We start from the raw sequence: 464,991 nt of genomic DNA, 5'->3' as shown, positions 1-464,991 counted from the left end.
GTTCTCATATGAGAGATATTTTTACATTTTAAAAATTTTTGTATGAAGGCACCCAAAAAGGCACTTCTAGATGTGCGATCATTCGATTTGTTATATTTTTAGCTAACTCTGACGAAATTTTGAACGAAATTTATCGGGTCGTTCAAAAGTTATAGTCGAAAACATAAATTTCGAATTACAATTTTTTTCATCACTTATTATCATCTCTCAACACACATGATTAACTGCAAAATTCATGTACACGCTCGTGGACAACTGATGGTCGTACCAGGAATGCGATACCAAAATCGAAGGGCACATTTACAACCGCGCGACTGCTACAAACAACAGCAGCCGTCAAGACTTCGGTGACGAGTAAGTATTTTGTAATTTGGCAATTTTTCCACAAATTAATGCATTATTTGTTTTCCTTAGATCCTACGGAATTACCCTCAACCCTTGGTCTAGAACATTGACATACCGGTGGAGTCTAGACGCCGTCGAAGATTCCATTCAGTGCTGTCGAAATGCCGAGTGACATTCTAACCAACATTGGCTATCTGAATGTGCGATTCGGTGCTCATAATTTCGGCACAGACGATTCTTTCGAAAATGTTTCTGGTCAGTCAGATGTCGTCGCAACAGAACTACCGGAACAGTTCCCACAATGTGTATGGAACACGGGACTGGATTGTATTACTGGGTAAGTCAATGTCGCTTTGGTTGTTGAGTTGTGTAGTTTTTTTTAATGTACAGTACTGATAACTTGGTTTCAACAGCGGAAACAAAGAAATCGTGTCATGTTTTATGCGTTATTATTTGTTCTAAGTAATGTTATTTTTAATCAACGTGTAAGGGCAGTAATGATTCGCAACCCGCACATAGGATCAGAAAGATTTTTCTGGTCCGAAGAGGTAATGAATTCTTCATACAAGGGCCGCTATAGATAATCAACACAATCAAAATTATTCTTGTTACATTTTATTCATACGGCCCACTATCTTTTCATATACGAAAAAAAAATTTATAGCTGATAGAACGTTCCTCTTGCGATTTTTTGTATGCGATGAACATCTTGTGCTGAATACTGAATTCTATAAAAAACATTGAAAAATTAAATTTATATAATTGCAAATATTATCAAGTATGCAATATTACACTCAGGCACAAAAATTTTTTGGTGCCTGAATTTTGGTGCCTAGCTTGACGGTTTCAAAATTTGACACACAGGTGGCGCAACAATCGCTTAATTCCAGGCAGTAAAATTATTTTGGTGCCTGGGATTTTAGTGCCTGACTTGACGCCGGTACAAAAATTGTGAAATTGACAAAGAATGTCAAAATCAAAAAAAAAAATGTACACTCTTGTTGATTTTTCTTCCCTTTTGAGTGTGAACAAGAATCGGGAACCGTTCACTGATAATGGAGCGGCCGTTGAACCAAAGATAAGGGGAGGTTACACGAGGATTATTAATATAATTACAATCAAGTATTGTCACGCAGTGTAGCAGTTTCCATATTCACAGAGTTTCCTGTAAAACCACAGCTTTTTTCGCCTATTTCGCCACACAGATTCTGTGTCACAGAACACAGATTTTATCAAAATTCACAGATTTCTTCAAATTTTTATAAATATTTCATAAAAATGGCAGATTTTCAAAATGTTTATTACAAAATATGATCGAAAATATCAGACCCTGTCAGCTTGCAGCGAAATCAATCTTCAGTTCAGCAACGCCATCGCGCGGCATCACATTCAACCTATCATGTCAATTGTATGGATGCGCAGTGCTGCTATTTTGGCGCACACGAATTTGACATTTCTCTCCCTTACTTCTATGTACGAGATTCGATACGGACTCGCCTGAGGGCGACATGCTCGCAAAAAAGGAAGTTGCCAATGATTTGTGAGAGCTGGATATCTTGTTAATATGATGTCTTTGAAAATATGCAACACAGATTTTTCAAGATGAAACACAGATTTAAAAAAGGGAACCTCTGTAGGGACAGTAATGATGAAGTCTGCAAACAAATTTAAAATGTCATTACCTAGTAATCATTAAAAATGAAATTACTCGATCTTGTGTAAAGCGGCCCTTACACGAAAATTATTTATGTCCTTTTTAATGATTACTAAATAATGATATTTAAAATTTGTAAGAAAAAATTAATCATTACTCAGAGACGAACCAGCCACCGGCTGAAAGTCTCTTTAATAAAGAAAACTAACTAACTAATCATTACTGCTGTTACACGTTCATTAAAAATGATATTACTCTTAACTAATGACACTTTTAAAAATCGTGTAAGGGCCGTTTAACGGTGGAGGTTATTGTTATTATGTCGTTTATTTATACCCAGCTTTATCCTAGTTACGGTTAAGGGTGGAGTCAGAGAAAAAGCGATTGGCACATTGTCGCAAAACTGAATTACCGGTAGGGACATCTGGAGCCAAGAAAAGGAGGATTCTTCAGAAAATTTTCATATCGGCAGTAGTAATTTGCCACATTTTTTTCCGTTTATTCCATACTACAAGTAGGTATCAGTAATAAAAGTAAACTCGGAGTAGAAGAAAATCGATTTCAAAGTGATTACTACTACTTTTTTAGTGTAAACTACGATTGAACATGAAAAATCTACAGAAATGTGTGAAATTGGGTAAGGTTAGGTCTTTTCGGATCAACACTTTTTTTAAACAGAAATGTTAATGTTAATTTCTCGAGTACTACAAAGCTTAGCGATCGAGTACTGTTTATTTTGGATGTTTTATTTGTTATTTCCGGGCATTTGAAAAATGGTATTGAACCAAGTATAATACTAATAAATAAACGGTAATTTTCGCACAATAAATTATGATCAACATTACCAACTCAGAGTAACAATTTTTTCTACCACTTCTACAAAGACTTTTTAAACGAATTTTATAAGAATTCGTTAAAAAGGTGAAGTAATTAAAAAATTTCCTGCCGATTTGACAGTTCTTACTGAAAGTATCATCTCTAAACAAGCAGCGCCTCTACATTTGATTGCAGCGTCATTGTGCCCATAGGTGACGTACTTAGTCAAAAGAAGACGCTTCTATAAATAATGATTGTCCAAACAGTGTGCGTTTCAATATTGAATGCATCTGCTTTCTGCTAAATTCTAAATAGCACAACTGACATTACACATCGTCACTCTCTTCTAATCTACACATGAAAGGTACATCGCGGAATCCCGTAGGATTGCCCATTAGATGACCAGCAGTCTGTTTCGTTTGGGTACGAAATTTCTTCCAACGAAGTTCTCTCAGGAACCATTGGAAAACTCGTTCCCGCGAGGGTTGCTGTTGATCCAGGAAAATCCGGACGCGGGTCCACACGTTGTTGGTGTTCTGCGGTTTTTGCAACAGCCAGTATCGCGGTATCAACAGGCACTGCACTCGGTCACGTGCCACTACCGTTCGGTCGTCCATGTGCTCTCCAACGCCAAACACGGAACCGCATCCGTACGTTGACACATCTACGAAGTGATACTCGTAATTCATTTGACTCACCGATGATTCCACCGGGGCAATGTACAAGTTTGGGACAGTGAGTGATGTTCCGGGAAATGTAAGTCTCCTGTAATGGACTAGTGATTAGGTGAAGATACTAATTACAACAGGAATGGATTACCCATCCGCTGTTAGAGTTGAGTTTTCTAATTCAGACAGTCGAGAGCTTCTACGACGAAGCTGTGTTACTTCATCTTCTACCGGCTGTGCCTCTGCCAGACAATATTTTACTGTTCCACTTTTAGTAGAAAACTACCTCAGAATTTTAAAAGTTAGAAAAAGTTGTTTCGCTTCGTGTAGTAATTTTAAACTCACTCTGCTCAACTTCAAACACTGTAACACCATGCATTTTCCACTGAGCACCAGATGAACAAAGTTGACCGATGTTCGACCTTCGACAAAAATTATCTGATCTGCTTCAAACTGGCGCACCTTGGCTCGGCTGAAACACTCGCGCCGTTGTTCCTTGGTCCAGTGATCGAAATACTGGAAGCGAGTTGTGATTTCCGTCCACTGGCTCCATTCTAGCTTTTGCAGTTTGGATTCTTCGTAGGCTGCTCGCAGGAAAAATAAAACTAGTTTCTATTCGCACGTTCCCGCGCTCTTCCGATCCTTATCGCGTGACGGTTTGGCAGTCAATAAAAAGAACTTCAATCACATTTGGAGTATTGGTTCCTTTAGCAAACACCACACAGGTGCGAAGCTGTTGGGAGTGGGTTGGGGACTGCGAGTGTCTTGAATTTGCACGCTTCTATTAAGGATTTTTGTATTTGCGTTATTACTGCAACAATGCTGTTTGCATGGATTCAGGGGAAAATCACTAGTCACGATAAATTCATGTAAGGTAATTGTACCAACGACTGTCTTATTGATCGAGCTACTAAACACCAATGATATAGGTTCATTCGAAAATAGCGAAGCTGAAATTTTATAAGAATTCTATAACATTACCTACTCAGAATTGGACTAAAACATCATTAGTGAAAGAATTCGTTTCAAACTGTATTCTGGAATTGGATTCAAGAACTAAATTTGAATGTGGCTCAAAATTCATGTTCGGAATCCAGAATTCAGATCTAGAATTATTAAACGGAACTCATTTTCAGAACCCAGGACTTGAATTCCGAACCTTATCAAAAGAATCGAACTCAGATTCAAAATTTTCTTCCAGAATCAAAGTTCGTTCTGAAATTAGATTCGAAACCTGAAACTAAGTTCAGAATTCAGGTGGGACAGAGTCCAGGTTCATCATTCAGTTTTATAATTCAGTTCTTGAATCCAATTTGAAATTCAGTTCTCTAATCCAGATCCAGTATTTAGATGCGATTACTGATAATCTGTTGACCATGAAAATTCTATAAATCAACCCTTTAAAGGACTATAAATGTTTACAAAATAACTATTAAAATTATTTATCTGTTGAAATATTCAAATCGAAAGTGAAAATAAACAATTTAATGAACAAACGAGTGAAAATAAAACTACCATTCAGCTGCTTTGCATTTGATAAAAATGCATCGAAAAGTGTTCAATATCGGAGAAAATTTCACAAATCAGCTCTTCTGAAAGCCTAGTCATTGCTCCCTGTTGCATTAGGATTGTTTTTTTCGTTGAAATTTGCAAATCTGAAATGAAATAAACAACATAAAAATTCAGTATTTTGTTATTTTGCGAGCTGTTAGGATATTCCCAACTAACCAAAAGTTCGGATAAAAGGGACTGATTTGGCTTAAGCAGCTCTCAAAGTTAATCAATAGCATTCTAAGCAGCCCATTTTTTAAGTAAATATCCACACTTGAAAGTTCGCGCGACGCAGCGGAACGAACTTCTAAGCTGCTTCTAGAATACATTGTTCAGCTTCTATGCAGCGTAAAAGTTCACGCGGAACTTGTTCTGTACTTTCAAGTTGCTAAAAGTACCACGTGCACTCTTAAACAGCGAGAAAGTTCACGCGGAACTTGTTCTGTACTTCGTGTCAAAAATTGCCACGTGTTTTCTTAAGCAGCTAGAAAGTTCACGCGGAACTTGATCTGTACTTTCAAGTTCTCAAAAGTTCCGCGTGTACTTTTAAGCAGCAAGAAAGTTGACTTTTTAAGTAATTGTGGAACTTCTGGTTGCTTGGGTTGTAAAAAAGCTGTAAGCGAAATTACGTAAAAGAAAATCCTTTTACAAAAAGTTCAGTATTGAATCAATCCGCACAGCAAAATGCACCTTAAAGTAAACAACGACCTTGGAAATTCTAAAATTCAGCCCTTTTAAGGGTTATAAATGTTTCAAAATAACTATTGGAATTCCTTTTCTATTGAAACATGAAAATCGGAAGTAATATATCCAAAATAACCACTTTAATGTAGGTTTACAGTCTGATAGATTCTAATTAGAATTTTTTTTGCATACTTTTCTCGGCTTTTGATTTGAATACTTCTTACTTTACATTGAGGCACCTTTTCAAGATTTACTTCAAGGAGTAACAAGTCTTTTATCAGGAATATTTTTTGTTTTATTTAACATCAATATATTTTTTTCTCCACGTCATCGGAGATATGATCAGCAATTTATAACCAACCTCATTAACCTCAAATAAATCATAGTTAGCGTTTTCTAAAACGCTTTATAAGTAAGGAAAGTAAAAAGGCGGGTGGGTAATGTCAGAGACATAACTGGATGTCGTGAATACGAAAACAAATGACATGTTCCTTAACACTTCCGAATATCAAATAGTTGATCAATTGTATGAATTATGCAAGCATTCCCCTTTTCCACATTTTTCGCAAAAACAAAGAAGGCTTCACTTGATCTCGATTACTGTGAATTTCACACAGCGAAAAGTGCAAGAATCTAACCAAACTGTTCTACATTTGCACTAAACTGAGGATATTTTCTTTCGATTTGCGAACAACACATCCTAATAGTTCTTCAGAAAACTTTTAGAGCCATTAGAACGGCTGATTTTTTCTAATGCTTTCCAACGATGCTTATTCATCCATCGAAATGACTGGCAGCTGTGACGTAATCACTCTTATCGGAAGCGAAACTAGCTTTGCAAACGGCACAAAATACATCTGCTCGCATTGGCGATAGAATCCAAACTGATTAGATTTTTGTTAGGAGCTTTCTTTTACGTGATTTCGTTTGTAGCATTTTCACTAATGGGCGGTCCTAACGGCTATAAAAATAGTCGCATACAGAATATTAATGTCGATTATTTTATTTCGCATTTGCAAATTTATTGAAAAAAAAAACTATCAATATGCTGTAGGGATTCATTTCCAGCATTCAGAAGGGACAAATTGCGTAATTCTCTACGATATTAAACTCGGAACATTTTTCGCAAAAAAAGGCTTCACTTGATCTCGATTACTGTGAATTTCACACAGCGAAAAGTGCACAAATCTAACCAAATTGTTCTTGATTTGCACTAAACTGAGGATAATTACCTGCGATTTGCGAAAAACAAATCCTAATAGTTCTTTAGAAAAATTTTAGAGCCATTAGAACGGCTGATTTTTTATAATGCTCTCCAACGTTGCTTTTTCATCCATCGAAATGACTGGCAGCTGTGACGTAATCGCTCTTGTCGAAAGCGAAACTAGCTGTGCAGACGACACAAAACACATCTGCTCGCAGTGGCGATAGAATCCAAACTGATTCAATTTTTGTTCCTTTTGTGTGATTTCGTTTGTAGCTTTTTCACTAATGGGCGGTCCTAACGGCTATAAAAATAGCCGCATATAGAATTTCAATGTCGATTATTTCATTTCGGATTTGCATAATTTATTGAAAAAAAACTATCAATATGCTGTAGGGATTCATTTCCAACATTCAGAAGGGTCAAATTGCGTAATTCTCTACGATATTAAACTCGGAACATTTTTCGCAAAAAAAGGCTTCACTTGATCTCGATTACTGTGAATTTCACACAGCGAAAAGTGCACAAATCTAACCAAATTGTTCTTGATTTGCACTAAACTGAGGATAATTACCTGCGATTTGCGAAAAACAAATCCTAATAGTTCTTTAGAAAAATTTTAGAGCCATTAGAACGGCTGATTTTTTATAATGCTCTCCAACGTTGCTTTTTCATCCATCGAAATGACTGGCAGCTGTGACGTAATCGCTCTTGTCGAAAGCGAAACTAGCTGTGCAGACGACACAAAACACATCTGCTCGCAGTGGCGATAGAATCCAAACTGATTCAATTTTTGTTAAGAGATTTCCTTTTGTGTGATTTCGTTTGTAGCTTTTTCACTAATGGGCGGTCCTAACGGCTATAAAAATAGCCGCATATAGAATTTCAATGTCGATTATTTCATTTCGGATTTGCATAATTTATTGAAAAAAAACTATCAATATGCTGTAGGGATTCATTTCCAACATTCAGAAGGGTCAAATTGCGTAATTCTCTACGATATTAAACTCGGAACATTTTTCGCAAAAAAAGGCTTCACTTGATCTCGATTACTGTGAATTTCACACAGCGAAAAGTGCACAAATCTAACCAAATTGTTCTTGATTTGCACTAAACTGAGGATAATTACCTGCGATTTGCGAAAAACAAATCCTAATAGTTCTTTAGAAAAATTTTAGAGCCATTAGAACGGCTGATTTTTTATAATGCTCTCCAACGTTGCTTTTTCATCCATCGAAATGACTGGCAGCTGTGACGTAATCGCTCTTGTCGAAAGCGAAACTAGCTGTGCAGACGACACAAAACACATCTGCTCGCAGTGGCGATAGAATCCAAACTGATTCAATTTTTGTTAAGAGATTTCCTTTTGTGTGATTTCGTTTGTAGCTTTTTCACTAATGGGCGGTCCTAACGGCTATAAAAATAGCCGCATATAGAATTTCAATGTCGATTATTTCATTTCGGATTTGCATAATTTATTGAAAAAAAACTATCAATATGCTGTAGGGATTCATTTCCAACATTCAGAAGGGTCAAATTGCGTAATTCTCTACGATATTAAACTCGGAACATTTTTCGCAAAAAAAGGCTTCACTTGATCTCGATTACTGTGAATTTCACACAGCGAAAAGTGCACAAATCTAACCAAATTGTTCTTGATTTGCACTAAACTGAGGATAATTACCTGCGATTTGCGAAAAACAAATCCTAATAGTTCTTTAGAAAAATTTTAGAGCCATTAGAACGGCTGATTTTTTATAATGCTCTCCAACGTTGCTTTTTCATCCATCGAAATGACTGGCAGCTGTGACGTAATCGCTCTTGTCGAAAGCGAAACTAGCTGTGCAGACGACACAAAACACATCTGCTCGCAGTGGCGATAGAATCCAAACTGATTCAATTTTTGTTAAGAGATTTCCTTTTGTGTGATTGCGTTTGTAGCTTTTTCACTAATGGGCGGTCCTAACGGCTATAAAAATAGCCGCATATAGAATTTCAATGTCGATTATTTCATTTCGGATTTGCATAATTTATTGAAAAAAAACTATCAATATGCTGTAGGGATTCATTTCCAACATTCAGAAGGGTCAAATTGCGTAATTCTCTACGATATTAAACTCGGAACATTTTTCGCAAAAAAAGGCTTCACTTGATCTCGATTACTGTGAATTTCACACAGCGAAAAGTGCACAAATCTAACCAAATTGTTCTTGATTTGCACTAAACTGAGGATAATTACCTGCGATTTGCGAAAAACAAATCCTAATAGTTCTTTAGAAAAATTTTAGAGCCATTAGAACGGCTGATTTTTTATAATGCTCTCCAACGTTGCTTTTTCATCCATCGAAATGACTGGCAGCTGTGACGTAATCGCTCTTGTCGAAAGCGAAACTAGCTGTGCAGACGACACAAAACACATCTGCTCGCAGTGGCGATAGAATCCAAACTGATTCAATTTTTGTTAAGAGATTTCCTTTTGTGTGATTTCGTTTGTAGCTTTTTCACTAATGGGCGGTCCTAACGGCTATAAAAATAGCCGCATATAGAATTTCAATGTCGATTATTTCATTTCGGATTTGCATAATTTATTGAAAGAGACTATCAATATGCTGTAGGGATTCGTTTCTAGCATTCAGAAGGACCAAATTGAGGAACTCACTACGATATTCACCACTTTTGGAAACATTTTTCTTGAACGATTTGTTGTACAGCAGCAGCTATTTTCTTCTCTTCCTCAGAACGCGTTCTGATTGGCTGGTGTTGACATGGGTCAAATGAGATAGGTTTTTCAATAGTGTACTATTGAAATACTTCAATGCTCTTGCTATACACGTTTAAGTTGAAAAATTTCGATTCTATTGGTAGTTAGATTATATAAATCCTTCCACAGATCACTGAGCTATGAGCTTTCAAAATACGAGAAAGGCAAACGCGCCATATGAATTATCCTCTTTGATACTCGTTTATACCAAACATTTCAGAAAAGTTTAATTTTGAACTATTTGAGATTATGTCACACAACTGAAAATTTTATCATAAAATTGTGATCATATTTCCGATGGCATGTAGCAAAAATTATGTTGATTCGTTAGATACAACAAGAGATATTCACGATCAAAAACTTATCACTCTCTCAGAGGGTAAATTTTGAAAAGGCACCCCATAGTAAAGTAAGTCGTATTCACGACAAAAAATGAATGCTTAATTCAATCTGAATTCTGTTCTAAACTGTATTCCAGAGTAAAGCAAAGTCTTGGCATTACTTTCGATTTGTGGAATTTGCTCTTTCTGTTTTCAACAGGTTTGGCATACGATTCTTAAAGTACAGAATCATTGCATGGCAAGTACAACGATCTTACTGACACTAAGAATCTTTCCAGGCCAGGACTCGAACATACAACAACTGGCTTGCAAGTGTCCTATGCATTGAATCGCCAACACGGACATTCCAGAGTCCAGGCTCTGAATTCTAGATCAGAATGCAGGTCTTAAATTCTATATAACTAAATTCAAGAACTATATTCTTAAGATGTTTGAACTAAATTTCTAGAATTGAGTTTCTAATCTAAATTCTGGATCCAAATTTGAAATCTGAATCTTGGGTCGGAGTTCTGTAGCTAGACTTTGATTGCGGATCCGAATCCAGCTCCCGGATTCAGTGTCGAACCAGCATTTTGGTCCCGAGTTCAGTTCGAATACACAGGTTCAGTGATCAGTTCAACAACTCTGAATTCGGATTTAGATCTAGAATTCAAGTTCAGAATTCAGTTCCAATATCTAGCATCGAAATTGAGTTTCAGAATTCAGTTCTAGCATTCGGTGCAAAAAATCGGTTCCAGAATTTATATTCTTTAACATCACAGAAACTGAACGATTCATTTTAATCGTATTCACGTCATCCGGTTATGTATCTGCCATTACCCACCTGCCTTTTTATATTCGTCCAGTTGGACATCGAGACTGACGTGTGTCTGACTTCATCATTGTTTTCAAAAGTATGAGAAACCTTAGTTTATAGTTATCTCACACTGTTGAAAATTTAATCACAAATTGCTGATCATGTTTCTGATAGCATGAAGAAAGAATTATGTTGTTACGTTTAGTACAACTCGAGATATTCATGATTACGTTCTACCTCTTCTTCTACAGAGCGAATTTTGAAAAGGCGTCAAAAAGCTCCTTTTTATCAGTTCGGATCGAATACAGGGATACATTATGAACGGCAAATCAATGTGAGCTCAAATTCAACAATTTCGCCACCAACCGTTTGGGTCGGAAATCCGTCCAAATTGAGTTAGAAAAAGTGAATTAATAGTCAATTCGTTTCATTATCCTTTTGCTCATATTTTGCTCGTTTTCGTGCCGATTTTTATTGAATACGGGACAAAACTTCAATTTTATAAAATGCGCAAATGTAATAAACTACCCGCTTGTGAGGTATTCTGGCAACCGGCAGAAGTCTGGCTGCTGTCAAACTTGTCCAGGCGAAATTGCATCATTATCTCGCCGTTTGTGTCTTGTCTATTTCGCTTTCCTTTTTTTGCTCGACTTCATTTGATATTCGTAAATCCCGCATGTACATATAAAAAACGAATCTTGAGACGAGGTAAATGAAATTGAAATATGAGCTATGTTTGGGGTTAGAAAGCAATTTTATTGGCAATAACGTTTTCCATAGTAAGTATATATGAATAATAATAACTGATTGCCTTAGATCTTCTCGTTTTCCTGCACTCTTCCACATAACCGACACGCTAACACAATCATATTCAAAGTAATTGTCGCTTGGACCGTGGACCATCTGGCGAATTATTTTTTACTTTTAGTTAAAATTTGACAGTCGAGCAGTTATTTTCTATCGAGTAGTTAAATTTAATGAAAACTGCGGCCCATTTCAAAGTTTGATGGATGGAAAGTTGTTTGGGTTTATTTTGCAATGAAAATAAAACGATATCAAGTGGTTTAACAATTGTAATACAGCGAACGCAAGAAGAACTTCGAGATAAATTTACTTCGTTTGACAATGTATTGAAACTTTAACCATATTTTTGACTACATCTAAATAACCGCTTGAGTGTCAAATTTTTACTAGAAGTTAAACTAATTCGTGAGATGGTCCACAGTCTTGGAAGGTTTTACGAAAATTTATTTCCAAAACAAATGTTTACAGTTGGAATCATAACATCAAAGTTTTAATGAATACCATCTCAAATTTCGAACGACTTGAATGACAATTACGTTTTGGTTCAGATTGACAACTGACGATTCGAGAAACTAAACTTTAAACGTTTTTCTTCAGTGCATAAATGAATACATACTTCCGTTACTCGAGAGTGAGTAGCAGAGTCGTCTGTATTTTGACGAAATTCAGCAGGAAAACTTAGCTTTATCAACCAAAAACTGATTTAAAACAGAGTTTGAGTACATTTATTGGATTTATACTCAGATATATAGGAATTACAGTAAAATGCACAGCTTCAGAAATTACGTAATCTAATGAGTCAGTTTCTCAAGTCACTTATTATCAGTATAAATCTTTAGAATGATGTAGAGCTGTCTAGACTTAGTGGTGAGAAATGAAGAGAAGTCTCGGTTAATTTTTCAAAAGGGCGTATAAGCAAATGACAGTTTCTCTTTGTTTACTTTCTCTTCTATTAATTATCAAGCGGTTTCCACGTTTATCACTCAACTCTTTGCATGAAATGATACCCGAAACTTTCAACTTTCAAACAGAATAGTGATATAAAAGGAAATCTTTTTAATCACATCACAATAATCGAAAGAGAGAGTGATTAAAGAGAAACTGTCACTTGCTTATACGCCCTTTTGAAAAATTAACCGAGAAGTGTCAAATCATCCTTGGTGAAAACAAAGCGATTGTGTTCGGGTAAAATCGTTTGAGGTTAGATACTTCTCGATGAAAATGATTCACACGCTTAAAAATAGTTACTCAAAAATGAGTAAGATCTCACTCATCTACAGAAAAAGTGGAACAACTCTAATTTAGAGTAACTCCGAAGTTACTCAAATTTGAGTTCTTCCACTGGAAAATACTTTATTTGAACATGTACCAAAAATAGAGTAACTATCACTCAAATTTTGAGTGAAGTTTTATTTTACATATACCAAATTTGCAAAAAATTGCTCCTTTTCTGAGTGTATTGTATTAAAATATTAAGTAATTGAACTCAATACTATATCAAGTGGTGGTCGCTTGGAGTAGTGTGTCAATCGCAAATTAACATACATGTCAGTTATGCTCAGGCACCAATCATACACTTATTCCTCATAAATGACATTTGAGCATATTATTTCGATTCTAAAGCACAACACGGAGTTTATCATTCCGGTTTTTGCAGACACAACACCGTTTGTGTTGAGCGACTCACCCTCGAAATACGCGATCTCACTAACAAAATATACAACCTTCAAATGGTTATTACAACTTTTAGACTGATCTTGCGAATAGTAACAAAAAACGAGTTGTTAAACTCAAATTTAGAGTAGGAGTTACTCAGTATCATTGATGATAACTACTCAATTTTTGACGTTTCCATGTATCATTTGAAAATGAGTAACAAGTACTCAAACTCTGAGTAACTTTTTCTAAGCGTGCAGTTGTGTCGCCTTGCTGTCTTTGTCGTTCACCGGTGATATGAAATATATGATATTTGTTTCTGTTTTATGATTCATTTTCTTAGATTTGAAAACGGTTCGCTTTTATTTATTTTGCAAATTTCTCCATCAGTTTTTTCTACTAATCTATTTTGTAATTCTACTAGCTAGCTTGAATTTTTCATTGACTGTTTATCCTAATATCAATATCAGAATTTTGTTATCAATTTATCGGAAAATTTTCTTCCACAGAAATATGTATGTTTTTCGTATGGAAATTCATTTTCCCAATTCCCATGCTCTAAGACTTATATTTGGTTTCAAATTCATTTGAGTAATATGTTTTACACGGCCAATTCAGTATTGCTGCTTATCATACCTGAAAGACACTACTGTTTCCGTAACAATTGCAATTATTGTTTGCTTCAGTAGCGCCAAGTAAGACAACGAAAACGTTTTTTCACTACACGAAGCCTCTTATCAACGAACACCAATACGCTGATATCGATTGATAACAGGCTGATTTTGGTACCTTGAAGAACAAGCCAAAATCAGTCTTCAATGTGAATACCAACTAGTAGTTGTCTAGTTATGAATTTATCATCGAACTTCTTCAGTACGCAAGAAAAACGACGGATGGTAAAACTAGACTAGTGGTAGAAAACAATCCTGATAAGATATCCGAGTGGTGAGGCTAAGCTAATCGAAGATAACTAAAGTAAGCGATCATCTTAAATTAAGCATGGATCCGGACAGAAAGAAAAACGTTGTTATGGATTTTACCGACGCAACTGGTGATGAAAAGAAGGATGCAACCCCGACGAAGGAGCAGCCACAAGATCAAGTCAAATCGATCCCGAAGCGGAAGGGCTCAACCTACGTCGACACGCCTTTGGATCCTAACTCGAAACAGTACTCCATGAACGGAGGTCATCGAGGGAAAGTGCTGATCTTCAACCAGATTACTTTTGATGATTACGTCGATAGGACCGGTTCTAATGCGGACGTTGAGAGACTGTGTCACTCGTTGCAGAGACTTGGTTTCCGAAAGGAAGATATTAGCATTTTTGAGGATCTGGGAGTCAGTGAAATTATACGAGAAGCCATAAAATGTACAGTCGACAAAAGTAAATAAACTTGGTTTTAACCAAAGATATTTTTATTTGTAGTGGAGTTGGATCAAGACTTGCAACAATCGGACTGTTTGATGGTGATTATTCTAACCTACGGCGAAATTGGTGATTTTGTGATGGCTAAAAACGACCAGTATCATCTATTCGAGTTCTTCGGAAATTTCACTCCAGCCGCATTGAAGTCCATGGCTGGTAAACCGAAGTTCTTCATGGTTCAAACGGGTCCCGGTAGAAAGCGTGTTAAGACATTGCAGACAGACGGCTTTTCGGACAGAGTGGATTCGGTTTCGGAAACGTTTATCTATCCAGAGTTTGCCGATTTACTTGTGATGATAAGCTCCGATCTTGGTGAGTATAGAATAATCATAACTACTACACACTTAGAAAAATTAACTGATCAAATTTTCAACAGATAACCGTTCGTTTATAGAATTGATGAGCGTCCGGTAATGTAATTATTGATTTCCTATCAAAAACTACCGAGCTGTTCGGTAAATTCAATAACATAAACTAACGAGGGAATCGGTAAAATGGATGTTTTGGATTTCGGAGTTTGATCGATTAGATTAATTCAAGGACATGTTCCTGGCAGCTGTCAAGGAATCTTTTCATTTTGACTCATAGTTTCTTGATTATCTGCTCCATATAAAAGATCAGATGCAACAGTACTGACTCAAATTATTCAGATAGGGAGTTCAGGGATAAACTTAGGAACCGGCCTCCTGTCACTTAAAACAGATCGTCAAAAGTCAGCTGATAGCAACGTAAACAAACAATCAGTAATTGCAGTTGATTTCGGTTTATCTTGTTTGTTGCACCCAATTTGGGCCAATTCTCTAACAATAACTTGACGGTTTACCTCAAATACAGCAGTCAACGTTTTGGGAAATCAAGAGGAAGTAATTTTCCTAATTTGTGGAGAGAATGGTGTTTTAAAACATCGCTTTGTTTAACAGACAAGCGTCAGATGGCTGCTAGAAACGGCTTATTAATTAATAGGAAAAAAGTAAACGAAGAGAAACTGTCACTTGAAATTATGGTTCAGAAATAAAACCTATTGTTATTAGGTTTTTTACCATAACTGCTAACCTCAATCAAATGAACACATTTTGACATTTCAGCAGTACTGTTTGTAAACATAGATGTTTTTGTTTGTCTGTTGACGAATTGAATGAGACCATTTACGATCCATATCGCCAAAATAGAGTTTTAAAACATTTGTTTACGATTGGATACAGTTTGTTTTTGAGATTTATTAAATAAAAGTCACTAGTTGCAAAGTGTAAAGATGATTGTTTGGGATGTGTTCTTCGATTTTTGTTTAAGCTTGTTTGTAAACAGTACCACTGAACTGTCAAGGATGAATTCTTGTTCATTTGTGACGTCACGATAAAAAATCTAATAGGTAAAGTATTTTGGGCCCAGAATGTCACAAGGTTTGCAGTGAACATCTAGAAATGATTGCCGCTCACTTGCCGTAGAACTTCATTAATTTATTCGGACATGAGTGAATTCAACCTAATTTTTTTTCGTGTACTGTTGATAAACAAAAATGCTGTTGCTCTGCACGTTCAAATAAAAGGTTTTCATTCCACTTGTTGTTTGAATGGTTCCAATTCTTCCACAAAATTACGAGCGTTCAAAATAATGGCTGCAAATTCTAGCGAGGGTAGTTTTAGGTATTAGGCTTTCTTCCAGTTCAGGATATTACAGACAGTCATCTTCAATGTCAATTGAACCGAAAAAACGTATAATGTTTTATCTATAGATATTGGTGACGTCAACGTCAAAACATTATGATTCACTGTTCCATATTTTGTTTGTGATTATATTTAGTACTTAGTTCAAGATAAAAACTTGACTCAGATGTCGCATGCTGACATTTCGATTTCGATAAACCGGCCCCCACCGCCATCTTGATGAGATCCAAATCGGAACTTCAAGATCAGCTGATTGCAACGTAAATAAACAATCAGTAATGCAATCGTTTTATGGCTTTTTTCCATGACCAGAGTTTAGACGTAAACCTAGGAACGGCTTAGGAACTAATAGAAGAACATGTATACAAATATAAATTGTTATCTGCATATACGATATTCTGAAAAATTTTCTGAGAAATTTGTTGCTTTATCAAACCAGAACAAAAGTTTATATGTTATTTCGCATCGCTTATTACGGGACTTGTCGGTTGTTTTTGAGAGTTCGACAGTTTCATTTAGACACAGAGAGAAAATCAGTCAGATATTCGATCGAAAAAATCCGAGATTTTGATAAATTCTGAGACATTTAGTTTTCCATAGTGTTCCTGAAGAATACGAGTTAAGTACGATCCAGACGGTCCGTCAACTTCTGTCACAATCAACCTCCAAATTAGTTGTATGAATTCTTCTGTAGACATTCACACATAACGTAACCGTTACGGAACATTTTGATGTGTGAACGTTTCAGTAAAGAAAGTATTTAAATATTTTTGACGGAAGCTGACATTCCGGTGACGGAAGGAGACGGACCGTCTGAATCGTACATAACGCATTGATAGAATATGCTTCGATTATGAATCTTATTTCAATGGAAACAGAACAATTTATATTGCTTTTTCTTACAGGACCCTCTGACGATCATGGAAGCTGGATGATTCAAGAGTTTTGCAACGTCATCGATGTGTGTGATTTGAAAACATCATCAATTTATGATATTTTAACCGAGACGAACGATGCAGTCTTAGGACGGATCTCAAATGCTGACGACGATAAGGATAAAACAAGACAAATGCCCACGTTCTATTCTACACTTACGAAGCAATTGTTTTTCAATTGATTGAAATAATAGCAGTAGCAAAACATCCTACAGATCCTGTTACTGATTTATCCATTATGTGATCATAGAGATTTAACGGAAATATTAATTCTCAAGACAAAGACTGTTTTTATTAGAATGTCACATTGCCCTTTGACGTGTATCGAGCTTTTAGTAAACCAATGTAGATGACTCTATTTCATCGGGAATGTTTACAATAATTTTGAACCTTACTGTGCCTACTAAGAAAATGATAAAATTTTGTGGTACGTTGATCGTCTGTTGAACTGCAATCCTCATAGGCGTTACTGCCAACGGACAAAATATGACTGGGACCGGACCCTATCAGCCTGGAGCGAAATCAATCTTCAGTTCAGCAACGCGCGTTTTAGAACATTAATGTTGAAGTTAATTTTTTTTCGTCATATTCTTATTTGTACCACGGCGAAATATACTTTCGTATTTTTTTCAATGTTTTGAATTGTCTGAAAAGCACCGTTAGTTTGTTTATGTTGGTGATAAGAGCTGATGCAGTCGATCAGCACCTTGAATGCTACAAAACAGCAGAACTCCGACATTATTCATCGTCTCTCATGCAAGGTGAACGGCTCATAAAAATCCACAGAAGGCAGCCCATTTGTTGATGAGTACAGAATGCTTTTCCACGGCGTTAGTGGTTAAACCGCAAAGTTTTAATTAAATCACTTTGCATTTAGTTTCCGTATATGTTTCACTTTGCGTTTTAGTTTTCGTATTTTGAATTCGCACTCCTATATAGACAACAAAGACGTAGTCCTACGTCAAAATGTGCGATACCAGTGCAGTGAATAGTAGTACAGAAATCTACGCACTCACACATTCACAATAGCAAATTTTCGGGAATGTCAATTATTCCTCTCAAAAAGCGAATTTTTGGTGCAAGGGAAATCATCCTAATGATCAAATCAATCACAAAAATTGTCCTTTTTATCCAAGCTAAAGTTTTAAAATTCGCACCGTAAAGTGAAATAAAATTTTAACTTTTAGAAAATCTAACTTTGGCTCTTTAAGAGATTCGCAGATTTGATCGCAGCAGGCGAACGCGTCGCACGTGAAAAATTTTCACTTCCGTCAAAATGTTTAGTTCTTGTTTTCATTTTAGTGGAATATATCTGTATAAAATGTTCATTACGACCTAAGTAACAAAAGTAAACAAACCGAGATTTTTATTGCATTCTGTTAGGAATGTCCTAATACACGCACTACCCGAACACCGTTTCTCGATTCACTAAAAAATCTGTCAACACATTTGACGTATGTCGAAATCAATTAAAAATAATCATTAATGCTACTTTCGTCAATTGGCAATGTTTTGGCCAATGTACCAAACCGTTATGAATCCTTCGTCAAACAAAAGCGAAAATTATTAAAACACACTTAAAACGAGTCGACTGTCATTTTTTTCCACTTGACATGCAAAACTAGGTCTTACTAATGTTTTCGAGCAAAACTGGCTTCCACACAAGTGCGAGTAACAAAACGACGAATGAACACTGTGACTTTCGCAAAACGACGTAACTAACAGAATCAAAACGACTTATGTGTCAAGTCAAGCAAGAAAAAAGGACCTATCATACTATCCAATGTACATGATCAAATTACAAAATGACGTAAGTGTCGTTTTTGCCTAAAAGTTATCTTTGTAGTTGAAAATTGCGAATTAGTCACTATGATAACATACGTTGCACGCATACAAATTGGACGATTTAGTGAAGAGATGAAGTTGTTTCAATTACTCAGTTTTAAATAGGATTTAAAATTGTGCGATTAGTTTTCAACATCGCTTTTCTCGGTTCAGCTGAAATGTTACATTCGTCGTTTTGAACATTTTATGCAGATATTTTAAATTATGTGTTTATTATTATGATGTTGTGCTAAGTGGAAATGAATTTTAGTTTATTTCTCATTGAATACGTGAAATTCGAATTGCAGTACCTGTGTCGTATTTATAAGAACTGACTCACGAAGTCTTTTCACCATTGCCGACCTTCTGTGTGTTGAATTCACGCGTTTTTTTTTTGAGAACGGCCAATAAGCCACTTGTCAACTTCCACTTTCGAAAGAAATTGCAAGCGAGCTATGAAAGACAGAGTATTAAATTTAACACCAGACGAAAGAGAAAACTTTTCTCTGCCGTTTACTATTATAACTTACTCTCAGCGAGTGCCGAGTCATTCGAAATTACTCTTCAAAGTGAATGTTGATGGATGGTTTATTGGCCGTTCTTAAAAAAAAGGCGTGAATTGGTGATTACATGGAACAGCCCCGAAAACCATGCTGGTGATTACATGGAACAACATGAAAACCATGCTGAAATTGAACGAATTGGGCTTCGAATTGCTCCCTCATCCACCGTATTCTCCAGATTTGGCCCCCAGTGACTTTTTCCTGTTCTCAGACCTCAAGAGAATGCTGGCTGGTAAAAAATTTAGAAGCAATGAAGAGGTAATCGCTGAAACTGAGGCCTATTTTGAGGCAAAGGACAAATCGTACTACAAAAATGGTATCGAAAAGTTGGAAGATCGCTATAATTGCTGTATCGCCTCTGATGGCAATTATGTTGAATAATAAAAACGAATTTTGGCAAAAAATGTGTGTTTCTATTAAACGATACGAACTTTTCAGCCGAACTGTTAGACCATTCGTCTTTACGTCGAATTTATATTGAACAATCCAATCAGCGTTGTCACCACGAGATAGCGTTATGGTGATTGTTTTGACATATCCCATATATTTAGAAAAATTTTTGACGAATTTTTCAATTTACTTGAGTTTGAAAGAATGCAGATGGCAAAACCTTACAAATATGAGTAAGAAAAACGATTATTCACGTGTTGTCATCAAACATATGATTTCAAATTGTCCTATACTCTTGACCATCTCGGATGAAATTTGAAATTTTCAGTTCACATACAGATTTGATTTAGATGATAAAACATGAGTAAATATTGTAATAAAACTTTTGCTCATAATTTATCAATTAATCTCAAAATCCAACCCAAAAAACAAAGAATATCCCAGATATGAAAACAGTACCCAACCTCACTTCTTCGAATTTGGTATTTCATGTTACGATTTCTCTATAAATATCAATCAAACATACCACGGAATGTTATTGAATAATTAATGATCGATTTTTTACCAAATTTTCACACGTTTTTGTATGTTAGTATTCGATTCATAAGAAAAAAAAAACCCTGCATTTCGTTCGAATCTTCAAGCAAAATCAGAAAATTATCATCATTTGTAAACAGTACCGCTGAACTGTCAAGGATGAATACTTGTTCATTTGTGTCGTCACGATAAAAAACCTAATATGTTTTTAAACACATTCCCATGGAATGCATGTGAAATTCATAATGAAATCCGAATGAATACGAGCTCTAATGCAATAACCGATTCCGAATGAATGAATTATACATAAGCCGAATGTAGAAGGACTAAATATTTATTTTTGTTAACATATTGTCCCGTTTGACAGAATTCTGTTGAATTGTCAATTGTTCTACTCAATGAATCATTAAACTAACACAACAAAAATAAATCGGAAATTTGTTATCATCTGGTTTTGATATGACACTATCAAAAGCAGATAACAGATAACGATGCCATTTCGCGGGAAGCCAATCGACTTATGTATCGACCGTGAACTCAGACTAGTCGGTTAATTTTTGTGTGTTGTGTGAAATTGAACCTTAAACTAGTTTAAAAATTAGTGATATACAGTATCCAACAAACCCAAGTTTTTGTGCATTTCTCAGTTCTCAACAGTGTAAAACATGCATAGACCCAGTCGACCATTAGCGTTGAATCATATTGATATGGATTTTATTGATGCGAGTCCAACCGGTCAGGAAAATGAAAGTGAAACCAACAGTCAGACGGCGTTACCCGATATGGAACTGATTGAAAATATTGGAGGAATCCTTGAACAAGAACATTTAATCAGTGTCGATAGACCGCCATACCCTGCTTCTAAACGATATCCAATGAATGGAACTCATCGTGGCAAGGTACTGATTTACAATAATAAAACTTATGACGACGATGAGAAATATCCTGATCGAGAAGGCACAGAAAAGGATGAGGAGCGGTTGATTGATTCGTTGCAGAGACTTGGTTTCCGGAGGGAAGATATTCGCGTTTTTAATGATAAGACCGTCAGTGAAATTGAACGAGAAGCGAAAAAATGTACAATACACAATTGATTTTAGTTTGAGTTAGTATTACAATGTTCTTATTTTCAGTGGAAGCAGATCAGGACCTGGAGCATTCAGATTGTTTAATGGTGGTCATTCTAACCCACGGCGAAGAAGGCGATTTTCTAATGGCTAGCGATCATCGGTATCATTTATACGAGTTCATCGAACACTTCACTCCAACCAAACTGAAATCGATGGCTGGTAAACCTAAAATATTCATAGTTCAAGCATGTCGTGGTAGTAAAAATGACAGAGGAGTTCTTTTGCGAGCTCGTGGGCTGCAGAATAAATATGCTAAAGATAATGCAGATTCAACCTCATCTACGTATACATTTCAGAAGTCTGCCGATATGCTTGTGATAATGAGCTCTCATCATGGTGAGTAAAAACCAAGTGATTTGAAATTTAATAAGGTGTCGTGGAAGTCTTTAGAATAAATAATATCAGACCTGTTTGATATTCGCTACAATTTAGCATGATGTCACGATTTCTGTCAGAATTTTTCCAGTTTGCTGACAGTTTCAAATTTATACTAAGGAATTAGCTAGAATCGATTTGGTTACTAATTACTTATTGACATGGAGGAAACATCCAATTTTCATTTTATTCTTGTAGAATAAAAACAACAACAAACCGTTCCAACAAACTGAACGAGTATTTCGTTCAGTATGATCACAGACTAACAGACAGGACACTCAAATTAGATTCTTCAATCATTTTAACGGTCATTTCGAATATTCCTTTATTTGGGACAGTACTCACGAGTGTCATGATGGCGCCACGTTACCCTATCAAAAACATCCCGTCTGTCATCTAGACTGTGTTTATTTTTTCATTTATCATCAGAGTTGCCATTCATACAGAATTACCTGTAATGTATTGATTTGTATACCCCCATGCGAATTTCATGCAGGATACAAATTTAATACATATTGCCAAAACTATATACAGAATTGTGCCTACTTCTCATCCTACAACGCAATACAAAATCGAACCCATTTTGTTACAATATTTACTTGCTTCTGGTCTGCCGTCACTTAATTTCGGGTGAAAATTACCAACACAATCAAAAATAGTCTAGATGAACAACGTTGAGTAAAATAAATGTTTACCTTCCAACATCGCTAAAAAAGTTAAATATATTATCAGCGTAATCCAAAAATTTATTGTGACGATTCATTTTCAAATATTTCGATGAAATCAGGCAAACCTGCAAGCAGCTGATCAGTGTTGACAAACGAGGGGAAACCAACTAGTAAAAAAACCTTTATGTAACACAAGGGGTGTATAGATAGTAGATAGTTCGCGCAGTACAATATAGGTGGAACTAGTGCATAACGAAAAATTATTTTTATAAGAATTTACTCATACTGTCATGTCTGTTAGTCTGTGGTATGATGTTCAACAAACGCTCAACACAAAACAAAATCTAACCACGCCGTTTTTAATGGCCCGTGCAGTACGGTTTCCACCCAGTAAATTTCGTTAAGCCGTATCGGACCGATCACTGAATTTCAGAAATTTTTTAGATTAGGCGAAATGTATTTTTTTCTGTATTTACAGTTTGATTGTTTATTCATCTAGAAGAAAGAATATTCATTATTCTATTGTTTACATTTCAGGGCATTTTTCTTTTCGCAACCAAGCAACAGGAAGTTGGTTGATCCAAGAGTTTTGCAACGTCATTGATCGGTGTGATTTGGAGACCTGCACAATTTACGATATTTTAACCGAGACAAACGATGCAGTTTCGAAGCGGATCTCGGATGTTACCGACGCTAAGTATGACAAAAAGAAGCAAATATCCAGTTTCTATTCCACACTCACCAAGCAGCTTTATTTTAAACCAAAGCCCAATGTAGCCTAGAGAGAAAGAGAGCGTCTAGTATTTAGTAGATCTATTTCCTAGAGGCAAAATAAAGGTTGCTCCGGCTTCAAAGTAAATGAACTAAGTAGTTTTCCAATTATAACCTACATAAAACGAATAGTAGTGATAGTACATACTTGCATTTTTTAAGAGTTCTAATTTATCTAACAATCTATTGGAATATTTGGTTTGAATTGAAAAACTCGTGGTAGAAAAGGATTGCGGTACGAAAGCTTGAAAGAAAACATCGGCTTGACTTGGTAGCATAAAGCCACCACTGTAGTTGACGCGTCTTTTGTTAAATTTCTTACCGTTAAATTCTAATACAAGACCTGATAACTGGTTTCTTGTTCATCCTTTCTTCATTGTTCTTCTTTTCGTCATCGTTGCCAATATCAAAATTCTATTTCAGAGCTAATCGCCCTTATTCTGAATAACGTCGTATCGTTTTTTCGCTCGTATTTCATTTGTATTCCCCATAACGCTAGCAAAATCAAAGGTAGCTATGATTCGATCGAACCACATTCGATCGAAAAATCAATACGTCGTTATTCAGAATAAGGGCGAATATGTGGTGTGCTCGGGTATATACTGATATTTCTCACTGTTATCTTGATAAATATTAACAAATCTCTGTTTTCGGTATCTTTTTGGCAACACTGTTTTCGACAGATCACGCGTGAATCGTGTCTTGCGTTATTGTCAAACTCGTTCTGTTTGGTCTATAATTTAATCATGAACCGTCGTTTGGTCTATACATTAATCATGAATAGCGGCTGGCAAAGTTGGAGGAAGATCCACTTTTTTATCGAAAAATTGTGTTCAGCGACGAAGCTCATTTCTGGTTACATGGATACGTCAACAAGAAAAAATTGCCGCATCTGAGGTGAGGACCAGCCAGAAGCATTGCCAGAGCTACCAATGCATTCCAAAAAAGTAACTGTTTGGGGTAGATTATGGGCTGGTGGCATTATTCGTGAAATAATACCGGTTGATATGTTGAAGAAAGTTGGCCAAAATTGGACCTTGCGCATGGGCTATCTAAAGCGGAGCCGCAGTCAACATTTTTTTGAAATCATCTTCGAACATTAAATTATATTGATCGTTCTATTGATACCAATAAAGATTTTAGAAACTTTCTCAATTTTTGTGTGTTTTATTTTTGAAAATCAAATCCAAATTCTTCAGATTATAACTTTCATATGAATTGTAATTGAGACTACATTCAACATTCATCGTCCACAAAAATAACCCACATTATCAGATCCGAATGAATTCCGAATCAATTCCGAATCGGCGAGAAATTTACATTCGGAATTTCATGTGGAATTCCGAATCAATTCCAACTCCAGTGCAACAACCGATTCCGAATGAATTTCGCCTACAACCGGTTGATTCGGAAATCTGTCGGAATTGAGTGAGAAGATGTGGACTGAATTGGCAATTCGTCTTCTTTTTTTTCCGATTTTGCACGTTTTCGTGCTGATTTTCAGTTTATTTTTAAATGAAAACATTACATAACTGAATATACAAATTTAAATCTTCATGTTTTTCGGATATACAGAACTAGTAAATAACCAGTTCTTCTTAGAATTCAAACATAAATTGTTGAAATTCACTGGAAATTAACAAAACGGCCTACCTTAGTCAGCATCATCCATTCCTCTAGCTGGAGTGTAGGGAAATGGCTTAAGGTGCCTAAATTTTACACTAACACATTCATACAAAAGCGAATATTCAATGACATTTATAATCTCACTGTCAATCGGGTTGATCGAGCAGCCAACTCAGGCCAAAATTCTAGCACTGAACCGATCGAACACTGAAAAATCATGCAGTCGAGTAAGAATTCATTAAGCATTCCGTCATTTCGATTATGTGGGAAGATGCATTTCTACTTGCAAAAAGAAGCCAGTTGCCTGGTCCTGTCCTAGGTTCTAAAGAAAATAATATTTGCTGATTTTGATAACTACGTCCAGACAATTAATGGTAGAAAAAATGCCACTCAAATTGCAGCAATCTTTGCACTGAGTATCAATGACTTTAACCTTTTAAGTTTTACTTAACGTCACAAACGCTTTTTTTCGTACAAAACCAACGCATACTGCGATCGGTTCATTTTCTAGACTGCCTTTTCCATCCATTCAATTATAAATTCAACTCTAACAACGTGAACAAATTAAATCTGAGTTTGACAAATCAAGTGTGAACTGTAAGAATATGAAAATACACTAAATAAAAGTTGAAGCGTTCTGTATGGGAATACTTGACTTTCATAATAATTGGCACAATGACGCTGCAATAAAATGTAGAGGCGCTGCTTGTTTAGAGATGATACTTTCAGCAAGAGCTGTCAAATCGGTAGGAAAATTTTGATTACGTCTCCTTTTTAACGATTTCCCATAAAAACGGGCAAATTCATTTAAAAAATCATAGTAGAAGTGGAAAATAAAGATTCTATTTTGAGGTGGTAATGTTGATCTTAATTTATTAAGCGAAAAATAACGTTTATTTAGAGTTAAGCATTATACTTCGTTCAATATTATTTTTCAAATGCCCGGAAATATGAAATAAAATATCTAAAATAAATGATACTCGATCGCTAAACATTCTACTCGAGAAATTATTATCGCACTGGTTGCTATTTAAAACAATGCTGTTCTGAACAACCCCAATTTCAACATTTCTGAAGATTTTCCATGTTTAATCGTAGTTTACACTAAAAAAAGTAGTAGTAATCATTTTGAAATCGATTTTCTTCTACTCCGAATTTGTTTTTATTGCTGATATCTATTAGTACTATTAAATAAACAAACAAAAAATCGTTGCAAATCACTACTGACGATATGAAAATTTTCGGAAGAATCCTCCTTTTCTTGGTTTCATTTTTCATTGGCAGGTGTCGCTACCGGTAATTCAGCTTTGCGATAATGTGCCAATAGAAACTGCAATAAAATTACTGTAAATTTTCATTTTACTGTGGAACGCATCTCATGAAGTATGAAGTCCGAATCAATGCGGACCTCCAAATCTCGAATGAATTTCACCACGAACAGATTTGTGCGGAAATCTGTCGGAATCGGGCGAGAGAAAATTAAATAAGGCTGAGTAACTGTTATTTTGACGGACTTTCATAAAGATTACGACTCGGGTGCCAAAATCCGCTTCATTGATGATTAAATAGTTGAAAGCTGTCTAAATAATTTACCTAGATGCTGAGTTTGTGCACTTTTTTACATGCTGGGAGAGTTTTACTCAGAATCCAATGAAAGTACACAAACTCAGAATCTAGGTAAATTATTTAGATAGTTTTTAACTAGTTTTGGGTAGGTAAGGTTAACAAGATAAGAGATTTCTGTTATTTTTCAGTGAATTTCACCTAATTTTAGATATTTATTCTACGATCTTTCTGAGTACTGTAAAATTTTATTTACTTTTAGGTGCATTCAGTTTACCGTGTGGGAGACAATGTGCTTTGAGCTGCCCTCTCTGCAGGCGGTTCTATTTTGTTGGTCGTTGAGCTCTTATTGATTGACATACTGCACGAAATATTCGTTCAGTTTGCTGGAACGGTTTGTTGTTGTTTTTTCTCTTGCAAAAATAGTGTGAAATCTAGGTATTACCATCATATAGAAAGAATATTTGTTGTTATTCTACGTGAATTAGAAGTATTGTACAGGTATGTAGTGTTAGTTTTTAAAGTAAGTGAAAAAATTTCGGAAATTGTTCAGTAAAACAAGGGGCTCCAACTCCTCATATTAAAAATGGCTCAACAATGGACCTCTGTCTGTCGGGTTTGTTGAACGAAAAAAATGGCATTCGGTTCAACGGTCTGTTTCAAAATCGGCAAACGAAGGTCCTGTGTAGGCCTCCCGTTGAACGATTTATTGGACGTTCATTGGACCAACGATCCAACGTATTGGACCAACGAAGGACCACCGTTGAACGTTTTTTTTTTCTAAGAGAGTGTCGTCAACATTACGCTTGAGATGTCGTCAGTATGATATTAACACTCTAATCTCGACAATGAGCATGGCCCCAAAAATTGCTAGAACGATTTTGATAATTTGGGACTTATTTGGAAGTTTTTCAAATCCCTAGAAACTTTCGGGTATGAACTCGAAAAATGACAGTACTTTCGTTTTATATTAGTCAGGAATTGTCGCACCGCACTGTACAGGAAAAAGTAGTACAGAGGGCGCAATTTTGATGGATTATGTCTATTTTTGTTTCTAGGGTTCTAACCGGACGAACCTGTCCTGTATTGAGTTCGGATATAACCACCAACTATAGTCGCAAATTTTAAAAAATATTTCGTTTATTTCTGATAAATTAATACACTTCGTTACGCGCGTAACGATGATTGAGTGGGTTCTCATCAGACTACGTCGTAACGCAATTGTTAGTATTTGTTCGCAAGAAAATCTTTGTATAGTATAGAATACAATTTGTTATCGAACGCTCGTTGCAGCGTACACTCTGACCGCTCACTAATCCTATGGTGAAAGAAAATAATTTACTGTTGGCTCCTACGAGTATTACACGCAAAAAAAAAACTACATAAAGTAGACACTGATACAGACCGCCAGAAAAGATAGAGAACAGTACTGTTGGCTTATGACAGGGACTGGATAAGGGATGTTAGTGCGTTTGTTTGTGTGCTCACGCAATCGCTCACACTCAATAAATATGGCAGACTAGCGGTCACTAGCGGCATTCACGCTTGACACTCACACTTGCCCAGGCACGCCATTGCGACACTCACACGAGGCATTTCAACATACGAAACCACGTCGGAGAAAGGCCTTTTGGGAGGAAGAGGAAAGGTTCGGATGAAGCACACACGGTACGACACTATTTCCTGAACAATAGCTGCTGTTGTTGTTCCGGACTGAGCTTCGCGAACATTAGCTGAGAGGAAGATTGTGGGATTCCATGGTTCAGAGCTAGGACCTTGGTGATTATGTTGAAATCTTCCGCCGAACGAGACGTGATACCGGATTGGACGAGCAGGTTCTGTAGCTGATTATCGCTTCGAAGTGGCTGGAAACCACTGTTTTGCTGGAAGATCGGTAGCTGTTGCGACGGACGGAAAGGAGCGTTGGATGATTGCTGCTGGGGTTGCGAATTGAAGCCGAAGTTTCCGGTACCAGATTCGTGTCGGAAGACCCGATTGCGTTGCAGATGTGGTAGTTGTTGGTCCTGCGGAAGCTGAAGTTGACTGTTCAGTGGAGTTGGGAAGGGATTGACGTTGAACGTTTGGAACGGTTTCAGAGGAAGTAGCTGTTGCTTCGAAAGCTGAGGCGGAGACGGTGGAATGATTGGGAATTGCTGGACTGGCGGACTGATGGATTTCACTTGTTCGACGAATGTGTTTCTCGGTTGGAAGTCAACCGCTTCTTTGAAAGGAAGCTGCTGTTCCACTGAAATCGGAATCGATTTGCCTGGTAGCGAGACGCTCGGGATGAACTGTACAGCCGGTCCGGTGCGCGGGAGTTCTTGGATGAATTGTGCCTGAGGTTGCTGTTGTTGGAGTGGCTGAGATTGTTGATTGTTGGGTTGCTGCTGGACGGGAAATTGTTTGAACAGTGGTTGTTGTTGCTGCTGCTGTTGTTGTAGTTTGAACTGTTGTTGTTGCAGTTGCTGTTGCTGTTGTCGGAAAAGACGTTGCTCTTCTTCAAACTTTTGTAATCGGATACGCGTTTCTTCTTCCAATCGGAATCGTTGCTGTTGCAACTGTTGCTGCTGTTGAAGTATCAGTTGCTGTTCTTGAATGATTTTATTTCGAAGCAGTTGTTCCTGAATGCGTTGCTGGTTTTGAAGAGTGATCAATTGTTGTTCCAATAATCGAGTTTTTTCCTCAAGAGCACGCGTATTTAGCGGAACTGGAGTTTGAACCGTGGGCGGGTTTTGATTCTGGTTTGTGGTTGAAGAAGCTTGAGAAATCGGGATTATCTTCGGAAACGACGGAGTAGCTCCCGTGAAATCGACGGGGGCTTTCTTCGTAGGAACCTGCAGCAACGGAATAACGTTATGTGGAACTCCTAGCTGATCTTGCTGTACCGTGAATGCGGCAACTAGTGGAGCTTGGTAGATCTTTACATCTTCACTCTTGACCTTTTCGATATTCTCACCATCGGCATTGTGAGTTGGTGCCTTTGTGGTTGTGGTTGTCGTCGTAGAAACCGTTTCCGTTGGTGTAACCTGCGAAGTGACAACGCTTGGTATAGGCGTAACGACCGTGATCGAGCTCTTTTCGTCCTTAGTCTCATCCAGGTTGTTGGTACCCGATCCGGACGACACACTACGAGCTACTTGGTTAGAATCAACATCGTTTTCACGCTCCTTAATGGGATCCGGAACTGATTCGGAACGAAGGAGATCCACCTTTGGAGGAATCAGAGTAGTTTTCGGTTTGCTAATAATGATTGTTTTTATAATCTCGTTGCTTCCGTTGTCGCTTGTGGAATCCGCTGCCTCATAGCTGTGGTACCGGATGTTGGTTTCACGGTCACTGTACGTACTTTCCTCCAGTATTTCATCCAACAAGGTGGTGGAAAAATTTTCCTCCGTCGTATTGGAGTCATTGAGCTGATCACTTTCTTCCTCTTGGCGATCCTTCAGATGCCGCAATGCACGGAGCAACGCTTTCCGTAGCGTGGAATCTATTCGTATCCGTTTCACGTCCGGATTTCGGCTTTGTGAATCGCTGGAATCGTCGGAACTGTCCGAGCTGGCCGAAACCAGGGCCAGCAGAAGTGCGGTAATACAGAGATATTTCATCTGAAATCGAAAGAAAGAGAGAGGAAAAAGTGTTCGTTAGTTTCCGGTTAGAATCAATCAAAAATTAGATCAAATTGGAACTATTAGGAGGAATGCATAATTCCGTTGTTTGTGGTATACCATTCCATGATGCTTAGAAGACAAATGCTAAAGGAAAGGAAACTAATTTTTTGGTTAACGATTCGGGTCGTGATTTAAATGTCGGGTATTTGAAAATCCCTCTTCCAGTAGCCGTTGAATATTTCTGTTCAGCAAGCTCTTAAATCTTGCATATCGCACGTTTTGGGGTTATCACACTTTTTTAAGTCGACAGTCCTGCGACAGTTTTTTAATTCGATGCGCGATTGAAGGCGGCATTCTTAGCCTCTTGAATGGAGAAGTTGAGGTTCCGCTTGAAACAGATGGCCACTCTTTTCGGCAAACCGGCGACATACACGGAACCACCCGCGATCCCATTTCAACCAGAATATTAGTTGATTTTCTGAATTCGATTGGTTAAAATTTGGTACAACTAATCGATTGTTGTTTTAACTAAACTGTCATTTTTGTTTTTCGATTAGCAGAAACGATGGTTGAAACAACTAATTTAACTGTTTGAAAAAAAAATGCTGTCAATTAGTGAGGACACATACCTTTCAATTTCAACAAATATTTTAGTTGAAATAACTGGTGTTGTTATTGAAACAAAATTCTGTTAGTTGAAAAATAAATCGGTTTTATTTGTTTTAGACATTGCAAATAGTTGAATCAACTCGAATAATGTTATTGATTTGCGAAAATTTTAGTAAATTTATATGAGCTTGGGTGCATCAACCGCTGTGAATTGGAATTTTCGACGGCAATTCAAACGCGCCATTCAATCGCAGCGCGTTCTGTGTGAAGCCCTTCGCTCCTGTTACTTTTATAAATTAAATTCATGTCAAAAAGCGTTTTATTGCTAATGCATGAACATCATCATCGGTATCAAACAGCTGGAAGTAAAACAGTCTGCTGGAAGTAAATCAATGATCGAATTTGAAGCATAAAATTTTTGCGCATACCTGAAAGATTACGAGATGATCATTCATTAACATTTTCTAATTTGTCAGCAAATCTTTTTCATCTTAAACAAGGTTAACTTTACCACAACACCGCTGTTAGATAAACACTTCATATGGAATCATAAATTTCTCAAATCGAATGGACACAATTTCACCAAACGCTTTAACCATCGATGTTGTTTTAATTGACATTTTGAAGCGACGCGAACAGATTTCAACTAAAAAAGTTGTTTATTTTGCATTGCGATTATTGTTTTGCTTTGAACTGTCTCCGGAATTTGACACCATTCAAAACAACATATTTTTCAACTACTTGAATATATGCAAATCAAAAACCATATTGGTTGGTTTCAAATTGGATCAAAAAGAAATTAGTTAAATCAACTATCGCAAAAATCAAAAACTGCTATATCGCAATTTTATGATCGAAGGGTTCTCCGTGTACGGCGTTCGATTTCAACCCATCCATATAATAAATATATAATATGTGGAAATAAAATAATACAAGATTATTAAAAAATTTACCTGTAAATCCGTTCAATTACGAAATAAGCTTTTTCAACGTTTGCATCCATGAAATTTTCAAGGGATTGGATGTTTTTTTTCGGATGATGTGGAATTAAGTGCGAAAACTAATGGGTCGTATGAAACTGTCAGCTATTTTGTGTCAGTCCTATACAAAATTTTGGCCACATATGTTTAAGCAATACTCTGCATGGTTTGCACTCAAGCTTTGATGCATTCCCCAACGAAAAAACAGACTGAAAAAATGAAAACAACGAAACACGAAACGTAGCGAAATCCGTTCTCGAAAACAGCTTCCGGGGAAATCTTTCTGCCAATTGAACTACTATGGATATGATGAAACACAACTTAAAAGACTCTTCGTTGAAAAAAGAAATTGACATATTATCTGGCCGGTGTGGTTCGAATATTAGTCTCATGCCGGTGAGCTAATTCCTCACTCAAACAATTATCATTTATACCAATCGAATTTCTTTCTTCGGCTGGGCAGTGATACGAATGGTAGATTTTAATGTGCCGCTGTTGTCGTCTATTTTTTTTACCCAGGGTAGTTTTTTCTCATCCTACAGGGTACAAATCGAATGTTTATTCTAGATTCTATCGACCAAATGATAGAATCTAGAAAAAACTTTCGATTTTTATCTTGTAGGATGAGAAAAAACTAACCCTTTCTACCATTTATCTTTATTTTACATTCGAAAGTTAACTCCAAAAAAACTTAGTGTGTGGTATAAAGAATAATGTATCCAAAGTGGGCATTCGACCAAAACAGTTTGGAAACCACTGCTTTAAACCGTTCCCGACCCGGTGTAAAATTCTGATGAGGCGATGTTTTTCCCTTAAGTAGGTAAAATATCAGTATTAAGCTTTATTTCATACGCTCATAGCGGCAAAGGAGATTGTCGTTTTGATTGTAGGAAAACTGAGGAATAAGTAACTTAGTATTCGCCAATTTTGTTTGTACTAGAGGGTGATTATTTAAGAGGTATAGGATGTAATTTTCAAAAAAAAACAAAAAAACAAAAAAAAATTGATTTCTCTATTGGAATCTATAGAAACGATCAATATAATTTAGTGTTTGAAGATAATTTCATGCAAATCTTGGCTGCGGCTCCGTTTTAGATGGCCCATGCGCAAGATCCATTTTTGGGTACACTCTCTCCAACATATCGGCCGGTTTTTCAAGAATAGTGCCACCTGCCCATAATCCACACCAAACAGTGACTTTTTTGGGATGCATTGGTAGCTCTTGAAATACTTCTGGCTGATCTTCACTCCAGATGCGGCAATTTAGATTGTTGACGTATCCATTCAACCAGAAATGAGCTTCGTCGCTGAACACAATTTTTCGATAAAAAAAAGTGGATCTTTCTCCAACTTTAACCTCCAACCAGCGTTCATTCATGATTAAATTATAGACCAAACTTCGATTCATGATTAAATTATAGACCAAACTAAGCAAGTTTGACAATGGCACAAGACATCATTCACGCGCTATCTGTCAAAAACAGTGTTGCCAAAAAGATACCAACGTAAAATCACCTTTTACCTCGGAGTTAGGATGTGACAGTAAAATAATTTAAGTTTCTTAAATTTCTTCTCCATAATAATACTGAAATCTCAGATGGTTTACTCTCAAAACCTCAGTGAATCCTTAATACTCGAGAATCGAGTTCAAATGTGCACACTTGGACAATCATTCGCTTGAGTAAAAACAACTGATCATATCTCCATTGTTACCATAACGATGTTTCGATTACAAATGGTGTCACACTCGAAATGCTGGTGTCCATCGAATTGTGAACCGGTGAGCGATTATTACCGAACGCTCTCGTATAGATGTTTATCTGATACCCTTAATTCGCACCCACCCGGTCCATGACCCTCAGAGGAACATCAATAACGCTGGTGGAACCGATGGATGGGGCGGGCAGGCAGATAGTAACATAGAGCCATATCGTGCTAAGTAGGCTGTTGATATCCCATTGTCATGGCAGAGTGCGGCCAACACGAAAAACGCTTGTGCAACCATCGTGCGATTTCTATTCAATTACTACTCGACAGAAAAATCCCTATTGCGGAACTGAAATGAACAGAAGATGCCTCCGAAATGCCTCCCCGAGATTGGATTGGTAGGTACCTAACGACACTTTAATTGCATATTTCGCAGCAGCAAAAAAATAAATATTAGCCTCGGGTGCACCTTCGGCTGGATTGGAGAATCTGATAATTTCAGGCTACCTGTTGCCGGTTTTTGGACGTCCGTTTGAGGTAACAGCGCTCCATTGGCTGTGGTGGCATACAGTAGGTGACCGGGCCAGCTATGCGGAATCTTTTGAACAAATTTTACCCGCCCGGAGTAAACGATGATTGAAATAGATTCAAATTAGTCCAAATAATAGGGTTGCATGTCAATCGTGCTAGTTTGCGCTCAGCTATAAAACCATTAGGGGAAGGGCAACTATCTATTAAAGTTCAATAAAACTTCATTTATGTTCCATTATTTTGATCACGTTGACTCTTCTCTGGAAGAAAACAGATCAAATTATACAGTCAGCCGATAAAGTGGCAACATCCTGTGTTGAAATTCACAACTGTCCTAGTTCCAAATTTGATGGCTTTGCGACGCTAGAAATAGGCACCAATCCGAAATTGCTTTTTTGCTTGACAGGAATTGTCTAAATTCGCAAACTTTTACCGTTGCCAACTGACTGATTCGAATTTACGATCCGGCAACAACAAAAAAAAAGTATCCCGCGGCCATCAATGCCAAGCAGCTTGACAACGAAAGTACGCTAGCAATTTACGAATGTTATGCAATTATTAGGAGTGCGCTCTGCGGTAAAGGTCGAAAACCTGTGACGATCCGGAATCAGCACACGGGACAGACAGTTTTGTGCGGGTGCGGCCAAAAAGGTTTGATCGATAATCGTGCGATGTAAGACTGAACCATACTTCGGCAAATTGGACCGACCTTGACTTGTTTGATGGGTTTATTTACTAACATCAAAAAGGGAGTAATAGGTCATGAAACACCTAATGGCAGTATTAGGGATAAAGGAGCATGCGTGTATTTCCTTTCGATGATGGCAAAATAATTGACCATTGTTTGCGTGATTACACATAATCTATGTTTCCTGGCATATTGTCGGCTTGCTTTGATATTATTATTATTATAGCGACATGGTAGTTATTGGTAAATCGGTTTCATCATTATGTCAAAAGTTCGGGTGTAATTACCCGAAAAAAAATTCACTCTTGAAGAATGTTTCTCTAATAATCAAACATCAAAACTTAATTGGGGGACGGGTATAGCGTGATGGGTTAGTCGATGTCTTTCATGCAGCCCACCTGGGTTCGATCCCCTTATGGTTAAGACCTTAAACCTCTTTGTTGGTCCAACTAAATATAATGCACTTCCACCTGATATACAAGGAATAAACAACCGTGCCACATTTGCGGCTAGACTAAAGTACCATTTTTTATGCACAGACTGAACGAGATATTTAGCTAATGCAGATTTTTTTTATAATGTATTTATCGTCAACAGTATTTCATATTAATAACTAACTTCTTAATATATTTGTACTTTCTTTCCAACATAGCGTAGTAATTAAATTGTGGATCCCTCAAATAGAAATCTTTTCCACTGGGACTCAACTTTATGTTAATAATAAATTGCACATCAAAGCATGAATAAATAGAATCCTGAATCAAAATTAAATTTGTATTTCTAGTATTATTATTACCAGTGTATGTTTGTTTCTTGTTTTCCGCCGAGACTTGTTTCGCCCACTACCAGGGGGCTCCAAATTGAATCTTTTTAGTGTGGGAGAGAGTGGTGGGCAAAAATAAAAACCGCTATAATTGAAACAAAAAAACTCTTTTACCTTACTTTTATGTTAGTTAGTATGATAAAAAAAGAACCGGAATTTTATTAAAAAACGCAAAATTTCAATTTTTCATAAATATCTTTATTATCGCCTTCAAAGTACTCTCCTCCTGCGGCAATACATGCATGCCAACGCTTGATCCAATTTTCCATACAAGTTTTATAGAAAGCCGAAGGTATGGCCTTTTTTTTTTTTTTTTTTTGTTTCAATTATAGAGGCTTTAACATCTTAGATCATTCGCCTCTTCGGACCAGAAAATTTTTCTGACCCTATGTGCGGGGTTGGGAATCGAACCCAGGCGGGCTGCGTGAAAGGCATCGACTATCCCATCACGCTACACCCGTCCCCATATGGCCTTTAGTTCACGCAGCGAATTCTCTTTTATGGTCTCTATGGTCTCAAAACGCGTTCCCCGCAATGGCAATTTGAGTCTGGGGAAGAGGAAAAAGTCACACGGGGCCATATCTGGAGAGTACGGTGCTTGGTTGATGATATTGGTTGAGTTTTTGGTCAAAACCTGCGACACAACCAACGCTGTGTGAGCCGGCGCATTATCGTGATGTAAAATCCATGAGTTTTCCTTCCATAAGACTGGCCTTTTTTGCGAATGGCCTCACGCAAACGACGCATAACGGCCAAATAATATTCCTTATTAACCGTTTGACCGACCGGAAGGAATTCATAATGCACCACAACACGAATATCGAAAAAAAAAAACAGTCAGCATAACTTTGATTTTGGACTCATGATCCAAGCTTGTACGACCACCTTTGAAGCGTTTATACCACTCGTATGCCTATGTTTTTCCTAGACACGATTCACCAAAGGCCTAATCTAACATTTTCAACGTTTCGGAACACTTAAATCCATTTGCAACACAAAATTTGATGCACGCACGTTGTTCTAAATTTTCATCCATTATATAAATCGCCACACGAAAATTTATCAACTTCTTTGTATAGACGCCAAACAAAAACTAATCGTACGATATAATTTGACAGAATGTGTATAAAAGTGTTGCCAACTTTGAGAGAATAAACGTTTACCGATTGGACAAGCGCGGGAATTTTAAAATGAAAATTCCGGTTCTTTTTTGATCATAAGGTAAGTGCTACTAAGCGTTATTTTTTTGCTAGTCATAGGCGTTACATGTGTTACATTTTTGTTAGTTTTAGGCGTTATGAAGCGTTACATGCGTTATTTTTTTGTGCGTTATAGGCATTATGAAGCGTAACATGCATTACATTTTCGTAAGTCTAATGCGTTATGAAGCGTTACATGCGTTACATTTTTGTAAGTCATATACGTTACGAAGCGTTGCATGCGTTATTTTCTTCTTATTTATAGGCATTACGAAGCGTTACATTTTTGTTAATCATAGGCGTTACGAAGCGTTACATGTGTTACATTTTTGTAAGTCAAATGCGTTATGAAGCGTTACATGCGTTACATTTTTGTAAGTCATATACGTTACGAAGCGTTGCATGCGTTATTTTCTTCTTATTTATAGGCATTACGAAGCGTTACATGCGTTACATTTTTGTTAATCATAGGCGTTACGAAGCGTTGCATGCGTTATTTTCTTCTTATTTATAGGCATTACGAAGCGTAACATGCATTACATTTTCGTAAGTCATATGCGTTACGAAGCGTTACATGTGTTACATTTTTGTAAGTCATATACATTACGAAGCGTTAAATGCGTTATTTTTTCTAAGTCATAGGCATTACGAAGCGTTAATGCGTTACATTTTTGTTAGTCATAGACGTTACGAAGCGATACATGCGCTACTTTTTTGTTAGTCATAGGCGTTACGAAGCGTTACATGTGTTACTTTTTGTTAGTCATAGGCGTTACGAAGCGTTACCTTTTTGTTAGTGATAGGCGTTACGAAGCGTTACAGTTTTGTAAGTCATAGGCGTTACATGCGTTACTTTTTTCAGTCCTAGGCGATACGAAGCGTTATATGCGTTACTTTTTTATTAGTCATGGGAGTATTAAGCGTTACATGCGTTACATTTTTGTTAGTCATAGACGTAATTTAGCGTTACTTGAGCTACACTTTTGTTAGTCATAGACGTTACGAAGTGTTACATGCATTACATTTTTGTTAGTCATAGGCGTTACTTGAGTTACTTTTTTCTTATTGATAGGCGTTACAAAGCGTTACATGCGTTACATTTTTGTTTGTCATAGTCGTTACGAAACGTTACATGCGTTACTTTTAAGTTAGTCATAAGCGTTACGAAGCATTACTTTTTTGTTAGACAGAGGCGTAACGAAGCATTACATTTTTGTTAGACATAGGCGTTACGAAGCGTTACATGTGTTACTTTTTTAGTCATAGGCGTTACGAAGCGTTATATGCGTTACTTTTTTGTTTGTCATAGGCGTTATGAAGCGTTACATGCGTTACATTTTTGTTTATCGTAGGCGTTGCATCATAGTTACGTTCTTGTTAAGTTTATCATAGTTACGTTCTTGTTAAGCATAGGTGTTATGATGTGTTACATTTGTTTTTTGTATGTCACATGTGTTATGCAACGCTTATTTTTTGTAGATTATAGTTGTTGCGAAACGTTACATGCGTTGTTAGTTTTGGTAGTTCAAGATGTTTTGAAGCATTTATATTAGGTAAATATGTTACGAAACTTTAATTGAGATTCTTTTTCGTATGTTATAGGTGTAACGAAGCGTTACTTTTCGGTAAGTTAGTTATTGGTGCTATGAAGCATCTTGGTTACTGATTTGTAAGTCGAAGCTGTTACGATGCGTTACTTTTTTGTTAGTAATAAGAGTTTCGGAAGTATTCTATGCGTTACTGTTTTTGTATGCCAGACATATTGCGAAGTCTTACACGCACACGCGTTATATTATTTAAGTCATAGAGGCAACGAAGCGTCATAAGTGCTACTTTTAGTAAGTTATAAGTGTTACAAAGCGTTACATGTGCTATTTTGTTATAATTCGCCAGTGTTAATTTTGTTGGATGTTATAGATGTTTGATGCGTTACTTTTTTGAAAGTCGTAGGGGTTAGGAAACTCATTTACTGGAGCTGGAATTGGCAAACAAATTCACAACAAAGCCGTCTCGCCATTTATGTCCTTCCTGTTTGAGAAACCCGAAACGAACTCAGGTTAGTTTCTTCAGATTCGAATAGCCTATTCCGACCGAATTCTGGAAACAATGCAATATCTGCTTATGTCCGAAAATTTTGTGATTCTTAACGGTTCTGTCCCAGACGGATTCTTGCCATACAAAACTGGCCGAACCGTTTTGAAGCGATTCATTTTTGTTTTGTTTTTTTTTTCGTTGGAAGTCATTGTGAAAAGAAATTGTGCTTAATCACAAGTGAATTCATATTCAGTGTTTAATCGTTACTCTTTAACACGTTGACTGCCAACTACGAGATAACTCGTATATTCCGTTCTTTGCTAGGACGCCGACTACGAGTTATCTCGTACTGTGTTTACTTGCCATTGTCGCGTAGCTACGCTTAAACTCGTAGCATATCAGTGCTAATATGGATAGATGGCTTCTGGGAAGAGAACAAAAAATCAATGTTCTATGCTTTTTGATGATTACTATGTAATATAATTATAGTCTTTAATAATATAAAATGATTAAATGCAATTGGCTTTTTAGACCGGAATTCTGAGAATGGTCGTGGCAGTCAACGTGTTAAAGCGATTCACAGATATCGATCGAAACACCCTCATCTGAGCAGAATCGTTTCTAAAATGCCACAAGGAATCATTCATCGTTGCACCATTACCAGTGAGAGAATCGAAAAGCAGGTTGGACGCGTTTGACCTGTTTCAGGATTGCTGCCAGTCATACGTTACGAAATTGACCGTGACGTGCTCCGGCACTGTGATCTCCAGGAAAGGGCAAGGCGAATCGAGAAGAAATGCGATCGTCACGACGCGATCCACCTCCATCAGTTTGACAGCAGCATGTTAATGTTTTGCACTTAACTATTGTGTAGCACTTTCGTGATCCGTATCAACGCCTACTGTTTGATAGTGATGTTTTTCCCCCCATTCAAACGACGTGGAGAATTGAAATGTCAGCTACAGTTTTGATTGCACCGGAGTATGAAAAGCGAACTGATCGGTATGGGCACGAATTTCCGATGGAAGTTGAATGATTTGAAAATGTTAAGTGAGACATTAAATATTTTACATAACTTAGATAAGGGGAAATATTGAACAATAAACCGTTGGAAAATTCGACCTGACGTCTCTGGTTCGGCATTTGACAGTGAGATTTCGCTCGATTTGGAAGAAAATTCTTGGGGTTTCGCATTGCACTTTGGGAAAGGTTGATAGATCGAATTCAAGTAAGTTTTGAGTTGTTGACAAACGCACAAGACACAGCTAACTACAAGGCATGGATTCAGAGTTTTGAGTACTCGAGCGTGTTAGAGAGAAAAACGTTGCGATCAATACTCAGCGCAAAGAAAAGAATGTAGACATTGCATGGCCTAACGAATCAGGTGGACTGCAATGGGCTGAACATGTAGCAAGAATGCCGAAGGAGAGTGGCCTATTACGTCTGGTAAGCGCTCTGTACAAATCATAGCTGAAAAATGGCCCCTATTCAAAAGGGATTTAAAATGGTGAAGTAAAAGTACGACAACCCAAACGTCGAGTATCTCTGTATTGTCTAATTTATTTTCGGTTTTGGAGAATCTCTCAAGTCAATCAATATTTGATGAGGGTACCACACGGAGGTCCCAATCCGATGGAGATGTCGATCCAGGGGGTCCCACTCGATACTAATCTCGATCGACAATCAATGAACGTTGTCGTTGTCGGTAAAAGTGTGCCTCCGAACGAACCCCCAGCTTAATTCCCAGATTGATACACATGGCACCGTCATAATAATCAGCAAATATCCGCATCAAATCAACGAGGCTCGTTTATTTTCACACATTTTCCCAAGCAAAATTATAATTTCGTGACGCGTACTTGCCGATGGCACTGCCTCGAGCAGGCCTTCAGCCGAGGGTAGTATCGAGGAGGGTTCGTGATGTCAAATGTTTCTCCGCCTTGCACTTCGGTTTCCAGTGATCTTTTCGAGTACCACGGGCTCTCCGCTGTAAGCTGTCTTGCTCCGGCATTTTCTACTCGTCAGATTCGACTGCCGTCGGTCGGTTATGTAAATTAGCTCCCCTTCCTCTTCCCCCTCCCCTAAAGGGTAAATCTTCTCCGCCTGCCGGCAGATGCCGTCTATTAGCCAGGGCCATCACAGGCCGACCACTAAATTCGTGATCGCGTGATTCAAAGGGGGCTTTTCACTTGGCACCATCGTTGTTTGGCTTGTAGACATACCTGGGTGGGACGCATCGCGTGCGACGGCCGGTAAACACAACCAATAACAAATATTTATCGAGTTGCGCGAATTGGAGAAATTTCTTTTACCGCTACAGTGCGAAAATTTTACCTGTGCCCGGAACTCGATGTCGCCTGTTAGGTCCGGTGTAGATTTTCGATCTCTGAAGTCGATTTTAATGATCGAGCTGTCGCAGTAAAGTTTTGGCTTGTCGTTAAACATGAATTATCGGCAATTTTCGATGTTGCAATGATTAGTAAACTTCTTTCAAACCAAAATAATTACAACATTATCAGGAATCAGTGCAAAATGATTGATTCAAAAGGCATGGATTTAAGTTATTATTATTATTCAAAACAAAAATGGTCGACAGTTGATCTTACTTTTTGAGCTGCGATTGCACGTTCAAAAATAAATAGGGAGAAATAGTAAGTAGTCCTTCAGACATGTCAACGTTACTCGATGTAGGGTGCAAAACAAAAGTGAGTTTGTTTTTAAATTATAAATTATTTATGCCTAAGCCATGAAGTGATGACGACGGTGTTGATACACTCCCACGCACACAAAGCGAGTACTGAATTCGGTCAAAGATGAAAAAATTTGTGTTGCTGCTAAAATTTGTGTTGCATTTGCTACTGGAAATTTTCATCACATTTTCAAACGGCAGTCCAACTGCAAGATGAAGTGAGATTGTTAGGTTTTACGCTTCAACAAGCGTAAAATTTTTGACTGTTGCGCTAAGTTATAGGATTTAAGAAACAAAGAAAATCAGCATACATTAAAGAAATGCTGAATTCAATTTGCACCGCTAGCAATGAAGTGTTTGGTGCTTATTACGTCATATAGGTATATGATTGTTCGTGAAGGATTTTCGGTGAAACGAATTTTGTAAATATTCAAATACTCACCTCTCGATAACGTGCAAGTTTCTGTGAATGATGTGAATATGTTTCACTTCATTAAGGGACGTTCTTTCAAAATTTATCACGTGAAAGAGTGATTAGTTTTCGACAGCAAACATCTCGAGTTGTATTAAACATAACAACCTCGTTCTTTCTTCATAGCATCGGAAATATGATTAGCAATTTATGACTTAATTTGCAGTAGCATGTAGCATGTAGTAGTACCATTACAATTTACGTTCTCAAAAATTTTAGGAATCAACGAAATCGACGAAACAGATAACTGATATATGAATATATGAGCCATATAAGATAAGATCTAAAAAACCTGACAGCCGTTCAATGGTGTTGTAAACACTCTTGATATGAGAATTGTACTTGTTTAGTATTTGAACTATTTGAATAATTTTAGCTTTGAAATTGAATAAATGTTTTGTTGACCAAAAAATTATTATTATTTACCGTGTGCTTTTTCAAAAACGTACTCGATATTTTTTATTTTTAGCATAGTACAGTAAAATACATATGTATATCAACTAACCTGCTCTACATGCAACTATTTTATTTTCATAAACATACTAGGTCGAGGGTTTCAAAGCAAAGTTAAGTAAACGTACATTGGTAAATTATCCGGTTATGGCCAATATGAAAAAAATATCTTAGTAGAAGCTTACCGCCATAGGAATAATTTGAAACATGTTTTAGTTTAGTATACACGCTCCTCAATCCATGTTACTAGATTATCAAAACAGTAAATTTAAATGAATTTGACCTTTATTAATCAACATCATTTCTTCAACATTTCATTAATTAAATGCTTTGGCTAATTTTGTTAGCTTTGATAATAGTACTCCTGTTGAATTTCTTTAGTAATAATAAGCGCGTCTCTGATTATAACAGGGTATCTGCGAGTTACAACTAGTCGGCTCCCACTGTTCTCAAGTGTAACCAGAATTTTGGTTTTCTGGTTATGTCAAAATTTTACATTTCGAAATTTATTCATATCGGAACAAAATCACCTCCGTGTTGAAGCTGTATTTTTTGAAGAAATCCAATAAAAATTTACTTTATACTATGTGAACACACTATTTCAGATTAGAAAAGTCAAGATAACATTGAAGCTTCAATAATTAAACTGCCAATAATTTGAAAGAAAGCAAAAAGACATAGACTATTAGCTCAAACGTTTTGTATAAAATATCTGTGGGATATGGATACGGCAAATATCATCATCCGGCGCAGCAATCCTTGACCACGAACGAGAACAAGCTGCGACTGGCAGGGATGCCAGGTTCACAGATTAATCTGTGTTCTACAGATTTTCAACTTTCTGCACAGTTTTAAAAAATGGCACAAATTTTCACAGTTTTCTGAAAAAGATCACAGATTTTCACAGATTCTGAAATTAATCATAGATTTTCACAGATTTTTGAAATCGATTACAGTTTAGCACCAAAAAGTACAGAGCGGTTGAGTAAAAAGGTACAAAGCGGTTTGATAGTGAGACATTTTTTTTTTGCTCACCAAAATGATTCTGATCAGCAATTATGGTACGGGAAACGTGCACAGATTTTCACAGACAGGTTTTTGGCTTGATCACAGATTTTTGGAAAAATGACCTGGCGACTGGCATCGACCACTTTCAACCAAAGATAAACTCAAGATTACTAAGTACCATACAAGCCATTGAAAAATTTTTGGTCACAGATCGTGAACCGGTGAACCGTTCGTAAATATCCATCGCTTGACCCCCCAACCCATGAAGTTCAATGGTAACGATGGTATCTATGGAGAACTTATTTGGTATTTATAAATAATAATAACTTTGGAGGTGAAAATCAGTTTCAGTGTTTTGTTATCTCTCTTTGCTCGTCGGTTTGACTTTCTATAATCTCAGGGTTTGTCTAAAATCGAACGGCTTGGTGAATTAAGTTTGTAGTTAATAGAATATGAGTTGAGACATCGTTTGTTTTTGAACGACAACTTTTCACTTTGTTACTTCTGCACTGAAATCATAAACTTGTCAGATATTCGTAAATCTACAACAGCGTTGAGTGAAACGGTGCTTTATGTGCATAAACTATCATCATATTGCTCTCCTAATTGTAATGTCCTCTTGAACTAGGCGATAGATTGCAACAGATTCATCTAAGACTACACCAACTGTTCAGGCTCTTAGACGCCTGTAATAAAATCCCCAGGTTACATTTTCTCGATTGCGACTCCTACAAAAACTGATGTGTAAGTAATCTCTCGTGTGCAGATTCTAACCCACTTATGCCATTATCCTCTATTTTTTCAAAAGATGAAGAACGCGAAGTGCGGACGGGAAACAATTCACCGGTGCTAGAATCAAAATTATATAGAACGGGATAACGTGCCTATTGAGCATGAACGGTTTAATGAAAAAGCAGTAATCTGAAGAAGTAAAAGAGATGTCATTAAAGTTAAAGTTTGTGTTTTGATGATATTAAAATTTGAAAATAAAAGAATGAAATATAATTCAAACAATAATTTTCAACATGAAATTGTATGTCTAGAAAGATGTTCCACTCAGTTTCTCAATTTATCTTCCAGTGGACATACTACAGCCATAGCTTTCCTCAGACTTCAAATACCTACTGATTGATGTTGAATATTCAATTTTATGTGTGAATTTCAATTTTATGTGTGAATATTTTGTGATCATGATTTGATATATAACGTAATGTGAAATGTCAATACTCCGACTATATTCTAGTAAATATTGGCAAGATAAACAAATTGAAGTAGTGCATAGCAACATTCAAATTGAACGAAAAGTTGCAGTTCAATGAAAACTTTTGACAGTGAACCGATGTCATCGAGGGGTCTTGTTTCACTGGTACACATAAAAACGATGACCACTCCATCTTGAGTTTATCTTTGTTTCAACCACAAGTCGCAGAGGAGGTAAGATGTGATCGCAGTAGACCTGACGTGCGGAGTGATTCCAAGTAATTCCATTCTCATTTTTGCGAATTTTTTCAGAGCTATCGTCTAAAAATATAAATTAAATCGTTTTGTATAATAAAAAGCAAACAACATTTTGTCATTTTTTCGTGGAAAAATATTGAGAAATAAGATGGTGAAGGAATTTTTTTGAGGACGCTTCTTTGAAATCATGACACAGACTTATCAGAAATCGAAAAATCAAAGCAGCATAGTTACAGTAGTTTTTTTTTCCAAACCTCGACATTTTTGCTTGATTTGAATAATTTTTTAAACTTTTGGTAATTGTTTAAAGTCAAAGCTACGTTTTTTTCACGCAAAAATCCCCCGTTTCGTAGCCTCCCCAAAGTAACAAAAAAACAAAAAGGAAAACGTTGGGGTCTGGTATTTTACATGTACAAAAAGTGTGCAAAATTTGAAAATAATTGGTGAAGTAGTTTGCGAATGACGATGGACTTCCAAAACCTGCTTTCGAGAAAAACTCGTTTATAGTTTATTGTCTATAAAATCGAAGGAACATTTTCGAAAAATAATACTTTTTCTTTGTATTGTGTCATTATAAAACATTTCAAGAATGTTTTATCAACTTTTCAAGTCAATCGTAGTCAAGAACTACTGGGCCTGTGCGCCGTGCTCTTGCCTTTTCGCAGTATGAGATGATGAATTCAATGACATGAATCGTTATGAATTATCCATCTCCAGGGCGCATCGAATTAGTTTACGTGATTTTCTCATTTCACTGCGAGCTCCGTGGTAAAAGTGAAAGAACCTCACAGTTTATCGACCCCGAATCAATGGGGAGCGACGACACAAAACGAAAAGGGGCGTAAGCTTTCTTGACCTTGGTCTCGAACGGCAGCCACCGTAAAGATCGGTTCACAGAGCTATTAACTACGGATTGGATGGTGTGGACCCACGATCGAACAGGAATGCTGCTATTCCCGTTCATTCTTTTTCGTCTGGCCATGGTTTTAGATTTTCTACTCAATTTCAATTTCGGAGGCGCTTAGGGCATTAACACTTTCACTTGGGTGAAGAATGGAATGTTCCGAGACAATTCTGAATGGGAATTAAAATGGATTACACTGCTATAAATTATGGGCTTTGGTCTCGATAGATAGACAGGCTTCGTTTCGATTTTTTAGTTGAATGATGTTTTTTTTTCGTGTTATGTCCGATCAATTATCGACTGAATGTCACGATTGTATAACATACGAGTTACACCTTTCGCCTGCCGGCGAACAACCTTTTTGTGAAACTGATCGGTAATCCTTTAACGCTACACTTTTTAATGAATATATGCCGCGACTAATTGGTAATTTCCAGTCAAAGCTATCGCGTGATCTACTTCTGCGCACTTCTTTCCTTTTCCCCAAAACTTCACATTCGCAAATAATTATCCAATTAAGGCATCTATTGTTGTTGATCGCACTCCTCCGTGACCCCCGGCCACACCCGAAAACAGTTCAGTGCTTTTTTTCACACCTCAACCGTTTGTTGGTTCGTCGGTTGCTTGGATACTAGTCATGACATAAAGACAGGCATCCACGCCTGTTTCATACAATTTCATGATTATTTTTCTTGCGTTGTGCTCAGTGCAGATCAGCGCGTGCCGTTTTTTCGTCGGGCTCGTCATCTCGTGTATAAATGCCATTATTGTTGGTGCGAGATACTGCCGCTTCGCCGGTGTGTTCAAATCACTGGCGGATCATGTACCTTCATCTTCAATTGGACACGGAGTTGAATGCTATTACATGATCGCTATTGTAGTAATTTGCCAATCTACGGACGAACCGATTGTGATTGGGGCGGGTCAGCATCGAAGTCGAGTGTCAAAACGGACGTGATCAGGTGGTGAAGTTATTTTTGCTTGCTATCTTCTGCATCGAGGCCAGAAGAGTACCCTCGACTGTGATCAATCGAAAGCTTCTGGAATTATTATGTTCATTCGATTGAATACATAGGTAATGTTTTGGAGCAGGTTCGTTGCGATATATTGCGTCAGTAACTCGTTGATTATAAAGATCGATTCACGATTAGCCGAACTGCTGGTTTTTTTTCACAGCGCTTGCAGTTGGTTCTGATGGTGATTTGACAGCAAGTTGCTTGCGAATTTGGAGCACCTATGGAAATCGGAGTGAAATTGATCAGCTGATCAGCCAGCAGCTATCGATGAAACTGGGAATTTTCATGCGAACGATGAATTTCGTTCGTCTACTTGTTACAGTACCAGGATCACCTTGCTCGTATGATCGAAGTTTTTCGGTTCTTCGCAGGTTAAAATCATGACAAACAAAAACAGTCCAAAAAGGTGAGGCTAACGAGACCAAAACTCAGAACAGAACAGAACATTTCCATAGATTGTTCTGTTCTGAATAATTTTATTTCAATGGAAGAACATATCAAACAGTTCTAAGAGATCGATGCTTGGATAATAAAAGACATTCCCTCTGAGGAATAGAACCAGTTGAATAATGCTGAATACAGTTTTCACTCAATTTTGTGGTTGTTCTTGGCGAATAACAATGCTGTTATTCTTGCTTGTCACTAATTGTACAGTTGTACAGCGAGACTGATGTTTCGCTCATGCAATATGTTTTTGCTGCCGACAGCATCTGATTTGAATATATTTCCTTCTTGCCTTCTATAGTCTGCCAGTTAATTTCATCCGGATCCGACTACCGGTCCCAAAGTAACGGAGCAAAATGGGAAACAGAATTAAAAAATTGCACTCGAGTTTCTCAGATACTGCTTGATCAATTTTCACAAACTTTGGTTCAAGTGAAAGGTTTTCCAAATTCAATAAAATCCTACCGACTCTCATACCGGATACGACCTCCAGTTCCAAAAGTTCGTGCAAAATACTATCAACTAGCCGTGTAATTCTTCAATTGGACAGGTCTGGTTAGTTGATGACCAAATACATTCATTTTCGCATATATCCGTACTCCAACTGGAAATCACTCCAATTTCTCAGAATAGGCTGGACCGACTTTGATAAACATAGATTCAAATGAAAATCCTTATGTTCCTTTGAGTTCATGTAGGATTTCATCCAGATCCGATTTTTGGTTCCGGTAATACAGAGTGAAATGTGTATTTAATTGGAACCTGTCAATTAGAGCGATAATACCAAAAAAATATCTTCTAAATTTTACTCAAAATTGTATGTACATCTTTGGAAGGTAAGTTCGAGTGAAACGTGTCTGATTGAGAAACAGTAACGATTTCGTCCAGAACAACGTCAAAAATCCGATAGAAGAGAATTTTTAGATGGACTGCTCAGGGCGAAGACTTGGTTGCTTTTCAACAGAATTTGAATTCAGCGAAGATGCTTGAAGGCCCTTATTACCGGTTTCACTACACGGTGAAAACCAAGTGAAGTGATTGTGACCCTTATTATCGGTATCACTTCACGGTGAAAATCGAGTGAAGTGAATTTAAGTCCTTATTACGGAAGCCGCTTCAGAGACAAAAGTAATTACTTGGATGAACTTGATGTCATTAAGAACATCACGCCACCAACATTCTGTCGAAAAAAATAGTTTTTTCCACTACAGTGATCGCTTCACTATGCTCGATACTGGTAATAGGCAAAATCAAGTGAAGTGACATGTAAGTGAAGTGAATGTGGAAGTGGAAATGAGAACGGTAATAAGGGCCGAAATTTACAGTTGAATCATTATTAAGTCGACCGAGATGTTTTGACCAGTTTGGTTAAAAAAAACAGAAATAAAAATACTTTTATTGCTCTTTTTGCCTTTCTCATATTGAAAGGTTATGCAATCACTGTGAAAACCGACTTATGAACCGAGGCCCGGAGGGCCGAGTGTCATATACCATTCGACTCAGTTCGTCGAGATCACTAAATGTCTGTGTGTGTGTGACAAATAATGTCACTCAATTTTCTCAGAGATGGCTGAACCGATTTTCCGATTTTTTTTTTAAATGAAAGGTCTTGAGGTCCCATACAAAGTTCCTGAGTTTCATATGGATCCGACTTCCGGTTCCGGAATTACAGGGTGATATGCAAGAAAAAAGAAAAAAAATAGTCACATGCGTTTCTCAAAGATGGCTGAACCGATTTTCACAAACTTAGATTCAAATAAAAGGTTTAATGACCTTATACAATTTTCCTGAGTTTCATTTAGATCCGACTTCCGGTTACGGAATTACAAGGAAATATGTGAAAATTTATGAAAAAATATGCAATCAATTTTCTCGGAATTTTTTTGACCAATTTTCACAAACTAAGAAGCAAACAAAAGGTCTTGAAATTCTTGAAAAAGTCACCGAAAAGTTAATCCAGATCCGACTTCCGGTTCCGGTATTACAGGGCGATTAGTGAAAATTTTCAATTTTATGAGTATTTTTTCACTAGCGATGGCGAAACGAGGTGCACATTTTTTTATAAAACTTACTGCTAAATTGATCTAGTTGACGGATCTTATTAATTAGTGAATATATAAAACTACTTTGAAACTACTAGTCCCCGGTTTTCGCTTCCGAAAGCGCCGATAATAGTGAAGAAAATCTCTAAAAACAGAACTCCCGTCGATTTCTCAGCAACGGTTAAGCCGTTTTTCACGATTCATTATTCCAATAAAGGCTCTCATTGTGCAATTTCATCCTGATCCGACTTCCGGTTCCGAAGTTGTAGGGCGAGGAGTGTCATAACCATCAAATTTAAAATGACGATGCAGGGGAACGGGTATAGCGTTATGGGTAAGTCGATGCCTTTCACGCTGCCCACCTGGGTTCGATTGCCAACCCCGCGCACATAGGGTCAAAAAAACTTTTCTGGCCCGAAGAGGTGAATGAAAACAATGTTAAAACCTCTATTATCGAAAAAAAAATGACGATGCAAAACTGGTATGCGACGGTACGTGCGGCTTTGCTCCAGTCACAGCGTGCTTTGTTCAATTTCATATAGCGTGCAGGGTTGCCACATTAAATTTATATTTTTCAGGAGAAAATATGTAAATTTCTAATCTTTTTATTCAATTTGTACCTACTTGTTAGTGTTATTACAAGATTATGATATCGATGCTTTTCAATCAAAGTGCACTTATTGGCCTTTCTCATATAACGGGTGATTTTTTAAGAGCTTGAGAACTTTTTTAAACAATAAAACGCATAAAATTTGCAAAATCTCATCGGTTCTTTATTTTAAACGTTAGATTGGTACATGACATTTACTTTTTGAAGATAATTTCATTTAAATGTTGACCGCGGCTGCGTCTTAGGTGGTCCATTCGGAAAGTCCAATTTTGGGCAACTTTTTCGAGCATTTCGGCCGGAATAGCCCGAATTTCTTCGGAAATGTTGTCTTCCAAAGCTGGAATAGTTACTGGCTTATTTCTGTAGACTTTAGACTTGACGTAGCCCCACAAAAAATAGTCTAAAGGCGTCAAATCGCATGATCTTGGTGGCCAACTTACCGGTCCATTTCTTGAGATGAATTGTTCTCCGAAGTTTTCCCTCAAAATGGCCATAGAATCGCGAGCTGTGTGGCATGTAGCGCCATCTTGTTGAAACCACATGTCAACCAAGTTCAGTTCTTCCATTTTTGGCAACAAAAAGTTTGTTAGCATCGAACGATAGCGATCGCCATTCACTGTAACGTTGCGTCCAACAGCATCTTTGAAAAAATACGGTCCAATGATTCCACCAGCGTACAAACCACACCAAACAGTGCATTTTTCGGGATGCATGGGCAGTTCTTGAACGGCTTCTGGTTGCTCTTCACTCCAAATGCGGCAATTTTGCTTATTTACGTAGCCATTCAACCAGAAATGAGCCTCATCGCTGAACAAAATTTGTCGATAAAAAAGCGGATTTTCTGCCAACTTTTCTAGGGCCCATTCACTGAAAATTCGACGTTGTGGCAGATCGTTCGGCTTCATGATGAAATGTCAGAGCATACTGAGCAAATAATAATGCATGAAAATCATAACCTCAAAAAATCTGAGCAAATACTAATGCATGAAAATCCTAACCTCAAAAAAATCACCTTTTAGAAAGTTTATACAATATGTTCTATATAATTCGACACAGTTCATCGAACTGAGCAATGTATGTGTCTGTGTGTGAGCATGTGTCAAATAATGTCACTCATAAAAAAATCCCGTAGTCCTGTAGGTTGCTACTGAATTTCACACCGTCATTTAGAGCGACGAAGGGTAAAATTCTTCTAGATTTGGCTTAAAACTGATTCAATTCGTAGGCTATATTAGTTACTTACTAAACGAACCGACTTTGGCTATACTGGTTTAAAGTTCCTGGTTCCAAAAGTACCAGAAGTAGTGGTCAAAAAGTTGAAAACGAGGCTCACTCTATTTTCTTAGATCGATTTCCACAAACAGACTCAAATAAAAGTTCCTACAGTCTCATAGGTTGCTGTTTAATATCATCCGGGTCCGATTTCCGGTAGTGCGACGATGCAAAATAAAGAAAAATTCTTATCAACTTGACATAACTGTTTAGAATTTGAAAATGTTATGTTAGTTTATACCCAAAGAAAATTTCTTATTTTATTCAAGCTTGAAAAAAAAATTCATTACACCACTAGGTGGTTTCAAACAGGTTTTTGTAGAACATATTGTAGTGTTGTAAGTTATTGCGTAAGAGACTAAGCTTCAGTTAATGTATAGCGGTTTTGTTTTCTGTAGCATTAAACTAAAACACGTTTCAACATAAGTCATGGCTTGTGTCTAGTTAAGTCCAAGATGCTTCAAATACTAACTGCACGACTAGTCGACAAAACAAGATCTTAGCGATTCAAAGAAATTCTCCAACAAATGGTAGAAAAAAAAATCACGTCCCCAACAATACGCTGCTAATAACAACCTCCAAACAAAGCCTACTGCGAGTTGATCCGATAGCTCACGATACACGAACGGCAACTAGTAGCCTTTTTTCCAACAGAGCCTTCGCAACAAAGCGGATGAAGCTGAAGTTGGCCAGGTACAACGAAGAAGCTGTAGTACTCCAACCGGTGTCTAATTTCCTACCAATACGCCACATACCAGTTGTAGCACGTAATCTCCCGTATGGCATCATCACCGTGTCACGTATTATAGGATGTTACCGCGCCGCAACTCCCAGCCGAACGTTTTAACTCCACAAGCCAACTTGACGGCCTTTACGAAATCGAAATTCCGAAATATTACCACCTGAACGGTGGGCATCTCGTTTCGCCGGGGTAAAACCAGCTCCGACACCACAGCAGCAAACGAAGACATCGCGCGGACGGGGACATCAACAACTTTCTCCGATCCCTGTGCCGATGACTTACGGTAGGTTGTAACGAGTCAGTCAGTCGTTTCCTTTTTCGTTGTTCGGGAGATGCTACTTTTCGAAACTACACACACACACACACGAAAAAAACAAAAACTTGAAAACCACTCGCGCACACAAACGACCGGCTGAACATCGGAACGGCTTCCGCTCAATGGGCGGGCGTACAACAAGGGACACCGCATAAAATACTTGATTTTTTTTCTTTATTCACATTTAAGTAGACGGTCGTTTCAATGCTAATTTGATTTCCCTTTTATTTTTCATACTTCGCCGTTGCGCGAACGGGGTGATTCAATGTTCCAAAGCGCCTACCTATCTACCTACCGCCTTGCCAGTCGTCCGAACGAGGCCATTCGACTTCCGAGCTTCCAAACGACCTTTTCAAAGCCTACCAGAAAACGGCTTGTGTGACAAGTGTCAAGGAATGGGCTAGGATTTCGTGCTGTAAGGCCGTTGAAATCGTTTCGTTGATGTAATTTAAACAACAACCGTGCCGCGTCACGATGTCTACACTCTAAACTAAACCGGAAGCTTTTCACGTTCAGAGTTAGAACGATGATTTTGAATAAATGTTTTATAAAATAATTTATAAAAGAATCGAAACCAGTAGACATCTGATGAACATTTTGTTCTAGATTTCTGTTTAGCCAAAACGTTTGAAATTGAGTCATTTGAATACTTGTGACATTGAAGTATCAGGTGAGAAACTGTCAAAATTGTTGTTGAAGGAGTTCTATACCTTCTGGCGCATAAAATGATTTTATTTTGATGTATCAAGAATCATCGAATGAGACATCTTTCTTCACGTTTTGTCTTCAATCAAATTTATCGAAAGATGTGAGTTCGTATTCCTGCGCTGGAAAGAACGTAAATTTTTTTATTGAATCTTACCACACACTGAGTCTGTAGAAATCAAAAGTAGTTCCGAATGTAACCCAGAACAAAATGTGTTTGAAACGGCGATGATAGGTTATAGATAAATATGTCAATAATTTTTTTCACATTTCAAACAGCTTGGCCAACAAGCAGTCTCTGACGAGTGGCTATTAGCGGTAGGTATGAAAATAATTAAACATTGTCCCGGTGTCATCACCACAGTCACCGACGCAGGCGTCGTGTCATGGCAACTCGATTTACCCTGCCTGCTGCTGCATTCTACGCGAAAGGCGCGGCAAAGATGTAGCCCCTCGGCGGCAACGAGGAATTAAGATGAGGTGCATATTTCATTTAGCATTGCCGCCCGTCGCGCTGTGGTTAGTGTAGCGGCACAAGTCGAACCTTCTGTCCAGTCGATGGCATCATTGGCGGCTGTGACTGTTGTACTTTGTTTTTTTTTCTTACCGTGCAAATGGTTGTCCGACACGACCGAGGGTCGGGAGCACGGGTAGTCCGAAACCCCCGAGGGATTGTACAAAAGTAGCTTCTTCGTAAAGTCTGTTGTAACTTTTCTCTCTCTCTCTGTGTGTCTCTGTCTGTCTCTTTCGAGCGAAAAACTGCAGTGCCATCTCCGTTGGATGATTGCATCAACCGGCGTAAAAATGATGCACTTGGGGCTTGGCGAAAAGTTCAAGAGTTGGAAGAAAGTTGCTTACATAACGTGTAAGTGTTTGGTGAATTGCGCGGAAGATATTTTGAATCGAATAAAGGATGAACCGTTTGACATCAGTTCGCTTTCACATGCCACCCAAATCAATCGATAAAGCGAAACCATCATGAACAAAATACTGTACCGTGGAATTAGAACCAGAACTTTCCATGCGCAGAGAAATTTCGTTGAAAAAAATCCAGTCTATAATTCTAAATCTTGATTATAGAGCCATCTATATATAAAACAAAGTTGCAAAATGATTGTACGGACATCAGTCAAGGATGGCTGCATGGATTTACACAATTCTTTATTTCAATAAGATAGCATATAAATAATTTGGAAATTCATCGGGAGAGTGGAGAAAATCTAGAAAATTGTATTGTATGGAATTGGAAATTTTTCCACTGTATGTTAATTAAACGATTGTTTCGCACGAGTTGTGCAATGCTTGCCCACTGAAGAGCAAAATATGAATACTAGATTATCAATAAAATCGTCTGGCACGCAACGAGCAATTTTGTGTGGAAATTTTACAAAGCCTACTTGACCCATGTGCTTCACTATTTCGAACCACGCGTTTAATTGAGTATGGGCACCAAATTAAAAGCATATATGTTTCCTAAGTCATTTTTCGGTACACAAACACCTCAATTTACGCGCCTTGTACATGTATATGTTTACTGCAACATTCACTTTTCTCTTTTTCTCTCCTTTTTGCCTGCATTACTAAAATTCACCGTTCCCCGAGGACCACTCTCGTTGATGTCCAGCATGTGGGCCACCCGCCGAGTGTTCGTGAATTGGGAGTGTTTCCCGCGGACCCACACGGACAGCAGGATGCGGCCTTCAACGACACGTACCATCCTCACCGTCCAACAAACTAGTGACTCTTGACCCTCGCCGGGAGACATAATTTTATTTTAGTCTTAAGCCCTTAGTATCTGTTGGATTTTTGTAATCTGTTGATATAATAAAAAGGTGAGGAGGTTTGATGCCTGCTGGAGAGAGAGAGATTGTAAATTTCAACTCCAGCGGGCTTTTCCCTGCTCCGAGGAAATTTGGCACCCGGGGCAAAATAAGGGATTTGCCGCCCCATCGTTGGTTTAGTGAGCAAAAAAAAAACAAAGCCATCTCCGAAAAGCTGACTTGGGCGAGCAAAAAAAAGGTCCCAAGTGTTACTTTGCCGACCCCTATAATTGTTGTGCCCGGGGCGAATGCAACTCATTGCAGAATTCATTAGTTCATATCTTATGATTTGCACGGTTTGGTGAATTTTTATTACTCCAATGCGCTTAAATGTCGTTTGGGACCTCAAAAATGTCAAATACTCACCATTGACTCAACTAACAATATCCGTTTTTTTTCTCGGAAGAACTAGAATTCTTCTACAAAAATGACCCCACATGAAATGTTGACTTCAAAACAACGTTATTAGATATAACTGTTTTAGAAGAACGTAGAATAAATTCGACATATTACAGAAAATAAAACTAACGTTTTACTGATTCCACATACCGTTTGATAATTTCATGATCCATCGGTTATGAAACTTTTTTGGTTAGATATGAGATAGACTAAAACTTAGAAACTCAAATGAAAATAGAAAGTGCTTGAGCTTTATTAACAAAGTACTGAGTTCAATCAGGGGTGTATCAAGGGGGAGGGGGGGGGGGCGAAGGGGGCAAAGTAATGCTTGGGACCTTTTTTTCTTTTGATTGCCCAAATCATCTTTCCGGAGATGGAGTTCAGCTTTGTTTTTTTTTGCCCACTAAACCAACGATAATTTAGCCAAATGTGGTGCTATTGAGGGTGAAATTTTACGAGAGACCGATTGCTTTCAACGAATTCTATAGCGCGTCTCGCCAAAGAACAACTGGCAAGCTTCTTGGGATAAAGATGATCTGGGTCGGTGGATACACTCAATTATTCCTGAAATATCTACAAAGGCATGGTTCAGGGTACTGGGTGTGAGTACGGACTTCATTCGTGTGATGTTCAGACTCATGTCCAATCAGTACACGTTAGATGCACATCTCTTTCGAATTGGACTTTCCGAGACTATTCATTGTGCTTGTGGCGAAGGTTACCGCGATATTGACCATGTTGTTTGGACATGCGTGGAGTATCGTGATGTCAGATCTCAACTAATAGATTCCTTGCGTACCCAAGGTAGACTAATCCGCGACATTCTTACTTGTCGTGACCTTCCTCACATGGAACTTCTTTATCATTTCATTAAGTCCATTGGAGTTCCAATTTAAATTTTATCTTATGTTTGGTTGACTGTTTTCTCTTCCATGAGTTCAACCAAATTTCCCTCATTACTGAATCGTCTCTAAAACTCACCCCACAATGACGCTTGTCACTACATTTCGACAGTAAGAGTGCAGTGAGAGTTTATAGACTCATCCATAGTGACTTTACTCACTTCATCCAACTGTTAGAATCACACGACATGAGTATTCGCGGCATCCCACCCCAGAGTGACGACAGTTGTTTGTTTGGAAGACACATTTTTGACAGTATCGTTCCAAACGATCTGTCAAATGTAATGTACAGGGTGGGCCATTTAAAGTAAATGCATTTGTTTCTGAACATGATATATGAAAAAAAAAAATTATGTTAATTTTCATTCCGATTATAATTTATTTTAGTCCAAGGAGATATGTTCCAGCTATTTGTTGAAAATGATATTGCGTAAATGGCCACCTTTGGCCTTGAGTACAAAATGTGCCGGCGTTTTTTATCGATTTGGCCAATATGGTGACGATTTCACATCGAATGTTGTCTTTGAATTGAGCTATGGTACTTGGCTTATCAGAGTATATGTTGGTGACGTCAAATCGGGTCATCTCGGAGGCACGTTCTTCGATCTGATTCGTCCGGGAAACAATGGTCGTAATCGATTGTTAGTCAAGCTGTATGGCATGTTGCACCGTCCTGTTGAAACCAATATCCATTCAAATAATTTTCAGACACCATAAAATCATTTATCATGGCTCGATTACGATCCCAATTAACAGTTTTCGTTTCTCAATCATCGTCTTTGAAAAACGGGGACCACTCACCATGTTCGCACAAACACCACACCAAACTGTAACTTTTTGACCTTATGTTCCTAAATTGATTAAGCGTTCCCAGTGGCACGAAACCGACAATTTTGTTTATTTACGCATCCATTTAACGAGAAATGGCCTCGTTCTCGGCGTAAAGCTGAACAATTTCAGCGCATTATTTTGTGTGTACTGTTCCATGGTAAAATTGTCTTGGAATGACGCTCTCAACGTGTTATGTCATTAGTCGATCCGACAATTCTGTCAAAAGTTATTGGGTTGCCCAATGCTTCCACTTTAAATGGCCCACCCTATAGTTTTGTGTTTTGAGTTGTTGCCAACGTTACTGATGAGATGTCTACTTCACAGTATTTTCATCTCAGAATGCACAGTTAAAAAATGAACGTGCCAGGAGACCGTACCATATTTTGAACTGCTCCAAATGAAGCATAAAAATGTTCCGGTGATGAAGAAGAATAAGAAACGGGGTAAATTGAATTATCTGGTAATTTAGGCAGTAGAATTAGTGAAACTGAAAACAAATGTACCACAGTGTGGAATACGGTGCTCCATTTGTGTGCATCTTCAAAGATGTAAAATCACAGCACTTTTTCGAACTGTGTATTGCCGGTTGATGACAATGAAAAAGTTACCTTGCCTGAGGCCGAACGACGCACAAAGCCAATATACAGAATGCCTATTTGCTAATACCAAAGAAAGAAAATATCGTAGTGATTCTTCACGAAAAGAGGCTCTGAAAAGAACCGATTAGTTAAGTCGGTTTGAAGCTCCACAATAAAGATGCCATTTCCCTCGACTGTACAGAATAGGAACAGCAGAATATTCTTCCTCCATCTGACGAATTTTGCGTTAACTCGAACAGATGTTGGCAGCATCTATTTGGAAATATTTGAATATTCGAAAAAAAAAAAATTCCTTGCCAAACTGATTTTTTTTTCAGCGCAATTTGATCGAAAACTAAACCAAAGAATTATCTCAGAATTCAATGAAACTCAGTTTGTAAGAAGATATTGTCTAATGTAGTTACTTAGTCTGTGAACCATTTCGCGGTTAATTTTAACTTTTGGTTAAAATCTGGCACTTGAGTGGTTATTTGGTGTCGAGTAGTTAAATTTGACTAAAACTGTGGCCAATTTCAAAATTTGACGGACGGAAAGTTATTTGGGTTTATTTTCCACTGGAAATAATTTCAACTAAAGAATTAGTATTAGAATTTTCATTGCAAGATTTTTTTCAGTGTTCGACCATCGATCTGTCAAAAATAACCATGCTCTCGAGCAGGGTTATTTTTGACAACATCAAATTAACCACTCGAGTGTCAGATTTTAACCAAAAGTTAAAATTAACCGCGAAATGGTTCACAGCCTTAGTATATTTTTATTAATCAGGCATTCCAAGATTCTAGATTTTTTCAGTGTACAAGTCGATTAAGACTTTTTTTTCAATATATTGATTAAAAAAATGACTTTCGATTTTTCATTTATCGACCACAACCATTTGAAAAAAAAAAACAAAGTTTGGCCTTTTGCAAAAGACAGTCTAGATCATTTTTAGAAAAACAAAGTATGCAAAGTGTTTTTTGTAACAAAGTGTTCATGTATAGAAAACTTCATTAAAAGCTAAGAGGGTTGTTGCCAACTCTGAATACGATTTAGCGCGAAATCCATCATTTGAAACTGAAATCGGAGTGCCTGATTCTGGAGCTGAGTTCTGAACCTGGAGTTCTTGATACCTGAAGTTCTTGATACTGGAACTGAGCTCTGGACCAACTGGATCAACAGAAATGGGGTATTTAAGAAGTACTTGCTTTACTTCCGGTTCAGTGAACAGCGCTAAGGTCAAACTAATACCGTTTTCGTTTATTGATCAGAGCAGCCCTAGAGCTGACCCAGAGTCGCCAAAACAACTTTTGATGGGTTTGTTTTAGCAACCTGGGGTCGCCTCTAGATCGGACTCCAATCGCGTAGTTTCGCTCTGAAAATTTACTCGGGTCGCACCACGCATTCATGCGAGTTTGGTTTTTTTTTCTTTTTTATATGAGTTGTTGTTTAGAGCGCGTACCACGTGTTCGTTTTACTCGGAGTCAGAGTCACCCGCGTGTAGGTTCTAAAACGAAAACGGTATAAGAGATTTTCCTTGCATTTTGCTTTCGAATGATTTAGATTACACAAAGCGCACATAATAAGTGCCTCTCAATGCATGAACCGTGAGAGAATTTTTCTACATTTTTTCGCTCCACCTCATACTTTGAATACTACCCTTACCAAAATAGATATAGTTTTGCAATGATCGGCGCTGCACATAGTTAGAATAAGCGGCAATAGTAAAATGATTCTATCACAATTATCCACTGCCCGTAATAGAATCGGATCGTAAAATGAGAGTTGCTTCAGAGATGATATCCGTCTCCCTTTGATGGCACTGATTGCATTGTGTGAAGAGTTGCTAGAGAGCGTTCTTTGATACGATAAAAGCCATTCTTGTCGAGAAGAATTTAAAATGTAAGCGTCGTCTTCCCAAGTTACCAAAAGTTCCTCCGTACCTAAAAATATCCACTTTATTAGAGCTCTAAAGTACGTGGGGCACTTGTTCCTTTTTTTTGGGCTCAAGCGAATGTGTGTCGAATTCCGTTGATTGTAGGTTAGGTAATCAGAAAAATATTGGAGGGAAACGTTAACCACTTAGTCGTTTGACAATTCTGCTCTCCGAACATATAAATGCGAACAAATAATTTTTGGGCGAGACGAAGTTCGACGGGTCAGCTAATATATGTTATATAAATAAAAAATGTAAGAATAATAATAATAATAATACATATAAAATGTCATCTGCTACCTCAAAACCCTCATCGCGGGTACAAAAAAGGCAAATTGGCTCAAAAGGTTTCCTCTTGATACCCGTTCATACCAAAATTTTTAAGAAAACCAAACATTTAAGAAAACTTCAACATAAATTACTGATCATATTTCCGATTGCATGTAGCAACCATCACCTTGATACGTTAGACACAAAATGAGAAACTCACGATTAAAAACTTATCACTCTACCAGTTGGCAAAAAGGCGTCCCATAGTAAAGTAAGACGTATTCACGTCAAAAACACTCCTTTTAGATTAGAAAAACAGATAATTTTAGTAATCTTGTAAGGAAGCATTTCTCAATTACTCTTAACAATATCGTTATACGTTTTCCAGACTCGAAAACCTACTTACAGTTGCTCTTCAGCCTACTCCGGCTTAATGAGTATTGAAAGTGCTCTTGGAAACGCGTCCAAGTGGTTGGCTACTTTGATGTAGATCCAGATTTTTGCCGCATCGTTTATCAAGCGCACAAAATAAGTCTCTCTCTCTTTACAGGCTCGTTCATCCAAAGCAAATGAGTGATTAGTCGTGTCGGTCCGGTCGGGTGCATCTTGAACTGACGCGTTATGCTATTTGACCAGGGTTGTAGCGTCCATCGGCCATCCGAAATGGAGATCACCGTGGCACGATTTGCCAATTCCTCTGTCTGCATCTCGAGAGCAGCACATTTAGAGCACTTCGGATCGGTTGGTTGTCGTTGCACAACTTGGCAAAACAATTTTTCGATCCTTTCACAATTTACGTGCATTGAGTAGACGAGCCGAACGAAAACCGATGATGGACGGTGGTATATATGTGTCAAGTATGACATGTTTTGCGGGACTAGTTGAAGCTGTTCTCGGAACCGTGCTGATTGAAGTTATTTGATAGTCAATTAGAAGGTCGACTTTGGAGAATATCTAGAATATTTGTACACCTAATCACATATCCTCCAAGTAAACATCGTTAATCTTCTGCCCTTCTGCTGGATGCATAACATCGATAAATTCGCGCGCAACAACCGACGAAACTCGCGTCGTCAAGCAAACCGTCGAACATCTGGAGCACAGCCTGCTTCGCTGCGTGGGAACTGCTGCTCATATCATCACAACAAAGTACGCCACTGGCCCCCTCTGATTCCATTGTTGTTTATGCGTAAAGTTCACGATGAAAAGTATGACAGAAACGAAAACAACACCAGCGCAACAATAACAAATAGTCGATGGGGGTTTAAATCGCCCACTGCAAAACAAAACAAAAAAAAAAAGATGACTGACATCGCCGCCTGCAGCCTCCTCCTACTAGCCACGTTAGCCTACATATACAATGTTTGAATCGGTATCTCGGCAGGTCGGCCTCGGATTACGGCGTGGTAAGCCCTTGCCGTGCAGTGCAACGCCGCGCCAAAGATTCGCGACCTGCGATAAAACTCCCTGAATGGCATTCAACGGGCGACTTCATGAGCATGGGAATGAGCGGCTTATGATTGTTTAACCCGTCGCGTCTCACCTGAAGTGTGGCGAAGGACGATATTGTCACATTGCGATGATCGCCGGCTGTTGTTGAACAGCGACAACGGAAACTGAGGGCCCGGAGGACCCCGGACTTCGTAATGAAGCTCAAACTTCTCCTAATGGTTGTTTGGCGCTGGTGTGATAAACCTGGGAATGACGAAGTGGCATGGAAAGGTTACTCCACCATAAGCGGTTCAGGAATATCTGGCCTACCTTTGCAGCACCGCTTCGCCGTGCTGACAGACGTCGGTCGTGTCAATTTGACATTCACGATAATATGTTTTGGTTTTGTTTTTCTTTTCCACATTGCTTTGCGGAATTATTTTTTTCCTCGAAGTTTCTTATGTTATTTGCTTCTTTAACGAGATTTAAATTTGATACCCGTTAAGATGCAAGTGCAATAATTTTATAATTTCACCTGTTTACCGTTTTGGTAGCCGGTTTGTGATGGCATAGTAAGTAAGTAAGTAGACAAACGTTGAGGGAGAGAGAGAGTAAAACACTTCCACCCCAGGAATTGGCAGTTGTGCGTTCGAGTGATGGTGTCGTTAAGTTTTGAAGTCTCTTGCGTTGAGTTGCTTTTTTGCTTCCGGCTGTGGATATGACTAATTGACGTCGTTAGTGCCTCATTAGGATACTGAACTTGATTGATATGCTTTCTCCGAAAGTTTGTATCCTAAAGAGGAAGACATTTTAGGTGAAACAAAATCCGTTTGCAATAAAATGATTTTAATTAAAAAATCTCTTATCAATCCATCGGGTGATGTGATTATGCCTTTCTTTTACTACGCATACTATCATAAATATTACAATATTTTGTTGAATCTTGAATAAAAACAAGAATGTTTTTTATGTATAAACTATCAGAACCAACAAATTATAACAGTTTTTGAATAGTCAAATTTAGAAGACTTTCTTCCGTGTTTTATCCAAACATATTTTAAATATATATAACTCTGTAGTTCCGGAACTGGAAGTAGCATCCAGATGAATTTAACAGCAGTCTATGAAATCATAAGACCTTGCATTTAAGCCCAAGGTTGTGACATTCGATTAGGTCATCACTGAGAAAAGAGAATGAGTTTGGAGTTTTTGACTTATTACTTTCGGAACCGGGAACTGGGAATCGGTAGAGTAGAACGGGGCGAGGCAGCCTCGTGGAACGTAAAACAGTGCCAGCACTCCGTCCTACTCTAGAGCCGAATTCGGTCCGTTTGGCTATTAACTGACAAAATCCTCAAATTGAAATAGTTTAGAGTCATATTAATGAGGAAATTTCCTCTATTTTGGTGAATGGTATAATGACACTTGGCCCTCCGAGCCTCGATTCGAAATTTCATTTGCCATTTTTGCCAAGATTCTGCCAGAATTCCGACAAAAGTCTGGCAACAATTCAAAAACCGTTTCCAGCAGAGAATTTCGCCTAGCGGTTATTTACGGTTCTGTTTCTACCGGATTCTTGCCATACAAGACTGACAAATCCTAGACACCTAGAATCAGTGTTGGTGATTACCGATAATTTGACAGAGGTTTCTCTATATTGTATACAACATTTTCAATCTCGTAGAAGATGCTACAAGAACTCGTGTCTCTCAATGCATGAACCGTGAGAAAATTTTTCTACATTTTTTCGCTCCACTTCATACTCTGAGTATTTTCCGGTCCTTAAAAAAATGTACAGTCTGATAATGATCGTTGCTGTGTGGAGCTGTGTTACCAAGAGAGAATCGCAAGTTGACAATAATCGCAGAAAATCGATTCGATGATTTGACTTGGTAATTCTCATATGCTGTCCGTGAAGAGTTGCTAGCCAAGCTTCTGCCGGTTTTCAGAATTCTTCACAAGCGGGTATGTGCATAAAAAATATGTAGTTTTTTAGCTAGGGCAGGACCAGAAATATTCAATTTGAGAAAAATACTAACAAATAGAAGTGTCCAAAGATTTGGTGCTACTCTCAAGTACAACTAACATAATCAATATTCTCGTCCATACCGCACTTCGTGACTTCAGGTTTTCTCTTTGTATCATCCAGTGATTGTTAAATGTACTCGTGTCTTTTCCACATTGACAGGACTTGAAAATAAATTGAACTTAAATCCTATTGAAATTAATAATTTTAAAAAGATGATCCGTAAAACAAAATATGCAATATCAAAATACATTGTTACCGACGGTACTGACAACGGTTTTTCTACCACCCTACAGTAATATTAATTTCAACAACTTGTACTTGTTTATGTCAAATTCAACCAATCACGAGCTGGTCCGAAACTGGTTCGGAAAGTGAATTAACAATTGCCAGGTACTGTCCTAGTTTATTAGTAACCTTTTAGTATATTTGGTTGAATGCAAACTAAAAGTGCACCAACTCAGAATCTGGGTAAATTAGTTAGAAAGTTTTTAACCAGTTATAAGCACATAAGACTAACAAGATGGTGATTTGCTGTAATTTTTCAGTAAATTTTATCTAATTCTAAATTAGTTTTGTACTAACATACGCAGTACCACATTAGTATTTATTACAAGGTGCATCCAGTTTATCGTGTACACGGGATAAGAAAACTACCCAATTCAGTAGTTCTGTTCAATAGTTCAATTTTCGGTAAGTGAATTCCCACATACGAAATCGGAAAACTACTTAATTTCGAAAACTTCCTACCTAACTAGGAGTTTCGTTCAATAACCTAATTTTAGTGGCTCTAGGTGGCTTCTAGGTTAGTTTCCATAAGGTGCTTGCAAAAGTGACCTAACTTCATTATTCACACAGGAAGCATAGAAGTAAACAAATCGAGAAAAGGCGAAACTCTTTTTATGTTAATTTTTTTCAGTAAATATAGAAGGAAAGTGGAAAAATTTGCAAACCTTTTAAAGATAAACCAACAGTAGACCGACTTGTCAAAAATTGATCTGAGAATATACGATAATTTCTAAAAAAGAATTGAAAAACAGCTGATTTATTTTCAATGTATATGCATTTTAATAACAAAGTGGTATTCAGCAAATGACCATGAATGGTTACAGTCCTTAATAAACCAAACAAAAAGCAATCCAATTGTACACGGAATCCGGAAACTACCTTAATAATGTTTGTGAAAGGGCTCACGCCAAATAATATTACCCTGGACGTTAGCACTACCTTGAGACAGATTGAAATAAGGCTGTAAGGGTCCCAGGGCTTGTCTGTATCCTTACTCGATGATGAAGAAGGATGATATCTGACAAAAAGAGACAACAATATACAGAAGGGGAACAATAAAAGGGATAAGTTTCTTATTCTGAATATGCCAAATTTGACTGCTATGATCTATGGATGAGAAGCGAACTATTGAACAAATCTTATTTATTTTTCCAGTATTTTTACCATATGATGACCAAATCATGTCATGTTTAATACCTTTAGGAACCGCCATCGGTGTGAACAACATCATCCAAAATCAGCACACCTAGCAGTTTATTTGCATGTTGAAAGTTGCGTTGTACAATGCTTGATTTTTTCTCAGACAGTCGTTACTTTACGCCAAAATATATTATATTTTACTCTGCTATTTTGGTATATTGAAAAGAATTTTCACTGTTGAAAGAATTGGCTCCTTCCTTTTTGACTACAATGGCAAGAGTGTTGACTACAATGGCAAGAGTGGTTGGCAAAAAAATTATCATATCGTTTATTTATCACAACAAATTTCTCTATGACGCGAACGAAAATAAGTAGTAACAGGAATAACAAATTATACAAAATTTTATTATACTAAATATACAGAATAAAAATGGCACAATAAATTCAAATATTATGATAGTGTAAATGTTTTGTGTCTCATCATGCGGCACTTTCCACATTGTAGTCAACTAGATTAAAAATTGTATTAAATTAGTTAACAAATATTTACGACGAATAAAGGGGATTGCAGAAAAAGTGTGATATTATTAATTCTCTTCATCACTTAAAGTGATGACATATACATTCTTGTGTTCCTAATTATTGGAAAAACTGACGAATGAAACAGCAGATATAAAAATTTACGAAACTGGTACCGGGTCTGAAGAAATCGTATTGTCAATTAAACATCCCTGCAAGTGAATAAGCCTAATTGAACAGAATAATAGCTTACCGCTGAAAATGCTCAGATCTTTTTGCTTTTTTTTGCTCACTAAACCAACGATGGAGGCGGCAAATCTCCTATTTGACCCCGGGCGCCAAATTTCCTCGGTACGCCACTGCTCTAGATTATTCAATTTTGAGCCGTTTGATAGTTAGGTGATGATAACAACCGAGTTATGATCATTCAAAATTATGGCAGAAAAATATTACGTGTGTGGCTTCAGATTTTAGATTCACACCCGAAGTGGAATAAGTTGTTTTCAATGCCAAACATATTTTTCAAAGTCAAAGCAATTAATTATCCATGTTATGCTTTTTAATTTGCCATTCGAAGAGTTAATTCGAATGTAAACAGCCTGTTTTGAGACTATTATCAAGTCAGTCAGTCGGCTATCAAGGCTTTCGATAACCAGATTTTTCGTGACTTGTTCACACTAGGTGTCTTCCGGTCCTCTCGCATATTGTGCGATAACTCTTTCGACTATTTGAATGATAGTATTACTCGAAATCACTAGACCGGTTTACAAGAGAACACGGTAGCTTTTTTGCATATCTGAAAATTCAAAAATAGCGGTCTATTAAGGATCGAAAAAAATATGCGTTATTTACATGAAAATTAACTATTTATAGCCCTTCGATTCGGCTGATTTGTAGAATTTTCTCCGCCGTTGTTATGTGTTCGGCGTACTTTGCTGAACACTGATGTAATTACTCTTGCTTGAAACTAAACTCACACTGCGAACGGTACACATAACTAAACCATCTCGCATCAGAACTACTCACAGTGCGGATTGATTCAATACTGTAGCAATTTGTGTGTTTGCGAAAGGGTTTCTATTCACGTAATTTCGTTGCAGGTTGCAGGTTTCTGGCAAATGGGAAAATTCTAACGGCTAGAAAAATAGGAACATACAACATTTGATTGTGAATCATGTTTGGTTGGCGTACTTCAACGAAAAAAACTGTCATAATGCTCCAAGGAGTTTTTTTTTCTGGCTTTTAGAAAGGCCTAATCGTGGAATTTTCTCCGATATTGAACACTTGGTGCATTTTACTCGATCGACAAGTAGCTGAATGTTGGCTCTCAAGATAACCGATTAATTAAGTCACTTCGATGCTTCACAATATTGATGCCATTTCTCTCGGAGGTGCAATGCAGGATCAGTATAATATTCTTCCTTCATTTGAAATTGAAATCTTGGACTAAAGGCTTAATTCTGTATCTGGCACTAAGTTTGTAACTTTATTCAGGAGCAGAATTATACATACTGAAACTGAGCTCTGGACTTGAACCAACCGAAATAATGAGCCTGAACTTAGCGAGGTACCTTTTGCCGATGATAACTCAAATAGGTGAAAAGTTTATTGCTAATTAGTTATGAAATTTTGATTTCATTGCTTGATTATTTGTTATTTTTTGAATACATTGCTAAGTTCATATGAAGTTAACGAAGCACCTCTCCCAAATATGCTTGAAAACAAATCGAAACCCAGTGGATAGTTTGTTTTTAATTAGTTACGATGGGTACCAAATTGAAAATTACCGTAAATAATTAGTAACTTATTAGCAACAAACTATCCACTGGGTTTTGATTTGTTTCCAAGCTTTTTTAGAATGGGTGCTTCGTAAACTACCGTAACTAGATAGCAACAAATTTTCACCTATTTGCGTTATAATCGGTGAGAGGCGCTTTGCTAAGTTCATGTTCATACCGAAATGAGGTGCTTAATACTATGTTCACACCTGCAGAAAATAACACGTTTTAACGGTAGTAATATAAAGTTAAAACCTAACTGTTCACACTTGTATTATGTTATACGCATGACATATTGCTTGTTTATAAACAACACTTGTTACGAAGATAAATTACTGTGGAACTTTACTGGATTCCGGAATTCTCATAGAATAGTTTGTAGTTCTTCGGAATAGGAAAATCTACAGTGGAAAAATTGAAGATTGCATTCCCAATTTCAAGAAGCATGACACATTTCACAATGTGTCGAAAAATTGGTAAAAATATTATGTCAATCGCTTCAATTTTTCCACTTCTTCACTCAGAAAGTTTTCTTCTACGTATTAAAAAGTCGTTTTCGCCGTTTGTTGGTTTTAAACGTTTATATCACGTAAGTTGTCAACGTTTCGAAGGGAATTTGCTTCGAAACTTTGGCCATTTACGCGAAATAAATATTTTCAGCAATAAATGACCAAAAAAGTCATGTCTTTAAACATAAAAACAAGCATGGTTGTACAAGTTTCTTGTTTTGTTTTGTCATGGCTACTCTGATGAAAAACTGTTTCGATAAAAGCTTGTCAATTAGCAGCCCTTACACGAGACAATATTATTGTCAATACAAGGAGTATTGACAATACTTTTGATCGTATAATGGAAACTTAATTGGATTGACGAAAATTTTGTCAATAAATCAAAACTGCCCATCAATCCGACAATACTTTCTCTCCAGAGAGAAACTGTTAAATATGTGCAATGGCCTCTTCTCTCAATATTTTAATATTCATTTGCAATATTTAAAGCACCAAACACTTGAATTTCTCGAAAAACTCGGACTCTAGTTATCAAACCAATTGGATTGATGGTATTGACAATACTTTGGATTGACAATAATATTGTCACGTGTAAGGGCAGCTATTGACATAGTCGAAAAATGACGGAAAATGCTAGCAGGGTTGTGCTTGACTGATCATTATATCATGTTATTTTGGGAAAACATGTTTTGATGTGACGTTTCTGAATATGGAATAACACGGAAGAAAAACATGTTATTTCGCTTAAAACATGAAATCAGAGTTAAAACTCGTTTTAACTCGTAATGTGAACGTGGTATAAGATGCACTTGCTCTATTTCCTGCTCAGTCGACTGAGCTTGAACTAACGAAGTATATCACACAGAAATAAAAACTTGATTTTGAATTATTTGTGATTAAGTCATACAACTGTAAATTTTATCATAAGTTGCTAATTATACTCAAGACGCAATGTAGCAAAAATTATGTCGATAAGTTCGATACAATAAGAGATATTCCCGATCAAAAACTGATCACTCTCACAGAGGGTAAATTTTTTAAAAGGCACTCCATAGTAAAGTAATTAAGCACCGACACATATGCAGTTTTTCGATTGTTATGTGTTTTCTCGCATTAATTCCGCCTTTTTGTATGTGAATGCTTAGTGACGCGAATATTCAACCTGAGCCTTTTCCGATATCAGCAACAGTTTTGTATTAATTAGCACTACCAGTACTGAACCAGTGTCATCTATTTCCATCAATATTCAGCATACAGTAGCATTTTTATAAAATACATTCAACACCAAAAACAAAGATTGCTGAATAAAATGACAAGTAGCGTAGGTCAAAATACGAATTAGGTTTGCTTTCGACGAATTTCGCGCCAAGTCGTATTCGCAATTGGCAAAACACCAATTTTTCGAAAAATAACATCGTACAAAAAATTGATGTGCTAGTGATATCCACAAAATTAGTTAAATTTTTGAATGAAAATACTGGGGAGTAGATGTTTTTATAGACCTCAATATTTCTGTTCGATTTCTTTTTTATTTTTTTGAGTTTTTGGTAGTAATCAAAATTACGATTTTTCACAAGAAAATCCGCCATTTCGTTACTGTAAAACTTCCTCAAAGTAACAACCAACGAAAGGAAAAACGTTGAGGTCTGGTATTTTACGTGTAGGAAGTGTGTGCAAAATTTGAAAAAAATGGGACAGCAGTTTTTGAAAGACGATGGACACGGACTTTCAAAACCTGCTTTCGAGAAAAACGAGTTGAAAGTTTTTTTGTCTATAAAATCGAAGGAAACAATATTTTACTCTCGGAGCCCGTTGGATCTCCAACATTTTCAAAAAATCATATCTTTTCTTTTATATTCTGTTATAATGAAACATTTCAAGATTGTTTTGTCAAGTCAATCGGAGCAGAAAAGAGATAAGCGAAGATAAAGGCCTATAACTTGCTGAGTTTTGTTCCGATATGCCTGAAAATAGGGTCTAACACTTTTGAAAAATAAATTATTATTTTCTTTATATTTTCTTATAGTAAAACATTTGAAGAATTTTCTGTGACATTTTCAAGCCCATCGGAACGAAACTCTGGAAGTTATGGACCTTCATCTTTGCTTATCTCATATTGCGAAGAAGAAAGAAATAGGCACACATGCCCAAGATTTCTGCTTCTACTGACTTGAAAACTTGACAAAACATTCTTGAAATGTTTCGTTATAAATTATGAAAGAAAAAATAAGATTTTTTGAAAATGTTAGACCCTACGGACTCCCTGGAGTAATAAATTGTTTTCATTCCTTTTATAGATAAAAAAAAATTTAAACGCTATTTTCTCGAAAGCAGGTTTTGAAAGTCCGTGTCCATTGTCATTAAAAAACTACTGCACCAATTTTTTCAAATTTCGCACACACTTTCTACATATAAAAAAACCAGACCCCAACGTTTTCCTTTTCATTGTTTGTTACTTTGGGAAGGTTTAACAGCTACAAAATGGCGAATTTTTTCGTGAAAAATCGTAGTTTTCACTTTGAACAACCACCAAAAACTTAAAAAAAAATCAAACAGAAACGTTGAGGTCTAGAAAAACTTCTACTCTAACTATGCTGCATTCATTTGTTCACTTCTGATTAGTCTACGCTGAGATACAGCGGATGATCATGATTTTTAAGAAGTTCTCAAAAATACCTCTTCACCGACTTATTTCTCAATATTTTTCAACGAAATTTTCAACAAAAAAATTACAAAATATTGTTCGAATGATGCTTTTTATAATGCAAAACATTTGAATTTATTTTGTTGAACGATAATACTGGAAAATATTCGCAAAAATGATGATTTTTTTCATCGTTTAGACTCTAACCGCACCCCAGATTTTAAATTTTTAAGGTCAATTTTTTTCAGTGTAGGTGTGATAAGATTTTGTTTTGTATTTTCATTCAAAAACTTAACTGATTTTGTGAAAATCAAAAGCAGAATATTTTTTTGTAAGATTAAGAGTCATATTTCGACAAAAAACTATTTGGAAAAAAATTGTTAAAAAAGTTTGACCTTATTCAAAACATAAATTTTGAAAAAAAAACTATGCCACTTTTAAAATTTGTCAAGTGGAATTCTTGTTTGAAAAACCTGCTTCCAGGTTACCATCAAAACTAAAAAAGCAAGCCTTGAACATTAACCAACAGAGGTTTCACAGTGTGTGTATGTATCAAATCGTAGTACATCAAATCAAAATTTTCAAGGCTTGCTTTGCTACCGCACGGACGGGTATGGTTTCGCTGGTTTGCATTTGCATAGTTCCGGACAGATGCACTCGACTGGGAAACCCGTCAATGATTGGCAAAACGGCCGCTGGTTGTTCGATTGTTCAACCCGAACTTTTCAAGTGAAGTTGAATGGAATTCGAACAGTACCAACTTATTACTGAACATCAATCATGCAGCTCTCTCTCTCTCTCGCTCTACCGTACTGGAGGCTAGATCAGGGAGCCACGAAACAATCGACATTATTCAATTTTCCGCTAGTGCACCGGTTGACGCCGCCCGGTTGATCGATCGAACAGCAGTTTCAATCCATGTCGATCCAAGCCCGAACCAGCATGAAAAACAAAACAGTGCTCAGCGAGCGGGTATTCGGAGTTCTGTTTGCCGCACTCAATTCCGAAAGCGGTATTGCATGCACGTAACTCGCTAAAGTATCCATTGGTACACTGCATTGATGCATTTCCTTACCGAGGACGATCATCCATTAAAATTGTAACACAACCACCGGTCGATGGGAACCTGAACCTGCACTAGTGAATTAACTGGAACCTCTCTAGGTTCAGTACGGTATATCCAATTTATTTTAGCATTATGCTCGAATGCAGTTCGACATGGTGTCTTCCGTGGAGGTTCAGCAAAAAAAAAAAGAGCAGAAAAGAAATCGATTCAATTAAGAGTTTTGAAAGATTCCAACGACGTCCGTTTGCCTTTTTCGATGCAGCAGTCTTCCTCTAAACTAGCGACTGTCGAGTTATGAGAATGAGTTTCGTCACTTGAAGGATCGTCGGAATCACCGCTGGATTTCCATATTTCTATTGTAGGAAAAATAAACAACATCACTCACCCACTGCATTGTGACACTTTGTGGATTATTATTCAGCCACCTTCGACCAAAGCCGCAGCCTAGCAACCCAGCACCTAATCACAGCAACGCGATTCAAAGCAGAGCGTTTGTTTTTTTTTTTCACAAGTATTCTGTCTTCGTTTGACTACTTTGACACTTTTGTTCACACTAGATCCACTGCTCTTTTTATTTTATTTTTTCCTTTTCGTTTCCCGAGACAGTAATGACCAATCCGGTCAGGTCAGGCACATTCCAGCACACAGCACAACACAAAACCGTTTGAACCACCCAATGGTATAAAACTGAAGTCCGTCGAAACTCCCGGAAAGTCGCGTCTACTCGCGTCGGATGTCGTTACCAGACTGATCACTGGCGGATGGTAAGTCTCGAGAAAATTTTCGGCGTCCCGAGATTGTGTCTTCTCCCATCACCTTTGACTGCTTGGGTGGTGCTGCGAGGTACAACGCACTCGCAGCCACCATTCAGTTAAGCTATTCTCTCCGGTTTGTAGCTAACACGTGGGATTGCTGTTGCCCCAAGAGCTGATCGCGCGAGAGTCGAAACAGAGGATCAATCGATGTTTTTTTTGTTGTTGTTGCGATGTTTTCTGGCTTGTGCTCTCGTTTCAGCTGTTTTATGGTAGAATCAAGGCTCATTATTTTCACCTTTGGATCGTATCTACCGCAGCTGCGATGGCGGTGGTGGCGACGACGACGGCGACTGAGGCAGCGGCAGCGTTTGTTTTGGTTGTCCGTTTCGCTGATCGTCATTATGATGAGGTGTGATGTAAAGTTTAGCGCACTTGATTTTTTTCTTCTTCTTTATATTTCATTGGATACTTTGTTGCTGCCGCTGTGCAGACATTGCAGATTAGAAGAGACAATTAGTTTTCTTCGGCTAATGCAATTTAGTTCAACATTGACTCGTTTAGCGGTTTATTGGGTACTATTTAAGGAATAATGTTAATCAATGGTTTGATGAGTACAATTTAAATTACTGATTCCACCCAGTACGGTGCCCTTTTTTATCTTCACTCGAAATTAATTTTTACTATTTAGATAAATGGATCTCTCTGCCATAATTACGACAAAAGACTTCGAAGCTTAGAGATTGTCTATCCACATTTATGGCATTGGCAGATCGGGAATGTCATTTCTGACAAGTAATTTCCTTTTAGATGATGATTTCGATGTAATTTATAAAATTATGAGTTAAAAGGGTAATGTCACTTCCTAGTTATGGCACTGCCGGACTCATGTGTAAAAGCCCTTCAGAGAAAGGCAAATTGGCTATGCAATCAGCTTTCAGTCGAGCGTCGGTAAGTCTTAGACATTATTAGATTCGGTTCATGCAATGATAGAAAAAAATGTGTGTAAATGTGTATGCAAATTTGTTACATATTATATTACCTTGCAATTTACAACAGACATCACCGTGACTACGCGGTGGCTTAAATGGTTGCTATTACACTGCAAAAAAAGTTAATGTACAGCTGATAACTTCGACCTGTCACCACTGACCTGGTTATTCAAATAGAATGTGTATTTTGCATTAACTGGTCGAAAAATCGGCAACTTTAAATACTTTTTGAGGTAGGGCCACGTCTTTCTTTACTATGCTCACCTAGGCGCATTTTCGAAATTTCACAGCACGAAAGTGTAACGAAATTAGTCCAGATTTGATTTCCTAATAACTTTTTCCATGTTTTAGTATTTTCTCTAACTCTTTCACGAAACGAATGGAAGAAGGTGTAAGATTGTTGTTAATACCACGTTTATTACGTAAATATAGTTTAAATAGTAAAAAATAGGTCCAAACTGGAAATATCAAAATCAACCGGGGGCTTTGTTCAATAACCTAATTTTAGGTAAAGTGGCTCTAAATAATTTCTGTTAGACTCGTGCAAAAAAATACTTAAAGATTAGTTAATGCCTACTCAATGGTAAGTTATATTTAGTCTACAGTTGAGCCGTATTGACTCAATTCCAGGTTGATACGGTTTACTTAATTTAAGCCTATTGAACGAAACTCTCGCTGTTGGGTGGTTTTGCTCTTTGTATTTTGACAACAATGGAAGGAGCATATGAAAAAAAAGGTTCAAAAGATCTCAAAATTAAGTAAAAAGAATGATGATTCGGTAAATGTGTGATAATCCATAAACGGAGACACATCGAGTGCGCAGGTTTCCGTTTGCGTAAAGACAGTGAAAACTACACCCGGCATTATTCAACTGGTGCTTCAGTCAATGGCTAATATGAGGTTCTGTTCGCCAAGCCGAAAAACAGAACGCAGAAAAACAACACCTAGTTTTCCTGTGAACATACCTGCTGTTGGACGTTCGTAGCGTGAGTTTCGCTTCAAACAAGAACGATTGCGTCATCCAGCTGCTGGTCGTTTACAATGGAGAAAAAGAAAACGAAAAGTGGACAACGATGGGGAACATTATACAAACATTATAGCCGTTCTAATGGTGTTATCTTATTAAATGTTATCTCCAGAACTATTAAGATTACTTCTTTGCAAATCGGAGGTAAAACACGTCAGTTTAGCGCTAATCTGGAATAATTTGATTGGCTTTGTGCACTTTTCGCTGTGCGAAATGCGTTCGAGAAAAATGATCCGAACAGTGTTTCTTATCGTATAGAATTCCACAATTTGGTCCTTCTGAAAGTTAGAAATGAATCCCGTACTGCATCTTGATAGTTTCTTTCACTGAAATGTGCTAATCCGAAATAAAATAATCGGCATCAAAATTTTATATGTTGCTATTTTTGTGGTCGTTGGGACCGTCCATTTGTGAAAAAAGCTATTAACGATATTACGTAATAAGAAAACTCTTTATTAAAATTATTTCAGTTTTTGAATCAACTGGCACTGTGAGCAGTTCGAGCGATTGCGTCATCCAGCTGCTGGTCGTTTACATTGGAGAAAAAGAAAACGAAAAGTGGACAACGAGAACATTATACAAAATCAGCCATTCTAATGATTCTAAATGTTGTCTTAAGAACTATAAGGATTACTTCTTTGCAAATCGTAGGTAAACATCATCCATTTAATGCTAATCTAGAATAATTTGATTAGCTTTGTGCACTTTTTGCGGTGCGAATTTGGCAGCATTTGGCTGCTTCGCACTCGAGAGAAATGCACTGAGCAGCTTTCAATGCAGTAGAGAATATCAGCTTATTCTGAAAACCTATTATATTTGCATAATTTTTGTAAAACGAAATTCATGTACCGAAACATCGGTTATTTCTAATGATTACCGTAAGTTTCCGCCAAAAAATTACCGAACAACGGAATAAAATTGGCACATTTTTGAGCCCGAATTGGAAGATTTATTCACGATTTTCTTTGACGGTTGGAAATTTTTTAAGCTCGGAATTTTAGAATTGGTACTTTTGTTTGAATTTCATTCTATGAATATCTTATATGAGTTTATTTTGCTCTAAAATATCTTGATCTATAAACTAGAGAGATTTATTAGCCTATTTAAAAAGTTCGCTACTCACCACATTCTTTCTTGCGAAAAAAAGTCTTTAAATTGACATTTTAAAAAAGCAAAGTCAAAGTCTTGGCATTACATTCCTTTTGTGGAATTTGGCCTTTCTGTTTCAACAGACTTCGCAGCCGATTCTTAGCGTACAGAATCATTGCATGGCTAGTACTATGGGTGCTACTGACGCTAAGAATCCTTCCAGGTCGGGGTTCGAACATACGACAACTGGCTTGTAAGACTAGCGTCCTATGCATTGAACCACCAACCCGGGACAAATTTTTTGATTTGTTCTAGGCAGACGAATCCTTATGAAATTCACGAATCTTGTATATGACTTTTATTTGAATGTAATTTTGAGAAAACCAGCTCAGTCATCTCTTTTCTCATTTTCACTTTTGCATATCACCCTGTAATTCTGGAACCGCAAGTTGGATCCAAATGAAATTCAGGAACTTTGTATGGCACCGTAAGAGTGTAGCTATTGGAAACATTTTATTGAGGGGTTTGTCAGTGGAAACCTTGATAAGGATCCGTAACGTTGGCATTGAAATTACTCTTGAACTTTTGTCTTGTAGCAATAATGCCCCTGGGTTAGACAGGATTCAATTAAACTTGAAAAGCATGCATGATCTTGAAAAAAATGCGTATGTAAATGTTCCAAAAATTCTGGGGATGTGTTTCCATTTTGATAAAAAAAATTCCGGATTACTTACACTCGCTAAATTTTGTGTATATGATTATCCTATCCCAAGCGTCATATTCTAGCAGTGGTTCATCGAAAAAAAGTGTTTCCAAATCAACGATTTGTATTTTAGCCTTGTTAAGACGTAAAACCGTCTTATTTAACGGGGAAAACTGATTGGAAATTGAATTAGTCCTAGACACAGGTAGATGTGATGATGACTCATTTCGTATACCGAGCAAATCGTTTTCCGATGTCACTGTTCCATCGATCAGCCCCGCCAATATTTGCATCAAATGGATTCCAACATTGCAGAGAGATTTTCCATCTCACGCAAATGGTAAGGAATCGATGCATATTCAGTATACATTCTTCAATTTTGTATAAACAATAAATTTTTTTTTTGCGATCTTACCAAAACTCCAGTTTGCGTCCAATGTTCTATTTCTTACCTGTTCTGGCATCACTGTACCAATTCAGTGTCTGGCGCAGTTGACAGTTGGTGTGACTGTTCAAGATCCGGATAAAATCGACGGTAATTATTGATTGGAGCAACGTGGACCGGAATGGCGATTATCTATATTTATTCCGCAAGTAATACTGTAAATTCAATTATACATTTCTTTATTAAAATACCTTTATTAATTAGCGCAAGAAGCAAATACGTTCGATCGTTAGCGAAACATAACATTCCGAGAGAAGTGAAATTTTAGGAAGACTAAATGTAAGCAAATGAATTGAAAAGATATCTTACTTATAAACTTGAATAAAATGAACTTTTTAGCTTTGAGTTACTGAGAAACGAATCACAATTCCGAAGAACCTTCATACCATCCCTCCGAATACTTACCAGTCGTATGAAAATACTTAGTTTTCGGAAACAGCCAATTATACTCTTAGGACATGGAATGATATTATACACATCTGAATATTTTTCCGATTGACACTGCTTCATAAAAAAACTAATGATAAGAACAGAAATATCATCTATACCCAAACAGTTACTATTACATATAAGACGTTTTTTTTGTTTTATATGTCGAATTCTTTAGGGATAAGATGGAAAATGCTCATCTATGAATATTACAAGAAATGTTACAGACGGTATTTATGAAAACAAGATGATAGATTGTCTGGATGAATGAAACCCAATTTAAAACTACATTGAATGATTTAAATATACTTCTGCAACAGGTTGTCAAGCCGAAATACTTCACTTATTTGAAGGATTTTTAATAATGTTCGCATTTGCACCCTCTCAATCTGCTACTAACGCCGAAAACGATAGCACTCATTCGACGGTGTTCTATTGGAGGGGTGGCATGCGATAAGAACTTGTGAGCAGTTAGTTATCTCTTCTTCTGATGGCCTGGATCGCAAGAGATCCTAAATATTGACTCTGAGTAAAAGTTGTACACTGACCAGATAGGCAACGGATTAAGGCTACTGGATTCCCTGTTAGACAATATCCAAAAGTTCAAGCACTGAAAATTGCCTCTCTTCGAGATAAACTGTGATTTGGTTTTGGAAATTAATTTACTGAGATTGCTTTTTGCTGATTAAATCTTTAATTTTTAGTTTTATTAAACAAAATCACTTCAGCAAAGTTCCACGCTTCGCACAGTTCATTTCGAAACCTCTGGGAATCTTTCGATTAAGTATGTTTTTTCTCAGTTAGGCAATCATCAATCATTGCTGGGGATGGGGGAACTGCATTTCATTGCTACAGTTTCGGTTCCAATTTTTCTCGTCTGCCTATCGGCTGCGAGCACGCTCTCGCATGTAAGATGAAAAGATTAGAACATTCCGATCTGATGAAAAAAAAAACAAAACCACCCGACATGATGAGGAATGCAGCCCGTCATCGGCATCCAAAAACGTGTGGCAGGAAAATACCGCAACTTTGGGCGGCTCTCGAAGAAACGATTCGGTTTTTTTTTGCTGCTGGGAGATTTCGTTTTGGCTTGAGGGGGTCCATTCATTAGCAGAGGAGTGTTTTAATTTAGTGTTTTCATTTTACATAACTGTATATGGTGGAAATTTGAGATGCGGTGGTTTCGATATCCATGGAGTTAAAGCGCGGGATTCAATGCGTTTGAATTTTTTTCGGGTTCGGTGCCAAAACTAGGGCTACAGGCCTATAGTAAAATTTGAAAATAAATTTAAACCTGTAATATCTTAAAATACTTCTGGAAGAAGGGTGGCAACGGTTCTGATTAGTAAAAGTTAGTTTTATATCAGAGACAATTTTTCATAATCGAAATTATTTTCTTTACAATATTTACTAGCTTAAGATTTGTCTGTAGAAAAATTCTGATTTTATACCGATAGCAATGTTTACAATGCTCTAATGATTATTTTTTAGCATTTTACATTGCTTAGAGCCCAGATAAATTTCACGTCCTGCCGGCGACATTCGAATCCCGCGTCAACGCATAAAGTGCGAAATCTTGAACTTCACGCGAGAAGATCAACAAATCTACGAACACCGGCCGACACCGATTTCGGCGTTGAATACGCATCGAATTAATGTCTTTTTGATAGGCGAATCTCCATCACAAGATGGTGCGTGTTTTATTTTGTGGTTTCTTATTTGAGTTTGCATTCCATCAGTTGGAATTCCGGAAGAAAGCGACAGTGATATAATTGCTGTTTACCAACTCTCGAACCGGTGGACACACATTTACACAACATTAGTCAAGTGAATCTTCAAAAGTTGGTTTTCACTTTCTGGTCCCTTCTCACGACAACGATGATGACGGAGATGACGACTTGGACTTGGGCTTGGGTTTGGGTGTGTTTCTATCCGTGCGGTGTGTGTCTCCTCGGAGCGAAACGAACGATGCAAAACTAACGAGACGAGCATCCCATCGGTGGATGATTGGGCGTAAAAGGTTCAGCTTATAGCATTTGTGCGTGGCTGGATGAGAACTGACCTCCCGGAGGTCTCTCGCGGCTTTCGGTTGAAGGTTGAACATTTTTGAACGACGGTCTGCCAAGCCGCAAAGATTAGCTGCGGTTTTCAGGTGTGCAAAGCTGATACTCTTCGAGTGGTTATTTTATGCTTTTGCTCGAAGCACATCGACAAATTGCAATCTCATCACCGAGCCTGTCAGTAAAATGTGTGTACACACGCCAACCGACCGGCGGCCTGATCGGAAGCTGCAATGTTACGTCAGATTTGATTACGTCTGTGTGATGTCGCTGATGACCATCATGCATTTGGTGGGATTCAGGTCACACATAGTTGACGAGGTCTTGGCTGAGGGCATGTCTTCCCTTGCTCTGTGGTATGCAAACTATGCAATCAAATTTGAAACCACTTACAGAAGATTTTGTTTGGTAAAACAACGCAATTAACTTATTGCTGTGTTTTGGAATTAGCTTTAGTTTCTTTTTGGGACTTTTCCTCGCCTGTATTAAACTCCCGTGAGAACTGAATAGTGATATAAAGACTTTCCCAGAAAGTATGGACGCAACCAAAAACCGTTCCCATTTCGCAAAGGTTCAGAATCTGTCAATTTTTATGGTTGCGTCCTATTGTTTACAGTCTTCTCTAACCACTTGTGCAGTTGTTTATTCGTTTTCATTAGTTTGTTTCGAAATGCGTGGACTTTCAGCAGAACAACGTCGAAAAATTGTGTACAAATGGTGCACAAAACGCGGACTGTCACTGAGAAAGATAGCAAAAATGGAAGGTAAGTAAGTGAAAAAGCCGTACGAAATGCAATCAGGAAGTTCGGTGAGGATAACACCTTTGAGGATAAACCGAAAACGGGTCGAAAAAGAGGTCCTGCTAACCCTAAGTTGGATAAACGTATACTGAAGGCGTTCGAGCAAAAGAAGGAGGTTTCAGTTTCAGCGGAGCGCGAGCAGTATTTCCGTAAGTTCCAGGATCATCCATAGTTTTGGTCTTCGATAGCTAATGTATTATTCTTGAGCGATAATGTAGGCGATAATGATCATTTACTAATCAAAGTTTCTATGAACAACAGCTGATTTATTACTAATTCAGTCAAATTTATGTGATTTGAAGAGAATTTTACTACTGTTTACCAATAGTGACAAATAACAGATAACCGATAGCAACTATGGCCATGCTTTGATGTCGTCGAGTTGCCAGAATATTTATTTTTCAACATTTCTAAACTGCCACCACGAAACAAAAAAATGGGCTTAGCCAACTATTTTGTGAACCGACAAAAATTGATGCGTTTGTAATGTAGGAGTATTACCGACGACACGACCTGCCACTCGTCTATCGAAACTGTATCGCAAATTTAACTACCCCTCAGTAACTGGTAATGTCAAAACGAAATTTCTTGAAAAAAATTTGAAACTGGCAACACAAGTTGATGAATTATTGATTTGAAATAACAGTTACCATAACCTTGGTTACTGTTTTTTGAAGACATGAAGAATGTAAACAAAACATGCTCCGAATCATTTGCCGATCGGGAATGATGATATCACGGAAATTGAAAATTCCTTGACATTCTCGAAAATAAGATCGGCTTATCGAGGTAAGTTTCAAGTGGTTCAAAGTTGTACAAAAAAAAAAAATCTATTGTAAAGTATATATAAAAATAGATTTAATACGCGCTATACATTTAGGTATAGCGGTATTCTATAGCACGGAACAAATAAAAGCTTAACTGAGACGGGGCATGCCATTGATCCTTTCACATAAAACGGAGATCCTAAATGCAACTGGCCCGCTGGAAGGTTTCGATGTATTTTTTTTACTTTTACGCAATCACGGAAAGGAAGGTACTATTTCAATAGAATAGAAAGGACCGTCCAGGTGTGGAGTATTGTTATATGCTGAAGATGGTTGAATTAAAAAAATCAATGATAAAACCTCAGGAACTTGTAATTAAATTATCACCGGCATGTACATTCTGAACTCAGAAATGGTATTGATAGAACTGCATAGCATCCGGTAAGCGTGTAGTTCATCAAATGTATTAGAACACCTCTTGAGCTGTTTTTGGAGTGGTACCGAGGACACAAAATGTAAATGGAACAGCTCCGTCACGTTCTTTGGTGTGCTGAAGTCGACGAAGTAAAGGCGAGTTTTGTGAAACCTGAGCTTGTGTACGACAAAGGAAATTTCAAAAAAAGTTGTAGAACACGAAATGATCACTTAATACATTTTCTTCATAAAAACTGACGCATTAGAAATCGCACGATTGATGTATTGTGGGACACGTGATGGGTATCTTGTTAAATAATACAAATACATTTCGAAATTTTCCTTTTGTATTTTTTTAAATTTCTTATGGTTATGGATTCAAAATTTAAAACCATTTGCAACTCCCGTCTTGGAGGCTCCACTATTGCCTTTAACTACATGTCGACTGGGTTGCGTTTCAAACGCGTGCAATGAAAAGTCAACGGGCTTTTCTTGTTCAAATAATTATGCCTGAAACGCTAAAATATTGATTATTTCTCTACTTATAAACTAAAGTGATTTACAACTGTTCTGTTAAATTTGCTTCCATGTTTCTTTGGTATTGTTTGTTTATTTATTCTGCGGCTCCTTGGTAACTTTTTCATAGCAACTTAAACAGTGTTGCTGAAGAAATTTTTTTTATCATTACCAAGGGGTCGCTATATTTTTGGTAACTGGCGGTGAACCGCTAGCAGACAATTTTAGTATTGATTTTTCCTCGGAGTGTCTGGTCGTGTCGTCGGTATTACTATTAGAATTTGGCCATTCCTATTACACTCATGCAGCATTGTGCGAAATGTCATCGAGCGGGCGCGAGCAAATTACATTTGATCAAAGTAAACCTGCCAAATCATCCCATCGTTTTGTATCGCTTCACCTGACGTTTGCTGTCTAGTACCCAAGTAACAATTTTTGTTACGCTAACTTGTTTGTGACTAGTTTGCAACCAGATATTTGAGTGATTGTTACTAACATCTAACCACTTGCATGACTCAAAAAGCGCAGTTTCTACTAGTTGTTAAGTTGGCTAAAAATATGTTGTCGTTACGTTGTTATGCCATACTGAAATAACTTATCTTTTCATAACTTGAAAATAACTTGTTTCCAAGTAAACTAGTTGAAACTTAGTCACCATCGACATTATAAACATTGAATGAATCCAGAATACTTTTCTATCATCAATAAAAAAGCAGAAGAGTACGTTAAGTCACAAACTTGATACAAGGTACAAATTTCATAACGATCCAAAAATTGTCGAGTGGAATTAAATTTTACTCAACTGTTTTTTATGCGCCTTCAATCAGAATCTGTTTATGAAGATATAAAAAATAAACAACAAAATAACCCTATGTTCAGAATGCTCAAAATTATTCCAAGTAGAGTGATTTCTCATCATTTTAAATTCATATATCATGAGAACTATAATATTATCACATTCGATGTTCAATCCCTATATTATTTTCTTCGTGTTTATGACAGTGCATAGAACAAAATTGACTATTCTGCCTTTCACTATTTTCGGCAAAAAGTAGTTTTGAAGAAAGTAATATCCTGGTTTTATTTACGTTTCATACACTTCTTGAGACTTCATATTGTGTTCGCCATATTCAAGCCAACAAAGGCGGTTTTGTTTGCATTTTAGTTATCATAACGTTGGGAAAACTTAACGATAACTACTTGAATTAATGAAGAAATTATATGTTATAATCTTATAATATCTAAGTTATTGCTATATCAATTCACAGTAACGATTCACATATACGTTAACGTATTTATGATGGTTTCGCAACGGAAAATAAACCTTTTTTCAACTAGTAGCTAAAAACATAGCTGTGATTAAAGATATGTTAGAATCAAGTAACGATAACTTACAAATGATAGTTAGTTTAATGTTTACGTTATAAAGAAACACTGCTGTCACCTTGTTTTAACCAATATAACATAAAAAAACATGTTCGTGCTCTTGTTGCAATACAGTTGGATTAAGTGGTATCAAAACTAGTTATGGGTTGCTACTATTGAAGTCAAATAAACTTATTTTCAACTAGTGGCTAGAAGCATTGTTGTGATTGAAAATATGTTAGGATTAAGTGACGAAAGCTTATAAATTATATTTAATTCAATATGACACAAAGATGTTATGATTGGAAACCTAAATAACTATTTCGTAACTAGTCATGTTATGCTGTCACATTGCTGTCACCATGTTTTAACCAGTATAACATAAAACACATATTCGTGCTCTTGTTGCAACATAGTTTGGACTTTGTCGTATCAGAACTAGTTGCGGATTGCTACTTGGGTAGCATCCTTCTTCTGACGTAACTCACGAGAGACTGAAGCTTTGGCACCAATTTCGCATTGATTTGTGTACTTTCACAGTCTCATCAGAGTGCTTATGTCGCTTGCTGCTTCTAAAACCAGCGTCTTGTAAATAAAGTTCGATTTTGGAAATTTCACGTTCACTCTCGTTTACCTCATAAGAACTTCGGAGGTGCAATTCACAATTTGTACAATTGATTACGTTTGGAAGTTTCCTCTTACAAGTCATTAGTTTCAATTGTGGTTTTCTTAAGGATTGCTTGAGGCAAAATTTTGTAATTCTGATGACACTCAATATTTATTTCCCTTTAGTGTCAAAGTAGCGTTTCTTCTTCGTCTCTAAACTGTTCACGTGGTTTAATTTTAGCACCCTAGTGTTTCCAGGAAATCGTTGCTAAAACGCTCATTCGATGATTGATTGTCCGTAATCAAGTTCCTCTAATTATTCTCTTCTTACTGGCTGGTACATCACCTCCCATCCACAATCAAGCCGAGCAATTTCGCAAAGCGTGGTGTTTTTGTGTTAACTTCATAATATGCCAACTTTTTTTTGCGTTTCGGCATAATCACAATCGGAGAGTTCAAATCGACGCTGCCTTCCAGTGCTGCATCTTCCAATTACTTATCAAACGCAAACAGCTAACCTATCATCAATGGATGTGTATGATGGTAGATCAGTCAGTCCGGGTGCAGCAAAAAAGGACTCAAATTGCGTTAAAAGTTCAGAGCTCCAAATCCGGTCGACAAGCAGCAGCACTATTTTGTACCGAAAAACTGCCTCTCCGCCCTGACCCAGGCTGCTGGCACACCAGTGAAGAAAGCAGTGCCGTAACTGGACCCCAAGCGTTCCCCAGTCTGCGTCTGGTAGCGGAGGGAGCCTTGTCTGATGATGCCTGCCAGGGTGCGATTGTGGTGCTCGTTGGATGCGTTGTTACGTAACACACACATGCGCACGTTTCTTCACAAGGGTGCCGCAATACCGGACAAAATGCGGATTTGTCCAATTCATATCCAATCCAAAACTGGTTGGGCCGCCCCAACCTCCGGCAGACAAACGATTTTTGAATTACCCAAATAGCTTTAAATCATCTCTCTTACGCATGATGCGTGCTTTTGTCCTCGCAAATCGATTTTGTGTTGAATTTAGTAAATTGAGGCCACGCTGTAGAACAACTAGTACCTCGGTTAGTTGAGCGACAGATGGAACAACGGAATGGTCACATACACTGTCATGTGCACAATAAAAGAAAGAAAGTGTTCCAGAGAAGGGCAGAACCACCGTTCGGGAGACGATAACAAATTGCGTCGTTTCTCGACTCAGAGTTAAATCAATACTTGACGACAAGGATGAAGAAGATGACGCACCCCTGAAGCCTGCAGTGCATGTCATTAAGTCATAAGACACTCGAACAAACCGCGGCATGCTTCAGAGAGCTCGAGGTGTGCCGCATCATTGATGACCAAAAGTCTTTACATCAATCACTTTCAATTTCTCGCTAACTGAAGATTTTGAATCGAAATCCCGCAAATTTATATCCATACATCCAATCAATCGTACAAAAGTCGCGGTAACAGCAAACGATTGTGTGGCTTGCGGCAAACCCATCGGTCGGCAGGTCAGGTTGAGGACGAGTGGCGCGCGTCTCGGATCGTTTTGACACGGCACGGTAATGTTATTCCGGCGATGTCGGCACCCTCACCTGTACGGTTCCAACTGCGCAGTTTGCCGCAAAACGCCCGGGAGCTGTGCAGGCGCTTTGATCGAGGGGAAAAGCGCGATTTACTTGCCTAAAGTGTGAGTTGATTCGATTTGATCAATTTTGCGCCTGATTCAAGCAGGATCTTGTCCGATAACGATCGATTTTCTCCGCCGTAACACAATCCGCACGAGATGTTCAGTACAATCATCGGAATCAGCGTCGGTCCACTTGGAATGGCTTGATTGAAGTGATGGCGATCTTCAAATAGGCCAAACTGTAAACACCGTGTGTGTGAGTCGATGGCTTCGGAATGCAAAGAATGTTGTGCTTATACGGAGGAGTGGTGTCTCTGTGTTTTGAAAATTGGATTGGACATGGTCCTTACGTCTGCTAACTTTGACTAATTAAGTGCCAACAAAATTGGAAATGGATGTTAATGTAAATCATACTCCTTTGTGAATTGATTAAACAACAGTACTCCAGTCCCGGGAAGCTGTAACCGTGGCTAATGCAGTGGTACCACAAACAAATGTACTGACTAGACAGTAAGAAGGATTTCTGCTGCATATTACGGTCCTCCTGAGAATATCTATGCTAAACTGGCAGCCCTGCTGAGTTCCCACCACCATATATGCAATAGAAATGTCAAACTTATCTTTTGGTTCTTCGGTTACTATTAGGTTTTGCACGATGACGACACAAATGAACTGACGATGAATCGCGTTCATCTTTGACAGCTGCCGTGTGTTTGCTTTGTTTTGCGACTGCACATTAAAAATCGAAAAATGACGAAAAAGTGCCTGTTGAAAACGTGTTCCACAGTGAAAAGAACTAAAATGATTGCCCTGTATTCGTTTCCAGCATCAAGGAGCGATATTTTTCTAAATCGGTTTAGTGTGAGGCGACTTGCAATTTTTAAATTCAAACGATGAACCTCTGATGAACTGATTAAACTGTAAACAAATACACGTCGACGGTCAAAAAAAGTTCATTCTGTCCATTTTGTGAGGTTATGTCATGTTCGTGTAAAACCTAGTAGGAAAGATACGAATGTTTTTCGTGTAGATAAAGAAATCTTAAGAAAAACCAAGTGCTTTCTACTTTCGCTGCGATTTTTGGTGTGAACACCGAACATCCAGCAGGCCGGCGAGTTGTGGAAATGACTTATACTCATCAAGATCCTCATTTTGCTTCTCGATGTCTACACTTACGAAGTGGCACTCGAGAGAGAGGTAAAGTTACATATTACATGCGTAATTACATTGAATTCATCTGTTCTATTGTCTTTATTGGTGTCAATATTCGAACCACGATGGTCAACATCTAGTCCTGTCCACTGCTCATTTCAATAGCGAACGTAAAATTTTTCAAGATTGCATTTGAAAAGACTACATCAGACTCTAAGGCCGATGTTTGGATCGAGAGCGGATGAACAATGAAATCATCTTGATATAGAAAACATTCGAACAGGGAATGTTGTAAAATTAGGTTTTCGTAATAAGGAATTATATTCAAGCTTCACAAATAATTCGAAAAAGAAGAGCCATCTGGAAACGAATAGACACAAAGCAAAAATTTTCGATAAACATTTGTTTTAACGTGAATGCGTCTTACATCACTATAGGACGCCTTTTCAAAATTCACTCTGTACCAGACTGAGCAAAACATAATATCACTTGTTGTATTCAAGAAAATACACATACATTTTTCGTTATACTATTGAAAATACGTTCAGCAATTTACGCTAAAATTTTCGTTAGTATGAGATAACCACAAATCACTCAGAATTGAAGTTGTCTAAAATGTTTGGTATGAACGAGCATTAAGGTGGAATCCAGTGCCAAAATAAGATGCGCAAAATTTCAACCGCATGAATTGAACGAATCATCGTACAAAGCGTATCGTGCAAAACCGACACAAAGAGTTATGGTTTTTTTTAAAGTGATTGAGTATTGTGGGCTTACGTCACGTTTTGTTCGCTAGTAAAACAGGCACTAACAATGTATGGTTATAAACCATGAGTAATTGAGAATGCCTTAATCATAATCTTAATTATGCCTGAAAAAATTACGCACCGTTGTGCACAGTATGAACTTTCGCACAAAACGGAATCTATAGATATGGGCTCTGTCACATTTTTCGGTTCAGTCAATGCATGGATGAATGAACAATCAACTGCTCGGTTTGCAATATGTGGGTATGCCAAATATGCCAAACATATTCTCGTTTTCTGCACACCGCGTTCATTTGGGCGAGTGTTCACTGACATGAGGTGTTAGAAAAAATTGTTTCCTTCTATCGTGTGTTATCCTATTTGATACTGAAGTTATTCTAATTATATGTATTTTATTTAGCCCCAATTTTAATCTGTGTTTGTCGTTCGCGGGAGTTTTCGGGTACAGTTTCATTTTCAGGGAGCCAATGTTATTCGTATTCACGTCAATCCGGTTATGTCTCTAACATTACCCACCCGACTTATAACTCCATCAATCAAATCAAGCAGATTGATTCTAAATGTATGGCATTTAACATTCAATTGGTTTTACAATTGCAATCGAATTGACAGACAAGTGCGTATGAACTGATCGAAATACTTCAGCAGATTTTACACATAACTCTCATGTAGTTTTTTTTTATACCTAATGCATGAAAATGTGTTATTGACATGTCATTTTTTGATTATAAGAATAATTTGCTAAATCTATTTACCAAGGTCCCATTTCGGTTTTGTACCGAAAATAAGGTCCTGTAAACACCAACCTCCACACATACTTAAAACCGATTTGGCATGGTAAAAATGAGATCGGCAACATTTTTTTTTACATTTTACTGGTTCAGTTATTCATATGCTCTTTTCCGAAATTCGTTAAGATTATATTCTGATATCTCGGTAAAGGGCATCTTATTGCCAAAGTTAGGCATCACCATTATCCGTTGATTGTTCAAATGGCCATATGAGCTAGTGACAGTTTCGCTTTGTTTACTTGTCGATTATTATAACGTGATTTTCTTTAGATTTTAAATTCTGTTCGAAAGTCGAAGGTTCCGAGTATATTTTTAATACAAAGAGTTGAGTGATAAACGTGGAAGCCGCTTTATAATTAATAGAAGCTAAAGTAAACAAAGAGAAACTGTCACTTGCTCTTACGACCTTTTGGAAAATCAACCGAAAAACGGCTGAGCTTGTCAGTAAATAACAAATACACCGAACTCAGCGAATGCCTTTGCGGAATCTTCGAACAGCGAGTTTGCTTTTGCCGAAGAACGTTTGTCATTTACTGTCACTTTCTAGTGCAATCGGGAGAATATCCAAATTGTGTGAGGGAAAACATCGCGATATTTCGCGAAAGATAAGCGAAGAAGATTGTTTGGCCTTCTTAACACCTAAGAATCCACTTTTCAAATATACTTTTAGATATCTATTCATTTACAGGTATAGAATTCGAGGAGTACTACAAACAAGTATTCAGACGTGTTATGGTTTACTGTTGTCATGTACTAAATTAAAATAAAGATTGTTAAAACACACCCCTTCAACCCTAGCTTATTTCAATCATAAATAATTTATAATTTTTTTGCACTGGCTGAAAATTTCGACAGTTACAAAATTTGTGATCGCTGAAATTCTCAGCAATTGAACATTTTACAGAGACGATTACCGACCACACGGCGGTGCAAATGTCAGCATTTTGTCGCCGAGATTCAGCAATATAATTTAAGTGTGCGTATAGGCAAAGACATCATATTAACAAGATATCCAGCTCTCACATTTCCTGAGCAAATCATTGGCAACATCCTTTTTTTCGAACATGGCGGCCACAGGCGAGTTCGCATCTCATTTCGTACATAGAAGTATGGGGAGAGAAATGTCAAATTCGTGCGCGCCAAAATAGCAGCACTGTGCACCCATACAATTGACATGATATGTTGAATGTGATGCCGTGCGATGGCGTTGCTGAACTGAAGATTGAGTTTGCTCCAAGCTGACAGGGTCTGGTATAGGCCATGTATAGGTTCTGCTTAACCCACCCGCATAGCGTTTTGGCTACCTGGACAGCCATGGCCACCAGATGGCTACCAAAATTGATTCAGTGACGGTTGTCAAATCCAATTTGACGAAACAAAGTTGCCTGTATCTAAGTTAGCCGAGCGTTTTCATCTTTTCACCTTCGCTGAAAATGTCAAAAATGTGGAAAAATCCTGGTGGATACGGTTGTATCGTATCGTGAGTTGTATATCTGGCAGCGGTGAGGCAGTCGGTCACCAGAATGTCTGCCAGCCATATTTTTTCAGCTGGCAGCGTTTAGTCAGTCATCTGGCAGCCATGCGTATGCGGGCATGTGTGCGTTAAACACTCACTTGTCCTCAAAAGCTCTCGAATTAAATAAATCTGAATTTAATTAATTTTTGATTGCATTGTTATCTACCAGAGGGTGTGACCTTTTTATCGTTTATTTATACCCGGTTTTAACCTAATTGTGGTCGTTCACCGGAGACCTTTTTGTTGGTGATGATGATGTGCAGATTGATTTTTTAAGACTCGGTTGTCAAGGGATACTGCTCATGTTTACATCATTTTCGTTCGTTTTTACAAGACTTGTTGTTGCACTGCACCAGTGTAGTGCAATTAAAAAAAACGATGTTGTTTTGATCAATTTATCTATTTGTTGCAATTGCCAGAGTTGAGTTACCTAAAACATTGTTTGACATGAAAAGGTTCATTCAATGGAAGTGTAACTTAGAACAGCGCCTACTTCGATCTCTCGTTTGCAGCAGAAATGTCAATTACCGCAAAACTTCTCAATTTACTTACAGCTACGGCATGATGTCTGTAAGCGCAAACAAATTACAAATCATTTTCAAATGAGTCCGAGTCCGAGTTCAAGATAGCGAATCTATCATAAGGCTACTTGTTTCTGGTGCTGCAATACTGTGGGAATGTTAGAGGCAAAACTAAATGCCGAGATTTTTCTACCCTTTGTAGAAAAAAAAAAAACTAGCTTCAACCTTTTCCGTCTACACTTTTGTTGATTTGCCAACTAAATTGATTTGCCAGCAGGAGTTCCCAGTCGAAGTCGGAGTGAGCTTCGAAACTGCCCGTTGCAACTGCGATCCGAAAGATTCCGAATTTCTATACATTTGCCTTTCCATCAGATTTTAGCCGGACGTTCGACACAAACAATAATAACAGCCGGGCAAAAAAAAAATTCAACCAGATAAGCAAGATAAAATTTAAAATCGTTGAAGCACATGCAGGTAATTTGGCGAAACTTTTCGACATAGCCATTATGAGAAACGGGCGAGAAACTGCGCGGTTCGCCGAAGCGCGTAATGATGCAAAAACGTGCGACGTGGGACCGACCATCTTCTCCGGGAAGATAAAGAAAAATAAAAGATTGAAAACCCATGCACATCGGCGATGTGACCGGCAATTATCATTGGAAGCTGACGTTATGAGCCCTGGACAGCTGGGCCCAAGTCACGAAGGCTGTAAACCGTTTTAGGAGGAAAGCAATAATTTGACCTTTGCTCTATACTATATGTCAAATTTATTGCTCTCGGATCGTGATTTTTTCCAGCCTAGCCTCCTAGTGGGTAGTTTTGCGGTACGGTCAGCGTTGTCAAACAAACAATTTTAATTAGAAAGTTGATGACTTGGAACGAAGAATCAAACTACTTTTAGTTTCTACTTTGAAGATTATTCTAGTTAAATGCAAATACATCATCTGTATTAGAACACAGTTTTGAAGAACGAATTATTGGCACAGAAGTTAACTGATTATGTGATTAAAATCGTGTTTGATTGAATCATTACTACGAAAATTTTACAGTAATCTGCGATCATTATGGGCTTTCAGTTTCCTTAGAATCCCTGCGAAAAGAAAAACTGGTAACTTAAGAGAAATGCTTCCTAATTATTGATGTCCCGCTTTGAAACGGAATGACGGGGAACTGAGCGGCCTGCAAATTACAGGGTGATATGTGAAAATAATGTCACTCACTTTTTCTCGGCGATGATTGAACTGATTTTCACCATCTTAGATTCAACTGAAAGGTATTAAGCTGCCATAAGAATATTCCAATTTTCATTCGGATCAAACCCCTGTTTCCGGAAGTACGATGCTTTGTGTAGAAATGTCAATTTTGAGAATATTTTTTTTTATAAGCTACCTCTTTATATTGGCTAATGATTTTCTCTAGTTTGCAGATCTTGAGAGTCTGTAACCAAATAAACCATTGATAGTCCTGAATTTTATCCAAGTTCGACTACCGGTACATTTTTTTTTTCAAAAATTCAAATCGCCATAGATAATCTTAAAAAAATTGTAGGTCATATTAGTGTATGGTTGAATGAACCGAATGTCACTATGCTGATATCCAGCTTTTGATTCCGGAAGTCACGACAATAATAATCAAATGTGATAAAATGGAGCTCACATATGATTGAAAAGATTTCCACTAACTTCAATTCAAATCTAGCATATCAATGTAGTAGTATTATGCCATACACCACTAGGTGCATTAAAACAGGTTTTGTAACTATGAACCGTATTGTTTTCCTACAACCTTTTCTTTATTCTGATTGTGTAATATCACTTCTAGTGTTTGCGGATCGCACGTTCATTCACGCGGTCGGTTTCATTCATCCGCAATCTGGCAAGCCCGCCACTGATACGATCTGTGATCAGGGTTACCATATTCACAGATTTTTCAGTAAAACCACAGGTTTTTTTTCATTTTCTTTGCCAAGCAGATTCTGCATCATAGATTTCTTTTAAATCTTGAAATTTCTACAGATTTTTAACAATATTTTGCAAAACTGACAAATTTTTAGAACGTTTCTCACAGATTTTAAACGAAAATATGCATTACAGATGATAAACAGATTTTTCCAGTTGATACTTTAAAATGGCAGCTCTGTCTGTGATGAATCCGAAGATGATCTCGTTCGTTCAATTGGATTCGATCGGGCGCGGTTGGTGGTACGGTTTTTCATTTTCGTAGTCGGTTTCTTACTTGATTCAAGTTATAAACGAAATAAATTCTTTCTTCGACAATTATTGTAATCGATAAATAATGTAAGTAGGAATTTTTTAGAGAAAACGAAACTTTTTCCGATTCTGTTATCGTGTTATCGTCGCCATTTTGCAAATCGCATGATCGCAGACGAAGTCGCCACGTTTCCGGATGGTTCGTAGCTACGTAGCAGTGAAAAAAAAACTTAAGATGAAAATTCGATCGTAGTTCGTAGTTTCGAATAGTTGGAAATTGTGAAACCGAAAAGATGCTGATAATCGAGGCAACCATTTTGCGAACAACGCAATCGCAGTCGGCTTCGCTTCGTTCTCGTGCTGGTATGGATGTGTGCGTGTTTGCGGTCATCGATGATCACCGGATTTAGGTATCGGTGGTGCAAAATGTTAATGAAAATTGGAAAATAATGTTCAATTGAGTATTCGAGCAAGGTGCACACTTAATTTCGTTCTATAATTCTTCCACATTTTGACGAGTTTTGAACAGCCGAACTACCGAACATTCTCATTCTACTGATATATCCAGGGATGCAAACGGTAGCGGTAGAATACATTTATCCTTGTACATTCTACACATTCAAAATTCTACAGCCTGCTAAAACTGCTTGATGGTACATTTACCGCAGAGAGAGTACCAGCGACGATCAGAACGGTACAGGTAGAATCAAATTTTGCTCTACTTCATTCTACCTTTTCTTGATGGTACACACTTAAATTGGATTACCGACCTCAGCTGTTCAAATCTCGGTAGGAGATCTTTTCGGTAAAATAACGTTTCATCACAGCGGTACCTTAAAGTACTGCTGTCAACAAATGTTCATTTGTACTGATATATCAGTAGAATGAGAATGTTCGGTAGTTCGCCTGTTCAAAACTCGTCAAAATGTGGAAGAATTACCGAACGAAATTAAGTGTGTACGGCCTTGTACTGCTGCTTGAAACTCCCGTAGATTTCAAAAATGTACTGTAGCTTCCTACCGCCAACGAAAAAAAAGTATTCTACTGCGAACAAAAATGTACTTCTACTGCGGATGAAAAAGTACTTTACAGCTGCGGACGAAAACGTATTCTACCGCTGTACTTTACGGTGTTTGCTCAGAAGGTGTGTAGTGAAAGGTTATTTTGAGGATTACGCGACTCGGATTTTTGATAAAATCGGATTTTCCATGTTTTGGGCAGTAAGCCTAATGTTTTTTCGAGCACACTTAAATAAATCGATTTTGTGGGACCAAAGAGGATATTTTACCAGGTTTTAATCCAAACCGACCAAAATAGCAGTAATGCTCTATAGCTTACCAATCTCGTGTATTTACCATTTTTATGTAAATGTCCTCAAACTTCAGTATGGAGCGATAAATAATTCAGTATAAAATTATGAAGAAATGAGTCTCAGCTCAGCTCTACCGATCGATCGGTAAATGATACTTTTTACTGATCTTATTGTTGAGCTGTTCGAAAGTCAGCAATATTTTACCGATTTTTTCTTATCAGAGGAGAGTGGCCCAAACTTCCCACTGTGGGCTAAGTCGCCATTCCAGCGTTTCTCAGATATAGCGTGGATGTTAGCTCTACCTAACCTAACTTAACAATTATCATAAAGGTTTCCGTTTGACAGAGTCAGTGCAGTTGAAATTATTTGTGTATCAGAGATTTAATTGTCTTCGAGTTTACTGAAGTGGCTCTAGGCATGTAAATATACTAGATATTTTATAGCACTAGGTGCATTTGTTTCTTGGGAAGCTTTCGATTGATATAACCAATTTTGACTCAATTCTGTGTTTAGTGCGTAACAGATTGAAAAGTGTAAAAAACGGCAGTGGTCATAAGTCAACACTTTTCAGGTGGTCCTTAGGTTGCTGTCAGAGAGAACGCGATATGCGAAGCACCATCTTTTCTCTTTCTAATGCGACACCTTTGGAAAAATAATATAAATGAACGATCAGCTGACGAGGATAGCAAGACAGCGATCATACCAATGGAAATAAATTTGGATGATCTGCATGTTATAACACAGTACAAAACTTTTTTTTTATACATATGATTGACGGTAGTACAAATAGAGTATAATGAATGTAACTATGGCAGTTTAAGTTACTATTCTAATTTGTTTCTTTAGTACTGTGTTTAATCATTGATTATATTTTATTGTGAACCGCACTCATTAATCCGTTAATTTGTTCTTAATATAACAAAACCTTCTAACAGGCAGAGTTTCGAGTATTTCCATTCCGAGTGAGTTTTTTATTCATTTCGATCGAAATACTAATTGATTTTATTATTTTGTTCATATCACGGTTTGAATTATTTTACACGTATAAATATGTCATTTCGGTACTAGTCTTTCAATTTTATACGAAGTTAGTGAGAATCGATCAATCCATTTCAAAAATATCTTTCGCCCACTACTTTCCGGAAACAGTAAAATCGAGTTGAGTTTACTTGTCCATCAATTAACAAACCCAGCAAACATGAATAATCTATTGAACTAATCACACAGTCACTGTTCGAACTAAGTGAACTGATTTAAACGGTATAAGACTCTCGGCTCTACGAGCTGCTATTCAAAGGTTGATTCTCACAGCGATTACATAATTCCTTTATTTGAAATACATAAATAATTCTGCAACTTAATGATTTTACTTCAAAACATTTTTTGTTCGAGAAAAATAATTCATTAATACCCTCTGGCAAACCCAACAATTAATACCTCCTGGCAACGATCAAAAGCTTAAAACCGGGGTTAAATACATGATATTAGCAATACTACTGTATAAACATTCTGAATATGCGAAAATCATCTTTGAAATAGCGAAGAATATAGGCAATGTGCTGCGCTTACTGTTCTTCGATACCACTGTTAACTACAGCGGCAAAGTACATTTTTCTATCGCACTAATGTACTTTTTTCTACAGCGGCAAAGTACATTTTTCTACCGTAGCGAGCTACATTTTTTGTGCTACAGTAGCGCGAACAAGGAGACAGTAAAATTTAGAAAGATAGATTTTCTACCTACCTCAAGCGGCGGTGATTTCGGCGGTAGTTTTTAACGCGATACTTCTTCGCATGCCTACTGTAATAGAATTTTAATTTGGATGCAGCAGCGTGGTACAGTACGAATAATAGAAAATGTAAATGTGGGTTAACAGACTACAGTAATAAAGAAGGGGAGGCAGTTTGCATCCCTGGATATATCAGCACAAATGAACATTTGTGATGAAACGTTATTTTTATCGAAAAGATCTCCTACCGAGATTTGAACAGCTGAGGTCGGTGATCCAATTTAAGTGTGTGAAAATCGAGAAGGGAAAAAAGTAATCATAATTTCAATGTTGTGAAATAAGTTTTGAATGAGCTGCGAATTTTTCAGTCGCAGTCAGTGCATTTATGGAGCAATGATGGTTCGTAGAAAGGAAGGAACCAGTGATTTTAGTGATGGTAAAATGAGAGTCTATTTTTTGGTGAAATAAAAGCTCACGGAAAAAATTAGTTTATATTAATTTGTTCTATAAGATGAGTATGTACGCAGCCCGAATAAATATTATCGAAAGAATAAGTGATTAATGTTTGAATGTTACCAAAGAAGGTATGTGAATTTTTAATCAATTTGAACCATAAAACGAACTGATCTAAAAAATTATTGTAATTTCTACAGCTTGGTTCTTATTTGTGAAGAATATTTAGATATTGGAAAAATAACAGAGTTGTTCAGTATCGAATTCAGTAAATAACGAAATTTCAATAAATAGTTCAACTTTTACGGTTGTTTTTCCGTTTCTGATTCTGAACTATTTTTCATTAGCATCCTTACGTCTTGAATTTCGCAATCGCAGTAAAATTCTCCCCGATATTTATTACTTCGACCGTCCCACGACAGAAGGGTCTAACTGCAAATGACAGTTTCTCTTTGTTTACCTTTTCTTTCACGTTTTACCGAACTGATTTTATATTTGTTGCTTTACTCTTCGCAAAACTTTCAAGGTAAAGGTACAAGCTTTCGATTTATATTGGAAATTTTAGAGAATTTGCAATAATGGCTAAGTAATAATCAAAAGAGAAAATAAACAAATCATTTGCAGTTAGGCCCTTTTGTCGTGGGACTATCGACTTTTCCAGTTAAGGCCATCGTCCAAGTACTTACCATGCGCGCGGGTGATTTTAGGAAATTTTCGATGGAAAATTTGAAAGATTTGCCAAAAGCAGAAACATACAGACCTTCGAAAAACTTTATCTATCTGCTGGGTGAAAATAGCTGGAAAATTCGAAAGATTTTTCTAGTCTTATCAAAAATAGCTCTGAAAAATGAGTGTTTTTGTGATCTTTCACAATTATTTGGAAAAATAAAGCGATGACATGATTTTTTTTCCACATAAACCTAAGTTTTCAACAGGATAAGATTAATTTTTCAATGAACTCAAGAAACACTCATTTTTCATAGCTATTTTTTATAAGACCACGAAAAATCCACCGAATGTTTTAGCCATTTTTGTCCTGCAGATAGATAAAGGGTTCTTAAAGGTCTGTATGTTTTTGGTTTAGGCAAATTGCTCAAAATTTTCATCGCAAATTTCCTACAACCACCCGCGCTCATGGACTTAGGCGACGGCCTTAACTTTCACATACTGAACCAAATAAAATCAAAAAATGCCAGTTCCTTCAGGTCGACAATCAAATAGCAACAATCGATTCATCCGAAATGTATGCCAAAAATGATGTTTTCCCAAATTGCTGCTATTACCGTTCATTATTGATGTCCCGCTTCGAAACGAAATGACGGGGCTTGCTCACAGGAAGGGTGAAGTGCATGTACTACGCGACTTAGTCCCGATCTCACGGTGCGAAGAAGCCGCCCGGAGTGAGTTTATTTTGATTGGATTTGTTTTTTTTTTCGGCGGACTTCGTTGGACTCTAGCGTGCGCTAAATTGGATGGTTTTTTGATGAACCACGTTTCAGACCGCGCAATCGCACTTCAACTCATCAAAAGCGACCCGATTAGGTCGAAGTGTTGTTCAAGATTTTGTTTTTTTTTGTTGTTGTCCCGTTCCCCCCTCGTTGGTGTTGGATGGAGGCGCTTCACATCACAACATAAGCTAGCCCATGACGATGACCGTTTTGAATGGCGATGACCAAAACATGTACCAGATTATGCAACCGATTGTACGGTACGGGAAATTAAAAGATGCCTAATGAAGTTATTATTATTTGCACTGACCACCGTGCGAAGGTAAAGGTGAGTTAGGTCTCTCTGCAACGATGCTGATGACCAACCTTGATAGCATCAGATTTTCTCCGACGAGTTGTGTTGTCAAGATGCATATCTCTATGCTTTACAAATCAACTTCGCAACGTTAAGGTTCAACTTCTGGCCAATATTCGGAGCTTCTTGTTGTGTCTAGATTTACTGAAGGATGAAATTACCAGGTCCAGTTCAACGGTCATCTATGATTTGCTGATTTCCAGCTTAGACGAATGCCTGGCAAATTCTATATTTTTGCCCGTAAATCATACTAATTAGTGGCACGGATGGTGCGATGCCTGCGGTTAAAGGCTGGTAGCTGATGATACTCGGTAAAATGGTTGAGTATTTTTATTTTTTTTTTGCACTGAAGCTTTTACGTGCACTTTTTTTTTACTGATTTACGACTTTCGTGATTCAGGCATCAATCTGAAACTGAAATGGCACACTTTTTCATGCTCGAAAAGTCGCCGGTCGCTGGTTCATAAACAAACGCAGAGGTCGAGACTGAACTTCCAAGTGCTTCCATCCATTGTCCACTAGATCGACCCACGGTAAGAGGTAGTAAACCAAACTCGGTTAAATTTACGGTTATACACACACCATTTGCAGTGACACCTTCCTTGGAAGCTTCATCCAACAACAACAACAACGACAACAAAAAACACTCAACTTATGTCACATCCTAAACGGTTACTCGAATATGTTACAAACCACATACACACACGCGCGATTTTTACGCCTTCTGTATCTATTATATTGTAATTACCTCTCACGACGGTGGCGAAACGGTGCAGCAAACCGTTCATCCTAATCTAACTTATCCCTGCGGCCGCGTGTGCCACAAGTTTTTGTTTCCTATCGCAGGCCGTGTAATTATGGGCACCAGGTGGTTCAGAGGTCTGCCGCCCTTTTCTGAGGAAGCCTTTGAAATAACCGACAGATCTTCGAGGTTACATCAAGGGCTATTTGTTATGTTTAGCGCCCAACTTTGCTCACCTGGATGAACATTTGCAGTAGTAGTAGGCGGTTTGTCGTGGTAATGTGTAATCAAATTTTCTTTCGTTCCATTTCTGCAGTTGTCAGCACTCGGTACGAAGTTGCTTACTTTGATTTACACTGGTTAAAATAGGACTTTTCGTAACACAGTAACGAGTACCGTCGGAGTACCCTGGAAATCAACCGATCGGTTTTCCAACTAATACCGTTTCGTTTATTGATCAGAGCAGCCCGACAGCTGACCCAGAGTCGCCCAAAACAACTTTTGAGATGTTTGTTTTTGCAACCTGGGATCGCTCTAGATCGGCCTCCAATCGCGTAGTTTCGCTCAGAAATTTTTTTCGGGTTTGCTTATTTTTTCTTTTTTCTATGAGTTGTTGTTTAGGATGCGTGCCACGCAGGGATGCCATTTATACAGATTTATCTGTATTATACAGATTTTTACATGCGCATACAGATTTCATACAGAATACGGATTTTATACAGATTTCCTAAACTCAATACAGATTCATGCAGATTTCTCAAAAAAAGGAAAGAATTAAATATTTTTTTTCGTCTGAGCTCTCTTTAATAGTAGTGATGAGATAAGAGCTTTGTAATCAATAGACGAATCACAAATTGATCTAAAAATCTTCAAATGGTGTTGGCAGTTTAAGTTGAGCGCTGAGATCCCACATCAACTTACCAAGTCAACATTTTGAAAGTATACGAAATTTAAATTATGTTTTGTTAATTCCGATTGTTGATGAAAATTTGAATACATTTAATTTCGTCGTTGTAGAGTGATATGAATTTTGAGCGCACAATAATCATTATTTTTTGGAATAACAAATTTTCGTAATAAAATTTCACTTTAAGTGAATACATAAAATACAGATTTTTCATTCTAGGTAATACAGATTTCTATGAAAATATCTGGCATCTCTGGTGCCACGTGTTCGTTTTACACGGAGTCAGAGTCGCCCGCGTGTAGGTTCAAATATATTTTTGGCATTCAGAAGGGCCAAACTGTTGAACACTCTACGATATTAAACACTGTTGCAAATTTTGCACTGCGAACAGTGCACAAAGCTAATCAAATTATTCTAGATTTGCACTGAATTGCAAAAAAGCAATCTCTATAATTTTTTAAGATAGAAGCCATTAGAAACGTTGATTTTACATAATGTTCCCTATCATTGTCCACTATTCGTTGTATTTTGCTCCGAAGCAAACGTCCAGCAGCTGGATGACGCAATAGATCTCCTTTGAAGGGAAACTGGCGAACGTCCCGTAATTAATTCAATACTGAACTGAATTCTTGATACTGGAACTAAGCTCTAGACCTGAACCAACCAGACTGATAGATTTACATAGTAGGAACAATTTTTTTTTATTCAATAATACAATATAATATTAAGGCATTAATCTTAATTATCGTCTAACTTGAAACTAGAATAGTATCACTATGTAATGTAGTATCGGGGTCGCGGATTCTCGAGAATTCAGCTTTCAGCTGACGATCGGCAGTGGCCGGTGAATTGAATGTTGCATGAGGGTCTTCCATATGGCGTTGGTGAATATCCATGTTGGCCGCATCCTTCGGTCCGTGTGGGTCCGCGGGAAACACCCCCAGGCTACGGAGGCCCGGCGGGTGGCCCGCATGCTGGTCATCGACTGGAACGGTCTTCCGTAGGCGGTGATGGTGATGTAACGGAAAAGAACGAAAAAATGTAAATATTGTGGAAAGCGAGGTAAAAAGAGGATATGGAAACAAAATGTCTGAAAACGACAGAGATCTAATTAGTTGCCATCGAGATGGAGAGACAGGGAAGGGGGAACGAGTAGGAAAAGCTCGTATAATTATTTGGGAATATTATAATAGTTCTAAAAAGAACCGATTTATAGAATTCAGAAACTGGACATGAGTTCAAGAAATAAACAGGCTCAAAACTCAGCTGCAATTAAGTTCTAGAACTGAATTCTAAATTTGACAGAATTTAGCTCCAAAATCCAGTTGCAGAATGCAGGCGCTGAATTCTGGAACTCTATTCTGAAACAGAATTTTCAAACTATATTCTAACCCTAAAATTAAGTTCAGAATTCAGGTGGATCAGAATAGATTCGGAATTCAGTTTTAGAGTTCATATTTATAGAAAACAATCAAAAATTCAGCTCCCGAAACTAGATCCAGCATTCAGCAGCTGAATACGATTTGCGTTCAAATGAGAGCATGATCTGAACATTTCACGCTTTATACCTGGTTTGTTGGTGGGAGAACCTCACCAGTTCCTCACTAGAAAAATTGAAAGATTTTCGATCAAATTTTACCTTTTATAGGGTAAGGGCTGCCTATTTCATCTGAGCTCCTATTTCCATCTCATCCCTTCACCTCGTTACTTTGAACATGAATAATATTTTACAACGTACCTGAACCGAACTGTGAAATGTTTAAAAATGAATATTTAAGCTATTGTCACACTTTTCCATTGGAAGAAATGGTTTTGAATTCTTCGGTGATCGCGTTTTTCATTTAAATCAAACTCATCTTTAGGTTTTGGATACATTTTCGTCTCAAGATTTACAGTTCGTCATGTTTCTGAATATCTACTAAACGATTCGTCTCAAAACATGATCACTGTTTCGTACAATTATACTACTATTGAATGCTGGATGACTTCATAATTGGTAGTGTTCACTTGTCACTAGTTTAATTAACGATTAAAAACTTCAAAAACCACCCGACAAGCAATAAAATTCTTCAAAATTATGAGATGAAAGTTTTGCACTCATAATGTTACAAAACAAAATTGTTTTTCTTCTTCAAATTATCATCAACAAGTACTTTTCTGGTATCCGTGACATTAGTTTAATTATATTATTGATATTTATATTTCAATGAAACTATTTCGGCTTAGATCATTACCAGAAAGAGCGTGTTAAATACTAATGAAATAACCTTTGTAGCAAATCTAGTAGCACTGGTTTCTTTCCGCTATATGTCAACATAACGCTGTTAAGTGTGTGTGTTTCAGAGATGCCAGATATTTTCATAGAAAGTATGTATTGCTTTGCGTAAAAAGTCTATATCTGCTCTATCTGTTTTCTTTAATAAAATGATGTTCAAAGATTCTCCGATTCATTTCTCAGTAAGTCGTTGCCACACTCTTTAGAATACTCAACGAGGATTTGTCCGTTGAATAATAAACTTTTAAAGAATCACTACAATTAAATACTAATAGATACTCAGAGAGAAAAGTCTAATTTTTTACATCTCACTTTTTATGGACCTTTACAAATCTGTATTAAATTTAGGAAATCTGTTTAGAATCTGTTCTCTGATTTAAATCAGTATGCGAACGCAAAAATCTATACTATACAGATAAATCTGTATAAATGGCATCTCTGACTCTGCATTTTGTTTTTAGAAGGACTAATGCCTAAATAAAATCAATTCCTTTTTTTTTTGTTGTTAAGTTTACCAAATTAACTGCACAGTAAAATTTTAAATTTAAAACGAAAGGTAACGAAAACGACCCAAAAATTTTTAAACGTCGAAATGATTCAAAACTGGTTCTAAAAAAAATCGTGTGGTGTCTTATAGTTGGCGATAGACCATATTTAGGAAAAATTCGGACATTTTGAGCCTGAGAGTGTAATAGTGCAATGTTTTGTTTTGATTGCTGTTGCTATTACTAATTAATAGGATGAATAAAGGACCAACGATAGGATAGATAAAAATCCTTTGAGATGGAATTAGGAGCAGAGTAGTGAACATATCAGAAGTGTTTTTAGCAGATTTTTTGAACATTATTTTAATTTCCAAGAAATGTGAATCAATTCTCCATGTGGAGCAAGGCGAATTATGCAACAATATGAAAAAATCATAGTGATTGTAGTGACTAAATCAGATTTTTAAGGTAACGTCCTTACAAATGAGAGGATATAGGGAACCCTTACTCTACTCGTCCAGTTTCAAGATTGAGTTCCACACATTCTTGTACGGGGTAAATTTTAAAAAGGCGCCCCATAGTAAAGTAACTCGTATTCACGACAAAACGCGTGATATCTTCCTGATCTTCATGCGACCCACAGTTGAGGACAGTTTCTTGAGCCTTACCCTTGGTCATACAGCTTAATTTGCTTTGCATTTTGCGGACGCCTGCACCGTCGGTCGGTTAGAATCAGGTATACAATTTGCATGGAAAATCGCTTAAATCGCAAGACGACAAGATGAACTCTGGACTTGGATTCTGGGCCAAAATTTTGAAGCACGATGTAGGGCCTGAATTCGGGATTTGAGTTTTGGATCTTCGTTCTGGATAGAGATTCTGACCTTGGATCGGTATTCTGAACCTGATCTAGAATTCTCTTTTTGGATTCTGGATCTGGATTCTAAGCCAAGATCTGAATTCAAGACCTGGATTTCGGACTATAATTTGAATTCAAAACCTGAAGTTATTTTGATTATGGATTTTCCAATCGACTTGTTATTCGGGACCGTAGAACCTGGACTTGAATTGAGTAACTTGATCTTAATGCAGAATCTGAATTCTGAACCTAAATTAGGTATTTCGATTTTGAATCCGGATTCTGGAATGGGATGCTTGAATTCAACTGTGGATCTATGGATATGAATGCTGAGCTTGGACCCAGATTCTGGACCAAAATTCTTGACATAGATTTTTTACCTGCACCTGGATTCTGGAAATTAATTCTCAACCTGGACTTGGACTTTGGCTCTGAATTCTTATCCCGGATCAGCTCCTGACAGTGTTTTTGAACCTGAAACTTGACTCTTCATCTGAACTCTGGACCTAGTTTCAGAGCATGGACCTGGGTTCTTAAGCGAAAATCGGGATCCGAATTCCGAGCCTGAATTTCGGTCCTGAACTCCGACAGAAAATCATCGATTTTCGTGTCCTGAAGTCTGAACATGGAGCTGTTTTGGAGATAAATTCTGATCCCAGACATAGACTCTGGGTCAGAATTCCTGACATAAATTTTGAATCTGAACCGAGAAGCAGGATTCTAGACCTGAATTCCGAATCTGAATCAGGATTTTGGATTCTGTATTTGAACCTAGATCAGATTTCTGGACCTGAACTCAGGATTCTGAACAAGATTTTGGACGCGAATTCTGCAAACTCAACAGAGTTCCGATGCATTCTCCTGAATCGTGAATGTAAACCTGGATCCTAATTATGGATTCCGAACCTGTACTCTGTATTTTGTATTTTGTATTTTGAATGAAACATTTAAACTGATATATTTCCCACATGTTTAAATAAACTTGTCATGACAACATTTTACTCAGACCCATTCCCAAACGATTTTTTAAGTGGCGAACCCCTCTGATTGCGACTCATTGCCCACTTGTTGAAAATTTAGAGTTTACTAGCCACTGAAAATGAGTTAGGCTGTAGGGACCAGTTTGGGAATCACTGGTGTACACCATAGTTTGAATTGAAAATATTATTTAGTTAACATAAGTGTGTAGTTTCATAGAACCATTATTGAACCATTTTAAACGTCGTTGAATGAGTTTTACGGGAATATTCTGATTTCGTCCAATGTGCAGTTCAACGTTCAACGAAAATTTATCGTTGGGAGACGACGATAATCATCGATGGCCTTTGAAAAAAACTTTAAGACCACCAGAACATCTTTTCTGATTTGTTCGGCTTGGAAATCAAACAAGCCCCGTTCTGATCAACAGAAAATGCTCGCACTCAACAGTCAAGCAAAAACATGAAAGGTGAACCAAATGCATAGTAGGCGAGCATGGTGGTGACGATGAAAAAAACTGATTAGTTTCCCAGCACCCAGAACAACAAATCCGCTTGTATTACTCAACCATCAACCGATATTCGGTTGTAAGCAGTCCTGAGTGATCTTGGAGTGTTGGAAGGAGGAGAGGAACAATAAATTGGACTACGTCCGAGTGTCGGAAGCGTAGCCTTGCAACATGGCATTCTATGGGATCAACTTGGTTTACATTGTTTTTTTCCGCTAGGAATATGTAACACAATTCAACAGCCTTACTAAACGTGGTTGCTAAACGATTAAGTTGTGAATAGCTGTTCGCCAAGATATGAATCCGACTAACCGTAAACCAGATCTAATGACAATGATTCTACCGATTTCTTTCACACTGCTTACATTCTCATAAAACCATCAATTAGTTTCATGGACCGCTTTGAGATAGCTCTAGCTGTTCGAGTGTGGTTCCAAAGTATGCAGCATGCCTCTTGGCTCGGATAACCGATTACACACAAATAATAGCCGTACGACTCATAACGACTTGCTGCCACTTAAAAGCACGTAGAAACAAATCTATTGCGCGATAAGATTATGCTACCAATTATCTACAATATACAATACTTCTGTGGCACCAGCAGTAGCTACTAGAGGTAGAGGCATTATTGCTCCCCCTGAGTGATTTTATTTTTTGCATCTTCGACTTCTGCTTGGTTGGCTTATTGTTGAACAGATCACGGGAAAATTTTCCCCTAACTGATCAACGCTCTGCAGACGGAGGCGGACAAATGAATCGCACGCAAATTCTTCCATCACGATGGAGCCTTCATTGGCCAATTTGAATTCATTACCAGGTTCTGGTTTGATCAATTAGTGCACCGTGGACGATAATCGCAATCGGAGATCTGCGAACATAATTCGATTTCAATCAGAATTCACATGCTGTTTTTTTTTTGTTGTTGTTGGAAAATAAAAGCGAAATAATTTATCAAAAGCGAACCGAATGCTGTCGCGAAACCGTACGCAATTACCAAATTATTTTCCGATTAGTCCATGATTGGAAAATTGGTTCCCTACCGCGCTCCCTCCCTCCTCCCTGCCGACGGTACGGCCAATGTACTCATCACATTACCCAGATATGTAAACAGCCCATGCGCACTCATCTGACTGGCCATAGGTATACTCTGCTGAACCGGTGATCCAATTGCTCTGCTCGCTTCAGATAGATGTTATTCAACAATTCGCAATGCTTGTGGCGCAAAGATCGATTTCTATTCACTCTTGCCGATGATGGCAGCTGTAGGTGCAAAAAAGATAAACAAAAACCCCGTTTTAATCCACCTAGGGGTGTGGCGATGCCTTTCCTCATATTTGGTACCCATGTTCTTCTCCTTCACTCTTTAATGGAAATAAAAAAGTCTGGTAATCGATTAACATAAACTACAAATCGAAACAGTTTTTAGCTAAATTTATACGAATTTTTACGTTTTTATGTTGAAACGTCGTTTCTATTTTGCATCGTCACTCTAAATGACGGTTTGCAATTTGAAACGCACTTTACCCTGTACATTATGTATTTCGGTTCAGCCATCTCGGAGAAGATCGAATGCATATGGTTGTCACACACACACACACACACACACACACACACACACACACACACACACACACACACACACACACACACACACACACACACACACACACACACACACACACACACACACACACACACACACACACACACACACACACACACACACACACACACACACACACACACACACACACACACACACACACACACACACACACACACACACACACACACACACACACACACACACACACACACACACACACACACACACACACACACACACACACACACACACACACACACACACACACACACACACACACACACACACACACACACACACACACACAGATACTGTGCGATCTCGACGATCTGATTCGAATGGTATATGGCACTCGGTTCAAAAGTCGGGTTTTCGCAATGATTGCATATTTTTCCAATATGAGAAAAGCAAAAACATGCACGCACTCACTCACTTTGCACATCAACTACCAAAATTAACCACGAGCAGAAGCGTGCACTCGATCTCGATATTCGATCTTCTCGATGTGTTATCTTTTTTTCATATGCCATTAAGACATGGCAGTTAAACTGATTGAAATTTTTCGTACTTGATAAAAAAAAGAAACATTCCAAAACCATACTGCTTAAAAGTTCCCATAATATGAAGATGAGACCAGCAAATATTTGCAATAATTCATCACGCTGCTGGTGGATGACCGATTGTAGACTTTCGTTGAAAAAATCACAGTGATGGTTCAGTTCCGGTATGGTTGCTTGATGTGGACACGAACGAGACATGCGGAATAATTTTAACCCAAAAAAACGAGCTGCAGAACATGTGCTTCCTAAGCTGACACAAAATAAATAAAAGCACTAATCAGTATTTTAGCGAGTTATTTCCATACTCTAATTTAAAATCGAAATTATTGAACAATAATCTACCATAATTTACCATAAAATAGGATGCTGTTAGCTCAGACTCTATTTAGAAGTGGTGACTATAAAGAAACGATGAAAGCAAGTTTGTTTGCTACATTTGTTACAAGCTTGCGCACAACATCGCGAGCTTCCAAGTTATCGTTTTTATCGATTTCAGTTGGCAATGGGCTGAAGGTTGAATTGCTGATCTTACCCACTTAGAAAAAAAAACGTTCAACGGTGGTCCTTCATTGGTCCAATACGTTGGATCATTGGTCCAATGAAAGTCCAATCAATCGTTCAACGGGAGGCCAACACGGGACCTTCGTTTGCCGATTTTGAAACAGACCGTTGAACCGAATTCGTTCAACAAACCCGTCAGACAGAGGTCCATTGGTGAGCCATTTTTAACATGAGGAGTTGGAGCCCCGTTGGACTAGTTTTACTGCAGAATTTCTGAAGTATTTATCCACTTATTTGTTTAAACTAACACTACATACCTGCACAATACTTCTACTTCACGCAGAATAACAACAAATTTTCTTTCTATGTAAAGGTAACTATTAATTCCACACTATTTTTGCAAGAGAAAAAACAACAACAAACCGTTCCAGAAAATTGAAGGAATGTTTCGTGCAATATTTCGTTCAACAAGCGCTCAAAAACCAACCAAATTGAACGGCCTGCTGAGAGGGTACAGTTTCAAAAAATGTAGAAGCGAAAAAAATGGTAAGATGTTGAACGCCGAGGGTCTGTTTCGAAAGGATCTTGGTCTACCATAACCCGGGGAACCGGTCATTACGTTTCGGTGAGTAAACGTTGAAAAAATTACAGTATGATCCGCATTTTTATCTAAAATTGTCTTCAGCAATGATGCACATCTTTGGTTGAACATATGTTATAATGATTTTCACCGCTTCTGGATCCGACAATTGGAACTGGTATAACAAAAAAAGAGCTTGTACGACAACCATTGTTGCAAAACTCAAAAGCAGTTTCCTCCGCAATTGCTAGGTAAATCTACTTGAACGAAACGACGTTTTTTATTTAAAAGGCTAGTGGGTAATGTCAGATGCATAACCGGAAGACGTGTATACTAATAAAATGTATGATTCAGTTTTTTATGTTAAAGAATCTAAACTCTGTACCTGGAATACCGGAATCGAATTTTGGAACCGAATGCTAGAACTGAATTTGAGACCCTAATTCTAAAACTCAATTTAAGCTGACTTTTAAACTGAACTCGGGAAATTCTGAAACTGAATGATTATCACTGAACCTGTGTTCTGGAACGGAATTTTGGAACAGAACTCGAGACCGGGATTCTGGTTCGGCACTGAATTTTTAGCCTGATTCCTAGCACTAAACTCTGCAGATGAATTCCGTTTCAGGATTCAGTTTTTGAATTTGGATTCAGCATTCAGCTCCTAAGTTCAGTTCAAGAATCTGGATGTGGAATTCAGCTAAAAAAGCTTCAGAATTTGGTTCCTGAATTCAGTTACTCTTGTAGAATTGTGATACTGAATTTTGCATCCAAATTCTAGACCTGAGTTTTAGAACTGAATTCTGCAAATACAATTGAATTTTGAATTTAAGCTTTGGTTCTGGCTTTCGGTCAAACCTTCAAGTACAGAACGCAGTTTCAGAGTTCTGAAATTGAATGCTAATTCAATTCCAAAACTCAGATCCAAGTCCAGAACTCTTTCCGAAAATTAGTTCCAACGTCCTATCAAGATTCTGATCTCATTCCCAGATTTTGATTCCAAAATCCAGGTTTAGAACCAGGCTTAGTTTTGGAATTCAGTTTCATTCCCAGAAATCTAAGCTAGATGTTGACTTTGGATTCAGGACGAGGAAATAACTGAAAAATCCGCTCAGAAAATAAAAAAAAAATCTTGTCCAAAATTCTGAAACTGAATTCCAGAACTAAACTCTAGAGTTGAATTCTAGTCGGAACTGAACGAGTCTAGGATGCAGTCTAGAATGAATGAGAGATGAATTTTTTTCCTTCTTTACTTAAAGACTGTACCAGAAAGTATGGACGCAACGCGTCCTGTTGTTTACACTCTTCTCTAACCACTTGTGCAGTTGTTTATTCGATTTCATTAGTTTGTTTCGAAATGCGTGGACTTTCAGCAGAACAATGTCGAAAAATGGTGCACAGAACGTGGACTGAGAAAGATAGCAAAAATGGAAGGAGTAAGTGAAAAAGCCGTGCGAAATGCAATCAGGAAGTTCGGTGAGGATAACACATTTGAGGATAAACCGAAAACGGGTCGAAAAAAAGGTCTTGCTAACCCTCAGTTGGATAAACGTATACTGAAAGCGTTCGAGCAAAAGAAGAAGGGTTTCAGTTCGGGATGTGGCCAAAAAAGTGGGCACTTCGAAGTCAAATGTTCTTCATGCTAAAGAACGTCTGAATCTTCGAACCTATAAGAAGCAGAAACAACCAAAACGTAGTCCAAAACAAGAAGCATCGATCAGGCCGAGGGTTCGAAAGCTGTACAATACGATTCTTGCTGGAAATTTGAACTGCATAATCATGGACGACGAAACCTACGTGAAACTCGATTACAAATCCTTGCCGGGACCACAATAATATACGGTGCGAGAAGGGCAAGTGTAAACCTGTCCGAGACATCGATTGAAGTCGAAAAATTTGGTAAGAAAGCTATGGTCTGGCAAGCAGTTTGTAGCTGCGGTAAGATTTCGAAACCCTTCATCACCACTGCTTCAATGAACAGCGAAATATACATCAAGGAATGTTTACAAAAACGACTTCTACCCATGATTCGAAGCCACAAGGATTCTGTTGTCTTCTGACCAGATCTTGCTTCTTACCACTACTCGAAATCAACGGTAGAATGGTATACTACCAAAAATGTCACTTTCGTCCCAAAAGACATGAATCCACCAAATTGTCCACAACTTCTACCAATTGAGGAATTTTGGGCATTAACGAAGGCACATCTTAGGAAACATGTCTCAGCAGCCGAAACCATTCAACAGTTCGAAAAAGATTGAAAAAAAAGTGTCAAAACTTGTCGCCAAGAAGTCTGTACGGAATTTAATGAGGAACGTTCGCAAGAAGGTGCGCCAGCTAGTCTACAATGGCTAAGTAGCAAATGTTGAGAATAATATTCTTTTGTTGTAGTCTAATAAATATTATCAGTATATCGAATGTAATTTGAATATCTAACACTTGTGAATTATTTACAGCGAAATCAAAGTGCGTCCATACTTTCTGGGACAGCCTTTATCAAGCATTTAAGAAAACGTTAATTTCGAGTATCTCATAATACCTACTCACCTTTTCGTACTCGGTTTAGCACGAGCGAGAATTAGTCATATTTCAAAACTGAAATGAAATCGATTTGGATAAAAATTCTTCTGATTTAATGCTATGTGTTCCCATTTTTTATTTCATCTTAGAATACGTTATAAACTATCCGATACTTAACATAATTATATTTTAGTTATTATTGACTACGATTATTATGTTAATTTTTGATACGCTCGTTCCAATGTTCATATGAGTCGAGTAAGTTTTTAATATTTTAGAAATTTCTGCTTCTTTTCAAACTTCAACTTGAATATACAGATACAAACGATATAATAACTCCATTTGGATTCATATCCTTTCTAGTCTCAGCGAGATTTTTCCTAGAGCGCAGAAAACTTCATTAGCATTGCTATTGGACTCATTACTTCAAAGTAGTTCAAATTGAATCACTAGTTCAACAAAGCAGTTAATGTTCAGAGCCTGTTCCGGAGTGTTCCCAGATGCAAAAATTATGACAGCTATAAAATGAAAATGAATCTGGAAGTTATAAATGGCGACTACTACTCGACAAAATTTAATGGACGAATACATAGAACTGAAGCTACTGAGGCTTACTAGGGGTATGCTTGTTTCAGTTCCTAGTAAATTCGAACAAATCTGCAGACCTAGCATCGCTGGTTACGTGTCGGTTACAGTGATGTCAGATTTATTGATGTAGGCATTTATTTAAGTCAAGAAACTTTAGCACAACAATTGTTATATACTAATGAATTCCGTTCTAAGATAGATAGCCGAATAATTATTGTTGATAACTCCGCCCAGGCACTCCATGATAAATAAGCAATTCTTTGTATTGAAAATCGTTAGCTTAATCTTTTGCTCTAATCAACGTCACATGAGATAAAATCGAACAAAAATACAACGGTGTTTTTTTTTCAGACTGTTTCAATCCACCTAATTATAAAGTTTTTGGTGATTAACGGCTAATAAGCCGCCTTTCAACAGCAACTTTTGAAAGAAATTGCAGGGGGGTTATGAAAAATAGAGTATTAATTTCCACACCAAACGAATGAGATAACTTTTCGCTATCGTTTACTGTAATGAATTACTCTCAGCGAGTACCGAGTCTTTCGGAATTCCTCTTCAAAGTGAATGTTGACGCGAGAAATCTTGGTTTCTAAAATTACGTGTAAACAATTGGAATGTAAATGTAAATTCATTTTATAAGAGGATATTTTAAATAAATAGTAATAGTATTTACAACAGAATTGCAGAAAATTAACTACAATTATTGGGAGTACAAATTAGTTCAGTTCGTTTTCAAAAGATGGCTCTGGTTGTTATCAATATTGAACAGTAACAGCTGATGTCGGAAGTTTCAAGAGGTTAGACTTTTGTCATTCATATTCAGTTTATATGCCTTGTTTTCTCTGTGTTAATTATGAGCAATTTGGGAAGAAAAGTGCAACTGAAGTGCATCGAATGCTTGTGTATGTTTATTATGATAATGCTCCAACTGATAGATCATGTAGGAACTGGTTTCGACGTTTAAAAAAATGAGATTTCTGCGTTGAAGAAACTCTTTGTTTTTTTCCTTACTTAACGTTCGAGATCCATTGTTGCAACGGGCCCGTTTTTTCTCTCGGCGGGCCTGGCCGGAATTCAAGCAAAGACATGATAAAGTTATTCTCCTGCATGACAACGTTCGGCCTCAGGTCGCAAGTCGTGAAAAATATTTTTAAACGCTCAAGTGGGACATTTTGTCGTACCCACCGAGTGCTCCTGACATTGCTCCTTCCGATTACTGGTTGTTCCGACTGATGCTGCCCGATCTGGTAGGTCGTCGGTTTACTTCTTTCGCAGGAATCGAAAATTGGCTTCAAACTTGGATGGAAGACGAGAGATGGAATTTCGAAAATTGCATGAGAAGTGGGAAAAATTAGTAACTAGCGATGGACGGTACTTTGGTTATTGTTCATTTTTTTTTATTTTGAAATAAATGCAATTTTTACCTTAAAAATTGAACAACGGACCGAATTAATTTGTACTACCAATAAAATTCCTTGGAACGCAAGCATCTTATGACGAATTGAGAATGTATACTTTATGTACCGAGTCTTTCGGAATTCCTCTTCAAAGTGAATGTTGATAGGTGGCTTATTGTTGATCACATCACATAAAAACGCGTGAAATTTTGGTTCCTAAAATCAAGCATAAGCAACAAGAGTTTAGATTAAAATCGTTCTATAGGGGGATACTTTAAATATACTTTAATAGTATTCATTATAAAATTGCAAGAAATCAAATACAATTATTGGGAGTACAAATAAGTTCAGTCCATTTTTGATTTGAGCAACACTGCCAATAAGCCAATCAGGAATTTGAATTTTTGGTTATTGCCTGGACAAAGTTATCAAAATCAGCCAATCAGGAATTGGAACATTCTGACATGAAGCTAGAACAAAACCAGCCCAATATTCATGCCTTGTCCGGTCCTGTCCTAGTGTGTATCTAAACTAGAGATGGAGTCGTTCGTTTTAAAGAACCGCATAGAACTTAATAGTGCTACCAAGAGAACAAGTTCTGTTGAACCATTCTTTCGTTCTTCTGAATTTTTTTATGTTTCTCCCGAAAAAAATATGAGAGCCATAAATTATATTTTGTAATGAATAAATTTAATAATAGTGAGCAGAGCTTAAAATTGTCGCGCATCCTCAATGAAAGAAACCATTCCAACAGTCTCATTTTCAATGTTTTACTGTCTCATTCGTAAATGACCGACACCAGAACAAACGAAGAGACACGAAGCATTTTCGTTTCTCATAGAGAAAATGAGAGAGCATAATTACCAACGTCACTCTTACCTCTGTGACAAGACGAAACCAAACTAACGTCTTCAGGTAGCAACAGCAGAATTTCAATTCTCATTCTTTCATCGATGTATTGAAAATCTGTGACGCTTGGCTATAAAAAGTGACTAAAATATGGCAAATCGAAGTAATTACATCCCAGAACCTCTTTGGAAACCAAAACTACTACAAATTCGAGCACCAAGAGGTAAAAATTATCGTGAAACTTTTTTCTGTCATTTTCAATTCTCACAGCTTCGGTTGAATATCGACACAGCATACTATGCGATTTTCACTGAAAACTTCAAATGACTGAAAGAGCAAATGAAAGAAATAAACACAATTTTGAAACTGCTGTACCTCTTATGTCATTGACTGGACATGGATTTCGTTCTCATAGTTTGCAAGCGAAGCTGAGAGTGACAGTAATTTCTTGTCATTTTTCAGTCTATTTTTCAGTCAATGAAAATGACTTTTATTAGCTCTGATAGTGATTACTTTTTGGTATGTATTTGTACCAAAAATTATTCTCTTTTGTATACTTTGTTGATGATCGCGAATGTATCAAACTTTTACAATATTCTTGAAATCAGTTGCTGTGTACACTCTCTCAAAGAATTCGATTACTTCCATTTCCTTTGAACAGAATAGAGAACTATCATTCCATAATAACTTTTGTTCACTCATTCTTCTAGAAGAACTAATTCTTTTGATCCGTTCGCAAACTGATTGCCGATCTCTAAACTAAACGGGTGTACACTAAACTCACGATGTAGAATGCACCGGTGCTCACCTAAGCCATTTTTGATTGTGTTTGTAATTTTTTCACGAAGTTTAGTAAGGCACCCATGCAGCAGTCCCAATAGGAACAAAACATGGCTCGGAGTTACTATGTGTTTTTTTTTCGGGTATGTAGTTTTAATTTACAAGTATTCAAGTATTTTCAGACTGATATAAATGAAAAAAAAACTTCAAGGATCAGCCCCACGGGGTTGTTCGAGCCATAGATGTGGAACAAAGCAACCAAATTTTTCTAATGATCTACAATCAAACAGTTCAATCAATCGTCACACTTTTGAATCCGCAATTGTACGAGAGTCTGCTTAGATTGATCATTATTAGGAACCAACACAGAACATTGTTTGTTTTATTGCCGGCGAAATTACACCAACATCCCAAATGTATGCAATTATATCTTTGTACATACTTGCGATACGATTTCAATATTTAAGCTTCTCTTCGCCAATCTTGTGTTCAAGTTTTGTATGCAAGCAGTTATTTTTATAGCGTTAAGTTTCTCTACCATTCTGCGATTTCGGTTGAAGCGATAAACTTTTTCTCATTATCAATTGAGTTCATCTTATATAAATTAGAAATTAACCTTTAGCACTCAAAATTTACCCTGGGTAGTTGTCAATTTCTCAGGCGAAACGACATAACATGGAATTTCATCCGAGCTTGCATGACACACGATCAGAGCATACCAATTAAAGCTTCAAATCGTTTTATGGCACTTTTTGTCTTGCTGTCTAGCAACAACCTATCTCTAACATGCTACGCGTAGGACTGAAACGTTAGCTATAATTTTGCTTCTATTTATAGATTCGCGTGCTTCCAACAGCTTCGCTTTTGATTCGATTGACCAATCAGAGCGATGCTTTCCCTTTGATATATCGCTTACTCCTTCGAAACCGTCGTCTATGGCTCGGAGATTTTTAGAAGACAAAATCGGACACTGCTCGCTACTAATCAAAATTTCAATCATACATAATTGAAAATACGTGGCTTGATAGATTAAAATCGAATCGTACAAATATTTCCAATCAAATGATGTAATAATTTAAATAATTGATACAAAATATACTGAGCTGTAAGTGTTTAAAACCTGACCACATTTCTACGTGTATTTTTCCTTAAGTTTCTGATTTGCACCCCTATATAGAAAATAAAGATGTGTTCAACATCAAAAAACTCTGTGTTCAATAACTGGTAACTTTTTTTCTTCACACTTTTTTTATCTCCCGAAACAAATAGAGAAAACCACTCGCACCCATTTCTGATTAAATTTTGTGTCTACTAACGGTTCAATTTAAACTACTTTGAACTAATGAAGTCTACGTACTTTATGAGTAAGTTTATGTGAACATTGCCGCTAATCTTATATATTTATTCCTACGCATAACAAATTGAAACAACAACGTAATAACTGTATCTCCTTCTCTCTAAACATGGCTAGTAATGATTAGAACTGTTTTGGATAGGCTATAAAGCATTTAAAGGTACATACTAGTATACATTTGTTTTCTCAAGGTGGCGACAGCGTAGATTATTTCATTCATAATTAAGTACAGAGATTAGTAGGTGTTGCAAGTAAATCTACAGATCCTTGTCTTTTCGCAGCTTAGCGAATAGCAGCTAGCTTTGCTAGTGGAATTGAATTTCGGTTCAATTTGAAATTTGGAAATTAACTTCGGTAGCACTTGTTTCTCAGCAAGTGGACAAAGTCAATATGGTTGAACGAACTTTTTTTTGTTTTGGCGGAGCAGTGAAGTGAAGCATTGATGGCACAGATACCGCTTTACCGTGCAGGAGCGTAAAGCAGATTGTCCAGATTAAGTTTGTTTTTGTTTGGTAATGGTGCACCGTGTCCCGGTCGGCCCCAGAACGAGGACCACGTCTCAAAGTGTTGCTTGCTGGTTTCGAACTCCAGAACGCGGAACGATTCAATCTTTCGTTGTTTCTGACTCATCTGGCGGTTCAACTCGTGGAGGTACCTGTCGCCGGAGTGAAGTACGACTGAGGTGCTGCAAAATGTTTGGAAAAGATACAGGATTAATGGCGAAATGTTCCGAGTGTTCCGAACAGGATATCTGATGTACTACTCAAACTAGGGTTTCCAGATTTGGGGCTGGGATGATAATTTACCCATTGGAGCTATACTTATCGATCTTGGTTATGTCAGTCGTTCCCAGGCTAATCGGTCTCGGCTGCGAGCGTCGTTTGGCCAGCAGGGGAACTAACTCGACGCCACCCGTTATCATGCAGTTACGGGTTGGTGTGATCTTAGCTCCGCCCTTCTTAGCAACCGGAGCCCGCCCCGGAGTGTTCTGTTGGCCTTGTTGACATAGCCGAGGTACGCGACGGTCCGTGATCTTATCGGTGCTGGGATTCGGTTCGTACCGCATCGGTTGACTCGGTGCCGTCGCCGGTGGTGCCAGCATTCCTCTCGACGGATTACTGACGGTGGGACGTGACGTCTGGGCACTTCCGACACTACCATTTGCCATCGGATTCAGCGAGTTACTGACGCATTGACAAACGCATCGATCGCAACAGTTGGAAAACTTTTTCAGGTACTTATTTTCCTCCTCCAGTTGTCGTTGCATTTTGGTGACAAGATCAATGTCCAGATCCTGCAGTGTTTCCTTGTTGGTCCAACCCTGGCAAGGAACGATTAAATTAGTTACAAACGAATCATTTTATAACACTTACCATCGATTTCATAAAGTTATGTCCAACATTTTTCGGTGGTCTCCAGGGTTTTCCACCTGGGCCCGGTTTACCCCACGGTCCTCCGTTCTGAAAAAGACACAAAAAAAACAATTCACCAGCACAGAAAAAAAACAGCCAATCATCACTACACTCACCATCTTCCCGTCTACATCGGAGCTTCTGGTTTTTCGTCGGTTTTCCTTTTCCGCCACAATCCGGTCCAGTTCCGCCCGGTAGGTTTGCTTCTGTGCCGGTGTGGTCTTGTACCGCAGACCGTTGTCCACGTGGTACCGATTGGCATCGTTGAAACTGATGATGGGATCGTCCTTTAGTCCGGTGACGATTTGACCGGAAGAATTCCGCAACGGTGCACCGCCCCCGCCCGCACTCACTCCCTTCGGTCGAGGCATCGGAACCGGATGGCGTACATCCTGTGGCCGGGTAGCGTGCAAAATGGGTATGGTGGGAAGCTAGATTTAGTGATATAAATGATTTAATTGAAACGGGTTTCCCCCTTTCCCGGCTGAAAATTCACAACAGTGTTTCCTGTTTCGGTTGTCATTTGAAAACAATAAAAAAGAAACCTACATTTTTCGCCTCCGGGTACAGTCCCTGCGCCTGGATGTTCCGAATACGAACGGTGTCGTTCGGGGCACCACCTCCTTTGCGACCCCAGGGTGAGTAACGCTCCATTACTTCTCGATACTGAAAGAGGGGTAACTGGCATAAGACGATCGCCGTCAATTAGCTGAGTGGCTTCTGATGTGACGGCGGTGATTGTGCAGCTATGAAGTGCAACGAGTCAATTGGCATTCGATGCCACATCCGTGACATGGGGTAGATGATTTACGTGGGGTGCTCAACTGATACGATCAAAACAAATCAATCGTTTGCAGTTGTTTTGTGAACGTTTCAATTGGCAGAAAGAAAGAAGGGATCTTGTTTTTGTAACACGAAGGGGTTGTGACATATTTAAATACATAGCCGTGAAGCTAACCGAAACCGTTTGGATACGAGTGTACCGTGAGCTTAAAAACAATAAAAGAATCAAATTGAAATCGAAACTATTCCAGTTTCGACCCCCAAGTTGGGACAGCTAATACTCATCACCAAAAATGTAGCACTTATAACGCTTCGTAGTCCTGAAAAGTAACGTATTTAATGCTTCTTAGCACCACATAATCCCAAACAAGTTACGCATATAGCTCAGTACACTTAGAAAAAAAATCTACAACCTGAAAAATTTTTATGGAAGAAGTATAATAGAACTGAAACCAACGTATCCCCAGCAAACCGTTTCAATTTTATATATTTGAACTTTTTTTACTGTCAAATTGAAAACATTCATACTTGCAGGTCACGACGGTAAACGGAAACCAACCGAATTTCACGATATCAAAGTGAGTTACTTTACAAAAACAATCTACAAAAATGGAAATGAGAGCTTATTTATAATAAAGACTGTCCCAGTAAAGTATGGACGCAACCAAAAACCGCTGCCATTTTGCAATGGTTCAGAATCTGCCAATTTTTATGCCTGCATCCTGTTGTTTACACTCTTCACTAACCACTTGTGCAGTTGTTTATTCGTTTTCATTAGTTTGTTTCGAAATGCGTGGACTTTCAGCAGGACAACGTCGAAAAATTGTGTACAAATGGTGCACAGAACGCGGACTGTCACTGAGAAATATAGCAAAAATGGAAGGAGTAAGTGAAAAAGCCGTGCGAAATGCAATCAGGAAGTTCGGTGAGGATAACACCTGTGAGGATAAACCGAAAACGGGTAAAAAAAAGGTCCTGCTAACCCTCAGTTGGATAAACGTATACTGAAGACGTTCGAGAAGGAAGGAGGTTTCAGTTCGGGATGTGGCCAAAAAAGTGGGCACTTTGAAGTCAAATGTTCTTCGTGCTAAAGAACGTTTGAATCTTCGAACCTATAAGAAGCAGAAACGTAGTCCGAAACAAGACGCATCAATCAGGCCGAGGGTTCGAAAGCTGTACAATACGATTCTTGCTGGAAATTTGAACTGCATAATCATGGACGACGAAACCTACGTGAAACTCGATTACAAATCCTTGCCGGGACCACAATAATATACGGTGCGAGAAGGGCAAGTGTAAACCTGTCCGAGACATCGATTGAAGTCGAAAAATTTGGTAAGAAAGCTATGGTCTGGCAAGCAATTTGTAGCTGCGGTAAGATTTCGAAACCCTTCATCACCACTGCTTCAATGAACAGCGAAATATACATCAAGGAATGTTTACAAAAACGACTTCTACCCATGATTCGAAGCCACAAGGATCCTGTTGTCTTCTGGAAAGATCTTGCTTCTTGCCACTACTCGAAATCAACGGTAGAATGGTATACTACCAAAAATGTCACTTTCGTTCCAAAAGACATGAATCTAGCAAATTGCCCACATCTTCGACCAACTTAGGAATTTTGGGCATTAACGAAGGCACATCTTAGGAAACATGTCTCGGCTGCCGAAACCATTCAACAGTTCGAAAAAGATTGGAAAAAAGTGTCAAAACTTGTCGCCAAGAAGTCTGTACGGAATTTAATGAGGAACGTTCGCAAGAAGGTGCGCCAGCTAGTCTACAATGGCTAAGTAGCAAATGTTGAGAATAATATTCTGTTGTTGTAGTCTAATATTATCAGTATATCGAAAAAAATTTGAATATCTAACACTTGTGAATTATTTACTGCGAAATCAAAGTGCGTCCATACTTTCTGGGACAGTCTTTAGACATCTGCTCTGAAATAGTCGAAATGCAATAGTAAATTGCTAACAAAATGCTAGTTTTTAAACTTTCAAGTTTTTGTTCTTCAATCTCTAGGCAGCCGGATACCGAGAGTAAAATATGCAGTTATTTCAATAGTAGGCTGTGATAATGATAGAATAAGACGATAGTTAAAATAAGACGATATTGAATTAATATTTGATTATTTTCGCATCTAATTATGTTCTGAAACTACTCTCATCCTAACAGTTCCAAAACAAATCCTGATCTCCTATCTCATATGTGGCTATCACAGTAGATATCTAGATAGTTCAACTATTTTAACTAAAAATAAAGACGTCCGAATCAAAACGCATTCCTAGTTGGTCATACAAACACTAAACAAAGCATTAAAGCAGCATATTTAGTGAGAAGATATGTGTGCTAGATCAATAAAATTACGCATATTGTTCTAGTGAAACAATCTTATTACCGACGAATCGCCATATTCGAAAAAGAGACAAAGGACGTGAACACAAATTTGACACATCATCATCTAGACGGCTTAGAACGTTTAGAATTATAAAACTAAATTTAAACTTTAAGTTTGTAAAAGAAGCGTGTGCAATAAAGAAAAAAAAACACTACAAAGAACCAAGCGAAACACTTTCAATAAAAGCTTTGATAACGAGTCACCACATAAGAATAAGCGATGAGGAACGCGTATGAATTGAGCGCACCAGAAGCTATTGTTTTTGAAGAACGAGAAATAACACGAAAGAAGCAAAATACTTCTTCCAAATTACACTGTTCTTCAAACCTCGAAGGAACAAAAATATATTAGAAATATATTTCACATCGTTGAACGAAATGATAGTGAAGTAATAAAGTTTTGTGGCAACTGAAAGTAGGAAAATAGAAGCTCCTATAATTGTGGTCTTTTACGACATGGAAACAGGAACCCAGTGGATCTACTCTACACGGCCTCTAGGCTGGTTCTGTCCGGCGAAAAAATAATAGATATTATCAATCTCCCATTGGACTCTGTTTTCATCTAAAATTTCGAGATTTAAATTTTGAAACTGTTACAAATTATGTATAGAATTAAAACACTCCTGAACGTGCACTAAGTCAAAGTCCCTTCAAACAGTGCTACTGAACTGTCAAAGGAACGACAGAATGCAAAAATCGTGCAACCCGCTTAAATATTTTGAAATACAAAAACCGGATAAAAACAATGAGTGCGAAAACCGGGCACGGATTTTGCAGTGCAAGAATCGTTTAAAAACATCTTTTTTGCAAGACCCGGACAAAAAACTGCCAAAAACGGACGAAAACTCAGCCGGGTCTTCCAAAACAACAAGCAAACGATGCTCCGCGTCCGCAACTGCAGTCGGTAAAACCTGTTTTAATTCACCTAGTGGTGTAATGATGCCTTTCTCATATCAATCATACTATCATATATAATACTGTTGTATTCTTCAAAATAATTTTCTTTGATTCCTCAAAGAATAACCGAAATCGGTTTGTTTTACCATCTACTGAAAAAAACTATCAATTGGAGAAAATTTGAGGTCGATTCAGAAATCTTTTTACGGCTTTTCGCCCTTTTCAGTGATGGTATACAATTTTTAACACACTTTACCCTATATATCCGGATCCGGAAGTCGGATCCAGATGAAATTCAGGAATTACGTATGGGACCACAGGACCTTTCATTTGAATCTAAGTTTATAAAAATCGGTCGCGCCATCTATGAGAGAAGCTCCGGGCCTCGGTTCAAAAGTCGGTTTTCACAGTGATTGCATAACCTTTCTATATGAGAAAGGCAAAAAACCTTTGAATGTAAGAACCGGATAAAAGCTTTGTTTTGGAAGATCCGGCGAAGTTTTTGTTCAGTTGTTGGCATTCAAAGTTTTTTTTCTCTGGCAAAACAGATGTTGTTCTGCTTTTGCACTCAATGTTTTTATACGGTTTTGCATTTCATAATTCTTGAGCGGGTTTACCCAACTAAGTAGCACTTATCCGGTTTTTGCCTTCAGTCCGCTCAGACGTGACGTCAGTATAAAAAACAAACCTTTTTTAATCCACCTAGTATCTAGCTTATCCCCGGGTTGGCGGTTCAATGCATAGGATGCTGGTCTTACAAGCCAGTTGTCGTATGTTCGAGCCCCGACCTGGAAGGCTTCTTAGTGTCAGTAGGATCCATAGTACTAGCCATGCAATGATTCTGTACACTAAGAATTCCACCAAAGGAATGTAACGCCAAGATTTTGCTTTGGTGTAATGATGCCTTTCTAATATTACTTATATTTCAGAAACATCACTAGAAGATTTTGTCAAGATTTTTTCTTTCAAACTTGAATAAAATCAAAATCTTTCCTTGGGTATAAACTACCCTAACCTTTTCAATTTGTAAACAGTTACGTCAAGTTAATATAGATCTAAATGTGGCAACCCTGCACACTATATAGAATTGAACAAAGCACGCTGTGTGCTAGGTAGTGGTGTTTTCTTCTTCCGTACCAGCACGTACCGATGCGTACCGGTTTTGCATCATTTTATATGTCAGTTTGAAAGTTTTGATGCTCATCGCCCTATAATGAAGTATCTGGATGACATTGCACAGTATCTTTCAAGACACTGAGAGCTTTATTTTAATTAAGATTTGTGAAAATCGGTTCAAGTGTCATGCGCTCGGATGGTTTTAGGAAATTTTCGAAGGAAAATTTGAAAAACTTTTATCTATATGCAGGGTGAAAATGACTGGAAAATTCGGAGGATTTTCCAAGTGTTATCAAAAATAGCTCTGAAAAATCAGTGTTTTTGTGATCTTTCTTAATTATTTGGAAAAATAATGCGATGATATGATTTTTTTTCAAATAAACCTTATGCTGGCTACAAGGATCACATTCAGACACATTTTTGGAAAAGCTTTTCATGCTTTTCATGGAAAATCAACGATTTTCATATAATCGACTCCGTTTTATTTTGACGATTTGGAAGTGCTAAATAAAATACATATTGTTTTACAACAATGCTAATTCAATTTATAAACGGAATAATGTTAGTTTTGTAAAGTTTCCTAAGTTTCCAACGGCATAAGATCAATTTTTCAAAGAACTGGTGCGTTCGGAAGCGAAAACCGAGGACTAGTAGTCTCGAAGTAGATTTATATATTCACTAACTAACAAGGTATACCAACTAGATGAATTTATCAGAAGGTTTTATAGAAATTTGCACCTCGTTTTGCCATCACTTTTGAAAAAATATTCATGAAATTGAAGAAATTGCCTTGTAATTCCGGAGTCGGAAGTCGGATCGGGATGCAATTTAATAGCGATCTATAGGACCATAAGACTTTTCATTTGAATCTGAGTATGTGAAAATCTTTTTAATCATCTCTGTAGAAATAGAATGACATTATTCGTCATATACACACACAGACATTGTGTGATCTCGGCCTCCGTTCAAAAGTGATTGATTTTCATAGTGATTGCATAGCCTTACTATATGAGAAAGGCAAAAAACTAATAATTTGTAAGTGTACTCTCAGTAAGTTGAATACATGCGGTAAATAGGTAAACTGAAATACCAATGAAATAAAAAAAAAAGCTGATATGTCAAATTAATGGATTTCAAGAATGGCTTTCACACTAGAAACACTCTTTAAAAAGGGCGGGACGAAATAGGTGTATTTGATTCACAGTTAACAATGCAAATATGATAAATTTTCAATTATTCATACCGCATAAGTATGATCAATTACTTAAACTTGGTGTTGAAATAGTTTTTATATTTACGATTGAATTGACGATGGGTATGTCATGCAACAAAAAAGGGGTTTAGCGATTGCATGTTGAAAGCACATTTTTATTCTTCCACGACGGTTTCCCAATATATCAGAACGATTTATGCAAATCACCCGGGAAAGGGGCAGTGTTTACACATGCTTTCAGCATGTTTTCTTTCCTGTATCTCAGCAATGTTGACAGGATTTTCCTTACCGTCGCCGTTCGTCATTACGTTTTAAGTGGTCACTTCGTTTACGGTCGTAACTTTTGAAAGGTGCCAGTGAAATGTAGGAGATCTCTAAGGTTGTACACTATTCGGTATCTTGTACGGGAACTGCCCGTGCTATTGGTTTTGATATCGAACTTTTTGACTTTATGGAGGGAAAAAAGGTCTCAGTTCGATGACGTTTACTTTCTTTCTTTGAATATGAATTAAGGAAAACTTTCGTAAACTGCGCATTTTAATTTTTCTTAGTTACATCGATTCCGAAAATTTGCTACTGATAAATTTTACGAGTAACTATTTATGCCAAGGCTCAAATCATAATGCGCCCAAGTTTCCAATGGTAGCCAAAAATATGTTTATATCGATCACGCTAAACAAAGTTAGGGTTTTCGGTTATTCGACCTTGAAGTCACTCGTTTTCTGCCCAGCCGTGGAACGAAATCCACGTGGCATTACTTTAGGGTATGATTTTAGCTTTACAATCCAGCTTCGCGTTGGCCACCTATTACCTATCCCAATCGGAAATAGGTTACCAGTAAACAAGCGGTTCTCCCGGGGATGGCTACACGGTTAACGACCGCAGTAAATTTCCTGATTCAATTTCGGGTTATAGGTTATGAGTATTACAACTTTTATGTCAAACAAGCCCCGGAACGATCGAATAATAAGTATCTAGTCAACGTCACGCAAGGCTCGGCGAAGGCCTCCGATTGTCGCTAAAGATGCTACCCTCGGTATTAAAAGAATAAACATTTTTTTCGTGTCAAGCAAACATCTTGCACGCGTTCGTGATTATAAAAATTATTTCGCAAATAAGTTTCCTAACTGTGCAGGGGTTTTGTCATGGCCTGCCCCACTTTTATGTTACAGCCTATGTTGCTTGGATCAATCTTTCGTTTTTTTAATCTTATTTATATTCATTAGTTGGTTGCAATGGAGGAATGGTTTTTACAAAGTTGGTAGTGAATAAAAATAAAAAAGTGAATTGTGAGGTGAAAAGTGTAATTCTAACCTAAATCCGTAATGTTATTAGCTAGAAAAGCAATTCTGATATCTGAAAATTGTACGAACCAAATGAGCTTACGTCTTTACTTGCGTTACGAGTGATGGATGATGTTTTCGAATGAGCTATGATTGTCTACCCTTTTCGATTGAGTGTGCGATCTAGGGTCGATGAATTGGGCGGCCAGAGTCTCCCGTGTGGGTCGACAGATGCTTACATGGGCTTGCTCTTTGGCACGTGCTTGCCGTTCGATGTGCTTCCGATGTTGCCAATCGCGCAAACTTGCGTCAGCAATGCGTCTTTCTTGTATCCGCTTGAACTGCTGACTCCATAGCACCGGATGATCCGATGGATTGTTTGATGTTCCCATCTACCGGACCCAGCAACAGCAGCAGTAGCCCATGAAATACCGATCTCGGTGTTTCAAGCCTCATGCAAATTTAGGAATGTTTTTTCCTCCTGCGGGAAGCTCATTTGCAGTTCCATGCGAGCAGTAAAATTCCTTCACAATGCCAAAGAATCGGTGCACCTTGCATCGATTTTCCACTCAAAGGTATCACTTCTAACCTAGATATATCGGAACTACAATCCACTGCACCGTATAAAAACCACTTTCCCTTGCCCTCCCCTTCCTAGCAGCCGTGAGAATCGTCAGGTTCGAGTTTCAATTTTTGAAAAAAAAATGTTTCACCAGTCACAGAACACACACCCACAAACACAGAAACAGTTCCACAATCCCCCAACGAAAGCTAAAAGTTCGCCACACCTGCAGCGGCTTCAACGGTCCGAGGAAGACTGTGTTCCCCTGGCTGAATGGAAAAGGCTTTTCCGAGGCCTGAAAAAGCTTAACCAGCTCATCGAATGGAAGACAGGATTTCGATCCAACAGTCGCATATTTCCATTGTGAGCTGGTGAGTTTTTCGCGAACCTTGCAGAAATATAGGGAAGCAAAAAAAAAACACAAACTTTTCCCGCGCTTTGTTTATGCATGCTTTCCGTGCCCCTTCCCGCGGATACTTTCCTCCGGCACTCGCACATTGACACGCGATTCTCACGGTCGCGCGTTGTTTTCCGTCGCCGTCGACTCAAGCGTTTTCCAGGAAATCGTGGACTCCTGAAGGGCAGTGAAAGGGGGTGGGAGTTGCGTGGAGTAGCTTAGTCGGACTGTCTCTGTTCAAAGGTCGTGATGCGAAAATTGCAGCTGTTTCGCGATGAGTGCTAGGTTTTTGACTAATTGAATTCTATGTGTTGACTAAAGGTCCCTTGCTAATTCAGTTGCTTTTCGGTTGATGGGAAAAAAGTTTTTCGTAACGGAGTTTTCGTCCTGCAAGGTTAGATGTTTCACCCTTTACTGCAGTTGAACTATGCGTGAGATAAATAAATAAACATCGGCAACGAAAAAAAGCCTTCTAAAAGTAGAAGTCAGAACTTTTGATTCGTTTGCTTATAAAGTTTCAAAGTTCACCAGTATGTCAACAGATGACATTTCGAATGCGAATCGAGAAAAGCTCCTGTCACAGGTAGCAAAACTATCTGCTCTCGTATTTTTCCGGCTACCGCTTTCCCGAGGAATCCTTTCGCCTTCAGAGCAATGATTACTGCCAAAAAGTCAGTCGTGGATCCCGGAAGAATAGCACAGATCCACTGAGAATTGAGAGCAAACTGGTGTAGATGAACTGTGAGAAATGGAGATGTTGTAGCTCCAGACCCAAAATCATGTGTCAGTGTCCGGGTAGCGCTCCGTCAGTGGAAAATGAGGCGGTACTTTTGTATCCCGTCAGATGCCGATGAGCTTCTATGAAGGATACCGATCGAGGGAAGGTTTGACTGATATCAAGGCCTCCTCCAAACTCTGCTCTTACCGTGTAGCCTCGATAGCAGAGTAGTCTTTTGGGATCAGGCGAAAGCGTTTAGGCCAAGAATTCATCCACCGGTTTCCTGTTTCATGTCGTGAAAGGTCACGAAAACATGAGCTCCCTATTCAAGTTACATTTTCATACCGAATGACTGAATGGCTTCAGGAGCCAAAGAAGACAGTCGTGGCTTGCACTCATTGGATATATACAACTATTATTGGACAAATTTAAGTGGTGGCAGACTTATGAAACCGGGGTGAAAAAATCACAATAATAATAATACATAAAATAATAGTTTAGTTCTTGAAGCTAGATACGTTACCATGTTTTTTTATGTCTATCTGAGTAAAGCTACACTCTTAAAAAAAATGAAATTTACGCTAGACGTAAATTCAAGTATGCCGTAATTTCTTCGGTGATGGCACAATATTACATCTACTAACATGTAAACATAAATTTTGCGTCTGTATCGATGTGAGTTTCAGCTAAAACAACTGTGAAGTTAATGATATGACTTATCTTTAAATGCTTTGTATTGTGAATTTAAGTCAATCGCGACGCTCCTTTTATGTGCATCTATAAAGATGTAACATTTTTTAAGTGTGTACACACTTAAAAAAAACCTGTGATTTTACATCTTATTAGATGCAGATAAATGGAGCGTCGCAGTTCACGCAAATTTACGTCGAAGAACATTTGATATTGTGTGTAAGACTCCGTGACATAAAATTCATTGAAATAAAAAAAGAAAAAGAATACTGACAGCAACCACCGCGACTTGAACCGAGAATAATTGGATCGCGAGTACGTCTGTTAATCGACTGAGCCACAGAAGCATACATCTGCTTGGCTGGTAAAAGGTGCATTTAAATTTATACAGTCGAACCTGCTATCAGAACGCGAGTTACTGTCGAAACCAGTAAAATTCAAGCTCATCTAACATTAAGTCGTTACAAATAAAATTTTCCGTCATTTGACAAATTAGGTCTTTATGAATTACATCGTATGAGGGATAAAGTCACCAGTAAAATTAAAATTTTTTCAGAGCGTAGGCCTGAGCGAAGGTACTATGGAAATTCGGAAAAAGTACGTCTGAGTAACGGTACTATGGAATTTTTTTTGTTCCTTAAGGTCATTCGTCTTTTCGGGCTAGAAAATCCTTCTGACCCTATGTGCGGGGTTGAGAATCGAACCCAGGGGGTTGCGTAAAAGGCAGAGACCCGTGCCCAATAAGGAAAAAAGTTTCATTTGACGAAGCGTTTCACTCGATATTATCGTGAGATAGGAAGCGTTGCATACGATAATTTTTTTAAATTAGGAGTTTCAAATCATGGAAATTAGGAATATTAAAAACCATTATATTCCGCTGCAAACTCTCATATTATCAAACTTGAGCGAATTCAGTACCGTTGTTTGCGAATTGCCTTAGGCTGCATGCATTCAACACATACAATGAGTCTTGAAGTTCTGGCGGGAGTTCTTCCATTAAAAGATCGATTTTGGGAGCTTTCATCACGCCTGCTAATAAGATGTGAGGTGCTGAATCCCATGGTAATTAATAATTTCGAACGACTAGTCGAGCTTCGATCTCAAACAAAATTCATGACAGTATATTTTAACCATATGTCACAGGAAATCAACCCTTCAAGATATATTCCTATCCATGTCAGCCTCCTAAATGTCCCTGACTCAACTTTATTTTTCGACACATCCATGCAGCGCGAAGTGCGTGGAATCCCGGATCACCTACGCTCGACGGAAATCCCTAAAATATTTTCAAGTAAGTTCAGGCATATTGACTCTGAGAAAATGTTTTACACGGACGGATCGCGAATTGAAGAAGCGACAGGGTTTGGTATGTTCAACAATAATGTTTCGGCCTCATTTAGGCTTCAAGAACCTGCATCTGTTTATATAGCAGAGCTAGCAGCAGTTCATTATAGTTTGAGTGTAATCGTCACATTATCTCCAAACCATTATTTCCTCTTCACAGATAGTCTGAGTGCAATTGAAGCCATTCGCTCTAACATGACTGGCAAGACTGAACCGTTTTTCCTGGGCAAAATAAAACAGTGCCTGAACGACATATTGAACAATAATTATCTAATCACTATAGTCTGGGTCCCGGCTCATTGCTCCATTCCTGGCAATGAAAGAGCCGATATTTTAGCCAAACGTGGTGCTATTGAGGGTGAAATTTATGAGCGACCGATTGCTTTCAACGAATTCTATAGCTCGTCTCGCCAAAGAACACTTGCCAGCTGGCAAGCTTCTTGGGATAGAGATGATCTGGGTCGGTGGATGCACTCAATTATTCCGAATATATCGACAAAGGCATGGTTCAGGGGACTGGATGTGAGTAGGGATTTCATTCGTGTGATGTCCAGACTCATGTCCAATCACTACACGTTAGATGCACATCTCCTTCGAATTGGGCTCTCCGAGACTAATCATTGTGCTTGCGGAGAAGGCTATCGGGATATTGATCATGTCGTTTGGACATGCGTGGAGTATCGTGATGTCAGATCTCAACTAATAAATTCTTTGCGTACCCAAGGTAAACTATCCAATATCCCAGTTCGAGACATTCTTGCTTGTCGTGACCTTTCATACATGAAACTTATTTATCATTTCATAAAGAAAATTGGAGTTTCAATTTAATAAAGGCCCCTTTTAAGACTTAGCTCTGATCCCAGCTGCGTCCATGAGTTCAACCAATAGCTAAATTAGAATAAAAATTATGTAATGATACAAACAAACTCGAAACAGTTTATGAAATTATCAACAAAATGTCAAAAAAAACAGCTTATTTTATAATTTATAGAAGGTAATAGTTTGGTTCAAATAATATTTCCGAGTAGATTTCATAATTAATGACGAGTTACCTAAGATGATATTTAAGCTATAAGAGAATATGTTTTAATAAATTCAAAACGTTGTGACTATGTTAGAATTAAATTAGGATAAGAATATTATGTAAAAGTGATGCTACGGCGAAGAAAAACTTATGTAAACTGCCTTAAGAAATAAACGTATTTATGAAAAAAAAAAACCATTATAATGATTAGTTTCTTGCGGTAAACGAGTTACGACGCGTAACTTTTAAGGAAGTTATAGGCGTTACGAAGCGTTACATGCGTTACTTTTTAGTAAGTTATAAGTGTTACGAAGCGTTACATGCGTTACTTTTTTGTAAGTTATAGGCGTTAAAAAGAGTTACATGCGTTACTTTTTAGTAAGCTACAGACGTTAAGAAGCGTTGCAAACGTTATTGATTTGTAAGTTATAGGTGTTACGAAGCGTTACATTTTTGTGGATCATAAGTGTTTCAAAGCGTTACTTTTTAGTAAGTTATAGGCGTTATAAAGCGTTACTTTTTTTGTAAGTTATAGGCGTTATGAAGCGTTACATGCGTTACTTTTTAGTAAGTTATAGGTGTTACGAAGCGTTACTTTTTATTAAGTCATAGGAGTTACATACGTTACTTTTTAGTAAGTTATAGGCGTTACATGCGTTACTTTTCATTAAGTTATAGGTGTTACGAAGCGTTACATACGTTACATTTTTGTGGATCATAGGTGTTACGAAGCGTTACTTTTTAGTAAGTTATAGGCGTAATAAAGCGTTACTTTTTTGTATGTGAAAGGCGTTACGAAGCGTTTCATGTTTTGTGAATCATGACGTTACGAAGCGTTACATGCGTTACTTTTTAGTAAGTTATAGGCGTTTCGGATCGATGCATACGTTTTTTTTATTTATAGTCGTTACGAAGCATTACATGCCTTACTTTCTTGTAAGTTTTGTGTATTAGGAAGTGTTAGAGTCTATTGAGCAGCTGGAAGTTTCATATGGAAGATTTATAATAGAACTAAATCTGGAACAAACGTATCCACAGCATGTCGTTTTTTTATCCGAACATTTTCTCTGTCAAATTTAAAATCGGCATACGCTGCCGTTCTTTTTTTTCTATATTTGAAACACAGATAAAACGCTGCTGGAGCTGCCAGTTTATTTTGTTATAAATTCCAAATTTTAATTTTAAAGCTGACATTTATTATGCATTGAGAACTACAACACTCCTGAACATGCTCTCATATGTGTTACTTTTAATAAGTTATAGGTGTTAAAAAGCGTTACAAGAGTTTTGACATGGCCTCGGTCTTTTCGGAAATCAAAAGCGAAAAAAGTACGGGTGTGTAATGTCAGAGACATAACTGGATGTCGTGAATACGAATATGACACGCTTTATTTATACTTCCGAATTCGAATTGATAGTTGATCGATTGTTTGAATTGTGCAACTTCCCCCTCTTTCATTACTAGAATTTTAAACGATGCGCCTAGACTAGATTACAGATTAGTTACATTAATCATTCTGAAACGCAATTAAATATTATGAAATAAGCAGTATAGTTCTTTATAATAAAATAATCGATACGTTGACAACGACAGCCAAATTCGAAATGAATGGCTTCCGAGTCGGTGCTGTGCATTTTATATAGCAAATCAAAAGGAAGTTCTACAAACTGCAACTAATTTAAAAATGGACTGTATAGAGTACAGAAAAGTAAAATTTCGCTTAATTCTTTGGGAGTATTATTATGGTTCTAAAAAGAACCGATTTGAAGAATTCTGAAATTAATAACTGGAACTGAGTTCAAGAATTAAATTTAGAACATAGAACAGACTCAGAACTCAATTGGATTTTAGTTCTAGAACTACAATCATTTTCCAGAATCCAATTCAGCACGCAGACTCTGAATTCTAAACTCATATTCCGGAACTAAGCTCTGAAATTTGAAGACGATTTTTCGCCATGAATAAAAAATGGGTTGTATAGAGGTACAGTAAAGTAAATTCCGCATAATCCTTTAGGAGTATTATTATGGTTTTAAGAAGAACCGAATAGAAGTCTGGAATAGAGAACTGGACCCTGAGTTCAAGACCTAAATTTAGATCCAATAACAGACTCAGAATCCAGTTTCAGTCGCTGCTGGTTCTCGCCTTGGTGGCCAGCAAGCGAATAAGAGATGCGACCTGAGCGTTTGAGGTTTTTACTAACCACGCAGAAGGTGCATTCTCCGTCGCTGCTGGTGGAAAGTTTAACTCCCGCTGCTGCTGCTGGCTGGTCCTCTCGCCTCGATGGCCTGCAAGCGAATGAGAGATGCGACCTGAGCGTTTGAGGTTTTTATTAACCACGCAGAAGGTGCATTCTCCGTCGCTGCTGGTTAACTCTCGCTGCTGCTGCTGGTTAAGGTCCTCTCGCCTCGATGGCCAGCAAGCGAATGAGAGATGCGACCTGAGCGTTTGAGGTTTTTATTAACCACGCAGAAGGTGCATTCTCCGTCGCTGCTGGTTAACTCTCGCTGCTGCTGCTGGTTAAGGTCCTCTCGCCTCGATGGCCAGCAAGCGAATGAGAGATGCGACCTGAGCGTTTGAGGTTTTTATTAACCACGCAGAAGGTGCATTCTCCGTCGCTGCTGGTTAACTCTCGCTGCTGCTGCTGGTTAAGGTCCTCTCGCCTCGATGGCCAGCAAGCGAATGAGAGATGCGACCTGAGCGTTTGAGGTTTTTATTAACCACGCAGAAGGTGCATTCTCTCTTGCTGCTGGTGGAAAGTTTAACTCCCGCTGCTGCTGCTGGCTGGTCCTCTCGCCTCGATGGCCAGCAAGCGAATGAGAGATGCGACCTGAGCGTTTGAGGTTTTTATTAACCACGCAGAAGGTGCATTCTCCGTCGCTGCTGGTTAACTCTCGCTGCTGCTGCTGGTTAAGGTCCTCTCGCCTCGATGGCCAGCAAGCGAATGAGAGATGCGACCTGAGCGTTTGAGGTTTTTATTAACCACGCAGAAGGTGCATTCTCTCTTGCTGCTGGTGGAAAGTTTAACTCCCGCTGCTGCTGCTGGCTGGTCCTCTCGCCTCGATGGCCAGCAAGCGAATGAGAGATGCGACCTGAGCGTTTGAGGTTTTTATTAACCACGCAGAAGGTGCATTCTCCGTCGCTGCTGGTTAACTCTCGCTGCTGCTGCTGGTTAAGGTCCTCTCGCTTCGATGGCCAGCAAGCGAAAGAGAGATGCGACCTGAGCGTTTGAGGTTTTTATTAACCACGCAGAAGGTGCATTCTCTCTCGCTGCTGGTGGAAAGTTTAACTCCCGCTGCTGCTGCTGGCTGGTCCTCTCGCCTCGATGGCCAGCAAGCGAATGAGAGATGCGACCTGAGCGTTTGAGGTTTTTATTAACCACGCAGAAGGTGCATTCTCTGTCGCTGCTGGTTAACTCTCGCTGCTGCTGCTGGTTAAGGTCCTCTCGCTTCGATGGCCAGCAAGCGAAAGAGAGATGCGACCTGAGCGTTTGAGGTTTTTATTAACCACGCAGAAGGTGCATTCTCTCTCGCTGCTGGTGGAAAGTTTAACTCCCGCTGCTGCTGCTGGCTGGTCCTCTCGCCTCGATGGCCAGCAAGCGAATGAGAGATGCGACCTGAGCGTTTGAGGTTTTTATTAACCACGCAGAAGGTGCATTCTCCGTCGCTGCTGGTTAACTCTCGCTGCTGCTGCTGGTTAAGGTCCTCTCGCTTCGATGGCCAGCAAGCGAAAGAGAGATGCGACCTGAGCGTTTGAGGTTTTTATTAACCACGCAGAAGGTGCATTCTCTCTCGCTGCTGGTGGAAAGTTTAACTCCCGCTGCTGCTGCTGGCTGGTCCTCTCGCCTCGATGGCCAGCAAGCGAATGAGAGATGCGACCTGAGCGTTTGAGGTTTTTATTAACCACGCAGAAGGTGCATTCTCTGTCGCTGCTGGTTGATGATTCCACTCCCACGACGTCTGCTTCCATCGAACGCACGAAAAGAAATGATCGATTTTCGACCACGGTTCCCCTTTTATACGCATTCAGTTGAAGATATGTGCCTGACTACCTCAAAATCGTCGTCCTTGCGCGAAAAACCCAAGCGAAAGTAAAAAGTTTTCCGCGTTGTTTTCAAATTTTAAGAAAACTTAATTTTTGAGTTGTTTGTGGTTATCGCACACTGTTCAAAATATTATCCTGAATTCCTGATCATATTTTTGATGAAATGGTGAAAGAATTATGTTGCTACCATTAATACAAGTCGAGATATTCGCGATTAAGTTCTGCCCATTCTTCCATATGGCTAATTTTGAAAAGGCGCCCCATAGTAAAGTAAGTCGTATTCACGACAAAAAAAGTTTGAGAAATATTATGGGGCTTTTGGTCCTGTAGATTATACCGAGAGATAGATGTTTTGAGAGTTACGTGATGGCCACAACTCAGCTGTCGATAAGGCACACAGTGGCAGGTCCTACGAAGCGTAACATAGTCAAAACCACATAAAATGGAGGATGGTGCCGAGGTAAAATATATGACAATAATAATAATACCTAAAATTGAAATGGACGATCGAAAAGAGAAAGCGCACGAGCATGCCTTAGTTAGGCAAGATTCTGCAGATGAGAGATATCCTGCCGCTGGATCCTGCGCATACTTGTTTAGGGCTAGAAACACTAACGCAAACGCATTGCGAGTACATGTTTCGCTGAATCCATTATTATACGCCAGAGAACACAATAATTTTTCATGAGCAAGTGACGCTCTCTTCTCGATTGTGGATGTAGTTGGATCTACCAAAGATCTGGGGTGGAATCATGTAAGGTGATAAGTGACTATCACCTCCTGGTGATAAAAAGGTGATCACCAGAATGTTTGGAAACACGTCAATTTTTTAGGAGTAAAATATGAATGTGGCGTATATCGTTGATATTAGTAGGAGTAACATATGAAAGTGGCGTATACCCATATAATGTTTTAAAATCTAAATTTTTATTCCTATAGTTTTCAATCCTTTTTATTAATTCGAGTCATGTTTATCAATGATGATTTGTATGGATCGAAGAGTAACGTTGAAAAAAATTACCTGCGCACAAACAAATAAAAAAAATCTATTGTTGGTTTAATTTAGTGCCGATTTTTATTTTTCAATGGAAATCAATGTCACAGTCAATTCTTTGGAACGAATTTGCTAGCTTTGAAATGACACGAATTGTTAGATCTTCTTGATGTTTTACAACGGATGACATTGCTCTCGAATGAGAAAGATCCGTTAAATAATTTCTTGTATAGCTTTCATTCACTTAACGATTATGGCATTTTACAGAGCTTTCAAATGCTACCTCCATTTTGGAAATTTTACCCACCGGTACTACGAATATCCACTATGATTAGCAGCAACTAATTGTCCAAAAATATTGCCTTATTTAGTTCAACACACAAGAAGAAAATTGAGAACGCAGTTTAATCTTTTTTACTCGTTCAGTTGAACGAGACTGATATGTCGCTCACTAAGTCACGTAGATGGCAGTCTACTGAAAATGTTAGCATAGATTTTTTTATGTTACGTTATGTGCAACAGGAGACGTCTACATTCATAAACTTATGACTTTTCCAGGAAGCAATTTATCTTTGACTGATATTTCTTCAAATAATAATTACAACATAAATGAATTGATTTAATTGATAAATACTACCGTTCATTCTATGAATTAATTTTGACACAGGCCCTCATTACCGTTCTCACTTCCACTTTCACATTCACTTCACTTACATGTCACTTCACTTGATTTTACCTATTACCAGTATCACGCATAGTGAAGCGATCATTGTGGTGGGAAAAAACTATTTTTTTCAACAAAATGTTGCTGGCGTGATGTTCATAATGACATCAAGTTCATCCAAGTAATTACTTTTATCTTTGAAGCGACTTCCGTAATAAAGACCTACATTCACTTCACTTGCTTTCCACCGTGAAGTGATACCCATAATAAGGGTTACAGTCACTTCACTTGGTTTTCGCCGTGTAGTGACACCGGTAATAAGGGCCACAATATCAGTACGAATTTTATTAAAAAATTATCCTCTCCGACCAATATTGGTAGGTTGTTTATATCAGTGGCTTAAAATTCACCTAACGGACAATAATTTATAAAACCACTTCTCAACAAATCAAATCATTACTGAAAGTAAATAATAACTAAAATAACTAAATTGCTATCACCTCCATTTTGACATGAAGGTGATTAAATCGTGGTGACTATCACCTTACGTAATGCCAACATTTGATACTGATGTTAGCCTCTCAGCAGTGGTGACAGAACTTGGTGATTATCACCTTACATGATTCCAAATTTTCAAAAGTGACAATCACTTGGTGATAATCACCTTACATGATTCCACCCCTGATTCTCAGAGAGCAAACCTGCGAATTTCTTGAAGAGCAAAAGTTAGATTTTCTGATTTTTTTTTGGTAAAGCTACCTATCCCCTGTAAAAGAGATTACCATTCCCGAAAAATTAGAAGGATCCAAATTTAATGAAATGTGCAAGTATCTGTACTACTGTATTCACTGCACTGATATCGCACGTTTTGACGTAGCACTACTCTTAGAATTCTATATAGAAATGCGAAATTTTCATGCGATTCGATTAGATAAAACTATATATTTGAGATAGCTGGTGGTTGAAACTTCAATGAATAACGAGCAATGTATAGTTTTCCATGGCCCTTATTACCGTTCTCACTTCCACTTTCACATGCACTTCTCCTACATGTCACTTCACTTGATTTTACCTATTACCAGTATCACGCATAGTGAAGTGATCACTGTAGTGGAAAAAACTCATTTTTTCAACGAAATATTGGTGACGTGATGTTCATAATGACATCAAGTTCATTCATATAATCTTCTGTCTTTCAAGCGACTTTCGTGCTAAGGACCTAAATTCACTTCACTCGATTTTAACCGTGAAGTGATACCGATAATAAGGGCCTATGTTTACCAAACCGTACTCATAGCTTCCCCTAACAAAGACGACAATTTCGCATACATTAAATCTTAACTATTTAAGCTGAGCCTCTTCACACAATCGAAATTATTATTGAACCGACTTGCACTTTGTGCGGTTCGTTTGTGCTGTGGAAAAGGATTCTACGTTCATCAGCCTTCTGTGGATTTTTATGCGCCGATGGCCCTGCATGAGAGGCAATGATTTTTATCGAAGTTCTGCTGATTTTTCCCATTCGAGATGCTGAACGACTTCGATCATCGGGTGCTGATATGATTGGCTCAGTGACGTGAGATTTTTTTAATGCCAAAGAAACGCCTGTGAGAATTTTGATGTTTCCGAGATCGTAAGTTTATTTTGAACGACAAATGTCTTAAAATTGTCTTAACTATCGAAATAATACCAGATCTCGACGTTGTATGCAATTCTGAGACTTTTGGCATAAAAAATTGTGATGTAGGAGTTTCCTGAGTCTATTTTTCTCCAAAAAAAAAAGTTGAGATTTCAATTATTACAATTATAATAATTATTGTTTATAATCGTTTCCGTTTCACAGATCCAAAATTATCATTCTGGTATTATCTTAGAATAGTAGCAATAGAAAACTTATATGGTTTGTAAATGGAAACTACACCACATTTCGTCCAGATTAGAGTTTCCGTACAAGAGCTACCAGTTGACGGATGCCTTCCAGTAGGAAATACTCATTCAAACTGGGATAGGTGTGAAAAAACACCGTGATAGAAAAAGATTTTCTACCTGAAATACAAACGTCCACAAATGTAAAATAAACAGAGAAAAGTAGTAAAGCATTTTTTAAATAAAACAGTAAACTCTGTTGATTGTCCATTCAAAATTTCGAAGTACTTGTAAACACGTTTCCCCCATTTGATAGATGATTAGTCTCATTTATTTCTTTTCTTTTTCATCATTACATATCAAAAACATCCTTGTAAAGACTGTGTAAATTGTAGCAACGATAATATACATCTGCCTTTATCGTCTCCTGGAATTTCTGTCTTCCTAGTGTTTGTATGTGCATGTTTCTGTTCGTCTCTCTCTTACTTGTGTTACAGCTTTTTTCACGTTTACGTCTAAGCTGGAAGAACGGTTTACTATCTCTCCCCTAGAACCAAAATGGCGTCATGCGCCAAATTTTGTTAACGTCTGTATTGTTTCTATCTCTCTTCCAAACGAAAAAATTACTACTGATCTTTATACTGACGGACGGAGGGCTACTCTTGGCCGCCTCGATCGAACACAAAATTTTACTAACGTGTATTGTAACATGGTTAAATTTCATATCCGTACCCCACTGCTCGACTCGTGTCTCTCTGACGAGTCCCTCTCTCTTTCTATATGTATTCGTGTAGTGACGGTGGTGGTCCTTGGTAACTTGGTGAGGTGACCAATTTTAGTGAATAAACAATAATGATAATAATGATAATAGGGCTCTCCCGTATGTTCTCTTTTTGGCGATCGCTCGACAGCTAGCTTCGCTGTTGATTCGGATAGGGCCCACCATTTTTTTTTCTGTTCGGTTTCCGATTTCCCCCTCTTCCTTCTCTAGGATTACTTGGCAACATTAGGTGATTGTTTTACTTGACACTTTTTCTTCTTCTTCTTCTTCTTCTTCCAGTGGCAGGCCCTTGTCCACCGCGAAAACTTATTACTTGTAAGACGAAATTATAGGACAGCAATCCCCAGCCACTTCGTAAACAAAATAAGATTTAGTACGTAGCGTTGTTTTTTTTCTTCTCGAAAGGAAAGAAATGGAAAAAATTAAATAAAGTAGACTTACGGTTAAGAACAGACATAGAATAATACAACCTCAAAAAAATAAAAATAGAAGAAACAACAGTAACAAGTGCGTACAAGTGTGTAAAATTGTGTTTTGAGTTATACTAAGTTTTTTTTAATGGTTTCTTACAGGGTACAATAGACCTAATATTTACAGTGTGGGGTGTTTCGTGTATGTGTGTGTGTCGTTTTGTTTTTGCTTCTTTGATTTCATCAAATTAGTGTTGCTTTCAAAATTATATTACTTTGATCTGCTACGATCTGCATTTTTATCGATAATTGAGCAGCAAGAGGTCACGTCTGGGCCTACTACGTTTGACACTTACGGGCTAGCGCGCACATACACTTGCACACGCACACGGAGAGTACACGTGTGCGTTTACAGTGTTTTGCCTTTATTTTTTTCTTTCTCATTATGTTTTGTTGGCTTATCTAGTTTTTTATTTACATTTTCTTTTCTCATTATCTATGTTAAGGCGCTGGTTGTTTTTTTTTTTGTTTATCGTACCATAGCAATCCACACTCTCGCCACAAACACGGTCAAAGTTATTTTTTACCTCCGAATAAAAAAGAGTTTGAAACTAACCCACAACCCATACATTCGTCCACGGCCCAGGAGGGCCGCTCGTTTTTTTTTTTTTTTTTTTGTTCGTTCCATTCCACTAACTAAATGGCAGTGCTTACTACGACGATAGATTTCTGCTTTTAGCTTCACAATGTTGTCGCATCCTACTCCTTTCTTGGTATGAAATCAGAGCAATCTACGATTTGTGCTAACACTTGACGAGACCTGTCAAGTGCTTACAAATCAAAGAGGTGAAGGGTACGGTTCAATGGTGATGTCGAAGGAGGCCATTCGTCTGTAGCAAATCACGTTTTCGACTCTTCGAAAGCGTGATCAAGTACAAATAAAAATGGCTTCTTCCGCGTTGAATTTATGTTATTGTAATGAACACACTAACTATTATCGGTGTCGGAAATGTATAGGAACAAGGATTGAAATACTATTAGCGGGTGAAAACATTGAAATCTTTGTGTTGGTTTGCTCCACATCTGATTTACACAAATCCTAACCGTGATTCCACTCAATTCGCTTGCGCACATCTCGTCACGCACACACACTCACACTAAATAGGTACACAGTATTTTACAAAACAATATTAAAAGTTAAAAAGATGACATTGCACTTCGTACACGTTCAATTTAGCTAACCCAATAAGGAGTACACAAGTTAGATAGATGTAATGAATAGAATTCACACGTTTTTTTTTTTCTAAAAACGAACAAACCTTGCCGCCACCAAACTTCGGGTTGTGTCCACTCGTTTGAACTTCCAAAAGGCGGCAAGAACCACGGACGGGCACACCGTGGTGGTGGCAAAGTTTGTGTCGGTTTTGATTTTTTGTTTCCGTAGAGCTTTGTTCGTGTCGGGTGAACCTGACTTATTTTATTAATCTTGATTAATAAACTGATTTTTTTTTTTTTCTCGCTAGATAAACTTACTGACTCTAGAACATATCGTGAGTTGTGTATTTTTCTGTTTTACCACTCTCTTTACAAATTTTATTAGTTATAAGACCCGCACTAGTTCCACAAACTCGCACTGTTGTTCAAGCAGCAAACAAAAAAAAACACGCTCTCCCGGAGATATTTGAAATCAGACAAGCAGAACAAGCACACCGATATAATTGAAGATTACTTTCTGTCAAAGTAAAAGGTCCCCGTCGAAGGCACACGCGCACACACTTTTTTGTTTTATTATTATTATTATTATAAACATACTTCTGTACACGTCCGTTTCCTCCCGGATTCGCTTGGCTGGCGTGTAGCTGCCAATTTTTTTTTCGCTCCACTTAAACCCCGAAACCCCGAGCTAAACTAAATTTATCCTAACGTTCTTCCTCTGTCTCTCTCTGTCTCTGTGTCTGGCTATACAGTTACGTCCCGTCCCGTCCCATCAGCAACCCCTGGGCGCACGCGAAGCAGGCCGCCGTCGCCATCTTGGATCCCGGAACTCCGCACACGTTCACTATTTCATTCGGTTCAGCACGAAGTCCCCAACCACTATCAAACCCTTTTGATACGGTGATTCGCTGATTTGGGACGCTAGCCGGAGCGCTTCGATGCAGTGTTTGCGTGCGAGGAAGCGCGTCTGCTCCAGGCCCTGCGATTGATGGACCAACTCGTACGCCCGCTCGACGTCCCCGGGCTCCCGGAAGCGGCGCAGGATCATCGGGTTCAACTCGGGGAACTGAAACGGAAAAAAGAAGGAAAAAAACATGAGAAATGTGAATTGGTTGTTTGGTGTTAGCAGTTCCGGAAAAGACCGGTTTTGGTAATATCCCAAATAGAGCGATTAGAAATCGATACGAAACTCAGAATGTTTGTATTCTTGTATCCTTTACTTATGACTTCTATTGGTAAGTTATAGAACCCTTAAACATATGGTATGAATTCTTGATGTTCGGTAATCTGGGGATCATAAACTTATAGACTTTAGGGCACTTTCCTCTTCGAATGTCAGTTTCTTGAAATAATGGTTTTTGTGAGTCTTGATTTAATGGCTATAAATCCAAACCTCAAGAATTGAGACATGAAGTTTGGATACATAGACTTTCAAATACTCGAAATCTTAGATTTCAAAGTAGAATGGAACCTCAGTTTATGCGCAAAATCAGGGATTTACGATTTACGATTTTAGTATACATAAAATAAAACAAAAAATCAATCTACATCTACTTGCAAAAGCATCTAGGACCATCTGAGTATATTCTGAGACTATGGAAATCCGTAAAAGATATTGCAAGATCCAAGAATACTACTTGAAATATTGTGCCACGGTAAGAACTACAACGGGTTTGCTGTTCGTATTTCAGAGCTATACATTTCTGACCTGTCTTTTTATAGCCGTTTCAAGTATGTTCTCAGTAGTCCAACAAATTCAGTGAAAACAGAACTTAAGATCTAAACGAGCAATCAGTATCTTAGAGCAAATTCAGCAGCTAGAAGTTTTATATGGAAGATCTATAATAGAACTGACTGCCCTACCCAAATATCCTTACAGCAATTTATGAGAAGCAATCATAGCTTGTGTGCTAGGTTAGGTGTGATAATCTATTGAGTTTTTTCGGAATTATGGCCGATCATAAAAACAATTTGAACATTTCACCCCCCTTAGATGATACCCGTTCTTTATTCCTCCCTCAGAAGATAGATTTTTTTTTTTGAAAATTCTATCAACTTAACATTAAACTTCTTTTTTTAGAGACACTCATTATAACCACCCCCAACAAATACCCTTAGGACTATTTGTAAGTTTTCCAAAGAGTATGTATAGTCTTCAAAAAGCATCTATTCTCTTTAAATTAGATCAATTTCAAGTTATGCTGTTGTAAGCATTACTCCCCCATTTTCAGAGGCACTTACTACATCCACCCCGCACATATATCCTTATAATCATGTCTAAGTTGTTGGCGGTTCAATGCATTGGATACTGGTCTCACAAGCCAGTTGTCAATATGTTCGAGTCTCGACCTGGAAGGATTCTTAGTGTCACACAGTGGTAGAAAACTGGAAAAAGACGGTCAAAAGTCTGTATTGACTTTCACTGATTTTTAAGAGCTAACGTGTCTTCGAAGAAGATTTACAAGATTATATTACGCTTCTTTTGAAAGTGGCATCTTAATTTTTGTTAAGGGGGTAGTACCAATTTCGGAAAAAAAATATTTTTTTTCACAAAAACATTTTTTTTTCTATCTTATTTTGAAAAAAAAAAAAACATTTGAAGTATTTTTCTTGAAGATATAAATAATGAAAAAAAAATTTATGATATATTCACTTGATTTTAAAACAGTTTTTTTTGGTTTTATCTACGTAGAATCTACCTCTATTACCTACAAAGTGCGCATAAATACGCATAAACAAGCTCATGCGCGCAGCTTAAGCAAATTGTTGGGATTTTTATTTTGTTTACTTTTTGACAATTAACAATATTAGAAAAAATCTAAGTGGAGCTCGATACAATTCTTTTAGGCCTTTTCAAAGTGGCTTTTAAATATTGAAAATCCGAAAAATTATCAAAAGTTCAACACATATTAAAAAAATGGAAAAATGTTTTCCAAACAAAATATGAAAAAGTATTGTAAAAGTACAATCCTTTACGAAGAGATTTCATTTTTAAACGTGTAAATAAATTGAGTTATCGCGAAGCAACACGTTTTTTAAGACGATATGTTGACTGTGCGACGCTCACTTAGAGATGTGCGAAGCAGCTCACTAAAGGGAATTGATTCAATGTATCAGCTCATCAGCTCATTAACATTGAACTGAAGGTTTGTTTCGAGCGCCGTTTTTCTTGCGCCGTTTTTCTTACTCCGTTTTTCTTTCAAATTCATGATCGAAACCATTGATGCACAAAGAACAATGCTATGCGAACTAACTTGTCTGCGAATTATTATTATGTCACATTTGAGAATATCTGCAAAAGTGGCATCCCTGAATGTACCTTAGCCTACTGAGTGAGAGGTAAGATTTCTTATTTACAATGGCTCATTCAATCTGTTAAAGAAGGATAGATGCACATTTTGAATAACTGACAAGAGCTCATGAACACATTTCTTCTCATTTATAACTCGCTCTTCAAGAGTCGAAGATCCGTTCAGCTCGTAGCTTGTTTTCACCTTACCAGCAGGGGTGCCAGGTCATTTTTTCAAAAATCTGTGACCATCCAAAAACTCTCACTATTTCCTATCGCTCAGTAATTTTTGGTGCTAAACTGTGATCAATTTTAAAAATCTATGATCGATTTCAGAATCTGTGTAAATCTGTGACTGTTTTCAGACATCTGTGAAAATCTGTACCATTTTTTAAATCTGTGCAAAAGGTTGAAAATCTGTGAAACACAGATTCATCTGTGAACCTGGCATTCCTGTTTACCAGTGCGGTGAACTGGTGAGCTGCGGTTCTTTTAAAAAGAGCTGTGAGCTATCAGCTGTGATTCGATTAACTGGAATAGCTCAGGAGCGAATTGCCCATCTCTACGCTCACTGCAAAAGTGAGTTACAGAAATAGCAGACACGTGACGCCCTCCGTTTTTTTGTTTATTTAAATGATATTTTATTCAGGACTATTGGCGTACAAGCTTTACGTGGCCGATTTAGCTGAGTTTTCACATAATTTTTTTTTGTGTTGGATCTCGTTGTCACCCTTTTTCTAGGGGGAGAGGAGCTTCCATTTTCCTCCTGCGAGGATTGAGGGGCAGTTTGTTCGTTTCGTCTCGTCATCCATTGCCGTGGTATTGTTGTTGATTTCGTTGCTGTAGATGCGTCTTGTTGTACATTGTTGGTTGGTTGCTTGGATGGTAAGTTGTTAACTGCAGCTGGTGTACTTTGTTCTATAGGGGATACGTTGGATGGTTTCGTTGAAGGGAATGCTTCACTGTTGTTGGTAACTGTCACAGGTGTAATGGGGTTGCTTGGGGTTGGTGTGAAGGAAGCACCGTTGTCCTTTGGTGTTAGTTGTCTCCTTGTCCAGTTTCTCACATGACTTACCGTAGTGAACAGCTTTTTGGCAATATTGACATGTGGCCATCTGATTGTCATAGGTAACAAGTGATTTGCACGGAATTCTTGTATCCTGACCGAAAGTCACATAAGAATGTATAGGCCTCTTCAAGCGCATGCGTAACAAACGTATGCCATTTAGAATACCGGGGAAGAAATTCTTCCACTTTTCTTTTTCGATAGAGAGAATTCTCTCCGTATTGGGACATAGTTTTACGAATATAAGGATCGATGACGCTTTAGGGAAGATCATGCACACGCACTTCTATAGCACTATTTTCCATACATACTGGAATGTTATACTTAATGTTTTCGTGCTCCACATAGTGCACATTATTATTGTCTTTAGCGAATTGAATTGCATCCAACTCTTTATAAAACTGGATATAGACAGAATTATTCGTCTTATTGCATTGAAGTAAATACACACGTTTAATGTCAAGATGCATTTGCTCCTTAAGCAAACCTTCAAGTTCTCGTATTGAAGGTCGAATTTTGCACAGCCTGAAGTCAACAACAATTGTATTCTTTCGCGCGGCGGTAGCTTTTGTTCGTTTGGTTCACTCATTTCGAAGTCGTTCTATTGTTCACTACACAATACTGTACTTGGTTTCTTCTGTCCCGAACGTCGGCGGTTTTGTTATATCGACTGACTTGGATGAGATGAGAAAGCGGCCATAGTGAAAATGAGTCACACGAATAGTACTCAGGATATTCTCATTGGAAAATAAATTGAATTAGGAATATATTTTCCTCTAAGTATTGTAAAAGTTTGCTGCGTTAAGTTGCATATTTCGCTTTGGTACAAGGTTTCCTAGGTAAAAATAGGTAAAATGATGCATAACTTTTCCAGAAAAGAATAAACCTTTGCATTAACTTCTACAAAATTATGGAATTTTATATTTTCTACAATTATTATAAATAAAGTATGTATAAAAAACTAACTTGAAACAAGTTATTATTATAAAACTAGTTTTAAGAGGGTTGTCATAATTCAATAACTAAAACTAACTTTGAAAAGGCGTACAAAAAAAGTTCCATCGAGTTCCACTTAGATTTTTATTATAGTATTGAGCATATCTTTTCCTATAAATTTTGTGAAAATCAGCTGCATAAAGCTGCATATTTTGCTTCGGTGTAAGGTTTTATCACAGGTAAAAAAACTGCACTACCTTCAACAAAAATATGGGATGATTTGTTTTCTTCAGATATTCCAAACAAAGTATGCATAAAAAAAACTCGAAACACGTTATGAATAAAAAACTGATTTTAGGGGGGTTACCATGAAAACGCTTTGTATAACCGAAACGGTGCGACCTAGACTTTTGGTATATTTGACAAAGTAAATTATTTTCAATAGTTATGATTATATTTTTTATCAAAGTAGGCCATGAACAATTAGGGATAGAATCAAATTACGCGGTATTTATTGGTAAAAAAATTCTTAAAAGCAACTATATGCATTAAAAGAACGGTTTGGCAGATACTGATTTATGTTCACGTTTTTATAGATTCGAACCGCTGTGTGTCAGTAGGATCGTAGCACTAGCCATGCAATGATTCTGTACGCTATGAATCGGCTGCGAAGTCTGTTGAAACAAAAAGGCCAAATTCCACGAAAGGAATATAATGCCTGCACTTTGCTTTTGTTAAAGACACTTGCTACGCTCCCTCCTCCCATAAAAATATTCTTATGACCATCTTTGAAGAGCAAGAATTACTTGTGCCAAGTTTGACAGTAATCGGTTCAGTAGTTTTGCAGTTATGCCAGTACAAGCATTACACCCCTCTTTTTAAAGGCCCTTGCTACATCCACCCCTCATCAAGGATGGCAACTCTTCATACGATTGAATCAGTGCCATCAAAGAGAGACGGATATCATCGCAGCAACAAAAACCCGGCATGGCTCATTTAACATAGAATAGACACCAGTGCGAGAGCGAATTTCTCTCGATGACATTTCTGAGAATCAAAGGTTAGCACGCTGCTGTGGGGATCCTCTCTGAAGCAACAAACGATCGCTTATTCTCGTTTCGCGATCCGATTCTGTATGGGCAGCGGATAATTGCGATAGAATCATTTTACTATTGCCGCTTATTCTATCCTATGTGCATATAACCTTTGTATAAGTTGTGTCTATGAAAATGTCTGTGAATGCTCCACACAAGGGTTTTGAAATATTGCAACCTAGTATGAGAATCATCAAGTCGAATCATCAATTCGATTTTCTGCGATAATTGTCAACTTGCGATTCTCTCTTGGTAAATTCCACACAGCGGCGATCATTATCAGACTGCAATTTTTTTAAGGGCCGAGAAATACTAAGAGTATGAAGTGGAGCGAAGGAATGTAGAAAAATTCTCTCGCGGTTCATGCATTGAGAGACTCGAGTTCTTGTAGCATCTTCTACCGGATTGAAAATGTTGTATACAATATAGATAGCAATATAGCAGCTTCTGTCAAATTTTCGGCAATCACCAACACTGCCCCTAATATAATCATATCTAAGATATGTAAAATGTTCCTATGGTCTTCAAAAAGTATCGATTCTCGTCAAACTATATGAATCTTTTCATGACCCCCCTCTGTTAATGACACTTGCTACGCTCCCTTCTCTAGAAACATACCCTTATGACCATCTCTGAAGAGTAACAAGTACTTGCGCCAAGTTTGGCGGCAATCCGTTCCGTAGTTCCGTAGAGTTATACCGTTACAAACATACAAACTTACATCCCTTTTTCCTTTCTCATATAGTAAGGCAATACACCCACTGTGAAAACCGTCTTTTGAATGTCCTATACCATTCGACTCAGCTCGACGAACTGAGCAAATGTCTGTGTGTGTATGTGACAAATAATGTCACTCGATTTTCTCAGAGATGGCTGAACCGATTTCCAAAAACTCAGATTCAAATGAAAGGTTTTACGATCCCATAGATCGCTTTTTGAGTTTTATCCCGATCCAACGTCCGGTTCCGGAATTGCAGGGTGATATGCACCAAAAAAATGAAAAACATTGTCACTCACTTTTTCTCAAAGATGGCTGAACCTTTTTTTCACAAACTTAGATTTAAACGGAACGTCTTATGGTCCCATAGGTCGCTATTGAATTGTGTCTTTATCCGCCTTCCGATTCCGGAATTACAAGGCAATATGTGCAAATCTATGACAAAATGGTTTCAATTTCAATTTCCTCGGAAATTTCTAAACCGATTTTTAAAAACTAAGATGCAAATGAGAGGTTTCGAAATTCTTTAAAAAGTTCCCAAAAAGTTGATCCAGATTTGACTTCCGGTTCCGAAATTATAGGGCAATGAGTATCAAAACTTTCAAACTGTCATGCCCTCATGGGGCTGTTCCTTGTAGTTTTTGTTGCAAATTAGAGGGATTTTTTTGACTGTTTGTTCTAGAATTTTCGAATGCTCCTGGACTCAAGAACTCAAGCACTCTTAAGCTTTGTACACGGAAAGAAATCCGTTACTGATGTCATGATTATAAAATCATGAAGCCAATAAATTTTTTTCTCATGAAACCATGAGCAAAAAGTCTTCTCCCATGACAATTAATCATGGTCCGAAAATGCGTTACTTGAGGAATGTATTTCTGTCAAAGCTCGTAACTCCAATTTTTTACCCGAATATCACTTTAAACCCTCTGCCTCAAATGATGTGAAGGATTGCTTAATAGATTAAGGCAAAAAGCAGACATCGAAAAGCAAGAAGTACTGAAAATGTTTACATAAATATTATGAACCGAAAATTTACATTATTAGAGACTAAACACGTTACATTTTGTATGAATATGTCTGAATGTATTCTAACATATTTGATGTGACTGTTGTTAGAATAATATTCCGAGAGCTAGCGTAAACCGAAAAATAAATTCGACTATGAATTTGGAACCATCTAACGAAAATAAGAAAAAAAAATTGTTTTCAACCGATTTGAAAAATTTGTTTCATAGATGTAACAACACAAGCTGTATTGATTCACCTAAATATTTTAAATAAGACAATTTTGCAAATGATGTTTCGAAGAAAAAAAAAAGCAAAAACATTCCGCGGTATTTGCAAGAATTCGACATAGAGTTTGTTTTTTAAGAGGGTTGATTCACTCGTGTTTTTTCATGCAGTTCATTTAAGTGATGTAACTCTGAAACAAAAAAGCAAAACTGAAGCAATGAACGCAAGTGAACACGTTATTTTAGGCGTCGTCGTTTTTCAAAAACATAATGTTTCAATTGTTAATGATTCTGATTAGAAGAAATTTAAGACATTAGTTAAAATCGCCCAAAAAATTCGTTCATCACACCATTCCATTTAATTCATATTTAAAATTTTCATATTTTAAAACATTAACATAGCAGAAACACGCCTGAAGTTATACCCATCAACGTCAAATGCGTTACGCTTAAATTTCAGCGAAATCAGTCCAAATGGATCATGATCCGAGAACTTTTAATCATGGTGTATCATAACATGAAAATATACTCTTTTCCCCAAATCATAACTTGTTTTGCTCATTTCTAGAATCGGAATTTTACCCGTGTAATATTGGAACCTTGAAACCACGAGTCTTGAACAATTGAATTTTCTACATTTAGGATATTGAATTGTGCAGTTGAAATAAACTAACTTTTAGATTTTCCTGAGACTTCAACCAGTGTGACAAGTGACTTACTTTTTCGCACGCAAACAGCACCGGCGCGGTGGCCAATCCCAGCTTCAGATCGGCCGCGGCCGGTTTGCCCATGGCCTCCGAGCTGGACACAAAATCGAGCAGATCGTCCACAAACTGAAAAGCCAACCCGAGGTTCCGTCCGTACTGAAAGCTGAGTTCCACCATCTGTTCGTCCGCTCCGGACAGGACCGCCACCTAAAAGCAAAAACAAAGAAAAAAAAGCGTTGGTTAGCTCAATGAATTCTTTGATTCGAAATTAGATATTGACCGCTTTCAAACTGTTCGCTATCAGGGATGCTGTTTTCCTGTACGTCTTGGTGAAGTAGTGAGCAAATCGTTCGTTTTCCGTTTCCTTGGATCCTAGCTGCATGAATTCACCTTGCACTAAATCTGTCAGTACCTGCAGGAGGGAGAAGAAGAAGAAGAATAAAAAAGACGCGATATTATTTGAACATTTTGTTTTAAGTACACACTGAGACTTGAATGGGGCAAATGCTAATAGTAACTATGCAACTGCAGCACAAGTATCGAACGTTGTTCAGCATACAGTTCTCAATGCCAACCCAGCACTTGGCACCGAAGAGTGTCTCAATTTGTCGTTTACGCTAATTTTGGGAGTGGAGTGGGCTGGACTGAATTGCTACGCAGGTGCTTTAATGTTGACTATAGAAATTGACATGTCATCTGAGTGGTGGCACTTGAGGCGAACTAAGGTTTCCAACAGCCGCCACTTGACACCATCATCACTGTCAAGTGGCAATCTGACTACTGTTTGATCTGGACACGCACCCGAGAGCTACCCAGAACGCGAGATCCGTAGCCGTAACAGCAGCCGACAGCACTCCTAATCGATACAGAGGTGTGTAACTGCCGTAACCTACGTTGAAGAACATACATATTTTCACACCATCCTGGTCCGCGGTCCGCGGGGAGTGTTCGGCTCCGGTGAAAGAGAGCACTCGATAGCATATTTTGTCAAGCCAGGCCAGGCGATGACACAATCATTAGCTATGCGCTCATCCTCTGGTCGCGATCGGAATGCAAAAAAAACCTTCGATCGGTTACCACGGAGTCATCGCCACCAGCGTGCGCGCGAAAGAGACAAACTACGGCCTAGGTGCTAGGTGGCGAGCAGAAAAACCGGTGCTGGTGTGTGGAAAGCGACGAACCTGCCGACGCTTAATTATCGCCGCTATTATTGCTGCCATTTAATAAGCGATGGGTTCGATTTGTGATGTAATTAAAATAAATTTTACGTGACGAATGTGGCCCAAGATTACTATGATAGGGGCTCAGGGGCTCCGAATAACGGTTCCGGTCGTTGATTTCGCCATTGATTCCCATTCAGCCTGGGACGAATAGCTTGTAATCAGCTACTAATTCACAACTAGAATACTTCATAATAATATGGCCTCCTATGTAAAACTGCAAAAAAAAAATTGCCCCATCGTAATAATTTACTTTAAATCTACTGATTAGCTACCAAGCGTATTTAAAATCAAATTAAAAAATAAAACTACTTCTTCCGCCGAAAAGCATAGCTTTCTACCGTCCACACAACTGACATCAGATACGGCTCCCCAAGTCCCTATACAGGTTTAGATTTAGGTCATTGTCCAACCGAGCAGATTCAGTAAAAATAAACAAATCCTCGACGATGGCGGCAACTGTGAATTTGTGCTCCAGCGCTGGGACTGATACTATTGGATTACTGTTTATTTGATCATGCCGGCGATGATAAATTTCATCGATTTATGAAAAGCACTTCTATTTTTGCTCCGTTTCCAGTTTTCTCCCGTTCCGCAGAGGGAATCGATTTATGAGCTAAATTCTTCAAAATTAAACAAATTCTTATGCTAACTTAATAATCCAGACTGGAGAACGAGAAGCCTAACAATAAAAACGTGCTTAATCCACCTAGCAGTGAGATGATACCTTTTTTTATCAATCCGCATGTGTTTTTTGCATGAATATTCTTCGGTGTTTCAGTTTTCATGACATTATTCTAATGTCCGTCGATTCAAGTGGCAATTTGAGATTTTAATCACTCATTACTCTGTAATGTCGAAACAGCAAATCGGATCGAATTTGAATCTAAAAGGGTAACAATCGATTAAACATTCCATGATATGTCGAAATAATTTCCACTTTAGAGTTTAGGGTAATTTAAGGTACTACCAGAGCCGGTATTCAGGAATCAGCATAACCCAAACCCAATCGTATGGCCATATGACGATTGAATTGCAATATTTTTGAGTCCAACTTTGAATATTTTCGGGATTGTTATCTTCTATATCGCCTTGAATTTTAAAAATTCATCATCCTACAATTCCAGAATCGGAAGTCAGAATTGGATAAAATTGGATTTATTTTAATTTGAACTTTTGTTTCTGAAATTCGATTTGGCTTTTTTTAAGAAAACGATTGAGCTTTGAGAAACGATTCGATACTGGAACCGGAATTCAAAATTCGGTGTAGCCGAATTCAGACAAATTTATCTGAATAGCTATGTAGTTTACATTTGATTTAAAATGTTTAAAAATCAGTGCAGACATCTTTGAGAAATCGTAGCGCAAATTAAATTTTTGAATACCTTCCGAATCGAAAACTGAGTACAACCAAAAATGAAATAAGTTTTTTTGGTTATCGACTATACAAATCTGCTAACCCGATAAATCTGATTAATTTATTTGAAATAGACATTTTTATACTAATCACCATGTATCTCTCTAAACCGGAAGTTGGATCTAACTGAAAAGCAAGATGTTTTATAGAATCTCAAAACTTTTCATTTGAATCTTAGATGATTCTTAGATTTTATTTGAATCTTAGATCGGTTCAGCCATCTACGAGTAAAATGAGTTACGCAGTTTTAATTTCGTTTCACATATCATCCTGTAGTTCCGGAACCAGAGGTCGGAACCAAACATAATTCAGGAGTCTTGTTTGAGAGTATACGATTTTTCATATGAATCTGAGTTTGTAGAACACGGTTGAGTCGTCTCCGAAGAAAATTGAGTGAAATTATTGGTCACACACGGATTTGCTGATCTCGACGAACTGATTCGAATGGTATATGGCTGTTATTTTCTTCCAGCATTTATTTCTGTAAGTCGTTTAAATCAATATAATTATGGAATTGCTTTCAACTCGAAAATTCGTCTGGTTTACATATGTCATATTCGAACGATTATGTTGCCAAAAACGAACCGTGCTAAAATCGGTCCGAGGCAAAATATCATGTTGTACACAGTCTTTTGGGTACTTAAAACCAAATGTATGTGACAGTATAAAAAATCGTGTTTCATGTTGCTCTCAAGCATTTCTTTGCCAAACAGCGCTCAAAACTTCTACTGCTGGAATAGGGGGAAAAGTCGTTTACACAAAAATTTCGATATCTCCGTTAAAAATGGACGGGTTTTAACAATCTATGGCTTGTTGGATAGGTATTATCGTGCGGAATCAAAGTCTGAAAACATATTCTGTTTTCAAGGTCAATTGTGACAGATACTGTCAAAAAACTGAAAATTTTGACATAAAACTTCGTATAACTCAAAAAGTAAACATCCGATCTCAAAACCATTCAATAGCGTTTTGGGTGACGGGGAGACCTTTCATTTGCGACTAGTTTGATCAAAATCGGTCCAGCCATTTCTGAGATCTCGACCTCTTAGTTGACAACACACATACACACACACACAGACATTTGCTCAGTTCGTCGAGCTGAATCGATTGGTACATGTCATTCGGCCCTCCGGGCCTCGGAAAAAATTTCGAAAGTTTGAGCGAATTCTATACCTATTTTTTATATATATAAAAAAGGTAAAAAGACGCTGTCGTTAGTTATAGGAGGCCATGCTATTCGAACTACACTCAAATAAAAGTTCACGTTCAAAACGGCAAAGTGTTTTTTAGAAATTTGCCAAAAAAATTTATCCTATGTCTACAAAGCGAAAAGCAATAAATTCCCAAAGTGTAAGTAGTTTGGAAATTATGATTTTTTTACAACTAAACTTCTGAACTTTGCAGATTTTGTCAGTTGATACACATGTTAACCCAATCCCACGGTTGCAATTGAATTTTATCAGGATCGGCATCTGGTGCAGAGTAACGCATGTTACAGTTGGAAGTCCTTGTTATCTCGATCATAATACGTCATTGAACTTGAACACGTCATTGAAGAAAAAAACTTTTTCGTTGTAAGTTTTTTTTTTTTGTTTATGCGAAAACAGGATAAAATCTAAACCAGTAATTATTTCGAACCATGGACTGACTTTTTAAACGCACTTTCATGTGACAGGCAGACGTCAATTAGCTGGATGACACTGAATCAATTCAGCTTGGCATCAATCGCGTTCGTGTCAAAGGTGTACGTTTTTTACTGATTTTTTTCTTTGAAATTTTCTAATTTTTTGGGTATATTTGATTTATATGCATTGTAATGAGGGTGTGGATAGTGCTTTTTAAATGTTTATTTCAATCTAGTGATTATTGAGTGCTTTTAATTACGTGTAAACAATTGTTGCTCAATCGGACACATAATTTTCGACTTGAAATTCTTAACGAATTCTTGAAACATACCTAAATTCTATATTGGAATTATACTTTTTATCACTTATTAAAACTAGATTTACAATAAATTTAATCAATGTTCATGATATTTAGCAAAACCATCAAACAGTGTTCAATAAACATTTTAAAGTCAGTTTCAGCATCAATTATTTGGTACTGCGTGAAGTTTGGAGACAATACCTAAGTTCCGAGCGAGTGAGTCCCGCAGTTCCTAAATATTGGATTTTCGGTTGGTCACTTAATGGTGACTTGATACAAAAACTAATGCATATTTTTACATGTCACAAGTTGGGAATTTTAGTTGAAAGTTGAAGCTACACAACTGTTTAGATAAATTAGGTAAAAACCAAGGTGTTTTTTTAATTTCCAAGAATTGTCCGGTTTAGTCCCGCAGGTTCTGAAATTTTGGGTTTTAGGTTGGTCATTTAATCGCGACTTTTTACGAAAGCTAATGCATAGTTTTTCAAATCACAAGTTGGATTTGTATAGATAACTTGGGTATAAACCTAGTTGAAATGGATGCTTTTTCCAACTTCCAAAAAGTGTCCGGCGCAGCCTCGGTCTCCCCTACTCCTATAGGTGGTTGTAGACAAGCTTCAATGCTAATTTCTACAAATTATTATAGAAGGTAACATGACTTAAGATAAACGTTGCCACAATTTTAAGTTAATATATTTTGTATATATTTAGCCTTCAGCAATATCCAAAATAACAATTGTCTATCTAGTAGGTGAATGTGACATGAACACCCAGTACTATACTATCGTTAAACTTACTGGATTATAACGGGTGTTTTTTTTTAGTTTCACTTGGCAAATTATCATGAACAGCTTAACTTCAGAACAACGTTCCCAAATCGTGGCAACATATTTTCAAAATCAGTGTTCAATTAAAACTGTTCATACCGCAAAATTCTCTTCAGTGATGAGGTGCATTTTTTGTTGAATGGATACGTCAACGAGCAAAATTCAAAGATAATCAGTGGCGTACCGAGGAAATTTGGCGCCCGGGGCAAAATAAGAGATTTGCCGCCCTCGTCGTTAGTTTAGTGAGCAAAAAAAAGCTGAATTCCATCTCCGGAAAGCTGACTTGGGCGAGCAAAAAAAAAAAGGTTCCAAGTGTTACTTTGCTGCCCCCTATAATTATTGCGCGCGGGGCGAATGCAACCTTCGCCCCCTCCCCCCTCCTAGCTACGCAACTGAAGGTAATCCACACTCAGTTCAAGAATTACTGATGTATTCCGATAAATGTACTGTTTGGGGCGGTCTATGGGCTGGTGGAATCATCGGTCCTTATTTCTTAAAAAAACACGAAAGGACGACGTGTTACCGTGAATGGAAACTTATTACGTGTTACCGTGAATGGACTTATTAAAAGAACATTTCAACAACAACATTATTTCGAGAAATGGATCGATAAATTGGTCTCCGTTTTTTGTGTGATTTGACGCGTTTTTTATTTGTGGGGATACGTAAAACCATTGGTTTATGTGGATAAGCCAGTAACGATTGATGCTTTAGAAACCAATATTCATCGTGTCATTGCTGTAATACGTCCTCAAATGCTTGAAAAAGTGATCAAAAATTGGATCTCCAGAATGACATTTGTGAAAAATAGTCTTGGCGGCCATACACCCGAAATCATATTTAAATGTTAAATGCAAAGAAATTATCTACCCAATAAAAAAATGGCCATTACATAATTTAGCATATATTTTATTTTATTCATAAAAATTTTTATTCCGGCTAATTCGCTTTTCGGCTTGACGTGGCCATTTAACAAAAGAAATGATTTTTTTTTTATTGCTGGATATAGTTGTCATTTTCTTTCTTGGCGGAGAGACGTTTTCATGGCTATCCAGCGAATGAAGGGGGACCAGTAGCTCGCTATTCACGCTCCCGTCCATTGGTTCGGTGTCACTGGTGTCGTTTTGCTTACATTTGTACCTTTGTAGCAAGGGTACCTTGTCCTACATAGGGTACAACTGTTTTCGTTGAGGAGCAAGTTTCATTGTTTTTGATGGCTGTCTCTGATGTGCTAAAGTTTTTTGGAATTGGTGTGGACGGAGCGCTGTTGTTCTTTGCTGTAGATGTCTTCTTGTTTAGTTTTTCACATGGCTTACCATAGTGAACGGCTTTTTGGCAATATTGACATGTGGTCATCTGATTGTCATAGGTAACGAGTGATTTGCACGGAATTCTAGTATCTTGGTCGAAATTCACATAAGATGGTATAGCCTTCTTCAGGCGCATGCGTAACAAACGTACACCATTTAGAATACCTGGTAAAAAAAATTCTTCCACTATTCTTTTTCGATGGAAAGGATATCTCCGTACTGGGACAAAGTTTTGCGAATATAAGGATTCAACAATAATTGTATTCTTTCGTAGCGGCGGTGGACTTGGTTTCTTCCGTCCCGAGCGTAAGCGGTTCTGTTTTTTCGACTGACTTGGATGAGATGTGAAAGCGAACTGATATATTTTATATAAATTTCAAATCCAAATACTGATAGCCGAGACACTATCTGGGCTAATGAAAAATCTATGTCTAGTCTTAAGGGTTGTGGAAAAAATTACGTAATATATCCATATTTTCATGCCTCTAATATTAGATATATTTGAAAATTTACAGTTCGAATTTCTTCGTATTTAACTGTACAATATCTTATATGGCCACCCGTTACAAGCTCTTAAAATTAAATCACATTAAATAGATTTTAAAGGGTAGCCAATTAGAAACTACGTGAAAAGCAGAGTGGAAAATATTCACATAACTTTTCACATAACTATACTGTGACTATTTTATTTAATGTATTTTACGACATACACGGTAAACTGGATGCACCTAGAAATAAATACTAATGTGGTACTGCAAAATTCAGTACAGAAATAATCTAGAATTCGCTTAAAATTACCGGAAAATACAAGCTAATCACCATCTTTTTAGTCTTATTTTCCCGTAACTGGTTGAAAAGTATCCTAATAATTTACCTAGAAATGAACCGATTCTGGCTATTATAAAGCTTGTAAAAAATATTTACACTAAAAAGTGTAAAAATGTAATATAATTTCGTTTTTAACTTCTCTGTGTAACACTTAGGCCTCATATTTTTTTAGGCGACATTCGGCAGATGAAACATCATTTTACCGCAGGTTTCCGTGCATGCGGGGCCGCAACCACGAACGCGAGTGCCCTTCGGAAGCGTGTTTGATCACTGTTCTGACAAAACATATTTCACAATTGTGTAAAACGGTATTTCCTGGTCAATTGATTGAGATGACAATTGTTTTGATTTGCTTATTTATTTATTTTCAGTTTTAGCCTTGAGGTTTTGAAATGGTTTGTCACAAGACAAAGAAAGATTTTAAAATTGCTTAGTTACTAAAAACTCAGTAACTTTCGTAGCAATCAAATATTTTATGACGTGTCGGAATTATTCGTAACGATTTTTTGCAACATCTCGTGAAACGTTTTGAGTACGTCACTGGGTTCATATGAAATTAACGAAGCATAGCTCTTAAATAAGCTTGAAAACAAATCGAAATTTAGTGGGAAATTCAAAACTTCCTTAACTAATTAGCAACAAATTATCCGCTGGACTTCAATTTGTTTTTAAGCTTATTGTGGAGGGGTGTTTCGTTAACTTCATATGAACATAACCAGTTACTAAAAAATATAGCAACAAATTCATAATTGCCGAAACTCATTAACATTAATTGCGTTATCATCTGCGATAGATGCTTTTCTAAGTTATTATAAAAATGTTATAAAGTACCATTCATTGAGAATACAATATCGATCAATTGATCGCTACCATAAGACACAAAAAAAGCGGTCATTTTTTTGGGCATTTTGTATTGTATTTGACACAATTTCGGACGTAGCAAGAGCAATTCCCGCTGTGATATTTCCTATTAGTTCTTCAATAGTTTTCAATTGCACGCACACTACACCTTCGAAGAAAATGTTCACGAAAAGTACGGAAAAAATTCTCATTTGAGATCTGACCTTTACTGTTATTCAAAGTATTATCCATCGCTATCCACTAATTTCATTCTGGTAAATCTCAGATACTGCGTTGAAAAAAAATCTTTTTCTTTAGATTAAACGAATGAATCGATCCAATTGTTTTTGATTTCGGAGTTTTAAAAAAGCTTCTCTGGGTAAGCCATGCAGCATAGATCGAAACAGACGGTAATCGGATGGAGCAAGGTCTGGTGAATATGGCTGGTGAGATAGAACTTTCCATTTCAGTGTTTTTGCGACTTTCGAGCTACGAGGTCATGAAGTAAAATTACTTTGCCTTAACGATCCTTGTATTGTACCATGCCCATGGTTTTGAATCGTTTTCCGATCGTCAAAAAATGACTAAAATGTAATGACTTTTCATAGACCAATGTTTAAGTAATGAAGTAACACTTCCCGACAAAAAGGATTTTCCAGCCACAAACCGACATGTTTGAAACTGTACAACTAATACTAGGAATGTCAAATATGGTAAATAGACTGAAAAAGATGCGCTATGTCAGTAGTTTCAAAGAGAACATTTACTTTTGTATGTTTCGTACAAATATGAATATCATTAATATTACTATTTGCACAAAAAAGATTATTTCCCGTCCGCACCGTTTATCTTCGCACCAGCTTACGATCGAATTTGATTAAGGTGATTTACCTCAAACGAAAGAATGAAGACGCTAACCACGTGACACTCCCTCGCAGAACTTCTTAAGATCAGCCTGCCCTTGGGGGATTCACTGGATAGAGTAAGTGCGTAAGTGGGATAATTCCACGATGTGTCATCCACGATTGAAGAATTATAGCGGAAAAAATAGCTTCCAATTGTCACCTGGCTGCGAATGACGTGCTGCCCGCCAACCCCTCCAAACAACGCTGCTGCTAGTCTAGGTTCAATTCCGTCGAAGTTCAATTTCAACTTCTTTATGTAGCCACCATTGTCCGTCCCGTTTTCCCATCGTCTCGCTTTGGATGTGCCTTTCGGAAACCATGAATGAATAGACGACGTCGGTCGGTCCGGTAATTGCTGGGCTTTTTCTGCGTTAATTTGAAGTGCAATGCCACACCAAACACCGCCGTAAATGACGGAAGCAATTTGTCCCCCGCGCCGTGCTGTAATGGCTTAAGTTCTCTAGCCGTTATTTTTGCTCGGTGCGGCAGGAGGTCTTTTCAAAATGCAAAATTAATGAGCTCAATAAAGATCTCACGAAGGAGATTCTCAATTTGGTGGCGGAACGGCAGGGGGGAAGTCAGCTACTCCTCTGAGAAGACAAAAGGGGGAAGGTGATTGAGCTATTAATCGGTCAATTTGAGCACATGATCGAGTCTTCCGTGTGCCAACCATCACGGGCACGGGCCAGGTCAGCTGCTGCATGAAAACAAAGAAACGCACCGGCTGCGGAACTGTCATTTACTTATTATGGTCACAATTTGATTGGCGTTGAATTTCGAGAACAACTCATCAGAATCAATCTGTGCTCTTCGGCAAACAATTGGTCCAATTAGGCTCACGGTCCGATCTTCACTCGTCGGTTATTGTATGGAAATTAATTTGTTCGTGTCCAGTAATTAATTGATGGACGATGGAGCTATCCTAAGGTTACGGAATTACTTCTCATAGAATCTAGCTCAACATAAGCAAACACAAACGTGTTGGTTTATTCTTGAGTAATTAATAATAGAAAATCTGTACATTATACAGAGAAATCTATAAAACTGGCAACGCTGCTATTACGCCAAAACTGGCAACGCTGCTATCCGCCTAAAAGTTAGATACAAATATCATTTTGTCTCGGGATCAATATAAGGGCTAAGCATTTGCAACAAAATTAAGTGAACCGAAATTTCAAATAAATTTGCAAAAGATACCATACTCGTACCTCGCGTTAAAATTATGATATAGAATACCCTTAAATAGGTCTCTCAAAACCAAGTTTTATAAGAAACCTTACAACTTTTCTGAATATAAAACTACACAACTTTTCTGAACATACTATGCCTTCATCATTTCAATTTAATGAAATAGAACAATTTTAGTTTGGGCTTGTTTATTTTCATAAGTGGTGAAATCTGGAGAACTGGAAAAAACATAACATAACATAAAACGATGGAGGCTGAGTATGATCTGAAAAGTTGTGTACTCTGTCATGAATCTTACGCAGAATACGGGTATGGTGACTTCTGCAAGTTTATTTGAAGTTACTTTCCACACAATTTTGTGGAAGATGCTTAGTGCATATTTTGACCCAGAGCCAAATTGACTGGATAGGAATATCAAGAGCGGTTTATGTTCTATTGCACCGTTAGATGGCGTCAGCAGTTCAACACAATCTGCTAACACACTGATGAGTCGAAGACAAAACGCAAAAGACGTTAAGAGGGTTTTTACATTTTCACATGAAGCTGTCGAAATTCACAATATGAATATCTAATGTGGCAAGCCATCTGTTCCTGTGGTTTGAAGAGCAACATCTACATCGTCATCAGAATCATCTATCAGGAAATTTTCGCGCGGGCGAGTCTGTGGCTTTTGCTTAAGGAACATACTTGTTGAGTTCTATTTTGGAAGGATTTGGCATCTTGTCGTTATGGAACAAATACCATAAAGTTGTATGCCGCGAATCCATGATGACCCAGAGTGTGCGCAAACACATAGCCATACCTAGGAAGCTAGGACTATAATAAATATGAGAACATCGTCAAACCGAATTCCAAAAAATGCACAGAGCAGTAGTCTGCGATATGCACTTCAAGCCAAACTGGTGTTCTATAGCGAGGAGAGTGACCAAAGAGTCAGTGCAAAATTCAATGACAGGAGTCAAATGAAAAGCCCGACAATTCGCTTTCGTTACAAAGCAATTTTTTCCCGAGTTGGCGATTCAATGCATAGGGCGTTGGTCTTTCAAGCCAGTTGTCGTATGTTCGAGCCCCGATCTGGAAGGAGTTTTAGTGTCAGTGAAATCGTAGCACCAGCCGTGCAAAGGTTCTGTACGCTTCTCCGAACTCTGTTGAAACAGAAGGTCAAATTCCACAAAATGAATGTAATACCAAGGTTTTGCTATGAAAAAAAATTTCGAGTGAATTCTGGACAGTTTTTCTGTGTGAATACTTGTAAAGACTGTCCCGGAGAGTATGGACGCACTTTGATTTCGCTGTAAATAATTCACAAGTGTTAGATATTCAAATTTTATTCGATATACTGATAATATTAGACTACAACAACGGAATATTATTCTCAACATTTGCTACTTAGCAATTGTAGACTAGCTGGCACACCTTCTTGCGAACGGTCCTCATTAAATTTCGTACAGACTTCTTGGAGACAAGTTTTGACACTTTTTCCCAATCTTTTTCGAACTGTTGAATGGTTTCGGCTGCCGAGACATGTTTCCTAAGATGTGCCTTCGTTAATGCCCAAAATTCCTCAATTGGTCGAAGTTGTGGGCAATTTGGTGGATTCATGTCTTTTGGGACGAAAGTGACATTTTTGGCAGTATACCATTCTACCGTTGATTTCGAGTAGTGGCAAGAAGCAAGATCTGGCCAGAAGACAACAGGATTTTTGTGGCTTCGAATCATGGGTGGAAGTCGTTTTTGTAAAACTTCCTTGATGTATATTTCGCTGTTCATTGAAGCAGGGATGATGAAGGGTTTCGAAATCTTACCGCAGCTACAAATTGCTTGCCAGACCATAGCTTTCTTACCAAATTTTTCAACTTCAATCGATGTCTCGGTCTGGTTTAACATTTGCCCTTCTCGCACCGTATAATATTGTGGTCCCGGCAAGGATTTGTAATCGAGTTTCACGTAGGTTTCGTCGTCCATGATTATGCAGTTCAAATTTCCAGCAAAAATCGTATTGTGCAGCTTTCTAACCCTCGGCCTGATCGATGCTTCTTGTTTTGGACTACGTTTTGGTTGTTTCTGCTTCTTATAAGAAGGTTTGTGTGATCAATTTTTTATCGTAGCACCCGTTATTATAGATTCACTTTTTTATTATCATGAGATGTAGAAGTAAGTTTGTTCCGCTTTTATTTTTCAATAGAGAGATTTTATCATGAAAACTGTTTACATATTTTCCATTCCAAATGTTGTTTTCGGAAATTAAAATTTTCGAATCCCGCACCAAACAAACTTCTGGTTTTTTAGAACCAAGAAGCTACCAAGCAAGGTAGAGGATATTCTACACGAAAGGAAAAAAGGATAATCGGATGGCGCCAATTACTGCGAGTGAGGCGGAATTTTTCATCAATTTTCATCCTAATCGTTTTTGATCGGAGTCGTATATATTAGTCCTACTCTCTTTAACGTTCGTTTGCTTGCTGATCGAAACGTACTTGTAATCTCCAGTTTAGCAACTTCACCCTGCTAGTGGTTGGATGATTCAAAATCGGACAGTGCCCAAGCCCTTGGTGCTGGAACCGTGACAAGTGACCTTGACGGGGTTTCATTTGGAATTCTGAATACGTCCATCAAACACTATTTCCGGAATCGGGACACTGATGAAGTCCAGTGACAGAGGATAAAAATTTCGTTCTAGAAAATTCGTGTTCACAATTTAGCAATTCTTCGAGCCTACTTCTGATGAAAAGGAAACTTGAACGAACTTGAACATTAGAAAATTCACCTTGCCACTGAACCTCTAGAGTGGGAAGTACATTTCCTTTACATTTGGATTTCATATCGTAGGACTGAGGCCGATCTAACATTAGTTCGTACGATTAAATCGAAGCGAGTTCGAAAAATTCGAAACCAGTTCTTTAAATATCTATTTTTAAACTGCTATCTGTCTGTCTATCAAAGTGATGGATCGAGATCTCGTTTACATATTCTGAATGAGCTATTTTGATAAACTCCAAACCAACCAAACCTCAGTTTCCTTGTCGTCCGGCTTCGAATTCGTAAAACGAACCCTTCGAAACGGCCCGGCGGAATCGGCGTTCGTCATTGCGCTGTATTCACAAAGTATGTAATTAGCCGAGACCGAGACCAGTTGTAAATCAATTAGTAAAATGAAAGAAATAGCACTCCAAACCAGCAAGCAGCAATAGCCGCCTTCAAGTCAAGTGCGCGTCCGCGAAGCAGCAAAACAACTGTTGAAATATGCCAATCAATGTATTGTTTCGAAAAATAGTGAACACGAGTAGCGAAACCAATGAAAATAGGGGCACTTGCACGAATGATCGAGCGAACAAACAAACAAACAAACATACAGACAGCAAGAGGAAAAAACTGCTCGAAAATTACTGACTTTTAAAGACAATGGCCTCGATCGGGGTCTGCCTCGCTGCCATTCGCTGCAGCCTGCGGACGGAGACACAACTCTCCGTGAATTGGCAGAAGAAATCAATCGATCGGATTCGAGCTCGGTGTACACGAAATGTCTCAAACTTGGTAAGACCTGATGTCATCACAGTTGAAAACTGTCAAAATATAAGATAAGAAGGTACAATTTTTTTTCTGAAAGGCCTACTGCGGCGCCGTACTGTCAAGTGATAGCAGCGTTGCCAGCTTTGAAGATTGGTCTGTTATGACAAATTTTACGCTTTTTTTGTGATAACAGCGAAATGCCATCTGTTAGTATTCACTTTGAAGAGCAATTTCTGATGATTTAGTGCTCGCTGAGAGTTAATCCATTACTGGAAAAGCATACAGAAAAGATTTCTTTTTCGCCTGGTCACAAAATATTGTAGCGGGGACGGAATCGCCACAGAATAGCAAAATAATGAATCGTGAGTACCACAGATGCCAGGTTTGCAGATTTGTATGCAAATTGGCCGATTTCACTTGTAAGTAGACTTTGCAGTTTTGCAGACTTTTTGCAGATTTTCATTTTTTTTTGCAGTTTTTGCAATGACTGAGTGGAAACATATATTGGAGAAGTCAAATTTTTTTTCCAAAAATCATCTTTTATGTGAGTTTCTCATTAATTTGGCTTATGTCTTCACTCAGTCATTGCAAAAACTGAGCTTTGTTATGGCGAATTTACGTCATTTATGTTCATAGTTTCAATAGGCAATCGTTCAATTTTCAGACATTCTAAACTGCGTTGGACTTTTTGTTTGCCTTTTGTCATCCTGCTTACAAAATTTAACACTTGCATTGGAGTATTTCTGGTATGTAAACGCGCCAAACTTTAACAGGCATCTCTGCCAGAAGTTGGATAGATGTTATTATTCAATGAAAATAAACGAAATATTTCCGGAACCTAAAGTCGGATCTGGATAAAATTTCACAGCAGGCCCTTCATCCGAATATTAGTTTACGAAAACTGATCCAGTGGTTTTCGAGAAAATCGAATGCACCTTGTCCCATTTGTTCGCACATTTCACTTCGTTATTCCGGAACCGGAAGTCAGATCCGGATCACATTTCCTAGCAGGCTATGTGACCGTCAAACCTGAGTTTTTAATTTAAGGTTTGCAAAAATCGGTTCAACATTTTTAGATTTTTTACACATTTTTTCTTGTTACTCCGGAATTGGAGCTGGAATTCAATTGCAAACTATGAGACCTATTATGTGAATCTAAATCCTCAACAATCGGATCAGTGGTTTTTGAAAAAGTTCATTGAACTCCAGTTGTTACTAGTATAGTTATTTGAATTTCAATTTATAACAATTAATCCAGCGGATTCTGAGAATGAGGAACTTATTCTACACGTTTTACCTCATTACTCCGGAATCGAAAGTCGGATTTGGATAAAATGTTATAGCCGGCTATGAGACTGGAAGAACTTTCATCTGCAGGAAAGTTTTTCCAATGGGTTTCTAAAACATAGAATACACTTATTCCCATTTTTTTTAACATCGCTACTCCGAAATCGGAAGTCAGATCCGGATAAAATTGACCGTGAAATCTCATTTTTATTTATATTAGAGTTTGCAATCGGTTCAGCTGTGTTCGAGAAAATCGTGTGAACTTTTTTTTATTCGTTCACACATTTTACCCCGTCAATCCTGATCTGGAAGTAGATCTGGACAAGTTTCAATGTCAGGTTATGGGACCATGAGATCTTTCATTTGGATCTTAATATACAAAAATTTTTCCACCGGTTTTCGAGAAAATGAAGTGCATTTTTATCCATTTTTCTAAACATTTCACCACGTTACTTCGTATCTGGAATAACTCAATAGTAGATTAAAGACTGTCCCAGAAAGTATGGACGCAAGCAAATACCGCTGCCATTTCGCAATGGTTCTGAATCTGTCCATTTTTATGGCTGCGTCCTGTTGTTTACACTCTTCTCTAAGCACTTGTGCAGTTGTTTATTCGTTTTCATCAGTTTGTTTCGATTTTGGGCATTAACGAAGGCACATCTTAGGAAACATATGTCGGCAGCCGTACCCATTCAACAGTTCGAAAAAGATTGGAGGAAAGTGTAAAAACTTGTCGCCAAGAAGTCTGTACGGAATTTAATGAGGAACGTTCGTAAGAAGGTGCGCCAGCTAATCTACAATGGGTAAGTAGCAAATGTTGAAAATGATATTCTGTTGCTGTAGTCTAATATTATCAGTATATCGAATAAAATTTGAATATCTAACACTTGTGAATTATTTACAACGAAATCAAAGTGCGTCCATACTTTCTGGGACAGTCTTTATGAGACCTTTCATATGAATCTGAATCATCGATAATCGGATCAACGGTTTTTGAGAAAATCCAATGAACTCCAGGGAGTCCGGATAAAATTTCATAGCAGACTAACTACGGGATCTATTAATTGAGTTTAAGTTCATGAAAATTGGTCCAGCGGTTTCTGAGAACGAGAAACTTCAATCCTGCAAATTATACACCGTTACTTCGGAACCGAAAGTCGGATCCGGATGAAATTTGGCAGGATTATATAGGATTATAAGACCTTCAATTTGGCCTTCAAGCCTTAACTTGTCAAAATTGGATGAGCACTTTTTAGTTCGTTTTATACATTTTACCTCCCAGCTTCAGAACCGGAAATCGGATTCCGATAAAATATAATAGCACGCTATGGGACTACAAAGCCTTTAATTTGAATATTCTTTTGTTTTGCACATTTTACCACGTTACTCCTGAGCCGGAAGTTCGATCCGGATAAAATTCAATACCAACCTATGGAACCTTCATAGACCTTCATTTGAATCTAAGTTTGTGACAATCGGCCCAACCATCTCCGAGAGAATCAAGTGCACATTTGTGTTACATACACACACAGACAATTGTCTTAATTCGTCGAGCTGAGTCGAATGGTACACGGCATTCGGCTCACCGGGCCTTGGTTAAAAGTTCGATTTTCATAGTGATTGCACAGCCTTTCTATATGAGAAAGGAAAAAACAAGTGACGACCATTTACTACATGGGATGAAAAGGAAATTTTATTTTCAGGAGTTTTTATACATGAGTATGTTTTTATACATAAGTATGTTTTTATACATGACAAATACATTCAAATAGTCGTATAATATTTCAATTAGGCAGGCATGGTTAATTTATGACCAAATATGTTGACTTTGGGTAGATCGTTCCGGGAGTACCGGAAACGTGCTCGTGTGTTCCAAATCGGAAATCGTTCCAAATTCTCAGAAACGGCTAAACCGATCTTCGCAAGCTTAGATTCAAATGTAAATGTTTTCATTAGTTGATGTAGAATTTTTCCAGATCTGGCTTCCAGTTCCGGAAATACAGAGTAGTGTGTATGAAGTTGCAATCTGTCATATAGAGCGATAATGCAAAAAAAAACATAAAATTTTTTTTAAATTTGGTTCAAAACTGTTTCAATTTATAGGTTATGCTAAGTGCTGGCCAAACAACCCGATTTCAGCTATGTCAGTTGCCAGCTCCCGGTTCCGGAAGTACCGGAAATGGTGGTCGAAAATTAACCAACTTCATTTTCTCAAAAACAGTTGAGTTGATTTTCACAAACTTAGAATCAAATAAAAGGGCCAACGTCTGTAAAAATAGACTACTTTTGACCTTTGTTCGGATCTGACTTCCGGTTCCGGAGCAACAGGGTGAGATGTGTTTAAAATTTGAAACCGCCATTAAGAGCGAAAATGAAAAAAAAATCGAAGAATTCCTATTAAATTAGGTCAAAACTACAAGGATCAGCCCCAAGGGGTTGTTCGAGCTATTGATGTGGAACAATGCAACCAAAATTTCTAATGATCGACATTTTCAAATAATCGTCACACTTTTGAATCCGCAAATGCACGAGAGTCTGCTTAGATTAATCTTTATTAGGAACCAACACCAAACACGCGAACCCATAATACAGACTCTATTTGTCGTGATTTGAATTTGTTTTGTAGCCGACGAAATTACATCAATAGCCCAAATGTATGCAATTATATGTTTACATGATTGCGATACGGATATCGATATTTAAGCTTCTCTTCGCCAAGCTTGCATTCAGTTTTGTATGCAAGCAGTTATTTTTATAGCGTTTCTCTACTATTACTATCCTGCTGCGATTTTGGTTGAAGCGATAAACTTTATCTCATCATCAATCGAGTTCATCTTATATAAATTAGAAATTAATCTTATGCACTCAAAATTTACCCTGGGGTAGTTATCATTTCTCAGGCGAAACGACATAACATGGAATTTCATCCGATCTTGCATGACACAAGATCAAAGCATACCAGTTAAAGCTTCAAATCGTTTTATGGCATTTTTTGTCTTGCTGTTTCAGCGATTACCTCTTCATTGCTTCTAATTTTTTTACCAGCGAGCATTCTTATGAGGTCTGAGAACAGGAAAAGTCACTGGGGGCCAAATCTGGAGAATACGGTGGATGAGGGAGCAATTCGAAGCCCAATTCGTTCAACTTCAGCATGGTTTTTCGTTGTTATTTCTGATCGATTGTGAGCTCACGCGGCACCCATTTTGCACAAAGCTTTCTCATATCCAAATATTCGTGAATAATATGTCCAACACGTTCCTTTGATATCTTTAGGGTGTCAGCTATCTCGATCAACTTCACTTTACGATCATTGAAAATCATTTTGGTATCGGCGGCACTTTTTTTCATCAAAAAGTAGTGTTTCATCAACACACAAAATTCCTTTTTTTCCATTTTTTTCACAATAACAAAAGTAGCTTCACTTAAAATGCAATATCTCACAAACTAATAATCAGACAGCTGTCAAATTTATACACGTATCTTTTGAAGGTTGGTACTAACTGAAAATGGTATGGATTTAATTCTAGTGGCGCCCTCTCATAGAAACGATACGAACTTCTCAGCCGATCTGTTAGAAAATAAAGATGTGTTCCATATCGAAACTGTTTAAAATTGAAAAGTTTATGCTAATGTATGTCCAAACAAACTTCTTTGTTCATATTCAATATTCGAAGAAAAGATTTTTGAAGAAGAAAACATATGTTATATGAGAAAAGCAATCCACACATAGTCTATTGAAAGTTGATACTTCATAAATGTTACAATGATAGCGTCGCCATCTGTGAGTCAGTCACACGACTAATTGAGTGATGTGTTAACCCTCGATGATTTTTAAATGCTGAAGCTCATATTACAATGCGAACTTCACGGCTGGCAAGAGCTACGATCATCGCGGACATAGTTTACTGTACGCACAGATTTACCAACTAAAACAAAACTTTGAACTGAAAAAAACACCTTAAATGGGTAGCACTATTAGTCCGACGTTAACATTTCAAGTCGACCTAAAAGCCAATGACAGATTCCCTTTTTTTACTTTTACTTCACGGAACGACCGAAATTAGCTCTGCGCCTAATTCGTATTACTGTTTTTGAATTAGTTGATCTTAACAACAAAATTTCCAAAATAACTATAAAATTAGTTAAAATTTAGAGTTTACTGTGCTGAAAAAAACTCTTATTTTTAGAGAATGTGTTTAGTTGGCGAATATTCTGGACACAAACCAGCAATATTTCAATCCAACACGAACTTCTCATTGACAACTAATTTCGTTATTAAAATCAGAAACTTTGATTCTATTTATCTATCACCGTCATCACTGAAGGACAGCAGTGTCAAAGCAAAACAATCCATTAAAAAGCTAAAAGGGACAGTCTTGTTGAAACTGCTCGCAAATTGTTTAGATGTTTTTCGCATGTGTTACGATATATCCCTATATAAATTTCTGAACCGATATGTAAAAATGACGTAAACTGTTAGTGGAAAGTGTATTTATTCAGAATTTGTGCGCAGTTGAAGCGATTGTGGGTAGTAATGTTTTTACGCGAAACAGTGAAGTGAGTTTCGAATGTTGCACTCTAATTTTACACGTCAAATGATGTTTTTTTGTATCTTCTCATTCCGAGCTACGCCGTCCGGTGTACTACTTGTATTCAGTTTTTGTTTTCCGAGTGCTCAAAGTTTTCAGTGAGAGAGTCGATTTCGCGAAGTCGAATGAAGAAAGCAGCGATTTAGAAGTAAAATTTTTCAAAACGAAGTTTATGTTTCGCTTATGTCTTTTTCTCCAATACAACATCGTATTTATACCTGCAAATATAGAAAAGATAACCGCGACTGAAATTTTTTTCGGTAGTAGTGTGCCATCTAGTGGCTTGTAGTCATTACAGTGTTAACGAGCGCCATATAGCTGCTAATTGCAAAAACCAATTCAACCATTTATGTTGGTTGAAAACAACGTTTTATTTCTCTAATTCAACTAAAAAATTAGTTGAATGGATATGAAGCGTGCCTTAGCTAAGAAATGACAGCACGTTTAATTGGTGAATTCAACTAAAAAAAATAGCCATTTCAACAAATATTTTATTATTATTAAGAGAATTAGAATTAAAAAATCTAAATTAGCAAAAGTAAGATTTTTTTAGTTGTCTCAAAAAATAACTAACTAAAATCAGAAAATCAACTAATTTTTTCGCCAAAATGCTAATTTCGGTCTTTCCGTGTTCTATTAATAATTTCTTTAACTTTCACTGTTACTTCCTAACTATTTGCATAGAATGACACCCAAAAAGTTGATTTTGCTACCAGTACTAGATAATTACAAAGAGAAACCGTCATTGGCTTGTATACTCATTTGAAATGTTTACATCGAGTTTTAACTTTTTTAAATATTCTATAAACTGTCGGGTTGTGAATCTAACCTGTGGACAATCTAACTTCAAACCCCCTGTGAATGGCTTCCCTTAAAAATGTCTTTGATCAAAGTACACAGCCTACTGCAATTGATTGTACTTTGTCGAACCAATCTACTTCGGCAGTGACATCGAGTACCAAAAAAAATAAAAATAAACGCTCAGTCGAACCGGTTATTTCAAGAAAACAACAATCGTACCCAAAATTGGGATTGCAATGTTGAATTCGTTTTTTTTTTGTTGTCAGCATCCTTCGGTTTCCCGTGCATCCATCCGAGCGAAAACGTTAAACCGTGTGCGTTTTCGCGAAAGTAAGTACGTCATAAAGTGAGCGGCCATCCCCGGACCAAGGTTACTACGATGCCAATCGATAATATTTCGGCCAGATGGTTTCCACTAGGCTGCCAATCCGAGGATGATCATCAAACAGAATGACTAAATGTTAACTGCCGTCAATGATAGAATGTTAAAACTGAAAAAAAAGATCGTACATTGCGCAAATATCGAGAACGGACCGGATTAAGATTTTCTTGTTTACGTTCGGGATAGGATCGGGGCACTTGTTTCGCAGAAGAAAATGTGGCGCGGCAACCGAAGTCACTTATACCGGATTACCTTGAAAATGGGTTTTACAACAGGTTCCGTTACACGTACGCGTACGTACGAAGGAGAGAGACGAAACAGAAGGCGATAATAACGAATCAGTGAAATCATGTCCAGGAGTATGCGCTATTCTTGGAACAAACGATCGTTGGGCTCACAGATGTTCGCCGATTCATTCCGATGTTGTTGTTGCTATTATCATTTGTTCATAAATTCAACAGTGGTTGGTGACCTTAGACATGACTTTTTTTTAGGGTATTTCTTGTCGAATCACAGTCCAAAGCAACGGCGTTCGAGATCATTCTAGTTGACAGTGCCTTTCAATTGAAATCGACGACTATCAGCAGCCGTCTTTGGTATCATATATTTTCAAAGCACATTAATGATGCTATAGTTGCCGAAAAGGCCTTTGAATCTGTGTAGCCAAGGATTTGCAACGCATTCCATGTAGAAATGGTAATGGGAATTTGTACTGCACTAACTTGTATGAGAGATGTTTTTTTCCGAATATATTATTTTAAATAAATGTGAGAGTCAAAAACTATTACAAGACAGCGAGGTACGCAGAAAATTAAGGCCTCAGAAGCCCGTGTGAGGTTCATCTGCCAGCATCCACGAAACGTACAGTCCCAATCGTTTAAGCTTTAACCTCGATCACGATTTCCACTCTCCATATGAATCGATGATGCTCTCGGAGTACTCTCAGGTGGTGGGAAAAAGTCACCCTTCACCGTGACCGGTGAAGCAGTGTCTTGCCATACGATTCGGTTTGATCTGTTCAGACTGCGGTCCCAATCTAAGCCGGCGTTTTTTTAATCTCGTTGGGGAAGTACCTAACATTTGCAGCTCAAAACTTTCGCACCTTTGCGGCAGGTGTTTCAGGAGTGCTGTTATTCTAGCATGATTATTTATCTTCTACCTTATTCAGATGCTCGGAGTTGAGACTTGATTTAAGGTCTAATGGTCTTGATCCAGTCCTGCCGTAGGCTTCTTTCTGATGCCATTCGGAGGTGGGTGCGTAAAAAAACCGCCAAAGTCCAAGAGCTACATTCAGACGAGAAGCTTGGCTTTCGATTTTGCACGGACCGGTTCTCCACGCACAAAATTGTATCGATGCCATAGATTATACCATACCATAGATATTTTACCGAGGGTCTGCCTGAAATAACTTAAATGAGCACTTATTGGAACAATTAATAAGGAATTGCAACACTATTAATAAGTTTAAAATAAACTAAATTTCTAATACTCCACTGGTTTAGAGCAATGGGACCGTTTGACCTTTCCATGGAAGTTAGTACAGATTCTATTCTTTCGTAGAATATTGCCCAGGAAGCTTAAAAAACTGATTTGAATTCACCTAAAATAAGTAGAAGTGAGAAATTGGTACTGAGCAATTTACTTTAGAAGTAGTTGTCATATGGTAAATTGCTTACTGTAAATTGAATAGACGTAAGGTGGCTGGCATGGTGCTCACGACATCCTATCTCATGCAGCTCCCTGAAAATATCGATGGATCGTAGTCCTTAGCTCTTTTTTGCCTTTCTCTAAAGAAAGGTGATAGAATAGCTGGAAAAAATGACTCTCGAACGGAGCCGAACATAGGCTCATTGGTTCATTTATCAAGTTTGAAGATCAATAGGCTGTCACTTCATATTTGGAATTTATAATGGCATAAGTGACCTAACCGACAAAACGCGTTATTTTCTTACCGCCCGATTTCCTCAGAGCTGGCTAAACCGATTCCAATACACTTAGCATTGTTTTAAAGCTACTATTCTTACAAACTTTGATCAAGTTCGAAGATTAAATGGCTGTCACGTTTGGTTTCGGATATATAATGACATAACTGACGTAACCGACAAAACCCACTTTTATCTTACTGCTCAATTTTCTCGGTGGTGACTGAACCAATTTCAATAAACTTAGGCACGTTCGAAAGCTACTATTGTGACATTGGTCAAGTTCAAAGCTCAAATGGCTGCGACTTTTAAATATGGAGATATAACAGTATAAAGGACGTAACCGACAAAACGGACTTTTTTCCTTACAGCTAATTTTTCTCGAAGATTGCTGAACCGATTTCAACAAACTTAGGCTCGTTTTGAAGCTAAGGTAATTGGTCATTTATAAAGTTTAAAGATCAATATGCCGTCACATTTTATTCTGGATATATAATGGCATAAGTCACGTAATCGACAAAATCCATTTGTTTATCGGTCATTTTTCTCGAAGATGGCTGAAGCGATTTTTAACAAAGTCTGTCGCTTATGGCTCCGGTGATATAATGGCATAAGTGACATAAACGTCAAAACTAATTACCACTCAACTTTCTTGGATATGGATTAGCCGGTAACAATAATTTTAGACTCGTTCGAGATTCAAATTGGGATGTGGGTCGAATTCGAAGATCTCTTGGCTGACATATCAAGATTCGGAAATATAATCGTACAAGTGACGTAATGGACAAACAATTTTTTTTCTATTCGTATATTTTTCTCAGATTTTGATCGATTATCACGTTTAAATATATTATAGGTGATACGCTTGATCTGAGAAATGTTGCCGAACATGTGAAATACACGCTAAAGCCTGCTTTTGTGAACTATTCGAATCAATCTGAATAAATTGGTGTCAAAAATCATTCCAAATTAGTGTCCGAAATTATCTTAATTAAAAGAGCAAAAATGTTTTAATGATACAGTGTGTGTGACAGTGAATATTCGGGTTTACAAAACTAGACTCTTTAAAGTCTCGTTCGATTTGGTCATGATGGAGCAAAAATTTCAAAGAGCAATATGACCAATAAGATGATCTCTCGAGAGAGGCAAACCTAACAAATAGAAAGCACCGGCACTAGCAGTTCTACGACGAAAGATAATCGAGATTGACTTATTTGATGCATGAAATGAAGCTTTTCTGAAACGGAAAAATGCACCTCGACGCAAAACAAAGTACCAAATATTCAGTTGAACGAAACTAGTAGTGCCATGTACGTTCAATTTCTTCATCAGCACCAATTAAAAACTGATGGATTCGGATAACAACGTAAAAAATGTCAAACATGAAAATATCGCATATAAAATAACCGGAATGGTGGACGTGTGTGGAGAAAATGCTTGAAGAAGAGCTACAGTTTGCCAGTCACTTACAAAAATTAGTTGATCACAGTTTAACACAGTTGTTAATCAATACTAGCAAGGGCTACGCAAAATTTAATTCAATGCTATCTGCAATCTAAATTCTTCTACACCGGCCTTAAATAACCATTGCACAGTGGTCCTAGACGTGAAATTACGAGAGGAAAATATTTTCACTATCAAATATTATTTCTCTCGTAGTTGGTGTCTTCCCAAAAGTTGTTTGAAATCGAATGGTGCATTTTCGGCTATAAAAAGTCATTAGGGTTGTTCATTTTTGGAATCAAACTTTCTTAATTAAATTTAAAAAATTATTGTATTTCACGGATACATTGTAGTGAGCTTTATTTCGAGCAACTTTGCTGAAGAAGCCGCCTTTCTAACTCTTCATTTGATCGAGTTACATCCATTTTTCGGTACGGTGGCTGTCAAAAAGTCACTTATTTTGTTCTAACTTTGTTGCCAGCAGTTTTTCGAGAAAATTGTCCGAAGAGTTGTCAAGCTAATTCCCTTTTTTTATTCTAACTTTTTCGCGAGCAGTTTTTCGAGAAAATCGTCTTCCGAAGAGTTTTCAAGCCAATTCTCGCGCACAATGATTTAGTTGAACGAAACTAGTAGTGCCATGTACGTTCATTTTCCTCATCAACACGACTAAGTTTACAATATAAGCTACCATTCGAAAGTTTTGATTGTTTTTTTTTTTCATCAAAAACTAGTCAATCTTCTAATATCAATATTCAACAGATGCCAGATCGACGATCTTCGACTAATCTTCTACAGTTTCTAAAAAGTCATGAAATAAGAAAAGTTTGAAGAGAAATCTGAGAAGGTGTCATTTTTTTTACTTATTTAAATTAGACTTATTTAAAAATTGCCTCACAAAAAATAGAAAAAATCATAAACAAGAAAACCACAGCCGAACATTGAAAAAATGAAAAAAAAACATGAACAACAGAAACAGCATCAGCGACCACGAATCACTCAACGAAGGCGCGATCTGCGAACCAATAACCTCCCATGACTCTCTCATTGGTAGTGACTGTGTGTCTCCACCGTCGGGACCAGTAATGAAAAACAGTTACAATAATTCTAGAAGAATCATGAAGAATGCCGTTCTCGGTTCAGCCTGTTTTAATCCACCTAGTGGTGTAATGAGGCCTTTTCTCATATTCTCTTAAATCAAAATGTGGAATTACCCTGAAAATAATTTTCTTTGAATTGCATCAACAATCTACAAAATGAAACAGTTCCACTATTGACAGGTATTTCCGGAACCAGTATAATCAAAGTTCGTGTGACCATAAACTCCAACTCTACAAGTTTTTAGTACGATTAAATATTACATTGGAATTTTTAACACTAAGCATTCTAAAATTCCGGAACGGTGAGTCGAATCAATATGAAATTCAGGAATTTTCTATGGTGTCTTAAGATCTTTCATTTGAATTTAAATTTGTAAAAATCGGTGCATATGACGAATTTCTCCACGCCAACCGGAACCAATGTTGGCAGCACCCTCTCTGATTTGAAAGAAACTTTCTGTACATGTCCACTTTGTGTCAAAAAGGCACTTTGCATACTTTATTTTTTCAAAATTTATCCAGGCTGTCTTTTGGAGAGAGCTTAACATTTTTAACCATTTTTTTTTCAAAGAGTTATTGTCGAAAATGATAAATCCTATAAAAAAATGTTATATCAATGATTTTCACAAAATCAGTTAAATTTTTTAATAAAAAATACTGGACAGTCCAACATTGAAAAAATTGATTTTAAAAATTTAAAATGGATTTACAGGAAAAAACTTTTTTAATCTTTTGTCCCAAGATTTGTGATTACCTGCCCTACAAACCGTTCACACATTTCAAGATGGACAAATTCAAAGAAAAAACAGTTTTTCAAACAAAAACTATTTCTTGTCCATTGTGTTTTTCATCTAGTGTTTTACCTTTTTTTATATATATAAAAAATAGGTATAGAATTCGCTCAAACTTTCGAAAATTTTTCCGAGGCCCGGAGGGCCGAATGACATATACCAATCGATTCAGCTCGACGAACTGAGCAAATGTCTGTGTGTGTGTGTATGTGTGTGTGTCTGTATGTGTGTTGTCAACTAAGAGGTCGAGATCTCAGAGATGGCTGGGCCGATTTTGATCAAACTAGTCTCAAATGAAAGGTCTCCCCGTCACCCAAAACGCTATTGAATGGTTTTGAGATCGGATGTTTACTTTTTGAGTTATACGAAGTTTTATGTCAAAATTTTCAGTTTTTTGACAGTATCTGTCACAATTGACCTTGAAAACAGAATATGTTTTCAGATTTAGATTTCGCACGATAATACCTATCCAACAAGCCATAGATTGTTAAAATCCGTCCATTTTTAACGGAGATATCGAAATTTTTGTGTAAACGACTTTTACCCCTATTCCAGCAGTAGGAGTTTTGAGCGCTGTATGACAAAGCAATGCTTGGGAGCAACGGAAAACACGATTTTTTATTCTGTTACATTCAATTGTTTCTAAGTACCAAAAAGACTGTGTACAGCATCCTTTTCCATGACATTTAGCCTCGGACCGATTTTAGCACGGCTCGTTTTTGGCAACATAATCGTTCGAATATGACATATATAAACCAGATGATTTTTTTTTAATTATATTTTTTTAAACTACTTACAGCAATAAATGCTGGAAGAACATAACATCCATATACCATTCGAATCAGTTCGTCGAGATCAGCAAATGCGTGTGTGACAAATAATTTCACTCAATTTTCTCGGAAAATTTCTTTTCTACAAATTCAGATTCATACGAAAAGTCGTATGCTCCCAAACAAAGTTCCTGAATTATGTTTGGTTCCGACCTCTGGTTCCGGAACTACAGGATCATATGTGAAACGAAATCAAAATTGTGTAACTCATTCTACTCGTAGATGGCTGAATCGATCTAAGATTCAAATGAATTCTAAGAATCATCTAAGATTCAAATGAAAAGTTTCAAGATTTTATAAAACATTTTGCTCTTCAGCCAGATCCAACATCCGGTTTCGGGGATACAGGGTGATTGGTATAAAAATGTCTATTCCACATAAATTAATCAGGTTTATCGGGTTAGCAGATTTGGATAGCCGATAAAAAAAAATTAACTTTTTGTCGATTCAGAAGGCACCTAAAAATTTAATTCGTGCTATGATTTCTCAAAGATGTCTTCACTGATTTTTAAATATTTTGAAACAAATGTAAACTATACAGCTATTCAGGTGAATTTATCTGACTTCGGCCATACCGATTTTAGAATTCCGGTTCCAGTATAAAATCGTTTCTCAAAGCTCAATCGTTTTCTCAAAAAAAGCCTAATCAAATATCAGAAACAAAAAACTTATATACAAAATTAATTAATTTTATACATACATACAAAAATTAATTAATTTTATCCAATTATGACTTCCGGTTCTCGAATTACATGATGATGAATTTTTAAAATTCAAACCGATATAGAAGATGGGATTGAGCTTCAAAGTTGGACTCAAAACTGTTGTAATTTATTCGTCATATGGCCATACGAATCGGTTTGGGTTATGCTAGTTCCTGAATACCGGCTCTGGAAGTACCTTAAATTACCGTAAACTCTAAAGTGGAACTTACATATCATGGCATCTTTAATCGATTATCACACTAAATTCGATCCGATTTGCAGTTTCGACATAACAGAGTAATGAGTGATTAAAATCTCAAACTGTCGCTTAAAACGACGGTCATTAAAATAATGTCATGAAAACTTAAACACCGAAGACTATTCATGCAAAAAACACATGCAGATTGGTAAAAAAAGGTATCATCTCACTGCTAGGTGGATTAAACACGTTTTTTTACTAAAAACTCAACTAGACTGAAAGTCCTAATCACCCATAACCCCAATGAATCTCAGTTTGTGATAAAATTTCATCGAATACCCTGTTGCTAGTTGCCCGATATTTGCAGAAAGTATCAGTGCTGGATACGATAAAGTTTTTGTTAGAAAAACTTTTTTATATGGAAGATTAGTAGGGAATGTAATCATCTATGTTGAGACAAAATTTCATCCAAATAAAGAATGACACTTTTTTTGTAAATTGATTTCAAATTTTAAAGATTTAAGAAATTTTTTTTTAGTGTAAAATTCAATTAGTAGTTTTAGCAGTTTATTTTTTCGAAAATTAGACTTATTTTGAGAACATCCCCAGCATAACCAGTTTTTGTAGAATTTGTCATTTTTCTACTCTATTTAATTGGAAGAAATTTGAAAAATATTTTGTCCTTTTGAAAAAATAATTGGAAAAAATGAAGGAGCAAAGTGGCTTTTTGTGGTAAAAAAAAATATATGCTGCAAACTCCTAATACGATTTTGTGCAAAATTCGTTTATTCGAATTGGTTTTCCGAATTTAAAGTCAAGTTACAAAATCTTTTTTTGTAACACCACTTTCGAATTCAATGAAACTTTGTCCCAAGGTATAATGACTTTCAGTTTGGTTTATAAAATGAAGACACTGCACAATTTTTTTATCAAAATAAAATGTTTTTTTTTATGAATTGATTTTAAAGTTTTAAAGTCAATTTTTCCCGGTGTAGGACGCGATATGGAAGTTTTTCAGTATTTTGATTTGGAAACTTGACTGATTTTGTGAACATCAATAGTATAATACTTTTTTTGTAGGTTGTCACTTTTCGTCAAACCTCAACGTCAACGGACCCTCATATTTGCCATTGACCGAAGCACCATTTGTATGATGCCGGGTGTAGTTCCACTGTCTTGACGTAGATGGCGGTCTGATATTAGCAACGATCTTACACCTTCTTTCATTCGTTTCGTGAAAGAATTAAAAAAATACTCAAACAGGGGAAAAGTTATTAAGAAATGAAATACGGAGTGTAATTTCGTTAACGTAAAATTTATACTGAGGAAAAAATTGAACGTACATGGCACTGCTAGTTTCGTTAAACTGAATCATTAGAAATGGTAAGGCCCACAAAAAATTCTACACCGGCTCTAAGTAACCATTGCACAGTGATCCGAAACGGGAAATTAGCGAGACAAAAATATTTTCGCTATCAAATATTATTTTTTTGTAGTTGTTTGAAATCAAAACGTGTATCTTTGGAAGTAAAAAGTCATCAGGGTTGTCCATGATTTTTTAAAAGATATTTCACGACCGTCCAGATATGACTGGATCTAGTGATTTTACGATAATTAGAATAAACTCATAAACTAAACTAAAGTATGAGTATCTTTGATAGGTATGAGCAGCATAATTGAACCAATTCAAGAATTTTTGCTCAGTGTGACTAAACTTGAATGCAATGAAGATCTTGCATGAAAGCCATTATCCGTACTCACCTGACTGAGGATGTGTGTGACTTCGTCGTGTTTAAGGCGGGCCAGCAGCATCGAGGCAACGGCTAGAACATAGTCTCCTGCTTGCGTCACCTGAAAATAAAAGAGAAAAAGGTGATTAGACTAAATGATCTACGCATTGAAATGTATCGGATGAGCGCAATAGAAATACCCTACGCATGTTGTAATCCGCAATTATCACACAAACACCAAACCGGGACGCTATCGGAGTCCCCGCCGGTCCAATTTAAGTTGCAATTAATATATTCGCTGGTTTCAATATGCGTAACCTCATTCGATCGAACAGACCAGTGCAAAACAGTGCAAACTGAATCCGCTTTCGGGTCGGGGTAGCATTTAATGGTCACCATCGGGACTGATTATCTTCCTTTCTTTTGCCGACCGCAATGCCAGCCCCTGCCTGGAAGGAACGGATCGAACGGCACTGTGCCGGCTATGGTGCGTATTTCATTTTAATTAGCCACAATTATCGCGCCCGCACCATCGGAAAGTGCTGATCACGCTGCGTTCGATGCATAAATATGTGACACCTTCACCCACCACCGGATCATCGTCGTCTTGGCGAAGAACACCCCACCCTCCACCCAGCTGACCGGTCCTGTTTCCCCGGGCAATGGACGGCAACCACATGCAAATGACATACCGGTAACGAAAACCGCGTACTGCATATGGAGGCGACAGTAAAGTGCGTTAACGTTGGTTGTTGTTTTTATGGATGGTTGATGGCCAGAAGAAAGTAAATTTATTGCTCCATTCATTGAAAAGTAAAACCACGGTGCAATGTAATGGACGTGCCTCAGCAGCTACTGCATTTGTTTGAAGGTGCGTAAAAGCTTTGCTGTTTTTTTTTTTTGGTTTTGTTTTTGCTTGCAGCAGCAGGTTCACGAAGGACTCCCGCTGCTAGTGGTTGCTCAAGGACGGCGACAATGTCGGCGAATACTGAATTCTGTTTTGGATATTCCGGTATTTCATCTTAGCGGGAAAAATCGTAACTATGGGGAAAAAACGTACTACTGTTCATTGATGGATCAAGTTTAACGAAAAATACGAGACCGTCGATAAACTCTCAGTTACATATTTTATTTCATCTTAAACGAGGTTTGTTACACATGAAAATCAGTGCAAAAAAACAAGTACTTTACCTTCGAACTGTTCAATTCGATTTAAAAAACGAAATTCTTATATCGCTTTGTAACACTTAAAACTTACAAAAAGGTAACGTATGTAATGCTTCCTGGTCCCTAAGACTAACAAAAAAGTAACATATGTAACGCTTCGTAACACCTATGACACAAACAATAGCGCACGTAATGCTTTGTCGGATAAAGAAATGCAAGTGTCCTATGTCTAACAAAAAAGCTGCACATGTAACACATCGTAACGCCTATTACTTACAAAAAAGTAACGCTTGTAACGATTCGTAACAATTATTTCATACAAAAAAGTGACGCATGTAACGCTTCATAACAATTTCTTCTCACAAAAAAGTGTCGCATGTAACACTTCGTAACATCTAATATATACAAAAAGCAACGATTTCAATTTCTAGTATCACACACAAAGGTAACACATGTTACGATTCGTAATGATTACTATTATTACTTACAAAAAGAAATATTTTAACGTTTGGTAACATCCCAGACTAAAGCATATTTCACCTATGACTTAGAAAATTTTCAAAAAGTAAAACATGTAACGTTCCATAACATCTGACTCAGAAAAATAACACAAATATGACTTACAAAAGAGTAACGCATATAACGCATCGTAACACCTTTTTCTTACAAAAAAAAGTAGCACCAGTAACACTTCGTTATATCTTGTTCTTACAAAAATGTAACGCATGTAATGCTCCGTAACGCCTGTTCTTTAGAAAAAAAGTAACGCGTGCAATGTTTCATAACGCCTATGACTTACAAAGACAGTAACGCATGTAAGTCTTCGATATATTTACTTTTTTCCAAAAAGTAACGCATGTAACGCTACATAACGCCTATCATTCATAAAACGTAACGCATGTAACGCTTCGTAAAGCTTACTTATTCCAAAATAAGTAACGCTACGTAACGCCTATCATTTACTAAAAAGTAACGCATGTAACACTTCGTAACACCTTTAAAATACACAAAAGTAACGAATCTAATGCTTCGTAACACCTATTACTTACAAAAAGTAACTCATGTAACGGTTGGTAAAATCTTTGAAATACACAGAAGTAGCGCATGTTAAACTTCGTAACACCTATTATTTACAAAAAAAAGTCATGTTCGTACCGATTCCGATGGATTCGATTCCCAACATAAGCTCAAAATGTTTTTTGCTGTTTGAAGAGGCGAATGACCGTAAGGTCCAAACATCTATAATTGAATAAAAAAAGAAACCTTTTTTTTTTTAAATAAATCTTTCCAATTTTTTTTTTTTCGTAATTTTTCCAACATTTTTCTTATAACTCATTACACGGTTAAAAATCCGGTATCATCAGCCCTACTATTCAAAATGATTTATATCATGAAATTTTTCATGGAAGAGGAATCATTGTTCAAGATGTGAATCGTTTTGCCCATGAAATCATCTGAAGGACACATTTCATGATTTTTTAATCACGATAACAGCAGTCGATTTTTATCCGCGTAGAAATTTGTTTTTTACTACATAAATACCCTAATAAAATTAATTAAAGATTTAAATTGCATTGCTTCAAAATTCTACTAAAATATTAAAATCTAAGACGTACTTGAAAGTAATCAATGCCCCCAAAATGAATGATTTTAAACGGTTTCAAAAAAATCCCAGCTTTCTCAACCATTTTACTTTATAAAAAATACTTTTCCAAATATTCTAGGGGTGACCGGGTCTAGTTGGCCGAGTGGCTTTTATGAAAAGGCTACTATGCGCAAAGGCGACATCTATTGTGATTTTGGTGAAGTATTAGGCCACCCGTGTACCGGCGTAATTTCAGGTGTTTTTGTGTCGTCGTTTGGGCAGAAACCCGTTTGTTCTTTTTTCGGCACTTTTGAGTAAATTTAGGTTTTTTGAACATTAATATGCGTAACGCGAATCAATTATCATTCGAGCTCCAAATACATTGCACCACTGAAAAGGGCATGCAAAACCCTGAAAAATGATGGATTCCAGTGTTCTTTTATTTCTTGATCTGAGTTGCTTCCACTAATGAACGTCTTCCATTGACGCATTTGATGTGTTTTACATTTTTTCATTATACTCGGCCAACCTACCCTGGGCCTGGGGTTAGTAAGCCGATTTTTTTCTCCGCATTTAATTGTTAATAACTTCCCTGATAACTTTTACCTGATTTTTCTAGAGTTATGAAAAATTCACAGATGTGCTCAAAAGATATATGTTCAAGACAGCGTAAACCGTTTATCAAGAAGTCTAACCAGAATAAGTACAGAAATTCCGAAACGAAAACTCGGCCAACTAGCCCCGGTCTCCCCTACTCTGTTATTTAAATATTGATCCGTGCGACGAGTTCTTTGGGTTTGTCCGAACTGTTGAGGTAGAACTACAAAACTATCGTCTAGATCGCTGTTCATTTTTGTTTCCAATGTTTATGCATCAGTTTTTGTGCGTTACAAATTTACACATCAGATATGCGAAATATACTTCCAAAAATTATTCTTTAAAAATTATGGATGCCCTGAAAAGGGCTGTTTAGTTTATTGGTGATGAGGTGCTATAGAAGTTAGGACATCTTCAAATTTTGTTGATACTGAAATAAATGTAGGTACTGTACAATAATAAGAAATCAGTAACGAATGAGATTATCTAACATTGTATAGAAACTTACAATAAAGTTCTTCCAGCTTCTCATTTGAATAAATTCAAAATATCCGGATACTACCGAAAAATCTGTTTTAGTTTATTTAATTCTAAAATTACAATATTTTTGAAATTGGGTAAAAATTATCGAAAAAGAAACAAAATTCAACAATGTTAAAATATGCACCTATTTTAAAAGGCTATTACTTTTTTTGTCCATTATTTATCCATCTTGATCTAGAGTCCCAAAATAAACTTCTTCTATTTTGAGCTACAACATACATGGAGGTCGCGAAACTTTGGAAATTCGCGTATAAAAACCGCAAAATCAAAGAATTTTTTTAAATAAATTTCCAAGAAAACCAGATAACTTTGGAAATCCGCGTAAAAAACCAATAAAAACAGTGGTAAAAAAAACCTCAGTGTATCACTTATTTATTTATTTATTTATTTGGAGCGTTTCTTTTTGAGATAATCGATTTTTTCAATTCATTTTCTAAGTTAAATAAAAATAGTGTAAACTATAGTGGTTCAATTTGAACTGCTTTAAGCACTGATGAGCCGAAGGCGAAACGCGAAAAAAATGGAAAAGAACTGCGTGCTTTTCGCTCAAACCGGTTTCTTTGTAACAAAAAACCCCTAAATGTTCAAAAATAATTGTTTTTTTTCTCTACACTATACACTTTTTACATACAGCTATAATAGTTACCGATTACCGTGTTTTTTTAATAGTTTTGTTTCTAAAAATTTCGAGGGAACGGAGGATTGAGGATTTGGCCCTTCTCAAAAGTAAGGTTAGAGTCGAAATTGACGATTTATGTTATCTAGTCAAGAAGTACTCGTTTGCAAAGTTTGAGCTCAATAAAACTAAATAGTTAAATTTAAAAAATCGTTTCCGCGGAGAAACCACTCATAAAGGAAACAAAAACGTAGTCCAACGTCAAAACCACACTTGGATTCACGGTTTGTTTTCGATTGGATTCGAAGCATTTTGGACTTCGGGAAACAATCAATCGGGATTTTCTGTTTGTTTTCAATTTTTGTTACAAGCATCTGATCGTGCTTTCAACCATACGCTGCGCTGTTTTTTTTTTCAAACACTGTAATCATCTACTTAACCCAGAGTTAATGGCAGATGATCGCTGTTACCCTTTCCCTTTCGATGGAAAACAAAAGCGAAAACGCCGTTAGCCGAAGACGGCGATCGCTTTCCATGCACCCGGTTGCGGTATTTACCGCAAGGGGTATGTGTGTAGGTAATTATCTTTGGCTCTTTCCTAGCTGAGTAGTAGGATGGAGAGCTTAGCTAGCCGCCTGCTTCGTTCCTGCTTCCAAGGTCGTCAATCTGGCAACCACCAACCCATTCGTAACCATGGTAACAATGAAAGGTTGGTTTCTCCAAAGTCTTGATCCGATCAGGATGTACTAACTTCCCAGACATATTCCAACATGGTTCCGGAAAAATATAGAAACTAGATAAACGCCGGCCGTGAAAGGGTTACCTTGTCTCCCTGCAGACATACCAAAGTTTTATCCAACAAAGTAGTGGTGAAACGGGGCCGCAGCTAATCCGCATATTCTGGTTGTTCGAAGACACTTGAGGCATACAAAGCGCCTTCTTAAATTACATGCCTTCCATGCCATGGTGGTCACGATTTGATCGAACTCTCCGTTCTCTACCTCGCTGCGAACGTCCAGGGGCTATCCATAAATTATTCCACTCAATGATATGGTACCTGGGCCATAGAGATAGGCTGTTGCTCAGTTCCACAATCAGTTCAGGAGAAAGAGAAACGATTCGTCGCACCAAGTTCCCAGTGTTCGCTCGCAGTGCGTTACGATGGTTGTGACCGGACACCGTCGGAGCAGAGGCAGTCTCGATCACGTTGTTCGAACCCGAGCGCGCACCGTTCGATTGGTGGCGTGCGATGAAGAGTTAAGTGGTCATTTGTAAATCCGACAGTGGTTTTCCTCATAGCTAACACGACCCGGATTGAAATGTTGAACAACGGATGACATCAATTTACTTCTTGTGGCGTTTGAATATTGGTGATTGATCTTTACGGGTTAAGGCCTACCGATGGATCCTAATCAGGCGTCGACAGATAGTTTTTCGATGCCATTACGCGGCTGTTGTTTACTTCGGATTACCTGGGGACTTGGGCTTTTACGATTTGACAGATCATCCGGGTCAGCCAGTTCAAGTTTTCTGGATTTCCGGTGTTTGAAAAGATACGTGATCATCAAACATATCAGAAATGTCTGTTGTTCCGGAAATTGAAGCAAAAAAATTAAATAGAAATTGTCAAACCATACAAGATATTTCGGAGACTTGCAGTTAATCAGTATTTCTAGTTTAAGGGAGTCAAATACATCACAATATAACATCTTTGGTATGGTGGTTTCATCATATTTGAGGTGTTTTTTTTCTTATGCTACAAATATACGATATTTTTCAGTCAAAATAAAAAATTCTGCCAAACCATCCCTTTCGACAAAATGACCCGCTCATCGTTTTTTGCATGTATTTGTTCTAATAATCAGAACTTTTTTGTACTTTTCCAGAAAATTTGATAAGCCACCGTAATTCCGATGTCTGTTGGATGTTCAGCCAGTTTTAGTATGGATTATGGATTGTTGTTTTCAGAAAAAATTTGAATGATTTCGAATGGCGTTAAACAATTAAAAAATTATCACGGACCGAAGGATGCGGCCAACATGGATATTCGCCATTTGGAAGACCCTCATCCAATATTCAATTCACCTCGCCTGCTGAAAGCAGAATTGTCGAGAATCCACTACCCCGATACTACATTACATAATGATACTATTCTAGTTTGAAGTTAGTCGTAATTAAGATTAGTAAATACCCTTGGCATCTTAGAGCTTAAGCAGTGTGCCTAAAAATTGTATTATAATATTGAATAAAAAAAAAATTAAAAAATTATTTCAAGATCTCCAAACATTTCCAAAGTTTTTATAAAATGAGCGGATAGTTTCCATGATAAATTTTTAAAGATTTTATGATATCAGTAATATTTGTTATATATGGCAGGATTTATAACATTCCAGGAAATTTTGGATTTAAATTATTCCTAAATCGAAATCCTAATCGATTTAGAAATAATTTAAAATTTTTTTTTTCGGAAATTGCAACAATTTCTAAATTTTTAGAATATTTCCGGAGATTTCAATATTAAAATTTTCGAAGAATTCTGAAATCATAAAATTTAAAAATTTTGAATGATGTAATTTTTTTGTCAAAACATTTAAGATGATTTCAAAAGGCCTAACAGTTCGGCTGAGAAGTTCGTATCGTTTAATAGAAACACACATTTTTTTGCCAAAATTCGTTTTTATTATTCAACATAATTGCCATCAGAGGCGATACAGCGATTATAGCGATCTTCCAACTTTTCGATACCATTTTTGTAGTACGGTTTGTCCTTTGCCTCAAAATAGGTCTCAGTTTCAGCGATTACCTCTTCATTGCTTCTAAATTTTTTACCAGCGAGCATTCTCTTGAGGTCTGAGAACAGGAAAAAGTCACTGGGGGCCAAATCTGGAGAATACGGTGGATGAGGGAAGCAATTCGAAGCCCAATTCGTTCAATTTCAGCATGGTTTTCATCGACTTGTGACACGGTGCATTGTCTCGATGAAACAAAACTTTTTTCTTCTTCAAATGAGGCCGTTTTTTTGAAATTTCGTCCTTCAAACGCTCTAATAACGCTATATAATAGTCACTGTTGATGGTTTTTCCCTTTTCAAGGTAGTCGATGAAAATTATACCATGCGAATCCCAAAATACAGACGCCATGACCTTATCGGCCGATTGTTGAGTCTTTCCACGCTTTGGGTTCGGTTCATCGCGTGCAGTCCACTCAGCTGACTGTCGATTGGACTCCGGAGTGAAGTGATGGAGCCATGTTTCGTCCATTGTTATATATCGACGAAAAAAATCGGTTTTATTTCGATATAACAGCTCCAAACACTGCACAGAATCATCAATTCGTTGTTGTTTTTGATCGATTGTGAGCTCACGCGGCACCCATTTTGCACAAAGCTTTCTCATATCCAAATATTCGTGAATAATATGTCCAACACGTTCCTTTGATATCTTTAGGGTGTCAGCTATCTCGATCAACTTCACTTTACGGTCATTGAAAATCATTTTGTGGATTTTTTTCACGTTTTCATCGGTAACAGCCTCTTTTGGACGTCCACTGCGTTCATTGTCTTCGGCGCTCATATGACCAGTACGAAATTTTGCAAACCACTTACGAATTGTTGCTTCGCCCAGTGCAGAGTCTGGATAACACTCACCAAGCCATTTTTTGGTATCGGCGGCACTTTTTTTCATCAAAAAGTAGTGTTTCATCAACACACGAAATTGGTTTTTTTCCATTTTTTTCACAATAACAAAAGTAGCTTCACTCAAAATGCAATATCTCACAAACTAATAATCAGACAGCTGTCAAATTTATACACGTATCTTTTGAAGGTTGGTACTAACTGAAAATGGTATGGATTTAATTCTAGTGGCGCCCTCTCATACATAGATGGAGCGTCGTAGTTCACGCAAATTTACGTGCAAGAACATGTAATTTTGTGTGATTGGAAAATTCCTTGAAATGAAATTCATTAAAATAAAAAAAACTACTAATAACGACCGTCGCGACTTGAACCGAGAATCATCGGATCACAAAGGACATCCGTTAATCGACTGAGCCACAGAAGCACACATCGGCTCGATTGATGAATGGTGCATATAAATTTATACAGTCGAAATTGCTATCCGAATGCAAATTACAGTCGAAATCATGATAAATGAAATTTTACGTCATTGGTCAAATCAGTCCTTTAAGAAATGCATCGAATGAGGAATTAGGTCACCTGTAAAACTCACTTTTTGTGTACTTAAAATAATGGAACAACGTAAATTGAATACTCCTCTGGCCATATAGAGGCCGTGTGAATTTACTTCGTTAGATAGAATTTACTTTAGTCGAGAGAAATGACAGTCGTCTCGAAATTGAACGCTAGTATCCTCGAAAAACAAAAATCAAATCATGTAGTTTTGCTTACGGTTCACACCGAATCTCGCCATCGCTCACATGCAAATGCAAACTACTCCCTGGACCTGGACGACCGCGACGACGACGGTTGGCCAGTCAGGCAGGAAGAAAACGAGACAAAATGATTGATTCCAATTTCGGTGAAATTGACGTCGATCTCCGGAGGCGGGGGTGCAAATTCGCATGCCGATCGTCAGAAAAGAGAAAGTGTACAAGCCATCGGCAGCAGCAGCTGCTGTAGAAGCAGAGAAGAAGGTTCAAATGCCCAGTCAAACAAAGCTGCTCCTCATGTGGTACTGGTTGACGAGGGGTACACCAATGAACTGACTCGTTTCGATATGGAAAATGTGAATTTTCAAAACTTGCATGACTTCCTCTCTCTCGAAGAACAAGAAGTGGGTTATCAAGAATATCGTACCGTACCGAGAAGTGATGATGATAAACCGTGGCCCCATTGATGAGTTTCCTCAATGACAGATGACTCCGACAACGCCTACTGCCTACATCGCAACTGAAGCGTCTACCCCGAGTGTGAATCAACAACGAACCTCAGCTTGGCATCTCATGTTGACGAATTTGACATCCACCTCTCCGTCGCCAGATGATTCCAATGTGGAGGAGAAATATTTCCGTCACCACAGAGAGCGGACCCAAATAGCGGACATATCTTCGAAATTTCGAAGCCGTCAGATTGCGACGGCGCAGTATTTGGGTCACGGAATGCAGATCCTGGTAGTTAAACTAACTGACGGAACGAAGATAAATGACTCATGCAGATTTCACCACACAACGGCACAGGCGAAAACAGCATTTGTTTGGTTGAAGCGGTGATGAAGCGACGCGTTGTCAACTAACCGATTTCAAGGCTGCGCCGCACAGATCGGGTCGACAGTCGGCGGCCGGTATCGCAATAGTTTCAAGGTCGCCCAGCAGCAACGGGTAATGTAGCACTCACGAATTGTTGGCTAATCCCGTCGTCGTCAGTTGCATCCTATCTTCTCCCCAGCTTCCCCCCATTCGTTTGTCCAGCCACCTCGAAACCTCATTCCAAACAGAGCCACAAACATCTCTTTCCAACCAATCGAACTCGAAGCTCCGCGAACCAGGGGCAGAGACGCCGTCGATGCCGTCGATTCCAGCAGTCAGCAGGCAGAGAGACGTTACGCGAGCATAAAAATTAGCGCATAACGCTCCAAGGGCACTCAGCTCATTTGCACATAGCCCCACACCACGGCCACCGCGATGCAATTAACTGCTGATGCCACTGGAACTCAGCAGCAGCAGAAAACGTGCTTCTGAGATCTGAGATACGATGGGAAATATTCGGCGGTGTTTTTCTACTGGAGGTGCCTCTAGCCACAGTTGGAGCTAGCAGGAGAAGCTGCATTGCGGCGAAAAAAAAATGTGATCGAAGTAGGCATTGATTTGTGTTTTATTCTAAGGAAAGGTCCGATAGAGTTCGATTTTTTTTCCTCAAAAGCATTAGTTTCAAATCGCTTGCCGGATCATCATATGGAATGAAATGCGAAATTTGGTTCATTAATCCTATTTCATTTATGTTACTTAGGGGAATGCGAGGCAACGTGAGGAGTGTGACAAAATGGTGAGTTTTCGACAACACCCGTATAACACTGCGCCATCTACTATAGACAGTGTGAACTTTATTGAAAAAGTTTCGTGGAGTAATTTTCTGGACGTTACAACACATTCTAATCACGTATTACTGAGTCTAATCAAGATTCTAGTAAACACAAGTGTTATATCTGAACAATTTTTGGTCGACAAAATGCATATTTAATTGCAAACATGCATTTGTTGAAAGTATTTTTTTCGATGACTAATTTTGCGAACCTAATTTATAACCCAATCTTATAACCTACCTAAAACTGGGCCGAGGTGGACCAAAGTTTCAAGCTCCGTTGGTTGCCAAAAGACGTCAAGTTACCACATACCATTCGACTCAGTTCGTCGAGTAAGCAAAATGTCTGTGTGTGTGTGTATGTAATCGCTTTTGTGCACTAACTTTTCTCGGAGATGGCTGAACCGATGTTTACAAACTAAGGTTCATATGAAAGGTCTTATAGTCCCATACAAAATTCCTGGTTTCAACAGGACGGTGCAACATGCCATACAGCTCGACTAACAATCGATTTGATACGATCATTGTCAAATCAAAAAGCGATAATTTTGACTGGCTCCCAAAATCACCCAATTTGACGTCACTAGACTTTTTTGTGGGACTATCTGAAATCCAAGGTATACATTGATAAGCCATAGCTCAGCTCAAAGTCAACATACGACGTGAAATCGATCGCTACCTAGGCCAAAATAATGGAAAGCTGCATAATTTACGCGATATCATTTTCAAAAAATAGCTGTAACATATCTCCTTGAACCAAATAAATTATAATCGAAATGTAAGAAAATAAAAATGTTTTTTTTACATATTGAAAAATCACCCTGTAGAACTCCTAAATCAATTGTTTTTTAGGTCCAATGTCTTAGAAATGCATGAAACGTTGAGTTCTGGTGTATTTTCTTACTTATTTATTTATTTACTTGTTTTATTTACTTATTTACTTGTTCATTCACTTACCCACATACTTTCTTGTTCACTCACTTACTTACTTACTAACTTACTTAATTCTTAATTTACTTACTTATGTAAATACGCTTACCTGCTCTCTTGCTTACTTACTAACTTATTTATGAACTTAATTATTTACTTACTTGTTTACTTGTTCACGTACTTACTTACTAACAGCCATTTCTATTGTTTTGATAGCTTGATTTTTGTTAACATTATTGGCAAGATGTTATTCAATTTTCCGTTGTTTTTTTAGTAATAAAATGGTAGAAAATCCAAGAAAACATGAATTAGTAATATGGGGGTGATATTTCTTCGTTATTTATGCAATATTGGTTTCGTGAGTACAAACCTACGCCTGCGAGTACACTTCGGAAGCGTGTTTGTCCATGCCGATGTGGATTTTTGACCTCGATTGGTTACTTTTGATGAAACCTGGAAATCAATTATTAAACTTTAGAGAATAGAGCAAGTGTCTGACAAAAGACTGGAACCGGCACATGCCTTCCGAGGCGGGCTAGCGAGACAATAGGGCTCGGTTTTCTGCGATTGTTATGGAATACTTTTCGAGGAATTACCGCGCCCTCAAGGTCGAAACCGCAGCGAAATGCTCTCATATGAAGCGTAAAAACTTCCACGGACTGCCCTAAATCGAGCTGTTTACGTAGGACTACACAACTTTTGTCAAAATCAGTATTTTTGCAGAATTGTTTGCAAATTTTTAAACTCTCTTCTTTTATGAGCGGTCCTTATTGATCTAAGGAACAATTATTTTTATAAATAAATTTAGTTCTACGGTATAAGAAAAAAATGGTGACAATTGCCCCGCATTCCCCTAGTTATATTGCAGCTTTTCTTAAATAAAAATAAATTATCATTCGATTTACGAGAAGTCTGATAACACTAATGTACCCCGCTGACTGACCAAAGGGAAACTCTAAAACTAATGAACTACTAAATTGCACTAACAGTTCTATTTGAACTGCTTCCACACTGATGAGTCGAAGATGGAATTCAACTAAACAAATAAGTTATGTGATTACGAAGGCGTACTAATTTTTACCTAAACTGTTTGAATAGTTACTTTATTAAACTATTCCTAAATTTCACACGCTGATGCTCTAATACATTTTCTATGATTGAAAAAGCATTGCGTTTTAATACAGTTTACAGAGCTTTTAGTTCAGTTCATATTCAAGTAATATGTATTAACAGTACTAAAGACTGTCCCAGAAAGTATGGACGCAACCAAAAACCGCTGCCATTTCGCAATGGTTCAGAATCTGTCAATGTTTATGGCTGCGTTCTGTTGTTTACACTCTTCTCTAACCACTTGTGCAATTGTTTATTCGTTTTCATTAGTTTGTTTCGCAATGCGTGGACTTTCAGCAGAACAACGTCGAAAAATTGTGTACAAATGGTGGACAGAACGCGGACTGTCACTGAGAAAGATAGCAAAAATGGAAGGAGTAAGTGAAAAAGCCGTGCGAAATGCAATCAGGAAGTTCGGTGAGGATAACACCTTTGAGGATAAACCGAAAACGGGTTGAAAAAAGGTTCTGCTAACCCTCAGTTGGATAAACGTATACTGAAGGCGTTCGTGCAAAAGAAGAAGGTCTCAGTTCGGGATGTGGCCAAAAAATGGGCACTTCGAAGTCAAATGTTTTTCGTGCTAAAGAACGTTTGAATCTTCGAACCTATGTGAAGCAGAAATAACCAAAACGTAGTCCGAAACAAGAAGCATCGATCAGGCCGAGGGTTCGAAAGCTGTGCAATATGATTCTTGCTGAAAATTTGAACTGCATAATCATGGACGACGAAACCTACGTGAAACTCGAATACAAATCCTTGCCGGGACCACAATGTTATACGGTGCGAGAAGGACAAGTGTTAAACCAGTCTGGGATATCGATTGAAGTCGAAAAATTTGGTAAGAAAACTATGGTCTGGCAAGCAATGTGTAGCTGCGGTAAAATTTTGAAACCCTTCATCACCACTGCTTCAATGAACAGCGAAATATACATCAAGGAATGTTTACAAAAACGACTTCTACCCATGATTCGAAGCCACAAGGATCCTGTTGTCTTCTGGCCAGATCTTGCTTCTTGCCACTACTCGAATTCAATGGTAGAATGCAAATTGCCCACAACTTCGACCAATTGAGGAATTTTGGTCATTAACGAAGGCACATCTTAAGAAACATGTTTTGGCAGCCGAAACCATTCAACAGTTCGAAAAAGATTGGAAAAAAAGTGTCAAAACTTGTCGCCAAGAAGTCTGTACGGAATTTAATGAGGAACGTTCGCAAGAAGGTGCGCCAGCTAGTCAACAATGACTAAGTAGCAAATGTTGAGAATAATATTCTGTTGTTGTAGTCTAATATTATCAGTAAATCGAATAAAATATGAATATCTAACACTTGTGAATTATTTACAGCGAAATCAAAGTGCGTCCATACTTTCTGGGACAGTCTTTATTGCTTTAAATGTCGTTCAAATTTAACTATCTTTTCCTATGGGCTATAAATTGTTGGCAAAGTAATACCAAAGCTCGTAAGTCAAACCAAGAGGTGCTACGCAAAGCTCAAAAGCCTCCACTCGAGTCATGGAGCATCTTGAAATTGCATCTTCACACAACCGGGCAAGGAAAGAGGCTGCCACACCGTTCGGCTAGGCTAGGCCGGGGCTAGACAGACTAGCATGGGTGGCATCATGAATGAGACATTGATAATTGCTAAATGAATAGCACTAATGAGCAATTCGCGCGGTCGTGAATCTTCGCCAACACGGGGCTGCTGTTGTTGGCCCGTGACTGACAGAACGGTGGACAGATGCCGATCTGTCACTCAACTTGAGATCACTTGATGTAAACATAGCAGAAGGAAGAAGAAGAAGAAGAAGAAGAAGAAAAAAACTGCTTAATCAATGTCTAATGAACATTGTTTATTCTGTCGAACTGGGACAAATAAATGGCAATCATTCGCAATCGATGTGACGCCGGAGTAGTTTTATTCGATGCTGCAAATCTTGAAAATGACTACTTGCCGCAGCAAACAGCGAAACCAATCAAACCATGACTGCGTTCATGTCATGACGAGTTCTGCCGGGTCGGGTAGTGAGTTTCTTATATCTGGAACTGAGTTGCCTTTGCCAGTAACAAGTAACGAGCAACCAGATATGGGGCTTCGGAGGTAAATCATAATCTCCTAATAACATCTTTACAATATAAATTAATAATTATGCATTCTCTGTGAATGGCTAGAGATTTATTATAATTTGATAATGTGCTGTTCCATTTAAACACACACCATACAGTTCTGAATCAACGTCACTACGACCAGAAAATTCTGCTAACTGACATTTCCCGTAAGCATGAAAACGTTCGCTAGATTAGGTAATACATTTGACGTCACTCGACATTATGTGACATTTCGACCGGCGACCAATTTACAAACCGTATTGTGCTGATAGACGCTAAAAGGATCCCAAGCGAAAAAATTCTACTTCTGGTTTCTCGGGATGTTTGTGAATCATGTGAATAAAGATGTTCTCTGTTCAAGTTAACAGGAGGAGACATTGTGACGACCGACCGACCGATCGGTACGATTAACATTCGGGAAACAAGTTCTCGTTCTTGATTCTGCTTCTTCTTTTAAATGACTTTTGCAAACATTGCTGATTCGATACGAAGTTTTTTTTTTTTTGCTCGGACTGTCTGTCTGGCATCCAACGTCTTCAAATAAGATTGTTTATGGTTCAATTGGTGCGTCCTCAAGTTGTTCGCTCTACGCACCACAGAACACAAATTTTCACCACTTGATACAGTCTGAAATATATCACAGGAAGGAACAAATTCTGATCACAAACACGAACATATTTGAATTTTTCTGAAATGGCAAAAAACATTACATTGAAGAATGTAATAAACAGCAATGGTGCTCAATTGCTACCCTGAAACACAAACAAAACAAACACACATCGAAGCTCCAGGACTTATTAATAGTACGCGACCGGTCTATCTTTTACAGCTCCAGTCATGATATCTGTTCTGCATCAACCGGACAAAACTAGTACACCCTGACGACAGAGGTGAGTTCTGCTAGAGTTTACTAACTCATTAGTAATGATTTAGCTCAACCATGTTCTGGTATCGGATATATTATCTTTATTCATTCGACAGCTCGGAGATTAAACAATTCTAATCTAGAATAGTTGTATTTCAATTTTCCCTGTGTCTTTACTAAATTCTCATTGGTTGTCAACATCTTGTGATAATAGAATTCTCATTGCACTCAAAAACCTTCAATTTTCAGTCTTTATTTTTTGTTTGTTTTTTATATTTTTAGTTTTCTTTATAGGAGTACGAACGCAACAACAAGTCTCAAAGTACTACTATCAGGAATTTCTCTAGTTGAAATGAATAAGTTAGTATTGTACGTATCGACCCAGAAATAATTAGTTTTGGTTTTCGTGTTTCTTTTGTACATCATTCACTCTACATAAACATTGTTCAACGTTGAAGAAATTTAACAAATTGGTTCTTTTAAGAACCTACAAACAATTCCAAAAAAAATAATGAGTTTGACAATAGTTGTGTAGTCCAACGTCAACAGCTCGATTCCACGAAAACATATGCCACAACAATCGCAGAAAACCGCCGCCATGGCCCTTTCAACCCCTTTCGTCTCGCTAGCCCGCCTCGAAAAGCATGTGACAGACACTTGTACTGTTCTCTGAGGTTTAATAACTGATTTCCAGATTTCCCAATCAAAAGTTCCCAATCGGCACCAAAAATCCACATCAGCAGAGCCAAACACGCCTCCGAAGTGCGTTCGCGGTTGTATTTTTGCACTTTCGAAATCAATACTTCACAGTGTAAAATTGAAAAGTACCAGCCCCACATTACTAATCCATCTTTTCTTGGTTTTTCCTTTACCGTTTCATTACTAAAAAAACTTACGGGAGAACAAAAATCGAAATTTTTCATACTCAACATCTTGCCAAAAACGTTAAAAAAACGGCCAAACAACAAAAAATGACTGTTAGTAAGTAAGTATGTTGACAAGTAAATAAGTATTAATTTAAGTAAGTTAATAAAAAAGTTAATAAGTAAGTATACAAGTAAGTAAATAAGTAAGTTCATAAGTAAGTTAGTAAGTAAGCAATATATATAAGTAAAAAAGTAAATAAGCAAGGAATGTGAGTAAGTAAGTGAGCAAGTAAGTACGTAAGTAAGCAAGGAAGTAAGTAAGTATGTAAGTGAGTATGTTAGTGAGTAAATAAGTAAATGAATAAGTGAGTAAATAAACAAGTAAGTAATCAGATAAGAAAGTAGGTAAATGAGTACATAAGTAAGCAAAAAAACAAGTAACCTAGTATGTATGTAAGCAAGTGGCTTAGTAAGTACGTAAGACAATAAATGAAGTTAGTAAGTAAATAAGTAATTAAATCAGTAAGTGAAAAAGCAATAATTTAAGTAATTGAGTAAGTAAGAAAGTAGATGAATAAATATGTGAGTAAGTAAACTAGTAAGCAGGCAAATAATTAAGTGTATAAGTAATACAATAAATAAAGTAAGTGAATAAGTAATTTAGTTACCAAGTAATTAAATAGGTGAGTGAGTAAGTGAGCAGGTGAATAAATAAGTAAGTAACTAACTAACTAAGTAAACAAAAAAGTGAGTAAATAAACAAGTGAGCTGGTATGTGAGTAAGTAAGTGAGTAGGTAAGTAAATAAGTGAATAAGTAAGTGAATGGATAAGTAAGTCAATAAGTAATTAAGTAAGTGAGTGAACAAGCAAATAAGTAAGTAAGTAGATAAGGAAATAAGTGAGTAAAAACGTTAGAGTAAGTAAATAAATGATTGAGCAAGTCAACAAGCAAGTAATAAAGTAAGTAAATAAATAAATAAATAAGTATAGTAGTAAGTAAATAAAAAATGAGTAAATAAAAAAGCAAACAAATATGTAAGTAAGTAAGCTAGTAAATAAACCAGTAACAAAATAAGTTAGTATTTAAATTAGTAAATAAGTAAGTAAATACACAAATAAGCTGGTATATAAATAAGTGAGTGGGTAAGTAAGTACGTAAATAAATAAGTATAATAAGAACGAGTAGATCTGTAAGTAAATGAGTAAGTAAGTGAATAAGCAAGTAAATAAGTAAGTGGGTAAGTAAGCGAGTAAGTAAGTAAGTTAGTAAGTAAGTAAGTAAGTAAGTAATCAAGTAAGTTAGCAAGCAAGTAAGTAAATAATCGAGTGAGTAAGTGAATATAGAAGTAAGCAAGTGAGAACGTAAGAAAAAAGTAAGTAAGTAATTAAATAAGTATATATATATTTAAAAAAAAACAAGTATGTAAGTAAGTAACTGGGTAAGTAAGTACGTGAGTGGATAAGTGAATAAAATGAATGGATAAGTAAGTTAGTAAATAAATAAGTAAGTAAGTAAGCAAGCATGTAGATTAGTAAGTAAATAAATAGGGTAACAGAGGTATTTTGGCCACTTCATATATTTTGGCCCACCTAACAAACTTTATCAATTTTATCGGATTTTATCGATGTTAAGTAACCGATGTTGCATAAATTTGAAGCTAATCACATTAAATTACCCATTGCGGAAGGGTTTTTCAAAGATATTGCAACATTTGGTGGATATTTATTCAAAGTGGGCCAAACTAAAATCAATCCTAAAGTGGGCCAAAATACCTCTGTTACCCTAAATGAGTGAGTGAACAAGCAAGTAAGCAAGTAAGAAAGTAAGTGAATAAATAGACAAGTACGTAAATAAGTAAATAAATATGTAAATAAGTCAATTAAAAAATAAGTTTGTCAATAAATCAGGAAGTAAATACGTAAATTAGTAAGTAAATAAGTAATTAAGTATGTAAATACGAAAGAAAATAAGTGAATAAAAAAAAGTGAATATGCGAGCAAGTAAGCAAATACATTACTAAGTAGCAAATAAGTAATTGGGTGAGTAAGAAACTCAGCTGATTATTAGGTAAGCAAATACGTTAGAAAATAAGTAAATTTGTAATTAAGTGAGTAAACAAGTACGTTCGCAAGTAAAAATGAAAGTAAGTAAGAAAATAAGTAAGTAATTAAAAAAAGGAAATAAGTAAGAAGATAGTAAGTAAGAAAGAAAGTAAGAAAATAAGTGAATAAAAATGGTAGACAAATTAAATAAATATAAAAGTAAGTAAATAAATTAGTGAGTAAATAAGTGAGTGAACAAGAAAGTATATGGGTAAAAGTATGAACACACAAATAAGCAAATAAAAATAGTAAACAAATAAATAAATAAGGAAGTAAGTAAATAAGTTAATGAGTAAGTATTTTTTTTGGTTTAAATTATAGGTTTTAACCTCAAGGTAATTCGCCTCTTCGGGCCAGAAAATCTTTCTGACCCTACGTGCGGGGTTTAGAATCGAACCCAGGCGGGCTGCGTGAAAGGCGTCGACTTACCCATCTCGTTATACCCGTCCCCAGTAAGTAAGTAAATAAATAATTAATTAAGTTAAATAAATAAATAAGTAAATAAACTAGTAAAAAAAAGTTAGTAAGTAAATAAGTTAATGAGTGAGCTAGTAAGTCAGTATGTTGATAAGTAAATAAGAAAGTAATGAGTCAGCAAGTGAGAATGTGAATAAATAAGCACGAGGGAAAGCAAGTATGTGCGTAAGTTAATGAATTAGTAAGAATGTAAGTAAGGAGGTATGTACGTAAATGGGTAAATAAGTATGTAGATAAGTTTTTGTGATCTTCTGAAAACGCTATGATGCTTCCGCCAAGAAACTATCCAAAAATCACGATTCGAAACAAACATCGGTTAATTGGAAATTTGTTCGACTGCACTGTCTGAGTTGCACGCTTATAAGAAGTTACCCCGAGTTTGAGTAACTAGTTAGTCATTTTCAAATGAGGCGTGGAAACATCAAAAATTGAATAGTTACCGTCAATGATAATGAGTGACCCTTACTCTAAATTTGAGTTTAACGTAAGAACTCGTTTTTAGGTTACTATTCGAAAGATCAGTTTACCAATGGTCGTAATGACCATTGGTAACAACGGGCGTGTTTTTTGTGATAGTGGAATCGCGTATTTTTTATTTAGCTGTTCATTTGTATCTGCTGTCTAGAAGTGAGAAATTTCCTCCAGCGGAGCTGTTAGTGTCATTTATTTCTGGTCGTTTTCGTCTATTTTGAGTCAATAAAAATAACTTTTATTAGCTCTGCCAGAAGCATTAAAAATTAATTATGTTTGCTCAACTTCACTTACAGACAAAATTCACATGTATCGTAAAATGAAAATGTATGAAATTACGATTATGTTGTTTGGAAATTTCCTCTACTCACCAACTTTTTCGATATCGACTTTTAACATTCACTCTCGCAGTGCAATTCGGATTCGACAAGAATAGTAAGGTGTAAGTTTACCTTACTCGCATCGTCTCTTCTCACTCGACTCGTCGGACAAGGACAATTGTATCCAATTTTATCACAATTGATTGAAAAGTTAAGTAATCCGTTTAATAACGAGAAAAATGAAATGATGAAATGATTGCTGATACCATAACCCTATTTTATGTCTGGCTCCGAATGCCATCCGTTGATTGTAGGATGAGACGACTTACTGTTGATACAATTTAAATTTTATTGTGAGAAGGATCCTCACAATTTTTGAATGCAGACCGCAGATTTGCATGATAAAGAATTACATTACGATTTGCAGGATAAAGCATTACAGGTCAAGTAAATGTTTCAACAGGTCCGGACTGAGCTTTCTCGCTCAGAACGGCCAGCTGCGTCCTCGTCGATGGGCACGGCCACACTTGACCGAGGAAGGTTGTACGGCGTCGTGTAGGGTTTTATTCTGACCCGTAGCCATTTCTCGCACCATGAAAAAAACGCACGGAAAGTGAAATTAACAACACAGAAAAGCTCCCACCTGACGGACCAATATTTTTCTTCTTCGGGCGAGGGCAACAGAAAAATTGCGTGCCTTCCGACAAATCGATTATTCAACCGGCCTGCCTGGGCCTGGCACTTCGGTATGCCACCGCTTCGCAAAACCCACAAAACAAAGGCTGCGTGCGTGCAGTGGCTCATCACGCGGAGGAGGCATATGTAAGTAATTGCTACAACCACAATCCGCCGATACCTTCGGCAGTAGTTAGCAGCGCTCCGAGTAACCGATGATTGTGCCTTTCGGAATGAATACCTTCTGCTCTGCCTTTAAAAGTCAAAAACCTAACGGCGGCAAAAATGTGCAATGTGTTAGCCTCAAAGATACGCACGCGCAGTGAAATAATAAGTTGTGTAACAAACCAGATTTTTTCGAAAAACTATGCGACAGCAGCCAGCAGAGGACGAACACTAGCATCATGAGCAGACACTTGTCCAAGAGAGATTCCATCCTGAAAAGCCTCTCGACAACAACAACAACAAAAGCAGCCAGACTCAAGACTGGTGTCAAGTTTTCAACTTGACGATTAACGAAATGTAGATACACTATTATACGTCGCACGGGCTAGGTTTCGTCTCTGTGTGCCGTCCCCAGATCTGCCGCACCTGCCCGGTTTTTTTTGGGAACTCCTCCACCTCCTCCACCTTCCCGAGGAACGTGACTAAAAATGTGACATTTGTTACGCTTTTGTTTTGCCACGCAAGTGTTGTTGTATATGCGTGTCGTGTCGTGTCGTAACGCATAGCGAAACCGGATCTGGGCTCAAAGTAGCGGCCTTAGCCCACCATCGTCGTTGTCGTCACTGCGAAGGAATGCGAACAGACATTCGGAGGAATTCGCTCGAAATGCGCAATCCTCGCGCACTCGCCGGGACCTTGAAAAATCGGTGAAATGGGAAATAGACCCCCCCCCCCACCAATTTTCCGATCAGCAATCGGTGTCCGTGGAAAACGTGGCTAGGTTTGTGTTTCCCCTTTCCGTCACTTACCTTTTTGTGGTTCCATATGACGTTGACACTAGGTTTACCCCGCCGCGCAAAGGACTGATCGATGACGTCGTCGTGTACCAGACTGGCTGTGTGAATCATCTCGGAAATCATGGCGATTTGTCGTTGTGCGTGCACTATTTTACTGCTACATTCCACGGTGTCGTCGTCGTTGGCGTTGGCGTCGGCATCGTCATCATCGGGTGCGGGAAACGGCGTTTACATGCAAAGAAACAGATGCGAATGCTAAGTTAGAGGGAAGTTTTACATTAAGAATTTATATTTTTTAATATCTGAGTAGGCAGAGTCCGACAGTTGAAACGTGAGGACCTTGTCAAAAATGTATCATTTCTTATCACAGTAGACAAGGGCAAGCTCACCACACGAAACGCTTGCTAAAAAAACAGAACAAGTTGAGCACTTTTTGTTCGTCACATTTCCCAATAAGAAGTATTTTTCTTTTCAAATGAATAACAGACTCAATTTCGAATAAACATCGATTACTGTCGAAGTCTGTTCAAAATTTTAGATAAACTGGTATCCAAGTCGGGATATTTGAGTATAATAAAATTCTGACGTTATCAAATTTCAATATTTCGAAAATAGAATACCTAAATAGTCGAGATTCCGAAAATACAAAATTTCGAAAATTTATTGAGTTGAGAAATTTGAAAGTTTGGAAACGTGAAAGTTCAAAATTTCGAAAAACCGAAAACCCCAGATATTAAGAATCTAGAAAATTGAAAACATCGAAAATTTGCACTTTTGAAAAATTCAAAAACTTATAAGTTCAAAAGGGCTTGCAAACTTGCAAATTCTAAAATTCCAGAATTTGAGAATTTAAACACACGATATTTCGAAAAAAATAGAATACTCGAAAGGTTAGAAAATATCCAAAAATTGGAAACTACAGAAGAACGAAATTACAAAACCATTAAAGTAAGAAGCTAGGAGAGTAAAAAAATCTAACTTTCGAATACTTGAAACTTAATAAGTAATTAAGTCGTTTTTTTTTAATACCCGGCTTTAACCTAGTTAGGGTCGTTCGCCGGGTACAGTGAGTTCTCTTTTTACGCGGGGATACGTACCGCGTAACTTCGGAAATTCGCGTAAAAAAAACCTCCAAACTGAAGAAAAAAAAAATGTTGATGCCAAATATCTTAGAAATGCATGAAACACAGAAAAAATTTGAGACTTCCAAAATAGAAACTTTTTTTATCCCAAAAAAAACCGCGTAACTTCGGAAATCCTCGTAAAAAACCGCGTAACTTCGGAAACCCGCGTAAAAAGAAACCGCTAGAAAAACCGCGTAAAAAGTGACCCCAGTGTACTTAAAAAATACAAAATTTGGAATATTCCGAAAACGCGATATTTTTAAAATTTCAATGCACACAAAGCCCACAATCTCATGGAAATTCTAAGACTCGAAAATTAAAAAAACAACGATATTTCGAGAATTTGAAGGTAAGAAAACTTCAATATTTGAATATTCGAAAATACGAAGAATCGAAAGTATAAAAATACAAAAGTACGAAAGCACGAGAGTACAAAAGATCGAATATTCACATATCTGAAGCACGAAAAAAAAACTGAAACATTTCTAAAACAAAACGATTTGAAAATTCGAATATAAAATATCCGAAATAGCGAAAACTCATTCGAAAGCTAGAAAACTAAAGCATTCGAAGGTTTGTAATTACGAAAACTTATAATTTTAGAAAAAAAAAATATTGCACTGTTGGAATTTACATATTGATATTTGGAAATTCAAAAAAAAACGAGATATTAAAAATTTGAAACCACGAAAACAAAAAAAATGAGAATCCCTGAGTTTAAAGCTTCGAATATTCGAGAGTGCAGGTACAGAAAATTTTAAAAATTCAATGTTTCGATAAATCCCTAGATTTGAATACACAAGAATTTATTAATTTGAAATTTTTTAAAGTACAAATTTCGAATATTCTAAATATAGAAAATAAAAAATTCCAAAAGTTGAGTTGAGAAATTTTGAAATTCTAAATCATAGCAAAAGTTCAAAATTGAAAACTAAAAAAATTGAAGTCTCGGAACTACGGAAATTTGGAATTTTAGAAATTCGGAAACGTGAAAATCTGAGATCTTGGAAATACTAAAATTCGAAAATTAAGAAGCAGCAGATTTAGAAAACATCTTAATTCGACAATTGAATATTCGTATGTACAAAAACCAAAATTTCGAAAACGCTGAAATCTGCAAATCAGGACTTGAAAGATTTAAAAGTTCGGTATTTTAGATAATTCGGAAGCTTGAACATTCTCAAATTCGAAAATTCAAAACTACGATATTTCGAACATAGGAAAATTCGATGGTTAAAAAACATCTATATTTGAATAGTCGAAAATACAAGAAAAAGGCTAAAGGAAAGTACAGAATCACACAAGCATAATGGTACGGGAGAACAAAAACCTGAATATTTAAATATTTGAAACGTCAAGTACATATACAGAATTTGGAAAATTTCGAAGATGGGACATTCTGAAAATTCAAGTTTACGAAAATTCCATATTTCGAAAACTCAAACATTAGAAAATTCAAAACCAGAAACAATTTTTTTTTTTCAAATATTCTAAAACAAAAAAAAAATGATATCACAAAAAACTGATAAGTTCAAAACTAGGAATATTCGTATATAATAATATAAATACATCATATGAATGTAATATGAATTCGTTAAATTCGTAAATTTGAAAATAATAATTTTCAAACATTCTGAATTAAGAAAATAAAACATTCTGAAAATTTGGTGAGTTGAGGAATGTTAAAAGTCGAAAACCTGTAAATTCCAAATTTCGGAAACCTAAAAATACCGGTAACTCTAAAATTTTAAGTTTAAGAACTACGAGATTCTAGATTTCCGGAATCATACGAGATTTTTAATTTTCAGAATAATGCAAATACGAGGGCTTGCAAATTAAGAAATAAAATTTCGGAAATATATTTTTTCGAAAATTTTAAATTTAGGAAAAGAGAAGATTCGAACAAAAAACAATTTCGAAAATTGAGTATTTTTAAATACGAAAATACGATAGTATAAAAATAGGCAAATAGGTAACTACAAAAGCACGAAATTTGAAAGTACGGATATAAGAAAATATTAACACACGATAATAGCATAGGACATTGACATCCAGAAGTTTCCAGTGCTTTACAAAAGATGACACCACTCGTATATTTCGAGTAATATTGTCATAGCTTAGTTATCTACGGTGGCAGGTCGATTGCCGATTTCAATTTCCCGTTATTCCATTTCGTCAGTGCACGGCTAGTACAAACATTTTACTGACACTAAGAATCTCTTCCCAGTATTGAACTTTACTGTTTGGGTCCATGACAGAATGATGATTTTTAATTACCCACAAGTTCACATACCATATTTCATGACAATCTATCCACTACTGTTTGAATAACAGCTGATCGTGTCAGACGAGTTCTAGTTTTCATCAAGCTATGGAAAAAGACGAGTTTCGTATTCTGATAACCTAAATGCATAAATGCGGTGTAATTGAATGATTTGCGGTACGGATTGGTCCACCATCCTCCGTACTCTCCAGATCTGGCCCTCAGCGATTATTATCTATTTCGAAACCTGAAAAAGTTTCTCCAGAAAAAGAAATTTTCATCGAATGCTGAGGTCATTGCAGAAACGGAAGCCCATTTTGAAGTCATTGCCAAAGCTTTTTTGTTTTTCAAATGGCATCAAAATGTTAGAGGACCCATGGGCCAAGTGTATCGCTCTAGATCAGGTGTTCCTAAAGTGGTCGATATCCTTTTTGCGGTCGATATCCTTTTTGGGATCGATATCCTTTTTGCGGGGGTCGACGTAAACGAAAACTGACTATGGGGGTCGACGAGGTCTAGGAATCGACCCCCTATTGTTTGATATAAGTTGTTATTTGAAATATTTACGTTGAAAAAGTTGTGTTTATTTGACCATCCGCAGAAATTGGCAAGTATTTTACATCAATATTAAAAAAAACAAGAAATTGAATTTTCAAAGGAATTTGTTAATGGGGGTCTGAGGCCTAAGTTAATTTTAGTAAAAGAGGTCCATGACCCAAAATAGTTTGGGAACCACTGCTCTAGATGGAGACTAAACTGAAAAATCGAAAAGTTTTCACGGTAAAAATTCGACTTTTCTTTTTTTAGGCCCGAGACTTTTCATTTCATGTAGTAGATCTCTTTTTTATGTTAATTTGAAGAAAGAAGAATATTTGAGGTAAAACATAATACAGTTATTTGCGATCGTTCTAATTAACAGCACTCCATTTATCGAACTTATGAACATTTCAAGAGTACCTTTTGACTTGTCGAATTCATTTTTTTAGAGTTTTACAGTCAATCTTTCAGAGTTTTACAGACTGTTTTCAGAGTTCTACAGTCAATAAAACCAGAGAATACAATTGGGACAAAACGGACATGATAGTAAATTTTGCGATTATTCTAACTTCCTTCAATCTATTCTTCGGTAAAACATACCTACTACGGAAATATTTCCATGAAATTATTTAGTAAAGTGATCAGTAATGCGATGCTCAAAACTTTTCAAAGTTGGCGATGAAAGAACAGTGCGTGCGCTCAAATATTTTCTGGCCGAATTTGGCTTCATGCCACTACAAGAAGGATGAAAAAGCAAAGTCTTGGCATTACATTCCTTCTGTGAAAAAGGCAGAAGAAAAGATAAAAGCATGGATTACAATGCAAAAAATACTGTCGATTCTGGGGTTGTACAGAACCCAGTCACGTACCCAAAGGGGGGGCCCGAGGGGCCCTGGCCCCTCCCGAAATTAAAATTATAACATAATTACATTAATACAATAACAGTTCCAATGGAAAAGTTTTAAGTGTCTGTTAAAAACACCCCTAAAATGTACACCGAGAGTTAGGTACATAAGTAATCTTTAGTAACAGTATTTTTTTATCTCTGGGCCCCTCCCGAAACGAAATCCTGGGTACGGGTCTGACAGAACCGTATGGCTGGGATTCAGGCCAAGGTTTGCGCATTCGGATATAAAGGTGAAATACATTAAATAAATGATGCCTAAACTGACTTCAATTTTTTTACTCACTATAAATTTGATAATAATACTAAAATGAATTTGGATACGAATTCGAATTTTGAATGGGCGGATTTCAAGCTGTACATCCTTTTTGAAATGGATACCCACCGAATTGAACCTGGATCCTGAACATGAATTCTGAGGCTGGATTCTAGACTTTGATTTAATACCTGGATACAATATTTGAGCTTAGGACCTGGATTCTGGATTTGATTTCCAGACTTTAGTTTTAGATCTGAATTCTTGGCTGGAGCCAGATCTTAGTTTTGAATTCGGGATCGGGACCATGATTTCGGAGCTGGGTCTGGATTCTGACCTAGACCTATACTTTGATTATGGACCTGAAATGTGGACTTGAATTTTAGACCTTTATTTTTTTTTTTTTTTTTTTTTTATTCAATATTATAATACAATTTTAAGGCACACTGCTTAAGCTCTAAGATGCCAAGGGTATTTACTAATCTTAATTACGACTATATTAAAACTAGAATAGTATCATTATGTAATGCCGGTGAATTGGATATTGCATGAGGGTCTCCCATATGGCGTTTGCAAATGTCCATGTTGGCCGCATCCTTCGGTCCGTGTGGGTCCGCGGGAAACACCCCCAGGCTACGAAGGCCCGGCGGGTGGCCCGCATGCTGGTCATCGTCTGGAGCGTAGGACCGTAGGCGGTGATGGTGATGTTACGAAGAGATGAGAAAATAAAAAAGTAAATATTGTGAAAACCGAGGTAAATAGGGGGTATGGAAACAAAATGTCTGAAAACTACAGAGATCTAATTAGTTGCCATCGAGATGGTGAAGAGACATGGAAGGGGGGAACGAAAAGTTAGTGACAAAAAAAGATCTTGTTAGTTCCAATGAAGATGGTGGACAGGGACGGTGATCGAGAGAATCGGGCGGATGTTAGTGTCGAACCTGTAGGTGGAGATTATACTTTCTGAGCGAGGTATAACAGATTACACTTGGATATTAATGTGTTTGAGGTACTGGTATATAAGAAGCATATAAGAGATATCCCGACTAGCCAACACATCTCGGACCGGAACTTCAGGTGGTCTACCTCGGGCCCTTAGGGAGTCCTTTAATAAAGACCTGGCGTCACGATACTCCGTACACGTCCATACGACATGCTCGATGTCCTGATAACCGTCACCACAAGCGCAGAGACCGCTCTCCACGATTCCAATACGCCGGAGATGCGCGTTGAAGGTGTAATGGTTTGACATGAGCCGAGACATTACACGAATGAAGTCACGACTCACGTTCATCCCCCTGAACCAAGGTTTCGTCGATACCCTAGGGATAATGGAATGCAGCCATCGTCCCAGTTCGCCATTGCTCCATGAAGTTTGCCAACTTTCGAGAGTTTTCTGACGAGAGATACTGAAAAATTCATTGAAGCAGATTGGTCTTTCATAAATATCACCTTCTAATGCGCCCACCTTAGCCAATGAGTCTGCCTTTTCATTGCCTGGAATGGAACAATGCGAAGGGACCCAGACTAACGATATTAAAAAAGACCGTTCAGATAAAGTTCTCAAATGTTCCCGTATTTTCCCCAGGAAATATGGGGGATACTTTCCTGGCTTCACTGCGCGGAGAGCTTCTATTGAACTTAGACTGTCCGTGACAATGAAGTAATGGTCTTTGGGCAAGGTTTCAATGATCTCGAGGGTGTACTGAATAGCAGCTAATTCTGCGACGTAGACTGAAGCCGGATCACTGAGTTTGTACGAAGCGGTGATGTTCTGATTGAAGATTCCGAAGCCTGTGGACCTGTTGATGTTTGATCCGTCAGTGTAAAACATCTTTTCACAGTTGACTGTTCTAAATTTATTATAAAAAATATTTGGGGCCACTTGAGGGCGCACGTGATCCGGAATTCCACGAATTTCTTCTCTCATGGATGTGTCGAAAAACACAGTAGAATTAGTAGTATCCAAGAAATGAGCACGGTTGGAAACAAACGAAGAAGGATTAATATTCTGAGCCATGTAATCAAAATACAAGGACATAAAACGGGTCTGAGAATTGAGTTCGACAAGCCTTTCGAAGTTTTCAATCACCATCGGATTCAAGATATCGCATCGGATTAGCAATCGATATGAGAGATCCCAGAATCGGTTTTTCAACGGTAAGACGCCCGCGAGCACTTCGAGACTCATCGTATGAGTCGACTGCATGCAACCTAAGGCAATACGCAAACAACGATACTGAATTCTTTCCAGTTTAATGAAATGGGTGTTCGCGGCGGATCGGAAGCAGAAGCATCCATATTCCATTACGGACAATATCGTTGTTTGGTACAGCCTGATCAGGTCTCCTGGGTTTGCACCCCACCAAGTTCCGGTTATTGTGCGAAGAAAATTGATTCTCTGCTGGCATTTTTGTTTCAGATATCTAATGTGACATCCCCAGGTGCCTTTGGAGTCGAACCAGACCCCGAGATATTTAAATGTGAAGGCCTGAGCTATGGTTTCACCCCCTAGTTGAAGCTGTAATTGTGCTGGTTCTCGCTTTCTTGAAAATACGACCAGCTCAGTTTTCTCCGTAGAGAACTCGATACCCATTTGAAGAGCCCATGTCGACAAGTTGTCGAGGGTATCTTGTAATGGTCCTTGGAGATCGGTAGCTTTGGGTCCTATAATGGACACAACGCTGTCGTCGGCAAGTTGTCTTAGCGTGCAAGATGTGTTGATACATTCATCAATGTTGTTTACGTAAAAGTTGTATAAAAGGGGGCTTAAGCATGAGCCCTGAGGAAGACCCATGTAACTGAATCGTATTGTCGACAAATCACCATGTGCAAAATACATGTGTTTCTCGGACAATAGATTATGTAAAAAGGTGTTCAAAACCGGCGAAAGACCATGCTGGTGCAGCTTCTTAGATAGGATATTTATAGAAACTGAATCAAAAGCCCCCTTGATATCTAGAAATACTGATGCCATTTGTTCTTTACGAGCAAATGCCATTTGAATTTCGGTTGAGAGCAACGCAAGACAATCGTTCGTTCCTTTACCCCTGCGGAAGCCGAATTGTGTATCTGAAAGTAAACCATTAGTCTCGACCCAATTGTCTAGACGGAAGAGAATCATTTTTTCGAACAACTTCCGGATACAGGAAAGCATAGCAATCGGCCGATACGAATTGTGATCGGAGGCTGGTTTCCCAGGTTTTTGAATGGCGATAACTCTCACTTGTCTCCAGTCGTGTGGAACAATATTACCCTCGAGGAGCTTGTTAAACAAATTCAGCAAGCGCCTTTTGGCAGAGTCAGGAAGATTTTTCAACAAGTTGAATTTAATTCTGTCTAGCCCCGGGGCCTTATTGTTACACGACAAGAGCGCAAGTGAGAACTCTACCATCGAAAACGGTGTTTCGTTTGTATTCGAAGTCGCGGCGCGGGATATCTTCTGTTCCGGAACAGAATCAGGACATACTTTTTTAGCGAAATCGAATATCCAGCGGTTAGAATATTCCTCGCTTTCGTTCGTTGTGTTTTGGTTGCGCATTCGTCGGGCTGTGTTCCAAAGAGTGCTCATCGATGTTTCTTTTGTTAATCCGTCAACAAACCGTCGCCAGTAACCTAGTTTCTTTGCTTTAACTAAGTTCTTCATTTGCTTATCTAGCGCTGCGTAATTTCTATAATTATCAGGTGTTCCATATTTTCTGAACTTTTTGAATGCTAAAGATCTTTCCGCATTCAGTGATGAGCACTCTTTGTCCCACCACGGGTTGGGAGGACGAATGTTAGTATTCGCGCCGGGTATACGTTTCGTCTGAGCTTGAATCGCAGTGTCGAGAATCAAGCCAGCCATAAACGTATACTCTTCCTCCGGAGGAAGTTCTTGTGTTGTTTCTAGTTTCTCAGATATCGATATTGCGTAGCATTTCCAATCAATATTTCGTGTGAGGTCATACAAAACATTGATTGTTTCCGATGGTCTTAATCCGCTGGCGATTGAAATTACGATAGGCAGATGATCGCTACCGTGGGGATCAGGGATTACCTTCCACGTGCAATCCAACCGTAGCGATGTCGAGCAGAGGGATAAGTCCAGCGCACTTGGTCTTGCTGGTGGTGCGGGAATTCGTGTCATTTCTCCCGTATTCAAGATTGTCATATTGAAGTTGTCGCAAATATCATGGATCATAGCTGATCTGTTATCATCATGAAGACAACCCCATCCCGCACCGTGAGAGTTAAAGTCTCCTAAAACTAACGTCGGTGCGGGAAGAAGTTGCATGATACTGCTGAGCCAGTGGTACCCAACTGAGGCTCTAGGGGGAATATAGATGGAAGCAATACAAAGGTCCTTGCCTTTAATTGTGACATGACATGCGACAACTTCAATACCTGATATCGAGGGGAGGTTAATTCGAAAGAAGGAATAGCACTTTTTGATCCCCAAAAGTACTCCTCCGTAGGGATTATCTCGATCCAGGCGAATAATGTTAAAATCGTGGAAGTTTAGTGATACATCAGAAGTTAACCAAGTTTCGCACAATGCAAATGCGTCACATTTCAGATTATTTACTAAGTATTTAAAAGGATCTATTTTCGGGATGATACTTCTACAGTTCCACTGTAAAACAGTGATCGAATCCTTGACCTCGTTCGAAAAATTAGCCATCGAAGGAAACGATTGCTGAGAGGAGGGGCCATTTTGCAGTCAGCTGCATCAAAAACATTTTAACTTTTGGCAGGAAAGTCATCAAAATACCTTTTAGGGGGTCAGAAATGTTGAAGACGGAAAATATAAAGTCCACAATGTCACTGAATTTTACAAGTCCAGCACTTGATGTGTTTTCTGGTTCCTTGGGGACTTTCGGGGTTTTGGGTGTCCCCGGAAGTGTTGGATATTCTTTCTCCGATATCAAGTCTCCGGAACTAGGAGCTTTTGGCTTCTTCTTTTCGTTTTTTTTACCAACACTTCCTTCTGCTGTTACTTTTGGAGGGCCTTCAAGAGATATCTTCGAACCCTTTCTAGGGAGTTTAGGAGATGATATATTTTTCCTCTTCCTAAAACTACGAGGGACAGTTGAAGATGTACCTTCTTGAGGATCGTCAGAGTCGCAATCGTCCGTAGACAAACAGGTGTAGGGGTTCTGTTCAGGTGGTGTGGCGATTTTCAGCATTTCTGCGAACGAGCGGTTTGATCGTTGCTTGAGAGATCGTTTCAAATGATCTCCACGCAATTTATACGCAGAACATGCTGTGAGGTCATGCGGGGCCGCCCCACAATAAAGACACTTTTCAATGTTTCTGTCGCAAACGCCATCCGCATGACTCTCTCCACACTTCGAGCAGCGGGGCCGATTTCCACAATGGGAAGCTGTGTGTCCTAGTTGTTGACAACTAGTGCAATTCATTACCCGTGGTACGAAAAGTCGTACAGGTAGACGAACCCTGGCCAGGAGAACGAATTTCGGCAAAGCCGAGCCGGAGAAGGTCACCCGATACGAGTCCGAGTGGGGATAAGACTTTGTCCCATCCGCGGCGATCGATACTGAATGCAAACGTTTGCAGTCCAGTATCTTGACATTCTTAAGCAAGGGATCTTTAAAACATCCGACCCCATGTTTGAGAATGTCCTCGCATGTCAGACTTGGATCCGTGATCACTCCGTCTATCTCGACTTCGCGAGCTGGTATGTAGACGCGGTAGTCCCGCGTAAAGTGATCGTTTCGAGCGATCTCATTAGCATGTTTCAGACTGGTCAACGAGACCCTGAGCTTATCGGGACGAATTTTTGAAATAGATTTCAATGTTGCATATTTCGACTCCAAGTCTTTAGATATTTTCAAAATATTAAGCGGTTTATTCTTCTCTTTGGTCCGAAAATAAACCACATAAAGGCCGGCCGAGGGTGAAGGCTCTTCGGGATACTGTTTAACCCGGTGAGTTTTACTATTTGGGGCAGATTTAAAATCTGTTTCCATTTTATCTTCGGGGGACAGGGGAGAATTTAATGGACTTGCCATAGCGCGGTTGAGGTTCCGCGCAAATTATAGGGGGAGTCAAAATATAAGACGATAAAGGGACACGAAGGGAAAAAATATTATACTTAGCTAATGATCCGTAGCAACTCGGCCGCTGAGGCCAAGCGTTAGTTACAACGACCTCCGAGAATAAATATGCACACAGCACCGGTTCACGGCACCACACTAAACGTCGATTCACTGTTCTTATTGTTTTAACACAATAGCACCCGGCACTGTCTAACGGTATTTATTGTTTATACTGTATTGATCTACCGCACAAGCTCACGACAAAAGATCTGATATTAAATGACCTTGAAACGGATTAGAATGGATTAACGCACAGCTGCTCTAATGCAAACTACCATCCGATCGATACGACGGTCACGAAAGGAATGAAGACCTTTATTTTGAAAGTGTAATGGATTCTAAATTTGGATTCCAGACCCGGGTTTTCGAATTCTGGACCAAGATTCTACCGTAAGAGTGATAATATTTGCGCTATAGAGCAATGTCAAAATTTAAACGTTCTCAAATTTTCGATTTCGATTTTTTATGCATTCAAATGGGTAATGTTTCTCGAAGTCTTATATTATGTTAATCATTGATCGAAAAATTGCAGTCTTCACACGCTTCAGGAGCGCACGGAAAGGTCCTAATAATGTAGTCTGGATCCCTTTCCCTTCTGGTACGACTTAGTGTTCATTTGTGAATACTTTGAATATCACACTTCGCCATCAGCAATGCCATACTGTTTCTTCGAATGAATTTCAGCTCAGCTCAGCAAATGCGTAAATCGCAAAACAAAATGGTATAAAACCGGGTGAGTAAGTCGCATGCGGTAGGAATTCCCAGTAGAACACCTCCAAAGAGTCATGAGCATTTTATGTACGAATTGTGGCTGTTCTATTTTCAAATAGCGAATATTTCTTTTTTTCAAATTGTTCTATTGTTATTGATTTAATCTGGAAATAACCGTTCCATCTGATTTCAACAGCTCGAAGTAAACTTTAGGGGCATGCAATGTCCCTAAAGCAGTTCCCTGAAACTTACCGTGTTTGGCCGTTGGGTATATTTCACGTTGGTCACGACATTTATGCTTCCACTGGGTAATGATTTTCACTAGCTTAGTTTAGCTCTTCCCCAAGTTCGGTAACTCTATTGGTTTCCATGATTAGTATCAATGTTACTCAGAAAAGGAAATTTTCAAATGAAGTAGGTAGGTAGTAGGTATATTGACCCTCACGAACAATCTGGATCTAATGAGATAATTTTTTATGCATGTTGAGAAGATGTGATTTCTAACATCGTACATGTTTACTAAGAAAGTTGTCATCGAAATCTTATACCGTTTTCGTTTATTGATCAGAGCAACCCGAAAGCTGACCCAGAGTCGCCCAAACAACGTTTGATATGTTTGTTTTAGCAACCTGAGGTCGCTCTAGATCGGACTCCAATCGCGTAGTTTTGCTCTGAAATTTTTCTCGGGTCGCACCACGCATCCATGCAAGTTTGTTTATTTTTTCTTTTTTTCATGAGTTGTTGTTTAGGACGCGTACCACGTTTTCGTTTTAGTCGGAGTCAGAGTCGCCCGCGTCTAGGTTCAAAAACGAAAACGGTATTAAACTCCTATGTGATAGCACCGGTGACCACGAAATTTATTATCATGGCCATCGTTGATGACATTTCCGCCTTTCATCCTTAAAGTTGTCTTCCACTATTGCTGACGTACTCCAGTTCAGCCGCACAAAAGCAAAATATGTATCAAAAAGATTAATCATTCGATATTTCCACTTGATCGCGATGCCGCAAAATTTGCGCATGTTCTACCATAACAGGAAGTCACCGCCTAGGATCAAATTACGTTTCCATTGAAAGTGTTACCCGGAGCCAGTTGTTGTGGGCCGGTTTTTCCCAGCAAGTGAATTATAGAATCACATCAACTAGTTCTGCAAGCATAAATACCTGCTCATTTATCTACCTACGATGGCAGCGATACTTCGGTATGTCGATCCAACTATCTTAAATTGCATTAAGATGGTTTCCGAGTTGAAGGATGGTCACGCGGCTATGCGAGATCGTTAACCGCTCGGGGATTGACGTCGAACGAAAATTCCGCTTCCCACAGATCGGGGGATCCTACGTACGTATCGTTGACGACGCAGCTGCCGTGAGGATTCTGTCTGACGTCAACAAGAACGAGATTCGGTTCGAGTAGATGTTGCTGTTACCTCCTCAGAAGTGATCGAGTAAGATCACTGCATCGCACAGGATCGGACGAGGATCTGAAAGGTTAAACCAGTTTTGGCATGCGTAGATTTTTCGTTTTATTTTTTCGACATCCCACGGCGGTTGGGTTGGAGACGTTTCCTCGTTGTGAAAACGATTCGATATAATCTGATTTCAGATTTACGTCAGAGGATTCCTTTCGAGGATGGGTGTTACAGAAATTTCTACACAAACCGGCCCTGAATGACGCATTTTCATTCGCTGTGCATCGATGATTGGTTTAAGCCAAGTACTGTTCGGATTTTTATGGGTTTCTGAACAGTAAATTTTTCTTTAGAGACATTCCAGATAATAACCTGAAGTGATTTAAATAATTAAAAATCACTGAAAATCGCCGGAAAAGTCACGTAATTTTCATAATAATTAATCTGCTAGTGCTGCAGTTCTATTTGTACAGTTGAAGAGACATACATTTCAACTCTAAAATGAAGCAAAAACAACAATATTTAAGTTTAAGATCATTCGTTTTTGATAAAAATGATATTTAATTTTAAACTTTGGCTTAACTAGTCATAACGAATAAACCGAGACAAATGTGGTTTTCTGTGGAAGCTTGCGCCCTGTAGTGATCGATATCCCAAACGAATTCTAAACAATTTATTGAAAACATCACTTTGAGAGTTTTAGTTAACCTAGTTTTTCATTCGGGGGAGCAGATCATTTCACCGAAAGCAGTTTCACCGAGAACCAATTGTCTTGTTACCGGAAGTAACATCGCCGCATCAACAAATTAAACTTTTCCGAAGATCATTTGGTGATTTGTGCAAAGTTCACATGACTATTTTGCTTACAATTACGATTCGTCTTCGACTTATCAGTGCATTAGCAGTTTATGTTGGAACACTGCTAATGCCATCTCGCGGTTCAACATAAACCGAAGTTTTTTTTTTTTTTTTATTCAAGAATATAATGTTTAAGGCACACTGCTTAAGCTCTAAGATGCCAAGGGCTTTTACTAATTTAAAATTTACGACTAACTTAAAACTAGGGTTGTATCATTAAGTAATGTCATATTTGGGTCGCAGTGGTTGACTTTGGCAGATCCAGCCTTCATGTGGTGATCGGCCGGTGAATTGAATATTTCATGAGAGTCTTCCATATGGCGTTGGTGAATATTCATGTTGGCCGCATTCTTCGGTCCGTGTGGGTCCGCGGGAAACACCCCCAGGTTACGAATACCCGGCGGGTGGCCCGCATGCTGTTGATAAGTTTCCGTGGGCGATGATGGTGTTGTTACAGAAGAAAATGAAAAAAAAAAATATAGCGAAGTAAATATTGCGGAAAACGGAGTAAAAAGGGGAAATGGGAATGAAATGACTAAAACGACAGAGATCTAATTAGTTGACATCGAGATGGTGAAGAGACGGGGAGGGGGGAAGCGAAGGTTAGTGACAGCAAAAAGATCTTGTTAGTTCCGATGAAGATGGTGGACAGATGAGGAATCGGGATAATCGGCGGAAGTTAGTGTCGAACCTGCAGTTGAGAAATAATTCTTAGCCACAGTTGAAACAACGTCGATAAATAGGAGGAACTTTCTAAGCCAGATGTAACAGATTACACTTGTATATTAATGTGTTTGAGAAACTGGTATATGAGAAGCATATATGAACTATCCCGACTCGCCAACACATCCCGAACCGGAACCTCAGGCGGTTTACCTCGGGCCCTGAGGGATTCCAGTAGCTTCGACCTGGCGTCGCGATACTCTACGCACGACCACACGACATGCTCGATGTCCTGATAACCGTCGCCACAGGTGCAGAGCCCGTTCTCCACGATCCCGATACGCCGGAGATGTGCGTTGAATGTATAGTGATTTGACATGAGTCGTGACATAACGCGAATGAAATCACGACTCACGTTCATCCCCTTGAACCAAGGTTTCGTCGATACCTTAGGGATAGTGGAGTGTAGCCATCGTCCCAGTTCGTCATTGCTCCATGAAGTTTGCCAACTTTCGAGAGTTTTCTGACGAGAGATACTGAAAAATTCATTGAAGCAGATTGGTCTTTCATAAATATCACCTTCTAATGCGCCCACTTTAGCCAATGAGTCTGCCTTTTCATTGCCCGGAATGGAACAATGCGAAGGGACCCAGACTAACGATATTAAATAAGACCGTTCAGATAAAGTACTCAAATGTTCCCGTATTTTCCCCAGGAAATAAGGGGGATACTTTCCTGGCTTCATTGCTCGGAGAGCTTCTATTGAGCTTAGACTGTCCGTGACAATGAAGTAATGGTCTTTGGGCAACGTTTCAATGATCTCGAGGGTGTACTGAATAGCAGCTAATTCTGCGACGTAAACTGAAGCCGGATCACTGAGTTTGTAAGAAGCGGTGATGTTTTGATTGAAGATGCCGAAGCCTGTGGACTCGTTGATGTTTGATCCGTCAGTGTAAAACACCTTTTCACAGTTGACTGTTCTAAATTTATTATAAAAAATATTTGGGGCCACTTGAGGGCGCACGTGAGCCGGAATTCCACGAATTTCTTCTCTCATGGATGTGTCGAAAAACACAGTAGAATCAGAAGTATCCAAGAAATGAGCACGGTTGGAAACAAACAAAGAAGGATTAATATTCTGAGCCATGTAATCAAAATACAAGGACATAAAACGGGTTTGAGAATTAAGCTCAACTAACCTTTCGAAATTTTCAATCACCAGAGGATTCAAAATGTCGCATCGAATGAGCAAACGATATGAGAGATCCCAGAACCGGTTTTTCAATGGGAGAACACCCGCCAGCACTTCGAGGCTCATCGTATGAGTCGATTGCATGCAACCCAAGGCAATACGCAAACAACGATACTGAATTCTTTCCAGCATGATGAAATGAGTGTTCGCCGCGGATCGGAAGCCAAAGCATCCGTATTCCATCACGGACAATATCGTTGTTTGGTACAGCCTGATCAGGTCTCCTGGATGGGCACCCCACCACGACCCGGTTATTGTACGAAGAAAGTTGATTCTTTGTTGGCATTTTCTTTTCAGATACCTAATGTGACATCCCCAGGTGCCTTTGGAGTCGAACCAGACCCCGAGATATTTAAATGTGAAGACCTGAGCTATGGTTTCACCCCCTAGTTGAAGCTGTAATTGTGCTGGTTCTCGCTTTCTCGAAAATACAACCAGCTCAGTTTTCTCCGTAGAGAATTCGATACCCATTTGAAGAGCCCATGTGGATAAGTTGACAAGAGTATCTTGTAACGGCCCTTGCAGATCGCCAGCTTTGGGTCCTATAATAGACACAACGCTGTCGTCGGCAAGTTGTCTTAGCGTGCAAGATGTGTTGATACATTTATCGATGTCGTTTACGTAAAAATTGTATAGAAGGGGGCTTAAGCATGAGCCCTGAGGAAGACCCATGTAACTGAATCGTATTGTCGACAAATCACCATGCGCGAAATACATGTGTTTCTCAGACAATAGATTATGTAAAAAGTTGTTCAAAACTGGCGAAAGACCATGCTGATGCAGCTTCTCAGATAGGATATTTATAGAAACTGAGTCAAAAGCCCCCTTAATGTCAAGGAAAACTGACGCCATTTGTTCTTTACGAGCAAATGCCATTTGAATTTCTGTTGAGAGCAACGCAAGACAATCGTTCGTTCCTTTACCCCTGCGGAAACCAAATTGCGTATCTGAAAGTAAGCCATTAGTTTCGACCCAATTGTCTAGACGGAAGAGAATCATTTTTTCGAACAATTTCCGGATACAGGAAAGCATAGCAATCGGCCGATACGAATTGTGATCGGAGGCTGATTTTCCTGGTTTTTGAATGGCGATCACTTTCACTTGTCTCCAGTCATGTGGAACAATGTTGTCCTCAAGGAACTTATTGAATAAACTCAACAAGCGCCTTTTGGCGGGGTCTGGCAGATTTTTCAACAAGTTGAATTTTATTCTGTCTAATCCCGGGGCTTTATTGTTACATGACAAGAGTGCAAGTGAGAGCTCTACCATCGAAAACGGTGTTTCGTTTGTATTTGGTGTCGCGGCGCGGGTGATCTTCTGTTCCGGAACAGAGTCTGGGCATACTTTTTTAGCGAAATCGAATATCCAGCGGTTGGAATATTCCTCGCTTTCATTCGTGGTGTTATGATTGCGCATTCGTCGGGCTGTGTTCCAAAGAGTACTCATAGATGTTTCTTTCGTTAAGCCGTCTATAAACCGACGCCAGTAACCGCGTTTCTTAGCTCTAATCAAGTTTTTAATTTTAACGTCTAACGCCGCGTAATTCCGGTAATTATCAGGTGTTCCATTTTTTCTGAATATTTTGTACGCGGAGGCTCTCTCCGCGTTTAAATTTGTGCACTCTTTGTCCCACCACGGGTTGGGAGGACGGATGTTAGTTTTTGCGCCGGGTACACGTTTCGTCTGAGCTTGAGTCGCGGTGTCGAGAATCAAGCCAGCCAAAAACGTGTACTCTTCCTCCGGAGGAAGTTGTTGAGTTCTTTCAAGTTTCTCAGATATCGAGGTCGCATAGCTATTCCAATCAATATTTCGTGTGAGGTCATACGAAACATTGATTGTCTTCGATGGTTTTGAGCCGCTGGTGATTGATATTACGATCGGTAGATGATCGCTACCGTGGGGATCAGGAATTACCTCCCACGTGCAATCCAACCGTAGCGATGTCGAGCAAAGGGATAAATCCAGCGCACTTGGTCTTGCTGGTGGTGCAGGAATCCGTGTCATTTCTCCCGTATTCAAGATTGTCATATTGAAGTTGTCGCAGATATCATGGATCATAGTTGATCTGTTATCATCGTGAAGACAGCCCCATCCCGTACCGTGTGAGTTAAAGTCTCCTAAAACCAACGTCGGTGCAGGAAGGAGCTCTACGATATCACTGAGCCACCGATGCCCAACCGAGGCTCTTGGGGGAATGTAGATGGAAGCAATGCAAAGGTCCTTACCTTTGATTGTAACATGACATGCGACAACTTCAATACCTGGTATCGAGGGGAGGTTAATGCGATAGAAAGAATAGCACTTTTTGATCCCCAAAAGTACTCCTCCATAGGGATTATCTCGATCCAGACGAATAATGTTAAAATCGTGAAAGTTTAAGGGTATTTCAGAAGTTAGCCAAGTTTCGCACAATGCAAATGCGTCACATTTCAGATTGTTTACTAGAAATTTAAATGAATCTATTTTTGGGATAATACTTCTGCAATTCCACTGTAAAACAGTGATTAGATCCGTGACCTCGGTGGATGATTTAGCCATCGAAAGATACAATCGCTGAAAGAAGGGGCCAATTTGCAGTCAACTGCTTCAAATATGTTTTTACTGTTGGCATGAAAGCAATTAAAATGCTTCTAAGAGGGTCTGAAATATTGAAAGTTGTAAAAATCCAGTCCACAACATCAGAGAACTTTATAAGTCCAGCACCTAGTTGGTTCTCTGGTGAATTTTCAGGGACGCTTGGGGATTTTTTAGTCCCTGGAAGCGGTGGGAATTCCATCTCGGAATTGAGTTTTCCGAGACCAGGAGCTTTTTGCTTCGGTGATTTTTCCCGATTCCCGTTAGCTGTAACTTTTCGAAGCCCTTCGGAAGACACCTTCGAACCCTTACTAGGTAGCTTATGAGAAGATTTATTCATTCTTTTCCTACAGCTATGAGGGACCGCTGAAGATGGACCTTCCAAAGGGTCGTCAGAATCGCTCTCGTCAGTTGACAAGCAGGCATATGGATTCGTTGCCTGTTTAGGAGGGGTGGCACTCTTAACCATCTCGGCAAAGGAACGCTTGGAGTGTTCCTTCAGGGAACGCTTCATCCGATCTCCTCGCAGTTTGTAAGCGGGACAGTCAGAGAGGTCATGCGGACCCTCCTTACAGTAGAGACACTTTTCAGCATCCTTACCGCAAGAGCCGTCCGCATGAGCTTCCCCACAGTTAGCACAACGTGGCTTATTGCTGCAATGGGTAGCTGTATGCCCCAGTTGTTTGCAATTGGTACAATTCATTATCCGGGGTACAAATAAACGAACAGGCAAACGAACCCGGTCCAAGAGGATGTAGTTGGGCAATGCCGAGCCGGCGAAGGTCACACGATAAGAGTCTGATTGGGGATAAGACTTTGTTCCATCCCCGGCGATCGATACTGAATGCAATCGCTTGCAATCCAGTATCTTGACATTCTTAAGTGAGGGGTCTTTAAAACAACCCGCCCCGTACTTAAGAATATCCTCGCAAGTCAAACTCGAATCGGTGACCACACCGTCGATTTCGACTTCACGAGCTGGCACGTAGACGCGGTACTCCAGCGTAAAAGGATCCTTTTGAACAAGCTCATTAGCCTGTTTTGAGCTGGTAAACAGGACCCTGAGCTTGTCTGGCCGTATTCTATCTATACTTTTTATGGTATTATATCGCGAATTCAGGTCCCGCGATATTTTTAAAATATTCAGTTTTTTTTCCTTTGATTTGGTCCGGAAATAGACCGCGTAAGGCCCGGCCGGTAGTGCGAGCCCATCAGGATAGCTCTTTATGCGGAACTTTTTACTGACAAGGGAAGTCTCCATTTGAACATCGGGAGCGGGGGGGGCAGGATTTAAAATAGGCATAGCGGAACTACTTCCGCGCAAAAACAAATGATTCGGGGGGAAATATAATGGTCAAATAAAGAAATAAAAATAAACGACGTAAAGGTACTTAACTAAGATCCAACGGGGGACACCAAGCTGGACTTCGTCGATCGGCGTATCGCCGCTTTGATGGTGTGCAAAAAACCTCCGAGAGGAAAAGGCACACTTCACACAATGGCCGCTTGTTTATAATCCTCACACTTGGCCTTGATCGGCGAAACAATAATCGGCTAACGGTACCGTTTCGATCGACCGCTCGCAATAAGGCACTGTTCTATTATATAATGCGAAAAAAAAAACCTCTCAGAGGAAAAAGCACTATTGTCTATCACACAATATCGTCCGACCACTTTATCACACACACACAACTGGTTTTCAATGCTTTCGCAGTAAATCCAAATCACGTCCGTTCGCTCGGAAGGTTGAAACGGCAATGATAAACCGAAGTTATCCAAATATGTTTATTTACAGCCTCTCGGATATGCCAGAAATTTCATCTGTTTTGGTTTATCCCTTTTTATTCATCTGAAATAAGTCATCAATATGATAATATGAAGCAATGCCTAAGATGTCCATCTTTGAAATAATCTTCTGTGCGAAAAGGCTTTCGGTGTAATGACCCAGAAAAATTTCTGCTAACGGAATATTTAGAGGACCCAAATTCCCGAGAAAAATAGTTCCTACATGCATTTCAGAGCTTTAGGGTAAAGCACACATAGGGTCTGGAAGTTCCCATGAGACGAAAGGTTAATGACCTGATAGATTGAAACTTTTTAAGGAGCTTCTCTGGACCCAGTCACTTACTAAAGTTCCCGAGGACCAGGAAATAGCAAATCAGTCCAGAAACAACGTTCGCGTCAATCTTCAAACTGTTGAAAAAACGCGTTCAGCGGTTTTCCGTGGGCTTACTTTCTGTGAGGGAGAAATGAAGTTTTAAATTTTTCTGTCTGTTTTCCATCTTCTTAAATCACTCTTTCAATTTGTTTCTTTACCTTTACTTACGTTCTTTCTTTCAGAACAGATCGATGTCGAAACGGATGTTTTTTCGTCAATCTATTTTCACTCTCTCTCTCTTACGTTCACTCCTCTCTTTCCTTTTTTTCAGTGTCTCTCTGTGTATTTTGCTTTGTTTAAATTTCTCTTCTTTACGTAAACTTTTATTTTTTTCATCATCTCAACAATTTCTCTCTTTTTTCTGTTTCATTTTTTTTCTCTCTAGAGGTTTTACACCTCATGGTCTTCGAATTTCTCTTTTTCAGTATCTCTCTGTGTCTTTCGCTTTCTTTAAATTTCTCATCTATTCGTAGACTTCAATCTTTCTCTTCTTCTCAACAATTTATCTCGTTTTTCTTGTTTCTGTTTTTTCTCTCTCTAGAGGTTTTACACCCCATGGTCTTCGACTTTTTCTTTTTCAGTATCTCTTTAGCTTTCTTCAAAGGGTGTAGTCGGGTTTTCATATAAAAACTGCCCCCAAAAAGAAAAAAAAATATACGCTGTTTGAACGGGTTTATATTAGAGAAGATTTTCCCAAAATTTTAACCCTTCAACTGCCATATTGGTGGTGTTAGGGTGGTTCTTCTGATAAACATAAGGAATAAAATTCTTTTATCATTATTAATTACGTCAATACTCAAGCCCTGAGCTCAAGTTGTAGATGGAAACGCATGGTATTTAGTTCTAAGGGCATGTGATGTATGATTTTAGAACTAAATACCATGCGTCTCCATCGGATGATGACAATTTGAAGGGGACGCATGGTTTTCCGAATGATATATTTTTTTGTGTCTGATGTTTTTTTTATGTAAAATCTAGAGTGGTACCGAAATTGTAAGTGCGATTAAAATAAATTCGAAAACTTTGGAAATATTTTTTCACATGAAATACATTTTGAAAAATTCTGAAAAAATCAGAAAGGTTTCCCATAATTCCTAAAATATTTCTGATTTTTTTTCAATTTTTTTTCTAGAGACGTTTTTGACAAAAATTGAATAAAATAAAAATCAGAAGAACCACCCTAACTCCACCAATATGGCAGATAAAGGGTTAAAAATTTGGGAAAATCATCTCCAATATAAAGCCTTTCGAACAGCGTATATCAATTTTTGTTCTGTTTGGGAGCAGATTTTATATGCAAACCCGGCTACACCCTTTCTTTTCTATTCTTCCTCTCAACAATCTGTCTCTTTTTTCCTGTTTTGTTTTTTCTCTACAGGTTTCACACCCAATGGTTTTCGATTCTGTTATTTTCAGTATCTCTCTGTGTCTTTTGCTTTTTTTGAATTTCTCTTCTATTCTTTGACTTTTATATTTTTCTCCTACTCAACAATTTCGATTTTGTCTTTTGCTTTTTTTAAATATCTCTTCTATTCGTAGACTTTAAACTTTTTCTTCCTCTCAACAATCGCTCTCTTTTTTCCTGTTTCGTTGTTTTTCTCTCTAGACGTTTTACATCTCATGGTCTTCGACTGTATCTTTTTCAGTATCTTTATATGTCTTTCGCTTTCTTTAAATTTCTCATCTATTCATAGACTTCAATCTTTCTCTTCTTTTCAACAATTTATCTCTTTTTTCTTGTTTCGTTTTTCTCTTTCTCTCTCTCTCTCTCTCTCTCTATAGAGGTTTTACACCCCATGGTCTTCGACTTTTTCTTTTTCAATATCTCTTTGTGTCATTAGCTTTCTTTAAATTTCTCTTCTGTTCTGAAATTTTTATTTTTTCTACTTCTCAACAATGTCTCTCTTGTTTTGTGTCGTTTTTTTTCTCTCTGGAGGTGTTACACACAAAGGTTTTCGATTTTGTCTCTTGCTTTTTTAAAATATCTCTTTTATTCGTAGACTTTAAGCTTTTTCTCCTTCTCAATAATTTCTCTCTTTTTTCCTGTGTCGTTTTTTTTTCTCTGTGGAGGTTTTTCACCCGATGATCTTCGATTTTCTCTTTTTCAGTGTCTCTCTGTTTTTTGTTTTTTTTTTATTTCCCTTGTATTCTTAGACTTTTATCGTTTTCTTCTTCTCAACAATTTCTTTCTTTTTCTTGTTTCGTTTTTTTTCTATCTAGAGGTTTAACACCTCATGGTCTTCGATTTTTTCTTCCTCTCAACAATCTCTCTCTTTTTTTCCTGTTTTGTTTTTTTCTCTAGAGGTTTTACACCTCATAGTCTTCGATTTTCTCTTTTTCAGTATCTCTCTGTGTCTTTTGCTTTCTTCAAATCTCTCTTCTATTCTTAGATGTTTATCTTCTTCTTCTCAACAATTTCTCTCTTTTTTTTGTGTCGTTTTTTTCTCTCTGGAGGTTTTACACCTTATGGTCTTCGATTTTCACTTTTTCAGTATCTCTCTGTCTTTTGCTTTTTTTTAATTTCCCTTCTACTCTTAGATTTTTATCTTTTTCTTCTTCTCAACAAGTTATCCCTTTTTTCTGGATTCGTTTTTTTTCTCTCTCTCTGGAGGTCTTCGACTCTCCAGATTAAGAAATGATTCTTAGTAGGCTGGGTGAATCGATTTTTATTCTTTTTCTCGATCATTTCCATTCCATTTTGTCTATCTCTTTTTCTATTCGACTTCCTTACTCTTTTTCTCCTTCTTTCTCTGTGCATACTTGTTTGATGGCAGGTAATATTTCAGCTTCCAAATGCTGACGACTGTAAGCTTATTTAATTATTTATTTAGGAGCAGGGAACGATAAATGTATCTTTGTTTTAATGATTAATTGATTTTAATAATTCAGCAGTGGTGGTCTATAATATAACTGAAACTGAAGCAAACGTATCTCCAACAAACCGTTTCAGTTTTATTTGTTTGAACAGTTCTACTGTCAAATTTAGAATTTTTTTTAATAATTTCTAGATTTTTTTTAAACTGACATAAATTATGCATCTAGAACTAGAACATTCCTTTCATGCTTTTATGTTCAGATCGAAATCTTTAAGCCTTAATTATTAATTAGATTTTTTGGCCACAATAGATCGAATATTCCGGTTCCAAAAGTTAACTTTCGCATCTCGTTTGATACAGTCAGCTATGTTGAGTCCGGACGACAGTAACCAATAACATTCAGGGGACGGCTACGGCATGATTGGTAAGTTGATGGCTTTCACGCGGCCCACCTGGGTTCGATTCCCAGTCTGTGCACAATAATGTTATCGTTGTCGTAGGTAAAAATCATGACTGTCTAGGTTTACTGGTTTCGCTTGGTTTACCCAAATGTAGATATCGCAGCAATCAGAAGACGGTAAAGGCAATAAATTCGGGGTTTGGATTTTGACTACACATACACATTTTCTTTTATGTTTACGTGTCGTTTTCAACTTTACAGTGTATTGCAGCATAAATTCAGCTACTAGTCCAACATAGCAGTAAAGGTTGAATTATTAAGCAGGCATAAAAGTTTTCTACCCTTGAGAACCACAATTTCAACGAAGCGCCACGTCTTTTCTAGTGTTTCGAAAAAAAATTACCGATTTCATTTGCATTTCTATGCACCGAAAAACCATATACATATGTAATAATATGTGATGCAAAATCAAGCTAAAATACTGTTCAATCGGTAAAACTTTCCTAACCTGGTAAATTTGGCTGTATCTTGCATATTTCACTGTTTGTAGTGCCACAAGCAATACAACGAGCACACATATTCCACTACATCAACAAGCTGCTTGCCAGATCAGAAACTTTCTATCATTTTAAATTCACTCGAATTATATCGACGAGTTTGGACTTTATGAGGAATTTTTTGTTCTAGGAAGTCTTCTAAGATTACTCACGACAAAACTTGAATCCATGGACTGTTGCTCAAGATAAGTAAAAGATTACGAATATTTATTTATTTACATGTCAATATTGTGTAGTTATGATTATGTAACATTTTATAATATTACTATACTACGAGTAGATTAGTTTTCATATTGAACAATTATTTCAATCAGTTTCCTTTCACATCTCGTTCGATGAAGGTTAGCTTACTTCAAACGGGATGATAATAGCAAAGAACAGATGTCACAATTGATCTAAATGATAGAGAATGATGATGAGAAAATTTTGTAAGGAGTAAACCAAATGAAATGAGGCTTCGATTTGAGGCGTTTTTGTGTTACGACTTTTGAAACTTGTGATTTTTGTTAAAACTTTTAATTGTTTTAATCTGCTTTTAGTAAATTTATCTGAATTCAAATGCCGGAAAAGATAGAACCAATATTCTTAAACTGATTATTTTCGAGATCTGGATTGTATTTTCAGAGTTACCAGTTATTGAGCGAAGTTAGTGGGAGCACTCTAGGAAAAATCATTTTTTTTATTTATTGTATTATTCGATAGATATTTTATCTGAGATTTTATCTTCGAATATTTTCGGAGATATCGTTTATTAAATTTACTCGCCCCTAGCCATTCCTTTGAAACGCGTTTTCCCGAAACTTCACGCACTTGCGACCAGCCTCTTAAAAACAATTTAATATGTCATTTGGATGTATCAGAGATAAACTCAGAACGAAATCATGTAAAGCGGAAGACAAGTATTTTAAGACCAGCCTCCATTTTGATTTTTTTAAGCTTGTTCACGACAAAATCTGGACACCGCTGAATACGTATATCTATGGAAATACTTCATCAACGCGCGAAATATTTCGCAGACTAATGAAATGTCTTTTCGTTGTGTTAATTCAACTGTTGGTGATATTACAAGCTTTTAGATCGAATATGATGTCGAAAGAAGAGTGCGAAAAGCAATTGTTTGCGGTTGCAATGAAAATCTGGATCTATCGGTAAGAAAACGGGCAAAAAAAGCAATATTTGACGAAGTTTTCCTGCGTGATATTGGACTATGAAACTTATGTGCTGAAGGAATTTAAGCAGCTTCTCGGAATACAATGGAACGGTGCAGAGGAGCATTTCAGGGCGAAGAAAAAGGCTGAGTTTCCCAAAACAAAATATTTGGTTAGGCAGGCAATATGCAGCTGTGGTCGAGCAAGCCAAAGCTTCATCACTACCGGAATGACAAACAAGGAAATATACCGTGTAGAATGCCTAAAAAAGCGATTGTCACAGACATGACGCTCCCTGACTATTGTGGCCTGTTTTGGCATCTTGTCACTACGCTAAAGATATTTTGGGATGGTATATAGCAATATGGGTCTATGTTGTACCGAAAGAGACGAATCCACCTAACTGCCCGGAGTTGCGACCTACCGAGCGGTATTGGGTTATCGTAAAGAGGAACTCTCCCAATATAAACGTGCCACAACAATAGAAAAATTTCGAAAATCTTGGACAAAAACAGCTAAATCGGCTGCAGAGAAGTCCGCACAGACCCTAATGGCTGGAGAGTAAGCTCGAAAGTTCGTAGTTTTGTAATGCAGCCTAATTATCTGTAATTAGTTTTAAGAAGACTAATAATGTACTATTAAATGAAGAAAAAGTGCATCTTGGATTGGTCGAGCAGCGAATTTTTTTTTATTCCAAATTTCATCTGTCCAGATTTTGTCGCGAACAAGCTTTATTCTCGAACATCTATCTACATATTATCCAAAATGGAGTACCTTGCCTCTTCCTGTTCCTGTACCGCAAAATAAGGAAAATGAACCATCGTTCGATCGTTTCATAGAGTGCCCCTTAAACTATATAACAACGTCACAAAGTGAGAAAAAACTCCAAAACTCCTCCTTTTTTTATAGCAGCTCTTTGTCCAAAGAGTTATAAATTGAAATCACGTGGAGTAAATTTTACACGTTTCATGCCATTGTTTCAGTCAGTTTACTTTCACTCTTCGTTCCATTCCATCAATCGTAACGTCGATTTTTGAACACACTAGAGACTTCCAATTAAATAATTATAATTTCACCAAATGTGTCGAAATACAATTTGAACTGATATTTACTGAAACTTCGAAGACGAAGAAGGTAACATATAAACATGCTAAATCACCACGCTTCGAAAAAAAACTCTGTGATTTTACATCTTGTTAGATGCACATAAATGGAGCGTCGCAGTTCACGCAAATTTACTTGGAAGAACATTAATTCAGATAGCGACCGCCACGACTTGAACAGAGAATCATTAGATCAAAAAGTACGTCTATTAATCGTCTGATCCACAGAAGCAGACAACATCTGCTTGGCTGGTAAAAGGAGCATTGAAAGGCATACAGTCGGACCTGAACCTGAATGCAAATTACACTCGAAACCTACTGCTAATCTAACATTAAGTCATTTGCAAATTAAATTTCTCATCTAACATTGCAAAAGAAATTTTGAGGGATTAGGTCATTTTTTGTGTGAAGCTAAAATAGAGTTCAATCGTAAAACATTTCTAAACCAGCCAAATTTTGCTTCAAAAATTCAAGTTTAGTATATTTCATAGATTTTTATGCCGCAAGCATAAATTTTTCACCACATCAACAAATTGCTTGCCAGACCAGGAATTCTTCAGTGTTTAATCTGCTCAGCTAATATTCATTCGAATTGTAACGGCAAGAATGGATTTGATTACCAAAATTTTGTGAAGTTTATTATTAAAGGTGCAATCGTCGTCGTCGTCGTCGTTCTGCTTTGTCTATAGCTAGTCGAGTTATCAGTACTTTTTTATCGAATTTTCTTCTTTAGCCAATTTATGAACTCAAGACGCACCGAGGCCCTCAGCTCAACAAATTTGCATAGAGCAAAGCCCGCGAAGCAGTTCTTTGCTCGGTATGCATGCAAAGCATAAAACTGTTCCCGTGACAATCCGAAACGACCATTACGTGAGATAAATGCCAAGAATGCAGAAGATCAAAAGAAGTGCACATAAACAAGTAATTGAAGTAGAACAGTCGTCGCTAAGTGAAGGGGACTTCCCGAGTTATCAAGGTGCGAAACCGACCGACAACAACAAAAAGGCTCTATAGGCACGGCCGAGTTCAAGGTTTCAAGGCCCGAGTCACGTTGTGGTACAATCACTCCGAATGGAGTGCAGCACATCGGAGTCCCTTTGTTCTTGGTAGCATTTCGCGCGGGAAAGGTCAATACCCCATCGCCATCATCATCATCGGGTTTCGCGGGCAACCCCATTGACGGTTGGTTGTTGAGATGGAGCCGATGGAGGGTCGCGGCCGCAAAAATAAAACCGACCAACAACACACAACGATTGCCAATAATAAACCGGTGCGGTCGCCAATTACGGCGTTCCCAAGTATGTTGGCAGCAGCAAATAGCAGCAAAAATAGCGATTTCAAACCTACCTGGTCTCGTTGTGCATGTGATAGTTCAACGCCTTAGCCATCAGCATCGCGACCATCGGCCGGATCGCTTTTCCCTGACCGTCAAAGTAATACACGGCTATCTTTTCCAGCTCTTGGTGGTTGGTGGCACGATTGATTTCCTGCGAATGAAACGAAAATTTAAAGGAAAAAAATTGGTCAAATCGATACAGTCGAAGCAGAAAAAAAAATGTAGAAGTTTTGTTTATTCAGCTCATGTTAATTTTTCCAAGAAAATTATCATTCTGCCAGACCAGACAACCCGAATCAACCGTGGACCAGCTGCACGAGAGAGAGAGAGACAGAGATAGAAAAAAATGGCAACCGGTTTGTGCTCTTCTTATGGAAATGACAAGACCCCACCACCATCACTTTCGTGTCGGTTGTCCACCCGGGACCCATCCGAACCGAACCGAAACCGGCGGTGGTCGCTTCTGCCAAGACCTTAACCGAACCGGTTTTGTGAAAAATCAGAAAACGTTCCACCCAACAACTTCAAACACCTGTTCGATACGACACCGCCGAAAAACTTCTCGCAACAGATCCGGTTAGGTGATCTCAATGTTGGAGGGGCCCCTTGTGAGGGAGGGGCGACCGAATCGCGAAATGGTCGGTCAGTAAGATTTGCGATCGCACACGCCGCGGTATTCGCCCAATTCTGAAAGGTCAACATTTCTTCACACAAACACACGCACACACGCATACACGATCGTCGTCGTTGGTGGTCACATCGTGCTCCGTTTGAGTTCCATCCATCGATCCCTCAACGCGGTGGTAACCTCCCGGGTAAATATTTGCGATACTCTCCTCCGATGACACAGCTTTCGAGTTTCGCACGTGAATTGAATAGTGGAAACAGGCGAATCTCCAGTGAATCATCACTTTTTTTTTTGTGCATCGGATCCTTCATTTTCCAAAATTTTCAACCTTACGATATTTTGCTTCTCAAATAATAAAACACCATTCCGAACCATGCTTTATACTGAGAAGAACACTGATTTCGTTATCTCGTTCAGCAAAAGACAATCATGCTTACATTACAGTTAATCTGATTTCTCAAGAAGCAATTTAAAATTTCATTAAATACCATAATTAGCCATGGCGGTCTGTTTGCAAACTTAAAAGTAGTAGCACTTGATAATTGCTTTGCAATAATTGAGTCAACCTCCATAAACCATTATTGGACCGATTATTTCGTTTCTCAAATTTTCGATGACTCAGCATTGATTAGGGAAACCTTGGGACTCAACTGGCCAGAGTAAGTGAAATTCGCAGACACAGTGCAGGGTGAGGAACGTCGCTAAATATGCAATCTAGTATCCAACAGAACCTTCAGTAGTGAATTGATCACCGACATGATGTTGAAAGAACAATAGCCTTACTCGAGAAGTAACGCCACAAGGTAATTTCCAACTATTGAAAATGATATATGTATAAATGAAACGAAAAAAAAAAACATTTTAATTATCAGAACAAGAAAAACGCTGATAATAGAAAAAATCTCAAGACTAGAAAGAATTATGATAAAACCAGTCGGCTTTCTTTTAACACGTATGTCAATACGTTCTCGACCTGACAGATAGATGACGTCACTAATTAAAAAAAATCCCACTACCGTTCAATGGAGACACCTTTCCGATATAATTTCTGTCATAATTTCATGACATTCGGTTCATTAGAGTGTTAATGTTACTATGCTTTCAATGTTGCTACTCTTAAGTGTATTAATTAAAACCCAAAATTCAATGGGGGAAAAATACTGTGCAACCAGAGAAATGCCTTGATAAGCATTTTCCGGGTTCTGATTCAAACCAATCCACCAGTTTTAACGGGTATGAAATGAAGTCATTTGTTTCGAAAATCGTCTCGCGCATTCCATCGGGAGTGGGTCATTTCGCTGAAAGTCATTTCGCCGAAAGTCGTTTCGCCGAATGCCATTTCGCCGAATGCCATTTCGCCGAAAGTAGTTTCGCCAGCTAAGTTGGCCGCAAACCCGCCGTCGGAAGCAGCGGCCTCTTGCACACAACCCTCGTTTGTCCGGTCTATTCAAAGCTAGGTTTCTTTGCTTAAGTTAGGTCCGAACGAGCAGTAGCGAGGTCGGATAGCATACGAACAAAACGATGTAGCGAAGCCGCATTAGATATTTTTTCATCTGCACTCAATTAACGGTAAATACCGTAACAATTGTCTGATAAGGACTGTCCCAGAAAGTATGTACGCAACCAAAAACCGCTGCCATTTCGCAATGGTTCAGAATCTGTCAATTTTTATGGCTGCATCCTGTTGTTTACACTCTTCTCTAACCACTTGTGCAGTAGTTTATTAGTTTTCATTGGTTTGTTTCGAAATGCGTGGCCTTTAGCAGAACAACGTCGAAAAATTATGTACAAATGGTGCACAGAACGCGGACTGTCACTGAGAAAGATATCAGAAATGGATGAAGTAAGTGAAAGAGCCGTGCGAAATGCAATCAGGAAGTTCGGTGAGTATAACACCTCTAAACCGAAAACGGGTCGAAAAAAAGGTCCTGCTAACCCTCAGTTGGATAAACGTACACTGAAGGCGTTCGAGCAAAAGAAGGAGGTTTCAGTTCGGGATGTGGCCAAAAAAGTGGGCACTTCGAAGTCAAATGTTCTTCGTGCTAAAGAACGTTTGAATCCTCGAACCTATAAGAAGCAGAAACAACCAAAACGTAGTCCGAAACTAGAAGCATCGATCAGGCCGAGGGGGCGAAAGCTGTACAATACGATTCTTGCTGGAAATCTGAACTGCATAATCATGGACGACGAAACCTACGTGAAGCACGATTACAAATCCTTGCCGGGATCACAATATTATACGGTGCGAGAAGGGCAAGTATTAAACCAGTCCGAGACATCGATTGAAGTCGAAAAATTTGGTAAGAAAGCTATGGTCTGGCAAGCAATTTGTAGCTGCGGTAAGATTTTGAAATCCTTCATCACCACTGCTTCAATGAACAGCGAAATATACATCGAGGAATGTTTACAAAAACGACTTCTACCCATGATTCGAAGCCACAAGGATCCTGTTGTCTTCTGGCCAGATCTTGTTTCTTGCCACTACTCGAAATCAACGGTAGAATGGTATACTACCAAAAATGTCAATTTCGTCCCAAAAGACATGAATCCACGAAATTGCCCAAAACTTCGACCAATTGAGGAATTTTGAGCATTAACGAAGGCACATCTTAGGAAATAAGTCTCGGCAGCCGAAACCATTCAACAGTTCGAAAAAGATTGGAAAAAAGTGTCAAAACTTATCGCCAAGAAGTCTGTACGGAATTTAATGAGGAACGTTCACAAGAAGGTGCGCCAGCTAGTCTACAATGGCTAAGTAGCAAATGTTGAGAATAATATTCTGTTGTTGTAGTCTAATATTATCAGTATATCGAATAAAATTTGAATATCTAGCACTTGTGAATTATTTACAGCGAAATCAAAGTGTGTCCATACTTTCTGGTACAGTCTTTATTTATATTTTTTGCTGGATTTTCCAATTATTGTACATATGTTATTTCTTTTGGTTTACTAGTACAGTTATTCCCATAATTTTTACTGTTTCTGCTATATTTGGAATATTCCCAGTAACGTTATTTTTTTAAAGTTTACTGAATTTTACCTGTCGATTACTTCAACTATTTCTATTTCTTTTATTTTTTGTTATGTCCTAAGTTTTGGTATTTTTCTTATTTATGCAATTATATATTATGATTATTTATATCAGTAAATTTTGTTATATTCTTTATATTTGTCCCTTTACTGTTCTGGCTATTTCTGCCATTTATGTTGTTTTGGATTTTTCGATATTTCTTTCTTCTGTCATTTTTATATTTTCGGTATTTTTAACAGTTTGTCCCTTTTGGTTATTTATTTTTTGATAATTTCTAACATTTTGTTTTCCGTTTCCTGCTATTATTATACTGATACTATTTCAACAATTTTAAATTCTTCTGGGTATTTTAGCCCACTGCTACACACCAAGAAATGGTGTAAATTACCGTCTTCTGAGACTGGCATATTCTAGCATCCAGAATGACTCAGTTTTACCGACGATGTAACACTTATATGATGCACATTTATTCTACATTCTTAAGTACTGGAACCGGACTCGAATGACTAGTCGGTTAAAAGTTTCATAATCAAGAAAAAAAAGAACTGAAACATGGATGAGTTTGACACATATGTTAATCATTCTTGTAAAATTCAGTCATTTTACGGAGAAGGTTCTCCAAAATGAAGTCATATATGGATTTGCGTCACTTGTAAATTTAATCATTTTTTGCAATTATCTTACAACATTTGATATCTTCAACTATTTTGGTTACTTTTATGATATCGCAATCACACTATTTTTTTGTATATTTAAACTCTTTTAGTTACTTGTAATTTTATTTATTTAACAATTATCGTTGTTTTGGATATTTTCCTAATATACGCTTTTTTTTGAATATTAGAGAGATTTGTATAATTTTTGCTGTTTTGAGCAATTTAGAAAATTTTGTTACTTTCATTTGTATTATTTCTATTACATTCAATGTTGTATAATCATCCAGAACATTTTAAATAAATTCACTATTTCTATTCATTTTGTTAGTTTAGTTCTATGCCATTTGCTATTTATAGTACACTGAGGTCCTTTTTTACGTGGTTTTGTATGTGTTTTTAAACAAATTTTTGTCACTATTAAATTTTATTTTGAAATTTTTCTTTAATTCGCCTAATCAGTAAGATTTTTTAATTTAACATTTTACAAATTTGCTTTCATTTTACGTGAAAATTTCTGCTATTTCTGATATTTTAATTACAAGAAGCATGATGTTTCCATTTTTATTATTTTTTGTTTGCTTCGATTATAACAATTTTAAACTTATGTTTATTCGCCTCTCGGACCAGAAAACCTTTCTGACCCTGTGGGTGGAGTTGGTAGGTTGCTTTTAATATTCGTTTAACTCTTTTACTCATTTCAGTATTTTGGTTAGTTTTATTTTCTTTTTGTTGAATTCGACTTTTTCAAACTTATATATGGCTTTTTTGCTAATCGATGCCATATTAACATTTACTTAATTCTAGTTTTTTTCGATTTCGATGGATAAAACAAGAACCAGCTATTTGAGTCTTTCTCAAATCTAATGGAGCTGATGATTGCATGCTTGATTTATCTATTTTAATTATGTAGCAATTTTTATGTTGTGTGTTTCTTTGCGGTAGTGTTTTGCATTATTCAAGACATTTCAAATCTTTGCTGCAGAGAATATTTCCAATTTTTATTCAGTTTGTCCAAAAGAATAAATTCTATTTTCAATATTTCTGTAGTTCCTTCCATAGCTGCGTTTTTTGTTTCGGTTTTCGGTTTCGATTTTTGTTTTTATTTTCATCTGTTAGACAAAAAAAAACAAGTGCCAAATATTTACAGTCGATCCAAAATTGTATATGCTAGGTTCTCAGAAACTACCGATGAAATCAAAATTGAACATAAAAATTTGCAATAAATAACGGTTTCAAATTTACCCACCGCCATTCAGTCGGTGCTATTCTTTTAAACGAGACATGATTGACTGACAACCACAATCGGGGTTTTGCCGCATCCAAAGCTCATAAATCAAACCGAAAAAACACAGCGAGTTAAGAGGATCGCATGCCATGGAGCTACTACTGGTACAACTACTCCACCCTTGTTAACCGGTTAGCATCGAGCGGCAGCAAATGTGATGAGGATAATAATTAGCTATATTTAGTTGTTCACAACTTGCTTCCCTCCCTTTCGAAACAACGGAGTGAGTCGTGAAGAGATGGATTAAAGAAAAAAATATGCTGTTTTTTCTTTTGTTAAACATCGGCGTAGGTGTCGTAAGTGTTGAGTGATCGCACGGGAGTAAAACGGGTAGTAAAAACGAGTTCCACTGTGGATCGAGTCTCAATTTCCATAAATACCAAAACTAGTAAATTTTGATTTTTTTTAAATCAAAACAAAGCAAGCCCATACTTTCGATTTGACAAAAGCCTAAATTTATGCTAGAGTGTAGTTCGATAGACAATACGAAAAGAGACGATTGATTGATTGGGTCCGGCAGGAATGTAATATTTCTTTTGGTTATGTTGGTACACGCTACTAAAGCTACGATGTTTTCCATAGTTGACACTTACTTGTCTGATGTCTTCGAAGATGTATTTGAGCTCTTCGTCCAGCAGGATGTACGGATCGATATTGTACTCCCGTATCGGACCGGCCGGTTGCTGTGTGTGAACGGAGCTGTAACCTCGCATGCAGGGGTGTGTGGCTGGTGGAAGGAGCTGTGAACTGCTTGGCTGAAAGAAACAAAAAAGCAAAAAAGCGTTGTTTAGTGGATGATCTTGCTGTTCTAAGAATAATTATTTGTATGATTCATTCGAGGTCATCCGTTACGAAATAAGTTCATTACCAACTCAGGTTTTTGGCGAAAATTTACGTAACTTACTCACTCACTTTCCCCCAAGAACTTAGACTCGAATAAGGCCTTTTCTCATGAACCCACAGGCTGACCACATTGATTTTTGTCCGGGTCCGACTTCCGGTTCCGGAACTATAGGAAAATGGGTTTAAAATTTCAAACCGTCGTTCAGAGCAACAATGCAAACGATGGGTTTTAGATGTCTAGTTCGAAAGCTCTTCGACAGAATTGACATGTAGCCAGTTGACAGTCGTAGGTGACCAGTGAACGTTTCGTCGTGAACAAACGTCACATAAAATGGAATTTGTTTCAGAAAGGGCTTGATTGTACGCATCTCATATTACTCATATTTTCATAAACAGTACTAAGATACTTTCATACTTTTATTAAAAAATTTCGGATACTAATTTTGACACCAATTGATTCAGATTGATTTGAGTAGTTCACAAAAGCATGCTTCAGTGTTTTATGTCACACAGTCAGCATCATTTTTCCAAACTAGTGCTTGACATTTGCGTTGCCTATTTGTAATCAGTGATGCTAATCTAAAAAAAGCCTTCTTAGTCCACTTAGTGGAATTTTCATATATCTTGAAATATCACTATATGTAGGGGGGAGTACATGAAATTTTCGAAATCGAAAAAAAAAATTTTGATGCCAAAAGGCTTAGAATTGCATGAAACGTCGAGATTTAGTGTCATCTCGAAAAAAAATTTTTTTGAAAAAGTCGACTTTTTGGGACTTAGAAAAAATATGAAAATTTTTCTAAGTCCCAGAAAGTTGATGTTTTCAAAAAAAATGTTTTTTGAGAGGACACTAAATTTCGATGTTTTATGCAGTTTTAAGAGTTTCGGCATAAAAAAAAAAATTTCGATTTTGGAAATTTCATGTACTCCCCCCTATGGTGCTTTTTCTAGATCGAAAATTGTCAAACCTTTACCACCGGGCAGCACCCGTTAAGCATGTCCGATTTAGGTCAAATTTTGCATGAAGGCTTTTTTCGAGGTGCTTAAACTTTTGAGCACTAGAACTTAATGAAAATAGAGGTGATCCCAAAATTTTGGCACCCTTATATATATATAAGAGCGGTAAAAATTAACGTGTTTTGTCGGTTACGTCACTTATACAATCATATCTCCGGAACCAAAAGTCACAGCCATTTGATCTTCGAACTTGATCAATGGCCCAACAGTATCTTTCAAACGAGCCCAAGTTTGTTAAAATCGGTTCAGCCATCTCTGAGAAAATCGAGCGCGTTCAAATATCTTCGAAAAGTGCACACACATACACACACACACACACACATACATACACACACAGACATTTTCCGATCTCGTCGAGCTGAGTCGAATGGTATATAACACTATGGGTCTCCGAGGCTCCGTTCGAAAGTCGGGTTTTCCAGCAATTCTAATACCTTTCTATAGAGAAAGGCAAAAAATCCCCTAAATACGCGAACCCGAACATAAGTTTTCTTACAAAACCGAACTCGATCCGTACCCGCTTGAAATAAAAATCTACCCGTACCCGACCCGAATCCAATCCGAACTCGAAAAAAACATCATTCACCGGGTAGAGATAATTCAGAATTCTTTGTTTATTGCCTTTGACTTCGCACTAGAGACGGTTGGGTAAAATTTTTTTCAAATCCGAACCCGATCCAATCGAAAATTAAAAAAAAAACTTTTACCCGTACCCGATCCGAACACAAGATTAATTTTTCTTTCAAGCCCGAACTCGACCCATACCCGATAAAAAAAAAAGCATTTTTTACTCGTGCCCGACCCGAACTTTTACTTGTGAATTACGTATTTGATAGCATTTGGTTCGGGCTTTGGGGGAACTAAGCCTAGACGTATGAAAAAAATTAGTATGCACATATGCAAAATCGTACTTAGAAAAAAAAAGGCGGGCGGTTAATGTCAGAGACATAACTGGAGGACGAATACGAATTCCGAATATAGATAATCCAGTTAGTTGAATTTTGTAACTTTTATAGCTACGCTTTTAGAATTGTAACGATGCACCTATACTAAAGTACGACTTATTGACAACAAACATATTCTGTCACACAATAAAATACCACGGAACAAATACATTTTTTTGTAGATTTAGATATTCAGTAGTTGAAAACCTAGCATAGTCCTAAGAAGTAATTTTGAGGTGCTAGAAAGAACCAATTTGCGGATTTTTTCAATGTTTATAGCTGTGTTTTTGTAAGTAGTTACAGTGCCAGCAGTCCTTTGCTTCAGTTCTACTCGGGGCCCTTGATGTAATGTTCTTCTATGAGCATATATTTCAAACTCTCGGATGTTCCTAAGCTATGGTGCCCAATTGATCACTGTTTTTTTGTACTGATTCAAACAGATTTTGTAAAATTTGGTGTTATAATGTTTGTATATTATAGATTTAGCTGTAGTTTTCATCACCGTCGTGTATCTATTTTTAATGTATATTGTGTCCCTGCATCTAAGTACTACTACATGTGATTTTTTGGTATTATAAAATGATATATCATTTTTACTTTGCTGTGTTTTTCTTAAGGTTCTATCAGGAATCGGAACTAATATGCTCAAGTGACACGTTTCCTTAGTTATTTGGAGTGAATTTTCAACGGGAAACAAATAAACATAAACAACTAAGTATTGTATGACTGTAAATAAATAGAAATGAATTTACTATTGACGGCTTCAGCTCCATTAGAATTCATATGATTCATATGATATGAAGAATATGAATCGCTCGGCGAAGATCGATTATACAGCAAATATACCGAAAAATAGACATATTTTCTGTCCATGTCTTCAATAAGTCAGTCTACCTGTGACACGGATTTTTAAGCTCCGCAAAGGCCAAAGCTCACAAATGTTCCCTTTGTGACTGCCTTTTTTAAGCAGTCATTCAGTCATCGGCACGGGAATACACCTTGACTTGTGAGATCCCGTTTTAGTGGCCTTTTACGACATGGAACAGGAAACCAGTGGATCAATTCTTGGCTGAAATAATTCCGCCGGATACCACACGGCTTATCTGTTTGGTGAGCTTATTCCATCGGGACAGGTGGACCGGAGTGTTATTCTTAGCCAGTTGAAAACCGCTACCGACACTACACGGCTATCTAGGTTGTTCAGAAAAAAAGTTGACAATGAAGATCAACTCCCATTAGTGGCCGAGCAGCCGGTAGATTTACGTCACCTGCACATTTCATTTTTTTTCCGAGAAGACCCATAGCTTTGAACATATCATTCGACTCAGCCCGACGAGATCGGAAAATGTCTGTGTGTATATGTTTGTACGTATGTGTGTGCACCGATTAACGATTTTTTACCACTCAATTTTCTCAAAGATGGCTAAACCGACTTCAATAAACTTAGGCTGTTTTGGTCCAGTTCGAAAATCAAATGGCTGTCATTTCCGGATATGTAATGGTGTAAATGATGTAACTGACAAATCGAGTTGTTTTTTTATCGCTCAGTTTTCCCAGAAATGGCTGAGCCTAGGCTCATTTTTAAGCTATTATTGAATTTTGGATGAAGTTCAAAGATCAAATGGTTGGAACTGTATTCTGAATTAGATTCCTGAGTTTGAAACTGAATTCGAGAACAGTATTCTAGACATGGACTCAAGAATTTAATTCAGGACCTGAATTGCATTATGGATCTGGATTCTGAAACTAAATTCTCGGTTGATTTTTCATTAGGGGTTATAAGCAAGTGACAGTTTTTCTTTAATCACTCTCTCTTTTGATTATTGTGATGTGATTAAAAAGATTTTCTTTGATTTCACTACTCTGTTTGAAAGTCGAAAGTTTCGGGTATCATTTTATGCAAAGAGTTGAGTGATAAACGTGGAAACCGCTTAATAATTAATAGAAGAGAAAGCAAACAAAGAGAAACTGTCGCTTGCTTATACGCCCTAATGAAAACTCAACCGAGAATTATGAACTTTGTTCATTGAACTGAATTCAGATTTTAGATGAGTAGTCTAGAATACAGATTTCAGTTCCCGAACTCAGTTCCAGAAATCAATAAAAAAAAATAATTTGCAGTTGCAGAGGTTTTTTTGTCTAGAATTCAGCTCCAGAATGTTGATGCAAAGCTCAGTTCCACGGTCCAGAGCCAAGATTTCAGTGGCAGAATCAAGAATTCAAGTTAAAAATCCAGAGACAGAACTCGTGTCATGAATTCAGTTCCAGAACTGAATTCTGGAACTGGATTCTGGAATTGAAACTCTGCTTCTGGTTTTTAAAATTGAATTTTAGAGCTGAGTTCAGGAATAGATTTCTGGACCCGGATCTGATTTTGTGACCAAAATCCTAGGCATGGAACTGAATTCTGAACATGAATTTTAGACAGGGATGCTGGGACTGAACTTTAAAACATAATTATCGGACCTGAATTCAGAACCTGAACTCAGAAACCTTATTCTGGTATTCTGAACTCTTCAGAATAGTTCTGGCCCCAGGAACGAATTCCAGAACCTAAATTCCGAACCTAGTTGCAGAACTCAGGTACAGATTACAGTTTCAGAATTCAGTTCCTGAGTTATACTCTAGAATTCAGTTCCAAAACCCAGATCCAGAGCTCAGTTGCAGAATCCTGAGAATCAGAGGTTATGAGTTCAGTTCTAGAATCCAGGTTCAGCACTGAATTCTAGAATTGAGCTCAAGAACCAAATTCTGGCAATAAATTCTGGAACTGAACGAGAAAGTTAATAATTACCTTTTTGAAAGGTTAGTGGAATGAAATTAGAATTGCTTTAAAATAAAAATAAATCCATTTAATTGCACTATAAAATCTTTACTATTTCGCTACTAATGTCACAAACTAGTTACAGACACAGTAACAGACCTTGAATTGATACACTGATAGAGGTTTTAAATAGCAGACCGAAATAGTAGTATCTGTTTCTGTTGCTATCTCGTTACACTAATGGCAATAAATGGACATAATTTTATTTTAAAGCGATCAGGAATGCATCAAAATTTCATTTTTTTTTGGGTAGACCACTTCTAAATCGTTTAAACCAACTTGCACTTGTCGTGACCAATAGAATTTAATTGAATTATATCCTTTTATCTAGCCCCGATTTCAACTTTCCAGAGTCGTTCGCTGAGGAAAACCGATACCACATGTTCCCCGTAACCTTCGATAAGAAATCGATGAAATTCAAGCACATCTGGTATTGGTGTTCTTGTTAGCGGTTTTTGATACCGAAATCCATCTCTAACAGCAAATGGAAAGATTGATCTTCAAACCAGGATTCGCTACTAACAAATTGTTCCTAAAGATGACAATCCAATTTCTTCACCATCCTTTCCATATATCCTATGTAGACAATAAAACAAAAGCTAATCATTTCTATCTTAACAAAATAATCTCACGCATCCAAACAACTCCTCCTTCGCCGAACGGAGACACATCAAAGGAATTCCAACGGGGTTGTTGCTGCACAAATCGCGGCGTAATCGGTGTCACCATAAATTATAATGCATCTAACAGTTTTTGTGTTATTGCTGCTGCCGTTGTTGTCATTTGCAAATAAGTTATCGACGGTGGCACATTCTCAACCCGGGGAGCCCGGGTGCAAGACAATTAAATATTTATGACACACATAAAGTGCAATCGTTCGTTCGTTCGTTCGTTCGTTCATGTGGCAAAAGCAGTAGGCGGTGACGTGGATCAGCAGCAGCAAGAAAGTCTGAAGAAATCAAATTCGTCACAAACTCCAATCAATACGCAAATAATGCAGCAGCTCCTTTCAGTCGTTCGAAGAATCTTCGATCGATTCGATCGGCCGACTGCTCTAATCCCCGCAAGTGCAAAGACAGAGAAGAAGCATTCGGGTGGGTTGCTGGCTCTCGCTTCCGCACCGGTGACCTAAGGATGGGAACGTAAAAAGCTTTTTATTACCCTTACGGGCACCTCCTTCCATTAGGTACGGTTTTGTGCTGACCACAACAATTTACATATAAAAAAAAACTTCGTTCATTCATTCATATTTGCCCACCGGCTACTACGCTATGCGGGGTCTCTCCTCTGCGGGCAGCAGCAGCGGTATTTTTTTCACTTTCCTTTTACGAGTCAGCAACAGCAATTTGAACTGCCACCGCTTGCCCTCTGCCAGACCGTAGCCGAGCGCGCGCGCACGAAGATGCCACCAACCTGCGCAAAACCGACGGACAACAATAGACCTTTGTGGTCACTTATCGAACGAGACCCATCTGCAAACAGCATAATGGGTAATTAATTGCAGCGCTAATTGGAACCGAAGTCAGGAAGCAATTTGCATTCGATTCGATGCAACCAATTCGCACCAGAACACTTCACCTCTGACTCCTCCCTACCGAACTGCGGTCCATTCAAAATTGCACCGTCAGTCGATGGAACAATTGTTATATCGCTTTATTATTTGTTTGTACATATGTATGTAGTAGTCAATTCTGAAGGTTTTCCTTCATCAATCGGGCTCCGGTGATGAATGACGTTTAAATTTTATGGTGCACTAAAATTAGCACTGATGGTGCAATTAAAACTATGGTGCTTGTTGCGAAGACATTTATGGAAATTGCCGGCCAATTTGTCAAACATGATTTACACGCTGTCGAATTCCGGTGACAGAAGGAATTTATCACAATTTTCCTGAAGAGAAGAAAATCGTAAAGTGTTTTTCTCTTTAAAAAAAATTGTCTTCTCTTCTCAACGAATTTAATTGCTGAGCTTACAGGTTACAAAACTTCTAGAAAAAAATATTGCACAGAGATTTGGTTTCAACAAGACGGTACCACATCCCACACGGCACGCCAAACAATGACCAAATTGAGAGCTGCCGCCTCGTAAAGCAGTTTATCTCACGTTTTGGGCCCGTCAAAATCGTGTGATTTAACACCTTCGGACTATTTCTTATGTTGCCATGTTGAGGCTCATGTCTACAAAGTTAAACCAGTAACGATAGACGCACTGGTAGCCAATATTGTAGCATTTATTCGTAAAATAGCGGCCAACATATTGGAAAGAGTGTGCCAAAATTGGACCTTGCACATGAGCCATCTAAAGCGGAGCCACGGCCTACATTTGCATGAAATCGTGTTCAAACAATAAATTATATTGATCACCTAAATACTGTCCCAGAAAGTATGGACGCACTTTGATTTCGCTGTAAATAATTCACAAGTGTTAGATATTCAAATTTTATTCGATATACTGATAATATTAGACTACAACAACAGAATATTATTCTCAACATTTGCTACTTAGCCATTGTAGACTAGCTGGCGCACCTTCTTGCGAACGTTCCTCATTAAATTCCGTACAGACTTCTTGGCGACAAGTTTTGACACGTTTTTTCAATCTTTTTCGAACTGTTGAATGGTTTCGGCTGCCGAGACATGTTTCCTAAGATGTGCCTTCGTTAATGCCTAAAATTCCTCAATTGGTCGAAGTTGTGGGCAATTTGGTGGATTCATGTCTTTTGGGACGAAAGTGACATTTTTGGTAGTATACCATTCTACCGTTGATTTCGAGTAGTGGCACGAAGCAAGATCTGGCCAGAAGACAACAGGATCCTTGAGGCTTCGAATCATGAATAGAAGTCGTTTTTGTAAACATTCCTTGATGTATATTTCGCTGTTCATTGAAGCATTGGTGATGAAGGGTTTCGAAATCTTACCGCAACTACAAATTGCTTGCCAGACCATAGCTTTCTTACCAAATTTTTCGACTTCAATCGATGTCTCGGACTGGTTTAACACTTGCCCTTCTCGCACCGTATAATGTTGTGGTCCCGGCAAGGATTTGTAATCGAGTTTAACATAGGTTTCGTCGTCCATGATTATGCAGTTCAAATTTCCAGCAAGAATCGTATTGTACATCTTTCGAACCCTCGGCTTGATCGATGCTTCTTGTTTCGGACTACGTTTTGGTTGTTTCTGCTTCTTATAGGTTCGAAGATTCAAACGTTCTTTAGCACGAAGAACATTTGACTTCAAAGTGCCCACTTTTTTGGCCACATCCCGAACTGAAACCTCCTTCTTTTGCTCGAACGCCTTCAGTATACGTTTATCCAACTGAGGGTTAGCAGGACCTTTTTTTTCGACCCGTTTTCGGTTCATCCTCAAAGGTGTTATCCTCACCGAACTTCCTGATTGCATTTCGCACGGCTATTTCACTTACTCCTTCCATTTTTGCTATCTTTCTCAGTGATAGTCCGCGTTCTGTGCACCATTTGTACACAATTTTTCGACTTTGTTCTGCTGAAAGTTCACGCATTTCAAAACAAACTAATGAAAACAAGTGGTTAGAGAAGAGTGTAAACAACAGGACGCAGCCATAAAAATTGACAGATTCTGAACCATTGCGAAATGGCAGCGGTTTTTGGTTGCGTACATACTTTCTGGGACAGTCTTTAATCCAGGTTCGGTAATCACTTTCACAAATCGGGCTCAGAATTCAGTTCTGGAATTCAGTTCCGAAATCCAGCTTCAAAAATCAGGTTTATAATTCAGTTCCTAAATTCAGGTTCAGAATTCTGAACATGAATTCAGGGAATAGGCTCTCAAATTGCATTCTGGAATAGAACTCTGTAATGGTGTTCTGGATCTGGACTGTGGAACTAATTCAAGAACCTGGATTCTGCAACTGGTTTCAGAGCTTGAATTTTGGAATCGTCCAGAATTCATGTTCTGAATTTAGTTTCAAAATTCAGTTCCCAAATTCGGTTTCAAAATTTAGTCCCCGAGCTCAGTTTCAGAAACCGTGGTAAAATTCAAAACTCAGCTCCAGAATACAGGTCCTAGTCCAAGAATTCGGTTGTCAAAATCTGTAGCTTTTTCGAAAATTGTGCCTAAAAAGAAATTGAAGTGTCGAAAAAAAATATACACGGAAAAAATCTTTCGATTTTTCAAAAAATCAAAATTGATACGATTTTTTTTTATTTAGATTAAAGAGGTTCATTCGCCTCTCAGGTGACCCTATGTTCGGGGTTCGTATGTTGATAAATTCTCCGCTATTCCAACGCACCATTTTTTAAATTTTATACCTAAAAAAAATGTCAAGTTACATGAAATCCAATGAAGGTTAAAACAACAAAGAAATTTTTTTAACGATTTTCAAAGAACGATGTTTTCATAGGAATAAATGCGTCTTGGCAGTGAAATATTATTCTCCAAGCTACGCTCGATGAAAAGGTTTATAGAGAGATATTTTCTAAATATAGTCATTTTCGAGATATATTAGAAAAAATCCAGAAAATGGATAGCTCTTGAGAATACGCCTTTTTATAAATTAGTCTGGGATCTCAATCGCCAAATCTTTGTAATCTTCATGAAATTTTGAATAAATTATTCGTTGACTTCAAGACAATGTTGTTTTCGGTATATTTTGAAAACCAAATTGGAAAAAATTACTGATTTTAAAAAATAAACAATTTTTTATAAATTAGGCGCGGTTTTCCATAAGCATTAATTAGGCAGAATATTTTTAAGCTGCAGAGGAGTGTATCGAAAATAAGCTATCCACAAATTTGTCTTTCAAATTATGATAAAAAACGATATTTTATTCAAACTAAAAATTGATCCTTTATTGTACGAGGTTAAACTTGAGCATAAAGAAAACCGGATGAAATTTAAGTTATTCCTTCACGAGTTTTCGAACTTTTGATCGAACGCTCTTCATCAAGTTCCGGACAAGTGTTGCATCGCATTTTTTGGACGCTTGAGCCCAAATGTTTTTGAGCTCCTTCATGTTCCCAGCTGCCTTACCAGTCTTCTTGAAGATCCTCTTCACGATTGCCCAGTAACGTTTGATGGGTCGAAGCTGAGGGCAATTTGGTGGGTTGATATTTTTCTCAAGGAAATTTATACCCTTTTCCTCAAGCCAATTGAGAGAGGTTTTTGGCATAGTGAGCCGACGCTAAATCCAGCCAAAACAGTAGAGGTGTACTATGCTTCTTAAATAAAGGCAGCAATCTCTTCTGGAGACACTCAGATCGATAGATTTCTACATTTATAGTTTCGGTAGTGTAAAAAATGGTTGACTTCAAACCACAGGAACATATTGCTTGCCATACCAGTACCTTTCGACCGAATTTCTCCACTTGAATCGACCTGTCCGTATAGCTCACATTCTCCCCAACGAAGATAGTAAAGTATTGTGGACCTGGAAGGGTTTTTGAGTCCTCCTTTACATAAGTCTCATCGTCCATCAAAACGGATACATTCGGACACTGAAAAAGACGCGAATACAATTTCCGGGCCTTTGTTGCTGCTCGCTTCTTCTGTTCTACACTTTGTTTCGAGATTTTCTGCTTCTTGTAGGTCTTCAGGTGATTTCGCCTCTTGATACGCTGGATCATTCCAACACTCACGCCAAATCACGTATTAACATTGATTTGTTCTTCATGATTGAAGATACCACTTTCTGGTCCAGTTTCGGGTTGGAAGAACCGGGTTTCCTGCCTCTTCCTTGTAGCTCATTCAAAGAATAGTGTTCCCCAAACTTATTAATGATGGTTCTAACACTGGCATGATGAACCAAACCCGGACTGATGAACCAAACCGCTTCGCCAGTTTTCGCATAGTAATACCCCCCTCACTTAGCCATGTGCCCAGAACCTTAATTTTCACTTCCTTTTCAATACGCGAAATTTTGAAAACGCAGAATTTCAACCGCACGAACAAGTAAACAAACTGACAGCTGACAGCCAAACGCACAGCAGGCTTTGATCTGAGCATAAAAAACCATCACAAATACATGCGTACAACACAAATGTATGTCGATAGCTTATTTTCGATACACTCCTAAAGCACAATATTGAAGATATAATTTGCGAAAATAATAAGACAATTGTGTATATTTTAACTAACCTCTGATAACTACATATTTAAGCTATAACAGATGGGCTGAAAAGTTCGTATCGTTTCTATGAGAGGGCGCCACTAGAATTAAATCCATACCATTTTCAGTTAGTAACAACCTTCAAAAGATACGTGTATAAATTTGACAGCTGTCTGATTATTAGTTTGTGAGATATTGCATTTTGAGTGAAGCTACTTTTGTTATTGTGAAAAAAAAATGGAAAAAAATGAATTTCGTGTGTTGATGAAACACTACTTTTTGATGAAAAAAAGTGCCGCCGATACCAAAAAATGGCTTGATGAGTGTTATCCAGACTCTGCACCGGGCGAAGCAACAATTCGTAAGTGGTTTGCAAAATTTCGTACTGGTCATATGAGCACCGAAGACGATGAACGCAGTGGACGTCCAAAAGAGGCTGTTATCGATGAAAACGTGAAAAAAATCCACAAAATGATTTTCAATGACCGTGAAGTGAAGTTGATCGAGATAGCTGACACCCTAAAGATATCAAAGGAACGTGTTGGACATATTATTCACGAATATTTGGATATGAGAAAGCTTTGTGCAAAATGGGTGCCGCGTGAGCTCACAATCGATCAAAAACAACAACGAATTGATGATTCTGAGCAGTGTTTGGAGCTGTTATATCGAAATAAAACCGTTTTTTTTTTCGTCGATATATAACAATGGACGAAACATGGCTCCATCACTTCACTCCGGAGTCCAATCGACAGTCAGCTGAGTGGACTGCACGCGATGAACCGAACCCAAAGCGTGGAAAGACTCAACAATCGGCCGGTAAGGTTATGGCGTCTGTATTTTGGGATTCGCATGGTATAATTTTCATCGACTACCTTGAAAAGGGGAAAACCATCAACAGTGACTATTATATAGCGTTATTAGAGCGTTTGAAGGACGAAATTTCAAAAAACGGCCTCATTTGAAGAAGAAAAAAGTTTTGTTTCATCAAGACAATGCACCGTGTCACAAGTCGATGAAAACCATGTTGAAATTGAACGAATTGGGCTTCGAATTACTTCCTCATCCACCGTATTCTCCAGATTTGGCCCCCAGTGACTTTTTCCTGTTCTCAGACCTCAAGAGAATGCTCGCTGGTAAAAAATTTAGAAGCAATGAAGAGGTAATCGCTGAAACTGAGGCCTATTTTGAGGCAAAGGACAAATCGTACTACAAAAATGGTATCGAAAAGTTGGAAGATCGCTATAATCGCTGTATCGCTTCTGATGGCAATTATGTTGAATGATAAAAACGAATTTTGGCAAAAAAATGTGTGTTTCTATTAAACGATACGAACTTTTCAGCCGAACTGTTATATGATAGCTTATTTCTTCGTTTGTTGAAAATAAATTCGCAGCAATTGTTGGAATGAAGCAATGATATTTTTGTGAGTTTTGAAATTTCTAATCGACCGAAAATTTTGATACAATATTTTTGAGATATTATACTTTCAAACAAAAATATAACACCCGTCTCACCATTTCCTAATCGTTTTCCTTGTGCTCAATATGACACTTAACATTGGATATGATCTCAACTGGTGGTGCCATCTTTTACAGAAAAATAATAAAACAATTGTCGTTTTGCAAACAATTTTATTCATTTCCCATCGGCATCATTACTCATTCCAGTTGTATATTTTAACTTACCTGTGATAATTAGCTATATTTGATAGCACATTTCTTCGTTTGTTGAAAATAATAAAATAATTGTATTTTCTGTTACTGGAATGAAGCAATGATATTTTTGTAAGTTTTAAAATTTCTAATCGACTGGAAATTTTGATACAATATTCTTGCGATATTATACTTTCAAACAAAAATATAATACCCTTCTCCACATTTCCTAATCGTTTTCCTTGTGTTCAATATGACACTTTAAGATCCAATTCCGATGGAGAACGTTACATTTTTGTAACAATTTTCACAACCGATTCTTTTATGTATGAGCATGAAGTTGGCTTGGACACGGAACGACCGAAATTAGCTCTGCGCCTAATTCGTATTACTGTTTTTGAATTAGTTGATTTTAACAACAAAATTTCCAAAATAACTATAAAATTAGTTAAAATTGAGAATTTATTTGCTGAAAAAAACTCTTATTTTTAGAGAATGTGTTTGGTTGGCGAATATTCTGGACACAAACCAGCAATATTTCAATCCAACACGAATTCTCATTAACAACTAATTTTGTTTTTAAAATCAGAAAATTTGTTTCTATTTATCTACCACCAGTTTATTAGCTACAAAATTCATGAGAAGTGTCAAAACAAAACAATCCATTAAAAAGCTAAAAGGGGCAGTCTTGTTGAAACTGCTTGCAAATTGTTTAATGTTTTTCGCATGTGTTACGATATATCCATATATAAATTTCTAAACCGGTATGTAAAAATGACGTAAACTGTTAGTGGAAAGTGTATTTATTCAGAATTTGTGCGCATTTGAAGCGATTGTGCGTACTAATGTTTTAACGCGGAACAGTGAAGTGAGTTTCGAATGTTGCACTCTAATTGTATATGTCAAATGATGTTTTTTGTATCTTCCGGGCTACGCCGTCCGGTGTACTACTTGTGATCGGTTTTTGTTTTCCGAGTGCTCAAAGTTTTTAGTGAGAGAGTCGATTTCGCGAAGTCGAATGAAGAAAACAGCGATTTAAAAGGAAAAAATTCAAAAAGATGTTAATATTTCGTTGTCTTTTTCTCCAATACAACATCGTATTTATACCTGCCAATATAGAAAAGACAACCGCGACTGACATTTTTTTCGGTAGTAGTGTGCCATCTAGTGGGTAGTAGTCATTACGGTGTTAGCGTTATTTCGGCGACAGAGCGCCATATAGCTGCAAATTGCAGAAACCAATTCAACCATTTATGTTGGTTGAAAACAACGTTCTATTTCTCTAATTCAACTAAAAAATTAGTTGAATGGAAATGAAGTGTGCCTTAGCTAAGAAATGACAATTGGTGAATTCAACTAAAAAAATAGCCATTTCAATAAATATTTTATTATTATCAAGGAAATTAGAATAAAAAATTTAAATTAGCAAAAGTAAGAATTTTTTAGTTGTCTCAAAAAATAACTAACTAACATCAGAAAATCAACTAATTTTTTCGCCAAAATGCTGATATCGGTCTTTCCGTGGAAGATTGTCACTCGGAATCATCAACCAGGATTTTTACTCTGGAAAAACTACTGTGTGTCCGATGAAGTTACATCATACTGACCAATGTCTATGACCACCAAATTGATTTTTCCTGTGACCAGCAGCGAGTACAACGTGGTCATCTACAATGTGTAGTAGTAGTACTACGTGACCTTTCGTTGTTCGTCCGACAAAGTGAAATAATTGAACAAACGAAAAACAGGCCGCGCGCTTGGGAAAATTCGTCGTTTTTCGTCCGGAGCTGCGCGCCACTGAACTAAAAAGGTCACAACAGCAAAAAAAAACGACAAATTTCCAATTTTATTTAACATGGTAGGTTCAGCAGCCTAGCGTGGCATTCCGGCGGCCATGCTGCGAAAGGTCAAACGGCGGCAGTCGTTGCTGGCGGCGGCGGCGATGGTGACTTTGGCCCTTCGGCGCATTAATTATTGAAATTATGAACTACATAAGTCAGTCGGGGTTGTTCTGTCAGTCGGGGTTGTTCTGTCAGTCAGTCATCAATCACGAACGGGTCCCGTTTGTCGGTCGGTCGGGTGACAGGCGTCAAGCAGGGTGTCCCACAGCCGTGATAAGTTTGGTTTCGAATTGTTTCTCGCTGGGATATTTACAGACAATTGTTAGCGACGATGTATCCCGAAAATTCGCGTCTTTTAGCATATGCTGATTTCTAATAGCTACTGTCAGCCTAGCACACCGATCATTTTCCGTTCGTATCCGTTGACAACGTGCTTGAGGCGAATTTCATGACTGACAGGTCAGTTAAATTAAATTACGACAAGACCTGCTTGGAGCGATCTGCTGGTGCCGTAAATCAGGGTGGCGACCAACAACTTCAGAACTGCCTTTTTTGTGGTAGTTTGTTTGCAATTGTCACTCGAGAAGGCAGTGTCACCTGTTGTGTCGGTGATCTTTTTTTTTTCTACAGCCGACTAACAATGCAATCATGAGCGAAGTCCAGGTTCAAATCGAAGTCATCCGAAGCAATACGTCATCTCGTAACTAACGGACCGAAATAACTGTTATTTGCTGTGCTTTTCTTGGCTGATGTAACAAGCCCCGTGGTTGGTTGGGGTCTAGCTAGACTCAATTAAAACGATCACACCACAAATTTGCCGATTGAAAAGAAAAAAAACAGTGCTCAGGTGCACCGGCGACTGCGGTTCGATTATGAAATGAATCGTCAGCTTTAGTAGACTGTTGCGATATAGAACAAACATACCCACTTGAGATTGAGGGGAATCGCGACGGTGAAAAACTCAGCACTGATGGCCTAATCAGCCAAACAAAACAAAACAAAAACAAAAACGCTTCATCAAGAAAAAGTAAGCTGACAACAAAAACGCGAGGGGTTCGTCGGCGATGGTGGCGTTCAGTAGTTTCCTTGACGCCGTTTCGTCTTTCGGAAAGACTTCAATTAGCGAAAGCAAAACGAACCCTCCCTTCGGACAGAGACCGATAGACAGACAGACAGACCGTCTGACGAATTGTCCATTCATCTAGCCAGACCATGTGTGAGTACAGATAATAATAATGATAATGATGTTCAGCGCCGAATAGCTGACTGACAGCGACCGACAGAATGAGTTAATGCCCGATGTCAAGCCCGCGTCCGTTCCGAGCAAAAAAAAAACTGTCAATTTTTTCTTCTTCTTTCACAGTAGCTTATCACCGAAGACAGTTCAGGGTGACGGGATTGATTGGTACATGTCGGTTTGGTAACCATCTCGGTACGCTTCTTGATTATGCAGGATTTGATTAATCAACAACCGCTGAAAGTGACACAATTCTCTTTCGTCATCCCGCCCGTCTAGTCAGAATCCCCATGCACTTCCGAGCGTGTCGAAGGCTTTTCTCAAATAGCTACAACAAATGCGGCCAAAACGTCAAACACACGCAGCTTCTGTTCTCAGCACACGCACCGCTCGAACAGGTTGTGTCTACGCGGGAAAGAATGTCAATCTTGTTATGGTCCGCCGAGCCGTCCGAGACTCCGAGCCGAGCTATGTTGCGAGCATGACACAGTTACGTTTGCACTTGATACCGATTTCGAGCTCCCCTCCTTGGGCCCCCGGTGCTCTAGTCCCTACGTGACCGCTCCGGCTCGCCGGTGGCACTTCCAATCGTCACCGCCACCGTCCACCGATCACCGGATCAGGAAAGTATCGACTGACTGGCGGGTTGGCTGGCTGGCCACGCTGGTCCTACTTCGACGAAAGGTAAACGATTTGGACTAGATCAATCGAATTAGCGTGAAACCGGTTTCGGTATTTTTTGTTTCATCTCTGCTTCACTCTCGCTTGTGTTTGCGCTGTGCCTTCTCGAGGCAGTGGTGGTGGTGGTGGTGGTGGTGGCGGCGATGGGGACAATGGCAGCGGCATCGAGGCTTCGGGTTCAATAGCTGCGGCTCGCCAACGGTGTTCCTTCTCTGTGTGCCGGCAGCGACGGCCGAATGAGTCGCGATATCATCGGAGATTTAATCCTATTAGCATGGAAGTTAAACTTTCCTGCCCTTCGGAACTCGGTGACCGTGGGGATTCCGTGCGGTTTTTTTGGTGCGGATTTGTGCTCTGGTGGATTTGCCATAAATTAAGGAGAAACAAAAATAGCCTTGCTCAAATATTTACATGAGATATATGTCAATCAAAAATTTGTATTTCCTATGCTTGGAATGAACCCTGGTCGGTAACTCCTTCAACCATATTAGGTATAAACATCAACCCAATGATTGGTGAAAAATCACAATTCTTTTCTGTGCTAAGTTTTGTTTAAGATTCCTCTTCGATTATACAGTGCATCGCAGAAAAAAATATGCGCTTCTGCGCCCTAGAGGTTCTCCTTGAATCCTCGGTTGGTACAACTGTCAAATAATGCCACTAACTGTTCTCCTTTATCTCGGAGATGACTGCACCGATTTTCACAAACTTAAGCTCAAATAAACGGTTAAGTTGAATTTTATCCGGATCCGAATTTCGGTTTCAGAGTTACATAACGAAGTGTGTTTTAAATTTTCAAACCACCGTATAGAGCGACGATTTTCTGGAATGTTTTTTTAATGTGGAACACATTTTTGTTTTCTATATAGCGGTGCAAACTAGAAACTCAAGAAAAATACACGTAGAAATGTGGTCAGGTTTTGAACAATTACAGCTCAGTCAATTTTGTATCAATTATTAATATTATGTCACAATTTGATTGGAAATATTTCTACGTATTGATTTGAATGTTCATAGCTATGTATTTTGTATTTTATATCATTGAAATGTTGATTAATAGCTAGCAGTGTCCTATTTTGGCTGAAAAAAGATCTCCGGCATACCGGATTTCCCTGCCATAGTCGACAATTTTGAAGGAGTAAGCGATATATCAAAGGGAAAGCAGCGCTCTGATTGGTCAATCGAAGCAAAAGCAAATTATAGCTAACGTTTCAGTCTTATGCGTAGCTTGCTAGAGGTAGGTTGTTGCTACACAGCAAGACAAAAAGTGCCATAAACGATTTGAAGCTTTTATTAGTATGCTCTGTTCTTGTGTCATGCAAGATTGGATGAAATCCCATGTTATGTCGTTTCGCCTGAAAAATTGACAACTACCCCAGGGTAAATTTTGAATGCTTAAGACTTATTTCTAATTTATATTAAATGAACTCGATTGATAATGAGAAATATTTTATCGCTTCAACCGAAATCGCAAAATGGTAGTAATGGTAGAGAAACGCTATAAAAATAACTGCTTGCATACAAAACTTGAACACAAGCTTGGTGAAGAGAAGCTTAAATATCGATATCCGTATCGCAAGCATGTACAAACAATTAATTGTATACATTTGGGCTATTGATGTAATTTCGTCGGCTACGAAACAAATACAAATCACGATAGAGTCTATATTCTGGGTTCGCGTGTTCGGTGTTGATTCCTAATAAGGATCAATCTAAGCAGACTTGTGCATTTGCGGATTCAAAAAAGTGACGATTAATTGAAAATGTAAATCATTGGAAATTTTGGTTGCCTTGTTCCACATTAACGGCTCGAACAACACCATGAGGCTGATCCTTGTAGTTTTTTTCTTATAAATTTGTCTCACATCTATTTCAATTTGTAGGTTATGTTAGTTGCAGGTCACTCGATCTGACTATGGCTTTGCCGGTTCCGAAAATTGTGGTCAAAAACGGTCCAAAACAGAACCAGATTGATTTACTCATAAATGGCTTAACCGACATTCACAAACTTATGCTCAAACGAAACGTCTTGTGGTCCCGAAGGTTGCTGTTGAATTTTATTCGTATCCGATTTCTGGTTCCGGAGTTACAGGGTGAAAAGTTAAATGTTTCGTTTAGTCGTTTAGAGCGTTAAATTTCGGACACTAAAATAATAGTAACAACAACAAAATACACATAATTCATCAAAACTGCACAACAAAAAAAATGAAAGATGAATCGAAAATTAGATTGAAAACTATCATCGATTTAAAACTATATTGGAAAGCATTGATTTTTCAATTATGTAGACTGCATTTTTTTAAATAACGCTTGATTTTACCTCAAAAGTACATTGAATAATAAGGACCCGTAAAGTAACTTTATATTAACTTTCTTGCTCTAAATATGTGCATGGAAAAAATTGTAAATATTCTTATCTGAGTGGTTGTTTTTTTCTCAGAATATTAAAGTTATATGTGTGTTAGAAAAAGTAGATTAGGATGCTACTTTTTCTTTCTGAAAAATCCTCGTAAAACCTGTTATTAGGATCCATACGGTATCCTCCGTTACTCCATTTTCTCTTGAAACCATCGGTACTATTTACTTTCTCAGTTTACGCTCAACTAGAGCCCAGTGCATCTTTATTGGACGAAACTCTGGACTGTTGGGAGGGTTGTCTGTTTTTGGCAGGTCAGGGTAATTTCCCCGAAATAGTCATTTAGTCGAATATCATTCCGTTGAAAACCATTTTGTCGAAATCCGTTTCACCGGAAGCCGTTTCCTCGAAAGCTGTTTCACCGAAAGTCCTTTCACCGAAAACCGTTTCAACAACAGCTGTTTCATCGAAAGTCGTTTCATCGGAAGTCGTTTCAACGAAAGTTATTTCACCGAAAGCCGTTTCACCAAAAGTCGTTTCACCGAAAGCCGTTCTACCGGAAACCGTTTCACCGAATGTCGTTTCTCCGGAAGCCGTTTCGTTGAAAGGCGTTTCGTCGAAAGCCGTCTTACCGAAAGCCGTTTCATCGAAAGCTGTTTCACCGAAAGCCGTTTTACCGGAAGCTGTTTCACCGAATGTCGTTTCTCCGGAAGCCGTTTCGTTGAAAGCCGTTTCGTCGAAAGCCGTTTTACCGAAAGCCGTTTCATCGAAAGCTGTTTCACCGGAAGTCATTTCTCCGGAAGCTGTTTCGTCGAAGACCGTTTCACCGAAACCGTTTCATCAACAGCTGTTTCATCGAAAGTCGTTTCATCGATAGTCGTTTCAACGAAAGTCATTTCATCGAAAGCCGTTTCATCAAAAGTCGTTTCATCGAAAGCCGTTCTACCGGAAGCCGTTTCATCGAAAGCTGTTTCACCGGAAGTCATTTCTCCGAAAGCTGTTTCGTCGAAAGCCGTTTTACCAATAGCAATTTCGTCAAAAGCCGTTTCGCCGAAAGCCGTTCCACCGAAAGCTGTTTTACCGGAAGCCGTTTCACCGAATGCCGTTTCTTCGGGAGCTGTTTCATCGAAAGCCGTTTCAGCGGTAGCTGATTCACTGAAAGTCATTTCTTCGGGAGCTGTTTCATCGAAAGCCGTTTCGTCTAAAGCCGTTTCACCGAAAGTAATTTCGCCAAAAGCCATTTCACCACAAGTCGTTTCACCGAATGCCGTTTCTTCGAATGCCATTTCGTCGAATGGGTCATTCCGCCGAATCATTCAATTGTCCTTATATCGTAATTGGAATTGTTTTAAAATAAATACAAATGAAAAACTTGTTGACTTTATTAACTACTTAGCATCAAAGCATTTTCTTTAGTGTATTGACCAGACAAATGTTTGCGGTGTTTTCCGTTAACAGAGTGCAACTGAAAAAAATATCCAATGCGGCTTCGTCACTTCGTGTTTTTTTTGCGAGTGCTGTCCGACCTCGCTACCGCTCGTGTGGCCCTAACTAAAGCAAAAAAATCTAGCTTTTAATAAACCGTGTGAACGAGGTTATGCTGGCGTCGCCTTGGATTCGGTTGTGTGGTTCGGTCACATCCATAATTTAGGAGATATAAAAACAAATGAATATTTTGAAAGCATATTTTTAATTTGTTTTATTGATAATGTACTGTGTTCGAAGTTACCCCTTCGGCGAAATGCCTGAGAAATGACACTTCCGGCGAAACTACTTTCGACGAAATAAGCTGCTCCCGTTTTTGGCATGTATTTGACCTCTTGTACCTTATACCACTCTTGGACGGATTTTGAATAATGGCAAGAGGCCACATCAGGCCAAAACAGAGCTGGAGAATCTTATAGGTGGTTGCAATCACTTTCGCAAACATTTTTTCTCGTACACAGGTGCCTTATTGATGGTATCAGTCGAAACTAATCTCTAAGATTCTCGACTACAACTACACATGGCCTGCCAAATCAAACATTTCTTCGGGGGTGTTGTCACGTCCATGTCTAGGAATGTTCGGAAACGGCGTTCTTTCGCAGGATGGTATAAAAAGCCTTACGCGAAAGCTGTTTAAATTTTTCGAGTACGTATGTTTCGTCGTCCATTATGGTACAAGAAAATTTATGCAAAAAGTTGGCATAAAGGTCCTAGGCTCCACTTTTTGCAGTGAAATTATACTTATCATCCCGGTTGGGCATCCTTTTCACTTTGTACGCCTTCAGTCCGGAAACTGCTTGACTTTTTGTACGTATGATTTGGAATTCGCAAACTTTGCGACTAACATGTGGCACAGAAAGATGTGTAAATTTATCGGGAGCATATATTTCGATTTTTACAGCTTCCGACCTTCTGATCCACTCTCAAGCGCTGATCGCATTATTAATGCGCGACTGTAAGCTACTAGTTTGAAGTGCTCCCTGAAAAAGGATAAACAGTTTTATCTCAAATGTCTCTTTCCAGCTAATTACGAGAGAAAAAAAATCGGTAAAAGTTGTAAATGAAGCTTGCGATGTAAAATCAAACGAACAGCGAGATAGAAATGAAACATCATCAACCGAATACAGTGCACATGTGCGCTGTGCTATTTCATTAAATTACTTTGAAATGTATTTTCTCACATTACAACGAAACTTGGGGTAGGGTGTTCTCATTCTGACCGGTTGGTCCATCCACCTCAACCTCCAGTATTCCAAAGAATCGCAAAAAAGAAGCGAAAGCATATAAACCCTGACCGACTAACCGCCTTCCTTGTGTGAAAACGACAGGCAAGCGTTATTTTTTTCCAAAAAATTGGGAAAACTTATTTTTTTGAATTATTTTTAATTATCTCACACTGTTGAAAATTGAATCCTGAATTGCTGAACAGATTTCTGATGGCATGTAGAAAAAATTATGTTGTTGCGTTTAGTGCAACTCGAGATATTCACAATTAAGTTCTACGCATTCTTTCACGTCAAAAATAATTTAAAACACTGTTTAGTCGATGTTCCTTAAGGGGTCAGCTTTGGACCAGCTTACCCTAACTGTTCCGTTGACTGGAGATCGGTGACTTCTTCGATTTTTGCATCTGATGATAATTAATCGCAAATCTACCTTATTTTCAACTTTTTCAACCTATTGCTCGTTGGGTAGTGATATTGAGGACCCTAAAAAATTGATGCATTTTTATGGGCTTTTCCCGGATGGCAAAATTGTAGAATTTATATTAGTGATTCAAACCAAGATAGTCTCCTCCACATGCTCCATCCGTGATATCCCGACTACTTCGGTCGGCACTGTTCGCCCACTAGGTCAATGGGTCGCTCTAGAACCGGCCGATGAATGACCACCGACCGCTATCAATGGGCACTGTTGAGTGTTGCCTCCTTCCCCATTTGGACGGCTGTCATGTTGGTCAAGTGCCAACAGAGAGCGATAGAGTGGGAAGAAAAAAAACAAAACTACCTCTCGGAAGGTAGGCAATTCAGTACGGGTGAGTTAGGTGGTAAGGTGCACCGTTTTTTTTTCGTCGTCTTGATTTTCTTCATTTCAATTCTTATTAGATAAAGATATGATCAGCGGATAAACGACGCGCGGACTTCCTTCGGAATGGTTTGTCGATGGTTGACATGCAGGGACTGGGGTGAAGCGTTTCTGTTTTTTTTTCTTTCACGCACCAATCGCGTGAGAATTTAGGCGGAGCACTTGATAAAGTTCGACGGTGCGTCTCTTGGAAACGCTCCTGCCGAACTTTACCTTGGCAGACGAAGGTTGAGGGTTTCGTTGCGTTACGGAAATCAAACGCGCGGATTGTCGGACTTGATTTGATTTGGAGTGCTGTTGTTTTTTTTTCGTCCGGTTCCAGCCAATTAAAAACCGATACGAGAGCACTTCTATTTCGATTTGGCGTACTACTACTTGAACGCAGCCATGGAAGTAGCCAATGGAGATAAAATCTAGGTTTATGTGACAACTTAATTACTACCAAGTCATTGATCGTTTCTCCACCGATCGTCATAGTCGCTATGAAATCGCTCGAATCATGGCGCGTTACATGCGTTCAGATGTTCTACTTGTGTTCCGGTTTTTTTCGCGTTTGCCACCGGTTAGAATATTTCTACTAACCGCAGTATTGGTGCAACAATGTTAAGAATTGTATTTAAATGCAAAAAATAAAATTGATCTGGTTTTGATGAAACGAGCTTTCTAAGCGCAGTCGCACTCCGCTGCGCTAAGGCTGTTTGAGACGATTTTTACTATGAATTCGGTAATGAGGCGTTGTCATTTTTTAAGAAATTTCAAGCCATTCATTTGACATATCTCAAGAATCCATAATTTTTCACAGAGCTGGTATTTCTTATTACACTGTGTTTCGAAATAAGTGAAAAGCCTTCTTGAGATGATATTTATAAACTCTTTCATCCAAAAGGCATAAAACCTCCTCATCTTTTATAGCAACAGATTAACAATATCCAAAGGATTGATTAAACTAAATAACATTACACATTAGTTGTGTAGTATTTGTTTGTACAATTTGCTGTAGCTCTACAACCAAATTTTCAGAGCAACTATTCATTTGGACTTTTATCCATACCGAAATGCAATAAAGTTATTGTTCCGTGGTTCCACATCTATTTATTTTTAGAGCTAGGGCAATTTTACAAACCAATACTATGCAACTAATTAGCAATAATTATGTATTCGGCTACAGCGTTTTTTTTAATTGGAATGGCTGTTTTATATATTTGGAACAGGAACGGAAATGCTAAAATGGAACATAATTTCGTCATACATTACAGCGAAATCAAACTGCGTCCATACTTTCTGGGACAGTCTTTAGGGAACTTTAGGACCTCGATTCAGAAACTGAATTCTTAATTCGAGAACTAAACTCAAGAACAGTACTCTGATCCTGGACCTGGATCCTGGAATTAAATTTTGAAACTGAATTCTGGACATGGAAACTAGAATTGAAATCTGCATAGTTAGATCAGAATTTCTAGAGAGCATTCTAGAGCTGTTTTTGAATTCAATTCAAAATCTCAATTCTGCACCTTCTGCTTTAAAGCTTAGGTAATGTTAGGTTAGGGATCGCTGATGATAGAAACGCTACAGAGTTTTTGAAGCAGTTTCTCGAACAGTTTATCATAGTTTATTTTCGAGTATAATTTTGAGAAGTTTTCCCGAGCAGTTTTTCGAATAATTTTCTGGAGCAGTAGAATTGATATCGATATGAGTTAGTTCTCAGACTGCAGTCACGTCCAATTTAACGCTCAACCTGAACGCATCGATTAGAGGTTATAGATTCCTGATCATTCGATAAAATTGAATTGGGTAGAACGACACTCGACAAAATGGTCCTGGAAAAAAACGGCTTCCGGCGAATCGAAATTGCTCAAATTTTGATTCGTCGAACGGTTTTCTATCAAACGGCAGAACGACTTTCGGTGAAATGGCTTTCGACAAAATAGCATTTCACATTGAGTGAAATCGCTTCCGACGAAAGGGCCTACACGGCGAAATGATTTTAGGTGAATCGAATTAGGTCAAATTAGAATTCGACAAAGAAGTTTTGTAGCAAATGGCATTCGGCAGAACAACTTTCGGCTAAATGGGTTTCGATGAAACCGTGAATCTAATTTGATTATATTTGAATTCGGCCAAAAGGCTTGCTAGAAAATTGCATTTGGCAGAACGACTTCCGACGAAATGGCTTTCGGCGAGTTCGGATGTAGTGAAATTGCTTCCGATGACATGGCGTTCTCGGCTAAATAGTTTTCAGCAAATCGAATTTGGTCAGATTTGAGTTCTCTGAAAAGGTTTCAATCAGTTTAAATCCGACAACAAATTTCAACAAAAAAACTTCCGATGAAGTGTATTTTGACGAAACCGAATCATTCGGCAAAATGAGTTTCGGTTGTTCTACAATCCATCTGGCAAACAAAGACATTTCACCCTACATCATATCCAACTAATAAGTCTCTTTTGAAATAAAATTATGTTTGAACTGTAATTCAGAAACATTGAAAAAAAACTATTTCTTTGAATGATACATTTGCAGTTTAACAGTAGGGCCATCGAAAGATACAATTGCAGAAGGGAGGGGCTCTGTTTCAACCCTGCTTGGTCAGGGTTTTAGACTTCCTGGAACATTAGAAATTTGGTTTGACTTTTTAGGAGCATGGAGTAAGGAAGTCATACCCGATCATCAAACCAAAAAAAGTTTACAACAGGAACCTTTTTGCAAGTAAGTGCTGTTATAAGTCTGTTTTCGTTAGTTGTTGAAATAGCCTGACTTTCTAACAAGTGTCGAACAGAGAGACAATTTAGATGTGATCTGTTCATGGGGTAGCCTTTATAGGCAGTCTTTTGAACAGATATTTCAAACTGAGAATGACATATAGGGAACAAATTTCGTCTAAAGTCTGTTAGTTTTCCAATCGTGTTTATCTAGCAATATATAACGTTTTTATTTCAATACATAACGTTATTTTATTTGAACGAAATTACTGGGAGAAGATAGTATAAGTCGTTGTCACTGCAATCTTTCAGGATAACCAAACAGCTTTCAGGTAACCTCTACACAACGAAATTTTGCTTGACTTTTTTTTCTTGACATAAGTAATTGAATTTTCTGAAATTCATTGTTCAAAAGAATAGCCACAGTATTATCCAGAAAAAACTCTATCTTGTACAACCCAAAAGCACGTGCCTGGCGAAGCCGGCTTGAAACGCGTGACTATTTTCCCCGATGAATCTGTGATCCGTATTTAAAGACTCGGCTGAATTGGTCTCATCATCTCTTTTTTCTTTCGCCAATCCTGCAGATATTCGAAAGAAGAAAAAATCAACAAAAACGATGGCAGTGCGATACCAACCCGCCTGTCCCACTTCACGGCAGGTGGCCCATTCTGACTTTCTCAGGCATCGAATGACCCGACGACCAAAGAGGAAGTGCGAAGAAGAAAGTCAAACCTGCTTGACCGGTGGTGGTACTTGAGAGCGCTCGAACGGTTTGAAATTCGCGACCAAGATTCGAGGGTTCTGTGAGACACTGGGGCTGACAAAAAAAATTTTTTTTTTTCGAAAAACGAAGAACGAAAAAGTAAGAAAGCAAAATGGGACACTGTTTACATTAAAACTTAGCGCTGTTGCTAAGCGCACGAGCGCGTAACGTCACCGGCCGCTGGAGATGTAGTGTTAATCTTTATAGAGTTGCTTGCTCGGAGTTGCTGATCACCGGAGATCGAAAGATTAGCCAGTAGGGAGGGGGAGGTTCATGAGCGAAAAACGAAAATGTATTTCGATTAGCGGTGTGCTGTGCTTTTCAAAATCTGAGGCAAGTCCGTTGTATATAAATTACAGTTCGAAATTGTATCATGATGATAAAGAGTGGCGCTTAAGCTGCTCTCCGTAGATTTGAAGAACTACGAAACAAGGTCACATTAGCACATTAAAGTAATTGAAGCCAAGATATGGTAACACAATGAACTGCGAACAGACCAAAAACGCCGAATTGGTCTATTCGCCATGGAATCGTAGCCGTTGGTGCAGCCTCGCGTGCTATAAATAGTCCGCTACCAACGATTAAATGATGAGTAAATCCCACCAACCGCCGTTGGGATATCTGTTACGGATCATGACGGTAAATCGAGTGCGAAAAGAGGTAGCTCTTTACCCCAGCACAAAACCATCAAAAGCTTGTTAAATTAGGCAGTGGTTTTTATTTCCTACACCGAATTAGTGACACTTGTGTAATACACCGCCTGTAGCACCCACCTCAGTTATTTCGTGGAAAATAAAGAGAGAGGGGGGTTGAGGGGGGGAAGAGAAAGAAAAAAAATCGTCTTCTGTTGTTCATGGCATACTGTGGGAGGCGATCGCGTTGCTGCCTGTTGCAAGCGATTTCACGGTGTTTCCTTCGTTGTATGACATGGCGGGTGTGAAAACGTTGCCGAAAAAAAAATGAAACAACCATCAGGCGGAGAAGCTCCACCGCGCGCGCAACCAATGAACAGCGTTAACGGGGCATTATGGGGTTATGTAAGCATCACCTGTCTCGACTGCATTGTCGACGACTTGGTTTCAGGTATCACGTACACACACATTCACATTCTCTCCCACACACACACACAAGCGTAGACAAAACCGTAGCAAGGAGGAAGTTTTTCGGTTGTTTTCTGGTGTTTTCTTCTTCTTCTTCTTCGGACAAATGGGTCTTGACTTGCGAGTATCGGTTCCACCATGTGATGCAAGCCAATTGTAATCCGAGTCACTATTTGTTGCGTCTGGTTAGGGCTGAAACCGTACGGTTGTACGGCATTCTGTAACAGCTGTGGGTGGGTGGATGGGAATTGTCGTGAGAATTTTTCGGTACGCAAGACTCATCTGTTCGGTCAAACAAACTTGAGCGGCAATGTTGTTGGGTGTCTCATTTCTAGGACTTAGCAGGGAATATTGATAGCAAAGATCAATAGTTTTCATTATTCTTAGTATTGTTGAGAAGCAGCTTAAAACTGGAAAAATGCTGCTGAAGAAAACTATTATAGCTGCAAACATCGCGTAGATCCGGAGAATGTTCGCTGGTTAGAATAATTTCGAATCTGGCAAGCAATTTGAAAATGTGGTCGCGTCCACGTTTAATTTCGGACACTTTTCTTTCAGTGTAGATTTTGAATTATTTCACGCATTTTGCGAAATTCAAATTTATTGGCATGTGTTATGTTACCAAGAAATTGAGAACCCAAAAGGACCATGTTTGCAAATTGAAATTCTTGTACCATAATGGATGACGAAACAAAATCCCAATCTTTCTGTGCGAAATGTGGCTCGCATAGTTGGGTCAAATCAAAGCCAAAATCATACTTACAAAAAGTGAATCAGAGACAAGGATCGAAGGCGTGCCAAGGAAGAAAAGTGCCCAAACGTAATTACAAGCGAAATTTCACTGTAAAATCAGTTGTACCTTAATGGATGACGTCCTTAGACGCTTAAAAACAGCTTCCGGGTATGACTTTTTATACCGCAATGTGAAGAAACGCCGTTGCTGCCATTTTTAAACAAAGAGGCCGTTTCAGCTCCAAAAATGTATTTGATTTGGAAAGCCATATGTAGGGGTGTGGGTGTGTTTCGTTTTTTCCAGTAAGGATAATCTGGAGAAAAAATGTATGTGAGAGCGGTCGCTACCATTTTTCTGTAGCCACGACTCTCCAGCTCTGTGTTGGTGTGATTTGGCCTCTTATCACTATGTAAAATCCGCTCTGGAATGCCATTAATCGGAAGTTGCTACCGCATCTCCTATATTCGCCAAATTTGGTCCTCAGGCACAACAAACTTTACAACCGAGGCCCGGAGGGCCGAGTGTCATGTACAATTCGACTCAGTTCGTCGAGATCACAAAACGTCTGTGTGTGTATGTATGTATGTATGTATGTATGTATGTATGTATGTTGCAAATAATGTCACTCAATTTGCTCCGGGATGGCTCAACCGATTTTCACAAACTAATATTCAAAAGAAAGGTCTCAACGTCCCATATAAAGTTAATGAGTTTCATTTGGATCCGACTTCCGGTTCCGGAATTACAGGGTGATATGCACCAAAAAAGGAACAAAAATAATCACACGTTTTTCAGAGATGGCTGAGCCGATTTACACAAACTTAGATTCAAATGAAAGGTCTTAGGGCCTCATACAGTTTTCTTGAAATTCATATGAATCCGACTTCCGGTTCCGGAATTAAAAGGAAATATGTGCAAATTTAAAAAATGGGCACTTAATTTTCTCGAAAATTTCTCAACCGATTTCCACAAACTAAGAAGCAAATAAAAGCTCTTAAAATTCTTTAAAATGCTCCCGAAAAGTTGATCCAGATCCGACTTCCGGTTCCGGTATTACACTGCAATTTGTAAAAATTTTCAATTTCAAGAGTATTTGTTCACAAGCGATGGTGAAACGAGGTGCACATTTTCATAAAACTTACTGCTAAATTCATCTAGTTGGCAGATTTTGTTAGTGAATATAAAAAACTACTTTTGGACTACTAGTCCCCGGTTTCCGCTTCCGAAAGCACCGATAATAGTGAAGAAAAGCTTTAAAAATGGAACTCACTTGGATTTCCCAGCAACGGATAAACCGATTTTCACAAATCACGATTCAAATTGAAGGCCTTTAAGGATACTATGCAATTTCATCCAGATCCGATTTCCGGTACGATGCAAAACTGGTACGCGTCGGTACGTGCGGCTTGGCACTGTTCGCAGCGTGCTTTGTTCAATTTCGTATAGCGTGCAGAGTTGCCATATTAAAATTTATATTTTTGAGGTGAAAAAAATGTAAATTTCTAATTCTTTTATTCAATTTGTACCTACTTGTTAGTATTATCACACAATCATGATAACAATACTTTTCTATAAAAGTACATTTATTGCTTTCTAATATATAGTTTATGCAGTCACTTGAAAAATTGACTAGTGAAAATTGGCCCAGAGCGCTAAGTGTTCTATATCATTCGACACAATTCATCAGGTAAAGTGTGTTTAAAATTGCACACCGTCATTTAGAGCGACGATGCAAAAAAAGGATAATGTACGATTCAGACGATCCGGCTTCTTCCGTCACCGTCACCGGAACGTCAGCCTCCGTCAAAATTAGTCAAATGAGTTTTCCCTTTGCGCATTCACACGATCCAGCAGAGATCCGGAACGTCAACGTCCGTCAACGGCAAGCTCCGTCAACATTTCTCCGAAAGAATATTTGACGGACTGTGATTATCGCACACATGCACGATTCATATGATTACGGTATTGATCTGACGTTTGTTATGTATGTATTCGGTGTCAAGATCCCACTCTTAAACGAAATATACCACATATAAGTAATTAAACTTATCAGTAGATTTGCAAAGTACGTTACGTTGTTGAGTGGAACTGATTGTTTTGTTTTTTTCCTCTTTCTAGTAAATTTTGAAAGTAATTTATTCGATTAAAAGATAGGAAAACCACAGATCGATTGGCTTCAAAAGCTCCCAGATTTTGTATTAGTGGAATAAAATTGTGCGAAACTAAGTTCTTCAAATTCTGCGTGTAAGAAAATGACATGACGGACACGGATAGGAAACCGGATCGTGTGAATCAGAATGACGGTGACGGACGTTGACGTTCCGGTGACGGTGACGGAAGAAGCCGGATAGTCTGAATCGTACTTAAGGTTCTTCGAGATTTAGCTCAAAACTGATTCAATTTGTAGGCTATATTAGTTACTTACTAAACGAACCGACTTCGGCTATACTGGTTCCCAGTTCCTGGTTCCAGAAGTACCGGAAATAGTAGTCAAAAATTCTAAAACGATACTCACTCAATTTTATCAGATAATTTGATCGATTTTCACAAACAGGTTTTATCCTGTTCCGACTTCCGGTTCCAGATCTATAGGGTAAAGTGTGTTTAATCATTTAGTGCGACGATGCAAAATAAAGAAAAATTGTTATTAACTTGACATAACTGTTTACAAATTGAAAAGGTTATGTTAGTTTATACCCAAAGAAAGGTACTTATTTTAATCAAGATTGCAAAAAAAATTCTTCTCAGAATCTTTCAGGGATATTTTTTTTAAATATAAGTAATATGAGAAAGGCATCATTACACCACTAGGTGGATTAAAACAGGTTTTTTTTTTTGGTAGCTCTACTATACTATCAGAAAAAGCATAGTCCTGGCAATACCTTCCTTTCGTGGAATTTGTCCTTTCTGTTTCAATAAACTTCGCAGCCGACTGTTAGCGTATAGAATTCATTGTATGGCTAGTATTATGATTCTATTGACATTAAGTATATACCAACATTCAACAACTTGCTTGTGAAATCAGCACCCTATGCAGAACATCAGAAAATTTCTTTTTTAATACCATTCCTGTTCTTCGTGGAACATGTCCTGATTCTCTCAGTCCAGCACATCAACAAACGACTTTGAATTCTTGCTGATGTTAAACGTTGATAAAATAGAGAACCTCGCTCAAACAACTGTGATTGTAGCCCATCTCAGGTAGAGTAATCAGCTTTGTTATGTAAAATAATCTACGTTCCTTAAAGTTGGTTTAGATTCAGAAAAGATTTAGCTATTTGCACTACTACCCATTTCAACGTAATCCTACGGAGTCGTTTTATTTGGCTCTTGTTAACACAAGCCATTTCCTGTACTTACTAACATAATTCCAGGGTAACTGTACCGCAATTCATCGGAGCATTTGTCCCATTACTTGAGTTCGTTACGTTCACCAGGTTCAATTTCCACTTCACAGTTTCACACCATTTTCTCAATGAAATTATTTCATGTACCAGAAACGAAAATATTGACACCGATTATGGTGCATTCCAACGATTGTTGATCGATTAAAAAAACTGCTGCCATGTATACACACCTGCAAAGAGAAAAGAAACGAAACAATTGTTAAACAAACAGAAACAGTAATAGTAATATAGAATAAATGCACAAGGAAATGAAATATTGCTCAAAAATAAAATCAGATTGGTGCGGTTTTTCTGTACTAAGAAAACAAAAATGGCATTCACAAAGTCAAAGTCTTGGCATTACATTCCTTTTGTGGAATTTGGCCTTTCTGTTTCAACAGACTTTGCAGCCGATTCTTAGTGTACAGAATCATTGCATGGCTAGTACTATGGATCCTACTGACACTAAGAATCCTTCCAGGTCCGGGCTCCAACATACGACAACTGGCTTGCAAGACCAGCGTCCTATGCATTGAACTGCCAACCCGGGAACTGGCATTCACACGACATGTAAATCACTCGTAATATGAAACAGACATCAGTTGAACCTAAAACTTGATACGAAAACCATCATCGATGAGAGACTAAATGGGAATGCATTGATGTTTCAACGCATAAGACTGTATTTTCAAATTAAACGATTTGTTTTGCTTCGAAATACATTGAAAAAATAAAGAACTATGAAGCAATTTTTTATTAAATTTCCTGCTCGAAATATTATTAAAAAATTCAAAAAACAGTTTCATTTGTGTATTTTTAATGCAACATGTAAATGAAAGACGTGTTCCCACATCTAAATATGAGAGTCCGCGTTCGTAAATTTTCTTCACGACAACGCTCGGCCAAAAGTTTTCCGTGGTAAATGGAAATAAATCGAAGATTCAGAGGAATCGCAATCTAACTCTTTCGAACATTTCGAAGGTTTTTTTTTTTTTGAATATTCGATTGTTTTCACGAAAGCGATCAAACGACATAAAGACCGAACAGCCAACAATGACCGAAAAGCTCGGAATTAGGAGAACCATAGCATTTTAATTTAATTCCATTTCGTGTTTTTGGGCTACAGTGCATAAACATGGGGGTTCAAAAGTTGAAGTCAACTACCAAATCAGCAGCCTCCAAATCGATCTCGATGATTTTGCAAATCCACTGTTTACCTGGGTAAATTACCACCAGTTCATCAGCACCGATTGCGGAAGCGCAATCGCGTTTTTTTTTTCTTCTTCTGTTGTTTACTGCAACAATTTCAGTTCCGTACCGAACAAGCATCGGGCGACGTCGTGATGCACATTTTGTTTTGGTTGGTAGACGACGGTCCGGTGGCTTTGCTTTGCGTTTGCGGCTTAGCATCAGTGCACATGGACGATGCTAATTAATTCTGCAAAATTTTGCATAACGAAAACACGACGACCGAATCGAGTGGACCGGTTCGGCCTTGCTCCCGTGATGTGCAAACCGTTAATTCGCGAGGTGCTGTTCGGAATTCTTGGAAATTGGACTAACTTGGATTTGCTTCCGTCAGACGGGTTTGGTTTTCGGAATTCAAAGAAATATTTTCATCAACGGAACAGAACGGCTTTTACTGCTAAGATTATCTCTGAATCAGTACCTATAAAATCAATAATCAATTAGCCGAAGCCATGGACGAGTGGATAGTTTTGTCATCTTCAAACTGGTTCATAACGCAAAGAAAAAATAATCTACGGGGAAGTTTTGAGGAAGCTAACAGTTTTACGATTTAAATGTTTGCATATTCAACAATGTAGCACATGCAGAATGTTCACGGACACACGTCAAAGAAAAAACCTTACAGGAGATAGCTTGTCAGTGTTAGATAATTTTCCTGAATTCGACTGTTCGGCACGTAGCTGAAGAAAAAATCAGAACATCAAATGTTACAACATGGGCACGTTTTGCGGAACAATTGGCTATCGCAGGTCGCGTAGTAGTGGTTTGACCGAATTCGAAAGCGCGGACAGGAATTGAGCAACGCCAAATGTTAGAACGCCCGGAATGTTTCCTGCTTGGCAGCTTGAACGGCTATAAACACACTCACTATTCACTACTGATCAGGCAGGCGAACTGTTGTTGTGGAAGATCGAATGTGTTTTTTTTTAAATAATAAATCTTTCAAAGCATATCTGCTGTTTATCTGCTTTTATCAATAAAACCAAAAATCGGAAGTGTTTCAATTTGATGTTAGTAAATTATATAAAAAAAGATTCAAGCTTGAAAACAGAACTCAAAGTATCTCCAAAACTAAACACACAACTAAGTAATCAGCACTTCCAAATTAGACGCCAGCAAAAGACTAACATATCCACATCCAGCATAGTTTTGCGGTAGTTATGAAAAAAAAAACAATCCGGAATCCGAATTCCATCCATCAAGCTAACGCAAAGTTCAGGTTCAACAAACGCCCCTGTCAAAGCGCTTGTATACTTTGTATAGACCGTAGGTGGTTTGCAAGCTCCTTACCAAAAGTACCACTAGCGCTTGTCACTTCACAACATGACATGAATACAGTCTAGCGTCGCTACTGCGACACGCGCTAATTTGGCCAGTAAAAAGTTCGTTGCATCCATCTTGGCTGGAACAGTTTTACTGCAACTCTGTAATTGTCAAATCTAGTAACTATTTTTTCAGAACAGGTCAAAAAGACATACCGTAGTGACAGTCTAAAAGACAACCCTAAAAAAATGGAAACGGGAAATAACCTCTTCATCCGCCAGCTGTTTACTTCGGACATCCAGAACGGCATCTGTCATCCTTAGGAGGCACGCGAGTGTTTATGTTTGCTACTCAACGGCACAATAATTCTAAAATCTCGTGCCCAGTTGCGTGGTTCCTGTGTTTTGATAACACCGGATCGGATTAATCAAGTAGCACTGTAATGGTAGTGGTGGCGTATACAACCGTAAACCACGTCAAGCTCGATCATCTTACAAGTTCCGGCGATTACCACAACTGACAGCGTGCGCTGGTGTTGTTATTATTGTTGTTGTTGCTGCAGTTGTCGTTGTGCACCGTTGGATCGGTCGCAGCATGCCAGATACGACAGAAGACGACAGAAGAAAAAAAAACAACAACGCACAACACACAAAGCGTCGAAAAAATGCTAAAAGAGAAAGTCCATAAATAAAGGAAGGCAGCTCCAAACGACGAACGTCGAAAAATAAAAGCATTCGCGGTTTTCTGCACGTTTCAGTTACTGCGATGTCTTTTTTTTTTGCTCCTTTTGGTTGCAGTTGGCCGTTGTTTGGCGTTCCTGTCGTTGTAGGTGTTGTTGTTGCTGTTATTGTTATTGTGTACCGTTTTTTTTGCTCTTCAGTACTTTAATTTTAATGCCATTCCGTTTCAGCCTTCGTTGGCCTATTGAGGCAATTTCGGGTGCTTGCTGAAGCTGTCAAATTGATTTTAACTCGTTTGCTCCGTGTGTTTACGGTTAGTTGGCCCGTCTGTCAGAGTGTTGTTTTGACGATGTTGACCTGATGGCCTCGTAAATTGAGGAAGTTTGCGGTGATTTTTGGCAGCTCCTAACGTACCTACTTAGGGGCATTATTGTGCCCGTGCGTTGGTTTGAGCCGCATTAGCAGACAGACAGACAGGGGCGATTTGTTTGAGGCTGCAGATGTCTTAAACGGAACGAATCACGGTTTAATGTTTCGTTTACGACGACTGAGTGGCCATTGAACTTTGGCGGAATCTGATTTTTGTTTTGAGCAAGATTTCATTTTCTTGTGCATTTATTCTGTATTATTATTACTGTTTCTGTTTGTCTTGGAATTGTTTTTGTTTCCCCTCTCTTTGCAGGTGTGCATTAATGTCAGCAGCTTTTGAAAGTGGATCCTTCCGTAACTACCCACATTCATCTTGTTAGAAGTTTTATGGAACGGTCGTTTCATAATTTATTTCATTTCTGTTGCAAGAAATAATTTGATTGAGAAATTCATGTGAACCTATTGAACCAATAGAAAAAGCAAATCCCACCGTAGCTAACAGACTCAAGTAATGGGACAAATACTCCGATGAATTGCAGTAGAGCAATCCTGGATTATGATAGGGCTGAAAACGACTTGAATTAACGAGACACTACTCCATAGGATTACGTTGAAACCAAGTTCGAGGACAATAATTTAACACCATAGTTATTAGAGTGAGGTGCTCCATTTTTTTCAACGTTTAACCAACCATTCAAAGTTGTTTGGTTATGTACTGGCTTGAGAGAACCAGGGAATGTTTCATGATGAACTGGGACGGTAAAGTAGATTTTTCAAAAAAAAAACGGGTGTGTAATGTCAGAGACATAACTGGATGTCGTGAATACGAATAAAACTGACACGATTTCTTTACACTTTCGAATTCGAATTGATAGTTGATCGATTGTGTGAATTGCGAAACTTTCCCCCTTTTCACTACTTTAATCGTCGATTATCTCATTTCGGATTTGCATATTTCATTGAAAGAAACTATCAAGATACTGTACAGAATTCATTTCTGCCTTTTTGAAGGACCAAATTGTGGAATTCTATACGATATTTAGCACAGTTCGGAACATTTTTCTCGAACGATTTTCGCACAGCGAAAAGTACACGAAGCAAATCAAATTATTTTGGTTTTTACTAAACTGATGATTTTTACCTTCGATTTGCAAAGAAATAATCTTAATAGTTCTTTAGATAACATTTGGAGCCATTAGAACGGCTGATTTTATATAATGTTATCCACTTTTCGTTTCTCGTTTTCTTTCTCTCCAATGCAAACGACCAGCAGCTGATGCAATCGTTCTTGCTTGAATTGAAATTAGCTTTGCGTACAAAGCGACACAGTCGCTTGCAGTGCCAAATGATGCAAAACTGGTTTAATGCGTCTTCTCACCTTGACGACCGGAAGGCAAATGAGAACTACGACCCGAGCGTTTGAGGTTTTTAGCCACGCAGAAGGTGCGTTCTCCGATGCCGCTGTTTGAATGCGTCTTCTCGCACCGACGTCTGCTTTCATCCAACGCACAAGAAGAAATGATCGATTTTCGACCACGGTTCCCGTTTTATAAAGTTCAGTTGAAGATATGTGCCTGACTCAAAATCGTCGTCCTTGCGCGAAAAAACCCAAGCGAAAGTAAAGAGTTTTCCGCGTTGTTTTCAAAGTTTGAGAAAACTTAATTTTTGAGTTGTTTGTGATTATCTCACACTGTTCAAAATATTATCCTAAATTCCTGATCATATTTTTGATGAAATAGTGAAAGAATTATGTTGCTGCCATCAATACAAGTCGAGATATTCACGATTAAGTTCTGCCCATTCTTCCATATGGCTAAATTTTAAAAGCGCCCCATAGTAAAGTAAGTCGTATTCACGACAAAAAAACGACCAATACAGTAAGCTCAAGAAAACACAATATCAATAACATTGTTAAGAAAATACATTACATTAGGAAAAGAAACATTAAAAGCAATCTGGAAGCCGAATACAAACGTTGTTATTTTAGCACTCGTAAATAAGTGTGCCTTTATCACCAAAATAAATAAGCCCTGACGAAACTGCCCATGCAAAATCAATCATAGTAACCCATGAGTCAGCAGACACAATTGAACTCTAACCGTGATGGCAAAAACAGTGAAGCAACTACGTTCAAAAGTGTGCACATTCGACGAACGGCACTCAGCCGTATAGAAAAAAAAAGAAACATCGGGCGTCACTTTGTGGACGACGAGACATATATCACCCTGGATGGTAACGACTGGTAGGACACTTCGTATTTTACTTTCCCCACGAAGGAAGTGTTCCGCAGGAAGCACACTGCTGCGGCTGACAATCAACGAGAAAGGGATGTCAAAGCCGGTCTTCTTTCGCTCCGGACTGGCCGTGAACGGGGAAATTTATTGTTCGAAATGCTTGCCGGAAGTTGAGTCGTTCATCAAGAAGTACCATAATGGCAAAGACGCGGTGTTCTGGACGGATCCGGCGTCAGCCCACTATTCGAAGCGATTATTGAAGGAGATGGAGCGGTTTGAATATCGATGTGGTACCCAAGTCGGCGAACACGCCTCATTTTCTCCAACTGCGTCCCATCGAGAACTTTCGGGTCAAACTGAAGCGTATGACCTATTCCAAAAATTTAATAGCGAAAACTTAGGAGGAATTGATAAATAAAGCGAAGACGCATGTTTTCGTACGCCATGGCGAATGTTCCGGAAGGCCGCTCGCAAGGGCCTAGATTTTTTTTGTAAGATCAAATAATTACTTTCCAAATTATCTGTCTTAGCTCTTTTTATCACGATCCGAAAAAAGTCCATTTTTAATGAAATCAGCAAATACCAGCGTGTGTCGTCTCTGCGATAACATTTTCGCGGTTTTCATTAAACAGTTGGACTCGAATGTCATTTTGTCATTTTTTCAATCTGTTAGTTGAATTTTTAGTCTCGTAAGCCTCGCCCTATTGACTGTGAACGTGTAATGACGCAAATATTTAAAGAAAACCCTTTCTTTCGGCTAGCGTCAATCCTATTGCAATTTGCACCGCGAAACAAACGAGAAAACAAGAACAAACAAGTTTCATTATTCCGCTGTATATTCCTTTAGTATGACTAAATTTTCGATTCTTCGAATAGCCAAAATAAGGAGTGTATCGAAAAGTAGTTAGCAACATTGATTATTGAATAAAAAAGCGATAAAAAACATATTTTGACATCAGTTTTCGACATATTGTAGAAAAATTACATTTTGAAGAAAGTCCTAGTTTCTGTGAAACGCTCGCACTTTGGACTTGACATTCTGCAAAGTTACTTTTGTGACTTTCTTAGTGGCAGCTGTCCAGTTTTTTTTAATTCCTGCATGTCTTGGGACACTGTACCTGTACATTGCCCAATACCTTTCAATTGGCATAAGATCCGGGCAGTTCGGTGGGTTGATGTCCTTTTCCACGAATTGTACATTATTTTTTGACAACCACTGTAGAACGGAGTTGGCGTAGTGGGCTGAAGCCAAATCCGGCCAGAAGAGAAGAGGAGCCTTACGCTTTCTGTACAGTGGCAGCATTCTCTTCTTCAAACACTCTTCCTCGTACACCTTGGCGTTAAGTGTGCCCTTCGTGAAGAAAATCGACGACCGCAAACCACAGGTACAAATTGCTTGCCAGACCAACACCTTCTGCCCAAACTTTTCCATCGCCACCGTGGTGTCAGCGTCGTCCAGGTCCTGGTACACCGATTTCGTATAATATTGCGGTCCGGGCAGCGCTAAAGAGTCTTCCTTGGCGTAGGTTTCGTCGTCGATCAGGGATCAGGAGGAATCCCGCGTCGACGCCGATGGGTTTTTCCTGATGTACTCAACCACTTTTAAGTCCCGGCCGGGCTGGCTGAGACCCGTTTTCCTACCGAATCGGGGCAAATCCTTCATGGAAAGGGTCTTGCCGAACTTCTCGATAATATTTTTGACACTGGTGTGGTGCATTTTCACCCGTTTTGCAATTTCATTGTACGTGACACCACTTTCTGAGCATCAAGTGTGCAGAATTTTCTTTCGCGTTTCCGGATCAATTCGACTCATCATTGAAACGATAAACCGTACCGAAACCCATCGATTGCGCAGCTGTTATTGACATGTAAACAAACATGTGACCGCAAAACACACTGCAAAAAATTAAGCCATTTCAGAGTAATAACTGATTGAATGTTGCTAACTACTTATCGATACACTCCTTACTATGCTGAAGAGTACTGTATTCAATCTTTCAATCACTCAGAAATGTTTGTATGGACAATTCTGTCTAATCTTGATTACAAGCGTCATTTCATCGTAATTCGTTCAAAATGATGCTTAATGCAGTTCAATTTGAACCGATAAGCACGTTTTCGTTCGGGACGTCAGTAAAGACATTACACTCCGTTGCAAAATATAAGTGTTCTGCAAATAGTAGAAACTTTACGTCTGTTTAGCGGTTCAATTTGAACTGCCGAGTTTAGCATTAAACAATTCAATTTGAACTGCTCTGCACTGAAGCTCGTCTTTTCTACCCGAACTACACGGTAATAATAAAAAAAATTATTTCATTTGTCAAAATTGCATGACATTCGGTTCATTAGTGTATTGATTGTTGTGCCATCAGTGACGATACTTTTGAAAATTAGAAAAAAAGGAGAAAAAAATCTCCGGTGTTAACAAAACACGCAGCGTGGTCAAATTCCATAAATTGAAATTCGAATTCCTATCGCATCCTCCATATTCGCCAGATTTAGCTCCCAGCGACAATTTTCGATTCTCAGATTCAAAAGCAACGCTTGCTGAAATGGTATTTGCTTTGAATGATGATGTCATTACTGAGACTGAAATGTTTTTTTTATGCTACGCAGAAATTATGGTAAAAAGTTATGCACAAATGATGGAAATCCGTTGCAACAATTATATTGCTCATCAAAAAGAATACTTTGAGAAATAAGAACGAAATTTAGGAAAAGTGTTTCTTTTGTCCGATCAGAGATTTTTTGACCGACCTGTTGTTATATTTTTTCCGGATGGAGATATACGATTTGATTAGCGACGTTGGTTGAGGGTCAATTAGTTTACTGATCGCATATTGGTCCATTCTTTCATCGCTACTATGATGTTAGCAAGGCCGTTTGTCATTCTTAGTGTACTTACTTTTGGGACAATTCATAAATGTGCAGGATAGTTGTATGTTTAGTGCAACGATGCTATTAATAGAATCCTTTCAAGCCAAGCTTATGATTACAGGATCCTGCTGAACACTACTGTATTACTATTCATGATGAGAACTGGAACGAACATCGTACCTATCGTACCTCTTAAATTACTGTGACTAGCTGCGCGTTGGCTGTTATTGGTGGGTTGCAATTTGCTAAAATATGCTCGTTTTACGTGGTTTTCCATTCATCCTACATTTTAACCGGTTAGGTAGCAGATTTCTTAGCAAGAGTTCCTGAAATGCTCATATTATGAAATATTTACCTTATGGTTCTCGTATGTTACCAGAGCTTTTCTCCGGTAGTTGAGATTCTGTTGCATAACGACATATGAGGGTATTGACTTTGCATTACGCATTAGTAGTATTCGTATAAAGTGACCCTACTGAAGTTATCAATTTGTGAAAGCGCATCAGCTCAAGCTTGAACTGATATATTTGATTCGTTACAATTGTCCTATCTTATCGAGGTTAATAGCAATGGTTGCTTTAACGAGACAATGACTTATTGAAAACAGAAAGTGATTCCCATCGAGGTGGTGGTTACGTAAGCCGTGAGGCATTTTCGGATGGTTTTCCCGAACTCTAAGTGATAGGCAATGGAAAGGCGAAAAATTACTCGCTTTAATCTGCTAAAATTACGGTCACTAATTGCTGCATCCGTCCGTCCGTCCGTCTGCCCGAGCAGGTCAACCATGGCTTCGTGGTTAGATCTACAACGTAAACTCACGCACAATTACCATTAGTGGGTAAACCGAGGAACATTGGAAACGAAGGGGACAGGGAAGGCGATTTGTTACGCTACGGACGCTGCTCCGATGTTTGAAGAGCTGCTAACGTGCGTAATTGGAAAATCGCGAAAATGGCGGAAACGAGGAGGGGAAAATTTCGCTAATTGCTTGTAGATCGATTTAGCAACACGGCGGCACAAGGTTTGATGGTTTGGAGTCTATTGAACCAAGGAGAGAGCAGGAGATAGACAGAGCGAATCTGGAAACTGGAAACGTAATACAGCATCCTAGTCCGATCTAAATTAAATCGAATTTGAATGGATTAGTATTCAGAAAACAGAACAGCAAAAAAGCTAGAATTCAATTTGAATAGTAGTCAATGATTTCTCCCGCCTACTCTGATGCGTAAATAAAAACAAAAACTGCCAAAACCACAACAATGCGGAACCGAACTGTTCGCCAGCTGAAAATCCTGCACTGCATTATCCTAAACATGCTATCCAAAGTGTTTCGCGCGAAGGTGAGCCGAATATGACCACATTTGCCGCTGATCAGAGCTCGCATGTCCTTGGTGTTCGTTCGGTTGTTGATCTCTACCGGATTTGTCATTGATTCGCCTGCTGATAGTGCCTGATTCGCATCCCATTTCAGAATTTTATGGCTAGAAATTTTTCGATACAAAATAGTTCAGAACAGGTTTTTCGGATGCGGAATTGACACGGTCCGCGACAGCAGCCCGATAAAATAAAATAAAACACGTCGGTTAAATATGGACGAACATAAATGACGCGTGTTCTCCATTGAACCGAACGGTATCACGCGCTAAATGGTTGCTTTCATCGAAGACGCTGCTTCCCACAAAATCGCTGATATCATCAAAATCGCTGTTTTCGGTAAAATTACTGATATCGATATAACCGTGGCTTGACAAAAACGTTATTTTCGGCAAAATGCTGACTATGAAATTGTTAGTTTCGGCAAAATCGCTGCTTTCGGTAAAATCAATGCTTTCAGTAAAATCGCTGCTTTAGGAACAATCGCAGTATTCGGCAAAATCGCTTTTGCCAAAATTGTTTTCGGCGAAATAGTTTTCGAAAAACAATTTTCTATAAACGGCCTTCGGAGACACGACTTTTTTTTTATTTAAAAGATATTTTATTCAGGCCTATTTGCGTACAAGCTTTACGTGGCCGATTTAGCTGAGTTTTTAGATAAAATCTTTTTTGTATTGGATCTCGTTGTTACCCTTTTTCTAGGGGGAGAAGAGCTTCCATTTTCCTCCTGCGAGGATTGAGGGGCAGTTTGCTCGTGGTTCGTGCCGTCATCCGTTGCCGTGGTATTGTTGTTGATTTCGTTGCTAGTTGATGTAGATGCGCCTTGTTGTACATTGTTTGCAGTTGCTGGTTTGTTGTATAAGCTGTTGATAAGCTGTTAACTGCAGCTGGTGTACTTTGTTTTATAGGGGATATGTTGGATGGTTTCGTTGAAGGGTTGGTGACTGTCACAGGTGTACTGGGATTACTTGGGGTTGGTGTGAAGAAAGCACCGTTGTCCTTTGCTATAGTTGTCTCCTTGTCCGGTTTATCACATATCTTACCGTAGTGAACAGCTTTTTGGCAATATTGACATGTGGTTATCTGATTGTCATAGGTAACAAGTGATTTGCACGGTATTCTTGTATCCTGACCGAATGTCACATAAGAAGGTATAGGCCTCCTCAAGCGCATGCGTAACAAACGTACGCCATTTAGAATACCGGGGAAAAAATTCTATCACATTTCTTTTTCGATAGAGAGAATCTCTCCATATTGGGACATGGTTTTGCGAATATAAGGATCGATGACGCTTGAAGGAAGATCATGCACACGCTCTTCTATAGCACTATCTTCCATATATACTGGAATGTTGTACTTGATATTTTCATGCTCCACATAGTGCACATTATTATTGTCTTTTGCGAATTGAATTGCATCCAACTCTTTATAAAACTGGATGTAAATAACATTATTTGTCTTATGGCATTGAAGTAAATGCACACGTTTAATGTCAAGATACATTTGCTCCTTAAGCAAACCTTCAAGTTCTCGTATCGAAGGTCGAATTTTGCACTGTCTGAAGTCAACAACAATTGTATTCTTTCGTGTCGGCGGAAGCTTTTGTTCGTTTGGTTCACTCATTTCGAGGACGTTCTATTGTTCACTACACAAAACTGTACTTGGTTTCTTCTGTCCCGAACGTCGGCGGTTTTGTTTTATCGACTGACTTGGATGAGATGTGAAACCGAACTGGAGAAACGACTTCTGGAGAAATGACTTGTACATATCGGTACGTGCAGCAGTTTTGATTAAGTAGTCATCTGTGCCTATCTGTGCGTACAATAAATAATATCCACGATAATCGTTGCTTCCGTTTACTGGGAGTTCACGATACTGTAACACTTTTGTATGAAAAAAAATCTTCGGCAAATTTACCGATAACTATGCCGAGTTTATGGACCAACTCAGTGAAAGAAAGGTTGGACAATGATTTCAAGACTCAAAAGAAAATTCAAGATTTTCGTCGGAATCTGTTTTACCACCACTCTATCTTATGCTCAGTGACGACTTCCTATTCTTACATCGAATCACAATTTAGTTCATTTTGTAAAGATAAAAGCAATTGTTCTGATGATAAAATTGACTACAAAAAACAAGCACTTTGAAGGACTAATTGGAGCATTGATTGTTGAAGCCTTCCAGAAAAAGATTCTTAACAGTAGCAGGAAGCTTTCGAGAAACCGGCTGTTCACGGAATGGTAGATCAAACAGGCAATAACTAGTCGATTTCCGCATTCTCGGATCATGTATTGCGTTGCGACGCCGAATAGACCGCTAGTGTTGTGAGACGTTATCTATAATTCGAAGCTGAAACAAAAAATCCACATAACTTTTGTCGATTTATCAAGTTGAAGGATTGCATTTGCGATACTAGCACGCAGATTCAAAATGACAGTCAGTTAACTCCCACCAGAACGCACACACACACGCACGCCCAGTAAAATACACGGATTACGGTTGGTTCCGTGTTCGTGCCGGTACTGCCAAATATTGGCTGACAGCTGTTTGGCAACGAAACCGAACCGTCCGTCCGTCCGTGTACACGTAAGTCTTCTCCGGCATTGTCTTGCAGTGCGGATTCGCGCCCGACATTGACATGATCGCGGGAACCCGCAACGGAACGCGCACCGCAGTGAATTCCCCGAATGTGACGACAAGTGGCGATGGATGGCTTCGTGCGGTGTGCCATCACGGTTGGACCCCGATGGGAGGGGGGCCGGAGAGGTAGCAAGAAGCATTCGGTTTGTGTGACATGTTTGTCTGATTGCTATCACATCATAGAGGTTGGGCAGAAGGAAACATTAAAATTCATCACAAAAAAGCACCTGGTTTACTGGTTGGCCGCATGTTGTGTGATTTTACGTGCTTCTTCGGGGTTTCTTGGCCGGACCGAGATTTGCGCCAGACCCCTGGTGGTGTCCGGTAAAGGAAAAGGTTCAATAAAGCTGCAATTTTGGTGAAATTATGGGCAATCAATGCCGAGAGGGTTTTGGGATGTAAATCAAAAAAAATTATGCTGCTTTGATTTTGAAACCATGTTATCATTCTCGGAATTCTATCGTGTTTGACAGAGAATATTTATTATTGAAGTTTATAAACGATGGTCCCAGATTCTGGTGTCGATTACATTTGTTTTATCGACACTCTAGTAGTCATTGTACAATAAAAAATCAGTTTTAACTGTGAGGACAATGCATCAAATAGCTTGCCAAATCTAGCATTTTTACTCAATTATCTGATAGCTCAGTTTATTTCTTGCAAAGTATATTTAAGTGGAAATTGAAAAGAACTTTATTGCATACAAAATAAAACTTCCTGAATTCCAAAATTGCCAAGTTCCCAGATTCCTATATTCTCAAACTCCCAAATTCCTTAAATCCGAATTCCTAAATTTCAAAAATCCCTTATTAGCGAAATGCCTAAATTCCCACTTTCAAAAGTGATCAAATTCCTAAATTCCCAAGTTTCTCGGATTTCAAAAATCCCTAATTTTAACATTGTCGAGTTTCCGTATTTCCGAACTTGGGAACTAGTTCACTAATATCCAAATTCGCAAACTTCTGAAATTTGAAATACCCTAATTACCCCAAATTCACAAATTTCTGAGTTCCGACATGTCGAAATTGCACACCTCGAGCAAGACAGTGTTATGAACAAGAGATACAATGTCATGATATGTCAATTCTCCGATCGAAATATGCCTCCTTCTATTATGCACCGATCAAAGTTAGTTACAGTTAACTGCGAGTGTAGTGGTATTCGTCCTACTGTAAGAAAGATTGAAGTTCTGCTAATAAGAACTAAGAACAGCTAAAAAACGTGTACCAAATAAAACATTCTGGACATTCTCTAAACTTCAAACATTCTCACGTTTCAACGTCAGAATGGCAAATTGTCACTGGACACAACTATAAAGTGGTGGTAAAAAAAAGTTCCCAACAAACATCCTAAATTTGTCTTTGGGTCTTGATTGCACTTGAGTCCAGCCTTTCGTTCACTGAGGCATAATTGTCGACAAATTTGCTGAATTTCCTTTTTCATACAAAAGACAACATTGTGAACTTCCCAGTAAGCGGAAGAAACGATTATCGTGGATATTATTTATTGTACGCACATATAGGCAAATGACCACTGAACCAAAATAACACCCAAAATAACTGTACGTACCGATATACACAAGGTCGTTTCTCCGGAACTCATTTCTTCAGAAGTCGCTTCTCCGGAAGTAGTTTCTCCGAAGGCCGTTTTGAAGAAAGTTGTTTTTCGAAAACTTTTTCGCCGAAAACGATTCTGGCAAAAGCGATTTTCCCGGAAGCTGCGAATGTTCCGAAAGTAGCAAAACAGCTGAGATTTAACTGAAAGCAGCGATTTGGCCGAACGTAGCTACAGTTATTTTTCCGAAAGCTGCGATTTTGTACAAATCAGTTAGTTTGCCGAAATCGACGTTTTTTTTCAATTAGCGATTTTGCCGATATAATTCACTGATATCGGCCAGTGATTCACCGAAAACATCGATTTTGTTGGAAGTAGCTATTTTGCTGAAAACAAAGATTATGCCGATATCGTCCAAGGCAAACTCTCAGTAAGCAACGATTTTTTCGAATACAACGAATTTGCCGAGAGCAGTGATTTTGCCAAACGCAACGATTTTGCTGAAAACAGCATTTTTGAAGAAAAAACACTTTTGCCGAAAGCAGTGATTTAGCCGAAAGCAGTAATTTGCCTAAATTAATGATTTCGTCGAAAACAGCGATTTTTACAAAATCGGCCATTTTTTTCAAATTGATAGATATTGCTGAAGGCAACAATTTAATCGAAATCAACGATTTTATCAAAATCAACGATTTTACCGAAAGCAACGGTTTAATAGAAAGCAGAGATTTAACCGAAATCTGCGATTCTGACAAAAGTTATCTTTCTAAATACCGTTTCACCCAACGTCGGTCAAAAAATCGTTCCAGAATAGCCACTTTTCAGAGAGATTTTGCCGAAAGTAGAGATTTTTTCGCAAGAAGCGATTTTGTAGAAAGCAAAGGTTTGGCCGAAAACAGCACTTTTTGCCGATAGCAGCCATTTTGCCGAAAGCAGCAATTTTGCCGAAATTCGAGAATTTGCCGATATCAGATTTTCTCGAAATTGCGATTTCGCCAAAAGCAGCGAATCTGTCGAAAGCAGCAATTTTGCCGAAAGCTGCGATTTTGCCGATAGTAAAAACTTTTCCGAAAGCAGCGGTTCTATCTAAACTAGTGATTTTGCCTTGATCTCGTTTTGACAAAATCAGCGATTTTGCCGAAATTTTTAGCAGTGATTTAGCCGAGACAGCGATTTTGTCGGAAGCAGTGATTTATTCGAAAGCGATATTTTACCGGTTGTAGCGATTAGGCCGAAAGCAGCGATTAGACTCCAAATAGTGGTTTTGCGGGAATCAGCGATTTTGTCGAAAGCTACGATTTTGTCGACAGCAGTGATTTTACCAAAAGCAACTATTTTATCGAAAATTTTGCCGAAATCAGCGATTTTGCCGAGATCAGTGAATTAGTCAAAAGCATTAATGTAGCCGAAAACTGCGATTTTTTTCGGAAGTAGCTATTTTGCTGAAAACAACGATTCTGCCGATTTTGTCCAAGGCGAACTCTCAGAAAGCAGTAATTTTGCCGAGAGCGATTTTGCCGAGAGCGATTTTGCCGAAAGCAGTGATTTAGCTGATAGCAGTAATTTGCCTAAATTAATGATTTCGCCGAAAACAGTAATTGTGCCGAAATCATCAATTTTGTCGAATTGATACATTGCTGAAAGCAGCGATTTTATCTAAATCAACGATTTTATCGAAATCAGCGATTTTGCGAAAAGCAGAGATTTAACCAAAAGTAGCAACTTTACCGAAATCAGTGATTCTGGCGAAAGTTATCTTTTTGAATACCGTTTCATCTAACGTCGGTTTACAGGAAGGCGTTTCATCAAACAAGTCATTTCACCGAAAGGCACTGCGTCGAAACAGCTCAAAATTTACTAAAACATTTTTCGTGTTTCATAAGCCCGTTCTTCGAAGGTCGCTTCTTCGAAAGTCGTTTCGTAAAAAATTATCCGAAAGCCGTTTCGGAATGGCAACTTTTCTGAGAAAAGCAATTTTGCCGAAAGTAGATTTTTTCGCAAGAAACGATTTTGTCGAAAACAAAGGTTTGGCCGAAGACAGCAATTTTTGCCGGAAGCACAGATATTGTCGGAAGCAGCAACTTTGCCGAAAGTAGCATTTTGCCGAAATTCGAGATCCTACCGATATCAGATTTTCTCGAGATTTAGCCGAGATAAGCGATTTCGCCAAAAGCAGCGAATCTGTCGAAAGCAGCGATTTTGCCGAAAGCTGCGATTTTGCCGATAGTAACGACTTTGCCGAAAGCAGCAGTTGCATCTAAATCAGTGATTTTGCCGTAATCTGGTTTTGACGAAATCAACCATTTTGGCGATTTTACCGAAATTTTTAGGAGTGATTTAGTCGATTTTGTCGGAAGCAGCGATTTGACCTAAAGTAGCTATTTTGCCGAAAGCAATGACTTTTTTTCGAAAGCAGATTGTGCCGATTTCATCCACAGCGCACTCTCTGGGAGCAACGATTTTGTCGAAATTCGATTTTACCGAAATCCGGTTTTGCCGAAAGCTGCCATTTTTCCTACAGCAGAATTTTTGCCGAAAGCTGCGATTCTGCTGAAAGCAGCGATTTGAACGAAAATGATATTTTACCGGAAGCAGTGATTAGACTCCAAATAGTGGTTTTGCGGGAATCAGAAATTTTGTCGAAAGTAACGATTTTATCGAAAATTTTGCCGAAATCAGCGATTTTGCCGAGATCAGTGAATTAGTCAAAAGCAGTGATTTAGCCGAAAACGCCGATTTGGGCGAACTAAGAGATTTGACCGAAAGCAGCTATTTTACAGAAAACTGCGATTTTGTCGAAATCAGCGATTTAACGGAAAACATCGATTTTGCCGAAAGCAGCGAGTTTTCTCAAAGCAGTGATTTTGCTGAAATGGATTTGATGAAATTAGCGGTTTTACCGAATAAAGAAACTTTGCCGAAAGAAGCAACTTTGCCAAAAGAGTTCTACCGAAGAAAACCGAATGGGTTTTTTCGTCGAAAGCCACTTTTTCGAAGCTGTGCCGTTTTTGAACAGTTTATTAAAGAACTTTTGGTATTCTATAAACCATTCAGTATCAAAGCTTATAAATCTTTTATAAGACAAAACTGTATCATTGTGGGGATTATCTAAAACCAACAACAAGGTAACAAGGTCAATTGGAAACAGTTTAACCGTTTGATATACTGAAGCAAATTTGAAGATAAATGTATGATTCGGCAAAATGACCCTTACGACGAAATATCCCCCTTTGCTAAAAAAGCTTTGCATTAATTAAACCATTTTGCAAGGTAGCACAATTTTGTGATATTTTCGCTCAAACGATGTCGCATTTAGCTGATCGAAATAATACGACACACTACAAGATATTTGAATCTCAGCACAATTTTCAAGCGAAAGTTATACAATTGTTGGAATACTATAAAGTTTTTAGCATTCGAATCTCTAGGCAGCCGACTGCCGAGAGTTTGTTTGTTAAATTGAACTCTTAGAATGCGACGGTCGAGAATTGTCGACAATTTAGCCTGGATAGACAATTTCCAAACGGTTTTAATTTGTTCTAGGTTGTTTCGTTTGTTGGAATAGGTTCTCAGGAAAGGCAAACCGATATATCCATGCATCTAAAAATGCAATATTCTACGAAGGTGATTTATGCATTTTCGATCCCACGACTCGAAGCAATCACTAAACACAATCAGCAAGGCTTCGAATCAATGCACACATTATGCATCCATCGATTACCAACTAACGAATGCCTGCTAGCTAAACACAAACCCGTAAGCAAATCTCGGTTGACGAAAGTGGCGAAAACTAGTTCATCACACACGGCGGCGGCTGGACTGCTGTCACCGCAAAGCCCAGTTCGCACAATCACAGCCGTTTTGCTATGTGAGATGGGGCTTCACATTTTGACGCGTACGAATAGCAAGTGTATCATGCATCGGTAATGTGTAACGACTCCACACTGCAATGGATGGATATGCCATCTAAATCTGGGTATCGCATCGAATCAGCGCAATGCTATTTGCATATTCAGTTGCATACCAAAGAGCTCCTGAACGACGGTCGATCCACCGATCGAATGGCTACCAACAGCAGCAGCAGCAGCAGTACCGGACCGGTGGTGCAAGGATGTGGGGGCACTTTAAAGAAAAGCGAAACTGCACAGGCACAGGGTGTAACCCGTTTTTCTTGTATCTCTCTTTCCTTTCTGTTTATCTCAAGCGGCATTTATGCAATCTAACGCAAACCTGCTAGCTGGCGCAAACCAACCGAGCAATCGAAGTCCCCCTCCCCAGCAGCGACACTGGCGCTGAATGTTGCGACAAATTTTGCAAATCTTCCCCGATCAGGCCAAGGCTACGCAACCGAAGATTGTCTATTAGAAAACACGATGCCGAAGGCTTTAAAAAACCATGGAGACTTAAACGGCGGTCAAATTCGTCCCATCCAAATTTGACCCCTTCCAAAAGTGCCGCCACAAATGTTTAACCCTGGCAAACAAACGGCCCGATTGTCTGTTTGCTGAACATGTTTTTTTTTCTCGCGGAGCTTTCCTTATGCCACGATGCTCCAAAGTTTCGAACTCCGTCCGTGTCACAAGTCCCGATCAGTCGATCGATAGAAGACGATTTCTTCTTCTCCCATCCGCTGGAGGCAGTTTGCTCGTGACGACAGCTGGCTGGCCTTCAAATTGTATCGCTAATCAAAAATGTTTGGATCGGATCTGCTCAGTTTGACGACGATGGGATATTTTCACGGACATTGTAATCGGATTCATACAAATTGAATTACCAACCACGCAGAATGCAAAAAAGTTTTCAAACACGAATCTTTTCAGTCCACGCTAATGTCTTACTTGATATTTGCACTCATTTCACTTATTAATAAAAATGCATTTAATTACTCACGTTTCTTTCGAATTCTGACCCGATACCCTAAAAGCAATAGCCATCTAAAACAAGTATAACTGTATATTCTTCGGATGAATAAGCACTATTCTAAAATAACTTTAAATTTTTAGTATATAACTTAGACTAAAAACGCTAATTTCAACATATCAAACCGCAAAAATACTGCAAGACCATGTTCAAATTCATCTCGAGCACCGTACACCGTACGAACACAGTACGTACATTAGTTCGAACTTCCCTGCGCATGCATAGTGTACGTACACCGGGCACATGCTAGATACCGTTGAATCAGTGATAGAGGAGGTACGTAGGTTGTTACTTATGTATTTAGCCTTGGCAAAAAAGTATTGCCCGGTGGATTTGTTGTTTCCATCGTAAAGTTTAATATTTTTAACCACTTTCATTTTCAGCGCTATTTGTTTTGTTTACAGTGATTTGAAAATTTTATCTCAGCAAAAAAATATTTACTATGATTATTATGATTTATTATGATTTATTGTGATTTATTATGATTTTCGTCAAGGATTATCAAGACAAGAATGCGTAATTAAACTTAAGTCGACTTTTAGCAGTGTAGCCTATGCGACCGTAAAAAACTGCTACAACGAATTCAATCGTAGTCGTAGTTTGCTTGCCGATGAATTCTAAAAAGATCGTCCAAAATGAGTTGTTTTGTCAGATAACATCGATACTGTGGAAAATCTGATAATGGAAGATCGCCATGTGACGTACCGTGAAATGGAGGCAGCCTTGGGGACATTAGTGTGAAAAGATTATATGACAAAATTACTGTTTTGAGAAAAAATCGTTTCTTTCGACAAATTCGATGATTTCGGCAAAATCACAGATTTCGGCAAAATGTTGTCTTCGGCTAAATCATTGCTTCATTGCAAAATCGCTGCCTTCGGCGAAAAGCGCTTAAGGTGAAATCGCTGTTTTGGGAAAAATCGCTGCTTTCAGCAAATTGGATGCTTCGGTTAAGTCACTGATTTCAACACAATCACTTTCAGAAAAATCGTTGCATCCTACAAAAATGAAATCGGCAGAATCTTTGCTTTGGGCAAAATCACTCGTTTCGGCAAAACTATTTATTTCGGCGAAATAACTGTTTCCAGCCAAATATTCTATTTCGGCAAAATCGCTGATTTTAGAGAGTTCACTTTGTAAGAAATCGGAAGAAATTGCTGTTTTCGGCAAAACTGTTGCTTCCGGCAGATTAGCTGCCTTTGGCGAAAACTCTTTTTGGCAATATTACTGCCTTAGAAAATATCACTGCCTTCGGTTAAATCACTGATTTCGGCAAAATCACAGATTTCGAGAAAAACCATGATTTCGAGAAAAACCATGATTTCGAAAAAAGTCTCGTATTTCGGCAAAATCCTTGATTTCAGCAAAATCTTTGATTTCGGCAAAATATCAGCTTTCGGCAAAATAACAGACTTCAACAAAACCACTAATTTCGGCTTAACAACTGTTTTAGGCAAAATAGCTGATTCCGGAAAAAAATTCGCTGCTTTCGGCAAAATCGTTGCTTTCGGTTAAATCGTTGATTTTGGCAAAATCACGGATTTCGAGAAAATCTGATTTCGGTAAACTGTTTTCAACAATATGAATTTTTACGTAAAATTGCTGATTTCAGGGAGTTCGCCTTGTACTAAATCGGCAAAATCGTCGCTTTCGAATAAATTCGACCAAATCACAGCTTTCTGAAAAATAACTGCTTTCGGTCAAATCGCTGTTTCCGGCTGATTAACTGCTTTTGACGAAAAATCGCAGCTCTCAGCAAAATCGTAACTTTGTGCGCAATCTCAGATTTCGGTAAAATCGCTGCTTTCAGCAGAATTACTGTTTTCGATAAAATCGCTACATTCAGCCTAATCGCTGCTTTCGTCAGATTCGCTGCCTTCGGTAAAAACTCTGCTTTAAGAAAAATCACTGCTTTGGGGAAATTTCGGCAAATTCTATGCTTTCGGCTAAACCGTTGATTTCGACCAAATCGCTGATTTCAGCAAAATCGCGACTTTCAGCAAAATCGTTGCTTCAGACAAAACCTCTGCTTCCGGGAAAATAACAACTTTTGGCAAAATCACCGCTTTCAGAGTGTTCGCCTTAGACGAAATCGGCAGAATCGTTGCTTTCGGCAAAATCACTGATTTCCGCAAAATCGCAGCTTTCTGCAAAATAACTGCTTTCGGTCAAATCGCAGTTTTCGGCGAAAACTCGGCTTCCAGTGAAATATCTGATTTCGATCAGATCGCTGCTTCCGACAAAATCGCTGTTTTCGGCTAAATCATTGCATTTGGCTAAATAACTGTTTTCGGCAAAATCGCTAAATTCGACTAAATCGCTTTTTTCGGCCAATCGCGAATTTCGGCAAAATCGATGATTTCGGCAAAACCACTACTTTCGGCAAAATCACTGATTTCAGTAAAATCGTTCCTTCCGACAAAATCTCTGCTTCCAGCAAAATATCTGATTTCGGCAACATCGCAGCTCTCTGCCAAACAGCGGCTTTTGGTCAAATCGCTGTTTTCGGCTAAATCAATGCTTTTGGCTCAATCACTGATTTCGGCAAAATCCTTGATTTCGACAAAATGACCGATTTCAGCAAAATCGATGCTTTCGACAAATTCGCTGCCTTCGGAAAAATCGCTGATTTCCGCAAAATTACTCCTTGCAGTAGAGTCGCTGCTATCGGCAAAAGTTTTGCTGTAGGAATAATCGCCGCTTTTGTCGAAAACGTTGCTTTCGGTAAAATCGCTTCTTGTGGCGAAAGCTTCGCTCTTCGGCAAAACAACTGATTTCGACAAAACCGCTAATTTCGGTAAAATTTATTAATTCTGCAAAATCATTGCTTTCGGCAAAATTTCTTTTGGCTAAACCGCTAATTTCGGAAAAACGGAACCTTCGGCAAAATTTCTAATTTCGATGAAATCACTTCTGCTTAAGTCGTATTCGGCGTCACAGCTTTCGAAAAACAATGCATTACAGTATAAAATACAATACACTGAAAAAAAACTATTTTCTTATTCAAAATTAGTGTTTCGTTTTAACAAAAAAAAACGCTAACTTTATACCAATATACCTGGTGTACAATTATATCTCCGGAACCAGCAATAACAGCCATTTGGTTTTGAGCTTGATCAATGACTCAATAGTGGCTCTCAAACGAGCCTTACGCATCACTCAAGTAGTCGTTTGACTGACACACAGCAGATGGCGCTATCATCGTCAAATCCATATAAGGTTTAAAAAACTGCGTATCAAATTTGATGACATTTCGATTAGCCAGAAAAAAAAGTGACCGCCATTTGAGTAAATTAGCGATTGCGTAAAATAGTTGAACTCGTAAAGATATCAGAAGCAGTGTTTTGTACATGAACATTTGACCATGTGAAAGCTCTTGTCAAAGTGGGTGGCGCGTCTACTCACAGCTGATCGAAAACAACACCGTGTTGATGGTTAAGAGCAGTGTTAGGCCATGTTTAAAAATAATAAATCAGATTTTTCTGCGTCGATATGTGACAACGGATGAAACATGGATCCTCCTTCACTTCACTCCGGAATTAAAACAATCAACCTCTGAGTGGACTGCAGAGTGAGGAGATTGCACAGAACACTCTATAACTAGTTTCCCGATACGCCTATGATCATTTCTAATATTATTTTCCAGACCTATCGGGATGAACGAGTACTTCTGAAACTTACAACTCACCACCATTATGCTGATTAGCACATTTGATTAGTAGATTTGCTACTTCCGGGTTCGTAGCCTGGTTGAACGATCCGTTATTAGTTCTGGTACCTAATTCGGCCCGAGCGTTCAATGCTAAGTACGTACATTCAATTTCCACCCATCCAATCATCAACCAGCTTGAGCTCATTCATTGAATGTGAAAATCCCCCTAAGAGGTGAAGAGAACTCTATCTACTGCGAAAACCCCAATTAACACCTCTTAACCTCTGTTTCGGTTGATTAATAGCCGCAGGCCCCGCCATTGATGCGCTAAATTGCAATGTCACTCGCTGCAGTTGGACCCTTGACTAGCCTACTGAAGCTAGCTAGCTGAAGATGAGAAGCTCATCTCACCTTACCCCTCGGCTAAACTTTAACACATTCCTATTTCGAACAGTTCGAGTGTGTGGGCTCGCGTTCCTGGAAACTGTAGTACAATATTCGACGAGGTGCGAAAATTGTTGCTGACGTCGCTGCGGTGCTAATTGGATTATATCAGAATGTGCGAGTGGGTTCAAAGACTCTCAAATTGAGCTGTTCGATGATATTTTTTTCGCCTTGCAATAGATGTTGTAGCTATAGAGTCTTCAATACGACTTTCAAGAACAGACAATGATTTTCCACATGTTCAATTGATAGACCCTCCGGAAAAGTGCCCCAAAGTGAACAAATGTCTTGAGGCAGTTGTCATCAAATTAGCCATGACTTCTGGTGATTGTTGTGCTGCAATAGCGATCACTGAACAAGTAATTCAATAGCAGGCGAATGCCCCGCGCGAACACGATGAAAAACGACTCGACTGTCAAGGGCTTCCAGCAATTTTTCCAACTCACACGGCAGCACAAATTCAAGTTCTATGTTAACATGACAATTTGAGTGCGACAATCATGACAATCATTTTCGAATTGTTATTTTTGTTTTGCTTTTCATAGCCCATAGGCAACAATCGAGAGTGTTTTGTTTTTTTTTCTCGACGTTTATAGTGAAACGAACCAGCAGAGTTCGGCATTCCAATGAGGAAGTTGAGCTGTTAATTCGAGTCTAGTCGAGATGGTCGAGTACACAAATTTTCAAATTCGACTAGTGTCCGATAAAAAATAAAAATATTTATCCGAATTTGCGTCGGATTAGTTTTCGGATCGGATCTCGGCTTTAAATACCCAAAACTGGACCATTTCTAAATCTTCAACTCGAAACTAATTCGTACTCGTTTAAAAATAAATATCGTTGCTCGCACCCGACTCGAACCGGATTTTTTTTTCTGAGCCCGAACCCGATCCAAACTCATTGGGTTCAGACGGACAGATACTGCAGATGATTCAAAGTATACTCTACGAATCTTTTCGGTACTGTAAAAAGTATTAGAATAAACTGAAGTCTCTTTTCACATAGAAATATATACAAAGATAAAAAATATGAAATATTTGATGAATGTAGAGAAATATAACAATAGAAAACAAATTTAAGACAATATGAAAATGCAACAATATGAAAAAAAAGAAAGCAGAAATATATACGACAACAAGATGAAACGAAAATACGGCACTATGAAAACAAAAAAAAACATATATTTAGCAAAATGAGAGAAAAGTAAAAAAGAAAATATAAGAAACAATAGAAATAATATAAATCTGAAAAATAATAATAGTATTCTCTGAGGCTCTAATAAAACAATATGCCGAAAAACAGAGGCGCACCTAGGAAAATTTGCGCCCCCGGGGGAAAAATTTGATTTGAAAACAGTTCCCAAGAAATGCTTTGCCGCCCCTCAAAATTGTTTTCACCCGGAGTAACCACCTAAACCCCCCCCCCCCCCCCCCCCCCAATCCTCTCCATCTCCTTCGAGAAAAAATGTAATACCAAGGGTTTTTTTTCTTCTAAGAAGTCGGAGCAATTTTATCACAATTCGTTGAATGAAAGTCGATTAATCCGCAAAATATCATGACAACTCCACTAATAAGATGCCTATTGGGACAATGACCCTACTAAAACCTTCAAAGCTCCTCGATGCGAAATTCAAATATATCTAAATAGAAATTGTATAAGAAAATAGGAAAATGTGAACAAAAATTAGAAAAAACACACAAGCAAATAACATAATAAGATTATAACCAGCAAAATAAGCCAATATCAAAACAGGAAGATACGAAAACTCGACAATGCAATAAAAAAATGCCTAGAAAATAGTGAAAAGGCAAAAATACGAAAATAATAATACGTCCCTGGAGAAACAAAATGAAAACGCAAAAGTATGATAGAAGAAAAAAATAAAACAAACAGAAAGAAAACAAAGTTTTTTAACAATTCCAAAGAAAAAAAGATCAAAACACGAGGATAGAAAAATATAAAATATACAAAATGCAAAACTGAGAAAAGGAAAAATAAAAAGTTGAAGAGAGTGAGTATTCGAAACTAAGAAAATAAGAACAAGATAGAAAACTGCAAAAATGCGAAAATAACACAATGCTAACATGAAGCGATAAGAAAAAAAAGGATGTTCGGAAAATAGGGCAGTAAATAATATAAATTTAGAAGAACAAGTGAATTGAAAAATCATTCAATCAGAAACAGTAAAAACAACAGAGTAGAAAAATAAAAATTTCTGAAGAAAGATAAAACGGAAAACTATTATATATGATAAAAATGAAAATACGATGAAAAGTATATGGCGAACAAAAAATCAAGAAAACATTAAAACTTTACTTTAATTCACTTGGTGATGTAATGATGCCTTTCTCATATTATCTTCATTATTTTCTAGCGGGATTCATCAAACTACTACAAATTAAATAAGTGTTGAAAAAAGTTTTGCAAATTTATTCTGCATAACACAACTACATTTACAAACTACATAAGAATTTAAGTTAGTGACCAGATATGAGTATATAGTCAAAGTCTTGGCATTACATTCCTTTTGTGGAATTTGGCCTTTCTGTTTCAACAGACTTCGCAGCCGATTCTTAGTGTACAGAATCATTGCATGGCTAGTACTATGGATTCTACTGACACTAAGAATCCTTCCAGGTCAGGGCTCGAACATACGACGTCTGATTTGTAAGATCAGCGTTCTATGCATTGAACCGCCAACCCGTGACGATAGGAGTATATTATGTTAGCTATAATTTAAAGATAAGACTAAGAAGATAAGATAAAGAGCCTTAAAAATAACGAGAACAGAAAAATACGAAAATGCAAAAACACGATAGTATGCAAAAATGAAACACGAAAAAGAAAGCAAGACAAAACGAAAATGTAAAAATACGAAAATATAAATTAAGAATACGAAAAAAAACTACAAACAAAAGATGAAAAAATTAAAATACAAGAGTACGAAAAATTTAAAACAGATTTTGGAATAACGTAAACAAGACAGATAGCAAATACAAAATGCAAAACTCAGAACATAGAAAGATAAGAAAAATGGAGAATTGAAGTGAATGAGAATAGGAAGCTAGGAAAATGTGAACACGAGACAGTAGAAAAAAAGGAAAATGGATAAACAAAAATACATCAATGGAAAAATGCGAAAAAACGAAAACAGTGCAATGCAAACAAGAGATAATTAAAAAAACGGTTGTACGGACAATATTACCTAACACAACAGGAAAAAGAAAAGTAAAAATTATGAGTTTAGAAGAACAGGTCCATTTAAAAAACATGCAATCAACAACAGTGGGCAAATAAGAATTTTAGAAGAGAAAAAAGAGAATTATAATAGAGACAAATACGAACAAGCAAAGATACAATGAATATAATTTGGCGAAAAGAGAAATGAAAACTGTAAATAAGTAAGTGAAACTATAGAGAAAATCAAAGTTATTTTCAAGAATATACGCAACGGCACTAGAAGATAAACAAGTTAAACTCAAAATAAAACCATCTCTCTTATCCACCTGATGGTGTGACTTGTTATCGAACAAATTTTTCACACTAAGATAATTGTTAAGTTGGCTTGTTCAAAGCGGACTCTAGCACTCACGTCGTATATCCAACAAAAATTTCGAAGCCAAAATTACAGCAATAGTATATTTGAACTTGTTTATTGACCATTCTCTGTAAAAATGTGCAGATAGATACAAACCGAGATTTGTCGGTTACGTCACTTATACGATTACATTTTCAGAATCGGAAGTATCTGCCATTTGATCTTCAAACTTGATCAATGATCCAACGATAGAGTTCAAACGAGCCTGGAAATGTTGATATTGGTCCAGCAATTCTAAAGAAAATTTGTGTTTTGTCGATTAAGTCACTTATATCATTACATCTTCGGAACTGGAAGTAACAACCAGTTGATCGAACTTAGTTCACAATCAAAAATTAGTTTTCATACGACCCTATGATTGTTGAAATCGGTACAGTAATTTTCGAGAAAATTTGGCGGAGAAAACAATGCGTGTTTTCGGTTACGTCACTTATGCAATTATATTCCCGAAACCGGAAGTGACAGCTAATTGATCTTTGGACTTCAACTTCACAGCCCAAGAGTAGATTTAAATTAGCATAACCCCTAAAGACACCAGGTTGTTTCTGTTTAATATCTTGATTAGATATAATTTTAAATCCAACTTGTGAATACGAAGATGGAGGCGCTTCCGGTTAGTAGTTTTAAAACTAAGCTAAGCTACGACAAAATTGAGTGGATAAAAAAATCTTTGAAATACGCACACACAATTATTTTCCTATCTCTTCGAGCTGAGATGAATGGTATATGAAACTATAAAAACAACTAACTAGAAAAATTAAATTCGAAAATTGCGCAATAATTGAATACAAGTATGAAAAAAAGGATTGTTGGATCACAGATAACAGACACAAAAAAATTAGCAACATATGAACGTATGATAATTAAAGGTTGATTTTTACATTTTAGAAAACAGTATAAATTTAATTTTGTTCCCGTTTCGTCTCCGACCGACTCATCAGTGAATAACAGTTAAGGGTTATGCTGAATCGAACACATAGCGTAAACACAATTAAAAACAGTTAAGTGCCCCAAGCACAAAATTATGATAATCGTCTGAATAATCGAACCTGAATCAGTCAGTTCGGTGCAAAACAGAAAAGTGTTTTGCAAATAGCAGAAACTTTACATCTGCTGTTGAACTGCTAGGTGGTATAACAGTTCAACATAAACTGTTATGCACTGATGAGTCGAAGGCGAAATGTAATAATCAGCAATTTATGAAAAAAATGTCAGTAGTCACAAATAACTCAAAATTATAGTTTTTTAAAATGTTTGATATAAACTAGTATTAATTAGAAAAATTCATGACACTTGTTTCTCTTTCGACGGCACAGTTGACTTGTAATATCAGTAAATTAATTATTTAGGAAATTTTTGATATTTTTTCCATTGAAATTATTGCTATTCGTACCGTGTGCACATCTTCATGCGAACAATTTTTTACTCTATTTTGCCCTGTTTTATTGATTTGTGTGTTAAAACAAGTGTGTCGTTAATTCGTCGTGCTTTTTATAGGTGTAACGTAACACTTCTGGAAGTAACGAAATAAAACCTTGCACAATTCACACAATATTTAACCAATGAGAACGATACTTTTTTGTATGCAGAGCAACTATGCAATTCTTCCAGATCGGAAAAAAAGCCTCCGACGGAAGAGTAAATTTCGACAAAATAAATGATTTCGATAAATGACAACTGTTAAATGAGTACATTCCACTATACATTATTCTTAACAGAAGCATCTGTTTTGCGTGACCTACGAAAATCAGATTTCTTTGTGACAGTAAACCAAAATCCGGAGTGCCATCAGATGGGTTTATTAGATATACTAGCTAAATTCTGCAGTTACCTTTCGTGCACAGAACCTATCAGTCACTTGGAACGCTATCTACACATCACTCACAACAAGTCTAACGAGTCAAATAACCTTAACTGTCCTGACCTACGATACATAACTCGCATTGTTTCATCCGCTGGAGTTCCCAGCAGTAGTGACTTTATAACTAGATAATAATGAAGCTGCTAGAAAGTGCTGCCCTCGACAACAACAAAAAAAACAGGTTGTATTAAAACAGTACCGGCGACTGACGGTCACCATGCTCCAATTTTTATTAACAATTCGTCAGACGGAATAAGCATTTTCACGATTCACTAGCGATTCCATGTTGTGCCATCTAATTAACTTCCGATCTGTCACGGCACGTGAGTCTGGCAGCACCACCCCGCTTCGGTACCGCACATGCTGCTGGCTTTTTTTAAAGAACATTTGTTACGGTCGTTAGCACGATAATTCAATTGTGTGCGGCCACGAAGCGCGGACGCGGGGAGTCAGCGTCTGAGCGCGTGCGCGCGGGGGCCTTTCTACGAGTGTATGAAGGTTATGTAATTGGGTGTTCCGCCCGTCGCCCGTCCTGTCGCTGGGCTGACGAATTGATTGATGATGGCCTCGACAGACTTTTCGGTGTCCGTCGAAACCAAAAAAAAAGAGAAAAGGGAGACTGCAACGCGCAAATAGGCGCGAAACACCAACACCGGGAACATTAATGAGCCTAGATCAGTATCGCTGAGTGGTCACTTTGGGCACATTTAGCTGTGAGATTAATTGTGGTTATTCCCAATAATGGGTCCAGGTTTATTGCGACCGAACAAAATACGGCCAGTTCCGAGAGAACTTACTTTGACCGTGACGGTCATTCCGGGTGACAGGTGTTTCGCAGATCGCAAGAACTCGAAATCAGTAACCCGACGATGAACATCTGTGTTCGGGTGGATCGCCTCTTTTTCTCTGCTCCAGTTTCGCCTTTCACGCGGCCTGATTTCACACAACTTTTCACGTTCGCTTTCGCGCACTGCATCGCCGGTAAAAACCCGTATACCGACGACCACCGTTAACCGGTTTCCGGGGGTCGCCTTGCATTTGCAACACTCGCCACGCTGCCAGGACAACGCTGAATTTTCCCGAATCCGAGATCTCAGTCTCCTGCCACACACGGATAACTCGCTGGGTGGTGTTGCAAGGGAGGAGGGTGGCAAGTAAAGCTACGGCCCGCGGAGGCGTGAGTGACCTTCACGAGAATGGGTAAATGGCAAATTGCATAACGGAAATTACACTGCAAGATACTCTCATTGAGTGCTATGCGACCGCGGGTGTGTGTGTGTGAGTGTACGACGCGATCATGGGCACAAGTGAATCGAAATTGGAACGACCAATGATCATTATAACTGCGCCGCAGTTGTGGCGGCGATGAATTGCGGACTCTCGGATTTTTTTTACCGATTTCAAGTTCGTCACTTAATCAGAGACAATAGAATTGAACCGGGTGGAACCGGCGATGGGGCACAACTCGTCGGCAGAAGCCCCGCTTGAGTTCTGATATTGCGATGATGATGATGATGATGATGATGAAGGTTCAGAACCCTTCAGGGTTTGATGGCTTTGACCATGCCACCAAGAATCGTTCACGGTTCAAGAGGAATTGTCAAACAGTGACTATCGTCTCTATCATTAAACGAAACAATTGCCACAGGTTCCGAGGTAATAACAATAATTTTTTTTCTAGGACAAACTGAACGGAAGCGTTCTGATTGATCATAGAATTTATGAAACAAAAACGTTCAGTACTCGAAGCGTAAGAAGTGATGAGGCAGCAAGATTAGACAAAATATTTTTTTTCTATTCTCGGTATGATACAAATCGACCATGCATTCAATTTGGTGGAAAAATAGGTAAACATATCTCTCATTAAAATGGATGGCATTTCCACTTCCATCATATAAAGCACTCTTCCGAAATTAAGAGCAAGCTCCTGTGAGAGTAAACCACCTGCTGAATTCATCATCATTCCAAAATAGGATTGAACGGATTTACAAACTCCACACGATCTTAGCTTAGTTTTAAAACTTACACGTAGGTTGAAATCAATATAAAAAAATCTGCAAAAAGTCTGCACAGCGGTGTTATGCACTGATGTGTCGAAGACGAAACGAAAGCAAAATTAAATTTTACAGGTGATTGTATCCCACAGATGATGTAATTCATTAAGACTTTATTTGCCAAAATACGGAAAATTCCATTTACAAAGATTCAATGTTAGATGAGACTCAATTTTACTGGTTGCGACTGTAATTTTCATTCCGTGTGCTTATGTAGCTCAGTCGATTAAAGGGGGTCCTTTGTGATTTAATGATTCTCGGATCAAGTCGTCGCTCTCGCTATCAGTATTTTTTGTATTTCAATGAATTTCATGAACCTGTTGTTGAATGTAAATTTACGTGAAATGTGCTACTTAATTTATGAGTTATCTTATAAGATGTAAAATCACAAGGTTTTTTTTCGAAGAGGCACTGGCAATGAATTTTTATCTGTATCGACTTCAAACTAACTCTTTTTTTTATAAAAATAATCAAGTTACAGAAGTTTACTGGGCCATTATTTTCGCTAAAGCCATTTTCGCCATTATGCAAAAAGCGCTACTCTATTCTACATGCAGAAAAAAATATTGCAAAAATAAATAAACTACGGGTAATTTTAACGATTTTTCTATTGTTGATTCAGTGACAATAACAATTCTGGTTTAATGCAACCAACCAACATTTTTAGAACCACCATTTTCTATCTTAAAACGAGCAGATATCTCGGTTTGAAACAACTATTTATTATTGAAAGCATTAGATATTTTTTATATTTGCACTCAGGTAACAGAAAATATCGCAAACATTTGCCTGGTAGATACACCAAAGCTAATGCTTCGATGCTTAGTAATGATCCGTTCAACGAAATGTCATTCGACGAAAAGACCATTTCAGCGAAACGGCTTTCGGTGAAATGGCTTTCGGTGAAACGACTTCCAGTGAAACGGCTTTCGGTGAAATGGCTTTCGGCGAAACGGCTTCCAGCGAAATGACCCGGACCCGTATTTTTATAGCTTAACTATACAAATAAATTGCTTTTATGGCATTTACCTAGTAGGTCGGGCCATTTTGTCAAATAAAAAATTTCATTAAATTTAATTTAATTTCTATTTTGTTAAAAAATCAGGACACCAAATTCGTTAGATTTACCTGATATACAACTTTTATATGGAAAAAAATAATTTTCACTTAATTTTCATCGCGACAACATATATGTTTTATGCACTAATCGCATCTAAATTAAATTATCTAGACATTGTCAGGATAGATTTTTGATCCATGCTTTTGAAGGCGAGATATTCAATGAACAAGTTGCAAGTTGCCTTTTTCAGCTAGGCAATTCTTCCTGCAAAAAAAAAGACATTTCACAGAATAAACTAAACAAATTTTCTAAGATATTGTCAGTTGGGTTTTATTTATATTCGTCCCCGTTTCTGAGAAAATCAGATTTGAAGCGTGAAAATAGCCCACTAAAACGCCCTAAAACACACTGGCCTCAGCCCTTAAGGTGAAATGTAGCGTCATAAAATGCGCGCAAAATTTTATCCGCTTCAGTTGAACGAACCGTCGCACAAAGCGTACCAAGAAAAACGGACAAATAGAAACAAGAACTTTTTTCAATGATTGAGCGCAGTGGGCTAACCTCTCGTTATATTGGCTTGTAAAAAAGACTGGACGTAATGGATTTTTGAGTTCTTCACACTTTGAATATATTCTAATTCAATCATTATTGTTAGTGATTACTCTTACACTAGGGTTATAAATCATGAGTAATTATGAATGATTAACATGAGGTTATATGTATATGTATTGAGTAACTTGCTAACCATGTATATGTCTGAGTTTAGTAGCAAGCATGGGTTCTCCTTCAAAAGAACGATTGAAGATAAGAGAACATTCAAATATTTTCGATATCTTTGCAAGTCGTTCACCAGGCCCTTCCCGCCGATGAGATAGAAATTACGTAAAAGTATTATCCCATAACTTTTTTTCGGAAGCGACTTTCGGAATTATATAGCATGATGAGTCTAGAAATGTCTGTTTCAACGATAACGAACCGAAGACCAAACAGCCTCTGGCCTCCGGTGCCAGAAATCATCAATAGTTTAATAATTTCTTAGATTACATTATTGGAATACATTCCAATTATAACTAATAGTTCATCATACCATGCAGTTAAAATTATTTAGTGAATCTTTTCTCAAGCACATATTTGGGGCACGAAATTGAATATAAAGTTATTTCGTAGTTCCTTATTATTCAATCGATTTTGAAAGCAAAATCAAGCGTTGATTCATTGTATTCATAATAATTGAAAAACCAATGAATTCCAATAAGTTTTCCATGCTGACTGGCTCGAAGCTGGCCCTCAATGTTTATCACATTGTTTGTATAAATGACAGCTACTTAGAAAATAAACGATTTCTTACAATACTCATTTTATTGTAATCAAGTCGTTTTTATTTCAAAACAAAACCCAATGCTGCATAAATTCGCGTCATTATTTTATATCTATTTTTTGCTCACGATATAATGCCACCGTGTCCACCGTGCATTTCTCACACCACCTCAATACGAAACAGCAGCGCGCGGGCAATAAAAAAAATGAAGAAAAGTTTATGAAAACTTTTTCAATTTTCGGTTGTTTTCGCTAAAATTTTATAATTTTGAGTTGCATTTTTAGATTCTTTGTGAAATTCTGCTACAAATACTACTTTTCAGTTCTAAAATCATCCCCGTGGGACGGAACAGTGACCGTTTATACATTTCAAAAACCAATTACGGCTCGGCAAAGCAAAATTTCAAAATTCTAAGAATACTTAGTTATGATAAATTTGATTTCGAAAACTTAAGTGTTTTTGGTTTTTCGAAAATCGGTCTAGTTTTTGAATAATTGATCAAAAACGCGATTTTCGCATTCCACTACATTTCACCCTAAGGGTTAGGCTCATTTAAAAGTTACTTTTTAAGGCTGTCAATCAAGTTCAAAGATCAATTGGCTGTCATTGCCGGGTTCGTAGATATAATGGTATAAGTGACGTAAACGACAAAACGCACTGTTTTTTACTGTTAATTTTTCTCAGAGATAGCTAAGCCGATTTTAACAAGCCTAGGCTCGTTTGATAGTTACTATTAAATTGTAAATCAATTTCGAATATTAAATGGCTGTCACTTCCGATTCTGGAGATATATTGGCAAAAATGACGTTAACGACAAAAAGCTCTTTTTATCTCTGATCATTTTTTTTTGGAGTTGGTTGAACCGATTGTATAGAGTGCATTAAACAGACTCTATGTTCAACTGGGTGTCGTTAACGGTTCCGGAGATGAAATGGTATTAGTGACATATGCGACAAAAAATCTTTTTTCTTTCCGCTCAATTTTCTCGGAGTTGGCTAAACCAATTTTAACAAGCTTAGGCTTGTTTGAAAATTATGTTTGATGCAATAAACAGTTTCGAAATTCAAATGGTTGTAATTTACGGTTCCAGCGATGAAATGGTATAAGTGACGTAAACGACAAAAACCATTACCCATTCATTTTCTCGGATTCAGATTAACCGATTAACCAATAGTTTTTGGGTCTTCCGAGAGTAATATTGAGTTCAAATTTATTATTGTTGATAAATTTCGTCGGTGTTGAACAGTCGTTCGCACCGCACGCGTATAGCTCTTGGCTCCTGGAATTTTTTTTCTGGCTACCTAGAGTTTCATTGATTCAAGGCTTCAGTCTTTTTCAAGGCTACCTGAATCACTAACTAAGTGACTAAGTGATACAAAGAGTGATATTAGAGTGACTAAGTGATACAAAGAGTGATATTAGAGTGACTAAGAAATTAATCAGCCTTTTTTAAGGCTAGCTAGGAGTCTAATCGAAGACTAATTTAGCCTAGTTAATTTAATTTAAAATTTCATTAATTTCAAAAATGCCTGCGTCCAACCGGAAAGGCAACAAGCCTAAGGCTAAAAATAATTCAATACGGAATAAATCACAATCCGTTATTCAACATTTTTCTAATAACATTCACGATCTTATAGAATCTGAATGTAAAAATAAAAGACAACGGACGGATTTCCCTACCGTTGATCCTATGCCGTCTAACAATATTTACGAGATTCTTCCTGAATCCGATTGTAGCGACATAGAAGAAAATTCTTCAAAAATTCCCAAAATGGACGCTTGTCGTTCTGGGAAGAAACATCAATCTATGCCACCAGTGACGGTGATGATTTCCGACTTCAAAGCATTCCGTACTGAGCTTTCTACTTTTCTCCCGGAAGTAAAAGTCTCATTTCAAATCGGACGAAGAGGAGAATGTCGAGTCTTGGTGGATGGATTGGAAGATTACGAACGTCTTATTCGATATTTGTCCGAAAAACTTCATAAATTTTATTCATATGATATAAAATCAGACAGACCCTTCAAGGCTGTCTTGAAAGGATTATCAAATGATCAAAGTATTGATGAAATTAAAAATGAACTAAAAGAATTGCTTGGTTTTGCCCCTTCCCAAGTAATACTTATGAAAAAAAGAGCGAATGGTACTTCTAAACCACGCTCTGGAATTTCCCATGAACTTTACCTAATACACTTCAATCGAAGTGATGTAAACAATTTGAAAACTTTAGAAAAAGTACGTTTCATTTCCCACATTAAAATTCATTGGGAACATTATAAACGGCATAATCGTATTGCAAACTTAACGCAATGTCGTCGTTGCCAAGGCTTCGGTCATGGAACCAAAAATTGTCATATGGATATACGGTGTTTGAATTGTGGTAAATCGCATTCGAAAGACGCTTGTCCAATGAATGAAACCACTGATAAATTTTCATGTTCAAATTGCAATGGAAATCATAAATCCAATTATTTGAAATGTCCTGTCAGGGAAAAAATTTTAAACGCTCGTTCGCTTAGACAACAAGTCAAATCAACGACCTTAAATTTACAGAACATACCTGAAAATTCTTCTAAGGCACCTGCCAATTCGTCTTCTAACGAAAACAATTTATTGACAGGTAGATCGACCTCGTCATCATCTTCTTCTAATTTCACTTATGCTGGTATATTAGGTAGAAATCTATCTCCTATTTCTTCTAATGTAAATAATCAAAACACAGGACCGCCTTGCAGTTCTTCTTCTAACGAAAACAATTTATTAATAGGTAGACCGGCCAAATCATCTTCTTCTAATGGCAGTCTACCTACAAATATTCCTTCAATGCCATTCGCTTCTTTAAATGAAGTCGATTTAGGCGATATAACTGAAAATAAAATGATCTACCTACAAGATCAACTTTTTCAAATGATCATCCAAATGAATTCGACTTCATCACTTTTTGAAGCATTTCAAATCGGATGGAAATTTGCAAATAATATTATAATGAATTTAAAATTTAACAGTGATGTTAAATAATTATTTGAATATTTTAAATTGGAATGCTCGATCTTTGAAATCGAGTGAAGATGAATTTTATAATTTTCTCAAAGTTCACAAAATTCATATTGCCATTGTGACAGAAACTTTTCTTAAACCAAATGTAAAATTGAAAAGTAATCCACATTATGTGGTTCATCGATTTGACAGGTTTACTGGAATTGGTGGTGGAGTTGCCATTTTTGTCCAACGGCAAATTAAACATCGAATTTTACCTTCTTTCAATACTAAAGTTATTGAAAGCTTGGGAATCGAAGTTGAAACCATTCATGGAATTTATTTCATCGCTGGAGCATATTTGCCATTCCAATGCACCGGCGAACAATTAAATTTCTTTAAAGGCGATTTGCAAAAACTTACAAGATATCGATCGAAATTTTTCGTAATAGGGGACTTAAATGCTAAGCATGTCCAGTGGAATTGTAGGCAAAATAACAGTAATGGTAAAATACTTCATAATCAACTCTCAGCTGGTTACTTTACAGTTCTTCATCCCAGTAATCCTACTTGTTTCTCTTCCGTGAAAAACCCGTCTACAATTGATCTGGTTCTAACAGATCAAAGTCACATTTGTAGTGAACCGATTACTCATGCTGATTTTGACTCAGATCATCTTCCTGTAACATTCAGACTTTCCAACGAAGCTATAATTAATCCAATTAGTTCTATTTTCAACTATCATAGAGCAAATTGGTTGGATTACAGATCTCACATTGAAAATCATGTGGATCATGAAACGATTTTAGAAAATTCTGCGGATATCGACACAGCAATTGATAATTTGAATCATTATATTATCGAAGCTAGAAATCTTTCAGTTCCCAAAGCTCAAACTAAATTAAATTCTCCTATCATCGATGACAATCTTCAACTGCTCATTCGGTTGAAGAATGTTCGTCGACGACAATATCAACGTTCTCGTGATCCTGCTATGAAAAACATAGTTAAGGATTTACAAAAAGAAATTAAACATAGATTTACTCTTTTGCGAAATGAAAATTTCGCTAAAGAAGTTGAACAAATTAAACCATATTCTAAACCTTTCTGGAAACTTTCTAAGGTTCTTAAGAAACCTCAGAAACCTATTCCTGCTCTCAAGGAAGGAAATCAAATACTTCTTACAAATGGCGAAAAAGCTCAAAAACTTGCTCAGCAGTTCGAGAGTGTCCACAATTTTAATTTGAACGTTGTGAGTCCTATTGAAAATGAAGTCTCACTGAAATATGATCATATTTCAACTCAAGTGTTATCACACGATGACATTATTGAGACGAATTTTGATGAAATTAAATCAATTATTAGAAAACTTAAAAACATGAAGGCTCCTGGTAATGATGGAATTTTTAATATTCTTATTAAAAATCTTCCCGATGTTGCCTTGAGACTCCTGGTTAAAATTTTCAACAAGTGTTTTTCATTAGCTTACTTCCCAAAAAGATGGAAAAACGCTAAAGTAATTCCTATCCTAAAACCTGATAAAAACCCAGCAGAAACATCAAGTTATCGCCCAATTAGCTTACTTTCTTCTATCAGTAAACTTTTTGAAAAAATTATCTTGTTAAGAATGATGACTCATATAAATGAGAATTCAATTTTTTTACCAGAGCAGTTTGGATTTCGTCATGAACATTCAACTACTCATCAACTTGTCAGAGTAACGAACATGATAAAAGCAAATAAATCTTCTGGGTTATCCACTGGAGTTGCTCTTCTAGACATAGAAAAAGCATTCGACAGTGTTTGGCACAAAGGTTTAATAGCAAAAATGTCTGATTTCCAGTTTCCTATTTATTTGATCAAAATGATTCAAAATTATTTAACTGATCGTACTCTTCAGGTTAGCTATCAGAATTGTAAATCTGAATTGCTACCCGTACGAGCCGGTGTTCCGCAGGGTTCGAGTGTAGCTCCAATCTTGTATAATATTTTCACTTCTGATCTTCCAAATCTACCCGTTGGTTGTCAGAAATCGCTATTCTGTGACGACACAAGTCTGTTAGCCACAGGTAGAAATCTAAGAGTGATCTGCAGTCGCCTACAAAGAAGTTTAAATATTTTCAGTGATTATCTGTCAAAATGGAAAATTAAACCAAATGCAGCAAAAACGCAATTAATTATCTTTCCTCACAAGCCAAGAGCTTCTTTTCTTAAACCAAACAATAATCACATTCTCAAATTGAATGGCTTGGAATTGACATGGTCTGATCAAGCTAAATACTTAGGTTTAACGTATGACAAAAAACTCACTTTCAAGGATCACATTGAAGGAATCCAGGCAAAGTGTAATAAATATATTAAATGTTTATATCCTCTTATAAACAGAAATTCTAAGCTCTGTCTAAAAAACAAATTGTTAATTTATAAACAAATTTTCAGACCAGCCATGCTTTATGCGGTACCAATTTGGTCAAGCTGTTGTTCCACCAGGAAGAAAACGCTTCAAAGGATTCAGAATAAAATTCTGAAAATGATTCTGAAGCGTCCTCCCTGGTTTAGTACAAATGAGTTACACAGACTCACAAATATAGAACCATTAGATGTAATGTCACATAATATTATAAGCAAATTCCGACAAAAATCGATGCAATCTTCAATTGAATCGATTCGCTCTCTGTATTAGTTAGTAAGTTAGTATATAAGTTCCTTTTCCCCATTACACAATACAAGTAGGTTTAGAATTTTCCCTACACAAAAATCTCAGAATTGCGGAAGCAAATGATGTCTTCATGGTAATAACCAAATCATATATATATTTAACAGGGCTGAAAAGTCACCACTTGTGGCTGAACACCCAATTTAAATCTTAATAATTTAATTTTAACTCATATTCCAATAAATAGTTATTTAAAAAAAAAAAAAAAAAAAAAAAAAAAAAAAAAAAAAAAAAAAAATTGTTGATAAATTTGGTTTGAGGAATGTTACAAATATGTGACATAAGCACGCCTTTGTGAACTACTACTGAATGAATTTGTAAAATAAACTTAAATTGGTATCAGAAATCGTAATTATAGACAAATATTCTCGTTGTACCGAGTGTTTTTCCAGTTCAAAGCAATTCTCCGCTAAAACAGCTTTTGTGTCCCGCGAAAAAAGCTACTACTAGTAAATAGTAGCATATTGAATCCGTGAACGACATTCACGAAAATAGGAACTCTCCATTCATGATCAAAAGGACATTTTTTTATTAATTTGATCTCAAAACTAACGAAAAAAAACATTTGCGTATAACGCAGTGAACTGAATTCGTTGTGAATAGGAACAAATATAATCAAATAATTAATACTCCTGGGTCCGTGGGAGCATAACCAAACTGACCTTATGGCTGTGATTAAATTGTATTCCACTGGAATGTGGCCGTACCTGTCAAGGAGAGAGACAAACGAGAGAAAATATTAGAACAGGTTAACATATCAATATTTTTTATATAAAATAGCATTCCACAAACAAAAGGACTTGACAAAATACTTGATAGATGTGAGATTTTTTTTGCTGACCAAAGCTTATCTCTCTCAAAGAGTGTTGAATTTCAACAAACCAATAGTTTAGGTCGGACAAAAATTTATGATGACTGATTCCAAATCACAATCAAAATCGTGAAGTATGATGCAACACCTCGAAAATATTAACGACATTCGTGTTCGACCAGTTTCTTCGGCAAAGTTACAGCCCCAGACAGTGTGTGTGTGCGTGTCGCAATTTCCCGCGTCGAATGCTTCCATGTCCTTCCATGGCTTTCGGAAACAAATCAATCACCTACCAATATTGACCCAAGGCTAATCACTGGGAAACCGAACGACCGAATCATCGAAGAAGCATGTCGAATTCAGTGCGTGAAATAGGATTTTCGAACAATTCAAACCGCAACGATTCGAGAGCGCGCTCCCCAATGAGCACAACAATCGACTCTCGCCTGCTTGGATGGTTCTGGTAAATGCCAAATGGCAGTCGAAACAGATTCGGATTCTTCTTTCTTCTCGAACCTCATCTGCGCATACCGATCCAAGTGTGTCGTCGGACTGACCATGCGGTTATACAGCCCCCCCCCCCTCCCTTTTTTTCATCTCTTAGAAAAATGGCCCTGAACACGAACTTCGCCGCCGCTCGCGACTTTACTACCTGTGAGATAGGCACGCATTCATCGCATGAAATCATGCTAATTTTTGGATCACTTATGAATGAATGCCTGGCCCACTGCCGAGTGGGACTCTCCGTGCCGTGCCGTGTTAGAGAAGGAACAAAAAAAAGTTGCTCGACCTAGCCGCTTGGTTGTGGACTGACCAGGCGAACGGAAAAGTGTTGTCGATCTACCAGTTTGGCAAGATTTGCTCCTAGGTCCGTCCGACTTTTGGGAGGTATTTTCACTCTCTTAAGTCGATATCGCCTTCGAACCAAAGTGGGGCCCGAACCCGTTCCCCATCCAAAACATTTCGCTTCCACGGTACTTCGTCACTCGTGTTGGTGTGGAATCTGTTAGCGCTTATCACACCAACACCAACACAACCGTGCTTGCGAGCCAACGAGGGTACCAGCTTTAAATTATCAACTTTCACTGATTGTTGGATGTGGCTCGGTTTTCTGCTGCTGCTGCTGGCGGCCATCGTCGTCGTTGTCATCCTCCTCGTCCTCCGACTCCTCCTCTTCACTCACTCATTGAACAGTGACAGTGAGCGAGGTATGCGCTGAAAACGAAAAACATTTACGAGGACCCAACTCCGATCGGGACCCCCACCGACGGTGAAGCAGAAGGGGAGAAGCAAGCGGTCCGGGTCCGGGGTCGATGTGCGGAACAAGTTGACAGCCGAACGTCGGAGGACAAGTTAAGGCAAACGGTTGCACAAAACGAACCACAACTAACCGACTGCTGTTGCTGCTGCTGCTGCTTCGGGCGTCCCCAGAGGTCAACCGTCTTCCGGAGCGAACGACGCGGGAGTTTTCTTGAAACGGTCCGGAAATTATTGAAACATTCGATTTGAGCTTGTTTGATACCGAGTGGTTCCCATAGCGATCCTGATAGCATAATGCATCCAAAAAGTACTCGGAAGTTGAATTAGGAATTCAACAAACCCCTTACCCATACATGTACACCGTGTACAGGGTGTCAAAAAAAGTGCACGATATCTCAAAAACTAATGAACCGATTAATTCTAAACTCTCAGGTATTATTCCTGATTACAATAGCTAGTTAGGATACCGAGAAAAAAAAATTTTATGCATAGTTGGCAATTTTTTTTCCGACAAAAATTAATAGTTACATTTTTTTTCGAAAAAAAAAACATTACCGATCAGGTAAATTTTTTTTTTGTCCAATCCTTCGTTAACGAACTTGCTATAGTAATAAGAAACAACACCGGCATATTTAAAAATTATCCGTGTATTAGTAGTTGAAACAACGTGCTCACCACAAATGACTAACAAAAATGCGGGTGGGTAATATTGGAGACATAACCGGATTGACGTAAATACGAACAACGTTGGATCGAAGAAACTGAAAAAAAAACCTGTTTTAATACAGCTAGTAATGCCTTTCTCATGTTATATTACTGTAGAATTCTTTAAAAACTGTTCAAGAAACAGAAACAGAAACAGTTTGTTATACAAATCAAATCACCCTGTGGTTCCTAGAAAAAGTCTACAGATCTAAACAATCTGCACTTCCGGAACCGGAAGTAGGATCCGTAACAAACTGAGAAATCCCGTATTAAACAGTCTGAATGAAAAGAGCCTGAATAAATAGACCATTGGTAAGAAGACTAAGAGTTAAATGAACATGCGTTTAAAGCAGGAGTGGAAATAAGCAAATTTTTTGATTCACAGTAAATAAAAATAGTTAGTATTATCGTTTCATATCACATATTTATTGTAGATATTATAATGAATTTTGTAACGAATGATTTTTGATAAGATAAATTGTAGTTTTACTTAGAATTTAAAAACGTCTTCAATTTCATTTCAACAGTTCCCACAATTTAAAACGTAATCCCAAATTTTTGTTTTGTTACCCCATTTTTTAATTCACGGTGTACGGTTTTTTGATTCACAATCGGAAATCTTGATTCACATTTCCATGCGTAAAATGGGGTTATTTCCACCTCTGGTCTAAAGAGCATGAGTAAAAATAAACATGAGTAAAAATTAACATGAGTGAAGAGAACATTTTTATTTGTGTTCTTTTTTTTCGGTTAGATCGTGAGTAAAATGTTTGAGTAAAAATAATAAAAGTAAAAACAATACGAGTGGAAAGAACGTGAATAAAAAACAGGAGTTAAAATACCTAGGTTGAGTAAAATGAACATGAGAAAAAAGAACAGAAAAACACGAAAACTAGAGAAAACCCATTTTCAATCAACCTGTCTTTCTCATATTAGTTATATCTCTAAAAACATCACTAGATGATTCTGAAAAGGTTTTTTTTTCCAAACTTGAAAAAAACCAAAAACTTTCTTTGTGTATAAACTACCGTAACCATTATACAAAATTGAATAAAGCACGCTGTGTGCTAGGCTGTAACGTTTTCTTCTTTCGTACCAGCACATACCGATGCGTACCGGTTTTGCGTCATTTTGAAAGACAGTTTGAAAGTTTTGATACTCATCATTCTATAATTTCAGAACCGAAATGAATTGCACAGTAACTTTTAAGACACTGAGAGCTTTAATTTGAATAGTGATTTGTGAAAATCGGTTTAACGATTGAATCATAATTTGTGAAAATCTGTTTGGAGCTTTTCTGCATTAGCGGAAAACAAAGACTAGTAGTTCCAAAGTAGATTCATATAGCCCCTAACTAACAAGGTCTGCGAACTAGATGAATTTACCAGTAAGTTTTATAAAAATTTGCACCTCGTTTCGCCATCACTTTTGAAAAAAATACTCATGAAATTGATAATTTTTCACTTATCGCACTGTAGTACCGGAACCGAAAGTCGGATCTGAATCAACTATTCGGGGACTTTCTAAAGAATTTCAAGACCTTTCATCTGCATCTTAGTTAAGAAAATTCCGTGAAAATTGGGTGCGCATTTTCTCATAGATTTGCACATATTGCCTTGTAATTCCAGAGAAGTCAGATAAACATAAAATGCAATAGCGATCTATGCAACTATAAGACCTTTGATTTTATTCTAAGTTTGTGAAAATCGGTAACGCCATCTCTGTAAAAAGTGAGTGACATTTTTTTTACTATTTGGTGCATATCACTCTGGTTTTTACCTTTCTATATGAGAAAGACAAAAACCACAAGTAAAACAAAAGTCAGTAAAAAGAACATGAGCAAAACGAAAACTACTAAAAAGAATACGAGTAAAAGGAACATGAGTAAAAAGAGCTTAAATAAATAGAACATAAGTAAAACTGACATTATTAAAAAAGAATATAAGTACAAAGAACAATAACATAAAGAATGAGTAAAAACCATGAGTAAAACGAACATGAATAGAAGCAACCTGAGTAAAATTAACAAGAGAAAAAATTAACAAGAAAAATAAGAACAATATAGAAACGAACACGAGCAAAAGGATCATGAGTAAACAATTGCGAGTAATGATAACAAGGGTAAATAGAACATGAGAAAAGTGAACATGAGCAGAAGGAACAGTAGTTGAATGAACACAATTTGAAAGAATATGAGTAAAAAGAGCATGAGAAAAAGAAACATGAATTTGAGTGAAAAGAACTTGAATAAAATGAATTTCAGTAAAAAAGATTCAAGTAAAAATAACTTCAGTAAAAATAACTTGTGTACAAATGACATAAGTACAAAGTACATAATAACCACAAGTAAAACAAAAGTAAGTAAAAAGAACATGAACAGAACGAAAACTACTAAAAAGAATGCGAGTAAAAGGAACATGATTAAAAAAAGCTCTATTAAATTGAACATAAGTAAAAATAACACTAATAAAAAGAATATAAGTACAAAGAACAATAACAAAAAGAATGAGTAAAACGAACATGAATAAGAGAAAAATAAGAACAAGAGAGCAACGAACATGAGCAAAAGGATCTTGAGTAAACAATTGCGAGCAATGATAACAAGGGTAAATAGAACATGAGCAGAATGAACAGTAGTTGAAAGAACACAATTTTGAACTTGAGTAAAATTAATTGGAGTAAAAAGGACTTGAGTAAAAAAAACTTAAGTGAAAACAACTTGTGTACAAATGACATAAGTACAAAGTACATGAATAATAACCACAAGTAAAACAAACGTGAGTAAAAAGAACATGAGCAAAACAAAAACTACTGAAAAGCATGCGAGTAAAATGAACACGAGTAAATAAAGCTTGATTAAATAAAACATAAGCAAAAATAACACTTATAAAAAGAATATAATGACAAAGAATAATAACAAAAAGAATGAGTAAAACGAACATGAATCTCATTCATGTTCGTTTTACTCATTCTTTTTGTTATTATTCTTTGTCATTATATTCTTTTTATAAGTGTTATTTTTGCTTATGTTGCACATGAGTAACCTGAGTAAAATTAACAAGAGAAAAAATGGACAAGAAAAATAAGAACAAGAGAAACGAACATGAGCAAAAGGATCATGAGTAAACAATTGCGCGTCAAAATAACACGGGTAAATAGAACACGAGTAAAACGAACATGAGTAAAGAAAACATGAACAAAAAGAACATTAGTTGAGTCAAAAGAGCTTGAATAAGTGGAGCATGAGTGAAAAGAAAACAAAAGAGCATGAGGAAAAAGGACTTGAGTAAGAAGAGTTTGAACAAATCGATCTTTAGTAAGAAGAGCAATAGTAAAACGAACATGAGTAAAAAGAACGTGAATAATTGAAAATAAACACGAGAGAAATTTACATGAGTAAAATAACCTGAACTTGACTGAAAGGAACTTGGGTAACATGAACTTAGTAATGTAGTTAATAAAATGAACTTAAGTAAAAATAACTTGTGTACAAATGACATAAGTAAAAAGAACATGAGTGAGAAGAGCTTGAATAAATACAACTTAAGTAAAAAAGCAATAGTAAAAAGAATACGAGTAAAGCGAACATGAGTAAAAAAACATGAGTAATAGATCATGAGTAAAAATAAACATGAGAGAAATTAACATACTTAAAATTAGCATGAGAAAAAAGTACAAAATAACATAAGAGATAAGTATATGAATAAAACGAGCATAGGTAAAAAGAACTTGAAGAACGTTTCACCAAGTCAATGCACCGATTCACAAGTCGATAGCAACGATGATTAAGTTGAGCGAATTTTACTTCGAATTGCTTCCTCATCCACCGTATAGTCCAAATCTAGCCCCCAGTGACTATTGGCTATTCTCTGATCTTAAAAAAATGCCTACCGGCAAGAAATTCAACTCAAACGATGAAACAATTGCTGAATGTGAAGCCTATTTTCAGTCAAGACAAGCGTTGTTTTGATCTTGAAGAAGAACACATTGATGAATAAAATCTATTTTTGGCGAAAAAAAAGGTCAATCATGTTGGGTTTACCGAACTAGTGAGCAAAAAAAATTTATCGCATTTATTACACCAATTCGAATTCTTTCAGACCAATAAATGTTATTTTCCTAAACATGTACATTGAAGATACTCAGTGGCGTCTCGTGACAAAATTTATGAATTGTGCACTTCTTTTGTAGTTTGATATCAGATGTAACAGTTCGTTCTAAGTGAAACTATAGATTGAGGAATGGATACTCGCTTGTGTCTTTCAATACAATAAAATAACGATATACTCTTGGATGGGAATTTATTATTATTATTTTTTATTATTTCGAATACCATAGAAGAATTCGGTGCTAAACACATCGAGCAAATCTGTCAATAATTTCATCAATGAAATAGCTTCGACGTGACAACTGAGACAGCAATTTGTTTTCAACTGCCATAAGCATAAGTAATGAAGCCTCTCCTGGCAATTGGCACACAAGTTCTTACAGAGCAAAACGTGGCAGAGAACAACAAATCTGAGAGCTAAGCTTAGTAATTCCATCTCTTGAATCTGTGCTGTGATTCATGTGCACGTAAAAATACAAGAGATACTTGAAATTTTAAGTTTAAATATATATGAGATGTGTGGAAATACAGGTAATTTCAGTGCACAAGGCAAGATGCTCAAGTAGCTTAGGGTGAGTTTGTGTATATTGTGCTGTAGACAAAATCACTAATTATTTTATATTCGGTACCTAAAATCTAAAAATATTAATACCTTCAATTTGTCCGGTTGTGCAGTGCACGAGGTGCACATGCGGACGAGACGCCTCTGAAGATACTAATCCGATTCTAACGTGCGCAAACTTCAATGAGCACATGAACATTATGAAAATATGATTAATCGGAATTAGGATTTAATTTCCTATATTTATGGTAATTGGAATCTGTTTCGTATGGAAACGATTTGTCTAAGCCTCATGACAATCGCTTCCTTTCTCGAACCCATCGCTCCCCTCGTCAGGGCAAAGCTCACTGACCAAAGGTAGATCTAAACACGATGCAATCGGAACCATATGGGTTCTCTCTCTCTCTCCCTCTCTTTCTCTCGCTATCAAAATGCGTCTCATCCGCAAGTCAACAGCGATGATCGCACGCGAGCTCATCTAGCAGCAGCCTCCGGTTGACCTTGTTTTGTATATTGTTTCTGAAATATTCGAGAAAAAAAACAACACACATTCACAATTCACAGTGAGACCTGTTGGAAATGAGAAGTCCACCGCAAAGTTCCTCTCGGCCATTCCGTCGTTGCTTTCGTTACTCGCTCCCCTCTCCTCCCTCCGTTCCCTACCAAGTTTCACTGCTAATAGTAGATAAAGTAGGACAACTCCGTGATCAGACGGCCCTAATCACACACCGATACATGAAAATGACGATTCATTGACGCGCGGGCCCGAGGGTATCGGCATATCGGTGGCACAGACCGGTTATTGGTTCGGTTGGCATCTGGGATGGGATTTCTGTCGTTACTGCTGCTGCTGTGGCTGCTGAGGCGGCTGTTCCAACGGTGGTCCGGTCATTCAAGAAACTAAAACAAGTACTCTTGATCACCAACACATTCAACCGTTTACTCGCGCACACACACAGTAGTCCCCGGTACAATCTTGCAACGAATGCGTGATGCGGCCAGATTTCGCCACCCCCGCCTAGACCCTTTCTTCTTCCATCCCGAGTAGATACGACAAATTACTGCTCTGCTCTGCAGTACGACAAGGGATGACAGTTTTCACCACACGTACGTACAAACACCAATCGAAAGCCCTATGGAACGCAATGGACCTCAAACCCTTGTCTTTCCATCACTCCCCCTGCCCCGGGTCCATCCCTATCAAGTTTGCAGCAGCGATTACGAAATGCCCTTCTGCCAACGATGCACTGCGTGAAACATACGTCACTGGCCAAACATGCAGCACAACACCATCGACATACGATATTTTACCCCATTAGTAAAAGAGTTTTTCCATATCTGGGTACCACTTGGTTGGTTGTGCACAAGTGCTTCGCGCGCGCCCATTTCATCCAATTCAAACCGCCCCTCGGAATGAGACCTCTCCCCCCACCTCCCTCCCAGCCCACGGCACATGCCTGCCCTGTGGGCGGCGCAGGGCTGAGCTTGGTTGCATTTCAATTTTTCGGCTTCACATGTGCGCGCATATTCTGTGTTTACGTTTCAAGCGATGTATGTTGGGCTGAGGGCTTCTCTTTCTTTCGTTTCCCTTTCTGTGCGCCCCTTACTTCACTATGGAGGAGCTAGGGGCGATGGACCCCGTATTGCCCAGGTGCGGTGGCGGTTTTGTGGTGTTTGCACATCACATCGTCGGCGTGGACGGCGTGTACGCCGAGGAAAAAAAAACAGTGAAAAAGATGGGGTGGCGGCGGGCGTATTTGCTGTTGCTGTTCTGCTAATTTTTATGCAATCGGTTAAATGTTTAGATAATTCAGAAGCTTACGACGCTTGCTTTGATTTCGAGCAGCAAGCTTTGATTTCAGCTTCGCATGTGTGCCCGAATGGTTTTTCTTTGCAGGTTGGTTGATTTTAGTTTTGATCCCCTTGCGATTTCTGACAAGCAATTGAAAATTTATTACTAAAACAAACAACTGTTGAATTCGAAACGACTTGGTTTTAACTATTTTTTTTTTCATTTTTAGTCTTAGCCTTTCTCTAGCCATCAAAAATTGCTGAGAATATATCCAACATGCTAGGAATAAAAATTATGTTATTACCCTCATTAAATCATCAGAGATCCGCAATCAAGCTGAAATTTTTTTATTCACAGGATACATTTTGAAACAGCGCCTCATACTATTTTTTCATTTTTTTGCAGCATTAGATCTAGACGTCATGGCTTGAAATTTTAAACACACAAATTAAAGGCACAAATCTCCAAAAACGTACCACTAGAGCCAATTAGTTCTGATATTCTGATTCCATGAAGTTCTGAAATACCTTTTGTGTGGTTCTTTTGTATGTGAAAGTCGGTTGAGCTTCTCATTGAGTGAGTTTCGTTTTGGAGATTTTGATTTTAATTTCCGGTACTATACGGTAGTTTTCCGGGACCGATATGGCCGGAGTCGGTTCGAATGGTCAGCAACTTACAAGAATAATAATACGTTGGAACAGCTTTGAGTCCAATTTAGAAGAATTTTTTCCTATTTTACATTGTCGCTCTATACAACGACTAGAAATTTCAAACACTCATCACCCCTACCGGAACTGGAAGTCACATCCGGACCAAATTCAGGAACTTTCTAAAGAACCGCAAAACCTTTCATTTGAATTCAAGTGTTAGTAAATCTCTTGAGGCATCTCCAAGAAAAGTGAGTTAGTTCTCTTTGGGAGGTTTTCACCAATATTTCCGGTATTCCCAGTAGTAAGTAACAGCAAAGTAACAGTAAAGCAACAGTAAAGTATCAGTAGAGTAACAAAGAAGTAACAGTAAAGTAACTGTAAAGTAACAATAAAGTAACAGTATAGAAACAGTAAAGTAACAGTAAAGTAACAGCAAAGTATCAGTAAAGTAACAGTAAAGCAACATTAAAGTAACAGTAAAGGAACAGTAAATCAATAGTAAATGCCCAACAGTAACAGTGAATTAATAAATATTAGTAAATTAATAGTTATTGCCCGACGTTTCGGAATTGACTAAATTTTTTCTACGAATTGACTAAATTTCTCATGAAAAAGGCCATAAAAACGGTCGAATCGTCGGGCAATTTAAGAATTAAATCGTTTGTCTAGTGATTTGGGACTGAGAAAACCGGCAATACTTATACAAATACTGTAAATTTACAGTAGAGTAACAGTAAAGCAACAGTGAAATGGCATTAAAGTAACAGTAAAGTAACAGTGAAGTAACAGTACAGTAACAATACAGTAACGGTAAAGTAACAGTAAAATAACAGTAAAGTAATAGTAAAGTAATAATGCAGTAACAGTACAGTAACATTAAAGCAACAGTCAATAAACAGTAACGAAACAGTAAAGTATCAGTAGAGTAACAGAGAAGTAACAGTACAGTAACAGTAAAGTAGCAATAAAATAACAGCAAAGTATCAGTAAAGTAAGAGTAAAATAACAATGCAATAACAGTAAAGTAACACAAAAAACAGTAAAGTAAGAGTAGAGTAACAGTGAAGTGATATTAATGTAACATTAAAGTAACAATAAAGTAGCATTAAAATAACATAAAAGTAACATCAACCGTTTATTTATGACGAGAAATTGTTATGTCCTTTGGGTCGATCGCGAAATAGATTTGACTGGTAGTGCTGGTAATAGTTAGTCATTAGGTGCTTTCAAGCTAGCCACCTTATGGTTGGAGTTAGTTACCAATTCGAATTAACTTGCTACGATTGGGATGAATCTTCCGAAGTAGCACGCATTGTTACTGCCCTGTATTTTCACACAGATCGAGCAACTATTGTGTTACTGAAACAGAGTACTTTGTAACAGATCGGCTGAAAAGTTCGTATCGTTTCTATGAGAGGGTGCCACTAGAATTAAATCCATACCATTTTCAGTTAGTACCAACCTTCAAAAGATACGTGTATAAATTTGACAGCTGTCTGATTATTAGTTTGTGAGATATTGCCTTTTGAGTGAAGCTACTTTTGTTATTGTGAAAAAAATGGAAAAAAGGAATTTCGTGTGTTGATGAAACACTATTTTTTGATGAAAAAAAAGTGCCGCCGATACCAAAAAATGGCTTGATGAGTGTTATCCAGACTCTGCACCGGGCGAAGCAACAATTCGTAAGTGGTGTGAAAAAAATCCACAAAATGATTTTCAATGACCGTAAAGTGAAGTTGATCGAGATAGCTGACACCCTTAAGATATCAAAGGAACGTGTTGGACATATTATTCACGAATATTTGGATATGAGAAAGCTTTGTGCAAAATGGGTGCCGCGTGAGCTCACAATCGATCAAAAACAACAACGAATTGATGATTCTGAGCAGTGTTTGGAGCTGTTATATCGAAATAAAACCGAGTTTTTTCGTCGATATATAACAATGGACGAAACATGGCTCCATCACTTCACTCCGGAGTCCAATCGACAGTCAGCTGAGTGGACTGCATGCGATGAACCGAACCCAAAGCGTGTAAAGACTCAACAATCGGCCGGTAAGGTTATGGCGTCTGTATTTCGGGATTCGCATGGTATAATTTTCATCAACTACCTTGAAAAGGGAAAAACCATCAACAGTGACTATTATATAGCGTTATTAGAGCGTTTGAAGGACGAAATTTAAAAAAAAAACGGCCTCATTTGAAGAAGAAAAAAGTTTTGTTTCATCAAGACAATGCACCGTGTCACAAGTCGATGAAAACCATGCTGAAATTGAACGAATTGGGCTTCGAATTGCTCCCTCATCCACCGTATTCTCCAGATTTGGCCCCCAGTGACTTTTTCCTGTTCTCAGACCTCAAGAGAATGCTCGCTGGTAAAAAAATTAGAAGCAATGAAGAGGTAATCGCTGAAACTGAGGCCTATTTTGAGGCAAAGGACAAATCGTACTACAAAAATGGTATCGAAAAGTTGGAAGATCACTATAATCGCTGTATCGCCTCTGATGGCAATTATGTTGAATAATAAAAACGAATTTTGGCAAAAAAATGTGTGTTTCTATTAAACGATACGAACTTTTCAGCCGAACTGTTACACTTTGTCTATTCGTCTTGAAGTTTTTCAATCGATACGAATGACAACAGTTTAACTTGTCTTACAAATTAGACAAATTTCGCATGTTGTTCACGTGATCTTCCAAAAACACCTAGTAGTTTCGATGCATGATACATGCAATTCTTTTTGACTCGAATAAGTCTTACTTCTCTATAGGGCGCCTTTTCAAAGTTTACCCTCTGGAAGAATGATAAGTTTTTGATCGTGAATATCTCTTGTTGTACATAACGTATCTACATAGTTTTTGCTATATGCCATCGAAAATATGATCAGCGTTCTAAGATCTAATGTCCAGTTCTATGACATAACCACAAATATTTCAAAATAAAGGTTTTCTGAAATGTACGCTATCAGCGAGTATCAAAGAGAATACTTCATGACGCATGTTTACCTTTCTCATACTTGGGACGACAATTTTGAGGTAGTGAGCGACATTTCAGTTCTGCCTCATCTCTTAGATAGAAGGTTAATACATTACGGATACATTTCGTGCACTCTAGTCTGCGCAGGAAACAAAGCAAGTCTCAGAAAAAAAGCAAGCAAGGCTTGTTTCAGAATAAAAAATTCAGTCTCTGATTACATTTTCAGGTTAAGAATTCTGCTCCAGATACAGAATCAATGCTGGTCGTTTGCATTGGAGTTAAATTGATCGAAAAGTGAACAACGACCATTAAAATATTACAAATCAGTCCCTTTGAGGGCTATAAATGTTTACAAAAGAACTATATAAATTACGTATCTGTTGAAATATGCAAATCGGAAGTGAGAAAAATAAACGTGCAGCGAACAGCGTTCAATTTTGGAAAAAAATTCACAATTCAGCCCATCTGAAAGCCAGAAATGAATTCCGTGATGCTTTATTCTAGTTCCATTTGTTGAAACATGCAAATTCGAAATGAAACAATCAACATCAAAAATCAGTATGTCGTTATTTTGTGATCTGTTAGGCCGTCCATTTGTGCAAAAGCAGCAAATGAAATCATGTAAAAGGAAATCACTTCACAAAATTACTTCAACATTGAATCAATCCACACCGGGAACAGTTCTGCTGCGGGATGTTCTCTGTGCGAGTTTCGCTCCAAACAAGAGCGATTGTCTCATCCAGCTGCAGGTCGTTTGCATTGGAGCAAAATACAACGAAAAGAGAACAACGACCACGAAAATACTATAAATCAGGGTTATAATTGTTTACAAAGAACTATCAGAATTACTTTTTTGTTAAAATATGCAAATCAGAAGTGAAAATAATCAGTTAAGTGAAGGTTTACAGTCCTATAGATCCTAATTCGAATATATTCGCATACTTTTCTCACCTTTTTTGTCGTGAATGCGACTTACTATGAAGCGCCTTTTCTACATTCACACTGTGTAAGTTGTACTTAACCTAAAAACATAATGTTTGTTCTATGTTATCGAAAATATGATCAGCGATTTATAAGTAAATTTTCAGTATTATGAAATAAGCACAAATAATTCAAAATTACAGTTTTCAAAAATGTTTGGTATCAACGAGTATCAAAGCGAAAAGCTCATGGCACCGTTGAAATTTTAGTACACTGGGGTCTCTTTTTACGCGGTTTTTTTTCAATGCTGTTTCATTTTATGCGGCTTTTTTTACGTGGATTTCCGAAGTTACGCGTTTTTTTACACGGATTTCCAAAGTTACGCGGTTTTTGTTTCGGCATCAAAAAAAAAATTCGATTTTGGAAGTCTCAATTTTTTTCTATCCCAGTCGATTTTCAACAAAAACTAATTTTTTTTGCAATTACACCAGATCTGCAGGTTTCATGCATTTCTAAGATATTAGACATCAAAAAAAAATTTTTAGTTGGAAGGTTTTTTTACGCGGATTTTGGAAGTTACACGGGTTTTTCTTACGCGAATTTCCGAAGTAACGCGGTTTTTTTTACGCGGTACGTATCCCCCGCGTAAAAAGAGACCTCAGTGTATAGAAATGATACCTAGAAGAGAACGATTTTAGATATTCAGAAGTGTGACGATACGTGTTAGTGTTATTCATATTTACGTCATTCAGTTATGTCTCTGATATTAGCCACCCACTTTGTTTATATCGTTTATTTAACTTGTAATTCTTGTTTTAGCCTGCAGCGTTGTCGATTATAGAATTTTTTGTACTTTCTCGTTCTTCAATTACACCGGAATCTTATATATGCAAATGTGACTAATGATATGACAGTATTATGTCTTGTCTCTTTTCCAACCAACTACTACTATTTCAAGGTGAATCGATGTTTAGTAGTTAGATTTCTATTCCTCTAAAAGGATCAAATAAATAATCCAATAGATACATTTTTTTCGGTTAAGAACGTGGATTGAACACATGATAAATCCAATGAGTAGCATCAGGAATCAGAACTAATTGGCTCAAGTGGCACGTTCCACGTTATGAGCTTGTAAACTTTGAACAACTTTTCATGGGAAAAGTTTTCGGCCTTTCATTTAAATATAAGTTTGAGGAAACCGGTTCAGTCATCTCCCATAAAACTGAGTGACAATTAGGCTTGTTCACGACAAAAACTGGACACCCCTAAATACCTATATCTCAGGAAATTCAAGGTGAAAACTTTACCTAACTTCAATGATAAACAGAATATGACAGCTAAAACTCGAACTCACCAGTTGTATTGCGAACATTTGCGAAGTTTTCCTGCGTGGTAATGGGCGATGAAACTTATGTACTGGAAGACTTCAAGTTTGTATATATCGACTAATTTGGAGTTTTATCGGAAAAAAATTTTGGCTTTCTCTGTCACCTGGAGATAGGCAAACGGTTTGTTTATAAAATTGTTCGACGTTTCGGCCTTTTTCAAGGGAAATTTGGTCTAATCGTTATAGTCATAAGGTAACTTATAAATCTACTTTTCTTTACGTTTCGTCTTAGACTCGTCAGTGCAGAGCAGTTCAAATTGAACTGCTTATTGCAAACTTAAACAGTTCAACTTGAACCGCTAAGCAGACGTAAAGTTAATGCTACTTGCAAAACACTTATTTATTTGGTACCGAAGTACCACGTCTTTCATGACGTGCCGAACGAAAACGTTGTTTTCGGCATATACTGGCCAATACAGGTATGGTCATTTAGGGGTTAGTTCGGTACCAAATAAATAAGTGTTTTGCAAGTAGCATTAACTTCACGTCTGCTTAGCGGTTCAAGTTGAACTGTTTAAGTTTGCAATAAGCAGTTCAATTTGAACTGCTCTGCACTGACGTGTCTAAGACGAAACGTAAAGAAAAGTAAAAACGGTTATAAATCTAGTTTATTTTATATATGTTACCGTAAATAGACACCAAACATCCCACCGTTGAAAATCAACGAGACTGACAATAACAATTAGACCAAATTTCCCTTGAAAAAGGCCATCAAAAACGGCCGAAACATCGGGGAATTTTGTAAACAAATCGTTTGCCTATCTCCAGTTGACTGAGAAAGCCAAAAAAAAATTCCGATAGAACTGGAAGACTTTAGGCAGCTTCCCGGAATGTCTTTTTATACTGCCATGAAACGAAGAATAAGACTAAGCTTCCCAAAAAATATTTGGTTTGGCAAGCACTATGCAGCTGTGGTCGAGCAAATCAAAGCTTCATCACTACCACAATGGCATGCAAGAAAATATACCGTAAAGAATTCCTAAAATACTATTGTTGCCATTTTTACGCAGCCACGACGCTCCCTCGCTATTTTGGCCTAATTTGGCATTTTGTCACTACGCCAAAGATGTTTTGGAACGGTAGAAAGCGAATGGGGTCCATGTTGTACCGAAAGAAGCGGATCCACCTAACTGCCCGGAGATGCGACCTATCGAGCAGTGTTAGGCTCTCGTGAAAAATAACTCTTTCAATATAAACAACAAGCTACAATTGTACAGGCCTTTAGTAAGTTGAAGTAAGCTAAAAAGTTCGTTGTTTCCTCATGCCACTTAATAAATAATGCACAATTAAATTGATAAAAAATCCATTTCAAATTTATAAAACAGTCAATTCATTTTATTCCAAATTTAATTTGTCCAAATTTTGTACGGACAAGTTTTATTTGTCACGCATACAGACATTTTCTGATCTCATCGAACTGAGTTAAATGGGGCTGAGACTTCAGAGCTCCGACCAAAGTCAATTAATTTTTACATGGGAAAAGCAAAAAGCTTGGCAACGTACTTCTGAAGTTAATAAATAATATTTTATTCACGAAAAATGCCTTCATAAGGAAGATTATGTATTGGAGTATCGAACATTCGAGCAGAAGAATACCTTGTACTCCATAAATTCGATTTCGTTTGAAACCCGAAACCATAACTTTACTCGTTCGTAATTGAATACGCCATAAAAACCTTAAATCCTCGATTACACAGAACACCATAAACTTTTTGAAAACCTGTTTGAGTTCCAATATTACTCAGAAACGTTATCTTACGTTCTCTGTTTAACCTTTTGGAACCAAAAAAAAATAAGCTGGCTTAAATACTTCGCTCGGCGAAGCTTTCTAATACGAGGTCTCTCCTCATCGGCTCGCTTCCCTCCCCTCCCCACAAGGAATCCTGAGAAATTAGCTCTAACCCATGTCGCCCACCTGGCTCGACCGACCGATCGAAACATCCTGGTTCGGGCCAGTTCTGTCCATTTCCCATCTTTCGCCGGCCGTATTATCACCATCATCATCATCATCACCGTCCCCACTAACTCTCATCGCTGCGTGAATGGTTCTGCACCGGAAAATTTGCATAACTGGATTGGATTCTGCGCAAACCTGGCCTGGTTTATGGCCCCGGAGTTTCGTTTTAACTCAGCAGCAGCAGCAATAGCTTCTTCCCAAAAGGGATTAAGGATTAATTTTGTGTGTGTAACACGGACTGGAATGGGCCACCTGCGGCTGGAGTTGATTTCCGTGGGCTAATGACCTCTTCTTCGGCGACGGCGACGACGACGACAACGAGAGTTGATCGGATCAGGAATCCAATCAGCCAAGCCAAGCCAGGTGTTGAGAACCCTTTCGATGCTAGACTAGTCAACACATTTGCCTGGTCGGACCGCCTCACGAAAATATCGCCAAATTGTTTATCTCGAAACAATATTGATTTTATTTTCGGACAACGACGCGGGCTCGTTCATGGTCAAAGTCGCCGCTCTGACTGTGAGAGTCGCAGGCGAGGCGGCGAATCGAAACGAAGAGGTTTTTCAGGGTTACAGCGCGAACCTAGCCTAGCGAAGAGGGTGCGGTCCCTGGTCAATCAAATCGTCGAAGAATTGGTTCAACAGTGTCGGTTACTTCCTCGCTCGCCGCGAAAACGATGCCAGCCGACGCCGCAGCCGTCGTCGTTGCTCGGTCGCTTGTTGAACACGAATATCCGGTTGAATTGTAATCATATATTTGCGGAATACGGATTCAAGTGACACAAACCCGTCCCATTCATGAGAAGGACGGAACCATATGAGTGTGAGATCATCGTTCGGAGTCGTCGGCCAAGCCGGATGGGGAAGGGTAGTGGTGTCATTTACGAAGAACTGTCAACCAGCTACAAAGTTTTGTTTGAGTTCCCACCCCTCCCTCCGACGCAAAGCACCAGATGGACGTGCCTTGGTGCCTAAATTTGCCAGATGTGATGATGATGATGATGATTGTCGAGAATAAGCTGAGGAGAAGGAAAAAAAAAGAGTTCCAAGTTCCAGCTACAAGTTTTTCGCTGAGAATTTGAATAGCAGAAATTAGCATATTCCAATCAGTGAAGCGTGATAGCCCGATCGAAGATTCGCTCGTTTTGGTCTTTTCTTCCAAGCGATTCATTCATTCATGAAGAACACGGCAGAACATGATGAGCAGAATTAATGTGACAGATTATGAAATACTGCGCCTGGATGAAGATCTAATCGTCTCGGTCTCATTGTTCTGCTGGAATCATTTCTTTTTGTTACATGATTCGTTCCAGCTTGGAAAGTTTTAAAAATAAAAGCTAGAAATACAGATTAAAAAACATGTTTTAGTCCACCTAGTGGTGTGATGATGCCTTTCTTCTGTGACTTGTATTCTTAGCAATATTACTGTGCTATTCTAAAAAAGCTGTTCATTTAATAAAAATAGAAATGTCTCTTTGGGCGTAAACTAGCATAACCTACAAATCGAAATAGTTGTGAGGTAAAATTAGAGATTTTTTCCCCGTTTTTGCCTTTCTCATATATAAAGGCAATGTAATCGCTGTGAAAACCGACTAAAAATGAAGTGAATGTTTTTTTGTGAAGGTAAGTCGATTTCTATGCAAGCGCCATTTTTTCTGCTCCAGTTTCCTGGTCACGTTACGAAACATGAGAGAGAAATAAAATCGACCCAGCAAGGCTGCCAAACAAGCGGTAGCTTCATTGGATGCAGACACATTTTATGCAAACTTGTAACCGAAAATATCGAAACTTCTCTGGTCACCAGTATTACAGTGCGATTAGTGAAAATTTTCAATTCCATGAATATTTCTTCACTAGCGATAGCGAAACCAAGTGCACATTTTTATTAAACTTTCTGCTAAATTCATCTAGTTGGCAAATCTTGTAAGTTAGTGAATATTTAAAACTTCTTTGGGAGTCCTCGGTTTCCGCTTCCGAAAGCACCGATAATAGTGAAGAAAATCTCATAAAATGGAACTCACTTCGATTTCTCAGCAACGGTTAGGCCTATTTTCACGAATCACGATTCATATTTAAGCTCTCTATGTCTTTAAATATACTGTGCAATTTCATCCTCATTCAAATTATAGGGCGATGAGTGGCAAAACATTCAAATCGTCATTCAAAATGACGATGCAAAACTAGTACGCGACGGTGCGTGCAGCTTTGCTACGTTCGCAGCGTGCTTTGTTCAATTTCGTATAGCGTGATTGCCACATTAAAATTTATATTTTTCAGGTGAAAAAAATGTAAAATTTTATTTCTTTTATTCAATTTCTACCTACTTGTTAGTGTTATTACAAGATCATGATAACGATGCTTTTCTATAAAAGTACACTTATTGCTTTTTTCATATAGAAAGTTTATGCAATCTCTTAAAAAATTGACTAGTAAAAATTGGCCCAGAGTGTTCTATATCATTCGACACAGTTCATCGAGCTGAGCAATGTATGTGTCTGTGTGTGTATGTGTCAAATATTGTTAGTCATAAAATAAAAAACTTCATAGTCCCATAGGTTGCTATTGAATTTCACACCGTCATTTAGAGCGACGATGCAAAAAAGGGTAGAATTCTTCTAGATTTGGCTTGAAACTGATTCAATTTTTTGGCTACATTAGTTACTTACTAAACGAACCGACTTCGACTATACTGGTTTTTAGTTCCCGGTTCCATAAGTACCGGAAATAGTGATCAAAAAGATTCACTAAATTTTCTAAGAGATGATTTGATCGATTTCCACAAACAGGCTGAAATAAAAGTTCCCATAGTCTCATAGGTTGCTGTTTAATTTCATCCGAATCCGACATCCGGTTTCAGAACTTTAGGGGAAAGTGTGTTTAATCATTTAGTGCGACGATGCAAAATAAAGTAAAATTCTTATTAACGTGACATAACTGTTTACAAATTGAAAAGATTATGTTAGTTCACACCCAAGGAAAGTTTTTATTTTATTCAAGATAAAATAAAATTCTTCACAGTATCTTCTAGTCATATTTTTGAAAAATATAAGTAATATGAGAAAGACATCATTACACCACTAGGTGGATTAAAAAAGGTTTTTTTACCTCGTCGCATTGAATAACACACTGTGGTCCGAAACTGAAAAAAGACGGTCAAAAGTCTGTACTGATTTTCACTGATTTTTAGAAACAGAAGAATTTCCAGAAATTCACTCCAGAACTAACGATGAACTCCTTAGACTATTGCTCCCTACCACATTGGATGAAAAACGATAGAATATCCTTCAATTTTAGCTCACCATAAACATATTCAACCATGCATTGAGAACCAAAACCCCGGATACGTAGTTGCGTCAATGCGAGACAGTTACATATCAGATGCCATGAAGTACGCAAATGCACTTACACAAATCACAAAAATAATACTCAGCACGCTGAATAGTAACCATGATTGAATTTGTAATGTCTATTCAGAGCTCTGACCAGAATCCTGCAATGATACTTGGAAAAATGCAATAGACATTTTAACATTTTCAGACTCTAATCTGGTCAAAATGCTGTTATCTGAACACAAGTTTGCAAGCAGCCCCTAGAACAAATCCTGTACCTCATCCAACTAGTTGACAGTGATAGAGCTGGATCTTTCATTCGTGGTACCAGCTCTAGCCAACTCGTCCGAGATAGTTGATGAGTGACAATTTCCGAATTTTCAACGGCGGATGAAATCCCAACTGCATCGTTCTCTTATGAGGTCCTGTCTCATAAGATGAAGATGCAGCATCCCACATTTGAAACTCAGATACTTGAGTGAATTACGTAGCCATCCCAACAAGTTTTACCAAAAGCTTTCTGCTTCACAGAACCAATAAATGACCCATAATCGTCAGATAAAGATATCACAATTCACTTGGCTGCATGATGAACTAACCCTATAAACAACTAAGTATTAATATTTTTACGTTTCGTCTTTGACTTATCAGTGCAGAACAGTTCAAATTGAACTGCTTAGTGCTAAACACGGCAGTTGAATTTGAACCGCTAAGCAGACGTAAAGTTTCTGCTATTTACAGAACACTTTTTGTTTTGCAATGGAGTGCAATGTCTTTTCTGACGTGCCGAACGAAAACGTGTTTTCGACTATTTCTGGTCGATGCAGGTTTGGTGATTTAGGGGTTAGCCAAATTTTGTAGCCAACGTCAGAAAAGAAAAGACATTGCACTCCATTGCAAGACAAAAAGTGTTCTGTAAATAGCAGAAACTTTACGTCTGCTTAGCGGTTCAAATTCAACTGCCGTGTTTAGCACTAAGCAGTTCAATTTGAACTGCTCTGCACTGATAAGTCAAAGACGCAACGTAAAAATGATAAAAACGGTTATGTGCCCTAGCACAAAATTTGGCTAACCCCTAAATACTTAAGTATTGCATGAGAGCATAAAAATAGACATGAATTTACCATTGATGGCTTTAGCTCCACTGAATTTCATATAATATGAAGAATATGGAGTCATCGATCGACGCAGACCGGTTATACGGTAAATATACCGATAAATAGACATATTTTCTGTCTATGCCTTCAATCAATCAGTCTTACTGTGACACGAAGTTATGAACTCCGCACGGGCAAAACCCATAAATATTCCGTTTACGACTGCCTTTTTAGGCTCCTGCAGTCATTCAGTCATCGGTACGGAAATACACCTTGACTTGTGAGCTCCCGTTTTAGTGGCCTTTTACGACATGGAACAGGAAACCAGTGGATCAATTCTTGGTTGAAATAATACCGCCGGGTGCCACACGGATTACCTGTTTGGTGGACTTATACCACCGAGACAGGTGTACAGTAGTGTTACTCTTAGCCATTTGCGAACCGCTACCGACACTACACAGCTACCTAGGCTGCTTATAATGAGAATTTGACATTGAGGATCAATTTCCATTGGTAGCCGAGTAGCCGGTTTCGATTTCATTTTGAAGAAACAAACATTTCGAGTATTTTTGCTGAAGATATAAATTATGTGAAAATGTATTCACACATTGAATATATTTAATATGATTCTCGAACAAGAGATTTTTGAGAAATGGACTTTCATAGTCGTGTAATCTCAACCTTTTGTAGAGTATATGATGAGTAAATTCGCTGATGAACAAAAACTGAACCGGTAGGGTGGTTGAAATGAAAGAAAAGCACTCTCTCAAATCCTGCGCTCCTGTTACTCTGATAAATCAAATTCATGCTAAACAGTGTTTAATTGGGTTTAATCTAAATAGAGCAGTGTAATCAACCAGATGGAATTTAAATAGCCTTTCGTATCTATAATTACTATTAGGAATACGAAAAGAAAACTGTTGTTCAAAATATATCGAAAATATCGCAGTCATTATTTCTCAGTTGCGAATTTATTCAGTTACAAATTTACTCAGTAGAGATTTTTTTATTGAAGAAAATTAAATCTTTCACGAATCAAACTGGTGTCGAACTGCAGCGTAGTGGAAGTTCAGCTTCGAAATATCATCGGAGGCTCTTCTACTTTCCGATTATCTCCTTAGGTTTATTTCTTTAAGTAAACTAATTACTTGTGAACTTTGAGGTTCAGAGTTTTGTGGATGCTTGTATCACGAATGACATTCTCTGAAGTGATTTTTTGAGTTACTAAGTTTTTTTATAGAAAATCTCTAGAAATGATTTTTCCACCAGTGATAATGAAATGAACTTTTTCTGATCATGATTTTCATAACACTGGTTGTTATGATGCCATTTTCATATTGAACATCAATCAAAAACGTCGGTTCTCGCTATTATTGATGATCTGAGGCATGACAAAGTCGTTTGGTTTTAGCAGCTTTAGCATCTTACAATTTTTTCTAATCATTCACCCATCCAATATGCTTTTTCGACCGCTTTCAGTCATCAACATGCTACCAAAGCTAATCCAATGTCCTGATAACCAATAATCTCTTGCTAACAAAGCATTATGCATCGGAGCTGGTTCTTGAGCCTTGAACATGGCGGTACCAATAATGACTCGATCTTCTCTCACAGCCCCTGTCGGTTCGGTCGGATCGCCCGGTAGAATTGCATCCTTTTTTACAACGGAGTCTTCTGCCGATCGTCCGATCGCCCGAACGAAGAAATAAAAACCATATGCAATAATATCTATATCGCATTCAAATTAGCTCGCATCGGCTCTCCCGGATCTAACCGCGGCCTGGCGAACGAACGAACGAGTTGTCGTCCATGAACAATACGCTGCTGGTCAAATGGTCTTCAAACGGACGAGGGACGGAGAATTTTAAGCTTATTTTCATTCAAATGAGTGCCAAATCAAGTTTGCTTTTCTTATGCTACCCTCGCCCCACACCTCTTCTTTCACCAAACCGTCGCAGCTCCAGCACCAGGACAGAGGTGTTGAATACTGTAACTCCGATGGAAATAAGAAGAAACCCAAAAAAAAGATGGTGCGTCGCATGTGACAAGGGACTGTGAGAATTTTTAATTCCTTCCAAGAGGTTCCATTTATATTATCCGTGGGTTGGATACAGACGACGACAAAAAAGCCTGTGATTGATAAAAATGGACCCCCAATCAGCTGGGCATAAATTATGTGTGTCCCATAAAACGAATCATGCCATCATTCACAACTTTGTTGCAAATAGCGTTTAGTTTTTTTTTACCGTTGCACATTAAAACCGACTCCGAAGTGGAGCGAACCGAAATAAAAATGATCTTCAATAAAAATAGTCCAATAGGCAAGGAATTCGCATTTACTGCTAACACTATCAAAATGAAGTAACTTAAGCGAAGACCAAAAAAACTTTACTCTCCGGGGTTTGAATGAACATGTCGACAACAAAAAATACATTTTCCATCTAGGACATCAGGAATGAAATTTTGCACATATGAGCTTTCTAGAGGTAAGTTGGTTTCAAAAACAAAAACGAAATTTCAAATCACATTTGAAAAAAAATAAAGTGGGTCGTTCAGCTAAAAATCGAATTGATTCACTGAATTTCTCTGAAAAGGTTATTTGACGTAGGGCTACGTCTGGGAGTTTAACAACAATCTTTTCATTGCATATACTGGAAAATGGTTCATTAAGACCGTAGAAGACTATGAAGAGCGAAGTGAAAAAACATTATGCTAAATAGTTTCGATGCAAGTCTAGACTTCCAAATCGTCGACGGTCGGTGCTTTTGAAGCCCTTGAGGTTTTTGTTTTGATTCCAATAGGACTCTCAAGTTTTCGACGGTCGAACCTCAACTTTAGCATTCATAGAGAATTGGTATTCGGTGGGCTTCAAGAAATAAAGTTTTGATTCCAACAGGTCTTCCAAGTATTCAACGATCGATTTTCACTTTAGAAATCTTAGAGATTGAGTGTTCATCGAGCTTCTAGAGATAAGTTTGTGATTCAAACAGACTGCTTTTAACAGTTTTCGACGGTCGATTCTCGCTTCAGAAGACATAGAGATTCTGTATTTGATGAGATTTGCATTTGATTCCAACAGAACTTTCAAGTATTTGATGATTGATTTTTGCTTTAGACGAGCTAGCGATTTTGTATTTGACGAGCCTCTTGAGATTAGGTTTTGATTCCACCTTGTGCATGGAAATATTTCCACGCATCGATTGGAGTAGACAAAGCAGTATATTTTAAAAATCACAACGTCTTATTTTCTCTGTTTGCCAGGCCATTACTATGGTTTTCCCTAACAGAGACAACAGTTTCGTACACTTGAGATCACGATTTTCATGGAAGTTCCGTTCTTCAATGTGTGTTCAAATTTCAGAAAAACCTTCTCACAAAACCAGAGTCACTATCGAACCAACTTGCACTCTGTACGGTTCGTTGATGTCGTAGTGGAGCTTGCTGCGCACATCAGTCAGAATCATAACTAATTGGCTCAAGTGGCACGTTCTCCTAGTAAGCTCAAAATCGCATCAAAATTATCTTCCAAAATTTTGCAATTTTTTGTGTGCACACATTACCGAATCATCTTTTTAGTTCTTTAGAGATAATTTTTACTGCTTTAGAGATCATACACTGAGCGAAAACGAACGAAAAGCGAAAAAATAGCACCACCCTGTTTCATCGCAAAACTTTGCTAGAAACAACAATTTATATATAGAATAGTCAAACGTAGAAACAACAATTTATATATAGAATAGTCAAACAACTCACTTGACATCTTGTATGTATGTGATAATGCTTACTATATGGACTATTTGCATTTTATCCGACCAGTTCATGAAAAAATGTGCGAAATAAATATAGCACCAGTTATTCATTTACCGGATAACGAGTTTATTTTCCACAAAATAACCTAATTCTACATTGTAAAACAACCGAGTAATGTGTGTATGAACCATTATTTCGAATAACTTCAATTAAAAGTTAATTCATTGACAATACCAGATTTTCAAGAATATCCTGTGTGATCTCCTTCCAACATTCGCAAACTGGATTTTTTAGCGTGTTTACGTTGTCAAACTGTTTCAAGCGAGGATAGACCACAGGTTTTCGATAGTATTTAGATCCGGAGAACAAGCTGGTCACTCCATAACTTCTATGTTTTTGACATTAAACCACTTTTTAGTCAATTTTGAACTATGGATTGCAGCATTATCTTGTTGAAAAATGTAATCCGGACCCATCAAGGACTCACCGTGTTCAATCAAGCTTATCTCCAATATCTCTTGTTATGTAGTCCTCTGACTTCATTTTTGTGGAAATCCACGCCAGCGGAAGTTTTCCACGAAATGAAAATGCTCCCCAAACCGTTAGCGTATCGCCTCCAAAATTTCGACTCGCTTTAACAATAGGATCTTTGCGCAAATAATGCCAATAGTATTGACATCTCTTTTCAAAAGTCTACCGATAACAGTGTATGATCGAGAAAGCTTTCGACCAATTTCTCTATTGGAGACCCCGGGGTCGTGGTATACCCAAATTTTTATTTTTCCTTCCAGCATTAGATGCTTAGATCGACCCATGACTGCTATATTACAACAACAAAATCTGCTTTCGTCACTATTAGAGAGAAACTATGCCTTCAGCTTGACGCAATTACTAATCAACAAACATCAAAACAAAAATCTGTCAAAATTTATCCGAACCGACTTTTGTGTAGGGTGGTGCTATTTTTATTTCGTTCGTTTTTTCATGAATTGATCGGTTAAAATGCGAATAGTCCATATAATAACAGAGATAAAAGGTGGCAAGAGAGTTGTTTGACTGTTTGATATATAAATTAGTTTTTCTACGTTAAAGTCTAGAAAAGTATTACTTTAAAACGGGGTGGTTCTATTTTTATTTCGCTCAGTGTATTCACTAGACATTCTAGATTATTTTGTCATCTTTTCCTCACTTGGAGACCGTTTTGGCATCAATAATAGGAAAAAAATTAACATCAATAAGTTCATAAACTTACATGAAAATATGCACTGATTGAAACTGGTTCTAAAAATTACCTGTAAAGACAGAAAAAAAATCATTATTAATTTGTTCTATTTATTTTATTCAAAGCTAAATCAATTTAATTCAACTTTTTTTCAACACTCAACGCCAAACATAGGATAGGCGTAAAAATCGAAAGATTTTTTTTTAAATTGGTTTCCAGGTAGCCTCATATTTATGACCAGTAAAGTTTAGAACAATTCAGAGTTATTGCACCCCATTTCCACTCTATCGCTAGTTGGGTAGAGACATTCGAGGATTGTCTTTCGCACACAAACATTTTTACCAACACACTGAACACGGGTCCAAAATGAACATATGAAATATCTCTAGGCGACGAACGATAAAATGTAAAAACAAACGATCGTTAACTGTGCATTAGAGTACCAATATTTTGGGGTCCTTTCTAATTTCGTAAAGCGGCAGAGTTAAAAAAATCCCTAGCACCTCAAAAAAAAAAGTCCCTATGAAAATTTTTAACTAAATTGGATATGGTCCGGTGGAAAAAGGTGCCTAAATGCAACGAGACAAATAACGCTGTTTTCATCCAGTTCTATATTCTATATCCGCAAAACTATGTCCCAGTTCGGAGAGAGTCTTTCCATCGAAAAGGATGTGTTGAAGAACTTTTCTCCCGTTATTCTCAATGGCGTACGTTAGTTACACATGCGCTTGTAGAAGGCTACACCTTCTTATGTGACTTTCGGTCAGGATGTCCCTTCTATTATTTCCGAAGATATAACGATATAAGTGACCTATCCGACAGAACGCATTTTTTTCTCTTCGCTCAATTTTCTCAGAAATACCTAAACCGATTTCAACAGGTTTCGGTACGTTTTGGTTGTGGATCAAGTTGGAAGATCATACGGCTGAGACTTCCGGAGTTATGATAGTAGAAGTGACATAACCGTCAAACCACACGAACCGTCAACAATCGAAGGCTCGTTGGAACAATCTTAAGCTCGTGTATTTTTCCGGTTTCAGTGGCATAGTGTAGTGAGTAATACACTTGCTTCTCAACCATATTGGTGTACACGGATTTTTAACTCGACCTCCGAGAGTAGAAGGCAAATTAAATTTCATTCCTATATGAGTCTGCCTAGCCTAGCTTCTCCGATCTTAGTTTATAACTGATTCAATCTGCAATGCCTATCCGACTTTGAATTTCATAGCTTTCGCTTCTTTAGTTATTACTTGCCGGAAAATACAAATTAAAATAAAAATTAGTGGCAATAAAAACAGTGTAACATACCATTTGATTACTTCCGTTTCCGGAGATAAAAACGTATAAGTGACGCAACCGACAAATCGCTTATTTTTCTATCCGAATATTTTTTTTTAGAAAATGACTAATGCACAAGTTCAAAGCTATTATTGCTGATACTTTTGGTATCGGGAATGTTGTCGAATATGCGACGTAAACGCTAAAGCACGCTTTTGTGAACCATTCGAACTAATCTGAATTAGTTTGTGTAGAGAATTAGACTAAATTCGTGATCGAAATTATGCAATTTATTCGTGCAAATCTTTTTATCTTGATATGTTGCCACAAATTCTCATTTATTCATGATACACAAGCCGAAAAGGGTGACCAAATTTCTCAAACGTCTTCACCGGATGAACGATAGGAAACAAAATATGCTTGTTTCGAAAAGTGATTCGAATGAACAAGCAGAGTTTTTCTGTTTAAATTTGCTGAATTTTTCGCAAATATTCAATAATTTACCTTTTCCGAATCCGTTTTTCGTTTAGTAAACAAACGAATCGTTATTTCATGAGACCTCCCCTTCTTCTCACCCCAGAGAGTTTACGTGGTTCATAAACAGGCACAAACATAAGATAATAACCCCTAAATGACTACTACCGGTATCGGCCAGTATAAGTCGAAAACAACTTCTTCGTTCGGCACGGCGTTGAACTTCAGCACAATAGCGAAAATAGCATTAACTTTACTTCTGCTTTGTGGTTTATGTTGAACTGCTAGGTGGCATAGCAGTTCAACACAAACTGTTATGCAGCGGCGAGTCTAAGACGAAACATAAAGAAAAATAATTCCAAAACGTTTTAAGGGAGTTCATCAGTACACCAACATGTGGTCTACTTTGAATCTCAAATTGGGGAAAGGAAAGTTCCCGGCTCTGGAAATCGCTAAAAAGCCACAATCAACCCAATTATAGCAATTATGAACACCCGGTGAAATAAATTGAAACTAACCTAATGCCTGACTAATAACCAGTCAGGCACGGCCTGGCCTGGCCAGGCTTATGCAAAAACCTACAAACCGATTTATGTCGGATTCCACGTAGCTTTTCGCTTCAGTATTTTTTTTCTTTGCAAACCTAGTTGTACCATCCTCACATAACTTCCGAGTAAAACCACCGATCGTATGTGAGTGTTTCTGTTAAGCGGGGGAGAGTGGGGTGTTTCGATTGCGAAGGTACAACACACCGTCAACAATTTCCGCAATCGGTGGTCGGTCCGCGCACCGCAGAAGAACTCTTCATTACCGCTTTTCGTGTGCTAACCGGGCAAAACAATAATAATAATAATAGTAAAAAAAAGACACCAAATGGCTCACGGCTGATGGCTTTGCAATTACACGGCAGCACAGCTGAAAACTGCATTTGGTGAGTTGCGGGCCCAACTCGAACATATGTTCGTTCGTTTAGCCTTCCTTCGCAAATTCACCACCACCACCGGTGGTTTGCCTTGATCGGTGAACTATTCCGCATCGTTTCGATGTCGACGGAATCTTCTCGAGTTCCACTCGATCCGGTTCGAACGGGTCTCTTCGGGTCTGGGACTAATTAGATTTCAACTTGAAAAAATTTGACGATCAATATAGAGAGCTAAGCGATCCCCGAAGCCCGCGGGTTTTCTCATTGTTGTTGTTTTTTTTTTGTTTTGCAAGTGCGTGTTTGTGTGTACAAACAAACTTGTAAGTACGATCGGGGCGCAAACTCCGTGTTCCATTCATGCCGAGAAGGAAGCGATCAAAGGTTTTTTTTCTTACACTCGCGCGCTCTGAACGATGGTCATCTCCGTTTGTCAAGGTCCGTTCACTGTCACTGCGGTTTGATTTCGTTCCGGCAAATCGAATTGGCAAAAAGACTACTACCGGAAATGCAAGTACTCTTCTAACGAGCAGAGCGGTTAATCGAAGCGTTCGATCTGGCACTTCGAGATCATGACCACTAAATATCACCGACTGATCTTGCACCGATCACGGTCTGTTGCTTGTCAAAAAAAAAGTAGCAATTTGACATTGGCTTGGTGGACCAGATTTACTTGTTCATTCCGGTCGGAATTGATAAGAAGATCGTGCCACGGGTGAGGTCAGGCCTATTTGTCAACCCGGTTAGGCAACAACTGGAGCGAGAATTTGACTACCTTGAACAACATACTATAATTTGTGCATGATTTGGAATCGAGTTTCGTTTAGCTGCATAGCAAAATGGTGTTCTGTTTTTTTTTTTTGGTTTGAATTCAAGCTTTTATGACAAGTTAGCACTAATTCATTCGTCCGTTCGAAAGGAACAGAGTTCTACACCGATGTGTCACCGGAATTTTTATGTAAATGAAACCCCGTTCCTTGGCCACCTAAGCAGGGCCGCAAGCCCGAGGCACTTTGTGCGTCGTGGCACGGCCCAACTATAACATTCGGTATTGCGTATCGTGCGGCCGCCGAAATGAAAGGAGCGGTACTCCTGGTTACTGTTGCCATGCCACATCAGATGCAGATTGGTTTTTAAAAAGAAATTTTTACTACATGTACAACTGCTGCTGCTGGCTTTCGCACATTTTAAAAACCCCACGATTCGCAATGATCGAATTGAATTGAACGGCCCACCGTTGTCTAGCGGGATCGAGCTGCTCGGCCGGAGCGACAGTGTTGCCAGTATCAGGTTCCATCGATTGTCATTTCAACTCATCCGCTGAAGAGCATCAATTCGTTTCCGTGTGTAAAATGAGAACCTTGACTCAATCAACTCTGGCAACTCTGCCCTTACACTGTCGATACAGGGAAATCAAAATCGAATCGATTAAATCGACTCCCGCCACCATAGCGGTGGGCCAAATGCACGCATACCGTCTCTACCTCTCCCGTGACCACAGCCGCCGCCGCCGCCACCGTCGCACCAACCGCGGTCATCGTGAGACCGGGTGCGAACTCTGGCGGCTCCGAGCTGGTTCCTCACAATAGCCGAAGCGCACGATGCGAGGCAGGAAAAAAAGTTGCGCCTATTGAGGTCATACCGCCTAGGTTTTGGAGTTTGATTTTCCCTGCTTCCACCCTGTTTCTTCATCTCCTGCGCCTCCTCTCGGGGGTGAACCTCTTCGGTTGCCATTCAGTTCGGTGGTCGAATCGGTTCGGTTATTCGTGAACCGCCACCTAGATTCGACCACACGAGAAAATCGCGCAACCCGGACCGGACTGGACTGGACCCGGCAGTTGCTGCGCGGTGGCAACGGCAACGGCGGCTGCGGCAGTGATCGATAAGCAGAAACAGAAACGAAAAAAAAAAAAGAAACGGACGGAACCAGTTTCTTTTTCGGCACGGCCGCGTCCGATCGACGGCGACGGCGGCGGCGGCAGGCTGCTGTCGAATGCAGAAGAGAGCGCTTTTTTTTCATTCGCTGGATGACCGCAACCTAGTTAAAAATGTGTGAGCTCGATATCCATGAAAATATTTTTCGACGATTGGCTGATGCTAGCTGGGTCCCACTCACACTCACACACGGGCAACGCGTCGCTGCGAGTTGGGAACGGGACGGGAAATGGTCCTAACTGTGTGTCAAAAATATTTCCAGTATGAAGCAGTAGTAGGAGGATGTTGAGTTCAAATATTCGCTGGAACGGCTTCCGGAACAACTATCGGCACAGAAATAGGAAATCTGCAAAATCAATTCCCAGAATTCAATTCATATTTAATATCGCCTATTATGAGTCAAGATGAGGAGGTGTTGTGCCTGTTGGAGAACAATATAACAAAAATAATTACCTTGCAGCGGGTTTTTCTTCACACCGAATGTATGACAAATGATGAGGTATGATAATACCTTTCTCTTGTTATTTCGATAACATATGGCTTGAGGTCTGTGCAGACTTCTCTGCAACCGATTTAGCTGCTTTTGTGCAAGATTTTCATAATTTCTCTATAGTTGTATCTTGTTGTTTGTATTGAAAGAGTTCTCTCTTCACGAGAGCCCAAACACCGCTCGATAGGTCACAACTCCGGCCAGTTAGATGGATTTGCCTCTTTCGGTACAACATGGACTCCGGTCGCTTCATAGCATTCCAAAACATCTTTGGTGTAGTGACAAGATGCCAAATCATACCAGAATAGCAAGGGGGCGTCATGGCTGCGTAGGAAGGATAACGATTGCTTCTTTAGGCATTCCTCACGATATATTTTCTTGTTTACCGTTCCAATAATAATGAAACTTTGGCTTGCTCGACTATAGCCGCATATTGCCTGCCAAATCATACATTTTTTGAAGCATTTTTCTTCGTCCTGAAATGCTCCTTTACGCCTTTCCGTTGCATGGCAGTATACAAAAAAATATTTCTGGAAACCGCATAAAGTCAAGCACATGAGTTCCCATTTGTTCCGCTCCAAACCTTCCTGGCTGCTGTTGTCAAACGTGAATCGAAAGATTCAAGAGCGTTATGAACAGTGCTTGCAGGAAAATCAAGCTTTTTTGAAAGTTGTCTAACTGACAGGTCCGAATTTTCATTGCTTTTCGCACTTGCTATTCGGTTGACGCCATCTTCGATCTAAAAGCTTGTAGAATCACAAAAAATTGATTCGACACAATGAACAGTCATACGATCATCGTTCAGGCGAAATATTTCACGCGTTGATGAAAGTTTTTCAAAGATATACGTATTAAGAGGTGTCCAGATTTTGTCTTCTTTATCGCCAACCTAATGTTTGAAACAATTTGCCCAACTATTTCCAGATTGACTCAGCTCATTCAAATAAGTATACTTCAACGCTTGGGTCACTTATTCGGAAACATTTCCGGAACCAAAGGTATCGTCAATAGAACATTTCAACATGATCATTGCTCCCATTCCAGCGTTCAAACGAGCCAAATCTGTCGAAATTGGACTCATTTTCTTTTTGAAAAATAGTGACGTTTGTCGGTTATGTCACTTATACGAATTTATATCAAGAAGTGAATCTTTGTCTATTACTTGTTCTCCAAACTTGTTCAATGATCAATGACCAAACTGTGGCCTAAGATTTTTTACATCTGTTTAGTAATCTCTGAGAGTAAAAATAGAGAATGTGGTTTATCGGTTGGGTCACTTTCACCATTACATCTTCATAACCGGAAAGGTCAATCATTTCACCTTCGAACTTGATAAATGATACAAAATTTCAAACTTTATTTCGGAAGAAAATAGAGGCCCTGGAAAGGACCGTTTATTTTAATGGGAAGACATAGTTCGATCATGGTTTATTCCAGGGGTGGAAATACGATAATTTTTGGATTCACAGTAAGTAAAAATATTCAGCATTATCGTTTCATATCACATATTTATTGTAGATAATGTAGTGAATTTTGAAATGAATGACTTTTAATAAGATAAATTTTGGTTTTACCTAGAATTTAAAAATGTCTTCATCGTTATTAGTATCAATGTCTGATTCGTAATCAACATTTCAACACATGCTGCGATAAATAATAATTATAATGATAAGAAAAACATGACTATTGCTGTGCGTGCTATGCAGCGGATTAATATTACCCTATTCAGCTGGAATATCACACACAAAAGTAACAGGAGTGCAGGATTTTGCGCGAACGAGTTTTTGTGAGGGCAGCTAAAGCTCTTCGCCTGCGCATGGTTGTCTACTGAGAATGAGAACAAGTATGTCTCAGTGCAATAAAAAGAGAGCGTATGCATAAAGTCTGCTGCTACTCTGTTATATATAGTTCCTACAATTTAAAAATAATCGCAGTTTCAGTTTTGTTACTCAATTTTTCAACTCACTGTGTTCGGTTTTATGATTCACAATCGGGAATCTTGATTCACATTTTCGTGTGCAAAATGGGCTTATTTTCACCTCTGGTTTATTCAAAATCGATTCCGGCCCGGGATCAGACAGGTGAGTTCGTGGTGCAATATCTTTTCTGATGGCTACAACGGAAACGAGTGACGGCTAACTACTGATCGCCGCAGAATGTGAACAATTAGAGGTTTTAGGTTTGTACAAAAAGCTGTAAGCACGGATGAGTCGAAGGCAAAACGCGAAGAAAATTTAAACAAAATATGTGCTTTTTTGTACAAACCAAAAACCCCTAATCGATTCGGCTCGATGAGCTATGAAACAAACCTAGATTCAAATGAAAAGTCTCATAGATTGCTAAAGACTGTCCCAGAAAGTAGGGACGCAACCAAAAACCGCTGCCATTTCGCAAAGGTTCAGTCAGACTCTGTCAATTTTTATGGCTGCGTCCTGTTGTTTACACTCTTCTCTAACCACTTGTGCAGTTGTTTATTCGTTACAAATGGTGTACAGAACGCGGACTGTCACTGAGAAAGATAGCAAAAATGGAAGGAGTAAGTGAAAAAGCCGTGCGAAATGCAATCAGGAAGTTCGGTGAGGATAACACATTTGAGGATAAACCGAAAACGGGTCGAAAAAAGGTCCTGCTAACCCTCAGTTGGATAAACGGATACTGAAGGCGTTCGAGCAAAAGAAGGAGGTTTCAGTTCGGGATGTGGCCAAAAAAGTGGACACTTCGAAGTCAAATGTTCTTCGTGCTAAAGAACGTTTGAATCTTCGAACCTATAAGAAGCAGAAACAACCAAAACGTAGTCCGAAACAAGAAGCATCGATCAGGCCGAGGGTTCGAAAGCTGTACAATACGATTCTTGCTGGAAATTTGAACTGCATAATCATGGACGACGAAACCTACGTGAAACTCGATTACAAATCCTTGCCGGGACCACAATATTATACGGTGCGAGAAGGGCAAGTGCTAAACCAGTCCGAGACATCGATTGAAGTCGAAAAATTTGGTAAGAAAGCTATGGTCTGGCAAGCAATTTGTAGTGGCGGTAAGATTTCGAAACCCTTCATCACCACTGCTTCAATGAACAGCGAAATATATATCAAGGAATGTTAACAAAAACGACTTCTACTCATGATTCGAAGCCACAAGGATCCTGTTGTCTTCTGGCCAGATCTTGCTTCTTGCCACTACTCGAAATCAACGGTAGAATGGTATACTACCAAAAATGCCACTTTCGTCTCAAAAGACATGAATCCACCAAATTGCCCACAACTTCGACCAATTGAGGAATTTTGGGCATTAACGAAGGCACATCTTAGGAAACATGTCTCGGCAGCCGAAACCATTCAAAAAATTGGAAAAAAGTGTCAAAACTTGTCGCCAAGAAGTCTATACGGAATTTAATGAGGAACGTTCGCAAGAAGGTGCGCCAGCTAGTCTACAATGGCTAAGTAGCAAATGTTGAGAATAATATGCTGTTGTTGTAGTCTAATATTATCAGTATATCGAATAAAATTTGAATATCTAACACTTGTGAATTATTTACAGCGAAATCAAAGTGCGTCCATACTTTCTGCGACAGTCTTTAATTTCCTTCACGAGCAATACAATTGTTTCATTGCTTCTCTAGCTTCTTGATGCCGTTCTTGTAAACGGAGTGGTATTTTGCCTCATAATAGGCTTCACATTAGGCAATTGCCTCTTCATTTGAGATGAATATCTTACCGGCGAACCATGGCCCTGAAAAGGACCGTTTATTGATTATGTAAAGGGCCCCTTTTAATATATTTACTTCATCTACATGAGGAAGACGGAGATTCCATATTTACAGATATACCCAAACCACAATTTACGAAGTATTTTTTACGAAGCATTCGATTTACGTTACTCTTATTACGAGCCAAATCCCAACCTATGGATCTGCAGTTCATTCTGTAGTCAAGATATTTTGTTTCAAATGACACTGCATATGACCACTGAGATCAATCTTTGGTTTAGTAAATTAATAAAAAAATGTTTAGCTTAAGAAACCAATGATCGAATGAACAGGGCGGATGTATTTCTGCATGCATTTTCTGTAGACAGTTGTAATTTGGAAACTGTGAACTGAACAAAAATGGTGAATTCATGCGCAATTCTGTAAGTGAGTTCTTTGAATTTCACGTCTATATATCTCGATAACGGCTACTTCTAGGAGAAAAGTCACCATAAGGAAATTTAATGACATTATGTGATCTGTACGAATATCAACTTCATGTTTATACATATCTGACATTATTTACATTTAGTAAGGCTTCTCTGACTGTACTGCACTGTCTAAGTACAAAGCAATCGTTTCAAGATGGTTTAATTTTGATGGAATTTCCTATTTCTTACCTCAACTGAACTTGATTGTTAGGAGTTTCGAAAGCATTGCAGAAGAAAAATAAAACCCGACCGCAGTTAGCACCATTACCTATGCTACTCGAAGGACGACAATGCGGACCAGGTTTAACCATTCGAAACAACATAAATATGCGTCACCTTGAACTGGTCGTATCGGACCCTCGGACACCGACATACCGATCGCGCGTGCACATCTTGCACCATTCAACCAACCAATTCACAGCCCATTACACTGTTGCTGCTGTTGCTGACCACAAAAAAAACTCGCATAAACCACCACCGAAACTCTCCTTGGATCGGAACACCTGCTCCGGACGAGGAGGGACAATCGTTCGCATTCAACCTGTTGCTGCTGCTGCTCCTCGGTCTGCGGTAAACGATAGCGAAAAATTAAACAACCCACCAGGCGGCGGCGGCGGCGATGTGCACGATTTGAAGATGAGTAATTTATTTCCTGCCACCCATCTTTCTTTCCTCTTCTCCCTCGCTCGACTATTGCCTACTGATGGGGACCAGTGGTGATGCTGCCGCTGCCGCTGCTGGTTGAGTTGAAAGGAGACAAATTTATAATGACTCCATTGTCGCCAAGATCTGGCCAGTATCCCGTAGCTTCGGTTGTTGCCTGATTTGTATGTGCGATATGACATAACTGCACCTCAATCAGCGCATGCCCCGTCGCTTCCCCAGGAATACCCCGTCGCTTCGTCAGGAACCGTGCAATGTGCACACCCCAAAAAGGCTCTAAAAGCGCATTCACATGCAAATTGGTCGTGTACGCAAAAAGCAGACTTAAACACACACACACGAAATCAAAGATTTCATTTACACTCAATTCTCTGTGTCTCCCCGCTCCGAGCGGGGGTTCGTGGTTTTCACTTTCTATCCATCGGAGCAGACACAAACACACACATACAAACAATGGTCTCGAACGGTTTTCGCGCGTTTCTAAAGACCCCTAGAAAGTGCGCAGATAAAAAGGTATTGCACATTTCCCCCCGCACCTCCTCGGACTCCCAGGCCGACCAACGGGGACAATGAATAACTCAACAGAAGAAAGATACGCAAGTGCACAGAAAACAGGTTCGCCGTACATCTTTGCGAGGATCTCGTCTAGTTAGTTTCGGTATGCGAAAAGGAAACAAACTGCGCCCGCAACGGCTCACATTGTATCACTGCTAGACACTGAAAAATGAAAAAAAAAAACGTCGCCATTGCGGAAGCACCAGCGCGAACGGCCCAAAAGCCGAAGGGAAAACAACTGTTCAGCTCGACTTCGACTTCGACAGCCTAAGGGGGTTGTGCACAGTTGAAAATGCAAAACGGCAGTAAGCATTTCGGACAAGCGAAAAAAAAACCGGAGGACTGGTCTGGGGGAGGTCGTGCGGAATGTGCGGTGCGATTTTATTTAAAATTCCATTCGCACCAAGAAGTAACTTTTCGCGCACGCCCGCGTTCGACCGGGGCGTGTGCGCGATTATCGTCATTGCCCAAAGCTCGGTTGGCACTTGGTGCACTCACCTCCACCACCACCACCACCACCACCATCATCACCGACACGACAGGAAAACATTATGTACGGACCCTGTAGACATGTCACGGATGTTACCACAGCTACGAGGTTGTTGATTAACCAATAACAGAAAGTTTACCGCACCAGTCGTCGGACGTTGTTCTACTGTGCAGGCGGAAACGGTTTCGGAAGGGGCTGTTTTGGCGCGGACATCTTAATCCTTTTCAATCAAGGTTGAACTGCTCCGAAAGTGTCGTTTACTCACTGTTTTCCGTTGATAACAACGTATCCGTGTATGACGAATCTGTTTCAAACCGTAGCTTTTCAAGGTATGTTTCCGATTGTCATTTCACGGGCAAATTTAATGCAAGATCGGCCAAGTCAACGGAAAACTTTCTAGCCGTAGAGGTGAATTAGGATTCATCCCAAACAAAACGGTTCTTTTCAGGGCCACTAACTTTTCCAAAAAAAAACTGTTCAAACTTTCCAATACTCTTTTGATGGACAGTTCGCCATTTTGTTGTTATTACTTAGACCTAGTCCAGAAATAAACAATCAAAATCCGAAAATCAGGATCTACTTGCTTTGATATGGATGAATCTTGACATACGTCCTCATTATGGCAAACCATTTATTTTACACGGACTGTTCCGACTCAAGATATTTTTTTTAAACAGTGACAGACTTTTTGCGTACACTTTCTTCAAATTGTCATAATTCGGAAGCTTGAACTTGAACTTAAACAAAAATGATATCCAAGAAGACGTTATAGGATTATTATCTAAACTTTAACAAATGCTGGCAGCACCCTATCAGATTTAAATGAAATTTTCTGGACATGACACAAAATGTCACTTTACATACTTTGTTTTTTTTCAAAATTGATCTAGACTGTCTTTTTTTTTTTTCATCTTTTCTACTTTTTTTATAAATAATAAACCTTTTTTAATTCACCTAGTGGTGTAATGATGTCTTTTTCATATTACTTATGAGCAATTCCAGAAATGCTTAGCAGATCATCAGACTCGACCTTTTCCGAATTGGATTTAGCTTTTGCACATGACTTCAGTATGGCAAACCATAAGTTTTGAACCGATGGAGAGGTCAATCCGACTCACGACTGATTCTGAAAAAGAGCGTATGTATTTTTGCATTTCACAAAAATTGCCTTTTTCCAAATCGTTGTAACTCGGAAACCGTTAATGGTACAACAATGGCGTCCACGAAGAAGTTGTAGGGAATCAATAGGGCACTCTAAAAATAATATACACTGAAAAAAATCGATTTTTATACTCAATAATTTCAAAATGATCCAAAAAAATTAAATTAAAAAAATCAGGGTATCGTTTTTTTTTTGATAATTTTCATTTTCAAGCTCTTATTAAAACCTACAGATTGATGGCTATCTCTTCCGTGCTTTTTGAAAAATGAAGAAGTTACAGCTAAAACAATTTACAGATATAATTCGAAATTTCAAGTTCTCGTTGAAAGATAATCATTTAAACAGTAGAATATTATTCTACAGGTTAAAGGCAATAAATTTGTTCATGATTTCCTTTCTCCTAAAAGTAGCTGTTCTGAAACCCTGATTTTTTTTTAAATTTAATTTAAATTTAATTCATTTTGAAATTATTGAGAAAAAAATTCCAATTTTTTTTTCAGTGTATATGTGTTTAGAGTGCCCTATTGATTCCCTACAACTTCTTCCTGGACGCCATTTTTGTACGATGAACGGTTTCCGAATTACAACGAGACCCGTTAACTGTTTTAGCTGTAACTTCTTAATTTTTCAAAAGGCACGGATGGGATAGCCATCAATCTGTAGGTTTTAATAACAGCTTTAAAATAAAAATTATCAAAAAAATTAAACCATGCTTTTTTTTATTTAACTTTTTCGAATTATTTTGTAATTATTTTTTTAGAGTGCCCAATCGATTCCCCTTCAACTTCTTACTGAACGCCATTTTTGAAGAATTGACGGTATCCGAGTTACAGCGATTTGAAAAAGACAATTTTTGTGAAATACAAACATACATACGCCTTTTTTTAAAAATCAGTCGTGAGTCGGATTGACCTCTCAATCGGTTCAAAACTGAAGCCATGTGCAAAGTTTCATCCAAATCGGAGAAGGTCTATTCTGATTTTGTCACTTTTTCGTCTACTCATTTCTGGAATTGCTCTTATATTTTCAAAAACAGCACTAGAATATTCTGTCAAGAATTGGTTTTTTCAAACTTAAATAAAATCAAAAATTTTCTTTTTGTATAAACTACTTTTCCAATTTGTAAACAGTTATGTCAAGTTAAAATAGATTCAAATGTGGCAACCCTGCACACTATACAAAATTGAACAAAGCACGCTGTGTGCTAGGCGGTGGCGTTTTGTTCTTTTTCCGTACCGATGCGTACCGGTTTTGCATCATTTTGTCTAACAATTTGAAAGTTTTGACACTCATCGCCACATAATTTCGGAATCGGAAGTCGGATGAGGATGAAGTTTCACAGCATTTTTTAAGAAAATGAGAGGTTTAATTTGAATCATGAATATAGGGATATATATATAGGGCATTCCACGCAAAATCAGCCACAAAAAAATTTTTTTTCTCACTCGAACTCGAAAAATTGACACGTATATTTTTATATTAAATACGGTACGTGGAATTTTCGAGATATGATTTTTTAAAGTTTCGCGTTTTCAAAAAAGAGCCTTTTTTCAACAGCCTATACTGTAAAATCTAATAAAGATACAAAAATTCGTCCAAGACATAAAATGTGCGTCTTTTCCTTACCTTTCAAATAAGCGATTCCATAAAACAATTATTGAAGTTAGTTTCATGAAAAAAGTTAAAAATTAGTAAGCAAATAAAAAAAATTCAAACTTGGGCCTATTTTTTTCTTTTTTTAGTTGAAAAAAGAATCCTTAGGGTTTAACTCAATCTTGGCAAATTTTCAGAGTGGAAAGATTAATACTTTCGGAGCAGTGAATTTTTCAATTACGACCAGCACGCGCGGAGCGTACCGCAGCGCAACTCGCTCGAATACGGGCTTAGCTTGTCGACACATGCCACGCCACTGATCGATTCCTAACTTTGACAGTTTATTGTTAGCAACGTTTAAGTTTAGATCGCGGTGTCAAAATGAATTCAAACATCAAAATCGTTGCTGCAATCAATTTAACTTTAAGACTCATGTTAGCAAAAATCAAAAACATTCATGGCGTCGGGTTTCTTCTTCTCTTCTTGAGAAATTCGATTTTTTCCAAGCAAATGACGTTTTTTATCGATCTGTGGCGCGACATGTGTCGACAAGTTAAGCCCGTATTACTCCGAAAGTATTAATCTTTCCACTCTGAAACTTTGCCAAGATTGAGTTAAACCCTTGTGGCTTCTTTTTTCAACTAAAAAAAGAAAAAAATTAAGGCCAAGTTTTATTTTTTTTTATTTGTTTACTAATTTTTAACTTTTTTCATGGAACTAACTTTAAAAGTTGTTTTATGGATAAGGAAAAGACGCACATTTTATGTCTTGGACGAATTTTTGTATCTTTATTAGATTTTACAGTATAGGCTGTTGAAAAAATGCTCTTTTTTGAAAACGCGAAACTTTAAAAAATCATATCTCGAAAATTCCACTTACCGTATTGAAATAAAAAAATACGTGTCGAATATTTTCGAGTTCCTTTCCGATAAAAAAAATAGTTAGATGAAAAAAAAATGCATCTTAGTTTGTAAAAATCGGTGGAAAAATTTAAGAGAAAATTGAGTGCGCATTTTCTAATATAATTGCACATATTACCTCGTATTCCCGGAACCGGAAGTCGGATAAAGATAAAATTCAATAGTAAGCTATGGGACCATAAGACCCTTCGTTTGAATCTGAGTTTGTGAAAATCGGTTCAGTTATCTCTGAGAAAATCGAGTGACATTATTTATCTCTCACACACAGCCATTTTGTGATCTCGATGAACTGAGCCGAATGGTATATGACACTCGGCCCATACCGGTAATACCAATCAAACGAGCCATAGATTGTAGCACTCTTCAGCATAGTATGTTCGTGAAGATGAAGTAGAAATATGAAGAGAGTTCTCTACATAGTAGAAAAGCAGTCCAGAGCCATTGATTTTTTTCCCGAAAAAAATTCTTAGTGAAACTAACAAATCAGTGAGTAAAAGTGAGTCATATTGGTCTTTCCAACCGGGCAATACAAATGTCTCGCCTCACCGAAGACATGTGCAAAGTTGCTGGAATTGCTCATTATTACTCGATGTCAGTTATGTAAGAAAAACATTTCTAACCAAGCATTTCACCGAAATCCATTTCGCCGATTTCGCTACCGCTCGTTCGGATTGAACCAAAGCAAAGCTTTAAGTAGATCGGGCTAACGAGGCGGTCGGGTGAAAGTCGGATAATCATTTACAATAGGAACGATGTTTCCAGCAACAACAACAACAGCGACGATTAATCAATGGACAAGGGCGGGAATAGTGAACCATTGGGAGCGCTTTTCCTCCAACCAAAATAGCAGCTAGATCCAGTCATGAAAAAATATTGATTTTTCTTTTTACACACATTATATAAAGATTAATCGGATTCTGCTTAGTTTGTAGGATATAGAATCGCATAAATTATATGCAAACAAATATACGAGCAATGTTTTAGAATGTCATCATGTTTTTAAATCGATGCATATCTCATGACATAACAGTTCGGCTGAAAAGTTCGTATCGTTTAATAGAAACACACATTTTTTGCCAAAATTCGTTTTTATTGTTCAACATAATTACCATCAGAGGCGATTCAGCGATTATAACGATCTTCCAACTTTTCGATACCATTTTTGTAGTACGATTTGTCCTTCGCCTCAAAATAGGCCTCAGTTTCAGCGATTACCTCTTCATTGCTTCTAAATTTTTTTACCAGCGAGCATTCTCTTGAGGTCTGAGAACAGGAAAAAGTCACTGGAGAATACGGTGGATGAGGCAGCAATTCGAAGCCCAATTCGTTCAATTTCAGCATGGTTTTCATCGACTTGTGACACGGTGCATTGTCTTGATGAAACAAAACTTTTTTCTTCTTCAAATGAGGCCGTTTTTTGAAATTTCGTCCTACAAACGCTCTAATAACGCTATATAATAGTCACTGTTGATGGTTTTTCCCTTTTCAAGGTAGTCAATGAAAATTATACCATGCGAATCCCAAAATATAGACGCCATAACCTTACCGGCCGATTGTTGAGTCTTTCCACGCTTTGGGTTCGGTTCATCGCGTGCAGTCCACTCAGCTGACTGTCGATTGGACTCCGGAGTGAAGTGATGGAGCCATGTTTCGTCCATTGTTATATATCGACGAAAAAAATCGGTTTTATTTCGATATAACAGCTCCAAACACGGCTCAGAATCATCAATTCGTTGTTGTTTTTGATCGATTGTGAGCTCACGCGGCACCCATTTTGCACAAAGCTTTTTCATATCCAAATATTCGTGAATAATATGTCCAACACGTTCCTTTGATATCCTTAGGGTGTCAGCTATCTCGATCAACTTCACTTTACGGTCATTGAAAATCATTTTGTGGAATTTTTTCACGTTTTCATCGGTAGGCTGCTCTTTTGGACGTCCACTGCGTTCATCGTCTTCGGTGCTCATATGACCAGTACGAAATTTTGCAAACCACTTACGAATTGTTGCTTCGCCCGGTGCAGAGTCTGGATAACACTCATGAAGCCATTTTTTGGTATCGGCGGCACTTTTTTTCATCAAAAAGTAGTGTTTCATCAACACACAAAATTCCATTTTTTTTTCTTTTTTTTCACAATAACAAAAGTAGCTTCACTCAAAATGCAATATCTCACAAACTAATAATCAGACAGCTGTCAAATTTATACATGTATCTTTTGAAGGTTGGTACTAACTGAAAATGGTATGGATTTAATTCTAGTGGCGTCCTCTCATAGAAACGATACGAACTTTTCAGCCGATCTGTTATTTGCTTTACTTAACGTAGAATTTTTATAAGAAGAATGAATAAATAAAACAATAAAATATGTTTTTTTTGCATCAGTTTCGCCCTATTTTGTGTATTAAAGCGAATACTTCACGCAACCAAAATACGTATTTAATTAACTTGATTTGGTCAATCATTACCAGATCATAATGTTTTATGTTAAACGACCATTCGACTTAATGAAAAATTACGGACTAAAGGCCGGATACATATTTTCGCCGTTTTATCTCGTCAGGTTCGAATGAACTTGAAACGCCAACGCAGGACATTATGTTTTTTTTTTCGATGCAAAAGTGATCCGAAAATAAATATTACGGACATGCAGTATTATAACCGTTTGGTTTTAATCAGGTTTGACTAAAACTTTCGAATGAGCTTAAATGCTTTTAGATGCACGGAAATGGTTCTTTGTGCTACACTAAACGGTACATTATATGCGGGTCCTCTATCAGCAAAGTCTCTTACTCTTCGATATCAAAATATTCCGAAGAATTTCTTGTCTTTAACGTCAACAGAATCCATCAAAACAACATCAAGTTTGGTAGCAATGCCTGAGTATACAGAAATGTACAAAATATTTGACAGATGCACATATCTTCCGCAACGAACTCCAATCTAGGTTGATGTTACGATTTGGCAATCTAAATTGATCATGGCCTACCATAAAAATTCTAACCCAGTTTCATTCGTTGAACGTAATACAGATTATTGGTAATTATAAAAAAAGATCTACGATTGTTTCAGGTTTTTCCAATCGAATTGTTGTTCAAAGCTATGCCAAACCTGCCAATTCCTAACGAAATGAGTTGAACTCAAATGCAGAACAAGTAACACGATTTTGGCATTCATTTTGAACTATTGCGATGAATGCCAATACATTCTAGACATTCCTGGAATCCATCTAATTTGTTCAGACCTATTCCATACGGTCGGACAGGAAACATTCACGCAGTTAAGAACAAGGACTACAAGTGAACTAAGGTTGTGCAACGTTTTGGGTTAGATTTTTCTGACATTTCATAACTTCTTTCGGGTGAAACTGAGTAAGATCATTACCGGATCATGCAAGACAGGGCAGGGCTGGACAGCAGCAGCAAAAACAGCTCCAGCAGTGCCAAACCGTGAGAAGAAGTGAATGTTTCTGCTGCGTTGCGTCTGCGTGACGACGACTGACGCAGCGATCGGTGCGGTCCGATCGCAGACAAAAACAAAAGAAAAACGAGAGTGAGATGTGCGATTGCGGACGACGATTGTGGCCAACTATCGAGAGAAAGATCGCTTCTTGGCCGCATGTTACCGCGACACGGACAACGGTGGAATTTTTACGATTGCTTGCGGCAATTATTAAATGCTCTGCAATATTGCCGAAATACGCGATCTCGGCGAGGACACGGCGACGCACGGGAAAGCGAAAGAGGCGGACGGCCTCGCTGGTAGTGTGCCCAGTGCCGAAATGCTGCACAGGTTCCGTCATCAGCGTCTCTGATCGCAGAGTCCATCCTCCGGCCCCGCCGTCGCATTGAAGGTCTGCCAGAAGTGCCGAAAACAACGCTCAGACAGAAAGCATCACGCGTATATTTATCCTAGTTATTATTTGTTTTCCGATCATAAAAGCGAAAAAGTGAAAGGAGTCGCGCGATCGTACGTGTGGACAACGACAGACAACCGGACGATCTCGGGATGAACGACGAGCGGACCGGCACGCACACCAAGCAAATCCACCGCGAACCCGTTGAATGGAATTGTCCGGCTGTCCGCTGATATGCAGGTCAGTGTTTCAGAGTTGGTCTAAAACGGGTTTTACCCGTTTCCGTTATTCGAGTTTCGTCAGATTTCTTTGAAGATTAAGTCAAAGTTCGGCATACTTTGGAGGAAAAACAATTTGTCTCGGGGCGCTTTCAACGTTCAGTTTGTGCATACGAAAATCAGATTACTAAAACAGCTAAACGAATAATTCTCAATTGCAATCCGCACTCACACGAAAACAACTACACAATTCAACTAACATGGAATGACCATATGAAAACGACAACCAACCACATGAACTTCAAGCGACACGAAGTATATGAACTATTTTTCTTATAATCATAATTTTCACGGTTAATAATTAACTAAATGACAATTTATCGACCATAACTTTGGATTGGGTAAATCACATTTTTACTGGCTCAACTCACATAGCAATTCCAAGGATTGAGAGTTCCACTTTTGCTATTTCATTAATTTATCGTGTAACTGCGATGAAAACTGCGCAAAAGTAACCGCAGAAACGAGACTCGAACCCGTAGCTTTCTCCTTTCCGAGGAACGGATTCGAGGGTACGGGTTCGAGTACCGTCTTTGCGGAAACTTTTTCGCAGTTTTCATTTTCAGTTCCAATCTTTTTTGCAGTTTTCATTTTCAATTCCGTTTTTCTTCATAAGATACTGATCAAATTTAAAACTAGCTCGAGACGGCTCTACGTCTTAACAAGACTGAAAGAAATCGTAATTATTCATTTGTTTTGAATTTTCATTTTCTAGGTTATGTATTACAATGTTTGCTAGTCTCTAAATGACGTAAATATCATACGGTAAATCACTTTCACTTTTCAAAAAAAGAATATGAAAAGTGAAACCGAAATTACTTGGGCTTCTATTTTGACTATATTTACCTACTATTTTCACCATTTTTACTAATTGTACCATTTTGATTACTTTTACTGTTTTCGTCATTTTTACTATTTCTACTATTTTCACTATTTTGTTATTACTATTTTCATTATTATTACTTCTACCAGTTTTGCTGTTTATTTTTAGTAATTTTACTATTTCTATTTTTTTGACAATTCTCAATTTTTACTAAGTTTACAAAGTTAATAAATTTTACTATTTTCAACATTTCAACAGTTTAATTTTGTTAATCTAAAAAAATAAACCAAAATTCTTACTATTTTAACAAATCTTTACTGTTTTGCACCTTTTACTGTTTTCGTCATTTTTAACTATTATCACTACTTTTACTCGTTTTAGTAATTTTATTATTTTACTTTTTTGCAATTCTCACCATTCTTAGAATGTTTACACTTTCATTATACTATATCTACAATACTAATATAGTCGAATCAAATGGCACATAAAACTAAAATGGTTCAAATAATAACTTACTGTTCTAGCTGAATATAGGAACTATTAAATTTTTTACTATTTTAACAAATTTTTATGTTTTTACATCTTTTACTATTTTAATCTTTTTAATCTCTAATATTACTTTTACCTACAAATTTTACTATTTTCGTCCGTTTTTACTAGTTTAACTACTTGCACTATTTCTATTGTTTTTATAATTGATACTATTTTTACCGTCTTTACCACTGTTACCACCAGTCAATGGTTCTGTACACTCTGAATCGGCTGCGAAGTCTGTTGAAACAGAAGGTCAAATTCCACTACAGGAATGAAATACCAAGGCTTTTTTACCACTGTTTTCTTACTATTATTACAATTTTGAATTTTTCTGTTGTCTTTGCTATTTTTACTGATTTTGTTTTTACTTTTTTCGCTATTTTTACTGTTCACACTATTTCAACAATTTTTAATAGTATTTTTATTATTTCCACGGTTTCTACAGTTTTTCAAATTCTGCTATTCGTGCGGTTTTTATATACATAACAATGTTTGATATTGGGACTATTTTTACTGTTTTTTGCAATTTCATCCAATTATCCATTGTTTACTATTTTCACCACTTCAACTGTTTAAACGATTTTCAACTATTTTACTATGTCGACTGTTTTATCATTTTTATTTTCAACTGTTTTGACTATTTTCACTATTTCCATCATTTTCGCTATTTAGCACACTTGAATTTCCTTTTTTGTTGGAAAATTTTTCGTTATTTTTGACACTTTTTATATGTTGCCTATTTTTGCTTTTTTTTTTAATTTTGTTATGTTTAATTTTATATTTGCAATTGATAATACAGTTAATATTTCTCAGCTATTTAATCTCATTTTAATTCATTACTATTCTCAACTCAGAACTATTGTTACATTTGCATATTTACCATATCGAGTACTATTCATGCTTTTAGCATTTCTTTAGTACTTCTAGTTTCTTCGGTATTTCCGTTATTTTTTCCATTTGTTTACTATTTTCCACATTATCAGTATTTAGAGTTATCCTGGGGTAAGCCAATTTCTGTGCATAGAGCTCATAATCGGTTTCATATTTTATAGGTTTCATCTTCGACTCGTCAGTGCCTGATATATCGAATCTCATTTCAATTTGGATCGTCAGCTAAGACATTGCAATTCGGTGTAAATAGAAACAAAATGTTCTGCAAGTAGCAGAAAACTTCATGTCTGCTTAGCGGTTTATGTTGAACTGCTGAGTGGCATACCATTTTCACATGAACTGTTATGCACTGACGAGTTGAAGACAAAACATAAAATATATAGTATTCAAGCAAAGATATCATATAACTAAGTTATCTAGCTCTCGGATTTTACGAACAAATCGTAAGCGACATACTTTTTGTGAGCATGCGCCCTCAGATGAGTCCACATCGAATATCATCACATGATATGTTCAATGTGATGCCGTGCGATGGCGCAGCTGAACTAAAGACTGATTTCTCTCTAAGCTGACAGGGTCTGATATAAGATATTTTTGGTTTATTTCGATAGATTTTAAATTGTTGGTATTTTTTATTATATTTTCAGAATTTGTGGTATTTCGGTAATTTTATTATTTTTTTTTGTTCATAGTTTTTGGTTTATTTATAAAGACTCAAGTGGACCTGAATAATAATCTGAATCCGCTTTTTCCAGTCCACAGTAAAAGGTAAGGCTAGATATTTGAGAGAGTTAATCCCAGATATTTTGTTTGGGAAACGAGTCTCCAGATTTATAGATTTGCAAACAACAAAATTCAAACATCTATTGTTTTAGATGAAGATATTTCGACGTCTCTTTGTTTACTTTCTTTTCTATTTATAATTCATCAATTTTCACACTTATCTCCTAACTATTTGTGTAGAATGATACCCAAAAAGTTCGCTTTTTGCTGGCAGTAATAAATAGTTAAGGAACATTTGTATAATAACTCAGATATAATCGGAAGAGAAAGTGAAAAAAAAAACAATCTGCAATTGGCTTTTGGGCCCGCTCGACATGTTCACGTCGATTTTATAAATCGTTCTCTGACCTTATTGCTGTCAGATTTCCAAGAAATAATTGCACAGTGAGTGCATTCTCAACACTCATAGCAGGCCATGATTTTACCAAGCATGGACCGACTCCCGCAGCATTTTTGGTTACGCACTATAAAGCAGATAAGCAAGACTGCGGTATATATTCTTCCACAAATTAAGTCTCAATTCTAGCCATCTATTTTTTTCACTGTGCTCCCGATGGTCAAATCTTGCACCTCCAATTCTTTCAACAACAGCAGCAACAGCAACAACGACAACAACAACAACAAGAACTGACAACCAGTACTAGCGGCTCCGGTTGCTTCGACACACGCAGAAATCGAAGAGCTTTATGGCCATTAGATTTTCATCTGTCGATTATGCTCAAGGACAACGGCGGCCGCAGCGGACCAGAAGATCACAATGCGGTTCGCACATAGATCCAGTGGTGCGACGTCGGGCGGCGCGGCAGCACCAGCAACAGCAGCAGCAGCAAAACGAAGCGACCGAAAATAGAAAAACTTGAATTTTAATCTAACGTATAAAATAAACATTGGTTTGTCACATACAGCGATGTCCGTGCATAGACCCGCCGGACGACGGCTAGCTGGGCTTCACTTTCGGGTGAATGGTTTCTTTTTGGCATTGGCTTCGAAAAAATGAATAATTTGAAATCCGTTCCCACATACTCGGGCTTCGGTTCGGTTGACGGTCGCTGTGACTGTTGGGGAGGTTGTGCGGATGGCGGGTGCGAAGAAGTAACAGCATGCGAAAGATTCAATGGACATCATCACCATACGGCGGTGGCGACGGCCATCGGCTATCAGCAGGTGTGGTGGTTGTTCTTCGAACCGCATCATAACCACCACCACCACCACCTCCCGCATGTGAGTGAAATCATACCCATCAAAAAAGGGGGGAGAGAGAGAGTGAGAAAGACAAAAAAAGCCGAGTGTACACGGGATGACATCACTTGATAACGACTGCAGACCGCTCCGGCACGGGTACGAGAGATACCGGAGGCTAATGGATGGGATGCGGATCCACCACCGGCGGTGGCTTTCGGTGGAAGGTCATGGACTTCTTCTAGGCGGCGAGGTGAAATCCGATTTTCGAATCAATCCGAGATCGAGCACCAAAATTCCATCATGAGACGCGAAGAAGATCTACTGCATATCAAATTGTGCTGCTTTATTGGAACGGAAATTGGTTAGAAGTAGAAATATTAGGGTGGTTAAGGCTTCGTCCTGAGAAAAACAGCTGGTTTTAGTCTCTCACTTTGACCGGATGGGTTTTCTTGTGACGATATATTCAATTGAAAATATATGACGAATGAAAAGATCACTCAGTACTCAAATCAAACTTCGCATCGAACATTTTTACACCTGTACAGAAAACAGTGCAAAGCAAAGTCCTGGCATTACATTGCTTTTGGGGAATTTGGTATTTCTGTTTCATCAAACTTTGAAGCCGATTCTTAGCGTACAGATGGTTAGTACTAAGATCCTATTGACACAGATAACAGTGACTAATAACGAATCAGCAGAAAGATTCCTAGAGACAGAAGATTGATATTGAGAAATCAAAATGAAAAGTCATTTATTGCACTTTGAAGGAAAACTAGCGAAAAAAATACTCTCGAACTTTTCTTGGACTACCAGTCAATATATTTTATTCATTGTCTTGTCAAACCTGAGCAACCATTTGTTGTTCCGCCATCTCTTCATTTCTATCGTACCCCGAGTCACCTTTCCACTCTTCTTCAACTTTTGTTTGGCAATTACCCAATACTTCCAACGGAATTGGAAATATGGAACGGAATTGAGGGCAGTTCGATCTCTGCTGTAGTGACAGTTTGCCAAATCAGGCTAAAACTTTTCATATTCATTATTAGTGTTAATGTCCGGAAGAATACACTTTTTCAGACACTCCTGCTAGTACATTTAGGAATCCATAGTCACGTTAGTCACGAAAATCTGTTTTTTTTTGTCCGCAGCTACCAATACCTTGCCAGATCATTAGCCTTCTTGTGAATTTATCGGTAAAAAGATTTCGAACTTGCTAGGCACATCACCTCGATGAAACGCTCTATAGAACTTATGTCCGGTAAGCTGTCCATCCTTCGTATTTCCTAAGAACCTCATTGTATTGGAATGTCCAGAAGAATACACTTTTTCAAACAGTAGTACATTTAATAATTCATAGTTACGTTAATCACGAAAACCTGGTGTTTTTTGTCCGCAACTGCAAATATCTTGCCGCAATTGCAAATATCTCCCGGGCGAGTCGTTTGGCTACTAGATTAAAATTTCTCCCTATTTCGCCTTCGGCTCATCAGCGCAGAACTCCGCCCAGCACTTCAAATCGCATAATTTCTAAAATTTGCATAAAAATAACCGCAAAACTTTGAAAATTCGAATAAACTTGAAAATTCGCATAAAACCTAATAGCTTTGAAAGACTGCATTAAGAAAATCGCATTACTTTGAAAATTCACGTGAAAAAAACGCATAACTTTGAAAATTTGCATATAAAACCGCATCTCTGAAAAAATTTGCATAAAAAATCGCATAACTTTGAAAATTCGAATAAAAAATTTGAAGATTTGCATAAAAAATCTCATAACCACGAAAATTTGCTTTAAGAAACGCATAACTTTGAAAATTTCCATAAAAAATCACAAAACTTTGAAAGTTTAAAAAAATAACTGCAAAATTTTAAATTCGCATAAAAAACAGTAACAATTCGCATAAAAAACACATAACTTCGAAAATTCGCATAAAAACCGAATCACTTTGAAAATTCGCCCAATTTGGAAAATTCGCAAAAAAAACGCATAACTTAAAAAAGTTTTCATAAAAACCGCATAACTTCGAAAATTTTCATAAAAACCACATAACTTTCAAAATTTGCATAACTTGAAATATTCTCATTAAACAAAATCGCATAACTTCGATAATTCGCATAACATTAAAAATTCACATAAAACAACTAAACTGATGCAGGCACTGATGAGCTGAAGGGGAAATGTGAAGAAATCGAAATATAAAACAAACTCAAGTCATTTTTTATGTGGAGGATACGTACCGCATATAAATAAAACCGCAAAACTTTGAAAAATCGCATAAAAAATCGTATAACTTTGAAAATTCACAGAAAAAATCGCATAACTTAAAAAATTCACAGAAATGAAAACCACATATAAAAAAGCGAGTGGGTAATATCAGAGACATAAACGGATGACGTGAATACGAATAAAATGAATGGTTCAGTTTTTTTTATGTTATGAATCTGAGCTCTGGAACCGAGTTTTGAAACCGAATACTAGCACTGAGCCTAAACTCTGAAACACCATTTTGATGCTAGATTCCGGGAACTAAATTCTGCATTTGAGTTCTTGAACTAGAATTATGGATCTGGATTGAGGAACTGATCACTGTAAACCTGTGATCTGAAACTAAGTTTTGGAAAAGAATTCGAGACCAGGATTCTGGTTCGGAAATGAATTCTAAATTTTAGTTGCAGAAGTCCGGTCCAGAATTCAGTTTTCAAATTCGGATTCAGAATCCAGCTTCGAAACTGAGTTATATAATCCAGATGCGGAGTTCAGTTCAAAAATATTCAGAATCTAGTCCCTGAATTCAGCATCACTTCTAGAATTGTGAAAATGAGTTTTGGATCCCCAATCTCGACCTGCATTCTGCCGTTGATTTCTAGAACGAAATTCTGGAAATACAATTGAGTCCTGAATTCTGGTCCTGAACTTCAGGTTCAGACCCCAGTTTCCGAATTCTTAACCTAAATTCTAAGTCTGAAATCTGGACAGGAACTTTAGAAACTAAATTCTGGTGTGAACCTCAATTCCAGCTCTAGAATTCTGTTTCAAAATTCAGATCCAAGTCCAGAATTTATACCCGAAATCAAATTCCAGAATCCAGATCTAGAATCAAGATCTAGATTTCGGTTCCAAAATCTTGGCTCAGAATAAGGTTCTCAAATTCGGTTTGAGTTTCACAAATCTGGAATTGGGTTCTAGACGAGGAACTGAATTTTAGATATGAATTCTGAAAATGAAAACAAAATCTGATTTTGGATTTTGAAACCGAACTTTAGAATCGAACTCTAAAATTTGATTCCTGGACCTGAATTCTGGTCTGAACTTAAAGAGAATTATCTGTGGTTATCTCATACTACTGAAAACTCTATCACAAATTGGTGTTCTTTGATAACGTGGAGAAAAAAAATGGTTGATACGTTGAATAAAACAAGAGATATTTACGATCAACAGCTTATCACTTGCTCAGAGGGTAAATTTTGAAAAGGCGCCCCGTAGTAAAGTAAGACGTATTTATGTAAAAACAAAAACGCATAAAAAGAGACTTGAGTGTATGTGCTTTTTGCACAAAATGAAAACCCCGAAATGTACAAGTATTTCGTTTCTGTGCCCTTGTTTGGTAGCTTACTGACCCGAAAAAAGCCAATTCTTCTGATGCTACTTTGGCCGCACTCTTAGAAAAAATGAAATTTACGCTTGACGTAAATTCAAGTATGCCGTAATCTCTTCGGTGATGACACAAAATTACATCTACTAACATGTAAACATAAATTTTGCGTCTGTATCGATGTGAGTTTCATCTAAAACAACTGTGAAGTTAATGATATGACTTATCTTTAAATGCTTTGTATTGTGAATGTAAGTGAATCGCGACGCTCCTTTTATGTGCATCTACAAAGATGTAACATTTTTTAAGTGTGCGACATTGAGATTCTTGGCGAGATCATAATTCGACAACCCTGGATTGGCCCTAACCATTCTCAACATCTTCAAATGCAGCTTCAGATTCTTAATTTCACTACGACACTTGTTGTGATGCTGCCGAGATCACGTAGAACTATCGAAGTTGGGATCCAAAATAAATTCACGATACGCGCTATCCAAAAAATTATAACTTCTTCGAAATGTTTAGCTTCGAAAGAGGAACCGTTTCAATACAAACTGCTGTCAAAACATTCCAGATCTGACCACTAGGAGCGCTACAGTAAAAAAAAAACAGTGTGCCCAGATATTAATGAATGACTCAAGCTTTAATAACAATGCGTGATGGGTGAGATGATCGTCTTCCTTCAACGCAGCCTATCTGGGTTTAATTCGCAACCAAGTCATAAAGTCAGATCGAAATCCGGTATTGAGAATCGGCTATGGAATCTTCTTTTCTAATTGGAAGATTCAAAGTAAACAAAAATTACAAATCAAATTTTCGAATCCATCATTGAAACTCGAGGAATCCTGTTTGCTGATTAGATTCACAATAAAACATGAAATAACCTTGACCATCGACACCTTCCTTTAACAAGCAAGAATCAACTACGCATGAGCTTAGCAAATTTGGTTTTGGAAAGGTCACATATGTGAATAAATTTTCCATACTGTTTCCACGCATCAAAACAAATAAGTGATACAATAACTCGTCAAGCGTAAAAAGTTTTCCGTATATTTGATTTTTGATAAGGCTAACTGTTGGTAACCTTGGTAAACTAATTTGACGCCTAATTGGTGCGGTGTACACTTCCGTCGAAGTTATCGAGAAAACGTTGTCACATTTCCGCAGACCCCCGCGCAGGCGATTTGTTCGATTTCGAAAACTTAGTAGCCTTAGCATGCATCCATGCAATTTAGCCTTTTTGACGTTTAAATTAAGTGAAGAAAATAAATTAATTGATGCCTGCCAACTGCAAGGTTTTCGTGTTTCTTCAGTCTTTCTCTGAATTCCGATTTTAATGACATTCGCTCGAAGCTTAACTCAACCCAGTTTTGATTCACACTACTATCAAATGTATGAATTCGGCTGAAGTTAAGGTTAGGTTTGGATTCAAGCGAAACCCGACATCAGAATGCTACTTCTCAGATCACTTTCTGACAGCATATTGTGTTTTAAATCCACTAGAAACAATTTACCTTAAATTTTAGTCCATTCTTCCTAAAATATCGAAATAAACGACTACGTTCATTGTGTTAAATTCAATGAGTGTGAATTTTTTCCCGTGACCAGTTGCCTCTCGGGCCATCAATGCCTGATCCGATGGTTAAATGTTGGAACTCAGATTATTGAATGTCAACTGGAACTCCAAGCCATCCAGTACGTGCGGTTTATCTGAAAGTTTTCCCATCAAAACACCGCCATAGTTTGCGAAGTTCCAAAAAATTCACCTCACCTCAGAGCCGGTACCAATCTTTGCCTCCCGGGGACCCCAAACCGATCGAAGCGGGTTTCTGGTTCGTCGGCTCAGCCGTATCGGAAAGAAGGAAACAGAAAAAAAGCACACACGCTCACAGAACGACGCAACTTGCAGCAAGTCTTCCGGTCCTCCACAACTAACGAAGAAATAGCACGTTCCACTTTCTCGTGCATACTTTTTTTTCTTTCTTTCTTGAAATTCGAAACGTCTGTTTTGTGCCTGCAGGCACGCAGAAATTGAGTGCACTATCAAACAAAAACAAAACAAAAATCGGGAGAGCAACCGCCAGCACCAGCCAGAGAAAAGAGCAAAGTTCCTCTGGAATACGCGACGGCCACGAGAGCAGGTTACGTGTGTATATTCTCTCCCTTATTTCAAGTGAAAAGCATGTGCACACATTCTTTTGCTCCCTCCCTGACCGAGAGTTTTGACAGTTCTCTGCATCATACTCGATCAGCTGTTTCTGTCAAAGCCCAGCTGTTCTTCCTCTTCGGTTCAGAACATTCTGGCGCCATTTTTTTAATTTGTTCTGCGTTCTGAATCCCAACCCAGTTCCGCCCTCTCCCTTGGAACGAAACACAACTGTTCCTTCCAAGCCGTGCGCCGTGATGGTTTGTTTACGCAAAAGCGTATTGACTTTTTGCGTTATGACACCGACATTGTCGGTGTCAAATTTCTTCGGATCGAGGTCGGTTTACTGAGACACACAGCCTACTACCTCGACACACGGTGGCCCGATCAGGACCCGCTGAGTGGCAGTACACACTCGTCCGACAAGGCATACGAATGCATGTTTTCTGTTTTCTCGTTTGCCCATTTATTAATTTTCAATGAAAGTTGATTAAACAAGTTATTCGCTGCTGCCTGTGTCTTTCGTTTTCTTCGACTTTTTTTTTCAAGCTCTTTTCGTTTCGTTCGTTTCTCTTTTTTTTTCGAAGCAAATCACATATACACTTTTATTACGTCGACTTTCTAAGTTAGTTTTTACTACTTCTTTAGTTTTCGTAATGATTTTTCAATCAATTCAACGGTATGCGGAACGCGATTTTTCGTTGTGCGCGTAGCAGCGTAGGCCATCCCCGAAATTCCGGGATTGTTTTTTTCGTTTGTTTCCCACATGTGGACCGCAGAAGGTCACCGCCGCACGAAATACGTCAAATCTTCGGGTCCCGTTCACTCCCCAGCGTGTCACGCGATAAGCCCCCGTAGGTTTCGCTAGAGCGTTTCTGCTTATTGCGAAAAATGACGAAAATGAGTCTCGGAGTGAGAGCGAGAAAATTATGTAATCCTTCGAAAGTAAACTAGGTATTCACTATCTTTGAAAAATTTCTCTTTTCTCGTCTTCTGCATCACACACACTCACACACAAACACGCACGCACTGATCGACGAACCGATATACCGTTGCCTGCCCATAAGACGGATACTAAGTTGGCCTGGCCTGGTCTGGTCTGGCCTGGGGATGTTGAACAACGGTGGCGAGAGATCGATGACTTACCTGATTCTTCTTGAAGAGATTGCGTACCAGAGATGAGCTGTAAAAGTTGCGTACACTGCCAACACCGATTCCGCACGGTCCGTATTTCAGAGCTTCCACACCAATAGCACCACCGGATGTAAACAAGGGATGAACGGCACCGGAGAAGACCGGGGTTCTCTTCGCGACACTATTCACGACCGATGCACTGCCGCCGCCACCTTTGGTGCCATGACCCGATCCAGCACCAGTTCCGGAACCGGAGGTACTGTTACCAGCAGCGGTAGAGGTAGTGGCGGTGGTTGAGGTGGTGGCCACTAATTGATTTTTGCCAACAACAAACTGACACAGTTTTTCCTGCACGACGCGGGCGCAGACCCGATTCGACGAACTTAAACACGCCATAGTCAAAAGAATTGTGAGCCGATCGGTCGGCAGCATTACGCTAGAAACCCCCGAAACGCTGAGGATCTTGAAGATTCGGAGGCGCTTAACCACCACCAGATTATCACCGGACTTTGCGAGATCTCTTGCCAGTCCTACCAGTGTGCTGCGAGAGAGCGTGAGAGTGTTCGGGAGAGTGCGCTGCATACCTGTATGCTGGCAAGCGAGTGAGAGAGATAGAGAAACAAAAATGATAACTATTTACACCTGGGCTCTCCCTGCGAGGCATGCGTGGTGTCTTTCTTCTTGCTCGTTTCAACCTGCTGTCACTTTCTCCTGAGTGACGGGTGCACTGAAACAAAACGGTTCAACGGTTTAGTCGACGACACGATCCATTGATACTCCGAAGAACAATTCCCAAAAATTGTCACCACAAGTTAGCGAAAACTGAATAACCCTTCGTAATAATAATATATAAACTTATCGTGCAACACTGCCTTGTTGTTATTAAATGGTCGCCATGCACAGTAATATAAATAAATCAATTTTCCGATTCAAGTGATTCGAAATACAAAATCAATCGAATTTATAGTAGAAAACCTATTGCACCTGAAGAAAAATTGCACACTCTTATCAGCAGGTGTAGAAACAATTGTTGGAAGGTTAAAAAGTTTATATGGAATTTCTACAAGCGTCGGAAGAAATTGTATACTGATTTGTAGATCCAAATGAATTTCAATGCAGGAAAAGGAATTGAATACAAAATTTAACAGACAAGAGACAGGTTCGAGATCTGGACTATAGTAAAAACGATGTTTTATTATGTGTCATACAAAATTTATGTTAACTGCAAAACATAAAAAGGTAATAAATCAGCAAAGGAAATTCAAAAAAATCAAATTCTAGACTTAAATCCATGAGCTCTTGATTTTTTTAAATGGCCTTATAGGTATCTGGTTTGTTTATTTATTTTCAATCTATTGTGGTTCAATTGCGGAGATTTGCTTATACAAAGAGCTAACAGCTTAATAATCAATAGGGGTAAACAAAAAAACTGACAGCCCTTTAAAAAATTCAAAGAATCATGAGCTAAACAGCTTAACGTGACATTGTATGGAAAGGCAACGTACCATGTTTTGACTATGTTTTATTAACAAACTAATAATAATTCAGTCGTTTGCACTTGAGAAATTTAAAAAACGGCGCCAAACAATTTCCCCGAAGCTGGGACGAGTTCGCAGTTAGCAACGGGAGTGAGAGTGACCCTGATATTAGAATCGGATTCGGAACTAACATGAAATTCAGTTCAATAGGGACCGTGCACGATTACAAGTAGCGCCATTAGTGGCGAATAGGCGAAAAAACTCTACCATAGCTTTACACTGTTACCATATGTTCACGCTGAATAAAACAGTCAAAAACCTGTTTTAATACAACATAGTGGTGTAATGATTCTTTTCTCACATCAATCATATTCTCATATATAATACTGTGGTATACTATTAAAAACATTTCTCTCCGATTCTTAAAATAAACCAAAGAGATTTTTTGTGCAATAACTAGTATAACCTACAAAATGGAACAGTTCTCTAACATCGATGAGAAAACGAAGTGAGTTCCACTACTGTAGGTATTTCGGGCACTAGAACCCGAGAACGTATAATCGAAGTTGGTTCGTATGGCCATCAACCAACATGATTTTAATTGCAACCGAAAAATATGTTTAATTTTCGGTAGGAGCATAAGATCATTCATTTGAACCTAAGATTAGGAATACCGGACTAAGTATAAAAGTAAGTGAGATCCTTTTTTGAGTGTATGCCTATTATCTGCCGTCGTTATTCGAAAAACGGGAATACTTTCGAGACCAATTTAGAAAACTTTTTACTTTTTTCGTTTCGACTCTTCAAGTGACGGTACACAATTTTAACACACTTTGCCTCTCATTCCGGAAACGAAAGTCTGATCCGGATGAAATTCAGGAATTCCAAGTAGAACCACGAGACCTTTCATCTGAATCTAAGTTGGTCAACATCGATCAAGTCATTTTCGAGAAACACACACACAAAGATAGATTGCTCAGCTCGACGAACTGAGTGGAATGGCATATGACACTTGGCCAATTTTTACTAGTCGATTTTCAAGTGATTGTATAACCTTTTTATATGAGAAAGGCAAAACAGTTCAGCGTTTCAATAAAATGATTATTTGTTGTTAGCTTCGTAACTCGTATTTTCAATATACGTCAAACTGGCTACTCGCGAGATTGCTAGCATTTTTACGATTACAATTTATTTTCTTCCTTCATTCTAAGAGTATTGACCATCCTGCGAATCATTTGAACTTTTAGTTTGACAGTCGAGCAGTTATTTTTTTTATCGAGTAGCTAAATTTATCTAAAACTGTGGCCCATTTCAAAGTTTGACGGATGCAAAATTATTTGGGTCTATTTTGCTCTGAAAATAAAGTAATAGCAAGTGGTGTAATAATTGCAATTTAGCGAAAGTAAGAATAACTTCGAGATAAACTTACTTCATTTAAAAAATATTTAAACTTTTTGTTGGTGTATTTTCTTTGAGTGAAAGTATAAAAAGAAATTACACAGAAGCAATTTTCACTAATGGTCTGAAATTAGAATGTTTTAGCAAGATATTTTTCAGTGTTTCCGGTCAAGTCGATTAGAAAATCATTTAATGTGCTGAGAATATCGTTTCAGTGTTTGAATTTGAGTGAATATGACAAATATTAGACACAAATCCAACTGCAATGACAAAAAATGACGTGACCGTATTTAGATACAGAATGAATAATTCGATTCAAAATTTAATAGTCAGTCGATGTTGAACAATCGTTCGCATTACACGCGAATAATTCCATAGGGTTCGGAAAAAAATCCACAGAGAAAATACGCTAGAAAGTATTTTCAAACTCAGTTTACAAGTTTTGCTATGGTAGCATTATTTTTTCCACTCGCCGCCTCGTGCGCTGTCGTCGCCGGCCACTAAACCACGCCCCCGTGCACGGTCCCTATAGCGTTGAAACTAGATTCAACACTGGCTGCGACAAAGTGGTGTGACAGTAACTAGAAAACGACATTAGTCACTTTTTCTTCCAGAAAAATTTGCTTATTAGAACAGCTCGTAAACGAATTGCCCACTCTAATTTCTCTGGTTTCCAGAAACTGCGGAATTAGTGAACCAAACTCGACGAATATTGCACACAACCTTAAATTCTATTTTGAAAGATATATTGAAACGTGATCAATATTGAAAACATGAGAGAAAAACGAACTTCACTCTATAAATTTGCAGAGAAGTTCAATCAATGCATTTGAATAAATAGATTTTAAATGACACGAGGCATTAGCCACCGTGATGATGACGTGAATGCGAATAAAACTAACACGTTTCTTCACTCTTCTGAATATTTAAAATCATTCTCATAAGTTGATGTATTGTGTGAATTGTGCAAGGTTTCTCTACATCCAGGTTTGTAACAGTACATCTGTACTAAATTAACAAGACAGGACAAAAGAGCGTACAAAATTGTTTGTTTGCAGAAGCACCATTAATTTTAACGAAAGATAATATCAAAGTTCTTAAATAGTTGATTTTCTGATATTCAAAGTCAACTGTGCAAACTCTAGTGAATGGAATCTTTACCCAGTTGGTAACGCAAAAATGTAAAGTCGCTCTCTGTATCGAAACCATCGTCCGAGCATGAAAACAAACATGCATCGTTTATCTCTTTAATACTCGTTGAACGTTCTAGAACACTTTAATTTTGAGTTATTTGTAATTATTTCATAGTACTGAAAATGTTGCCATAAATTGCTGATTATATTTTCGATATCATGGAGAAAATAATATTGTTGGGTTGAGTAAAATATTCAATATTCACGATTAGCTTCTACTCAATCTTGTACATGGCAAATTCTGAAAAGGTGCCCCATAGTAAAGTAAGTCGTATTCACGACAAAACGATCGAATTTTGATTACTTATAGGGTATATGTTATTTTATACCTTCGAATCCAATTATTTCATGCCTTTTTTTGAAAACGCACAAACTATTTATCAACGCCCGCTTTGAAGAAAAAATACAGAATGACTTATCGAGTACTAATCTTAACATCAGACGATAGAGATAAATCTTTTATCATTTACTATATGTTGTTACTCTCAGTGAACACTGTATTGCTCTATATTTCTATTAGAAGTGGATGTAGGCAGATGCTTCATTACCCGCGTCCAAAGAGCGTAATACAATCATTCACTTAATATTCACCAAGACAATTCATGCTTCTAATATTTACAGATTCTGTTCCATTAAGAAGTATTGGAAAAATAAAAATTTGAGAAAAAACTAATTTTTGGTACAAAATTTCATTTAAAATGTTCACGGGAACGAATTTCATTTGAAATTCAATAGAAAAACTTCACGATACTGATAATACATCGGTCTATGCTAGATTTGATAACTTGTTTTATTCTAAACAAAACCATTCTAATGTATCTCTAGTCTCCTATTTCTACAACCGGTGTAGGGCAGAAAAGGATGCTTTGATTCCTTAAACAAGCTTGATCTAATTCTTCCATGAAAAAATATACTAATTCTTATAAAACCCCACATTATTTGTTCTTGTCACTCTATCTGGATATGACCATAGTAAGTATTTTTGCTCAAAAACAGCAATGTTATCATTTCAATCGATTGATTTGTTGCACAACACCTTTCACTCACTTCAAGTTAAAACTTGCATGATTATTGAATCACAGTTTTATTTCAGTGCACCACCCATCACCGTCTATCTCTTTCGAACCCAGCAATATCAAACTATCAGGCCCATCACTAAGCGCACCACGGCTCTCGACAGAGAACATTCGAGCATGTGTGGCTCTCACCACAGCGCCGAACTGACGGACCGCTTGAAGCTCATCTGGAGAGCGAGAAAGCTACCTCTTCTTCGGATCAGGTTTTCCTCTAATTGACCACACAAGTTCGGCCCGTTCGGCCAGAAATTCCACTCTACTTCACTTTACTTTACCGACGAGCCGCGCGCACGACGGGTTAAAACGAAAACTTCACTCACGCTTTTCCAGATCGCGCAACTTTCGGATCCACAAACCACACTTCGCGATGTTTGGTAGGTCACCCCGACGGAATCCGGTGATTGCGAAACACTTCTCTCTTGTCTCTTCATTCATTGCTCGGTTTCGAATGAAGAGCACTATCATGCTGATGCACCGTCTACAGAAATGAATGGGGCATACTGCGACGGTCTCTGTCACACTCGCAGTTGAAAATTCATCACCGTTCTACTTTTCTCTTGTGTAGTCACACACTCCGGCAGTGAGCAAGCAACAATAACAACTGCAGGATAAGCGCGCACGTGATGTTGACGTTTCACGACGATGTATGCGTCAATGCGTCGAGGGGTGCACCGGAGGCTGATTATTACCGAGTATTACCGAGTATTACCCTGGGTTTGAATGTAAGAACAGCACAGAAAAACGCGAAACCAATTCGAGCGGGTTCTGTTTTGAAAGATATGCTCCGTTTGCGAGAAAACGTTATGATAAGATGACAAATTTTATAATATAGTCAATATTGCTTAGCTAATTGTTTATAAGTTATTGATATCTAGCAAATACACGCCTTGCTCATGTCGTTCCCGTAAAAAAAACTGAAACTGACTTTTCACGAAACTGTGTTGGTTTCGCACTTAGAAACGGGAGTGCGAGAAACCAGATATAAGAATCCGCATCGAACCTAATTCGAATTTTAGTTCAAAAACGTTAAAACTAGGTTTAAAATTTTCTCCAAGCAAACGATTTGACAGCAGTTAGGGTTAGGTTTGGCATCAAGCAAAAGCGGTATAATAAAGAGTTCGATCAAATAAATGTCAAATTGTCTAGTTGGAGTTTGAATGACGTCATTTCAATACTGGTTGCGCAAAAAGGTCAGTAACCTCCGATTACTTCCCACGACCCATCCCCGCATAATTTAGGCATCGTTCAAAGCACATTGACTCTGTTATGAGTAATCCTCTGGATAAACCTGTCTGAACGACTAGAAAATCGTCATGACATCACGATTTACAAGTGATCTCCAGTTACAAAAATTTAAAATCGCTATGACGCCGTCGAGAAGTGTATCTTTTTCGAGTCATCACATACATCAGGCCGCTTTTGACAATCAGAGAATATACGTACGTACGCAACGGGAGATTCCAGAGTAACAGAGTTTATACATCGCTGTCGTATGTTAGTCAATCGTGTTGCCCATCATGCTAAATGGTATATTTGTTCCAGCTGAACCAAGAATGCTAAGCTTTCCGTCCCGCGAGAAAAGTTTACGTCAATGTTGCTAGTACTGAAGAAGCGACCGTCATTCATATATCTCTTTCAGCACTATGACATAGAACACTATTCTATTAGGCCTCATTCACAAATTACGTCACACTTTTAGAGGAGAGGGAGCTCTGCATATTGTGACAAAGTGGGAGGGGGATTCGAATTTTTTAGCTTTCTATATGACCTAGTTTACGAGAATGGTGCTTACATATGAAAACTAACTATCGAAAAAACGTGAAGTTCAGGGTTCGCTTACGCTATGAATACAACATCAAATGACAAATCTTCTTTTTACTACAATTATCGAATAAAAGTTTATAGCAAAAATAATCGTGAACCTTGAATTATTACTGAAAGTCCCATTTTACCAACTTATATTAAAATAAAAAGTAGCATATGATAAAATTGTATAATTACTACTACTGAATTTTATTGAAATGCGGCTCTTTTTGTCACTGATCGTTCCAAAATGAATATTTTCAGCGAAATACTTATTATGTCTGCCTCCTGATTTTGTGTAGTTTTTTATTGTTGTTGCGACAGATATTCTACATTGTCTAGACGTAAAACACTCCGATTCGTTCGCTAAATCTCATTTTGTCATTTCTGAGGACCTATTAGGGCTGCCTGTCAAAAGTAGAACGGAAAGGCACTTGTGGGTTCCAATGGAACTCGCCATTTGACCATTAAAATTTGATTCTTTAGCAAACCTTTCGCCACAGACTAACAGACAGGACACTCAAATTTGATTCTTCAATCATTTTAACGGTCATTTCGAATATTCCATTATTTGGGACAGTACTCACATGTGTCATGATGGCGCCACGTTACCCTATCAAAAACATCATGTCTGTCATCTAGACTGTCTTTATTTTTTTCATTTACCAACAGAGTTGCCATTCATACAGAATTACCTGTAATGTATTGATTTGTATACGTCCATGCGAATTTCATGCAGGATACAGATTTAATACATATTGCCAAAGATAAACTGAAGATTACAGTGTTCCATACGTTTCATTGAAAAATGTTGGGTCAGTAATCGTGAACCAGTTGGTTCAGTAATAATGTAATTTTATTGACCCTCCGTTAACAAGCGTCGACTAGTTCCGACAAAATGCCATGGAAACAATACAAGTTAGAAAGGAAGCACACATATGTTTACATTCAGCATATAATGATTTCTTGCCACAACTGATGCTTCATGGGATGAGGCTATAACAAACTAAATAAATTCTAGACAATGGTTCTAAGTAGTTTTCACTTTCTTATTCTAAGAATCACTGATATAAAGCGAAATTTCTCAATATCGTTCATACTGTAACTTGATATTTTTCCAAACATAAACAATCATTGTCATAGTTACGACGCATCTAGTGATCAGACACTTGTTGTTTTGCTTCAAAATACTCAAATTGACAGTGAACCGAGCTCATCGAGGGGTCCTATTCAAATGATACCTAAGAAATCCCAGACTACTCTATCTTGAGTTTATCTTTGATATTGCCTAAACTATATACATAATTGCGCCTACTTCTCATCCTCCAACTCAATAAAAAATCGAACCCGTTTTGTTACAATATTTACTTGCTTCTGGTCTGCCGCCACTTAATTTCGGGTGAAAACTACCAACACAATAAAAAATAGTCTAGATGAACAAATTTGAGTCGAATAAATGGTTACCCTCCAACATCAAGAAAAAGTTAAATATATTATCAACGTAATCCAATAAAACATTGTGACGATTCATTTTCAAATATTTTGATGAAATCAGGCATCCCTGCAAGCAGCTGATCGGTGTTGACAAACGAGGGGAAACCAACTAGTAAAAAACTTTTACATAACACAAGGGGTGTACAGATAGTAAATAGTTCGCGCAGTACAATATAGGTGGAACTAGTGCATCACGAAAAATAATTTTTATTAGAATTTACTCATACTGTCATGTCTGTTAGTCTGTGCTTTCGCCGTGATCAGCTGATATTTTATATAGGTCATTTTTTTTAATTGGTAGATAATTTCTTGGCATTCAACATATGGCCGCCACGAGTATTTATTACAAAAGTCATTCTGGAGGTATAACTTTCGACCACTTTTTCAAGCAATGACACGCTGAATATTGGTTTCCAAAGCATCAATCGTTGCTAGTTTATCCACATATTACAATGACTTCACGTCTCCCCACAAAAATAATCCTGTGGAAACCACATTTCGTCCACATCCATATATTGAAGATTTGGCAACAAAAATTCATTGATCATGCTTCTGTATCGATTTCCATTCACGGTAACGCGTCGTTATTCCTCATTTTTAAAGAGGACCGATGATTCCACGAGCCCATAGAGCGCAGCAAACAGTACATTTATCGGGATGCATCGGAAATTCTTGAACGGCGTGTGGATTTTCTTTGCTCCAAATACGAAAAATTTGCTTGTTGACGAATTCATTCAACCAAAAAATACGCCTCACCACTGAAGAGAACTTTGTGCTATAAACAGTTTTAATCGAACACTGATAGCGTTATTCTGGAGTTAAACTATTTATGATGATTTGCCAAACAATACTGAGTAGAGACGTCACTTTACACTGTCAAAACAACTTTCAGACAATAGAGTAATCTCTATTGAAAAAAACAAACCTCCTAAAAATCACCCTTTATAAATCCCGTATAGAGCATAAAAAAATAAAACATTTATGTGAATAATCTCATAAAACTTGAATGATTTAACTCAGGAAATAGATTTTGATAATACGATCAAGGCCTCTCAAAAATCTTGAAGATTGAGTATTGAAAGAAGTTTTTGCAATTCTGATTTGAAATGAACAACATCGCTAAGTCGCTCTCGTTTTTGGCATTATCTACTGAATTTACAATTCATACCAGCTTGAGAAAATATTGCACTTATAATTCTTCTAATTATTATACCAATTCATGCCAATCAACATAAAAATCCTCCGCAGGAAGAGCGACAGCAATGACACAGTTTTCTCAAGCCAGGGAACAAGTTCGCGAAAAACTCTAGCTTGAAAAACCGAAAACGTTTTCAAAATTTGACTCTTGAAGCTGTCTCAAGCGGTAACAGTTCGATATCGGGAATTAACCTCTTGCAAAATTGAAACCCAAATTTGAAACCCAAATTTTCCATTTCGGATAGACGTACATCTAGGCTAAAATAACTGTATGATTTGCCCGTGAAACCAATTAGCATAAGCAAAATCAAAACCTGTTAAATTTCCGGGTGCAGCCCCTTGTGGAACTGATTTTCATTAATTTGGCAATCTCTTCTACCGAGAGCTCCGATGTTCAGAACTCAAAATAGCAACTATTACCGACTCCATTCAATGCGACGAAGTCAAATTTTCAGCGAAACAACGCCCGATCGTCACAAAGTCCTCGGACTAGGGCAGACCACGAAAGAAAGGTGGAGGAAATCCGACTCGCCGCAACCTGTTCCCATCGAGCGCACGATAAGCGGCAAAATCATTTTTCTTAGGATTTGCGGCAGCCGGATCAATGCTGTGCGGTACCATTTCATCAAATTTACATACATAATGATATTCGTTCAACCCCTTTTCCAGCATCACCGAAATTCTTGCTCGTTTCTTTCGTCGTCGGGTGAAGTTGGCGGAAAACGAAGTAGGGTAGGAGGACCCCTTGGTGGTCGTCATCAAAACCGAAGGCGTTAGTCAAACTGGAGACAAGCGATAGTTATTATTCATATTGTTTTAGTGTATTCAACTGTTAGTTTCAGATAGAGAGTGTATCTATTCTTTTTTTTTTTGCTAATTCGCTTACCACTTACTACACAAGGCCACGTTGAGAAGTTGCGGTTAGAATGACAGAATATACAGCTCTACGGTTGCGTACACTAAAATCTGTTGGTAATCTGGTCAATGAACTACTACTACTCCAGTGCGATTTTGGTGTGGGAAGTGATGAAACATTTTTTTCCCAATTCTAAAAACGATATTCAACAGCGATATACAATAGTTTGGTCTTAGTCCACTAAAATTGTTTTTTTTTAAATTGGATATGCTTTCTAGAAAATACTATTATTTTACCGACGGTGTAACTGTTTTTAAACGTTATTTTGGGATTAATGAGAGGTTGTTGATTGTGAACAATGTACTTTGGGAGTACCGTTTAAAGAAGTATCTATTAGGAACTGAATAATAAGCCAAAAAGCAAAACCCCAACATACGTAGATTTTTTATGGGAAAAACTTAAAATATTTAAGTGACTTCATTGTGGAAACGGTCAATAATGTATCGGTTTTTATACACTTCGTTGAAGAGGAATTCTGGGTCGTCAAATGGTGAGATAACTAAGTCCTCACAAGTCCCTATCTCATGCCTCCCCGAGCGTCTATGATGACATTTGGTCAATAGAACGGCGTCGACTGGGTGCTATCGCCTTCTGCGTTAGTAGCAGAATGAGAGGGTGCGAAACGGCTTGCAGGTTGAAGCCCATCCTAAAGTGCAGTGTTTATCATAGTATATTACAACATATAATTCTGTTGTTTATTACATCATGTATTATTATTATTATTATTATTATTATTATTATTATTATTATTATTATTATTATTATTATTATTATTATTATTATTATTATTATTAGAAGAGCGTAACTTACACTGCGACATTAACTGTTATATTGTATCATAGCATATTATTTCACATATTATCGTCTTACACTATTTTATGTTATTATATACTATGTTGTATAGTATTATACTGCATTGCATTATATCATATTATATTGTATTATATTATATTATATTTTATTATATTATATTGTATTCTATTATATTATGTTATATTGTATTGCATTATGTTGTATTATATTATATTATATTATAGGCTTTATTATGAGTAGTACTACGTACCTCTGCGCAAAATATAAATTTGTTTTCCTTATAAGTTATCATTTTTAAAGTAAATTTTAACTAAATATCAAGGTCGTCACAAGGTGAGCTTGGTGCTCACTGGTTCCTGTTTCATGCCTACACGTGTATCTGTGGTGACAATTGGTCGATGGAATGCGTTGATGGCAGAATGAGAGGATGAGAAATGACATATAAATTGAAGTAATATAATATCATAGCATATCGCAACATATCATTTTATTCATGCTATTATTTATTATATAATTCATTGTACTAAATTATGTTGTTTTTTATTATTATTTTCATTATTATATTTATTGTTATTATTATTAATTTGTCATCAATAATAATAACATATATTATTTTTATAGATGTGGATATTATTATTGTTATTAGAAGAGAAATATTCTACTTCCTGCAGTATTGCGAAGATAGAAGAGCATAACTGACACTCTACATTAACTGTTATTTTATATATTGATTTATAATATATTATATTGTATGACATTGTATTATATTATATTAAATTAAAATATATTATACTATATTATGTTATATTATATTATTTTGTAGTATTTAAGTATTATTATTATTATTATTAGTATTATTATTATTATTATTATTATTATTATTATTATTATTATTATTATTTTTATTACTATTAATATTATTAATAATATTATTAATAGTATTTCTATTGTTTCTATAAGTATTATTTTTATGATTATTATTATTATTATTACTATTGTTACCATTATTATAATCTTTATCATTATCAGCTACATTTTCATTTCCATACTAAACATTTCACTTTACACATATATTATTAAATTGTATCATATTATATTACGTCATATTTTGTGGTATTATATTATATTACATTGTACTATATTATACTATATTATGGTACAATGTTTGGTATTGTTTTATATAGTATTGTAATACATTTTTTTAATACACAATTATAAGTGTATTATATTGCATTGTGATGTATTACATTTTTATATTTTATGCATAATAATATTTTGTAATATTCAGTGTCGTATAGTGACCAAACTATATTATAATATATTATGGTATATTTTACTATATTATGTCACATAACATTATGATACTATTATATTCATCATAAAATATTATAGTAGACTATAATACACTGTACCATACGATTTTGCACCGTTTTATACTATATTGTGTTTTATTGTATTATACTGCCGGAAATTATATTTAAGTGTATTATGTTACATTATATAATACTATGCTCAAGTACATTGTAAGGGAAGAGGGATGGGAGTGCATCAGGGTATCTTACAAGTGAATGACTGGATGAAGGAGTGAAATGTCAACCCGATTCACAGGGGAAAGCTGTGTGTTTTCCCCAGAAGGTCTGAAATGAGTAAGACGCACCCTTCTAACAAACAAACCATCAGGCAGGTTTAAGCTGGTACAGCGAATTCTTTTATTATATGGCCGGATGTTATTGCTGGAAGGCGCCGGGTCCTCAAAACCCATTTTGGCCTTCTTAACAGCAGTAATATGAAAGTTATCTGATAATCAAATTCGGATCTACTGTAAGTCTACCTGCATCCACTGGTAATGCCTTGAACTGATGGTGGCTTCACACATACATACATACATACATACTTCGTTGAAGAGGAATTCTAGACGAACGGTACCCAGTCAAGTGCCTATTCATGCCTTTTAGACGAAACATTACCATTATACAATTTCTGATTCCTCATTCGTCTGATGTTTAAACTAAGACTCGAATCGGCATCGTTTGTCAGGAACTCATCCTAAAAATGAATACTTGCAGATGGTCATTATCAGGGAAACCTCGTGAAGTAAAAGAAAGAAAGACTCTTACATGATCATGGGCTTTTTGGAAAAATCAAACTAGAATGGTGTTATTTATGTTAGGCATGTGACCATGACCATTTCCGTAACAATAAAAAAAACACTTATGAACAAATGGGCATTGCATGGATAACTGTCGAGGCTGACGAAATGATTTTTTTACCAAACCCCACAGACCACGTAAAAACATTATCATTCGCGATCGTTTTCCAACATTTATCTGATTGCCTTCAGTTTTTATTTTTCTTTGCATCAATTTGACAAATGTTTGTCTGTGCTTCTCCTACCATCTAACAAATATGCTGAATTCATGCTCGCCTGAGACAACAATACTGTATTCTTCTGATATCATTTTCCTATAAATAAAATCCGGTTGCCAGTAAAACAAACACTGTACAAACAATCACTTAGTTTAAAAAAAAAAGTATGATCGTAATTCAAACTTAACTAGACACGATTGTTAAAGCATCCTTTCGTTTTCGGTTCCAATGAATTAGTTAGGCTCCTCCTCAGCTCTGTTGAACAGTACTTACCGCGTTAAAAATCTGACAAATTCAACCAACCAGCAAACAGTCAGGTAGGGAATCTACGTTTCGGAAAGGGTAACTTAGCTGTTCAACGAAAGTAACTCCTATGTGTACGGCGTGCGCTGACTTACGCTGTTGATGCCGGAAGTGCTGTAAAACGGAAAAGGAAGCATTAACAATTTTCAATGTCGCAGTAGAAAAAAAACTAAACAACGACGCCGCCATACTTTTTACTACATTTGATATGAATCACAAGCAAAACGATGCCCAGCAAAAGACAGACGCTGCCTACTATGATGTAGGCAAATCCGAGGAAGGGATTTTTACCGCCCAGCAGCGACGTGGTCGACAGGATGATCTTTTTGGTACCGTCAAACTCACTGACCGAGTAGGCTGAAACGGAACACCGAACATATGTTACTCCGGCAACTTCCCGAACGTACCGGTCCCGGCTTTTAAAAACTTACAGTAGTTTATTTTCAGCGTGTAGTTTCCTTTTCCCAATCCATCCACGAAGTACTTCTTGGAGTGGTCGATGCGGCGATGCAACTTGCGGAAACTGGGCAGCGCAGCCGTGCGCATCCAAACGATGAGATCTTCGTTCTGTGAAGGATGAAAACGATGAAAAATTACCACAATGTTAAGAGGCAAGAGCTGAGTTTCAATTCATGGTAAAAGCATAAAGCAAATAAATCCGGAAACCCGAGTAGTAGAGCTATCAGTGACACAAGTAGCGCTGTCTGATGAGAAACGACGGATACGCAAATTTAAGTAAAAAGAAGTAAAATAATAGATAGTTTTTATTTTCTGTGTAAGCATGAAGTTTTTGGCAAACATAATAATGTTGAGCCGAACCGAATAGATTTACCTATTTTGAGATCTCGAAGCGATTCGAAAGGTCGATACTTCACATACATAACGGTAGGGCGATGCCTCAATAGACTCATTCATGGATATCGCGAATCGCTAGTTCTTTTAACTGTGATCGATCAAAATTGCATGTTGAACCAAAGGCATATAATTCTTAGAAGTAGTAGATTATGCTCAACGTGCAACCTAAACGCGCTTAGAACATGAAATGACCAATAACGTAGATATTTTAATGCTGTAATATTTCTATTTATTTATGTCACGTCCGGTACAGTTCAAATTCTTAGAATGGTAGTCAATCGATTTGAAACCAATCGTACCTCGAAACGCAACACCAAGGACAATTATTATATTATAAAAATGATCTACAAATATGGAAATGACAACTTATTTATAATAGTCGTCTGGTTTCTAATATCCGAAATGTATTGGTAAATTTCTTACGAAACGTTAGTTGTTAAACATATAGTTTTTGTACTTCAATCTCTCGGCAGCCGAATACCAAGAGAAAAAAGCAGTTATTTCAATTGAAGGTCAATTAGTCCTAAACTGAGGTGCTACGATAATGATAAAATAAGGCTTATTTGAATATCTACTTATTTCCGCATTTTATAATGTCTCGTAGCCACTCTTATCCTAACAGTTCGAAGACAAATTTTGAACTTGTCATAATCTCCCTATCTCAAATCTGGCTATAACAGTAGATACCTAGACAGTTAAACTAATTCAACTAAAAATATCAACGACAACTAAAACGTCTGAACCAAAAAGAATTCTGATCTGGTCATTCGAAGAATCCGAGACCTACTCAGACTGCATAATTTCGCATTTTCCCGGACAGATTTCTGGTTGGTGATACAAACACTAAACAAAGCATTAAAACAACATATTTGGTAAGTAGATGAATGTGATAGATCAATGAGATTGAGCATATTGTTCTAGTGGAACAATTTAATTACTTATGAATCGTCATTCTCGAGAAAGAGGCAAAGGACGCGGACAAATTGGGCTCACCACCATCTAGACGGCTTAAAACATGTATTAGAAGACTAAATTCAAAATTTAACTTAGCGTAAAAAGATTCAGATTGCGCATCCTCGGATGGAGTTTTTTCGTCTTATTTTGACGTGAACATGTCTTACTGTACTATGGGGCGCTGGTCCAGGTCCAGATAAAATAATTAGCTGTCGGTTAGGAATGTTTAAAGTGAATCCAGGTTTGGATTTCATGTCTAGAATTCATTTCCAAAACCCCGATCCAGAATTTCGCTCGAAAAACAACAGCTCCAGATTCAAGGTTCAATTTCAATCCCAAAAACCAGTTCCAGAATTCAGATCTAGAATTAGGTTCCAGAATATGGGTCCATAATTCTGAAATGGAATTCTGGCGTTGAACTCTGGACCTGGAACTTAACGATAGGCCTTGATTTTGAAAAGGGTTTATGAACTTGAGTTTTGAAACCGCATTCTGGAACCGAATTCCAGGCGTGAATTCTGGGCTTGGATTCTGGACTTGAATTCTATGTTCAAATTCTAGAACAGAAACCGGGAATTGAATCCACGATTCTAGAATTGAGCTCTGAGTTCCAGAATTGAACTCTGGATTCTGGATTTTTGGTTGAATTATGAACCTGGATTATGCAGTTTAAGAAACCTGATCCAAACTTCAGTTCCAGAATTCAGAGCTAGAATTAGGTTTCAGAATGTAGATTCAGAATTCTGAAACTGAACTCTAGAACTGGATTTTGGACCTGAAAGCTGAAACTGGAAAAGAATTATAGACCTGGATTCTGGAAATGGTTTGTGGACCTGAATTGTGGATCTGGATTCTGGAACCCAATTCAGGACATGAATTCTGGGCTTGAATTCTGAACATAAAATCTAAAGAAGAAACCGGAAGCTGGATCCAGGAGCAGAACTCTAGAATTGAACTCTGAATTCCGAACTCTGAAATTAAGGTAGCGCTTCGCCGTGGTCAGGTCGAAGCGAGACAACTCACTGCTTCCTCTTGCTTTTTCGCCGAAATTTCACCCTAAATTGCAAATTTCTCCAATACTAACCCGATTCACGAAAAATCAAAAACATACAATTGTAGGTAAATGATTTTACTATGCATTTGGCGAAAAATATCAGTTAGAAAGCTTTTCTTTCGCGAGATTTCGTGCGAGTTTTGTTAAACATTTTGTTTTATTTTTCCCTTTTCTCGCTATAAACAACTCGCATATGTAGGGATGTGCTACGTTTTCAACAAAGCGTCAAAGCTAGTAACGATGAAAATCATTACTGATTTCTCGTTCTATTGAAACATGAATAGTAATTATTTTACAAAGTAGTAACACTTACTTACATTTTCTACTCATCTATATTCAACGTTTAAGCAGAGAGAACGGAAAACGAAAACAAAAGAAATGTTGTTAGCGTCTACCACATGTGGCATTTTGCACACCCCAATGCATGCGTTGACATTGTGTGCGTGCGAAAGAATAAGGAAAAACTCATTTATTTTTATAACTCGCACGAAATCTTTCGATAAAAACGTTTATCAGGCACATTTTATATACGAATCGATAGAAAAATTAATTATCTAGAATCGTATGTTCTTGGAATTTCCGTTTTCTTTCCCGTTTTCTCATAATTTTGGGTAAAGTGCGTGAAACCCCGGGATAGGCAGCGAACTCCCGTGACCACGGCGAAGCGCTACCTTAAGTTCTGGGTTCTAGAATTAAAGTCTGGATTTTTGACTGAATTCTAAACCTGGATTTCAGAAATGAATTCTGCATCTAGATTCTAGAACTGATTTCGATCAGATTTATGAACCAGGATTCTGGAGCTGAATTCAGTCCCAGAATTCATGATTCAAGAAGGTTCCAGAATATAAGTCCAGAATTCTGAAACTGAACGAAACCTGAACTGGATTTTGGATCTGAACTCTGGAACTGGAAATGAATGAAATGGTTTATGGGCATGAATTTTGTATCCGGATTCTAGAACCTAATCCAGGACTTGAATTCTAGACTTGAATTCTGAACCAGAATTCTGGTACTGAATTCTGAACTCAAATTCAAGAGCAGAATCCGGGAACTGAAGGAGCAGTACTGTAGAATTGAACTCTACATTTCAGATTTTAGAATTAAACTCTGGACTGCTAATTTTTTGGTTTAATTCTGAATCAGGAGCTTAGAACTAAATTCTGGGTCTAAACAAAAACTGAATTTGGGATCTGAATGCTGCAACTAAACAGTAGAGCTGGATTTTGAAACTAGAATTAAATTCTGAACTTGAGTTCAGAAGCTAAAACTCGAATTCAGACCAAAATTCAATTCCAGAATTTAGATTCATATTTCATATTCAGAATTTAGTTCTGATTCAGGTCTTTTCCCCCACAGCCTGAACACAGACTTCCAATACTACATGTCCAGGTCCATGTTATGGTCCTGTACCTGTTCTTACTATATTTTGGGTTCAGATCCAGTAATACGGACAAATATGATAGGTATAGGTTTAATTGCTCTTTCGAATGCAAGGTAAATGCACTGAATAGCGTTTAACATCGAAGAACTTGAAAAATCCATCCTACTCGTCATCCGGTTATGGCTCTGACAATACCTTTCCATTTTTTTTTTGTAATCAATGATGCATTGTTACTTCTCTCAGTTTTGATTAGAGTTTATTTAATCAAAGCGAATATTCTGTTTTCTAGTAGATGACCTGAGTCTGACAAAACTAGGTACTTTTAGTGCAATTTAGACAGCCTATTTTTCGAACTGTTGCATAGCAGTCTAGACAGTCAAGGTTACTATTAGAGGATTTCGAGCACATTTGCTTAGCCGTTCGCTGTTGAAACTTTAATTTCTATAGTAAAATTTCACTTTTAACTACCGTTTGCTAGAACGGCTTTACTTCTACGACAGTACTACTGATCATCTCGTAAAAAATAGTTCCGACTGTGCCTTTCGTCATTTCCAACTAGTATCTCTTCTTATATATGCTAAGCAATATTGTGTATAGCTCGAGCTTCATGAAGTTGAATATTAATATTCCCAATGTTCCCTCTCCTTCCTTCGAGCTCAGCCAATGACGACGTCACAAAATTATTTATACGATTCAGGATAAGCAACTTGCAATGTGAATGTGAATGTGAATGAATTCGAATGTGATATTGCCACCACGGTATATTCTTTATCATGTCTATTGAATCTCATTCTAAACGACTGACACAGCAAACCATATTGAATGCGGTGTCTCGAAACTAGTTTGTTTTTACTAGTAGACTAACAAATGGGACTGTTATAAAATTAAGTTTTATTGTGTATAGAAAATATCAAAATTGATTAAATGATTTATATTAACGGAAGTGAACCTGATTATAAAACAAAAACCAGCGCCCCTAATTGCAGGCCATGACCATTTTCATGACCCAGGAAAATTCGTTCAGGTCTAAAAATTCTAGTTAAATATCTAGAGCATAATTGCACCATAAACTGTGAATCACAACTCAACCGCACTCACCTGAAAGCCGTTGTTATTATCATCGAGAAGATCAAGTTCCCACAGATCCTTCTGCCAGTCCCTGGGCCGCGAAAATCCACTCAACTTTTGCTTCAGACTGCCCTCACCTTCCGGGTTGCGAAACTTTATCTTCCGATCCGACGGCCAGGCAATTTCCGTTCTCAACAGCGGAACCGGGCCGTACAAATCCGATGTTAGCTCGAAGGTATCACTGAACAGTGAATTGGCAATCGCACCGCAGGGTGCAATTGGTAGCGTGTTGGCATCGTCGGTGTAGGCAAAGGGAGCACAATCACTGGACGGTGTCGCCGAGAGACGACCGAGCAGTTGATCGTCATCACGAGACTTCACGTACCGTCGGTGATTTTGATAGTAATTGGTCAGCCCGTAGTACATGTACACTTTACCGAGGAAATCTTTTTCCAGTGTAAAATTGACCGAACACACACAATCGTCCGCTTCCTTCATGCTCAGCACTTCCGAGCAAGTACGATTATTGCTACCCATCTGAATACAGTGGGTATAATCGTACACAAACTCAGTAATCTAAAAAGATGACAAGTAAGTTATTTGCCATAATCCGTCGGGGCGCAAAGCACTTACGGCATTCGAGAAGTAGAGCAGAGCTACCCCTACGGGAATGAAGGCGATTCCAATGACAAAAAAGGCCGGAAGGACTGTCCCAGCCGTCAATACGGGTTGCCAGGCCGGAAGTCGCTGTTGCTTGAAAGCCGAGTCTACGATAAGAAAAACAAATAAATGACATGAGTCACTCTCCGACACTAGAAACTCTTTTGCTATTTATATACAATAACTGCTATCGAGCCTAACAGTTCAATTAACAGATTTCACCTACTGAATTGAATCAGTTCAAAAGTCACTACTATTTTCCATCACCAAAAAAAAAAATCAATACTAATTTTAACAACTTGACTGCATCGCGGAACTATAATAGACAGCAAATCCATTAACTCACCCGAAGGTCGTTTCGATTTTGGAATGTTTCCACCGTCCACCGCGTCGGGCATCGTATCGACTAGACTTCCAAGATGCCGAGCGAAATACTCAATTAGCAAGTTCTTGCGATTTTGTAAAATGCAACTGTTTCTTTCTGCCACAAAATATTTTCTTTTATCAAATTACTACAATCAACGCGATGTGAAAATTTTTTCCAACAATAAATGAAAAAAAAATATTTTGACAGATCGCATAAACGAGAGGCCTTTTGATTGTGTACGCTGAAGAAATTAGGCACCAATTATAGTTATTGTAGATTATGAATTATTGTCGTGCTTTAAGCCCCGTTTACACTTCTGCTGGCCGCCAATGTGAAAATCGATTTTACATTCTAATTTATTGTAGTAACGTTGAAGTTTATGATTTATACTTTTTTTCGCAACATGCAACTTTATGGTAAATGATAGTAAACTTATTGTACTGTTACACTGAAAACTATTGTATCAATATTATAAATTTCGGTTAGAATAAATTTCTACAGCCGAAATTCGTTAGTAGCATTTAATTGATTTAAGTGTTCGTTTGTTTATACTGATAAAAATTTGTGGGATCGATTGATATGTAAGAAACACTTCAATTTAATGTGCATTTTAATTTCAATACATATCCAAAGCGATTTGTTTTAGGATTTCATGTGCAAATTCATTAAGATGCAAGATGAGATTATTTTTCACTTAGCTTTAATGTGTTTTTCTTTTGGATGGGATGTGTTTTGTTATTAAATCGAACTACATGTGTTAAACACTTCATTTTCTAGTGGAAATGAGTACAGCACAAATGTATGTGCAAAACAATTGATTCGGTCAACTTTGTTTCAATTGAAATCTATATGAAAAACAATGTGACATTCATATGAAATTCATATAGAATCTAGAGGTAACGATATATCTTATCATTTTGATGTGCGTTTCAGGTAAATCAACAGGTTCACACTCATTTTATGAATTAAGTGTATGTTTTCATGAACTTCATGTGTTCTACAAGTAGCGATAGTTCAAATGCTTTGCACATGATGCTAGCGTGCAAATTATTTTCAGTGCGCTAGTTGGAGAATGCTCCAATTAAAAAACAATGTTATGTCACAATTTAAGGCCATCGTCTAAGCACCATGCGCGTAGGCTTTTTTTATTAAATTTTTGCTAAAAAATTTGCTAAAACCAAAAACATACACCTTTGAAAAGCTTTTATCTATCTGCAGGGCAAAAATGGTATGGATGGCATGATTTTTTTCGAATAAACCTTATGCTGGCTACAAGGATCACAATCCGACACATTTTTCGAAAACCTTTTTTACGCTTTTCATGGCAAATCAACGAATTTCATATAACCGATTTCGTTTAATTTTTTGAAATTCGTTGATTTTCTATGAAAAAAGTGAAAAGGTTTTCCAAAAATGTGTCCGAATGTAATCTTTGTAGCCATCATAAGATTTATTTGAAAAAAAATATATCATCGCATTATTTTTCCAGATAATTGTGAAGGATCACCAAAACACTCATTTTTCAGAGCTATTTTTGATAAGCCTCGGAAAATCCTCCGAATTTTTCAGCTATTTTTACTCTGATAGATAGATAAAAGCGTTTCAAAGGTTTATATGTTTATGGTTTTTGCAAATTTTTCAAAATTTCCATAGAAAGTTTAATAAAACCACCCGCGCACATGGTACCTGGACGATGGCCTTAATGTAAAACGTATATGTTTGCCTTCCTCGTACCCGCGAGGACGATTTTGAAGTAGTAAGTGGCATTTCATTTCTGCGTTACTTTACCTACTGGGTAGCTTTATAATACTTGATATATATCATTTGTTCTAGCCTGCGCAGTTGATTGAGCAGGAAGCAAAACAAGTAGATCTTAAGGGATTCATTTTAGCTGGGTCAGGTCAAGGATCGGTTCCAGAATCCATTTATAGGTGACGTGAGGTATTACAAAGAAGGATTCTTAGTGTCAATAGGATCGTAGTACTAGGCATGTAATCATTCTGTACCCTAAGAATCGGCTGCGAAGTCTGTTGAAACAGAAAGGTCAAATACCACAAAAGGAATGTAATGCCAGGACTTTGCTTTTTGAAGCATTACATGCGTTACTCTGTCTGAGTTATACACACTTAAATTTTTTAGCTGAGTCTCGGCAAAAAAATGCCGAGATTCGCACAGCCGAGTAATCAGCAATCATCTCGGCAAAAATAAAATTACTGAGCGTCTCGGCATCCTCAAATTTGACAAACGTCAAATATTGCCGAAATCGTCAGCATAAGATTTACTGTTTGCTCAGTGAAACGTTCACTGAATATTCGGCAATCAAATAAAATGAAAAAATAAATTACCGAATCATCAGTAATTAAAAATCTAGTCAATTAATTTTGTTTGTAATTTCTCAACATTATAAACACGCCATTCAGGAACAAACATTCATTTTATTAACACTTAAACGAGGCATACCAATTTGTTGCCAGTAGTGCTTAAAGCCTTTACATGAAAACATGTATAGCATAAAAAAAGCGGCGTTTCCGGATGCGGCCACCTTGAGTCGAGCTGGAAATATGAAAATAAAAATATATATTGATTTTTGGCTTACAAAAATGTTCAATATTTAATGATGCATATACGGTATTGTTCAAAAAATAAACTTACTTTGATCTATTGAATTATTTCATGCATTGGGTTATTGTTTCGCATATCCCCCAAAGTTTTGTCTCGAGGACGCTTTGAGCCCCGTGTTGGGTGTTTTTCTCTTATAATCGCGAGTGCTCTGATAAAGTCGCTTTTTATGAAGCGAAACATGTCACTATATTTATTCAATATTTTTACTTGCAAGTGGTTCCACGCTTCTTTGAAGATTATCCATTTTTTCACTCGAGAATTTCATCAGAAAATAATCGCGCAATGCGAAGCGAAAATGTAACGCGGCAATAAATGACAGCTGTCGTGCTGAATCTCGGCAACAGCTAGCGCATATTCCGAAATCTCGGCAAACGTCTCTGCTGATGTCGGCATATCTGTTGTTTACTGATAAATTCAGCAAGCAATTATGCCAAATTTCGGCAAAGTGAAGCATTTTACCGAAATATCAGTGAATGCATTTAACGAAGTTCAGAAACATGCGTATTGATTACTGAGCAATCAGCAAATTTACGTGTTGCTGATCAGTTTCGGCATTTTATTATGCCGAGCTCAAGAAATGGTTTTAAGTGTGTAAGTGTTTCGTAGCATTACATGCGTTACTTTTTTGTATGTTATTATTAATTTTTGGGTAATTAAAATGTTAATTTCTTTCGTTCTGATTACAGCAATAGATTACAGGGTCAGAAATTAACCAAGTTTATCGTACTTTCCTTTTCTATTTATCTTTTCATTCGCTATTTGCTTGTCAGAAAACCCCATTGTCAAACATGGGGTTTTTATGAAAAATCTTAAAATTTTGCCAACTCCGTTCAGTTTGGAGTTGAGTGGATAAAACTCAACCGTCGACTACTGATAACTTTCTCCCCCTTGCACGACGCGGAATACAGCCAGGTTTCTGTCTGATAATTTTAAATTTCTTCCGAGATTTTCATGTGTGTTCAATGGTTAATCAGACTTTTGTTGAAAGCACGAGAATAATCATTTTTTACCCATGTTTGTAAAGTTTTGACATCTACATTCGTTCAAAATCAAGGCAATTGAAAATTCATGGGATATATCAAAAGAATCACTATCATGCTATCTCGTGGTAACCACACTGATCGGATTCTTCAATAGAAACAGACTCGAGTGGTTAAATTGAATGTCTGTTATATTGGGTATGAAGTATACATATTTTGACTAGTTTTTTGACATAGTGTATGTTTTACAGTGTGAAATTTGCACAAACTAAAGGCCTTTTGCTTACAAAACAAATAAACAGCAATACGCCAAACAGCTGATTTGTTAGACTAAGTGATTACATATTTTCTCTCTCTAGAACGCAATATTAGGAAACATGTACAGGAAAACTATTAGTAGTGCATCCTACCTACGAACAGCCGTATTAGGTATTCCACAAATTATGTAAGCTATATGATAACAATGGTAGTGTCCAGGAATAGGAATTAACCGATCATCCTTTACAGAACCAAATCTCCGCGTAGGCATGTCACATTTCTCGGAAAGCCGACAAAGTTGCTTGTCGCTCAAAATGCGATTGAGCGACTTCCTATTCGGACAATGTTTATTCAAACACAGGACACCCCAAATCCAGACAGCCTGAAGTTTCTACCGGGGGTACTGGTGCTAGAGAAAGGACAAACAATGGATTTCCCAACACCTGCTTCAGCTCTATGTAGTCCACTAGGCAAACTGTTGTTTCGGATTGAGGGAGTTCGGTCAGTTTTCTTTGGAGCTGATTTTATAACCATTTCAAAACAGGAGGAAGCCGAATGGCGTTTGATAAAGCCGGAGGTGTTTGCCGTCGTGATGGATTTTTTCGCTTCCGGTTTGCCGGTCATAACCGACGTGAAGCCCATGGGAGATACACAGATCAACGAAGATGACGACGAAACGGTACAGATGATCAAAGAACTACTGGACACGCGAATTCGACCGACGGTTCAAGAAGACGGTGGGGATATTATTTTCATGGGCTACGACGACGGGATCGTGAAACTGAAGATGCAAGGTTCCTGCTCGTCCTGTCCCAGTTCTATCGTGACGCTGAAGAATGGAGTGCAGAATATGCTGCAGTTCTACATACCGGAGGTGGTCTCGGTAGAACAGGTAACCGATCAGGTCGACGAGGTAACCGAGAAGGAATTTGAAAAGTTGGAAAGCAAAATACAACAGAAAGAGGACAAGTAATTTGTTAGAGAATTTCAATATATTCTAGTTCAAAACTGTTTTAGCGATTTTTCACGGTTGTTTTCTAGAGAACGCACTGATGTTCTAATCTGAACAGCTGTTATGAAAAGCTTCTAATAATCTCACAATACATTGATTAGCAGAAAACATTATTCGAAATGAAGATATTGGTGTAGATTTTCCAAATAAAAAAGTTGTTGACTAGAAGCCGGGAAGCAAAGTTATTTTGTATATTTCTTAGAAAGCATAAAATAGTTACGAAGCAAAAAGTAATGGTTAATTATTCAAATACAAAAAGGAGATTTTTGGACATAATAAACAGTAACGATGCAATTTCAGATCACGGAATGATGCAAAATGAGTATTGTGCTTTTGGCCTTCCTATAGTTCGTCATCCAAATCAAAATTCTCCGGCGGAAAATCTCCAATCTCAATCGCTTTGGCTGCAACAAAACTGCCATATTTCGGAGGGCACTCAAAATACCGCTTGCCATTGCATGTCCCGTCGTTTGCACCCAACGGTTCATCAAATTTAACTCCGATAAACATGCCTGTTTTGCCTTCCAGTTCTCCTTTGTACATGACCGTCCCTAATCGGGTTGGATGGCCTTTCGTAGTCACCCGACAGCGAGCACCGATCGTTGCCTGTTCAAGTTTTTTAGTATCTTCCTCTTCCTGTTTTTTGCGATCCTCCTCCAGTTTTCTCATCTCCTCTTCATTATATTTACCTAGCTTGTTTTGACGCAGATAGTTGCGCACACTAGTCTGTCTTTTGTCGTATTCTTCCTGACTAAGTTCAAACTTTGCCACATTTTCCTGCACGAATGTGAAATTGTCTATCACATGCACTCTCATGCCATCCTCGATCGAATAGAAGCCCAGCATCTGGTTATCGTCATCCATGCGATTGACCAGCCGGTCACCCCTGTATAGTTCCAGTTTCATCGTGGCAGCTGAGCCGCCCGTAATGGGCTCCAATTTAATCTGAAAATCAATTCCAAATGAATGGTGTCGGTGACTTCGCCTCACGCAAACCTACCTTAAAATCAGAGATCTTGAGCGATTTGCTATATTTCTGCTCAAACGAGATGGCATCGTTCTGCGAGTTCGATATGTTAATTTTTACAATATCGGACGATCCGCTTAAAATAGAAACCGCACTCATTTCGATCGTATTTCTTCAGCAAAACAGTTATTTTTCACAGACTGTTCAAATTGTTTTGGTTTTTGACTATTAATTTGTCGGCAAACGGCAAGACGTTAGTCATCGCTTTGTATAGTCAGTTTCAAGTATAGTCTGGTCGATCTAAAGTTGACCTATTCAAATTTTAGGACTCCTGTCGTCAACGTCAAAAATTGAGTATCACGCTTAGAAAAAGTTACTCAAAGTTTGAGTACTAGTTACTCATTTTCAAATGATACATGGAAACGTCAAAAATTGAGTAGTTATTATCAATGATATTGAGTAACTCCTACTCTAAATTTGAGTTTAACGCAATAACTCGTTTTTTTTGTTACTATTCGCAAGATCAGTCTAAAAGTTGTAATAACCATTTGTAGCAACAGGTTGTATATTTTGTTAGTGAGATCGCGTATTTCGAGGGTGAGTCACTCAACACAAACGGTGTTGTGTCTGCAAAAACCGGAATGATAAACTCCGTGTTGTGCTTTAGAATGAAACCGAATATGCTCAAATGTCATTTATGAGGAATAAGTGTATGATTGGTGCCTAAGCAAATTTGCTTTCACCACTTGATATAGTATTGAGTTCAATTACCTAATATTTTAATACAATACACTCAGAAAATGAGCAATGTTTTGCAAATTTGGTATACGTGAAATAAAATTTCACTCAAAATTTGAGTGATAGTTACTCTATTTTTGGTACATGTACAACTAAAGTATTACTCAGTAAATGAGTAGATTTTACCCAAATATCGTTCCCAGTGGAAGAACTCAAATTTGAGTAACTTCGGAGTTACTCTAAATTAGAGTTGTTCCACTTTTTCTGTAGGTGAGTGAGATCTTACTCATTTTTGAGTAACTATTTTTAAGCGTGTAGTTATCATGTAAGACGTGACCTGACAACTGGAGGGGCTGCTTTTGTTCTAAAATGGACCAGTTTCTGATTGGCTGATTTTGATGTTGCTACCCGCACATTGTAAAAAGAAAAAACTTTTGCTGGGTACGCGAGAAATGATGCCAAGTATAAAGAAAATCAGAAAACAAGTTTATTCAAAAGTATAATTTTAGCTCATCAATGAAAATGAAAATTTTCAGAGAATGTTTCCCTATTTTTCAATCATATTTGTAATAAATGTTTACATTGGTAGCACTGTGTAATTAAAATCAACATCAAGTCGTTTTTCTTTTTAGTGAATTAAAGTGTAACCAAAAAAGATTTGTTAAATTAGTGTAAACTCGAAAGTGTGTTTAGTTTTACAAGAAGAATGAACTGTTGTGTTCCACTGTGGTCGCACTAAGCATTTCTATCCAAACTTGACTTTTTCCGGTTTCCAAAAGATCCGGTAATACGTCAACAATGGATTCGATTTTGCGTTCAACATGAGATATTTTTGATTTTAATATATATTAAAAATATGCAATTACCAAAACATTTTTCATGTTTATTGCAAATCAAAAACCGAGTCTAAAAATTTAAATTAAATAAATATTGTTTTCTTAGCATAAAGTTATTGAAAAATCTGTATATATGGCTACACTGTAGCCGATCCGTTGGTATTTATCCCGCAGGGCGAAAATGACAAGAAAAATGATTCGGAAGGAAGAATAAGAAGCCAGTTGTCAGGTCTTGTGTTAGGTTACCATCAATGATATTGAGTAACTTCTACTCTAAATTTGATTTTAACGCAAGAACTCGTTTTAATGTTACTATTCGCAAGATCAGTCTGAAAGTTGTAATAACCATTTGTAGCAACAGGTTCTATTTTTTGTTAGTGAGCTCGCGTATTTCAAGGGTGAGTCGCTTAACACAAACGGTGTTGTGTCTACAAAAACCGGAATGATAAATTGTGCTCTTGGTTGTGCAATCGACGCAGATATTGTGTCCAGAATGCTTCAGAATGGAAACGAATTTGCCGAAATGTCATTTATGAGAAATGAGTGTCTGATTGGTGCCTGAGCATTACTAACATGTATGTTAATGTGCGATTGACACACTACTCCAAGCGACCGCCACTTGATATGATGTCTCGAAGTTAGAAATCAATTGTAAACGGAATAATAAATAAACACAGTAATGTTATTTCAAGTACTGAGTGTCAATTACTCAATATTTTAATACTATACACTCAGAAAAGGAGAAATTTTACAGCGAATTTGGTATATGTGGAATAAAATTTCGCTCAAAATTTGAGTGCTAGTTACTAGTTCTAGCACATTTACAAATAAAGTATTACTCAGTTAATTATTTATTTTTAATATTAAATTAGAGTTGTTCCACTTTTTTGTAGATAAGTGGGATCCTACTCATTTTTGAGTAACTATTTTTAAGCAGGCATGACGAAGTTCTTTGACCATAAAGTAAAATTCCATCAAATTATAAAATTTTCACAGTGAAAAAGAATTAGTTTTAAATTAATGATAATCAGGAAAAGTTAATAATTGTTGTGCTTTAAATTTACAAACTTCTTGGTTGAATTAGATTAATTTGAAATTATTTTAAACTGTTTCAACTAACGATTTTGTTTGCTAAAATCACTTTTGATTATTTTTAAGAATGAAAGGATTTCTAATTTGAAGGGTAGTTTTTGATGCTATTTTTATTTCGATTTTTAATCGTTTTCATATTCTTAAAAAGTTTTTGATTGACATTATCGAATTTTTCACATAGCACAATCAAGTCCTGGTATTTTAGTTTTCATAGTATCCAGCCTCAATAATATGAAAAAAGCAGCTAAAATTTTACTTACGGAACGCGTACAAACTTGTCTTGAACCAATTTTTTTCTATATGTAAATGTATATCAGGATAGAATCAACATAGACATTGCCGATAACATCAACTCAACATTGGTTGACATCAAAGACATCATATTGACAAAATATCCATCTCTCACATTTCCCGAACAAATCATTAGTAACATCCTTTAATGGCGCCCTCAGGCGAGTTCGCAATGTGATCCGACTTGTTGAATGTGATGCCGTGTAATGACGTTGCTGAAATGAACATTCGTTTCGCTCCAAGTTGACAGAATCTGTTGACGTGTAATAAATAGTTGTTTTTTTCTAATAATAGTCAGCCGGAACAAATATATTTTTCGTTTGGTTAGGCAAATTTTTTTATTCAAATCGAACAGAAATTATTTTTGATGATGGTGGGAGAAATTGGTTCAAAATAGTCATACTTTTGGGGAAGCGAAAGCCTATCATCCACCACTGGTAGTGATGACAATGTTCCAGTTAAAACTAGTAATAACCAACGACTCATCTGCTGTACTTCAGTGACAATTAGGAAACAAGATAAAACGTGGTTACACAATCATTAAAGGTCTATTGCTACAGTTAGATTAAACTGTGTAAATTCGTGCTATTAAATTGTCAGTTAAACACTGATATGTAAGTTTCTTGAAGTTAAAAAAAAACGAACATAAATCATTATCTTACAGTTATTTATTTCTCTCTGGCGCCATTATAATACACATTTTTCTACTCCAGATATTTTTAAATTCGTTCTTAAGTAATATGAACTGTCTTAAAATCGATCTAATTTTACGCTAAAACATCAGACATTTGCCGATGAAACTGTATTTTCATGCTTATCTTAATGAGTTTCTAATAACTGACAGCCAATTATCTTGTTGGTAGGAAAATTATGGTGTTGACCTAACCGAAGACGCCAGGCTATACAAAGTAGAGTGATTATAAATTCGGTTGGTTTTGTTTTCACCCTCGTGTTTCGTATTTATTTATAATTTTCATTTAAAAATTGTGATAACAGCCAACGGTGTGAAAGCCGGTTCAGTTTACATATCTGTTTTGTTGTTTAGGAGGTTATTAAAGAGTTTTTTTTATATTCTAAGAAATGCTGTGTCCAGAAGTGTGGCGTTTCTCAGCACCCTCTCATGAAATACTCCAGAAGACCGGTACGATTGATCTTAAAAAGCAAAAGAAAGATCCCATTATAAATGGAATAAGGTCTCATCACTTTAATCAGATGGTAAGCTATTTTTTTCGACAAAATAATGAATTACAATAACTTGTCAAACTTAAATTTATTCGATGTCAGCATTAAAATAATCTAATGTTGTGCCTGAGTTGAATCGCGCACACTTGTATCCTCTTCACCGTTCTCAGCTGAGCATGACATTCTTATTGCGCAATGGTTGACGTTTGTCCATTTATACTTTCGGGTTCATTACTTCATCTGCGCGCGCCAGCGCAATATTCGACTATACAGCTTAATTTTTTTCACTTCAGATTACAATAATTTTGCCGGACGCCAGCAGCATACCGGCTACGCTTGAGGCAACCCTAGCCGATAGCGATCACTATCTGGTACGTAATCTTTCGCTGGATGCCCTAGTGGCTCGATCGTTCATCGAAGGCTTCGTCAAAAGAGGTGAGTGTGATAATCTTTGACAGTGACACCGAAAAAAAAAATGGTTACCTACCGTGCTTTCAGGAACATTCTACGCAGTATCTTTCCGTACCCGACTGGACACCGAAGATTGCGTGGCCGTTACACCCAACGGAACACTCGTACTGCACTTGAACAAGGAAACCTACCAGACGCTCGGTCTAGAGGGACGGGTTTCGCAGTTTGCCCGCAAAAGGAACACGAAATACGGTGAGTTTCAATAATTGATTGATAGATGCTCAAAGGGGATTTTGGAAGTAGGCTCGAAACGTTGCGATTATGTCTAAATATTGCCATCGATGCAGAGCAGTTTGGTTAGATACAAAAATCCCCCCGAAGCATTCATCCTAGTGTAGCCGGAAGCAATCAACTACAAACCATATCATGCAATTCTTTAGCTAAACCAATACCACCGCGGTGATGCCGAGAATTGGTCAACCGGGTCGACTGGAAGAACTCGCAATGAAGCAGTCCGTGGCACGGGTTTGTCAGATTGCTGAAATGTTGATACCACAGATGCTGTCGTGTAAACAGGACGGCACCGAGGGACAGAAGTATCTCCGTGCGGTCGTGGTGGAGCTGTGGGACCAGTTCGATCATTGCGTACCCGGTTATCTGTATGACGAGATGGCCCACGAAATGATCCGACAGCTTTCGCACCTGATCGAACGCGTCAAGCAGGCAATGGAAATCCGAGCCTCGATGGCCAAGTTCCTGTGCCAGGTAAATGTGGTGATCGCCATGTCGGAACTGTTGTTGTCTCGGAAATTGCGAATATTGGAAATTGATAAAATACCGAAAATGATGCGACACTTATTCTATGCGAAAATGAACCGTTTGAAAGGTTTGAGGTACTTGAGCTTGGGGTCTATGAGTGGAGGTTGGAAAACGGATGACATGGAAAAGACTATCATGAATTGTTTGGAACCGATGAGAAATCTCAGGGCGTTGACGCTGAATTACGACTGTACGGATACGATTCTACGAGCATTGTCCAAGAGTTGTCCCAACTTGGAGTACGTGGACTTTTCGAGCTCGAAGCTAACGAATGACAGCATCGGTATTCTAACCAAGTTGAAAAATCTCAAAGTTGTCATTCTAATACGAACGCAAGTAACGATCGCTGGAATGATCGAACTGCTGATAAAAGCTAAGAACCTGACGGATATTGGTCGCTATGACGAAATTGGAAAATGTCTTGAATTTATCGACCAGAATTATCCGCAGGTCAGTTCCCTGAAGCTGCGTAAGTTCGAAACACGTTTCGCTACGACGCGTCACATTCAGCTGCTGGCAGAGCTTTGTCCCGATATGGAACATGTCTCACTGTTTCACAACATGATGTTGATGGACCTAATGTCCCTGATTGCTATCAATAACCTTTCCGAGCTGTATCTTCTTTCGTGTGACTTTTTTGCGGATCGAGTCCGTGATGTGCTCGAAGTCAAGGGTTGCAATCTAACGGAGCTTCATCTGGAACACGTGGAACAGATCGATATGAACGCACTGATTTATATCAGTCAATACTGTCCGGATCTGAAGAGTTTATCGCTGTACAACTGCGTCCTGATTCCGTCCACTTCGCTGCACATTAGACGGTTCGCGATTCCCCCGTTCATGAACCTGGAACGTTTGTCATTCGTCAGTCAGTGTCCTTTCCAACACCTGGAATTCATTCTCGGAACCGCACTGAAGATCACTTTCATTCAGTTGGGAACCCAAGTGTACACCAGTGATGAAATGTTCGAAAGAATACTCCTCAAGAACCCGATGCAACATTTGGAAGATCTCCGAATTATCAACTCGGAGGAGTTGACCATTCAGACAGCGTATCGTTTGTTGGACAGTTGCATCAACTTGACCTCCCTTACGGAGATCGAATGCTGGAAGAAAGTCAAAGATTTCGAAATCGTGCTACTGCGGCAAATGATCCGGGAAAAGAACTACAACGTGAATACGGCACCGCTTAGAAACTATGCACAGTAGCGGAAGGAAATGCATGACAGATTTCTTCAAAGTGTAAACAAATGGCCTGCTGCGATTTATGATGCATGTCATATTTTTCCAAGTGTCTCGTTACGAGCTATCTATCAGTTTTGAAATACTTTGGTTTTGCTTTGTATGCGTTAGATTAGTAGAAGGAAATATGAAAATGTATCACGATATAATAACGAAATTCAATAATAATCATATTTTAGTAATATAAACTCGCAATTCTTTTCCTAGTTCTGTGAAGCCGTGATCGTATATAATTTGTAATATTTAACAGACACTTTCGCAATCATTTCTTTTTTAAACAAGATTCGTTTTCGCATGATTTGTTTTTCTCTCATTTCACCAGTGGTGCAAATCGACTTGAAAACCCTCCGACCGGAAAGCAAACACTACGAACGCATCCGCGCCCGTTTGGGTCGCGAAATACTCGGACAGTTCAATGTTCAAATTGCGTGGACTCCACCACCGAAAACAGGTGATTCCGGTGTCATTTGTCCATCGTCGGTAGCGAAATACTTCGCTGATGATGCAACCGGTGCCGTCAAAGTAGAACTGATGCCAACCCTAGTGAAGACTCACCAGGAGTATGGATTGAAGGTTCCGGTGTTCAGCCTGACCGAGCCGCATGATGAAGTGTACTGCAATGCCAGTGAGTTGATTGAGTATATGGGAATGTTGGCGCTTTCGTGTGACCTCGAAGAACAGGACTATGTGAACTCGTATGATTTCTGTGGGGAACGAGTCGAGGTAGGAAATGCCAAAGTCATGCACTGGAGAGGGCTCTTCACGACTGTCCAGGTACAATCGGTATATCAACAGCTGTTGGGTTTCTTGGAAAAAGAAAAACATGTACCATGGCTAGGGATGTACGTTCACGGATTCGCCGACAGTCCCATCAGTTTCGGAATGCGGGAAAACTATTTTCACACAGATGGAGATAACTCTTATGCTGTGGTTGTGAATCCAAAAGGTGAATATCTGTGGTACCAATTAGTTGGGAATAACAAACTACCGAAGTGAAATCAATAACCTAATCAGTACTGTTCACTTTGTTATGATGACCATCCATTAACGATACGTTACAATCCCTTGGTGTCAGTTACCGATCGATGATTTCTCGTTTATTTTTGTATAATGACGACTAATATACCAGTTGTAAAAATCCGATTTGAAAAAGGATTCCAATCGATTCAATGATCACTGAATGTAAGTCATAACATTAAACAAAAGAGACCAACTTACTCTTCCATCTGAGTTTTCCGAGTTACAAGCCAGTGGTCGTATGTTCGAGTCCCGACCTGGAATGATTCTTAGTGTCAGTAGGATCGTAGTACTAGGCATGCAATGATCCTGTACGCTATAAATCGGCTGCGAACTCTGTTGAAATAGAAAGGATAAATTCTACAAAAGGAATGTAATGCCAAAACTTTGCTTTGCTCCATCTGGCTTTAAAATTTATACTCTATAAGCCATATTTTTTTTTGTAAAACTTGTCCAAGGTTGAGGATTTCGCCTATATTATCAGGTTGTGGTTTTAACACATGGGCTGAAAAGTACCGGGCGTTTCACATAGATGGCGCCAGTTTCAATGCAGTCTGTGGATATGTGACAATGAATGGAACATGAATTCATCACTTCACTGTGGAACCAAAAAGATCGTCATCTGACTGGACAGCAACCTCGTCCAAAGCGCCCGAAAGCACAACAATCGGCTGGAAAGGTTATGGTCTCGGTATTTTTGGGACTGGTATTTTTTTAACTTCAAATTGCTCCCACTGTGGAGTGTACACTCAGAAAAATAAAATGGTAACTGTTACTATATAGAGGGCCAACATGACCATGAGCGTATAGTGGTTTTCAGCCGACTATGAAATCAGATGATTTCAACAATGGTCAAGTTCATGTTTACTATAAATGGTATCGGCTCTAGAATAGTAATATTGAACAGTGTATTGTATGAATAACTAATACGATTGAGATGGTTAGCCTAACCATGACCGAATTTTTTTTTACATTGTAGTTCTTGCTATAACCAGAGTCATGGTATTTTTGACATTTCACTTCTAGTTATTTCGAAACTAAAGGCAGTGGTTGATTCAACAATGCTGAAGATCAGCAAAACATGAGCTAATGTTAAAAAGTTTTATGAATTTAAATTCTAAAATAAGAACAACAAAATAATTTCATTAAACTCTATTTTATTTTCGCATCAAATCAAATAATAATATACCTGGTGAAATATTGCTTAGCATTGCTTGATAGCATCAGTTGATTCAAGGTTCTGTCCGGTGGAGTTTTTCCTGAAGCAGGAAAGAAATTATTAGCCAAGTCCAGATGCAAACCTCGATACTCACCTACGACTTTCCGTGGGATTCGAGCGAATTGAATCCGGGAATCAAATGATAATCTTCCTTTTCATCAATCGCTTGATGTTGTTTCTACAGCGACCGATAATGAATAATAAACCGTATACGAGATGTTGATTTCACTGGAAAACATAACAGTTGCCGGAAAAACTGTTGAAAAATTGAATTTCAACCTCGGAAACTAGTAAGGCTACAAACTTTACCTACCTTCAAGACCTACCAAAGTACACAGTCACAATATAGAATATTTTGTTCAAATCCATCACTGATGTGTTACCCAGGTACGACATTTTCTGCTAAATTGTAACTTTATGTGACAATAACAGTACACCCGTTCATTGACAATTTGTATAGTCAGCACAAATGTAATACATAGTAGGTTGAAAAACACTATACGATAATGTGCTTACTACATAAATTCTGTTGATATGGACTACATGAATAGTGTTTTCAAACTTCATAATCGTCTTTTAAACCATGTATCTAATTATGGTAACATTATTAAACTGTGGACATATTTACATGGTAGCGATAACTATTTAGCACCTCATATATACAAGGCTCGAGAGCAATTTCACCTTACTAGAAATTGTGATTTTAACTATCTATTCTTATATTTGAGATGACTACCATTGTCAGGATGACCATGCCAGAAAAGTCATAAATACAAATAGTTTAGTCAAGTCGTAGTCTTTGTTGTCTAGTAATTTATACAATACAGATGGTGAATAGTCATATATCATGGTTGTTGCTACTATTTAAGCGTATAGTTGAAATGACAATGGAAAACAGGTTACGGTTACTATGGTATTTTGCTCAGTGTATACATGACTAAATAATATTAGCATCTTTCCCCTCGCACTATTAGTTGTCAATAATTCTGGACGCACTGCACTGACGAAGTGTTTTTCCTCCTTTTCAATGTTGCGTCAGTTGGTGGCTGAACGGCGGAGCAGTAACTTGGTTTGTGTCAAATGATTATTTGCACACCAAACGCAAAATGGAAACCGAACTTCATTCTTGTGCAATATGGGCTTTTCCACATTGGCGATCCCGGGTTGGCGGTTCAGTGCATAGGACGCTGGTCTTACAAGCCAGTTGTCGTATGTTCGAGCCCCGACCTGGAAGGGTTCTTAGTGTCAGTAGGATCCATAGTACTAGCCATGCAATGATTCTGTACACTAAGAATCGGCTGCGAAGTCTGTTGAAACAGCAAGGCCAAATTCCACAAAAGGAATGTAATGCCAAGACTTTGCTTTTTTTTACATTGGCGATCCTGCCAGGAGATAGTAATCTAGTTCTCAGTGAACATTAATTTTAATGAATCACTTGACACGAGATTATACACGCATAATGCGCATAATCAACAGTTCAGTGGCCAAATGTTCAAGGGTTTGTTTTCCACAAACATGTAGATTAGATTATGTTGTAAGTTGTACATGTAAGTATAAACACGCAATGGCAAGGAGAGTCGGGACGACCTCCTAAGTGAAAATCAATGGTGGTATAGAAAACCACATTGATAATGAAAAGTAGCGAGTTGGGACGACCGCTATTGAATGATTGTGTGAGTTCGGGAACCCACATAATGACAAGGAGTGTTGTGACAACCTCATTGAAAAGCGATGGTGGTAAAAAGACCACATTGGTATTGAAGGGTAGCGAGTTCGGACGACCGCTACACCTGTTTGTGTGCGTTGAGTCTATCAAGCAATGACAAGTGATCAGAACAATCGGCTTGATGGTAACGAAAATTCAATGTCGCTCACAACATAAAAACCGTTGTTCGAGCACGAGGAAGACAAACAAGTGTCATGAGTTGTTCTACTAAACACTCGTTGAAACCAAAATTACAAAAAACCGTAGTTTTGAGTTATTTGTGGTTGTTTCATACTACTGGGGACAAGAGAACACCACGATTAAGATCTACCCATTCTTGTATACATCTGCAGTTCAGGCACCAAGTTGCGTAGGTTACTTAAAACAGATGTAAAACCACAGACTAACAGACATGACAGTATGAGTAAATTCTTATAAAAATAATTTTTCGTGATGCACTAGTTCCACCTATATTATACTGCGCGAACTATTTACTATCTGTACACCCCTTGTGTTATGCAAAAGTTTTTTTACTAGTTGGTTTCCCCTCGTTTGTCAACACCGATCAGCTGCTTGCAGGGATGCCTGATTTTAGCAAAATATTTCAAAATGAATCGTCACAATAAATTATTGGATTACGTTGATAATATGTTTAACTTTTTCGCGATGTTTTAAGGTAACCATTTATTTGTTCATCTAGACTATTTTTTATTGTTTTGGTAGTTTTCACCCGAAATTAAGTGGCGGCAGACCAGAAGCAAGTAAATATTGTAACAAAACGGGTTCGATTTTGTATTGCGTTGGAGAATGAGAAGTAGGCACAATTATGTACATAGTTTTGGCAATATGTATTAAATCTGTATCCTGCATGAAATTCGCATGGACGTATACAAATCAATACATTATAGGTAATTCTGTATGAATGGCAACCCTGTTGGTAAATGAAAAAAAAAACTCAGTCTAGATGACAGACAGGATGTTTTTGATAGGGTAACGTGGCGCCATCATGACACATGTGAGTACTGTCCCAAATAAAGGAATATTCGAAATGACCGTTGAAATGATTGAAGAATCTAATTTGAGTGTCCTGTCTGTTAGTCTGTGGTAAAACCGTGTTTGTGTAGCTTGGTTCAGGTAATTATTTCAGGTAAATGAATCAAAATGTTCAAGAATGCTTGTCATTTTCTCCTTGTGAGAAATAACATTTAAATTTCTATTGAGAACAGACAGAGAAGCCAAATATCTGAAAACAATTTGTTTTTATTAATTTATATTGACAAAGCAGAATCATTTTATCCAAGAATTTTCCGGAAGTCAATGAAATCGACTGAAACGAGCTGTGGTCAGAGACTAGTTTTCTTGGTCTTTGAATAGCTTTTACATTCTCTTGTTTATAGTCAAATGAACAAAAATCATTGATAAAATTTATTTTGCTTCAAATATAAAACTGACCCAATTAGTCGAGAATACCATGGAAATTATGATTATTGCGAGATCTGAGATCAGACACTGATCATTCGCAATCTGAACATGTACGGAGTGTTGTTCAATCGGGTGGTCGTCTAAGTTGTATCTCATTGCAATCAGAGTATCATCAATGGGGAGGACAATTTCTAGAAATTTTTTTCGGCCTTACCTTCATGAAACATTTCCGAGCAACACCGGGTAAATCAGCTAGTAATGTTATAAAACTATCAACAATAGCCAGACTCTAATAATTTGTATACCTCCAATAAATCATTTAACATGACTGATGGGGAATCATTGATGGATGGTTTTCAAAGATTTTCGTTTTTTTTTTTTAGTGGAGAGAGAATGTGGAGTGTATACATGACTAAATAATATTAGCATCTTTCCCCTCGCACTATTAGCTGTCAATAATTCTGGACGCACTGCACTGACGAAGTGTTTTCCCTCCTTTTCAATGTTGCGTCAGTTGGTGGCTGAACGGCGGAGCAGTAACTTGGTTTGTGTCAAATGATTATTTGCACACCAAACGCAAAATGGAAACCGAACTTCATTTATGTGCAATATGGGCTTTTCCACACCCACATCCACCGTATTCGCCAGATTTGGCTTCCAGCGAGTACTGGCTGTTCGCAGACCTGAAAAAATTCTCGCTGGTAAGAAATTTTGCATGAATGAAGAGGTTATCGTTGAAGCCTATTTTGAGACAAAAGACAAATCTTTCTACAAAAGTGGTACTGAAATGTTAGAGCGGCGCTGGAATGATTGCGTTGCTCTTGATGGAGATTACGTTGATGAATAAAGGTTCGTGACCTTAGTTATCATTTCAATCACCCGTTTCTGTGTTTTCCATGACCATTTTCCATTTTGTTGATAATGGAATAATAAACCATTTGTGTTTTAGTTTTTGTTAAGACGTAGTGCCGCCTTGAACTAGTTTTTAATATGATCAGTATTGATAGAAAAATAGATTGGAAAACTAACATGTGAATGCAATTATGTCATGAAAACTGCGAAAATGTTATCGAATCAGTATTCTACTGTTCACATTTTAATTTTGTGTTTAAGAGTAAACAGATTTCTTTTAATTAGGCGGGTGCTTTTGATACTGTTTTTCTTCGATTTTTATACTTATATATTTTTTAAAACGATCGGCTCATCAATGCTTAAAGCAGTTCAATTTAAACCGCTAAGCAGACACAAAGTTTGTACTATATATGCAATACTTTAATAATAATGCACAGGTGCAATATTATTTCTGACGTCTTAGGCACAAACGAGTTGCGACTTATTTCTGGCCGTGGCAAAATTTAAATATTTAGAGGTTTTTTGGTTTGTACAAAAAGCAATATTATTAAAGTTGTGCATAAATAGTGAAAACTTCGCGTCTGCTTAGTGGTTTAAATTGAACTGCTGTACGGAGATTGCAGTTCAATTTGAACTGCTTTTGTTCAAAGCCGAAAGCGAAATGCGAAGTGATATGTAATGTTCTGCACTTTCTAATATTATTATTGATCAATTCTTACGCTTGGATTGTTGGGAAGTAAGAAGAAAAAGAAATAAGTTGATAAAATTTCACTCATGAAACGCGTGCTATGTTCTGATTTATAAGAAATAAAAATGTTCATTTGGACAATCAACTTTGTTGTGTCATTACACAAATAAGATTAAAGATAAAATGAATCAATTCATTTCTTGGCATAAAAGTAAAGCAGAATTGAATCCACATAGATATTGCCAATTAAACCAACTCAACTTTGATTTATATACTAAAAATAGGTAATTTTTGTCAACAATAAAATCAGCTGAAACTAATATGTTTTTCCGTTTGGCAAGCCCAAAAGATAATTGTTGATGTTGAAGGGAGAAATCGGGTTGAAACAATCATATTCTAGCTTGAAATTAAAATAAATCAAACTTAATAATCTATTGAACGTTTTGTTATTCAAAACAAGCTTCATTTTTCTGCGTGGACTTACAATTTAGGAATTCACTGCTCTCCATTTGTAAAATCGAATTTTCTGAGATTTTCACACTGGAGATGCCAGGTAAAAAATTCAAATATCTTCAGAGAGGATTGCAAAAGTCTGTATATCCGAGAAAAAAATCTGCAGTTAGCAAATATGTCTTGCTGGCAGCATTTTCTCTATAAAGTATGATACGCAAAACTGACTTGGTGAGCAAAAATAAAAGGTCGAGACAATTTAAAGTCTGTAAATTTTGACCGAAAGTCTGGGAAAAACTCGATTTTTAAAAGTCTGCACAACAAACAAATCTGCAGATCTGGCATCTCTGCACTGGCAAGTCGCGCATAGATTGTTTGACGACTGGTCAATTTACGTTATTTTTTTGTGAGAATCCTAACATTCATTTTCGTCAGGAAAAATATTCACTTTGACGTTTGAAACTATTTCACGTGATTTCAAGTATTGATTTTTATTTGAGTGTATGATATCTGAATCCATTGACTTATTGACTTATTAACTTATTACAAAATTAAGTTAACGAAAATCTTCATGTGCACTCCATAATATTCAACATAAAAATGTTAAGAAAGATAAATTGACACAGGCTCAAACAGCCATTTTCAAAATTGCTCGTGTGAGGGTCGCTTTCGGAACATTTTTTTTTCACTGTATAGTGAATATGTGTTGAGCGTGTATTTCGCCATTCAAAGCAAAGTCAAAATCGACGAAGAAAACATCAACACAGTTTTCGGTCAGGTGACGAATTGATTGAGGTAGTATTTTGTTCCTGGATTTTCCTAATATTTTCTCTCAGACGAATTAGCCGAAAAAAAAACAGAATGACACCAGATCCCAAAGATAACAAACACAAGGCAAGTGCCCCGGTCGAACAGAGCTCACCCAACAATAGCCAGGACGAGCAAACCTCTGGCGACGAAAACGGTGATGAAGTTGAGGTTTCACTTGACGGTACCATCTCCCTCTGTTTGGTAAGATTGGCGGCACAGTCAGTAACTATGGTTCTTTCTAGAGTTTGAGTCAGTCAATAGTTACTTGGATTCGATAAACTCGGCCCTGGATGCAATCGAGCAAAGGAATGATAACCTGAAAGAACAGCTGTTGAACTTACTACAGTCCAACCGCGAGATCCGTAAATCGATGCAGGAGGAGCAAGCTGGAAGATCCGGCTCGGATAATGGCTCTGATCCGGATGCAGCAGCCGGAAATGCGATGGAGCATTGAAGAAATGGCTCTGTATATATAGAGTTTAAGTATTTATTAAGGTATCATTCCTTCGTTTACTGTTGATGTTTTGTAAATAAGCACATCTGTATTGGTTACATATAAACAAAAAAAAAGTAATTGGTCGTTGTTGGTGAATTTCATGATCATTTTATTTGAATATATCTTCAGCTTATAACAGTGTCATGATCGGCAGCAAACAAAATCAGCAGCTTGAATTGGTCGGTATTCAGTCTATCGACTATTTCAACATTCTCGCTAGTAGATTTCAAATGATCCAGAACCATTTGGCCTCTTGTTAATTTACCGCTCAGTTCAACATCGACGTGAAACCTCTCGGAACTGATAACAATATCAGGTTTAACAAAAACTGCTGCCAGGAACGCATCGCAAGGTCTCCAGAACGGTCGATCGCCAAAAATTTTGGCTTCCGCTCGATTCAACATTTGTACTGCCTGGTTAGTCGTGCTACCAACAATCTTCATTCTCCACTCCATTGACATGGACCGCTGCTCCGAAAGACACGTTTCCCAGGGTAGCACCGTAATCGGGCATCGAATGCAGTTGAACACAATGTTTGCTGCTTCTGGATCCGTCCAAAAATTAAATTCAGCCGAACTCGTAACATTACCCATCCCGTATCGGTTACCACCCATGATGTAAAGATGTTTTATTTGATCACACACATCCGGATATAGCTTCAAACATAGAGCCAAATTTGTAAGAGGTCCGATGAAAATCAATGACAGTGCTCCCGATTCGGTTCGTATTCTTCGAGCAATTTCATTCACAGCATGTTCCGTTCGCACCAAACTCTCGTCCGGTATCTCCAAGTTTAGATCCCCGAAACCATCAACTCCATGAAATGGGTTTTCTCGGACTGGTGCCGGTGTAATGAGTGGTTCTACTGCACCTTTAAATACTGGAACATCTGTTCTACCGATCGCTGTCAGAACACGTATCACGTTACGGGCACCGTTATCCACACTCGTGTTACCGTGAGTACAGGTGATAGCCTCGACCTTGAAGTTGAATTTTCTTTCACACTTTAATAGAAGCAACAAAGCCCAAGCATCATCCGTACCGACATCAACGTCTACTATTACTTTGCGAACTTTTTCGGAAGCCATTGTACCCGGAGAATAAACTAGTCGTAATTCGATCAAATGCCTCGCTGCTGTTCTAGTGATCTAGATCTTTATAGAAACTAGCCCTCAGTTAGGAGCTGTCACTTGTTCCGCAATAAAAACAAGAAGAGGAAATTATCTTCATCTCTATACTGATAGAAGCTACAGAACAATACTGTTGGAATATTTCAACGGTTTACAGGAGAGCTTATCAGATTTGTTCAAGACAAGCAGCTATTGTCTGATAAGAACTGCTTTATACTGTCGGGTGTCGTCAAACCAATACAGAAAACTTCCCAACAGTAAGAACACACATTGCTTTCTTTCTTTCTAATTTATTCAGTCAACGATGAAGTGGAAAGTTAAGTTTATTCTACAACTGCTGCTCGACATCATGATCAGCCGCATAAAGCATCAACAGTTTAAACTGTTCGCCATTCAGCTTATCGACGATTCGAGTGTTTTCCTTGTTTGACTTCAGATGATCGGGCACAGCTTGCCCCCTGGTCAGCCTTCCTGAAAGTTCAATGTCAACATGGAAGTTTTCCGAATGCGTAACTATGCTAGGTTGTACAAAGACAGCCGCTAGAAATGCGTCACACGGCATCCACATCATCCAATCCTTGTAGCATTTTGCTTCCACTTGATTGAGCATCTGTACGGCTTTGTTGGTGCTATTCCCCACAACGCCCATTCTCCATTCCATCCCTAGGCTCTTGTGTTCCGATACGCACGTCTCCCAGGGCAGTAACGTTATTGGACACTGCACATTGTTGAACACAATATGCGCTGCTTCCGGGTCGGCCCAAAAGTTAAACTCCGCTGCCCTAGTAACGTTTCCAACTCCGTGCCGATTACCGCCCATAATGAAAAGATCTCGCATCTTGTCTCGAACGGTAGGATACATTTTCAAACAGAGTGCCATATTCGTAAGCGGTCCAACAAAAATCAAACTTATTGCTCCCGGATCGTCCGATAATCGGCGGAACAATTCATTCACGGCATGTTCCGATTTGAGTAAACTTTCATCGGGGGTTTCAAAGTTCAAATCTCCGAAGCCATCGATTCCATGAAAGTGTTGCTCATTCAGGGCACCCGGCGTAATAAGTGGCTCACTGGCTCCTTTGTACACCGGAACATCCGTTCTACCGATGGCTGTTAAAATGCGCAACACATTGCGAGCCGCATTGTCGACATCTGTGTTACCCTGAGTGCACGTGATGGCTTCGACCTTGAAGTTGAATTTTTTCTCGCACTTCAGCAACAACAGCAGAGCCCAGGCGTCGTCCGTACCGACGTCGACGTCAACGATCACTTTGCGCTGTGGGCTGTTCGAGCTCATAATGGCACTGATTGGTTTGAGTTTGTTGAAATGACTATAGTGAAATGATAGCACGCTAGACACTTTGGTCGACGTTAGAAAGCAAACACGGCATTTTTTTCTATTATTATTATTATTCCTGTAAGGTACACAGACAAACAAAATTTTGACTAGTATGAAATTGAAGTGAAAAGATAATAAACAAAATTTGTGCGAGGGAGACATCCAATTCATGACCTTTGATGCGATCGTGCTTTATAGACACAAAGAAAAACATGTTGGTTGGTGAGAATGAAAGAATTTCATCCGTTCTACTCCACATAGAAAAGTAGAACACAGAGAAATCTGAATGCCACCTAATGGCTTGGGTTGTCACCATGGAGAGTTATTTGTTTAATTCTCGGGCATATTGTCCATGTTCGCATATCAGCCCCATATCGATTTTCGCTATTTTTTAGTTAGCTTCATGAATTAAGTCTATCCCTAATATACTTTCGGAAATTGCAGTAAAAATTGTAGTTTCGTTAAGTGAAATATAAAAAATATCAACTCTTGTCTGCCCAATATTACAATTAGCCGCATATCCGTCCGATTTAGCGCAAATTAATTTGATTCAATATATGGAAATATTTAAATATTAGTGGTGCATCATCATTTTTTCGAGCAATATTGTCCAGATTTAGCGTTTTGTAACACAAAAAATCAAAAAGTTCGACAAGCAGATTTTTCATGTGGAAATATTATTCAATTGTGGACAGTATATTAAAAAAACTGAAAAAGAATAAGTAAGAACTCAATTTTCTCTAAGACGACTAAACTGTACTGTGCTTTGAATCAGTCTAAAATCATACCGGGATCGATTCCGTTTTCGTGTCGAGAAATTGTAATGCTCTCTGGACCGATTGCGGATTGGCTTTCACGAGGTGAGCTTGAAATAGACAATTCAGGAATCGGAATCGATTACTAGTTAAAAATTAACTTGATGCGATTGGGAGGAATCCTAATATATCACATTCGTCCTAAACTGGTGCAACTAGTTCGAATAAGAGACTTATAATTATCAGGAATAAATGTAAATTGATAACCTATGAACCGTAAAGGAACTGGCTAACCTCTGTATGACCAAACCTGCATCGGCCAGAAAAAGTCGGAAACGTGTTTTCGTTCGGCACGTCGGTAAATATATTGCACTTCGTTGAAATCTAAAAGTGTGCTGTAAATAGCATAATCTTTAGGTCTGGTTAGCGATTCAAATTGAACTGCCGAGTTTTGCATTAAGCAGTTAAATTTGAACTTCTATGCACGGATGTGTCAAAGACGAAAAGAAAACATAACGTAAAGGAATACTCAAACTTTTCCAATCCGTGCGGTTTCGGTGCTGATATTCTGCATATTGCGGTGTCTTCGCATTCTTGATCAGCATTGTCTCAGATCGGAACTGAGTAGGACAAGTGTAGGTAGGGTTTGAATTGATCTCATTTTCTTGTTAACACTGGTTCCACCCAATGATAGAAAAGGGGAGGCTTGTATCTCTGAAGAGCTACGATTCCGTGGACGTGGACGACATCATCCAACAACCACACTTAAGGACTATTCACACATTTCAGTTCCGTGACGGTTCAGTGAAAGTGCCGTCAGTGTTCTTTTTTTATCGGTACCCTTCCGTTCCGTTTCCGTGCTGTTTCCGTTCCGGCACAGCCAATGCAATGACATACCGACTTCAGTGAAAATGAAAAATATCGGTGACGACGAATTTGAGTTTGCCGGACGGACGCGACATTGACGGCGAGCTGCACTGAAACGGTACTGTGCCGGATAGGTGTGAATGCGCGCATAGAAAACGAATGGAATAATATCAGTATCCGTGCACGGTGTTATGTCGGCACTGAACCGGACCGGATATGTGTGAATAGTCCTTTAGTAGTTTCTATGCATGATACATATAATTCTTTGTTTTAGACTGCAGTGTAAATTGTCGATTGTAGAATACTTTGTACATTCAATTGTCATCAATTGCATCGAAGTCTCCGATATGCTTACGTAATTTATAATATGACCTTGTCTCTTTTGTATTCCAACTACTTCTATCGCAAGCCGAATCTATGTTTCATGGTTTACTTCATATTCCCCTTATTGTAGCTAGGGATGTCGTAATGTGGATCAATTAATCGAGTAATCTATTAAGAACCTCAATAATCGAGTAATATTTAATCGATGAGTTTGAATTTAATATTCGATTATTAGACTAATCGAATAATTTGAAAAATTCAATAACAGTAATCGAATAATTAATCGAGTAATCGAAAAATAACCCAGATAATCGAGTAAAATTTAATCGAATATTTTGAAAGATATAATCGATTATTGAATAATCGAGTGATTCGAAAAATCCGACATCCCTAAATGTATTGATTCACATATATCTTATGTACCACAAAAACAATTGATCAAAATACATTTTCTTTCGATTGAATAAAACTATTGAAATGGAATCAACATCTCAATATATATATATATATATATATATATATATATATATATATATATATATATATATATATATATATATATATATATATATATATATATATATATATATATATATATATATATATATATATATATATATATATATATATATATATATATATATATATATATATATATATCTAATATGCATCACAACTTAAAGTTTTATTAAAAAATAATTTTATTTGTTCCAAATTTCAATTCAAAAATAGTATTATTTGAATCGATGAAATGGCTGAAGATGGTTTAAATACTTCATATATTCAGTTCTAGCGTGTTTTACAAATTTGTTACTTCTCCTGTGCCCCACCTTATTTAATTGTGTGGTAGAACATGTTTAAAGAAAACAAGTCGTACTCTACACAATTCTGGTAGCGGAGAAGTGCACAGTTCACTCTAGAGATGGGCAATTCGTTCGCGAACGATTCAAAAGAACTAGTTCTTTTGAAAGAATGAATGAGCAGTAGTTCTTTTTTTGAGAACGGTAGTTCCTCAGTTCAAAGTCGTGGGACCTTTTTCATACTCGCTTAACCTTTTTTCGAGAACGGTAGTTCTGTAATAAGAAAGCTGCATCACGAAGGCTCAGTTCTAATTCGTGGGACCTTTTTTTGCTCGCCTAACCTAACAACACTAAGTTCTCGTTTAGTCTTTGAACAAACAAACCAACTATGAAAAGAACGAACGAACGGCTCTGAAGAACTAGTTCTTTCAATAGAACTTTGCATCACTGAACGGTTCATTGAAATGAACTGTTTTGCCCATCTCTAGTTCACTCAATCAATCAAATAATGTGTCATATTATCGATATTCGAAAGTGTCAAGAAAGCATGTCAGATTTATTTGAATTCAAGTTATCATAGCCAATGTACGTTGATCCGTCTAAATCATTATATAAGTCTCGAGAACTACCGGTATAATCAGAGTTTTGTAATTAGTTAATTTCCTGTGACATCGAACTTTGCTCGATGACAGCGTCTAGCTAAGCCCACACTATGAGCGATTATCTGATAAAATTCGTCTCTGAAATTCTCTGCTGGTGTTAGTGCAAGTACACGAACATGTCACGCGTTTTTTTGAGAATGGCCAATAAGCCATCCATCAACATTCACTTTGAAGAGTAATTTCGAATGACTCGGCACTCGCTAAGAGGAAGTCATAATAATAAACGGCAGAGAGAAGTTTACTTTTTCGTCTGGTGTTAAATTTATTACTCTATCTTCCATAGCTCGCTGGCAATTCCTTTCGAAAGTGGAATTTGACCGGTGGTTTATTGGCCGTTCTAAACAAAACGCGTGATGTCGACCAATTCCGTTTCTTGATACCCAAGAAAATCTTTATAATCACATCACAATAATCGAAAGAGAAAGTAAACAAATAGAAACTTTCACTTGCTCTTACGGCCTTCAGAAAAATCAACCGAGAAATGTGATGTAAGTTTGAAGACAAATTTGTAAGCCAATCTTACCTTAAATTAAGTATTCACAGTTCAACGTGTGCCAGTCGTAGCGTCGTCTTATCACTCACTCTCACATAATGGTACTCACAATTAGTGAGTTCCCATAGCTCATAATATTGATTTCAAAGAGGTACCAACCATAGTTCGAAGACGCAAATAGCAATCAGAATTCTTTGTTCATAACACGAATTTAAAAAATAAAATTATTTGATAGTCAAATATCATACGTTTTGCTACCAAATTTAAGGACTCTAAGAAACGTATATCTGCTAGATCGGAGGTTAGTGACCAATGCTTTGTAAATAAAAGTATATTAGAATGTTTTTCTTCTAATCAGAGTCTAGTCAACATGAAACTTTGTTTATCAATATCTGCCCTGCTCGGGTTTATTGTCCTCGTCAGTGGAGCTGCCAGTAACGTGGGATGCTTCGTTTCAAAAGGTAAGTTGATATTTCGACTTAATTTTCTGCAAAATTGACTGCATCGATTCTACCGATATCACAAAGAAAGAATGACTCACGCCTAGTGCAAAATCCATTCTACCAACAGACAGCTGCACGGCTTTCTTCTCCGGATTTCCGCATGTTCAGAGTGACCTAAACAAGTACACCAAACAGATGCTGGACAAGTCGTTCGATTTCTTGCTACTTTCGTCGACATTCGATGTGTACAGCATGAATCGACCCGGTTTCAAAAAACTGTACCGCAAAACTTCTGACAAAGCCTGGGAGGACACAATCGATCTGATCAAGTACCAAAGCAAACGAGGCGCCAGTGTAACACTGTTCAAGGGAAATGAGGAACCGATCACTGCTCGGAACATCTCCAGTCTGCTGCAGAGCAGCGAAAGCTCGTCACTGCAGTTGGCGCTGGACTACGAGAAGATAATGGCCACCGAAGCGCATCACATTCACAAGAAGATTTCCCATGCTGACATCAACAAACACTACGATCCGGACGTGGCTCACTACTTGGACGAGAAACTGATCGAGTATCAAAGTGGCGAGATTCGCAAATTGTCCGGATATATTACTAATTTGTACGATATAATGAACGAGGCTAATACCAAAGAATTAGGCATTGAACTGTTCGACGAGTATCTGAATAAGGTGGAATAGATACTGAATGGTTGAATGTCTCAATAGTTGTATATTAGAATTTCAATTGTTGGCGAAACCGCTACGCACTAGTTCGATTATGCTACAGAATGGCATGTAGGGATATATCAACTGTTTGATAGTTGCTAATGTGAATAAATTTGAAGTACAATTGGTTTGCGTTCTGGAAATATTTTGTTCTTGATTAAATTTGTATAATATTTTTTATTTCTCTAATCTGTATTATATAGCTCATTTTATTGTAAAGTGTGTTAGTTTTTAGTATAATAAAAATAAGAATTCAAATTGCTCAGAATAAATAATATTGTCCCATCTGATTGGTATCTCACAAGCTCCTCTCAATTCCGATCGCATACACGAAAAGTTGGTTTGTTTATTTTCGTATGCCTGCAACCTTGCCAAGTCACCCACCACCCATCAAAATTTTTTGTGCCTACTTTCGTTCGTGATCATTAATATGGCATAAACGGAGGGCCCATTATATGCTACCACCTGACATCACGTTCGCTGCATACATAAAAAAATAAAGATGGCCTAGTAAAAGCTCGTTGCGGCAACACACACACACTGTGATGTTTCGGTACTGCGTAGATTTTTGTCAGCTATATTGAGATGCTATGAGCACATGTTTTGCGGGGTATTTGCATAATGTTGATAAACCTGTGCATCAAGGTGTTAATTAAATTTTTCAATACTCATTTCATTCATACATTATTTCGATTTATTTTTAAGAGCTAAGACATTCTGTATATCGATCGAATTGAAATACTTCGATGGAACGTGAAATTTTTCGTTCAATATTTCGACCGAGTTCGAGTTTTCTATGCAAAACCATTAATCGTTCGAAATGCGAAATGAAAATGTTTACATCGAAATGCAAAATAGAAGTGCAAGGAAAACGATGTATAATGTCTTTGCATAAAAATTTCAATAAACATGAGGAGTCTTATTTACCATAAGAATGAGAATCAAATCTACAGCAAGTTGTCCCGCAGATAATCTTCGAAGATTTTTTTTATTCTTTATAGCTTACCGAACAATCGGTGGCTAAAATCTCGGCAAAGTTTTGCCGAGATTCGGGAATAAAATCTGATGGATGCTGGTCTTACAAGCCAGTTGTCGTATGTTCGTGCCCCGACCTGGAATGATTCTTAGTGTCAGTAGGATCCATAGTACTAGCCATGCAATGATTCTGTACACTAAGAATCGGCTGAGAAGTCTGTTGAAACAGAAAGGCCAGATTCCACAAAAGGAATGTAATGCCAAGACTTTGCTTTCAAACTGACTTTGCTTACCCGAATACATCGAAACCATATCTGGGCGTCCACTGTATTTGGAGAATAAATTATGGTTTCCTGGAATTTTATCTTATTGTTTATAAAACGATAAATCGACATTTAGCTTAATCATATCCACTATTTCCCTGATGTTCGGACCCGATTTTCAATACACTGAAATGCATTACTGTGCTATGATGTGAAGTGAAACCACCATCCGTCCAAGGACTTGCCAGTAGATGCGGGTAGACGGAAAAAGTTAACAAAAAGGGTTCACCAGAGTAAGCAGAGGCACTTACACGTATTCCGCAGGAATACTGCTAGATGCTCTTCCAACCATGATAATGCACCTTAATGCATGAATGAAGCATATTGCTATACATGCTTGAACCCACCTGATGGTTTATTAGAGAAGGGCGCGTTAGACTTTTGTCAAACATTCAGAGAAAAACAATTTTTCTCCATTCACTTCTTTTTTAGGTTTTGGAATATTCGATACGTATTTTTTCATTTCAATACGATTTTTGGAATTTCCGAGAAATGATTTTCTGACGTTTTGCATTCACAAAAAGAGCCTTTTCAGCAGTTCAATCTAAAAGAGATACAAAAATTCTAAGAAAGCATTAAACGTGCGTCCTTTACTTAGCTTTCAAATGAGCAACCATAAAAAAAACCCTATTGTTTATTCATAGAAAACACTTGAAAGTTAATAAATAAATTTAAAAAATCCAAACTTACACTATTTTTTCTTTTTTCACTTGAAAAAGTGGCATTAGGGGCTGGCATTAATTAAATCCTGGTAAAAATTTCGGAACATTAAATCCTGGTGGTTCGGAACAGTGAACTTTTCAATCACGACTTGCACGCACGAAGCGTACTCCCGCATGGCTGACTAAACGCTGCCAGCTGAAAAAATATGGCTGGCAGACATTCTGGTGACCAGATATACAACTCAAACGATACAACCGTATCCACCAGGATTTTTCCACATTGAAATCTTTGACATTTTCAGCGAAGGTGAGAAGAAAAAACGCTCGGCTAACTTAGATACAGGCGACTTTGTTTTATCAAATTGGATTTGACAACCGTCACTGAATCAATTTTGGTAGCCGTCTGGTTGCCATGGCTGCCCAGGTAGCCAAAACGCTATGCGGGCTGTAACGTGACTCGCTTGGACACTTTTCCATCCCTTCACACAGGCGGAACGGTATTTTCAAATGGCTGTATCTTCGTTGATATTGAACTGATATGGCTAATTTTGGTGTCACTCGATTTTTTGGAACGTTTAGAATAATGTACACCGATAATGACTCGGATTTGAGCCATTTACCATGGTAGGGTCATTTCCCATAAGATTAAGCGCATCAAAAAAGTATGTGTACAATTGGAACTACATCGAATATGAGCTGCATGGCGATTAAAGTTTGAAAATTTGAATCTTAAAAAATCACCAATGGGGGAGCTAAATAAAATTTCCGAAATAAAAAAGGTTATGCCAAATATCTTAGAATACATAACCTACACGCAGAGAACTATATTGTGAAAGTAACTGAATTTTGGTTTCATACAACGATTTATTTTATTAAAAGCGTTATAAAAAAATTGGTTTAATACAGCAAATATTGTTGCTTGAAACTACAACACTAGATACTTATTTTTCTCAGTGTTTGTTTCAATTAATCTTTTGATAACATAACAAATATTTTATTCGCGTTGCAGTTGAAAACTGGAAAATACTTCCAGCGACAATCATTATTATCACGTTCGATGTGGAACATATGATGTAGCAAGATCGCGCTTTATTCATGTAGTGATGCACTAGTATGCGCACTAGTAGCGACGTTATGGATTGGCCAATGAAACGTCATAAAAATGATTCTCGCTGGTTGCGTTTTTCAGACCTCAACTGTAGAGACAATACTTGTGCGTTCCTGTCAATTTCATAATAATTTCAACCTGCGAACCAGTTCAAAATAACCTAACTTTAAATAAAGGTAATATTCATAGGCTTTGAATTTGTAAACTTAGAGCAAATTCAGCAGCTGCAAGATTCATATGGGTGGTTTATAATATAACTGAAACAAACAGCCGTTTTAGTTTTATTTATTCGAACAGTTGTACTGTCAAATTCAAAACGGGTATACGCTGCCGTTCTATTTTTTCTATATTTGAAACACAGATAAAACGCTGCTGGGACTATCAGTTTATTTTGTTATAATTTTTAGATTTAAATTTTAAAACTGACATAAATTATGCATCTAGAACTAGAACACTCCTGAACATGCCCTTGGCAGTTGAAATGAATGATAACATATAAACATTGTTAAAATCATACATTTTAGTTTTTTATTAAAAAAAGATTTCTTTAAAATTGATTTTCAAGCCCATCTTTTGAACTAATTTTATTTCGATTTTGTATCTATTTTGAAATTTTTAAATGCTTTCAACCGCAGTTGGGTTCTTTTGTCGTGGGACGATCGAATCTTTCACATGCCACAATCGAGCTCCTGATATATTAATTTTTATTGTATCCAATGAACTGGTGCCCCATCAGTCTGGTCAAGATAGAGATCATACGTCAAATACTTTCTGGAAATAATGTGTTGTGTAATGTTATGCAAGTTTAGTAATATTTTGAATTATCCATTCATACACTTGAATTGTTGAAAAGCTTTGTGATATGAACAATAAGGTTGGAATCGCTTATGTCTTGGACGAATTTTTGAATCTTTATTAGATTTATTTAGTTTTTTGTAAACACGGAGATTCAAAAAATCATTTCTCGAAAATTTCAAAAATAAAAAAAAATTCCGAATATTTTCAACTGAAAAACAGATGAAAAAATAAATTTTGGTGGCTGATTTTGTGAGAATGCCCCCTATATGAAATAAAATGTAAAATGTGCCAACATTCTTCTGTCAGCTGGTGAGTGGCGCTGTTTAGATGCGGCGATGCTGGTGTGCGTGTGCTCAGAAAAGCTCTCTCTCTCTTATGAATGATACGTGCTCAATGTATATACACTGTATGGTCTGAGCACGACTGGAAACGCAACCAGGCGATACGAGATTCACCACAGCTTTCGGGTGGTTTTGCACTGCGCTGGTGTGTTGTATGCTGGCTAGTATTTTCCACTGGATAGCAGGATTGGCACTATCTTTATTTACGGTCCACTATCTGTACTACATCGTGACCGCGTTACGCAGCCCGTCCAGCAGCGACAGTGGCCACCAGATGCAATCCGAGGACGCAAAGTACATCAAAAAGTGAGTATAGTTGCCCTTCTGTGCAGCAAATTTACGCGATTATGAAATAGTGCTTCTCCAGTACTGAGGTGTTATTGATTTTTTCGTCTTTTTCTCGGTTCGATGGTGTTTGCTTGAAAAAAAAAATAATTTTATTTCCCTTTCAGGCGATGGAAGGGCGGAACGATCGAGCCTCACCCTACGGAGAAGGCTCTCATAGTCAATTACAAACTGGAGGCGGCCGTTTTCGGTGAACCCGGGGATCCGATGCTGGAGGACAAGAAGGTATGAGTTTATGAGTCATTCGTGTGCATAGCGTCTGCGAGTGATCTGCTTCGCGACGCGATTTCGGGTGGGGAAAGATTTTGCGTTACCTTGCGACAGGTGTGTTACGCCGGGTGATTGATCTAAGTCAAGGTTTTCCGCTATTAAGGAAGTGGTCGTTTTTAGTGCGTTGTTGTGCTAATTTACATGTGTTGTTGTTTTTTTTTAATCTTTCGATGTTTGTCCCTTTACAGGATTGTCAACGTATAATTCGCCTCAAATCGTTGAATGCCAAAACCGACCCAGCCGTACTGGCTCGGGAGGTAGTGGAAAAGTGCGACCTCATTCATAAATCGCAGTTGTCGGATATTGAGCAGATCATCTATTATCTGAAGAATCGCAAGAATGTGGAAAGTTCGTCTACGGCGGGGAACACGACCGGAATCGCTGGTGGTCAGCGCGTAACATCACGCACTTCCGGTAAGGTCAGCCCCCACGAAACGGAAAAGGCATCCATTCGGAATATCGACGAATACATTGAGTTGCTGTACGAAGATTTGCCGGAGAAGATCAAAGGGTCCAGGTTGATTTTGCAGCTGGCACGCGATCCCGACAATTTGGGTGAACTGGAGAAGAACGGTGAGTGAGATGTTTGGGGAAAATGGATGCGTACCGTGTAATTTGCAATGTACAAACATTTAACAAGATAGCCAGTGCAAATCACGCATGATATGACAATACTAAAAACGCGTTGCTAGAGTCAAATAGTAAGTCATGAGTTAATATATTTTTTAACCGAACTGACATTTCTGTCATCAGCACGGCCTTTCTTTCGAATTCCGGACAAAAAGTAAACGTATCCTGAATCCACCGATCGTATCCGCTGTTGCTTAACTTCAGCGGACGAGAATCGTAACGTGAAACCACGTAAAGCCAGGGTGTCGCAAAAATAAGTAATCGACAAAATTGCAACTGGTAACGAACAAAACAGATACCGCACGGAAAAGATATTGAATAAAAAAAATACGAGCCACGGCATGCATCATTCACCTAGCGGATTACCTAACCCGCAATGGCCTGGTGAATCATTCAGAAGATGTAGGTAACACGCACAAGGAAAAAAAATGATCCACTGTAACAGTAGTGTCAGATGCGTAAAGGAAAGGAAAAGCAAAAGTTTCCACTGCGAGGTGAAAAGCACCAACAACAATAATATTTGATGGGATGTTTGAAAATGATTTGAACTTGACACAGTGAAAGGATTGATCGATTCGATTGAAACTAAAGCCGCGTTCATTTTTTGTTTTATTTATTTATTGCAGAAGCTGTATTGAGTGCACTGTCTCGTGTTCTCAGGGAGGACTGGCGGCGTTCGTTGGATCTTTCTACCAATATTATCTACATATTTTTCTGTTTTTCAACCTATACCAACTTCCACTCCGTGATTGTTAACTATAAGGTAAGAATGATGCACGTTTCAAACAATAACAAACCAAACTAATCGATCATCCGTTGCAGATCGGTTCGCTCTGTATGGACGTAATCGACTACGAATTGCGGCGGTATGAGCAAATGAAGAGCGATCTGGACGCCCGGAAAGGGATCGTCGGCGAAAAGGGCAAAGAAAAAGAGAAAGAAGTCAACAAAAGTGCCGAATATCTGGACACCATCGTCGATCAGGAAAAGCCCAAAGAGATGGAACCGCCCCGCCGACGGATACCGGAACTGAAGCAACGGCCACGGTCGGGCAATTGGTCCAGCTATCACGGTAGCATGAGTACTTCGCTGGTGAAGGCCCACAACATGAACAACAGCTACCACGAGCAGCTTTCCAAGGAGACTACGGCGTCCAACGATAGTCTCAACAATCAGTCACCGGAAAGCGAGAAGCCCGACCCGAAGAAGCAGAAGGATGACTACGATAAGATCAACAAGCAGTTCAAAATATTCGCCAAAAAGCAGGAGCAACTGTTGCGGGTAGCTTTCTACCTGCTGCTGAACATTGCGGAAAACGTAAAGCTGGAGGAAAAGATGCGCAAGAAAAACATCGTCAAAATGCTGCTGAAAGCATTGGAACGGCAAAACTTCGATCTGCTGGTACTGGTCGTTACTTTTCTCAAAAAACTTTCGATTGTTCGTGATAACAAAGACGAAATGTACGAATTGAACATCGTGGAGAAATTACCACGGCTTTTGCAGTCGCAAAAGGATCTCGTTCAGGTAACGCTCAAGCTACTTCTTAACTTATCGTTCGATGCACGATTACGCGCAAAAATGATACGGGTCGGCTTTCTGCCGAAGTTGGTAACGTTCCTAAGTGATGACAAACATCACGAAATAGTAACGAAAATTCTGTATCACATGAGCCTAGACGACAAGATCAAGTCGATGTTTACGTACACGGATTGCGTTCCGGTGGTGACGGATATGCTACTGTTAAATTTGAACCAAAAATCAGATCCGGATTTGATTGCCCTCGGAATTAACCTGGCTCTGAACAAACGAAACGCTACGATGATGCTCGAGAACAATCGGCTGCACAATTTGATGCTGCGGGCCTTCAAGTATCAGGACACGCTTATGATGAAGATGATTCGGAATATTTCACTGCACGAATCTCTGCGGATGCACTTTGTGGTATGATAATGTTGAATTGTAAGTTTAAGGATATTTAAATCTGACTACTTTTATTTTTCCGTTGAAGGATTTTGTTGGCGATTTAGCGAAAATACTGACCGAATGTGACGATGAAGAGTTCACGGTTGAATGCCTGGGAACTTTGGGCAACCTGGCACTGCCCGATCTGGATTACTCGCAAATCATTCACAATTTCAACCTCATTCCACTCATCAGAAATATGCTGGTACCAGGTAAGACATGTGTAATGGTTGACCATGATTGACCATTGACGCTCTAACGGCCATTTACATATTTTCTGAATAGAAATAACCCTTTCTTTCTGTTACTCAACTTACTACTACTTTCCGTACCTAACAGCAACCGTTCTAGGGTCTCATTTACGGTATCAAGCATCCGTCGCCAACTAATTCGGTCTAAGGCAACTCAACTCGTCAAAAAACCACTCCAGGCACAGATACTTCGAAGATCTCTCTTTGCTTGATCCATTCACCTTGCTCGATGTGCTTCTCTTTTTATCTCAACCGGATCAAATTCAAGAATTATTTTTATTGGGCTGTCCTCCGGTAACCTAGTGACATGTCCAGCTTATCGTAGTGGTCCAAATTTTACTATGCGTACGATATGTTAGGTAATCCAAGCAGGTTTAGCAAATCATATTAAAGAGAAATCAGATGAAATTTTGGCAAATGTGATTGGAAGCAGTGGAAATTCTTCCAGTCTACTTACTCATAATAATTATACTTAGCGATGCAAATGTTAATCATACCATTTGCGGTAGCACAGATATAAATCAGGTCTGGTAGAGAGGAAGTTCAGGATATAACGCTTTGCTCAAACCAAGCTATTTATGAACTAGGGAACTGACGAGTGGAAGGTGAAGCGGAACCATCGCTATCTGATTATAAGTTTATATTCTTCGATCAGCTAGGTGCCACTATGAATGTTACGACTTGTCGCAATCCAAAATCTACAAATTAGGAACATTATACTGAAACCTTAGCAACTAGGTTTGATGGGTATTTTCCCACCATCGAGTGTCCTGAGGACTTGGACATTGCTGTTAACAAGATGAACTCGTTCATTGTTTTATCATACGAAGAGGTCTGTCCTCAAAACTACTAGAGGAACTCCGTGGTGGAGAGCAGAACTTGATAGATTGAAAAGAGGTATGGGACTAGCTTGCAACCGGCGTGTCCGTGACGACTCGGGTCCGTTTAGAGTGATTCGTAGTTCGTATAAAAAAATGCCTCAGATCTGCCGAACGTGAAGATGAGAAAAATCTTTTGTCTCTAGTTTGAAGTAGGCTAAAGAAGTTTCTCTCGAAATCACAGGAAAACTCATTAAATCTTCCAGGAAAACTCATTAAAAAGTAAAAACCGTTTTCGTTTTTGAACCTACACGCGGGCGACTCTGACTCGAACACGTGGTACGCGCCCTAAATAACACCTCACAAAAAAAAGAAATAATAAAAAATAAACAAATTTGCATGGATGTCGTGGTGCGAGCCGAGAAAATTTTCATAGCGAAACTACACGATTGGAGTCTCAAAAGTTGTTTGGGCGACTCTGATCCAGCTCTCGGGCTGCTTTGATCAATAACCGAAAACGGTATTAGTGCAAATCCAAGAACAAAATTACTAGCCCTAATCTTCTGATACAACAAATGAAGAGTTGGAGTCAAAGTTAAATTTTGTGTTTGAACGAGAAGTTCAGTACAAGATTAAGGAAAAATTGGATGCTTCTGCTGGATTTATATAAAATTTCAGAATGAGTATGCATAAGAAAGCATGAGCTATAGTTCTTCGCGAACGATTACTCTTCAGTTCAAAGACTAGTGAACCTTTTCTTTTTTGCTCGCTTAACCTGACAAAACGATGTTCTTTCAATAGAATGCATCACTGAACGGTTATTTGAAATAAACTGTTTTGCTCATATCTACTGTCGACTTTCACCTTATCCGCCCTTTGCAAGAAGTATTTGATTTTCTTCAGCTTTGACAGCTGAAATTGGTTTTTCAGAGCTTGTAAGAGACTTAGAAAGGTTTAGAAGATAGTTTGATTTGTTCAGTGAATCTATGTTTAATTTATTTAAGGTTATCAGCTATGATGAGAATATTGATGTCGATCAAGAAGCAATCGAAGATTATCGATGACAGGAGAATTAAATTTAGATCATCCTAGTCACTAGAGGCATAGATTGTTGTTTTCGCAAAGTGACAAACGTACATTTTAAGAATTCTAGAAGGATTTTCTTCTGTCTCCCTAACATCCAAGTTCAAGTTTTGTATGCAAGCAGTTATTTTTATAGCGTTTCTCCACCATTAGTACCATTATGCGATTTCGGTTGAAGCGATAAAACATTTCTCATCGAGTTCATCTTATATAAATTAAAAATTAGTCTTATGCACTCAAAATTTACCCTGGGGTAGTTGTCAATTTCTCAGGCGAAACGACATAACATGGGATTTCATCCAATCTTGCATGACACAAGATCAGAGCATACCAATTAAAGCTTCAAATCGTTTACGGCACTTTTTGTCTTGCTGTTTAGCAACAACCTACCTCTAGTAAGCTACGCGTAAGACTGAATCGTTAGCTATAATTTCGCTTCTATTTGTAGATTCGCGTGCTTCCAACAGCTTTGCTTTTGCTTCGATTGACCAATCAGAGCGCTGCTTTCTCTCTGATATATCGCTCACTCCTTCAAAACCGTCGACTGTGGCAGGGAAATCCGCTATGCCGGAGATTTTTTGCAGCCAAAATAGGACACTGCTAGCTATTAATCAACATTTCAATGATATAAAATTTAAAATACATGGCTATGAACATTCAAATCAATACGTAGAAATATTTCCAATCAAATGGGGACATAATATTAATAATTGATACAAAATTGACTGAGCTTTAATTGTTCAAAACCTGACCACATTTCTATGTGTATTTTTCTTGAGTTTCTAGTTTGCACCGCTGTATAGAAAACAAAAATGTGTTCCACATTAAAAATCTTTGCTTACCAGTCTTGCTTGCGGTTATATCCCAAAAGCATGGAGAGGCCCTTGAACCCATAATTGATCAGCACATCAGAGATGTGTGTCTTGCTGAGCATCCGCTTGACATTAATCAACATGCTTCACATCAACGTGGGAAATCAATAGTCACAGAGTTGTTTACAATATCGAAAAAGCTGTGAAGCAATCCAGCTTGTGAGCTATCTTAGGCATAGAGAATGCTTTTGATAATGTATTTTTTCGATACTCGCTTAGAAATCTTACTCTTCGTTCGTCACTGAGCTTGCCAGAGATAGGTAAGGTAAGCGTTCGCGGCTGTTCACAAATTACCGATCCTCTGGAACCTGACGGATTGCTGGAAACATTAAAGAAACTAGGATTCGCAACACATTAGTGCGCAGATTATTATCCAATATTAATCATTGGATTTTGCATCACTGTTGCATGCTCATATAGAGTGTAGAATCAAAACAGCATCCATGGCGTTTGGACAATGCAGACGGGCTTTTAGCAAAACGTGGGGCCTTAAGCCAAAAACATTCTGTTGGATTTTTGCAACAATCATATGTCCAATACTGACTTACGATTGCCTAGTGCGGCGGCAGTGGTGACAGTTCAGTCCAAGCCTAACCATTTGCGAAGAATGGTACTTATGGCGATGACAGGAGCTTTCACTACGACGCCGACTGGTGCTCTCGAGGCTCTGTTCAACTCCCCCTAGAGAGAAAAGATTGTCATCATGTGGTCTGTTGTACTGATGAGGGACGAGCTGGTGCTGGTATATTTTGTAGCAAAGTGGGATGAGGGCTATCGCATTCTATGGGTAAATATTGCAATGTTTTCTAAGTAGAAATTTTTGCAATTATGTGCGAAATTCAGTCGGTTTTCTTTCGAGATTTATCCGGTATAATTATTGATTTTTGCTCAAACAGCCAAGCTGTAATTAAAGCACTAAACTAGTGATCCCTTGTCGTATTTAGATAGAAGAACTTAGCATTTATAATCGACAGAACCTAATTTTTCCAATAAAATTGAAATCAAGTGACAGATTAAGTCTTTTTCTGTCATACAAAGATCCTATCACCCACAGAAAATGTTCTTCCTTGTGCCCACAGGCAAATACAAAGATGATCTGGTCCTCGAGACGGTCGTCTTTCTCGGCACGTGCGCCTCGGACGAATCCTGCGCTATGCTGCTCTGCAAAGCGGATGTGATTCTGTCACTGATCGAGCTACTGAAGGCGAAACAGGAGGACGACGAGATGGTGCTGCAGATTGTGTTTGTCTTCCAGCAGGTGCTACGCAACGAGAGCACCCGGGTGTACATGATCAAGGAAACGGAATCGCCGGCCTACTTGATCGATTTGATGCACGACAAAAATGCCGAGATACGTAAGGTTTGCGACTTCTGCCTGGACATCATTGCCCTTACCGACAGTGAGTGGGCTTCGCGGATAAAGGTATAGGGATCGTTTGTAAGTTTTACTTTAGGAAATCTTTACTATGTGGTTTGTTTCCTCAGTTGGAGAAATTCCGCAATCACAATTCCCAGTGGCTAAGTATGGTGGAAACACAGGAAGAAACGGATGACATCCAGGACTACGGTCCAATGGATGACGACGATGGCGATTTGCCGGCTTATCTGACGGCAGACTATTTGGATCAGTGCATGCTGTACCAGTCGGGCGAATCGAACGACGACGGTGAAACCAACAATCGGTCCTCGTCGGCCATGTCCAACTACAGCAGACCCGTGAGCCGGTAAGTTTTGTTTTTTTTTCGTTTTGCTAGGAGAAGTAAAACACATTTTACTTTTTTTCTGCAGCTACAGTCGTGATCTTGAAGATTTTGAGGTAATTGCCTAAATGTGGAAACCAAAGAGTTCAACTATTGAATCAGAATTTACAATTTAAACGAGCATTTGGAAACGATCAGTTGTATATAGAAAATTCTATCCAACACAAGCGAATAGATCGTAAGAACACAGCGACAATTACGACACGAAATAGACGCATTATTACTTATACAAAATTAAGAAAAAAACAATTGAAATTGCTGGCTGCTACTGAATGTGCTTTTTTCGCAACAAAGATAGGCTTACATTAAATTATTTAGAGGAGTTTTAAGCAAAGCATGTCCTAGCTTAGGCGCAGATATTTATAATGAAACGATGAATCGTACTTCATTCATATCCATGTATGGCATCGTGGGTTTGATCCAACGGAAACTCGGTTGACTCAGACTGTCAACCATTTGAATCCTGTTAGTACTCAGGCCGACACATAAGAAAGCGCTTCATCACAACTATCTAGTACTGTTAATATAACTGAAAATATTTTTAATGGGTCGATATGCGCTTAAGAGAAAGACCATAACATAGTTGTTAAGGGAAAGAACAGAGAGGGATTTATCCGAAGCTTCTAGTCTTCTTTCGTTTGTGATATATCGGTTTAATATTATTACTTTTTCGTTGATTCCTGTTTTGATCGTTTATTTTTTTTTTGTTTCGTCTTGTGCAATCCAACGCTCTAAGCGTTGTAGAAACTGTACCTTATGTATCCTACGAAAAATCACCTTGAAGTTCGAAAGAACAAAACAATACAGTGTTTGGCAATTACTTGAGGATACACGATGCAGCTATTATTTGTTGGTTTACATTAATTTCGTTTGCAAATTTTATTTTACCCTTTTTAATTTATGTGAAACTAATTATTCCAGATATCAAAGTGCTTAAAACATTGTATTATAGTATTTTAACAGATGCGTTTACTGATTAGATATCGAATGAATATAAATTTCGGGAAATACGACAAATATCAGATGCGAATGATCCTCGCCTCAGGACCGTAGAAATTATCACGTCCCATCATGGAGTACAGCTTTTACAATTCGCTCTTGTGTTTATGATATTTTCTTCCATTGAAAGAAGCAAATTGGCACCTAAAATAATCATCCACATGGTGCAACAGTTTGAAAAATTGGTCGTTCTCAGGGCCACCGATCCCAGAGAAAGGATTCCAAAGCATCAAGCGTTTTTTTTTCAGGGCGTGTGAAAGCGAAAAACTTATTTGGAAATTTGAAAATATCTGCTACAGCAACATGGTTAGTATCATGGTTCTAAATCTTTATATATAACTCGAATAATACCTGTTCACGTTGACTTTCGGACACTTTTTCTTTCAGATTTTGAATTATTTCACGGATCGCTGAAACTCTACACTTTATTTCGTGTATACCTTCGGTAAAATGACGTCGAATCAAGTGAAACCTGAAACTACCGAAAAGTATCGAGTTTTGTGTGCAAATCATTTGAGCAGCGCTTGACTGTGAATCGGAAAATTGAAAGTAACACAAATCGAAAAGTATGCTCTCGACAAATGGACAAGAAGGTAATAGTTATTATTGAGAAAAACTGTAACCTTTCTATAAGAATGTGGCTCATAATGTTGGGAAGTCAAAATCATACGTACTAAAAGTGAAGCAAAGACAAGAACTGAAGCTGCCCACCCGTGATAAGCAAAATTTCACTGCAAAAAGTCGTGCTAAGGAGTTTTACGGTAGTTTTGAAAAAATTTACTTGTACGATTATGGACAACTGAACATACATGCCCCTGCATCAAATTATGTTGAAACACCTAAGATGATTCGGTACTCGAATAGGGAAAACTTTAAATTAAACGTACACTCAGTTCCAGTATGCAGTTACAAACGTTTATTCACTTTATGATTTTATACAACCACCTATTTCAGAGATCTCTGACAGTCGTCACTACAGCTTTCCGTCTATGTATGTAAGTATGTTCGGTGCCTTCTTTATTAGTATGGAAGTAATGCTTGTTCGGTTATCTAATTCAAGGGGAAAACTAAAATAATCCACTTTTGTTTCTTGAACTAATAGGAATGTTAGACGCTTCTGGGTTTTATTTTTGTCAGTTAGTGCCATCTAAGTTTTCCTACTTCATTCCGATAGGAAGATTAATGTGTAAATAGTCGCGCTCGTTTAATTGCACTATGTTTGATCCGGGTATTAAACTATAATGTCTAATAATTTCTCTAGTACGTCTTACAATGATTTGCGTTATATATCTTCACACAGTGTCAAAATAAATCTCTCTATGTAGAAAATAATTTTCTCTTAGTGTGGGTAGTTAGCATTAGTTCTACGTAGAACGATACCTTGTTTCACCGTTTTGTTTTCTTTGAACAGAACTGATCTCGTCTTACATATCTGTCGGCAAAATGTCCGGAATAAGATACTTGCAGAGATCCTCTTCGCTTGAAACGAAGATTACCTTGCTAGAGGTGTTTTCGTCCAGCCAGCCCCGGATCACTGGCCAAATAGTGGAGAACACCATAGGAGCGTTCAGGACTAGACAAGCACCCAACCGTTCCGGGAAGTGCTTGCTTAACAGCCATATCAAGTTTTTGATTAATTGATAATCCATGCAGGAAGTACTGAAGTTGGCTAAATCGAACACGATGCACAAGTTATCGGTGACTTCTTCGAAGCAACGCTTGCAAGCCTCGTCCAGGCAGTGAACGATGAACTTGGTCAGCTCATCAATATCCCGCTCAGACGAATGATTTTTTGCGGGAATATAAATAACGGGTCGCCCGATACAGTCCCGATGCTTCAGAACCCGAGCCTTGTTGACGTTGGCTTGAATTGCCGGGCTGTCTGCTAATCTGTCAACACCATACTCTTCACGCCACTTGTTCGTTTTAAGAATTGCCTATTGGGATAATTACATCTTTTATGTAGAACCATTTCCAAATTGACGATTTCTCGACTTACTTGAAACGAAGCATCCACCGTTTTAAACGCACGCAGATAACGTTTCAAAGAAAACTCATTGTGATACTGCTTCGGATCAGCTTCCGCAATGAGTTTCATACGTTCCTTGAGCAATGCCAGATCGCTGGGATTTACTGGGACTGGTTCCATTTCCATATGCTACGTTTCCCAAAGTATAATGGCAATGACTCAAAACAAGAGAAAAAATTTCCGTGATGGTTTCACAGTACTACCACTAAATTTTGCTATTCCATGGCTTCCACCCAGTGAAAAATTTTGATTGATCTGTATTTCCTTGTACCGCCGTTATCTTATCTATATGGTTAGACACTAAATACTTTCATTTATTGTGATAATAGGAGTGCACAACCTTTTCTTAGCTCGATTTCCGTGGATCAGTTATCAATAGATGTTTAATTGGTTTGACACTGACAGGTGGTCAGAAACAGATGTGAGTTCAGCTCGGGGTACCCATCTAATAAATATACACTTCCAAAAAAAATACTTATCAGCTGTTTTTCAAAGAAGGGCGAATCTAATATTGACAGCAAATGGAGTATAACATAGATGAATGTTTCGACTTTGGTTTCAAATCCTGCCTAGAATTGTTGGATTATCTTTAAAAGGCATGCAAATTTTTCCAATTCCCTTCTATATCCACTGAGTTAATCAACATAAAAAAAGTTTCACCCTTTTTCGATTTGTTTACTTCTACTACTGAAATTAACTGGTTTCCGCGACAAGGACAAAACCTGAGGGTAATTTTATCGTCTCGTTTACTATTTCCAGTAGTAAAAGGTTCGGAAACTATTTAAAATAAAGAAAATAAATAGTTTCGCCTTCCCTCCAGCAATTGAAGTATTGCCCTGTGGAACACGGAGGGCTAAACTTACGTAAACAAATGGAATGACAGTTTCACTCTTTATATTTATTTGTATTACTAAGATTGAGACTTTGAAGAATTCGAATTTTTAGGTACAATTGTTGGATTTCGAAGCCTTTATTGGTTGGAGAGAAAAACTCGATTTGTTTACGTTTGTAAAATTCGTCCTTCTTTGATAAATAACTGCTATGGCGTTTTCGTTTGAGGAAATTTAATCGGACTCCGAGTAATTTCATCAAAAGCGGCCCTTACACGATCATTAAAAGTGTCGTATTAACGTATAAGGGCGGTAATGATAAATTCTCCATACAAATTTCAAATATAATTACCTGAGTAATCTTTAAAAATGACACTAATAATTCTCGTGTAAGGGCCGCTCAACAAACAATATTCAGGAAACATAGTTGGGTTCACGTTTAGCAACAGGGATGTGAACAGACCCAAACCAATAATCAGGTTCGTAATTGACTCGAATTTCAGTTCAATGACATCGAAACTAGTTTCGAAACTGTTATCAAACAAATGATTTGATAGCAGTTAGCGTGGTAACTAGATTAGATTTGACATCAAGCGAAAACGAAATTAATTTCAAGGACTTTTGAACTAACCTTGTTTGAAGCTAGTTTCAATCTCATTAAACTGAAATTTGTGAGTAGAAGGGGGTTTACGAGTTATTTGCGAGAGGAAGGGGATTTGCGATCTTAAGTGGCTGGCGAAGAGCAGCATAGAGATGTTCGCTAGATACAGCAAAGAACACCACCGATTAGGCTGATAAGTAAAGCACAGACTAACAGACAGGACACTTAAATTGGATGATTTAATAATTTTAACGGTCATTTCGAATATTTCTTTAGTTGGAACAGTACTCGTATATGCCATGATGGTGCCACGTTACCCTATCAAAAATATCCATTTTGTCATCAGACTGTGTTTATTTTTTTCATTTCCCTAATAGTTGCCAATCATACAGAAATATCTGTAATATACTGATTTGTATACGTCCATGCGGATTTCATGCAGGATACAGATTTACATACATACATATTGCCAAAACTAAATACAGAATTGTGCCTAATTCTCATCCTCCAACGCAATATAAATATAAACCTGAGGAGTCAGTTTTCTGAACAACGTTTAAAAAGATAAATTGTTGCCTTCAAACTTCACTAAAAAAGTTAAATATATTACAACGTAATCCCATAATTTATTGCGACGATTCATTTTCAATTATTATAAAAAGTCTAATGAAATCTGTGTGTAGGGGGGACCAACTAACAAAAAAATTTTTTTTTTTCATGACCCAAGAGGTTACCGATAATAAATAGTTCGCACAGTTCAACGTTTCAATGTCAATGTCAGTTAAAATTAATCGCGAAATGGTTCACAGTTTTAGAGATAAAGCAGTGTACCTTATTAAATATATTGTTTAGTTAGAAAAAAATCATTCGTATCTGACATGAATGCAAATGAGATTGAAATATTAGCAAACAGCACTGTTGTTATCAAATTATTTCTCATTTTTGTGCTTAGCGTTTAGTAACGAGATGCCTAGAATTCAGTCAGATTTATACAATCCAACATTCGGTTCATATAGAGCAGGAACTTTTGATTACTTTAGATTATTTCTTTAATTAGAGATAAACCATTTTCAGTTTGTGTTATCAACGAAATGAATTTGTGAATTTCCGACTTCAAACAATGAACATATAAGCAATTATGCTTGCAATTAAACGTTCTTCTGCACGTTTGAATATGTAGTCCCCTCCCAAGTAACAATTTTAATATTAATAAATACTTGTAGCTGTCTTCAATGCTACATAATAAATCTTGCATTAAAACTTTAAACTCCACGAAAGCCTACTGAAAACCTCTATAACAGCATGTTCCTGCCATGTGGACCATTCTTCATAATGATTATAAAGCAAAGTGAAGAATTATCATAAACCTGTGTTAAAACTCCAAATTCAAGAAAATTTTGAAACCAGCTTTACGATCAACATTTAATTTATTTGGATGGAATTAATTCCGTTTTGATAATATTTTTCTTGACTAGGTGTGTGTCATGTCTACTTTGAATGCAATCAGTAAGAATATATTAGTTTATTTTTAAGAGTTTGAGGCTTTTTCCGAACGTAAAAACTTCATGCGCTTTTATTTTTATCGTGAATGGAAAGATAAAAATAAGAATTATAACTAATCGCCTCGAAATAAATGCGGTTTTTGCGAAAGTCTTCATGATTTATGAAAATTATTTTTTGTGATTCATCGTCATTTTTGTATAAAACTATTTCGTGGCGTTAAAACTTGTGCATATATTCTGAAAACGAATCATGAAAGCCCATCATATTTCCTCGTTTTTGCATTTCGCAGTTTATTTGATGTCAATAAATGCTACGGTATAGGACATCATAATGGCGGCCATGAAATTTTCTTTAATGCAAATTACGCTTAACCCAAGAAGCAATAAATCAAATAGCTCACAACAAATATGTCATAAATGCACTTCAGAACCCTCAAATTTGCTCTGAGTGAAACTGTCATCCAATGAACACGCACACACACAAAACTAGATTTATGAAAGAATTTTACTGACAGTAATGTTTCAAAGAAAATGTTTGAAAGCAATATTAAATGTGTTTGCATGGATTTATTCTAGTACACATTGCTTTATTCTTAGTCCAGTTGTTAGTCTGGGTGAGAAGTTTTATAGAAGCTTTAAAACTATGATATTACTTGTCAAAAGAGACATTTATTATAGTCGTTATAAAACAGGTAGTAATTGAAAAATCAATTACAAAACTCCTATAAATTACAATCAAAACCATTAGGCATTCGAATTGTTACTTGGGCTGCGTATTATCGCAAAACTTAGATTTTTCTTTTTAAATTGACATAACATACTGACATCACTGCATAGGTCCAGTTCTACTGTAGTGTACCCACACCTTACCACAGTATGTTAACCCTGCGCAAGTACCGACAGCTGTCATTGTATTTTTTCTCTCCCTTCTGTCTGCGCCATTCCGTGCGGATGACCGAATAAAAAGAGAAAAAGTTCGCCCTTTCATTACAGTTTCAGTGAACAAAGTTTACCACTATGGCTACGTCGTCAGGTAATACTTGCATTTTTAGATGCATTCCGTGTGATTAAAGCATCCAAAAGTGTGTGAAATAGATAGTTGGTTTCAGGCTACCATTGATCAGCTAGAAAACAATGCGTGCTCGTCGTTTGTTCCGAAGAAAATTGACTTCTAAAAGAGGGATTCCTCCAAACTCATAATGTACGGAAAAGTGACAAAAATAACCGCGTGGCGAAATCTTTTCCAAGAGTGCTCCACCCCTCGAAAGTTTCTCCCGCCCCGATCCGTCGGGTGCGCTGACTAATGGTGGTGGGCTCTCCCTCTCGCCAATGGCGAACAGAATCGATGGCATCAAGCTATCGAGCTGGAATGTGTGTGATGTAGGTTTTTCCGAGAGTGGTCAATCACCAAACCCAATTCCCATGGAACTGCGGTTATCAGCGGAACGGCAAGTATGGAGAATTTTTTCTTCGCCTCTAATCTGTTTTCCCTTTTGTCTCCATTCTTGATAAGGTAAGAATGGGAAGGCAAAGAAAATGAATGCCGATCTGATTACAGGGAGTTTTAGGAAAGGCGCGCGCAGTCGCCAAGCGCCTATACTCCCGTTCTGTTTCTGTCTTGCTTTCGCGACCGTCACCAGGAGGGTTCCTGTCCCGTCGAGAGGAAAAGTGCTTGTGGTGTGTGATTATTACAGAAGAAAGCAGTGATTTCAATTGGTGCGGGTGCGTGACATGGGCTTTCAATTGATGCTCTCAAATTAACACTCCAATTGTATGTCGATTAGATCCGGTAACCGAAGGTTCCGGATGTTCTGTATATTGCGAGAAAATGTTATGTCACCAAATCAATGCAATTAAATAGCTTGATTATTGAGAATGGACTACTTTAAATTTTTTTGTTTGGGTGCAAGTACAATATCTACTTATCGACTATGATCAGGTGTAATATATTTACTTTCTGTTAAAGGTATCATGCTCAGAAATGCAAATTAGTCATGTTGGGATTTGCGTGGACAGATAATAACATGTGTATCAAGTTCACTTGAAGTTGCACAACCTCGCTATGATGTCTTGAGAAGGTTATGATAAACTTCGTACGACTGTATTTCAGAACAGGATTTACACAGTCTGTATGTTCTTTCTCTCTTTTTCTCTTTACGTCAAATTAGTTCGATCAGAAAATGACTAAGGGCCTAGCTGCAAATGAGTTTTTCTTTGTTTACTTATGTAAAAGGATTGGAATGGAAACTGTCATCAGTTTTGTCAATTCATTATCCACCACCATAAAAATTTGAAAAATAATTATGTTTAAATATTGACGACGCCCCTTTGGTTCCAGCTATTCAATGTATAATAAAAGAGTCAATATTGTATCTCACTCTTACTGCTAGAAAAACTGTCAAACTGAACGATTTCCCTGTTTACTCTTACAGGCAAAAAGGGGAAGAAAGCTTCCAAGAAGAACAAGGTCTCCCTCGGAGAGTTCTTGACCGATGGCAATGCGACTCCTGTCTCGCAGGTGCAGGTGGCCGTGCCGCTCAAGCTGCGCGACTGGGCTGACGAGTGCGATGACGATGAGGACGATCGTCCGACTCGTACCCAGATGATCGCACTGCCGACGGCACCGCGCGCTACGCGGCTTCTCAACGACGATACGATTCCCCATAATCCGCCGTATCTGGCGTACATCTCCAACCTGCCGTATGACTTGAATGATGACGATCTGTACAACTTCTTCGATGGGATGGAGATTACGTCGCTTCGGTTACCCCGCGACGATAACGATTCCGGTCGTTTGAGAGGATTCGGGTACATCGAATTCGGCCGACGTCAAGATCTGATAGATGCTCTGTCGATCCCGGAGCCGGTGATCCACAGCCGACGGATTCGAATCGATCTATCGAGTGAAAACGATCAGAAACGATCGCAGCGTAACAATCGCAACTATGACAATTACGGTGGAGATTCCGATAGGCCTATGGGTAACTGGCGTGATGGGCCCAGGACGAATGTGGATCGGGATCAGGGTCAGCGGAGACCGTATAATAATTACAACAGAGATCGCGGTGACCGAGATAATGAACGTTACCCGGATAGCGGATCTGGCGGTAATTGGAGATCCGGAGACCGTCCCGTACAACCGCCACCAGACTCGCCGACCTCGAACCGACGGAATTATGATCGAGGTGATCGTGGCGATCGTGGATTCCGTCGTGGAGGGGACCGATCGGGTGATCGCGGAGGACGACGTGAAATGGAACCTCCCATGGAGCGACCCAAGCTGATAATGAAGCCACGAACTTTACCACTACCGGAGAAACCAAAACCAGAACCTGAGGATTCTGAGAGAGATGCCAGTCGGGAGAGGCAGTCGAATTCCGGTAACGAAGCTTCTGAAGACAAAGAGAATCAAAAGATTGAGCCTCGTCCGAAACCAACGCCGGTACCAGCGGCCAAGGTTTTCGGCGATGCCAAACCCGTTGACACTGCCGCTCGACTGAAAGAAATTGAGGAACGCATGCTTGAGAAACAACGACTAGAGAAGGAAGAGCGGCAACAAAAAGCAGCGGCAGCAGCTGCTGCTGCTGCTGCTTCTTCTGCTGCCGTAACCTCCTCCGGGGATGAAGACGGAAAGGAGAAAACTGATCCTAGCAAAGATGAAACTGATGTACATTCCGAAGGAAAGACGGAAAAGAAACCAGAGGAAGTAACCAACTGGAGAGTGCGGACTGATGACAAAGATCTTGACCGCCGTGGGCAGTCGCCTCCGCGGAGGTACAGTCCGACTAGAAAATACAACAGAAGACCTGGTAAGTCAACCTGTGGTTATCGGTTAACATTGAACAAAGCCCATCTCCTCAACGCGATGAAAGGCTCTGTTGAATGGTGGCAAGTGACCGGGTAGCTTAAAGGTTTCGTTTTTGTTTTTTTACCACTTCAGATAACTACAATTTCTCAGACAACCGAGACAACCGCGATGATCGTCGACCCATGAACCGGGACAATCGGAACCGACGCGATTACAATCGGTAAGTGTGGGCAGTGTTTTTTTTTTCCTGGTTCAAGTGGGGTTCTTTTCCAGTAGTAATCTAATCAGTAAAGCCTCGGCGGTAATTTTCTGTCTGCCAAACCTAACCCAGTTTTCCACCTTAACTGCTGCCAAATCGTTTTTTGAAGCAATTTTCGAACATTATTTTTATATCGGGTTTGATAATGTCAATCTGTCAATCATGAATCTCTCATTATACTACATATTCGTATTTTAAGAACCCGTTTTTCTTGTAAACGTAATGATCGAGGCTTTGTCTAGATTAACGGTCATGTGTTTCAATTTGCACCAACCGACAAAGATTATCGATTGTCGCTGAAAGAACATCGCATCATCTGAGCTGCGAATAACATATTAGTTCTTGAGGTCATCTGTGAAAGATATCTGCGATTCTTTCAAAGAAAAATTAACGTCTTTGAAGCACAGCAAGAAAATCAAAGGTTCAGATTTTGCAAAAAAAAAAAAAAAAATAAATAAATTTCCAAAGCATAATCGTCAATTTTAATCACAAGTTGACGATTCCTGAGATATGATTGTATCGATCGAAGTACGTTTGTATCAAAACCAAGTCGATAAAATTTTGCAGTTGTATTGTCATCGATATACTGCTTGCAATGGTTGAAAATTGGAGTCAGTATTACTTCTTTGAACAGCTTGGGGATAGCGCTTATACAAGTATTATTTTGCCACCCATGTAGAACGAAAACATAAACAGCGGGGACGATTAACCCGGTTGAACATTTCTTCAATATGACTGCTGGTATGCCGTCTGGGCCTGCAGCGATGGAAGCCTTCATACTAACGATTGCCGTTTGTATCGATTCTACGTCTATATCGATAGAATGATAGGTAAGGTAGAAGTTGGAAGGAATTAAAAATGGAAGCAATATTCAATCGATTGATGGTCAGCAATGCCGTTGTTCCGAATGAATTTATCTATCTAATGATGAAAAAACTTTTGGAATTGGTCCAAAAATGGCTAAGATATAGTCAGTCCAAAAAATCAAATCATTTTGTTTGGCCGTCTACTGATATGATTGGAGTAGTTTTGATGTCGATTTAGAACTTTTTTTACGTTTTCTGTTTCGCCTCTTTAAGCGATGGTGTAAAATTTTAAACACACTTTACCCTATTATTCCGGAATTCCCTTTGGTTGGTGGGCTTGACGGTATTGCAAACATCATCACATACAATCAATTAGCCTTACAATTTGATAAAGATATGCGTTACAGTTTTTAGTTTCATAATTGAATTAAATGAATAATATATGGAACGACTTGAATAAGATGTTGATTGCATTACGCTCCAACATCCGGGGTTGGAGAGGCCGGTAGGGCTTAACTGAGCTCTTTTTTATGTTTGATTTTCATACTACCGGCCCTTATTACCAGTGTGAAGTGAAAATTAAGTAGAGTAAACGTATCCCAATTGGGTTTCACACGATGACAATAAATGAACGGTAAATCGAATCCATCTTTGACGTTTATTGGTGGTTTGTGTACCATGGAATACTGTGGAATGAAATAGAATATTGTAGAATATAATAAAATAATAATGACCGAACCAATGAGCAAACCACTGATAGCTGTTAAACGATGTTCATCCAGTTTGTATTGTGAGGATGGATATATCGTTTGGGACCTGATGGGTGAGATGATGTGTGAATGAAATGTAAGAGTGAGTGCATGCAAGAACGGTAATAAAGGCCACCGTTTCAGCTCAGGACTAACGATCGATCAATAGAAGAGATAGAAATTGGGTAACGGTACCCCCATTCATCTCAAATCCATTAGTCATTTCATGTACGAAAACCATTAGTTAGAGTGAGATCTGTTATCTCTGTTTGATAGATTAATTTCAAGAATAACATGAAATTTGGAGCATTTTTTTTTTGTTCGTTAAAACAGCAGTATTGAATCATTTCTGAACTACTTTTATGTGCCATTGCTTCTTACAGACGAGGGAAAGATTTTGTATTCGATTTTATCTCAATAAATTTATTGAAAGTCGAGTAATCGGTAAAATAACATGGTGACTCTACTAATGAGATGACTATTGGCACACAAATTTTAGTTAGAATCTATTAGAATAGAAATAATAACTCAATGTTGTGATGCTTGCTTGTGGAATACATGTAGGTATGTATGCATGTGTGTATGCGTATGTGCCTGTGTGTATGTATGTGTTTTTGTGTGTACAACATACATTATACCGTTCCCTCGGGTGTGTTGTATCAAAAAATTGGTTGTGACACATTTCGATTGCGAGTCAGTGTACCAGATGTTCAAAAGTGCCTGAGCGGATGGTAATATACTGTCAAGAATCAACCGAAGATAACGAAATGTGAACATGCTGTAGCAATACTATTAAACCCAAGTGTTATTATCATTTAAATAAAAACGCATGTCCTCAGTTCTTATCCGTCAAACCATGATGAGCTGCTCTACAAAGATCAATGAAACACTTTTTTTTTTTTTTTTTTTTTTTTTTTTGGAAACGGATGACTGGATGAGGAACAAGAAATACGAAAATGCTGAAAGAATTAGAAAGGAATATTGGTAAGAATATAAACACCATTGCATACAACTAACTTTTACATTTAAGGAAGCAACATAACATGCCAGCAAAAGTACGGAGTGAAAAATGACAACAAAAGACACGAATCACAGCTGAATAGAACACTGGAATTAAGGTAAAACAGAATACAAACTATGAACAAAGGTAAGAAAACCAACATGAAGAAATAATAGAAACTGCTGGGTAACAATGTAATTTCCTCATATTGAAAGAGGCGTTTATATGGCGCGCATGCGCTAATTCGGCCTGATACAAATTAACGGGGAGGGCAATACATTTTGGACAGGGCTGTAAAAAGTTGATTGGAACCCTTTCCCCACCAAAATGTAATATAAGGATAAGGAAACTTTACCCTATTATTCCGGAACGGATAGTACACTCAAAATAATAATCATGTTATAGTTACGTGAAAAGTTATGTGAATATTTTCCACCCTACTTTTCACGTTTTTTTGGACTGGCATTTAAAAACTGTTTATGCATTATCCAGTAAAAGCTACGTGTTTCAAGGTAAAATATAATGTACTGCTCATATCACATTTACCTATCAGTTCATATAAAATTTAGATATCAGAGAATTACTATTTTATATACTGGTTGAAGTCAAAAGGGAGATTTCCGATTTTTATATAAATCTAGGAAATGAAAAATGCCATGAAAAATAAAACATTTATTTCAGAAAATTCGCATAGAATTTCAACGGCTGAAAATAAAAAGCAACTAATAACGTCGTGGGATCTCGAATCGACAAGCCTCCAGAAATCGTTTTGTTGTCATTGCCGTCCAACCGAAGCTGAAGTCGAGATCCTAGAACTACCACAGCACTACCGATGCAGGTTGAGTTCGCATTACATGGGTCCAGTGTCTCTAGTTTCAACCGAGTCTGAACTCGTTTTTCGGTGGAACAACGGCCTGTTTGAAGCATTACACATGGAAACTTTCATACTGGAATGGCCCGGTCGATGTAGTGAAAAATTGTAACTAAATAACATTTCTCGCAAATATTTACTCCCACTTTGAGGGCCACTGTTCGCCATTTTCAAAATCGAGTTTTTCACACTGGACATTCACGTAGATTGTTTGACGTTTGGTCAATTCACGTAGATTTTATGTGATGACTCTATTCATTTTAGGGGATGTTCGTGTAACATTCAATTTCGTCGCGAAAAACATTCAATTTGACATTTAAAACCAGTTTACGTGATTTTTCAAGTGAATCGAACGTGAATTTTTATTTGAGTGTAGAATTCAAGTGAAATTCAGAAGTTTTGTATAGGACCATAAGACCATTCATATTTTCATTTATTTGCAAGTTTTACCACATAACTCCGGAACCAGATGTCAGAACCAAACAAAACTCAGGAATTTTGAATGGAATCACAATACCTTTCAGTTAGTTAAAATCGATTTAGCTATCTCCTAGAAAAGTCGGGGCACACATTTTAACTTTTTTTTTTGCACATTTTACCCCATATTTCTGGAATCGAAAGTCAGGTCCAAATAATATTAAGGAATTTGGTGTGGGACTTTGTGGAAATCGCTCCAGTCATCTCCGAAAAAAGTTATTTAAAAAAAAACTAGGAATAGGTTAAGCCAGATACATAACCGTGAAATTGACGTAGGACTACACTGCCCATGATGAAAATCAGTCCCATAATGAAAATCGACAAGTTGAGAAGAAGATGAATACATATTTCGGTAATAATTCGCTTTTTTCGCGTCTGTGATGATTGATCCGTGATACTATTGTATCACAAGAATTGGAAGACATCTCAAACAGTGACTTTGTAGGTTTCAATACTGCCAATACCCGAGAGATTCTGAAGATATTCTGAAATCTATCGTTCAGCATAGTACGCTCAAGATAATTCCAAGTTGAAATATTCGCATATGTCTGCATCTAATTTTGGTTATGGCAAAAAAGGTGAATCTTTTCCTAAAGCTGTTGTTTCGGAGGATGAAATTGTGAGTATACATGGAAGCAATACGTTTGATTCTGAAGGTAGCTATTCTGGCGAGGAACTAAGATCGAAACGCGAAATATCCAAGAAGAATTATCGTACCGACTATATCAGATCGATTCAAAGATAGTTTATCTAAACTTTTGCATGCACTGCCAGCGCTAAATATTGGTACAATGGTCAGAAAAAATGAAACCCCTACTAACCACAAATTATTTTTGCAATTTCCGAAAGTAGGGTAAAAATAGACGTCATCCGTCGGGCTAACTCAAAAAGTGTCCAGAACTCATATGGGACTGATATGCGAGTATGGACAGTGCATTCGAGATGTATGTATTTGCACTCGTTTGGGGCGAATTTCTTACAGCGAAAAGTGCACAAAGCTAATGAAATTATTCTAGATTAGCACTAAAATGATGATTTTTACTTTCGATTTGCATAGAAGCAAAGTTCTTTAGATATTGTGTAATGTTTCCCATCGTTGTCCACTTTTCGTTTTCCTTTTCTGCAATGCAAACGACCAGTAGTTGGATGACGCAATCTCTCTTGTTTGAAGCGAATCTGATGTCGTTGATGTCGATTATTTCATTTCGAATTTGCATACTTTATTCAAAGAAACTATAAAAATGTTGTACGGCATTAATTTCTGGCTTTCAGAAGGAATTGTGGAATTCTCCACGAAATTAAACACTGTTCGGAACATTCTTTCAGCCAAATGCGAGCTAACGTTCGTTTGGTGCGAATTTCACACAGTGAAAAGTGCACAAAGCTAATAACATTATTTAAAATTTGCACTAAACTGATGATTTTTACCTTCGAAACCTTCGAACTTAAGAAACCATCTTAATAATTCTTTAGATAACATTTAGAGCCAGAGATGGCATTTTACCAGAGTGATACACGCTGGAGTCAGATTCTTGTTCACACCGAGGATGCAAAAAACGAAGCACCACACAAAGAGGAAAGCGCACTTCTTCTCAGTGTTGAATAGACAGCTTTTGAGTGTGTGCTTGTGGTTAAAGCAGCTGGCGCGAGTGAAACACATTCTCTTCGCATGAATCGCTCACACGCGCTCTCGTCTAAATACACCCAAGTGACCACTGGCGCGTGATGGTGAGCGAACACTTCTGTGAACTTCAATTAATAGAGAGTAGATCTGGCCTTGCTATGAAAAATTTGCAAGAAAAACCGAAAATTTTACGATAAATTGTTTTATTTTGCTGATTTTGCGTGTCCACGCTTCATCTACGCAAACCATACAGCAGAGTGCTCACCGGCGTGTACACCTCTGTGAAAATATCTGCATCAGAGAATTTATTAGCTAATGCTCTAGCACTTTGGTGCGATTCAGTGGAAGAGGTAAAAGGAAATAAACAAACGCACTCATGATGCGTGCACACTTTATACAACAGTGGTTTATAAATGTGAAAGAGAAGAGCTCTCGTTGAAGTTGTCAGTGCGAGGGGAGAAATTTTGCTTGCTCTTCGTCACACAGAGGAGATAGACATCTGTTTAGAGCCATTATAATGGCCGATTTTTTGTAATGTTCTCCATCGTTGTCCATTTTGCGTTTTCTTTTCCTCCAGACGCTAGATGATGCAATCACTCTTGTTTGAAGCGAAGCTAACACTGCGAATGTCCAACAGCAGATAGCAGAACAGAAGAACTAGTTGTTTTTCTGCGTTTAGGCTTGAGGAACGGAACCTCATATTCGCCATTGATTGAAGTACCAGTTGAAAAATGCCGGCTGTAGATCCTTTGTCTTGACGTCTCAATGGAGACCTGCGCACTCGATGTGTCTTCGTTCATGGATTTTCATAGACTGAAACTAGCAAACAGGGTCTATTTATAGATTCGGTTGATTTTGATGTTTCGTGTTTGCACCTATTTTTTCACTATTTGAATACTGTTTTGGTAATAAATGTGGTACTAACAACTATCTTACACATTTTTCCATTAGAAAAAATACTCAAACACGAAGTAAGCGATTAGGAAATCAATTCTGGGATAATTTCGTTACACTTTCGTATTGTGGAAAATGCACCCAGGTGGCATTGTGAAGAAATACGTAGTTCTACGTCAAAACGTTACATTCACACACAGATATTTTGCGTACTCGGCAAACTGAGTCGAAAGGTATAAGACACTTGGCCCTCCGAGCCTCGGTTTTTCGCACATAGACGACGGTTTCGAGGTAGTCAGGCGTCCCGATGTTCCACTGCTTTAGAATTCAGTTCCAGAATATTAGTTTAAAGGTTAGTTTCAACTTTGGACTTTGGAATTTCATTCTAATTCTGAATTTCAGTTCGAAATCCGAATACAGAATCTTGATTCAAAAATTCAACTTCAACTTAAGAAATCTGTAATAAAACTAAAGATGTGAATTTTGAATTCTAAATAAACTAAAATAATAAAACTAAAGATGTGAAGATTTGAATTCTGAAACTGACTTATGAGTTTCAGAATTCATTTCCTAAATTCAGGTTCCGAATTCAGAACCTGCAACCTGAAATTTAAATCGGAGCTTGGATTCTGGAACTAGACTTTGTAATTGAATTTTGTTCCTAAATTCAGGTTCGGAATTCAGCTCTAGAATTGAATTCGAAACCTGTATTCTGAAAATGAGTTCAGTTCCGGAATTCTAGAACTAATTTCATGAACTTAATTCTTTACCTAGATATCGAAACTGAAATCCACAACTGAATTCTGAATCAGTTCCAGGTTCTGAATCAAGTTCTTGTATTCAATTCCAACTCCTGAATCCTGGTTCAGAATTTAGGTTCTGGTGTACATAAATAAATAATGGGAAAAAGGTACTCAACAGTTATGAACATCGGATAAATTTCACGTATCGCTACTGAGTATAGAAATCTACAAAACAAAAACTACAGCATTTCTTTTACTCTCATTTTTTCAACGTTATTTTTGTATGGAAGAATATGTTTTCCGTCGATAAGTCATACTTTAGTATCCCGTTCCAAGTCTATCACATACAATGAGGTAAAATTTCATTTTCAATCGAATGATATCAGATGAACCACTGACCGTCAGCATATCGATACAAATTCATATGACTTTTGCTGCCATTTTCAAGTGAAGCTTCCAGAATTCATTGTCAGTTGAATAATCGGACCTAGTCATTTGAAATTTTGCTTGCTCAGTTTCAAGTGCCAAGTAGTCTAGCAAGTAGTTCATTGTTTTCGCTCTTGGTAGGTAGCAAGTTCAAATGAATAGAATTTTATTAGAATTATAGAAGACCGCTCTCCCACTATCAGAAGAGATATTTTGTTACTTCAAGAGATCAACTGACGGTGGTTTAACTGAGCTTTGATTTGAAGAGATTCGATTGAATAACTGAATGCTGCCGGTTCGGCACGTCAGCGAACGTTGTGTGTGTGTCAGAGTGTGAAGTTTACTGCAGTCGAGAGATCGTCAGGGTGTTTCACATTCGGTTTCAATTGAATTGAATGAAACTTTACTGCACTGATCCCATACCCATACGAAATCCAATAGAATATGAGACAATTATGCGTATAACGACTGAAAAAGCTGCGAAAATCACAAAGAAAAGAAGCAGGTCAGTTTTATTCGTATTCACGTCACCAAGTTATGTCTGTGACATTACTAGCCAGCCTGTTTACGTTTCGTCTTCGACTCATCAACGCATTAGCAGTTTATGTTAAAGTGCCAATGGTTCCTTGCGGTTTATCATAAACCGTTAATTTGACGTACAGTTAATGCTATTTAAAAAAAACTTGTTTTGTATCGATGTGTATCGTCTTGACTGGCATGTTAAATGTCTATAAATCTTTTCACTTTGCATCGAACTCATTCATCAGCAAACCCTTTCTTTTATTTCCTATTCCAGACCGAATGACCGCGGTTACCGGCTAAACGATCGAGATCACGACATGAATCGCGGGGGAGGTCGGGACAACCGGGACGACCGTGACAGGCGGGAAAACGTGCGTCCGGTTGAGCGAGAGAAGGAGAATGATCCAAAACCTATCGAGGAACGAATGCCGAAATTCCATGAACCGGAGGGACCGGTAAGTAGTGAACCGTTTTGACACAATCAACATCAAGACTATTTTTTCTCATTTATTTATTTACTTCCATTTGCTGTGGCGCACACAGAACTTATCCGTTAAAAATACGTTCGAAGGACTATCTGCGGATGAAATTGACGATTAAAGTAGAGAAGAGCTTCTAGACACCCACACACACGCGCGCGCGCCCGCGGATATTGAAAGTGACAGTTAAAAAGCGTATACAGTTCTTTGTTTTGTTTTGAGAAAGAGCCGAACCAGGCGAGCAAATTGAGCTCTGCGACGACAGCAAGTTAGAAAGTAATAATATATAATATATCACAAGAAAGCTAAAGAATAAGAAGAGACACACATTGAATGCAGATCGACACCGACTTGTAAGAATTTTGAGGACGCGATTATTCCTAGGAGTATCAAATTATTATCAAATGCCGCTCGGTAGATGCCCGACTGGGCGATGGAAGTGTGCGGTATGTTGTTAAATGGGCGTGGCATGCATTTCCATCGCCTGGAAGCAGAGTAAAAACAAAAAAAAACTGAAAAACCAAAATCTCAGGGCCCAGTCAGTGAACCCGAGCGATGTGCATGATGGCGATTTTGACGGGGGCGAACAATTTGACCCCATCAACCGGAAAAGAGAAAGAGAGAGAGAGCAAGGAGAAGACGGAAGGTATCTTTCCCGGGAGTATGCAGTCTGTTTACTATTCTAATCAATGTAATTTGTACTAAACGAACACCTTCAGGTGCGAAGGGATGATGTGTATTTGCCGAAATGTGTATGTGGTGAATGTAAACAATCTTTTTTTTTTTATTTAATAGAAAATCACAATCAGAGTTTGATTCTTAACGCGTTATCTGTGTGGGTGTGTGTGTGTAGTCAGAAGTCGTGGCGAAAGGTGAGAACGATGTTTCGATGGCATTCAAGTTTTGATAAGACATTTTACATACCGCTGCTGCTGAGTGGAAGCAAAAATACTCGTTGAATGCGAAGTTAAAATAATGATAGTAATCCTTACCGAGAGGTGTCTTCGCGTTCGCACCTTTTTACCGTCTGTTTGGTTTTCGACGTTCATTGATTTCTTTCAATGTGTGATTTACGGTTTATGAGCTACATTACCTAGGAGAGTATGACAAAACTATTGCGTGTGAATAATTGTGAAATCCAAATGATTCCAAAATGTGCTGATTATGTTTTTCTTCGGTATAGTTTCTCACTTGTTTGTTTATTTGAAAAAAAAAACTTTGTTTTGTTTCTAAAAAGGATGTATCATTATTTGTTTATTTTTCCGCTGGGTTACACGGTATACTGTTTGCAAACCATCAATTAGAGGGGACTGCGAAGAGAAAGAAATAAGCTTAGTTATTAACGATAATGGAAACGCTATTAGGTAGTTTGATTCGTCTACCAGATCTTGCAAATATACATCAGAACCACGTTTCTTTATATATACTTTTTTCATAGATAATCAAGAAGCAAATAGTTAATTTACTGTTTAAGAATGAAAATATGGGACAGATAGACAAAACTGTTGTAATATCTCCTACGATGCTAATCTTCATTTATATAGGAAAATCCAGGAAGGCGCAGAGTGGAATTATTTAACTACTACACACGTATATAGGATTTAAATAATGAAACAAGCAAGATAAAATACAACTGAAAAGCTTACATAAAGCGTTCGCTATTGTTTCAGTTTGCCACAGTTGTTTTTCGATGACATTCCCAACGGTTCTATACTACTATTAATAGTACTCGAGCGCATATTACCGTGATTCCACAATGTGACGACTCCTTCAAGAATTATCTTCGCAACAAGACCGAACTATTTGTTGATTTCCAGGACTCTAGACCTTGGGTCGCAATTCTCTAGGCTCTCTGTAGTTCCACCGCTCGCACACCTTTCAGGTTCTCTACTGAGCATCACATAGAGCTCTCTCGGCACTCTTACTATATGTCTGACGTCTCGGGCGAAAACGTGTGACGACCGACTACTGGCCGCCACAGTGCGTGATACTGCTAATAGAGTAAAAATGCCCTCCCCCATTTTTCACGAGTTTACCGATTTTTCAACGAGTGATATCGTTTTGTAGTACCTGGCTAAAGTACCTTCTTCACGCGATTTTTGTTACTTTTAAGCAAGGATGGCTTTTATCGTATCAAAGAACGCTCACTGGCAACTCATCACACGATTGAATCAGTGCCATCAAAGAGAGACGGGTATCATCGCAACAACAAAAACCCAGCATGGCTCTTTTAACATAGAATCGACACCAGTGCGAGAGCGAATTTCTCTCGATGACATTTCTGAGCATCAAAGGTTATAACGCTGCTGTGGGGATCCTCTCTGAAGCAACAAACGGTCGCTTATTCTCGTTCCGAGATCCGATTCTATACAGGCAGTTGATAATTGCGATAGAATCATTTTACTATTGCCGCTTATTCTACCTATGTGCATAGAACCTTTGTATAAGTTGTGTCTATGAAAATGTCTGTGAATGCTCCACACAAGGGTTTTGAAATATTGCAACCTAGTATGAGAATCATCAAGTTGAATCATCGATTCGATTTTCTGCGATAATTGTCAACTTGCGATTCTCTTTTGGAAAATTCCACACAGCAACGATCATTATAAGACTGTAAATTTTTTTAAGGGCGTGAAATACTCAGAGTATGAAGCGGAGCGAAGAAATGTAGCAAAATTCTCTCACGGTTCATGCATTGAGAGACTCGAGTTTTTGTAGCATCTTCTACCGGATTGAAAATGTTGTATACAATATAGATAACAATAAAGCAGCTTCTGTCAAATTTTCGGCAATCACCAACACTGGCTACGTATGTTGTTTAATCACAACATATGAATAACCTCACAGCTGCAACAAAATGTGATTTCCGCGAACCGGAAGATAAACGCACGGTTGATTACTACCGAACTCGGACGTACTGCTCGAGGTGATCATTGTTTCTTGGAATAGCTTGACATAGTGCACCCCAAAAAAGGTAGAAGATGCACAACATAAACCTAACTCTTAACTCTTTTTTTTACATCAATTGTAGATCATATACTTCGCTACGAATGGAAACATCTTATCTCGTTCTTTATTGTTTGTTTATTCGAAATCAAAAGTTTCTTCATTCTAGTGTAATATTTTATAAAAGAAATATATGTATATTGTTAGATTTAATCAGAGCATAGTGAAACTAGTACAAAATGGACACTTCTCAATTAATTTCTTCAATAGATCTTAAGAGCAAGTGATTGTTGTTCCTCTGTATCCTTTCACTTCCGATTAGTGCTGAAAAATTATAACGATTTGTATCAAACTTTCCGGTTGAATTCGGAACGTTCCGGTAAAGAAAGTATCAAACTAATTTTTCCGGAACTTGACGTTCCGGTGACAGTGACGGAAAAAGGTGGACCGTCTGAATCGTACATAAGTCTTTTGGCGATCATTTACGAACAGTGTGCCGTTCTACCGAACGAGAACGGGGGTGTCTACGCTTGAGTTTAGAGACCGGGGTCGCTACAGATATCCGAAAAATCAATCCAGACCGTCGTAAACATCTAACAGAAACCGCATCCAACCGAAAGGGCTATTTTCTTTAGTTTTTTTAATCGTTTGGGAATTCGTGATATGACTACACAGCACTACATGCAGAGAAAAAAAATTTTTTTTGCTATTTCTAAACGTTTATAAATAATGATAATCTTTACCTACTTAACGAAATATGCCGTTCCGTTGACCTAGAATCGAATTTCTAGCGATGCCAAACGAAAACGTTTCCTATCTAATGGAATAATAGTTTGTTTTTATTTATTTGCGCTACAAAATAGGTTCCTTGGTAACGAGCTTGTAGCAACCAGAAAAGTGTTGCTGGAAATAGTATTTTCAATAATTAACAAGGGGTCGCTATGTTTATGGTAACTGGTGGTAAATCGCTCAAGAACACTTATTATTTCGTTTTTTCTTCGGAGTGTCTGGTCGTGTCATCGGCTCGTATCTGTACTGTAATTTACAGTATTGTACTGTATTTCTGACCCAAATTATGCGTTCTGTTTTCCCCTGTATTTTCCCAATAAAATGTACTGTATTTCTCAAATCGAAAAATAAATACAATATTTTAAGCCTGCTGGGCATCAAATTGCGTTTTACCGGAGTACAAAATATCTGAGAAAACAGTAGCATCAGTAGAAAAACATGCAAACAACAATCGGCTAGCTGTCAAATAAAATTGTTTCTTTCTCTTCTTTTTATTGTGGTCTTTTTTTGTCCATTTTTTTTTATCAAAGCGCGTAACAATTGTCCCGGGTTGACAGTTCAATGCATAGGATGCTGGTCTTACAAGCTAGTTGCCGTATGTTCGAGCCCCGACCTGGAAGGATTCTTAGTGTCAGTAGGATCCATAGTACTAGCCATGCAATGATTCTGTACACTAAGAATCGGCTGCGAAGTCTGTTGAAACAGAAAGGCCAAATTCCACAAAAGGAATGTAATGCCAGGACTTTGCTTTACTTTGCGTAACAATTTTGCTAACATTTGTTGACTTGAAACAAAAGAAAAATCACAAATATTGTAGAAAACCAATCATCCAATTTTCGACTTCTTCGTAGAAACGTGATCGATGAAAACAAATGATAGTCGGTAGGGGCCAAGTCTGGAGGATACGGCAGCTCCCAGTCAAGTGCTTTGCTCGTGTTCTAAACCGGTTTTGCTTTTTGTGCAGGTGCATTTTCGTATGGGAAAAATACTTTGCCTTGTGTTCTGGCCCATTCTGGTCGTTCTTCGATCAATTGTTCAAATTGATCATTGGTTGTTTGTAGCGATTAGTAGTAACATTTTCGCCACGTTTTAAAAGCTCATGACACACAATACCTTCTTGATCCTATTAAACACAGAGAGTTGTTTTTTTTTCGTTGAGAATTCTTAATCCGTTTTTTTTATCGTCAGTGACAATTCGATGCGAAACTGATTTTTTTTTCGGTTTTCCATCTGTCTTTCGTTCAATTCATGCCGCACCAATCTTCCACACTTTTAAGCTTTTCTCATAGCTTTTATATGATTAGAAATTGTTTGTTGTCCAACATTCAACATTGCTGCCGTTCGCTTTTGACTAAAAGCAACATCTTCATCCAATATTGCTTGAAATTCGGTGTCTTCAAACCTTTTTGATGGTTTCCCACGTTCTTCATTTGTTACATCAAAATCAAGATCTCTGAACCGTTTTAATCATAATTTGTATGTTTGATTCTGAGAGAGCATGATCACCATATGGGCTCAACAAGCATTCGGTGTGACTCTGTAGCACTTCATCGCTTGCTGGTACAAAACTCGACATTTTTAACGCGACGAAAAAATATGAACCCGTTTTTTTCTACCCGTAGGTTGTTATCGTATTTACTGAAATGTTCGGAAATAGGCTGAATAAATAAAAGTAGGCAGTTTAGTTTTGTCTCTTTATTGGTGATTAGGGATAAAAAAAGCAATTTATTATAAATGAAAAAATCTTTTTATGAGCATGCACATCGAATACTCATTGTCATTTTTAAGTTTTAATCGTTTATATTTAGCCAAATGAACAAAGTATTCCATTTGATTTTAATTTTTTCAGTTTGTTTTTTTTTGTTTCTGTTTCATGACATATTTTCCACTAACATAAGTTGGATACTAAATAATTTTCAAGCCTGGTGAGCAGGTTGTATGTTTATTTAAAAAAAAAATAGTTAATTGCAGAGTTCGACCTGTTTTGCACTGTTCACAGAAGCGCCAACCGCATCACGGCCTTCCGCCACCGTGCACATTCCTTGATGATCTTCTTCTCCTCGTTGATCAGTACGGCATACTGTCGGTTCAGTTCCCGGGCTTCACCTTCCAGCCTCAGCTCACGATCCTTCCGGTTGATGCGAGATTTGCGCGATGCTTCATTGTTCTTATCCCGTTGCTCACGGTATCGCATGTCGGCCTCGCTCAGATGTTGATACTCGGACCGGTCCCGGATTGAACTGACCGGCTTCGGGGGACGCCCACGACGCTTCACCGGACGAGTGGATGACGTTTCCGAAGCATTATCACCGTACACCGACGATGTGGTTGAAGAGGTGGCACTTCGGAAACGTTTGTTCCCATTGGTGGACGCCGTAAGTTCCTCCAAATTCTCGATCGTTATCGACGGAAGCTTGCGTTTGGCTGGATTGAATAAATCACTGAGGGTTGCTCCGCAGATGGTGGACTGTTTCGTCGTCGTTGCTGGAGCTGCGACCACGGGGATGCTTTCGTCTATTGAAACCGTAGGTTTCTCCTCGATCGGAGACTTGCACACAATGTCGTAGTCCTGTGGGGGTACAAAATATGAAAGAAGTCGGTTAGATCGAATTCCAATGCGTTTAGGATTCTTACGGTAAAACTTACCGTTCCGGAGGTGATGTACTCGAGAAGATCGAATTCGTCATTTTCTTGCTTCAGGTTTTCTGCCTCCAGATCGAGCAGATCGTTTGTGAGTTCCGGGGTCTGGATTACCATGTGCGTGGTGGTCAGCGTGCACGGATCACTATTGATGGTGACTGCGGAGTCCACAGGATTGACGATTTTAAGCTTCAGCTTGGGTAGATACTGTCGCTGAGGCATATTTTCGTTTATCCTGCTGCACGGTTTCTTCTGTTCACCGTCCGCGACTGTTGGCGGCTGTGTCGATCGTGCTGTCGGTTCTCTGTGCGATAGGATTGTTTCCTTCACCGTAGAATTTATTAAAGAATCTTGGCTTTCGCCGTCATTTGGTAGCTTAATAGTATAATTATGTTCTTGCTGGGTTTGCGTTTTGATAACATCAACAATTTCGAATTTACTTTCGACGATCTGCAGTGCTGCTTGCGACCTTGCTGCTGCAACTGAGCTACGCTCGTCTTTCCTATTCCTTTTCCGCTTCACATTTAGTTCATCGTCGTCGTCGTCGTCGTCATCAGCATCACTGAAGAATGAGTTAACAATCGAAGGGTGATTTGACTGAGTTGCTATGGGCTTTGCCGTGGATACGACAGTTTGCACCGAAGGAAAGCTAGATTCCTCCTGAAGTAACTTGAGAAAGCTGGGCGATACGATGTCGACTACGTTAGTGGCACTAGCGTTGATCGACACCAGACTGTTCGATTTGCAGTAGAAAGAATTTGAAAGTTGCTCGATTTCTTCGTGCAGTGGGATGCTGACATCATCCATCTCGCTGCCGTCGATGACTGTGTCGGGTGAGAATATGAAATCGACGCAAGTTTCCAATTCGTCTGGTTTGTGTTCCGTATCGCCCGAGCTGCCGTCCGGAGAAGCTACACTACGGAGTGGGGTGTTGATAATGCTTGCTGGACTAAGAAGACCTCCCTCGAGGCAGGGTTCAAACTCCCAGGAGTTGAACCCTGGCGAGAGGGTCGTTTCGTCCCGGTTTGACGATGGTGGTGTCATCGGGCTACGATTGTTGTCATACTTCAGTTTGATAGTTTGTTCTTTCCTGTCGTGCATACTTCGACCGGGTTTGTTATTCCTATTATTATTGCAGTCCCCTTCGATTCTGTCAGTGATGCTGTTGGTACTAAATACGTTTGCTAGATTAACTTTCGCTTCGGACGCTCCAAGTCCACTGAAACTTCCAAACTCAAATCCGCAGACGTCTTCCGGTCTCGGTGTGTTCAGCTGTTCACCTATTGTATAGCTTTCGTTGCTGAAGCCACTCGGCCAATGCTCCGTAGCGCCCATGAACATGCTGCAGCTTGGCCACTGGGCCAGGGAAGGATCCGCAATAGTTGTGTTCGTCCTGGTGGGCTCTCCGAACACTCCGTTTATGATCGTGATTGTTCCGTCTGTCGAATGAAGATGATACTGCTGCTTTTGGTATTGAGAGCTTCCTATACTTGAGTTTGCCGAGCAGGTGTCCACTCTTGTCAGGTCTCCGTAGGAGTATGTAGCGTACGTTTGCGCTTCTAGGTTGAGCTGCTGCTTTTCTTCCTGTGTGTACACTGGAAAGCTGAATATCTCGCCACGAACGGGACTCGCTTTCGATTCCAGTTGCCTGTGCCATCGTGATAGAGACTATTCGAGGTGCATGATTAGGGCGGGGGGTTAGAGAAAAAACAGAAGAAAAGATGTGTTAGAATGCTTCCCTGGTAAGGACAGTATCGTTCAGAATTTCTAGCTTACAATGTATTCTCCGTTGAGTTGTGTTGAAATTGTAACGCTTTTGGCTTCACCAATGGATGAGCTGAGAGTTTTAGGCTCTCAACCTGAAAAAAAACAACAAAAAAATGGAGTCATAAGTTGGTGTCACATTGCATGGTACTAGGCTTAAACTAAAATTTTTCTTAACTATATTTGGAACCGCATGAGTTCAAAATTTTTGCATCGTTTTATGAATGAATGAAATTTCGAGGTAAACTTTGTTTCAATAGTATTATTTTTCAAATAAATCGCTTCGTTAGACCAAGTTTTTTTTATATCTGACACAGCTGCCAAATCTTTCAAAAATAGAGGATAAACCATTAACTTTTGGTTTGTACATCCATTTCACTTTTCTTGGACTTTAAATCTATCTTGCTTTTCCACTAACAAGAATCGTTTCGAAACCGGCGTGGAACGTAAGTAAATGTTTGAAAATGACAGTCCACAATCGCGTTGCTGTACGGCGTAGCATCAAACGGTTGAAGGACACTTTCGAACGCAGTAGGCTTGATTTTATGACGATTATTTTTTTTCAAAAATCAAAATAGCTCACCAATGTTGTTTACAGAAAAAATGTACAGGAAGTTTCCACTTTTATGACAAGTAAATAAAAAAATAGCTAGATTAGTAGATTAGTACCTACTGAAAGAGGTAAGCCACAATCACAATCCAATTGAAAAGTCAATTACGACACGCATTCAAGTATTCACGTATGCGGATTGGAAGCTTCTCTATAGCACCGATCGTAATTGCCACCTTCGCCAGTAGTTCGCGAATTTATCTGTGATGTTTTCAACTAATATGCCATTTCATTCGGTCAGGTGATGGATAGGCGGGTCGGGCGGCGAGACACATGAAATGAAACCGAAAGAGAAAATACGCCGAGTCACGTTTTCGCAGCGTGTAGTGTCGTCGTAGCGATTTTATGCAAAATCATCATTACCATGCGGTTTTTCCTGAGTCGATCGAGACGGTTGACGGGCAATGTGCCAAAACGTGGTGGGTTATATTTTAAGCAGGTTGTATCCTGTCGAGATCGTTTCGATATTGTTTTGTATATAATTCTGGACCCAATTTTTTTTTATAAACAACAGATTGAGTGACTTTGAAAATATGTTTGCGTTCAGTTAAACAATGACTACGTTGTTTTCAGTCATGGCCTACTACTTACTTTCCAGGGTTGGCAAAATCACCAGAAAATAAGAACCAGGAAAATAATCTGATGATCAAGTAATACATTCCAATTCCAATTATGTATTGAGTTTTGTTCAATTGATTCAGAAAAATAACCAATTGAATGTTAGTTAGTCTGAATTTGGTTGATTAAAATTTGGTACAACTAATCGATTGTTGATTCAACTAAACTGTCATTTCTAGGTTGATTTTTCATTAGGCCGTATAAGCAAGTGACAGTTTCTCTTTGTTTACTTTCTCATCTATTAATTACCAAGCGGTTTCCAAGTTTATCACTCAACTCTTTGCATAAAATGATACCCAGAACTTTCGACTTTCAAACAGAGTAGTGAAATCAAAGAAAATCTTTTTATTCACATCACAATAATCGAAAGAGAGAGTGATTAAAGAGAAACTGTCACTTGATTTATCATGCTGGCAGTTTAGCAATGACACCCAGCGAAGACACGCACCACAAACGTGTAATTGAGCAATGACATACACCCTAAACGGCAAATGAAACGTTTTTCAATGAGGTGCCACTCGTACAACTGAGCAATGACACATCCCCAGCCAAGTTACCTGGTATGCATGAAAGCAAAAAATGTCTTAGTTGTTTTAAGTTATTTGAAATTAAGACCCCAATTGCAATAAATGTTTCTTTACAGCTAATCTCTTCGGGGGCAGATAATCGTTCACCGCTTAACCATCAAAATTTTGCCAAAATAGTTGCTTATAGCTTGATCACAACTCGCATAGATGATATGGAAATGCAATAATAGAATACTTTACTTTAGCAGCAATTTTTAAGTACATGGAAAACTTGTTTTACAATTAACTCTTATGTTCTTCTACATACTTTCACTTACATGAAATGGCTACTACGTAACTGACACAAATGACGTTTATTTACCATCGAAAATTTTCAATATGAAACGTTTCTGGTGAAATGAAAACGATTTTTGTTTTGCGTTTTCATACTTTCGTTTTCAGCCAAGTGACAGCATTTGAATGCAGCATTTGCGTTTACCTGAATAGTTATGACAAATTCACAGAACAATTGTAATATTGTAATTTTGAGATCTGCGGGTTCTCAAAAAAAAGGTGTAGAACTAATTTTTTAACTTGAACTTCGTATCTGAATCCAGGAAATGAATTTCGAATTTCAATTAATGAACTGAGTTCAGTTTTAGAATCAAGTTCCAGATCCCAAGGTCCGAATTCAATTCCAGCATGCAGGTTCTGAACCTGAATTCTGGAAATGAACTTGAAAATGGAATTCTGGAACTGAAATCAGGAAATAAATTCAGGAAGTAAATTTTGAAACTGATTTTAGAAGTTAAATTCGGAAACTGAAAATTCAGGAATAAGATTATGATTCAAAAGACAGTATCAATATTCTGAAAAGGATTTAAAATCTGAAATTTTGTTCCCGAATCCAGATCTGGAGAACATATCTTAAACGAGTCCTGAACTTAAATTGAGGCACTAAATTGTATTCCAAAATCTAGTCAAGAAACCAGTTCCAGAATGCAGAATTAAGATTCAGTTCCAGAATCTTAGTTTCAACTTTTGAACCTGTATTCTGCAACGCCCACTCATTTCAGCAGTATGTCGTTTCTCTCCTATGCCGAATGTGTGTTCTCGCGCTGTTTCTACCGTTTATTCAGAATGGAGCATTAAACTTGGTTTGATAAAATTTTTCAAATGCCTGGAAATAACAAATAAAGTATTCAAAATAAATAGTACTCGATCGCTATACATTCTAGTACTCGAGAAATCCACATTACACTGGTTTCTGTTCAAAAAAATGTTGATCCGAAAAAACCTAACCTTACCCAATTACACACATTTCTGAAGATTTTTCATGTTTAATCGTAGTTTACACTAAAAAAAAGTAGTAGTAATAACTTTGAAATCGATTTTCTTCTACTCCGAGTGTACTTTTATTGCTGATATCTATTAGTGCCCACTTAGAAAAAAACGTTCAACGGTGGTCCTTCATTGGTCCAATACGTTGTATCATTGGTCCAATGAAAGTCCAATCAATCGTTCAACGGGAGGCCAACACGGGTCCTTCGTTTGCCGATTTTGAAACAGACCGTTGAACCGAATGCCATTTTTTTCGTTCAACAAACCCGGCAGACAGAGGTCCATTGTTGAGCCATTTTTAACATGAGGAGTTGGAGCCCCGTTGGACTAGTTTTACTGCAGAATTTCTGAAGTTTTCTCCACTCATTTGTTTAAACTAACAATACATACCTGCACAATACTTCTACTTCACGTAGAATAACAACAAATTTTCTTTCTATGTAAAGGTAAAACTTAATTTTCACACTATTTTTGCAAGAGAAAAAACAACAACAAACCGTTCCAGCAAATTGAACGAATATTTCGTGCAATATATCGTTCAACAAGCGATCAAAAATCAACAAAATTGAACGGCCTGCTGAGAGGGTGCTATTGAATAAACGATCACTACTGCCGATATGAAATTTTTCGAAAGAATCCTTTTCTTGGTTCCATTTTTCATTGGCAGGTGTCGCTACCGGTAATTCAGCTTTGCGACAATGTGCCAATTGCCCTTCTAATGACAGTTCGACAAATAGATAGCGCTGTAGTTCAAACGATGATGTTTTCGAATTAAGCTGTCAAAAATACATAGAAATGTTTATTATCCAGTGAACTTTCATTTATTTGCGATTGAAATTCGAATTTTAATTTCCAAAAAAATATGTATGTGAAGATGTGCCTATGTATTTTAACAGCTTCATTTGAAAACATCATCGTTTGAACTACATCGCTATCTACTTGTCGAACTGTCGTTAGAAGGCCATTAGCTATAATTTCGCTTACATATATAGATTCGAGCGCTTTCGCAGTTTCGCTTTTGGTTTACTGCTTCTATACTCATTTTTAGAATCCGGAAGCTAGAACAGAATTTTCAACTTGAACTCCGAATCTAAATCCAGGAACTGAATTCCGAATCTGAATTAAAAATCACGTTCCAGAAGCCAAAGTCCGAATTCAATTCCAGTATGCAGATTCTGAATCTGAAATCAGGCAGTAAATTCAGAAACAGAATTCAGGAATAAAGTTTTGAAACTGATTTCAGGAAGTAAATTCAGAAACAGAATTCAGGAATAACGTTTTGAAACTGACTTGAGGAAGAAAGTTCGGAAACTGAAAATTCAGCAATTAAATTATTATTCAAAAGACAGTATCCTGGTTTGGATTTAAGAACTGAAATTTTATTCCAGAATCCAGATCTAGAAATCATATCTTAAACGAGTTCCGAGCTTAAATTAAGGCACTAAATTATATTCCAAAATCTAGTCGAGAAACCAGTTCCAAAAATCTAGTTCCATAATGCAGAATTAAGATTCAGTTCCAGAATGTTAGTTTCAACCTTTGAACCTGTATTCTGCAATTAAATTCTACTAAATTTTTAAGCTACTTACGGTTTATTGTTATTGCGTTTACTACAACTCGAGGTATTCAGATATAGTTAAGTTCTACCCATTCTTCTGCAGAGCGAATTTCGAAAAGGCACCCCATAGTAAAGTAAGATGCATTCAAGTCAAAAAAGTTACGCGATTTTCTTTTTTGTCATAGAAATGCATGAATCGTCCAGATCTGATGTTATCCCGAAATTTTTTTAAGTCAACTTTTTGACACTTAGATAATTTTCGATTTCTTAAAAAAAGTCATAAAGTCGATTTCAAAGCCAGTCTTGTATGGCAAAAATCCGGCAGAAACAGAACCGTTGATAATCGCTAGGCGAAATTCTCTGCCGGAAAAGGTTGTTTCATTGTTGCCAGACTCTTGCCGGAATTCTGCCAGCATTTTGGAGAAAAACCTTTCGACAGACGCTACCAGGCGGTTAGGGGGAAATCTGCCAGACACCAGGCTAGCGGATAACATTTGAAATTTCGTTATCGAGGCTCCAAAAATTTTCGCCCACGTGGACGCCCACTTATTCCGACAGTATGTCGTTTCTCCCCTGTCCTGTCGAGTACCTCATTTTTTCCTGCTTATCTATCATCCAATGACATCGTGTATCTCGCCCATTGTATTTGGTATCAAAAAGTACATTTTCCTCTTATCAATGTGTACATGACAAACTGTTTATTATCATTGTTTTAGGTCGGATTTTTATTTCCTGTTACCGGGAGCCTAGTTTCGAAACATTTCTATGATTCACTGTGATGTGGATTGATGGATTTAAATGGACGTTTGACGTCATTTTTGTATAATCATTTCAGGTAGAATAAAGCTCCTGAATGTAGCTATTATTGAAGTCAAACTAAATAGTTTTATTTTTAATTTAGATGACACTTAAAATAACTACTACAAACCAGTTGGGGCGATGATATTCTTCTACCGGGTACTCTATTTTTAACTTTTAACTCTTTATTAACTTATTCTCATTCTGCATCGATTAGTTGGACTTTTGACCGCTTTTGTAATTCGACATGTTTTTAAATTTTTGGTCGCAGTAAGCTGCTAGTGCTGAAGTGTTACGTACTGACCAGTCAAATAATAATCACTAGTGAATTTAGCACAGAATTTCTGATGACTAATCGTGAAAGTTGAATGGTTCACCTCCCTCTCCCCATACATATCGGAAAAGTGGAAGCCGGTGCGAGCAAATGTGATTGGTTGACACAACATCTATCGGATGTTGAGCGGTTCTTTTTTTGCCGGTTTCGCTTCATCAGCCTAGTGCGACAATTACGAACATTAGTTCCACTCCTCCGCGGTCTAATCTAATCAGTAAAATCTAAACTACACTCTTTTGACAGAGTTTGTATAACTGCGTCACATGACCGATGGTGAAATTCCATGGCAAGACGCGTTTGAACGTGTTTTTTCGTGTTCGGCCTTGCTCGGCTCTGACCCACCTACGACACGTTGGTAGTCTTTTCTAATTTTTCGTTAAGTAACCATACGGTACAGCCTAGCGGAATGATTGTGTTATTTGTTTTATAGGGCGGTTTTAACTAAATTAATCACTGGCACAATTCTACGTTTATAAAGTACTAGCACTTGCAATTATAGAATAAATTCTAATACATACTCAGCGAAAGTCCTTGTTGGGATCTCTCGTTTCTGAATTGCTGTCGTCCTCAATCGTTGAAACCAGATATCGGCTAGATTCACCGAAAAAAAAACTCACAAACTATAACTGTGGGAACGGTAGAAAGTTCTCGTTTAAACTCGAAAATTCTAGTGGTAAACACTGGTTTTTTTCCTGGCACACAAATTTCCACCGAAACTACGCGTATGCTTTTAACACGTCCACTCGCAAGAATCGCCGTACTGTTAGTAAGCGCATACCAACATGTGGAGAAACCGCGAGCAGTGCCACGAAATGCTAGTACCTCCCCAATTCGTAGGAACATTTTTAGTTGTGCAACATCCACGCTAGCTGATTGGTTGCCGGGAAGACGTCATCCTCGGCTACCGATTGGCCAGTGTAACAAGACTTGCTTGAAAGCAAACGTCATAGTCTGATTTTTTTGAGACGATAATTCTAGTACTTCGTTCCAGTACCACCATTCGGGATTTGCAATACATTTGTTTTGGACGTTGTAGGTATTATACTAATCTTTTAACATTTATACTTACGTTCTATTGACGACGCCGCCTACCATGGTCTGATGTTGCAGGCAATGCAAGCCACCCATGGTATCCATAAAAGTCGTCGTATCCTCAGTAGTAGTAGTAGTAGTAGTAGTTTGCCAGCAACAATCAATGGAACACGACGACGAGGAAAACCACCGCATAGACTTGTTAAACTGTTGAATGTTCTTGTGCTTAATAATGGAACCGATGACTCGCTTGTGCTTTTTGACAATAAAATTATTCTTCTGGTTGACACCGACAATCGCTTGCATGATAATGTCGTTTTGGATTAGCTACCTCTTAGCTGCGGAGTTGACAGTTCGAGTTCGATTGGCTCTTTCACTAGTTAGTCACTCACTCGATCTTCACACCACGGGATAAGAACACTGACTGCACAACGAATCGCAGTACGTGTGCCAAGAGTCCTGCTCGTTTGATTCAGTGACCACTAGTGGCCCACTTCAGCGAACATAAATTGAGTTAATAGCTAGGTTTTATTTATATCACTACACTAATTTCACTGAAAAAACCATTGACCGAACTATTATTCTAGTTGTGCTTCTGAATTTTCTTCCATACTTCGAAGTAAACCTAAACACGCAAATACTCTATCTTTTCTTCACAGAATCACCAAACTCTGATACACTTTGGAGAGAAATATTTTTCTGCAACAATTACTCAACTATGCTATTTTTTCCTCCCAGAATTGATAAAAAAACTGTGACACACTTTGTAAGGAAATCTTCTTGATAAAGCGCGAGATAAATCTTTTGAGCAAATCGTAAAAATTGTGGCCGTCTTTGTTCGTAGTTGAAATGAAAGTGATGCAATTCGTTCGAGGCGATCATCAGACAGACAGGCAGGCAGTCAGGCAGAACGTTTGCTTGTGTGGTTGTTCCACCACGGCGCATGTGTGCTAGAACGAAATAGAGCTGTACTCTTCATTTCAACGGTAAAGTTTATTACGTATCTGTCAATCTGGTTGATGTTTGTTTTTCTCTCTCTCAGTAGCACCACATCCACACAACACAGGTAACATTGCGTGTGATATATAATAAACAACGTCAAGATAATCTATGTTGGGTGCTGGAGTGAGAGTTTTTACGTATACAAACGGGAATATTATTTTTAGGTCGAAGCTCGCCTGCTCTGATCTTAGCACTAGAAGGCTTTGTACTGCAGGTTGAATTTTTTCTACTGCCCATACCTGACATTTACTGTCTTGGTAATTGGACATGATTTTTTATTTTGCGTTCTGGTTTACAAGTAGAATAAGTACTAGAGCTGAAGCCTATGGAGTACTCAAACAAAGCAATATTATTGTCAATACTGCTTCGATACATCAATTCAATTGGAATGATCATTGTCGCCCAATTTTCTAAGGGAAATCCATAGTTGCTCTTAGAATGAACAATATTTATTATGACGTAACTTTAATTTTTATTCGTTGATTGCTTAACGTACTAGGGCTCTTCGTCGAAGGAGGTTTTTTCTTTTATTTCTCATAGTTGATTCTGAGTGAGACGGCCGCCGGCCACGAATGCCGTCGGTGACCTATGACTCTTGAGGGAACTGTAGATTCTAATCTGTTTTATACAGGTTTAGAAATGTTCCAAATCAGTACTCGAAAAAAATAACTGAATCTTAACGCTTCAATTGACATGTTTTAGTTGCAAAAACTTGTTTTATTTTCAAATGAATTTATTATTCGAAATTTTTTGATGAGATATAAATTTGTACACGGAAACTCCCATAATTTTAAAACTGCTAAAAAAATTAGTTATTTTTTAGAATTCGACTGGTTTAAATTGGGTGCAACTAAATGATTGTAATTTTTGAACAGGGAATTTAGATTTTAATGGTTAGCTGTCACCAAGCAGGTTACTCTAACAACACTGCCACGAAATGGGATTTTCTGAAAGAAAAAAAAAACGGCGACAGTTTCCTGTCTAGCGTGTCATTTGTATGTCGGAGATTTATTAGGTGTACATTAATTATACGAATTCCCGTAGGTATTAAGTTCAAAGTGAGGATTTTAAATATGGAATATCAAATAATTAATTTGTGGGATTTAATGTTTCGAATTCATCGCTAGGAGTGAACTTATTATAAGCTTCCTCATAAAACCTTTGTTCCAAATGAATTATTTACGTTTTACAGCTTAAGCTGATGAACTACAAGATTACTTCTGCTACTAGATTGGTGTGAATGATGACTCCTGATACGCAGTAACCCTTAGCAATGCACATCAAACGATAAATGACGCAGAGCACGGTGACCAGCGATGCCAGATAGTAGTAGTCTCATTTCCGTAGATTGTCCTTTTTCTCGGAAGCTCTCGCGGTGGACAGCTTTTTTCGCTCGTCAGCCAAAACTAGTTGCATAAGTAGTGCAAACTTTGCGTCTGCTTAGCGGTTTAAGTTGAACTGCTAGGCACGAGATGGCAGTTCAGTTTGAACTGCTTTAAGCACTGATGAGCCAAAGGCGAAACGCGAAGAAATAGTTCTCGTAGTTCTCCGTTGATGAATTCAAATTTACGTAGAAAAAAAAAACAATTTCCGTAGATTTTGTCTACGGATCCGTATGTTCGTAGAAAATCCTCGAATCCGTAGATTTGTGACAGGCACCAATCAACCAGTAGAACCTTAACAAGTAATGAAGCTGTTGGTTCTAAGATTAGTTGATGAGTTGGATTTTTGCTGTTGATATTTTTTTTGCAAATTGAAGTACATGTCGCCATAACTTTTTTAAAGACACGTCTCTGGAAATGTAATTTTAAATAGTTGATAGTATAAAATAAGCATGTATTTTCAATGAAAATGTTTTATTTTATCAGTAGTAAATGCAATGCTTTTGCAAAAGTATATCAATAAAAGAAGCTGACTGACATCATGTGACGAAAAAGTAGGCGAAGAACTTAACAATGTAAGTAAGAGAAAGGAGGGCAAAGCGGGGAGATTTTGGTTTGGCATTGTCTTTAGTAACTAATAATCCACCTTAAAACCTTTTTTTATTTTAAATATTCGTTACGTTAAGTCATTGTTCAGAACGGTCTGCCTTATGTAATATAATACTTCTAAAAGAATATTAACGAAACCGCATTGTAAAGTTCGAGGGTGTTTCAAAACCAATTTTTTCCGGTATCTGGCACCATAAACCAAAAGAAACATCAAGAAACTAATCGTTTTGGATTTTTTTTGGTTCTTGGAACTGAAAGTAGCTGCGACGAAAGCGTAAAAGGCGAAGAAATATTTGGAAATCATTTTGATGTATTCCGACATGACCGAAACTTATCTCTCAGCCATGAAAAAATCTGGCCATAAAAAACGGTGTATTTATTGCCATAAATGCTTGCATAGCTTCAGAGGAAATTATAACACCAAAACACAAAGAGTTTGAGCAATTTTGTTGTACAGATTATCGCCTTAGAAATAAATCTAGAAACGAAGCTTGACATTTATGGTTACTTTAACCAACGAAATGTAGATTTTATCATAGACATCGAAAACGAATATATCTTACTTCCAAGCATGGGTGAGAATATTTAGTATTGAAGAACATGTCGAACAAAATGGCTTAAATATTCTATTCAATATTGAACAACTCAATCTCCGGACCTATTCCTAAGAAAATGAGAAGGAAACGTCATGACAGCTTAACGGTTGAAGTTGAACTGTCGAGCTAAGTATTCAGCAGCTCAATTTGAACTGCTCTGCACTGATGAGTCAATGACGAAACATAAAAATATAACCGAAGCGATAAACATTACCCAAGAGAATTACAATCAGAAAATTGAGAATGAGATCAAGAATAGTCTTTCAATTATGTAAAAACAGAATTAAAAAATATTCTAGAACTAGATTTTTAGTCTGTTTATTCCAAGTTCAGAATTCTGGAACAAAATTCAAGATATGAATTTTAGATGTGGATTCTGGAACAAAATTTTTGGTCTGAATTCCGAAACAGAATTTTGAAAATTACTTCTGAACCATATTCTAAATGTTGAACTCAGTTTCAGAATTTACTTGCTGAATTTATTCATTGAAGTTTCAAAATATAATTTCTCAACTTAATTTCAAAATTAATTTTCAGAATTCAAGCTCTGTACTTAAAACCTGCATGCTGAAATGAAACTCAGAACTTGGACCTGGAACTAGATTTTGGAACTGAATGCAGTGCTTTAATTCAGGTTCGAAACTCAATTCAAAATTCAGTTTAAGAATTAAATTTGGATTCTGAAAAAGTTCCACAATTATTGAACTAAGTTCTTGACTGGATTCCGAGCCTGAATTTGGCAACTGATTTCAGAGCCAGTCTCAGGTTCCAAATTTAGTTCTTTAATTCAGTTTCTGCTCCAAAATAAATTCAGGTTCTGGAGTAGATAAATAAATGGTGTCAAAAAGTACTCAACAGTAGTAAACATCGGAGAATTTTACAGATCAGTTCGAAAGAGTGAATAAAGCACGTATGAATCACGAATTTCAACAGCTGCTTGGAGAACCACCGCACTACTACGATGGGCTGGGCATTTGATTAGGATGCCGGACTAGAGATGGTCGGGTATCGGGTATTTTACCCGAAACCCGACCCGTACCCGTACCCGACGGGTTTTTGGTCGGGTACGGGTAAAAAATTTTATTTTCAATCGGGTACGGGTCGGGTACGGGTAAAAAAAATTTACTGCTTACTCGGGTACGGGTCGGGTCGGGTAAAAAAATTTACTACTCACTCGGGTACGGGTCGGGTACGGGTAAATTTTTTTTTCTGATCGATTACCCGACCATTTGTACTTCACATAAATATGTTTACACGTTGACGAGAATTTTTTATTGCAAAACAGTTGTTCCGAAAAATAAACAATTTGATTCAAGGGGTTTTGACATTCGCGCCTAGAACCAGACCTGAAAACTGGCATCTTTTTCCAGAAAAAAACATTTTTTTTTTCATTTAAAAAAAACGATCAATCATAGTTACGTGAAAAGTTATGTGAATATTTTCCACCCTACTTTTTTATAACATATTTAATAAGACACACTGCCTTAGCTCTAAGATGTTGCGGTCAGACCCTACTTTTCACGTAGGTTTTAATGGACTGCCATTTTAAAGCTGTTTAATGCACAATCCAGTAAAAATTATTTGATTTATATATAAAATGTAGTGTAGTACTCATATCACATTTAGATACCAGAAAACTGTTATTTTAAATATTGGTTGGAGATTTTCAAAATTTACATATAAATCATTAGGATTCTACCCATAAAAACATGAATATTTATTTCAGAAAATCTGCATAGAAGTTCTTCTTATTCTTCACTTTTGGGTGGTGTCACCTCACTTGAAATGACACCGATTGATGGCACAGCAAGTTGAGCTATATTGCCAGTTCGATGTCAACATTTCATAAGGGCACATAAACCAATGAGAGTTGCTCTTTGTTTACTTTCTCTTTTGTGAATATCTCCTTAATTTTCACGTGTACCTACAAAGTATTCGTGTAGGATGAAAGATAATATCTCCATGTTTCAAACATTACCAAATATGTAACGAACGTTTGTATAATAACGCAGATATAGTCGAAAGAGAAAGTAAACAAAGAAAATCTGTCAATTGTTTTTAGGCCCTTTTTTTTCATAAATACGTTTATTTCATAGGCAATATACATAAGTTTTTCTTCGCCGTGGCATCCACAATACATAGTAGTTTAAACCTAATACATTTCGAATATCATATTAGTATGTTGGTACTCATTAGTTAATCTAAACACTGTTTTTATCAAGCGAGTTGCTATTTTAAATTACATTAAATAAAATACAGTTATTTTGTACATGATCTTATAACTATTTCAGGTTTGTTTGTATCAGTTCACCACTTATATTCAATATCCTATAGTTGGCTATTGGTTTAACTCATGGAAGAGAAAACAGTCTAACATAAAATAAAATTCAAATTGGAACTCCAATGGATTTAATGAAATGATAAAGAAGTTTCATGTATGGAAGGTCACGACAAGCAAGAATGTCGCGAACTGGGACATTGGATAGTCTACCTTGGGTACGCAAGGAATTTATTAGTTGAGATCTGACATCACGAAACTCCACGCATGTCCAAACAACATGGTCAATATCGCGGTAACCTTCGCCGCAAGCACAATGATTAGTCTCGGAAAGTCCAATTCGAAGGAGATGTGCATCTAACGTGTAGTGATTGGACATGAGTCTGGACATCACACGAATGAAATCTCTACTCACATCCAGTCCCCTGAACCATGCCTTTGTCGATATTTTAGGAATAATTGAGTGCATCCACCGACCCAGATCATCTTTATCCCAAGAAGCTTGCCAGCTGGCAAGTGTTCTTTGGCGAGACGCGCTATAGAATTCGTTGAAAGCAATCGGTCTCTCATAAATCTCACCCTCAATAGCACCACGTTTAGCTAAACTATCGGCTCTTTCATTGCCTGGAATGGAGCAATGAGCCGGAACCCAAACTATTGTGATTTGATAATTATTATTCAATATGACGTTCAGGGACTGTTTTATTTTGCCCAAGAAAAAAGGTTCATTTTGGCAAGCAGCGTTTGAGCGAATAGCTTCAATTGCACTCAGACTATCTATGAAAAGAAAATAATGGTTTGGAGATAATGTGACGATTACACTCTTTAGGCCCTTTTGAAATGTTGACGTCGAGTTAGTTTACGTTTCTTTTCACTGAAAATCTCGATACGTGACAGTCGCAAAAGTACGGGTGAAAATCTTTTCACGCGATATGCTCAAATTTTCACCGTGTTCACTCGTTGAGGGTTCCAAGAGAGGTGGAACAGAAGTTCAATGGCTGTAAAAACCACCAGCTCCCGTTAACATCGTTGGTGTGGGTTTGTGAGGCTTACAAAACGGGCATATTTGATAGATTAATTTAAATCAAAATCATAATTCATTTTGCTTTGTAGTAAAAAAACGAGCTTAATCCACCTAGCAGTGAGATGATACCTTTTTTTATCAATCCGCATGTGTTTTTTGCATTAATATTCTTTGGTGTTTTAGTTCTCAGGGCATTATTTTATTGACCGTCATTTCAAGCGGCAAATTGAGATTTTAATCACTCATTACCCTGTAATATTTAGTCTAAAATTGTGACAGTTGATTGAACATTCCATGAAATGTCGACGTAAGTTTCACTTCAGAGTTTACAGTTATTTAGGGTACTTCCAGAGCCGGTATTCAGGAACCAGCATAACCCAAACCAATTCGTATGGCCAAAAACGAATAAATTGCAATAGTTTTGAGTCCAACTTTCAAGTTTTTTGGAATTGTCACCTTCTACATCGGTTCGAATTTTGAAATTTGATCACTCTGTAATTCTAGAATCGGAAGTCAGAATCGGATAAAATTGACCAATTTTGTATGGGACCGTAAGTCCTTTAATTTGAATTTTCGTTTTTGAAATTCGAGTTGGCATTTCTTGAGAAAACGAGTGAGCTTTGAGAAACGATTCGGACTGGAACCAGAATTCGAAAATCGATGTAGCCGAAGTCAGTTAAATTCACCTAAGGAGCTGTACAGTTTACATTTGAATCAAAATGTTTGAAAATCAGTGCAGACATCTTTGAGAAATTGTAGTACCTTCTGAATCAAAAATTGAAAAACACTAAAACTGAAATAAGTTCATTTGGTTATGAATTATCCAAATCTGCAAACCCGATAACCTGATTAATTTACGTGGAATAGACATTTCTATACTAATCACCCTGAATCTTCTAAACCGGAAGTCAGATCTGAGTAAAAAGCGAGATGTTTTATAGGATCTTAAGGCCTTCAATTTGAATCTTAGATGGTTCTTAGATTCAATTTGAATCTTAGATCGATTCAGCCATCTACGAGAAAAATTAGTTATATTATTTTAAATGGATCCAAATGAAATTCAGGATGCTTGTTTGGGAGTATACGGCTTCTCAGATGAATCAGAATTTGTAGAAAACGGTCGAGTCACCTCCGAGAATATTGAGCGAAATTATTTGTCACACACATATTTGCTGATCTCGACGAACTGATTCGAATGGTATATGGGTGTTATGTTCTTCCAGCATTTATTGCTGTAAGTAGTTTAAATAAATTTAATCATGGCATTGTTCTCAACTCGGAAATGCTGCCATCACCTGGTTTATATATATCATATTCGAACGTTTATTATTGTTATTGTTGCCAAAAACGAACCGTGCTAAAATCGGTTCGAGGCAAATTACCATGAAAAAAGATGCTATACACAGTCTTTTTGTTACTTAGAAATAATTGTATGTAACAGTATAAAGAATCGTGTTTCACTTTGCTCAGAAAAATCGCTTTATCACTAAGTGCGTGAAACTCCTACTACTGGAATATGTCCTACCCAAAAATATCGATATCTCCGTTAAAAATGGACGGATTTTAACAATCTATGGCTTGTTGGATAGCTATCACCGTGCGGAATCTAAGTCTGAAAACACATTCTGGTTTCAAGGTCAATTGTGACAGATATTGTCAAAAAACTGAAAATTTTGACATAAAACTTCATATAACTCAAAAAGTAAACATCCGATCTCAAAACCATTCAATAGCGTTCTGGGTGACGGGGAGACCTTTCATTTGCGACTAGTTTGATCAAAATCGGTCCAGCCATCTCTGAGATCTCGACCTCTTAGTTGACAACACACATACGGACACACACACATACACACACACACACACAGACATTTGCTCAGTTCGTTGAGCTGAATCGATTGGTATATGTCACTCGGCCCTCCGGGCCTCGGAAAATTTTTCGAAAGTTTGAGCGAATTCTATACCTATTTTTTATACTTATAAAAAAAGGTAAAAATGTAACCATAAAAAATGTCTCACAAATGTTCAAACTACTTACACCTCACAGTTCACCATTTTCAAAATTGAATTTTTCACACCGGGAATACACGTGAATTATTTGATGTTTGGTCAATTCACGTAAACGAACCGATGATACTCTATTAATTTTAGGGGATGTTCGTGATTTTTCAAGTGATTTTAATGTGAATTTTTATTTGTGTGTCAAGATAATGAGCACGCTTACTTGTGGTTCTAAAGAATTAGATCAAAAGTCGCACTGTTCCGTAAAAACCATACTTACCCAAAATTGAATACAACGGGTATTACGACATTTTGGATCAATAAGCTTCTCGAAAAATTTGAGTAGATATTACTCCCGTTTTGTTGACATTTGTAAATGAGTATAAAGTTCCAAAGACATTGGAAATCTATTCATGCTTCACAGTGTATTTATATGTACAAATGTACACAAGCATTTTAATGTATTTTACTTACAAACTAGAGCCTGATACGCTCTATCTAGCTCGCTATCTAAAACACTTTATTTTTTCCATCCTGAATTTTGGTAAACTTTTTACTACTCATTCGGGTCGGGTACGGGTACAGGTAATTTTTAATCGGGTACGGGTCGGGTACGGGTAAAATTTTTTATTTTTTATCGGGTACGGGTCGGGTACGGGTAATTTTTTTTTATTATTGACCGGGTACGGGTCGGGTACGGGTAATGTTTTAAATTTTTAATCGGGTACGGGTCGGGTACGGGTAATTTTTTTTGCTGATCACTCGGGTACGGGTCGGGTTCGGGTATAAGAATTTCTATACCCGACCATCTCTATGCCGGACGGCAAACCCAGTGAAAATGGTTCTTGAATTCTTGTTCCGGTAGGCACAAGAAAAGAGGAGCACACGCTGTGCTCCTCTTTTCTTGTGCCTACCGGAACAAGAATGGTGGTGGATCGGTGAAGTGAAGGGGGTTTTACGAAGTATCTGGACCTTGAGTGGCTGGCGAAGAGTGGCAATGAATCAAATTACATGGAGACGTTTGCTAGATACAGCAAAGAACACCACTAGGCTGATAGGTAAGGCAAGGTAAGTAACTATCGAAAGAAAGTTTTAGATAAAAATATTAAAAGTTTTTTATAAAAACCGGTTCATTCCGGTATATCCACAACCGGAAACCTATATAAAACCCTTTTCGAAATTGAAGATTTCGCTCTTGTTTTCACCCTCTTGTTCCGGAACGGTAAATCGCTTATTAAAAATCAGTAATTTTCGTAGGGTACCTTAAACCACAGACTAACAGACATGACAGTATCAGTAAATTCTTTTAAAAATAATTTTTCGTGATGCACTAGTTCCACCTATATTGTACTGCGCGAACTATTTACTATCTGTACACCCCTTGTGTTATGTAAAAGTTTTTTTACTAGTTGGTTTCCCCTCGCTTGTCAACACCGATCAGCTGCTTGCAGGGATGCCTGATTTCATCAACATATTTGAGAATGAATCGACACAATAAATTATTGGATTACGTTGATAATACATTTAACTTTTTCGAGAAGATAACCATTTATTTGACTCAACGTTGTTCATCAAGACTACTTTTTATTGTGTTGGTAGTTTTCACCCGAAATTAAGTGGCGGCAGACCAGAAGCAAGTAAATATTGTAACAAAACGGGTTCGATTTTGTATTGCGTTGGAGGATGAGAAGTAGGCACAATTATGTATATAGTTTTGGCAATATGTATTAAATATGTATCCTGCATGAAATTCGCATGGACGTAAACAAATCAATACATTACAGGAAATTCTGTATGAATGGCAACTCTGTTGGTAAATGAAAAAATAAACACAGTCTAGATGACAGACAGGATGTTTTTGATAGGGTAACGTGGCGCCATCATGACACATGTGAGTACTGTCCCAAATAAAGGAATATTCGAAATGACCGTTAAAATGATTGAAGAATCTAATTTGAGTGTCCTGTCTGTTAGTCTGTGCTTAAACCTTTCATTGAAATCTAAAATTTTAGGAAAACTGGAATGTCCATATTTTTTTGGTT

At 37.9% G+C, this 464,991-nt stretch overlaps 18 protein-coding genes across 29 annotated transcripts; 8 read left to right on the top strand and 10 right to left on the bottom strand.

Moving 5' to 3' along the window:
- Positions 1-2,747: 2,747 nt before the first annotated feature.
- Positions 2,748-11,421, bottom strand: LOC131428503 (uncharacterized). The gene is made up of 4 exons (XM_058592495.1): positions 11,349-11,421; positions 3,829-4,088; positions 3,635-3,765; positions 2,748-3,580 (listed from the first exon to the last, which is right to left on the bottom strand). The coding sequence occupies exons 1-4, from the start codon at positions 11,419-11,421 to the stop codon at positions 3,142-3,144; spliced, it is 903 nt and encodes a 300-aa protein (XP_058448478.1). The 3' UTR covers positions 2,748-3,141.
- Positions 11,422-14,084: 2,663 nt separating this feature from the next.
- LOC131425499 (caspase-1-like) lies at positions 14,085-17,588 on the top strand. Its single transcript, XM_058587443.1, has 3 exons — positions 14,085-14,649; positions 14,707-15,018; positions 17,276-17,588. The coding sequence occupies exons 1-3, from the start codon at positions 14,280-14,282 to the stop codon at positions 17,485-17,487; spliced, it is 894 nt and encodes a 297-aa protein (XP_058443426.1). The 5' UTR covers positions 14,085-14,279; the 3' UTR covers positions 17,488-17,588.
- Positions 17,589-21,156: 3,568 nt separating this feature from the next.
- LOC131425488 (caspase-6-like) lies at positions 21,157-23,579 on the top strand. Its single transcript, XM_058587433.1, has 3 exons — positions 21,157-21,696; positions 21,753-22,085; positions 23,330-23,579. Exons 1-3 carry the CDS (start codon positions 21,285-21,287, stop codon positions 23,572-23,574), a joined length of 990 nt encoding a protein of 329 aa, XP_058443416.1. The 5' UTR covers positions 21,157-21,284; the 3' UTR covers positions 23,575-23,579.
- Positions 23,580-27,874: 4,295 nt separating this feature from the next.
- Positions 27,875-71,954, bottom strand: LOC131426255 (putative mediator of RNA polymerase II transcription subunit 12). The gene is made up of 2 exons (XM_058588854.1): positions 71,582-71,954; positions 27,875-30,357 (listed from the first exon to the last, which is right to left on the bottom strand). Exons 1-2 carry the CDS (start codon positions 71,588-71,590, stop codon positions 28,429-28,431), a joined length of 1,938 nt encoding a protein of 645 aa, XP_058444837.1. The 5' UTR covers positions 71,591-71,954; the 3' UTR covers positions 27,875-28,428.
- Positions 71,955-109,657: 37,703 nt separating this feature from the next.
- LOC131426254 (uncharacterized) lies at positions 109,658-124,457 on the bottom strand. Of its 7 annotated transcripts, none has more exons than XM_058588847.1 (6): positions 123,852-124,457; positions 116,476-116,607; positions 116,043-116,357; positions 115,888-115,974; positions 115,321-115,835; positions 109,658-115,199 (listed from the first exon to the last, which is right to left on the bottom strand). In XM_058588847.1, the coding sequence occupies exons 1-6, from the start codon at positions 124,002-124,004 to the stop codon at positions 114,974-114,976; spliced, it is 1,428 nt and encodes a 475-aa protein (XP_058444830.1). In that variant the 5' UTR covers positions 124,005-124,457; the 3' UTR covers positions 109,658-114,973. The 7 variants fall into 7 exon arrangements, with proteins under 7 accessions (XP_058444830.1, XP_058444836.1, XP_058444832.1 ...); XM_058588853.1 differs by having other exon boundaries at positions 115,576-115,835; XM_058588849.1 differs by having other exon boundaries at positions 116,043-116,318; positions 123,852-124,456.
- An 11,767-nt stretch (positions 124,458-136,224) lies between these two features.
- LOC131426253 (all trans-polyprenyl-diphosphate synthase PDSS1) lies at positions 136,225-364,945 on the bottom strand. Of its 4 annotated transcripts, none has more exons than XM_058588844.1 (9): positions 364,751-364,945; positions 359,298-359,876; positions 232,908-233,069; positions 226,726-226,865; positions 198,554-198,695; positions 177,142-177,231; positions 147,645-147,776; positions 147,377-147,571; positions 136,225-139,388 (listed from the first exon to the last, which is right to left on the bottom strand). In XM_058588844.1, exons 1-9 carry the CDS (start codon positions 364,859-364,861, stop codon positions 139,167-139,169), a joined length of 1,773 nt encoding a protein of 590 aa, XP_058444827.1. In that variant the 5' UTR covers positions 364,862-364,945; the 3' UTR covers positions 136,225-139,166. The 4 variants fall into 4 exon arrangements, with proteins under 4 accessions (XP_058444827.1, XP_058444826.1, XP_058444828.1 ...); XM_058588843.1 differs by having other exon boundaries at positions 198,554-198,698; positions 364,751-364,927; XM_058588845.1 differs by having other exon boundaries at positions 198,554-198,698; positions 364,618-364,866.
- Positions 364,946-372,965: 8,020 nt separating this feature from the next.
- Positions 372,966-379,857, bottom strand: LOC131426252 (cell cycle control protein 50A). The gene is made up of 6 exons (XM_058588842.1): positions 379,642-379,857; positions 379,269-379,402; positions 378,666-379,211; positions 373,755-373,890; positions 373,515-373,680; positions 372,966-373,437 (listed from the first exon to the last, which is right to left on the bottom strand). Exons 1-6 carry the CDS (start codon positions 379,691-379,693, stop codon positions 373,392-373,394), a joined length of 1,080 nt encoding a protein of 359 aa, XP_058444825.1. The 5' UTR covers positions 379,694-379,857; the 3' UTR covers positions 372,966-373,391.
- Positions 379,858-383,541: 3,684 nt separating this feature from the next.
- LOC131426250 (NFU1 iron-sulfur cluster scaffold homolog, mitochondrial-like) lies at positions 383,542-384,533 on the top strand. Its single transcript, XM_058588840.1, has 2 exons — positions 383,542-383,709; positions 383,772-384,533. Exons 1-2 carry the CDS (start codon positions 383,642-383,644, stop codon positions 384,493-384,495), a joined length of 792 nt encoding a protein of 263 aa, XP_058444823.1. The 5' UTR covers positions 383,542-383,641; the 3' UTR covers positions 384,496-384,533.
- Positions 384,534-384,697: 164 nt separating this feature from the next.
- On the bottom strand, positions 384,698-385,770 carry LOC131426251 (tubulin-folding cofactor B). Its single transcript, XM_058588841.1, has 2 exons — positions 385,535-385,770; positions 384,698-385,479 (listed from the first exon to the last, which is right to left on the bottom strand). Exons 1-2 carry the CDS (start codon positions 385,658-385,660, stop codon positions 384,877-384,879), a joined length of 729 nt encoding a protein of 242 aa, XP_058444824.1. The 5' UTR covers positions 385,661-385,770; the 3' UTR covers positions 384,698-384,876.
- A 3,606-nt stretch (positions 385,771-389,376) lies between these two features.
- LOC131426249 (ribonuclease P protein subunit p40-like) lies at positions 389,377-393,122 on the top strand. Of its 3 annotated transcripts, XM_058588839.1 has the most exons (5): positions 389,388-389,472; positions 389,537-389,673; positions 389,934-390,075; positions 390,139-390,303; positions 392,435-393,122. In XM_058588839.1, the coding sequence occupies exons 2-5, from the start codon at positions 389,539-389,541 to the stop codon at positions 393,106-393,108; spliced, it is 1,116 nt and encodes a 371-aa protein (XP_058444822.1). In that variant the 5' UTR covers positions 389,388-389,472; positions 389,537-389,538; the 3' UTR covers positions 393,109-393,122. The 3 variants fall into 3 exon arrangements, with proteins under 3 accessions (XP_058444821.1, XP_058444822.1, XP_058444820.1); XM_058588838.1 differs by having other exon boundaries at positions 389,377-389,673; XM_058588837.1 differs by lacking the exons at positions 389,388-389,472; positions 389,537-389,673; positions 389,934-390,075; positions 392,435-393,122 and adding an exon at positions 390,492-392,300 and having other exon boundaries at positions 390,165-390,303.
- A 7,039-nt stretch (positions 393,123-400,161) lies between these two features.
- Positions 400,162-400,867, top strand: LOC131426248 (UPF0184 protein AAEL002161). Its single transcript, XM_058588836.1, has 3 exons — positions 400,162-400,243; positions 400,302-400,456; positions 400,518-400,867. Exons 2-3 carry the CDS (start codon positions 400,327-400,329, stop codon positions 400,727-400,729), a joined length of 342 nt encoding a protein of 113 aa, XP_058444819.1. The 5' UTR covers positions 400,162-400,243; positions 400,302-400,326; the 3' UTR covers positions 400,730-400,867.
- On the bottom strand, positions 400,857-402,157 carry LOC131426247 (nucleoside hydrolase-like). The gene has a single exon (XM_058588835.1). The coding sequence runs from the start codon at positions 401,857-401,859 to the stop codon at positions 400,897-400,899; it is 963 nt and encodes a 320-aa protein (XP_058444818.1). The 5' UTR covers positions 401,860-402,157; the 3' UTR covers positions 400,857-400,896.
- A 54-nt stretch (positions 402,158-402,211) lies between these two features.
- LOC131426246 (nucleoside hydrolase-like) lies at positions 402,212-403,303 on the bottom strand. The gene has a single exon (XM_058588834.1). It carries the CDS (start codon positions 403,196-403,198, stop codon positions 402,230-402,232), a length of 969 nt encoding a protein of 322 aa, XP_058444817.1. The 5' UTR covers positions 403,199-403,303; the 3' UTR covers positions 402,212-402,229.
- Positions 403,304-407,275: 3,972 nt separating this feature from the next.
- On the top strand, positions 407,276-408,450 carry LOC131426245 (soma ferritin-like). The gene is made up of 3 exons (XM_058588833.1): positions 407,276-407,442; positions 407,500-407,602; positions 407,712-408,450. The coding sequence occupies exons 2-3, from the start codon at positions 407,512-407,514 to the stop codon at positions 408,278-408,280; spliced, it is 660 nt and encodes a 219-aa protein (XP_058444816.1). The 5' UTR covers positions 407,276-407,442; positions 407,500-407,511; the 3' UTR covers positions 408,281-408,450.
- Positions 408,451-412,596: 4,146 nt separating this feature from the next.
- Positions 412,597-421,529, top strand: LOC131426243 (kinesin-associated protein 3). Its single transcript, XM_058588830.1, has 9 exons — positions 412,597-412,820; positions 412,967-413,084; positions 413,318-413,702; positions 414,386-414,522; positions 414,582-415,700; positions 415,768-415,933; positions 419,825-420,168; positions 420,231-420,469; positions 420,534-421,529. The coding sequence occupies exons 1-9, from the start codon at positions 412,669-412,671 to the stop codon at positions 420,571-420,573; spliced, it is 2,700 nt and encodes an 899-aa protein (XP_058444813.1). The 5' UTR covers positions 412,597-412,668; the 3' UTR covers positions 420,574-421,529.
- An 868-nt stretch (positions 421,530-422,397) lies between these two features.
- LOC131426244 (uncharacterized) lies at positions 422,398-423,937 on the bottom strand. Its single transcript, XM_058588832.1, has 2 exons — positions 423,504-423,937; positions 422,398-423,441 (listed from the first exon to the last, which is right to left on the bottom strand). Exons 1-2 carry the CDS (start codon positions 423,657-423,659, stop codon positions 422,929-422,931), a joined length of 669 nt encoding a protein of 222 aa, XP_058444815.1. The 5' UTR covers positions 423,660-423,937; the 3' UTR covers positions 422,398-422,928.
- Positions 423,938-427,392: 3,455 nt separating this feature from the next.
- Positions 427,393-440,780, top strand: LOC131426242 (eukaryotic translation initiation factor 4B). The gene is made up of 5 exons (XM_058588829.1): positions 427,393-427,499; positions 428,899-430,275; positions 430,407-430,494; positions 438,920-439,100; positions 439,189-440,780. Exons 1-5 carry the CDS (start codon positions 427,484-427,486, stop codon positions 439,243-439,245), a joined length of 1,719 nt encoding a protein of 572 aa, XP_058444812.1. The 5' UTR covers positions 427,393-427,483; the 3' UTR covers positions 439,246-440,780.
- Positions 440,781-444,539: 3,759 nt separating this feature from the next.
- Positions 444,540-454,366, bottom strand: LOC131428496 (uncharacterized). Its single transcript, XM_058592483.1, has 4 exons — positions 454,153-454,366; positions 447,276-447,352; positions 445,506-447,167; positions 444,540-445,428 (listed from the first exon to the last, which is right to left on the bottom strand). The coding sequence occupies exons 1-4, from the start codon at positions 454,364-454,366 to the stop codon at positions 444,853-444,855; spliced, it is 2,529 nt and encodes an 842-aa protein (XP_058448466.1). The 3' UTR covers positions 444,540-444,852.
- Between the last annotated feature and the right edge of the window lie 10,625 nt (positions 454,367-464,991).

This window comes from Malaya genurostris, chromosome 1 (genome assembly GCF_030247185.1).
Source record: "Malaya genurostris strain Urasoe2022 chromosome 1, Malgen_1.1, whole genome shotgun sequence".
Lineage (NCBI taxonomy): Eukaryota > Metazoa > Arthropoda > Insecta > Diptera > Culicidae > Malaya > Malaya genurostris.
This window is presented reverse-complemented; position numbering and strand designations above follow the sequence as displayed.

What these genes read in the sequence shown, in the direction of transcription:
- LOC131428503 (XM_058592495.1), bottom strand. Translation starts at nt 11,421, where the DNA reads ATGATGCAATTTCGCCTGGACAAGTTTGACAGCAGCCAGACTTCTGCC. An exon ending in CCAGAATACCTCACAAGCGG is followed by an intron (nt 4,089 to 11,348) that starts GTAGTTTATTAC and finishes AATAGAAACTAG; the next exon opens with TTTTATTTTTCCTGCGAGCA. An exon ending in TCAACTCTAACAGCGGATGG is followed by an intron (nt 3,581 to 3,634) that starts GTAATCCATTCC and finishes AGTCCATTACAG; the next exon opens with GAGACTTACATTTCCCGGAA.
- LOC131426250 (XM_058588840.1), top strand. Translation starts at nt 383,642, where the DNA reads ATGTACAGGAAAACTATTAGTAGTGCATCCTACCTACGAACAGCCGTA. An exon ending in TTAGGTATTCCACAAATTAT is followed by an intron (nt 383,710 to 383,771) that starts GTAAGCTATATG and finishes CATCCTTTACAG; the next exon opens with AACCAAATCTCCGCGTAGGC.
- LOC131426244 (XM_058588832.1), bottom strand. Translation starts at nt 423,659, where the DNA reads ATGGAAATGGAACCAGTCCCAGTAAATCCCAGCGATCTGGCATTGCTC. An exon ending in CGGTGGATGCTTCGTTTCAA is followed by an intron (nt 423,442 to 423,503) that starts GTAAGTCGAGAA and finishes TTATCCCAATAG; the next exon opens with GCAATTCTTAAAACGAACAA.
- LOC131426248 (XM_058588836.1), top strand. Translation starts at nt 400,327, where the DNA reads ATGACACCAGATCCCAAAGATAACAAACACAAGGCAAGTGCCCCGGTC. An exon ending in AGTTGAGGTTTCACTTGACG is followed by an intron (nt 400,457 to 400,517) that starts GTACCATCTCCC and finishes GGTTCTTTCTAG; the next exon opens with AGTTTGAGTCAGTCAATAGT.
- LOC131426246 (XM_058588834.1), bottom strand. Translation starts at nt 403,198, where the DNA reads ATGAGCTCGAACAGCCCACAGCGCAAAGTGATCGTTGACGTCGACGTC.
- LOC131426253 (XM_058588843.1), bottom strand. Translation starts at nt 364,861, where the DNA reads ATGAAGAGACAAGAGAGAAGTGTTTCGCAATCACCGGATTCCGTCGGG. An exon ending in GTTGCGCGATCTGGAAAAGC is followed by an intron (nt 359,877 to 364,750) that starts GTGAGTGAAGTT and finishes CTCGCTTGCCAG; the next exon opens with CATACAGGTATGCAGCGCAC. An exon ending in TGCTGTTTGCGTGCGAAAAA is followed by an intron (nt 139,389 to 147,376) that starts GTAAGTCACTTG and finishes TTTCCGTTTCAG; the next exon opens with TTCCCCGAGTTGAACCCGAT.
- LOC131426251 (XM_058588841.1), bottom strand. Translation starts at nt 385,660, where the DNA reads ATGAGTGCGGTTTCTATTTTAAGCGGATCGTCCGATATTGTAAAAATT. An exon ending in TCAAGATCTCTGATTTTAAG is followed by an intron (nt 385,480 to 385,534) that starts GTAGGTTTGCGT and finishes ATTGATTTTCAG; the next exon opens with ATTAAATTGGAGCCCATTAC.
- LOC131425488 (XM_058587433.1), top strand. Translation starts at nt 21,285, where the DNA reads ATGCATAGACCCAGTCGACCATTAGCGTTGAATCATATTGATATGGAT. An exon ending in TGAACGAGAAGCGAAAAAAT is followed by an intron (nt 21,697 to 21,752) that starts GTACAATACACA and finishes TCTTATTTTCAG; the next exon opens with TGGAAGCAGATCAGGACCTG. An exon ending in GATAATGAGCTCTCATCATG is followed by an intron (nt 22,086 to 23,329) that starts GTGAGTAAAAAC and finishes TTTACATTTCAG; the next exon opens with GGCATTTTTCTTTTCGCAAC.
- LOC131426245 (XM_058588833.1), top strand. Translation starts at nt 407,512, where the DNA reads ATGAAACTTTGTTTATCAATATCTGCCCTGCTCGGGTTTATTGTCCTC. An exon ending in GGGATGCTTCGTTTCAAAAG is followed by an intron (nt 407,603 to 407,711) that starts GTAAGTTGATAT and finishes TTCTACCAACAG; the next exon opens with ACAGCTGCACGGCTTTCTTC.
- LOC131426254 (XM_058588847.1), bottom strand. Translation starts at nt 124,004, where the DNA reads ATGGGAACATCAAACAATCCATCGGATCATCCGGTGCTATGGAGTCAG. An exon ending in GTGCCAAAGAGCAAGCCCAT is followed by an intron (nt 116,608 to 123,851) that starts GTAAGCATCTGT and finishes GTCTTATGCCAG; the next exon opens with TTACCCCTCTTTCAGTATCG. An exon ending in ATAACTTTATGAAATCGATG is followed by an intron (nt 115,836 to 115,887) that starts GTAAGTGTTATA and finishes GTTCCTTGCCAG; the next exon opens with GGTTGGACCAACAAGGAAAC.
- LOC131426252 (XM_058588842.1), bottom strand. Translation starts at nt 379,693, where the DNA reads ATGCCCGACGCGGTGGACGGTGGAAACATTCCAAAATCGAAACGACCT. An exon ending in AAAATCGAAACGACCTTCGG is followed by an intron (nt 379,403 to 379,641) that starts GTGAGTTAATGG and finishes TTCTTATCGTAG; the next exon opens with ACTCGGCTTTCAAGCAACAG. An exon ending in TGCTCTACTTCTCGAATGCC is followed by an intron (nt 379,212 to 379,268) that starts GTAAGTGCTTTG and finishes TCATCTTTTTAG; the next exon opens with ATTACTGAGTTTGTGTACGA.
- LOC131428496 (XM_058592483.1), bottom strand. Translation starts at nt 454,366, where the DNA reads ATGCAAGCGATTGTCGGTGTCAACCAGAAGAATAATTTTATTGTCAAA. An exon ending in GACTTTTATGGATACCATGG is followed by an intron (nt 447,353 to 454,152) that starts GTGGCTTGCATT and finishes TTTCAGGTTGAG; the next exon opens with AGCCTAAAACTCTCAGCTCA. An exon ending in AACTCAACGGAGAATACATT is followed by an intron (nt 447,168 to 447,275) that starts GTAAGCTAGAAA and finishes CACCTCGAATAG; the next exon opens with TCTCTATCACGATGGCACAG.
- LOC131426249 (XM_058588837.1), top strand. Translation starts at nt 390,514, where the DNA reads ATGCCGAGAATTGGTCAACCGGGTCGACTGGAAGAACTCGCAATGAAG.
- LOC131426247 (XM_058588835.1), bottom strand. Translation starts at nt 401,859, where the DNA reads ATGGCTTCCGAAAAAGTTCGCAAAGTAATAGTAGACGTTGATGTCGGT.
- LOC131426242 (XM_058588829.1), top strand. An exon ending in AAAATACAACAGAAGACCTG is followed by an intron (nt 430,276 to 430,406) that starts GTAAGTCAACCT and finishes TTACCACTTCAG; the next exon opens with ATAACTACAATTTCTCAGAC. An exon ending in TCCATGAACCGGAGGGACCG is followed by an intron (nt 439,101 to 439,188) that starts GTAAGTAGTGAA and finishes TGGCGCACACAG; the next exon opens with AACTTATCCGTTAAAAATAC.
- LOC131425499 (XM_058587443.1), top strand. Translation starts at nt 14,280, where the DNA reads ATGGATCCGGACAGAAAGAAAAACGTTGTTATGGATTTTACCGACGCA. An exon ending in TATACGAGAAGCCATAAAAT is followed by an intron (nt 14,650 to 14,706) that starts GTACAGTCGACA and finishes TTTTATTTGTAG; the next exon opens with TGGAGTTGGATCAAGACTTG. An exon ending in GATGATAAGCTCCGATCTTG is followed by an intron (nt 15,019 to 17,275) that starts GTGAGTATAGAA and finishes TTTTTCTTACAG; the next exon opens with GACCCTCTGACGATCATGGA.
- LOC131426243 (XM_058588830.1), top strand. Translation starts at nt 412,669, where the DNA reads ATGCTGGCTAGTATTTTCCACTGGATAGCAGGATTGGCACTATCTTTA. An exon ending in GACGCAAAGTACATCAAAAA is followed by an intron (nt 412,821 to 412,966) that starts GTGAGTATAGTT and finishes TTTCCCTTTCAG; the next exon opens with GCGATGGAAGGGCGGAACGA. An exon ending in TACAGCAGACCCGTGAGCCG is followed by an intron (nt 420,470 to 420,533) that starts GTAAGTTTTGTT and finishes TTTTTTCTGCAG; the next exon opens with CTACAGTCGTGATCTTGAAG.